This window comes from Melospiza melodia, chromosome 1 (genome assembly GCF_035770615.1).
Source record: "Melospiza melodia melodia isolate bMelMel2 chromosome 1, bMelMel2.pri, whole genome shotgun sequence".
NCBI lineage: Eukaryota > Metazoa > Chordata > Aves > Passeriformes > Passerellidae > Melospiza > Melospiza melodia.
In genome coordinates, this window is record NC_086194.1 from 131,392,596 (window position 1) to 131,878,289 (window position 485,694).

The 485,694-nt window shown below is 40.5% G+C and overlaps 6 protein-coding genes and 5 non-coding genes across 18 annotated transcripts; 5 read left to right on the forward strand and 6 right to left on the reverse strand.

The window, feature by feature from the left end:
• The first annotated feature begins 3,153 nt into the window (after positions 1–3,153).
• On the forward strand, positions 3,154–101,313 carry MAPRE2 (microtubule associated protein RP/EB family member 2). Of its 5 annotated transcripts, XM_063168439.1 has the most exons (9): positions 3,154–3,211; positions 29,624–29,685; positions 63,789–63,916; positions 75,460–75,605; positions 77,534–77,747; positions 88,744–88,883; positions 93,293–93,448; positions 98,141–98,224; positions 98,352–101,313. In XM_063168439.1, the coding sequence occupies exons 3-9, from the start codon at positions 63,796–63,798 to the stop codon at positions 98,421–98,423; spliced, it is 933 nt and encodes a 310-aa protein (XP_063024509.1). In that variant the 5' UTR covers positions 3,154–3,211; positions 29,624–29,685; positions 63,789–63,795; the 3' UTR covers positions 98,424–101,313. The 5 variants fall into 5 exon arrangements, with proteins under 5 accessions (XP_063024509.1, XP_063024493.1, XP_063024483.1 ...); XM_063168413.1 differs by lacking the exons at positions 3,154–3,211; positions 29,624–29,685 and adding an exon at positions 43,907–44,092; XM_063168423.1 differs by lacking the exons at positions 3,154–3,211; positions 98,141–98,224.
• LOC134424585 (ethanolaminephosphotransferase 1-like) lies at positions 100,737–158,515 on the reverse strand. Its single transcript, XM_063168397.1, has 10 exons — positions 158,432–158,515; positions 145,784–145,852; positions 140,964–141,072; positions 138,782–138,856; positions 131,118–131,386; positions 122,458–122,566; positions 111,929–111,977; positions 109,717–109,897; positions 105,958–106,140; positions 100,737–104,845 (listed from the first exon to the last, which is right to left on the reverse strand). The coding sequence occupies exons 1-10, from the start codon at positions 158,486–158,488 to the stop codon at positions 104,780–104,782; spliced, it is 1,167 nt and encodes a 388-aa protein (XP_063024467.1). The 5' UTR covers positions 158,489–158,515; the 3' UTR covers positions 100,737–104,779.
• Positions 158,516–164,767: 6,252 nt separating this feature from the next.
• On the forward strand, positions 164,768–359,194 carry SPIDR (scaffold protein involved in DNA repair). 3 transcript variants are annotated; one of them, XM_063168463.1, is made up of 20 exons: positions 164,768–164,807; positions 171,381–171,536; positions 172,442–172,520; positions 174,027–174,212; positions 176,833–176,990; positions 216,256–216,512; positions 225,624–225,724; positions 238,739–238,958; positions 291,133–291,343; positions 292,644–292,894; positions 331,860–332,018; positions 341,200–341,287; positions 343,640–343,783; positions 343,878–343,937; positions 347,136–347,331; positions 348,345–348,497; positions 353,906–353,999; positions 355,690–355,804; positions 356,287–356,340; positions 358,689–359,194. In XM_063168463.1, exons 1-20 carry the CDS (start codon positions 164,787–164,789, stop codon positions 358,824–358,826), a joined length of 2,841 nt encoding a protein of 946 aa, XP_063024533.1. In that variant the 5' UTR covers positions 164,768–164,786; the 3' UTR covers positions 358,827–359,194. The 3 variants fall into 3 exon arrangements, 2 of the variants coding, with proteins under 2 accessions (XP_063024533.1, XP_063024542.1); XM_063168472.1 differs by having other exon boundaries at positions 174,030–174,212; XR_010029464.1 differs by lacking the exons at positions 355,690–355,804; positions 356,287–356,340; positions 358,689–359,194 and having other exon boundaries at positions 348,349–348,497.
• Positions 359,195–361,066: 1,872 nt separating this feature from the next.
• On the reverse strand, positions 361,067–362,265 carry CEBPD (CCAAT enhancer binding protein delta). Its single transcript, XM_063177823.1, has one exon. The coding sequence runs from the start codon at positions 362,219–362,221 to the stop codon at positions 361,178–361,180; it is 1,044 nt and encodes a 347-aa protein (XP_063033893.1). The 5' UTR covers positions 362,222–362,265; the 3' UTR covers positions 361,067–361,177.
• Positions 362,266–370,675: 8,410 nt separating this feature from the next.
• On the reverse strand, positions 370,676–453,755 carry PRKDC (protein kinase, DNA-activated, catalytic subunit). 2 transcript variants are annotated; one of them, XM_063168500.1, is made up of 86 exons: positions 453,614–453,755; positions 453,084–453,160; positions 452,900–452,992; positions 451,973–452,047; positions 450,671–450,779; positions 449,401–449,513; positions 448,627–448,726; positions 448,038–448,093; positions 447,916–447,946; positions 446,753–446,910; positions 446,364–446,510; positions 444,090–444,254; positions 443,093–443,261; positions 442,034–442,083; positions 440,735–440,872; positions 440,284–440,433; positions 439,716–439,831; positions 438,886–439,045; positions 437,743–437,829; positions 437,225–437,344; positions 436,699–436,858; positions 436,157–436,263; positions 434,176–434,266; positions 432,756–432,919; positions 431,948–432,100; positions 430,641–430,748; positions 429,639–429,865; positions 429,128–429,222; positions 428,062–428,161; positions 426,978–427,111; positions 426,230–426,484; positions 425,018–425,244; positions 424,135–424,343; positions 423,887–424,019; positions 422,679–422,837; positions 422,314–422,517; positions 420,705–420,890; positions 419,651–419,755; positions 418,502–418,669; positions 418,087–418,214; positions 416,906–417,113; positions 415,619–415,797; positions 414,410–414,578; positions 413,837–413,902; positions 413,315–413,387; positions 412,943–413,091; positions 411,609–411,746; positions 411,289–411,408; positions 410,261–410,404; positions 409,883–410,034; positions 409,183–409,314; positions 408,620–408,731; positions 407,132–407,256; positions 406,889–407,038; positions 406,308–406,481; positions 405,385–405,483; positions 404,484–404,694; positions 403,720–403,909; positions 403,144–403,359; positions 401,784–401,896; positions 400,645–400,776; positions 399,269–399,448; positions 395,891–396,099; positions 395,301–395,439; positions 394,685–394,873; positions 393,941–394,165; positions 393,237–393,345; positions 392,418–392,529; positions 390,674–390,863; positions 389,407–389,581; positions 389,130–389,320; positions 386,464–386,644; positions 385,789–385,949; positions 384,211–384,422; positions 383,129–383,216; positions 382,222–382,365; positions 379,276–379,480; positions 378,670–378,737; positions 378,179–378,399; positions 377,775–377,867; positions 375,792–375,881; positions 373,708–373,779; positions 373,388–373,589; positions 372,789–372,977; positions 372,069–372,208; positions 370,676–371,042 (listed from the first exon to the last, which is right to left on the reverse strand). In XM_063168500.1, the coding sequence occupies exons 1-86, from the start codon at positions 453,753–453,755 to the stop codon at positions 370,838–370,840; spliced, it is 12,411 nt and encodes a 4,136-aa protein (XP_063024570.1). In that variant the 3' UTR covers positions 370,676–370,837. The 2 variants fall into 2 exon arrangements, with proteins under 2 accessions (XP_063024570.1, XP_063024560.1); XM_063168490.1 differs by having other exon boundaries at positions 373,388–373,625.
• Positions 453,756–454,812: 1,057 nt separating this feature from the next.
• MCM4 (minichromosome maintenance complex component 4) lies at positions 454,813–465,691 on the forward strand. The gene is made up of 17 exons (XM_063168511.1): positions 454,813–454,877; positions 455,014–455,114; positions 455,255–455,413; positions 456,100–456,263; positions 456,349–456,447; positions 456,588–456,683; positions 456,772–456,867; positions 457,266–457,404; positions 457,801–458,021; positions 458,537–458,657; positions 460,067–460,326; positions 461,274–461,639; positions 461,816–461,943; positions 463,191–463,398; positions 464,277–464,505; positions 464,625–464,758; positions 465,136–465,691. Exons 2-17 carry the CDS (start codon positions 455,045–455,047, stop codon positions 465,226–465,228), a joined length of 2,583 nt encoding a protein of 860 aa, XP_063024581.1. The 5' UTR covers positions 454,813–454,877; positions 455,014–455,044; the 3' UTR covers positions 465,229–465,691.
• A 2,961-nt stretch (positions 465,692–468,652) lies between these two features.
• Positions 468,653–468,725, reverse strand: TRNAA-AGC (transfer RNA alanine (anticodon AGC)). The gene has a single exon. It is a non-coding gene; the product is annotated as a tRNA-Ala (tRNA).
• A 366-nt stretch (positions 468,726–469,091) lies between these two features.
• On the reverse strand, positions 469,092–469,164 carry TRNAA-AGC (transfer RNA alanine (anticodon AGC)). Its single transcript has one exon. It is a non-coding gene; the product is annotated as a tRNA-Ala (tRNA).
• A 2,792-nt stretch (positions 469,165–471,956) lies between these two features.
• TRNAA-AGC (transfer RNA alanine (anticodon AGC)) lies at positions 471,957–472,029 on the forward strand. Its single transcript has one exon. It is a non-coding gene; the product is annotated as a tRNA-Ala (tRNA).
• Positions 472,030–472,710: 681 nt separating this feature from the next.
• On the reverse strand, positions 472,711–472,783 carry TRNAA-AGC (transfer RNA alanine (anticodon AGC)). The gene has a single exon. It is a non-coding gene; the product is annotated as a tRNA-Ala (tRNA).
• Positions 472,784–481,666: 8,883 nt separating this feature from the next.
• Positions 481,667–481,739, forward strand: TRNAA-AGC (transfer RNA alanine (anticodon AGC)). Its single transcript has one exon. It is a non-coding gene; the product is annotated as a tRNA-Ala (tRNA).
• The last annotated feature ends 3,955 nt before the right edge of the window (positions 481,740–485,694 follow it).

Here is a 485,694-nt window from a genome sequence, read left to right on the forward strand (position 1 = left end):
AGCCAACAAACCTCCAGTTTTAGAGATGAGACAAATGTTCATTTTAAAAACTGTTTTGGTAGGTACAGACATTTTGTCAGCCCAGCACCAGCTGCTACTTCCAGCACCATTGGTGGAACATGGCACAAAACCAAACTGGCCACAAACATATTGTTAGCTTGTCCAGGATGCTTGGGAATGTGCATGATCCTGACATCTCTCTGCCAAGGGAAACAAAACTGCCTGCAGAGGGACTACAGCAGCAAGTGACTGTTTTTGCAGCAGTGGTTCTTGTGCTCATGCTGGCGTTGGTATAAAACAGAAACATGGGAAGTGTCTGAGGGAAGGAAACACATGTCAGGATGTCTCACAGACAGCAGCCTCCATGTTGTGGGACTGATAAACCCACTGACCTTACATGGACCTTATAATGAGCCTCTCTACTTTTAAAACTTCTTGTTTCAGGGCTGTTTCAATACCTGAGGGCTGTGAGAGATGACATCCATCAGACCAGGCTGTTTAGGCTTAGAAAATCCCAGGTGTGCAGGGTGAGCCACGCTGCCCACACAGTCCAGTGATGATGGGCATGGAAGCACCTGGCCACAGCTGAGACCAAATACACCCTGTCGCAGACATCTTTTCATTAAAAATCTTTCCTTAAGATTTTTCCTCCTGAGAAGCTGAGAGGCTTCAGAAACAAAATGTAAACAATGGTTATCTGCTGCTATGGAATGCAACAGGTGGATCCATGATTGGTCTCATGTGCTTGTTTGTAATTAATGGCCAATCACAGTCAGCTGGCTCGGAGAGAGAGTCTGAGGCCTTTGTTATCATTTTTTCTTTTCTCTTCTTAGCTTAGCTAGCCTTCTGAGATGAAACCTTTCCTTCTATTCTTTAGTATAGTTTTAATGTAATATATATAACAAAATAATAAATCAAGCATTCTGAAACATAGAGTCAGATCTACATCTCTTCCTTCATCCTCAGACCCCTGTGAACACTGTCACAACACCCCTCAGCTCTGCTCTGGAGCCTCAAGCAGGAGAGAGGGACCAGATAAATCTCCGTGCCACAGGTCCCCTGAGTCAGCAGATCTCCTCGTGGGCATTTAGACTAGATGTGCTCATAGCTGAGGTGGTTTTTAGCTTGGCTCTGTCTCTCAGCTCTGCATTTCCCTTCTGCACAATGAGGATTACAACTCCTGAAATACTGAGGCACATGCTGATTGCAAAATCATCCACCGGGGCCTCAAACATTGCTGTGTGGAGTCCCAGAGAAGACCATACAAAAATAGCATATCTTTTGATCTTCAAACTCAGTTAAATGAAGTCTGCAGATGCACTAAAATCCTCTAATTGTTCTGCAGGCACTGAAAGAGGTTTTTATCACTATGACACAAAGCAACAGGATTAGGACAAAATCCAGGTGGTTTTACATGATACAAAAAAAGGCAGAAAATTCCTTTGGTTTTGAATGGTGGGTTTTTAAGGGGCTAACCACTCTGCACTACCTGAGAACACTTATATTTGGGATTCCCCTCTGCTCCCCAAGGGACATCTATGACCTCCTGAGTGTACTTGGCCTCCAGGCCCAGCTTCATAGTTTTAGCATCATCTCATCAGCAGCATGGCCCTGTTACTGCTCTTCTGCCCTGAAAGATTTAGCTGCCATGAGCCCTGCTCTGCACCCTTCAGAGCACAGGGTCTGAGCCCACTCAGTGGTGCTGAACACATCTGCACCTCAAGTTCAGCCCTAAACCACTCCCAAAGAAGGGGGTGGTCTCTTCTTCCTGCAATGGGAAGGGTTGGAGGCTCCATGGGTATCCCTCATGGCATTTCCAGGCTGCTCTTTCCGTCAGAGCTGCTGTACCAGTTCTGTAAGGGGTCTATGTATCCCTAGGGACGTGGGCTCCTTTAAACTCTGTAGCAGGAGAACTCCCATTGGAGAAGAAGGTGAATCCCAGTCCTGTTCCTTCACCCAGAGCTGTTCAGAAGGGAACGGCACAGTTTCCTCTGACATGGATAATCATAGAACAGCTTGGGTTGGGAGGGACTTTCCCCCTCATTTTAAATTTTGCCTTCATGTAAATGATGTGCCCTGACGTAACTGCTGGGGGAAATACCAGGTGTCACTGCAAGGGCAGGAAGACTCTGCACTATTTCTCTTTTTTTCCAAGCCTTAATTGATAGCTACCCTTATAAAAATAGGAAAAACCATCCTACACAGAGATCACCTCCCCTCAGCATTGATGGCTACACGACACAGAGCTTAACAGCACAAACCACTAGACTCCCTGTGGGCAGGGCATGACTAACAGTCCATCTGCGGAGCAAAGAGCTAAAGATAGGCCTGGCAGCTTCCCTGGCCAGCTCCGTGTCCGAGAGCAGGTGGGACGGGTTTGCCGCAGGCAGTGATTTAGGAGAGCCTGTGGAAATCAGCATCTCCCTCTGCAGAGCAGGCCCTTGTGCCCTGCCCCTCCGGCGGGTCCTGCCGGCCGCAGAGCCGAGCCGAAGGCGTTCAGCCGGCCGGGAGGCGATGCTGGAGCTGCTTCCCAGCACCGGCGCCGTCCGACCGGAGCTCCGGGAGCCGCGGCCGGGGGGAAACCGCGGGGGCTGCGCCGTGCCTGGCTGCGATCCCCGGGAACCGCCAGGGAAGGGAAGGGAAGGCAGGACAAAGGAATAAAGGAATAAAGGAATGGAAAAAGGAGAAAGGAATAAAGGAAAGGAAAAAGGGAAAGAATAAAGGAAAGGAAAAAATGAAAAAGGAAAGGAAAAGGAGAAAGGAGAAAGGAAAGAAAAAAGGAATAAAGGAAAGGAATAAAGGAAAGGAATAAAGGAAAGGAGAAAGGAAAAAGGAAAGGAGAAAGGAAAAAGGAAAGGAGAAAGGAAAAGGAATAAAGGATAAAGGAAAGGAATAAAGGAAAGGAATAAAGGAAAGGGGAAAAGGAAAGGAAAAAGGAAAAAGTTTTAATCTAGAACTATTAAATAAATAAAAGCAGCGACAAAGTAACAGCAATAACAGTAGGCGCATCCAGGCGCGGGGCGGGATGCTGTCGGGGCGCCGCAGGGAAGGGCGCTCAGGGCGCTCCGTGTCCCGGGGCTCCGCTGCCGTGCCCGGAGCGCCTCCCGCGGGGCGGGGCGGAGCGGGGCGGGCGGACAAAGCCGGGCTGTCAGCGGGGCGGGCGGGAGAAAGGAAAAGAGGCGGCGGCTGCTGCCGGCGGGGCGCGGAGCAGGTGAGGCGGGAGCCGGGGCTGTGCCACGCTGGCACCGGGAGCGGCACCGGGCAGGGAACGGGACGGGAGCGATCCCTTCGCCCGCGGGCAGCTCGGGGCGGAGGGCGGTGGTGGCCGGCGCTCTGATTCACCCACTGCCTGTGCGGCCGAAAGTACTTTGGGAAAGCAGAGGAGCGCTTACCCTGCTCTTATAAAAAAAAAGGAAGTGAAATTTCAGCTCTGTGACGGTGCTAAAACAACCTCCTGACTCGAACCGAGTCCGCTGTCCTGTGGCAGTGAAGCCGGAGAAATCCCGGGAGTATTATGCTGGGTTGCATCACTTAGAGACTAATTAGTATTTAGCGGGCTGCAGGAGCGAGGACCGTGTTTGTTTGGTTGCTGTGAATAGCTGGGAAGCAGGAGAGTTGTTGGCTGGCTCCGTGCTGCGCTGCGTTCATGAATTTAAAGTCCTTCGATATAGAAGCAGTTTGCGTGTCCTGCTGAGCTGCAAGCATCCAAAACAGCTTCTGGTGACGGAGCTTTCCTTCAGTGTGCTGCACGGTAGGAAAGCTTTGTTATGGATAAATCCCATTCCAGGGAAAGCACTTAAAAGCCTGATGATTCAGCATGCTGCATCCACTGACCGAGGGTGACAGCTCCTGCGGGGAAGGATGCAGCGCTGTGGGTGGATATAAACATCACCTGAAGCTACAAGCTTCCCGTGCAGCAGTGGCACAAGCGAGTGAGGCTGTGCAAAAAACGACCCTCCCAACCAATTACTACCAGTTTTTCATTTTAAACAGCATTTTCTGATAATTCAAATGAACAACCCTTTGGTGCTTTCTGTGGTTAGTTAGTTATAGTCCTTTCTGTACTTGCTTCCCAAAGGGATAGTTGCTTTCTATCTGTGGCCCCAAAGTGTGTAGCAAATGAATTGAGGCTAATAACTCATAGCTCATAACTTGGTGTAGCAAGAAATCTAAAGCTGTAAAGAAGGTGAAAACTTTTTACAATAAATACTGTGACATTTTCGCTGTGTTTTAAGAGAAGATAAACACTGAGACTGAGATGACATTTGAGAAGTGGAATAGCAGAATAGTAAGTATTTCAAACAAAGCCTTGTGCAGCTCAAAGGTTATTTTGGTAAGTTGAGCTTGCTGTGCAAAAGACAATCTCTTTTAAAAGTCAAATGAACCATGTAAAGACTTCGACAGGAACACTATTGCAGGGTGAATCTAGTCAGGCTTCTGACTGCTTCAGTGAAGAGCTAAGTATTTAGAAGTATCATCTCAAGGGCATGTTGAGGTATTTATTATTCACCAGCTGTATGAGCAGCTGTACACACTGTCATGTCAGGATGCCCAAGCCATGAGCTGAATGCTCTCCAAATCCTCGGTGTACACACACTCACTCTCTCTTTTCTCTGAGGTACAGAGACCCCTGCTTTAATCCTTGTTTATGTCTTTACTCACACAACTGGATGGGCAGGGTGGGGCTTTGCCCAGTGAGTGAGAAAATACAAAGAGCACAAATTGTCTTTGTCTCACATGGGTTTGTCAGCAACCACTGCTGAGATTGAATGGCTTCTTGTTGGTGAAGCCCTTGCACTGAAAACCATCCCCAAAGTCAAGGAGAGGAGGGCTATGACCCCTTAGCTCACCTACTGCCTTATCCTGTGGGTGACGGTTTGAGTTACAGGAAACTCTTCATCTTTCCAAAATCACTCAAGATGTATGGTACTGCTTCAATAGTGACACTTCATACTGTCCCTAGCAGGGAAAGTTGACTGAGATGCTATAAAATCTATTTAGATTCAACCAAGGGCTTCAGAAATTATTAGCAATTGATAAATTTGACTTTTCCTGAAGGTAAGTATGGTTTCTTTCAGTCTGCCTCAAACTTAGCCTGCAAAATCCATGAGGTACCTCAGTTTCCTAAGGAGAAAAGATTAGCTTATTAAGAAAGGAAAAAGTCAGGGACAGCAGCAGGTGGGGCAGTCAATGTCTTGCAGGCTTGGTGTGTATGAGACACCTCTGCCTTTTGGAGATATTGCAGAGACAGGAAAATATGGATATTTTTCCGTGACCTCACTTTGTGAGATGTGCCAGGGGAGGGAGGATGGTGTAACTTGGCCAATTGTCCTGGTGTCAGGCTGTGTCAGAGCACCTGGTGGTCAGATTTGGTCTTTTGGTGGTATTTTCTGCTAATTTAAAAGTTTTGGCATTTGGCCACTTGCCAGGTACCTGTTTGTGTACCTGGAGCTCCTGGAGTTGGTCCAGCAGAGGACTATGAAGATGATTAAGGGTCTGGAGCATCCCTCTGATGAGAAAAGGCTGAGGGAGTTGGGCCTGGTCAGCCTTGAGAAGAGACGACTGAGAGGGGACCTCATCAATGTCTGTAAATATCTGGTGGAAGAGTGCCAAGAGGATGGAGCCAGGCTCCTCTTGGAATGCCAAGCAATAGGACAAGAGGCAGTGGGCACAAAGTGATGCACAGGAAGTTCCACCTGAACACGAGAAAGAACTTCTTTACGTGCAGAGGCTGTGCAGTGGGACAGATTGCCCAGACAGGTTGCGGTGTCTCCCTCACTGGAAGACTGACTCAACAATTGGATGCAATCCTGTGCCATGTGCTTTAGGATGATCCTGCTTGAGCAGGGAGGTTGGACCAGATGGCCCCTGGGGTGGTTTTCCAGCCTTGCCCCTCCTGTAATTTTGTGTTTCTGTGACTCTTGAAGGTTAAGTCCTCCTATAGTATGGTCCTTCCTCTGAGAAGGTAAAGGGTCTCTTGTGTCATCAGTATTGCTTCTCAGGCAGGAGAAGCTTCTGTCCACAGGGGCAGCAGGCATCACTGACTTGGGAGGACATGAAGTCTGCCTAAAGTGCACTGGAAATAACCCATGCATTGATGATGCTGACTGGGAGTCTCAGGCTGGGACAGTTATTTCAGCCTTATGATGTTGTTTGCAGCGGCCTCTTTTAGTTTTACTGATATTCTAAGTGTAAGGCCCCTCTCTGATGATGGAACTCTCAAATCAGATTTCTTTCAGTTCTTATAAGTCCACATATTCTCAACTATTTGTCATCTGGCTATCTGGCATTTTTCTGTATTATTTTTGAACATTCTTCCAAATGCTAGAGAAACATTAGGAGGAGTTAAAAACCAAATTATATCTCCTCCACCACACCACACCCACCCTCCCAAATGGATAACCACAATAATTTATTGTTGTGGTTTAACTCCAGCAGGCAATTAAGTACCATGCAGCAACTCGCTCCCCACCCCCACAGTGGATTGGAAAGAAGCATTAAGCCTTATGGTTAAGAACAATTTAAGCCTTGAAACAGAATATAGCAATAATAACAACACACCACTAATATTAAATATGCTGTCCTTGCTGTGCAGCCTCCTGAACTCTTGTGTGTCTCCTCACTTCCAGAGTAAGAGACATGGAAAAGTCCTTGGCTTAGGGTAAGCACTACTCAGGAATAGCCAACACACCCGAGTGTTATCAACATTATTCTCATACTAAATCCAAGAAACAGAGCACAGTACTAGCTACTAAGAATAAATAGAACTCTGTCCTACTGAAACAGGGATATTTAATAATTTTGGGGGCTTTCAAAATTACTAAAACTTTGAAACATATAGTTTGAATTTGCCTTACAATAGTTGTATCATGATCGTTTTTCCTTTAAGCCTTCCAACATTGAAACATTAATACAGTCAAACTTTTTTTTTTTTTTTTGTAATAGCTTAATTCCAAAAGAGGGAGAAACATTAGACTAATGCAATTAGGTGAGTGGAATGCATTTTTCCCTCGGGCATCTCTGGAGAGTGATACTATATCATGTTCAAAACTGCAAGTGGTTGTGTCAGACCGAGTTGGGCTGGGCAGATGTTGGCATGAAGCATGGGAGGGGGAGCTGCAGCTGATGCAGAGTCCCAGTGGGAGCATGTTGACAGCATTGCTCTGAGTCACTGGGGGCCCAAAAAACAACTCTGTCATGATGGCACACACTGTGCTGATGTTGGGTGAAGTCTAAGTGAGATCCTGAGCCTTTCAGCACCTTTATGTACGTTAGTTATTTTACTGCAGGTACAGGTACATGTGTGGGATATATAAGTCAGTGTTTTGGCTCAGCTCCTCTGAGCAAAGCCACAACAGCTGATGTGAAATCCTTGCAGTTTCAGCGGGGCTTTATTTGTCACTGATGAAAAGGTGAGGGGGTGTGGGCAATTCCCTGTATGGCTTTTGCCATGGGGATGGTGTAGATCCTCTCTGCTGACAGCCTCCCCCACGTGTGTCTCCAGGAGCAGTGAACCTGAAGACTGACCTCTGGCAGAGCAATGGGTGCTCCCAGGGCAGCAGGAGAAACTGGTGGTTAGTCTGCCTGCAGCAAAGGTGGGGAAAGAGCCTCAGGCAAAGTGTTGTTTTCAAGAGTTTGAAAAGACACTCAGGAAGAAGCAGTCACTTGTCTTCTGCCTTTGGGAAAGCCAGATGACAGGAAAGGGTGCTGGCAGCAGGGTTCAGGAGCAGGGAGAGGAGACTGCAAAATCTGAACAGCTGGGAAAGGATCCCAAAACCAAGAATGTTCTAGGAAAGGTGTCAGGGACAGCATTTATCATGCTATTATTTAATTGGATGTCAGAACAGTTTCACGTTGTGTTTGTCCCTGACGAGCTGGAGCGCAACCGCAGCGCGCAGTCGCAGGGCAGAGGGGATTAAGGCACAGACCTGTTCTGGGAGCAGTGCCCAGTGTCAGCAGCAGGGCTGCCCTGTGCTATTTATATTATGGCCACGAACAAAACGTGTTCTAAAAGGACCCAAGAAAAGCAGTCCTGCTAACAGAGCCCCTCTAGCAAGAGAATGGCTTCAGGAGGGGCAAGTATGCTCAAATATGATGAGCAGCTGCTGCCCTGGAGAGGGGACGGTTCTTCACAGTGGTCCAAAAAGATGCCCAATGGTAGTGAAGAGGAGGAGGACGTGTAGGAAAGATGAAAACATGACAAAATTTGGGGGGAGAGCCTCAGTGATCTTGGTTGAATGCCTCAGTCCCAGAAACTCTTCTCTTGAGCTGAAGAGTTTTACAGTCAACCAGCTTCATTCCCCTGAGCCTTTAAAAGCCCCAGATGTCAAATTTGTCCTATTTAAAGTTCAGGAATGGTTCTCTTAGTAGAAGCTTAATCTTTAACCTGGTCTCTTCTGAGAATGGCTCACCGTGTAATTTCCCCCTTCTGGGAAGAAGCCAGTAGCATTTCTTCAGCCCAGCAATTTCAGATATTGAGTGTTGTGGTGTGCTGTAATGTCCCATTTTGGCCTTCCAGGTCATTTCCAGTTTTCCAATAATTGAGTACACCATTTATTCAAGTTTACTCTTTTCCTTAAATGATAAAATTAGAAGGGTCCTAACACTGGATAATCTACCATATACATGAATGCAAAACTTTCAGGTTGGTCTAATCACCAATGCCAAAGCAAATAAATACATCAAGTTGTCAGAAAATACAAATACTGCATAGATTTGACAGGTGAGAAAGATGTAGAAATACAGGTCTATCAGCTATAAGCTTCAGGCACCTAAGTCGTCTTAATCTAGTAAATCTTGATAGAATCATTAAAGTCCACAGGGGAAATGTGTCTCTCATCTCTCTGCATCATTAGTTTGTACAACATGCAATGTGAAATGGCTGAATATCTGCTCCTTTTAGAGGAGGTTTATTAAAATAGGCTTTGATCTGGTAACCATTTTATGCCTCAATTAATCCTGAGTTGAATTCAGAGTGGTAACAATCTCTTCAGAGTTTGAATGACACTGCAATTAAAGTGTGTTATGTTTTATCAAAGGAAAATAATGTGTTTTGTTTGGCATTACTGTATTCAGACTAAGTAGGAACATGCATTCTGGAAGCTTCTTTGCAATATGGCACTTGAAACTGACCTTGGATCTCATGACTTGTTTCTGCTGGGAATGTGGCATCCCTTACAGTTCTGAATCCAAGGCTATTTGCTAGCCAGACACAAAAACACAGACTAGGAAGGAAAATGGAAGCAATAGATGAAGATATCTTTGGATTTCCATCAGAGTCTGGAATTCTTCATCTCTGATAGAAGTTCAGAAGACACTGTCTTGCAGGAGTACCTGCAAATGCAAATATTGTTCAGCAATGTTTAAGCCTTGTGGATTTAATGGGCAGACAAACACATTCCCAAGCACCTGCAAGTACTGTCTGCTGTGCTTTGTAAAGTTGGAAATGGCTCCTTGGCAGATGGCATGAGCACATAGTTAGTATTAATAGACCCACACACAAGGAGAACAGGGGACTTCTGTTTGTAATTAAGCTAATCACAGAGGCAGCAGAGAGCTCCTGCCTTATCACTTATCACTGCTTATATTCCAACTAGCAGACTGCACCAACAGGGCAAAGAGTTTCCTTGGCACTTGATGCTCCCCAGGATTGTGTGCTTTGGGATTTCCCTGGAGTTGTGAGTACTCGGGGTAGGATATCCCACTCATTCAGCTCTGTTCTACTTCAACAGGTCAGTCTGCAGGTCTGCTGTAGAGCTAAAGGATTGCCAAACAATGGGGTATTTAAATCCACCAACACAAATAAAGTGTGCAACATAAACAGACTAACATTTAAAGCTGTTTATTTAGTTCTTTTCTGCACGCTTTTGCATCTTTTTCTTGCAGCTCAAGCTTTCAGACATTATTAATTGCAGTAACTTTTTATAGTCAGTGCTGCTCCTTTCAACCCCATTAACCCTTTAATTCCCTCATGAATTTTGTTGTCAATCATAATAATGGGAAATGTTATCAAAAGAAAGCAGGAAATTTAGAGGTAAAAGGTATTGACAATTGGTTATGAACACCTTTATGTCTCATTATCAACCCCCAGAAATTTTCTAGGAATATACATTTCTGTAGAAGAAGAGGTTTTGAGGTGCAGCTGAAACCAGTCTGGGGAATCTCACAGGAAAACTGCATTTGATGAAGTTTTGAACAGCAGCTCTAGGTAGGCTGTCTCTTGGAAGACCTTTGAAGTGCAGATTAAATAATTCCAGATGATGACAAAAAACTTTGTTAAGAAAACAAAAGATCTGGGCTTCGAGCCACTCCAGGGTAGTTGGGTTTGTGCCTGGAAAGAACCCTGCATCCACGCACTGCTGCTCTCAGGCTGCTCCTGTGGAGTGCCCCTTTCTTTCTCATCTTACAAGATGATCTTATGACATTTTTCACATTCTTTATCTGTGATGTGTCTCTTCCCCTGAGCTGCATCCTGACTTCACCACAAAATTGGCAGTAATTCTATTCTGTCAGTTTGCTTTTTAACTTCCTCTGGCCTTTGCCTGAAAGGATCCCCCATTTTTCATAGTAACATAGAAGAGATCATAGAATGGTTTGGGGTGGAAAGCACCAGTGAAGGTTACCCAGTTCCAAGCCCCCATCCCTGAGTGGTCTTGGACCAACAGCAAACACCTGAACCCCACCTTTTGCCCAGCAGAGCCTTGGTTGCTGTTTGGCAACTCTTGTTTCCCAGCCTGGCCCTGGGTTCGGTAGGAAAGGGGTGCCACAGGTTGGCCTCAGCCCAGCTGTGCAGCAGAGCCAGAAAATGCTGTGCTTGACCAAGGGGAATGAGAAGCAGCCTCTGTATTCAGAGGCTGAGCATGCTGCTTTATTAAACCAAGAGCTTTTGATCCAGGGGGACCATGAAGAGGGAGGGGACTATGAAACAAATCATGACTAAAACTCAGTCATAAGTTTTCCCCTGAATGTGAAATGTCAGCAGACAGATTAATGCTGTACTTTAAAACATTGCTTCCTCTCTAGGTACAGGCAGATTTAGAAGAGGTCTTGTAACTATTCCTGCTCAGGAAAGCAAATGTGTTTTTAAGGCTGGCCTTCGCACGCCTGGAAGCAGTTGACAACAGCAGTGACATTATCAGCACAGGTAGTGCTGAAGTGCCTCCCCAGTAAAGACCAAGCCACCAGCCCCTTGCTTGCAGGTGTGTGCTCATCTCTGCTGCTTTTGGCTGCTAAAATCTGGCCAACCAAGTTTCAGCAGTTTCCTTTGGTTATAAAAAGCGTGATTACGCTTACAGCTGTATAATGCTGTGTTTGCCATCAGGACAGTAATAAAGTTGTTCTGGCAGGCAGTGCAGATGTGCCATCGTCTTTGTAAGGGCTGTTAGTCATACTCAGAAAATAAGACTTTGGACTTTTTTTTTTCCATGCATGGTGATTATTAGGAATGAATCCCAGGCACTGAGTGTTTTATCTATTGATTTTATTTATCTATTTTATTTTGCTAGCTGGTACAGATGAGAATATACTCCATTTCACTATTTGATGTTTCAGTACTGGGATATAGGTATTCACTATTTCATATTTCAGTACTGGGATCTAGGTATTACCAGCAGAAACAGCGAGTCCTTTGGAAATTAAAGCATTATCTCTGGTATCTTCCCAGTGCTGTATTTCTAAACAGAGCATGGTTCCAATGTGGAGTTGCATCTGTACAGTGTGAACAGCACAGAGCATGACATGCTGGTACTTCTATCACATCTCCTGTGATATTCCTCCTTCTTTCACCCACACCTGTGGATTTCCTCATTTTGTCTGGGACCATAATTCAAAAGAAGTGATAACTCAGCCAAGAATGTCAGAACTGACTGTTTAGTCAGTCATTGCTGAAGTGCAAAGAGAGGAAGCTGGCCCGGAGTGAGCACCTCACATGTATGAAGGAAAATGAGCTGGTCTCAATTTCTCACAACTCTGTATTTCAACTGAACTGCTTTCTTTTCTCTTGCATGTTATTTTTAATTTGTGAACTCACTCAAAACTTATCATTCCCTCAGAATCATCAGACTTTCTGTAAGGAGTGAAACTGTTTTATTAGCCTTGGAAAATGCTGCAGAATTATTTATTCTCATATAAGTAGAACATGACATTACAGACTTCCAGCCGCAGCAAGAGACATAGATATCACTGTACCTTAAATATAGATTTTAAAATCAAAGATGCTTTATCCTGCCTGCAGTAGTACAAAAGCACTGAGAAGTGAATGCTGCAGTTTATTATTTTGCAGTTTATTATTATTGCAACATTTCTTTTTGCAATAAAGGTGGCTTTCTTTCTTCATCTGACATCTGGGAGTGTCATATACTGAAGCAAAAGTTCCACATGAATATATGTTTTTTAAAGACCAATTAGTTTTTCAGACAGAAATGGCCTGGCATGAAAAGGGATGAACTTTCTTGTAAGACTCTTTAAAGTAAAGATTTGGCCCAAGTCACTAATTCTCAAGAAAATACCTCTGTTCTTTGTATCAAGATGGAACAATCACTTCAGCTTATACACAGGAAATGTTGGGTATAATAGTCATTACTTGCACAGATCTTGTTAACAAGAACATAATTTCCTAATCGCTCCCTTGAAAGCAAATCCAGATGATAGAAGCATAGTTGAACTCCTGCCAAACACCTCAAGAACTCTAATTTCACACCCTGCCTCCTTCAGGAGTGCCAGGATAACCTCAACAATTCTGTGAAAAATAAACCCCAAATTTAAGCTCTAAAACCCCCTAACTTAGGCCCTATGCTCATAGTTCATCACACCTGTACCCATGAAAACAAAACACTATCAGTTGGAATAGTACAAAAATTTAAGAAACCAGAGTGCAGCCACCTAGATGTGTTTGTATTACACACCGAGGCAATATATAACTCTGCAGGCAACATTGCCTTAGTGGCAACATCCTAATCCATCACCTCATCCTCTTGAATTAGGCCTTGAGAGGAAAGAAAGTTGAGGGAATTTAAAATATAGAATGTCAGGAGGACAAAAGAACAGATTCTAATTTTTATTGGTGGTCCTTCTGCAGTGAAGGCGTGTGAGATTTAATGAGTCATGCAAAAGGCTTTGATGTTGCATCACCTTCACTCTGTAAGTGATGAAAACAAGAGTCTTCACTGGTGGTGGAGGCTTCTCTTGAGGTGATGCAACTGGAGATTGCTGCAAGTTCAGAGATATGCTGCTTTTCAATATAATGCATCTCTAACACCAGTAAACACTCAAAGCTGGTACACTTCCCTCAGGTTGTTACAGTTCTGCTTTTAAAAAGCAAACAACTGAGCAAGCTCACCCACCACATGTTTGTAGACCATGTTGCAGGTTACTGCAAATATGGAAGACAAATCTAATTTTGTCTACAATTTCTCCATAACTTGTGAGGCTGTCAACTAGTTACCCACTTAAGAAAAAAACAACCCCAGAACAGTATATGAGTGGCTGATAAAATTATTATATTGCTTCAGAGAAGTTGTTTCCTTTTTTTTTTTTTTTTTTTGTAGGGTTTCTAAATAGGATGAGAGGTGGAGCTACTCATTTAGCCACGCCCATGGAGAGGTTTATAAAGGGAGGTTATCAAAGGGAAGTTCTCTTCTACCAGTCTATGACAACAGGCAGTTTCATTTAATTGTTTTTTATCTTAAAAAATAATACTAATCCTACCATGTCAAGGCTTCTTAAAAGTTCCTGTACTGGGGATACTCCTCTAAATCAACCTTTGAGACAGCAAGGAAAGGTAAGTCATGGGGTCTTTACTACCTTAATTCCTTTTCTACACCTAATATTTCTCTGTCAGAGAAAGGGGTATTACTGTAATTTCAAAGGTCTGTGTTTTCTCCGCCATTTGTGATTGGAGTTTTGTTCTCTATAGCTTTGTAATCCTCTATATTAAGTCAAATGGAGAAAAAAGCAGCCTTAAAAAAGCATCCCCAAAATGGGAGAGGTTGTTCTTTGTCATAAGGTAGTTATGCTTTCAAGACTGATGACTTTGAGGGCTAATTTGCACCACCTGGCCACAACACTGAGGTTAATGTGGCTGCTGTAATTGTGCTGCTGTTTGTCAGTCATACCAATATTAACTTCTCAAGCAGACAAATAAAAGATATGCTGTGCTTTATTGCACAATTGCTGTGGCTTAGTCATGACTTTTTGATACACCCAAAAATCCTGCTATAATTTTTGGTTTCTATTGTATCACAGTTTCCTTATATGCACACGCACAGGACTGCTTACGAGTTACTCTGTTCAGCACAGGCCTTGTGAGTGACAGTGGATGTCCCTCCATGGGATCAGGTGCTGTAAAAGTTTGTTTGCTCTTGAACACAGGTGTTCACATTGGTACAACAATTCTGAGGACAGGCCTATATCTGTTTACAAGATGTCTGGGTGAAATCTTTCATAGTCTTCTACTGAAGTCAAATGCAGTGTAGTAAAAAGTGATCACAACAATGCAGAGTGTGTAGCATGGATGGGGCAAGGACACTGGTCAGCATAAAAAATATCCCTCTCATTACACTGCTTACCTAACTCTGGACGCATTGCTGCGTGATAATAAAGCAGAACTGTGAGGAGCTATAGAGAGGGGGATGAACCTTAAGGAGCTCCTTTCAGGCTTCTGGGAAACTGGAAGGAAGTGTGAATGGACTTATTGGAAAAGTTAATATGTAACCAGACACAAGTGTCTTAACTTTCTTCTCCAAGTACTTTATCTGTACGTAACTAGATCAGAGAAGAATAGTAAGTTTCCTTTTATAAGCTTTCAATATAGATGGAGTAGAAGTCACTAATATTTTTTGTTACTAATTGTATGCAAAACATAGGAATATTTGAGGGTCACTAGTCTACCAGTGTTCTGAGCATATTCTGGAATAACTAGTACGGGCTACAGAAATAATCAAAGTAATGTTTTCCACAAAACTGGTGCTCTTGATGGGTTCTCCTCTTCAAGGTATAAGCAAAACTGTGAATTAATGTATTGGCAAAAGCTGACTGATGGCCTTTTGGGCAAAATGTCATGGTGCAAGCTGGAGAGACTGTCACAGCATTTGACTTTGTAATTAGTAGACATGAGAAAATAAATGCATCTTACACTTGAATACACACATTTTCTACCTTGATAATGCTGTGGCATTTCTTTGGAGCCAGTGGTAAACTTGTAGGATGCTTAACTTGAGCAGTGTGGTCATTTCTGCTGCCCACCATGTGTTTTCACTGATATGTAGCAAATTGTGGCTGTGCTGGGTTGTGGTGAGAAGAGTCTTGTTTGACAGCATAGCATCTCCTGCAAGGGCAGACCCTTGGCTTTATCCACTGCCACTCTTCCGGAGGCTGACATGCTGCAGCTACGTTGTTGCCAGCTATTTTTGAGTGTGTTGCATTTATTTTAAGTAACCTATGTTGATTAAACTATTAACAAATACTTGTTGTTTAAAAATACTTGCTGATATCTCTTGCAATACTTGGGGAGAAGATTGGGGAGATGAAGAAGGAGGAAAATGGAGAATACTGTCAATACTGTCAGAGTCTTAGGTGTCTCTACTCTTGGATCCTTTTGGATGGGTTTTCTGGATCAGGAAGAAAGTTGAAGCCTTTTCAAATGTGTAATGGAGAGTTTCTTGCTTTTTGACATCATTGCATAGCTTAACATCTTTGTCAATTTGGTCATCCCCCAAGCAGGAATTAAAGCCACTTGGAAAGTAATAATTGTGGAATACTTAGCATAATTCTGATACCTGCTATTCAACACAGATGACTGAAGTGACACTGACTGTCCTGTGGCTGATTACTTATTTCATCTGATAAATTTAGATAAATCTTCAAGTTGGCTTGTAGCCAAACTTCAAGCCTTTGGCTCCCACCTTCCTTTTCTGGTTTGATTTTTGGAGCCATTTATGTTCTAAATGTAGAAAGACTTCTTGGTGGTGAGCTGAGTAATGAAGAGACAGATGACCAGTGTCAATCTCTTGTAACTTCTTTGAGGCAGTGTATGAAGGCTGACACTGACAGTGGCCTTACCTTGACGTGGTATTCCATCAGTCCTTCATCTTTAAAAACTTGTGCTATCAGAAGATTTCAGCAGAAAATTCAGCATATATAGGTGAATATAAAGTCCATTTCACCTCTACTGCTGAGAAGACCCAAGCTGACCCTGCTCAGCTGGATTCCTTACTGCTTTATGAATTCCTCTGTTCAACTGTTATTTATTTAAATTGTGGGATCCCTAAATCAGAATGTTCTACAGATCTTAAAATAACTACAGTTTCTTTAACATTATTTGATGCCCTTAAGTAATGTATTTTTTCTTAGGGCAGTGCTGTCAGAGGACAGAACTGGCTTTTGTTGCCCTAGTCTAGTTTTAGTCAAACCAACTTTCTAAGTTTAAACAGTAAATCTTGTGGACTTGCAATTTTTCACTTTTTGTCCAGGTGACAGTCATGCATATAGGGAACAATTCCCAACACAAGGAAGAAGACTGAAATTCAACTCCTTTGTGTAAGCTGGAAGAGGAGTTGCAAAGGATGTGGTATACAATTAAAACTCTCCTTAGATCACTGAGATCTAAATAATAAACTGAGAAAGAAATATCTGCCAGTCAGATGTCACTTGGCCTGAAACAAAGTTTTTGAGGTGTGTTTGTAAATTGCTTGAAGGCCACACCAGATAAAAGATGTGTTTAGTAAATAAATGTGTTTACTATCCTGTGAATGGCTTTAGGATGATGTATTGTCTTTGTTGCAGCAAAAATCTTTCACTGGGATGCAGGAGCTACAGGCAACATGTGATCATGGGAGAAAACCAGATAGAGAAATCCTATGATGGGCTTGTCAGATGACAGGGAACTTATTCTGTAGCTATTCTGTGGAACAGAGCAACAAGAAACGTTTGTCTGACGGGTGGCAGTGATGTCTCTGGGCTCCTTTTGAAAGGAACCCTGAGCTACTGGTACAGTTCTGTCCATCAAAACAATGTGGCACAGAGAGATTGATGAGGCTTTGTTGCAGCACTCACTGGGTGCTACTGAAAGAAATTTGGAGAGCTGCCTTCTGATCTGTGACGGTGAAGGTCTTATTTCAGGTTTTATTGGTTTCAGTGATACATAATAAATCATAAATAAAATGTGTCTGTTCTGCAGTAGCCTAACTGTACCCATTTAAATCCACAGAATGGTACAGGATATATGGCCTCAGAGTTTCCTGTGTATGTCCTGCTGTACAGTGTGGGGTTTATATGTTTTTTTCTTGATGAAACTGTTTAAAACTGAATTCCAAGTAAAGATTTGTTCAGAATTTTGCCTGAGGTAAAGTGAAAGGCATTTCTGCTTTACTCACAGCCCTGAGCATATGGGCTGGTCCTGGGAGGTGCTGGAGAGCCCACTCAGGAGTAACCAGTGTCAGCCTGTGTGCTTGCAGGGTGCTGCAGCAGGGCCCGAGCTCCATGGGGGAGCCACACACTCTCTCCTATGAGCTTAAGTGAGGTGTTAGGGGCTTCCAGCCCACAGAACTGATTTTATTAGAACATAAAAATAAATGTGAGAAGAAAAAGCACCAACAGGAGAGAAATCTGGTAGTGAGATCAAAGCACCCTAATAATATATGCCTTCCATGCCCTATGTATCCTGTGCAGGAGGGTCATTCCCCCCTATCTTTTCTACCTGTCTAATTTTGGGACTTCTGAAGTTGAAGAAATTTTGTGCTGTCTCCAATTTATTTCCTCTTCTTGTTGAGTTTGTCTTCTGGTTCAAGCCCCTGGCACAAGCCCAGTGCTTTGCTCAGGCATCTGCCATTGTCCACTTGAGCATCACGTCGAACACGAGGGTTTCACTCCCAGCTCACCCCATGGAGTGCACTCGCGGCAGTTAAATAAATAGCTCTGTGTGTGTGTAAACATAAAACCTCTTTGAGTTGGATTCTCTTGCCATGCTGCAGGATGCCTTTCTGTTCGTATCAAGCACAGACAGGGCCATTTCTCTGGGATGGGGACTGGCAAAACAGTGACCTTATTCCAGTTAAAAAAAAAAAAACCAAAAAAAAAAAAACCATAAAAGAAGCAGTAAATTGTGTTCCTGGATTTATTGAGCTCTTAGTGTCAGAGCACTGTTACATTGGCTTGAACATCCTTTTTTCCTGCACAAAATAGTAGGGGAAAGAACGCAGCACTTCAAACAAGAAAGGTCGTAAGCACCTCTGCTGAAAATGGAAAGCAGGAGTGTTCCTGGGATAAAAACACTGAACTTCCCGGGGTAGCATCACGTCACCTGGTTAGAGTTGGGACAAGTTCAGTTGTATTTTTCTTTACATGTCTTGTATGTCAAAATATATTGATAATTTTCATATTGTGGAAATTAAACTTCAGCATCAATTTTCCATCAAACAGGAGTAGGAAAGCTGAACCCTGACATCTTGTCTCGGATTCAGCAGTTTCTCACAACCAACATGTCATGCCGAGGGAAAACAGAGCGATGCTGAAGTAAAACTATGTGCTCGTGCTCTCCACAGGCAAAAGGCATTTAGTTTGATGAGGTGCCAAACAATGTCATCTGAGAGTGTTGTAAAGCGTTCCAGCTGTCCAGCGTATGCTAACTAACTAGCTGGGTGACCTGGAATTTATCCCTGTGAGTATTTCACCAGCAGTGACCTTGCCTGATCCCGTGGCTTCAAGATCAAGTGCAGCTCGTTGCATTCTCCCAGCAGTACTTCTGGCCGTGGCTGCATTGCTCTGAGCATCCTGCCCACTGCTGAAGCATGGACTGTGGTTCCTCAGCCAGGCTCCCCTCTCAGCTCCCTCCCTGCTTGCTGCAGGAGATGCTGCCCTGCTCTGTTGACTCATGTGGAAGGTGTGGCATGTTTCTACCAGGAATGGGAGGGTGTAAGAGAGGAGTTGCAGCAGAGTGCAGCAGACTCTGAGATAGGCCCTGCAGGGAAATCAATCTTATGGGAAAACACAGGTTGAAGCTCACATTTTTGCTATGTGAGTTTATAAGCAATCTGGCTAACAAAAAGGGAGAAAGATTGGACTTGTACCACCAGCCTGCATAAAACTGCTCGCTGTTTTGGAAAAGACAGACCTGCTTTCAGCTGATGCTGGATGCTTCAGCTGCAGACACTATGCAGCTGCTCATTTTTTCCGCAAGTTACTACCTTGATTCACCTTGGACATGTTCAGTTCAGTAACATCTTGTTATGGGAACCTTCAATAGCTGACTAATCCTGATGAAAACAGAAAGGCTTTGTTAAATGAATTCATGACTGGGAAATAAGGACTGTGTTTTCACAAGTTTTATTTAGAGCTCCAAAATGCATGTTTACCTTTTGTACATACATTTTATATCTAGCACTCTTTCCTAAAGCAGTCACGCCTGAAAATATCTGATAGTTGCCATCCCAGGAGCCTTTGATGCAAAGCTGTGAGTTTATGGAAGGCAGGAGGTGTGCCAATTGTTCTTTCAGGCTCAGCTGAAGGACACTCTGGTCATTCCAAAGGAAAACAGCTACTGGGAGGCTGCTGCTCCAGCAAGTGCCACAGTCTGAAGAGAGCTTATCCACAACATTAACACAGGCTGGGCTCTCAAGGGCAGATTGCATGTGCCTCTGAAGAAACAGTAAGGCTTGTTACTCTGCACAGAATCTACTCTACTGATAGGTTTATGAGAGAAGGATACAAACAAAACCAAACCCTTCCAAACTCCAGAACTGCCAGTTTTGCTAATCTAAGCTAAAAGGCTTTTCCTTCTAAATGGGATAAATTGGCTTTTGTATAAATCTATGAGGGAAATAGTGTGCATGTAAATGACAAATCAATGCAAAGTAGCTGATTCTTCATTTAAGTGATGACTTTTCTTGATTGGTTTGGCCAGCAAATGAAAAACAGAAGTGTCTGGGAAAGGCAGTGAGAGAAGTATCTACACTTAAATTGTGTATACTATTTTAATTAGTTTAGAACTCTTCCAAATCAGTGCTTACACACAGTGTGCTGAAGAAAAAGCTTTGCAGAGCAGGATGTTGTGGAAGCATAAATTCAACCTGATACTGTAAAATAACTTGGAAACTTCCTAATTTTTTTTTCTAATGGATAAATAAAGCACATGTTCATGTTTGTGGGCTGATGCACTGTGTTCTGTGGCTCTTGTCTGCAGAACAACGTGAAGAAACAATAATTAATGTGAGCTTTGTACTGCAGCTTCTTGGAGGAAATACTGCAGCTCAATAATGAAGCCAAAAGTTTCTTACATAGTAGAATTCAAATGCAGTCTATCCCTCTCCAGGGGTTGAGGGTTGCAACCCATCTTTTGAACCCCTTCCCATATCACTTTGCCTTATTGTGTCATATCATGAAGTACTTAAATAAGGTAACAAGCTGTCACTCTTATCTCACAGACTGGAATATTTTTTCCTTCAACTTGAAATTCACAAGATGTGATCATGTGGCAATGCCAATGTAACTGAAGGGGTAAAAGGTATTTATACAATATTTATGTACAGTCCTGCCCTGAAGAACCCCTCTGTGGCTTTTTTTGAGTCTCCCTTAATGGGGAAACTTCCAGCTCTACATACACTCTAGATCCCAAAAAAGCTCAGTTGGTTCTGTACTCTCTGTCACATATACAAGTTTCCAGTTTTAGCTGTAATTATTTGTGTGGGGTCATTACCACAGTACAATTGTCCTCAAGCTTCAGTGCATTTTAGCTTTCCCATTTTGCAGGCAGGAGTCCCCCACTTTGTGACAGACCTTTTGCAAGTGCAGGTTTCTGATCCTCACTGAGAATATAGGTAGCTGTAATATTTGTCAGTGAAGTTCTTCTCTTAGTGATAAGAGGTGCTCACCTGAGTAGGGTAAGCAAATCAGTGAACTTTGAAATATGAATAAATACGAAGCTGTATTTCTCTGCCTACTCCCCCAAGAAATCCAATCCTATCAAATCCCCAGATTTTGTTACCTGTGCCAAGCACAATGATCGCCTCCTGCTTTCGGTCAAAATACGTGTGGAAGGGTGTGAAGTGTTGCTGGGCTGTTCCTCCACCTTGCAGATGAGGATGGCTGAAGGATTGACTCAAAACATGAGATACTAAAGGGGATCTGCCCCTTAGCAGGTTGGAGAGGGCATAAAACCTGCTCCTCCAGTGTTTCATGATCACTGGGCTGTGACAATGCCACTGGGACCCCCTGCCCACGTTTCTCCACTGATTAAATTGTGTAAAAGATTAACATGGTCCTTTCAGCAGAGCTGGGAGCATAGGGATGATTGTCACACTGTGGGTCTATGGAAAAGTGACTCCTGCATTCCTCCAAGGAAAACTGGATGGTTGGGATTGATTAGATGAAAAGGAGAGACTTCTTTGGCTTTTGGTTTATGGGAGCATCTCTTATGATCTGTGCAGGACAAATGAGGTGATGCTACACACCCTTCAATGTCCCATCAGCTGTCACATGAGCACCCTATCTAATCAGAGGTTTACATTTCTACAAATTATAGCCTTAAAGCCTTCATAGGTTTGTACATGCATAATTGACTGCAGGTAATCCATTCTGCTCACACAAGGCAGGAGTCCAAGAACTCCTACCTGCTTCACCAGTGTTGTAAAGAGAAAAATATTTGGGTTTAGATTTATATATTAAATATTATTTATTATAAATATATTTCTATAGTAGACATGTATTAATGTATATGTATACTATACATATATTCTATGTAGCATTTGTATATAAATATAAATGTATACTATATTAATATATAGTATACATTATGTATACTATATGTATAAATGTATACTATATTTATATAATATACATTTTCATCTAACAGCTGAAATAAAAATCAAGTTACAAGACTTGAGCTGCTGTAACTATTGCCATTGATACTGGAATTTATCTTTACATCTTTGGAATCTATCTTTACATCTTTGAGTTGGTCCCGTTTTTCTGTTCAGCAGTTTAAGGTAGAGAAAGCTGCCAGAACTGTTAAAATGGCTGAGATGGCAGTTCATACCTTCACTCTTTCCTGGGCTTTCTTTCCTGGTAAGGCAAGCAGGCAACAAGGAGCCTGCAGTGATACTTCTGCATGGAATCACTGGATGGTTCTGGTTGAAAGAGATGATCTTGTCCACTCCTGTTCAAAGCTATCCCAAACAGATCAAGTTGCTCAGGAGCTTGTTGAGTTCTGAATATCTCAAACATTCAGATTTTCCAGCCTCGCTGGACCCAATGTTCAACCACTCTCGTGATGAAAACACTTTTCCTAACGTGTAATCAGGATTTTCCCTGTTGAAACTTGCCTGTTGCCTCTTGCTGTGTCTGTGTGCCTTTGAGAAGATCCTGGCTTCGTCTTCCCTACACCCTCCCCTTTAGTAGCTGAGGGCTGCAGTCATACATCCCCCACACACCTTAAAGCTTCTCATGTTCAGGCTGGACCAACCCAACTCTCTCAGGCTCTCCTGTATCACACACTCCATCTCCTTGACTATCTTGGTATGGTAGGCTGGGCTCCAGAGTGTCTGTCACTGGTTTGTGGCTCCCCAGTACACAGGTACTGCACTTTTGCAACCCCTGAGTACAGCAATTACTGTCCTGCATCTGCAAGCCAGGCTCAGTGTAGAGCTGCCCTCCTTTCTGCAAGGACATTCTGCTGAGCGTTTTTCAATGTGTTGTCAATTTTTCAATTTGACCCCTCGGGTCTTTTTCTTTTTTTTTTTTTTTTTTTCCCCTCTGAAGTTTGTCTCCAGCTGGCTGGGACCCAGCAAGGTCATTCCTTCCCCGGGGCAAGAATTTGCATACTTGATTTCCAGACCTGTTGTCCTCACCTCTTTTCTGGTCTGATTCTTGCACTGCTTTGGAGAACTGTTTTACTTTTTAAAGGAAGTTAGTGAATTCTGTAACTTAGACACCCAGTTGGTAAGTTTAGACAATTTGTAGGCAAAGTGCTCATAGTAAAGCACTAGGTTAAAACAGAGGGTTGGTAGGAGCATTTATCCCCCTCCGTAGCCACCTAAGGGATTTTTGCTGAATGTTCTCTGATGTGCTAAATTTTCTTCACTCACTGTAAAGAGAGATCTGAAAAACTAATCCAATAATAGTGGGGGATTCAGCCCATTTATTCTCAAGCACCTGAACTGATCTACCTGCACTTTTCTCAGCCATAAGTTACTTTTTGAGTTAAAACATCTGTCTTTTAAACTAACTTGGTCTTCTAAATGTTTTCCTGGTGCTGAAGTTGGTACATTTTATATCCTTGAGGCAATTTTGAGTGTCCCCCAGATGCTGCATAACACTCCTATGGAAGTTCTCTTTGGCCACTTCCTACTGTGCTTGTTCAGCAGGCTCATTTTCAAAGATTGTCAGCTTGGATAATTCAGCTTATTATTGTTATGCCATCAGGACTCCTCATGTTAACCTTGGGATTTGCTGTTTTAAAAGAACTTCAGAAAATGGCTCAGGTCAGAACACAAAGACAGGCACTATTTTTGCTTTTTTTAAACGTTTGAGTGTATATTTTAATGCTTTCCCCTTGAACCTTCTTTTTAATTCTAAACTGATGATGAATCTATAAAATCCAGCTACAAAATGAAGCCTAGAATTGAGTACAGGATATGCTAAATCTGGAGGCTGGTGGTGAGTTGACCTGGAGCAGAGCAGCTGCTGCTAGCTGTCTTCCATGTGTCTCTTACCCCCTCCAGGTTGAACAGGAGCAGGCTGATGTGTGTTCTGCCTTAGCTCTGTGTATCCCCCAGTCTTTGGGCCATATCAGAGGAGCCTGTGTCTGCTTTCAAAGCTTGATATTCCCTCCCACTCAGTGGAGTTATTCCCTGTGCCTGTTTCTGGCCAGCAATACCAGCCTGTGAGACAGATCCTGTTGTCTCAAGTGGTGACACCCCAGTGTTGATGGGGCCTTGCTGGGTACTACAAAACCCAGGAACTGTCCCATATTTGCTTTTCTATATCTGAAAAAGAAAAAAAAAGGTGACTTTAAAATTAGATCCCTTTTTGCTTCTGCTTCAGAGTGGATGGGATTCAGAGTTCTAGCAAAACTGCAGGGCAGCCCAGAGACATAAATAAGGAGCAAACAGTTAAGGCTGGAACGCCTTAAGGCAGTATTATTGCCAAATTCTTCATCACGGGAAACCTTAGTCAGTGCTGGCTTTTCTTTCCTCTCTATAAAACATGCATCATCACAGCATGATTTTGTTTATAAGGAAATACTACAAAGAAATTGGTTAAATTATTCTAGTGCATGAAACTAAGCAGAAACCTGATCAACTCTAGTTATTTTTAAACCAAATGCTTTCTGTAAGATGATATATCAGAAAAAAAACCCTAAAACATAATGCATGAGTACATAGAGAAATGCATTAGTAGCAAACTGCAGACGTGCACCAAACAAAATTGGTGGTTGTGTTGGATGTAGAAGTCAAGACACTGCCACTGCCCAGTGGGACAGACTTTTAGTTCTGTGAAAGAAATTGAAATGTATACATCAATGGTCTGAACTAAATTTTAAAGAAAAGGATGCCTCAGCTAATTGAAGGAAGATTGTTTTCTCCAAATGGAGCAAAGGGAATTTTTTTTTTTTTTTTGAGATAAGTGAGATGTGGCTACCTGCTGCTAAGTACAAAGAGTGATAAATACACAGTCTCATCTGGTCATCCTATTAGGTCTGCCACCTACTGCTGGATATACTGGTTTGCTACTGCTTGTCATGCAAAAGAAAAGGTTTGCCAAATCTGTCACACTAGTTAAGTAAAATCACACAAACTGAGCTCTGTTACACCCTTTCCAAGCTGGAAGATAATTACTGTGTCTCAGAGTTACTGGGCAGGAAGGCAGTGAAGGTATTTATTAATAGGAGGAGGACAGGCAGGCTGCTGCAAAAATGTAAGTGTCGCTGCAGTTGGCTGGAGCTTTGAACGCAGCAGTGTCTGCAAGTCACTTGGATCATGGAAATTCCCCTCTACAAGAAGTTGAGGAGGGGCAGGAGAGGACAGCAGAAATGACACAAATTGGTTTACTGCTCTATAGGAAGAAAAATCGAAAGGCTTCCCAAACAGAGTAGAAGTCTTCCTGAGAAAGAATGCATGCTCTTTCCCACAAAGTTGCTAAGTAGGGCAAGCTTGGATTTACTTTATATGTAAATGACCAAAAAAAGTTTGTTTGCTTTGTAAATGAGAGGGAGGAAACAGAGTCTTATAAGAAATCTCTAGGACCTTTTTTGTGCCAGTAGATGACTTGAAATCAGAGCACTGGAGAGAAGCAGAACCACTGGGACAAATCCGTGTTTGGAATGGGAAGAGCAAAAGAGGTGGGAAGCACTTGGTGTCAGCATCTCACATCTTCTGGGACTGCCTTCCTTGTGAAGCACTCTGGGTCAGACTGGGTTTCTTGTAGTTCTGAAGCTGGAGGTAGTGTTAAACTCTGCTCTGTTTCTTGATTTCTTTGCTTTGGGTCCTTGCCTTTGTGCCTTCCCTGTAGTGCACAGAGCCGAGGCCAGAATAGATGCAGAGGAATTACTCAGGAACAGTGAGGCAGCACAGGGCTGGGCTGTTACCAGCAAGTTGAGAAATCTGCCAAGTAGATCTGTGAAGTAGATGGGGGTTTTTGTTTTGGTTTTTGTGATTCATGCACAGCTCATAAAAACAGTCGTTCTTTCCTTTGACACTGGAAGCCATAAAATTAATGTTTCTGTTCATCTTTTCAACAGGAAAGCATATGTAAATAGTGATATACATGGTTTTCTGATTTACACTCTGAGTTTGTCCATTTCTGTAATTTGTCAAGCTATTCTCCACTCAGTAAATGCCTGGATAGCAGCCACATGGGGTTGCTTGAATTCTTTCAGTTGCTAAAAATAAGTTGGTTTTGAAGTTTTTTCTGTAAGTGCTGAGGATATTTGAGGCAATAATCAGTGACTGTCAGCCCATATTACAAATTGTTTCATGCAACATCACATTTCCAGTCTTTGGCAGGGAGAAGAAAATAGATCTGTGCAGTATGGAAGAAAGCATCCAGTACACAGAGACAGTAGCAGCAGACAGGGCTCAGTGCCCACAGGGGAAACACAGTTTCTGGAGACAAAGTTTTGAACTAGAACGCATTTGATTTAAATCACTTTAATTACATTCTGTCCTAATTTTTCCTCCTTGGTCTTCCAAACTAACAACTATGGGTACTACTTTTCATATTACAATTGTAGTATGTGCCTCTGGATGCTGTTCCTTGTTTAGTACAGATTCTCTGATGTACTTTCTTCTTCCATTGAGTTGCTTTGCTTTCTACTTATGCTCTTATATCCCTCTTCCCCAATTCTTGTTTTGTTTGGGGTGCTTGTTTTTTTTTTTTATTTGGAGTTTTTTTGTGTCAATATTCATTCAAATTCTATTCAATGCTTACAGCATTTCAAGTGATATTATTATAGAAGCCCCTTCTGCATCAGTTTGTGTCGGTAGGTTCAGCACTGTTGGTGCAGGAATAGCTAGTGTGCACAGGGAGAAAAAATACACGCTGAGAGCAGGTGAGCCCTGGAGAGCAGCTGAATCCACAGAACACCCCAACATCCCATAAACTGAGCTGTAAAAGTTTGCCAAGCCTGCCCAAGGCCTCCACTAGCACTCAGTATCAAACAGGATAGATAACCCAGCAGCATCTGAAAAAGTGGCAAAGGCAGCTACAGAGCTGCATGCACAGCTGGTGAAGGAGGGGAAGGGACCCCTGAGGAACTCTCTGGAAACCAGTGGCCCACTGGTCCAACCCTCCTCTCCTGGGTTTCACTTCCTGACTGTAGCTGTAGCAGGGTGAAACAAGGGATGGGATGGGGAGAACTGAATGCACAATGTGAACAGCCATTGGTTACTAATAAAAGCTACTCAATTCTATTAATAACAGCTAAACTCAAAAGCATTTTATGATAAACATTGGTCTGTTTCCCCCCAATGTAATTCACTCATCAGGGAAATGGATAGACTAATGTAAGGAACTTGCAGCTATGGGTAACTTTACACATACCTGCAAAAATTTGCATTACAACAACATAGAGCAAATAATAAATTTCTGCCCTAAAAAAAAAACCATAATCATATTGACCTCTTTTACTATATACAAAACTACTCTTTAAAATGCTCTTAATTTTTTTTTCTGTATCCTAAGGTCTTTTCCATTTTCCTGATCCTCTACATCTTCATCCTCCTGCATTTTACCCCTTTTGCCTAAGTTTTCCAAGGTGGAAGAAAGAATTTCTTTAGGTGTATTGATAGATGACTGTTTAGGAGATGGGAACCTACTTTAAAATCAGTTCAGCCTGTGTTTGTTGTGGAGTTTTGAGGAATTGAATTGTGCTTGCTGGCTTTTGTAGAGTGGTGATGTGATGCCAGTGTGTGCAGCTGAGAGCTGTGCATGGCCTGCCATGAAGTAAAAGGATGTGGCATCCTTTTCTCCTTGCCTTCATTGCACATCTTTATCCCTCCACCCTTTCAAAGGAGACTCCAGCTCTCCATCCTTACCTTCTTCACACCCACACTGACTAGGACCTCTACTGCATTCCTTTGTCCACCTCAACTAAATTCCACCCTAATGATCCGGTGTTTCCTACCACTCCCTTGCCTGGTGCTGCTGCGGCCTCTGGAGCCAGCAGGACGGGTTGAGGTGTTGGCATGGCTCACAGAGCAGGTGGAGACCTGGCAGTGCTGCTGCACACAGCAGCAAGTGCCAATTATCTCATGTGGCCACGGCGATTGCACTGCTCCCTGCAGCTCAGGTGAGTGCCTGTTTGCAGGCAGAAAGGCAGGAGCTGTTGCTGAGATGTGCCTCTTTGGCTTACCTGTGCAAGCATCAGCAGAATCAGTTTCCAAGGTTTAGGGACTTGTGCTATGAGGAGTTTTTAATTTGAGACAATATAATGAAGTTCAGCATGGTGATGTTACTCAAATCCCTCTCAAACCGAGGTCTACATTCTGAAGACAATTAAGTAGCTCTGTCTTCAATATGCTGTAAATATCACACTCTTCAGAAAGTATAGCATGGAAAACATTCCATGAATGTATTGAGTGTCATATTTCTAATGGGATCACTATGTCTGGCCACTGCTGCTGCCTGTTAGAAGTTCTGGTCAACACCTCCTGGTGAGAGATGTCTTTTAACCATTATCTCAACTTGTAAGGATGGGACACTCTTGTTGGAGTAGTGCTGTCAGATCCCAGCTTAACTTCAGAGGGGCACTACTTGGCCAAAAGCCAATATACCATCATGGATTTGCTGTTCTTTTGCCAATAGAATGCCTGAGGTTTTTCAGCTGTGCTGGAATAACTTTCCACATTAAACAAATGGAGGAAAAACAGTACATAGAAAAGCAAAGCTTAAGAGGCTTGGAGCGATTCAAAGAAATGAAACAATAACATGTTTAATAGCTAATTCCCGTTCTGGTTTGGCTTTAAGGTAGCTTCAGCTTTCCAGTTTGCTAGCAGCCCTCCTAAATTCTCTGCCAGGATGAGTCACAGCTTATGAAGCTGAGATCCAGTCCTTTAGACAAGCCATCTTTAAAGGTCTGATTACCTTTTCCAGATGATAGTGAAGTATAGTGAGAATTGCTTAATGTTTTCCTCCTCTTAAAACAGGGGTTTTGGGGAATATAAATTCACCTCTGGGAGCTTCTTACATCCCTTGGTCCCTGGTTTAGTCCGAATACCCCTGGGATCCTGTTTGGTGTGGTTTCGTGCTGTTATGCAGAGATAGATGTCTTTGGAATACTCCTCCCTGCTGGGCTGTCTCAACTAGTTGACTAGGAATGCAAAACAAGCAATAACCAGAGCCCTGGTCTGACTGTAAACCATTATTTATCTGCTAGGAGTGATATTTCCTGCTGACTGAGGAGTCGAATTAAGAAACTTAGCCACCACGTAACCACAGTATGTAATTCAGGGCAGCAGCTGAAACCCATACATGGCTGCTCCACCTCATGTTTCTGTAGTCTGCAAGGTACCACTTGAGAGAACAGATGTGAGGACAAATTTAGCATCCATAGGCAATTCCCTCCAGGAACACAGAAGGGAATAGGCCTTAATGTGGCTGCTACAAGGGGGCAGCACCATGATTTCATTGTTAAGTGAGACACTTCAAAGGACTGCCAGCGTTTTTGTGCTGTATTGGCAAAAACACAGGCTTTCCTGGATTACAGTTACTGTGCTTCTCAATGGCAGATTTTTTTTCCTCTGAAAAGCTGTTCAGGCAAGTGCAGCAAGGCTCCAGTTGCATGACACAACAGTCATAACTGATTGCCTGTGCTTGGAAGAAGCCTGGTTGGATGAACAAAGACCAGTGTGCCTGGAAATCATGAACAAACTCTAAATGCAGCACTGCATGAGGGAGCTCATAGACCTGCTACTATATCAGGGGGCATCTGATTGTTGTGCAGATGTGTTGGACACTGAGCCATTGTGAGCACAGCTGAATTAGGGCATTGTAATGAAGGATTTCTACTCATTTCAATTTTCAGCACACAACTATTGCATCACTGCTCAGCCAAGGCAGACAAAGACCATCCAGTGAATCTTTTTCCCCCCCCCCCCCTATTTGGTAGCTGAACTAAAGATTTCATGTTTTCTTTCAGTGCCAAATTGCTGCAAGGAACAATTCAAGCCGGCAACCAGGGAAAGTGTTTGGATGCCCAAAGTAAGTGTGTTTGTGCATTTGTGGGTTTTTTACCTAAGAACTTGTGTTTGATGTCTGTAAGGCAGTAGCTAGATAAGTTTGGTATCAATAACAAGTGATATTGCTTTCCATCCTCTTTGACTATGTAATAGTCATGAAACAAAACTGATGAAAGCTACACAAGAGGCCACAGACCTCTTAATTAATTAATTAATAATTTTATAATACATATAATGAGTAATTTGGGTTTTCTTTACTGGACTAAGAAGGAAATGGTGGCAGAAAGAAATTAAAAATAAAAAAATAGGTGGTCAATGAGTCTGACTTCTCTCTTCTGCTTGAAAGATTTGAGAAATTGTATCCTTCCCTGCTTTCGTTTTGTTAACTGTTGGCTCTTCTGCACTTTATTAGTACTGCCATCATAATGATAAACAGAAAAAGAGCAGATTACTTGAAGCACAAGTACAGAGTTAGCAATTAATGCCACATAGAATTTGTAAGGTGCTGTCCCTTTTTTGATCCCAGCTATGGGAGTTTAATTTCAACCATCCGGCCTTGAGCTTGGCATCTGTGAAATGTGCTCAGGAAGTCACCTGAGGAAAGTGATACCAGACCAGTGATATCAGACAGGAGGCCCACAAGGTGGCAATGTTTAGAAAGCCTTCAGAAGGGATGTGCCCTGAACAGATCCGTGCTTCCTGCCATTGCCATCACTTGCTGTCCTTGTACCATTTCTGCAGCATAGCTACTGTTAAACAGAAAATGCCAGTGTTGCCAAAATGGAGCATAGGATAGCTGGTTCTAAACCTATTGTTTGAACGGGTTCACCATTGGCAGTGCTCACCATGCTCTACTGGATACCATTCCTGTCTTTTCCCTTGGAAGGAATGTGCTGCAGCATTAGTGGTTTGCAATAGCTTGGGGCTTCTTTATGCATAGCTAGTAATAAATATATGCATGGCATTGAAATGATGCTCAGGTTGTGTAATGAAGAACTTCCATTTTCAAAACATACTGCTGCATTTTTGCTAATGCTTGCAAAGCTGTTACAGTGTGTAAATAAATGCTAACTTTGGATGTAGGAGGCAGCTCATTTTGTAGTGATACTTTGTGCTTCACAGCTAGAAGTGAAAAGACTTGCCTTACTGTGAAACTGGGGGGTTGCTACTGGTTATGTAATGCCCTAGGGAAAAAAAAAAAAAAAAAAGGAAAAAAAACTAAATATGTTTGCAGAAAGATTTTTCTAGATACCTGATAGGTGTGAGAAACTATTCAGGAAAAGTTCTGTGGTAAATGCAAGAATTGCCACCAGCAATTGTTCACCAGTGCAGACACAGGTGAGTAGAAGAGGGACAGTTAAATGAGGAGGCACATAGTCCAGACTCATCAGATTGCAAACTGACTTCAACAGCAATTAGCAGACATGTGGAGCTCAAGTGTACTTAGAGATTCTCAGGACAATCAGCCTATAATTTAGTCAAAAGAGGCTCGTATGCCTCAAGGATGAAACAATAAATCTCGACTACAGGAGGCATCTCAGAGCAAGAGCTAGGAAAATGTAATGTTCTCCCCCATGGATGCAGCCCTTCCTGGGCAGGTGTTGCAGATGGAAGGGCAGCAGGACAGTGCCCTGTGCTGAGCCACAGAGGCTTTCATCTGTTGCTGTCTGCTCTGGCACGGAGCAGAGGCTGCTCCCTAAAGTCAGGCTTTGTCACTGCAGTTATGCTGGCATTGTCACAAGCACTTGAAAACAACAGGAAATCTAAGGAAAACTGTGAGCATGGAGATAGTGCACAACCACCAAGTGGACATTTATAAAAGCAGACTGCATCCCACCTGTCTAACAGCAACTTATCTGACGTGTGCAGATTTCCTGCAATGTGTAACCCTTTCTGCAAAGCAACAGACAGCTTTCCAGTGTATTCCCAATGGATTGCTGCTCAGTGTTTAGCCTTTCCTTTTCAAATCCTTTAGTCCTTATGGCCTATTATATATCCAAATGAAGATCTAGTTATCAGCCTTCTAATACCAGAGACTCATTATACTGCTGCAGAATTAGCTGAGCTATTACAATTCCAAATCCCTGTAACATGCTATTATATGCTAGTCTTTGCTCAGGAAACCTTCTGGTCAGGTTTCAGTGGCTTTGAGCCTGACAAATGTGTGTATTTTTTCATGGAGTTAAGTTATATGGACAACAAAATGAGGGATGGATACTGGAATATTCAAGAAATTTTACAGTTCTTGTGTTAGGTGCTCTCATGTGTGACATGCAGATAAGGGCCTTTTGGCAGCAGCAATTCCCTGATTGATGCACTATCACCAAAGCAATTACAACACATCCTAACATTAGAAAGCAAGGCTGGTTTCTACTGGAACATGAGCTCAGGAGTTACTTGTTAGACTTCAGTTACTGTGAGAGAGGGGAAGAGAAAGAAAATACATTGAAAGTGTGTGCATGTGAATATATCTACATGTGTATATAAAGTATGTTTGTATGATGAGCTACTAATTCATTAGGTGTTCAGGGCAGATCTGAACAAAGGCCTGTATGAGCTTTTTTTCTTCCCTGCAGACATAAATATTCCCTGGTTGCTCATGTTAAAGGTACATGTGCTTACCCAAACCAGGCAGACTAAATAATTGCTTCCTCTCGCTCCTTTCTCCTTACCTCCCAGCCCCAGAACTGGTGCAGAATAAACACAGTTTCTAGATGAGGGCACTTTGTTTCCCACTCAGTTCCTTGTTACTTGCTTCCCCCAGCTGGTTTCGAAAATGTCCACTAAAGAAGCTCTAATTTTCCTTCAGTCAAAAGACTGAAGAAGTGTGACATAGGTGAACTTCTGGGCTGAGCAGAGTGCTTTTAAAGCATTTTCACTCTGTGTAAACACCATAAAGTCCCCCAAAATGCAGTGGAGGACATCTGTTGAGGAGTTGGTCCTGCACAGAGCCCAGATGCATTATAGATCCAACATGAGAAAGCCAGAGCTCTAAAGCCTGAACCTGAGGGAGCAAAGTTAACCAAATGGAATGTTTGTTTATGGCTGTGCACTCACCAGCCCAATTCCCTTCTTAACTTAGGAATTGGGTAGCTTGGATAGCCTTTTATGGTGCTGTCTGAAGATATTCTGAACTTTGGGGTGATATTTATTTTTCCAGTACCCGATACCAAAAATTATCCCACAGGAGCTCAGCAAAGAAGCTGATGATTCATCAGGAATGTAACTTTGCTTTTCAAAAAAGATAACGTGTGGTTTTGTTCAGAGTTAATGAGATCCTTTCCAACACAGAAGCTGTCAACAGCACTGACATACATTTACAGTTACAAAAACACATAGCCTTGTGGTTGGGGCTTTTATTAAATAGAAACCTCATTTTCTACTGTAACAAGGAAAAGGCACTGTTTTCTTGCCACTAGTACCTTTTGTACTCGAAGTGTTAGAAGCCTATTATTATTATTATTTTACACATAACATGGCTGTTCAGAGGTTACAAAATGGTGCCACTTAATGCCAGGACTGCTGAAGTGATAAAATAAAGTAATCTATATAAAAGAGATACCCTTGTTTCTAGTCATCTTTCATTGCCTTCTGCATCTTGCCTATCAATGGTGCTTCATTTAGAAGCTGGAGAATGTTCATTAAAGGATGATTCAAGTAATGATTTGAGTTTTGCTCCAGCAGAAAAAGAAACCATAAAATGTTGGACCTTGAAAATATTAATCCTTGTCAGATATATCAAGTATTTATAGTGCCCGTAGATGCTATAAAAATAACTGTGCAATTTTTCAAAGCAGTTTCTAGATTTTATAAATATAATCTTGCATGTGCCCCTGAGCTGTGGTAGGCACTGGGGAGCTTTCCTGGCCTCTCTTCCCATGCTGCTGCTGAAGCCTGCATCTGCACAGCAGGCATTGGGATGCTGAGCTGTGGTGCTCAGGGTCTCCAGCAGCACAGGAAAATCCAGAGGTGGACAGGCTTCAAGTATCAGCATTTTTTAATATTTCTCTGCAATCACTGGAGCTGGAAACTTTGGTTTTCATTAGCTGGCTGCTTGGATTCTTATACACTTCAGTTGCTCCATGATCTACAGCTTGCAGAAAATCACCCTGTGTACTGAGTCAGAGTAAAGTGGGAGTCACTGGCAATGCACAGCACACTAATGAGGTCAGGTGGAAGCAGCACATAAGTTGTTCTTAGAGTAAAATTGTTCCTTATAATAATGGCTTCTTCAACCTTCTTAGACACTTGTTTAGCGCAAGGTCAAGTATGAGAAGGCCACTGTTGTGGAGAGTGCTGTTGTGTTACAGTACAAGGTGGCAAAATTAGAGGTTTTCAGGTCTTGGGACCTAGTAATTTGTTGTACTCAAATCCAAATGTTGTAATCATCTGTAGCATCTTGCATGTCTGCTCCTACCTGAGCCTGGAGCAGGGGCACAGGAACAGGCTTTTGGTGGGAGGTGCAAAGGGGCACAGGGGCAAAGTCAATGGCAGCTGGCATGAGCCTTAAAAGCCTTAGCTGGAGATCTGCCACCAAAGTGTGCACACCATGTTAAAAATCCTCTCTGAGTCAATAGGCAGGCCAGGTACTTGTCCTGGGTACCATTTACTGTGGGCTGAGTACCATTTACTGTGGGAGCACCAGTTTTAAGCCTCCCAGTACCCATTCCTCATAGAAGGAAGCTGGCACTGCCCCTGTCTTCAGGTTTGTAAAGTGGCTTCCATTAGAACTTCATCCTCTTACAGAAGGGATTTGGCACACCACTAATGACCTGAGAGGGATGTGTGGGATAAATGCCTCCTCAACAGCACTGCAGGAAACTACCCTTACATCATGTTGTAGGTTTTTAAACAAATAACTGATTCTTGTCTTGTGTCTGTATAAAAGAACAATATTGACTGTGCTCAAGTATTTTCAGGCTTGATCTGATTTCATAGCTAGGATCGTTTTTGTGTAATGTAAGAGGCTTCACATAATCACTCTTTTAAATCTACAGCTTATGTTTGACAAGTGGGTCATTGGTTAATGGAAGCAAGTAAATCCAGCTGTTTATCTTTTCAGTGCACTTTCTGTATGCTCTTGTCTGCTCACAATGGAGACATGTACATTTTTAATGACCCTCCCTCTATTTCAGAGTAGGGGTGTGAGCTTTATCTTAGATTTCATTTCTTCCCTACATTCAAATAAAATGTAGTCACAGTATTACTTCTGCTGGTATTCCACCTGATCCACAAGTTTGTGGCAGCAGTTGTGGTACTATTAATTTAATTACTATGTGTGATTTTTTAAAAAGTTGTTAATTTGACTTCAAAAAATGAGGAAAATTTATGTTGGACATTGCTTAAAAGTTTTCTTGCTCCTTTATTTCTCCCACCCAAGCCCCCAGTTTTCTGTGTGTTGCTCTCAAGAGATGCACCTTCCACTAAAGCAGACCAGCAGTAGCTTCCTCCCAGATAGCTTTAACTCTTAACATTTTTTTAGGTAACATGAAATTTCAGGGTTTCAGAAATTGCTATGTAAGCCTTCTGTAGGGTCCTAGCATCTAAATAAAGCACTTGCAGCACTAGGTTAATAAAGTGCTCAAAGTATTAATGGAAACTTGATCTAATAGGTCAAGCTGCAAAAGTCCTCTTAGGGAATGTCTGTCAGCAACATAATTTTCGTGACACAGTTTTCACATATTCTAATTTTTTTTCAATTCAGACTACTAATATAAGTGTAACATGATTAAAGCTGTCTATGAAAATTATTTTTCCTCTTCATGTGAAAGCTATTTTATTAATAAAGACTTAGCATAAACACTAAGATGATAATGAGCATTAACTTGCCAGGGGAAAGAGTCTGTTTTCCATCAATAAGTGAGAAAACTAAAACTTTCAGATTAGTTGGGGTATTGTGCTAAGTAGCAATTAAATTATACTCAACACTTTCTTGCTCCCAAATGTTATAGTACTTGCAAATAGAAACTATTACTTTAGAAGTGTGTTACAGGTCTAAATTTTTAACAAGAAGTTTAAAAGCATGCGGGTAAGGAATTCTCAGAAAGTAAAGAGCAGAATTCCTCAGATGCTTGCATTTGGCTGGGAAGGAGCCTGAAATAGCTGAAAGCAACTCTATTTGGCTATGGGAAGACAAACTTCTGTTTAAAAATGTTGTGTGGAATACACGTATTTGCTCTAGCCCAAAGAGCAGGCACTCCCTGATTTCTCGGTGAGCTAGAGATCACAAACAAACCCTTGGCAACCTAGTTTTTCCGAGGCGCCGAGGTGCCTCGGGGATTTCGGCTCTTTGGTGTGTTAATGGCAGCAATGTGTCACACGAGGTGTGTGAATCCCGGCTGTGATGCAGCCTTTAAATACAGGTGTCACTTCTCCGGGTGGCTGCCTGTGAAGGTCCGTGCGGCTCGGCAGGCAGAGCTGCAGCCCATTGCTCTGGGCCGGGATGGAAAGAGGAGTAATTCCCTAATGACAGTGTGCTAGCTGGACAATAAGTGTGCTGGGGACTTGTCCCAGGGAAGGAAACCAATTTGACCCAGGTTCTCTGCAGGTGGCAGAGGAAGGGAAGTGGAAATTGCCCAAGCCTATAAAGGATTACGCCAGACAAAGGAAGAGTGGGAAAGAATGGGAGAAAAAACAATGGCGAAACCTCAGGTGTGGAACAAATCCTGAGATAAAAAGGAGGAGGCACTCGTTTAGCTGTAGCAGTGAAGAAGAAGGATTGGATTTGCTTAGCTGCAGAGCTGGAAGTACTGAAAAGATTAGAAAGCCACCCATGGAAGAAAAGATGCTTGCACAGACTCGTGGTAGTAAGTGTTTTGTGAGAGCTGGTCATAACAGCAGGGCCTGTTTCTATGCTTGTAAAATGAGGAAAGCTGACAGGAATCAGTTTTTGTGAAATGCAATGAATGTCCCAGATAAAAAGCAGCTATCAGGAGAAAGGGGAAGGTTGCACACAAACTGAAAAGCACACCACTTTCTGTGTAACTTCTTGGCATTTGCTAATTTCACGGGCAACGAGACGCCTTGGCTCTGAAAGAAAGTGATTTGTGGTGCACTGTAGGGTCCTGAGGAAACTGTAGAGTATTTTGCAGCAAGGCACTCACTAAGTTTTTGGGCTGGGGCTTGCAATCACAGAAATACTCACACACTCCTGAATGACTTGGCAGTGTGATTTTGATCCTGGTCAGGCATGAATGCGCAATGGATTTTTTTAAACGCTAGCTAGAGCGTGTAATACTGTTTATGTTGGCTTTTTGCTGGGTGTGGGAGGACAGACACTTAATTAACAGTTTCCTGGGACAAAGTAACCCCTTCAAATCCCAGTTTGTAAAGATCCAGTCTTTGTCAGCTGGTGAAACATTCTCGATCCAGTAAAATTTAATAGACCATCTGCTGGAATAATTACTTTCTTGTGCCAACCTTCTCCCTTCCTCTTTAGCAGTGGTGAGAACCTTGGGCAGGTCAGACAGGTCTAAATCAATTGACTGAAATACCTTCAAAGTGTGTCACTAACATTTTCAGTGTAAAGCAGTAAGAAGGTATATCAGAGATGGAGATTGTCCACTCCTACTCGATTTTACCACCTTTTTACTTTTTTCCAGACACCCCTCCTGAACCCCAAAAGAGCTAAAGATTCCTCAACAGCTGAAAATACATAAATAAATGCTAGTCTTAGTCTCTCACATTTCCAAGCCCTTCCAGGCTTTTACCATTAATAACTTGTTTTACTGGTTTTGTTTAAGATACCAATGTCTGAAGCTCTGACTTTTCCCAGCAGTAACAGTCATAAACTGTACTGTGTGGAAACATGAAAATCCCAAATCCTTCTCTTCTAGAACACTAATCTCACTTTCATTTAATTCAAATTTTGTCATCCTCTGAAAAAATGTAGGAATCCACATTACCTGAACATTTTTGATGTTTTTATTTTGGCTTTCCATAGTCTTTACATCTGAATTCTGAGAAAACAAGCCTAGAAAACTAGCTAACACCTTGGTGCTAATGGAAGTGGTAATGGTACATCCAGAACAGCTCCAGCCAAAGAAATGCATGTGAATGAGCCATGAGTCAGTCTCCAGTCTCAATTCCATTCAACGAGTATTAGAGATGCAGGAATCCTTACTCAAAGCATTTATTGATCACAGCATCCATTTCCAGGTTTTTAGATGAGAGCAGCTCCACAAGGTGTGTTTGAAACTGCTTTAGCCCAGTGGATATCACTGAAAACAAAGGTAACTGACACTAAAGATCTCCAAATTTTGGGTTAGTCTGGAGTTAATGGAAGTAAAAATTCCTTCTCTCTGGAACCATTTCTCACTGAAGTATTTCCTGCTCTCACGGGAGTTTTTTGTTATGTAGAAAGTAGAAAAATGTTCCGGCTATTCGGTGTGAACTTCTCATGGTTTAAGTAAGGAATCCTTTGATGTATACTGAAGAATGCTTCTTTCTAAATAGGAATTTGGGGAGTTTACTCTTTAAAGCAGCTGGATTCAGCTGATTTGATTTAATAAATGTCCACTAAACCAATTTATTAATTTTAATCTAAGAATTAATATTACAAGTACACAATTATCTTAAAATATCTTATTCAAGGGTTTTTGAAATCCTGTTCCTCTGAATATAATTCCTTGTTTTGTAGGCAGTTCTTAAATCTTGAATTAATCCTCTGATTTATGTTTGATTTTTACAGTAACTATAAAAGGTAACTTTTATGACTGGTCCTTCTAAAGGAAAATACCCACAGTTTGTGGCTCCACAAGATATTCTCTTTAGCAATCAATTCATGCACTAACGGTCAGATTGGATTTGCAAGTACACTTGCAAATTTCCAAGTACACTTAGCGGACAAAGACTCCAAGATTTATTCTTTCTCACAGGCACAGAACACTTTTTAAAATGTTAAATGTGAGCTCTGAAATATAAATATGTCTGTATATTTAAAAATAGACTTGAATTACCTCATAGGGATGTGGTCCATGCACATTGTGTAATTGGGACAGCCCTCTCTTTTTTTTTCCCTCTTTATCTGTGTCCCTCCAGGGAAGGCAAATAATCAAGACTTTGCTTAAAGTGGCAACACTAGAATCCCCAAGGGTAGGAAGCTCATTCTTTGTCTACAGGATGTCTGGAGTGATAAGTAGCTGTTTTAATACAACTTATGCAGTGTTTCTTTGTCCTGACAAAATTATCATTTGCTGTTTGTCATAGTGAGTTTAAATGCCCAGAAATATAAGGTATAGAATGAGCTGGTGGGATGGTGGTGGGACAATTTATTCAGGGCTGCATAAACAAAGAGAGTCTATAAAGTTACAGCTTTGAAATTTTACCTGAAGTGATTTTATGACATTCTGTTTTCCTTTGGGTTGATCAGTGCTGTTGACAGTATGTCAGGAAAATAGGAAACACCAGTTCTGCCTAACCCAGGTCAGCTTGAAACTTACCATGCACTTCATCACATCTGATATATGTTTGCTGGGTTAGGAACCCTGCTGTTGCTGACCCCTTTACAGATGTCCCTGTGTGATGGGTTATTGTCACAGGTTAGAGCTGTGCTCTAGTTTAGGCTGGCACAAGCCAGTGCTCTCTAATAGACATTCAGCTGCAGACACCTCACTTGTACTTCTCACAGATAACATGCAGATCTGGATCTCCTAAATCTTCTGTTCCTAATCTGCTAAATGCAACTTTAGAAATTAGGCTGATTCTGATGCAGCCTAATTAAGTATGCTCATGGTTATACCCATCTTGCTGACCCTCCTCATGGCTGGGAATAAAGCATGTCACTGTACCTTAATGAATTGGGACTTTCCTGAACAACCAAGGTGTGTCTAAGACTCACAGAGTAATTTCTTTTAGCTCTTTCCAGACTTTCTTCCTGAGCTGATTTATTCACTTATCTTCAAATTTAAACACTGTTGGCCAACTCCTTCAGGAGAAAGAGACTGTTTCTGCATGGATTTCTTATAAACACAGTGCTAGAACTGATTTTAATCTACAGTGTGTAAATCTGTGGCTTTACAGAATTCTGTTAATCTTTGTTGTGATAAAGGAAGACTATGAAGATAGTTAAATTAGAAAAGCAGACTACATTGCTCAGGACTGCTGTTTTCCAAAAGTTATTGCTACCTTCCCGCTGGCTTCTGAAATCTAGTCTCAGGCTTTCTTTCTCCAGTGAAAAAAAATGCACTTGTGACAGGAATGTTCATGAAACTCCTCAGAGAAGTGATGTACAAAATACTTACACTGGCATGATGTTTGCTGCAGTTTGTAGCTGGGCTGTATTCTGAGAAGACTGCAAGCAATATCACACTGACTCCTTTAAGAGCTTGAACATGAACAGAGATGTCAGAGATGAGGGATGCTTGCTGGCCACTCTAGGGTTAAATGTGTTTTTCTTAGTCTCACTCCCTATTCCTCCCACCTCCCCAAAGTTATCCAAGCAGTGGGGAATTTCTGCAATCATTAATTGTATTTATAGTTTGGCTATGTCATGAAATACTCCCTAAACCCGTGTGTGTGGGGATTTTTCATCCCCTCAAAAATGTATCAGCAGAAGTCACTAGCCTGGCCATCACCTCTGCTGTCAGAGGCTGTGCATTGATCGCTTATCAGCATTAAAATAGTTATAATTTATTTCCACATTAGCTGCCTAATATAAAATTCTGGCTCAAGTATGCCTGAGGTCTTTCTAATGCTGCATTTTGGGTTTTTAGAGGATTTTACTTTCAGGCATTATAAATTAGGCTTCATGGCCTTTCTACTGCAGTAAGTGAGGCTTAGAGCAAGTAAAGAGAGAGGAACTGAAAACAAAAGCTCTGAAGAGGAAGGAGGAACCAGATTTTGGAGAATGATGTGTAGGCCTATTCCAGTACTTGGTAGTGTTACTGGATACTCAGTATCCAGTACTTAGCTAGTGTTCTCTCTGCCTGATTCACCACAGCAGATATCAAAGTCCTGGAATGCATGTGATGCAGTAGAGTGGTGCTTTTTGCATCAGCAGTACACCTGGGACTTGCTGCATGGCTAGAATGGCACAGGAGTAGGTGGTCTTGAGAGGACATGACATCTCCATCCTTGGAGATTTTCAAGATTTGGATTGATTATGATCATGTCACCAAATGTGACCTGATCTCGTATTGGTGATGATAATGCTCTGGACTGGATGACCTCCACAGGTCCCTTTCAGCCATTGCCTCTGTGGTCTCAGTGCTGAAGATCTATTACATCAGGTTTTGTAATTCCACCCTTCAGCATTAATTGCTTTCCTGGCTCTTAGCTTTGCTTGGTCAGCATATCACTTGTGAGTACCAGATTTCAGTACTTTCAGCATTCCACAGGTGGGGCTTTTTATTAACACCAAGGCTGACCTTCTACTCTTTGGATCAATTCTCTGTTTTTGTGCCTGGTGCATGTAAAAATCTATAAAGGCAGCACAGATGGTACAGACACATAATAACAGCAACACGTTTCCTCTTTCTTTGAGACCTTTAAGCTTAGAATGATGGAAGTGAGTAAATTATTCTGGTAGCTTCTGGTGGCACATAAAACAGGAGTTGTGCTTGTGGGCCACACAGTGCCCAAAACAGAGATGTAGGTAGAGGGAATGCCGTGCATATTGCACTCATATTCCACCATGCAATCCATATTGCACTCAGAGCCCCCAGGCTGTGCTGGATGGACTGAAGCCCACTGAAACTTGTGCTTTCTGAAAAGCAGTACCAGGCTTCTTTTGCTGGTGCCTGGCTCAGCCTCCATAAAGGTAAGGTACTGTGCTGAGGCAGTGTGTGTTCTTCTGACCTTGGGTCCTAATGCAGAGGCAAGAAGAGGTCTGCAGCAGGGCTGCCATGCTCTCCTCACCTGCACTTCTCTTCTGTAGCTCTGTTGGTACACGTTTGAAACAGCTTTAGGGACTTCAATAAAGAAGCTTGTGTTCTTTGCCACTGGTGAAGAAATAAAAATGTTTTTACAAGTTAGGGTTGCAGAGTGTTTTACTGCTTGCTCCCTAGCAGAGCAGGTAGGGTTATGTCTGGCAGATAAAGACCTGCTGTAGATTATTTTTATATTCTGTCACCACATAGCATTTCTGGCTTGTCCATGTTCTTGAGCGTTACTAAGACACTTATTGGCATTTTTAACAGAATGTTTTTTGTTGCTTGTTTTGAAAAAGACTCAAAAGTAGCTTCTTCCAATTACCAGATGAATGAAGGGTGTTTCAATGAAGTGTGCCAATTGCAAATGTCCATAGATTGGTTACTGAAAGATAAATATGAGTATATTTGAAAAGCTGGCAGAAAGTATAAGAAGATTCCCTGTCTTGATGTGCAGAAGACAGTGGCAAATTGGCAGACTAACTTGAGCCTTGTTAGAGACTGCTCTAAAATGTGTTAATCTATACATCTGATTTAAATCCAGGGAGTTCTCAGCAGTCCAAGTGTTGTGCAGTTGGTGTTATTGATTTTATTCACCTTACAAGCTCTCTGTGAAGGGTCTATATTATGAATATAATCATGTAAACTAAGATTTCAGAATGAAATGATACTACTGAAAGATTAGGTAAAGATAAGTTAAAATTTCATTAAGTCACTTTGTGCAGAAAAAAATCTGAGGCAGAAACCTGATCAAACTCACACTTCATGAGTTAAAATATCAGCATGTGTCTCTGAGAAGATGTTAGAAGTACTCACATGGCTTCTGTTTGACCTACCATCTTACGATTCTTTTAAAAAGAGACTTGCATTTGGGGGCATGTATTTTTTAAGATGTTAATAGATCAGCCCAAATATTTTGCATCTAACAGCCACGAGAGGTCACATAGATCTGTTTAGAGACTGTGCCTATAGCCACCCTTGTTGGTTTCTGCTTAGAGAAAACAATTTGTAAACAGCTGGACAGTATTTTTCTACAGTGGTAGAAGTGTGGGTTTTGATGCACTGTTGGGACATGAGGGTAGGTTTTGACCACAGTGAAGTTCAGGTCTGCTCCTGAGGATGACCAGCACAGATCTGTGCTAATGTCAAACTTTGAACCACGTTGCTATATAGGCAAGGGGCGATATGCAGAAATAATAAAGCATTGCAGAGGAAAATGGGCTGGGGAGGATGCAAAAACTGTTCTAGAAGAAGGGGAGGAAGAGATGAGGGTTTTGTGATTGGTGGTGCTAGCAATGCCAGAAGTTCAGTGCCACTGCCTTGGCAGATCTCTTCTCTTCTTGTTTCTGATCCAAGGAAGATTTTTAAGGATGTGCCATCAAATGTTTTTTTTTTCTGTGTAAGCCTGAGAGCAGGAGAATGCTGGAAATGTGCAATGCAACTTGACAGGTGTTACACTGTGCTCTCCAGTGACGTTGTAAGCAGAGATACAGAGCTTGGTATCCAGAGCTTTGAACATCCTGGTGCTTGGGGTGGAAATGCAGGCGGAGTAGCAGACACAGGAATCGGGAAAAAAAGAGCATAAAATAACTAGGACCTTCGTGTGCTGTCTCATTATTAGGAGTCCGTGATTTTTTACATCTTGTAGCTCATGTCACTTAATATTTATGCCCTTATTTTTAAAAATAAAGCGTTGACCGCGTGAAACACGAATGCCACGCTATGATTCTTGCGAGCAGCAGCCCGTGCGGGCGGGCTTTGTGCGGCGGGGATGGCCATCGCCCCCGGCACACCCGCGCCGAGGGGAGATGATAGAGCTGGGCAGAGTTGGGCGGCGTTCCCTGCTGCGGCTCGCCCTGTGTGACCGAGCAGCCGGGCGTGGGGCTCCTACCACGGCAGCGCGATAGCTCCTTGCTGTGGGCAGGAGGCGGACGATGCTGAGGTACCGGGGCGCGGCGGGTGACGGTGAGGCAGCGGCCGTCGAGGTCTGGGGCGCGCACACGGCTGTCAGGGCGGCGCTGGGCAGGGCACGGCGCGGTCCCCAGGGGCCGGGCGGCGTTTCTGGGCCGCCCACGGCTGCGGGGGGCGGCGGCACCGCCGGGCCGTGCGGGGGTGCCCGGGCGCTTTGTGTGTGCCGGGGCCGCCGAACGGCTCGGGGCGAGCGGCTCTTTGTGTGGGGGCGCGGGGCGGGGCGGGCCCCTCTCCCTGCCTTCCCCCCTTTCCCCGCCGTGCCCGCCCGGCCTGCCCGCTGCCGTCCCCGGGCGCAGCGCGGCGCCGGCCCGTTGCCATGGTGAGGGGCGGTCACGTGTGGCGGCGGCGGCGGGGCTGACGCGCGGCGGGGCGGGGCGGGCGGCGGCGGAGTCGCGGCTGCCGCCACCTTCCGCACACCAGCAGCAGCAGCAGCGGCAGCAGCGCGGGGCTCTGCGGAGCGGCGGGAGCGCCAATGCCCGGACCGACCCAAGCCCTGTCCCCAAATGGCGAGAACAACAACGACATCATCCAGGATAACGGGACCATCATCCCCTTCAGGAAGCACACGGTGCGGGGGGAGCGCTCCTACAGGTACGGCGGGGGGGCTGCGGCGGGCGTTGCATAAGGCGGGCGGGCTGCAGCCCCCTCCTCTCCCCCGGCCCCGCATTGTCCGGCTGCGGAGCGCTCGGCGGAGAGGCGGGATGCGTGCGGGGGGTCGCCGCGCCCGGGCGGAAGAAAGGCGCTTGAAAATGATAATTAGAAAAAAAAAAAAAAAAAAAAAAAAAAGGAGGAAAAAAAAAGAAAGAGGAGGGGGGAAATAAAAGGGAAGGCGAGAACGCCCCCCGCGCAGGCAGCCAGCTCCCCTTGGAAAAGAGCCGCAGCACCTCGCTGCGGATCTCGGAGGGAGGCGGCGCCGCGCGGGAGGCGGCGGCCGCGGATGGCGGGGCGCGGGCAGCCCCTGCCCGCCCGGGAGAGCCGCACCGGGCAGCGGGCAGCGCCCGGCCCCCACGCCGGTGCGGGGGTGACAGCCGCCCCCCGCTGCTCGGGCGGGGGTGACAGCGCTGCCGCTGCCTGCGCGGGGGAGGGCGGCTCCATCCCCGCCCCCCGCTCCCCGCCAGCCCCATTTTGTGTTTATTTATCGTCTCTCGTTTGGGGGGGACACCCGTCTTTTGTCGCAGTTGTAGGCATTTTTGATGAATCGTTTGGCATGCGTTGCTGGCAGCGCTTCTGCATTAACATCTCTGACAATATGTTCCGGCAGATAAGCTCATTAAAATTGTTTGCATTGTTTGATAAGGGTCGCGGCGCAGCCCGGAACGCAACTGGTTTGATGTGCTCCTTGCTGCCGACTCGAAGGGCGATAATACGGCCGGTGGCTCCTTATGTCAATATACAGTTATTTTAAATGCTGCCTGGATGACAGCGAGCAGTGCCTCTGCAGAGAACACGCCCCTTAAAGCTGATTTCCAAGCAGCAGGAAATGATGCTGCTCTCAAATATCTGTCTAAAGTGGCGAGTTGTAAGCTCGAATACATGAAAACAAACGTGGATGACTTGGCTTGTTTGTCTGGAGAAATCGCAGTATTTTTTCTTCTGCTGAGGAATAACGGAGCTGCTACCGGCATTTGGCCATTAATAACCCTAACAGTGAATCTCATTGTTGATCTCTCACTGACGGGCGAGCGTGAAATTCGCTGGAGATCCCAGTGTGTGGTTAGTTTGAAATGCACAAAATTTAGTCTGTGTCTCTCTCTGAAGCTGCTTATACTTTGTGCAGTGGAGCCCCAGTGCACACATGTAGCACAAAGTAGCAAAATTGCTTTTGCAAGGACCTATTTCTGCTTGCAGAATGCCTGGAGCTCTCACTTCCTATATCTGAATTTCAGCTGAGTAGTACAAGATTCTGTTTTAGGGGAAAGCTATGTTTCTATCTTGCAGCTAAACAGAAATATGAAATAGGTTTGAAATATCACATATCCACCTTTAGTTACTGTGACATGCCATATGTACCACCGATTGCTAACTTGTTTCCTTCAGAAGAGTTCTTTGGAAAACCTCTGTTACATGGGGTTCTCCATTCTTTTTCAGGCAGTTAGTGTGTGTTTTTCTGCAGTCATCAACAAGTCAGTTTTCTTGTCCTTCAGCCTGTCAAATCATACACTGAACTATGTCTAGAAAAGACATTTTGTGAGGCTGTGTTCTGCGTGTGATGACAGGAATAACTGTATCACTTGCCCAGTTTTCCAGAAATTGCGAAGATGCTCTGCATCTGAATAGCCTTTCATCCAGAGAAGTACTCCGTAGTCTTTTAGGGATTTGTATCCATTTGTATCCCTCTCTAGAGCAATATAAAGGATTACAGAACTACTGATGCTAGCATGTTATCTTTGGGCGGTAAATAAGCAATCCAGTTAAATATATTTCAGAAATAAACCTTCAATGCATAAATAAAAATTTCCACTGAGGAATTCTATTTAGGTTGGGTTTTTTTCCTTTTGGAAACTTACCATGTTCTGCAGAGTCATAACTCCCATATCTGTTGATTTCTTCCTTTCTCTGGGAGAAAGGGAGAGTGATGCTTGCTTCCATCTGAAGCTAAAGTCCTTTAGGAAATAAATGTCAAGCATAACAGAAGGGAAATGTTAGAGAAAATACATGAAAACTGGTAAAGCTTCTTCTTGATACTGGAAAAAATGTGTTTTAACTTCCATGACAACCTTTAGTAGCTAGGCAAGTTTGGTGCTTGTTCAGTGTAAGTGGCAGCAGGAGACCACTGGGTCCAACAGATGAATTCCATCACTTCAGTGCCTGCTGCCACACTGGACTGTCAGTGCCGTTCCAGAGCAGCTTGTAGGACCTCACCATATGACACATCAAGTTGCTATGCCTCTGATTGCTGGGCTGCTTCTTCCATCTAGGAATATGGAATAAATATGTCATTAAACACACCCTGGAGCTTGATGGCAGATGAGCAGTTGCACAAATTTAAAACACTTCGGCATCCTGCTGCTTTGCTCCTAAGTTAACCTGCATCTACCATGTGTATAGAGGTTCAGTATTTGCCTTTCCATCCTTCTCTCCTGCAGTAACAGAAATGCTTTCTCAATTTACAAGTTTTAACATGTTCTGTTCCTTAGATTTTTTAAAACAGAAGTAGTCTTTACTGATCAGAAAATTTGTGTTCATCAGGTTAGATATTCTCAGACCTAAAAAAAAACCCTTTACTATTCTAATACCAGGTTTTACCAAAGATTTTATATCCAACTCCTGAAGCAGATTTAAAAACAGCTGCAGGTTGCACCATTTTACAGACTAGGAAGCTGACATGGAAGCTATAAGTTATCCATGGAGTTGAGGATGCAGCAGGGAATTGAGCTTATACCACGAGTCCTAGCCATGTGCTCTGTATGCAAAGCCACAAATAGTTTTCCCAAGTCTTCCAAAGGACATATTATATTTTGCAGACTGGGACATACAGGCCCAAGGTGTTAAGTTTCTCATCCAGCTTTACTTAGCTGGTAAATGGAAACCAGGCACTTTGGCATAAAATTTAGACACAGGGTGATGTTACCTTTTGGAGTTAATAACTGTAATCAATCTGTATTGCTTGAGTGAGATGCTGTTTCTTGTGCTTCAGATCAGGAGCCTGTTTAAAATTTGGTACTGAGGTGTCTTTTTGTTGGCCTGAAGTAGACTTGGGGTAATTTCTGAGAACGGCATCACATTTAATGATAGTTTTACTTCTGCATTCAAAGATGGCTGAAAAAATTCACTGAGAAACCAAATCAACAGCTGTGGGGATAATTTTTTTTTTAAATAAGACCTGTTTGCAGTGCTTTTTTTGCCAGACTCCAAGTATCTTGTGTGGTTGATCAGCGCATCATATTTTTAAAAGCTAAAGTATTAAGAGTGAATACTTCTAGGTTCAAATGGCATACCTAGTCTAAATCACCCTGGCCCTAAAGAGACAGAGTGTTGTACCTTCCTTTGCAGGATACTGTGCTTAGCTTCCACTTTGTCTCTGTGTGTTGCTGGAAAAATGGTTTTCTGGTCCTTCATTCCCTGGCTATATTTAGTTTTACACCCAGAACTTGCATGAAGCAGAGGGGAAGGGGCTGACTTCCTGATTGTTTTTCTTCAAGTCACTAGGCTAGAAGGAAAGACTATTTCTGTTTTAGTTTTTATCTACAAGTGTCTACCTTTCTAATGTTATCTGTTTTAAATATTTGTTTCTCCTAAGTGTTGTCTTCATTCTAGAAATCATTGTGTGAGCAGACAAATGATGGTGCTGTGCGTAATAATGAAAGCTAGACAGCAGTGGTGATTTCCTCACCCAGTGCTGCAATTAGTAGTGCGGCCTTACAGAGCATATCTGGCTGGCTTTTACAGCACTATGAGCTGATAACTTCCATGCTGAAAGTCAAGATTTACATCACAGCAAAATCTGTTTTGGTTGTTGCCTTGTGAAGTCGCAGTGAATTGCCGGATGCAGGCTGGCCCTAGGCAGCAGAGAGCATCCTTCCCTCAGCAGGAGCTGCCCCTCGCTCTGGTGACTCTGTGCCTGCCACACGTGTGGCTTTACTCAGGGTTCAAAAGGGGACCTATGACTTTGCCTTACTCTGGGCAGAAGGATTTTCTCACTCTAAAATTAGGCTCCACTGAATGTGGTACACTGAAGTAAAAAAGATCATTTGTGTTGATAAAATTAATATATAAAGGCCCAAGCTTGAGAACTGGAAAGATGATACAGAATAAAAGCAGTGAGTTGTCTTCTCACTTCACAGTACTGATAGATGTGATTCTGAAACTGTAAACACCAGTCAAAACAAATGCTATTAAATATATTAGGACATAAATCTTTATTTTCAGAGGCATTTGCTTTGACCTAACAGTTTTATTGCAGATTATGACAATTTTGCCCTAGATTTTATTGAAAGCAGAAAAAAGTCAATAACAAATGTTAAAAAAAACCCATCAGCAAAATAGCATAAATTACACCCCATAAATTTGGCCTGTGCTTTTCTAAAAGCTGTAGTTGTGATAACCCCCTTATCTACCAAGCATCTGGATTGCAAGGAGGTAGTTACTCTCAGCGAGAAGACCATTCTGGTGACTTAGAGCCAGCAGCTTACCAGCCAGCATTAAAGAGGAACCAAGGCAGAAATCTTTCCTTGGTTCCCATCAGCTTAGGTACCCTCTATCTTCTCTTCTTTCACTTTCATAAAGCTGTCTTCCTGTTGCTGCCACTGCTGTTCTTCTTTAATCTTGTTTTCTGCTTAGGGAGTGCTCTGCCTAGAGAGAGCTGTTTTGGTGAGAATCTTCTGCTGGGCAGATCCAGCTCTCAAAAAGCAGGGTGAAACTGTCTGAGGATAACTGGGAATCACGTGTGAGTGCATGTAAAAGTCTCTGAGGGTGAGGAGGATGACTCTGCTCAATACTGCATCAGTAGCTGGAAACTTAGATTATTGGGATATCTCTGCATTATTGGGATATCTCTGTTGACCTGGATTTAGATCTTCCAGGATAATACCTCCATAGTGCTTTGGGGGCTGGAGGTATTTGTTTAAATCAGGGGCTAAGAGAGAGGGGGCTTTTGGAGGACTGGGAGGAGAGGGGAGAAAACACTCCGCAGACAGCCCAGTTTATGTAAGGACATTGAGGTAATTTTCAGAGAGCACGAAATCCTCAGCTTACACCCTAGTGCTCTCACCATAAAGGTCTGAGAACGCCTAATTTGCACCCAGCCTCCATGGGTTTCAGAAACATCCTGTAGGTGGGAGGCTGCGTTCTGGGTTTTGTTGTGTGATGTGGGGCTTTTTTTAACTACCTTGTTGAGCTGCATAGCAACAGAAATGTTTTATTGGCATATGAACAGAAAAAGGAGCAAGTTTGGGACACGCAAGAACTGAACCTGATGCTGGCACTTTTAGAAACAGACATTTTGGCTTCTGCCTCGTGTCTTCAATCTAGTCTTCCTAGAAAATAGGTACTGAAAAATATGCTGCATTGTGAAAGAAAGGTGATTTGGAGGTGGGGCTGTGGAGCAAGAGACCTTGATTAAAGCTCTTTCTTTGGCATGTTTGAGGGAGATGCAGTTACCCCATCTGGACCACAGGAATGTTCTTCCAGGGGGCATACGTGGACTAACCTTTTGTGATATAATACTTGTTTTGGGAGCCACTAAGAAAAGAAAATGTGTGGTAGGTCTGCATTTCAAGTCTTGGCATTTGAATGTGTGACTCTTTAAAAATATCTTCAGAGGTTTTGGGGTTTAGTGAGGAGGTTAGTTTAATTTGACAGTCTCCTCTCCTTCCTCATGCCCAAAGCTAATTATAGCCAAGGCTTGGTAAGGAAGCAGATCAATAGTGTGCCAGCTTTTCATGCACTTTGGAAGTGCAACTTTCAGCCTTTGTTAGATAATTGAAAACGAGTGGTCTCACCACATCTGTTCTCAATCACGGCAGCCACGGGGTGGGATGGCACCAAGGCCATGGTGGCGCGGTGGCAGCAGCAGCAGCAGCGCTGCTCAGGGACAGCGTTTGGCTGCTCGCATCCTCCTCGCTCCCTGAAGCCTGGCCTCCAGCTAGCAGCGCTGGTTGCTCGCTCCCAGGATCAGTGCTGGGGAATGTAAATGGAAAACATCCGTGTTTCTGCTGCGGATGGTGTGAGCTGCGCTGCGGAGCTGTTTGGATCTTGCTCAGATCTCTGCTGCCTGACTCACCGATAAAGCATCTTCTTCGTATTGTTTCATTACAATTAGGTGGGAGGGGAAAGGGAATATCAGCTGTAAACGTTTACTAAACATGCATTTAACTCTTGGGGTTTAAAAATAGTGTTGTTTTTTCTTTTTTTTTTTTTTTTAAGCACAGTTCTACTGTTTTGTGCTATGAAATATTTAATTCTAGATTAAAATCTTGCCTGTGATATTTTGAGAAAAGTTTGTCTGGTTTTCTAGTGGTATACCAAGTTATCAAATATTTTGTAGAGAAGGGTCTGTATACTGGAAGCATGCCTGTTAAATGTCTCAGTTTAACCGCTCTGAAATAATTTCTCTTTTCCCATAGAGCCCCATGATTAGAGAAGGGTGCCTTTGTGTTAAATCTGTTTTTTTGCTATGCTATCCAAACAGGAAGTGTAAACATTCATTAGTGAACCGAGACTTAAGGATGTAGCTTCCGTAGGAAATCCTACAACTGTGCCAAATCATTCTGCCTGGAGAGAAATACGCCATGCAGGTTGTACTGTTGATCTTCTGGCCTTGTATATGGCCACCTTGCATTGTATTGTCTCAGAGGCTTAATTTTCAATGTTATGTTTCTTGGCAATTTGGAGCCCTCAGTCAGTGGAACCCTTAGCTGAGATCTGTGCGCTTCAGTTTTATCTTTTAGGAGCAACTCAAGTGAGTTTCCCCCACTACAGCAGGGTTCCTTAGTACCAGACAGATTTCCTACCCAAGCAGCTGTAATTATTCAGAGATGCACATGAATGCAAATTCTTTCCTGTCACTCTGGAATGCAGTGTTGATGCTCAGAAGGGCTTGCTGGCAATATGTATTAAACAATTTGGGGGGAGTGAAAATTCATTTTAGGCAAATCTTACACAGTTGTTATGCTTCGCTTCTTAAGGTTAATCTCTGTGGAGCTGGTCCAGTAATATCATGAATAGGAAGCACTGAAATATTTGAAGTAGAATACTCATTTGTTTTACTTACAGATTCAGTGTTACACAAATCATAGCTTGTTAAAATAACTATAGAATCTATGAGTAATTGTTTGTATGGAAGTGGAACACATAGCCCAGTGATATGAAAGTCCCACGGGAGCTTGTGTATACAGAAAGACCATGGTGTGTAGGAGTGCTGAGAACAGGGAAGCAGTGGTAATTGGTTGGATAGAAGGGATACATTTTCCCAAAAGGACAGCATTCAGTTGTAATTAGTCATTCTGTTGGAAACCTTGTTATGCAGAATGGTGTTTGTTATATTTTTTTGAATTGAGTTGTTGGGGGTCCACATCGCTGCTTGCCCATAATAATGTTTCAAAGTTATACATGATGTAGATTCTAAGTCAGGGTCTAAATACATGGTTTTCAGTCAACACATTCATGTTGTGCTAGTTGTCAGATTCAAGGAGACATAAGAAATATTTTCTTTTTATTTTTTTACTTCCCTGAATATATCTGCAATGAAGACAGGCTGAGGCACCTGGGGTTATTCAGCCTGGAGAACAGAAGGCTCCGGGGAGACTTTAGAACAACCTTCCAGTACCTAAAGGGGGCTTGCAAGAGAGCTGGAGAGGCAATTTTTACAAGGGTGTGTAGTCGTGAGACAAGGGGCGATTGCTTCAAACTGGAAGTATGTTTAGGTTCGGTATTAAGAATAAATTCTTTACTGGGGGTGATGAAACACTGAAACATGTTGCTCAGAGAAGTTGTGGATGCCCCGTTTCTGGAAATGTTCGGGACCAGATTGCATGGGGCTTTGAGCAGCCTGGTCTAATAGAAGGTGTTGCTGCCTGTGGCAGAGGGGCTAGAACTGTATGATCATTAAGATCCCTTCCAACCCAAACCATTTTGTTATTCTGCATATTTCTGCCTGCAGAGGTTTGGCTCTCCAGTGCACGTTTTTAATCTGTGGTTCCCAAGTATGAAATGAGTTCCACAGGGGTGCTGTAGAACTGCCTTGTCTCTCAAGCAGCTCTATTTTTAATATGGTGAGGTGGTTTTTTCCACTACCACATTGTGCACACCCCCCAGTTGTTCCTGAAGGGTTGCACACTATGGACCTGGTGGTGCTGGTGAACAAGATGAACATGAGTCAGCAGTGTGCTCTTGCAGGGAAGAAGGCCAAGCCCATGCTGGGCTGCATTGGCAGGCATGTAGCCAGCAGCTCCAGGGAAGTGATTCTTCCCTTCTGGTGCTTCTGAGACCACATCTCACATACCGTGTCTGGATTTGGCCTCTCCACTTGGAGAGAGACAATGACAGGCTGAAGTGAGTGTGGCAGAGGGACACCAGGACCTTGTCACCTGTGTTTGGTCAGTCTGGATAGGAGCTAGCTCAGGAGGGGGGAAGCTCTCACTGCAGTCTTATCTGTCCAGCGGGAAACTGTGTGTAAAGCAGATGGAGCCAGGTTCTTTGAAGAAGGAGAAAGGTTGAGAGGCAATGGCTGTCAGCAGCTGCAGCTGTACAAAGTACTTTGGATATTGGGAGAAATGTTCACACAGCCAGGATGGTCAAACCCCAGAAGTTACCCAAAGGGGCTGTAGAATATCTGTCCTTGGAGAGGTTTGAAACTGAGACAAATGGCAGCCTTCTCTGGCTGTTTCTGCAGTGACTGGGAGGCTGGAGCAGATCCCTCTGGAGTGCCCTGCCTACCCGAGTCAGTTTATGATCCCATTCTGTAGCTCTAATAAACATAAACAGCTCGTGACTTAAAAAACAAAATAACAAAATCACGTGCTTTAAAAATGAAAGCAATATCATCTGGAAGCAACTTTTGTACTTCCAGGAAGGCGAAATCAGCCTTGTCATCAAAGGTTTCAAATGGAAAAGAAAAATGTGTGTGTGCAGCCTCAGTATGACTTCATCAATATCAAACGTTTTCTAGTTTAATTCTTGTGAAAGCAATACTGCTGCTGCAGCACTATATTAATTCATATTCTTATAATTTCATATTGTGCTCTCTGAATCACTGAGAGCAACTCCTGCAGTTTAGTACCCAGTTTGTAGAGACACAGCAGAGCAAAGGCATAGTTTTGCTGTATCATAAAATTAATTGTGTACATTGCAATTGAAGATTATGTCTGGAAGTTAACAGCTGATAAATTGTTCACTCTGCTTTGAAGGGATTGTAGTTTTTTTCACACAGAAAATATTAGCATTATTGATAAGTTTAATCTGCAGAAAATGTTTTAACTGTGAGCACAGTTCTTAAACTGTGTCAGATGTCTGCTTAGTTTGATGTGCTTTTACAGGGAGTGGTGCAGAACTGTCTTATTGCATGGCCTGCAGCAACACTGAGAGGGTTGAAGCAATTAAATACCCACATTGCAACCCAGAGTACCTTCATAGCTGCACTTACATCTAGTTGAGGGCAATTCAAGCAATAAACTTTTTCTTCCTTGTTTATTGTGAGAGTTGAACTTGGTAATGTCACTGTTTGCCAGCTGGAAGCAATACACTTTAGGAATTAACCTCAAGATATTCCATGAAAGGAGGCCAAATCCTATTAAACAGTACATCTATGCTTCTCTTAGCTTAAGGTGCAAGGCTTTACTGGGGCTTGTAGATAAAGAGTGTTGGAAGTAGTTCAGTTTCTACAATTACAGTTACATCAAAGCAGTAAGCACCTTCTAAAGAACATTATTTAGAAAACAAAGCTTGGGGGATTTCCCCCTTTAGATAGGCAGAAGATGTTAAAAGTTAAAATCTGTCCAAAAGTTGCAGTTTCACAGATCTTCAAAGACCAACATGGTTGAAAAAAGAAGTTTTGGCGAAGCTTTACTTGATGCTGGTAGACACCAATTATGTTGGTACTGCAACAATGGTAAAATCAGTCTGTGGTTACTGGCACACAGCAAGAGTAATATGTTACATAAATCACAGATGGCTGAGCTAGAATGTTCCTACAGGGCAATTTACTTCATGAAGGATTAGTGAATTCTAGTTTTAGTTGCTCCAAAATTAATTTAGCAGTTAAGCAATTGCGCTTAGAAGTTCAGCCCTGTTCTAGATAGTACTTGGTAGGATTAATTCTTAAGATATGGCATTTACCAGTAGTATGTTGGACCCCAGAATAATTTAAGAGTGCTTCTTTGTCTGTTATAGTGTTAACTCATGAGAACAAGGGAAGAGGTCAAGTTACTTTGGTATCCAAAACCAAATTTAAGTGTTGTGGCTGGTAGTCTTAACACGTGCAGTCTGTATAATATTAGAAATGTTTGTAGGGAGTAGGGAGCTTGTAATAAGCCAATGACAGGGGTATTTATTTGGGCCTATATCATCAACATTGGAGATGTCAGAACTCCAAGATTTATTATTATCATTATTATTATTTTTAGTCTAGCTTTCATCAGTGGTTGAGGGAGAAGAGGGAGAGAGTTGGCCTCAGAGCCTTGTAAAAAGCTGTGCAGTCAGTTGGTGCAGTGGTCTGCAGAGGCAGTGCTGGCAGGGGACTTTCAGCTGGTTTGTGTCACAGGTGTTGTCTGGAGCTTGGTTCTGTATTCCCAGCAGAAAGCCTGGTGCTTCTCCTTTCCCAAATGGCAGCAGAGCTGTGATAGCAGTGAGAAGTCTGGGCAACCATACTAAAGCTTAATATTTTCATTACAAAAATACTCAGGCATGTTTTAGAGAGTGATGCACCAGTGAAAGCAGCTAGCATGGTTGCCTGTTGCATCATCTGTTGTCACATGCTTGTTTACAGCTTCAGGACTTAAAATAAATGTTGTCTTATACCCCTGATGAGTGTGGTCACCTTCCTGCCAGGATGACTTGCTCAGGGATGGAGTGGAGCTGGCTCACTCCAGGAACCTCAGCAGCTCTGTTGTGCTGTGCTCCAGAACCTTTGCCCACAGGTCCTGGGATGGCTGCACGAGTGGTTGCTGTGCTGTTTCTTGTCCTTTACTTGGTATCACTCCAGGAACTTTCAAAGTGAGCATGGCCTTAGGAGGCCACTTTAAAAGGGCCTTGTTTTCTGCAAGAATAGAGAGTTGGACTCAATGACCCTTGGTGGGCACTTTCCAACTCCTGATATCCTGTGATTCTAACATATATGTTATATATACATATGTATTATTTTAACCCTAAAGTTAGAATAAATGTTGCAATGCATAAATCAGTGCATATCTGCACTGGTTTTTAATGTAGGAGAGAGAAGAGTTGATGCCTGACCAAATCCTTGTGCTCTGTATCATAGTGCATCATTTGTGAGTGGGAAAGCAGTACTGCAGTCCCTCCTTAGCTGGTGCCAGAGGTTTCCCATGGGAGTGCTCTGCTCCTTAGCTTTGCCTGCCTTGGACAGCAGGGTTTTTTAAGTGTACTGCAGTCTCTTGTAAGAAAACAGCAGCTGTGTGTTAGGAGAAAGGCATTGCATTCCCCCTTGTTGAATCCTCCTGTTTTCTCTTTTTCCCAGACTTGTCCTCTTCTGAAAGCCGTGGATGTTCAGTGCCTGTCTCCTGCTGACTCACTGCCTCTCTTGCCTGGCTCTGCAGGCTTGTGAGGCGCTGGAGGCTGCTCAGGCCCCCTGTCAGGAGGGCTGTATAGTATTACAAAATCTCATTTGCCATGAGGTTATGCTTGGAGTAAATCAGCGTGTTACTTTAGCCTTTCACCTCGGAATGTATATGTGCCAGAGAGGAGGAGGGGGGCAGCGAAACCCCGGATAGGTCAAAACTAAATTCATTTGGTGACTTCATCTGTCTCTAGCTGGATCCCATCCCTGCTGAAACTCCCAAGCCTGCCCGCAGCGTTTTCTGGACTTAAAAGGCGGAAATGGCAGGAGCCGGGAGCTGCCAGAGCTGCTGCAGCGTGGCTGCTGTCCTGCTGGGCTCTCCTCTGACACACTGCCCTGCAGCCCCAGTGCCCAGTGCTGCTGCTGCTCCTAATCAGCCTTTCTGCTTGTCCTTAGCCCTTCCCACTCACGGGCAGGTGTTCCTTGGGGGCTGCTGGGGTGGGTGGCTCTGTCTGCCGTGTTTCGCCTGGAAGTTCACAGGCTGCACTCACATGGGCCAGTGGGTTTGGGGACAAGCTCTCCTCCACTGCTGTCTTCATTTCCCCCTAAGTCTGCATTTGCTAAAGAAATCTCCTCTCTGAAAGTGAAACTACTCATCCATCAACTCATGGGAGCAAAATAATAAGTGGTTCCCCTGTTATTTTCACTGCTTAGGCTAGGAACTGAGGTTTGCTTGCATGGGCTGCCTCTCAAGGCATCCTTTCTTCAGTGATCAGCACTGATGTTACCTGGCTTTATGGCACATTTTTGATCTCTTGGAAATCCTTTAGCAATGTCTGCATGTTTGCTTGGTAACCTGTTATTATCCATAAGGGAAAAAAATGAAAAAAAAGGAGAATCGAAATTCCTGCTAGTGTCTGGGTGAATAGAGACTTTTTTAAATAGAAGATTAAAAGCTGGTTTACATAGCAGCTTTCTACAAGTTTTCTAGTTGCAAAATGGTCATAGACATCTTCAGTTTTCTAAAATCTAGGTGTTTCTAATTGACTTGAGTTTATTGTATAAGTCTGAGAATTATTTTCCTTTGAATCAACCTTTTTTATTTTTTTCCCCCTTCACAATCCTCTTGTCTATTGTGAAAGGTAGACTAGTTGCCAGCGTCTATTGTGAAAATTTGACAGGTTGAATATCTTACTTCAGGGCATCAGAGCAGCGATTCAAGCTTAAGATCTTAGAGTTGAAAGCCTTGGCAGGGGGAGGGTAGTGACTGTAAGTAAAGGCAGTGAAGTTTTTTAGCATTGCAGCCCTGCCACGGTTAGGTTCCTCTCATTCAGCCTACCTCAAAGGATTTTTGTTGTTCATCATTAATAAAATGCCTTCTTAATTTGTAGTCACATTCTTTTTGTACTGAAATTTTTGTTCTTACACCATGTTAAATAGTGCCTGTCTGTTCAGCAGAAAGCATTACTGTTGCTTTGTTCAGCTGCTCTAAGGTGTGGTTTGAGAGTGCTGTGCACTGCTGTGGTTCATTTCTAACCAGAGTGAATATACCTGGGTGGAAATGGTGGTGGCTAGAGGCTCTGAATTGCTTCCATTTTGTGTAAAGCTACTGATGCCTGCCTTTTCTTGAACCTCTGTCCTTTGTCAAGAATTCTTTTTTTTTAATTAACATCATAGAAATTGATAAGGAACCTTTCAGAGCATGCAAATACTTTCAGCTGTAACGAAGATATTTTGTGGTTAGGTGTTACTGTTGCATTGTACTTGTGATGGCAAAGGTGAACCCTGAAATAAAAAGGAATTTTGTTACTGTAGAGACATGACATTGCTATTTCATTGCCACAGTTTCAGTGGCAGCAGGAGTGAGAATGTAGATGGAGAAATAAAATCTTATGGCATGGCAATACAACTGGCAGATTCAAGTGAATGCAAACATGACTGGCAGATGTGTCAGTGAATGTGGTTTGTCCTTCTCAGGGGGACCTTTAGGTGCCCTGAAATCTTCAAAGCACTAAATAATTGTCCTGGAATTTGAAACTGTTCTTTTCATTTTTGTGAACTACCCCAGTTTAATAACTGGTTAGTGAATAAATTTCTAACTATTTCTAAATGCTATGCAGTATTCAGTGTAATGCATTGCTAGTTATTAGGCCATATCAGAGGATTTGGCTCTAGTTGTGCATATTATTGGAATACTTCTGCTTGTGTTTTTCACATTTGAGGAAACTGAATATCTGAAGAAGAATCAGTATTTTTCTGCATCACAAATAAGTTTTTTAGGGGGTGGTAAGTTTTCTAAAGCCATATGTAGCACAAACCAGAATTACTAGGAGCCTTTATAAAAGGTACTCAGATTTGGGTCTAAAGCAGTCCTTTAGACCCATCATAAACATTTATATAGGTCAGAACATCCCAGCATTGGCAGGAAGCCTCTAATTAAAAAAAAAAAGCCCTAATCCAATCAGAGTATATCTCTTATTACCCTGATTTCACTTGCATTTAAACAGGGAAGTGCAATGAGAACAATAGAAAATATGCTGTTGTCTGTGTTCAGTGATTATCCAGCAATATTCAAGCCATAAAATGTACATAGATTGCCTCAGTTTCGTCTAGACTTTGTAGAGTACTTCACAAATCATTTTAGGTTAAGTCAGATCCATGTGGTAAATGTAAAATGGCATTCAGAAGTGAGTGAGATATACAGAAAATAAAAATATTTTTAGCATTTCAGGGCTAAGTAACATGGGAACAGTGCAAAAGAGATTTGACATTCAGCATTTAAAAACATGACTTTCTCACAGTATTATAATCACAGGATTATTTTATTCTTTTTTTTTTTTCCCCATGGCAGTACCTCATTGTGATTAGTCTTGTCTCTGATTCAGTTTCTGGCTACATAGAGCCTTTGTGTTGCTTGCTGCAAATATCACTGCAGTTGCAGCTCTCTGATGCCATGGTATTTGCTGCAGAAGTACAGCATAAGTCAAGAGGGGAGAGTAAGAACAGTGTTGTCAGCACTGCACATGAGCTTTTTGTGTTGATTTTCTGTCTGCAGGACTCCTTTCTGTACAGACAACCTCGAGCACAACTGGTCTCTAATGGCTGTGGCTGCAGCTGTGTGCAGGGAGTGTTCAAGAAACAGGCAAGGTCCAGCTGCAAATCAGTTGTCATTTCAGGATGGTATAAAAGGATGAATTTTTCTTGGACAGGGATTTATCCACTAAATCTGGCAGGTTTCTTCCTTCAGGGATTTCTTTGTTTTTATAGTAGCTTTAATCTAGAAAGCCTTTTCACCAGCAGCTGCAGCAGTCTCATTCAGCTTCATCTTTGCCTTTCTGCTGTTATCTCCTGCTTTGGTAATTTTTGGTGTGAGATCTTTTGTTCTATTGGCAGTATCTTATCAGGTGCCAGCTTCCAGAAGGTGCCTCTGTACTGTCACACAGACTTTCCACTGCATTTAAAAACTTAATATCTGTTTGTCTCTTTGCACTACTATTTAATACAAATATGTCTACTTGTACTAAATGAGAGGCAGTGGCAGAAATTGGAACACGTGAGGTTCCACCTGAACACAAGGAAGAAATTCTTTACTATAAGGGTGAGTGAGCACTGAAACAGGTTCCCCAGAGAAGTTGTAGAGTCTCCTCCTCTGGAGATAATCAAAAACCATCTGGACACAATGCTGAGTAATGTGCTCTAGGTGGCCCTGCTTGGGCAGGGAGGTTGGACTGCAGTGGTCCCTTCCAGCCTTTCCTATTCTGCAGAAATGTGAAGGCCTTGCAGGTTCAGAGATGATGGCAAGTGTGGTGAGCTTTTACACTACAAATAGATCCAGTGCTGTAATGCTTCTAGTCTTGTCATTATTACTGGTTTGTTGTGATACAGCTTCTGCTGTCAACAACTGTTAGTTTATCCCTGGAAAAATAAAGTAAATGTACTTCTTGCAAAACTGTCCTTAAGAACAGCTGGATAATACCTTGTAGCAACTGCAGTTATCTGTAGCAAGAGCAGTGGAAAATACCCAATATCTCAATATCCAATGCTGCATAAAATGCCTTAAAAAATTAATAGACTTTTGGGTGTAATGTTTACCATCAGGCATGCCAAGCCAGTATATTTCTAACTGGGGAAACTGCTTAAGCATGTACATGATTTTCAGCACCTGTCTAGTCCTCTGAACTCATGTCTGTGGTGTGTAGTTGTGCATGTGTAAAGTGTTTTTCTGAAATGGCCTAGACTAATATGGGAAGACTCTCTTAGGGTTTGAAGTAAAACAAGGGAGAGTTCTTTGTGCTTAGGCGGCACTGTAACAGCCAGAGGTTTTTGATGTCCCCCTGTCCCTCCTGAAGTGGGAAGTGTGATGTCCTACCTTCAGTCTGCTTTCAGTTGCTATAGAATCACAAGGCACCTCTATGGAATTCTGAAGACACCAGGTAGACACTGGTTTTCAGGCTTGTGTAAGCCTCATTGCAATCTTATGATTCAGAGCCTTCAGTGTAAACAAGTGAAAGCCTAACAAGTTGAAAATGTAAATAATGTTATTGGAAAGAAGAAGTGTATTACAACATAAAATCAAGTTGTTAGCTACTTGGCTGTTCAGAGTATGGGCTGTGTGTCTCCACCTGTCCAGCTGTTCTCTGGCATCAGCTTACACATGTTTATTAATATGTTTTGAAGATGGATCACATTTTTCAGAGTACTTCAGCACTTTAGGAACTCAGTCCTGCAGAAAACCCCAGCCCAGCTGTAGATGTTGAGCACAGAGGTTCTTGACTGTTGCTGAGCATGATGGCTGCACTACCTACATCTGCTTGTTCTTTTTTTTTTCCTTCTTTTTTGTTTTGTTTAAGGTCTCTCCGTGTGGCAAACAGGATATGTGTGTATCTGAGCACCAAATTAGAACATGCTTACTGTAAAGGAAACCTTTCCCAGCTGAGTTTATTTAGAACATAACCAGTAGGAGGGTGGGGAACAAGAGATGCAAAGAGAGGGTGAACTCTTTCAAGAGAAGCAGCTGTGGCATATTCACAGATATGTTAACAAAGCACTTAAGAATGAACGGCAGTGGCATGTTATTGAGTGTTTTAACAAAAATTCTGATTCATTTTGCCTTTGCTTACAACTGTACTCATACACCGTTGTGCATGCTTGTGTACAAATCTGAAGCTCTTGTCTCTAATCGCTTGAACTCGTCTCTAGTAAATAGTCTGAACTTCTGTTTGACCCTTAGACTATAATAATTAATTTACAGAGTGTAGCATAAGTTGTATTACAGGTATCCTTCAGGGTAGCATTGTAAAACTCAAGGTTATTCATTTACTCAGAGTTTCCTGCAGTAGAATTCCCCACCCCGTGCAATGCAGCAGAGGATGTTGTTTGCTCCCCTGTGGGTTGCAGAAGGATGGGTATTTCTCTTTGCAGTTCTCTGTGGAAAAAGGTGATGAAGGAAGTTCTACTTCCTTTCTCTGTGTGTGTGTATTTTCTTGATCTTTTTAACAAAGTGAACTTTCCCTTTTCACTGGTGGTGGATGATGTTTTTTTTGAGCTCTGCATGGCCTCAGAGGCCAATTAAAATGTTCTTGAAGTAGTGGCAATTACAGATCAGAGTAGCTTTATTTCAGATGTTCTCATCTAAATATCTTTAGTTGCTGTAGAATTCAGTGGACTCCTCTGTATTGAAGTGTCAGTTTATTATTAGGCTCACTAATAATTCTAAGTGAATATTAAATTCATTATTAAGCTGTTATTTCAACTGATCTTACATACAATATTTAACATGTTAGTTTAATGGTGGCAGTGGTACTATCTTTTTGTTAGTTTTGTTATCTATATAAAAAGGCTAAAAATAGTAAAATAAAACCCATGTGTTTCAAACTTCAGATGCCATTAGTATCAAAGGGGTTGTTTTCCTGCTCAGTGCCTTCCACCCTGATGTTGAAGCTAAGCTTTTATGGTTAGCCATTATGGTGTAGTTTTAAGAGTAAAAGGGCACTCCCTGTTTCTAAAACTTTGTTCCTAGCACTCGATTCAGTCCAGGCACTTAGTGCATGCCAAGAAAGCGACCTTTGCTGACTCTTCCAGTGAATACAGGGCTGTGTTCACACAGCTGGCTGTGCTGCATGTGAGTCCGCAGGAAGAACGGAGCAGGCTGAGCACGGGCAGATTCCCTCCATGCTCCAGAGCTGCCTGTACACAGAGGATAGGCAGGCAGCCTGGTTCTGAATGAATTTCTGGCAGTGGGTACCTGACTATTGGAGCATGAATTCTTCAACCCTATTTTCTCTCTCCCTCTCTTTTTTCTTTAATTCCTTGTAAAGCAAATTTGAGGACTTTATGCCTCGTGTCTTAATGTCAGTAGAAGGGAACAACTTGAACAACCTTCTGTTTGTGAGATTTGTTTCCTAGAAAAAAAGTGACCTGTATTATAAACTTTGTAATCTTGTATTTAAATTTATTCTCTGTGTTATGTACTAATACACTTACATGTTACCAAGTCAAGTTTTGTGCTGGTAGGTTTTTCCCATTTCACATTTTACCTAGGTTGCCCCACCTAGTTAGCACATATAACTCTGGGTGCAGTTAATTTTCAGGCTTGTCCCTGCAGAGTTGCCTATCAGGTTTCAAAGGGCTACATCACTGCAAATTCTCAATGGAAATAGTCCATGCAGACCTTGGATCCGACAGAAGAGATTCTGCTCTCCTGTTCTCTTGCATTGACTGAGAAAGTTGAGGTCCAAAGCTGGGATGGAAGGACTGGCAACAGAGCTAGACAGATAAGTGTTAGCTGCAGATTGCCATGAGAAACAAAGGTGTGCAGTCCCCAGCAAACCAAGAATAATTGTTCAGCTTTGACTCTTTGGTCATTTCTGAGACACTTCACACCTGGATTGCTTCTGGTGGCCTTTCTGCAGTCCGTTACTCACAGGAAGATTACTTACTCTCTCCATCAACTTGATTCTGCTCTTTGACACTGCTGATGAGATAAACTTGAGTGTGCTCATGTTTTCTCTTTGCAACATCTTGCAACGGAAAGATGTGACTAGGGTAGGATAACAGGGAGCAAAGTTCAGTAGTATGTGTTTCTGGTCTGTGTACCTGGGAAGATGATGAAAGCTACTATGAATTGCCAGCTTCCAGGGATGGACCTTCGCTAACTAGAAGAATCTACGTAAGGGGATGTAGCTGTGAAAACTTCAAGCACCGGGTGCCATTTACCAAGGTCTCAGTGAAATGTTATCTGAACACTGCTTGAAACTGTCTGTTCAAGAAGGACTGCTGACATGACCAGTCAGTGAATGTCTGACTTGATATAAGAGACTCACATTGATTTGTTTAATCTAGACTACCTGGGCTTTGGGACAGACACTGAGTGCTGTCTCTAAAGCATTAGGAAGTCCACTCTGGGGAAGAAAACGCAATTAGGGCTGGAGGATAATGTTGGCAGAAGAACAAATGGGTATAAGCTGAGAGGAAATGTTCCTAATGTTTGAGAAGAATCGGGCTCCACAGCAGCTTTCCAACCACACAGATGAGGGTGCAAATCTCAGTTGCTTTCAGGATAGATGTTGGTGCGCTGATAACAGAGATTATTTGATATTCACTCTGTGACTGTTAGGAACTGAATTAATGATCCAAAAGGGCCCCGTCCCAGTAAGAAATCAGAAATAGTACAGCTACTTCATCATTTAGAAGTTACCTAAAATTGAGTGTTGGTTTAGGAAGCCTGATCATCCTGCAGTGGCAAAAAACTGGCAGATGTTGCATCACTGTATTGATGCAGCACAATGTGACAAAATCTTGGGTCTCTGATCCTGTCTGTGCATCTTTTGGTCTGAGTCTGGGGTTTTTTCTACTGTGTTGGCATGAAGCAAAATACCATAGGTGTGTATGTTCTTTAAGTTCACAGTGACAGCCAGAGAAATACGTTCATAGGTTCTAAGAGGACATTGAGGAGGTTTCTTATCATCAAAGAATAAAAATTACCCAAGCTTTCTCAATAAACAAAGAGAGGGTTTTGAGTTTTCTTTCCCTCTTTTGAACAGGAAGCATATATTCATTGTATTTAGAAAACAATTACCAAAATGTCAAAAATCTTTTTTGTCTCTCTTTTTTTCCTAGTTGGGGAATGGCGGTCAACGTGTACTCTACCTCTATAACCCAGGAGACTATGAGCAGACATGACATCATTGCATGGGTTAATGATATATTAGCTTTAAACTACACAAAAGTTGAACAACTCTGTTCAGGTAAGAAAGAACAGTATGCTCTATAAATGTTTATTTTAAAACCACTTTAAGAGTCTGATTTGTTGAAAATAGATAACTTTTAACTTTGACAGAAACCAGTTACTCTGAAAAAAGAGGCTAATGTATGTGCACAGGAAGCATTTTTACGTTTGTGTTAATCATGGGAAGATAAGGTACCTTGGGAAAGCATAATAAAGGCAGAGGTGAATGGGACAAATGTAGCAGGAGATACATAGAAGTAATAAAAAGGTTGGCCAAGCAAGCAAAGAATACAGTGATAAGTTTTAGTGTTTTTAAGCCACTGGGGTGGTATCTTTTCAAATGGAGAGTGGACATAACTGAGGAAGAGATAAATAGAGAACCAGCACCACCCCAGATGAACAAAATTCTCCAACTCATTTTCCTTCCGGAGGTTTCTCAAATCCCTGCGGATGCTTGCAGGAAAAAAGCACAAGAAAAAGACTGAAGAAAAAACATGGATTTGAGGAAATGAGGCTTTAGTTGCTGTGAGGGCTTTAGAGCTTTCAAAGTCTGCCTCTTTCTCTTTAAATCTGAGTTACTGTTATAAGTATATTTGGTAATGAGCCCTGAAAAAAGGGTGATAGTTTGAATACTTCAGACATTTTGGTTAATCAGAGTTGCAACCAGAAGATGGGTGTTAAACAACAGGGTCTGTAACTAGATGATGGCTAGAAATGACACAGAAAAAGGCTGCTGTTTCACTGTGAATGTACATGCCCCTGGGAAATGATTTCTTTCTGATTTCCAACTGTGATTTTTACATTTGAAGATGCTTGGTGGAGGAGGAGTTTGTTTGTGGTGGAGGAGATCTAACTTAGATTGCTAATTCCAGACAACTAACATGCTGGGAATATCTTATGAAGGTATTATATTATCTTATGAAGACAGTGCTCAAAGCACATGGAAGAGGAACCACATGACCAGACTTCACCTATTTCTTGGTCTAGACAAAAAAAGTAAATGGGGTCTTATATTCATATATTTGATTTTACCTATCATTCTGGGTAAATATTCTGTCTCAGAGATGTTCCCTGAAAGATACAAGTAACCCTTTCAGGCTGATTGTCTCATAGCCTATCCTTCAAAATAAAAAAAAAAAAAAAACCACAATTTTCAGCTGCAGAAGTAGAGTACCATACTTGCAGCCTTGCACAACAACCATAAAAATGAGGTTGAAAAAGTGCAGGATAAAGTCAATGTAAGCAACTGATATAATCTGAACAATTAAAGACCTAGACCATGGGAAATTATTTTTTTAACTGTCATTAAACTTGAAATTGAAGTGTTATCTCTAGCTGTTGTTATATTTACATGCCAGGAAGATAGCCTAAGTATTTTATTTTGGTATATATAAAGACAGAATTCACACAGGGAGTAGCTATAGATAGATTCAGATAGATACATGCATGCACACACTGAAGGAGATAGAAACATAGAAGGAAATGGACGTTTGCATCCTAAAATACCCAAAGTTTGCTATTGTTTGAAACAGGAAGCAAAGTAGACAAGTTATTGACTTGTTCCTATGTAGCTATTTAAATGCTCATAAATTGTTGAAAGGAAGCTTTTGAAGTGAGTTCTCAATCAAGTTAAATGTGTGTGGGCTTACGCAAAAAAACCCACCCAACAAAAAACCAACCAAGACATAGAAAACTTCACCAAAACTGTTTCTGAAAGCAGGGGAGAAATGATTCAAGAAAGTATTGACTAAGCAGAATAAAATGTGTTAAAGTTATATAAGAAGATGAGATAGAGAGAGTTCAGCTGGGTGGGGCAAGAAGGGGAAAAGCATGGGAACCGTTACAAATCCACTGTCCCATTTCATTACACAGCTTCTTATACAACTTTTTCTGTGACCTACAGAGAGGATTTTGGGACACACCTCAAGGGAAGGACTGAAAAAGGGTCAACTCATTGCAGCTCTTAATCCATTCTGTATAAAATTAAATCTTTTCTTCCTTTAGAATTTCCTGGATTGTATTGATTGTTATTGCTACCTGATGCTTCTACATTCTTGTCTTTATGAATGAAAGCTGTTAATGTGAATTTCCCCATTTGGTTTGGTACTCGAACTTGGTGCTTACACATTCCTGTTTTTACATTCACGTGTTTTACAATCCAGAAGGGGCTTTAGTAGCTCTTTATCTAAAGAAGCATTCTAGCACAGTGCTTCCTGTATTCAGGAGGACTTTATTCTCTGAACTGGTAAATCTAAACACTGATAGATTTTTGCAGACACTAGAGCACAGTAATCTTAATAGGCTCTTCCCATTTGAGACTGCATAGTCCATTTCTCATGTGCAGAGCATCCATGTGTAGTGATTGAAGACAGATGGACAAGCAGGTTTGGGAATCTTTCTGCATTTAATATCATTTACTGTGTAAACTCTTAAGAAATTTATTAAATGTACACATATTTTATTTAGCCTATTTCTAGCATAGCTTTTAAGAGAGATACTAAGGGAACAATAGCACAAATGATGAGCCAACGAGCAGGCAGAGCACCAGCAAGCAAGCATGGTATGGACTGCAGTTTGAGAATGGCCAGTCTAACTCATTCATTCTGGCATTCCTTGGCTGATGTCCCTTGAACCATTGGCAGCTTTCATGCAGATTAATGCTTGTTTCCATAAAATATGAGCGTTTCTCCAGGACTTCAAAGGGAAGGAATATGTGGGAAACTCTTTGCAGCTATGAAGCATTTCACAGCATTAACAGGGATCTGCAGAGCTGCCGTTAACTGAATTTTTATAATCTACTGTAAAATTGTATGGACATTTTCTTCTTTTTTAGAAAAAAAGCATTAACATTAGTCATGCTGTTTTATGACTATTCAGTTCTTGCTCATTTTTGTTAATAAGGAGCAATCAAAATGCCAGAAAAAGCTAAATGTGGGGCCAAAAAACGTGGGAGAGGGAAAGCAGGGGGGATGTTATATCTGAATTAAAAGCTCCAAGGAATTACTTGTAGGAGGTAGGAGCAACCTAGATATGGCATATGCTGGTGTTCAGCACCTGGGTGAGAGGCCTCACGAGTGCCCACATTTCACAGCCAACCTAGCAATAATTTTTGACATTCAGAGCTTAAGCAAGAAGGAATAATGTGACATTCTGTTTTTACTAAAGGCTTTATTCAGAACATATCTGAAGCTTAATGTGACAGTAGTTACAATGACAGAAAAAGCAATCCGACCTCCTTTTCCTCATTGCTGTGGAGAAGTAGCTTCAATAATACACATACTGTAGCAATACCAGCCTGTTTCTCAATTTCCACTTAGAGGGACAGAGCTGCTAGGATGTGGAGCAGCAAAGGAAGAGGTTGGCTTAGTCATAAAGTGTTTGTATTCTTTGGGAGTCTTAGATGTGGTTTTTGTCTCTGCTAAGTAGGCCGAGCAAAGTGCAGTGTCCCCTGAGCTCTCTGAATGCCTGCTGTGGTAGTGACGTGCCAAGAAAGCCAGGTTATGGATGGGTGCAGCCCTGGAGAGTCTTGCTTCAGTCTGCAGCTCCTCTGGCAATTTAGTTTTGAGAACTGAACAGGGAAAATCTTCCAAGCATCTCAATACAATTCTTTTTGGTTTAGATGTGTGTCATATTGTCAGTTTTTGGACTCTGGGTTTGATTTCCTGCAAAATTGTTTTACCTGAACATGAAATTTATAAACCGTGGTCTTAATAGAAGGCACAGTGCATTCCCTTTAGATTGGCTTTAGAGAGAGCATTTCATTTGATACATGAATTAAATATTATAGAGAACAATTGAGAGGATGTAATGTCATAGGGGTCCCATGTGCAAAACCCATAGGTTTGGGGAGCAGGAGTTTCATATGAAGTATGACATCAGTTGTTTCTTAAGAGTCATGCTGTTTTTTAAGGAATACACAGTGGTTTCTTAGAAAGAATTCTGACTAAGCAGCTTATAGCTGAATTTTCTTTAGTAAGGCTGTTTTTCATCTCTGAGGAATACCAAGTGTATGTGTTGCAGGGCTTTTCATGACTGTTAGAGTGTTACATGAGAGTATATTCAAAATAAGAGTCAGGCAGGGGATTATAGAAGGCTTGCATATGAATTAAAAAGAAATAACACCATGTCTACAAGCTATATAATGTCGAGGAAATGGTAAATGGATAGGAAGGAAAATGTGGCCTGGAGCAAGGTATAATTTTTGACTTAGCTATACTTCTGTGATTCTATGAGATTAAGGAGATACAGACTCCCCACTTCCTGTATTTGAAAATTCTGAGTAGAATTATAAACTTGCAAATTGTCAGGCCCCCAGTGCATGCAAACCTTCTGTCTTTGAAGACTTGTATGCAAGGATCAAGGATTGAATGTGGGGTTGTTTTTTCCTTGCTTTTAATAAATGGCTGTATTATAAAGAAAGCATGTGGTTTGGCATTTTCAAATTTTATTCTGGGGGTTAGCTGTGTAGGATTTGTGTTTCCATGCCTCAGTTAACCTATAACTTCCTACATGCTTATTGCTAAAATCTGCCTTATAGGGCCTTGTTGGAGCATTTGGTGCCAGCATTCCTCTAGAGCCCAGTGTGCCTGAGAAGCCAAAGCATGTTTCCATGTTGGTGGTTTTGGTTTTTTCCCAGTTGGCAGCCTTGCAGATCTTGGGTCTCTAGCACAACTTGGGAACATGATTAAAACATGGCTTGATCCCATTTGCACTCTGTAACTGAGGCATGTTTCAAGACACTGGCATGTTGTCCTGAGGTCATGCAACACAGAGCATACTCAGTGTCAATGACTCTCTGATGTCTTCCATACGATATTTAGGATTAGAGGGATCCCGTGAATGTTAATGATTGGATTTAAATCATTTCCAAAACTTTCTGAAGAAGCTTGCAAAGCAGTATCATGGGATTCCCAGCCAATAATTTTTTTTTTAAATGTCACTCATTAATAATTCAGGAGGAATAGAACTTGAACAAGGTTTTTGCTTTTTAAAAGTAATTATTTAATTACTCATAGCACTCACTTGCAGTCAGTTGCTTGATTTCCCTCTGGTTTAAAGAGCTTGTTAGATTTTTTGGTACTTTCTTTAGGCATGATGAGTTACACAGCTATTTTAAGTTAAATGGGAACTGTGTTTTCTGAAATTGTTCTGATCTTCCTGTTTAAAAATTAATGATTCCAAAATAAATTATTGCCAAAATTTAAGTATTAAAAACTCTGCTGTGTATAATTTATGAGCAGCCTAACGATTTACATATTTAAGAAAAAGAAAATGCAAGTTAACACAGGGGAAACCTCCCTGCAATATTATTTAAAATGATCAGTGGATATTCTGGATTACATCACACACGTGCTCTACCTGTGTGGAACAGGACTTTTAGAAGCAGATATTATTTGGGTGCACATGATCTCAGGGGCTGTTGGTAAGGCTGGCAGGAGGTGCACAGTTCTTTTAGGCTGTTTCCTGTGGTGACAGCACTGCTTTTGGGAGCTCCCATCTGTGTGCAGGCACTCACCCTGCCCTGTTTGAGGCAGCTGTGCTCATGCAACTGTGAGCAGGAGGGCAGGGCTGCACTCCAATCTGCATCACTTTTAGGGCTTTTTAAGTGCCCTCCCAGGTCTGTTGCTGGGAAAGGTTGAAGCTGGGCCCAGGTGGCTTCACTGATGCACAGCCCCATAAAAGTTTGCTTCTCTACAGCTAAGTAAGTGGTAAATTGATGTGGTTTTGAACATTCACTGGGAAATGGGCTGAAACTTTTAAAATTGTAGTGAAGGCATGGGGGGAGTGGAGGGTGTGTTAACTGGAGAAATAAATTATGTTGACCTACACACTAGGTCATATAGGTGCTGCTGGAAATGCAAAGAGGAATTTGAAGACCGTGGTGTCTCCAGTGAAGCACTCAAGATAAAGCATTCTGTTTTTTAAACACATGGCTGTATGTAACACAACATTATGCTCACAGACAAGGAGTCATAGAATGATTCCTGTTGGAAAAAACTGTAAAGATGATGGAGTCCAACTGCCAAGTCCACCACTAAACCATGTCACTAAGAGCCACATCTATATGACTTTTAAATACCTCCAAGGAATGGTGAGTCCACCACTTCCCTGGGCAGCCTGTTCCAATGTTTGACAATCCTCTCTGGGAAGAAATTTTTTCTAATACCCAATAAACCTCCCCTGCCACAACTTTTCTTTAGTTCTGTTGCTTGGGAGAAGACACTGATCCCCACCTGGCTACAGCCTCCTTTCAGGCAGTTGCAGGCAGTGAGAAAGTTCCCCCACAAGTCTCATTTTCTCCAGGCTAAACAACCCCAGCTCCTTCAGCTGTTCCTCATAAGAGTTGTGCTCCAGACCCTTCACCAGCTTCAATGCCCAGTTTTCAAAACAACCTTTGAATTGCATACCAGAACACCCGTATTTGAAATCCAAATGAAAATGTGTGCTCTGATACTTGAGTTGAAAACCTACTGCTGTGTGCTTACCTAAACATCACTGCTGAGGAAGCAGCTCTAGAAAGCCAAGCTGAAAGACCAGCCCTAAGTATTGCTGTGCTGTAAACAATGATTGCTGGCATTTGTGGGTTTTTCTCTCCCTTTCTTACCAAACTATTAAGTCACACGTGCTCCTTGCAAGTCACTGGTTTTTTTTTTTTTGATTGTTGCTGTTGTCCCAGCAACAGAAATACAGGGTGTGTGCAGCTTTCCATCCGTGCAAGCAACCACTGTGAGCTGAAGCACTGATGACTAATTCATACACAAATCATCCTGTATTTTCCAACTGCATGATCAGGTGGTTGCAGCTTTGGAGAGAATGAATAATTTGAAGGAATTTGTATCTAACACAACTGGATATGTGTTTTTGTATTATCTAAATATTTCATTAAAGCAAGCAAACTAATTTTATTACAGAAAAAGATGCAGTCAGCCTTTTTCCCAAATGGAATTTTTCAAAAGCTGAATGTATGAAAATCAAACTGAGGCCTGGTTAAAATGTTTAAACTTGATTTCTATGCAGTTTTAGAACAAAGCCAATACTAAACATTTATACCAAATTTCTAGTATAGAACATAGCTCTCTTGGCTGTGGTGTGGGTATCAGAATTAAAAGAAATCAGCCCTACCCCTGCCCCAGTAAGGCCCTGTCTTTTCATGTGCCCTTTGTTTTCCGTGTTGGCTGGTGTGATTTTATATCCTTTTCTGGGATTTTGCTCCCACACACTGCAGGGATTCAGGGAGGAGCAGTGAGGGACAGTCTTTTGACATTAGATTTGAAGGATTGACCTAATTTGTGTAGGGCACACACATATTGGCTTATATTTATACCTGCTTATATTCATAGTGTTTCTACTAAATATTTTATTAGTATAATAAGTTCTAACTATAGTATATTAAAAGCAGTCAGTTTGAAAAGAAAGTTTTCCTTTTAATTTATAAATATATAAACATCAATGCTAAAGCATCTAATCTTGGTTTCAGATCTCTAGTCAGAAATCCAGGAAGTTTACTGAGTGGTAAAAACTGGTTGCAAACAGGATTCTCTTGTCTTCATTGTTACCTCCTTTAATTTCCTTTTGATTTAAATAGTGAGGAGCAGAAGTATTTTTGATAATAAAGAAAATACTTCTTTGCATTTGTGGATTCATCAGCCTCCAGATGGTGAAGGAGAGGAGAAAAACTGAAAATCTCTAATGATGCAGAGTGCATATGCTTCAGAGTAAGCTAAGTCAGCATGGACAGTCTGGGGAAAGAAACACAGAAGCAGGGAAGAAGACATACAGGACAAAAGCTGAAATTAGTTCAGCATTGCTTACTGTAAGGGACTAGTGAAATATTGTCTACAACTCTGAAAATGCTGTAAAATACTCAGTTTTCATAAATTTGGTAGTAATTTTGCCACTGCATGTGGCAAAATTCTTGAATTTTAGTAGTTTTAAATAACCACCTTTTCAATTGTGAGTTTGTTCTCTTGTGTCTGAATTCTGCCCTGACATCAATTCCCCTCCTCTGGCAGCTGCTTGCCCAGCCTGGTGGATGCAGTGCCCTCCCTCCACTTGCTGCCTGCTCTGCCCCAAGCCTGGGATGCCCAGGGAACACCTGCAAAGCCCTGATGCTGCTGGGCTCTTTCTGCTCACTAATGGGGCTAAAAATAGCAACTGCTGGGGGTGATTTCAGCACAGCCACGTCTGCAGGCTCATTTCAGAGTCTGGCCCGTGAATATCTTGTGTAACTAATGGCTGCATCAATATTCTAGATCAAAACACAAAAGGATTTTTAGCCAGTGATTCTAAATTGCTTGTTAGCTAATAAAGGATTAGAGGTTTTTAACATTGATCCCTCTTCTGCAGTGCCACCAGCTGTACTTTTCATCTTTCATTTGAGTAGATGTCAAATTATTTCTTTTTGTATGTGCATGTGTATGCATATAGAAGTTTTTCAGTCAGAAGGATAGATTTATTGTGAGAGCTATTCTGGCAGTGTGTTTTCCACTTCCCTGTACACATTTGATAAGATTGGGGGGGGGGGGTTGTTTTTTTTAAGGTATGGGGGGATTGTTGAGGTTTTGTTGGGTTTTTTTGGCTTTTTTTTCCAGCAAACATAGGGACGATTTTTAATACTGAATAAAACACAGTAGCATAAGAATTCTTTTGTTTGTGTAAATTATGCAGGAGGTATGTCACAAGCCATAATGTCATTATCTCTATTGTTGTTTTCTTTGTATTCCATTAAAAAGATTCTTTTCTCTTGCACCTGCATTCAAACATCAGTTGTGTAGTACATTGGAGAGGCCCAAAGAGCTGTCCCATATGCAGAGGAGCACACAGATATGCTGTGGCTGAAAGGTGAAGGCATTGCAGTCTCACATCTCTTCAGTGGGGCTCCCCTTTCTGCTGCCTCCAGGAAATCACAGCCATGGGCAGTGTAGGCAGTAGTGTCCCCATTCTGTTGCACTGGTGTTTCCCATTTAAATGTAATTTGACAGCTACAAGCTTTAGGGGGTAAAATTTAAAATTATAAATAAACATCTATATAATATTAAATACATATATAACCTTGATGTCCAAAATCAGGTAATCCCAGTTGACTGTAATGATATTTTTACTTTCTCCTATTGATGGGGTAGGCAGGTCTCTGGCTTTTTGGAGTCGGGAGGAATTTCCTCTCTTTGTAGCTCAGTGTTTAGTTCACTCCGTGTTTGTTTGTTGCTTCTGTACTTGAGGAAGGAGTATTTTAATGAACTGTATTTGCCAGTGCAATGAAATCCTCCTGCTGGGGAGACAGCCCAGCAGCCACTCCAGTGTTGTGTCAGAGAGCAGCTCCTGCTGCCAGGTGGATGCAGTCCAGTGTTTTCTGCCCTCCAGTGCTGTGCAGACCCGGGACCACCTCCTGGCTGGCAGAGGTACAGAAACAGCTGCCAGCAGAGAAAGCACAAGGAAATACCCTAACTAGAGAGAGACTGTCTAAAGGCATGCAGAAGGAATTTGCATTACCAGCAGAAGGAGAAAAATCTCATGTGAACACTTAGGGTTTCTAGTTTTCTAAAAGGATCTAGATGAAAGGTTGTGCAGTGCATTTTTAGGGTCTCCAGGCAATTACTTAGATATCAGAGTAAAGCTTATAATTGGGGTATGGGGAGAATGAAAGGACAGAGTTAGGAACAAATTCAATTTATAACATTAAATGATTGCATAATAATCCTTTTGCATTAAATTAAACAATAATAAGTGTATTCAAGCTATGTGTTATCTGTATATCTATGCTTTTAACTGTAATGTTTTTTTTCCATTGCCATGTATTTACAAGTTCTCTTGCTAAGGATGAGTTTTGAATAAATAATTGTGTTTATAAAGTTTTCTGTAAGAAGATGCAAATTTGTCATCTGATGCTTGTAACTTGCCAGAAGGCGCCTTTCCCTTTAGGGAATATTTTACTTTGATTGCTAATCATATCAAGACCATTGCAAACAGCTAAGCACAAGGTGTCCTTGGAAAATGAGGTTTTTTAGTAACCATTTTCCCCACAAAGCTAGGCAATATGAACAGATTATTTCTTTAAATGGCAGTGGTTTTCAGCACTAAAGCTGGATCTTGGTAAGCCCCTTAGCAAAATTTGTGTTGGTATTTCAAACAACATTTTTGGACTCTTCTCTTAAGCTCTTCTTCTGTTTGGGAAGTGATGATCTCTGTAACCCTTTGTATGATGGCTGGCTGGATACAGAGAATGAGAACCATCTCATGCATGAAGTTGGTTGTGTCAAAACATGCACATCCCATGGAGAAAAATGACCTTAAGTTCAAGTTATTGTTGACTCTCCTGTAAAACTGGGCAAGCCAGGTGTCTGCTTAGTTACTTTGGTTTCTCTGTGAACATTCAAATATTTGTGATAAAAAATCGTTGTTGATAGTGGGCTGAACTGTAAGGTGAGATGTGGACACTTCTTTGTCAAAACTGAGGTGCGCTAAAAGCACAACAGTCTTTTTTGTGGAAGTGAAATTGAACTTGTCAGGGATAATCAGGCAATCACTTCCATGCCCTGATGCTCGAGCACAGGGGCTGCAACCTCTACACTCCTGTGTGGACATCTGAATCTTTGCCAAGTGTAAAGTATTTTGTAGCAAAATCTTCTGAAGAAGAAAGATAATTGCTTTTCCTCTGATTTACTTAAACATTTTCATCTTCATTTCTAAACACTGGAATGTGTCAGCACTAAAGGTTTTGCAAATGACAGTGCCATGATGCTGTAGGAGGGAGCTCCCTGCATACAAGAAATGCTGTCTCTGTTGGCTATGCTCAGGATGCTGGTTAGAAATTTTCCATATATTTCCTTCTTTGTTCTGGATTTGTTATACACACACACACCCCTACTGTCTGTAAGTTCAGAGAGCTCTCAAAGTTGAACTCAGGAACCTGGCTGAGAGAGAACTAAAGCTGTTAGCCCAGCCTTGAAAGCTATGGGTGGACTATGCTAAAGTCTGCTTACTTAAATGCTTTCCTCAAGAAATGAAAATCAGTAAGGATGTTCATTGCAGAGGGGTGGGACCTGACTAGTGTGTTTTAACAAGCTGGAGCCTTGCAATTAAGTTTTTTAAATCATGGTTTGATATAATCTTAAATAATTGCATTGGACTTGCTTGGCATTTGGGTACAAGGGTACAAGAAGAAAGATGATCCTGGCTTGTTTGAATTCAGGGGACTGTGGGGATTGAGGAAGCTTATTAAGAGATTTTCATTTTCGCTGTTATTTTCTCATTGTATGGACAGCCCTGCTGTGTGTGGGGACAGCAAGAACATCCATTTCACTTTGCATTAGTTGAGGTGATTCCTCGGATGCTCACGGCAGCGCATCGTGGATCCAGACTGAGTGGGAAAGAGCCACTTGAGCGTGTCACTGCTCAATGTACATTAGATAAGCAGGTCTTGGGTGCATAGTGTAAGGCTGAATTACAGCAGGGACTTATTCAGCACTGTTGCTTTCTGCTCATGCTTTCTGCTAATGACATTAAACACCATTTGGTCTTAGCTGGGTGCATCTGGATTAACGTCAGTGCATTCTCTTGTTGTAGGAGCAGCTTACTGCCAGTTCATGGACATGTTGTTCCCAGGGTGCATTAGCTTGAAGAAAGTAAAGTTTCAAGCAAAGCTGGAGCATGAGTACATTCACAACTTCAAACTTCTGCAGGCATCATTTAAAAGAATGAATGTGGATAAGGTAGGAATTCTCTTTATTTTGATCGCTACATGTTTCAAAAGTTACATGAATTGTGTAAATTAATAAATAGGGGAAACGAACTTCAAAATACTTGAAAATGTGCTTTTTCAGCTTTTGGATGGAGAACTAGAATTGCAATAAATGTTTTTGACCTTTCATCATCTGAAAAGGGTATTTGGGCATGAAGGGAGAAGTTTGTCATTTGGCTTCATTTAGGTACAAATTGAAAATTGAGTCCACATGTCTGCTGAGGAGTTGTGCCATCTAACTCATTATATCTTAATACCAGAAACCCTTTGATAAAACTCCATGTGTTGGAAGTTCCTTGTCATCCGTGAATCTTCATTTTTTGATAAGTAAAATTATTGGCGACCTAAATTTCCAACAAAATATATTTGAAAATATGCTGTTCTTATAAGTATTCATTTTTTTTGTCCAAAGCAGGGTTTGAGGAATTTAAATTATTCAAAAGCTTGAATAATTTGCCCAGTGATTGAATAGATGGGTAGCACATGTGATCTTGTAAAGTTAAGAATGGAAGCCTCTGAGAAAATGCTTGTTCAGCCTTAAGGGATTTGGTTTATACTTGAATGTGAGAGTTTGACAGACTCACTAATATAAATTACTGTGTTGATAAAAATGAATAATGGAAGTTATATTATCATGCTTATAGTTTTACACTTATACACTACCTGTTTACCCTTTTAAGGTTCTGCCCTGGCTTTTAGTGTTGCCTTGTTCTGTAATTTAAACAGTCATAACAGAGGGTTCCTTCAGACTTCTGCAAAGAACTGGAAAACACTCATTGTTTCATGAACTGTTATGGATACTTCTATTTACAGTGTGATTTGCTAGTGAAACATTGGGAAGACTAATGTAGTCAATTTTCCTGTAGAGAGCAAATTTATCATGCCTTTTTAATGTAGAGTTGAGGTACAAATGGAACAACCTGAAAAGCCATGAAAAATGCAATGTCAGTTCTTGCAGAAGCATCATAGATTTATAAAATGCTGTACAGTCGGCTTAATCCTGAAGAAAAAAATGAAAACCCTTCTCCAGCTGAAACTTCATAACATTCAAGAGGCATTGAGGTCCACCTAACTTGGCTGTTTTAATCAGCTGCATGAATTAAACAAAGCAGGGCAGCTTTTCTGCAGTTGTAGTCCCTGTCTGCCCACAGTGTCTGGAAGCCTTGAGTACTCTGATATTGGCTGAAGATACCTTTTGGAGGTTTCATGTCTGTGAAAAATTTCTAAGATACTAGAGGATGTGGAGACATCCTCATAGCCTTTCCTTTCTTTTAGTAGAACTTTAAAAGGCATTTAAGTCAACTTCTGCCTGTCCACAAACTGTTCTATGTATAGCTATATGTGGAACAGAAAGAAATTACAAGGTTAAAACCTCAGGCTTGGTTCATATGACGACCATGTGCTACCAAAATGTAGGTTGGTTTGAACTTTAACATGTCTTGGAAAAGCTGCTGGGCTTTGTAGTTCAAACAGTAGGACAGAGAGAAAGAAACATCTGTCTGGAGTTTTTGAAGAATTGTTTGTTTGTAGCACGTCAAACTGTACCATGTCCATTAAAACCAGAAATCTCTAGCTGGCTGAATACAGCGTTACTCCCAGAACAGTGTCATTCATCATGGGATGTACCCATGGGATGTAAGGGGGTACTTCTGTAGAGCCATAGCTATAAAGGCTTACATGCACCCTATGAATTGCTACTTCAAAGGCTGGGTCTCACTGGGTTTTGTTTTCATTTTTAAGAGCACTTGCAAATTGCCTCTTTCTTTTAGGAGCAAAACAATGGCAGAGGTTTATTTGTTGGTGCAGTTAGTAGATTTTTTCCAAATAAATGTGCATATGTAATTTTTATATTTAAAAACAGCAGTGATGTAATACTGGATGTTAATATCTACCTTTTAGGTAATTCCTGTGGAAAAACTGGTCAAAGGGCGCTTCCAAGACAACTTAGATTTCATTCAATGGTTTAAGAAGTTCTTTGATGCTAACTATGATGGGAAGGAGTATGATCCTGTGGAAGCTCGACAAGGCCAAGATGCTCTTCCTCCACCAGATCCTGGTGAACAGATCTTTAACCTGCCCAAAAAGTCTCACCATGCAAACTCTCCAACTGCAGGTATTTTGCCTCTTAAAGAATTCCATTTCTGTCTCTGAAGACAATTATAAACTGTGATCCGCTCTACTTAAATACTAGTTAAAAATTATTTCCTTGGGTGGTTATGCCATTCTTTTTACCTTATCATAGGCTTAGCATCTTGAGAGAGCAGAAAGTTAACATCTTGTGTGCTCTAGTTTGGCCCAGCCCTATTCAGCATAGGGTCTCCTCCACGGAACTTGAACTCCCTCCATGTAAATGACATGGACTCCAGTAATGTCTAGTGGTGGAGATAAAGGCTTTTAACAATCCTGTTTCTGAATGTGGTATGTGCAAGTGTATTCAAGAACATTAAATGGAGTGTATTGCTTTTTCACACCTCCACCTTTATAGGAAAATGCTGATACAGGCTGATTTCTTTTTTAATTTTTATGGTGAGTAAAATGTTTGCAAATCCGAAGGGCTGACCAAAAGAACAAAAATTAAGTTATTTTTTGTTTTATGTGTGCTTATTATGTGGGTATGCTAGTCCTCCTAACTGAAAAACATACAGCTTTTGCTCTTTCACAAGGATACCTCAGTCTTCTAATTTTTTATTTTGTGCGTGTGTTGGGTTTTGCTAGAACAGAGATGACTCTTCAGAGGAGATTGGTGCTAAATTTTGAATTTAAAACCAAAACAGTGTTGATTAGGCATGGATGTTTTAATTATTGCTAATCAGTACTTACACAGAGTCCAAGCTTTGTCACATTGCCTTGCCAACAAGCAGGCTGGGGGTGCCCAAGAAATTTGGAGGGGACACAGCCAGGACAGCTGACCCCAATAGACTGCACAGATAATCCATACCACATGGCATCATGCTTAGCCAGAAAAGCTGGAGGAATAAGGAGAAGGGTGGGGAGGGATGTTGAGAGTTACAGCATTTGTCTTGCCAAATCACCATTATGAGTGATGGTCTGGCTTTCCTGGAGATAGGTTAATTCCTGCCTGCCCCTGGGAAGTGGTGAATGAATTGTTTGCATGGATTTTGTTTTACCTAATAAACTGTCTTTATCTCAACCCATGAATTTTCTCACATTTCCCCTTTTGAGTTTCTCCCCCATCTCACTGCAGGGGACAGTGAGCCATCAGCTGTGGGGGCTCAGCTGCCTGCTGGGTTAAACCACAGCAGTGTTTCTGGAACAGGCCAAAGGAGCAACCCTGATCTTTGGTGTTTATGTAATGTAGCTGTGACTAGTCACTAAGCAGATGCTGGTTTTGTTAACTGAGAATTTAGTGAAGAGGAGAGCAGCTAACATTTAAGAAAAAGAAATAGGCACTAAAAAAGTATTACTGGACATAGGTTTGTGCATATGGAAATACACATGCACACACACCTAATTCCTTTATTGGTTTGTCCTAGGTTTATGCTAACTCATTCCTCAAATAAGGATTAATATTTAGTTGATTTTAAACTTGTGACCTGTCCTCACATGGGCTTGGATATGCAGCAGTACTCACAAAAGCAGGGGCAGGTGTGAAGCATGAAGCACCCTCACTTTTAGGCTGCCTTGTTCTCTGGAATCCTACCCAGATTTCAGTGTTCTGCTCTGATCACTTCTGACGTCAGAGTGGGGCATACTTGGCCAGCTGCCCTCAGCTCATTAGTGCTTCCTGGAAATAGGGCACCTAATATCAGGCAGTGCTACTCTGGGCTTCTAAAGCTTGTTTACATTCTTTATTTTGCACCTTCTTATGCCTGAACTTCTGAATTGCAGGGTCTGGCACGTTCCAATTTCTCATGTCTTGCACTCCCTTTGGAAACAGAAAACCCAGGTGCTAATGTCAAGATGTTGTCCAATTCAGAAATTGGAAAAGACACTTTTATTAAACACAGACTTTACTGTGCTTGTTAATTCTTCTTACAGATGGTCTGTTCTTCCCAAAGTCACAAATATGTCATCCAAATTAAAGCTGTGCAGGTGACAATCCTACAGAAATTGAATAGCTACTGGAGTGGAACCAGCCAGCTGATGTGGAGGATAATGCAGTAACGTCATGTTGTGTTGTTGGTTGTATGAAGAGCAGGTCCTGTGCCTTCCCAGCCTTTGTATGGAATTGTACATCTCAGATAGTGTGATGAGTTTGATAAGATCCTGTGGCTGTGAGAGTTAGCTTTTTCATGGAAAATTTCCTTCATTATTAACTTAAATATTGTCCAGAAGTATGACAGGCAGAACACTAATTTCTAATAATTGAATTTCTAAGCTGAGGATAGTGGGGTGTGGACATTACATGATGCTGGGTGAAATGAGAGTTCCAGCTTTCCTTGCTGCTTACATTTCAGAACAGAACTAATTCAGTTAGGTGCCAGTCATTCCATGAGCTTACTGAATTCTGGAGGAGCACATTTTCGTGGCACTGATGTACAGTGCCTTTGTGCCTTGCCTCACCCCATCACAGAACCTGCATGTAGGAAGGAATGGGAGCCTTTACTGATGCTCTGGGAGGACTTCTGTGTGCATCTGCAAACCTGTGTGTGCCTCATCTCCTGCTGTTTGGGAGTAAATTGGCATGATGCAGGAGCAAGTTCTGGGCAGTTGGGAAATTACCATGAAAGATGTGCTTCTGTACCTCCGTCTTCCACACTTAGCTGGAAGGGAAAGGGTATTCATTACAGCTGCTATAGGAACCATGATATAAACCCCAGGATATTGTTGTCCTTCTGGGCTGCAAGTGTACATTGCTGGCTCATGCTAAGCTTCTCATCAACCAACAGCCCCAAGTTCTTCTCAGGGCTGCTCTCAATCCATTCTCCACCCAGCCTGTATTTGTGCTTGGGATTGCCCTGACCCAGGTGCAGGACTTTGCACTTGGCCATGTTGAACCTCATGAGGTTTGCACAGACCCACCTCTCAGGCCTGTCAAGGTCCCTCTGGATGGCATCCCTTCCCTCCAGCACCACACCCCACAGCTTGGTGCCATTATTAATTTGTGTGATTTGCTCTACCTTAACAATGAAGCTTTGAAGTTTTAGTAGTACTGCTTTGTCAGTTCATTAACAAAACAAAAGGTAGCACTCATGAGAAAAAATAGAAAAAATAAAGAACCCAGAAGATCTTTCAGCATAATCCAAAAGTTTTTAAACAGAGTGCAGTGGACGTACCTGAATGTACACACCTATTGTTTGATGTCAGGAGCAAGCAGATATATGGGTACTCATTCATATTTGGGGGTTTGGCAGGCTTTAAAATATGCCTAGTCTAGATTGATTAGATATATGTATTTCTAAAGGAATAATTTACTTTAGCTACTGGCAGTTTCATATGCATTTCAGGTGATTCCTTTTGCTCTGTGGAGTAACTCTTCCAGTGGCCTTTGACAGTTTTGGGCTTGAGTGATTTAGGAGATGATTGTTGACTATTCATAATGCCTTATAACACTGTTCTAACAATGTGTTTTCAGAAGTAGATTAAGATAGATGTCCTTGAGTTAACAAGTGGTCAGATCCAGAAAGGTACTGGCATGAATTGAAATTATTTTTGATATTTTAATCAGACTCTAAAGCTTGATGGGATGCCTGGTGTCAGGTACCTGCTTCCTGTACCTGTAAATGGATGTTAACCTGTATCTCTATAAATGGAGAGTGTGGTCTTTTTTAATTTGAAAAATAAACACTTTTAGAAGAACCCAAAACTCGAGAAGTGTAAAAATGCACTGGTTTTTGTGTTAATTGGTGGGCAGGCCCACAGCCATAGCCCTTCCCATTGCGAAGATGATCCTACTGGGGAGTCAGCGCAGGTCAAGGATAATGCAGCTTGGAAATGGAAGCATAAATAGGTCCCTACAACTAATCTGCTGTGCCTCCCTCACACTGCCTTGTCCCCTCCTTCAGGGACAGAGCCGATTTGTGGCCGAGCTGGCGGTGGTGCCGTGGGTGGATGGCTTTGGTAACGTGCCACAGGGTGCTTCCAGACACAGCAGGAGCAGCAAGGTTTCACCAGGTGACTGCAGCTCCCAGGTGGGGAAATGAGGGTCTTTTCCTCCTTGAAGGAGCAGCACAGAGCACTGCTGTAGGCTCTTGGCAGCAGCACCACAGCTGCTTTTAGAGCTGATGCCATCTGCCAGCCCTGAGCCGACTTTCGATCTCCTACAGCCTCCGCTCTGCTCTAATGCAGTGGTAAACAGCCTACAGATGTAGAGTCAAAATTGTGGTGCAGGATTAAAATATTAGGGCACTGTTGTTTGTGCCAGTTCTAATGCTCCCTGCGGGAAATAGCGGAAAAGGCTTCATCTGATCAAAATTGGAAATAGTGATCAGGTTGTCAGGATTTTAGCTTAGTGTCTTATGTAAGTATTCATGTATGTCAGAGCAAATCTCCATGGAGCACTCTCTAGTGTATGGGTGGGAGGTGTCAAAAATACACGGGTATAAGACAGCTTAATAAAATTAATTATTTACATGCAAGCTAAAAATGTGAGAGGTTCTTAGATCTGAAGGCTGTTAGATTTTTTTAGTTTGAAATATTCAGTGAGAGCAGGATGACTAAAGCAGAGCTGGAAAATACTGGAGGATCACATGAGGGCTAAAAATAATCACGCTATGACAGGGAAAATAACCAGGGCAGAATGAACTGTTTGTGCATGAATGCATTATATATAATGTGCCATCGAAAAGCCAATTGCACAAGAGGAATACTGATTTTCTGTAGGGAAACAGTATATCCTGCTGTGACAGATGTGCTGTAAATTAATTTTGAGGGATAAAAATACTCAGCAAGTCCGGTCTGGTCTTTATTTTAGCAGCTAGTGATACAATTAGAACTCCTGGGAGGCTGGAGATCTCCTAATGCTTTTTTTTTGCTTTCCACCAAGACTTGCTACCTTTTCCCCCAGTGGCAGGCAGTAGGTGCTGGCAATGGCAATCTCTGTTCCCCGTGGTGCAGTGCTGCAGGACAGCGTGGCAGAGCTAGGGATGGAAAGAGCCGCAGGGTGACAAACTGAGAGTGTTTTCATCCCTGGTTCATACAAGGCCAAGGAATTGTACTGACCGAGGGGAACAGCATGTGCAGTGACAGCGCCGGCCTGGGAGGTAAAGTGGCTCAGCTGTACGCAGACACATCTCCCCTGCCAGCATGAGGAGCATTTAATTTTTAAATCCATTGAGCTCGAGAATTTGGACCAGGAGGCAGCGCGCTTGCAGTGCATGAGCCAGGGCCTTTTTTCAAGAGAGATGATTGTGTTGGGAAAAGCAGTGGTGAAAATGGCTATTTAATTTTCAGTGTATTGTGGGTGTGGTCTGAGTGTCTGTGCTGCACAAATGTTGCACATTCTTTCCTTTTCCAACATGCATTTCTTTGTAGATTTTTTTAGATTTTCCTTTTGAGACTGCTTTCTCCCTAGAGCTAAGCAGACAGTGAGATTTTAGAAAACACAGGTTTTTAAGAGCACTTGAAATTGTAAACTGTGTTCTTCTTTTAAGCCTGTGGAATAGTTGCATCCATTGAAGATAAATGTTTGCATACTAAAGGTATTTCTAGAGCAAATAGAGGTTTCAGTTGAGAAGAAACTGAATTCAGTTGTTGATTATTTTAAATAATAAATAAATATTGGTTATTTTAAATCTAGAGTACAGTCTTCATTTTTGATGAGGGGGGGAAAGGCTTTGGTTAGTTCTCTTCCATCAGATCTTGTATTAAAGACAAACTGAGGCAGTGAGGCCACCAGTAAAACCTTTTCATTTGACAGGTTGGTCTCCATTGGATTTTCTCACTTGGATAGTTCTCTTGAAATTGTGAAAATTTCAAGTACTCACACACACTTCTCTTTGCCAGCTGTGTGGCAGAAAGGATGAATGCAGAGCTCACCAGGCTGTACTGGACCAGGAGCTGTGAAAGTTTGAGGAGCTGAGAGGTCCTGCCAGCCAGGGGAAGGCAGTGCCACAAAATAATTAGGACAGCTGCACTGCAGCATTGGAATTCGGAGTTAAGTCAGATTTTGTCTGAGGTCATTTAATTCCCATTAAGTATCATTTGTCATTGCTTATTTCATTAAGTGTCCCTAAATTGAGCATTTGCTTGTGTCCTGGTGTAGCTACAATAATAAGAGTGTGTGAATATTAATTAATCTGCTGTTCTCACTCTCTTGGTTTAAGCGGGTGGAGAGTTTTTCTTCAGCTTGTGAAGAAATTACTGAGGCCTCTTGTTGGGTTTGGTTTTTCTCCTGTGGTATGAGTCAGGAATATTCATTTTATGAAGTCCTTTAATTTGACTAAAATAGACTGTGAGTGATTCCCAAATTCCACTGAAGCAGTGGTTGTGTGGGCTCAGCCAAGTCTTGTGCTTGCTCAGGGCTTCCATTGCTTTCCACACTCTCCTTATGCACGTCCACACTGCATTCATGCACGTGTTTCCTTGAAATTTTGCATAAATATTTAACAGCATACTAATTACTCATATAGCTTCAAGGAAGATTTCTCTCTAAACGTTAAGTAGGTCTCTTGTTACAAGACTGTGCCTGTGATGTAAAGAGAACTGGAATTTGCAGCACAGCTTTTTTGTACCCAAAGCTGCACGGTGCCAACAGCCACTGTTTTATGTTGCAGAAGTTTGCATCTGTTTGTAGAACTTAGGTATTTAGCAAAAAGAGTAGTGAAGCTGAAACTGCGTGGGATACATTTAATTATGGGGTTTTTGTACAAAAAAATTAGTAATTGTTTCTGGAGTACCACAGATGGAAACCTCGAATGCATTTCAAAGCTGGTTCATCTTAATTCAGTAAAAGAACAGAATAATTTGTCTTTCAATTGTGAATTGACTTTTCTCATCTCTGCTAGTGTTATGTGGGCAGGTACAAAAAGTTATCCAGGTGCTAATTGAAACAGCTGCAATACTGTTTACAAAAATATTCTAATTGGAACCCTGCACTGACCTAAAATCAGAGCATGCTGTCACAGAAGTTCTCACAGAACAGTGGAGGTGGGAGGACACCTCTGAGATCATCCTGTCAAACTGTTCTGCTGAAAGCAGAGTCACCTTGAGCTGGTTGCCCAGGACCATATCCAGTCACATTTTGAGTACCTCTGAAGCTGGAAACTCCTCAACCTCTCTGTACAGTTTGTTCCAGTATTTGATAATCCTCAGAGTGAAGAAGTTTTTTCTTATGTTTGAATGGAATTTGTTTGATTTCATTTTGTGCCCATTGCCTCCCATACTTTGAGGACCACTGAAAGGAGCCTGTTTCCTTCCTTCTTTGCACCTTCCCTTGAGGTGTAGATGAGATCCCCCTGAAGCCTCTCTTCTCCAGGCTGAACAGACAGAGCTTTCTGACCTGGCTTGTGTGTGAGGTGCCCCATCCCTGAGTCTTTGTTGCCCATTGTTGGACCCTCTGCAGTTCATCCATGTCTGTCCCGTCCTGGGGAGCCCTGAACTGAGCTGAGCATTCCTCATGGGCCTCTCCAGTGCTGCCTGGAGGGGGAGCATCCCCTCCCTCAGCCTGCTGATGGTGCTCTCCCAGTGCAGCCCAGCCCTGCCTTCCTTGCTCAAGGGTGCTCTGCTGGCTCATGCTCAGCTCAGTGCCCACCAGGACCCCCAAACCCTTTCCTGCCACAGTGCTTCCCAGTCTTTTGGCTGCCAGCATGTTTTGGGGCATGGGGACGTTCTTTTCCAGGGAAGGGCCCTACATTTCTGTGTGAACATCAACAGTAAGCTTCAAGAGGAATTAATAATGGCAAACGGTTATGTTGCAGATCACAATGCAATTCTCTCACTGATCAGGGAAAAGAGATGATTATTGGATACTTTTTACCTAAAATACCTGTATAAAATTTTGTGCTTTCTCAGAATGTGTAAATGGGTCATATATAAATATTTTCATGGAAGAAATTATGTTGGAAAGAATTTAATAATAATAAACTGCTTGGGTTATGTAGTCCCTCTGAGCAGTACATTAGGAGTTATTCCATTATTGCACTAATTGACTGCAAAACCATTGCTCAACACCAAGTCATTAAGTCTATCAAGATCTTTTGTCTCTCTTTAGATATCTGGCTGTTTCAAGTACTTTGCATTACTCCACCGACCAGCATCCTTTAATTATTTTATGAAATTAGGCTTCTGCTAGAATGGAAACTTACTTCTGGGCTGATTATAAAACTGATGCCTTAGAATAAATGTGCAGTAAAGCTTTTTTTTTTTTGTTCTAGGAAATTTTAGATTAGAAATCCCTGAGCATTCTCTGTTGCAATTAAGCTTTATCCAGCTGTTGCTGATACTTCCTAGTAACTAGTTAACTGGTTTTTATCTGTGTTACTGAAATTGGAATATTGTGGTCATTTAAGAGCTGATCCCAAGCAGTGGAGCAAAAGTTGATTTCTTTTGATTTGTCTGGACTTGATTAAAAAAAAAAAAAAAAAAAGTAAGCTTTATAAAGCTTAGTGGCACTTTGCTGTAGAAATCCAAAGGGCTTTGTTGTTTTCAAAGGAGGGCACAATACAATGCCAATGTCAGTGCTGCAGGCACTGGGGATGAGGCTTGCTCAGCTCTAGGAGAGCACCTCAGCTGCAAATTAGAGAGAATACCTGGGGATCGAATGTTTGTGCCTGCTCTTTCCTTAGCTCTCTCTGTGCCAACTTTAAAGCATTTACTTTTCAGTTGATGCCCTGAACCTGCATCTTGTAGTTGTAGAATACAATAAGAAGTAAATGTTGCTGCTTTGGTCATTAAATAACTTGTGACCCAGCTAGAATGCTAGAGTCAAATGATTTTATTTCATGTGTGTGTTCTTATTGCATATTTTGACACTAGCTTACTTCTGTTCATCTGCTAATCCAAATGAAAATTATTTGAGAATGTTTTAGCAATCCTGCTCTAAACCAGCTGATTTTTACTTAGTTATAATATGGGCTGAACCTTGAAAGCATTGAGGGCAGAATGGTAGAGTTAGGCAATTTCAGAAAGAAAAATAGCAGCAAAAGATCTTGGCATTATTAATGATTTTCAACAAATTATTTATTCTTTGCTGATCTAAGTATGATGTGAAAAAAGTCTCATTTCAGACATATACAAAACACTGAAGTTTCCCAACTTTAGCAAGTATCTGAAATCTGCTAGAGAAGAGTTTGTGTATGCAACAGACATGGAAGATGTTGGAGTCACCAGTTTCTAAAAGAAACAAAACAAAAACAAAAAACACTGAACAAAAGGGAAAAAAACCCACAACCCTACGACGAAAAACCCCTGCCAGTATGCTTTTTCCCCCCCTTATCTGTCTTATATTAAAGAGCATAGAAAAGGAGGATGGCTGCCTTGCACAGAAATGTTTACACATGCTAACTGAATTATCATGTGGTTTGTTTGTGTTCTGTTGGCTTTAGGTGACCCAGTTAATACAGAGTTATCCATAGGGGTGGGAGGAGATTCTTGCTACAGAGGGAGGCCTGTGACTAAATCAGGAAAGCTTAAGCTTGATTAAATAACCCATTGCTGCTCTCCTTGCCCATCACTTGCCAGCTCCTCCAATGAACCACTGTCACAGTTCTAGGTCAGTGACACTCTGTGAGCTCCACAGTCTGGGCACATGCATGGCCCCACAGGCTGTCTCTGCCTCTCCCTGCCTCCTTGCCCTTTCTTCCTAGTAATGGCTTTTTTGAATACATTTGTTTTACAAAGAATTGCTTTATTAAAGCATTGTCTGACACTGGGGATACACTGTGGAAATGACAACTTAGAACAATTTGTGGTGTCCATAAATCAAGTAATCCTATGGGAGGAGCAGCTGGTGAGGTGTGGGGTAGAGGGTGGCTGCTGAGAAAGCATGGGCAAAATCCCTGTGGAAGTGGTGAGCAGCAAGCTCAGAGCCCAGCTGGGAGCTGGGTGCCTGCTGGACCAGGGCTGTCTCCTGTGTGGCTCAGGGTTCAGAACTGACAGCATCTGATGGTGGAGGATGGCATGGAGCCTGTCAGCGCGTTTGGATGGCTGTGTTTTGCTCACTGTAGGAATCAGTGATGAACATGGGTGCTGCTGAGCAGGACCTCTGATTCACATGCCTGCCTGCTTAAAAAATCAGAGGCCAGAGAGAGGCTGAGTTTCTGTTTTGTCTCCTTAACCAAACCAGTATCAGATGTCCCTCCAGTGCATCTCAAGTTTGTTCCTTGTTGGAGGGAACAAAGAAAAGGCTGAGGCAGAGTGCAGTGCTGGGGGAGAGCTGTGAGCCAGGCCCTCGTGTTTGGGCTCAGTGACTGTAAGGAGCACCCAGCATCAAGAGAGGAAAGATGGAGAGGCAGAGCAAGGCGTGAGGAGCTGCCTGGGAGGTTCCCGTGAAGGCACTGCAAACCCTTTCACACAACTGTTGCTCTGCTTGGGCATTTATGTGCCAAGTTATTGTGGAAAAAGAGTCATGCACTCATTACTGAGTGCGCACTCATTACTTGCCATTTTTGCTGGTGAAGATGTTGCTCTATATTCTGGCAGCTTTGCAGCACAAGTAATTAAAAAGAAATAGGAAAACTTAAGGATATCAAAATACATCTTCTGGTCACTGTGGCCAACTGTGAGTTCACCAATGGGTTTAATTCTGCTCTGAGTTTTAATGCTCTTGTCTCGGAGTGGTTTACATTTGAAAATTAAAAAAGCACAGAGGCAGTTTAGCTGGCTTTATTTCAGCTCTGTCTTTCTCCAGGGAAATTGAGGATAGCTGGATATGTTAAGTAATGGGATGGGGGAATGCTCTCTTAACAGCACATTTTTTTGAGCTGAAAGCTGCTCAGGTCTAAGGGAACTTTTTATTCCTGGTGTGATGTTGTTTATTTTGGTTTTAGAGTTGCCTCACTCTCAGTAGCAGACTCAGATTGATAGGAAATGTGGTTTTTCCTTTCCCAAGGCATAACAGCAGTGGAATTTCCTCTACTGTCACCTTGAAGTAAGAGAAAGGATGGATGGCTGTAAAATCAATTCTTGTGTTTCAGTACCAGATTAATAGGAATGCATTTATTACAGAGATCAATCTTGTTTAATGTTTATTTATTTACTGTGTTTTTCAGGTGCTGCTAGATCCAGTCCAGCTTCTAAACCAGGATCAACACCTTCTCGCCCATCTTCAGCAAAAAAAGCTACACCAAGCAGCTCAGCATCCAAATCAGATAAAGATTTGGAAACTCAAGTCATACAGCTCAGTGAACAGGTAAATTTGCTTTAGGCACAAAAGTAGATGCATTCATTGTCACAGGCAGGCATGAAATCTAATATTGTCTTCTGATGAATGATGCTCTTCAGAATTACAAAGGGACAAAAAGTGGAAATAGTTCAGCTGGAAAGAAATAAAAGAAAAAGAAGAGATTTATTGTGAAAAATAATGTCTGGCAGAGATGACTGATTTTTGCCAGTATTTTTAAATTATGATCTTAGGAGTGACGGGTAAGTCTTGCTGAAGCATGGTAATTTTATTAGATGTTGAAATATATCTTTTATTTCACCTGGATAGGAAAAATCCAAATAGTGTCTTTGCTCTTGTGTATTACGAATTTGAAATAAATCATTTAATGTGCCCCTGTGGAGAAAACAAGCCTGTTTGTCATACCAAGGTGTTAAGAGATTTGCAGTTAAAGTGAGACTGGAGCATTGTGCTCTGCTTTCTGTAAGGAAAGTGTTAAAGATGCTAACACACTATTTTCATTTAAAAATGCAATCTACCTTTCTGAGAGTACTTAGTTATATTATAAATAATGTTTTGTGATATAATTGAAAAAATTCAGAAATTCTGTAATGTTAGGAATGTAAGGGCTTCACTTTTGTTTATGCTCTGGAGCTTTATACCATTCTCTCATTTCTGAACTGCAAGAGTGTCTGCACTGGACAAGAATAAATACCTGCATCTGGCTTGAGACTGTGCTGTCAGAATGGTGTGAATGCCGCTACTATATATGAGGCCTGAGCCCTATATTTGTCCTTGGTGAGGGAAAATGGAAAGGAAAAAACTTGTATTTTAGAGCTCCTGGCAGCTGCATTCAGGAAGCAGTCATTATTCTGGATCAAGTATAATTTTCCACAGTTAAAGGCATTTCAGCTTCAGACTTACATTGACCTGAGCAGCAATGATTTCAGTTTGCTGGGGCACTGTTTGCATGTTTTTGATGAGCTGTGCTCTGAAAGGTGGTGGATGGATTGCCACATCCCAGACAGGGTGTTCTGTGGATTCAGGGTATCATTCTGAGCAGCAGAGAGCACAATGGGATCCTCCTGCTTTCCAAATGGGCTCTAGATTGTTGCTGGAACAGAAAAGTTTTTAAATGTTGCACAAGGAATGGATGTATATATTTTTTTATGGAATCCTTTTTTTTTTAATCAGTGTCGAGCAGAGTTCAAATGTCAACTTAATGCAACTTAAACCACAACATTTGTACTGAGAAGTCAGAATGTGTTTGCTTCAGGAGGAAGAGTTGGTTGGCATCTGAGCAACATAGAAACATTTGATCTTTACTGAAACAGACAGTCACTATCACATCCACTGCTAACATATTCCTAGCACGTTCCAAGTGTGAAAACCTTAAGCTTTATATACAAATAACCCTGGAGGAAAACATGACTTCCCCCATCACCGAAGAGAAGAAGAAATTTTGAGGATATGAAAAACTGATTCCTTAATAGCTAGTTTTTAAGAGACATCATCTAGCTAGAATGGTCTGGAAGCCTTTTTTTCTTAATGCTGACAGCATTTGGTATCTCATTTCCCACTAATGGATACTTGTAAACTGTGGCTGTGTTACACGAGCCAAAAAAGCTAGGCTGCAAGCAGCTCTGAGCCAGGTTTTCCTGACCCCCCAGAGTGAGCATGCTGCAAGAGCCAAATTGCCTGGTTTTTACTACTCTGCAGCAGTTGTGGAGATGAGGCAGCAGCCTCCATTAATGTGTTTGTGTTTCTGTGTTGATTATAACTAAGAAGTGCTGAATTGTGTCCTGGATATCTGAGTCCTATGTGGCTCTAATTGTTTTTTCATTCCTTTCATGGACAGCAGTTGAGGGAGATGGAAACACCTGAACTTCCATGCAATTGGTAGCAGAAAAGTTTAATCAGTGGGGATGTCTGTACACTATGTTTTACCATAGTGTAGCTTAATGAGCTATTTGTAATAATTGTAAGCATCCCTAACATTTGCCAGTTAATGGCTCCCTACAATCATAAAGTTTCATTTAAAATCATCTTCAAACTATGCCAGTAAATTAAACTCCAAAATTAAATTCCAAGTAGTGTCACTGTGCACTGGAACTTGATTACCCACAGCATTGAAATTACTCTCTCCCGAAGAGTGTCTGAGTGCAGCTGAGGTGACAACACAAACCAGGGGCTGTTGCATACAGAGAGGGACTTTTACAGGTGTAGAATGGTCCCAGGAACTACTAGCTGTGTGCTGGTATACATGTAGTTTCTGAAAACAGCATCCTTGTGGCTTTTAGCCTACAGTTGGGCCTAATCTGCAGCCTGGCTCTGCAGCCCTGTGAGTATTCATGGTACCAGTGAGTGCCAGCAGAGAAAAGTCCAGTCAGTAGGAACTGCTGCCTTTGCACCCATTACCTGGGCTGCAGAGGGGTGCTTTCAGTCCAGAAATAGAGCATGGGAGCTGACATGATCTGTTCCTCAAGTGTCAGCCTTCTGGCATGCTTATGGAAGGGAAAAGTAGTATGCAGATATGCAAAGTGTCTGAGGAAATATGGATTCACATGGCACACACAGGTAGCTGGAGCTGAAGGGAAGCATATCTAGTTTGGTTATAGCAATGTTTACTATATACACTAGTTAATTAAGTCTGTGCACATGTACATACTTTAATGATTTTATTTCTTTAAACAGCATGAATGTGAGAGAATGAAAACAGGAGAATGTCTTCATAGTAAATAGGTCAGAAGGGGAGATAGTCTCAGCTATTAGCTGCCAGTTTTTCAGCTGAAGTTCATTGTTTTCCCAAGCTCTAGCAAGCACAGGGCAAGAGATCTGGAAGCAGTTACATTCTTATTCTGGCTGGATTCAGGCATTGCTCTCAAGCAATATGCTGTGGCAGTTCCAGAAGGCACATCCTAAGTATGAGGTCTTCATCTGTAGACCAGAATATTGTAAACTCTTGCTTCATTTTGCTATTCCTACTTTTGTAATAAAATAGTTAATTTTAAGGTGACTGGTGATTATATCCATAATGGATTCAAACTGTCAAGAAAGACTTGAGTGTCACACTTAGACAGCTGGTCAGAAATGAATTAGTGCATAAATGAGGTGCCCTGAGAGCCTGCTCTGGTAACAGGTCAGTTCTACTGCTTGATGCCTTTGAGAGTGCAATCAAAGGTCAGAAAAAGGCATCCCTTGCTCAGCAGTCATGGAAAAACAAACTGAAAGGATTTAGTAGGCTATCAAAGCATTGTTTGAACTCTCCTGGTATTTTTACTAGTGAAGAAAATAAATTAACTTGCAGTAGAACTGGCAACACAGAAGTTTCTATTAAATTGTATTAGTTCACTGAATGTAGTCTGATATGATTTAATTTATTTAGCATGTTTTATTTAAAAATCATTTGTATAATTGCAGGATTTAAAATGTGAATGTTTGGTTGTAATTGGATGTGATTGTGGTCAATGTGTTTACTGTAGACAGCTTTATCTGTGATTATTTCTGTTGGTTTTTATGCTGCTGTCCTCTGAATTTCTGAGCCACTTAGATGTTCTCCTGATTGTGTATACCACATTAGACAGAAGTTTATATGTTATGCTCCCACAAAACCTCTCTTTTTAAAATATATAGGTATAAAACTATATTACAGCATCTGTTGTGATTTATCCAAAGCCTAATCATTAACAGCTACATTGCCCATGAATTATTTGCAGCAGTCCTAGTGGTGAAATTGAGGCTGACAGTGTAGCTTGAAGACTCTTGTGAACAAGGTTGCAAGGGAAAAGGTACTTGGCATTTGAGAGAATTTGTTGGTAGAAACAGCACATCAGTCAGAGCAGGTAGCCCGTGGTGCACCCAGCCATGGCAGCAGAGAGCTGAAACACAGGTTTTGAAAATGTGGTAAGTGAGGAGGCAGAACAGTAGAGGTGACAACCAGCACAGCAATAGCACATTTGTAACTTGAGGACCTTTTCATTTCCTAACTAGACTATTTCCCTCCTCTGCTAGTTCAATGTATTTTTAGGCAAGGAGACATTGTAGATTTCCCAACAACTACACATTTGTCCAGGCAAAATAATGCAAGTTCTGAGCTGAAAATTTTAGTAATTACCACTACATGACATTTCTGGCAATCCTGTTAGGAGACATGGCTTTCCTGATTTCCTCACTGCTGCTTTGAGCTTCAGTTTAAAAGAGTGCTGAGAAAATTGAACTTAAGGGATCAAGGTTAGGATGTATCCAGAGGAGTAGTGGGGGAGCCTGATTCTCTGTGGGGTAAAGTTCAATTTAGCACTGCAGAAAGAAAACTGGACTTCATTTCAAGCTATAAAATCAAATATATATTTAAGATTGTTTCACATACAAAATTTTAGACTGTGTTCTTTTGTCTGTAGTGCATCTCAAAACTGATGCATCATGTCTTGGTTTCTATGCAGGTACATTCATTAAAACTTGCACTTGAAGGTGTGGAGAAGGAAAGGGATTTCTACTTTGGCAAATTAAGGGAGATTGAACTTCTCTGCCAAGAACATGGGGGAGAGAATGACCTTGTCAATCGGCTAATGGAAGTCCTTTATGCTTCAGATGAACACGTAAGTTGAAGCTTAATGGGTTTTATCTCAACAAAAAAAGCTTAATTGCATAAAATTTTATTGGTGTAGTATTGGGTCATATCCTGTATTTAGAACTGCAGCTAGAATTCCTGTGACTCCTCCGCAAAAAGGAGGTTTGCATTGAAATTGCAAACAACAGGCTTTTTAGCTTGAGGGGAGGATTCAGGAGGTTTGTTGCTTTTCACTGCTTCAGTGTAGGTTTTGTATTCTGGGTTTGCTGAGCTTTATCTAAAAGGGGAGTATCTCTTTCTCAATTTTAAATTGATTTCATATGTTTCTGAGCCTGTATTGTTTTTTTCATCTTCCCCCTATGTGCATGAAGTCTTTTACTCATGTCCTTTAGTGTGTTGAAAATCACAAACATTCTGGCAGAGATGCTGTTTGCTGTCTACAGCTGTGAACCTTCTCTGGCCCATGTGTTGGAATATGTTTGGTGTAGGTTGCCAAGTACATAATTATATCTACAAGGATAATGCTCTTTAGCATTTTTTATCCTGTTGCTATAGGCAAAATTCTTCCTTGTGCAAACCAAATAATCCTCTATTAGCAAAATTTCAAAAGTGTATTGTCTGCAAGATTAAGCAAGAATCTCATTGCATCGTAGACTTAATGTTGTAGACACTGAACAAAGCAAGAAGCTGCAAAGGGTGCTGGTTAAATTCCTCAGAGACATTCAGGGATAATGATTCAGTGGAGATTTAGCTGAACTACTCCCATTCATGTTAACTGAATCCCTGTATGGATTGTACTGACAATTGACCCTTCAGGCACCAGTGGAGGAAGGCTTTGGCTCCATAGTGTACAAGCACCAACTTAATCCCTTGGCTGCACCGTGGTACCATAGGCTGTTCTTACATCTGCTCTCAGAAAGCTGTTGCAGCAGCAGTCAGCTGACTTAGTTTTATATCAAAACTAGTGCTGGAGGAACTACTAATTCAACATATTTTTTCTAAAAGAGGCCAATGTAGGGCCTAAGTGTTTGAAAATTAGGTGCAAGAGAACCTCAAGTTTGAAGCTAACAGGTGCCACTGCTCAGATGAGAAGTGACAAGGGAAAGAGGATTTGTTCAGCAGTGCAGAGTGAGTGCTAGAGAGTAAAAGGAGGAGGAAACCATTATTTTCATAATAATAAACATTAAGACAAATTTGCCAGGCATGTGATAACAGGGTAAAAGTGTTGCATATATATAGTGGTCAAGGAAAATGTCTTCTGGATTCAAGAGCAGTGATTTATTTATAAAGCAAAGCCAGAAAAATCCCTCTTCTCCCCATACCCCTACCACATCTATCTGTCTCTTGGCTTAAATAGCAGAGTGGTTCCACATCAAGGAATGCATTTGTTGCTTTTCCTTCTACAGTTTTCCTTACTGGCAGAACACATTACAAAATGTTCTGCTTCAGTTCATTTCCCAGTGTTTTATCTGCTGCTTCCCTCCAAGCCTCTCTCTGCTGAAATCATCATCCACGCCTGCATGTGAACTACATACAACTGTGCTTTCATCTAAAACGTGGTTGCTGTTGGAGACTGGGTGTGTCGCTGCAGCAGGAGGGCCCTGCTCCTCCAGAGAGGAATGCAAAATTCCTCACACAATTTTTTTGCTCCTTTTGGTGGGAGACTTGATCTCCTCAGCTTAACAGATGGACTGTGACTTGCTGAGGAAAGACCCAAATGCATTAGCACTAAGCCAAAGACTGTAGCTTAGTGCTGATTCAGATCCTGCCTGCTTTTTGGTTTTGGACTTCACTCTCTTATTGCCCTGCTTTGCCCTTCAGATCAGTTTTTTTTTTCTCTCTGCCTCTGTAATGAATTTGTCCTAAGTTAAATTCTTTATCTTGCAGTATTTTGCAGGTTAATCCCTTGGTAAGAGCAGTTAGGCTTTCTTAGTCAGGCCATGAGGCTGTTAGGTGAATTGTGTGCAGAATGATTCAAAATGCAAGTTCAGTCCCTCAAATAATCATTTCCCAGGTGTTTGATTATTGTGGTATTGCATTGAAGAGATTTTGATCAGGTTCATGTCTTGGGGTGGGAAGTGGGGTAATTATTTTTCTCAGAATTTCAGTTTATAGTGTAGTTTCAGTCATGTCACCTCCTTAGCTTCTGTTTTGCTTAATTCAATAAGAACTAATTTTTTAAGACTACACATTTTCTTTTTCTTTTTTTTTTTTTTTCCTTCATTTTGGTGACTTTGAGCAGTGCAAATATCAATCCAGTTGGTTCCTTCTCTTTAGAGCCTTTCTTCTCTTCTCCCTATTATGGTTCTGCTTAAACCTCATCATTATGTCTCTGCTTAGGCACGAAGGATATCATATCTTCTACATGTCATTTAACATTTGCCTGATCAGTCTGTAGACCTTTGTAATTTTTAATCATGAATTGGTCATCTGTAATCCTACTCCTTCATCAAAAACATCAAAGTTGCCAGAGAACAGTGAGGGGTGGAGAGATGTGGGCCCTACTTTTCAAGCTCTCAGTGTGTAAAGCACTTGGTCACTTAGAAAAGCTTTTGCTTTCCTGCACAGGCTCTTGTGGTTCAGTTCATGTAGAAGTTGGGAGAATTGCTCATGTTGGGTATTTCACTTTCTCTGCTCAGTTTCCAAGAGCAATTGCTCGACATGCAGCTGGTTTGGTGACTTTCTGCTCTAGCAGCTTCTATATCTGCTGCTACTTTTGGAAAAGGCCCCACCTCCCCAACACCAGGTTTTCACAGTCTAACTCTTCAGTCTACAGGCACATCTGAATAGCTTGAGGCAGATAGATCTAAGGGTCAAAAGAGACCATCTCTCAACTAGGGAGACAGAGATGACCATGGTCATGTGGCTCAAGCCAGAAATAAATGCTCTAAATAGATCTTCCACTACTTTCCTTATTAGGGGATGCTGTTCAATGAGATTCCATAGTCCCAATGTAATTGGACTCTTATGGTTCCCATTTCATGTATTTATACAAGCTGTACATACTGAAAAACATGTCCCAGCTCTCAAAACAACTTCTGAGGTAGTTACATTATAAGGTTCACTATTTCCATCAAAGATAAACCTGGCAAAGTAGGAGCCACCACTCCTCTTCAGAGCTATGGAGTAGATTCCACTCCCTGTGCTTAGAGGCTTTTCCCATTGTAAAGATGAGAGGAAAGCACGTACATGACCCATAAAGTCTGCACAAGTGGGCTTTCTGACAGTGCATCTCATCACCCACAACCTGTGGAACATGTGCATTCCAGAGCAGGTCACCTCAGCACAGAAGGAGGGTCAGGACAGATGGGGTTAAGGCAGCATCACTCACTGCAGCTAAAGAAGCCTCAGTTTTCTCACCCCGCAGGGCAGGGTCACGTTCTCCCAGCTGTCAGCTCCTCCCTGTGAACCTCCCGTTCTCTGCACATCCTGCACCCTTGCAGCCCATCACAGGAGCTGCAGTTTTTAGGTACAGCTCACAAAACTGTTGTGACATGATGTACCTACTGTGTGTAATAAGGGCATCATTTCCCCCAAGGGGCCAAAACGTGCTTAACTTCAGCTGTCCTGACTGATGTGTGACTTCTACCTGAAAATGGCACCTGAGTGATAGAAAGCTTGCTTTCCATTGAAATTGGGCTGTTCCAAATGTTAGGAACCTTATTCTGCTTTTGCCCTTAGATAAGTATTTTACTGCCAGAAGGGAATTAGTTTGTTTCATAAGCTGCTCTGACTATTGTGGGGAAACCAAAATGATGGCCTTCTTTTTCTTTTGATTTTGCCTCAAATTTGAAAACTTAGCAGTAGCAATTTGTTAAAGTTTGTTGTTCAAGCCACTTGGTTCTAACAAAAGTTAGGGAGCCAGTCAAGTTCTGCAGAGGTAGCCCACTGGGGATGCTGGATTTTGAATGGCAGCTCAGTGTGCTGGAAAAGTGTTTTCCTTTGGGACTGCCTAGGGCAGAGCAGTACTAATGCAGGGCAGTGCATACACAAGAAGGATCTCTTCAGTGAACCGTGCTGTGGAAAGATGGAAAGCACTTGAGAGGAAAGCTGTAAATGCAGCTGTGCTTAATAGCAGTCCAGAAGGGATGCTCTAAAAGTCAGCCAGACTTTTTGAGCTCAGATAACATTGAGGTCAACTCAGGATACTAGGCCTGCTGCCTGTAATTGAAAAATTGTTCAAAACTGGTGTCACCTGCAGCGAGGATACAGCCTTTCCTTGTGTCAGGGATTCATCTTCCAGTGGGAATGTATATTCAGAGTGACAGCTTTGGATAATACTGAGCATAAAAACAATGGGAAATGATTACTTAGTAATTAGTGCTTTTTACGGTAGCTCTATAAGTCAGTGAATACGGGCTCTTCCCCTCAGGCTTCCCAAGAAAATGTGTTTGCAAGTCTATGGGATTGGCATGGGAAAACTAAAAATTTTGGGAAAGTAATACTCCTGACCTCAAAAAGGAGACTGTGTTGAATTTTTCAAGCAGGTGATAGTGAAAGTGTCTTGTCCATTTAGTGATCTAAACCTTGAGAGAAGGTTGTGTGAAAACTACAGCAGGCAGGTTCAGAAAACCTTGGACAAGCTGAAAATGGGCAGATATAAGGATGCTGTGGTACAGGATCTAAATGTTGGCATATCACTGTCTAACTGTTCAAAGTGTTCGTTCACTCACCAGAACAGATAACAGATAGCAATGTTGAAAGCTGACTTTTCTTCTAGGGAATTACCAGTACTGCATATGCCTCAATTAGAAGTACAGAAAGTACATTTCAATATAATTTTATGAGATGCTGCTTTCCTCAGGTAACAGCTCATTTTGTACTTCCTTGCATGAAAATTAAGTTTTATGCTACAGTGAGCACCACGGGGCAAGATTACATGAGGAATGCTTTCTGCTGAAGAGTGTTTTGGGATCTTTTTCTCCCTACAGGAGAGCCACACAGATGAGCATGAAGGTGAAGAGCAAGTCCATGAACAGCCCCAGCAGCAGGATGAGTACTGACTCACGCAGCATCTCTGACAATTTTCGTTTTGTGTGAGAACTTTCTTCTGGAGAATGGAACATGTGCGGCCTCAAACTTGAAATCAGTTCACTCCCAGTCTGCCATTAACATTTATGTACCATAGTGAGTGCCAGCCAACCACTGCATTCTGTACCAATACTTTGCCAAGATGCATTTGCAGGCGTCTTCTTTCAGTGTATCTTCCCAAGAGGTTGTAGGGCTACATCACCTACTGTACATCACTGCAACGTCACCACTTGGCTGCTTGAGATTTGTTCTGCTCTTTAAAAATATATATATTTATTTTTTTTTTCTTTTTCGTCTTAAGTATGATACACTTGTAACTTGTTCTAACATATTTATATTGGCATTTTGTGTGGCAAGGAGTTCTGTACCACTAGCTGTGTCTCTCACTTTGTGGTGCTTTTGCATTTTCTAGTACATCTGCCTTGGGGCATCGATTTGGCCAAACAGTTGAAATAAAGGGATACAGTGGATGTCATACTCAAGCCATAACAATGAGGTTGTGTTGTGGAGGAAAACGCTTGTGTTGCTCACATTTATTCCTTTCCTGCCTTCACAAATGGAAGGCAGAGCATCTGTTTCACTGGGAGATTTAAACCCCCGTTAGGAATCTTGTTAGAAAGCTGCATGGTGTGTTTTTTGGCTGATTTCTGGAGGAACAGACATCCACCTAAGCTTTTTGAAAACCCTCCCAGTATCCTAACTAGTCAATAGGCATTTCCCAGCTTTTCTTGCTTTCTGAGGAATCCAGTCCCAGCCTCCAGCTGCAGCTCTACCTCCGCAGAGCTCAGTGCTGAGGGAGGAGAGAAATCTCCTTGACACAAGTGTAGCTGCAGGACACAGTCTGTACCATCATCCTTGGCTTCCCACTTCTCAGAAAAGGAGAAAGTAGGCCACACATTTCTTTCCACTTTCCTTTCCCCTTCCACTGCCCCAGCCATACAAGTCTAGAAGACAGAAATTTGGTCACTAGTGCAAAGTATGGGGGGAAGCAGCAACAGCACTGGCCCCGAACCGTACCCCAAACTCCCCTGTCAGTGGATGGTGGACACTTCACAAGTTTAAGGCTGCTTGTAAAGCATGGAGAAGCAGTGAGGAGTCCTCCTGGAGACAGGGCACACATTAGAGGGAGACCATCTGACTGAGGGTACAGAGCTGGTTCTGCTCTTGGCTGGCCTTCCTCCTTTAAGGCCAGTGTGGTGCAGAACCATGTGTGCACTGGAGATTCTGCAGTGGGAGCATTCCCTTCCAGTGTGGTCCCATGGCCCTGTTCTAAATGATGGTATTTTATAAGGAGAGGTATAAAAAGCATTCCTTGTTCTTCTCCTACCACTGCACATTGTAGTCTCTCTGGTTATTTAATGCCTGGTATTCTTGGTCTCTCCCTTCATTTTCTGAGTTCTGGTTTGCTGTGCTGATTTAGCAGGTACGTGGAAGTCCCATGCCAATTGGCATTCACTGAAAAACTCCACAGCCTATTGGACAGCTAAATCATTTTAGGTGTTTGTAGGCTTCTAAAGCATTAGGTCCCCAGCTATACTTCCACAGAAAGGTTTCCAACACATCAGCCCCCAGGCACACACACATGCAAATGCAGTTTTCCATTCCTAATCAATCTTCTGCAGCTAAGTGGCTCTTAGTTAAATGTGAGAACCCTGCTGTTGTGTTGCACCACCAACAATATATAAAATGCTGTTGAGCACCAGAACAGGTATTTCCAGTTCCTTAATCCTCCCCCTGCACAGCAGAAGAGTTTCTGGACCCTGCAGGCTGAAGTTTTCCCAGCCCTGCACCCAGTATTGACCTCACATCCTACCCAGTGATGAAATCAAACTACTGCACTCTGCAGGCCAGCGCTTTCCTCTCCCTTCTCAATTGGTTACAAATAAGTCTGGTTTATAAAATCGTGTTTTTTCCAAAGTAATTATTTCCAAGAATCACCACAAATGGGGGAATTGTCATTTTTGTTGTATTTGTGTTTATTAGAACATATGTACTTATTACAATTGTCATTGTAATAAACAGTAGTTCTTCATAATACTGTTGAAGAGCAGTTACTAATTTTTTTTCCAGACTCCAGAATGTCCTTTAACCGTTATGGGATCTCTGAATGGGGCAAGGAGTTTGGGATCAGGCTATAAACTTAATTTCATCAGCATGTCTCTGTATACTGGAGTTCATCCTTCTGCCAATACTCAAGCAGGTGCATGGAGAGCACTTCAAGGGAAAACAGTTTTCTGAAGGTGCAAATGGTTGGGGTTGCTGAGCTCCCCTGACAGTTCATAGCCAGGCTGTTGTGCCTCTCTTCTTCTCTCTCTTTTGAAGCACATATGAAAAAAAAAAATTTAAAAAAAGCTGAACTTCGTTTCCTGAAAATTCCTTGCATCCTGTTTCTGATCTGAGGACCATAGCCCTGTCACTGCTTGTATCAAGGGGGGAGTGACTGATGTAGGGAGCCTGGGCAGTGAAATTCTTTGGGGGCACCAGAAATGTGGCTGTGCTGAGGGGAGAGCAGTGTTCTGAAAGGGGAAAGAGTTGTCCTTCCCCCCCACCCCCTGTGAGTAACCCATTATTCTGTTATGGTTTTAATATGCATTTGTAATTACCTTTACTAAATAGCACACCATAAAGCTTTGGTTATATATTAAATGTAAACTGAAAGGAATGTAAACATATGTATTGTTAATTATAAATAGATAAGTAATGGCATAATAGATACAAAAAAGTCTTATTCAGATGTATCAGTCATTTTACATTATCCACAAACTGTCGCATGATAGAGTAGATTTTTGTCTGAATATGTGAATAACTTGACTTGCGTTTATCTTTTTACATATTTAATAAAAAAATATATGTTAAAATCTGTCCAGCTCTAGAGACTATTCAGAACATTCTAAAAAAATAATTTTCTGGATTAAGTGCATATTTTTGATTCATCAGGGGCTGCATATGGGAGCAGGAAGAAAAAGGCAGCTGCTTTAAAAACCCAGAAGTCCACTTATGCTGTGTGTGTGGATAGCATCTGTTTCCCCAAGAGCTCAGCAACTGTATTCCCTTTTATAAATCAAACCAGGAAATCCATGTATGCATGTATGTGCATGTAAACAGCACATTTTTCTTTATGGTAATGCATATTCAGATTTTGGAGTGCTAACTCCCTTGGGTATCAGTCTGAAGCAAAACTGGCAGCAGCCAGGAGGCAAAGAGAGCACTACAGAAAGGTACCCAAGCTCCCAGTGGGCTTCCTCGCAGGCCAGGTATTCAGGGATGAGTCTTCAATGCAGTACCTAAAGGCCACCTAGATTTTAGATTAAAGTATGAGGTTTTTTTGGGAGAGAAAGGGGAAAATTCATTGCAGTTCTCACAGCTCTGGTCTTTTGTAGCTGCAGTAGTTGCTGCTCAAGCACAGGAGTTCTGAGCCTTGGATCAGGACCCTTTTCCTCTGTGTTGAAATGACCCTGTTGTGAGCCACCAGCCTGCACCCCATTGCTCCAGGTATCCCTGGGCCTCTGACAAAGGAGGGGAGGACAAAGCAGAGACCAGAGAAGCCATTTCCAACCCAGGTGTTCAAACCTGGGAGAGCAGCTCTTGTTTAGCTGCTTTTCATAAGACCAGGAGGAAGGCATCTCCTGGGGTTAGTGCAACTGCTCCGAAGCATAAAAAAAAAATATATTTTCCAATTCAGGTAGTTGAAAACTTTCTGCCATAATGTGACCCAAAAAACGTATTGTTAGACTGTTAGGTCATCTACATACCTGACTTTGCAAAATAAATCTGTGACCATACAGCCCTATGAGCAAAAGCATTTTTCTTCCTATTCATTGAACCAGTTGTCATCTATGACAGCTAATAATTCAATAGACACACTGTGCAATACATGATCTCTTTTTATACTTGTCTTTATACAGATTGTAGTGATAAATTGCTTTAAAGAGGAAAAAGAAAGTTATTTGCCATGTTTTCATGTAGAAGGTGAAAAAACTGGCCAGAGATTAATGCCCTTTAAAAGTGATACTCAGTTTCTCTTTAGTAAGGTACAAGTGCAGGTTGTGGTAGTTCAAGTTTTATAATTTCATTTAATGAGTATTTCAAATACTCCATTCCAGTGCATCAGATTGCACTGCTTCTGTGACCCTTATTTCTAGCTGTTTCCTAAATAAGTGCAAGACAGATGGAAAAAGGAAGCCTGTCAACAGAGTTTCTCCTTATGACCACATTCAATTTGGAGTTATTTTTGTTTATTGTTTCCCAATTCTTTTCTCACCAGAGTTTTCTCAATGCTTGTGATGGAAAGGTGAAATACAAAGTGCCCTTAAAAAGCAGGTGGGACTTTTGTGGCAGTGTATCAGGTATGGATGTAGTATTTAACTTCATCAAATGTTGAGACTGCTGGGTGTGTGCAGCAACATCAAACTCATCACTCCCCTCCAAATACAATCAGAACTACCTTTTTTGGCAAACCTCATCAAATAAAGAGACTTCAGACTTACTCCAGGGGAGTCCTTGGGCAATTGGGAACACCTCTGTGGACACCCCATGTTCTCTGGTCATCACACAGGGTAAGGGCATGGCTGCCACCCTGGTGGGAGGAAGCCTGGGAGATGCCTCCTGTGCTGGACCACAGCAGTGCCAAAGGCCATCCTCCCTTCCCTGCCTGGCTCTTGGCAAAACCTCTGACTCTGCATGACAGCATGACCTGTCCCCTCTGCCTGACTCACACCTGGAGCTGCTTGAACTGTGACTCACCTGGTGTTTGTTTGGGGGATGGGACTCTCAGTGTGCTTGTTCGGTAGGTGGAACATGGATTCTTTCAAACCTGAAGGGACTTTCCAATATTTCTGCTTTGTGAGCTGGGGAAGCTGATGTGCAGGCTTGTTCCCTGGTGCCTGTGCTAAGGGCTGCCTGGGGAAATCAGCCCTGCTGGTGTTGTCATAGGGCAACAGCTGTAACAGGAGGTACCAGCTTAAGCTGAAGCTGCTCATACAACTTGCCAGTGGCTCAGCTGAAAATATAATAGGAGCTACTGATGTAAGGGTGAGTTAACTGGGGTGCAAAAATAATCAGGCTAGTGATAAACCCACAGAAACAGTCTAAGAACTGAAAAAGATGAAGACTCAGCTGAGCAGCTCAAAACCTGCACTTCCATCTGGCTTCTGGCAAGTGAGATGGTTAAATAGTTAATAAACGTGCCAGGCTGTCAATCACATCCCTCTGTGCTTACCTTGGGGAAGTGGACAGATTGTTTAATTAGTGCTTCAAGGCCACAAAAGCCCTCCGGCTAGGGCAGCTTATGAAAAGACATGAAACTCAAATTCTTACTCCCTCTCCAAGGCACACAGAAAACCCACGTGTATTATAGATGAAGGGAGCAGTTTACATCTGCATGCAAACGTAATGTTTTTTAAAAAAAAAAATCTTGTTTCTTTTTCCTATGGCATTTTCCAAAACCACAAGAATTTGCTTCAAGCATACAGGCAAATAATGACTTGTTTAGCATTTTGCACTGGTAGATGATGTTGGACTGAAACTAGCTTTGAAGAGAAGTATGCAAATCTTTGAAGGTTTGCTGGCCAAATTTATTTTCAGCTGTTTACCTTTGTAGGCTATATTGTTTGTCGCTACTGAAATATAAACAATGTGCTTGTTACTGCCTAGAAAATAAATAGAAGGGCCAGCTGCTGCTGTGTTAAGCCTACATTTCTGACAGGTCAGCTGAGACTCAATGCTGAGAATGGGGAAAAAACTGTACATTTCAAAAACACTTTACTGTACCCATAGCTTTCTGAGCTCATTCTCTTGTCTTCACACATTCAAATGAGGTGAGGAAAAGACTAAATGTGCACAAGCCTTTCAGGAGGTTGTGTGGAAGAAATGAGCTGTGAGAAAATTAAATATGGCAAATGAAGCAGGCACAGATGTGTGAGTGGGAAGGATGCACAGGGAGGGTTTGCATTGCTGGGGTCCCACTGGTGACTAGGCTGTGTAAAACCGGTGCTGGTTATAAACCACCAAGGATCTCGTGTAACCTAGCATGCATTTATCCAGGACTTTGGACACAGTGGTAAGGCAGAGGAAGACAAAAGAGAGGCAAGTAACATGGCTTGGTAAGAAGAATAAATATCAACAGAACAACTTGGTGAAGTTCTCTGCTGGACAGGATCTTCCTCTGAGATGAGGCATCTGGCTGCATAGCTCATTGTTGCAGTGGTTCAGATATCTGTACTATTCTATTCTTTGGTTGTTTTAATCAGATTCATTCCGCCTATTTATCACATCAGAAGAGCTGCAAATCTCCATGTCAAGTGTTCCAGTCTGATCATAGTGCAGGTGTTCAGTCTTGGACGCGTTTCTTCAGGGAGAAGATGTAAATGTTCAAGTGCTCGCTCAGCTGCCTACCCTAAAGAGAAATCACAGAGATTAGCACCCTGTTTTGTATCTGCTTCACAATTCACTGCCTCTCCTCTCCCAGTAAGAGTAGGGGAACCCAACCACAGTCCTCACATACTTGGGGATCCCTGAGTACACGGAGACCTGTAAGTATTCAAACATGACAGCTGTTTTCCTTACATTCCTCTTGCAACACACTGCTGGGAACTTGCATGGCTAAGACTGGATTCACAGGTGACATAAACTGTGATGGACCTGGGTCCCTCTGTCAAATGTGAATTTTGACCCGGTATTTCCATTCTGACCCCCACCAGCAGGCCCATGTTGATGCTTAGGTAGACTCTACTATGCCACCAATGTCTACTGACAAAAGGCTGCTTTCAAAGAAAAATCCTTACATCCCACTGCTGTGGCTTAAATAAAAGAACACTGACCAGCTCCCTCTGAAATGAGACCTTTACCATGCAAGATGTTTTATCTAAAAGCTCAAGCCTTTAAAACACTTGCTAAATGATCATTTCACAATTTAGAAAAGTAGGCCTCAATAAAGTAAAAATTTAAGCAGTAGTTCAGATGACAGTGACAAGACTGAGATGTAGCAGACATGAAAATGTGCTGGTAAGATTGAATGAACTGGAAAACTATTCATGTCACCAGCTTGAGAGATGCTAGCAGAGGGCCAAGAAAAAAATTGGGACAGATATTTTGCCTGCAGATTCAAAGCAAAGTTGACCTTATTTTATTATTTCTATTTATGTCACTTTGCATTTTACCTTCCTATTTTTTCAGTCAAGTGACCTTAGGAAGAAGAAAGGCAAAAAAAGAGAGGTGGATGCATTCATGCCTCATGGGTCGACTGCTACGTAAAACCAGTCTATAAATATTCTAATTCTGATGGGCCTAAAGCTGAAACCAGTTGGCTACATTGGAATAATTCAAGTCACTGAAGTTGCTACCCATGCAAAAAGGCATTGCCTCCTGCAATAAAATGGTTTGGGTTTTTTTAACTTTAAACTAAATAAAACAATACACAGGACTAAAAGAAAAAAAAACCCAAATGTAAACATTCAGATTCCCAGACAATGCCCCAACCAGAAACAGTTTCCAGACCGCTGTGCTCACCACGCAGACGCCGTAGTGCACGTGGGCAGCCGTGACCAGGGCGGTGAACACGGCCAGAGCCGCTTCCTCCATGGGGCCCAGCAGCCCCGAGATGGCCGCGTACACCACCAGCGCCAGCGGGAACAGGAACCAGTGGAACAGCTCCGGCCGCGTGCTGCTCATCTGGCAGATGATCACCTTGCACTGCCGGAGCAAAAGGGGCCGGGTGAGAAGTGCTGGGCCAGCCCCAAGGGTCTAAGGAAAAGTATTTCCATTTTCTCCGCGGGTTGCTTTTGGTGAGAGGGAAACAAGGCTGCAGTTCAACATGGGGCTGGTTTCTGGTGAGAAGGCTGCTTGTAGGCACACACCTTTGTGCCTCACTGGGTCCTAGAGGATATCATTGCAGTTTAAAATACACCTGTGGAAACCCAGAGCACCGGGAATATTTCTGTGTCTGCTCTGAGGTGCCCTGACCCCCAGGGGAGCACTGACTTTGACCCTCATTCATGGAAAAATTTTCCTAGACTTCAAGATAGACTAGAATACACAAAAGTGTGAAATAGATTATAGAGAGTAGTGTAGGTGTATCACTTGGTGAGAAATGTAGATTTTGGGATTTTTAGTATGTTGTGGATGGAAGTAAGATAGAGGGCACAGGGTGTCATCCTGGGTTTCTTCTTCATCATTCTTCTTCCTTCTTCTTCATGGGTTTGGGTGGCATTTTGCAATTGGGCAGAAAATTCTGCATTGCAGGCTCTTTGGGATCAGTTATTGGGTTGAAAGGGAAAATAATCTAGGTGTCAGTTCTTAATTGGATAGTTTAGTCTTAAAAGACCTTGTAACAAGAGGTTGTTGGCCATTTTGTGCCTTCTAATGAAAAACCACCAAAATCACAGTAGTGAGATTGTTTTACTGCTAAGAAATAATAAGCACCTGAGTCCCAACATGAACCACCATCTCGTGCCTTCAATTCAGACCCAGAGAACCCAACAACTGGTACCCCAACATACACCCTTTCCTGGAGACAGTGTTCTGATACACTTGCTAAGTGGAAGCACATCTTCACAAAAGAGGAATTTGTTTGCCAACTTATGCTTTCACAGGGGCTCACAAAGTTATGATCCCAAATCAAATGTGCCACCACACAATTAATACTGTGCTGGAGAGTGTGCTGGTATTTTAATCATGCACCCTGACAGAAATATCTTCTGGTTCATTGTATAGAAGGGAGGGAAGACAATATACGACATTTTCACATCCTCTTTCTCTTTTCTAGCACTCCTTTATGTACTAAAACACCAATTTCTTGGCTCAATCATGGCAGTGGGCTCCCTGGAGATGCAGCTGGGGGCCCAGAGAAAGGGATCCCACTCAGAACGGTGGAAAAAATGAATTTATGGTGCATGGTTTAACTGAAGACAATTAGTTTAATTCTACTGAGTTCTGGAAACATAATGGTACTAATTCACTTGAAATTCAGTATTTTAAAAGCAATTAAGCACACCAAAGTGTTTTGTCTGGCTTAGACTCCTTAAGAAATGTGTCTCATATATATCATGCCCATTACAAAAAAGCAAAGGAATTTAGGCACATCTGAAATGTTTTATTGATTTAAGTTTCACTCAAAATTGAAATGTGGTTAAAAATAGATTTTATGTATCCTGAAAACAGCAGAAGAATGAAAAACTTATTCCCTGTGCAGTGCCTGAAATCTTATGACAGCAGCAGTAGGAGTCTGACCATAGGAAAGAAATACTGGCTTTACTGCCTGTGCTGTGGAAACTGAAAAATGCAAAAGTAAACCATGAAAAAATAATTAACTTTGAATAGTGGAAGAAGCCTTTGTACCTGATGTTAATATTTTCACTTCTATTCTCAGTATTGATTGTGAATTTTTTAATAACACTGGTATTATGAGTCCTTTGGGAATCATTCCAGAGGGTAATAAAAATTGCTAAAGCAATCTATAAGCTGTAATTTTTCTGGCTGCAATACTGAACCTGACCATAGGTTGGATTTCACGTTGTTTTAAACCATTGTTGTACTTACATATTTGGGTGACCAAATACATGGTCAAAGGCATGAGAAGTTCCAGATACTAGAAGTGGGATGGCAGGTAGAGAGCCATGGTCTGCAGTTTGTGGTCTGCAGAACAGGTAATGGAAACCCAATGTGTCAGGCTATCATGGAGAAGAAAAATATTGCCATGACAAGCCTTCCTCTGATGCTGGAGGAAACATGTCTAAGGAACCAGAGAGGTGAAAGGAAATGCTGGCTTGATTTTCAACTCTAGAATGTTACAAATTCCAGCTAACACCCATACATTTTTAATACTTGCTTTTAAAATGTTAAAATGTTCAGCTAACATGCATGCATTTTTAATCCGCACGAGCCTCCAACACTGCAATGTATGCTTTGGGAAAAGAAAAAACAAAGCCTGAAGAATATATATTGCACACCATCACTGATAAACTGCAGCCTGTAAAGAAACCTCTGGTTTGCCTTACTATTTTTCTTCTGCAAGCATCCTGCCGCAATCACTCTTGGTTGGTTAAGATGTATGTGCAGAATATGCCATCTGCCAAACTCTGAAAGCATTTTCCCCGCTGGCATGAAGCAATTGTATTTCTCATTTTGGAATCTCCACTATTCTCTTAAGAAAAAGGGGTAGATTAGGTAATGAATAATGCATACAATAAAATACATCTGAAAATCAACTCATTTTTGTGAGATTAAGTCCTTAAGATGGAACTGTTTGATTTTGTGACCCTCAGAAATGTACATTTTTAGGATACACCTAACAAACATCTCAATTAAAACTTTTTTTTTCCATTCCTGAATTCATATTTCTACAGGGGCCAGTACTTTCTCTTTTAAAACCTCACATTTTTGAAGATGTGTCTCATAGTGTAAGACACTTCTAGCCTTCCACTTTTTAAACTGGATGTAGCATTGCTCAGTGGCAAGATTTTAGATGGAGTTGGAGTCTATTTTCTTAAGATGACACTAGTCACTATCCTCTAGGGTATTCTTGCTTAAATGCAAGAAAACCTTTCTGCTTGGCTGCTCTCCTGGCTTCCCCCAGAGAAGAAAGCCCTGGGTTACCTGCAGGGCTCAGCACCACTGCCTGGCTGCCCCTGCCAGAACTGCACAGAGGTTTGTGCTGTCCCTTGGGAATGAAAAGGGGGAAACTGATCACCATTACGTGGTACAGGAGAAACTACTCTGTGAGCTGAGAGCCATCACAGGCCCCTACAGCTCTTCACATCTTTCCCTAAAACATGCTGTCACTGGTACAGCCTTTTTCTGAATGGTGAAGGGAAAATGTGGGACCAGCTGAACTGCAGGATACAGGAATGCATGGACCACAGCAATGGACACAAGAACAGGGGAAAGCTACAAACCCTCCACTCTGGCTAGCAAATCTGTGCCAGTGCTGACTTTTCTTTTACTTTGACAAATCTCCCATTCTGCCTGTATGCTGGGGAGTATCTGTTATATTTCTGGAAGTAAGGCATCCCTAGGGTTTTCATAAACCCTCAGAAAACAAACCAGAACCCTCACAAAAGTGTTCCACTGTGGCAGAGGAGGTATTTCAGTATTGTAAGTGTCCCCAGTCCAGACACATGTTGTGGGGTATTTTTATGAGACACTGTAACACCGAGGTAGAAGAGCTGTGTGACTCTGCTACTCTTAGCTACATTTTCTGCTCCCTTCTGCTTATTCACAGAAAAATAGAAAGCTATGTCTAAACAATACCACCACCTCAAATATACTTACAATAACATTTGAGAAAGCAACCCCAACCATCCATAAAAACAGTCTGGGTTGCTTTGCTAATATGTTGCTTGGAGATAAAACCACCCAGGCTGTGAGAAGAATGAACAGCAACAGAGGTGACACAAGAGGTAGCAGTCCTTCATACAGAGAATCATTCTTCAGTGTTTTCTTTAAATGTGCTCTGGAAATAAATACAATAATTTTGTAGAGAAAGTAATTTTATCCATTCTATTTCTACACACTAACCTCAAACTCTAGACCAAACTCAGCCCTAGAATTCCTCTTGTAACCAGTGCAAATGTGCTAGATACCAGACATTTTACAAGAAATTGTAGTATATTTATTTCTGGGGTTACAATTTACTGATTTATTCACTTTCCTTGCTCACCATTGTCTGGCAATGGACCAGTAAACTCACACAAAGTGAGCTGCAGTGCTCTCAAGCATGCAGAGATGCTGTGAATTCCAAATCTATCCTTTAGAGGATGAAGCTTCTAACATGAGACATAAACTTGTTTCAGTCAATACACCCCATGTTTCCAGCAGCAGCAGAGTGAAGATCATGCCTGGCTGGTATTGCTCTTGTTCAGGGCTGGAGGTCATGCTGCTTGAGGAACCTGTACATTAGGATTTGGGTATTTACTCCAAATACAGTCTAAAGGGGAGGCCTTTTGGCTAATTAGAACACAGAAAAATTAATGATACATTGTGTTTTCTTGGGTATTTTAAGCTGTTTTTTCAAGGTAGTAAATTATTGCATTTTCTGTCTGCTAGGGAAATGGTAACTCTAAGTTCACTACCACTAAACCATTCCTTCATACAGCTAGTTCAGAAGAGCAATTCTGTGTTTGAAATGTACTGGGAAATGTCCTGTTTAAAATGTTTGAACATATGTATTTATAGAAACAGCTAGACAAAAATCCAAGAAATATTTTTCTCATGCCAAAAAGGAATCACCTACTCCTAAAATAACAACTTTGAACTGGCAGCAGGATGGAGAAAGAGAGGAGATGATTGGAAAACTCAAATCCTTCACCACCAAAGAGCTTTTGCATGCATCATTCAAGCAAACCTGACAGGTAGTTTAAAAATTTCTGTGCTCTTCTCTTCAGAGGAATGACAAGCCCAGCAGAGGGCTTGAGAGGAACCATGTCAAGTGATGACTTGAAAAGGAAAATACTAAACAAAAGTCCTGAGAGGAAAGGAAGGAAACGAAACCCTCAATGTTCATTGGGGTAAAGGCTGCTCCTGCCAGGGGCTGACATGCACAAGGAGCTTCCCTCCTGCTCTCAGTCATTCCCAAACAAGATTTCCTTGCATGGCAGGTTCCCAGCCCCTGCCCCAGAGCCCAGCCTTTCTGCAGGTCCTCAGCCTCTCCTGCCCCCCATCTCCCAACTCTCCACCTTCCTGCCCCAAACCTGGGGCTGTGCACGCCTCTGGAAACTGCACTGAGTGCCAGTGCCACCACACAAAAAGGGCTGTGCAGGAGACATGAGGCATTGTCTTATAGACTCTCTAAAATTCTAATGTTAATAGTAGTTTCCACTAATTCCTGAAGACAGGCAGTGACAGTCCCTCCTCCAGGACACTTAGGACCTGAGAGACCTGAAGTGACAGATGAGTGAAATGAGCTAGCAAATACTAGGGGAAGGCAGGCAGCATTAATAAAAATAGGCCATTGGAATATGAACTAACTGAGTACAAAATTCTTGGGTGCAGCAAGCCAGTTCTTAGATGTAATCACAGCTTGCCACCTGCCTAGCTTACATCTGATAGCAATTATCTGCAGACTGCATGCAGGGGAGAGTTTTACAGAAGGACCAGGAAGACAATTAAATACTTCACAGAGTGCAGGATGGGCAGCTACAGAATTCCACCCAGCACAGGCAGAAGTTGCAAATCACATTTGATTGCAAATAAAATGCAGTGGTTTTTACCACAGAGCCTCTATCAGTTTACTGTGCAGTTCCACTGTGAAACTGCTTGGAGAACAGCAAGTGAAAGGAAAAAGCAAGAGTTGCAAACATGAAAAAGAAACCAGTCAGATTCTGAAAACTCACCAGAAAAACCTTTTCCTACATTATCAGGGCAACATCTGGATGAAAGAAGCTAGTCTACTTTAAGCATTACATTTATTTGTAAATGAGGAAACCATAACATACACAGAATTAAATAAGAGGTGATAGAACTTATTTAATGTTAATTAACTTACCTGTGAATGTTGTAGAGTGTTTGTGGAAATGACAGAAACAAACTGAAGCCTGGAAGAGAAAAACATTAATATGTAATTTGACACTGATGACCTCAGAGTTTTTTCATATGATAACAGACCTTGTGTTCTATTCTAAAAATGATTTGGTATTCCTGTATTCATTACAGGATATGAACTGTTGGGGGCTTTAGGCAATAATAAAACTGTCTTCTTTTTTTCCCAAAGCTAGCTGCTGGAAATAGTTGCTGATACAGAATTTCCTGTGTAATGAGTGACAGGACCAGAATTTTTTTTTAAATTCTGATATAGCTAATAGATAGGATCAATTATTTTTCATCCAGATTTGTCAGCTGAACCCAAAACAGCCCTACTTTTCATGAGCTGCTGTTTATGTAGAAAAACCTGAGTCTAACACCAAAAGCCTTCCAGTGGAATACAGAAAGACAATAAACTTCAAGCTGGGCTGTTCACATTAGTGGAGAAATAAGTTTATAGTTCAAAATATTAAGGGTCAACTAATGATCTGTTTTGATAATACAACAGCTGAAATTAATGAATTTTTATGATATGTCCATCATTTGAACAAGTGAGAGTTTTTTACTTTTTTTTAACACCACAGCTGTGCTGTTTCTGGAGCTCAGCTTTAACCCACAAAGCACAAAGGTTTCACCTTTGCTAACTCTGTTTCTCCCTGCAGTGCTGCTGGCATTATCAACCCAGCTGCCAGCAGCCCCTGAGCTGCCTGAAGACCCAGCTGTAGCCCCCTAACACCCCCTTCCAAAATACACTGCTCCAACCAAGAATCAAAGAAGACTTTCAGCAACAAATGGAAGCTTGAGATTTAAACAAAAAAAGTCACTCTATGAGTCAATCCTAACTAGGTGAAAATATGTATGACTTTTTAAATCAATGTCATTCCCTGTAGAGCTCTTTGGTTTGTACTTTCTCCCCATTTTCTATGCATTGAGGGCTTTTCCCTGGTCAATTTGCTGCTTGGAGATTGCTATGGGTAGCACATTTCTGTATGGCTCTTTTATTGTAGGGCATGAGACTTGGGTGTGGTGCACTAAATTAATACATAATTCCTATTTTATTATGGGCAAGAAAAGCACTCTGATGTGTTAAACCTTCAGGTATAATTATAAATATAAATATAAATATAAATATAAATATAAATATAAATATAAATATAAATATAAATATAAATATACATATACATATACATATACATATACATATACATATACTTATACATATAAATATATAATTTAAGAAGCACTGTGCTGCCTGTACAGAAAAGTAGAAATCTCCTTACTAGCAATATGGAGGGAAAATGATTAGAGGAAAGCTATGATTCCACATGGCTTTGTACTGGGGCTAATGTGACATAGCAGTGTCTTGAGAAATGTCAGTGTTTACCCTTCAGTCCTCATTAAGGACATATCCAAGCGTTTAGCATGCCCTGGCCACGGTGGCAACTCAAGAAAAGGAAAACTAAACATGAAAGAAAAGTGGAGATCAGGATTGCTGGGGAAAAAAGAAGTAAAAAGGGATAGAATAGATAATCTGTCTCTCCAGTTTTTCTGGTTATCTGCTAAAGAGAGGGAAACAAAGAATTGGAAAAAAAAGAAAAGCCAGCCTGTAAATAATTTCAGGTACTGCATTCTTTTTAATGTTTACCTTTTGGGTTTGCTTCTTAAAACAATTAAGAGCTTTGCTCCTTCACCATGGCAGAAACTCCCTATCAAACAGCTGAAGGATGTGCAATTGAAGTAATGTCCCAAGTATTTTGTCAATATATTTGTAGAATTCACAGGCTTAGTGCCTCCAGAGTGATCTGTGTTTAATGTGCACTCCAGTTAGCTGTGTTTTCTATTAGGCAGGGAGCGCTGGTTCAATAAAATCTTGACTTACGTACAGCAGTTCCAACATCTGTATCACATTAGAGCAGACATGAGACAAAACATTGACTCTTGAGGTTAAATCTAAATTTCCTGCTGCAATCCTGAAGTTTGATTTGTTAGGAGAAAAGCAACCGAGAGGAACAGAAATAGAGACTAGACCTAGAAATAGAATTCAAAGAGCAATGGTTGCCAACAATTTGTTATTTTTATGAAGTGCCATTTTAGTTAGAAATAACACACTGACCACAAACAGTCCCCCAGCTAGCAAAAAGCCACTTTCCAAACGGGGCAGTTCCACCAGTTACTCCCCTGTATTTTTACACAGCTTTGCTTTTAGCACAGCGAGAGAGCTGAGGATGCAGCAGGGAAAGCAAAGGGTGTTCCCCGTTTCTTATGGGATTTTCAGAATTCCATCATTTCCTACAACATGTTGCCTTCCCATCTTTTTTTAGCTAAAGAGGCCTGGCTCGGGGGCTGCTTTTGGTACTCATTAAGTCTGCTGTTTAATTGGCATTAAGGGTCCCTTTGTGCCCAGGAGCTAAACTGCTGCATCCGCATTGCTGCCATTCCCTGCTGCTCTGAGGAACAAAAGGTGCAGCCTGGAAAGCAAACCCACTGCTGGCTCTCTGGCGCTCAGCCACCCAGGCACTGCCCAACTGATCATCATGGAGCTTTTTTTTGCTGTTTGTAATGTCCTAAAAGACATATTTTATTTTAAAATAATTTTTAAAATTTAATTTCAGCGCATTCCATGTTTTATCACGTATGGGAAAATAGAACTCCTCAAGTATTCTTAGAGGTAGTATACTGCTCTTCCAGGATTTTTTAGTTTCTTCTTTACTATTTTCCCATTCTTCAGCTGATTTAAAATCTGAGACCCAACTGTAAGAACACAGGCCTATATTAAAGGCAGAAATACCAAAGCACAGATGGGTGGCACAGATACACAGGGAATTCTTGTGTCACGCCAGGCTGAAAATATCAAGCCCAAATCCTCGGATTTAGGTACAATCCTATCTCAGTCCTCTGTGTTGCACAATGTAAACTCCCTTTTCAGAGAAATAAACATTTTTAAAGCTCTTTATTAGGAATTATTTTGTTCATATTAAAAAATGCCAAACATAGGCATAAACAAACAAACAAATCCCAATGCATTCAGAAATTCAGGATTAAAGACGTATCAGAAGTGAAGAAATGAAGGCATTACCCTGTTTTCCAAATATGTATGTGTATAAAAGCAGATACACACAGAGATATGCATATGAATATGTGTGCATATTATATATATTTATATATGTTATATATATATATATATATATATATATATATATATATATATATATATATATATATATATAAGTATATATGTTTATATACATGTGTATAAAAGAAATCAAAAGGCAATTCCCAACAATCTCAAGGACAACTTTAGATTTCATTTAGTACTTCAATTCCAAACCAATTAGGTGTTGTGATATAACTGAATAAATTAATAATAATTTTTAAAAGCTAGCACAGAACGGATACCATGATACTTTGTCACCCATGTTATTTGGAGTGACAGTAATATATTTTAATTATGTGAGGGCATTTTAAATGCTCCTGTAACTAAATTTAACGACTACTGAAGATCTACAGGCAGACAGGTTTTTTCCATGACATGCTGCAGTTACTGTGGCTATTGTACCTGATTTAATTCAGGCATTTCTGCAAAATACAGACTTGGTCATTGTAGAGAAAGAGAGGCTATGGCCAGGAGCAAACTGCTGACCTTACTGTGAGCTCCAGAAAATGCTGTTTCAGTACCAACAGCCCCATGCTGGCACTCAGACAAAGCAAACAGCCTGATGCAGGTAGCCACATTTCTGAAAACACAAGACCTCACAGACTGTAAACACTGCTAAATAAAGAAGTGACTCCAAGACACCTAAACCACTAAACAAGTTATGGTGCTTCAGAGGAAGGACAACCTTTGCTGTTTATCTTCTCCACACATTTGTTATCATAAACCTCCTTTGTACGTAAATTCCTGACAAATGAATCATCCTTAAACTGTCCTAAGAAAAGCACTAAAATTTTATTTGTTAAGAATTGGCTCTCCTGATAGATAAAAATCAAAAATTCAAAAACGAGACGGTGTAATACAGGGATGTAATTAAAGGGATGTAATTTTAGGTGAACACTGCACTGGAAATTATGTGAATTTGTTCAGAAAAGCACCATCCCTGCCATGCTCCCCCCATCCCCCCAAAAAAATACTCCCCAGCGCACTCATCCCATTTGGGAGGCAGGGAAGAAGCCTGTGCAGACCTTCTGATCATATCACTGAAGTTGACCAACTCTCTAACAGTGGGTGGTTATACTTGCATTTCAGCTTACAAATTAAGTACTATCACTCTCCTCATTCTCCAAGTGCCCACACTTCTGTATGGCCTTCTTCAGTACACTGCTTGGCCTTTCCATCTCTAGGTTAATAATCCATCATAATCTATGTTTGCTGGAAAGAAATGGGATGTTATAATTTACCTTTCTTAGCCACCAGACAAGAAAAATTAGATTCAAAATATCCAGCCCTCAATATTAGCTTGGAAAAAAATATTTAAGTACTTTTTCCACGGTATTTTTCTCAAATTCCTTGCACATTTAGAGCAGCTAGACACATGAAAATATCTTAGCACACTGAATATGTAGCACACTGATCAGTGCCTGGAATCAAGCTTCATCAAAATGTGAACATTTTAGAGGCACTTGTTCCTGGAACAGAAGCTTTTTGTGGAACAGTGTGACCTTCTCTGGCATGTCTTGAGCAGACAACTCTTTTAACTGATTGTGCAAACACATAATTGTGTTTTGAGCTGTCCACTAAAAAAGCATTATATTTTATTACTCTGTACAATGGCAAACTTAAAACCACTCAGTAGCTGGGGGGGGGTGCGTGGAAACCTTAGAAAACAAATACATAATTTGCACTACATTAGGGTGAAAAACACACCTAAAATCCAGAGTATGAAATTATTTTACAGGGACTAAGGGAACATAAGGTAAACATAAGCACTGTCTTCATGCACAAAGTTGATGTAGGTTTTGGATGTTTAGCATCTAAGACATTTTTTGAGTACAAAGATTGTATAGGGATGCATTTATCATGCTTGTTGAAAAGAGATGGGTTTATCATGTTTGTTGAAAAGAGATGGGTTTATCATGTTTGTTGATTTTATACCTTATTCTCAATGTCTCAGGGAGTACACATGGCATTTATCTCGAACTGAGCTGTAAGACAACAATTAGCATTCAGAGGAATTTAGCACAAACTAAAGAATTATTTTATTAGTTTATGGATGTAGCTGCTTCTTTGATGCAGCTCTGTTCAAACTGTTTCTGGGCACAGCAAGAATTGAGCACCACGGAAAATGCCAGACTGGCTTCTAGAAGGACTTTCCCAGGCAAGCTCCCTTGTTTGACCTTCTCCTGGGGGTCCCAGAGCCCCTGGAATGACTCCTCACAGCTTAACACCTCCAAACTCATTCCCACCTGTGATCAGCATCCTGTGACACTGCTCTGCCTCTGGCCTTGAGCACTCTGCTCTTCTGGGTTATTGTTCTGACTGGTTCAGATGAGTTACTCTGAACATGAACTCAGTGACTTCTTAAAAATATATCTCAAGTGACAGGTGAGTATTTCACACCCTTTGCTTTAACAGAGCCTTGTACAATCTGTCACAACAATGCCTTGATAAATGTTGAATCGGTGACAGACATGCAGAAGCCAACTCATGTTAAGCACACTTCTCAAACAGGACTGGTCAAAGCCTGTTGGAGCAATAACCTTTTGAAAACATTGCACTTAACATTTAATCATTCAGCAAGTCATCACTAGGGCAGAGCCATCAGCCACTTTGCAATGGGAACTACAGGAAATCACTACAGAATGACATCATTCCACAGGGGGAGAAACAATTCATAATTTGACCATGGCCTCCTAAACAGTTTCTGACACTGAAAAAGGGACGGGCTGCTCTATGAACACCCATGGCAAGGATTGTGTGTCCTCCTTTGATGCACAGAATGTAGCACAGAGTAAGTACAAGGCACTGGTTTAGAGGAGAAACTGTGCTGTGCTTTCCCACTATGATGGAATTCAAATAATTGGCATGTTTTAAGTGTTACAGCTTGGCCTCATTGTTAGTGTTTTGCTGCTATGATCTGTTCATTTATATTTTCACCCCTCATTTTATATACTTAAGTAGCTCAGGGAAGAGTGACCCTCAAGGAAAACACTCTGTACAAGTCAGCATAGAAACCAAACCCACGAACATCATAGCAAAAAATTCTGAATGCTTTGGCCCCATCTCTAAAACAAAGTTCAATTTTCAGATCTCTGATAGATATTAATATTCAATTCACATTTCATGTTCAAACTTGCACTTTGAGAACTTGTTTCACCTTTGCCACAGTTTTCAGTAGCCAGATCTGGGCACAGTTGACCACACATAGTACACTCAAACATGACACCATGTCTGGCTTACAGAATAGTCTGCCCCATGTGCCCCACACTGATGAAGTATAACACATCCACTCCATGCTTAAGTGATCCTTTTCCCATGAAGTCTGTTCTTGTGGTTGCAATTAATACTGAGAAGGACCAGGAAAATCTGTGCATCCAGGCATCATTTTTCCAACTTGCCTTCCTAAGGAAATGAAGCTGATGTGCTAACTCTGCTTGTTTCTGTACATCCCACCACAACTTCCAAGCCCTCAGTCAATTCTGAACAAAAAAATATAGCAAAAGAAATTTCCAGTAAGATGCATGTCTCCATCTTCCTTTCTCTAGGAAAGGATTGTAGCCTGAACTCAAATTTTATTAGACATTATAAAATCTTCATACAGAGCAAGTATGAAGGTCCCAAACATGAGAAATGCTTCATTCAGAGCATGCAGGTCATTTAATAGCAATGTGAGACAGAAACCATCATCAATTAGTAATGCTGCTCTCTGAACTACAGATGCCTACCTGTCAGTGAAAATCTTCTCACAAAGTCCACAGCATCATTTGTGGTACTAGAATTTATGTGCAGAACTGACTGCTTTAAAATGCTTATTGTAAATATTTCATATTGCTCTCAACCTGATAGCACAGTGACAGGGAATGTTGGGCATTTGGGATGCCCTGGAGGGGTGAAAATAAATGATAGCTCTCACCCCAGTGCTGCCCTTTGAAGGGACCCTAGTTAGCCAGATAATGCTGTGGAACAATTGTGCTTAAATCCCAAGAGAGCTCTTGGAGTGTCATCCCCAGGAGCCCTGATGAGTGCACAGTAATTAGTTGCAGATGAGCACACGGGCACATAACTTCACCAGGCTCTGTCTGCTCCCCTGCTGGGAGAGAAAAGGCATTTCTGCCCAGCAGCCAGGTCAGCTGCTCTGCAAACAGGAGAGGGATTGATCCCTTCCTCCTTGATCCAGGGTCCAGCTAGGTGTGTGTTTTGGAGCTGAAGGATGGAATTGCATTCACTGCCAGTGAAAATTACAGGATCATGTCTGCTGGGTAGCTGATAAATTCCCATAAAATGCTATGCTGAAGTTCCTCTGTTTCACAGGGTAGTCCTCTGAGGTCACTGCTCAGCAGCTCAGGACTTGGCTTTCCTACAGGTGTTCACAGTGTGCCAGAGAGTTCCCAAGAACATACATAAAGATCTCTTTCCTAAAACATCTAACCTAAACACCAGTACTGCTGCACTTTTATGTATATCTTTGTGTGTTCTGGCACCTGATAAAAGCTCCATTACTTTCAATAAGTGAGTGTCACCTGGTGATACCACAGCTTCCTCTGAAGAGGTGCTTTTGCAGAGTTCATCCTGAGGTTATACATGGATTTTTTTTTTTCCCAGAAAACTACAGGAAGGACATCTGAAAAACACTCTTGTGCATCTTGTTTGGATTTGTTCCTACTAGAGAAGGTGGGGCTAAAGCCCAGCTGCTCTCAGAGAAGCAACAGGTCAGCAGCTGAACTCCTGTTGTGTACAGAACAGTAAAAGCACCAAAAAAATGCCAAGTATTGATGGAGCAGCTACAGGTCCATTGTTAGAAGGACCACTGGTGACTACTAAATGCCATCAGATGGTTAAGCACAGGCATTTATGGTTTAATGGCTCCTCTCAGGATCCTGGGAAACTAGCTTGTAAAAAGCATCAGAGGCCCACTTTGTTTTTAACTAGCCACAAAGGCATTTAACTGAGCCAGCCAGAGGGGGCTCTCTCATACAAATGGTTCTGGCTGAGCAAGACACACTTGCTGCAGTCCCTCTAAGGGAGAAAATAATTGAATATTCCTGGCTGCTTGGCCCTTGGTGTAGGTTAGACAGGTACTGTTTCTGCAGTCACAGTGGGGTCCTGTAATTTACCACAAGCTTCTAAAAATTTCACATATCCCTGGTCACTGCACACAGGCTACCCAATGACAACCACCTCACTGCTGAGCTCAGATTAAAATATGAAATGGCAGTGCTTTCTGGACCAGCATGTCCATAGTAGAAGGATACTACTTTTTGTCTAAGAGGATACTAAGGATACTACTTTTGTCTTGTCTAAGAGATTCTAAGAGATTTACTAAGAACTATGATGATTCTGTAATATAGAGTCAACCAAGATTATTATTTTGCATTCTTTAAAACCCATATTTAACCTCAAATAAGTTGCAAAAGATGCCATTGTGCATGGTGTGCTAGAGACAAGGTTTTTGGAGAAACCTTTTGGCTCCTTGTTAAGCCTACTCTGCTTGGGACAATGATGGAAGAAATACTATTCTGTGCTCACAAATCCATTCATATCAGCATACCACAGAAGACAGAAGCAGTACTTCTTTGACTTCTATGTCCTGGGCCACTGAAGAGAGTGAGTCAAATTTTGGTCTCAGTTAAGGACACATATAATGGGTTTTGCAATCCACTGCATCAGAGCTAAGATTTGGCTTCCTGAAGAAATTGTATTTTATTACCCATAAGAAGATAGAAGACAGAAACACTACTTCATTCTGGAGTTAATGGAACAGTCCATCAAACCTTGCTGTGCAGCTGGTTCTGGCAGAGTATGAAAAAGGATGCTCACACCTGCAGATCTGATAATGCTGAGATGCTTCCCTTCCACAAACATTCCTACTATGTTGAACAGTTTGAATTAAACCTTCATCCATGGCTTCCCAAGTGCAAGGGAAGCCATCAGAGTAGTCCCTGAATGGGCTGTCATGTGTGTCAGTGACAGGAAGCAAGCACTGGTGTGTGCAGCACAGTGTGTTCAGTGGGCTGGGCTCTGCTGGCCCTAGCGCTGCCCTGACCTGCCCATTCTGGGCGATCCAGCATCCATCTGCCCTGGGCTTGCAGTGCTGCTAAAAGAGCACAAACCACTCCCTGTCTGCAGCTACACCTCTGTCAAAGGTGAATAATTCACTGACTATTGAAAAGGCAACCACTGTCTTTCCCCCCTTCCTTTCTTCCTTTTCCTCAGAGTGCCTAACTCAGGTCTGACTAGAAAAAGACTGTATCATCCTGGTCACACACTGTTGGTTTTTTTGGGTAAAGCACAAAACCACATCCTTGCAGACACTGCTCATTAGAAAGCACAGCCTGAACAGGGTCCTTTCTAACCTAGGGATTCCAGGAAACAGTGCTGGGGCAAGAGGTGGTGCCTGCTGACAACCTTGCTATAAGGAGAGGGTGGTGAGAGCACAGATCAGGGCAAAATGCTCAAATGGCTGACATGGGAGAAGCACCTATAACCAAGTCCTCCATTTGGCCCAAGGGCAGAAGATGTTTCTTGGGATGCAAGCCTAGATTGTTTGTGTCAAACAGTATTGTGGTGCCCTCTTCTCACCACTTGTATGCTCATATAAAAATCTCCAAAATGCATATGCTAATTTCTTCACCTTCCAAGCAACACATCAAAGACATTTTGCATACACAGAGTTTCAGCTAAGACTTCTATATTTCTAACTCATTAAAATGTAACTGCTCTTATTCTCAGTCTTGATAGAGCAGTCAAAAAACATTCAGTGCTCATTTCAAACTACACTGACAGCATCAAATAATGGCTAAATAGGCTATTGCTGTGTATGGAAAATAAATCTCTTCTGTTTTGCAAAAGATTTCTAAAGAAGACCTTAGAAACCACCTGGCTTTTATTCATATTTACAGTTGTGCATCTAAGGTTATTTAAATAATGTCTTCATTCCCCCTGTACATAACATTTTGGAACATAATGTGCTCCAGGCCAAAACACTAAACTTAGAATATACATAAATGTAAGTGACATTTTACCTGAGTGATATGAGGAGTTCCTGAGACTTTGGGAGCCAGAAGCCAGCACACTGCACTGAACTGCACATGCAGATAAGGAGTATTTTCTATATTATTTGTGTGCAGCATACACTAATTCAGCAAGGAACAAATTTTCCAAAATTATCTACTTTTTAAAAGTTTTACAGTATTAACCCTTTTAATTATCTCTATTCATGTATTTTTGGACTAGCCAACACTTACAAAAGTAAAACCAAAAAAAGAAAGAGGGAAGTATAAAAAATATCAAGTCCAAATTATTAAAAAGCAGCACACTTTTGTATAGAACTGGACACTTACCTATGAGCAGGATAACTAATACATCTGTAATATAATAACCAAAGAGCAAAGGCTTCTGCCAGACCTCCACACCAACAGTACCAGTGAGCAGATATGCTGCTATTAACACCTACAGAAAAAAAAGATAACTGATTTTCAATCCTTTACATCTAAAGGCAGAAAATTTCACTTATCATCTAATACAAATGCAAAAGTAAAAAAAATTAAAATCTGCTAGTTACCTCCTGTCCCTATTTTACCTTCTGCTGCCATGGCAAAACAGTAACTTCTAAGCAGTGAAGCAACTTGCAGGGTCACCAAGAGAATTATTTAAAATATATGAAATATGGTAAGCAAGCAACGGCCCTGGTAATGTGTGCATCTTTTTGTATGTGGTAAGTATTACTGACCTACCTTTACAAAATACCTAAATCCACTTTTATTGCCAGGTCTCCCCACTACACATGCACTTTCCTGTTTTTGGGTACAGACTTCAGAATTAGCAATGTGGTTATTTTTGCAGCTCTGCCCCTTGAACTGATCATATCAGAATAACAGAGAAGGGGGCAGAAAAACCCTAAGCCCACCTGAAACAATAATGAAAAATAATAAATGCATTCAATTGAATGTGAAGAAATAAAAAGAATGAGAAGGAGATGAAGTCTTCCCTGATTTTTAATTTGTTCGACAGATACATCCTTACAGGACACAAAAAGAATCACATAGATGTCATTAGGAGTGAAAGGACACATCCACAAGACTCAGGAGCACCCAGCTAGGGGGACTGCTGCCCTTCTCTTCCTCCAGCCTGCTTTATTCTCAGCTGTTTGGATTTGCCACAGGACGCATAAGAGGCTACATGTTTCATGCTAAGCTAGCTATAAATGAAAATAACAATGTTAATTACAATGCCATTTAGAAAACTGCATATTCAACTATTTATTCCCAGGTAACATTCAATAACCTTTATATTTTCCACTCAATGCAGCTTCTTACTCTGGGATGAAAAAATGGTTTCCAGCTTTACTTGTGTTACAGATTTTACTATTTCCTAATTAGGTTTTTTACTACACTTTTTTTTACTATGCTATGTGTTTTCTCCATTTGAACTTCAACAAGCACATTTCTGGTCTTCTATTAAATTTGAACTCAAAGATACATTGAAAATCTCTTTGTTGATTACCAGGCTTTTTAAAATCACAGATTAAGAGCAGAATGCTGATGTTGCTTAAACATTACATGTAGATAATACTACATTTGACTTCACTTACTTCTCTGTATCTGAAACCAAGATTCTTGCCCTGTCAGTGTACAGGTCTCTATGAGGTTTTGCTTGGATTTTGCACTGTGGAACTGGATGTTTGAATTGCCTCTGCAAGAACAAGCAGCACAACAGATCTGCAGCAAGGAGGAGCAGGCACCAGTGAGTGCCATTGTGTCTTGGGCCACTGAAGAGAGTGAGTCAAATTTTGTCTCAGTTAAGGACACATATAATGGGTTTTACAATCCACTGCATCAGAGCTAACATTTGGCTTCCTGAAGAAATTGTATTCCCTTACCCATAAGACATGATGGATGGAATCCTGACCCCATCAAAGTTGATGGCAAAACTCCAACTGGCTTTGATGGAGCCTGAATTTACTCTCACATGCTGAACCCTGAACCGACATTTTTGGCAGGTGATAAAAGAGGAACTTCAGTATTAAGCATTATTACAGTCAGTACTTTTGGCAGGGCAGTCATGAGCATCCCTGTCAGATGTCAGTGCATGTCTAGGAACAGGGGTGTGGATGCAATGAGCTCTCATAGGGAATGCCCTGCCCTGGGATTTGGTGATGCAAGACTCCCAGATTGAGATTGCCTCTTAACAGATGTAGCATATGAAAAAAACCCACTCCTTGGCTTCAGAATTTTGGTATATTGTTTTTTAAGGACTCGTCACTTTGACTACATTGAAGCAGTCTCCAGCTTTAGAAAGCAGATGTCCTTTAGAAAGCCTGAAGGATGAGAAAATGGCCGTGTCCCTTGATCTAAGCTATACTAGCAAAAAATTGAAGATTGTCAAAATTACTAGCAAAGCCTAAGTCTGTTAATCAGCTATATAAACTGCTTTAAAGGCATTGCTGGTGGGAAAAAAAAGTAAAGCAATGTTCCTAAGTTCAACTGAATAATTTTACTTTAGAAAAGATGGTCAAGTTTTTTACTTATCTCTCTGCCATAAACCAGCTTTAGTACTTTTCAGATACAAATGTAGTCTCTAGCAAGTAAAAATAATTGCAGCCTTTTGTAAAATGAGAACTCCAAATTAAATAACTGGATTTGGTTTGTGTGGCCAGTTTTGGTAGCAGAGGGGCTACAAGGGTGGCTTCTGTGAGAAGCTGCCAGAAGCTTTTCTCATGTCCAGCAGAGCCAATGGCAGATGGCTCCAGGATGGACCCACCTCTGGCCAAGGCAGCAGCAACCAGAAATGGTGACAATGCCTCTGGGATAACATATTTTAAAAGGGAAAAAAAACTCCATATTGTGCAGTTGTAATTACTGCCAGAGAAGAAAGGAGTGAGAATATGTGAGAGGAACAGCCCTACACACAAGGTCAGTGGAGAAGAAGGAACAGAAGGTGCTTCAGCCACCAGAGCTGAGATTCCCCTGCAGCCCATGGTGCAGCCCATGGTGAAGCAGCTGTGTCCCTGCAGCCCATGGACATCCAGGGGGTGCACAAATCCACCTGCAGCCCATGGAGGATCCCACACCAGAGCAGGTGGGTGCCTGAGAGGAAGCTGTGAACCTGCAGGAGGCCCTTGCTGGAGCAGGCTCCTGGCAGGCATCTGCAGACCCATGGAGAGAGGAGCCCATGCTGGAGCAGGTTTCCTGGCAGGACTTGTGATCCTGTGGGGGACCCACAGGACTGAAGAAGGTTCTGCCTAAATGACTGCGCCCCATGGAAAGGTACCCATGGTGCAGCAGCTCATGAAGAGCTGTGGCCCATGGGATGGACTGACATCGGAGAAGTTCACAGAGAACTATTCCCCATGGGAGGAACCCTCTCTGGAGCAGGGGGAGGACTCCTCTCCTGGAGGAGCAACTGAAACAACCTGTAATGAACTGACCATAACCCCCACTCCCTGTCTCCCTGTGCCAGTGGGGAGAGGAGATAGAATCCAGGAAGAAGGGAGAGGTAGGGCAAAGGTGTTTTTAAGATTTGTCTTACTTCTCATTATCCTGCTTTGATTTTGATTCATAAGAAATTAAATTAATATCCCTGAGCTGAGTCTGTTTTGCCCATGATAGTAACTTGTGAGTGATCTCTCCCTGTCCTTGTATCAACTCATGAGCCTTTCACTATATTTTCTCTCCCTGTCCAGTTGCAGAGAGGAGTGACAGAGCAGCTTTGGTGGGTGCCTGGCATCCTCCCACCACAATAACACAAGTGAGAACTAAATAGCAAGGTAATGTAGATGGGTGCAATCTTGGATTCCAGCTCTCAGAGCATCTGACCAGGAATATTTTTGGCTTTCCAAGACCTTCTCTATGAGGATGGGGAATACTTATGATGAGAAAGATGTGAAAATACAAGGTGTTAATTTGTAGTTTCTCTGATATAGCTGACAGCAGGACAGCTGGATTCTGACCAGGGCCTCCATATCTTGACACAATTTTGTAAATAACAGCAACACAGCCACATTTGTTCCTGTGTAAAATCAGAATAATCCTTTGATATGACATTGGGAAAATTCTACATAAACATAAGGCAGTATAACCCCTCAAAGTCTTCTACCTTCTAGCCTCTTACTTGTTCTCTAAAATTCTTGATATTTTTAGATCAACATCACTTCCATGTCTTTTCACTATTTCAGGTATAAGTTTTGTGACCACAATATTTTAGATTGTGTTTGTACATCCATTTATTTTCTTACCATTGATTTACCATTTCTGTTTTACACACAGGCACATTTAATATGCTGTGTGATATTCTACGTGATGAAATAAAAAATCAAAGACTTTGTCATCTTCTAAAAAATCATGGATATGCTTTAAATTCTTTATGACTCCACAAAAACCTGACATTAATTTTATTGTAATATTCAATTTCACTAGCATATTGCTATAGTATTAATTGCTCATGTGTTGAAATATTTTCCATTAACACAATGCTCAAAATAAACATCTAGAAAGCAAAGTAATTTAAAATACAAGGCAACTTTATTCTTCTGATAATAAATGTGACACTTGCCTAAAAGACTAAGAATTATTTCCTACAAGCTATTTCAATAGGAGTTAGCTTTAATGTGATGTGCAATTTTTCCACATTATTTTTTTCTCAGTTTTTTTTCTCTCAATAAATAATTGAAGGTTGCAAATCTTAGACTTTGAAAAATTTTACCTAAAAAGATGACTTTGCATTTAGATGTTACAGACAAATAACTAAAGGCACATGGAAGATTAATTAATCAAGAAAGGTTTGTGGGGAACCATAACCAAGTGGTTAAGAATGAAGCAGCCTGCTGCAGAAAAAGCCTGTGCACAGCAGGTTCTTCTGTTCAGATTTCCCATGGATACACCATGGGGCTTGCCTCAGATAACTGAGTATTGAGATCAGTTTCCAGCCCTGTCTGGAGGCAGCTTGAAGCAAACACCATGGTCTGGCCAGCACTGCTTCCTCACTGCTGCCACTTCTCTTAATTCAACAATTCCACTATGCTCCAACTTTGGAATTAAGTAATAATACTTTTTCTTCACAAGAAAGGCTCTGCTTTCCACAGACACAGGGTTTTGTCTTTTCTATTAAAAGGAGGAGGTAGAAATTTTTTCAAGATGTGATGTGCACTTGCATTGTTTGGGATTTCTCTGCCAGACCCTGAAACACTTGCTGCCACAATACATCCCTGGAAAAGGTCACATGGAATATATTTCAGCATGGATTTTGTAAATAAGCTTGTATTTTAAGCTTTTGTAAAAAAGAAAACCTGGTCTATGGCACCCATGAAAGAAACTTTCCCCAGTTTGACTGAAAGGAAGGAGAAAAGGAAGTTCTACAATGTTTCAGTTGCTAGGGGCATTGTGTGCTTCCATTTCTTCAGAGTTCCAAGGCAGGCAGAGGGTTCTCCCAGAGGCTCTCAGTGGTACTGCCCAAAGCCATCAGGCAGAAGCAGCTGGGAAAGCATCTTAGACTGAACCCCTGGGGCTCAAGGACCAAGCACCCATCCCTTCAGGCACAACTCTCTCTATCTGTGGGATTTCTGGTCATTCTCTCCTTGCAGGGCAGGGGCTGGGCCACAGACAGCTGCCTGCTGCCTTTGGGATTTTGCTGCTTGTGCTTCTTCCGAGCCTGCTCCTCTTGGCTGGGGAGAGGGAGAGAAAGGAGAGTGGAATTGTCTGGGTCACTGCAGCTCTCACACAGCTCTTCACTTTAAAAGTCTTAATTAAGAATATAAAGGGTATCAACTGTTACACTTAAGGCAGCACTAATGGAGCAGAGGTATCATTACATCATATTAAGGAAAAATTTGTTCCCCTCCTATGAACTCAACTGCAGTGGCTTATGAAAAGCAACAGCAGGATTAGGCAACTATTTCATTAGGGTAATATTAAATTCTCCAGAAAGAAAACAGATCTTTTTTTAAAACAAAACAAGACGATGTCTGTGAAAATTAACATATGGCAAGAAGCCAGAAATGTTAATTTCTCAGCAAAGCTTTGTCTTTTTTTTTTTGTTTCCTCCAAGAAACTTAACTTGCAGATATTAGCTTTCTTTGGTTTGTTTTGTGACAAAAATAAAAGTCTTCATTTCCACAAGATGTATCTGAGGGAATTTCTCACAGATCATAGCAGAGATTAATTTTTTTGCTTTTTCCTCAGACTTTTGGGGTTTCCAATAGGTGTGCTTACTCAAAAGTGTATAAAAATTGTCTAGATGCTATGATACAGAGGCTGCTCTCCCTGCACCTTTTTCTGCTACTCAGGAATCAGCACAGGATAGATCCTTGCGCAGGAGGCAGGAGAGACAGGAATAGCTTTCCCTGCTGCATTTGCTGCCACCTTGATTCTGGATCCTCAAACATAACGGTCCTCTGACCAAGCATCTCTCAGACACATTATAGCCATTTTTCAAGTTTACAAACCACAGCTTCCTGCAAATGATTGTCTGCTGTAATCAAAGCTAATTGGAGTGCCAATTACAGCCCAGCTAGCTTAATTGGGTTACCAGTTCTGATGAGTCATCAAGTCCCAGGAAAACGTGATGTGCATAATTCCCACAGATTTCCCTGTCTATAAGAAGGTATTTTTCACGAGGAGCAGCAGCTCTTTCTCCAGCACAGCTGAGGCAGAGCCGGGGAGAGGGCTGAGTTTGCGTGCAGCAGAGCTGACTCAGCAGCAGCATCCTGGGAGCCTCATGCCAGATAACAGCTCATTAGGGTCATCAGTCCTGTCTGCATGCTGACAGTAACTACAGTAACTACTGCTTTTCTTGAGTTCCTGGCTGCCAACGAGATTGAAAGCAAAAGCAGGGGACCAGACCACCTGAGTGTCTGACATGCCACTGCAACAGCATTAAGTTGTAGGAGAAATTACTGAAGACAGGACAGAGAGGCACATTCCTGCAGCAATCCAATTCCTGCAGGAATGCCGTGGAGGAAATACTTAGCTAAACATTGTGAATCAGTCTGGAAGCAGCTAGTGAGTGCTTTCACACTCTCTGCTTCTAAATGTGACTGTGGGAATACCTGGCAGAGAAGCAATGGGGGAAAAAACCAGCAAGGGAAACATAACTTTTCTTACTCATCCTCAGCCATTTGCTATTGTCCCCAGTATCCTCTAAGTTACTGGAGATGAAGAGCTATCTTTAATAGAACACATATTATATAAATTTGATGAATGAGTTTACAAAACTAGAACAAATATTTAGGGGAATTAAGATCTTTTAAGAGACTAGTCAGTAGAACTGGGAAAAAAATATTTTGTACTTTCTGGCGTATATGTAGTGTCTTTTGGACTAATGCAAAAATACCACCTAGAGCTACAAAGCTACAAAGCTTGCCTTCTCTTAGTTCATAGGCAATCACAACAGCTATTTTTTTACAGATGAGAAAACTGACATACAGAGATTTCAATAGTACAGTCTTCTACCAGCTGATGACTGAACTAAAGAGCATCAAAAATCCTCACGTTTATAAGCTTATCACTTTGACTGTAACCAAGCCATCACAGAAGGCACTGAAAAGCAAGTGAGCAGGACAGCAGTTCAGCATCAGAGGGGAACAGGAAACAGCACTTGTTAGCACCTTGCATCCCAGTTAATCAAAGCAGTTTACAAACTTTACTGATATTCAGCCTCACCACAAATCTGTCAGGCAGGGAAATATTAAAAACAGGGCCACAGGCACAGGTCACTAACAGAGTTATCAGTACTGCTCGGCTAGTTGATACCCACTCCCAGATTTTACCACTAAAACAGTTTGGATGCTGCAGTGATCCAGCAGAGCTTTCTGAACATTCTCACATACAGTGATCATCTGAGCAACCAGTGAAACAGGCTTGAACACAGCTACTCCTCTCCTGCTGGAAGAACTTCAGGGAGAAGCCTTACAGACATGGCTGAAACTTGCAGACCAGCTGGCTGCCTAATGTCTTAGTCCTGAGCCAACTCCTTCTCCCAAAACCTATTTTCTAGGGGACAACACAGATGTACCACAGCTGGACCACCATCTCTGAGTTGTTCTCAAACCACTGGATTCTGATTATGTTTACAGCATTACATCTGCAGCCATTAATTTGAATACTGTATTTCCATTAAAACACATATTTGAGTATTTGTCAAACTTATTTTCAATTATTTGGCTGTACCTTTCATCTCGTTCCTGTAACAGGAAGCTCAGAAGACTGACTGTGCTCTTCAGGCTGCAAACCTTGGCTATCTGAGACACAGATAAGCCAGCCCACAGGGGTGCTGGGCCTTTGGAAGTGCACTAAGCTTGTTAATACTGCTACTCATCTGTGCACTGAGGACACCATTCACTCTGGTGCCCTGGGCATGATTTCTGAAGACGTTCACCAGGCTGAAAACCAGACAAGAACTCAGCTGATGATAGCTGTGGGCTGATAAGTAATTGACCTTGCTGAATGTCTATGACTTTTTGACATCCATGATGACTGACTTGTTTTTCAAAGGTAGAACTCACTTGGCAACAGTTACTGCTCTCTGCATAGGTACAGTGCTGTTTCCATTACCACATTTGTTATAAAATGCAGTAGAATTGAGAAGGTCTGGTAGTGTATAACTGTGTAATTACTGTTAATAGATACTACTTGGACTAATTCACATCATGGTATTGGGGGGAAAATAGCTTGTGGCTTCAGATAGCATAGTAATATTTGTTACTACCACAAATCAAATGCAGTTAAATGACATTCTCATGGGCACTGTCTGGCTGCTAGGCTTGCTGCAAGCCTTTTTCTCCTGCACAGCAATGAATCACTGATGCTGACAATTTGCTCAAGAGCAGCACTTTATTGCAAATGCAGAAAATATTTCTGAATTACTTCTAGGGTTTTGCAATTTCACATATTTCAATATCTCAGCCAAATATATTCGCCTTGAACTCTATTTTTCTATTGCTTTAATATTATGAAAACAATTACATAGTTAAAAAACCAAAACCAAAACAGGGATGATAAATACTTACCACTTGGCTTATATCATATCCCCAAGGAAGAAAAAGAACTCCTGTGTTATATTTCTCCCAGTGTGAGCACATGAAGTTAAACAGGACAATGCTTAAATATATATACATTGTATATACAGAAACTCCACTCTTCCCATTGTCACGGGAACAGACAGAAAAAAAGGAAAGCACAAAAATGGAGGTAGCCCAGCTATCCAGCCCATGGTCAAATAGCTCTCCCAGGGGAGTACTGGACTGAGTCCTTCGAGCATGTTTCCCATCTATGGAGTCTAGAAGGATTGAGAAAGGAAGAGAAACAAAGAATTAGAGCACAACAAAAGCAGTAGCTTTCTCCAAAACAATTCACCACTGCCATATATAATGTACAGGAAAATTACACTGATGACAGCAAAGTGAAGCACAACAGCCCCCTCAACACCAACAGGTTACAACTGCTCATAAAATAATTGGTCCAGATATCAAGTAATTTTTCTGTCCTTAGCTCTTAAACTAAATGCCACTTCCTTCATGAGTTTTAGAAAGACACTCATAATTAACTGCCCCCAGTGCTCTTGGAACATTTTTACATCAGTTTCAATTAGTTTCAAGTGCTAAAAAGTGTCCATAGAGCTTTTTGCCCATCCATTGATGTTGTGGACCCTCTGAGCCTTCAGACCTCTTGTGGGGTGGATGCCTAAGGCATTTTAAGTTCCTTGATGCTCAATACCTTAATGACTAACAGTTACATGGCAGCTTAAAGGAGCAAATTTCACAAAATTTATTTGTATTTGTGCTTACATATATTTTAAAGTGTTTCTCAGTTTTCATACGAGAGTGTTCAAATGGCCAAAAAGGCCAATGGCATCCTGGCCTCCACCAGAAATAGTGTGGCCAGCAGGACCAGGGCAGTGGTTGTCCCTCTGTACTTGGCACTGGTGGGGTCACACCTTTAGTCCTGTGTTCAGTTCTGGTCCCTTCACTACAAGGAGGACATTGAGGTGCTGGGGTGTGTCCAGAGAATGGCAACAGAGCTGAGGAAGGGTCTGGAGCACAAGTGTGATGAGGAGTGTCTGAGAGAGCTGGGGTGGTTTAGCCTGGAGAAAAGCAGGGTCAGGAGTGACTTTATCACACTCTATAACCACCTGAAAGGAGGTTTTAGTGAGATGGGGGTCAGTCTCTTCTCCCAGGTACAAGACACGGTCCCAGGTCACACCAAGGGAGGTTACATTGGACATTAGGAAAAATTTCTACACAAAGATGGTTATCAGGCATTGGAAGAGGCTGCTCAGGTAAGCTGTGGAGTCATCATCACTGGAGGTATTTAAAAGGTGTGAAAGTGAGGCACCTGAGGACATGGTTTAGTGGTGGACTTGGCATTGGATTAATAGTTGGATTTGATGACCTTAAAGGTCTTTTCCAACATGCATGATTATATGATTCTAAGAATGCATTACAGTTCAGGTGCATTAGGTGTTCATCACTTTTTGTACTTGGGTGCATAGAAAATGATCCAGCACTGTACAGGACCTTACTCTGGGGATGTAGTTGGACAATATGATTTGAGTTGATCTGATAGTTCTCTGCTGTTGAACAGGGTGACCTGCAGCCTGTTCAGCTGGTGGAAAGACAGCAAACATTATGTTTTCTCCTGGGTCACTGAATTGGTACTGTGAATGGTACAAAATGCAAGGGAGATGGCGCAAGGGAGGGATGGTGAACACAAGGAGGAGAAAGGTGGTCTAGCGGCTGTAACATTTCTTATTTGTAATGTCAAACCATATCCTTAGTCTCTTCTCTGAGACTGTGCAGGTGAAAAATAGAACTATTTTCCTCTTGAAGTTACATGTAAACTTGCAGGATGAACCTCTTAGGAAAAAGTACACAGAACAAACCCTACAGATTACTTGATTTTGTCTTGAATCTCAAAATAAAATGGAGATGCTTTTCTATTTGATATTACTTGGAAGGTGCTATAGCTAACAATTATTAGCTATTGATAGCATTAATAACCCAAAACTGATGAGGAGCACATCTCAGCAGAGTGAGACCAAAGACACCACAGCTGCTGTAGATCATACGCTACTTACTTCTCTGGATTATTTGGCAGTACTGTGAGTTTTGTTTAATGTAAATATACTTCAGGGACCTAAACCAGGAAAAGATGGGATTTCATTTTGTACAGATTTTAGACTATATCTCTATTGTAATATCCAAACAGCTGTGATATATCCTCTGCTCAAACACAAATCTCTTGAGACAGTTCTCAGAACTCAAAAACTTAAATATCTCATAGAGGATTTCAAATATAGCTTGCCTCCTAGAGACTCATTCTCTCTCTATTAACATTTCCATTGAATTTTCAGCGTCTTACTGAAATGTGCAGAAAGAAAACTATAAAAGCTTGAGGTTACTTGAAAGGTGTTGCAATAGAATTAGAAATCCTTCCATCCACTGAACAATATCTCTGAAACCTTAGCAGCAAATAAAGATATAAGCAATCCTAAAGAGTTTGTGGTGTTTTATATTCCAAGAACACCTATCCCAAATCAGACAGGATTCAGGTACACAGGTGTTACTTATTTAAAAATAAGAATGTGAGAACATTTGTCTGTTTATAAATTTTACATTGTCACACAAGTATATAGATACTAAAATATGTACCTCACAGTGAAAACTGGTTTTCATTTTGCAAGAACTTGGTTTTTCTAAAAAGAAGCTTATAGTATTGTCCTAAAACACAGTACTTCTAATTATAATGGTCATGGAAAAAAATACAGCAAGTATACGACACATACATCAAACTGGATTTTCCGAAATCCTTAACCACATTTTCCATGTAGTTTCATTAGCTTTTTAAAAGACTGAAAATATTTTCTGGCTTAGGTTTCAGTTTGAAATCATCCATGCCAACAATGGTGTGTGTTCATTGGTTAACATACACTGTCTCACACTTCCATTGCTTTAGAATTCTTATATTATGACTTTGTCTCACAAAGATTCATAAATACTCCATTTTATAAAGTTTATATAACTTTTAAAGAGTGGAAGTCAAAGTACCAGCAAAAAGCACTCCATTTCATGGGAAGGAAATGATCCCAAACCTCCTTAAAAAAGCAGGAGGGACGGAGAGCAGCATGTTAGGGAATTTGGAGAGAGTAACTGTGTCATTAAAATAAGCTGAGAAAGATTACAGTTGCATATTTAGTTAGTTATTATGGTTCTTTGCAGTCTTCCAGAGGGAAAACTTTGGCCATGCAAAATTAAATCTCCAACTAAATATTTCATGAAGTGGCTTGGACAGCAAACATAAAAATCTACATATATATTAGTTCATTATAGCTTTGACTGTCAACATCATATTCCTTGCCGTCCAAGTATTAGGAACTACAAGCTTCACTGGAAAAAATCAACTACATTAAAAATCTCAGAAGCTGAACTTCCCGTGAGCCTTCTGGGGTGCCATACAGTAACAGTTCCAATATGTAATTCCAATTTATGAAGCAATAGTCACTTCATTAAATTCCATACAATGACATAAAAAAAATGGTTTTCACAAAAGAAACCACTGCTTCTGACTACAGAGAGCTGCTAGAGAAATCTGAGTAGTAGTCACCTTCAAGGGATTGTTGTCCCATTGCTTTTTATGGTACAAATACAAAGAAATTCTGGACAAAAAGATTTTGGCACCATGTCGCCAACTGAATAGAAATGCCAAGGTATGTACAATGCAGGGGGAGAGATCTGCTCAAGGGGACACCCCAGGTCAATCAAGATGGCTCTGCATGCATTGGTCTGATTCCAAAAGTGGTCAGCCCCTCTGCACAGCACTGCATGTATAACACACCTGTATATTGCCTGAGCATCCCAAATATGGCACACAAATATATGGCTGCACTGCAATGGCCTTACCAGAAACAGCTCCAAGGAGAGGGGACATTTAGAATCAATTAAGGTTGAAAAGGACCTCCAAGATCATTGAGTTCAATCTCTGACTGAATACTGCCATGTCAACTAAATCATAATGCTAAGTGCCATGTCCAGTAGTTTCTTGAACATTTTCCAGGGATGGCGATTCCACCACCTTCCTGGGCAGCCCATTCCAAGGCTTAACCATCCCTTCAGAGAAAAACTTCTTCCTGATGTCACAGAGGAACCTCCCCTGGCACAGCTTGAGGTTATTTCTTTTGTCCTGTTGATTGTTGTCTGGGAGAAGAGACCAATCCCCACCTCACTACAGCCTCCTTTCAGGTGGTTGCAGAGAGCAATAAGGTCATCCCTGAGCCTCCTTTTCTCCAGACTTAACATCCCCAGTTCCTTCAGCTGCTCCTCCTAAGATTTGTGCTCCAGACTCTTCCCCAGCTCTGTTGCCCTTCTCTGGACACATTCCAGCACCTCAATGTCCTTCTTGTAATGAGGGGCCCAGAATTGAACACAGGATTCGAAGTGAGACCTCACCAATGCTGAGCACAGAGGGATGATCACGGCCCTGATCCTGCTGGCCACATGATTTCTGGTGGAGGCCAGGATGCCATTGGTGTTTTTGGCCCCCTGGGAACACTGGCTCAATGTTAGCCACTGACAACCACCACCCCCAAGTCCTCTTCCACTGAGTCACTTTCCAGCCACTCTTCCCCCAGCCTGTGGCACTGCCTGGGGTTGTTGTGACCCAGGCACAGGACCCAGCACCTGGCCTTGTTGAACCTCACACTCACACCATTGGCCTCAGCCCATTGATCCAGCCTGTCCAGATCCCCACGCAGAGCCTCCCTGCCCTCCAGCAGATCAACACTCCCACCCAACTTGCTGTCATCTGCAAACGCACTGAGGGAGCACTCAATTCCCTCATCCAAATAATTTAAAAAGATATTAAACAGGTTTGATCCCCTGGCTGTCCCGCATGTGCTGCATAAGGACACTAAAGATGATCTGCTCCATAACCTTCCCAGACACTGAGGTCAGGCTGACAGGCCTGTAGTTCCCTAGATCCTCCTTCCAACCCTTCTTGCAGGTGGGCATCACACTGGCCAGTCTCCAGGTCTCTGGTTGACCAGGACTGGTGACAAATGCTGGAGAGCGGTCTGGCTCTTCCACCAGCTCCCTCAGTACCTGGTGTGGATCCCATCTGGCCCCACAGACTGGTGAGTGTCAGCTGGCATAGCAGGGCACTGCTGCTCCCTCCTGGATCACAGCAGGGCTCTGTCTGTCCCTCCTGGATCACAGCAGGGCACTGTCTGTCCCTCCTGGATCACAGCAGGGCTCTGCTGCTCCCTCCTGGATCACAGCAGGGCTCTGCTGCTCCCTGTCCCTCCTGGATCACAGCAGGGCACTGTCTGTCCCTCCTGGATCACAGCACGGCCCTGCTGCTCCCTCCTGGATCACAGCAGGGCTCTGTCTGTCCCTCCTGGATCACAGCAGGGCTCTGTTCTACTCCCTCCTGGATCACAGCAGGGCACTGTCTGTCCCTCCTGGATCCCAGCAGGGCTCTGTCTGTCCCTCCTGGATCACAGCAGGGCTCTGCTGCTCCCTGTCCCTCCTGGATCACAGCAGGGCTGTGTCTGTCCCTCCTGGATCACAGCAGGGCTCTGTCTGTCCCTCCTGGATCACAGCAGGGCTCTGTCTGTCCCTCCTGGATCACAGCAGGGCACTGTTCTGCTCCCTCCTGGATCACAGCAGGGCACTGCTGCTCCCTGTCCCTCCTGGATCACAGCAGGGCACTGTCTGTCCCTCCTGGATCACAGCAGGGCTCTGTCTGTCCCTCCTGGATCACAGCAGGGCTCTGTCTGTCCCTCTTGGATCACAGCAGGGCACTGCTGCTCCCTGTCCCTCCTGGATCACAGCAGGGCTCTGTCTGTCCCTCCTGGATCACAGCAGGGCTCTGTCTGTCCCTCCTGGATCACAGCAGGGCACTGTCTGTCCCTCCTGGATCACAGCAGGGCACTGTTCTGCTCCCTGTCCCTCCTGGATCACAGCAGGGCACTGTTCTGCTCCCTGTCCCTCCCTACCAGCTCAGGCTGCCTGCCTTGAGGGTGTTGGGTCTCTCTGTTGAAGACTGAGGCAAAGAAGGCATTGAGTACCTCAGCCTTTTCCTCATCTTTGGTTACAATGTTCCCCTTTGCACCCAATAAAGGATGGAGATTTTCCTTGGCCCTCTTTTTGTTGTTAATGTATTTATAAAAACACTTTGTATTATCTTTGACAATATTGACAGCATGGAGTTCAAGCTGAGCTTTCACCAATCCAGTTTTCCCTCTACAAGACCTAATGACATCCTTGTACTCTTCTTGAGTTGTCTGCCCCTATTTCCCAAGTTTATAAACTCTTTTTTTTTCTCTCCAAGTCCAGTGAAAACTCCCTGTTCAGCCAGGCCAGTCTTCCCTGATGGCTCATTTTTGGGCACCTAGGGATAGCCTGCTCCTGTGCCTATAAGATTTCCTTCTTATAATGTGTCCAGCCTTCCTGGGCCCTTATTACACAGAACTGCGCAGTCCTTTAAATATACTACCTTTAGTCTCCCCAAAAAATAACTCCATTGCACCATGGTGTGGAAAGTCTAGTTTGGAACAAGACGCCTTTGGAAGAGAAAACAAAAAAGCCACACAAATGTGGATCTCACTTCCAGGTCAGCAAAATTTCAGATCTGTCTTCACACCACTGCACAGCAAGGTGCAGTCTACCTAAAAATACACTCAGGGCACAGAATGAAGTAGTAAAAATAGAATCTGAAACTGAGATGTAGGTGTTATGGGAGAAAAACAGCAAGAGGAAAGAAAAAAATATATACTTATTTCTATAAGAAGCTCAGGCCTGTCATCACCACTTCTCCTGACACACTCCTTAAGCACTGAAGTGCCTAACAATTTCCTTTTTTCTGCTTTGTCCTTTATTTTTCCTATTTCTTTGAAAGCACCCTCTGCTAATTCTGATGTCTGAGCTTCTCAGAATGTCATCATCAAGGGACAAAGATTTTTATGAAACCAAAGAGCTCTCCTATAGAAGAGACCCTCCTGTGAAGAAGGCTGAGAGAGTTGGGGTTGTTCACCCTGGAGAAGAGAAAGCTCCAGGGAGTGCTTCGAGCAGCTTTCCAGTACCTAGAGGGGCTATAGGAGAGCTGGAGAGGGACTTTTGTCAAGGGCATGTAGGGATAGGACAATGAGGAATGGGTTCACTGAAAGAAGGTAGGTTTAAATTTTAGGTACTAGCAAGCAAATCTTTACTGTGAGGAGGGTGAGGCACTGGATTGGGTTGCCTGGAGAAGCTGGGAATGTTCCATCCCAGTGTGTTCAAGGCCAGGTTGGATGGGGCTCTGGGCAACCTGATCTAGTGGAAGGTGTCCCTGCCCTTGGCAGGGGGATTGAAACCAGACTGCTGCTGTATAATGATTTCCATTGTTCCTCTAAAATAATTTGAACATTCAAGAGGGATAAGAGTTACTGTAATAGAGCCTCTAATATATTAGACCTCTTAAGATGCTAGCTTGGGTTTAAGTCTGATAAACATTTTTATTTTGTGTTGTGGTTTGAGGTTTTTTAGTTAGTTTGGTTTTTTTTTTAATCTAAGAGAACTCTTTTGGAAAGAGGTCAGTAATTTATCCACAATGCCTCTTTATCTCAGAATCATCACTAGTGAATTTGAAGACAAAATTACATGAAAATGTCAGACATGCAAATTATTTCACTGTACATTACCTAAAGCATAAGCACAAAAGGTGGTAAAAGCACTGAACAGCCACACCCAGGTGGGAACAAGTCCAGGACTGGTACCTGAAAAAAAATAGGGTAGAGAGTCAGGGTAACAGGGGTTAACATCAAAGAAATCCAGCAAGATATGCACACAGATACAAACTAGCTGCCACTGATTAACACACTGCATCAAACAGATGGAAATATTTGAGTCTGACCTTCAGGCACTGGTGAGCTCTATCAAAGAAGCACTGAGCAGGCTTGAATGTGTTTCCAGCATAAAGGACAAAAGGTAATAGAGAGGTTTTTTGGTACTGAAATGACTCTAGTATTGCACAAAACAATGATAGCAACTAGGCAAAATAGTCCCAGGTCATGGGAAAGCCATCCATTGAAAAATTAATAATGTTCATGTAATATATAGGAAAAAAAGAAGTTTTCAAGCATTATTATCAGTACCAGTATGGGGTTTGTATAGCACTCTTACCACACAGATCTGAACAGGAAGTTTTTGTCCTTAGGCTAGCAGAAATACTAGCACCCCTTTTGTTTTTTCAGTGAGAAAAAGGAAAAGATAGTTGAATTGGACAGAGCCCAGAGTTCTGTTCTTGCTCTGCTGACAGCATTAATCCAAGGTTATCATTGCTCCTTTAAAGAAATCAATCCTTTTTCCAAAGAGACTTCTATTTAACTTAAACATCACCCAATACTACATCAACACTAAACAACTGTAAATGCAAAGTCCTCTCAGGTTCCTGCCATTTGGCACCAAACACAGGGAATTCCTGCATACAGAGGTGTGTCCTTGTCTGAAAGATGCCAGGAGATGCCAGCACCTAAAGCAGTGCCCTGACCACCTTTCTCTCAGTGCCTCATCTTCCCATTCTGAAAGCAAAGATGACAATTCCTGACTCTTAGCTGCAAATCTGCAAACTGTGCCATGAAAACCAACTGTGCAGGAAATTAAATTTTTTATTTCTGATCCTAGGTATAGGATTGATATATTATACTCCAAAGGACCTTTAGGTTGCGTGGAAGTTTTCCGTCAACTGAGAAATGATGGGGACTGTTCCCATGTAGACTCAGGAAGAGCTTGCAAACTACACATACAGGTCTCAACTCTAAGAGACTTAATCACCATTTCAAATGTCTTCAAATTCCATGTATATCTACTGAGAATGTGCCAAGATAACATCATCTCATTAAAGAGATCTGTTCTGGATGTTCTTTTATTACAGGGCTGAGTAAATATCACCTACATTGATAAAAAAGCACCAGGTGCTCAAGAACGAGGTCAGACAACTGTATAACAAGCTGGTCCTGAAAATGCAACTTTTGAACCAAAACTGCTAACAAGTATCTCTGCCTCTAGAATTGCTATGATAAATGTACAACAACTCACACCAAAGTCCACCTCCTGAAGCTAACCACAGGTATAACAAAATAAAGACAGCTAAATGTTTCAGAAAATAAAAGTGCTATCTTCACTGAATTGTCTAGTTTAAAGAAAATCTAACCCTTTTATCTATATCTATTTATCTATATCTATATCTATTTATCTATTTTACATATTAATCACCTAGAAGATTCTTACTACCTTTTGTGGGCTCCAATAGCTGGTCTGAGAAGCCCAAACTAAACATGCCCCACACTCAGGAGCAATTAGATACAAAAAAATTCTGACTTGGTCTTCAATGAGGAGCAAGCATGGACTTGGACTTCAAAAGTCATAATTTGAAGAGACATTTATTTAGAAACTATGTTTTTGTCTAGAAGCAGTCTTGAATAGGGGGTGTGAATAGTGGAGAAATGAAAGGGAAGTTAACTCTTTCAGGTATTAGTTTAGGTATTAGGAAATGTGAAATCAATGAAAATGTTATGAAGAATATTCAAGTGGATTTTGGCTGCATATTGAAACCCTGGAATAAACTTTAAATAAAATGAGATCTTACCAGAGACTTCAAGCAGCATATGCTGACACCCATTTTAGGGATAAAATTAAATTAGATTTTTCAATAAAATGATCTAAATTTATAATGCTATGTGTGAGGTGGATTCTCCTATCTGCACCTATAGAAGCCTTACTAGGGGAATAAGTAGAAGATTTAAGTGTCTGATACCTCCCTGTAACAGTCAGAATTATAAGCAGTTCAATAATTCTGAAAAATTACAACATGAACATATTTACCTGAGGCAGTGTAGTCCCAGTCATAAAAAGATATTAGAAAATAATTAAATAAAATCATGACAAATCCAGAGAATGTTAACAGGTTGGGAGCAATCCACAAAGGCACTATCTGTTAAAAAATAAAAGGAAAAAAATTAGAAAAATTGTATTTCAAATTGTACATCTTATTTTAATAAAATACTTTCTATCAGGAAAGAAGCTTTTATATGACATCAGCAATATTCAGATTTGTGTATATTTCCCCACTTTCAAATCAAAACACAGTTTTAATTTCTGAAATTTATTTTCAAACACAATCCTTTTGCCTGATTGCTGTGACTGCAGTAAGAATGATATTTTCAAAACATTGTACTCCCTTTAAAATTAAGGGAGTTGTACATTATCCTCATTCACCCAGCTCCCAAGGAAAGCCTTCTGTGATCAGCTGCATCAGAACTGAAAGAAGGCTGCAGCACCCCGGTGTGGTAATTCAGCATCCACGTGGCAGGTTTTTTTAAGCATTGTATTCCCACACTATAACAAGTAAAACTCTTCTTCCAAAGTATGTGAATAATTTCTCACTCCAAACATCAACTAGATCAGACCCTGAGTGCATTACACTTTTAGATTCAGCAATCTCCCCATTACAAGCATCTCCCTGCTCTCTAGATAGTAACTTTCTGACAGGGTCTCCCTCTTTATTCATCAATTATCAACACTCCATTAATTCACTTTACTTTGGAGGGTGCTGAAAAGGACTCCCTGCCTTCACCTAGACCTCTTTGTGCCAGTAATCATTCTCAGGCATTCATTCCCTGTGGCTTTAAGGTGCTCCTTACACTGCAAAAGGAATCCCTTTTGAAAATCCTCTTCCCAAGTAACACAGTTTCTCCAGAATATTTTTTTTTAAAATAGCCTACACAGCTTCGACATGATTTTTAGACAGAACATATTTGCAGAAATACTAAGTATCAACCATTACCATCACTCAAACACATTATCAATATATATAAAACACAAAAATACTGGAGGCTTATAATGAAATCATTTGGAGTGTCTAAGGATTCAAAATGTATATAAAGGACTTCAACACTATAAAATAGTATAAGAAAATATTAAAGAAAATCAAATTTAATAATTCCTGATACTAACAGCAATAGTATATTTGAATGTACTATGGTATATTTATACTATAGTATATTGTATACCATAACTATACTAACAATAGTTTTGAAATCAAATGTTTTGTTAATATCTCTGGACTAGCTAGATGAACAGACAGATGAATACATATTAATTTATTCTATCTAACTACTTCATTTACTTAAATTTACTTTTAAAATCTGAATGCTTTGGCTGATTAACTATCCTGACTAGATTATCTTTTTGAACTATAGAGTAATTTGTAATATTCAGGAGAAATTGTGAAAACCAATGTTGTACAGACTAAGTGTACACTTCCAAAAACCAGGTTAGAGTTCCTGAACACTTTTCCATTATGTTTCTTAGATATTTTCTGTAATAACATAGGGAAAACTATTATATCTGATATTTGTTCCCCTATTAGCAGGACTTTATCACTGATTTTTAAAACACTGTATGTCAGCTCTCATGGTATTTAAAATACACCATGGAATGCATACAGCAATGATGTAAAAAGAATGTAACATATCCATCATTCTGAGCGCTCAAAAGGGCAAATCAAAACCTCCAAGAGAAGGGACAGCAAATGTCCCCTGAAATTCCTTTTGTAGAGCATCTAAGGCGGAACTATTCACTACATGGTCTCCCTTTCTTACACTGGCTGCATGCTCAGCAACAGCTGCACATCTCCCAGCTTTGCTGCCTGAGGATGCAGAAGATGCATCTCTTCTGGGATTTATCTGGTACCTCTGACCTTCCATGAAATAAGAAGTACAGACACTGAAAAAAAAATCTAAATTTTTCTCTTTTAATCTAGATCATAGATCAAAAGAGTGCTTTAAGACCCTATGGATGAAATGTTTACATGGATCTACATGCATAAACTGACTGCTTTTTCCTGGATGATTCATAAGGATTGTTGACAATCAAATCAAGTGGGACACCACAAATGTCTGCTTTCCAATTAGGCTCATCATTCCAAATAGTCACAATGTCATGTTTAAGTTATTACAGGAAATAATTCATGCTTCCATGGTGTGAACATGAAGAAGTTATTTTAACCCACTTTCTCGCAAACTGTGTAATTTAAGAAGGAAACTTTCAAAGGTTTTTCAACTTGTTATAGTTGCAATCCCTTTGGCTAACAGACACATCATGAAAAACAGTTGCAGGAGTTGTGTCCTCAGGAAAACAGACTCTCCTGCCGCTAAACCCTTAAACATGTTCTTTTGATCCTTACTGAACCTAATCTGTCTAGGTATTTGGAAAGTATTCCAGTTGCAAAATCCCTTTTGTTATATTTAATGCTCCTTATCTTTTTAGTTGGCATTACACCACCATCACCCTATTTCATAATTAGAAAATCACAGGGTGTTCAAGATTAACTTCTTACACACCTTGGAAAGATAGAGACTGAATTTATTAGTATGCTATAGAAGGATGAGCTGCAATCTTTATTGTCTAATTAACAGCCAGTAGAGGTCTAATACATCAATGTGCTACATGATTAATACAACTGGAGGTGCCATTGGGCAAATCACATCTGCTCTCTGGCAAAACCCTTGCGTGCTTGAACCTTTTAAAAAACTCTTAGTTCCATGAAGTATTAACTGATGTCTGTTTCTCTGGGTCTAGCCATTCATTCTAAAAGCCTTAATACAAACAGCAAATGCTTTAATACAGCAATTATTTGGATAATAAATGGTAAAGTACACATTTATATAATGCTCTGTTCAAACTTCACTAGGTCACTTGAGACCACTAAAATGCTGCTCTTGCCCAATTCTGCTGATAAAATCAAAGTTCGTAAAGGGAACAGAGGGGAGTTTAATTGATTCCAGTGATACTGGCATACACCTGTGTATTCCAGTGGGATTTCCTCCTTTTCCCCTCATTGTCCTGCATCCCCACCAGAGATAAGTGAGCTGGGTTATAACAATATGTTTTCAGCTCACAAATTCACATATTTTTAATGTCAAGTTCTTCTTAATTTCTTATAACACAGGAAGTACATTTTACAATGAATATGATAATGACTTATAACATAGGAAACACATTTTCCAATGAATTCTGGTTGTGGAATACAGAGAAACTTGTGTTGCCATTAGGATTAAACAGGCATATGAAAGACAAGACCAGAATCTCAAGCCATTGTTCTCATGAGTTGGTTTTTCTTTTTACTTGGCTCAGTGAATTTAAGGTTGCCTTTTTTCAAACTCCTCTAGAATCTAGTAAAAATAGTCCACATGGAATTTTTATTGTCACCAGTTTAGAAACTAAAAAAAAATAATTAATTCATATCTGAGAATGGATGTAACAGGATGTCTAAAGTGAGTGAAGGAACTTCTCCCAGTCATCAAGATGCACACTTGTACCGCCCAATTTTGAATGAACATAGAGATATAAAACATTCTTTTAAAATTCTTTGAAAATTTTCCCAATTTCCTTACTGCAATGCATTGTTCAGGAACAAAACCATTATAGCAACTTGCATTCCTACTGATGTTTTACAAACAATTATAGTGTGGCTAGGCTATATGGGAACATTCAATAATGCTGTTCTTCTTCTGGTAAAATGCTGCAACTACTAGGATAAATTATCTGCAAAGGAAGTTTTGCGTTGACAACACTCCCCCTTCAGTCTGACAGCAGATGAATACTCACCCATCTCCTAAACCAAAGGGCAAGTGCACAGTAAAGCCTCTACTCATGTCCCATGCCAGAGTGCTGGAGGGACATTTTGCTTCATTGTTTTCCTCAATATTATGATGGGAATAAAACAAAGCCTATGAATTGAATTACTGAGGTCAGTGTCACATCTTTGAATTTCTTTTTTCTCATCCCATGTTCAAGTAGTATTTTAATTCTTCAGCTGTGTCATATGAACACTTTCCATGAAATTACTTTGAGGCTATGAATTAGGAATTATGATTTTCCTGCCATATCAAGAATAATCAACACCCTGATCATATATATCCTTTTTTTGTTAGTACAAAGGTTAATTTTCAAGTCTGCTCCAATCTAAACATTTCCTGTAATGAGGCAGACGCAGAAGTCAGTGCTCCCTTGGAGATCAATAAAGTTCATATTTATTTGAGATACAGCTCGCTTTTTTTTTTCCTTTTTGCCAACAGCAGCATAACTGGCTGCGAGTGGTTTATTTTTAAAAACTGCAGATTGCAATGCATTCAAGAGATGGCATCTTCCAATCGTTATGGTGATCATGGTAACCACTCTCATTTTCAGCTTCTGCGAGGAATGCCCGGCTGTCTCAAGCAAGTCCCCTCGGGAGAAAATGAGACAGTGCTTGCATAAAATCATATGCACAGCACAGAGAGAGAGCCATGCTGTTGTTAGGCAGCATATGCTGCACAAAAATAATCTGTACTAAGTAAAACCATCCATGTCTGCAAAGCTGTTTAATGAAAGATGTAATAATGAAAGATGCAAAAAAGGAATGGATGCCTTTTCTACAGCAATCAGAAAAAAACAAAACAAGCCCTTTCTTTCTAAAAAAAAGATCTCAAAACAACACACTCACCTTAAACACAGCTAAATATCCTGCAACATTTTTCTTTTATCAGATGTCTTCATTTCAGCTTTATTGATTAATATGTATTTTTAAATGAAAGTACACACTATATTTAAAACAAATTCTTACATTAACATATTGTGTTTTTATTAAGTGAAATTCTTACCTTAATAATTTTATTCCAGATGGGCTGCATAATATACACAGATAAAGGATTTGTATCCACAGCACTGTACTGTGAGGAAGAAGCAAGCATGTTAAACAAAGCACTGAACAATGGCTATTTTTATATGTCCTTCAGCATCTAAGAGCACTCAGTGGGACTGGTGTAAATTTATTTTATTCTGATTTGTACAGGTTTTATTTAATTTAAAAGCACTGGACTGGTTTACAATTACCATGTTAGCAACTATATGTATTAACACAAAGGTTCAGGCTTGTGAAATGGCAAACATCTCTGCAGTGACATTTTACTTTTAAATTCTTATTAATTTTACAACCCTATAAAATTATGCATTTCTACTGTATTTTGGATTTAACACCTTTATTTCCACTACCAGTAATGCACAGTCTGAGCACCAGTTCATTGCTAGTATTTAGGATAGATAGTGAACATGGAATGTGTCTGTAGGTGGAATATTATCTTGCAGAGATACACAGCCTTTGTCATAGTAACACAGTTGCATTTGCACTATGCTAATTCATGTAAGGCAATGTTACTGTAAAAATGAGCTCTAAAATAGCACAGTTCATTACCACAACAACATTTCTCTATTGGACTGACTTGAAAACACATGTGTTTTATAAATTCCAGTAAGTACATATCTATACCTTTTGTAAACAAAATACTTCAGAAATCCAAGGCCACCCTGAATTGCTCTTGTCTCCTTTTTCCTCAGAGGACAGTACCAAGTTTTATCCTGCCTTGAGACTGCAGAACACAGAATAATCTTAGGAAGAACAATCTAACTGATAATACCACTGAAAACCATGTACTTGGAGCTCTGGCAGGTAGACACTGGAAGAAGTTATCCATCATTGGGGTGGTACACGTAATTATTTCAGAAATTCTTGGACTTTTAAAGTGCATACATGGCTTAAAATTGCTAGGATGATGCATAGGACTCACAAAGATTCAGATATTTCTATATATAGCACTGCCCAAATATCGTGTCCAGAAAATGGGAGTAAGATGGGATGTGCTAGACCACAGTTTGACAAAGCTGCTCACTTGCAGAAGAGCTGATGACAAAGAGTCTCCTTTCACGTAACTTCAGCCAACAGTTAATTGTCTCTCCATACATACGGTTAATTTATGGACCTCTGTGAGCCAAGTACTCTTTGGAGGAGACTGCACTCTGGAAGTACCTGTTCCAAGTCATTAATTATCAAGGCAACTTGGGCACTTGTCTTAAACTCAGGTACCTACATATGAAATGCTTAGGAACTCTTCCATACATTTCCTTTTTCTATCTGAATACAAAGCATATGTCTTAATTACCTTCTGGACAAAACAAAGCATTCACATAGTAATTTTGTGTGTTCAAGTTTAAATCACAGATCACAAACCTAGCATCTAATAATATTATTATAACACAGCTATTCCCTGTAAATACACACTGACAAATATCCAAAAAATCACCTAGCAGTAAGTGGTCAGACCAGACTGCCTAAATTTCCAAAGGGAATAAAATTTTCAGTTCAATGAAGTGTACATCACTGATTTTAATTTTTTCTAAAAATGCTCTATGGGCGTTGCTTATGTTTAGGCCAAAATTACCAATAATACCAAGCCATATAATACCTATGCCAACAGACCAGTCAGCTACTACTGAATTCACATGAGAACTACGGAAATCCTCTGAAAATGAAGAAAATTCAAAGTATCCATAAGCACTTTTGAGGTTTCAAGTAATCAGGAGTCTGCTCAAAGTTTCACTGTGGCTACTGCTCATTTCCTTACCCCATCTGGTATTCAAAGACTATGTGAAATATGGGACAATTTGCTGACCAGCAAATTCAATGAATTCAGCCATACCTGGATAAGAATGTGCAAAGGTCAAAATAAGGGAGTTTTACCCTTGCTTCTACTTTGGCATTCTCTTTCTCCCTTCACCCTCAAGTCAAAGTCACACATAAAATCAGAAAATTCTAGTTAAAGAACAACAGTAAAAATGAGGCTTTCTATCCAAAATATTCACTGGCTGTTCAGAAACACTGCTTGCTCTTAGAAGAAAAAAAAAAAAAAAAAAAGGAAAAATCAGTCTCATTTCTTTGAAGTTGTTTTCTTATAGAGAAAATAAGAGAAAAAAAAGAGACTATATAGATATTACATAATTTTGTATTTTCTTTACTGGAAAATGTAAGAGATTAGGTAGCTTTCCAACATATCTCTACATAACAGACACAAACAAAGAGACACAGTCAGCTTTTTGTTTGCCTCAGAGTTTCCAAAATGAAGCACCAAAAATCAAAACAGACCTTATTGGAAAAAGAAAAGAAAAAGGAGAATTACAGCCAGCTTTTGTCACCTAAAGACATTTCAAGACACACCACACTTCTTCCTGTTAATTCCTGTGTCTGTGGCTGAACTGTTGGTCCTCTGGGTGGAGAAGGAATATTCAGCAGATGCACAGAAGAATGGAAATTTGCACTTCCCTCCACAATAATTTGTTTTAGCCAGACCAAAGGAAACACCCATGGAAAAATAGTTTTCAGTCACGGCAAAAAATAAAACTTGACAAATAAAGTCTGCTATACCATTTAATACCCTGCTTTGTTCTGCTCCCAAGAAGCTACTAACCTCAAGGCCATGAAATCCTCAGGAGTTTAATGTTCATGGCTGCTCAGAAAAACAAAGTACAAGTAACATGCTCACATTATGACCAATGAACATGAATGCAAGAGTCCATTGAACCTGGTGGAAAAAAAGCACTGCCATTTGTTATTGTGCAATTCTGTCATTTTCAGGGCACTTATACTAAAAGACAAAAGTGGAGAGGATAAGCCTGCTGGAGGTTTTTAAGTGCAAGGCTTATACAAGTACTAAGCATTTCCCTGCAAACAGTTTCTGCCCTGGAAAGGGGATTGATTGTCCTTATACAAAGAAGAAGGGCTTGGAATAATCAGAAAGCTTCTCTCAATTATTTTTAAAAGAAGTTGTAACAGTTGGGAGAGAACAGCAGTAGTAAGGGAATAGGAAAAATGGCATTGACTTCATCTTACTCCCAAATTTAAAAATGCTTCTTCTGGTTTTATTTAATAGCTGATATCTCCTTGAAGTCATCTGCTTTCTCTCTGAGTGATAATGGCTCCTAGAAGAGCTAGAAATGAGAATACAGACACCAGACACGTGCACACATACATGGTGACTCGGGCAGCACAAATGAAATGTGCTTTTACTTTGTGTGCCTGCATCTTAATTTCCATCCAGGGGATCCAGCACAGCACAAAGTTTCTGCTGGTCACCTGTGTTAAAGGGGAAAGGAAACAAGATTAAGGGGGGTGTGAAGGGATAAACAGTTAAGAAAAGCAACAGGAAAACAGAAGAAAGAAAAATGAGCAAAAGTAAAGGTTTGGCTACACAGTAGAAAGACAACAGTTCTGCAGTGACAGAGCAGAGACAACCCAGAGGGGCAAAAGCACTCACAGTGTTCAAGGTCTGCTCTGCTAAATACAAGACAAACGGTACTTTCTGGCTCACATCCACACAGCTTAGAAATACTTCCCATTATTGCAAACTGGTCACATCAGCACGGCACAGCATCTGCTGGAGGGGTGTTGGGCCTCATCAGCTGGCCCCACACACCCAACACATCATTAGCATTCAATATGTTTAAGTTCAAAGTATCTGAAACAATCTGGAGACTACACTGTAACCCAGCAATATGGCACTTTCAGAGCATGAAAGTGAGCCCTGTCGGCTGTGCATGTTCAAAAACCAAATGTCCATGTTGGAAGAGTGCTGAAGGACGGTAAAACCAAAAAATGATGTGTACTACCTCCAGAACAGACTATTTCCAAACCAAAAGCCTAGCTATTGCCTTGGAGAGACTTTAGAGAAATAAACAAACAAAACCCAAACAGGGAGTGAGCTAACCATTAATGAGAGCAGACACTGGATCTTCACTGGACTCCCCAGGCCTTTCCAGCTTTGCACTGTGGAGGCATCACAAGAATAAAATTTTGGAATGCCTATGATTTAGAGAAAAATATAAAGCATGCCTACATACACTTCAGAGTCAGGAGAGAAAGCAAGCTGCAAGAAATGTAGTTGCATAACTACATTATATTGTTATTTCAACTTCAGCTGCTCTTTATACTAACAGACTATTCCTTTCCTGTACTTAAAACATCTTGTCCCAGCTATTGTGCCACTCAGGCATTTACATTCACAACACCTGTGTTTTCCAAATGACAGACAAAGGGATGGAAGGCATGACAATGGACTCTTTTTTGCACAAGGTAAGGGGTTTTTCTGGTTTTGAAAACTGGAAGATGACCCTCCCAATCCAGGGTATGGACCAGGCAATATTGAAGAGAGCTCAGTGGGAAATCACCCTTCTGTGCAATGTCTTATGCAATATGAACTTGGCTTCTGTGAAACTTTACATTTCAGGAACCACACAAAAATTAAAGAAAATACTGAAATACTGGCACATCTGGTAACAATTTTCCATCAATATTTCTGATTCCTAGAATACGTTAAACATGGAGTTTAATTCTACTTCATATATGTTTTTACAGGTTTGTAGTTATTACGGGACACAGTCTTGGATCTTAACAAAAGCTTCACAAAGGGAAGAAAGAGAAGCATGCTACAAATAACAGAGCTCCACAACACTGTGGATGCCAAATATGCTCAACACTTTAAGTGCTGATGTATTCCAAAACACAGTCCTGTTACTTCTAATAATAGAATGGCTTTACATTATATCATCTGTTCATTAATTATTAATAAAATAATGGCTTGGGTTTTCTATTTCCTATACAATAATTTGGTGTATTCTGCATTTTTCCCTACCCACATATATATATATGAGGGGGTTTTGTTTTGGTGGTTTTGTTTTGTTTTTTTGTTGCTGTTTTTTGATTTATTTTTTTTTTTATTAGATCACCAATACCTAAGTCCAGAAGTTATAAGCCTGTACTAGGGCTGGATGCAGCTGCACTCTGAAGGAAGAGGCTGCCCGAGTTGGGCTCCTGAGCTCCTCTCTCCCCTCTCACTTTGCCCTCTTCATTTCCATTAACCTGTGCACACTACAGCTAGGAAATATAGTTAGATTTCCCTTCCACCTGATATTCTTTCTAGTAAATACTAGAATGTCATGGTTTGTGCAATTCAACAATTCTGATTGGTATTACGAAGTCATCAGGAAGTTGTTATTACTCAAATTGCTGTCCTGAGGATGTTTTGCTGCAAAGGTGTATTTATCATTCACCTCCTCATTTTCAGGAATCCTGGCACACACTGAGTCCTGTGCCACATCCTTTCCCTTAATGAAGTATGTATGGACCCATGTCCATGAGGCTGTGGGCACGTGGAGCTGTGGCTCAGGACAGGCCACTCTTAGGGACTCGTGCCTGCCAGTGGCACATCCCCTTGCTTGCAGAGCAGTGCCATGGCCTCAAGGTCACAGAACCATGGGTTTGGATCACAGGATCATTCAGGTCAGAAGAGACCTCAGCAGATTTCCTCCCTCTCAACATAGGCTCAAAACCAAGTGCTTTATCCAGACCATGGAGAGGTGGACAGTCAGTGGGACTGGAAGTCAGCAACCAGTGTTCAACTAATAGTAGCTATATTAAGAATGCTGCCTAATTTCTCTTAAGGAGAAGGCTTACATGGGACAAGTTCAAGCACTTAACAACAAAGCCAAAATAATTAATGAGAACATAGAAACATGATATTGAGCAAGGGGTAATAGAAGACAGCTGCATATGTGCTGCTGTAAAGGGACAAAGGTAGAGGCTGGGCCAGAATGGTGAAAATATAAATCCTGCTAAAACCAAAACCTGCACACTCTCAAGGAACTGCACAACTGATTCTTAACTTGCTATTCAAGGAGGCTGTAACATAGCAAGAAAGTTGATTTCTATGGGGGTCTTTTTGTGCAGACTGGACTTTCACAGTTGGTAAAAGGAAAAAACAGCAGAATTTTGTGCTACACCTATCTCTGTGCGTGTGCAAACGTGTGTGCCAGCAGCCCTTTAAAGATCTAACAACAGACCAAGTACCCATCCAGCTGAAGCTCTGCCAGAGGGTGTACATAAATACCTGGGGAACCCAAAGTGGGGAAACCACTCCAAGCCCAAAAGGGAAGACAGATTAAAAGCATGCTGTAGTTTCCATAAGAGCTGCTGAACAGTGGTTCTGTAGCACATCCACTGAACCCTTGTGTTATCTAACATCCTGATGCACAAGAGAGGGGTTACTTCACAGAAAGATTCCTACCTCTATAAAACAACCCTTAGAATAAGGGTTCCCTTAGATTTATACAGATATTACACATTCAAATTACAGCTACATCTTTGCAATTAGTCTTCTATTAAAACACAGATGAATAAACAAAAATACATATGTATACATGCATATTCTACACATAAAAATACAAAAAAGCATCTCAGAATGCTAACATCTCTTGATAAAGCAATGAAATTAAACTATGCAGTTGGTATTTGCACTTTTATGAGATTCAACAAGGCATACAACTCTTTATACAGAGCATATTTGTCCCAAAAGTGATCTAATGAACCTTTGTAAATTAATGAGTGTAATATTGCACTCAAACCCATGTACAATTTCCCATCATTGGGAAAAAAGTCCTGCAGCAAGTTATATCAAATGCAGCATCTCTGTGATGTGATTTCATTAAGTTCTTGGTTCATTAGCATGTGTTACGTAGAAGGAAGATAATGATTAGAGAACTCAATAAATGCTGCATTGTCAGCTAAAATCACAACAGGATGAGGAAAAAGAGGCAATGCATGCATGAAGATTGTCTTTCAGAATGACATATTCAGTTGGCCCATGGCTCTTTGACACATGAGACACATGAATGCAGTGACAGATAATGTAAGAGTAATGAGTTATTTGGTTTTTTCCACATACTATTCAACAACATTTAATTACAACTCCAGTTTTCCATCAAAGTAACACGAAGAAGACTGCAAGATTTTATTTGTCAAACAGCGGGCTGTTGAATCATGGCTTTATTGAAGCCAGACAACATTAGTTTTCACTGCCTCAAATATTCAAGGATACAGTTTAATAAACTCTGGTGGTTTGAAAAATCTAACTACAGCAGACACAGCTGATAACTGCATTCAGATAATATTTGGAATTAAATATTAGTGAAAAAAACCTAAAAATACCATGTGGAAAAAAACCCACTATATAATAAACATGTCAAGAAAGTACTCAATATACATAAAATTGTCTATGTGCAATGAGAATTATTGCAATGACCATCATTAACTGTCTTTTAAGTAGTTCCAGGTAAGCAAATGAAAGTCTCTTCGCCTAAATTTTCAAAATCATGTGAACTCCTTGTGTTACCAGAGTAGAAAGCAAGACTATTGTTCAATTAAGGTGAACAGAACCCATGATTTTCCTAATCTTATAGTTACACTTGTAGCCTTGGAAAAGCATAGATTTGACAGAAATCCAGTCTTGTATCTGGGTGAATCCTGAACGTCCAGACAGTAATTCACTAGATTATACTGAACACACTTTGCTCTTCTGGTATAAGTCAGTGTAAAAGAAAGAGTCAGACCTTGAAACGTGATCACCATACATCTGATCTTGTTTCTCTAACCCTCCAAAATGAGGCCTGGGATGTAATTTGAGAGATCTTCTAGTCCAGAGCATTCACCTAATGCAAGATCACGTTCAGTATACATTAAGGATGCAGATCAAGTTTCCATGAGGTAATGGCCCCATTGCTTGCAGAAACAAACATGCCAGCACAGTAAAAGGAAATACATTGCCCAAAACTTTCATCAAAAGGTGTCAGCAACTGTTTGTTCATCAATACTCAACACTGGATTGTTGATCTTGCCTCAGAGAAATCAAGCCATTTCTTAAGACTGATAAAATGATTGCCCAATCCCCTTTAGTACCTGTTCCAGCAGGCCTTATTAACACAAGACTGACATAGCAGATGCCTTAAATTTTGCTTTGTGCAGCCAAAACTCACATCTTGTCTTTCTTCAAAAGGGCACTCTTTACTAGGCTCTTACTCCCACTTTACTCAGACTGTCTCACACAGTTCATCTTTTCTAAGCCTCTTGTTATTCATAATGTCATTCTGAGGACTGCAAACTGTGGCCAAAGCAGGCAGGACACATTATTCCACTTGATACCTGATCAGTACATCAGCTACAGGAGTAAATGTAACCTTTTGACATATTTATGATACTTCCAGCTTAAGATCTTTTTTCCCTTTATTATAACAGCCACAATGCTGTCAACACTCTGATCCCCTGGCGTCTTTCCTGCACTCTGTTGTCTATTATTTTATGTTTTAAATGTTGATTTTCTTTCCCCTAAGCAAAACCTTGTTTACTGAATTTTTTCGTATTGATTTCTGGCTATTATATCTCTTTTCCAAGTATATTTTAAATAATGAACCTATTCTTCAAAATTCTGAAGTACAGTGAAAATTTTACAATACTTAATGAAAGTACTGAACAGCAATGGAGTTCAGACAGAGAGGTAGCTGTGTAGGTAGCTGTGTAGGTTGATAGAACCTCCTACTTTGACAGAAAACTTTAAATGTTTCCATTCTCTTTGAAGAAATATTTTAAACTCTAAAATGTTTCAATTTTACAATGATTTCATCTTAATTACCTCTACCTACTTTACTTGTGAGAACATGGGACAGTAGCAGACCCCTCACTGAAATGATACTCCTTATACCTCATTTACTCTCACCTCTTCACCACACCCTTTATCCACACAGAGCTACCTGCTAAAAAATGATTTAGAAGATAGAAACAGTGTGGACAAAACAAGATGAAAATGTGGAACCTTAGATGTCAATTTTTATTGTTTTGTCCGATCTTTTAATCATCTTTTCCAGGCCTATTTTTTGAGTCAAGCCTCTATAGCTTGTTCTTAGATCTCTTTTATTCTCAAACAGGATAAAGCATCAAAGTTTTCTGGCTTGAAGAACCTCTGTGCCCAGGTACTGTGAAGAAAGGTGATTCAAGGCAAATATGCAAGGGAAATCCTAAGAATGAAGTGATGAGAAGAGACAATGGCAACATGAGCTCACCACTGAGCCTTAAAGCAGAATTTGGTTCTTTATTTACGCATTCTGGTGAGAAGGATAAAAATAAAGAACCAAATTCTGCTTTTATCTGTACTCATCACCCGGTTGTTGCAGAACAGCTTGTTTCCAACAGAAACCCAAGGAGGCAGAAAGAAAAGTTAGCAGTGTAATTCCATGGCTGCTCTTCTAGAACTACAAAATGCTGATAAAACATAAAAGTAAGAACAACATGATCCAAGCCCTACAATTCAGGTTGGTTGTAGCTTTTTGGCTCTGTTGCTCCATGTCCTGGAGAACAGGACACAAACCAAGGATAAGAATCTTCTGTGATACAGTTGCAGCAAATCACCTGAGCATGCAACTGTCCTGAAATCAGCACCTGCCCCAGAGGCAAGAAGGTGGCAGAAATATCACAGCAGTAATACTCAGGGTTGTGTCTGAACTCTCTCATTGTCACATCTCCACCTGTTCTCAGTGTGCTTTTAAGCAGAAAAAGGAAAATTGAATTTCTAAAACTCCATTAACAGGCAGAATGAATGGGAATAGATTAATAAAGTGAAATAGCCAGTCCTGAGGAGCCAGTGCCTGTGCTATAAGGATTTCAGAAGGTATCACATAAACTAGTTCCATTATAATACTAGGGACTGAATGTACTGGGGGTACTTGTGTGTTTGTTGTCTGGTTTGGGTTCATCCTATGGAAATGCATTTTTGTGCTCTGAGGTCACACTATGATGTAAGCCAAAGCTTGGTAATTGGGGAAAACTCGCTTCAAAAGCCTAATATCCATGGACCTAACATGCTAAAGGGTGCTGAAGTCTTTGCATTCATTAGAGGTCTGCCATTCCCTTAGCAAAGAACTGTGCTGGTTTTGTTGCCAAGGCCCTCCTCCAACTGCAAACGGGAGACAGACAGTGCCTGAAACATACAATTGGAGCATTCATGGCAGAGAAATGAATTCAGCTGTGTGAAAATTTTGAAAATTGAACAGCATTTTTTTCAGGCCATATTTACCTTTACAAAAGGAGTTGATTACACAAATTATTTTTTAAGCTGCATTACACTCAGCAGATAAATTGTGCAAAGTGTGGAGTATGTTAAACCACTGAGAGTACCGTGAGTACAATGCTGCAGTGTGATGTACAACAGAGAGATGGATGCCACTAAATCTAAAGTTTTCTATGCACACTTCAAGTCCAGAAGTGTTTTAGCTCAATATTGAACATATCCTTTCAAAGATTACGTAGTTCTTTCACAGAGCAAACACACGTATCCCTCCACACTACCCACACCTGGGTTCACCAGAAAACACAGGGCAGAAACAGCCAGGAGGTTGTAAGAAGAGGTGACCCATGAGTGCTGGGCACAGTGATCAGAGTTTAGCACCTGCTGAACAGGCAGCAAAGGAAGCAGCATTCTCCTCCAAGGGGCTGGGAAGCTGAAGGATGAGGATGCAGTAAGGCCCCAGGCTGAAGGGGAAGAGATGGCAGCCAGAGGGCAACAGGAGGTTGAAGAGCATGTGTCAGGCCTGGGAGGTGGTGAGAACAAAGCTGTTGTTGTGGCAGCCCCAGGTACAGGAGAATGTAGGACAAGAGATTGTGGTAATGATTAGTGTCTCCTTGCTGTACCCCTTTTGTATTTTTGGAGTACTTTAAATACTGTGAGCAGCATTTAGGAATAGGGAGAGCTGCCATCACCTGCCAGGTCCTCCTGCAACCTGGAGCACCAGGAAAATGCTGCAGATACCTGACCAGCTCAGCAGCACTAACCTCATGTAGCTGTACTTCTCTGTGTGAAACACATGCCATTTGGATTTATTTATTTCCAAGATATCCCAGTCCCAAGTCACCTCAGGTAAAAGAAAACCATTTGATTTCATCTTTCTAAGGCCTGCACTTACTAGGGTTTTTTTCAGAACACGGTAGAACAGATACTTCTTAAGTATCTGCGTTGGCTGATTCTTGTACTTAAGAAAATTACCCTACATAGCTTCTTTGCAATGCTCTTGAGAAACCAATATATCCAAATTAAATTATTTGATATGTGATTCTCTCTTTTGGTAATAATTTAAATCATAAGTATGGCACAATGATTACAGGTTTTTTAAAAAAATGTTGTCTTGATTATTCCTCATCTGCACTTGTTTGAAGCTATTTTCATTCAAGTGATAAGAAAGAATGTAATACAAGCAGTCTCATATTTCTACTATGAACTCAAATAATTCAGGGAAGTTACCTAAAAACAACATCCATTTGTCCTAAAAATTGCTTTTTATTTTTCTTGCTCCTGATCCCAGTCAAGACTTCATCATTCAAGCACAGACCTGTGCAACTCACGCCCTGTGGCCAGAAGCAGCTGGCAGAGTGCTTTATCCCGCTCACATCGGAGACGCACAAACAGGTTGGTGCATTTTAATTAGCTTCTGTGCATAACAGGTTCCTAGGAAGCAACCTGGAGAACACTCTCGAAGCCACACTTCCTCCACCTCCATTCCTGCTGAGGCGAACAGGCAGAGCTGCTGGCCCAGGGAATGGAAGGGTTTGATAGGAACCAGGAAAAGCTGAATGCCCTGGCTGGAGCCCAGCCTGGGAGGGCACACAGTAGGAGCAGGAAGGCAAGAATGGGGAGCATGGTGTAGGGGCTGCTTTGGCAAACTGAACATAAAATAAAAGGCTGGGTGTTGTGCCGGTAGAAGCTGGTATGCCCCTCCTGCTTTTCACAGGAGGAAAGAGGTGAGGGTGTGTGAATAGGGTGGCATGGCCCATTTCAGACCTGCACCTCAATTGGCACAAACTTGGATGATTGCCATACTGCATCCCCTGTAACTCCTAAGTCCATGACATAACACTGGTAAATTCAAGTATCTAATGATTCACCCCTTTACTGGCATTCTGCATGCCGGTTATTTGCAAACACGAGGTTTTGGTCAAATTATTTAAAGTAAGTTTTTCTTCCCTCCTCTGCCGGCTTTCTAATTTATTTCTCAATGCCAGAGCATTCCTGCGTCCGAAGGTTTGCAGACTGCCAGACAAGCAGCATCACTGCGTGCTTTCTTACAGAAACACCGGATGCCTCCAAAACCACGCTGCTCTACAACGGGCTCAGCTTTTACAGACGTTGATACTCACTCAAAACCCGGTTCACTCTGCCTCCACCGACACCTGCCGCCCCGCGAACACCCACCTCCCGCCCAGGGCACGCATTGCACCGGAGCCGGGCACAGGTGGGGGTGCGGGACATCCCCCTGCGGGCACAGGCGGGGGTGCGGGACATCCCCTGCGGGCACAGGTGGGGGTGCGGGACATCCCCTGCGGGCACAGGCGGGGGTGCGGAACATCCCCTGCGGGCACAGGCGGAGGGAGCCCTGCGGACCCTCCGGCGGCGGAGGGATGGCCCGGCCGGCCGGGGCCGCATTCACAGCGGGGCTGGGACCCGGCCGCCCGAAGCGGAGCGCTCCGGAGCCGAGATGCCACCCGGGGCTGTCCGTGCGCCGCCCGCCCTCCCTCCCGGTCCAGGGGCTGCCCCGTGCCTGCCCCGTACCTTGTAGTGTCGGAAGCCGTGCAGCTGCCGGCCGCTCACATAGCGCCACCGCCACATCGCCGCCCTGCCCTGCGCCGGCACCGAGGCACGGAGGGACGGCAGCGATGGGAGGACGGATGAGGGAGGCGGCGGGGCCGGGGGCGGGCGGAGGGCGGCTCCCCGGCCGCGCCCCGCGGCTGGACCGGCCCCTGGCTCCGGGATCCGCGCCGGGGCTGCCCGCGGGGCTGGCTCCGGGCTGGCTCCGGGCGGCTCCGGGGCGGCTCCCGTGGGAGCGGGCGGCTCCCCGCGGCCCCAGGACGCTCCGGTGCCCGCCTGCCAACAGGGTGAATCTCACACCCGCAATGACCTCACGGCACGAAGGCACGTCGCGGAATCACCTCCGAACTGTTTTTCTCGCCACGGGTCTGTTAAAGATGCCGTATTTACCGCGTACGGGAGGGAGGACGCGCCCGTGAAGGCGCTATAGAAAACAACGCTGAGTAACAAAAGCAAAACAGGCCAAGTAACACCACACAAACAATGTTAAGTGCTGCCTTTCAAAGACAAGTGACACTGAGGATTAAGGCTTATCTTTGCATTCCAACAATAATCTGAGTCTTGTTTCTTATTATTGCACCTGCACTGGAGCCTGCCACACCACATCAGTCAGCGGCGCACTCTGTGCCTCCTGAGTTCCAGGGAAGTGAGGCACTGGGATAGGCAAAAACCAACCAGCCAAACAAACAAACAAACAAACAGACAGAAAAGACTGGAAAGCATCAGGAGTAATGTTTCAGCTGCAAGCGTATTTCAGCATATGGCGTGACACCTTGTGTTACCTTTGCTGTACGCTGCTGGGAGAGGGAGTTGAAATCATACACGTCAGGGTCTGAGATTTTATGGACCAAATGGAATCTATCCAGAAAGCAAATCAATTAAAATCCATTACTTGCACCCCACGAGGCATCTCATCTATTGTGGGAGTCAGTGTTATTTTACAAACTGGGCAGGTTTGATAGGAATTATGCAGAAGTTATGATCGTTAAGTGCAAACTGTATGCAATGGTTTTTGTTCTGTATTATTAATTACACATTAATCAATTGAGATGTGCTTACACCTGCATTCTGCTTCCAGCAGCAGCAGCTGAACTTCTGCTCTTGAAAACAACCCAGAATTTGAATACTTAGCTTCAGGTTACTGAGTTAAAAGCTTGATACCAGTTAAGGAAGCTAAAGGGTATGAACTTTAGTTCATGAGCCAACTCTAATTTTAATTGGTGTTCACAGCCTGAATTTTGATTTGGGATCCCCTTCATTGTTATTATCCCATTTAAAAATTGTGTTATGCTATTGAATTAATTTACAAGGGTACATAAGAAAAGATTCATGACCTGTACTGTACTCACTGAAGTTTTTTAGTGCAAGCAAATTACTAAAACAGGCCAAAACATTTTTAGAATTATCCCTTTCACTTCTTAACTCTAACATTAGAAGCCTCAAACATGAAAGCAGAAATTTGTCTGAACAAATATTAGGAGTATGATGGACAGTAGTAGAAAAGGTGTTTGCTTTTCTGGAAGGTAGAAGGTGGGCAAAAAAGAAAATTTTTTTCTTTGCAAGCTTCTAGATTTATGTCAAAATATACAGATGCAGAAGATACATAGATATAGCAGAGAGAGAATACAAGTTTTATTCCCTATTCTCTCAAAACTATTTTGGTGATAAGTGAAACACAAAAAACCCCTCAAACCCTCACAAATATTCCACTAAACAGGGAATGTCAAAGACTGCCTACGTGTGAAAATGCAATTGCTCAAACTCGTACTTCTGCATGTTCCGTGTCTGCCAATGAGCATATCAAAGGAGGCAGCTTAAGTTATACTAAAGAGCAGGAAACAGACTGGTGAATAAATATGGAATATCACAGAGCAAGCTGAGACACAAGTAGTGTGGCATTTGAGAATACTGTGGAAATTATACTGATCTGTGTCACTATAGGACATGAAATAACATGATGTGGACACGCAGCTCTCTCAAGGGTAAGAAGAGAATTTTTAATTTCTGACTCCAACATTTATAGATTTCCAAAAGTGACAGTGAATTGGAGGGCGACAGTGTCACCTCTCCAATGACACTGGACAAACCAACAGTCCATCAAATTTCTCCTCCTCCTTAAAAGAATGCAAAACAATGAGTTATTTACATAAAGTGTGTGAGAAAGTTCGTTACAAGAATGCAAACATCAGCAGGCTTAGAAAAATTTAACAACCAGGGCAACAGATCTGCTAGCTGTTGATTTCAGGAATTTCCTTGATTTAGGCATCATGGTTCCTATGAATAGTTGGCCTTTAAGACCACACAGACAGACTAGCCAAGCCCAGGTGCAATCCAGGCTCAAGCCATGTGCTTTACTGCTACACTATCCTGTCTCCATGCATACCAGAATGGTAGGCAAATAGATGAGGGCTCAGGATGGCCCAGAATAAATAATAAATACATTATACACACGTGTGTGCGCACACACACACACACACACACACATATATAAAGTATATAATAAATAAATAACCCAATAAAACCTTGGGTTTCATTATTCTCTCTCTCTAAGCTATAACAATAAATTAATAATGATGGAGCTTCTTGGATAGGGAAGACTGCCTAGTATGGCAGCTTTGATTTTTAATAATTTATTGTGTCTTGTTTATTCCCCACCCTAAAGCTGCGTGCTATGCAATAGCCTTTATCTAGAAGGCATCTAATAGCACATTCCTGCCTACTTCAAGAAGTGAAAAAAAGCAGAAAGGAATCATGTAGAGACCAAACCCAAAATGACCAGCTGCCAAAGCAGTAGAAGAAGGAACTAATGTATTACCCTACCCACTCTTTAACATACTATTTTCCCTTGGGCAAGGCATTTTTCAGGAATAGTGTTTGTAAAATCTTCAATACAAGGGGACACCACAGTCATGATTAGGCCAAAGTAGTATTAATACTAGACCTAAAAGAGGAAATTCAATATCTGGAGTTACTAAAATTTATAAAGTTCAGTGTTATTGGCCCCTCAGTAATTTTAAAATCTTGTTGAATTAAATTAAGAGGAAAAATTTTCATGGCAGTAAACTGGTCTAATGATTGAAGTTTAAAATATGTCAATTTTCTCCAGCTCTGAATATGGGCCTGCATTTTTTTCTCACCAGCTAGAGCCAAAAGAGAGTACTTTTATGACAGATGTACAGTTTCAGATTGGAAAATATTATTTTATTTGCACTAATCCCATTAAACTACAGAGGCGCCTCATAAAAAGTAGGCAAATATGTTTCCCAAATATTACTGTTTGCCAGAAAGTTATGTACTCATACTCCTTTTATAGCACTGACACAGAGAAATAGCAGGAGATGAGAAAAATGTCAGCCACTGCAAGATGCCAGGGGAGCACTTGGAGCTGGGATGAGCTGGCTTAGGCTCAGGGAGCAGCCAGGACACTCCAGGGGCTGGAGCCCCTCACATCTTTCAGACCCAGGGGCAAGGGCTGCTAAAGAGATGCTTCCTGGGTGTGCTGATTCATTTAAAACCTTTTTTTTTTTCTTTTGATTCTTAAATGATCAGCTATTAATTTTTAATTTGTGTGAATGTTAGAAACTGACTCTTTGATCCACTGCAATCTGGCATCCCCTGAGGGGTTTTGTGGGTTTTTTTTTTTCCCCATTTCTTCCACAGTTCACAGCTCGCCTCAGCATAGTGATACACTGTACTGTGAAACAGTACAATTCAATTTAAAGTGGAACTGACATTGTAGCTTGAGGATTAAGAAGATTTAAGTGTTTCATGTTACTTCCTAAAAAAAAAACCCTTAGAAAGCCTGGAATGATCAAACTGCAACACAGTCTGCAGAAGAAAATGTTATTTTGGATCTAGACTGTGATCTGTCTAGCCTAGGCCTTTGGATGACCTCTTGCCTGACAAACTCATAAAACCTATCTGATCCTGACAGACAGACTCTACAATATTTGATGAGTTTTTCCTCACCTACTTCATCTCAATTCGGTGTCTGGGATGCTTGTGACTTTTAAAACTTTCCTGAAGGAATGACTCAAACCAAAAACCTTTTTCTATGTTTGAATTTGACATTGTCTATACCAGACTTTGTACACTGAAAAGCTTTTAAAGCTCTAACTTAATGCTCTGTAAGAGGAAATGAATCCATAAACCCATATTAGAATGAAGGACAGGCACATTCAATCAATATAAACAAGTGTTCCAAACTTCAGTAATTTAAGCTTCCTTACCTTTAACTCATCTGTGTAAAATGCTTTCTGTTTCTTTGAAAGAGTTCTTTCTACATGTTGGATTAAGGAACATTGGTGCAATCAACAGCACCACCACCAAATAAATTTTCTTTTTTTCTGGATTTCACTACAGAAATAAATTTTTATTGCTAACAGAAATTGTACTGTTTTCATAGAATTTTCATGCAACAAAAATACAAAAAGTTCACGATTTCTTAATGTTCCCTGAGCAGCAGTAGATTTGATCTTAAGTGCAAATACAGTCAATCAGTATATCAGATAAAACAATGGACTCAAAACATTATTTAAGCCTGTGAAAACACAGATATGCTTGTAGATGTAGTTGAAAAACCAGTTCTTCAAAAAATAACCAATTGTGTTAATTATTACTTCCAAAATATGATGCACAGAAATTTTTAACAGACCTGCAGTATAGCGTATGGTATTATGAAATTTCAGCTTTTGTCAAAAAGCTTGGCTTTTATTGTTCTTTCTTCACATTATTTCTAATAATGAAATGGAGACATTATTTTTTTTAAAGCTGCAGCTCTGTTTTAGTTCATGTGGTTTTCTCACACACTTCCTCTACTTCCATGTCATTTCAGTACTTGTTTGTGAAGAAGGTGAAAACAAACAAAAGGAATCTATAGATTGGGTGAATTGGAATTCTTGGAAGGAGTTTATGTACAGAGAAAACACACTCACTAAAGTAGGCCAGACTTCTGCTGTCCATTTTCTGTGGTTCAGCTCTAACATAAGATTATTTAGCTAAGCAGTGCAATAACATACTTTTTTAAAAAAACCTACCTTGAGGATATATAATAGCATTAATTTGTCAGTCGGGTAATTTCAGAAGAAATACTGCAAGTTTTTGGAAAGATGAGAACCCCGTGCTTTTAATTCTGTTTTGAATATAAAAATCAAAGGCAGTATGGGGTTTGGATGATGATGTTTCTGGCTCTTCTGTTTGCAAAATCCACTTTAATTAGTGGCAGTTTTATAAAGGGAATGCCAGACAGGTATTTGCCATGGGGTGCTTTGGGAAAAATACAAACTGAATTATAGACGGATATATGTAATCAGGGCTCAACAATAAAAATGCAGTCATGCAGCACTTTCAATCAAAATGTAAGTACTTTATAAATTCTAATCGAGATATGAGATACAGCTACCTTATTTTGCAAAGATTGTTTATTATTGCTTGTGTTTAACAGCAGCACTGACAGCCAAGGTGACCTTGTCAAGAACCTACACTAAGCAATATAAAATAAGCTATCTGTAAAATATAAAATATAACTATCCTTTATAACCAATATAAAAATAACCATCCTTTTATCGTTTTCTGCCGGTGTTTCCACTTGCACCAGTAAAACATTTGCAAAGGTGATCAGCCTTTTTTCCTTCTGTTAGCTGTTCTGTTAACTTATCATTTTATGGAAGAGAACGTCCATGCAAAGCAGTTCCAATTCCAAGTCAACATCTCGGCGCTGACATTACTCTTTTTTTGCCAGTACATTTATCGGCTTTTTGCTCAGGAAGTTTTAAAAAATCTGATTTTAATGGTGTCACAGTAATATTTTGCATCAAGTGCCTTGTGTTTAGACATTACTTGCTTGGGTATCTAGGCAGTGTTTCCATCCCTTTCCATCTTTCTTTCCTTGCGGTGTTAAACACTCATTTGAGATTTACTTCTGAGTGAACGCGGATATCACGAAGGATGCATGAGTGACCTTGGCTATAATGAAGGATGCAGCGGCGAAACCCAGGCGGAAAAACTTCGCAGAGAAGGGCAGAGCTCAGATGTCGCTCTCCACACCATGCCCTCAAAAATCAGCCTCTGCTCTGGGCAGACCCGCTCCCGAGGAGCGCTCCCGCACCGCCCGGGACCGCCGGGACCACCGGCCCGCCCCGCGCCCCGCCTTCCCGGCCACCCCGCCCTGCTGCACGTCACCCCTGCTCTGCCCAATCAGAAGCCGCGGCCCCGGCGGCGCCAAAGCTGCAAAGGGCGGGCGCGGGCCGGGGGTTCCCTCGGCCCCGCCCCCGGTGCTCCCCCGCCACGTGACCGGGGACGCGGCGCCGCGCCGGGGGCGATGCCCGGCGGGAAGGGGAAGGTACCGGCGGCGGGACGGGAGGAGAAGGGGCTCGGCCGGGCCGCTCAATGCTCTCTGGCCGGGCTGGTCAGTGCTCCCGGGCCGCCCCGCAGGGCCGAGCCGTGCCGCTCCCCGCGGCGGCCTTGCCGTGCGCCCCGGCCAGCCGCGCCTCCCGGCCCCGCAGCGAGGGGCGCGGGGTGGCTGGTGGTGGTGGTGTTGGTGGCGGCGGCAGAGGAGCAGCAGCAGCAGCAGCAGCAGCCGCCGCCGCGCTGCGCCCTCGCTGCCCGTTCATATCCGCTCCAAGGCGGTGCTTGTGCCGGGGCCCCGCCACGCTGGAGCGCGGGGCGGCAGCGCGGGCCCTTCCCGCGGCGCTGGTGAGCGCGGTTGCGCAACACCGACAGTGGGATCCACCGCGGCACCCGGGGCAGCGGCGAGCCCGGCCTGCTCGCTTGGCCGGCGGGGAAACGTGCAGGGAGAGTAAAACTTGAGAGGAAAAGAGAATTGTGGGAATTGGCCGGTACTGTTTGGAGCAGCTTCGCTTCCTTGTCTGGGAGCGGAGGGAGAAGCGCCCCGTGCTGCTTTTGTATCCCTTTCCTTTGGTGATCTGCTTGGTGCATTGGATGTTCCCCGCGGAGGGGCCATTGGGATGTGCTGGCTCTGATTAGCCGTGCTTAGATAGTATTGATGCACTGCTGAAAGCGGGACTGCAAGTGTTGTTTGACATATAGGGCTGGCAAATTACAGATCTGGTTCCTAAAGAAGTTTATCTATACTGGTGTGCACATTCAACTGCTTTTTAAGTATAAGCCCATTTAAAAGAAATTTTAATGGAAGAAAATGTCAACAGCTTTAAAAATCCTACAAAAAAAGCTTTAAAATAACCTACTATATTTCACATAAATTAACCTGTAAATTGACACTACACATGTTTTCTTCTGAAAGACTTTTCATTCTTGCCTAGTGAGAAAATGCACACTTAAGTGAAACAGGATTTAAACAACTCTTGTTGCAATGTGGTAACAGCCTGTGATAATAGTAACTCCTTTTGCTGACAAAGATAATGTTCCTTATGAATGAAAACTTATACTGATCAAGGAAAAATAGAGCACTTGCTGGCTATTAATTAAATTTATTAAAAACCCGTGCTAACCTGAGATGTAACAAAAATGCGTGATACTGTTATTGTATCCTAAACATTTTGGATAACTTAATTTTCTGTAAGCATTTCTAAAATACTTCTTTAACTGCCTTCATAGATTGCAGATTTCTCTCTACTTGGCACTAGTTATTAATACAAAGTATACTTCAATAATATCCTTATTCCAGGAGAGTTTGTTTTTTTTCAATGTAAGCATATAGTAATTTATGTTCTTGTTTAAAAAAGAATAGGTTTTAAAATCCTATCATTCAAATGGTAATCTTATATATGTTAGTATAAGTCATTGAGGATAGTATTTTATCTAGTGTAGTAAAAATCATGAGCACCAAGAAAGGTTTTGAAAGAGTGTTTTAAAAATTTTGGTGTCACACATCAATAGCAATGGGAAAATTATTTTAAGATTTTAATTTGGTTTTAGTAGTTCTTTACCATGAGAGTAGGAGGGGGTATGGTATGGCAGGTTATCAGTGCTGTCATTGACTGTGATTGTACAATATACTTTTTTGTTTCATGAAGGATTACAACTTGATGAGGACTTTTCTCGGGACCCCATGTGTTCTTGTGAGTCAGCTTTGGAAAATATGCATACTGATTTTCACAGGAGTGAAAAAATAATCTTCACTGGAAAAAAATACAAACCATGACTTTAAGTCTGTAACCTTTATTTGAATGCTCACTTGAGAGTTTACAATGCAAGGTTGTTTTCATATTAAATTAGAACTTTTCTTTTTATCTTGGCATTAAAAGCAATAGTTACACTTTTAAGAACTCAGTATCATGAATATGGTGCTTTGCTGAAAATGAGGTTTCTGTTGTCAAATTTGGTTTTATACTCTCTTGAAATTGGAGTTTTGAAGGCCAGCACAAGCTGAAGTGTTTTAGTTGGAGTATTTTCGTGTGAAACTGATGAGAACAAAGGTGAAAGATGAGGATGGCTGTTGGTCGGTGTTGGATATTTGCATACTTTTGCGTGATTGCCCCTGTCAGGTTTGGATTTTTTGTTTTTTTTTAGTATGAAAAGTCTCTGGCAAGTAGAGCTGTGATTTTCAGTACTTTTTCATTCTACTCTGTTCAGGAAGACTGTAACAGTTGTATTTAATAATTCTGACTGATGTTTAAGTGACATGACTAATTTTTGGATTTGAAGGCCAGCAGCAGTAGGAGCTTATGTAGTGAAATGTTTTATCACTAGTTTTCTCCTTCAGCTTATGTTGCTTTTTGTATTAGAGAAGGTCAAAGAAATACCACTTGCATATGAGGTAGATAATATATTGGGTCATGTGTTCCTGGGGGCTCTTCCTGTGTTTTTGAAGTAGCCATTACTCCTTTAGTTATTTAGTTATTTCCAGTGAGATAAAGGTAAGGTTGCTTGCCATGCCCTTTATGAGGAGGGCTTGGTCCTAATTCCACTAATGCCAACAGGAGTAACTCATTTTTTTTTTTCACTCATTCAGAAGGAACTGCTCCATTGACAAAATGCAATGCTTTTGGGAGCAGAGGTCAAGGCAATTTCTATATGAGATAGCCATCCTAGCTTCCCCTTTGGAACTCAAAATTTCAGAGTTCATATTTTGGCTTCTGACACCTTACCCAATTTACAAGGTTTTTTGTCTGACTCTGTTTTGTAATAAATCTTGATTTTGTGATGTACATGCAGGTCTACATGCTATATGTAGAGCCTGATTCAGTGATTTTTTTTTTTTAATTCCAATACCTTGTTTCTAGGCACTTCATGCATTCCTTTAATAAATTACACAAGTTTTTTGTGTGCCCAGTTTTTATTTCAGATTAAAAGAAAAGGTTTATTAACCTTGTGACTCAAGATTAAAAGAACTCACAGTTGTTGCTGCATTTCTTTGGGGGCAGCACAGCCTTCAGATTAGCTGAATTATAAATATTTACTCCTGAGAATTAAGTTTCTTAAAATGTTAGTTTTTCTGCTGCTGTGAAGCAGGCTGGAGCAGAAGCAAAGAGCCTTTAAAACTTGCCATTTCTGCATGCCAGGAGATGTATTGCTGTGACAGAAGTCCTTGGACACCACCCCTCTGTGCCAAGGTGGCTTTGCTGGGGAAGGGTGACAGTGCTGTCCCCAACATTGGCACTGTTCCCACCGGGTCTGAAGGCAAAGAGCCAAACTGAGGCCCTGCAGGCTGCTGGTCCTCTCAGTAACTGTGGATTGAAGCTCTAGGTCCAGTTTCTTGAATTCGCATCAATTATTTATATGGAGAGATTTAAATTGACAAGGAGTTTGGGATCTGGTAATTTGGCTCTGGAGGTTTTTTTTTGTGGTGGTGGTGTTGTTTTCTTCCCAGTTTTTAAGATGATTTAGAATGTGGGAAATGGTGGCAAGATATTTGTATTAAAAATACGGAACTCAAAGCCACTGCTGTCAGTATCAGCAATCATAAGTCCTTCTCTTTTGTTTTGTTCCAAGTGGAGTCTGCCAGAATTTGCAGTAGCTGAGGAATATCTCATGTAAAAGGTGTATTTCTTCCTTGGTTTGGGACTCTGGGGACTGTTTTCTCAGTGCTTGTGGTGGTCATAAATTTCTGTGTGGTGGTAGCAGAAACTCTCAGATTTTCTTGAGTCTGGGGAGCAAGATGCATGGTGAAACAAAGAGCTAATTTACCAGAACTGTCCACAGTACTGATGGTTCTTCAGGTTGTAATTAAGCTGCCATGGTGTCAAGCAGCTGCTGGACTGGTTCCACTGATGCTTGTATCCTTTCTTGTGCTGCTGCACCAGTTGTAAATAACAAGTGCTTCTTCCCAAAGAAGTTTTCTGTCAGTTTGGTTCATCATTGCTGTGTCTGCACAAAGTCTGGTGAGTGCAAAGTGCTGGGAAAGGAGGAGGGGAAGAGGAGACTCCAGTTATTTCTGGTTTGTCAAGGAACCACCTGCCCTGAGACAGCTCTGTAGTGCTGCTTGAAAACCTGAGCAGCCCTGGCTTTAGTCGGGGCAAGGAAGTGCAGGGTTAGATAAAACTCTTCTGCTGTTAAGTCATCAATTATGAAAAGTCTCCTTGTCTGTCACAACCATGACTGTCTAGTACACTGAATTTCAGTTGTTTAAAAAAGTCACTTCCAATGCAACTTCAGATTGGACACTAAATAGAAGTGTAACCATAAACCTAGCTATTTGTTCTACTCAGTTTGCTTTTTTAGCCTTGTCACCTGTCAGCACATCCTTTCTATTTGCATCCTAACCCCTCTTAGGGAGAGGGAGTTAACACGTAGCCTTTATCCTGCTTATTTTTATATGGTGTCCCCTTCCCAAATCTTGGCAATTGTGCAACAGTGGCTGTGTATCAGCTGCCAATTTCTGCTGTTCATCCCCTGCCTCTTATGTCACACTCTTTCTTTCCTGTGTTGGTATTGGACAGCACTGAGAAATTGAGGTTTGCTGTCTGTAAGCAAATGTCATGATTTTAAGAATAGCATGAATGAGAAGCTTAACAGGGAGTAACTCCCTAGCTCTATGTTTATTAAGCTTGCTAACAATAGAAGTATATTCCAAAGCCTGTTTCATGCAACTCTTTGTGCATGCAATTATGTGCACTTATTTTCACTTATTTGCAACCATTTCTGCTTTTAACTGACCATCGGAAGTGCTGTCCTGTAAACCTGCTTGCAAGCTGTGGTGCTGCTGTTGGCACAGACGTGTATTCCTCAAAACTGCAGCATCCCATTCAAGAAATGAGCTTTCAATGAACTGTATTTGATACTGTAAGCCTTTGCAAAATATATCTTGCAAAATATTCTAGAAGCTACAAAACACCAGGCATGTAAGCAAGACTCTGACTAAGGTTAAAAGCCACACTGACAAAGGTTAAAAACCTTCAGAAGCACTTGCCAAGAGCCCAATGCAGAGGTTCCTGTCTAAGCACTGTGGAAATTGAGGCTTGGGCCAGCATCTTCCCTGGGAGGGAAGCAGCATTTAAATTCTCTCTGTGTCATAATGTTAACCTTTCTTGTTAAACTGCTGTAGTCTGCTTACCTGACATCGTGTCCTTACCAAAGCACTGTTGATTCCAGATTTAATACCATGTCAGATTCAAGATTGTACCTTTCATATGTCTGTGGGAGTAGTTATGGGGACAGTTTGACTTTGGTGATAATGAGTAGGTGCTTTTAGGTGTAAATAGCCCCAGCAGTTTTAGAAGAGGCTCTGAGCAGGGTTAGTTATCATCAGTGGAAACTGCAAAGTGCATTTGTTTTGCTCTGTCTTCTTACCGTGCACAGCAGGACTGTGTGACTGGAGGGGTGAAGTAAGATGCTGCTCACTGTCTGCTTTTGGGAACTGCTTGTTTCATTCTCAAGAGCACTGAAAAACCCTATGGAAAGCAAATATGCATTTCCATTTGTAAAAAGTGCCAAATGCTTGTGTTCTCAGGCACGTGGTGTGATTCTTGGGTCTGTGCAGGGCCAGGAGTTGGGCTTCTGTGATAGTTGTGGATCCCTTCCAACTCAGAATATTTATTCTGTGATTCCACTTCCTGTTCTTTTGTTGTGCATATGTTTGACATGTATGTCCTGATTGACCAGCCTGGCAGAAAATGTTTGTGCTGATTAACTTAATTTTGGAGTAATAATTATTTATACATAGGAACTGGAGTTGCTTGAGAGAAGGCATATCAGAAGAAGACAGATGTAGTTAGATGATACAGTCAGTGCTTTCTAAGATAAATTTCAGTAACACAGTAGGATAAGATGATTATCGTGCTCAAGTTCAATTTCTATGTGTAAACTGGTATTGAATCTGAGAGACAGCTTTGGATGTGATAACAGGCAATTCTCTCATCTTCAGCTATTTTCAGATGTTACAATCTCTTGCATGAAATTAGCACTGATGCTAATCCTGTTTCGTGACTTATCTAATGCTCCAAATGACTTCTGGCATCCCTTGTAAGGGGAGGGAAACATTTTTGGTGGGGAAATGGTTGTGGAAATAAGTGTAATTCTTACAGCTGAAAGAGCCTGGAGTGGGTTTTTTGGTTGATTAGTTATTTTTAATGGTGAACTGTATAGTGATACCTAGTGTGACCTCCTGCATAAACAAAATTAAAGCACAGTATATATGACTTTGAAGGCATTATTTAATTAAAGTGTATTTTAGTGAGCTGTTCCTGTGTAACATAGTATTTTCAGCTTTGCTGAGCAGCTATCAGGTATTATGGGATGTAACTTAGACCAACAGAAAGTGTATTTATCAAAAACTTAATTTACCCCTGACCTTGGTGATGGTGTTATTATTTAGAGCTGCATAAACGATGCTTGCAAATGTTTGAGTTTTTTGTTTTTCCTGAGCTCATCAAAAATTGGAATTTGTTTGTAAACATTCAGAAAATACTAGCGGCAATCTAGAGTAAGTAAATTTAACTTGAAATTGATTATCTCTACCCCGTGTTTTTAATGGGTTTGTTTTTCCTTTCTCTAGCGGAAGAGACTTTGGAATGCAGAACGCACACCATTCCCAGATGAGACACCCCTAGGTCTGAAAAAATCAAATCTCAGGACATCAGTGTCTGCCTCTTCGATTTCCAATGCGTGGCTTAGGTGTGGGGATGGTTTTGAGAGCACTTCAGTGCTGGAGGTAAAATGCTGCCTTAGTGGTGTAACAAAGAGATGCAAACTGACAGTGAATTTCCATGCTCGAATGGATAATAAGATGTTGCCTTTTCTTTTGGTGTTGTTTCCTAACTAACAGCATGTTGTTGCAACTGTCAAAATAGACAGAAAATGGAAAGCACAGTTACATAAGGACATTGTCTTAACTTGTTAGTGTAACTTGGGGGGCATATGTTCATGTGTTGTGTTCTAGATAGCACTCATCACTTAGAAAAATTCAGTAATATACTGAAGGATGCAAAAGTAATTTTACATTTGGGATGGAGTGCTACATTTCCTAAAAAATATGGAACAAAAATGCCGTAGTTTGCATTTGAAGAGTTTTTGCTAGACCTAAATAGTGTTTGTAATAGTGAATTAAGTGTAGAAAATCCTGCTCGATCAGCCAGATCTGAATGAAAAGTATTTTGTGCTGACCCAAGCTGCTTTTCTGTTTCTTCTTCTGGTACTGAGCAGTCACAGTATTGCATGTCTTATGGGATATAGTAAAATCAGAGACAGGGCAACTAAGAAATTCTTTCTGTAACTTTTCAAGAGGACACATGCTTTATCAAGCATGTTGTTACTGCCCACTTTTGACATTTTAGTGCTGAAAATTCTGGCTCCTGTTCTTCTCAAGGTCACATGTGATTTCTGTCATGGTCATAGAAAGTTTGTATTTTCCAAATCTATGAAAATTCAGATTTTATGTTACTATTCTCATGCTTTAATACTTCATTATATTACAGTCTTGTAAGAGATTTTAAATTTAATTTGAAATTGGTCTGCTAACCTTTGGTAGGTGAGTAACAACACCTTTAAATATATTGATACATGTTAAAATTATTTTTAATGTCCTAGTGATTAAATCTCTGTATCTTTTTAATATAGTCCCAGAGGCCTTCTAATAAGAAATCCAGGATTAAGAAGCGTCTTGGACCGCTGTTAACATCTGCTGAAAGTGCATCTAGTATGTTTGGATTATTTGATATTAACATTGTCAGACTATTGTTACTTTATTTTGTTCTGTATCGGGTAGAAGTTGGCTCAAAGTACTGGTTGCTTTCTTCTCCTCTTACTGTAATTAGAAGCTAATTTTGATAAGACCCACAGTCTCTCACTGTTGTTGTGGGGCTCATCCATTCCCCCATAGTGCCAGAAATTTATTCTGCAAAGCTGCAGGCACTCAGCTATTGCTGTTGGAAAGGTGAAAGAAGCATCACTAAATCTGTATATGGTGTGTATTATTAAAGGGATGGGATATTTAAATGCTCTGCATTTTATTAGGAGGGAATGAAAAGTAGCCCTTAGCTGTATAGATTGAAAGTGAGATTATTCTGTCGTCTTCTAGACAGACAAGCAGGCAGGAGAGCACACATTTTGTAAATATGAGCAATAGATAGAAAAACAGAGTTTTATCAACCTCCTGCTTTTACAATCTCCTGTATGCCCCCAAGTTGCTTAATATTGGCATTAAAGAAAAGAACTCTAGTCAGAATAAAGAGGAGGAGGACTTACTGACTCTTTCTAGTTCTTTCCTTTTTTTTTTTTTTTGAGCTCAGAGGAAAGGAAAGAAAGAGGGGGTGGTATTTTTCAGGTTCTATTTCTGCTTGCTCCAGCAGCTGTGCTGCTTCTGTTGGATGTAAGTAGGTGACCTACTGGGCATTTTTTTTTACCTTTTGGGTTCTAGCTTTTCTGGATTTCTAAGAAGAACCTCTCTGTGTTGCAGGAGATGTGGTGGTATTTTACTCTTCTGGGCCCTTCTGCCTAATTTCAAACCCCCAGTAATTATCTAAATTTCCATTTACTTATAACATTTTAGTAGTGGTAGGAAGTGGAGAATTCTGCCTTCCTAGTTCTGTATGCTCCATGCTAAGCATAAATCCTTTTCTCCTTGATTTTATGATTAAAAATAATGCAGAAAGGTATTTTGAATTAAAATGTCTTACTTCAAAAATGCACCAGCTTCTCTTTGCAACACCTAAGAAGTTTTGGTTTTTTCCTGAAAAAACTGAAAGAGAAAACTGAACAGTGATCTCTACTGATGGAATACTTTTATTCCTTTGTTACTTGTTGGACGAAGTCAGAGAGCTCCCAAACCCAGAATTCTAAGGAAAGTCTTGCTTGAAAGCACTCAGCATTTTACAAGGGTACATGTGGGGGAGTGGAGGAGTGTTAGGACTGTGTGTAGGGGGACTAAATGTCAGACAGTCATGACTTGTCCTCACACTGCTGAAGGACACAGTTGTAGCCTCATTGTATAAAATGAAGTGTTTGTGGAGAACTAAACTGAAAATAATGTATATATGAATAAAAAATACATGTGAGTTAATGCTTCAGTATTAATCTCTGATGCCTAGTAACAGATTTTATAATTTTGCCCTTTAAAAATAGTACAGTTTAATTTTTAATACTTTTAAATTTAACAAAACTGCATTTCTGTAACAGTCTAACATTTTGAAATGCTTTTTCCTAGAAGCTGCTGCTGCTGAAAGTGCTAAGGAAGCTGAGGACATAACATGGACCTCTAGTGGCAGTGATTTTTCAGATGATGGAAATAAAACTTTGATTCCAAGGTTGGACAGCAAAAAATGTGACTCTTCCAAAACAGAGGAATCACCTTGCGGATGTGATTTGTTGTTAGAGGACAGAAGTAGTGAAGGTAAGTTCAAATGCAAGATTTAGCAAGAAACCATCTGTCAATTTCAGGTGCTGTAATGAAAATATTCTTGAGGTCATTCTGACAAAATGACATGATCCATTCCTATTTTGGTTAGATCAGTTGAAGGGGTTTTTGTTTTTTTGGGTTTTTTCATAAATTTCATATGGATATAGAGTAAGCTTTTAGCATAAATTATGTACAAGAACTTTAAACCTTTGAGTAAAGGAACACAGTTTTCTGCATCTACTGACAAGATATGGCAGACTTTGCAGCTGCAGATAGCATCATCTTGGGTGCCATCTATTTTCATTTCAGAACACAGTATTCCTTGCTTCCCCTGTTAGCTGCACTATGTGAACAGCCATGGGTTTATTTCTTAGAACTTCCTTTCAAATTCATGGACCAGGAAATGACAGAGGGGAGAGAAATTGATTAAAAAGTGCAGATGAAGACAGAAAAATTTTATATGCTCTATTGTAGAAGTGTTAACTGGGATAATGTATAAGTTGCATTAGAACTTGTTAGGAAGTCTTTACAATGTAAAATAGGTTAACTTTGTAGTACTTCAGCTAGATCTGAAATATTACAGTTAGACTGGATCCTGGATGTCTGGCAAAGCATTCAAATGTTGCTGTGAGCTGAGCAAATAGATTAACTGATTGATGACTTTTTGTTTCATGTGTGGCACTGGTGAAATGTGCTCCTTAGGTTTAAAACAAAAACGCAAAATCTTCTTCCGTTCATCTATATATGCCAGTCATTGGCATATCTGATGGCTGTCTTTTGTAATTCCTAGTAATTTTCTTCTTTTTGAAAAGGAAAGACTGTTCATTTTCTAAACTGCAATCTGATGCTGAATAGGAATTTTTCTAACCTACCATTAATATAATTTACTTGTCCTCTGCAAGTATATCCTGCAGGCTTTAATCTTCCTTTTTTTTTTTAAGAGACAATACACAGGCATATTTTTATGCTTATAAAATAGCAAAATTTGGTTTCTCTGTGTAATTGAAGAAACCCTGATGTGTTGCATATTTGCTTGAAGGTTACTGAGAAAATCTAATAATTGTCATGTTTTTCTTCTAAACCCAAAAATATCCTGAGAGCAGTGGGCAGTAAAAGAACTGTAATTTTCATGTTTTTTGAAGTAACCATGATATACACTAATTTTAGCATTGTACCCAGGGTGCCTCTATGTGTGTGTGCATATATAGGTACAGTTGTAGGTGTGGGGAAGGGAAAGTAGGGAAAAGTATTTTTTAGAGATGTTCCCTTTCAAGTGAAGTTCACTTTGAGTGGCAGTACTTCAGTGTGACAAGATAAAATGGATTGCCTTGTATTTCATCAAGGAATTTATTCTGTTGTCACACAGCTTCAAATGAAACCTCTTTGCTCTACTTGGTTGCTGATGTCTGTGTTTAAAATTTCTGATGAAGCTTCCCCATAGTCAGAAACAGAAATGCATTTGTGTGTGTAATAGGAGGCAGCACTATAGCTGTGTGTTTGTCTGGGTGCCTTCAGAGTCTGAAAGGTAAGTGTAGGAACTAGTATTTAGATTACAGTAGCATTGCCAAGTACAGAAGGTACTGCCACAGTTCCATGCATATGTACAGATGCCTGGAGCATGGTGCAGGTGCCTTCTTTCTCTGCTGCCTCTCCCCTGTATGTGACTATTCCAGTGTTAGAAATATGGCATTTACAAAAGCAAAAAAAGCAACTCTCCCAAAAAGCTTTCATCCCTTCTTCTTTAAACACGCTAATTTATGCAAAACACATTGACGTTATCTCTCTTAGTACCTTGTGGCATTTGGACCTAAAGGATTGTGAGGGTGTTACTGCAGCTCAGGTCTTCATGCCCTTCAGTAGATCCTTGGAGTTACAAATGGACTTTTGGAGTTGCATTAAATACCACTTGGTCCTGATGGTGGTGGAAAAATGTTCTGCATTTCTGTCTGCATCTCTTTGTTTACTGCCATTGCATTGTGGGTTTGTTTGGGGCTTTTTTTAATTGTTGGCTTTTTACCTCCATCTTTCCTTATTCCTGTTTCTATTAATTTGTCCTCAACAGTTCTCTCTTTGATGTGCTTATAGAGATTTGATTTGTAAACCTGTATATTTAGGCTTGGTGTTCTAGGAGGTGACTATTTCAACTAACTTTTTCATTCCTCTGTGAGGGTTGCCACTAATAGCAGATGTTAGTTAACATTGTTTAAGGCATTTACTTAAAACAGTCAATTCTGAACAAGTACACATGGAAAATCCAATGCAGCTGGGCAAAAAAAATACCCTAACTAAACCATGAAAAAATTAATAACAACTACACTAAAGAGAACACCCTACCTACCTGTGCAGTTCAGTGTACCACCTCTTTGCAGACGGTACTTTGAAATATTTTCTTTGTATGCATGTAATTTTTATCCTTCCTCACATAACACTTTTGACTAGTAGGATTTAGATTTTGCGAGACACAAAATGCTTAAACATAAACATCAGTTGAGCATAGGTAAAAAATAATGTTGCAATTCTTCCCCCAAGTTCAGGATGGCTGTAGTGTTACTCTGACTTTGTGATTATGACAGACAGTGATTAAGAAAATCTTTTTACCTATCTTCTATTTTAGATGAATTGAAGCTTATTGACTGGGAGAAGGATACTGATTCCACTGATCAGTGTGATGGGTCAGAAAAAGAGGACAGCTCAGTAGAGATATCAGACTCAGACTCTTGCACAAATACTAATTCTCTGCCTGTCAAAGAGGAGAACGATGAGCTTTGTAAGGTGAGAAACTGTTCCAAGTTTAAGAAAAAACTTGCTGCTATAATTATGGAATGTATTCATATTTGTTTGCATTTGAATTGGGGTAGTGTGAGGATTTTGCTGACCTTATCTTTTCAGAATGAATTCTGTACACAAGAATTTCAAGGCATTTTCTTTGCCAAACCTCAGAACCAAGCAGTGCCCCTCACACAGAGCTTGGCAGTGTGGTCACTGAATTAGAGGATGGCTGAGGTGGGAAGGCATCTCTGGAGAGTACCTCTGCTCTCATCTGGGCAACTGAAGCTGGCTGTTCAGGGCTGTATCGGGTTTTGTTTTGAGTATTTCCAGGAGCAGAGACTCCACAACTTCTGTGGTCAATGTGTGCCAGTGCTTGGTCCCCCTTGCAGTAAAGCAACTTGTTCTTATATTAAAATTGAATTTCTTGTATGTCAATGTCTGTTCAAAAAGTTATCAGGTGGGTGGGTTTGTCACCAGAGATGATCATCTGGGCGCTATACAGTCCCTGGCTGCTTGTGACAAGTTGGTGCCCAAATTTTCTGTAGTGTGGTGGGTGAGATACCATTTTGTATTTCTCTTTAGTACTTTGAGACTGTGACTATCTGGAATAGTCAGTGTTGGGAATAGAGCATGGTGAGGTAAAGGACTACTTGTTGGATGAAGTCAGAGAGAATATGTGTAGGACTCCTTTTTCAGTGATGAGGATTACAGAGCTCCAGAAAGGGAAAACAGTGAGAATGGAATATTACCAGCTAAGATATGGTGGCTATTATTTTTTTTTTAACTGCAGAAAATGTAAGTTTATTTCTAAAGAAGCATTCTGTGTCAACTGTAGATGTTTATTTAGTATCTTACAGTGAACTGACCTGTGTGAAAAGACTCGAGATGTGATGGTACCCTAGGCTGAAGTAACATTTGAAATGTGCTGCTCAGGGTCACTGTCCCTGGAGGTGTTCAAGCAAAGACTGGATGTGGCACTTAGTGCCGTGGTCTAGTTGACATGGTGATGGTGTTTGTTCAGAGGTTGGGTTCGATGATCTCAGAGTCTTTTCCAACCTAAGTGACGCTGTCACTCTGATTTACCCTCTCTTGGGTGCCGGGGGCTGGTGCTGCGCCAGGGAGCCCCGCGCCGTCAGCGCTCCCCGGAGCGTGGCGGGGAAGGCCCAGGGGGGTGGGCAGAGCGGAGGGGCCGGGCTGTGACCCCCGGAGGGGAAGCCGGGGGAAGGGGAAGGGGCAGCTCTTGCCTGGCAGCCGGGGAACATCGGCCTGAGGAGGTGCGGCTGTGGGAGCGGATCCGCCGGGGGTCGCTGCTGGAGCAGCCCGGCAGAGGGCGCCGCAGGCCCGGGAACCTCGGCCGACCGGGCCAGGGACCGGGCTGTCGGCGGAGCGGATTAAAGCCTTATTGAAACTCTTTTATGTTTCGATTCTGTATTAAAATGCCTGTGAGTGAGTGTGACAGGGAGTCCTGCTCACACAGGAGGGAGAGCAGCCTCCAGTTCGCCAGGAACCAGCCCCATGGCAGAGAGCTGCTGCCTTGCTGGGGCCGCAGCGGGGGACGCTGCTCCTCACCACAAGAAAGACATTGAGGGGCTGGGGCGAGTCCAGGGAAGGGCAGCGGAGCTGGGGAAGGGTCTGGAGCACAGGTGTGATGAGGAGTGGCTGAGAGAGCAGGGGACGTTCAGTGTGGAGAACAGGAAGCTCAATGGAGACCTCATCACTCTCTACAACCCCCTGAAATGAGGCTGTAGCCAGGTGGGGTCGGAGTCTTCTCCCAGGTGACAAGTGAGGGGACCAAAGGAATTAGCCTCAAGCTGTGCCAAGGGAGGTTCAGGTTGGACACCAGGAAGAATTTATGCACAGAAAGAGTGATCAGACATTGGAAGGAGTTGCCCAGGAAGGTGGTGGAGTCACCATCCCCGAAGGTGTTTAAGGAAAAACTGGATGTGGCACTTACTGCCATGGTCTGATTGAACGTGGTGTTTGGTCATAGGTTGGACTCGGTGATCTTGGAGTCCTTTCCAACATAATTGATTCTGTGAAGCAGCAAGTCTGGCTGTGGCAACACGTGTGACCTGGCACTCATCAGGCTCTTGTGGGTGTCAATCCCACTCTAGCATCTGTAGCCCAAGAGTTCAGCAAGGGTTAGTCAAGGGTTTTCAAGTTTTGAAGAACTTATTTTATATAGCCTAAATCCCAGGCTGCAGCATCAGAAGAGGCTGCATGGTCTGCATAAAGCTGTGAAAACAGAATTGAGATTTATGCCAGTGGTAAAAGTTGTCCTGTTTTTATTACACCAGCATGACTTAGCCCAGTGTACATGGAAAGTTGGATAAGCATTATGAGACACGTTCATGTTAACGATGCTCATGAGAGGGTTTTTTGGGATGCAACCATACTGTAATAAAAACTTTTAAAATCTAACCGGAATAGTTATGCTAGTACAAAAGATGTGGGTACATTGGGAAACTGAGATTGTCCCTACAGATTTCCTCTTCCCCCATCCCAGCTGGAGTGGCACACTAGGAATTTTGCTGGGTGGTCACCCTCAGCAGAAAACTTTCTTCTGGGAATTCAGTGTATGCAGGAGGGTAAATCCCCAGTGATTGCTCTGCCTGCTGCAGTCTTTGTTTTGCTTTACTTGGGATATGCTGTTTTCCAAGGAAAAAACTGCTAGGAAAAAACTGCAGGCAAGCGAGAGGTTTCCAAGACAGAATAGAAAAACACTGTTCTCTATAGGAGGTCATTTGCTGTATGAGTATTCTTTAAAAAGGCCTGTTAATTTTGTGGCCTAGTTCATGGTGAGGGAAGGGAAAAAAAAGCCAAATGTTGATATATCATCATTTTTGTGGTATTTACTAAATATCTAGAATCTAATGGAGTGTGTGGATAATCAAAAGACCATGAAATTTCTTTTACGCCACTTCAAAATATGCCAAATACCAAGAGGTTCTGGAGGTTTAGGATTACTGCCAAAATATCTTTATGGTAGTATTTACTCTTGGTAGGAGTGTATTATGTTTCTACTGGGAAATTTCTTCCCCTACTCCTTTATATACTAATATATCTAATTTTGAAATTACTTCTATTCAGTGATATTAACTGCATAGAAAAGCTTCACATATTGTTTTGGTTGGAAGATAAGACTCTTGCTTATCTCTAAGCTGTAAAGCTGCAGTCATGACTCAGTTTATGTTCCAAGTCCCTGTGCTGTGTCTTTCCTATCAACTATCCACTTCTGATGTGTAAAGCTGCTTGACAGAGGATAATGAGGAAGGCAAGTTGAAGCTGGTCATGTGGTAACAGCTAATTTTTGTCTTTAGAATTTTTGAAGGAAGTATGTGCAAGATATGACAAGACCATGCTTTACTTTCCTTTAACTATTTTTAGGGGATGAAGGAATTATTTTATGTTAGCTTTCATTTGACCTGTAAGTGGTTGAATTTTTGCTCAAGATGATGCAGGACAAAGATCTGACAAGATGACCCCAGATGGTTCTATTGTTACAGTTCCTTCAGTTCCAGTTACCAGTGGTGGATAGCTAGGGGAACTTTTTTCTTGGAGAACATGGTAATAAAATGAAGATTAACCATTAATGTTAGTTTTTCAGCATACATGTTTTCCAGAAGAGTGCCATGTAATCACTTCAAAATTTGAAAACTCCCTATTTTTATGCACTGGTAGTGACTACTTTTTGCCCAACTTGTCTAGAGACTTTTTGTCTTGTGAGCTAAGTTCTATATTTTGTAGGAACTGCTTATCTATTAATTATTTTAAACTTATAAATATTTAAATGCTAGGAATTAAATGAAAATGTGTGCTCCTATGGGTAAATTCCTCTCTCCTTCCACACTACGTCTGAACCTGGGAACTTTCTCTGGCTCTCTGCACCGAGTGGCAACCCTTCCTCAAAACACTTAATCCCTTAAAGCAGGCCAGCATTTGTATGGAGCATATAATTTTGGTATCTTACAAGAGTATGGCCTTTTCTTTGTGCCCTCTCTGGTAAATCTACTTTATCAGTTTCTGATGGGTACCCAGATTTGCTTGCTTTACATGGGGAGCAAGTAAGGTTTATCCCAGAATGGTGTGAGGAATTAGTCTTATGTACTTGCTATGTAGCATAAATGAAGCTTACCTGGTGACAGCAGATCCTCTTTATTTGCACAGCACACTAATAAGTGCAGTAGACACTTTTCTGCTGATCTTAATTTCTGGTTTGGGTGAAAATTTATCAAAAAGTGACATGATTAAGAGCTTGTTCCCTTTGTATCTTAGAACCATAGAATGGTTTGGCTTGGAAGGAAAATTAAAGATCATCCAGTTTCAAACCCCTGACATAGCCATCACCTTTCAATAGACCAGGTTGCTCAAAGTTCCATCCAACCTGGCCTTAAACACTTTCAGAGCTGGTACACCCACAACTTCTCTAGGCAACTTTTTCCCGTGTCTCACCACCTTCACAGTAAAGATTTTCTCCCTAATATCTAAATTAAAGGTGCCCTGATTCAATTTAAAGCCATTCCCCCTTGCCCTATTGCTACGAGACCTTGTAAGAACTCCCTCTCCAGCTCTCTCATAAGCACCTGGTAGGGACTGGAATACACAGAGAGTGGTAATATCCCCAAACTATTATGCTGAATGAGAAGAGACAACTGAAAAATATTTGCCATGTGTTATGTGTTTCAAAACTCTTTAATAAATCCCTGCCACATTCTCAGCTCTCTATTGTGCTGCAGTCTGTGTGCCCTGACAGTGGATGAACTGATGTGATGCTGAATAATGTGCGAAAACTATTTTAATGTTGTGCAAAAGGTTTATTTTGAGATTTTCCAGGAGTGAAGAACTCATTATTTTAGAAGTCCTTCCTGCGTGGATATATGCCTGTGTCTCTTACCTGAGACCTTCTGATCTTTCAAATTAAGGTTCATTCAGTTGTTTAGTTTGTGGATTTATTACTGTCTTAACCTGGCTCTTAAAAAAAAAGCCCTCAAAACAAATTCTGTCCTTCTGTAGCATTACATTGCAGAGGATTCAACATACTTAATGAAATTCTGAAGAGGTCACTTAAAAGATGAGCAGGCCAAGGTTTGCTGTTATTTCTGGACTTGCTTTTGTGTCCTGGCTTTCTTGATCCATTATAATGGTAATTATAACTAACATTGGCTTGGTAATTAGAATTGAGTCTAGAACTATGGTTGTGTAACAGAATTTAAAGCAGGTTATCTCAAGGTAGGGAATCATTATTATGGCAAATGGAATTTGTGTCATCCTGTCAGACAGATGACTTAACATGGATAAAGGGTGATGATATGACTGTGTTATTGCAAGCACTTACTTTTGTCAGTTCATTACTGAAAGAAGTATATATACAAAATACCCACAAACTTCCTTTTTTTTTTAAATTTTTCTAAATGTACTTTATGGAATAATTCAGGTTGGAAGCAATTTCCAGATTTGTCCAATTCAATCTTCACAAGACAGTCTCAGGTACAAGGTAGACAAGGGTGCTTAGGGCTTTATCTAGTTGTATCCTGGAAACTTGAGTGATGAACACAGCGTAACCTGTCTGGGCAGCATCCTTCTCCCTTCCCTATGTCTCTCCTCCTCGTCTTTCCAAAAACAGGAACCTTATATTTCTGGGTAGAACTGGGCTCTTCAGCTTGGGTCTTTTAGGCAAGACCTACAGGTCAGCAGATTGCAAGTCAGTAGTAGCACAGAAACAGACACCTTTTGCATTCATCCCTGCAAATTGAAAGGAATTATACTTGACAAAAATGAACCTGTGCACCAGCTTATTTCTGCTGCATCCTAGCTGCAGGGATGTCTCTGCATCTTCTGATACAGGAATCAAGCCTTGAAGCTGTTTTCCTTAGTCACAGACAATATTTCCCCTCTCAACTTTGTTTCCATGATTTGGTCAGATTATCAGAATAGGAAACAGGATGTTTCTGGGAGTGCTATAGCTATTTGTGTTATAACTAGCTTTTTTTTCAGTCTGTAGTTAAACAATGACCCCATTAACTTTAAAACTGGACTGATGACACTAGTTCAGCTAATACCTAAGTGGCTCAGATATTCCTTGCTTTGATGGTTTAAACCATCTTGGGACTATTTTTCTTCATAATTTTGGGACAAAGAGGTTCAAATGTCAGTGTGGCTGAATTGGTTCCTTATCTTCCTCAGTTATATGAGCGTCTTGATACACATTGTGTGGTTGTTTTATGTGGTTTTGGCAGTGTCAAAATGCCTGAAGTCTGTGATGCCCATTTTGAAGGAAGCATCTTTGATCACAGTTTTCATACATACAGGTGCTTTTGTAGGTGATTCCACAGTGTCACTGAGGTAGCTATGCTTCTTTGTGCCTAGTTTGTGAAATTCCTGGATGACTTATTAACTAAGCTTAGCAGCGATTTCTGTGTACCTCATCCATGAATTCATGGATTCATGAAATCTGATGGATCACAACACCTATGACAGTGACATAAACAGACTTTAGACCATGCTGCCTTGAGCTGTCATTCTCAGAGTGTATTTTATGTTGTTTGAAGCACCAGGCTGTTTGTGAATGCTAATCCAACCCCTCTGCTTTGTTTAACTTAAGGCTTCAGTTGAGCCCCGTATTCTTTCTTACACAGCTCTGGACAGCAACAACTTTAAGCACAGCTGACAGCATTGCTGTCTTGGCATCCATGTATTGAATGCCCCTCTCTTTGTGGTCTTCCCACATCCTCCCCAAGTCTGCCTGGTGTTTTAAACAAGATTCAAGAGGCCTGTCCTGCAGCTGCATGTCACACAAGGCATCTGCATTTCCTCAGGTCCATCACCTCTCTGGGGCATGGCTCTTGACAGCACCACAGAGGATCTTTAGGAGTAACAGGGAGAAGCAAAGCAGTATATGCTTGCCCTGTAGGGCCCTGACCTCCATCAAAAGAGCTGAAACAAAGAAAGAGGGTTTTGTCTGTCTCCTGTTGGTAGATTGCCTGGTGCTGCAGCAGAAGAGGCTACAGGGATGAGCAGAGCACGCACTGCTGGGAGTGCCGTGCTCTCCTTTGGAAGGAGAGAGAGGATAAAGCCAGAGGAATTAACAACATTAATAGAAAGTTAAAGGCTTTTGTCTTGCTGGTTTACTCACCTCTGATGAAGCCTTCTGTTGTTTGCTATTATGGAGAATTTGCTAGTAATTTTGTGTTCTGCAAAGGGTCATGAGCACAGTGAGAAAGCAGCTGAGTTTTGATTTGTCTGACTTTGTCTTCCTTGTCTGACTTTAAGTCTTCAGGATAAATTGGAGGGGGAGATTTGAATTTGTTGGAAATTGATTTTGAAGAAATGGTGGACGAGAACTTTAATGGGACAGTCTTAATAATTTGTCTTTCTTATGAATGTGCTTTCTAAATACTGTAGTTGTGGAAGGAGACCTGAACAGAGTAGATTGGCTAATAGCTTGAATTCTCTAAAAGCCTTTCTTTGGTTACGTCTTCCTTGTGGGTTGTCATGGTGCTTTAAATATAATTTTATGGTTTTTAGTGGCTGGTTCTGTCACCCATTTTGTTAGTTCATGGCATCAGGAGAGGGACCTAATTTATTGGGGAAAGTAAAGTTTTCTTTTACTACCAAGGATGTTTGTTGCAACCAGTTGTGGAAAAAAAACATTGCATGTCATTTCAAGGTTCCTAGTGCAGTTGCAGCTTCCATCTTTTCACAAGTGTTTTACTGGTGTTGAGGTTTGTGGCAGCAGTATAAGAAAGGCATGCATATGTCTGTCTCAAAAAAAAATTGCATGTGTAATACTGCTTATAAAATGGCTTTTAAGTGAAAATAAGACACCTAAATGTCCAAGGTCATCCGATTCCTGGTAGAACAAGTAAAGCATGAAGTGTACCAAAATCATCCAACTATCCTTTTATTTAGGCTTTCCCTTCTAATGAGTTTCTTTTCATTTTTCACCAAAACAGAGAAGTTCCTTTTGTAGTAATGGTTAGTGTGTGGCAGCTCTTTGTAGAATCTACTGCATTGTGAAGATCTAGTAGTAAATTTAGAGTATCTTAGAAAACACAGGAAGACCAAAGTTTAGAAAGAATTCTAAACTAACCTCAGGGTTATTAAAAACCCCTGAGGTTTTTCCCAGTGTGTTTCTTTTTAATGGATGATGCCCTGTGTATCTCTCTTTAATGAATGAAGCTCCCTCTATATCTATATATGGAAGAAGACAGTTATGTGGGGTTTTGTTTTGTGGTTGATTTGGGTTTTTTTTTTTAAGTCATGGCAGTGTATCTTTAGCTTGTAAAGAATGCAGTTTGATGGTAGAGTATTGGGAACATGACTTTTGTTCCTGGCTCCCATTGCAGTGTGGAAGTGTGTTGGATAGATAAGAGAGGGGCAGAACAAATGGAATAAAACTGAGACTATGTATAATAGAACTTGAGAGATTTGGAGGTATGAAATGTTGGGCGAGGGCAAGGGGTTGACTTTCTTGGGAACAATAAGAAGGGATGGGAATGGTATGAAAATGTAATGCCTCTGATATCCAGTTTGTCAGGGTCTGTGTCATGTTCTGTGATAAGCAGTTTCTATACAAACGTCTGAATCATCTGTAGATGACAGTTCAGATTTACAGTGCTTTTGTTATCAGGACACTCATGTTCCAGACTAACAACCCTGGTGACTGGTTAACCCCTTCTGTGGAGATGGTCTCTAACTCCATAGCTGTAATATGTTTAAGTATGTTAAAGAGGATTTTGCCTGCTCTGTAGGAATCTGTTAGCACATTCTTGTGTATAGGCCAGCTGCTCCATCCCTTTTTATCCTCCTTAGGATAGCATTATTTGCATTCAGACGAGGGCAACAACCTTGACTACCTGCCGGTTTTATCTTTGTCCTCAATCTCTCTGGAAATAGGCTATGAAATTGTTACTTCATGTGATATCTTCCCCACTACTCACAACTTCAGCCAAGCTTTGTTATTCCAGCTTCCTGGACACATGGAGAAGCTGTTGCACATGGCTGTTGATTCACTGCTCAGTCCCAGCACAGTGGCATTCTTTTTGACTCAGTCCCAGCCATTCCCCTCCCACTCTGTCTCCTCTTCTCAGCACAGTCACTGTTTCATTCTCTTGTCCCCATTCACCTTCACCTGGCCATTGTTTGGTGTCAGTTCCCTGGTTCTGTCTTACCTAATGGAACATTTTAGTCCTGTCCCACCAAATGCTCTCATCTGGTTGCAACTCTTTAGAAACACTGATTGCTGCAAACTTGTTGCTGTTTTGCAGACACCTTGACACCCTCCCTGTGCATGGGAAAGGGAACATTAAAGCTAAGTGAGAAAACCAGACTAGAGCTGTCTGCTTGTCAAGGCAGACACAATGGGCAGAGCAACTTCATCCTGACCTAAATAGTCAGGTATGAGAAGGGTTGAGGTTTGTTCTGGGTTTTAAACCTCTGAAAGGCTTCTAAAAACACCACAACTTTAAGAATCCCTTAAGCTTGCACACAAACTGTACTTGTGGATAGTAGCTTTGGTCTTTCCATTGATAAGAAAAAAGGTGCAGTGGAACTCAAAAAGCTTCAGAGCAAGTTGGTAGGAGCAAAATGTTCTAGAGAATAGAAATCTTCAACCACATAAAGAGATTGTTATGGAGAGGGCATGAAAGAAACCCATGCCTCATAAATAGATAAGAAGTCATTCAGATAACTGAATGACTGGGCACTGTCTCGTGTTAGGACACATCAAGTGAAACTAGCAGGTTGGTTCAGCATTAAAATGGAGTTCATTCACCCAGTTGATAGGAGCTGCCAAACTCCTTGTCACAGAATGACACAGGTGCTGAAAGATTACATGGGTTCAAGACTAACTGGACAAACTCAAGAAAGACTAGACAAATCTGTTAAGAATTAAGTACAAAGATCTTGCCTCTAGTTGTAGCCACAAACTGGAATCGGGAAGACTCTTCTGTAGCAGCCCTGCTGCATGCTTGTCCTGTTTTAAACTCTTCCCTAAACATCTGACATTAATCATAGTTGGAGACAAAAGTAGGGGGATAGAATGGTCCCTGGTAGACTCCCCTACAGCTATTCCCATGTTTGTGTGCTGTGGGCTTTTCAGCATGTATGATTTTTGTCCTTTTTACCATCACCACCCTCGGTGCCTCCTTTTCAGAGCAATTGAGAAGTCACATACCAAAAGACAATGTTGCAAATGAGTCTCCACTTGGTCAGTGCAGTGGATGCCCTTTGTAGCTGTATTCTCTACCACCTGCTGCTCTGTGTGGCTTCTGCAGGGTGTTCTTTCACGTAGCCTAGTTTATGCTTACCTCATGTTTTTAATAAAGCTTTCTGTACAGACATAGGGAAGGAGAGGAGCTTTTGAGACAGCATGGATTTTGTAGAGGGTGATGGCTCTAGCCAGACTTGTCTAGAGAAGAGTGCAGCTTCTCTGGAGTGAGAGTCACAGACTTAAGTTTCTTTGATTTCCTTGATTAGGTGAGGGAGAAGTGCAACGGTAAGTCTGTGCTTTTTTTGTTTATGGCTTGTTTATTTTTTTTTTTTAATTAAAATCTTTAATTTCATGGCTAAATGGAAAAGCACTGTGTTGGGGTTTTTTAAACATAAACATTTGTTGAAGTACATTGAAACATCATGTAAGTAAAAAAAAAAAAGTTGGTCTTGCCAAGTTGGGAATCTGGTATATTCTGGTAATAATGTGATTTGTCTAGGATATGAAACATTTCTACAATGGGAAAACAGTATACCTACTTGTATCAAAAGAATAAATAAATAAATACCCTAGTCTAATAGTGTATTATCTTAAAGGCAGAATGTGAAAAAAGACCTTTTATTTGTGACAGTTGCAGATAAAGCATCACTTACTTTTGACAAGTTCTTTGCAGACTTGTACAGAGAAGAATTCATATTGTGGACAGCAATGCAACAGTTTTACATATGTGTTTGTAAAACCAGATTCTATAGCTGTACACCAGGACACATTACAGTAGCTTTGACTTACTTATTCCTCCTTTATGGAACTCAACAGATGAATCCTTATAATGTGAGATACTTGTGGTGCGTTGGAAGGATATAAGAGTTTTTGTATGGTGTTTGCTTACTGGTTTAAAAAGGAAGGGCCAAAGCATCTCTTTGGACTAAGAAACTGTCATCAGCCTCAGTCTGTAGTAACTGGAGGAGGAGAAGAAGATAAAGAGATTTTCTCCTGAATAGCTTGGGGGTGGAATGGTGGATTAAAAAATATCAGGCTAAGCAGACTTTTTGAAGGGTGCAAATTTAGGATGAGGAAATAAAATAGGACATAATTGCTGTTCTCATGGCTAAAAAGCAATGAGCCAGACAATAGATAAGACTGTCAGTTTAAACATCAACAAAACCAATGTTTTTACATGAAACAAGTCTCAAACAAATGCCAGGAGGGTGATTATTCCCCTCTACTTGGTAGCCTTTATATGCACTTGAGTCTAGTTTTCCTATGCAAACAGTAGAGCTAGGTTTGATCCTTACATTATTTTTGTGGCTTACATTATTTACAATTTCAAGATTCTGTGATGCTTTTCGCACCTGAAAAAACTTTCCATTAACCACAGCAGTTGTGGAGGAAAAAGGTAGTTAAGAAGGCATCAGAATAGGGCAGAGAATTTTTTTTTCTTTTTGTGTGGCTTTACAATTTTAGATAAATTATACCCATACATATTAATGACTTCTCAAATCTAATGAACTCAGAAGAAAATCTGTGGCAAAATCTATGATTTGGTTTCTTCAGTGATAAAAAAAGAAAGAAAACCTGAATGTATCAATCACTCTTGTTGATAATGAAGATGCTGAGTTGATTCATCACTTTAACAACTCTGACTGAAAAATATTTCACATATCTCCTTAGTGGATCATCCTTGTGGATGCTGAGTATAAATTTTTGTTATTATAGTTCATTTTGTTGGGAGGTAAGTAGAAGAAATCGTAATTCAGGAAATAATGGAAATATAATGGAAAGGAAAACTGGAACAAGATTTTATATCTGATTAGAAGGGAACATAGCTTGTATGCCACACTTTTGTGTTACAACTTACCTTTTGAAGGCAAGAATGACAGTTAGATTTGATAGGGAGTAGTTGCACTATGTTATTATAAAGTACCCAGCATAGTTTTTTGTTGTGTGTAAACTTTGCAGCTACTTTGAGCATTTCTGCACTTTTAATGCACAAGTTGCTTGTGACTTCAAAAATTTGGTGAAGAAGCAAAACTTTTTGCATCCTCTGCATGTGAGTTGCAGGGTTTTCAAATACAAGTCAGCTGTTAATTGCCATCAATTAATTTGTAAGGGTTTTGGAAAGTGGTGGTGGAAGTTTGCTCTGTGCCTTGCATGCTGCAGATGCTCTGAACAGTCAGAAATAATAATGTAGACAATAGCCATTTGCCTTTGACACAGTCATGATCCTTGTCGTCATCACAGAGCTGAAAAAGTAAGACTGCTGGTGATATAATGTGTGGTGGTTTATTTTGAGCATTTTGAGCAGGGAGGGATGATTTAAGAGACCACTGAATGCTAATTTCTGTTGCTTTGTTACCATGCATTTTAAGTGGAAGAACAGCAAATGGATTTAATTTTTATAAGACTTGCAGCCAGTAATTGTAAAAAATTCTCCATCTGCTTATTAGCAGCACTAGCTCTGTTTTTGAAAAGAAGAGAGATGCTTGTGTTTTCCAGATCTGGAATGAACTGGAATGAATGAATGAAATGTTCTGAAGGAGATCCCCAAGTGTTCGTAGTATTGTAAGGTTGAACTGCAAGAAAAATATCTTTCAATGTATTTTTTTTGATCACCACTGTGACTCTTTAAAAATGCACTTCATTGCTTAGCCTCATTATCTGCCACAAATTCATTGAACAGAGGTTGCCACTTCTTTTAGTGGCATTTCATTTTAGTACAGTTCTCAGCATAACCATAATAACTCATATCTTTTCTGAGACTTCTTTAGATGTTGTAGCAATAATAAACCACCATGACTTAATCAGAAATCTGTGACTGGTGACCTACATGTGGTCCCTTCCAGTGACTTTCTTTGACACTAAAAACATTAATTAGAATATAAGAAATTCTACAATATTATCAGAATTCTGCAGAGTTTGGTTTAAAAGTGATTGGATTTTTTTTTTTCTGGAGAAAATTCTGATCACCTAGTAATTCAGTTTATGCTCCCTTGGGAAGTTCTAGAGTTGCAGGTCACCTTACTCCTCAGGAGTGTACCAGGGAAGAAGCATTCACTTGCTTTGTGTTTCTTTGCTTTTTGCACCTCACATGGGCCACTGTCCCAGATAGGATGCTGAGTTCAACAAGTCTCTGGCCTGACTTGTTCTTGCTGTTCTCATTTGGTTATTCCTTCATCTCCACAATTTTTTAATTGCTGCTTTATTGTGTGTTTAAGTCCTCAGCTTCCAGAGCCTTGTTAACATGTTATCTTATGTGGCATAATGCCAGTGTTGATGGGATTAAAGCAAAAGGAAGCCCTGGTTTGGTGCTTGCATCTAAAATGAGCAGCAAATCTGATTTGTTGTTTCTGTTTAGTGAAACTGAAGCTTTGTACCTGGTGCCTCAGTCTCTGGCAGGCATTAGTCCCAGGCTCTGCAGTTTCTAGCAAGAACAGTGTTTTAATTTCTGCTACGTGAAACTAGACTAATTGCATGCATAGAAATCTAAACAAACAATGCTGGAAAAAGTTACAAAGGAATTCTTTTGTTTGGTTTTATGAGCTTAACTATGTAGTGTTGGAAAGAGAAGAAACTGTTCTGTGGAAAATCAATACTTGCTAAAACTCTGAAAGACTACACAGAGGACAAACTAAGGCAAACTAGTCCATAATGAAGCAGAACATAAGATTAAGGTGAAGAAGGTGATAATTATGGACATAGAGAATTAGCAGTGCATAAGGATGAAATTAAGACTGAAGACACCAATTTGACATTTTACTTAAGTAAGATGCGAGTACAAATCTGTTTTAACATTGTGAAACTGTAGAATCCAGAAGCCTGATGGGTTGTATCACTTTGTTTCTGTGGTTAAAATGTGGTCACTACTACAGGTGTGTATGTTTGTTTTTAGAAACATACCTCAACCTGCATTAGCTTTTGAAAAAGAAAACACACACATTAACCCTAAGCTGTAATTGGTGAAAATAAAAACAAGCATCTAGGAATATGTTGCCATATGTAGCTGGCAAGGAGCACCACCTTCTTTCCTGCAAACAGTAATAACTTCTATTTAATAAATTGAAAGGTCTTGAGTTTTGTATACATAGTCAGGTGCAATTTGTTTGCCTCAGTCTGTATTTATTGTAACCACAGATGACATAAATCCTGTTGTGTTGCCCTGTAGGTAGCTTGACATTTTTTCCTTTCACTCATTTTCTGTGCATTTCATCTGGTAATAAGTCATTCCCAAACCAAAGTGTTGTGAGGACAGATTGGGTGTCATAAAAAAACAATAGAAATAAAATGCTTCTTTAGTTTAAATGTTGCAGAAGCTGAAATGCAACACCAGACTAATTGTGGCATTGTCCTGGGTTTACTCACCTATGGATTTGATTGCATCTGTCATGTGCTACCACGCTTCCTGCTGCTCTGAAGTAATGTTTTTGTGTTGCTTCTGCACTTAACTCACTCTTGTTATGCATATGTCCTAGATTCTTTTCTCTGACCCTCCAAATGGGTATTTTAACTATGTTTAAAAAGGGGCGAGGAGAAAGTAGGCAAGTGTGTTAGATTGTCGGGTTCTGCAACATTACAGACAGTAAGTGCTCTTCGCTTTATTAGCAAATGACCCAACTGTCAAATTAGTAACTTGGCACACTAACGGAACTACATGATATTTCTGTGCTTTTTCACTGAGTCTTGCTTACACTTGTTTTTAAGGAGGATGACGCATCTGATAGTTGTCACTTCAAAGTGACAGTGTTGTATTTAAGAAAATTAAAGTATCCATCTTGCCTGCATTTTTCTCCTACCTGGTGGGTACGTAACTAGCTGTAGTTGTGTGCTGTTGTGGTTGCTTTCCATATGTACATTGTTGAACATGGTTAGAGATGGCTCAGGATTCAGCTGTGCTCTGAAAATGGGATTTTACCATTAAACTAGATGAGGGGTTTTTTTTCATATGTTAAATAAAAACATAACATGCTTCAGTTGAAAGTTTTAATTCAAGCGGTATATACCAAAGTCAGGGGAAGTGTTACTCTGATTTTGGTCCTGGTGCAGCTCATTGCGTGCAATCACTTGAGATTCCCTAAACTGCACATGGAAATATGACAGAACTTCATGTTCCAGAGAGATGAGGTGGTGTAAGGGAGAGAGAGGGGCAATGGATGGCCTTGCTGTCTTTTGTGGTCAGCTACAAAACATGAGGACTTGTTGCTTTATCTTTTAATTGTTAGAGATCCCAGCTAATTTTATTTTCAGATCCCATTCACAGACTTGAAGGGTGTAAGAACAAACGATTTTAGTGAATACACACTTTAATAATACAATAAAAAATTGAATCTCACCCTTTTTGAGCGAACTGTTCATTTGCTTGGAGGCTATAAACCACACTGGGTGTTAGGAAGACGAGTAGCCTGCATGATTGCGGTAAGTGTGTCATATCCTGCCCTCAACTTTGCCCTCCTTGGAGGCTCTGGCAGTCTCTCTGTGGTTTGCCCACTAGCTAGCTGGGAGTGGCTCGAGAAAACTTCTCTAACCTGTGGATCTGGTTCTCGAGCAAACTTTCAGACTTAACAGTATCTTGATGCTCCTTGCCAAACCCAATTAGGAGAGAGGCGAGGGTACTGGGGCAGGCTTTCAAAGTTTCGCGGAAGACTCATCCGTAATTTTGTGACAAATTTAATTGTGTGTATTCAAAGCATGTAGTATGAGGATTGCTGCAGGGCTTTTTCCTCCTTGACAACCCAGTCAACTCCTTTGTAAACATGAGACTACCAAAGAGCTTCCCTCTTCTGTGACAATCTTCCCCCCCATCTCTGCTCTAGGAGTGTTTGGAGGGGAACGGACAGGCAGCTGCTCTGACATTAGAAATGTACAGTGCCAGCACATCTTTGTTAGATAAATATGAACTTTCCTTCCATGAGGATTCTTAAAGATAACTATCAAGTCAAGGCATATCACTGGAAATGTGTGTGTCGCTTGAATTCCCTGTCCTTTTTGTCATCAGCAATCACAGTATTTCTTACTTGAATGCTGTTTCTTCCTGTAACTTGCCAAACTCTGAATTCACTTTCTCTGCTACTTGTGCCTTTTTGGATCTGGAGTCTGACCATAAAAAGACAACATTAGAAACTGAGTCTGCTCTTTTTTCTTTTGCTCTGTGAAAATCTTCACTTATATGTGGTTATGTCAAAAGATTGTATGTTTTTTTATAGGGAGCTTTTAAGTAACTCATTCTTCTTTCCTTCTCTGCTTTGTCCTGATTAGGATTTGTGGTTTATTCACATGTGAATGTGCTCTTGATATATTTATTCCACAGTAAGGCTAAAGAAAATGCTGTAAGAATTTTTTTAAATCTCTCTAGACTTTTTATTTTAGGATGCAGTTACTCAGAAAATGGCATTTTGAGCATCAGGAAATTATATGCACAAAACATAAACGCTTGAGGTCTTTATGAATTTTTTTTCACCCTTGGGGAGTTAAAGCAGAGTTCTTTTCCCTACAGTTACAGTATTGAAGCTAATGCTGTTTTAATTTGAAAGGCATAAGCAGAGTTCTGGGTGGAAGAGATGGTGTTTTGAAACACTGTTCTGTGATACTGAACAGCGACTCCAGAAAGGACCTAATTGCTTCCAATGCAAGTTTTCCCATCTCTTTGGTTAGCATATGGTTTATTTCTATATTTATAAGTGTTTAATAGTCAAGGTGAAAAATACTCAGTGCAACTTTCACATACAACACAGGCTCAGGGTGTTGGAAGGACTGGCCAGAGATGTAGATTGTCTGCTAGATGCATGTCTTTTTAGAGAATCTGTAACTAGACAGAAATGTTTTCGTCTCTCAGCTGATGGATGAAGGGTTTTGGAACACAGGATAAGATATAAACTGATGCAGCTTTTCAGGTTTGCACTGAAATGGTGGAAGCAGCAGGGGCTGTCCAGGTGGGGAGAAATTTTGTCTTGCGATCTCCTTATACATTCCTCTAATGGTATGGACTGGGTGCTAAGCTGAGGATGTGTGTGCAGAAGGAAATGAGGATGAAACTGGATCCGTGCTCCTGTTGTCATGAGTGATGGCCTGGCTGTAAAGCATTACTGGAGGCTTGTGCCATCAGGATGCTGCTGTGTTTGCTGGTGAAGAGGTGGCTGTGGGAGAGTCTCCTCAGCAGATGTGTGTGAGGTGGTTTTGATCCTGCACCAACAGGCGTCAAATGTCTTGATCAGTCACTGAAGAGGAGACCAGGGCGTCAGTGAGATAAGAGGTGACCAGCAAGAAGAAGGAAAAGAATTTGAGGCCTGGCTTTGGAGAGAAGGAGGGGTAGTCTGGGAGGGAGGAAATGCAGAAAAGGGAAGTAATAACAATATGGTGTGTGGAGGAAGCACATAGAGTTCATGGTTCCTTAAGTTTATTTTGCCTGTCCTCCTTCTACTTGTGTGCTTGTCATCTCGTGACAAGGTGTTAGCACAATCCATTGGTGAGTGGCATAATTGTGTCACCGATCATCCCCTATAGGCTTGGGGTGCCGGCTGTGCTGCCTCTGGTGAGGGCTGGGTGAGAGGGTGAGTCAGGGGCAGCCCTGGCAGCGCAGCCGCTGTCTGCCCTCGCTGCCTGGCTGAGTGCTGCACTGGAATTTTCCAGGTAGGGCACAGATAGAGGTGAGAGGGAGAGCGCGTGGGACGGGATTTGGACAGGGAAGGGCTCGTCCTGGGGAGAACTACCCGCGTGCCGAGCCTCTGGTACAGAAGGGAGCACCAGGAATAAATAAACTAATAAATCATGCAAAATGCAGCAGATACAATTAAAAAGATCGAACGCTGCCTTTGCGTTTTATTACCTTTTCATTACCATTTTCCTTTATTAATTTGAAACATGCACTGACTTTTTTTATTTTTTTTCTCTCTCTCCCTCTCCGGCATGGATTTCAACACATACTTGTGCGGGTGCCAAGAACACTGTGTTCTGTTAAGTCACGGGGTGACGTCGGGCGCTGGCCACCCGCCAACCTGGGTCAAGTTCATTCAAATAAGTTTCAGCGGCAGCCCTTGCTGCGCCAGCCCCGACAGTCCTGCCTTCGCATGGTAGATGGCTCTCTTGCGTTAGTTTTCCAGAGAGCCTGAGATTTCATGGCTTTAAGTTTGACAGGCTTTTGGATTTTCCGTCATGTTTGCAGAAGGATTAACCAAAAAAAAATAAAAAATAGCTTGACCTCGCATGAATCTGTGAGGAGAGAAAAGGAGATGGCCATGGGTTTACTGAGCAGAACAAGGTCTGCAAGCTGGAGCATGTGTTCCTCTGCCCACTGATTTTTGATTTCTTTTCTGTTTTTTTTTTTTACTCTTGTCCTTGGATGGCTTTTAATCATGATGTAAAGACTTTGTGTCTTTAAAGCAGGAGCTACTCCTGAGTTTCCAGTGACAATCCTGTTCATGACAGAAGTAGATGAAATGGTGCAGTGTGTAAAAGCGGCAATGGTTATGCTAGATTAATCACTTCCCTTTCCCACAGGATTTCATATTTTACTCTCAGCTCTGGAACTTTGGACTGCTCTTAAAAATGCATTAAGCAAAGAAATCTCTTGGTCGGGGTGAGCTTCCCATGCACAGGATTATCCCATGTTGTGGTGTTAAAAAATCAGACCAGTTTTCTCAGTCTCTTTATTCCAGCTTCCCTTTCGGGGGACTGTTGTTGCTACTTTGCATAGCAGCATACTTTTCCTTCCTGTAACCCTACCAGAAATCACACTAGATCCCCTCCCCTTCACTTCCAGTAACTGCTCTGTGAGCAATAATTTTGGAACTACTGGCAAAATAAGAGTCTTTGACAAGCTTCTAACATCCTTACAACAGGACAGCATTTGTAACACCAGAGACATCGCTAACTGGTCTCTAAGACAGCTGTTGATATTTTAGTATTTAATGAGAAACCCATTCTTCCTGTTTGCTTGTGGGATATATACTTTTAATTAAGAATGAGGTCTCTGGGAAAACTTGGTTTCCAGAGAGAGCTGATTGGTTTTAAAGAGAATAGAGAAGTGAATTTGCAGGTCATGATTTAGATCTGTTTTCACCATCTCTTGTTTGGACAGATTAGCCATTTTATTTTTATTCTTTTTAGCTGTGCACCAAGTTTCTAGGTCTTGGCTCACTTGATATTTGGCTTTTAAGGGAGAGAAACATAGTAGTGTCAGGTTCCCATGATTCAACACCCACTCCTGAAACACCCACTCCTGAGTTACCTGTTGGTGCTTGCTGGCTTATCTTCTCTGTGTGGGAGAGTGGAGGATGATCAGATTTGTGTTCATCACTAGGTGTCACTCACTTGCAATTACTTAAAGTATGTTTCAGGGCAAAATTAAAAAGAACAAGAAACTCTCTTGCTTCCTACCTCACCCAGTTGGGGGGTGGGGGGGGGTGGAAGAAAATGGTGTGAAATCTGGAAAAGAATATTTTCTCATCCTACTTTCCCATAAAACTGTTGTATGTGGTGTTTTGTAATTTTATTGCTTTAAGTGTGTCTTAGTCTGTTGGCTTTTTTTCTTGTATAGTTCTGTTGATCCAAGATAATGTTTTATTGTATATTTTCAATTGTCTTTTCTGCTCCCTTATCAAGTGTGTAAAAACTTGAAGAATACCAGATAGCATGTAAAAGATACGGAAATCTATCTCAAGGGAGGTGCAGTGATGAAACTACAGGATCATTTGAGACAATGCTTGGAAAAAAATGAGATGACAGGACTCAAAATTGTTCCTGGAACTTGACCGCTGAGCTGTGCTAGGCAAAGGATGCTGATTAAAAACTGTGCACATATAAAGATGATTTATCTTTGTGTTATTTAACAAATTATGTGGAATGTGATGCCTCAGCTGGGTCCTGGTCAGCCTTCTCTTTCATCAAATTATTAGTGTGGGGAATGTATATTCAGTTGTTGAAATACACAATATTTCAAAATTCTAACACCAGTGCTGAATAAATAAAAGTGAGGGAGAGGAGGAAGGTTAAACAGTGAAACTCAATACATTTGTTCAGCGCACACCAAATGCTGTAAGTATTTTAGTGCAGAGGAAGATTTTTCAGAGAATGTTCAAGTGTCCATGTGTATAGCTGGAAACTTTATTGGCAAGAATGACAAATTTGTTTTCCTGTATCTCTCACCCTTGCCCTGTATTTTTCCCTTGAAATGGGACATGTATTTATTTTACAGCCTGGTTCTGTCATTTAATTTGGCGGCTGGGACTTCTGTGGATTAGAATGTTTTGTAGACTGTGCCTTCCCTCCTTTGTGTCCAAGTGAACTAGGTCTGGGTTGTGCTGTCTCCTTGGGAAATTGAATCTCATGGAGGGTCTCAAGGCAGTAGTTGCTGGGCAAGGTTCTCTAAATGGCTTCAGTGGTGTTAAATGTGGACTTGGAGCATCAGTAAAAAAATATGGTGAAAAACCAAAGCTTATCTATTGTGCATTTCTTTTTCATCCTCTCTCCTGTGTAACCAGAAGCGTTCGTTCAAAAGGTATAACTACATACAGAAATCACCTTCCCCCACCCTGTCTTACACTAGAATAGTAGAGGCTGTTTGAGATCACCTAGTTCTCTGAGAAAGGTGACCTAAGCCAAGGGAAGCCCCTTCTATCAAAGGTCATTATTCCTACAAACCTGCAATGATGATTTGCTGAAAGTAACAATAATGGAGCAAATCTGCTGTGTGGATATCCATAGAAGCTAAGTGCTAACTGTACAAACACATAAATCTCTTAAGCTCTGTGTCAGACCCTGTGTTTACAATGTCTTTGCTCATATTTAGGCCCTAAAACCAGCATGAATTTCTTATGACAGCTGAGAAGAAAACACGCAGCCTCCACTGATACTTGCACAGATATGACAGAACTCTTAATCATAAGATTTAGTTTCCCTTTGCGAAGATTATAAGTTGAGATTCATCTCCTTGTTCTATCTTGGATTACTAAGTGTTTGTGGCTGTGTGTCACTGTATTTATCTAGTCCACATGCTGTATTTGAATTTAACTGAGAGTGTGTTTGAATGAATAAAGTAGCATAATTTCCTTCCCTTCCCCTGAAGGAGAGGTGGGTTTCTTTTAAAGTATGGCAGCTATTATGACTAACTATATAATTACACCTTTAATCAGACTAAACTATTTTAGATACACAGTAGCCCCATTTGGCCCCTCAGTGTTGAACTGAAAACCCTCTAAAGATGCATGGTATGGCTCACAGTCATCATCGTCACCTTTAATCACTCAGCATATTAAAGCCACTGTGCAGGAGTGTACATGGCTATGTGATGTACTTTTGGGAGTGGTGGTGAGGACAGGGAAGAGATACATGTTACAGAAAATTCCTTTTTCTCATTCTGAATCTGTGAATTCATGCACTATTGTATGTCTCTTCTTACTGCCTCTGATCATTTTGCCAGCATTCAGTGGATTTCTTCTACTGTTGTATTGTGCTTGGAGGAGAATGTGGCTCTGATGGTGTGGGGAGAAGCTTTTAGTCTCTCTGGGCTCCTGAAGCACTGATGGGTGTGGAAAGCAAGTGGTTCAATGCACAGTTCAGAGGCATGGCTTCCAGAAAGCCTCTCTGTCTGAACAACAAGTGAGGTGTCGTCCTCACAGCTCTTCAAAGATGCAGCAGGGCTGCTGAGTGTTCTACTTTGCGCAAGCTAAGTGTAGGTTTCTAATTTCTGGCATTTTGGAATTCATCCTTTACATAAGAAAATGTACTGCCACCACTAACTGTTTTTTCATTCACACATTCCATCTCTAGTGTTAATTCTGTGACTTTAATAAAGCCCAACAAGTGCTGTTTCTTGCAGACCTTAATTATACTAGCATCCATTTTTAAAAGAAATATTTTGCTCTAGCTGCAATACAGTTGCTTTCAATATTTACTTCAGTTGTGTTTCATGTTTTGCCCAATATGGTTTTGTTTGTTGGGTTTTTTTATGTAAAGGGGAAGAATAGAGGAGAACAGAGAGGGGCAGATGCCACATGATGAAGGGATGCCACCAGAAAGGCAATTCTGTCAAATGCAGACAGATACATGGATTGTAAAAGGTGGTACACATTTTATTTTTGTTGTTATTTCTGAAACTAACATAAACTAGTTTCAGGCTAAAATGTTACATTCTGTTGGAAGAAGGCTTGAAAATTGCTGAGAATGATATTTAAGAATGTTAAAAAGAACTTAGGGTCGTGCTGTGATCTCACATGGAAAGGCCCAGAGTTCAGAAGTGAGCAGACCTGTGGCTCCAAGACACACACATGCACCTGGCAGAGTTCTCAGTCTTAATTGTGCAGGGTCTGTTTTACTTCACCATGAGTGAAAAATTCTGAGCATCATGTTTGCAAAAGGGATCATGACAAGGCTAGAGTTCGTTGCCTCTTACTGCATGTTTTCTCACAGCTCACTGGGTATACATGAATATTGCATTGGGATGTTGGTACAACACTAAGATAAGGGCAACAAATTAAAGTAAACACAAGAAATGGGAGAGCCTTTGTAAAAATGTGCAGACAACTCATTCAGCACAACTGTTGATGGCTTGGCCTTGAGCTCAGTTGGTGGAGCTGCTGCTGCCTGCTGCCAAGATAATGTGTGTGATGTAATTGTGCCAAGCCCATACTATCACAGTATTACAGCAAAACTGTCTGTGAACTGGGCACATTCCCAATTACATTCAGGTACAGTAACAAGGTAAATGGAAAGCTTCTGCCAGTACTGTATATATGTAGAGTTGCAGCCTGAAGTGGGTGTTTTGTGGCAAAAAGAGCAATGTGTCTTTTGCTGAGCAGGTAGAGAACATAGTCTTTGCTCAGTGTGCCAGTGTTATCTCTTTTACTAAATGACTCTACAAGGATGCCCTTCTCCCTAGCTGCATTACAAGCTGCAGAGGAAAGATGTGAGAATGGCTACAAAGGACAGATTAAAAACCCATCCGGCTCACTGCTCTGACTGTGCTTGTGGCCAGCCGCCCACAATGTGGACACTGGGTACAAGCATAGGTCAAGCTGAACAGATTAACTGGCCAAATAAGAATACCAGTTGCTTTGTTGGTGTCTGAATATGAAATAATCCCTGATCTTCAGTGGAAACTAGATAATGCTAGAAAGTTCTGAGTGTTTTTTTGTTCTTTTGGGTTTTTTTTTTTGCTTGGAGACATATTCTTAAGATACTTATATAGTCCTCAACTGAGCTTGTTTATGTGGTTGCATGCAATTTCTTTATGCAACCTTCACAAGCCCTTCCTGCTTTCCGAAGTTTTTGGAACAGTTAGTTAATTCTAGCTCCCCATCTTCCCCTTTGACTGAAATTTGCAATTTCCTTTCGAGAAACAACTTCCTATTGAGTACTAACTTATCTGACCACTTTGATGTATTTGAAGTATTTTTTTGAAGTCCTGAAGGCATTGCAAAATCCAGTGTTGTCTTCACAGCTTTAATTTCTGCACTGTCTGAATTGAGGAAGTAGAGAAGTGGACAGGAGCTCATCTAACTAACAAATGAAAATACAATTAAATTGTGCTTGATCGTGCAGTGTCACTGTAAAATTCCAAACTGTGGTAATTGAAACCTGGTTAGGCAGCTCCAGAGGACTGAATTGTCACGTTTTTGCTGTGATCAGCATTGGCTTTGGGAGATTTGGGAGTTGTATGGATTTCCAAAAAACACTGCAGCATATTTGGAGGCAGATGCAGAAAATGGGCTGATTTCTGTGGTGCAGCCCATCATCATGCCAGAGCTATAGGAATCTTAGTCCTGGCCTGCAAAATAGCCATTAAACTTCAATTTAGATGCCTGTGTTCTATATACAATAAACAGATGAGCTTAAGTGCTAAATACCAGGATTCCCAGCTACTGTCTTTCTGACCAAGGAACACTTAAGCTCCCTGGTGTTCCTGCACTTTATCTAATGCCTGTTTGATGTGGAGCAGGGACTGAAGCTCTTTGAGATCCTTTGACTCTTGTGGGGGTTTTTTTCTGCAGTGACACAGCCTTCAAGGGAGGGGTAAAAATTACCTCCTTGTTGCTCTGTTTGGTGGGTTGAGAATTTTACTGAGAGGAAGGGATTTAAATTCTCTTAATATAGAGATTGTCCTGTGAGAGTTGGGGCTTCTCCATTGCTTAGGCTGAAATGCCTGGAGTGTTATGGAAGAGCTGGAGTGTTTACTCTTGTGGGTGTGCTTTCCAATGCCAGCAATGCATGTACAGCATGCTGTGAGTGGAAATCCCTGCAGAGCATAAACTCACAGCTACTGAATCAAGCCCCTGAACAGGCTTAGGTACAGAAGTACCAGCTTTGTACTCACAGGTTTATATGTGACATAAACCACGAGTCTGCAAAGTTGCAATGCATCTGGTTATGTCCAAAAGGACTGACCTCTTGGACTTAGATGTCTAAATGCCATCAAAACTCCTCTTGGAGCCTGAGTCTGAGCTTTTATAGCTGAAGATAATCTTATGTATTTGCATGCATAGAACATTTTTAATGTTTTCTTTTAATTGTCATCTCCCTGAAGTTATCCAAATGATTACCAGTCTGCTGTTTTGAAGAGGTAACAAGTTAAGGGAGGACTTTCAAAGGTCCTTTAAATTTGAATGTGTGCTTACTGATTTTAAATATAAATGCTTTGCAGTTCTGCTTCCCTCACCCCTAAATGCTAACAGTGCTCAGTGTTTTTACATGGGAGTTGGTGTCTAGCACCTGTGCAAAATATATTTCAGAACAGAGTTACCAGATACAGTTGAGAATCACTTGTGAAAATTTTGTTTAAAGAACATGTCCCCAAACCACAGGAGATGCTAAACTGAGTCTTTAACGTCAGGCTTTCTGACTCAGTCCTGCACTTACACCACACCACTAGATGATGACATTTTATTGTGAAGGTTCACCAGTTCAGGCAGCACTTCATAAACATCATCTGCTTTTTAAAGTAGATCCTTGGCTTTCTATTGCAGCTATTGTTTCCTCTTTGTATCTGAAGCAGGGAATTCCCCAGATTTCTCCCAAGAGCTTTTTTTTTTCTTTTTGTAATTCTGGGCTGTATTCTCTCCCTGGAAATCTTCTGGTATAATTTTATTTCATCAGTCACAAGTGAAGTCTTATGCTGGTGGTTTCCATCTACAGAAAATTATTGAAATTATTTCCTCTGTATTCACCAATGTGGTTTTATGTGTTGTCTGTCAAACTACTTTAGACATCCTCTGTGCTGCTTTGTGCCAGGGGTGTATCCATAGGGAAGCCACATTTGTGCACTTGGTCTTCAGAGTCTTGGCCATGATATGTGGTAGTAGTATAAGAGCTAGAAAACCCATCAGCATAAATCCAGTGGTGTTGCTATCATAGCAAACCTGATTTATATTCATTCTGAATCCCCTCCCTGCACAGTGCTTTTTGAATGGCTGTCAAATGAAATAGAGGAGCTTTTGTCATCTCTGCCTATTTTTCCTGGACCACTATACTTGCTAGGACATGAATAAGGTATTGCTTTAACACTGTCCAAATTCTAGTCTATCAGTATAGTATAACTTGAAAACGCAGAACTAATTATGATACTGACCTTAAGTTTTGAGATTTTGACTGTAAGAAAGCATTGCTGCTTTTGCTCCCTATTTTTGTGCAGTATGTTCCTGTAATCCTTTAGATGTAAAGATACCTGTTATGAAAGTCCTGCAAATATTTTTTTTTATATATTTGGAACCAATTTCTAAAGGATGTATCCATGTGTAGTGGGTTGTGAAGGGATGTGGAGTTCAGTTTTGGGGCAGGGAGAAGTGGGTATGTAGGTGCATGCATCTGCTTTTGATATATTTTCCTTTTCTGTTTAGTAAAATTTATCTTGAATTATTGCAGCCTTACATAGAAGAAGTAAGTGAAGATAACTGAAATTTCTATTCTGCAAAAAGTGGAGTGAATTAAGGAACCTCTTTATAGCCAGACTACTTATTAGGCAGAAGAAGCAAACAAGTTAATATTAGGTACATAGAAGTACACAAAGAAAATCCTAAAACTGGGGACAAAAGTATGTGGCATTTCCTAAATGGAAATTTTCTGAATGGAAAATGTCAGGCTTATTTAAATATAAACAAACAAATGTAATTGCTTGTGTGTAGGATGTAGTGCATATACATTTCTTTATTTCACTGTGGTGTTAGAGAGTGTGGGTGACTTGTTAAATTCAATTTTCAATTTCTTAATAGCTTTCTCCTTAAGAAGTGGTTGTCTTGTTAGGTAGTGTAAATGTAATTGTACAGTTTGGCTATTTTACATAGGGTAAGCTTTCCGTTCCTTCAATAACTGCATTCCAGGAGCAATACTACTTCCACTTGGCTGTAGTGATGCAGTTTTGAAGGACTTCTGTTGATAGTAAAATAAAAAGAAAAAAATGAAATCTCTTATTTGATGCTACTCTTGAAAATTGACACAAATGGTCAATTTTTGGTCTGGAAACTCCATTCTTCCTCCCTTCTAAGTGATTAGTCCATAACGGAATCAGTTGGCTTTTGGCAGTTTGGAGGGAAAATGCATTTAACATGTCTTAGGTTTCCAAGTGTAAATTTGACTGTTAATAAACATGTCAAAAGGATTTTCATCCTGAAGTCTTGATATGTGTTAAAGTTACATTAATGGTCTGAATTGTAGTAGCTGCAGTGTAAAACTGTGAGTCAGTATTTTGAGTATCAAGGGTTTAATTGATGCACTTGTGATTGTATTTTCACATTATTTTGACATGACTGTGAAACTGAGAAGTAATCTTTTCTGCAAGAATATTCAAATGCTTGTCTGAATCCTGAGAATAGATTCTTCTTTATGCCTAGACTAAATGATCTTGCACCATTATATGACACAGCTGTGTTTGTTCTTATTCTGACTTAACTAAATTTTTTGCTTTATTTTAATAACATAATTAGTGTGTGGTTTATTTTTAATGAATTGCTAACTGTAGAACACAATGTGTTACCTACATTTCCTCTAATATCTAAAAACTTATTTTAACTTTGACTCTCCATATTTGAGGAGAGTTATAATACATTGATAGATTTGTGTAGTTACTGTCCTAGCACTGAAAGGAAAATACTGTGTGAGTTAAAGTCTAAATCATTAAAGCATCAGTATAGATAAGCTGATTAGGCTTTTGGCAAGTAGAAAGCAAGATCTTGCTCCACTGCAGTTCTGCTGTATTTTGTACCCTGAAGAATTACCCTAGACACATGTGAAATTTTTGAGATTTTGAAAGATGGATTCTTTTTTTTCATTATTGTTGTCCTTATTATTGTTTTTATTCAAGCCACATCTGCTGCAATGTCTCACCCATTTTTCTGACCAAAATGAAATTACTGTTGTTGTGAGCTGGGTAATGCAGACCGTCCAGGCAGCAATTTAGTTTACTCCATGCAGGAGTATCTCTTTGGTGACTGGGGGTGGGAGATACAAAATGATGCAGTGTTTTAGTTACTGTAGACCCTGATGATCACTTGTTGCTGCTGAAGTAACATGAGAACATGATGTATTGTTCTCTAGATAAGAAAAGAACTTGTGATTAAAATACTTGCCACTAAGACAAGCACAAAATTGATACAGTGGGTGCCAAAATTTGCACTTCTGCATTTAGGCAGTAAAGCTGCCTGTCACACAATTCCTAAAAATGGTGCAGCCAGATGCCCAGAACTGCCTGAGCACTTCTTCAAAGCTGCTGTCACTGTCCCTCTCCTTTCTAAATTTGGGTTTTTTTGCTTCCCCTGTCCCAAATTTTCAGTGCAGAGCACAGCTCCCAGAGCTTGCTGGTGTTTGAGAGTTAACTGCTGTTTAATGAAAAGTGTTCTTCTTATTTTTACTTTTAGTACAAATTTTGGGTTTGGATGTGTGCAATTTTTAGTTGCTTTACTAAACATTGCAAGTTTTGATCAGAATGCTAACAGGTCACTTCCAAGTTCAAGAGAAAAAGATTTGCAAGATTTTTTAAAAATCTTGCTAACTGCAGAGTTTGATCTAAAGGACAAATATCACATAAGCATTTTTACTTTGGGAAGAGGAAAATGAGGAGAATATGTTTCATTTAATAGTATCTTAAAGGACAGGTTTCTAAATGCCTTTCTGAGATGTTGAATTAACCTCTGATTGTCAGCTTTGAGCTTCCCTTATATTATAAAAAAAAAGAGGATATACACTTCCCACACATGAATTTTGCATTTTCTACATGTAAATACACATTGACACATGCTAACAGAATAGAATAGAAAATGACAGTTTTCCATTATTTTTACCCTCCCTTTCTGAAGCACTGCTTTAAGAATGGAAGTGAAATTGAGCCATCATAATCTCTCAATCTGGTTTGAGATAGTGGAGGCATGAATCCAAAAGCTATTGGTGACTGCTGTGGATACCAGTCAAGGATTGCTTTTTCAAAGTATGTTAAAGTGCATGACATGCACTGAGAGTCTTTTTTTCTCTGCCTGTAATTGAGAAGAATTACCTTAATTCTTCTTAATCATACTACTTTATGAAAGCTTTATAGTCCTTATAAGGAAATGCTTAATACAAATTATGGATGTTTGTATTTCAGGGCTCCTTTCTTTACAAGTTCTCATGTCAGCTGCTAGCCCGTTCTTAGAGAATTACAGTCCAGTGAGTTTAGTTGTGCAAGGATTGTATTTGATTACTGGGACATTTCAAGTGTATCTTCCTGATAAGTTTATGTGTGTGCTTATTTTCTACAAAAGTTTTAAATATCTGTGATTGTCTCCGTGGGTCCTACAATGTTGTATTATACCCATATTATGGCAGTCACGTCACTAAATGTAATGTAACACACCTATATTACAGCACACACACTTTTATTCTAATCTAGATCTCAAAGGAGTTTTAAAGTCTGTACTTTGAAATCTTTTTATGTACTGTGAACAATCAGCACAGCTAAATGTGTCAAACTTAAGACAGTATTGTAGCAGTGAGCAATTTTGACTCTCTATAAAGTGTGTATTTGCAGCAACATTACAGTTTTCAATTACAGTGCCTTACTCAATTGATGTTTACTTTATTTTCCTTCTGTTGCCCCAAAGTTTAGGCACGTGAACTGAAAGAAAATGTGTTAACTTCGTGTTGGGCTTAGTTTTCTTTGTTCTTTAACCAAATAGAGCTAATTTTAGCTGAGTATATTTAATGTATTTTTCAAAGCAATTTCATTGTGTGGTGTCCTTTGGCTTACTTGGAAAAGCAGCTAAATGAGTTTTCTATTTCTTTAGCTTGCATATAGGTGCTCTCACCAATGTTAGAAATCAGTTTTGGTGAAGGTGGCGCTTTTGTGTGTGTGCACATGCTGTCATCACTGACACAGTATTTCAGACGTGGTAACACATTTCCTGCCCCACAATGTTTGCTGTTTAAAATAGTTTTAACAGTGCAAAACCACAAAATGATCTAGAAAAAGTTAGGCTGTGTGTGGAAAGACTTCTGGAGAGGAGGGAAAGGGTTGAAAGAAACTGGAAATGAAGAGGAGGGAAAAATGAAGGGACTATTTTAGGCTTTGGGGGCAGTTCCGCAGGAGTTGTGAAGCAATAAATGGGGCAAAGGGAAGCACAGTCAAGTGAGAAGAATGTGGAGTGAGTGGGAGTAGAAGAAAATGAATGTAATGTGCTGCACTGCCTGGCAGCCTAGTGTCTCCTCCAGCTGCCAGTGCTGCAGCCATGAACGCTGGCACTGCTGCAGCTGGAAGTGCAGAATCTCAATTTCAAGGTGTTTCTGTGTGTCCCTGTGGATATTGTCAGCAAAAATTTTTCCACTAAGTGCTAAGCATTATTGCAGAAATTGTGCCTGTATTGCATTTGTGTTATACAACACTGTGCCACTTGTGTTTCCATTCTCTCATTTTCTTTCTTCTTTCCTTTTATGATAAGTGCTTTTCTAAGGGTTTTCACGGGAAACTGCAGATCAACCAAAGAGATCAATCGGTGTGAATAATTTTTGCTTTACTGAATAACTGTGTGCAATCCCTCATTTAGCTGGTTATTCTGGAATTGCTTCCTTTAATCTCAAACATAACGTGCTTGCAGTTATCATCTACTTTTGCAAAGAATCCATAATATGAAAAAATTGAAAGTCTTTGACTGTTCTCTGATCTATCTATATAGTGACATTATGTGAGAAGCATTTGCTGTTTTAGAAACAACCTTTTTAAAATCTTGCAAGGTGGTTATACAGTTCATAACTGTATTGGCTAAAGATAAGAGAGAAGCAATTTTATAAGGAAAGATTTAATTTGCTTAGACCAAATGATCTGTTTGGAGAAAAAAACACCAAACTTTTGAGACCTATAGATGGCCTTAATGCTAAATGCTTGTCTGCTTTCCCAGAGCTATATCTGTTTGTCTAGTAAAAGTTATTACCTCCCATTGCAAGTATTTGTTCTCTCTGAAGGCTTGGGTTAAAACAAAACAGTTGCTTGAAGATGGAAATGTATTTCCTCCTTTAACAGTACCTACTGAATCCTGCAGGTGTTTAGTCTAGGTGCTTTAGGATTTAGTTCATAAATAATAATTTGGCTTTTAATCATGCCTTTCAGTTGAGCCCTCTTGTTACAGCCAAGCTTTAGCCGGGATGATTACCATAACATCACCTAAACCAGAGACAATAAAACTGAGGTTTCATGGCACGGATCCACTAACTTTAATAAATGAAACTGAGTGAATAACTATAAACAAAGAATGTGAAAGTAGGTTATCAAACCATGTGATAACATCTGTTCCTTGGAAACATGAAAGTAACTATTTCTGTGTCAAGAACGAAACCCTGTTTAAGTGGTATTATAAGCTGACTGCAATTTTCCTGTGTGCCCAAACTTCAGTGTATAATGTTGAGGCTTCTGTGCGAAATGATGTAATTATCTGCATGCCCTATCAGAGTCAGGTATTTATATTTGAAAGCCTGTGTCTCTGTCATCTGGAGGATCCTTATCAAGATGAGAGCTCAACTGCGTGGGATAATGTGCAGTTGCATGAGAGGAGACCTGGTTCTGTCCCTGAATAGTTTGCAAGATGCAACACGTGAAGTGGCGTCTCCCCCTTCCCCTCTTTTTTTTGAAGAAGGGAATGGAGAGCAAGGGTTATGGTAATGCACTTGAATGTAACATTGGCTAACAGTGTGCACAAATTGTCCAGACTGTCTCTAACAGCCAGTCATTTTCCTTGAGAGAAAATGAAGATGTCCTTGTATGATGGAAAAAAACATTAGACAAAGCAGGAAAAGCGCTTGTAGATTGTCCATGTTAACATTTTTCAGCGTTATTTGGTCTGTTGGAAGTTGGCTGTTACTCTGATTACAGACTGATGGTGAGATCAGTGGTACTGAGATAATATTAGGAAGTGATAGATTGAATTCTTAATGCTAAAGAAGTCAACTAATCTACTAAAGTGATGCTTTTAAGAGATGCAGTTGCAGTGCAAATGGTACAGATGCTATGATTGCAGCAGGGTCTATATAGAGTACAAGTCAGTGTCCCTTAACTAATGTTAAGTAATCTTGCTTTGTGTTCATTTTGCACTTTAGCAGCTCACTGTCCCCTACTATTCTTTCCTGTCCTTGTGCACAGCAGACAACAGTTTTGTTCAGCCTTACCTTTAGGATCACTATTTAATTTGGGATCATATTTAATTCTACATCTATGCAGCACCCTCAGAAAGAAATAGTGCTTCTTGCTTTCCAGCCCGATTTTGTGTAAAAAGGCACTTGGGCTGAGACGAGAGCCTCACCTGTTTCGGTCGGCTGATCCATGCCTCAGAACAACCTGTTCTGGGAGAGGCAGGCTGGAACAGCTTGTGGATGGATCTCCAGAGGTATAGCCTGCTTAACCTGTTTGCCTTGTGAAAGCTGAGGTTTCTGCTCAGGATTAGAAGTTACGGCTTCGATTTCATCTTTCTTACCACTTGTGCATTCTTTACCTGGCTTAAAAGAAAAAAAAAAGTCAGTAAATACCATCTTTGCATTAGGTCTATAAAAAATCTGGTTTGTTGCAATTTTAATTACTCTTCTCCCAAAGTTCTTCTTTTGAAGATCAGATTTTCATGTTGATTTTTGTGCATCAGTGCAAAATCTAATTTTGATGTTATTTTTTCGGTTCTTGTTTCCTACAGTGATTAGTGCTACATGCAGGATACTGCCTGCCAGTGGTGTGTGTGTACAGGATTGTGAGTGAGAGAGCTCAAACCAAACAAAAACACACACCTCTGCCCTGACAAAAAAGAATGCACAGCCAAACATACTGCATGCAAGCATAATCGTCACCTCATTTTCCACTTCAAGGCAGAATGATCTAAACAAGATATGGGAACTGATAAACGATGATACAAGTTATTTATTTTGTTAATTATTATTTCATGTGTGATATAAACCACCATTTTGTGGGCTTATGTACTGTGCTTCAACTTCCTCACTCTGTGAAGTGGAAGAGGGAGTTTTCCTGTCTCTCTACAACTTTCTTTTTCAAAAATGATGCAGGAAGCTCAGCATCAGATAATTGGCTCTTGGGTCTGACAGCAGCCATACCATTCCATTCATTTCTGCAGAGTTCCATGAAAGCCCTTTCAACTCCTTCCCTGTATGAAAGCATCTCTGAAACTGTCCCATTTGCTTTTCTTTTGATAACAGCTATTGGTATTTTTCCTTTGGATTGAATCCTATTTTTGGGGTTACCTTTTAAGACAGTAACTAATGCAGCTGTATTTTGACAGGGCTTGCAGAATAAATGGTGTCCGACATGGGTAAGACTTCTCCAGGAGCTCTTCAAAGGGAAGCCCAGCAGTGGTGTGTAAGGTTTGGTAGCTGACCTGCTTCCTCCAGAGATAATCATGAATCAATTTCCTTTACGATAGGAAGCTCTGGGCTGCTGGATGCAGTGAATCCTTTTTGATTAGTCATAGAAGAGAAGTCCTAACCACTTGTTTAAAGGTCTCAAAACACCATTAAAGAGGAGATGAGGGTGCAGTCTGTGACCAAATTCTGCTTTGAATAATTACAGTGTTGCTGCCTACACTTCTCCTCCATATTCAAGTAGATACCGCATTCTTCTTTGCCACTTGGCATAAATGATTTTGTGTGCTAATAACTACTGCATTCCAGCCCTGGGGTGGTGGCAGCTGGGAGACAGCAAAAATCATTCCCATGTCTGTGTGAAGGGAGATGTCACTGAGGTTTAGTGGTGGCCAAGCAGGGGGAGAGAAGCTCGGTGGTGCTCGCTCCTGGAGAATCCCAGGGAAGTGCTGGGGGTGGCTGTCCCGGTGCTCGGGGAGCACACGGCTCAGTTTCCTGTAATGGCAGCCACAAAGTGCTGTGTGTGTGGAGCAGGACATGTCATTTCCTAGAGCACTGAACCAACACCACTGATAAATATTTAGGACAGATCAGATGGTCTGAGTGCGTGTGCTGGGGAGGAATGCAGTACTTGGCTAAACAACCAGGCATTATCTGAGATCCATTTTAAATATGTGCTGTCTCTGTAATAACACTGGGTGGTTGTTCCAGATACAAAATTTCAGTTAATCTGCTGTGTCAGTTTGGGCTTGCAAGTCCAAAAATACCTTATTAGTGATTTATGTCTTTCATTGTTCTTTTTTTCATCTCTGCCCACGCTCTGCTACCTAATCTTGTATTTTTGCGTGTTGTTCCTGTGGTTATTCCATGAGAAGAAGGCTTGGTGTCACCCACAGAGTTGCACATGCCTAACTCTGCACTTCAACATAAAGTTTTTGTATGAAGGAATACTTGAATTATATCCCTCTAGAGTGAAAGTAGCTAGTTTACCAAGATTAGTATTCCAAATTATTTCTCAAGCTACTAGGAAAGTATATTTGGCATAGACTTCAGTGCTTCAGTTAAAGCTTCAGAAAACAGAGAACTTTGAAGAGAATTGCAAGCTTTAAATCCTTTGTACCTTTAATTATCTTTATAGAGCTGAATAATATCCTGTACTATCTGTGTGCACAATGCTTGAATTAATTTTGTGTTGATTAATTAAGGGAAAACTACTTTTCTTTTACCTTTACCCTACTCCCCGTAATCCTGCAAGCCAGCTTCTGGTGGAGTTAGCTTCGAGCATTCATTAGCATAGCCTGGGCCTTTGACATACTGCACTGGTGATTTATGCTTGTGAATATTCATTGTGCTAAATCCAGTGGTTTTTCTGCTCGCTCTTGTTTTTTGGAGAGTACCATGCAAGATACAACCCATAGCCAGCTGCCTGGAGTAGAAGTGGGCTGCATTTGAATCTCTTTGCAGGCATGACAGCAAAGTACCTGCAGTGCAAATGCAGGGAAGACTGGATAAAGGAAAAGGCAGTAGGGTAGTCACCAGAGTTCACTGTGTGTTTGTTAACACTGGTCATACTGTTAATGCTGGTCAGCTTCCACCATCCTGAGAGCTGTCATGAGAGGGCAGGTAGGGGAATTGCAGATCAAGTCTGAAAAACAAGAGGGAATCACGAAAGGGAAAAAGCTAGTCCATGAAGGAACAGGTGGGGGCTAAGAGAAAATGCTTCCAGAACCAGAGGCAAAGATGCATGAATGGACAAGCAGGAGGGAGATGCCGCAAGATTAATTTTACTCTGTATGTACTGTGATCAGAGCCTTAAACTCTGAAATACTGTTTATGTTTCTGACATAACTTGGCTCTGTGACCTTGAGAAAGCCTGGTTTCCTAAGGGTGCTCTGAGAAACACTCTTAGTTCTGCTATTTGAGCTAGGCTGTGGTAGGATAATAGGAGGGAAGACTTTTATATTATTTAGGGAAGGAAATGACAGACTAAGTGACCTCTATCTGCAAAAAGTTATATCAATGTCTATATAGAATTTGATATGTGTTTTTTTGTCTGTAAGACACTGCAGCATGCTGAAGTATCTTAGTTTCAGCTGATAAACTTGTTCATAATATCTGTGAACTCTTACTGAGCATCTTATGTGCAAAGTGTCTTCATATCTACTGGGAAATATTTACAATATTAACTGAATGTATGCAACTGAACAAATGGAAGTGTTTAATGGCTACAAAGGTGAGGTGTGGATACTGATGTTTTTCTGCAGAAATCACTGAGTAATGTATCTTGGGAGAAGAGACAAGGGAGATAAGAAACCCACATAACTGCTCATCACCTTGCCTCTGATTAGCAATCACTGTCTGAGAGCCTTTTTAAAAAAATACAGATTTATTATTTATTTTAATAGGGTTGATCTGTTAGCTTTCTCTTTGTACAAAAAGCTTTGTAAAGTTCTGCTTTCTGTGCTAAAGCTGGAAACTTCAAATGGAAATGTAACACTTCTCATGTTAACTTACTGCTATTTTATTGATAAAAAATATCAAGTGCTTATTTAATTCATCAAATACAGATTTTACTTGCTTCCATCACTATTGAAGTGAAAAGGTGATTTTTTCAGGCCTTGTAGAAGCAAACATTGTGCAGATTGCCAAGGTAGTGCCAGAGAACTCACAGTCTGTTCAGCAAGAGGTAGCTGAAGCAAATCTCTTGAGGCTGAGGGAGGAAGTACTTGGTCACAGATGTAACAGCATGGTATCTTCTGTGCTGCATGTGTGCAAAATCTATGTGCTTGTGGAATGCCATCTTCATTCCACTGAAGTCAAGAGTTTTGTGTTTGACCAATTTGGGGTAGGATTTTAGAGTTTCTGTGGTTTGTTTTTTGGTATTTTTTTGTTTTTAGTGAATGCAAATTGATATGGGCAAATATATGTGCTTTAGCAATCTTAGCTGCTTAGTTGGGATTTGCTGTTTCTCATTTTGGTTTCTATTTTTACATGTATACCATCCTCTTTGTTAACTAGTACCTGTGAGTGCTGTCAAAAATATTAATTAAATAATCTTGAGAGCTCTTTCTTTTTTGATGCATTTTGATTTAAAAAATGCTTAACCTTAAAATATTGGGTCCTGGAAGCTCCAATCCAGTACTCAGTGACTTCTTTACTTTCCTGTAGTCAAATCTTAACAGAAAATATGGCAATAGCCTGTGTATTTATACTTGTCATTTCCCTTAAAAGAAAGAGCCATAAAAGGGGAGCATTTGTAGCTTTTCAGATGACACAGTCACAGAGAAAATAGATTTTGATTTTAAAATCAAACAAAATGAACTATGTTTATTGTTTTAGTGATAAAGATTGAGGTCAACCCCTGATTTTTTTTTCTGGATATGGACAAGTGGCTAGCATGATGTAGAAGGGGGTGTTGTGGAAAGGCCGTCATTGGAAATATATCTATATCTTAGTGAACAGTCTACTACAAAGTATTTGGAGGTATTGGGATATATGGGAGACAGTCATGAAAATCCTCTGATCGGGGATTATTACATTGGGATCGGGGGTCAGAGGAAGAAATTAGATGGGGAAACTGAGCCTGTGTGTGGTGGGAAGCATTGTACTCTCAGGCACTGTAACCAAAATTACTATATTTCAAAATAATTAGCCATGTGGGAAACCAGTTTTAATTTGACAATTCTTTGTGCTTAGCAGTGGTGCTCTTCTGAAACTCTAAAAAAGCAGAAGAAAAACATGATATTGCTGGGGATATTATTAAAAAAATCAACAAAATAATAACAAAACTCCTAGAAATTCTTCTTTGTGATGTTTAAGATGTTGATAAAAAATGAAGAATTTCTTCACTATTTATCAAGGATTGTTTTAAAATGAATCAAAGAAATAATTTTTTTTGCCAGCTTTTCCCCACCATATTGTTGGTAGGCTTGCCAGCTTGTTTACTGGATACTTGAAAAATCGTGTTTGATGTGTGTTTTGAAAATATTTTTCTCTTTAGACTAGAATTCTGATTATGGCTACAGTTAAAAAATGTACAGAATTGGAAGGCTAAGTTTTTGTTCTTTGTTTTTCTTCTGCATTTTTAGAGTTTACTCTTTTAAAAAAAATTTCCAACTGACCAATTAAAAAATCATCCACAACAAAAAACACTAACAAGCAAACAAAATAAAAACCCCAAAGTACAGTTTCCTTGGGGAAGTTCAGTCTAAACAAGTATACAGTAATTTTAGCAGAAATTATTTATTAGACAATCTTTAGTTAGGAAAGCTTCTTAACGCTTAAACAGTCAATGGGATTAAAACGTGCTGAATTTAAAGCACTTCCCAAGGGCTTTTCTCATTTGCATTTCACTCACTCAGAGAACTTCAGGTTCACATCCATTTTTTTAGGTGCAGTGGATATCATAGCTATTTGAGAAAAATTAAAGCATTCCTAAAGCAAGTGAGTGCATTGGAATGGTGTTTTAAGAATGAAGTGCTTGCTTACTGCTTTCAGAGTCTTTGAAATCTTTTATTTCTGGCTCATTTCCAATATGGAAGGAGTTTGTTTTCAGAGAAATATTGTTGCCAAGGGACAGATGTTGACTGTGTTGTGTTTAAAGCAGACTGATATTAATTACATTCTTTTAGCTATTCTACTTCTCTGGGTAACTTTAAAAGGTCATTCCAATTTCCAGAGTACTTAGGTAAGCCCTCGGAACATGAACACAGTGTCTCAGCATTTACGTGAAAAACGTATCGGAGAACTGGCAAGAGCTGAACTTATTTTTGTGCACAGTTGAGAAATGCTCTTTTCAGATTTACACTAATTAATAACATGGAACAGCTTTAGCAAATTTAGTGAATGCTGTGATTTCCCTCCCTTTCCTCTTTCGCCTTTCAAGTCTTTATCCGAGCCAGTTGTCGAACAACCTGTGTGGAGCATTACTTACTGCATTTCACCAGAGGAATGGGGTAATTTTTTTCTGTGGTTGAGGCAGCATGGTCTGGAGCAATGTCAGCCTTTGGGGTTTCCCAGTTTCCCACTGATAATGCAAAGTTAATATTTTGTGTTTGAGGTTTTGGTTCTTTCAAGATCAGTCTGAGTAACTTGCTTTGCCTTGTCTACAGTTTTATGCCAGCTTACTTGAGCTGGCCTAGTGCTGATGGTCCCAGTGACAGGACTGTCACAGCTCCACCAGAACCTGCAGACAGTGTTGGTTTGGTTGTTTTGGGTTTTTTTCAACTAGCTCCTGAAGATTAAGCCCAGCTCATGTTTCTTAGTCCTCCGCCTATTTCGGTGGTTTAGATAATTTTGTTCTGTACTTTGTAAAATGTCACTTTCCAAGTATTTTTGCTTAATACTCAGTACTTTAAGCAACACTGGGTCAAGAGAACATAATGCATGTAACAGCTGTGTAGAGCTCACCTTAGGGAGCAAACCCAGTAGCCTTAACCTGCTTCTGCAGGAGCCCTAGAGGGGAGCAAAATGAGCTCAGCCAAAGCAGGTGAATTTCCCCCCAGCCCTCTTCTCAGCCTTCCATGTCTCTACAGAGTTGTTTTTTCTGCCTTCTCATCCCCTCATCGTTCCCTCAGTGGGATGAGTTCAGTGTGTCCTGTGAGTTTCTGGTAGAAGAGTTCCAGTGAGGTTCTGTGGGGCTGAACTCCAGCCCTGCTGGCACCCAGCCCTGACTGCTGAGCAGTGATCCATCTTCCTTGGAGCTACCTGGAGACAGCCCAACAGCTTATGCTCAACTTTTGAAACCTTCCTGGGAAGCTGTAGGCCTGCTGGATATGAAGGCCTGCCTTGGTGTTCAAAATCATGTTTTAACAAAAGGTTACATACTTGACACCTACAAGCTGTCAGTAGAGGCATGTGTTTCTTCCTTCCATTCAGACTATGGAAGCTGACCTTCCTGTTTGCCGGAATCCCAATATAAAAGCTCTTTCTTTCAGCTTCAGTGATGATCTCTATCACTCATTATCCTCTCTCTGCTTCCCTCAAAACTTGCCTTAGATAAAAACATTGGCCTGATTCTCCAGACCTAGTTATTTAAAATCCCTAAATGTTACTCACCTCAGTTATCCCTCAAGAGATGATCCTTATGTTCAGGAGTTGATGTTGACTGACAAAAGATTCATGTGCATTTACAGTGAAGTTGTCCAAGTTATATTAATAAATTGGCATTCCATTTGTGGGTTACTGGGTAACATATTCCTGCCTACATAAATCTATACCCCCTCACTGGCATTCTGCTCAAACAGCTTTTTGTCTTTATTCATTTAGGCAATTTCGACAGAAATATCTGAGTACTCCTCTGATAACGACAGCCTGGGAGGAGGAGAGGCCACCCTGGCCACCACCACTCCAGGATCCAGTAAGGGAATACAGGCAGGGCCAGGAGGGGACATGGGGGATGTCCCAGCCCGACCGGCCAGCGAGTGGCTGAGGTCAGCACAGGCCCTTCTGCGCACCCCGGGGAAGCCGGCGGGAAGGGCCCCCAGAGCCCCCACCGAGTCTGCCAAGAAGAGGAAGCTGCTGAGGTAAATGGACTGTCCACCTCAAGGAATTCTTTATGGCTGTTTATTCTTAAATTATAAGTAAAACAATACCTGCCAAAGTGTTGGAGTGTCTTTCAAGGGTAAACATTTTAGAGATGCAAATATGAAAAACTTAAAGAATGTCATTTATCTGTAAGCAATCAAAAATGGCAAGAAATAATAAATTTAAAATTTCTGGTGAAAGCTCTCAATCTTGAACTCCTGTTAAAATTGATTTTTGCACTTCTGATAATGCTTTACAGATGTGTGAGTGGACATACTTCTATTCTAGCTTCTAATAATTTCATTGCTTTGTGCCTCTCAAGAAATTCTGCAAAAATTCTGCACCTCAGGTTTTAGGATATTTTTTTGGTCCTCTCCAGATTTGTCAGTGCAAAATTATCCAAAATAATGTAGGAAAGGAGTGGATAAGCAGTAGTTCCGATGAGCGTAGGACAGAGCATTATGTAGGTAATGGGAGGATGTATTCCTAAGGTGAAATTTAAGTGTCTGTGACTAAGTTAAATACATTAGAAAAATATGTAACTGCTGAAAGTAGCCTGAGATGGAGCAGTTGAAGCCTGATGTTCTAGCTAATTACAGTGCAGAAATGGCCACTTGTTATATTGAATTAATGAAAGTTGTGTTAAATGGTATATGTGAAGTTATGCCTCAAGCTGTGGAGACCACAATTACAAATGGTGCTGCTCTACATCCCTATTGTTATTTTAACAATGTGCTTCTCTTACAGCTGAATCTATGTACAGTAATCAGTCAATTACTTAAACAGTAAATATTCAGTTAATAGGCATACCTTATTTTTCTCTGAAATATTCTTGGCTATTTCAAAATGCTATCTGAGGAAACAGGTTTGGAAGTCCTAATTACTGAGGATGTCTATACTTAAAAGCACTTTGCTTATGCAATCAAGCTTTATTTCTTGTCACTTTAGAAAACATGCATACTCAGCTGTACTAGGTCAGATCACAGCTGTAACCCCCAAAAACTCCTTATAGTGGCCAAAAGCAAGTATGTGTGAATGTAATAGAAACAGGACAAGTGTACAGTGGTATTTTGCCCAGCTGCTCTTCCAGCTTTGAGCAATTCCTGAGCTGAGGTTTGTTACCATTAGTGGGTTTGTCTTTTTCTAAATTCCAGCTTCATTTGATGACCTTTACTGTCAACAGTCTAAATGCAAAAAAATGTTTTCTGGGAAAGATACTCTGACACAAGTGTATAAGAGAATAGATTGCTTTAAAAACAAACAAAACAATAAAACCAAACCATCCACACTTATATAGAATGTAATCTGTCTGGAGTGGCAGGAGGAACAGAGCTTACAGGGCTTTTTACCTTCCATCCTGTGGTTCCACTTTGGATTCCTTTGGGAACAGGGAAGCAGGCAGGAAATTCCTTAGTTATGAGTGTTGTTTATCTAGTTATTTTGCTCAGCCAGGTAATTGTCATCTTTTCACTCTTCCTGTTCAGGGCATTAATTCCATGTCTCTCCCATCCTCCCTTTTACTGCTGACAGAGAACATTTTCATTGGTGTGATAGCAGTGGATTAAAGTTTGCATCCTCAATAGGAAAGCACGGGTTTTCTGTGCTGTGGATTGAAGGCCATTTTGGGGAAAGGTTTATCAGCTTCTTGATTGATCGAGTGACAATCCCTTCTTTGTGATTTAATAGCTAAAAGATACAAAGCAGTCGTGGCCTTGTCATTTCTCCTTCCTTCCTACCTCTGCTGCAGCTCAACGCCGCAGCAGAAAGAGCATTGAGCAGGGGAATCATCCTGAAGCTGGATCTGGCCCGTGGGCTCCCATGTGGATGGACCTTTGGAACTGCTCAGGAGGTGGAAGAGAGCCACGAGTCTCTGCTCAGCTGGGCTCTCTTTCTCCAGGCCAGTGCCCAGGGAAGCATGGGCTGAGCAGAGATGGTGCAGGTGTTGTAGAGCTGCCATCTTCCTGTGGGAATTCCTGTGCAGGAGCTTCAACTCCAAATCCACAATGTATTCTGTATGCTTTTTTCCTGGAGGAGTCCTTATGTAGGTAGAGTAGGTCTCCTCTCATTTTGTTTCCCCTTTTAAGAAAATAGAAAATATTTATATTTTTATATCTCTCTGCTGTTTGACATGTGTAAATCGATCTTCAAAAGTAGACATGTATTTTCAAGAAATTTTAGCTTATATTTTTTGTAGAAATCTTAGTCATGTTACAATCTGCATTTATGTTTGCACTGCCTGATTGGAGCTATGCCTCTGTGACATCAATGGGGACGTTTTTCTGTGCAACTTAAAAGAAACCCCCCTAAAATATCCCCCCTAAACCCCCAAATCCCAAGCAAAACCAAACCAAATAAAGAAAAGAGCTTTAATAGTGTCTGGAAAAATTCAGATAAATTCCTTTCTACTGTCCTCTCTTCCTGGAAACCTCCTGGTGCTGAAATTGAAATGGGTAGTTGCCTGAATGGGAGGAAAGAGTATTGTTTTTTTTACTCTATTACAGCTGTAGTTGTCATACACTAGAAAAATTGAGATGCAACCAAAGCAACAGAAATCTTCAGATGTAAGCTAATTATGGATGATTAAAATAAATTTTTGTGATCCTAGCATTGGCAATTTGACTGTAAATTCAACACCTTTGAGTGTAAATAAAAGGAGAATCCCATCTATGTCACCAGATCAACATGCACAATATACAGTGCTGCTGCTGCTGAGCCAGATTTGAAGGGGCATGTTGCAATTCTCCTCTGTTAGGGGTTAACTGGGGTTTTGGAAGACAATTGGTGTCTGAAGACAAGAATGATGTGGTGAAAGCAATTTCTCCCCCACCATATCTACTGCCAGATTTTCATGTTTACTTGTATCCCTGTAATGTTAGTTTTTGTTTTCAAAAGTGTCCTAAGTAAAGATTGTGCTTCTTTCTGCCATGGTCCCTAGGGGAGAGCAGGTAGTCTGGGTGGTGGGGTTTGTCCTTCAGGGGTGTTGGTGGCTCTGAAGAGCCGTGCTGTGGGAGATTCCAGTTTGTCACACTGGAAGCAAAGCAGATCATCTCTCACTCACAGCCATCAATGCCACTGCTTGGGACATCCTCCCCTTGCCTTCCTCTGTTTAAACAAGCCTGTTGGTGGATGCAGTGGGAATACATAATTGTCCCAGGTGCACTGCCAGATCCATGGCCTGGGACTGCAGCTGTGAGCTCCTAAGTGAGTTGAGGATTGGGTGCTACTGGTGGTACCTGGTACTGAGATGAACAGCTGTGGTGATCAGGTCCAGAGGGGTTGGGTCTGCATGCTCCTGCCCTTTTTCCATCCCAAAGCTTCACTTTCTCAGCTTGAGTCAGCGCTTCATGGGGAAATTAGGCAAATGATTTGTAAACTTGAGGGGAGGGAGTATATATTGCAAAGAAGAGTTTTCAAGAAACTCTTCTTGTTACATTTGAAATCCATGTTAATGCTATGGGGTGAAATGTCTAAACTGTATTAGTTCCAGTTCTTTCAAAGTTTCTGTGTGAAAGAATGGAGGAATGTAGAGTATTGCAAGTTTTAACATTTATTACATGGATTAAACAAATAACTGGGTCAATTCAGTATTTGTAGAGAAGAAAACTCAAAATGCATGTACTCAGCTTCTCTTGTCTGCAAGTAAACCTTTCTTAAATGTTTTCTGAGTTGTTTACTTTTTCCATTAAGATTTTATTTTCACCAGAAAAAAGTCTGGGGTTATTGTAGGAAATAAATATCTTAAGTTATAAAATGTTAACTCTACATCTAAATCTGTCATGTTGCAAGAGCTTATAGTTCTGAAGAATAAGCTTTAGCTTTTTGTTTGGTTTTTTAAATACTTGAGTGGCTGTTTATAGTTCAAGAGAAACAGGATTTCCCAAGATTTTATTTTAAATCATCTTATATCTGCTTGTATGCAGACCACATACAAATCTGATCAGCTAAAATTAACTTTCGTTATCAAAAGAGGAGAAAATTACAGAATGTCCTGGTACTATGTGTAGTAAATGAAGCCCAGTTGTTGCATGAGGCCAACTGAGGTCCTGAAAATAAAGGAAATTGCCAAGGGAAGAGGGAGTTGGCACAAATGAAGCAGACTTTTACTCTAAAATTTGGACTGTTCCTTCTTTACATGCATCCACAAGTGGCATGTGGGTGTAACAACAACGGACTAGCCCTTTGGATGGTCATATTCTTATGCTAATTTTAACTATTTCTGTAGCTATTTAACTTTTCTTTTCTAGTGAATTTCTTGTTGGATTAGGAAAATATAAATGAAGAATATCATGGCTGCACTACAGATGTACCACTTGTCATCACTGGCAGTGTACACAGTAAAATTATTTTGCCCTTAGAGAAAGTTAAATTGTATTTTCTCTTTTAGAAAGTGTGGATGGTTTCACTGGCCAAATGTTTGGTGCTAATGGGGGAAAAAAGTGCCATGCTTGTCATTGGTCACAGCCAGCACAGCTTCATGAGGGAGAAGTCCTGCTTGTAAACCCTTCTGTGACAGGGTAGCCAATCCAGCTGATCTAGTAAAGCCAATAGATGTGATCTTTTTGGACTTCAAAAGCAAAACTTTTGGTACTGTCTGTCACAGTACCCTCCAGACCAAATGTCCAGCACAGAGCTGGATAGCCATGCTCAGTGATGGGTGAGCTGCTGGCTCACAGGCTGGGGACAAAGGTTACAGTGAATGGGGTGATCAGGCTGGGCTCTGGTCACCGGTGGGGTTTTGCAGGGCTCCATCCTCAGCCCACTTCTCTTCAACATCTTCATTAACCACTGGGATGCAGGATTCAAAGGACTCTAAGTGAGTTTGCCAATGACACTAAATTAGGGAGTGCTGTAAACTCTCTTGAGCACAAAGAGGCCCTGCAGAGGGACCTGGACAAATGAGAGGACTGGGCAATCGCCAACTGCACAAAGTTTAACAAGGGCAAGTGCCGGATTCTGCACCTGGGATGGGGCAATCCTGGTTCTGTGTGCAGACTGGGGAATGACTTGCTGGAAGGCAGGGCTGCAGAAAGGGACCTGGGGGTCCTGGTCACTGGCAATCTGAACATGAGCCAGTGGGGCCTTTTTTATTTCTTCAGCAAGTGCCCCATGGAGTGGAAAGGAGTCTAAAGGGACAGCTGAGTGTCAGTTACTTCACCAGTTAATGTAAAAGTAGGAGAGAAGATTTCCCCTTGCTTTGAAATGAGAGAAGATGGAAATTGCTCAATCTTGAGATGGGGATATATATTTGTTTTTAATTATGTGGAGTCCTGTGTATACTGTGTACAACTCAGTAAAGAGAGTTGACTTCAAATTAAGTCTGTAAAGGAGTAAACTTGGATGAATAGGGGGTTATTTTTGGTAAGTGCCCTGCTGAATGAAAGCCTTAGTAAATGAACACAAGGAGATCTCCAACACTTCAGAAAGATTGAAAATTACTTTTCAAAACACAGCAGGCTCACTAATGCTCTTTTGTTGTTGCTTTCTATTAACCTCATTGGAGTTGGGAGATAGGAACAAGCCTGGAAGTCACAAGTCAGGCTCAGTATTACTTTTTGGTCATAGCTGTCACAAAACTCTTCAGTCTTGCTGTTAAAGTTTGAGGGTAGGGCAACTACCAGAACCTGAGCTGTTGTACAGGATGCTGAGCTTTCTTATGGTCATCAAAGCTGTTTTTCTTGTGGATGTTGTTGGACATAGACAGTAAAGGTGATGTGTTGTTTTAAATACAGTATTTCAACAAGCTCAGATTTAGTATGGAAATAGGACATGAATTGCTGCTTTTAAATCTGTCTGCCTTCAGGGAATTAAAGGAACAAAATAGTTGTGCTGAAAGTTCTGTGATTAAAAATAAAAAGGTTGTGGGCAGTGGAGATTGTATCTGAGCAGCTTGACTTCACCAAACAGCCTTTGCATCAACAATTTGCCAAATGTGTTCAATTTCCTCATATTAAAACTTTTAGGGGGCAAGTTTGAAGTGCTGGTCTGGAAAGTATCCATCCTAAACTAGTTTTTATTATTTCAATAAAATGGTTTGTCAGTTCCCTTGATTACAGAGTTGATATATTAGTTATCATATTTGCCAGTTTTGTACACATACCCTCCAGAAACTGGCTTACCTCTTACTGCCCAGCCAGGAGTGACTCTGACTCTGTATAGTTCACAGTATGACAGTTCATGCACTAGTGTTTTACAGTGTGAGCATCTCTACTCTTTTGGAAGGAATGAGTGGTTTTCAAATGCTGTTGTCAGCAAATCTGTTACCTTGTGTACCAGAAATCACCTTTTCCTTTGTTTTATATGTTTGAGCTAAAAAGGGGGTTGATCCTTATGGGTTGTGGTGGTGTTTAACATCCTTTTGTTTCTACCTTTTTAAAAGAAACAAACCATAAAGTACCAACTGTTGCTCTGGCCATACAAAGTCTTTCTGTGCGTGGAATGTCCTTGAACTGTGTTTTCTAATTTCATGAGCTATGAAACAGTATAAAAACAACATTTCCAATGACCAGCTGAGAACCTCTCATAAATGCATTCTTAGTTATATTTTGTTTTCTGCAACCAAACAGAGGCAAATTGCTTTATGATGTCTTCTGTTTAAACTGTTTTTAACCACATTTGGAATGTGAATGGAAAGATGATGGTTAATAAATATCAGTGCACTTAGCACAAAGGGCTACTAAGGAAAGTTGGTGTTTTACTTTTCATGGACCTTTGTGATAAGTGGTGTCCTAATGCAGTCATGGTGAGCAAATTAGTAATGAAATTGTGAGCATCAGTGGAACCCTCCTGGTAGTCGTATCAGGCCTGAGACAGTAATGCTGTCTTGTTGTTGAGTGCCGTAGCCATGGAATCAGAAACTTGCTTTCTTTCCTTCATGCTACAAGGCATTCCTGCCATAGCTGTAACAGTAGTGAGCTTGAAGAAGAGTAGGAACTGATTGACTGGACACAACAATAGCCCTGCTCAGGAAAAAAGAGGGGAAATTAGGCTGTAAGTCAATAATAGCTGCTCTCTTCTGCAGGTACTTTAAGGCTTTCTTACACTTTGAACAAACAAAATACATTTCTCTGACTGGCATCTGTGGAGGGAATGAAGTAGAACACTCATGTTGAACAGTTTTCTTTCAGCAAAACAAGTGCTTGAGCTACTGACTGTGTAGTATATTGCTACAGTCCAACCACGGAGTGCAGATGCAGACTCATGCATGCAAGACTTTTAAACAAGCAATCTGAAAATGCATTTTACTGCTGCATTTTTAAGCCTAGCTGAGCTGGCATATACCAATTCCAGCGTGGCTCATGTAGGCCTCCCAGCCAAGCTGAGTTACATCTGCATCTGAGAATGGTTCCCTGGTAAGAAGAGAAACTGGGTGGCCAGTTTGTTGGAGTCTGTAGATCTGTTTGCCCATGAGTGTTGTGGTGTGGTAATGCTTCACTGCTCAAGTTTAGGGGGAAATGTGGATGAACACAGTGTTATCAGCAGAGTAGGTTATTCTGTATGAAGTTTTGTACTTGACTGTGCTGCTCTTGGAACCAAAGCTTCTATTGCACTTCTGTATTAGTCGTCAGTCTTAAAGTCCTTGCTGAAACCAGAATTAAACAAGGTTGTTAAGCTTACTTGGAACTTCACTGAGCCTAATATTTTCTAAACATTTTTGTTTGTTTTCCTTCTTAATATAGCACGGTTCATAGCTTGTTAAGTGTGGGTTCATAGCCTATTAATTCTGGGTTCTCTATTTTGAGGCTTTGGGAATTTTCTTTCCTCCCTGCCTGGCACCAGCCATAGAGATGTAGCAATATAAACTGCAAAACTTCTATAGGTCATTTTGACTTAAATAAGCCTCTTGTAGTTCAGAGCCATTGCATCCGAAAATCCTTGTGATGATTATAATTTTGCAAAGGATATAGTTGTTCATTAAAAATTCAGCTGACACTGCTGACTACTTTTTATAAAATGTGTTGACTTGTCCGTAAATTAAATTTTTTAATAACTGGTAACTGAAGAGAGATTTATTTTTTTTTTTTTTTTTACAACTCACCTGAAGTCCTGCTTTGCCTTTTTAGCTCCTTCTCAGTTTCCACAGGTGTGTGTCTTCCCAGTTTCACATTTATTATGTGAGCTTTACCAAGCTATTTGTCTTTTTTCACTAAGCCAAAAAATGTTCATCATGCACACAAACAGTCATAAGGTGGTTGTATGCTATCTCTGTTGATTCCTAAACCAGTTTAACTCAAGGACACATTTCACCTTGGTAGAAATCTTTATTAATATTTTCGGTAGTACTTGTGGAGAAACTTTACACTGCAACAAAAGAATGAAGTAGGTCTTTATGCAAATAACTTCTTTGAAGCCAAAGAAAAATGCTCAAACACTCCCACAGTAGTCCAGAGCTCTTTGTAGTAGCCCAAAGACAGCTTCCAACACATACATCTTCTTGTTCTTAAAAGTGAGAAATTATGTCTTCTGGCTTTGAATCCAAGGGTAGGAATTGCTTTAGTGTTACCTTAAGTGTATTTGTGCTAGATGCCACTCCTCTGCTCCTCACCTTGGGAATGCTAAATTAATTTCGTCTTGGAGAGTGTTCAGACCACTGAAACTGCACACTTGACCCAGCTTGTGAAATGAATCATAGGGTCAAGTATGGGTAAAAGAATATTTTTGTGATCACTCCTTGCCAACAGACAAACAAATCTGTGAGGGAAAAGAAAACCCAACCTGTTATAACTAGTGGTTACACTGGTTTGTTTTGAATTTGCAACTGTCTCTGGTTTCTAATAGGATCTGTTCATAAGTGCAAGGAAAAGTTAGAAACCTTTTTTTACACTCCTTATACTGGAGACATGACTGAGAACATGAAGATTTTGAACACCACATACTGAAAACGTTTTGTTGCATATATTGACCCTAAGTGTATGTTTTGTTGGGAGTAACTCCGTTGGAAAGCTCAAAACTGGGAAAACAAAACATAGTTTTACTGTATGATTCTGTTTCCAAGGGTCAAAGCATACATACATATATATATATATACACATATACATTTGTCCTGTGGCTTTTTATTTGGCAAACCAAATACTGATTCCTGGCAAAACTGAGCATTCCTTTATTCTCTGCAGAGGCGGGCTAGCTGAGAGGTTGTGTCGGCTCCAGAACAGAGAAAGATCTGCCATTAGCTTCTGGAGGCATCAGTGTCTTTCAGATGATAAAATCCCCTCAGGTAAGACATAATACAATGCCACTGTGAAAGTATTATACCTACATGCATGTATCTATGGCCTATGTAGGGGGAAAAGTGAAGTTTATATTATTTGCTGGTCTTTCCTGACTTGGGTTTAATGCTATAGTGATGGTCTTCTGAGCTAATAATTGCATTTCTGGTAATTATGAAGTTTTCTAACAACTCAGTCATCATTTCAATGCATCAGGTAAAGGATATATTTAAAGTAGCCTCCATCTAAGTTTTTCACAGCTCCTTGATTTCCAGCATCACTTGAAAAAATAGTGTTTTGAGCAGATTGTAGGACAATGCAAGTTTTAATTTACGGGTGTTCAGATTTTTTTGGTGGCATTTTTTCTTTCTTTATAATCAACCTTTCCTCTTGTTGTTTTTGCTTTGTGATCACTTCTTGACAACAAACAAACAAACGAGTGGATAAAAATTCATGGGTAAGTGCTAAAATTGTGAGTGGCACTAAGTGTGAACAGATAGTGCACAACTATGAAATGAGTGTGAAACATAACTACATTGTGCACATCAATAGCGGGAGTCATGCAAATTAGTTACTGGTGAATGATAGCACCACTTTCAGTAGTGTTTCTTGAGAGCTAATGGATTCATGGATTTTAAGTATAAAGAAGTAGTTAAGTTTTTTAATCAGCTTCTGTCTGTGTGACTATAGTCTACAAAATGTCATGCATTTATTCTGTATTAAGCCAACTGCTTGTTTTTGAGCATATATTGACTTGCATTTATTTTTCAGAAAGTCCTCTGGTCTTAATTTGAAAACACATGGATAAGTGTATCTAAGTGAATCTATAATTTACTTTGAAAGTTTGTCCCCAGTTCTACTCCCAAATTTTTGAAGGTGATTTTTCTTCCAAATCTGAATTTGTCTGGCTTCAATTCCCCTCTTTTGTTTCTTGTTTCTCCCTTAAATAGCCCTTTAGTATGTGACATTTTCCCTTTCTGGCACTTGCATAGCAAAACCTCTGCTGCCTCACAGTTTTCATAAACTAAACAGACTGAGCTTTTTAAGGGTCTCTAAAGCATTTCTATCAGTGTTCAAGTGACTTTCATGGCTTTTTACTGTACCTCTTGAACTTTTCAGAAGGGTCTTAAGAACAAGGATAGCAATTCTATGTGTTCTTCGTACAGTACATAGCAATTCTATGTGTTTAGTGTCATTAAAATCATTGGCCAGCTCCAGATTCACTTCTCAGCCTCCAGGGTATTCAAGGCCTGTGAGAAGTGTTTGAGTCTGATTTGGCTTGGGTCACAGCATGGTGCTGGGACTTTACCTGGAATTGATTGTCCAGTATGATTTTGGAGCCTCCACAGCTATTTTTTTCTGAGATGCTGTTTCCCACTCTCCAGCTACTCTTTCTGCTTCTTCTGCCTAAATACAGGGAAGTATTTGTGCTGTATCGTGGCTGATTTTACTTAAGTAGTACAGCTAACCATGCAGTTCAGGTCACTGTATAGCCAAAGCCTGTCCTCTTTTAGTCAGAGATTTGCTTGAGTTTGTGGTATTCACACAGTTATGTCACTGATGAAACAATAGCATGAATGTTTACTTGTGAGTCCTGCTGGAACTGCTGTTACTCAGTTGTAATTCTCCACTGCTAAAAAGTCTAACTGTAATTCACAAAGTTAGCTCTCAGGATTTTAATTTTTTTTGCATTCCACTCAAAGGGTGCATTACTCATAGTGAAAATGGTTGATTTTTCATAAGAAGGTTGTATGATTTAGAGTTACACCCAAACTCTTGGCTAAAGCTTGGTCTGAGTTTCTCATTGGAGTTTTAGAGGGCTTACATCCCTTGGCCATTTGCATGCTGTGTGTTCACAATGCCACCCATGCAGAATAGCACGTTGTATTTCTGACCTTAATTCCTTACTTATTTTTCCAGCCACTTTGCCTAGATCTGATGTCAGGCTAATTGGTCCCCAGTTATTGTAAGCCACTTTGTTTACCCTTGCTGAACAGTAGCACAATATCATCATCTTCTGAGTCTTCTGGAATTTCACCAGTATCTGAATACACTCTAGAAAGTGACATCAGGGAAGCAGAGATGTCTTTAGCCAGCTCTTTCTAGAAAAGCTATGCTGAAAATTGTACAGGCATGCTTACTTAAAACCATGAGAGGTTACTTCATCATTCTTATGTGGTGTGAGGACATCCTCTTACTGCTTCTCAAGTATGAAACATAAATAGATATTGAACAGGCTTGCCTTTTTAAATAAAATTAACATTTTTAATGCACTTTGTAGTAACAGACCTCCAACATTGCTAATATTCTTTTTGTCCTAGTTTCACATGTGTCATTACAAAACCTTGTGTTTGGCTGCTCACCATTTTGTTAAACCAACTTCTAGGCTGAAATATTCCATGCTAAACATCTGCCCCTGGCTGAATTCCTTTCTTTGATTCTTCTTTTTTCTTTCAGAAAATGAGTCAGGATTCGTTAGCATTTTATGAGAAAAAAGGCTATGGGAAAATACCTTGCTCTATTCTTAAGTACATTTAAAAAATTCTGATGAGTGTCTTTAAGATGATTTAGTTTTGGCAGAAGATGAACTATTTCTGGGATATGCCTTTTCCATCATAACAAAAAATGTACAAGAAGTCTTTAGGACAAACTGCTGTTTCATTTACCCTGCAAGCATTTGCTACAATTTCTGAAAAATGCTGAACATGCCATAAATTTAGGAATACACTTCAACTCCACAGCTTCAATTTCACTTCCAATTCTCAATCCTTATTCCAAAGTATGATGATTATAAAATAATCATTAAAATAGCTGTGATAATATTTTGCGGATACTTTTTCATCTAGAGCAAAATTTATTTTTGATAGTTGTATTCTTAGAACAGCCATGTTTTGTAACACCAAAATGAAATTGGTGTTTGGTTTGGAGAACATCAGTTGGAATGGTTGAAATTTTAGTAATGTAACTAGATAACCTTCTCTTTGCTTCTAGTCAGGAATGTGAAGTGTCAGCACAGCAAATGCATGCCACTTTCAGCTTTCATCTCTTTAGGTTCAAGTTAAGGCTGTCTCACTAATCTAAGAATCTTCTTGAGTTTTGTTTCCCCTCTGTTTTGCCCAGTAACATTTCTAAGCCACACTGTTTCCAGGACTGTTTCTGACTTCAGCACAGAGTTAGAGTAAAGAACTTTTCAAATAACAAACTCATTTGAGTCACTAAAGAATCCTGAAGATTAATGTGGAGGATTGAAGTAACTTAGTTTGCTGGGAGAGCTGTCACGTCATTTTGGATATCCCATAGACATGCAGACCAGAAGTTCATTGCTAAAGCAGCAGGGAGCAATTTCAAATGAGATTGGTTTAAAGTCCTCCTTACGTATGAGATTTAAGGAAAAATGTTTCCAGAAGCTCCAGCTGTCACTCCTGTTAGACATTTCAAACTGCAGAATTTCATGCCTTTATTTTGCTGTTACTTTTAGGTTGTATCCATGTCCATATTACTGAAACCCCCCTAGTTTTCAGCTTTGTTTTTTTTTTTTTTTTTATCCTGTCTGTTACCTCCCTGACCCCTTTCTGTAAGTAACCATTGTGGTTTGGCTGCCTCTTGGTCACTGGGATGAATCACTGCCCAGAAGAGAGCACCTCCTTTCAGAGAGCACGCACTTTCTGGTGTTTATGCAGCACACAGGGTCTCACTTTGGCTGACTCATTCTGCAGGGTAGAAGAAACCTTTGTGCTTTCTCAGATTTTGACAATTTTGGGCCACAGTCGCATTCTGCAGCTGGTCCCTGTGTTGGGATAGGCACTCACTAAGGACATGGGTTTCTGCAAGGTGAATCCCACTTCTGTAAATCAAGGTAGCCATACCAGGCAGAGTTCTGAAGGGAGGGAAGACCAGAGTTTGCCCATGTTCCACAGCATTGTCTGGATGCTCTCTGTGGTTCAGCTCTAACAGAGGCAAATGTCAGGCTCTGCCACAAATCCAAAATTTTCTGTTCTTCACCAGATGTAAGAGGGGGGCTGAGGTGTAGGCCATGTAACAGCGGGTCTCTGATCATCCAAGCTGATGGTTTGAGGGTCTCTGCAAGGGCTTGTAGACCATTTGCAGGCATTTTTCTGTATGCAGTGCTGCAACTTCCCCATGAAGTTTCCTGTTTGGGCAAAGAGGAGATCTGGACAGCTGAAAGAGAGAGAGAAAAAAAAAACCAAACCCACTACAAAAACCCAAACCTTTTTCCTGTCAACATCTGCTGGAAGAAAAAATAGTGGTTTTCTGAGTTACATTTAGACAACCTTCCTGTCTATAGGAGGGGACACTAATAATATTTAAAGCAAAGTCATGTAGATTCCTACTGTAACTTCTGAAATTCTGCTTTTCTGTACATCCTACCTTCCATTGGTTTTGTTTGTCTTGCAGCTATCATCAAAGCAGTTCTTTACTTTAAATGCAGAAACATTTTATTCTCTGGCATTTGTAATCTGGTGCAATATTTGGTATCTGTTGATCCAAGGTTAAGATTCATGATTGTGTTACAACCAAATTTGAGTATTATCTGACAATAAAACAAAAGCACTGATCTTTCCTTCCAAACTGCTCCTTCCTCACAGGGAAAAGTGACATTCAAAGGGCAGCAAATTTTCAGTTTACTGAGGCAAATGGAATGTATGCATGAGGGGAGGGTGAAGCCCTGGAGATGAGGACAGGGGTTCATGTCACACATTTTCAGGAAGCCTGAAAGGGTTACAGAAGAGAATATAAACAATCTCTCCCTCTCTTCCAGTTTCATTGACTAGTTAAGATGATGGGAAGAAATGTTTTTAGCATCTTGAATGCCAAGAAATTTGTACTTGATGAAGAAAACATGGGTAGCCCTTAACAGGGTTTCCTTTACTATGTAAAATTCTTCTAAAAAGACAGAAATGTGAGATTTGCTAGTTGTCGCTTATTTCTTAGTTCTCGATAGTTTGTTTTATTACTTAAGAGTTAATGCAATAAATTAGAGACATGGCAAGAGGCCATTTTTTTTTCCTAGCCAACTATCTGAACTTGTTACAGCATTGGAAAGGAAAAAATCAAAAGTAAACTTGTCTTCTTCAAGCAAGAGTTCTTTGTATTGTTTTTGTTTTCCTATGAGAAACAATAATGACATGCATAGTCTCTTTAAGCAGCTTACATATGTTCTTATAAAGAATTTGTAGTGTTTAAAGCACAGCCAAATTCAGCAGACCTTTAAAAATTTAGATAAATGTGGCAAGAAGCCATCATGCCTATGAGAGACTTGGTGTGTTTCTGAGAAAAATCTTCTTGAATGGCTTCAGAAATTACCAGCCCAGGAAGAACAACAGCATGTATAGATCAGAACAGCAACCAGATGGTTTTGTACACTTTCTGTAAACCTTGAAACCCAGACCTGGCTTTCAGCATTGACTTTGAATTACAAGAGTCTGCTTGGTATCTACCTGCTTGCTGGCTTTGTTATGCCTGCACCTGCAAGTCATACATGAGGGAGGAGAAAGAGCAATAATGGGATGCCAAGCAAAAGAATGTTTTTGTTTTGATTTGTGCCTGTAATTTGACATTTTATATTTTTATGCTTAAGAATGAAAGTAAAACTTTGTGGCTTGAACCAGAAAGTGGTTGGCTATTCTTCCACTGCAGATAGTATGTGATGTCCCAGGAGAGTGTCTACTAACTGCAGTTTTGGAACCACATTTGACAATTAGAAGTTAAATTGTGTTGGGATGAAATAATGCCTTTGAAAAACAACTGAGTGAGACAAATTTGGAAGAGTCTTGCTAGTTTGTTTTAATAAACAAAGCATGAAGTGGAATTTTCTTTGTTTCCTTTATAATTCCATAATGTGCATTTGACCTATTCATCTGAACCAAAGGCAAAGAGTGACTTTCATTCTTTGTGCAGTGAGTATTATTCCCAGCCTTAATTGCCCACAATTCTTTGTACTTTCAGTGGGAAAGTTTATTTTATAAAAGCTTTTACCTAAGATTAGTAGAAATTTGACTTATGTGTAACACCTGTATTTTGCATGCTGCATATTTCTAAAGAATTTCCCAGTTAAGAGAAAGTATAACTTAACTTCTCAACCATGTGTTTAGAAATGTCAGGTACAGTAAAAAATTGCTTCTAAACTGCAGTTCATGTATACTATTTATTTGATAGTTCTTTGAGCAAAAGTAACAGTAATTTGTTTTTCTTAAAAGAATCTGTCCTTTCCCCATATCATTCAGATATCACTAAGATAAAGAATTATGACTGTTTAGCTGATAAGAACAAGTTGCCTTCACTATTTTTGCACAAAACATGCATTTGTTAGCAGGTTGTAACATACTAATCTGGCTTCAAGCAAGCTCATCTTCCTCCCTTGTGTGTTCTTAGGAGTTTGTAATAGCTTTATTCAGAAAGCTCTACTTGCATAAGGGTAATTTTTTAATTTATTTGAAAGGAAGGTGGTGAAATAGTCTTCCTTTTGCCTCTTGTCATGCTTCCTTGGTCTTTTTTATCCATGTGAGTTGTGGCTGAGGAATTTTATTTTGTCAGTCTTGCTTGTCACGATAGTTTATACTTGTAGGAATGCGTATGGTCCTTATTACTATAGACTTTTTATTATCACCATAGTAATAGTTTCCACTCCATTCTTCTTCATGCTTGGATATAAGTTGGGTTTTTTTCTGTGATGCTCAGTGGAGCAGAGCCATTCACTGCTTGGCATTTTCCTATGCTTCAGTTTTCTTTTGTGTTTCTAAGTGGTCTGTGTTGTAGTTCACTATTCTCTACATTGGTACTGTGGCCTTTATGAACTGATTTCTGCCTTGTGTGATGTGATTGTTACATTCAGTTAGATTCAGATGGGCACATCACATCCTTCAGCCCAGGGGGTGAAATGTGTTCTTACAACATGGCAAGACTTTTAAATTTTCAGGAAGAATGGAAAGTTGAAAAATTCAAGAGTACCTGCTGTCATAGACTAAACTTGGCTTTGTTTTGCTCTTGTTGATGTGATGGTGTTACTGTTGGTTCTGGTGGTCTGATATGCATGGAGGTGCACTGCCTATCCCATCTGACACGTTCAAACCATGCAGAATTCAGTTTACGGTCCTGAAACACTTTGTCTCACTCTGTAGGTCGTGTAGAGATTGCTGTGCTGCTAGAGTTCTACTGGCCAGCTCTAGAGAGAGTTTCTTCCCTTTGAGAACTTTCCATTTAAGGCTACAGGTGCTTTTTTGGAACCCTTGAGCAGTAGCATTTTAGCAAAATTCACTGGAGTGAGGTGAAACTGCGTGCAGTCTTACCGATATTGACATTTGATGCATTTCCATACATCAAGCACCATGGATCCTCTCCTTGCAGTGTGTTCAGCTTCCTGTCGCTGTGTCACTAGAGAAACATAAAATATGTGGCTCCCAAGAGATCATAATTTCTATATTTTCCTCCTCATTTGTCTTCCTTATTGGTAGTTACAGAGTTATTAAAACAAACTTTAGAGTTGTATTTCAGGCACTGAAGCCAGAATGTCTGAACATTTGTTTTTTTTTAATTGTGCTCCTCAAATGTTTTTTTCATTCTCTTGTCTCCAAACTGGTTTTTAGTTGTTGAGAGTCAAAGCAGGCTGGCTTTCTTCTTAGCCTCGCTTCTAGGCTGCCCTTGGCATGGCCAGTGCATCATCTGTGACCATGTACATTCAGTGCTGATGTGGCTTAAATATGTGTCTGCTGTGAAGCCACTGTGTTAGGTCTGAAGATTAGGGGCATTCAGTCTGCCAGACATTGTAGAGTCAGCTGAAGTCTTCAAAGGGCTCAAGACCTCAGGGTCTATGAGCTCCAAAGGAATGGGGAGCTTTCTTTTGCCCTTTCCCCCCAGTCCCCTTTTTTTTCCCCTTCTTTTTGTTTCTTTTTAACCCTTCTGGAATTCAGAGTAAATGCAGAACATCTGCAAAGTAATGCATCAAAATATATTTTGATGTCATGGTGTGTGACGTGGTATGTGGCTGAAGGGCACCATCACCCTGTGTACTAAAGTAATAAACAAAAATGAAAATAAGTACCCAAGGAAACTGATGCATTCAGTGTTGAAATTGGTTTGTTCATCTCCCAGGCACTGGAATTATCTTTGAGCTACTTCATGTCTGGGTTGCAAATTGGAGTGAGAAACCAACATCTCAGAGGACACCTGGAATTAGATAATTAACTGTGTATGTCAGAGCAGATCTCTTAGGTGGTTAAACCAAAGTGCCTCTAGCTTAGGATCCTGTTTCTGCCAGTGACAAGAGCTATCAAAATGCCTAGAAAAAAATTGATAAAATGGCTAACACTTGATAATATTTTCCCAAACTAGTCTCCCAAATACCTCCTACAGATCTCTGACTCAGGGAATTTGTAAACCAGAATTACTGTCTGTGTTCTTAGTAGTTCTAAATAAGTTTTTCTCTGACCAGAAAGTTACTGGTTGTTTTTCTGAACCCATGCATATAACATAGACCTGTTGTGATCACACTATTATGGATCATCAGGCTTTTTTGGAAATTATGCCCAAGATCATTGCCAGGTTTGCTCCATTACTACTTTTGCTGAAAAGACTTTTCCCTGTGATATCAAATGTTCTGCTAATAGTAGCAGTGAGAGGTTGTTTTTCCATTTGCCCAGGTTTGGATCAGGATTTCTTCATCTTTGTCAGAGCTTCTTGTTTCTTGACTGGGGGGTGAGGGAGATTCTTATCAATCACAGCAAGGCTTCACCAAAGATGCTTCCCTGCTTAAATGGTTCATTCCTCCCACCAGTCAGTCTCTCTCATGGATTTCACTCCTTCTGGACCACTTGCAAAGTGTGAAGGAACTTATTTGTTTGCTCATGGTCCATCTAGCAATGGTTTCTGTCGGTTGCTTTTCAGAGGGTGGCATTTATCACAGTGGTGTTCCACAAAAGGTGATGTAACTAATCTAGCTCCTAACTGGTACCTGATTTTTCTTGTACACTGTCCTTTCTGTGACCAATATGTGGATTCAGTAGTAGCCAGCATGTTACTGCATACCTTTGTGAAGATTTCTCTTCTTATGGAAAATTCTGTGAGAAGTGAGGGAGCGTTACAGGCCTTGGTGGCTGATGCCCTCCTTTCAGATGGTGTTCTTTAGAGGGCACATGTTATACACCTCAAATACCTCTGCAAAATTCATACTCAGCTAGATTATCACTGCCTTTCTGGTTTTCTTTGTGGCACCTTAAGCCTTGTGTATCAGTGATTGAATTACACTTCATGCCCCTGGGATGGATAAACTCCCTGTTTCTGCTCATGGGGCCAGATATTTCAAATTATCCTTGTGTCAGTGGATGTTTTCTCTGACTTTCCAGCTGACTCTGTGAGGGCTGTGGAGAGATGCTGGAAGGGGCAGCTGTCCATGTTAGGCTGTGTTCCAGGACCAGTGAGCTGCAGCAGCACTCTGTCACCAGAGCTCAGAGCACCCAGGGCTTGGCTGCGAAATGCACCTGTGTCTCACACTGGGCAGGCTAATCTGGGTTTCCATCTTTGTCTCCCCCAAGCATTCCACTTTGCAGAGGCCTCTGGAATCAGATTGAATATTTGGGGAAGGCCCTTCACTGAAAGTGTGGTCAATCACTAGAACAGGCTCCCCACAGCACCAAGGCTCTCATTTCAAGGAACATTTGTTGTATGATTTAGTGTTAGATCATCCTGTGAGGAGCAGGGAGTTGGACTTGAGGGTCCTTAAGGGTCCCTTTTAACTTGAGGTCATCTGTGATTCTGTAAGAGCTTTGTTAAGCAGTCCTCAAATTGCTGATTGCTGCTTCATGGAAGATTTCTAAATGCATCCCGGCAACTGTATGCTCACTCCCAGCGAGTGTGAGAGTGTATACTTGTCTTTCAGTGGGAGAATAAAGGTTACCTTGAAGTAAGTAAACTGAAGTGGCTTTGCAGTTGGCTGAATTAGCTCATTAATTCTTCTAGAAGCTAACCCTGAAGAAATCCACGAGTATTCTGGGCATCAGAATGGGAAATGAAGAAATGTGTAGGAATGGGCACAATTGCAACACATTATTGACTGCACCTTTTAAAATGCACGCAATTGTAAGGTATTATTCCTTATTTAAGATTACTAGGTATTGCCATGAAACATGCACATGTCTACTTCTGAATTTCTTGAGCTTTAATTCTGCTTTGTGAATGCAAGTAAGTGAAAGATAACTTCAGCAAGCAAGTGGGAATTTATGTAAGTTATCCAAGGGTGAAGGAGAACAATGCAAAACCCAAAAGTGAGCTTTTCACATGGATGAACAAACAAGTAAACTCTGGAAACCGTAGAATTTGCCGTGATCCAGCCTGTCTCCTCACCCACAAATTTGCCCTTCAGTGTGCAGCCACATATGTTTGATTTATTTTTGATTGACATAACAATACAAGAGCCAAATGTATTAAAACCAAAGCTACATTCTGAAATTTGGTGTTTCATCACGTGCCAGCAATCCAAAGTGCTTTTCCATGTTGTTCAAGAGAACACTATCATCAGCAGTAATAATAATTTCAGAGTAATTAAACTAAACTATCTCTGTGCATCTAAATAAACAAATAGATTGTGGTTCTGTAGAATGTGCATGTGTGCCAAGTGTGAGACTTGGCTACTGGTCGAAATTGAGATGCTTTTAGGGCAGAAGCATTCTGCTTCATTTAGAATCAGCTCCCAGTGTTTCCACCAGCTTTAGACTTGCAAGACTCTAGTGTTGTGGTAGGATATTTTTTACTCCAATGTCTTTTAAAACTTTCATACAGATACAGTTCTTGATTTGCCTAGTATTTTTAACTGTTGTACAGTCAGAGGTATTTAAAAGAAAAATATTGTTAGGCTGTCAGTCATTGTCTTCAACCTGCTGTATAAAATGAGTAACATATAAGCTGCTGGCCAGTAAGAATTGTCATAGAATTCTTCACATAAGAAATGCTTGCTTCAGAAGTGATGAGCAGTCTCTCTCACAAGCTGTCTTAATACTTTTTTTTAATAAGCTGTTGGTGCGTTTGAAAATTGAGACTGATTGTTTTTTTTTTTTTTGCGACTTGGTTTTTAAAGTGGATGTAAATGCAAATTGTGCTGTATGTCTAGAGGGAAGAGGTAAATGCTTAGTTACTTAAAAGGATGAGAATTTTTGTGGTTAGCAGAATTTGCTTATGCGTGCCAAATGACTTGGGGTTGACAGAGGACCACAACTGCAGCTAGTCAGGCAAAAGAGAATTCAAGTGTGAATATTCTAAGCCCTTCCCTTCAGGCATAGAAAACTAGTCAGTGCTCACCCTTGTCAGAATTTTCACATAAGCAAACATTATCTCAGTGCAGAGAGTCTCTGCAGTGGCACTGTGGCATTACGGCTTTCTGTGAGGAGCAGCAGCAGGCACAACCATCTCTCTTCATCAGTCAGTTTCACAGGACTTGGCAGAAAGGGTTCATTCTCCTGCTTCTCAGATCTGGGAAAGGGGGTCAAGCTGTAATGGCTTGGGCAGAAGTGGCTTATGTACATTTTGTGTCTGACTGTCTGGTGGAACCCTTGATAGAGCTGGAAAATACCAGTTCAGGGGAAGCAGAATGCTTTGCAGAAGCATGTTGCATGTGATGAAGAATGGGTTCACATGAAAGTGGTTTTGAGAACAATTTAGTTTTAGATTTCCAAATTGCTTTATTTCAGTTTCAGTATGAAATTTAATAAAAACAGGGACAGAATTTTTTTATTTTACTTTTGTATAATTCAACTTTATTGAATAAATTTGAAAGGTTTTAGGGCCCAGTTTCTTTGGTTTGGGTTTCTTGAGGGTTGGGTTAATTTTTTTTGAAGTTTCTCATAAACTCAAACTAAAATATTTTGATTTATTTTCCAGAGGAAAAACATTCACAGTTGTGAAATGAGCCTTAAAATAAACAAACAAATAACTAGTACAGTTCTGCTGTTAAGTTCCAGTATCACATTCACTGTTCCTCCCCTGTTTCTTCTTTGCTGTGGGAAGACAATAATTTATATCAGCTGTTTTTCTTGGGATATTGTGTTTTTCCCAATGCAACTTGTAAATCAAAAAAGGGTAGAACTGGGGCTCTGCAGCCCTTGTCCTCTGGGACCCTTTTCTGCCCCACTAAATGCTTGCAGCATTCGGCAGGGAAACAGCATTTCTCCTCTCAGTGACCAGAGTGCAGATCTGAGTAAGGCTAGGTGAGAATGAGAATAAATCTTGCATTTTCTTACAGCTCAGACCAAGGTCTGTCTGAGTAGCTGGTGCCCTGTGCAGAGTGCAAAGGACCCAGGGGTAATTTCATTTCAGTGCAAAGTTGTTTCTTGTTCAGCAGAGATGCAAGTGCTAAGAATTGATCTGTGTAGATGCTTGTATCTGTTCATGTTGCTTTAAAACAACAGAGCCTTCTGACTACCCTGACTGCCTACTGATAAAATGGATGATCAGTTTTGCAATAATTATTTTTAGGCAGTGCATCTTACTCCTTCTTTCTCCACATTTGTCCCTCAGTGTGAATCATCAGCTTTTAGATGCTTTGTATTCTTCTAATTTGGTTCCTGACAGCTGCTGCTTTGAGAAAGGTCAAGGAGGGCAAATACAACTTCACTTTTAACACAGTGTTTGATTATTCTGTTTTTAAATAAATGCATTTTTTGCAGTATCTAATAAAAAAGACTGAACAAAGTCAATGAGTTGCAAGATTTAAAAGTTGAGGTGTGGTGGGAGAGGGCTTCTTGTAAGGAGTTTCTGAATTCATTGATACTTGGAAGCAGTGCAGGTGGGATTTTTTTCTTTACAATTAATAGTACCTATAGAATAAACAAAAATTACTGCAAAAGCTTAATGTAGGTCTTTTGATAAGGCTGTGTATTCTACTCATACATGGATTTATCATGGTCAGACAGATGTGCAGAGCACAGAGGGATGCACATCTTTAGAGTGCCAGAACTTCTTTCTTTCTCCTCATCCAGACTTTGCATTTTTATTTTTCATTTTCACTTTCTTTTCAGATAAATCTGGTGTTTTAATTGTGAGGATCTTGGAAATATTTGAGGAGTGCACGATACAAGTTGCCATCTGCCAGCAGCTGGAACAGTCTCCTGCTGCGCTTTCGCCCGAGGATGCTGTCGTCAATGCAGAGGAGCCGGTGCTCAAAGTCCTCTTCACAAGGGAGACAGCAGCTCACCTGAAGAGCAGACCACGGGATGTCATCCACATCTATCCCCCATGGTGAGTAAGGAGAAGTGGCCACACTTGCTGTAGCACTGCAGAACAAAGTGGAGTTGTTGGTGTGCTGGCTGCACTGCTGTAGGAAAAACCTTGGGGGGTAACGGGAGAACAGGGCATTCTTGTGGTCATTCTGTCTCTGGCAGCCTGGGAGACTTTGACAGATACCTTCAAGACAGCTCAGATAACAACTAAATGTGTATCATGATGCCTCTAGTGTTGCTCAGGGCTTCAGTTGTGTTTTCGCTTAATATTTTCATGTTTAGAGCACTAGGAAGGCCTGAGCAATGTCTTATCAATGATAAGGCCAATAAAGTGCATACTTTCTGGGAGCAAAGTACTTCAGGAATGCTCATCTGTTGTTGGGAGCATGGGTATAATATTTCAGTGGAAAAGTCTCTATTAACTGTATAGCATTCAGTCTTCAGTTCCCTGAGTTCCTCTTCAGCACAACCCTTTCTGTAATTCTTCAAAATGTTTGATGTATGCTTGTGATTATTTTCTGAGTTGGATTATTTACCTGAATTTTGAGGGTAACAAAAAATGATGAGATTTCTAGTAAGGCAGCTGGTTGGTAGTAGCTGGAGGATGGAAGAACTACCTTTCATAAAAATTTAGGGGAACTTTGAAGTGGGAACATTACTTCTCTCTTCACTGCCCTCCACCCTAAATTATAAAAGAGGAAATACTTTTCTTATGTATTTCAGCATTCATTACCTGAGTTTTAGCCTCCAGCTGCCTCTCGTGTTTGACCATATCCTTTTGCAAAATACTTTTTCCTGTTTTGCAAAGGTCTGTATCTGGTTTTTATCTTCATTGATAGCTGCAAATCTTTTCTGAGTTCCCCAATTTGTAGTCTTTTGCTTCTGAAATGTTTTTAACTCTTTTTGGATGCAATTCAAAAACTAAGGGAAGATATTTTATTTGGCGTTTTTTATGGCTACAGATACAACTAGTGATTGTTTAGATGTAAATAGATCGGTAGCCAAGGGAAAATGAAGTTCAATATTAATTAAGTCCTAGTCTGATATGATTCTGATTCACTGCCCTGTTTTCTTCTCATTTATCTTTTCCTTCAGAAGCTTTTTTTCATGCTTTACATTTGGCTTTGTTTTCCTGTTTTCTTCTTGTTTCTCTCTCCTACAAACTTAGTTCCGTTTTTCTCTTCAGGTTTCCTCTGTCGTTTTTAAACCACGAGGTTTGGCATTTATGCAGCTGTATCCTTCTGTGTAGACCTTAACCTACATGAAGATTTTTGTACCAGAAAAACTGTTTTAAGTAGGGCGTGATTCAACTTTTCTCTTTGTTTCCTTCTTTTCTCTTCTCCTGACCTGTTCCTGTAGAATGCTTAGCTTGTGTAAGTCTCGGACTGCTGCAGCTTGTTTCATGTCTGCTCTGGGAAGATGTAAATCTGCACTGATCTGATCCTTTCCAGACTACAGACATCTGCAACTGTACTGGTCTACTCTTCTCATTTGTTTAAATTTTAAGACATTCTGGACACAAAACTCATTCCTGTATGCATGTAAGCTGAGATTTCTTTAGGAAGCTTCATAGCTCGCTGTCTGTCTTCCTAGAAACTCTGCCTTTTATTTGCTTTTTTTAAAAAAAATATATATATCTTTAGTAGGATGTGCTTTTCATGTAGGGAAAAGGGCATTTCATGAAACCGTAATGTTTGGACAGAGGATACATCTGCTTTCCTTACCTATACGTCTGTCAAGGCACTTCATAAATACATCAGTTAATTGTAGCAAAACTGCATTAAACCTCATCTCTAGTCCTGTTCTCTCTCTTTTTGAAATTATCTTAATGTCAGTTGTCTGTTTACTCAACCAACTTCAAAAAAAGTTGGGCTGGATACTGTTAAAATGCTGGAGGCAGGGAGGGGAGAGAATGAGGGATGTTTTTGTTTTAGATTATAATTTGGCACTTTCAGTTTACATTAATTGAAAATTGGACTTGTATGCTTAGTGGAAGTTTCCTCTATCACAGTTCCAAGCTTCTATTCTCTTAAACTCTTACTTGAGAAGTCTGAATGCTGAAGTCTAGTTCTTGTTACTCTGCATTGAATTTGTACTTCTGTTAAAAACAAATGCTGTTTCTGTTAAAACGCTTGTCTGTCAATTCGAATGTGTGACTAGTGAAAAAACAAATTAACTAAATCTAATCCTGACATGGTGAAATAAGCATATTTATATATCTTATTAACATCTTATGTATCTTATTAAAATCAGTCAGAAGCAAAAGAGACACAAAAAAAAAAGTAGATGCAAGAGGAGGCAATCCTTGAACTACCTATGTTGTTTTGGGATACATAGTACACTGCACATTGTTATCTTGTATTTTGAGACAGTTGTATGGCAGGACAGAGTGGGATGAGATGGGGTGTTTTGTAAGTGGCCTGCTTCTGGTGCTGTTGTGTCCTGAGAGAAAAATTTCCCATTACCTTTAAAATAAAATTCCAGAATTACATTCTGACTTTGCTTTTTGCCCTCTAACCAGGTGACCAAGTAAGTAAGATGTAGACACACAGTCTGCTGGCTCCTAGAGGTGGTTATTCATGTCAAAAATTGAACATTTAATTTTGGAGCCTTTGTAAAATTAGACTTTGCTTTTGTAACTGTACTTGTATGTGAACTCAGTGCATAACCTGGTATGTGAGAAATCTCCAGCAGTAGACTTGCATTAAGTACTTCAGGAAGCAGTGTTTAGAGAAGTGCTGATATGCTTGTTGGTATTTGTTTCCATGCAGAATCCCTTGAAACTCAGCACTACAGTAAAAGCAATTTAATTTCAAAAATAAAATATTGACAGGGAGCTGGTTGTAAAAATCTTACCACCAGACATTGCTCGTGAGAATGGTCCCACTGAATTTCAGAGGAGCTTTGTGTCAGGACAAGAATTACCAGGACTGAACCCAGATTTCTTTGTAACTAGATATTAATTTCTTTGGGTCCAGTGTCTTAAGGTACATATTTACAATCTTGAAAGCAGGGGATTTGATGTGAGAATTGTCACTTGCTATAGGGAAAGCAACCCCCACAAACCAATAAAAGCTTTCAAACCTTGTGTGGTGCAGGACAGAGCTCAGCTGCCTGGCCACTGAGACATCTGACAGGAGCCTGCTCTGATCTTGTGGCTGTGTGGAAGTATTATTGCAGTGTTGTATCTAAATAAGGCCTATTAGCTTGGACACATCACATGAAAATGATTGTGTGTTTTGGGCTGGAGCTGGTTTCTGTCTGGCCAGCCGGGAACAAAACAGGCAAAAGAACTCAGCCCTGCCTGCCCCTGCCTGTGTAGGCTTGCCTTTGGTTTTCTTTGCAGTACCTGAGCAACTTCTTGGATTGAGATTTTAAATGAACACCTCATAATTTTTCACAAACTAAATCTGAATCATTAAGTGTTTTTAACACCTGGAAAAGAAAAAAGTTTATTACTGAGTTTAATTAAATTGATTTCTAAGTCTTTATTCGCTTTGCAGAAATACATAACCAGCAAAAAGTAAAGATTGCCTGCAAAGACACGAGAGAGTGGAAACAAAGGCTTCCACACTGCCGTTGGTGGTGATTTTATGGCTTCAACGTACCTGGCGTTTCTTTCTGTTTGTTTCATTGTAAAAATTATAGAAATAATTTACCATACCTGACAGAAAGTAATGAGAGTTGGTATTTTTAGAGATTCCAGGATTCATTTGACTGCTGATGCTGCAAGCCTTGGGGATGGACTGTTTGCTTTAGATACTCCTGTCTTCTGCTCATAGATATGCCTACTAGTTAATATTCAAGATAAACTGACCTGAAGGAAATGGTGCTGATTAGAATTCTTTCCCTTGCCAGTAAGTTTAACAACTTTGAAATGTTTTTCATGTATTTCTGAAGTAAAACTACTAGAAGTATGTGATATTAATAGAGTTCTTGGCAATAGCAGTATAAACCACAGATCACGTTTGATTTGGACAGGCTCAGAGGTCGATCCATACCTATTTAATCTGAAAGTCTGGCATGAAGCCTCTAGTTCAGGAGGTTCATCTGGTGCTAGTCACTGGGGGCAGGGGCAATATGAAGGGGATAACCACCCTGTTCTGTTCTTACACTGCCTGAAAACTCTGCAGAAAACGAGATCCTTGGCTGGATAGCCGTTATTCCCTATGCAACTTCTCTGAGACAGTTTATTTTAGGAACTTGGTATGGCAAGTACATAAAACACTTAAATCTGTGACATCAACAAGCAACTTCAAAGTTGTTCTTTAGTTTCTCTTAACCTGTGAAACCACGGGGAGTCATAATTACTCAACTTTGAGTGTTCCAGTGCCTGGAGAAAGTGTTTAATGTGGACTTCTCATTTCTGTTTGCATAACGCTAAATTCAGTCTCTCCTCAGTGAAGGAGTTTTAAAAGACTTTGAATTATTTACTACCAAGAAGAACAACTCATACAAAACATTGCTACAGATCAGCTGATGTACAGGGATGAAATCTTGTATCTTAAGTCCTTTAATGTAGGCCAGTGGTGGAAGTTGCTGTAGAAATGTGCAGGCAAGCTCTGAAGAAATTCATGTGCAAGAAGCAATCTGGTTTTGTGGATTCAGGTAGTATTCTACTTTAGAATTATCCTGGGCATGCTGTAGGCTGTGTTGTTGACTCAACAGCAGCATTTATGATAAATGAGTATGTTACTGTGATTTTTGCATTGTCTTACCTAACACTGTCTTATGTCATCTGGGTGAGAAACAACAGGAGCAACACAGGGAGCTCACATGAAATAGGTGTTTTGAGCTAGCATGGCTTGTGTTAAAGAGCATTTGGCTTCCATTTGATGAAGTTTTATTTTTTTTAATCACTCTCATCAAGCAAGGGAAGCATTTAAGAACATTTACAGAGTACCTATCACTAGAAAGGTCATGTGAAAGCAGGATCTAGGCTTCACATGTTAATGAAATGCAGAAATGATCTCCTGCTGCTCTGTAAAGAAAGCATCTCTATCCTTCTAAATTTTCTCAAATTAAGGAAAGACACGTATAGAACATCTTTTACATACATTCAGTTTCTCTGGTTATTCCACAGAGAGGCAGCTTCTCTGAATGCTTGATAGATCAGTTTTGTCCAACTGATCAATGTTCGCCATCTTCCTCTCATGAAACCTGGGCACTTTATATATACACATATAAATACTCAAACGGATGGAAAAGGGGGAGGGGGGGAGATCCCCAGTCAGATCCCCCTCACTGGAAAGATGTTGGCTCTGCCTTAACATCTTCAAAGAAAGAATGTAACAATGGCAGAGTGGGAGAACCTGATAAGAGGGATGAGGCTCACTCAGAAGATAAAATTCTACAAAACTTCAGAGCTGTAAAGCCAGTGTGGGCACTATTTCTAAAGTACATATGGGAATGGCCTTGGAGCCAAAGATCAGATCGTATCATCTGCTTGGAATTGCTTCTCAGAGATCATGCAGTTGTGAAAATTGAAGTTTCTTTCAGAAGCAGCTGAAGCAGCAGCAGGTTTTTTTTGCAAGAATTTACTTTTTGTTTTGCTAAGATATACTTTTCCTAGTGCAATCACTTCAGAAGAGGTGTTTTGTCTTTTGAGAACAAAAATACACTTACTTTCTATGAACTGAAAGTGGTCCCTAGCAAGCTTTTAATATAATTTCTTCTGTGTTTCTTTTGCTTTGTCTTTTCTTGACAGAATAGACCTTAGGATTTTTCTCCTTTTTTCTTTAAAAAAAATTATTTTTCTTTTGTCCATCCTCTCATGGAAAGGGAGAAAATTTTATCTGTATAGCTGCTTAGGTATATGCTATTTGATATCTCTAGTAGTGAAGAGATGAATCAATATTATATGAGTTTGTTTACTTGGCATGTAGAAAATCAAAACAACACAATTTCTTAGTAATCTAATTAGTGAATAGTGGTGTTCCTTCATAGGTGGATGACATAATTGGAAAAATGCAAAATTGCACAGCTTTGATTCCAAGAGGAGAAAAAGTCGTTGATGTCATTTCTGTGATCTGCCACAACCACCTGAAGCAACAGATATCTGGTATTTCGGATGTGGGCTGTGTGTAATAAACACAGTAACACGATCACATTTTTACAGTGAGACAGACATGCTTATTTTTACAAGTGTGGCATGGATAGACACATTATACAAATGCCACATAGAAAATGTGAGCACCCTGAAAAACAAAGATGAAAAACCTGCTCTCTATAAAAGGGGTTTCCATGGAGAAAAGAATGGAAACACAGGAGGACGGGAGCCTCAAGACAGTAGATACAGAGTTGTGTAGAAGATTGAAACTGGATTTTTAAACACGACTGCCTGTCTCTGGATTAATAGCTGATGGTATCTGGCCATGCTGAAAAGGGGAATTTCCACTGCACTGTACCAATGAGGCGCGGGGGTTTGTTGATCCATTTGTTTGCTTTTGGCCAAATCAGAGGGGTCAGAAGCGAGCGGTGTGTTTGCAAAGCAGCAGCTTGGCTTTCAGATCAAGGTTGAAATGCGTTGTTGCTGCCACAGAAGCCTCCATGGGGGTAGAATACCTCTGGCCTCCCTGACCAGATGTGTGTCTGAACTGGGCACATCCAGTCAGGCGTTGTGCTCCCGCCTCACACACCCGAAAGGAGCACTGCTTGTTGTTCTCTGGAGGGAGTCTCCATCACAATGGCTTTTTCCAACATGGGCTTGTAAGAATAAAGGAGTTGTAGAAAAGAGGCAGGGGATGTGAACAGCCTGCTTTATGCGTGGGGTGTGTTTTTCTACATTTTTCCTAAATTATAGATACCGTCCAGCTTAGATCCTACTGGAATAACTGTGGTGTCCAGTTGATGGGAAAAATATGAATCACCTCACTGTGGTGCTTCCATGTTGAGGAATTAGCATACATCTGAGTCCACAGCTTTTAGCAACAGAATAGGAAAATTGTTTTTAAACATCCATTCCTTACAGTCAGTGATGTTGTTTATATCCGAAAAATTACTGGAAAAATATTCAGTGAGAATAAAAATGTTTTCTCCTAATATTCACGAAATAATCTTATCCTGAAAAATCTAATAAAGTTTTGTTTTGTTTTGTTTTTTAATGAAAAGTCTGTACTTGAAACTTTCCAGCTTTTATAAGTGAGGAAATTCCAAGCATTTTGTAGTGACAGATACTGTTAGTGGGTAGTTGTCCACTGACGTCAAAACCAGAGGATGGTGAACAGCTTTGTTCAAGTCAACGAAAAATGTACGGTCTTGGATAAACTCTGTGTTAGCAACGGAGCTATCATTGATATACGAGCAGCTTCACATGAGTTCCCATGTGTATTCAATCCAATGCTAAATTCCAGATCTTGTTTAATGAGCAACTGGTGGAGCCAAGACCTGGCACTGCAGTCTGCTTTATCCAGTCATGAAGGAAAAACAAGCTAAATAAGTTCAGATGAACAAGTTCAGAATTACTGCAGGGTTATTAAAAAGTTGTGATTTGTATTCCTCTGCTAATGTTTATGACTAACAGATTTGGGACGTGTAAAACAATACTTAATTTGTAAAAAGACTATGTGCCAAAATTCCTTCAGTAGTTTAACCACTGAAGAGCAAGTTTTGACTTTGTGAATGGGTTTCTTTGAATATTCAAGATTATCAGTAATTGGGTAATCTTTTCTTTAAAAAATTAACATTTTGAAAATTTATGGTTTCTGCTTGTTGGATTGCTGTTCAGCACCTTCACTTCATAAAATAACATGTATTTCCGTAGCTCACTGTGGAGAGGCAGTTTCCAAGATAAGTGTCATTGTCTTTATTTATCAGGTGTGATTTGCTACTATAATGGTAGATATGTATTTGGAGTATGATTTTTCCATGCAGTTCTGTGTGCAGTTAGGTTGGGGCTTGAATAAGCTGAGTATTTTCTGGATATACGCTGGATTTTCATGCTAAGGATGCTTTTGTCCGTGGGCAAAATGCGTGGGTAAAGAGATGGATAAAGCGTGAGTTTGCCAAATTATGCTGTGTGGTCATTCCCTACAATATCAAGGTATGCTTTGTCAGATTCCTCCTCCTGAATGTCATATTTAAGTGTAGGTAAGCAACAGTTAATTACTGTAGTCCTAGCAGAAATAGTAATTAAAGCCCCAAGTATTTCAAAAGGGGAATGTGGCTTTCAGATATTTGAAAGATTTGGAATGTTGCTACCCAAAATACAGTATTTAAAACATCTCAGCTATCCTGGGGGGCGGGAGCATGGGAGGGCAAGGGGGAGAACAAATTTTACTGTTACTTCTTCCGGGCAGATTACTTCTCTTTCAGTAAAAGCTAGTGGGAAAAATACCTGTAGTTTTATGTATTATTGGCAGAAAACTGTACTTTGGTATATGAAACAGTTCAGCTGTGAAACATCCAGTGTAGCCTTTTGTGTGTTTGATGAAGCTTCTCTTCCTATCAGTCTTCTAAGTCAACATTCACTGTGCAGATTGCAATGTACTACTTCTCCCTGACTGGTAGGCTTCTTTGACAGTGTCCTGATATGTCCTGAAAAATTACTCCTCTAGTTACTGCCCCAGTACAGCCTTCTGGAACACCAAGTTTCTCCAATCAGAAGTTTCAGAACAATATTTAGAGCATTAGAAGTCCTGTACAACCACTGATTTTACCTTTGGGGATTTGTGTGTGGAAAGCCAAATCACTGATGTGGCGCCAAAAAAAAAAAAATCATTACTTGGCAGTATGTGGGAAGGGGGGTGGGGGGGTGGTTGTGTGTATGGGGGTTTTTAGTTTGTTTTGCTGGTTTTTTAGTTTCTTTAACCTCTTTGGACTTCTGAAACATTACCTGTTTTCTCTCTTCTCGGTAAAAGAGTTAAAGAGTTAAAAATAAAGAAGCCTAGTGAACATTTCTGGGGATGTTTTTTGTTTTGATCGTTATCTTCCCTTTTTCTAAGTCTTGTATTTATTTTTCTTTTTTCCTGTAAGCAGCACATGTTTGCTGTTGAGCAGATCACGATAATGCACTTCTGCATGGTCTTCCTGGCAGTCATTGTCCATAGTCAGTCCAAGGTCCTTGGCTGTCATAAAAACCAGGACTGCGTGTCCACCTTGACTCTGCTGTTAGTGCAAACCCAAGTCTGTCAGCATCTCCAGCTAATCCCTTGTAATGTGAACTGAGGCTATGAAGAAATATCCTGAGGTGCTCTGAGGTATTGTTGGGACAGACACTGAGGATCATAACTACTCCCCAAAAAAAAACCTGGCAGAATATTTACAGTGCTGCATGCACACACTGAAAGCACCGAACTTGAGAACACTTAAGAGTCAGTATAAAACCATAAATTATATTGATTTTATTTGTGTTTTCATCTGTCTTCCCAGCATGGCACAGCATGTCTGTCTGTTGTGTTTCCCAAAACCAAGTTTCTCCTCCAAGCTGAGGTTCATTTTTGAGAAACGTGGGCAATGCAACTATGTGAGATTTGTACATGGCACTTGTGCCTTACTGCTTGTCTTCTGGTTCACTGAGCTTGTCATAAATATTAATTTTATAGGGGTGGTAGTTTTTTATGCATTGTACAGATTAAGGAAGAGATAAATTTTATTGATATGGACTGTCACTGGATTTTACAGGGTTTATATGCTTGAAGAAGCTCACATTTACAGTATATATGTATAATAACAATTCTTAAATTATTTTTTAAGACATTTGAATGAAAATACATTTTATACAATATAGGATTGTTCTTTATTTTATTCCCAAATATTTCTTACCTCCCATCTCTCACACAAAACCAAATAAGTTGCCCAGTATTTTCTGTCTTTTTGCAGCCTCCTGTGGTTTACAGCTTGAGAAGTTCTGCATGAGGTGATTGTCTAATTTTGCTGGGAGATATTTGACCCTAGGAGTTTGCTTTTGAATCTTGCTTTATAGCAGAGACCTGTTTTCTTGCTATACTCAAAAGCAAACCCATTCTAAAAACAAATTTCAACATGATCAGCTTCTAGAATAGTCTGCCTAAGTCTTGAGAATTGCCTTTGGTTGTAGGTCAGTGCAGATACAACTGCAATTACTTGATTTTTGAGGACTGATCTTACCTAGGAAGGAATGGAATCCTATTGGGTTTACTGGTTACCCTGAAACTGCCATAAACACAGCTAGAGGAGAAAACAAGGGGGAGAAGTTATTTCCACAACCCAAATATAAATTAAACCTTTTTTGGAGGGGGTAGGGAGCAACTTTTATGTCTATTTATATTTAGATTAGACTGCATATGAAAGTATTATTTTCCTGTGTGTTCCAGTTAATTGGTTGGGATTCTTTACCTTTGATCATGAATCTTGTTCTTTGGCAAAGCCTTACATATTGAAGGCTGCCTTTCTAGAAGAGCTCTGAGATTTGGAAATATGTATAATTTTGTATGGCAAAGCCCTTCTCCTCTTATTAAACTCTGAACACACATTTTCTAAATTAATATAGGTATTGCTTGGGTTGCCATGTTGATTTTTTGGAAGCTTTTCTTGGAAAGTACTTTCTTATCGCACATTAACAGCTCCATTGGTGTATTTTGGCTATGTCTAAGTAAAGCCATTTTCCTTTTAGAATGTGCACTAAATGTATTGGTTAATATATTTGATTTGTTATTGGTTGCGTTTTAACTGCTGTCATAATGCTACTGTTTTATTAACCATATGTGAACTGTGGATGATTTGGAGGAAGATACTTCCTGCAAGCTAGCAAGACAAAATACAGCCTTTTAACATTATAACCTCATCGCATGTTCAAGCTTATATAAAATGCATATATTGACATTATAAGTATGTAGAAGCCAGGGTAGCTGTACATGTGTTTTGTTGCCCCTTTTACTGATACTGTGCAGGACGGCAGTCCAGTGCGTGAGGGCTGGAGTCTGGACTGAGATGCCCTCAGCTCCGGCCATGGAGACAGCGACATTTGCCTCCCTTTAACTTCTGCTTTGACTTTCCCCAGCCCCCTCAGCAGTTTTGGAAGTGACAGGAGCAGTCAGGCTGGCTCTGCATTCATCGGGATGTACCGAACAGATGTGGCGCACAGCGCGTTCCCTCGGTCGCGTTTCCCACCCGTGCGTGCGCTCGGCTGCCCCGCGCCGCTTCTGCGGGCTCCGCACCCGTTCAGTCGCAGGCTTCCAAAATAAACTGTCCTGAGTTACCGGGGTGGCTACAGAGGGCAGCGGTGGGAAAGCGCCTTCCTGAGCAGCATCTCCCCGGCGCTTCCCGGGGCGGTGGGATGCTGCCCGAGCCCCCCGGGCGCAGGTCCGTGCCCTTCCCGGCGGCTGCGGAAGGTGGCAATGTTGTCAGCAGGAGCCCGGGAAAAGCTGATCTCACCGAGACAGCGGCAGCGCGTATTAGTCCGCAGCTTTCTCTGGCGTCAAAGCTCCACATCCGTGACACAGGAGCCAGCAGCAGGGATATTTGCTCGGGTTTGTGCGCCATCGCTTCTGCACAACTTGTAATGACTCGGTGCGCTCTCCGTGCTGGATGTGGGGATGCGCCGGAGGCGGGCACGGCGCTGCTCGCACAGCTCTGCTGCCCGCAAGGCTTCTCCCGCTGGCTGCCTCTGAGCTTGTGCACCGACACCCATCCTCCACCCGGGAGAGCGAAACCGAGCTCTTTCAGTGAAGTTTCATTTCTGCAAAACACTTGTAAATGTTTCTGAAACGCGGTGTCGTTTTCTGCCCACTCCCCCGGGATGTTTACAAACTTTGCTTTGAATTGAGCTTACCAGGGGAGAATCAGAGAACTTCCCTGCAGTCGCAGTCACGCTAAGAGCAAACCTCCGGACTATGACAGGCTTTTAACCTGCTGAAAGCCTAACAGACCTGTTCCAGGCTTTGATGGGATTTCTCTTCTCTCTTCTCTTCTCTTCTCTTCTCTTCTCTTCTCTTCTCTTCTCTTCTCTTCTCTTCTCTTCTCTTCTCTTCTCTTCTCTTCTCTTCTCTTCTCTTCTCTTCTCTTCTCTTCTCTTCTCTTCTCTTCTCTTCTCTTCTCTTCTCTTCTCTTCTCTTCTCTTCTCTTCTCTTCTCTTCTCTTCTCTTCTCTTCTCTTCTCTTCTCTTCCCTTCCCTTCCCTTCCCTTCCCTTCCCTTCCCTTCCCTCTCCCTCTCCCTCTCCCTCTCCCTCTTCCCTTTCCCTTCCCTCTAATGCTGATTCTTGACACTTGAGGGAAAGTACAATAAAGTTCTTGGGTTATCTTATCCCATTCCTTTCCTCTTGACTGTCTTGATACTGCACTGGTAAATAAAGCATTGATTTTAAATTATCATGGAACCTTTCAACATATTTAATTACTGGGTTCACCTCTCATTCTGTGTTCCTCACCTTGCTTTCTGACAAGATGTAATAGATTTAAACCATTTAGGAGGTCAAATGGGGGGAAAAAAATTAAATATCCTTGACGTACTTTATCGTAAGCAGAGAGTACATAGGCTGATATTACCTTGTATTCCCCCACCTTCCTCCTTAACTTTATTTGCGACCCAGATGGCAATTTTTGTTGGACTTAGAGTCTAGTTACTTGTTTTTCATAAGACAGGACAGCAGAGCTGAGGTAACTAACATTGTACAACTTCTGAGACGGTGAAGTTCTGTGTGTGTGTGTGTGCATCTCCTTCCTGACTCATGTGTTGGACTTGCTACTCCCTGCATTAAATAGACACTGAAGGTTTCTAGAATTGCTTTGGTCTCTGCTTAGCAAAGATTGTTTGCTGGGTACCAAAATCTGGTGCTGTATGGATACTTTGCCTACCAGTGCTCCTCATTGTATTCTACAAATGGCCCAGCAGTTGTCCAGGAGAACCATGGGTAATGACTCCTTAGTTGTGAAAAAAAAGTAAAGGAAGACTTTCAGAAACTAGTTGGGATTTTGAGCAGTTAGTCTGGCAGAAACTGCTATATTCTGTCTCTCCAAATCAAAAGACAAGCCAGCAAAAGCTTTTGGTTATGCTGTGCTATGTGGGAGAATTTTCCGTTTCAAAATTGAAACTGGAAAAAATCATCTCCAACTCCAAACAGGACAATTTAAGATGTGGTGGGTTGTTACCGCTGTAATTTTTGTAATTATTTCTTTTTTGTAGTAATAGTCTTATTACTTTAAGAAGAAAGTGAAATATTTCACCTTGAGACTTTCTTTAAACACTGCTGAGTAATGTAGTCTCACACTGTTGCAATAATAATTTGGCTGAGGAAAAGGCTTCGTGATCGTAAAATTTTCATGTTAAAGGAAGTAGATGCTACACACAATGTAAAGCGTGGAAATAAACACATTTAGAATTTTGTTTTCATTTTCAAATCAAAGGAAAAGAAAATACTTCCCTGTGATTTCAGTGTTGTTAACAAGCCCTCATAGCTATTAGGAGCCTAAAATGGTAAACAGCTTAGTAACAAAATTATATTAATAAACCTAACATCAAAATCACTCTACAAAGTTATGTACATATGGTTCCATTTTACACAACAAAAGAAATTTTTTGAAGTCTATTTGTCTAAAACAAAGGTTTTAATGGGACAATGTAGTGATTTGACCTCATCTCTGCTTTTCCTTTTTTGGAATGTAAATATGAATGCCAAGACAATTAACTGGGTAATTTACCCAGGCAGACAGAGCTGAAGTTCTGTAGGTAGGCCCTGCTTTGAGGGCAGGTTGGGTGCTGTCTCCTGCTCAAGTGCATATCGACCTTCAAAGCGTCTCAGCGCTAGGGATAGCTCACCCTCAGGAAGTTTAGTTTAGATAAGCATCTGAATTTTTTGGGGTACTGAAATCTGGAATGCAGCAGCAAAATGTGATGAGCAGGGCTCCCATATCTGAGTCAGCAATGGGGCTGGATCCACTCCTGGTGTTCAGCACTTCCACTGCCAGGCCCAGCCAGAAACAGAAAACAAGAGGTGCGTGAGAGGAAAAAACAGGGAGAAAGCAGGGAGCGCACCTCAAAAAAAGTATAAGCAGGCTTCAAAACAGAGTTTGTGTAGGTTGTGTGTGAAGGTGAGGAGCTGTGAAGAAACTCACAGCTTCTCCCAGTGCGGCCTTCCAAAACCTCAGGGTGAGTTTGGTTTCAGGAGGCTCTTGGCTTAGCCCTCTGTGGGCAGGGCTGTGCATCATTAGCACCTGGAGTCTGGGCTGTTTCACTTGCCAGATGTACAAGTGAACCTGTGAAATTAAGGGTTTTTTTCCCCTGCTTCTGGTGCTTTGCAGTTAGCAGTATTTCAGGTGTCACAGGGCATGCTGATATCAATTGACATTTTAGACCTGGAGAAAAAACTATCACTCAAATGGATAGGTCTTGCTTGTGATCTAAGAAAGATGGAAAAGTAAGCAGAAAAAAAGAGTTGATGTATTTTTCTAAGTGATCTCTGGGTATCGCTCAATTTTCTGATCTTTTTTCCTCTGCACCCATTGTTTTCTAAGCCTTGTTACTGAGGAATTAAACCCTTTCCTGTAACTTAGAGAGTGGCTTCTGTCTCTAGAACTCAAGTGAACTGCTGTGGTTGTGCCACAACAAATACCTGTCACTTTATGTAGGTTTTTTGCTGAAAACAAATGTTTAAAGTATTTGTAGTCTTCTGAGGCTGAATTTCCAATCTAGTGTCCATTTCATCTGCAGAGATCAGAGCACTTGCCAGATTTTGACAGGAGAAAGTTGGCCGTGACTGAATGGCAATGCATGCCCGGAACATGGCTCGTGAATCACAGGTTCCTGAAGCAGCCTCCTGAAAACACACCTAATTCTGTGTACCATGCACAGAAGGAAGTTCTTGCTGTGACTTCATTCATGCTTTTGGCATCCCAATGTTATTTCTGGTGATAAAAGAATAATAGAATGAATAAGCAGCTGAAACAGAAGAGAAGAGAGTGAATTTAATCTTTAGGAAAGGTGAGAACACACCCCAGTTCTCATCACTTCTGTATGCTATGCCTGTTCTAATCTCCATCCAAACTTCAATGCTAGGGATTAAATTGTCAATCATTTTTAAAAGTTCATATTTCAGAAATTCTAAAGTCTGCTTTTCGGAAGTGACCTGGTATTGATTTGCATGTATTTACATTTTGGTAAGATGAAATTTTTTAAAAAATTGGAAGAAAAAGAGGGAAAATTTTAAAATCCCTGATATTTACCTGAAAAACCCTCTGTGTACATCTAGCTTTACATGTAGAAAAAATACAAATAAAATAAAAAATAGAAAATGGATTAAAATGTCAAGCACTATAAAGTGTATAGTATTCTTCACTGGTTACAGGCCACTTTAGCTTGGCCTAATTTCAGAAGGTACTAAGGACATATTTCACTTCCTTTGCCATTAAGCTCAGGAAATTGATCAGTTCTACTAAGCTACTATTTTTTTTAGATAATATAATATTTTTGTTACATTTCTTCTTACTTCTGTTTTTTAGTGATAGAAATATCTTGTACTTTTTTCTCACTTTGTTGTAAAATACAAAAAAAGGGTATTGTTTTTAATAGTCATGTATGCTGATGGCTGGCTGTTGACATCAGTGGATTTCAGTTAAAATTTTTAGGTGTATATATTAAAGTACAGATTAGCTGGTTTATTCAGCTGGCTGATGATTTTTCAGGGATCTATAAAGTTTTATGAAATAAAATTAATGAGTCTTGTTGTCAACTTCCTGAACACTACCAATTTGTTGGTCACTGGAATACTCTTGACCTCTGGAGAAGAGCGCAAAAAAAGGCGGTTTTGGGTTTTCTAGCTGGTCAGATGTGGCCAGCTGGTATAGCAAAGGCAAGAACACTTGGAGGATGTTCTTACCAGGAAAGCAGTGTGTTTACTTGGCCTGTGGTTCTTCAGAGAGCAGGTTTCCCTAAAAAAGTTGTGGGTGGCCTGAGGTTGGTCAGAGGGCACACACTTGTTTGACCTTTTGGTAACAAGTCCTTACACTAGAAGAAAACCCAAACATATTTTTATTTCTTAAATTGCCACAAATGGAGCAAGAAGCTGAGGAACTGGGACTGAGAGATGGCCTGCAAGTTTTGGACTCATCTGGATCTTCATGTGTAGAACTGCAGCTGCACAGACAGTATAACCCTAACAGCTGATTAATTATGATTAATATTGAAAGTAATGCAACTGTTTTGCTTAGTGTTTCCAAATCTTTATTTTTTCGTTGTGGTCAGTCAACATTGAGAAATTTGTATTTAGAATGTAAATATTTGGGGGAAAGTGATATATGTGAACACTTTACTACCACCAGTCATATGCCTTAGCTTTTCAGGATGAGTTTTGGCTTCCTTTATATTCCCTGGAAAATTATAATTAAACTAACATCTACACATTAGGGTTTTGTTGGTTTTGGAGTGGTGAAATGATGTATTTTACACTTCTTGTTAACAATTAAAAATGTTAAACGGAAAGGTGTCTATTGAAGAGCTCTTTCTTTGCATCCTCTAGAAATGAAGGTATTTCCATATGTTTCCCCCCTCACCCTCCATATTTCGTAGCCTACCATCCTGCTCCTTTGGCATACTGGAATTAGGATACTCTCAGTTTTATCATGAATCTGGTAGCAATTACAGGGATTTTTTAACACTCTCTTTGATACAGTGATTGACTAAAACATGCGGAGATTCTTTTCTTCCAGGCAAAAACATTTTATAGAATTTTTAAAATTTATATCCCAGAAATATCAGACTAAGTGGACTAAAAGCTATTGAAAGGAGTAATACTCAACTGAAGGGCTGCAACTCAACCTAGAGTCTCTTTTGTGTAGTTTTAGCTACCAGCTAGTTCAAGAGTAGAATAAAACAATGCCATTTAATAATGTATTCCCATTACTGAGCACATCCAGAGGAGGGCAACGAGGCTGGTGAGGGGCTTGGAACACAAGCCCTGTGAGGACTGTTTGAAGGAACTGAGGCTGTTTTGACTGGAGAAGAGGAGGCTTAGAGGTGACCTTATTGCTCTCTACAACTTGCTGAAGGGAGGCTGTACACAGCCCACAGGGAGGTGGGGGTTGGTCTCTTCCACTGGGCAGCACTGACAGAACCAGTGGACACAGTCTCAAGCTGCTTCAAGGAAGGTGTAGGTTGGATATTAGGAAGAAATTTTTCACCAAAAGAATAATAAAGCACTGGAATGCTCTGCCCGGGGAGGTGGTAGAATCACCATCTCTGGATGTATCTAAAAAAAGACTGGACATGGCACTTGGTGCTATAGTCTGGCTGAGGTGTTCGGGCATATGTTGGACTCGATGATCTTAGAGGTCTCTTCCAACCTCATTATTCTGTGACTCTGTGAACTAAAATTAGAGAGGCAAAGGATTGAAATCCCACTCTTGTGATGTGTTAGAGGCTGGATACTGAATGAAAAAAGAAGGAAACTTAGATGATCCGGGTTGGGCACAGGCTGCCTGCCTTGGTGTCATGTCATGTCTCTCGTGAACGTCTTAGGAGTGAAAAAACAACCCACCCTGCAGCAGCGTGTCCCTGTTTTCCTTGGCACCCTTCTGCCGCCTGCCTTCCAGTGAAGAAATCAGAAGTGAAGGGAAAGAATCGCCAAAGTCAGCGTCTAAGCTGATTTAAGCCTATGGGGGGCCTGAAGTTTATCTGAAGCACAGACTCCTGTTTTAGGGGAAAGGGTGAGGGATACATGGAATGGAGCAGCTCTGGTGCAGCATGAGCCCCATCCAGGCTCATTCTGGCTCAGGTTCTGTGGGGACAGCAGGAAAACCCCGGGAATGGGGCACGGGCTGGCGGAGGGACCAGCCCTGGACTTTCCGGGCCTGGCCACGGCAGGAGGAGAAGGAGGAGGAGGAGGAATGCTGCCGCCCTGACGTCAGGAGCTGCTCCTGGGAATGTTTTGCATTCCTCTTCCTGGCAGTGGTCAGGTGGCTTCCAGCAAGAAGGAAGGAACAGCCGCTTCCAAAAAGAGAGAAAAAAAAGAAAAGGGGGAGGGGGGCATTGAGAGCGTGGAGGAAAAGAACACTTTATAATAAAAGTATTGTGGGGGAGGCACTTTTATTAAAAGCCAGATTGGGAATTGGAACCAGATGTTCTGCATTCGAAAGCTGCACGAATGTTAAACGCGTTTATTAATGACTGTGATGGCTGAGGTATTTGGCTGTCTGCCTCGCTTTAATCTCATTGCTCCGTATTAAAAAACAGTTGAGAAAAACATTTTTTTTTTTGTACCCGACTTTAGGCAGCTTCCTTTATACAAATATTCATTAAAAAAAAAAAGGCAGAATTTTATGGGAGTATAGCAACATATATGAAAGCAAGAAACAAGCAGGGAAATGTCAACATTTGTCTTGTTCTGTTAGTTTTAACGTATATGTTGTGCTGAAAATTATTTTCTTGAAATTTTATTTCCTTCTTGATTTGTGGTTGTTGGATAACATGCATGATGTAAGCTGGAGAGGCCAGAACATGCAATTACTGCTGCTCACAAAGCACTTCCTATTCCCTGAACTCTTCCTCTTTAAAGTCCCTGTCAAAGCCTGTGTTTAAAGCAAAACGAGAGTAGATACTCAGTCAGAGATGAGTAAAGTAGGAATTGCATTCACCACAGTCAGTGCCTGTGAAATAGCGGCTTTATCTCCTTAGATGGGCCCAAGTGTGTGTTATATCTCCATTTCCAGAGCAGTGTCTCCACCTTGGCAGTGCTGCACGCTTGGGAGTAGCGAGCACCAAGAGCTTCCACGGGCACTTCTGGTTTGTGTCTCAGTAGGGCTGAGAACTGACAGCACCACAGCCTCTACAGGCACAGGCAGGTTTGGGGTGTCCCCCAGACAGGCATGGATCCTCCTCCCACCCTTGGGCTCTGTTGTGTGCAGATCATAAGATTTTTTGTGTGAAGTAAGGAGTGTTGGAGGGAGAGACGAAGCTGTGCCGTGTGTGTGGCAATGCCCTGAACCTGTGCCTTCTTTATCCACTGGAAAGGGGAAAGAATCATCTTCTCTGTAAGCACCAGGAGCCCACTCTTTACGTGGTGGGGCATGGCTGTTTTGGATGAATTCAGACTTCCTTGGATAGGGCACAGGTCCCATCCAGGGCTGGTGGAGCTGAGCCACCTCTGGATTCAGGCTGGGGGAGGCCATACCAATAAAATCGCACCAGAGACACACGCTGCCCTTGTCCAACGTGATGGGATTTTGTCCTTAATTAATCCTATATTTTCCTGTTCATTGACACTGCACTGAGTTGTATTTGGGTGGAGTTACCAAGCTCATTCACAGGCAGTGCATTTGGTGGTGTTGCAGGAAGCCGGTGGGATGGGGAACATTTGGTAGTTTTGGGGAAGTTTCCTTGAGCTCAGTGCCCGGGTCAGGTGAGGCCCAGGAGCAGCCATCCATTTCCTGGTACCGACTGAAGTGAGCAGCAGCTTCCTGCTACAGGGTGGATGCTCTGCTGAGGAATTTCCAGAAATGCTGAGAAGTGCTGACTCACAGCTTACGGCCTGTCTGGGCTGAGGGGAGGTTTTCAAATCCTTGGCTGAAGCCAGCAAAAAATGTTGCTGTAATGTACTGTTTTATTTTTAGCAAGGGGGGAGGCTGTGTTGCTTAGGATGAAATGCTTGTGAGTGGTTTCAAAATGACAGACACTTTAAATTTTTTTTTTTCTTTTCTATTTTTAGAACTTGGAAAACAGGTTGTTTTGCTAAAATACAGACTGTTCTCTGTTTCCCTAGTAAATGGGTTGTTGTAAAGGAGCCTTAAGGATTTCATGCAGGAAGACTTTTACCACCACTGCAGTTCAAAATGCCTTTCAGGGTAGGAAATACTGAAGTATTTGAGACTGAAACTCAGTTGGCACTTACTTGCATATATTTTTCACTTCTGCCGAGGTGGGATTGCAGCTCCAATTGTTGGAGCTGAAATGTAGCCAGATATTTGCTGCTATTACAAGATCATTGTAAAAGCTTGGTGCATTGTAAAAGCTTGGTGCTTGTGTTTCAACCTCCCTTGTTTTTAGCAGTCACTTCACAAGTCATGTGCTGTGCCTTTTCTTTCTGTGTTTTTTTCTTTCCGAACAGAAAATGCCCTATAGTGTTTTCTGCTGACTTCTGCCAGGAACAAGGTTGAGGGAGGAGCCCTTTCAGGCTGTACCACCACTCAAAACACAATTATGGTGATTAGATTATAAGGGCAAAATTATTTTCTTTTCCCTCCTCCACTCCCAGCCCCTCCTCCAGCCAGTGCATTTTTTTAAACATATTCTTGGGGGTGTGTATTGTTTTTCTGTTGAACAAGCAGTAGTACTTTGGGATGATCTCCAATGTATGCACTGTCCCAGAGGGTATCATAAATGAAATACAAATTTGTATAAACTCTTTTGCTTTTGCTTCTAATTTCTAAAATTTGCTGTCAGTTCATCTTCATTCACAGCTCTGTACCTCTGTCTATAGAGCTGTTTACAGCTCTTTCTTTTACACCTTGATAGGGAACTGTGATTCTACAAATGATCTGCAGACTGCTTCTAACCACAGTGCTAATAACTTCTGAACCTGTAGCACAAAACAGAACTTTTTGCAAATATGAAGGAAAAAACAACCAAACCCACACCTCTTGCAGCAACCCTGCACTGGCTGGCTTGAGAATCACTGGTGCACAGCTTCACTGAAGTTGTTGGTGAACAGTGTTAACTGCTCCCCTTAGTTTTTGTCCTGGGACGGACTGATATTGCCTGTCCAGCAGGGTCCTCATAACAACAGAAAGGAAAAGGATCATTCTGTGCAGGAAGTACAGGAACATAGGACAAGGCTGTTTCCATGATGTGCTCATTTATTAGCTCATCACTGTGCAAAAGTCCCGGTCTCAGTAATTTTTAAGTAAATACAGTGTGTGCACGTGAGCTGCTGGTGTTTTTTGTGGACAGCAAGAATTGTAGGCTGTACACCTATCACAAAATTTCGCAATCAAATCCACTAACAACTCTAACCTTGCCAGCTACCCACCTCTAAGAGAAAGCTTCTTTTCCTACCCAAATCTGCCAGTTCCTTCCAAGATTTTATAGCAGCTGCATAATCTCTTTTGAGAGAGTTGTGTCCTGGCACCCGCCACTATACTGGGAAAATAATATAGGTCATACATTATTTCTAGCCACCTGTCAGTAACTTCAGGACAAGAGCCATGAACTAGCAGCCTTGCATGTGCCCCTTTTTAGATTGATGTGTCATCCGACCTGGGTGGACATGCCTCAACTGGATTGCCTGACTTCAGATAACCCGTTCTACAATCCTCAGCTGCTTGACCCTCTTCTAGTTTGGAAGAGGCACAGAACGTACCTTTTTGTGAAGATTCTGTCCCCAAACTTATAAAAAAAAATTAATTATGCATGAATGTTGTCCAGCTTTCCAGGGAACATCTTGGTACGACATGTTTCAGTGTAGTGAGAACATCTAATTTTACAGTCAGCTTTTTGAAATTGAATCTGCCCTAGTCCTTTCTAGTAATATTATGCTACACACTCTGGTTCCTGTCTCTAATAGACACGTCCTGCAAAGAGCTTTCTGCTTGTGGCAGTGTAAGCTTGTGCTTTCTCATGTATCTTTGTCTCCTAATGCTCCCTGTTCTTGCATAGCTTTCTGATCTCTTCACTATTTGCTGCTAATTGCACTACAGTCTTGGTAGCTGTGTGAAATCTGAAGAACTCAAGTCTATGTTTCAGTTGCCATACTACTTTTTGTTACTGTACCATTGTCTTTAATAATTTTTACTTTTGATCTTGCAGAATTTCTCTTACACCCTTCTGTTAACTTCACTTAGGATCACCATGACAACATAATTATTTTTCTAGATTATAGTGAGTGCCCAAAAAGAGCAAAAAGGGCAGATTAATGGTAGATCTTGAGCAGTCAGTTGCTTTATCATTATCATCACTTACGTGATTGCATTAGCATTAATTGTCTTTTGCACTGTTTGTCCATTAGTCTCTGTTGGTGTTCAGAACAATTCAGTTCAAGAAATGCACTGTGTAGTACTTTACTGTTTGCTAGGTAGGGTGGGTCAATCATGCATTCAATCAAAAATACATTGATTTCTAAATAAAGATGAGATTCCAGTGGTAAAAAATAAGACTCTCTAAAAATTAGTAGTCAGAATTTGAGTATCCTAAGAAGTGCAGTTAAGTCAATCCACTTGTTTTGGTAAAGGTTAGAGGTACCATTTTTGAGAAATTTTAAAGAATATGCACAGAAGACATGCATGTGTATGTCTGAATATGTGAATGATAAACTTTGAGAATGTAGACTGATACTTATCAGCAGTTTGGTAGAAATAAGTCACATTTTGTTTGAACCTGTAAATAATCCAAGGAGACTGAGGATAGAAAGAAGGAAGAGATGATTAAGGCAAAAATAGCTTACCATTACTTTATGAGGGTCTGCAGGTCTCTCAGCCTCATCTCAACTGCTACTAAGCCTCTTCACTGAACTTTTCCAGTTCTCCTGTCATTACATTTTGAGTTTTAATCTTTTTCCAGTATATACTTTTGATTACCATAATGATTCCATGGTGTAATCTAAATTAGAAGCTCTGTCACAAACTATCAGTTAAAACTTAAACTAAATCAAGGTTTGCGTCCTGCAGAGAAGCAATGATTCAGATTTGGCATCTGCAATATGTGATACATCCCCAGTAATCAATATGTCAAAAAATTAGTGTGTGCAGCTGCCAAGAAGACCTATGACAACACTGCGGGAATTGATTCCTCAGCTTGGGGAATCAAATTTTCAAAACATCGGTGCTGCTGTACAGCTTGGAAAATTTGTCCATCTTTCTGCTGTCATGATGCCTGTCTGAAATGAAACTATCAAATGATGCAGGTAGGATTGTGCATATAGAAGACAAACTTCTCAGGGAACAGGAACATAGTTTTTGACACAGACATGTCTGTGCTAGCAAATTATGTGGTAGGAGCAGCTTTGTGGAGTAGAAGCTGGTGTGGATTTGGTCCTGCTGTAGGCATTGTGGGCCTTTATTCCAGACAGGCTGTCAGCTGGTCACGTGGCCCAAACGCCTTTTAGCAGTTGGAGCACATCCTCAGGTTTAGTTTCATGTGAGAAGAATCCATCGTGTGAGCTCAGAAGGCTGCTCCACAATCCAAACCAAAGCTCAGGGAAGATGGAGAGATTTGCCACAGAAACACAGCACTGATCTGAAGCACAGGACTGGTGTGGACACACCCATGAATGACCAGACATCAGACCAATCCATCTTTCTCAGTTTGGCTTGCTCTGAGAATTCCTATTGTCATACACATTCGCAGATGCACACTTGTAAACAGAAAAGCCCAGACAATAAGCTGCTTTTTAAACACTAAGGAGAAGAAAGAAAAAAAAAAGGTGGATGTTCAGCTTCTAAATACCTGGGTGTTGCTCCGACTGTGTAGCCATTTTTGCATCTGTCAAAGTTCTAGACCTTGTCTAACTGCATCCTTTCTCTTGTAGACTCCTTAAAACTGCAGAAATGCTGACATTGTTCCCTTGTAGCTGGTATGTATTAATTTGAAAAGAGGTATGTTTTCGTTCCCCTGGCTACGCTGGAAAGATTTGACAGCTTTTGCCATACCATATTACCTGATGGTACAGCAAACAGATACTTGGAATGATAAGTAGGAAAACCAGTCTTAAAAACTGTAACTTTATCCAGGGGAACAAGTTCAGAGTTTACCGTGACATGGACACCTAGAAAACACTTGTATGTGTGAGCCATGGAATGTGAGATGGTGGTCCTTTACCCCATTGCCCCAAATCAATAATTCATGGTTCTTTCAGGCTTTATTTTGGTGAAGTGATAGAATTCCCTGGACAGAAGGAAGTGCCCACACCACAGCAATTGCAGACTCTTGATTTCCCAGGATATAGCTCAAGGTTTGTTTCCAGGAGAAATGAGCAGGTTCATGTGGATTTTACCTTGTTCCTTTACATGGCCAGGTGAGAGCCGGGAATACAAAGCAGAGCACAGCAACAGGTCAGTGAGACCCCGTCAGGTGCCTTTGAGCACACTGTTTACAGCTTGCTCTTTTGAATAGAAGCTGCAAATGGCCAACCTTCAAGTAGTAGATTTTTAACAAATATTTATTGTATGCAAGTGAAAAACTGATTAGTCAATACGTATTTTGATATATAATTGCCTGGAAACATGCTTGCAGTAAGATTCAATACTAAAAACTGAGCTGAGAAATCAATTGGTGTAGCATACAGAACAGGAGGTTGCTTTACAAATTTTTCCCTTTCTTGTTTTCCTCCTTCCATAGAGAATATGCATTGCATTGAGGACAGAGAAGCAGAAATTCTTAGCAAATTCTAGTGTGCCAGAGACTTTGTTCTGCTCAGTGAGGAGGGGTGCAGTTCCCAAGAAAGATGTCAAATGCAGATATTAATGTTCTTCCTTCATATGATGGATACCATCTGTATTTAGAAACATCTGAGCTTGTGCTTCAGTAGAAGTCACGTAGCATTTTTACTGGTATAGTGTAGAACTTGAGTGTTTTTATTCATGATACTTGAGGCTTTGCTCCCAGACATAGTTTACAAATGCGTGACATTCCTTCTACGTTTCTAAGTGAAAAGTGAGCCAGGGTGAGCAGGAAGGACATTCTGTAGCTCAGTGAATCTTAGCAGTTTTTCATTGTGTCATATTTGTTTTTATACAAGCAACTTCAAACTAGGGCAATATGAGTAGCAAATGAGTTTTTGCCTCATATAAAAACAAGCATGATCAGAATCATCTTGTCTGTAAGTTATTCATAGAGTCCATTAGTGTCAGGATATACAACTTTCCTCTTTTGACAGCCTTTCCTCAGACTTGTCAAAATATAGTATCTTCAAAACAAACAATGTTTTTAGTTTTTGCTTCCTTCTTTGCTTCCCCTATTTCCCGAACAGTGAAACACCAGTAACCTCAGTTGAAATAATCTGTGTTTGTATCTGTGCCTCTTACGGCTGGGATGTGGCTCCAAGAATTCTGCAATGTAGCAAGTTACTTCCCATCTTTGTCATGTAATATATCTTCTCAGATTATTATTCCCCTTTGTTTCAGAATATAAACATCAGCAAATATTATCTTGATTAATCCTCTCCCTTCCTTCCATCTCCTCTTTCTCTTCTCCCTTACTGTTTTGAGAAACAGCGAGAAAGTGCAAGTTTATTCTTTGCCAGTAGTTTCTAGAGGGAAGAATGTCCCTTTGGTCTTAAATATGATTATTTTGTTTTGTTTTCCAAACTGGTAAGAAAGAGTTAATGGCCTGGAACAAAGATTTTAGGTGATAGCTTCACATTTCTCAACAATATACTGTTGCAAATGGACAATTCCATGTTCTAGCGAATGTTTTGAAGAATTTTTAAGATATCATGAATCTGATTTTGGGGTCAAGAAAGAAGATGCCAGCTAGCCTGGATACTTAACTGTGACAGCATGGAGCCAGAATGTTTCCTTTAGGCAAACCTATATTTATGACAGTACATGAAACCTCAACTCTGCCAGAGCTCTCCTGGTTTCACAGTTTGTCCAGGGACAGAGGAGGATCGTACGCTCTGACCTCATATTCTGCCACTGTGTCATAGTAGTCCTTGTCACAGAGCTGGCTGTATGCCAGTCACGTGGGCAGAATCTCATCCCTTTCCCTTCCAACTCTTGACACATGCTCAGATGTCTTGTAGTACAAGGCAGAATCATAATCAAAGGCTACGAGATGAGGAAAACCAGACTTTGTTTTCAAAATATTCTTTACATTCCTGATTTCATTTGGCTTATGCCACAGGCTTCCCATAAAATCTTCAGCAAGATAGCTGTTTTGAGTCTTGATCTGGCATATAAAAAAATTAGAATAACAATGATTCTCAGTTTTACTGGAATATTAGTAAATAAAATTAATGCTAATTAAACACTGGCCTGGGCTTGAGGGAAGGCCAGAAAAGGGGGTCTGGGGAGAGTCAAAGTTTGCTTTTCTTAAGGCCTTTGAATGAGCTATGTCAGAAGCTGCTGTGGTTCAGAAAGAGCAGCAACACATTGAGGGAGACTTAGAGATGCTTCTGGCTGCTCCTTCTTGAGATCTGAATCTTGTGCTGCTTCTCTCTAGAGGCATGTGCAGTCTTGTCCTAAGGATGTATTTGTTCACATGGAATGTGAGAACTTCGAACACATCTAAATTTATTTTCTGCCAACTAGCCAGAGAAATTTGTTTTGGATTTGAGAGGAAAGAGGAAAACTTCAGATTGTACTGAGTAATTTGTCTGTGTTGTAAGCAGATAAAGAGAGACTAATTAAGGAAAGGGTAGGTGGAACATAAAGAAAATTGGAATTAAGCATGTACAGTCTGTGTCAGTGGGATCCATCTTCAGGCAGAACAAGAACACACTGTGACCTTAGAGACATTTTAGTACATATACTTATGTTTTACTGACTAATGCTATGTTCATTTTCTTCCTTTTATATTTTCTGTGTATGTATTTCTGAGTATGTACATGTAGTCTTCAGCATAAAAAGCGCAGTATTAAAGACCAATAAGCATGACGTGTAATATTCAGAATATTACAGAATTAAATCATCATAACAAACCAAAGCAAATTGCTCTTAAGCAATTTCGGAAGCTTCCCTGACAGGAAAACCTTTCTTGTGGGGGAATATCCAGGCGTGAAAAGTGAATGAGGGGACAGCCCACCCTTGGCTTTGAGTAAGTTTCCTGTTAGAGTGGCGGTGGGAAGCGTTTTCCCCGAGGAGGATGTATGCACTTCTGCTGCGTTTGCCTGAAACTGCTGAATCCAGGCATTGTGCCTGCATTCTGGCTTCTTTCCCGTTGTGAAAGTACAGCGCAGTCTCCTGCCTGCTACTCCCTCTGAGCTCGATATCCTCATTAGAGATCAGGGGAAAAAAAGGGGAAAACCCGAGGAGATCAATGAGTTCATTTGCATACCATGCCAGGGCTGGCACATGGTTCAACACGTGATACAGCAGGGAATTTTTTTTTTTTTTTTTTTTTTGTGAGCTTGCTACAGCCACTGAGAGACATTTCAAACTGCAGAGATAGAAGGCTGCAATTTTGTATTCAGAAGCAAGAGTGAAAGTGCTTTATAACTCAATTGCATAACATAAATAACATGTTTTGCATTTAGTCAAACAGAGAGCTGTGACAGCATTCGATGTTTATTGATGTTCATTGTTTTGTTTCTGTTTCTTGTTATTACTATTAATGCCTGAAGTATTTGATACATGTTATTATTCCTGTCTTAATGGCCTGTGTTCCTGGGAGCCTACAGTCTAGCTGATGGCTTAGTGAGGTGGAAAGGCCAATGGAAGCACCTAAAGTGATCTACATTGATGTTCATCTTAAGCTGTGACATCTGCTTGGACACTTTTTTTTTCCAATTGAAACTGGATTCTTTTATGGTGCTGTTTAGCTCCATTCCTGAGCAAAAGCCCTGGCTGCTGCCTGGAGGGTGGGGTGTGTGTCCTTGCCATTTTGCCTGTCCCATCTCCAGCACACATCACACCCTTTTGGGAGCAGTTTCCGTTCACCAACTCTGCAGTATTAATTCCCTGGGTTAGCAAATTCAACCACAGCTCACAGACAAGCAGGGAGCAGATCTGGGCCCCCCTTCCCCTTTTTAGGGTTAACCAGTACGTATATATATTTAGCTGAATCACACAGACTTCTGATTTTGTCTGAGAAATTTTTTTTGTGGTTGCAGAAAGGGTTTCAAGATAGCATTTGTATCTTGTTTCCTGAATTTACCTGCATCCATTTGACTGAAAATTGCCTGTAACATGTTGCAGCTTAGTGACACACAGGTGGGGTGTTACCCTCTTAACATCAGCCAAGCCAAGAAAGAAGGCCTCCTTGTTATAAAACATGCTTAGCAGCCTAGCAGACTCATGCCTATGAAGACTGTAACTTGTATCACACCCTGACTGAAAATAAGTTGCATACTTACACAGATGTAACTATGTCTGTTCACTGTATAGTGAAATACAGTGTTGGTTACTGAACTGGTAAAGATGAAGTGCAAGTTCATGTGGACAGATAAAATGTTAAAAGGCCTGCTTAGACACAGACTTGCGTACAGATATAATGGCCCTTATTTTAGCACTCCCACTATGGATATATATTATAGCACTCCCTCATTATAGCACTCCCGCTATGGAAGGTCCATAGGGGGTTTGAGGGACTTCTGGAGAAAAAGTTTAGTTTTGTTTGGACTGAGGGAAGATGTAGTTGAGAGGAGAAAATGAGCAGTTTGACACACAATGGGAAGAAGTTCCCATTTACAAGTTTGTTGCAACAAAGTGTGTCTAACTCTTCTGTCCTCACAATATTTTATGTTGCAAGAGTACCTTCATGAGACATACATCTCTAAAATGACTGTTTCTAGGTAAGAAGTCTGCATTCTTTCCCAAACAAAAATTAAATTCCAGGTCTTCTGTGGCTGTACATAACTGTTGTACTGTCTAGTCTACTGTCTTCTCAGGTTGTTTTGTATGTTTTTGGTGATTATTCACACAGTTGATTTTCAGTATTAGCTCTTTTCTAACTTAGAGCATATATGAGAGGGGAAAGAGTGCACAGTAAATTGAGTCTGTTCTCTGTTTTCTAACATCTCTTTTCTCTAACATATCTGTTCTCTAATGTGTTTTTAGTTACTGTGAACACTAATCAATTTTATGTGTGCTTTAAGAAACTGCATCTCCTGAGGCTTTTCAAGGAGCTGTGAGACTTCTCTTTACTTGGACTCAGCTGAAAATACGAGACGTGTTTATTATGATCTCAGTTGTTCCTTAAAGGTCAGAGCACCAGTTTAATTTATGACTCAGCACTCTACTTACTAGAGTCTAGGTAAAGTGGAGACTGTAAATAATTTTCACCACTGTTTCTGAATTTAGAAATGTGTTCTTTTTCCACACAAAAAACCCCCTGCCTTTCTTGTGAAGTGTTACAATCAGTGAAGAAGTTGTACATTTCTCTACTTTGTAACAGCTAAGTAAAGAAGGAAGAACTTCAGTCTCGCTTGGGGTTTCTTTGTGGCTGTATACTTTTAAATAAGTGCTTTAGGAGGTTTTATTACAAAAGACAGATTTTGTTTCTGGTAGTTGGAAAGCTGAAATTTTATCTTGTGTTTGGGAAACTGTATCTGAGTTAAAGTAGAAATAAAAGCACATTGCAAAGCTCAAGATTTAGAGGAAAAGGTTTAATCACAAAACAGTAAAATACAGTTTTAAAACAGAGTCTGCATAGGCTGATCACAGAATCTTGGAATTTTTGCTTGTTTTATGGTTACCATTAAAGCAAAACATCATCACATTTCTGGGAATCTTGCGTGATCAAGGATTATAACGTTGAGACCATGTTTATATTCATTTTCGTGGAAAATTTTAAGGCAAATACTTATCAGTTAGATGATTAAAGTTCCTGTTGCCTGCTACCATCCAGGCACATGCCAGACAATTTTTGCTCTTGCTGGATTTTTCACTGTGAAAGGCACTCCTTCCTGTGTATCTTTGCTTTAAACAAAGAAGTTCAAAGCTGGTGGCTGGATGACAGTGAAATGAAGAAATAGCTTTAAACCATTGTAGTTGACCCAATTCCAAGTAAAGATAAACCTTTCTGATTTACAAGGTGTTGCGTTTTAGCTTGGTCTGCTCTCTCGGGAGTTATGTCTGAGTAAAATAAAATGTGAAGTGTATGCTCAGCTCGGTTTCAAATAGAAAAGCTCAGAAGCGGCACTTGTCAAAACTCATTTTGGCCCAGGCAAATAAGCTTTCTGCTGAAGGAGAAAAGAGGAAACTGAAAGCCTGAGCATCTGTAGCAATCCTAATAGGAGCTAATATGTGCCAACCTCAGCAGTGTCAAGGCTGCTTGCTTAGAAAGAGGTGGGGGTTTGCCCAGTACTGATGCTCCTGGCTGATGGCTTTGGGAAACCAGGCTCTTTGTTTCTCTGACAGAAACCCCTCTTGTGACACAGCACTTTCCTACTCTCCCTTGAAAACTTGAACTCTGTGATAGAGTCCTGTTGTGCTGCTTGTGAGGTTTATAGTGCCATGGTTTGATCCTTTACCTCGAAGGTAACCAGAAAAAAGTGTGTCCTTGTAGATTTTCTCCAAGGCTTAAAGCATCATTTAATTTAGTAAGTCCTTCTGCTAGGAAGCTGATGGAAGGGTTTGTGCAATAAAATGTCAATAGCCCAAACTGAAACATTTGCCATATGAAGCTACTTGAGTGATTAATGATTTCACTATACTTTTTTTTCCTCACACCACTGAGGGAGGAATTTTTTTGGAGTTTTTTCAGCACTTATTGAACACTTGGCTTCAAAGGGACACCAAATGCTACTAGATTAGTAAAAGAAATTCTACTGGTAGCTATAAGCTCTCAGACCTTTAACAAATTTTTAAAATAAGGCAATTTTTTGTCCAAATAATTTGTAGTTGTCTCACTGCCTGATACTGGAGCTTGGAACATTATGTTATTAGGACTTACTGTATTATACCTTTGCATGACAACTTAGAAGGATACCCATTATTTCCCTGTTTCCACTGGAATTGAGTGGAAGGTTTTCTTTTGCCTGCACTTAATCACTGGTTTGAGGAGCAGTCTGAAGCTTCCTTTGTTTTCCTTGCAATTTCTCCCTTGTGCTGCCACATCCCTTTGTGCTTTATTTATTGCCAATTTGTTTGATTAGATTAAGGAAGGATTAAGGAATCCAGAACCCTTGACAAAAGGCAACCCATCATTTATAAATGTGTAAACATAATGTAATTACTTCTTAATTCCTTGTGTTAAAAAAAAAGGGGATTCTCCAGCAGATAAACCCTGAGAGACTTTTTGAAAATCAAATGAAGGCAGTTTGCTGACTCAAAGATGTGTATGCCAGAGATGAGGAGTTATCACGCACAAAGGTCAGGTTTTAGTTGATAGGAAGAGCTTCAGGTACTTTGATCTCCTTGTGTTCCAAACACATCTTGTCAGTCCACACTGATTTCTAACCATTTCTGAATTCCTATAGTGAATGGAGGTTTTTTCTCTGCTTGGGCAGTTTTGGATTTGCCATTAATTTGCAGCTTGGTGCTCTTTAGGTTAGCAGTGGTAAGGGTTATAGTCAGAACAGGATTCATCTTTTATTCAAAAACTTAATGTTGACAGGCCCTAGCACTCATTTTTCTTTTATCTCTACCATTAGCAGAGCTGTACTAGTGGCAATTCTGGGTGAAGAACCCTCATAAAAGCTCATATTAAAAAAGAAAGAAAAGGTAACTCCTGCCTGTAGGCTGAGTTGGCCTCCTTGCATTTGGGTTTTTTGGTTTCCCAAATTAAAAAAATTCTGAAACAAAAGAGTAAATATGATTCAGTTGGACATTGAGAGGACATACTGTGTGCAGTCTGTCCTGTAGGCACTCTTAGAGAGTGTCTCAGTGAAGAGCAGAAGAACCCACTTGTGCAAGTCCTGTCAGTTTCAATTTTACAATCTACTATTTGAAACTTAGCATTCTGATCTCTAGATTTCTTGTAAGATGTTTTTGCTGCCTCTCCTGTGAAAAAGAAGGTGAGAGGCTGTTCCCTGGACAGGACCATCCTCTTACACTTCCCTAAAGCATTTAGCAGTAGAATGTTTCACCCTCTTTATTCTTTCACGTTTTGCCATGTGTTATTTTTCTTCTTTCTTTGGCTTTGTTGCCTATACTGCATGTTATGATCAGGACTGTTTATTTGTATAATACCTCACAGGTCTGTAACTGGATAGTTCTGAGCTGGCTACCTGCAAGAAGCTGTCTGTGCAAACAGCAAACAGCAGGGCTTTGCTAACACGTCTCTGCCAGGCTGGTGTCAAAACACTGCTATCAGAAATGATGACAATTCAGTGACAAAGGTTTCTGTTGGGGTTTTTTGGGTTTTTTTGACCAAAGACCCTGAACCTGGACTGCTAAGAAGTCATTGACCTTTTGCCATGATCACTAATGTTTTTCCCACAGAGTAAATAGCTGCAGCTTCTCTGCTGGCCACAAGACAGTTGAAAGGAGTTGCAGATTCTGCTCACTGCTTTGGGTATAATAATGAGCTTCCTTGTAATGAGCACTACTTTAAAGACCAGAGAGTGTAAATTCTTGCTCTTAAAGACCTGAAATTAACTCTGGATCTAATAGTGAATGACATACGCTGACATGAGATTATGCAGAGCAGTTGGAGGAAAGCATTTGGATTGCAATGTGCTGTCTTACTTTGCCTCTTGCTGGCTTGGGATTGGGACTGTTTCTGCTTCAGTTTTGACAGGAGCTATATTCCATTAGAAAAGCAATGGGAGCAGCTTTTGCATACACAGGCAGTTCCTGGCTGTCTATTGCAACTGCAAATGAACAAGTTGCAATTAGCACAAGCCTTGAGGAGCATGTTTCCTTTGGAACTTGCCTTTTGCATGTGTCTTTTAGTGTAGGGAGTTTTAGGGTATGAGGTAGAGGATGATACATTAGAGGATTTCCCTGGAACCAAGGACTCTGACAGCTCAGGCCAAGATCTGTGATACATCCTTGTCTCAGCTATTCTGGCCTCCTCCAGCTGTTCCACTTGACCCTGTTCCTGCTCCCTGGCACAACTCATTTCAGCCAGCCTGACAGTGACTGGGCTCTGCTGGGACCTGGATCTCACCAAGAGCAGTGCTCCAGCTATAAGCTGGTGGGCTTTTAGGCTTTGTTTTTATTTATTTTTTTTTTTTTGAAGGGACAGGGTTTTGTTTCTGTTTTTCCAAGTTGGATGAGTCCTTGACCTGGTCTGTAGCACAACCCACAGACTTGTCAGCCTAAATAAGGGCTGGGGGCAAACCATGGGTTGAGGGTATTGTGAACCTAGAGGTTCCTTTTCTGTCTTCCTTTAGACAAACTACCATCCTCTTTACCTTCTATTTTCATGCCATTAGGTAAAGGAAAAACCACTTTTATCAAAGCAGGAGTTGAATTGTAAGATGCCTGTTAGTACTGCTGTGTGAACTTTTTAAGTTTTGTGCATTACTCTAAAATCTTCAAGTAATAGGTACTGTTAGAGAACTAGACATTATTTTCAGGCAGCTTACCACCTGCATCTTTAGATGCTGATGCAGTAACAATTTTGATTTTATGAAATGCCTTGTTCAGTAGTGGAGACATCCTGCACTCTTAGACACAGCACTACTTTTGCTGCGTTTCCAGTTGTTGTGCCACTAGCTCCATCTTGTTCTAAAGCTAAGTGTCCTGAAAAAGGTTTAGTTGGGTCAGCAAGTCTATCTGTTTAGCAGAGAGGATCAGAGAATTCACTGATGTTCTCCTTTCTGTTTTGAGCCTGCACTAGGCTTGATTGCCCTCTTAAAATCTGCAGGACTAGCTTAAGCCAATTTCTTATTTCCACATTTTCTGCGGCCTATCAGCAACAGTGAAGCAGTAAGTAACAGGTGAACAAAAAGAAATTGTTTATTAGCTTGACATACAAGTTTTCAGAGTTAAATTAACCATTATGTTTTCAAAATATTGTTGTAAAGTGAATGGTTGCAATACAGGATTATTGCACTTTGGCAATGCAGTTCCAGAGTGGCACTGCAGCATATTTAATTCCAGCGAGTTAAGTGAGAGTGCTGGAACTGCAAAGTGCTCTCAGTACTAAAGGGGAAAGTCTTTCTTTCAGTTTAGCTTTACCTGGATTTCCTTATGCACTTTCTTTGTCTGTTAGAGGCCAATCCACCCACATGTGCCCACAAACATTCAACAAAGCAGTGACCGAAGGCTGGGGAAGGAGGGATTGCTGTCGCCAAGGCATGCTGATACTGACAGGCTCATGGAGCTCTAGAAATCTGTAACTCACAAAATGTGAAGCATTCTGCTGCACACTTGACAGCCAATATCTCTAGTGTGGGTTTCAGTACACTTCTGTTGAAAATAGGCGTTTTAGATTTGTGTGGTTGGTTTCAACAGAGAGAAAAGAGTTGGCAGTGTGTCTGGGCAATTAAGACTCTTGCTGTGTGAATAATACATAGCAGAGGTAATAGTTTGATCAAGGTGGAGTTCAAGATCTCCTTAAGCTGTATACTGGGCTCTTAAATACTGAAATATGGCTTACTTTACACTCATGGTAACTTTCCCTTTGATGTATCTGGCTGAATAATTAGACTTAACCCTGTCTTTCAGACTCTGCCTCCTTGTTATGTTGAGCAGGCTCAAGAGAGAACACTGCCAAGAGCACAGGCAGGCCATGGGAAAAGCACTGTGTTCTGATTTGTGCCTGCAAATCTTTCTCAAGAATTACTGCTGTGAAATCTGCAGTTGCAAAGATTTCTGAACAAATATTGTCGATTGCTTTTCTTCTTTGTTGTGTTGTAATGACATGAGCCTAAATAATTTCCCCTCAGCTCAAGAATCAGCCACCCTTGTGTTGAACAGTCATGGCTAATGTGGAGCCATCCCCTAGGTGAAACAGGCAATTGATATTTTATTCTGAGTTTCAGTCATACAAATATAGTAGGATCAAAAATTTTGAGAAATTGCAGGATCAGTCATAATGCAAATTCTGAACTTCTGATTTTTCTCAGATGAAAATGTAAAGAAACTGTTAGTTCACTGTATTCAATAGCACTCCTGAAAACAGCCAAGGGAAGGCCATGTAGCTAAACAAGGACAAAAATATAATATACCAAGCACTCTTCTATTTGCCATCAGCTGGCACAAGGCTTACCTGTGTTAAAAACTTGAAGTTCTACTTGACTTTGGAGCAGCTGTATTTTGTATAGCTGTACCAATTTCAAAAACACTAAGGAGCGGTGACTCTCAACTTAGATTTTAGTGCATTATATTAATTTTGTTCAGTGAAGTAGTAATTTCATGGCTGATTTACATTTTGTTTAAAAGTAAAAATAAATTATTTTGATTATATTTCTTAGGCACCAAGTAACTCAAACTTAAATCTTGCCAGCATAACTGATTAACCTTGTAATAGCATCTTTGAGATATTAATGTACGCACTACCTTATCTTGTGCTTTATCTGACCTTTATCTGTTGATTTTAATATCCTTTGTGGTTGCTAGTGACGTGTTTTTGTTGTAGACAGGGAGAGATTTTGGCTCCTGTTTATTTCTCTGCTTTATCCTCATTCACTCTGTTCTCTTCTCTCAAAAAAATAACTGCACTAAGCAGAAAAAAAGCAAGATAATAAACTGTAGCCCAGGAGCACAATAGGAGCCATGTCTGCTTGAAGTGTTCAGAGAGCATTCTGCAAGCAGCAAGTTACCAGTTCTAATGTGGATTGACAGTGGAAAGAAGGAATTGATTGTTCTGAACAAATATAGGAGAATTTTTACCCCTTTGCAGCATAATTTACTCATAATTAGCAGCATAATTTATTTCAGTGACTTACATAAAGTGTTTATATAGGGCAAAGTTTGGCCATTCCATGTGCTTGCAGCATTGTGTCATCTTGCAGTGCTTGGGTGCTGGTGATCCATATCACTAAGCCAGTACAGAACTAATCAGAAAATAAATATTTAAAAAGATGGGGAGAGGGGAGGAGTATTTTCACATACAACTGATTGAATTGGTTCAGCGAGATCAAGCATACCCCAGAGCAGCAGAGGGGCAAAGGGGAAGCTGCAGTGGGTCTGTCCAAAATGTGAATTGTGAATTGTCACTGGTGCTGCTGGCTCTGCTGCCTCCTCACTCCTGATGTCTTGCTGGGCACCATTGCCCCATGCCAGCAGAGAGTGGAGATGAATGTGTGAAAGTCCTTCCTGCACATTAGTGTGAAATCTGAGAGCTGAGTGGGAGCTGATGACTGAAGTCAGTTTGTGATAACCTGGCTGCCTTTGCACTGAAGGGATTAGAGCTCTGCCACAGGGATGGTGAGGTGCTGGCATGCTGGTGCTGAGCAGCTGAGAGGGGCAGCCATCCTGCTCAGCCACTGCAGCTGGGCCTGGAGGAGAATGAGCTGCACAGCATGTGCTGCTCCTGGCTGTGTTACACTTGTTGGCTCGGGGGCCATGGCTGTACCCTCGCTGCATCTGCTGTGCTCTTTGATTATTTGCAGTCACTCATGCTTTTTCTGCATGGGGCCGTGCTGGACCCCAGTGTTATTCCCATTTCTACAGCTCTCCGTCTGTTTATCTCCTAGAGTTTGGACACATTTAGGAGAACATGGGGTGCATTTCTTTGGTGCAGTACTCTGCTGGTTTTCAAGTGGGTTTTTTCCTTGATACATGACATCTGATTTGGTGTGACATGGAAGAAACTGTGTGGTTTCTCTGTGAGTGATTTAGTTCAATTTTCATGCAATTCTACAGCAGGGTTTTTATGTTTGAAAAGTGAAAAAACCCCCAGAAATAGGAATGAAGTTTTCTTCCCTTAGCTGTATCTCTCTATCCACAAAAGTAGATGATGAGAAGGCCTCCCTCTTCCTAGTATCAAGAAGGCAGAGATGGGGAAGATCTCCCTCTTGGGCAAGAAGTACATTTAATTACAGGAGGCGGGGAGCAGTTTGTAGTAAGATTTCATTACGATTTTTCATAAGCCAGTGAAGCCTCCCATGATGTGATGATGGAGCTTGCAATGCTGAGAGCAGCTGATGCTGTGAGAACCACAGCAGAGCTCATCTCTCCTGTTTTGACAAGGGGATTGCTGGGTTACAAATTGCTTCTGTGCTGTGCTGGCCCTGCCTGAGCAGCCTGGCAGGCAGCATTCAACTCAAGGCACCTGTGGTACAGCTGTGCAAGTATGGGCCTGCCATCCTTTTGTAGGAATCAAGGAGAAGGAAGTTGGCATTTCTGAAGTGTGTCTCTTAAGGACATCAAATGAACCTCATTCTGAAGTTTGTTTTTGCTAGACTTTGTAAAGAAGTCTGGGGGACCAGTTGATAAAGTTAGCTAGGTAAATCCCAGTCTTGAGAGTCTGATAAGTGTTTAGGCTTTGAACATCTCCAGCTATTTACTGATGTCTTTGTAATACTAAAGTAGTAGATTACATTTCCCTGCAGACTCTACCATGCTACCCATCCACTTGACATAGTATATCTTAAGCATTTACTTTTATGAGTACACTACAGCTGAAATGAGCAGCAGTCTTTCTTAGTCTGTACCTAGTACATGTGCTGTATTTTATTTTAGATACAGAAATAAATTACTATTTTTATAAGCAAACATTTTCTCTGCTGGTGCAAATGATTCAGGTGAGTAAGGTTTCTGAGATTTGGACAACTGCTTTGCTTGTATTACCTCCTTCTGTTTAGAGGTGTGCTCAGTTTTAAGGTATTGTAGTTATAGTGCAAGAAAAGCCTAATTGTAATCCAAAAAACTCAACAGGACAATTGTCATCTTGTCCTGCTGACACGTAGTAGATGTGCTGCAGATCCCTTTATCTTATGAATGTGAGGTTAGCGAATTTTCCTTAGTACCCAGCCTGAAGAGTTGGCAAACTATAGAACAAACTTATTAATGTAAGCACTTTTTGTTTGGATGCAATGATTATAATTTGTTCTCTTGAAGAATCACATTCATGTTGCATCCTGCTCTTAGCAGAGCTCATGGCAGTTGCAATTTGTCAAAATTTGCCTTCTTTATGAACTTTGGTTTTGCTGACAAATTAAATTCTAAATTAAAACAAAGAATTGAGTTTACACTCTTTTGCTGCCAGGATCCTTCCCCAAGGACGGTTAGCCTCAGCATAAAGTCAAGAAAGAATCATATCCTCTTTCTTTCATAAGAGGTGTTTAATGAGCCACCTGAAGGCAAGGAGTAAGCAAAATTACTTCCTTTTTTCCATCAGGATTATCACTTAGGGCAAGTGTTTTCAAACAAACATTAAAAGTCTCCTGCTATATTTACAGTTTGGGAGGAGAGCATTCACAGGTACTGGATTTTCCATGTGTAACTTTTATATCCAGTTTCTGTGAAAAGCGTAGAGATATTTCCATGGCATAAAACAAACACATATGTATATGCCAGTAGATATAATTGCTTTAATCAAATACTGTGTGCCCCATAGCAACATTAATCTGGCAGCGAGGAGCACTGGAAGTAAAGCTAACTGATTTGCTTTTTGAGATAAGTAGATGAAGTTATGGGATATAACTAGGGAATTTATTTTAATTTCATTTGCTTAACTTGTTGTAAGTTATACTCATCTAAGTGGTAAAAATTATTTTGAAAAACTATCTGAAGAATGTGCCAGCCTGTGGAATATTTTCCATACTGAGCATGAGAATACCATGGCTACACATACCTGTGGTCCTTATCCCACTGCCCTTCATCTGACCTGCATTTTCCATATATAGGTTTCCCGTGCATGTATCAGCATAGAACTGAATTATGTTTTTTCACTGGGGACCCAAACAATGCTCATAAGTCTAAGTGTTGAAACTCTTTTTGTCGTACAAGGGTGACTGTTCTTTCTGGAAGTGCCATCCCTTTCCTGGCTCTGAGGGGAAGAGGGTGAAAATTTCAGTGCTCAGGGGCATCTTGAGTGGGGCCATGAGCTCTCAGCCACAGAGTCTGGTTCTGTGGCTGTGTCTCTTCAGCTGGCACTTAATCATAACACTGTTAATCTTAATTCTGCCTTGGAGATCTAGCACCACATGGTGATATTTGGTTGTTGATGGAATACTGAGAGACAGCAAAACAGCTGGCAAGAATATTTCTGGGAAGAAAGAAAAAATAGTGAGAACAAAACAGAAAATGAAAGCAGTATTGAATACTGGGTCTGTGTTTAGATGGATTTTCAATTTTTTTAATCTTCCCACCTGCAGTGTTCTCTGCAAGGCAGAATCTCTTATGGCAGCAAAAAGATATTATTACCCTTTCAGAAAGTGTAGCTTTCTTGATAAAGTCCAGGACTAGGTGCAGTGGAAGCATGGTAGAGGCTCATCCTCTGAGAGGATAATAGAAGAAGTAAGCACAGAGGCAAAGAGCTTAAAATTTTGTCAGCCACTGATTTTGCTGCTTGAATTACTGACTTTCAATATTCTTTTGCTATGTTTTCTGATCTAGCATAGTCCTTTTTCCTGTCCATGCCTACTCAAAGTTATATCAACTAGTGCTTTCCATGTGGACCTTGTTAACATGACAATTTTATTAAAATGCAGCAGCAATTTGTATGCAGCTGTATTATCCAAACAGACATAAGCCAACAAAATCGCATAAGTACATCTTTTGTAATGGATATGTGATTTTACCACATTTTAAAAATTGTTTGGTGGCTGTTAGACAGGATTTTTGGCGATTTAAGAACCTGGAAAAGGTAGTTTGGAAAAACTACAAATGACTGCTAAGCTGCCACAGTTGTGTTTATTGTGTGTCCTTAAGCCAGATACCCTCTGACAGCACAGAAGAGAAACTCCCTGAATGACTTTAAGAGGCTTTTTGATCTTATGTGCTCTCCTGATCAGACACAGCCAGAAATTCTGTGTGCCCTGAAAGGGCTACCTGCCTTCTGAAGTGAGAGGAGGAGCATGTGGGCTGCAGAGTGGATGATATACATTTTGGTGCTCTCTGTTGGGTAACCACTCAGTGGTTAGGGCTTAGTAGGGCCTTGCAGGTCTTCAAAATGTCTTTTTTTTTAACCTTTTAACCAGAGTAGACTTAAATAAAAATGGCAGTTTCAGAAGAAGTTCAGAATAAAAAAGGTGAAATCTGCGTGCTTCTCAAGCTTTTCACGTGTTCTGTGGCAAGCTTATAAAATTAGGGAGTTGTATACTCATACATCAACCTTACGTTCATTACTGTCATTGCACGATCAGTTGTGGTCATGGTCTGTGGCAGCAGGAGGTATTATACAGACCACTGTCATGACAGGATGAGCTTGAGATACAGACAAATGCATATGATGATTTGACAGTCATCTTTACTGTTAGCTGGTGTATAGTGGAGGCAAACAGTGGTGGATGTGATGAGCAGATCAGCCCTATCAGGTGAAATAGTGAAATCTGCTCATCAGGGTACCCCATCTCCAGGAGTGCATATTGGATGGGAGAGCAGAAGAGCTGAGCAAACACAGACTGATTCTACCCTGGATTAATCTGGCAGCCTTCAGTAAACTTTATTTCAAGGACTTCCAAGGGCAGAAGTTACATTTATGCGCTTGGCAACATTTCTTTTAAAACGCACTTAAGCAAGTTTTTATGGGAAAGGCAGTAATTTAGATTCCCTTTAAAATGAGTGCTCCGGTAGTGGAAACAGGATTTGAAGTAAGATTCTGTAATGCTGCTTGGCTCTGCATAGCTTATTGCCTAAACAGTATCTGAATGATGAAGCTGTGTTTAAATAAGATTCTTTAAAGGATTTTCAGCCCACATGGACATGTAACCACAATGTAGAAAACAGATATGAATGTTTTGGTAGATACTGAAAGAGGGTGGTGGTGTAGGAATTTGGAGGTCAACAATGATAAAGAAGACATGGAAAGACAAGTGATCTGAGGATAAGGTTCTCTAAAGAAAAAAAATACTCTTTTCCTGGATTTAGGGCACTGGAGTTTTTGCTCTGTACGTCAATTAGGCAGATGTGGGGCTGTGCAAGCCAAGTCCCCTGTGTGTCCTGTTCACCTCCCCAGTAGTCACCAGAGGGACTGCTGACAGTGTTAGCAGGGGATCTGACCCTCTGCTCTGGGACAGCAGCTCTGTTCTCTGGCAGGCATCCCGGGGTGCTGGAAGGCAACGCGCTCTGCACAATCTCTCTGCCTCCTGACCAGAGACAGTCAGGGTCACAGACGTGAATATTATCTTTGTGACGCTTCAAGCCAGCAAACAGATAATATATTTTTTTAAGAGGAATGTTGCATGCAGCCAGTTGAATGTAAAAATGTCATATCAGATCTCTCAAGGGCTTGTTCCCTTGAGGGGGTGTTGCGCCAGCTCACCCACCCCACCAGCGCAGAGGCAAGGCAGGGAAGGGAGCACACACATGTGCCTGCCCCTCTGTGTGTGTGTGCACACGCATGTGAGAGTCATGAGCTGGCCTCGTTTCCCTGCAGGAGTCCCTGTGTCTTCCTTCTGATGGTAACTGAGCCAGGGAACTCCTCTTTTTTCCTGTACCATAGTCTGGGAATCATGCCCTGGACATTTTTTCAGCTGAGCACATTTACATACAGGAAATCAGCCCAGAGACTCCTCTTTGAACAGTATTTGTACTACACAGTTCTGCAGTGGTTTCAGGTATGCTTTTTTTTTTTAAACAACTGATGGACAGGAGAATAAAGAACACAAGTAACTTTGTTTTAAAAACAGATTTATGAATACATGTCAAAAAACAGCATCCTAAATATATATACTTTAGAACTTGCAGCAAGACTGATCTAGTATCATTGTATTTATAGAATTTTTTCCTGTGTCCTGCTTAGTGATGCAGTTGAGCAAGTTCATTTTTATTTAGGTCCATCTTGAATTGCAGATGAATGAAAGTAAGAAGCAGAGCACCAGCATCAGGAGGAGCAGTGAGGGAAGGGCCTGGCAGGGCAGCTGTGGACCAGGATGCACTCCTTTGAAAAGGAGATGTAAGAGAAGCTGGATGAACAAGAAGAGGACACTCTTTTAAATAAGAAATGAAATAAATGTGAAATAAATGCATAAGCAGTCAGGGAGAGTCATGCCACCACAGTGGGAAAAAATAAAGAATTTCAGCTTATATGTGAGGGTCATTATCTGGCACAAACTTGTTTCTTTCGGAGTGTAGAAGATGGTTTCTTACCACTAGTCCTTCAGCTGTAGTGGGAGAAAAGATGGGTCATTTTGCTGGCACTTGATAATTTTGTCTTTTTTACTTCTCTCCTGGTTTTGCCTGTGATAGCCTATGACTCAGCTCAAAACCAGAGGCCATTCAGATCCTGTGTATGTCATGTAAAGCCTGGGATCTTGTACAGTGATACTGTGTTTGCTGTTATTTTACTGAAGGTACATAGAGAGTGGAAAGTATTGAAAAGAAAAGTGAAATGCATGATGATTCCTTTATAACAAGTCAGTCAGCATTCCTTCTTTAGGTTAATGTTTCTCAGGTTTTCAAATCTGGCTGCAAAGTCCCTGCTTCCAAAACTTGATATGCAGCTTCCAAGCCTGAGAATAGGGAGGCCATCCTTTGTTGAACACCATGGGATATATTTAAGCCCTCAATTAACTCACAGTTGTTTCACCCTTTATTGCATAAACATTTCTCTGGACTGGCAAATTTCACTATTGTTCTTGGAATGTCATTCTCACTTTAAACGTCAGGATTTTTGCCAGGGCCAAGATGTCTGTGATGGCACACCTTCCACCTTATGTCTCTCACACCAGTTTTCTCCAAAATCTGTATGTTTTCACAGGTGTTTTCCCACAACTTCAAAGACTTTGTTTCTGCTTTTTTGGCAGGGGAGGGCGGGGTGCAATAGTGAGAGATACCCGTGCTCCAAAATGCTCCTCTCCTTTGGAAGTGGGTTGCTTCCACATAGAGTTCTAACTGAAGTGGTTTGTCAGAAAACTGTCCCTTGTAAGATAATAAGTCACATTGCTGCAAGGACTCTTGCCAGTTTTCACAGGTTATTGATGGTCCTTTTTTTTTGGCAGGTGTGTTTGTATCAGTATTGTTGACGTTTTATTGTAATAATGCTTCAAGCAATGACATGAGTTGCAATTCTGTTTCTTAGATCCCCTTAAAAATACCGATCTCTTTCTTGTTCTGAAAAAGTTATTCTTAGGTTTTATTTTTGTAATGATACATCTGGTATTTTCCCACTTATTTCAACTTGGCTCATAATTAGTTTTGATTAGGTTTAAGAAGTTGTGTTCATATGACTGTGCAACATACAGAATTGTGATAGGTAAACTTGGCTTATTGAGTTGGTGGATGTTGAAGTATTTTAAATACAATAAATAGAGGCAGAGCTGTGTGGGTTTTGGGTTTTTTTATTTAATAATAAGGGCTTTCATCTTTCCACTATACCTCTAAGTTTTTTCTCTCTGAAGCATAAAAGACTGTTTCTTTCTAAAAATAAATATTCTTTGAAATGGAAAAGTAAACCTAGAACATGCTGGAGCTGTGTAGACTCTGAAGTGTAATGGGATCACAAAAAACCAATCCAGGGGTTCATCCATCTCATTGCATTATTGATTCTGCTCTGCTGAGTCACCAGCCCTCTTACATGAATCTGACAAGGAAATTCAAGCATATAAGAATAGTGTGATGCAGTATGAAAACTCTCCCAAATCTGGTGTGATCTGGTTGCTAAGTATCATTGCAACTATTCAGTGAAATAAAACAAGTCAAGTTATCAGCGATCTGTAGACTATATAAGATTTCAATATTAGAATTAGAATGTTTTGCTTGTTCTGTACAATTATGTCTTTAAAGTAATGCAGGAATCCTAAGATTGCTCTGGATTCAGAAAAGAAAAAAACAACATTAAGGAGAATGTTGAATTTAAATATTATTTCTCAGAATATTTTTTCCTTGCTTTGACTGAGAGAGCTATGCCACCGAATCCACCTATGGTGATTTAATGGAGAAGATACATGGTATTGCATAGAAGCAAAATGAAGCTCTGAAAGTTACTCTTGTGAGTGATAACTTCAAAGTACACACACTGTTGAGGGCTGTTTTCTAACCTAAAAAGAAGGAAGGTATTTTGTTTATCACATACGATCGGTGTTTCTGTGGCAGCCCAAGACGCTGAACTCCTTCCCTTGCACAGGAGGTTTCACTTAGGCGATGTCTACACCAGGATGTTTCAGTAAAGAAGTTTCCACTCTGGTCACTAGCATTGCTGTCTTTTCTCTGATGACTGTTGTGAGTGGATTACTGCAGAAAGGACTTTGCCTAAAAGAGGTTTCTGTGCTACCTGGCTTATCCACAGCCCCTTCACTGTTGTTGCACATTTATCAGTAGTGACAGCAAATATAGTGAAACAAAGGATTTTTCTCAGCTCAGTAAAGCTGAAGTGGATCACAGTGGATGTAAATTTGATCTATAACATGCCTAAAGACCTGTGGAGCTCTGCAAGACAGCTTTCTCTACCAGTGGTTCAGTTATTCCCCTTACCTGGTGCTGTCCACTGAGACCTCCAGGCTGCTTGAAGCAGAGTTTGACCAGCTGAGATGGAGTGCTTTGCTGTTGTGTTCTGTGGCTCACAGCAAGCTCTCACTACCTTTTGTGATTCTCAGTTGTGTTACCAGAGAACCCAAAACTCCTGCTGCTTTCAGCTATCCTTCCTGTGCTGATAGCCCTGGATTTGTCTGTATAAAAAGTGACCTCACCAGAAGAGAGCAGAATTTGGTCTTGCTTCATGACCTGGCAAAGAAACAATAGGAAATGCTCAGAAACTAGTACCAGAACAAGATAGAAGTATAAGAATAAGTTTGATGGAAGATTTTTGGTTGTTTAGTAGCTGTGCTGGCTTTTTTTTTAAGACTAGCTTTGATAATAAAATATTGAAGTAAAGTAAATAATCTGTGGATGTTGATCTTTCTGAAGTTTGCTCAGGGATAGTTATTTGTTCTTGCTACTGTGCGTGCAAGTGAGCATGAACTCAAGGATAGACTTGTAAAGGGTCTTTGCCAATAGCAAAGGCCAAATGTCTATGGAAGAAAAGGATAGTGTTCTTAATCTCTGCAAAACATTGAACAATGCATTTTAAAATGGCATTTGTCTGTTAAAGTTTCTCCAGTAATCCTCCAAAGCTGAACCAGCCAACCAAGGACCCTGACACTCCATACCTTGGCCAGAAATTCTTGAGTTCAGGTTCTTCACGTGGCCCTCAACTGCTTGGGTGGATATTGCAGAGTTCTTCTGGTGTGAGAAGCAGCTTCTTGTGATACCTCAGGAGTGGTGACATTGTGTGTAATGGTGGCAGAGTGGCAACACTCCTCACCTTTCATCCGCTGGCAGAGGAGTTGTTGGTGTAAACTGTTGTCTCAAATCTCCACAATGCCAATGAAGAAAATAGAGAATTGGACACTTGTACAACACTTACAACTGTGCAAGTTTCCTTTCTATTCAATTGTGTGTTGTCATCCTCACAATCCTATGGACAGGGGAATGTCTTCGTACTCTTGGTGCTCTGGAACTAGGGCTGGAGGAGGGACTCGGGCTCTCCTACTAGGAAATTGTAGGTAGATGTGAAGTGCACATATGAAGTGATGAATTCTAGATGGTTGTATCCAGGAAAGTGGTTTTAGTGTTTCAATAGCTTCATTAATATGTCTGCTTAGTCTTCATTTAATTATTAGAAAAATACATGGTAAAGTAAGGCTTGACTAGAAATGGAGTCAAAACCATCTTGATGTCACTGTAGAAATTCGTGGTGCATTTCTACATCAGGATTTCAGTCTTCCAAATCAAAGATATGTAGCAGAAGTGGAAAAATACCAAGAACAACAAGAAGAGATGTATGGAGCAGCTTCCCTGTGAGAAATGACTGGGATGACTGGGTCTCTTCACCTTGAGAAAGCAGTGGCTAGGAGAGGATGTGATAAAGGTCTGTATTAGGAAGTGCCATCAGGAAGGATGATTGTTCACTGCCTCTTAAAAACAAGAAGTGGGGGGCAGCAATGTAACCACTAGGTGACAGATCAAAAAAAAATCAAAGGAAGTGGTTTCTCACATGCATGTAATTAGACTGCAGAGCACGGTGGATGCTGCAGGATGTTATGGATGCCGTCAATGTACAAGTGGTCAAAAACCAGGCACATAAGTTCCTGGAAGAAAGGTCTACTAAAGGCTGTTAGATACAGAGATATTACTTCTGCCTTAGGAAGTCCCTAAGCTGAAATATTTTGGAAGTTATCAGAGTGTGTTCTGGAGAGCTTTCACTAGATGCTTGCTTTTGTTTTCATAGTCTTCAAATATTTGCTGTTTGCCTGCTCTAAGCTAAAGTGCAGGGTAGGTGGGCTTCTGATCTCACACCAGGACAGTCATTTTTGTTCTCTCTAGCACTCACCACAAGTTTTAACATGATGTCATTTTGCAATTTGCTTGCTTCCTTTTTGGTACACCTTTTAGCATCCCTCTGGCATGTCCCTGGACTTTGTGGTGGCTCCCTCAGCCACCTCAAACTCTACGTGCAGTTTAGCACTGGGAACAGAGGAGAGAAGTCATCTGAATAATGAGCTCATGGCTAGTCAGACACAAGTTGATATATGGGGTAAGCGCACAGATTGGAATTCTTTCATAACATCTTGATTATGAAAAGATAACCATGATATTTATATCTCCCCAGTTACTTGTAACACCCTCATACCATGGGGGGAAATCTTTTTGTTCTGTTTTTAAAGCAACATTCCCATTTAATGTTTCATTGTGTGCAGGTTTTTTAATACCAATTGTTTTCTGTCTGACTTAGGTGTTAAAAAAGTCTCAACATCCCAGTTGGAGTAGATTTTTTGTGAATTCTCTCAGGAGTATTACCCCAGTAAGCTCAAGTGATCGTTTCCATGCCAGTTTGTACGTAATCACAGCCTGTGAGTGGAATTTCATGTTTTGGTGGTGCCAAAGGTTAAGCCTTATCATGATGAATTTGGGTCTAGAATGCTAGCAATTTCAGGTGCTTTCTTCATAGCCAAAATAAGTGGCTGGAGAGCTCTGAGAAACTTCCCTGCTTTCCATTCTTGGTAAAGCCTGATATTGCAGTAATTTCCTGGAGGTGGAGAAGATTTGCTTTGATATCCATCTGTGCTTTCCTACTTCAGAAGACCTGTACATCCCCTTCAGTTAGCACACAGTGCAGCTCCCTGCAGAGGTGAGAGCACTGGGTGTGTGGTATAATAGTGCTTAATGTTAACCACAAGCTTTTTATAGCAGAGCTCTTCTTAAATGTGAACATTTCCATACAACTTTTTTTTCATGCTACAGGGTGTCAGATTTCAAAAGGCAGCACTATGGCAAGCCAGTGGTTAGTTTATATGATTGCTCTGAAATTAGTAAAATGATATAGTGATAAAAATGTTGGCTTTGTGCACTGTAATTTCTTCCTGGAGTGATTTCTTACATTTACAAGTAGTTTTGTTGAAAAGTACAATAGTATTTTGCAGAAAGAACTTACACTGCAGCAGAAAATATTTATCTTCATTACTTGTGTTGTTTTACTGATTTTCTTAGTTTCCTTTGTACTTGAGGTTCAGTGACAAATTGTAACATTGGGATATAACAAATTATGTATTTAATAGCTATATGTTCTTTTCTTGGTGTCTTGTATTCATGGAATGAGTCCTCAGACAAAATATTTTTCCAGTAGGAGGACAAAACAAGTATCTAACTATTCTATTCACAAATAAAATGCATATACTTTAAAAGTAGAAATTTTAGCTTTTCATTGTTACATCTTCTGCAGAGCTGCTATTCTGAAATGTCAAAGCCTTTTTTGGAAACCTGATGCAGCTGAGAATTGTATATTTGCCAGATATGACTCTGGACATTGATCTGGATGGTTAGAGCTGCTTTTCCATAGGGAAAAGGGTACAATCAGCCTTGGGAACCTGTACTACAATAATCCATTGCTTTGAATAAGATAATTTCAAAGAAAGAGATACCAGCTGATTTTTGTTTTCTGTCTTTGACGTTGGGGCATGGGAAGAAGTTTTGTACTGTGAAAGTGTGAGCTCAGACTGGCAGTGTCCACGCGGCGTTACAGCGGCAGTAAGTGACGCTGATGGAGGCTCACTCACAAGTGGTGAGATTACTCACTCATGGATGAAAATTCTGTGTTTGGGCAATCTCTAGTCCTGGCAGAAAGCAGGTCTGTCAGAAATGGCTTGTTGATTTGAGATGTATGCTGAGAAGATAGTTACTGTCCTTGGGTGATGGGTGGGCTGAGATTTGTCTGAACTTAAGGGTTTTTTTGGGGTTTTGGGAGGATTTGTTTCTTAATCATTATAATTAGCTCAATGCTCAGGCATTTCTTGGACATTTCATAGAAAAGCATTGCATGTGCCATGCAAACCTAAGCAAGAGGCAGCGTGAGCAACTTCCTCTACGTTGGATGAAACAAGTGATTCCTAGGAAGTCAGGGATGGGCCCTTTCTGTTGTTCCTATGGGGAATGATTCCTCATACTTCTGAGCAACAATGTAAGGCTCTGGCACACTCTTGTTCTACATGTGTTACTGCTGTGCTACTTGATGGAAGTTAAACCTGCTTTATGCAGCAGTCATTGTTCTGAGACTTGAGAATAGCCTGTTTCATAATTACAGTGCAAGTTGTAAGAGTGTTCATTTAATGCAGTCTACTTTTCAAAAAAACCACTCTAGGTGTTATACACTTTGTAAAGGAAAAGGAGAAAAAGCAGCAAAAGACAAAAGCTCTGTAAAATACCCAGGGAGAGTGAACAAAAAAAATATGTTCTCTAGTTTAAAGTGATCTGGAGTCTTCTCGAGTTCATGAACCAGCACCACCGTTTGATGTCAGCAGAACTGAGCGGAAGCGTGTGGTTTGTGAGCGCGCTGCTGCTGTGGAGTCACAACTCCTTGCTGCCTGTGGATGGGCTGTGCAGGGCAGACCACAGTGCAAACCTGCTGATTGTTTGGCCCCAGGACTGAGACCCTGCCTCAAATGGAAGCATCACCTCCTTTACCCAGTGCCGTGCTGTACGTTCTGCTGCCTTCCACGTCAAGGATGGAGACAGACCACGATAAACGTAGAAGTGGGCAAGAATGTCTGCTGCCTACTTGGCCAGATAGCCTCCATCACGGGAGGGAGGAAGAGAAAAAACAAGTTACATTCTTGGACAGAGAAGCAAGCTGCTGCTGGAAAAGAAAAAAAAAAAAAAATTAACAGTATTGCCTCATGTTCCTTTAGCATGTGACCAGTTACGGCAAGTGCTGATTGTCTGCATACCGGGAAAAAAATGCCCCGTAGTATAAAAAGTTCCCAGTCTCTACTTCAGGTCATTACAAAGGTCTAAAGGCAGTTATTAAGGAAGTCAATCCAACTTTTAAATAATCCTTTGCTGAGCAAGAAAAAATCAGAGAGGACAAGAGATTGTTTCAGAGAGGTTTATGATCTGTACTGAGCTTTAATTTTTTTCCATTGTGTTTGGATTAGCTGAATGATATGATGTCTCTCATTCTTTGAAAACTAGCTTTTTAAACTATTATGAAGCAGATAGAAAAGAAGCAATATAAGAGAGGCCACAGAAGACTTGCAATGCCCAAATTAACACTTTATGTGTAAGAGCATGCTGCAGTGTATTCTGTATTTTAGAGTAAGGCTGCTTCTGGGTATAGAGAATCTGGAACGGATATTTAAGGTTGAGGTGATCAATTATGGTGTCTCAGGGACAGGGACACATGCGGGGATTGCTTGGGGAAGTTTGGGGATTTTTCTTTTCTCACGTCTTCCAGCATGATAGGCTTTCTTTGCCCTGGTCTGTACCTTTCAAACTGACAAAAAAGAATTTAAGGTATACATGTGTCTCTAACATGATTGCCTTTGTTGCAAAGAAAATAGTATGAATAATATTCATATCAGCAATGCAGAGATTTCAGTCAAAGTTCCCATTCCACAGAGAGTGCTTTTGCTGAGCACTACTAGAAAGAACTTCTGGGAAAAGAGTTTTCATTCAATTAATTGATACTATTTTAATAAATCTCATATTGAAGAATAAAAATATCTAAAATTTTGTAATAATGTAAATAAACAATACAATTATTCTATATATTGTATGCAAAATATAAATAATTTTATGTTTTCCATATATACACATATGTATAAAATATTTCCATTTAGCCATCTACCTGTACACAAAATAGTGAGCTTATTACAAACTTCTTTCTTATTTCTTTCATTTCCATTGGGATTAATTTCTATTTATTCCTGGTTCTTTTCATTGTGAGGTACCTGTCCATTGAGAAATAGAGAAGATTTAAATAGACGTATGTGAATATTCCTCTGACGTAGGTGAAGAATTACTGCTAAGTCTGTGCACATCTATGCAGGTGTAAAACAAATGATTTCTTCAGGAGAGTGTTTTTAGTGGACAAATTTCATTTAAGAAATGAGAGGCTTCTCCTGAAAGCACATATATATATATATCTCCCCATTTTTGCTTTCTGGAAATACCAAGTAGCCAGTAGTTCATGCATTGCCCATGTAAAGATATGATGAAGTGATGAGTATTTCACCAGGAAAGCTCTTGGAGATTATAAAGGTACTCGAGACATGGAATGCATAAGCCCAGCAAAATCAAGGTACATGTCGTTTTGGGTATCAGTAAAACCTACCTACCTTTAAAAAAAACCAAGAAACCTGATCACATGTCTGCTCAGGAAAATAAAAATAAAACCATAAACCTCAAAGTTTCTGCAAATGATTTGCTGCTAACGTCAGTGGTTTTTTTTAGAGAATGAGATGTTTTAGATCAAGCAAACATTCTTCTGACATTGGTGACGTAATGGTCTCGTGTTCAGAAAGATTTCCTGTTTACTTTGGATCTGAACACAGACATCTCAAGAAAGAAGGTGCTAAAATTTTCATTACACATCTGTCTATAAAGACAGCCCAAACTGTTCTGAGATCTGTAGTAAATTTATATACATTTCTTTCTCTAGAAAAAAGTTGGTAAGTAACAGTTGAAAAATCTGGTAAAATCAGAGAGTCTCAGTTTGCTGACCAAGCTAATTCCTTAGTTTTAATCCTGTAATGCAGAAAATTATCAGACAATGTCAGTTTGGTAGCCTTGTGAACTCTTTTCATGCTCTAAACTGGGAGCTTTGTTAGCAAATGCATCTGAAGTCAAAGGACTAGGTGTCCCTTAGAGATGAACTGCTGCTCCCCTAAATCTGGGGAGCTCACAGATGGCAATAAGGCTTCTTCGTGGTGAAGTTCATGCCTTAGTTTTATGCTGTAACTTTTCATTAATTTTCTGTTTCAAATAATAACTTCTGTGAGTGTTCACAGTAGAAGCAACACATCTTGTTCATAATTTATATTTAAATGTATCCTTTTTTAACAGATCATTTGGCTGTTGTTTTTTTTCCTAATTATAAAATAACAGAGATTATATTTAAAGCTTGCTGTATGTCTTCCTATGCCTTTGAAAATATGAATACATCAATCTCCCTTTAGCTGTCCACTCTCTAAAGAGTGAAGGATTCTGTTGTGAAACAGACCATGGTGAAGATCTTGTATGGACTGAGATCAGAAATAAGTATATTTGAGTGTTTCATTGTTTCATTTTGCTTTTTAACTCTGTATGGTTATATTTTGAGAAACAACGTCACTGATGTGGAAACTTGCTTCATCTCCATAATATAACTGCTGAGCAGTCCAGAGACTGAAGTTGTGAATTCAGGTCAGCAAGGCTTTGCTGCTGAGGCAGGAGGCATTCATTGATGCCTTGGTGATAAAAATCTAATAGAAGAAAAATACAGGCTGTGGTAAAGTCACCAAGTGGATTTTGGTCTGTTTTGATGGTCTGTAGGAAATGAGATTACTGGTTGGTTTTGTTAGCTGACTTCATTAGATGTGTGTCCTGTGAGTATAAAAAGTGTACTTCTAAATGTGTGATTGTGATACCAGCATAAGAAAAACCCAACATCAGCACATGCTTTGGCATGAAATTAGTGTGTGTTCAGAGATTCTGCAAACATTCTCTTAATCTGGTGGGTAAGAAATTGCTGCTTATGGAACTGTCAGGGAGTTACATTGGCACTAGAAGCCAAAACTGGATCTAGGTGGGCACATTTATGACAGTGACAAACACACGTGCAAGGTAATATACAGAGGATTGTAAGAAAAACAAAATTAGAGGAGGAAGGAGCATCTTGCTGCCAGCTGCATGAGAATGGATTTGGGTTGGGAAGCACTCACCAGAGGGGAATGTCCTGCAAGGGCCAGGCTGGGTCCAGTGCATCAGTGGTCTGAATTAACATTGAGCAGGTTTAATAGTCTCATTCATGGCTTTTACCTCACTGACTGTATGCAGAGAGTCCTGGTGCTCTGGGTTCTGTGCTGACAACATGGAGACACCAAGGAGCACTTGTGTGAAGCCAGATGGGGCTCGTGGGGCTTGGCAGCTCAGCTGGCTTCCAGGTGTGACTTGTCCCTGGATGCAGTGGGTCTCCAATTGCCCAGGGCTATGCCTGAGCTGAGACAGCTCCAAGCCAACTCTATCTGTGGGTAATTTGCAAATTGGATAACACACCTCTGCAGTGTTTTAGTGATAACTATGGAAAAAGGGAGAGAGAAATGCAATGCAATACACATTTTAAAACAGTGCTTATCAGTAATTTAACTTGTAATGGATTTGATGCCACTTAAATTGTTTTTTCCCAGGCAAAAACTGCTTCTCCAAAATGCAGATGTTCCTGTTATCATGAACACCTACTTTAGTCAGAAGGTGCTACGCAGTGAACATTCAGAAGCCAGAGAGAAGACATATGGTCTAACAAAGATGCTTATCAGGAAGAATATTATATCTTTGGCACAGACCTTCAGTCTTGATGATGTCAATGATAAGTTACACCAGGAATCTTCAGATAATCAGGTATGGTCCGTTTGGCTCACAATTAAGCACTTGGTAAGAAGTTAGTGAGCAGATGTTTGGAAATCATAAGAAAAACAAAAACTCTAAATTACTGAGCTGTTTGGTTTCCCCTTTCATTTAGTCAAGGCTGAATAATATACAGTGTTTACTTTAATAATATTTTCTTAGTGGAGGCTCTTGGTCCATCCAAATGCTGAACTGCTGTGAGGTTATTTTGCTGAAATCTCACTACTGTGCTAAATAGTAAATATAACTCGGTTTTTCATTGATTTTTCTCTTATTCTTTATAGCTGAATAGTTAAAAATAGCTGTTTTCTTGTAACTCACTCAAGATACTATTTTAAATAAATATTCCTTTTCTCTATTCCTATGCCTTAACTCATTTGCTTATAGATCCTATCCTTTCTTTAAAGCATCAATTGATAGCATCATGCCCCATTCCCACCCCTTCAGTTTGTTTTCCTACTTTGACTTTATTTGTATTAAAATTACTACTGACTCTACATTTCTGTAGCTGTGGTTGTACAAGCCGAGGTATTTTAAGAGATTTGTTTTCTTCACAGTGTGTGCCAGCACTTTCTGAAAGCAAGGCTCTTGTAAAAGCTTTATATTGGCTACCTAAATGATTCTTAATATTTGTCAAGTTTGGCCCTTCAAGTTTGAAGAACCATGAGTGTCAACATTTTGTGTTTGCTTTATATATAATTCCCATTATTGGCCTGGGAATTAAGAAGTTACATAAAACAAATCCTAATTGAATTTCTTGCTTCAACTCTAACTTGTAAAAAGCTTCTACGGTGGTATTTGAAAACCAGAACAATTTACTTGTTCCCCTCATGGCTCCTAACAAACAAACCACTTCATTTAGAACTTGGTAGACAAGTTTTATTGCAACCACTTGGTAGACAAAGAGCAGTGTCGTACCACAATTTTCTTGTAAATACTGCAAATCCTCCTTCTTTATTGGTGTATAATACTTATGGCACAGTAACTCCATTCAAGGGGAAGAATCAATATCAGTTCTGTTATCCTGCTGGTGTCACCTTCATCTCTCAGGGGCTGTGTTAGCCCAGTCCAGAACACCAGTTAAATACAGGAGCACACCTTGTGGGCAACTCTCTTGAGTGTTTGTTGAAAACACACAACAAATAACTAGTCTGCAAGTTATTTTAGGAGCAACAAGTACTTCAAAACTGATTTTGCACTTGCAACTTGATTTTTCATGAGGGCATTTTCCTTTCTAGTTCTACATAATTTCATTTCTCTGGAATGTTTCTCTTAATGGGTTTTCCTTCACCAGGTTCCTTGTGCTCCACAAACCCATAACAACGGTGATTCAAAACGGAATCCCTTAGCACCGAGCGCTGTTAATGATTCTCTGCTTGAAATGGTGGAAAGCCAGGGAGCAGTGGGATGGAGAGAAGTGCAGGTCCAAGTTGTTATCCAAAGGGTGTACTGTTTGCCTGCAAGAGAAGGGTACAGAAGCCACACTCCAGGAAGCAAGCCTCTTTGTGCAGCACCTGTCACAAATTCAGATCCACCAAACGTTAGGTGAGTAGTGGGATGCATGGGAATTTTTTTGTTGAGGCTGTGAAATATGAGAAACCAAAGAGGAGTGAGTTCAGAAATGTCATTCTTGGTTGTCAGCTCATGGGGAATAAGCACACTCAGCAAGGAAGGCATGGGGCTGTTGTTGGGTGTGGTGTGGTTCTTTAATAGGCATAGTGTGACACAGAAGTCCTGCCCAGAGAAGGGAAGGGTCTGTCGATGGTTTATGTCATCCACAGATGACAGGAAGATTGAAAATGAATTAATGAGAAGTTAATTGAGAACATCATATACTGTTCCTTGAGTTTCACAGAATTGTTGTTACATCCCATTTGCCTATTTCAGTCTCTGGTATGCTCTGCTAGTAAGTTATGCTTGTGGTCTTTTGAAACACAAAAAAATACATAGACACAGAAATGAAGGGCTTTTCTATAATAGGATTTTGCACAGATGCTATTAGAGAAACATAGGTGTATACTTCCATTGTGAAGTCACTGGAAAAAGATGCTGTTGACTTCTGGAAATCTGGAGGCCACAGCAGTTAAGATTCTTCTGCAGTAAAAAGTGTTGTGGTGTCAAAACATAACCAGCAGTGCAGAAATGTTACACGCAAACCTCATGGAACACGCAGCTTTCAGCCAGTTGTTTTAGCCTCTTATATTTTAGTCTTTGCATCCTTACACTGTCCTGTTTACAGTGGAGGGAATCAAGAATTGGACCTTGTTTTCTTAAATACCAAAGATATGGCAAACAGTTTTCTTTTCTGACCAATACTGAACTGTTGAATTCTTTCCTTCTTCTTTTGTGATTCTCAAGGTTTGAGACCAAAGACTGATTTCAGTCTTTCTCAGCAACCCTGGGTCTGAGATAGCTGAGTCTGTTATTGCATTTTCCCTTTGATTTTGCACTAACCTTTTATTCATGCTGGTTTAAACTATTGAAAGGTAAGATGTATCAGATTTTTTTTTTCACTCAGGAAGATCATTAAAGTAAGTTATAGTGGAAGAGCTTGTATTGGGGTTCTAAGTTCAGCCTTTCAGGGAATAAGCAAACATTTCTTCCTGTAGAGTTTGAGATTTGAATGGAGATGTGCAATTAGTTTAACAGGTCCTGTTGAGAGCTCTCCAGATGTAATTTGCAATAGGCTTTGAAAGGTTTCTTCAAAGTTTTGAGTAATTTGAATTCCTCTAAGCCACCCTGCAGGTGGATAGTGGTGTCCTCAATGGTCCTTCTTCTTGAGCTTTTGAAATACTAGAATCCTCTCAATTCTTGCTACTTTGTAAGCTTCTGGGTAATTCACAGCACTCATTGATCAATAAAATTCCTCCAGAAGGAATTTAGGAAGATTACTCTTTCCTACCTTGATCATCACTCACAGGAAAGTAATTATCAACAGCTTAGTCCCTGACATTTTTAGGAGCTCTTTTACATATAATAGTTACATTGAACATTATTTTTTAAAAAGTAATTGATACATCTTGTTGTCTGGACTCATTGCTTTGTATTGAATTCATTCTTTATAAAACATATATATTTTTTAAAAAGTAAGAAGAGAAGTACTTTATCAGCCCACATCAATATGTGGCTTTGAGGACAGTACTCCTCAGTGTAGATTTTTTTTCCAGAAGGCTACATTTGATCAAATGTCAGGGCACCTGACAGACTGTTATTCAACCTGATTTTTTCATTTCCAACTCTTAACTAAAAGTACACTCAACTTGCAGTCTCACAGTTTGAGGTAGTTAACCTGCCTGAGCCCACACCCTTCACAGGAATGGGGTGAAAGAAAACAGAAATCTCAGGTTGCACTTCTTATGTCAAACATGAAATAGAAATAAAATAAAAAATGAGAGCTTGTTGCTTCTGCATGCATGCTGTAGCTGGGTATTCTCATGTGCAGTTGTTAAACTGGTCTCTTGAAAGTTCCTCAAATTTCATAGAAGTCTCAGCTCAGAAAACAGCTTGTTTGTTGTTCACAGCCATCAGACTGTGTTTTGGATCCTGAATCAAAAAAACCAACCCACTTTCTCGTTTGCGAAGAGGAGAACGAGCCCTTCTCTTACAGACTGAGGAATGAAAAACACCTCTTGCTGCTTTATCAGCTGCTATCTCCATGGCTGATAAACATCCACATGAGACTTCTCCTCTACCAAAAATGTCTGTCTGTCACCTGATAGTGAGCAAAAGGGTCCAACGCCCTCTGGCAGTCCTTTGAACCAACTGTTGGCTTATTCTTTTGTAACAAAAAAACTTACTTTTTCCATTTTAAATTTCTTTCTGTGAAGTAAAACTGCCAGGAAAACAAGGTTTGTATTTTATGAGGCAAGATGAGTTAGATTACTCGTTGTTTCATAGACAAAAATTTCTAAATAGCTATCAAGATAGGTTAATCCCTAATTGATTCGTATTTTAAACAGGCTGTCCTATTGCATATCTTCTTTTGTAGCACTCCACAATAACTTAGATGCTGCTGTCACAGGGAAGCATGAAAACCACCACAATAAGCTGAAAAGAAGCATGAAATTAAACGTGGAGTAGGGGAAGTGATGCATTTGGTTCAAGGCATCCAGTTTCTAGTAAGAGTATCAAATTGTGGCAGAAATCTCTATTTTGATTGTAAGGAAATTGATTAATTTAATTGATTAAAACTAACGCTTGTGGAACATAGAAACTACAGGGCTGCCTATGTGCATTAGCATTTATTGTTCATAAATACACATGTGGAATATGGCCTTTTACTGATAGACAAAGGGATATGTTTCAAGGGTTGAAGTTGGCTCAGCTGAAGTATTCAAAGCATTTTCCAAAGATGCTGAGAAATCTTTGCAAAGACTGAGGAGTTCTCTGGCTTCTGTTGTGCGTAAATTGGATCCACATTCCCTGTATTATTGTTGAAATATTTGCATTTTCCCCCCCGTAACTAACTGCTCTTGCAAATGGACTTTTCATGCTGAAGGAGTTTCTTGCGGGGAAAAAAAAAACCAGAAGAAAATATGACTCGCTGTGACTGTCTGCCCATTTCCAGCATTCCTGGCATACTTTTTGCTGCCTTTTCCCCTCTGATGGCAGAGAGATACTTTTGTTAATGACACAACAACACATGTTTGTCTAAACCCAATTGTTTTGATTCTTTTCTGAAAATGTCCTGGCTTACAAGTATGAGGATCCCAAAGAGACTTCTGTCAACCTGAGGAGCTCACTGGCTCAGAGGTGTCTGACTCACTGAGCCGGCCTTGTACTTTGTGTTCCTGGGATAAAGCAGTGTATAATTTGGATTTTGCTCCTGCCAGTATCTGTTTGTTTTGAGCAGGCCACGTGAGATTAGTAAAAAATAGAGCTGGTCAGTTTTGTGCCTTAAAGGACAGGGCTGGGTGTGTGGCTGTCAGTGTCACTGAAATAGATGCACTTTTAGGACTATTAGGCAGTTAAACTGGTCAGAGCACTCGGAGGATTTGTGTGAGGAGGCTGGACAGAAAAGGGTGTTGTCATGAAGGAAGAACTAACCACTGCTGGTAGAAAACAATGTTAGCTGTAGCTGTGAATCCACACTTTAAAATCTGTGGGTGACTAGACAAATTTTCCATTCACTTCTCTCGGCAAGTTTTGACCCATTTCCTACCTGAACAAAACCTGCTATAGCTTTCTATTCCAGGAACAAAAGAAAGACCATACATTTACTTTAAAATTTAGTGTGATCTGCATCTCTGCACTACTCATCTGCAGTTCTTTCAGTTTTGCTCTTTATTTTGTTTTCCATTTGCTAGATCACAGAGCAGTGGAAAGGTCTGCCACCATGCAAGCAGGACCCTTGGGGAGCAAAATATTTAGAGATGAGGAAGAGATGAGGATTTGTTTGAGTGGTTGGAAGAAATAGAAGTGAGGAAAATCACATTTCTCTTTCTGAGCAGGCCCAAAGAAACATTATAGTCGGTTGCTGTAATTCATTGTGGTCTAGCAAGTTGTTGCAAGTTTCCAAGTAGCCTGTTCATATGTAATTCTTTGTAAAGCAGTTTTATTGGCAAGTGATAATCCTGTAGAACTAATTAATTTCTTAGTTGGATTTCCTTTCTCCCCCCTCTTTTTCTTCATCCAGTGATCTTTGCTGTTTATCTTAACACAAATCTAGTCAATGGGTTAACCTGCCTGGCAACATGCACGACTAAAATGGAGTGTCAGATGCTGCAACTGGCATTCCAAGGAGATGGATTAATACATTGTAAGGTTGTCCCTCTGGTATGGAAAACATACCTTAAGTTTTATAAAACATAATGAAATTAACAACAGCAACATAAAAATCTCTGGAGGTATTATTTGAAAAGAGCCCAGATTGGAAAGGACTGTCATGAAAGATCCGTGTTCACAGATGCTAACATCTGTCAGAATGTTTTTTGTGGCTGACTTAAATCTGTTTACAGCATTCCATTTGTTTTTTGTGTTTTTTTTTTTTTTTTCAACAAAACATTTTAAATGGAATGGTCATAAATGCAAGTTTTAAAAAATTACATTATGTTTCTGGGATGTGATTTTTCAAGTGGAAAATAAACAGGAAATAAGTAACTGAAATGCAGTAGAAAGTACTCCATAAACTAAAAGGTTTCTCTATTTTTCCCCTTTTCAAATCCTTCTCCGAAGTGAAGATACTGCTCTTAATATTCTTGCAAAGTAGTCTAATTGCTACTTGACAGACTTATAATAGTTCTCCTAATAGCTGTGGTTCCAGCTCTAGTAACTGGTTTCTGCTTTGAAGTCTCTCTCTCTTTTTTATTCACAGTAAAGACTCCCTGACACTTGGATTATTCCCTTTTGCCTCCACCCTGCTCTATTTGTAATTCTCAAACGGGAGCCACCAAAACAGAGAGTAAGGACAAAAGACTGTTGGAAAAACAGCTTTAGTATCACTCTGTCCAACTAATACTTTAAATTGCCTTATGCAGTTAGTAATGCTGTAGATTCCCCAGGCTGTTGTCTGGATAGCCCTGAAAGTCTGTTTTCCCTGCTGATGCTGCAGACAACCAGATGGAACTTGGGCTACTTCCAGTGCCACCGTAGTACAACAATTTGTTAATTTGACATTGCTGTTTATTTTCCAGTGCTAAATATTTACATAACCTTATTCTGTCCAAGGGCAAGGTGAAAGCACTGTTATCTGATATGCTCTGTACAAATGAAAAAAAAGGACCCCTCAATGTACACCAGCGTTTTTCGTCCCCGTGCCGGGAATAGGCAATTAAACAATTTGCTGTTGCTGTAAATTATGTCAGGGCAGTGGTAAAAAGTGCTGGTGCAGAAAAGAGGCTCAAGAAGACGATGGCCAGCACAGACCACAAGTGTGACAGGGATTCAATCTCCCTGGAAAGCAAATGAACAGGAATAGAAACCAACTATTAGATGGCTAAGTATACTGTGTGTGCAGGCTCCTGTATGTATCTAGTAAAAAGGAGACACTGGTTGCTTTATTTCCTCCATACTCAAGTGCTTAGACTGATCAGTAAAGCACCCATCTGCCCACAGAAGGCAGTCAGACACACCCCAAGCCTTTCTTTTTTGGTCAAGAAGGAGGAGTAGCTCTACTAACTGATGTATTCCCCATGATGGACAAATTGCAGGAATACCTGAGTAGCACAGAGACAGGTAAGTGCTATAGAAGCATCATTATGTAGAGCTGTGTGTCCCCACCACTTACCTTGTAACCACACAATTTCACCTCCCACCTCTGATGATCTCATGCAGGGCTTTAGGAAGCTGGGGAAGCTTTACTGCACCTCATTTCCCACTGCTCTTTGTTCATGGCTGTATGCACCCAATTGGTTGTTTTCAGGGACTGTGTAAATGGTGAGAATGGGAAGAGTAATGTGGTCCCTGTACATTATCCTACAGTAGAGACCAGTCTAGGGAGAAAAAAGCAAATAATTTGAAAATGTAATTTGCCAGCCCTAGAGCAGCAATCAAAGTATGTACTGTTGTACATTGGGTGGTTTCAAACAGGAATAGTAATTTTCCAGCACCTGTTATTTGTCAAGACTTATCGTAAGATGGCCTGCATAAAAGGTATGGAATCTTACCCCCAGCTTTGACCTTCCCCCTGAATTTTTGTATGTCTGAAAGTTACGTGGTTGATAGAACTGAGAGCAGAAATCTTCCATGTGTGTTTTGCACCTCTGCATTTCACTGACTATACCACTTCCTGGAGGAAGCGTTAAAGTTGTGCTGAAGCTCTCAGAAACCTTTGTAAAAGTCAGATTATGTCTTTGGAATTTGTTTTTCTTTCTGCCGTCGTACCCAAAGGCAAGAACCTTGAGCAGTGACAAATGTTATAAATGCCTGGGTGGAGGTGAGCTAGCAGCTGGGAGAGAAATTTAACCACCTGAATATTGCACAGAATTTCTTTGCCATTTGGCAAGTAAGCAGTCTTTGTATGCACAGCCTTAAGTATCTGCAGAGGTAGTGCATGTGCAGAAAAACATCAGCACAGATTTTATGTAATAGCAATTTTCCAAAATGGAAGATTCTTAAAAATAATTTTCTATCATCAGCTTTGTAAAAGCTTCTGTTGTATGTAACAGGTCATTACTCCTTGGAGAAGTATTACAAAGATAGACTTTTGGGGAAAAGGAGGTCTTGAGTCTCAAAGAGTCAGGAATACACAGTTTTGTGCAATCAAGGGTATGCTCTATTAATTAAGACAGACTTTGAAAGGGAAAATATTGCTGAAACATAGGCCTGGACATCTATATTTTAAGCTCTTCTACGCTTTCTTTTATACAATGCAAAAGTTGAAGGTACAGCGAACAGTGCAAATAAAACAAAGCTCCTCAGAGAAGACAATTAGTTCTTTCAGTAAGCACTGTGGTTTAAAATTGGTATGTAAGTTAGAAATGTGAGAAGGTTATCTTATGTTCATGTGCCAGTCCTGACTGGTGGCTGCTGGTTTTGTTCCATTTCTCACAGCCAAAGGCAGTCAGCAGCATCACACTGGGTAGGGATCTGCTGGGCTGAAATCCTCAATCTCATTTCAGTTACTGCTTCCACTCCCTCTTTGACTAAAGGGCACTTCACAGGGTTTGGAGAGGAACATGCTCCTCAAATGGGAAAAGTGATGAGCAAGGGCCTGGGATGGCCTTACTGCATATTTCAGTTCACAGGGTAAGGGTTTCAGTGGGTTGGCAGTTAAAACAGATTTTGTTATTTTTTAGTTTTAGTCCTACATTGAGAAAAAAATGGATTATTTAACTGATACATACTGCCTGATATTTGTTCAAATTGGTTTGTAACATGCTGATTTAGCTGCTTGATTGGAGGTATGTGTTTGACTGCAGTGGGGACAGCATGCTTTGCATGTGCCTGAGGCTAGGAGTGGATGCAAAGTGTACTTCAGAGGTGTTTCACATTGACAGGCTGAGAGGGCTGGGGAGCCTGGAGGAGAGAAAGCTCCAGGGAAGAACTTAGAGCAGCCTTCCAGGACATAAAGAGGCCTTGCAGGGAGGCTGCACAGGGACTTCTTACAAGGACATGCAGTGATAGGACAAGGGAGAATGACCTCTAACTGAAGGAGCTTGGGTTTATATTAGATATTAGGAAAAAATTCTTTACTGTGAGGGTGCTGAGACACTGAAACAGGTAGCCCAGAAAGATGATGTGGGTGACTCCTCCCTGGAAGTGTTCAGAAGCAGGTTGGATGGAGCTGTGAGTAACCTGGTCTGCTGGAAGCTCTGGATTTCCTCTCTGAGGCAGCAGCTTTCCCCACTATTGAATTCAAATATAATCTAGTCATGACAACTACAGATGTTCTTGTCTTTGTGCTATAACAATGGGATTATGCATTTTCCACTGCCTCTGAACAAATGCCAAAATTTGTAAATTCTGTTTGACATGAGGAAAAACGTGCAAGGAAATTAATTTGATTGGAACAAGTTATGTCACATCTTCAATATGGAGCTATAAATTAACTGGCTATATTAACATAATGTAAGTGGGAAGTGGAAGACAATGTTAGCAAAGACACTCGGTGTCTAATCTTTCCAAAAGTGTTTTTAATTTCTTTATTTCTATTTAATTTAATGCTAAGTGGATATTTCCTTTCCAAGGGAGCTGAAAACTGCCAAAGCTTTCTTGCTGCAGCTTGGGCTGTTTAGTCATGCTTGAAAATATCTGGGTCAGGAGCTCATCTATACCTTGGTGCTTCTGTGTATCTGAGTCACCTTTTTTATTTGGACTGCCAGGGTTTGTGGGACAATTGTATCAATAACATCCTGAGAAAACAGGTATTTGAAGTGAATGCATGAACAGTTAGGAAAATCAGTGTCTCTCAGGCTGTTTATGTTTCAGCAGTGCAAGTGGGAGGGGGCTCTACTAAGGTTGTGGATTTTTAAGAAATCAGTTGGAAATCAGCAAAAAGAGGTGTCACATCTGGTTTAGAGGTTGCAACTTCAGCAAATCAATGAATTGCAATCAGATAATTTCTTTTTGAATGCTTGCAAGGGTTGCACCTCATAGGATAACCTCTGTGTGCTAGATTTAGGAAACTCCTGCATAGACAAATAGGTTGCATTCTGTGATTTGTTTGATCCCTGCTGAATTTGGGGTCGATCTGCCTGTTTGCAGTTGCTATTTGGATAATGCAAATCAGAAATAATTAAAAAGTCATGCATTGAACAAAACCATGAGAAAGAAGAATCATGATATTTGCAAATAAGATTTTTTTTTTTTTAAGATAAATATACTTTTGGGTATTCCTCAACTTTTTTGATGAAGAACCCCAAATACCCTGTGTATAAAAGGATTTCCATTATAAAAATGACAAGGAAAAATAAAAGCTAGGTATGATTCTTACTTATTGATTCAGGCTTGTGGTTAGCATATTGGATAGCAAGTCAACATGCCTGGCCTCCCTGCAAACACCTGAAGGGTTTGTCTCTGTCTGAGGTCACCTGCTGAAATCCATAGAAGCAGATGGTGGCAAAGTAACTGCTTTCATGATAAAACCCTTTTAACAGAGCAGATAGACAGTCCAATGCTCAAATAATAATGAAGATTTTGTGTGTGCATGGTGTGGACTGATACGGATTGCTGATTGTTGTAGCGCTTCATTATCCTGATGTTTTGATCTCAATTTGCAATCCTTAGTTCAGCAGTCAAATAATAATGAAGAGTTTGTGTATGCACGGCGTGGATTGATAAAAATTGCTGGTTGTTGTAGCACTGATGTTTTGGCTTAATTTGCAATCCATAGTTCCATGGAGGAGAGATACATGCTTTTTTTCCTTTTTCTCTATATGTCCTGGATAAACCTGTCTCTTTCCTTTTTTTCCCCCTGCAATTTAGTTTCAATAAAATAAAAACATAAGCACTGTAGTAAGTTTTTAGAGCACACAGAAGTCCCGGGTGTAAGGCGCTGTTGAATTCCGTGCATGTCGCTGACTGCCTGTGTGGTTTATCGCAGCTGGAGCTGTGGCAGCGCAGCACGGCGATATTTCAGCACAACACAGGGGTAAATGGCAAAGTGGAGCTGCGTTCAGCCCGCGGGTCAGTCCCTGGGTGAGCAGGCATTTCCTGCCTTTATCCCAGCGTTCCCTGGAAGGCCGGGGCTGGGGTTGCGGGAGGGCACACGTGGTGTGTGTGTGTGTCTGTCTGTCTGTCCGTCTGTCCGTCCCCGCGCATCCCTGCACACGCTGTTCAGTAAACAAGCGGGGGAACCGGAGCGGGCTGGTTGGGAGCAGCGCGTTCATTCACACGGAGCGGCTCTTGGAAAGCGCTGCCTTTGCGCAGCCCTGACGTCCGGGCTGAGGGAAGCGGAGAAGGCAGTATTTATGTTTTCATTAATGCTTTTTATAGCTGCGAGCCAGCTGTAGCTAGTTAGCATTAGCCTAGGACATCTATTAGCGTGCAGACCTCTTACGCAGGATAAAGGGCTTCTGATGGAAACAGAGTTGTTACTCATGCTCCTCCCGGCCGCGTGTTTACATGGAGGCTGTTTGTGCTGACATAGGAGATATATATATATATATATATATGTGTGTGTGTGTGTGTATATATGTTAGAACACCTTAGAACAGCATGCACCTTTCTAGCGAGCAAGTTTTCCAGGATTCAAGAGAATTTTGTGTAAGAACTTCTAGTGTAGCAAACGCTGAGATTTGCACCTTTAAATGGTGTATTGCTTGTTTAAGAGCTGTTCTAGTTAAATAGTGCTATGCAGATGCTAAACTTATTTTGTGTTAGCTTTCAGGCTATATCGTGAACAAGCAGCATTCCTGCAAGTCTTGAACGCACCAGTTTGGACTGTCAGAGTTTTTGCTATGAATGATGTAAGTGGCTGGCAGTAGCACAGGGAGAATTGGACCTAAGGGTTTGGTATACAGAAATTGATGGCTCAGCTATCCTTCTATACTGAGGTTTTGTCCCAGTTTTTGCTTTTACTATTTTTTCCCCCTCTTCTTCTGGAAGCCAGTTAGTCAGGAGGGTATTTAAAAATAAATAACAAAAGCGATTGTGAAAAAGAGAATGAGGAAGGCGCGAGTTTTGTTTTTAAAGCTCCAGTAAGACAAGCACCACGGTCTCTGCTATTTGCATCAATAAGACAATTTCCTTTCCTGGTCAGTCAGGGTTTCCCTTACAATTCTGACACCTCCATTCATCCAGACAACCACAGAAATACTTAAAGAAAAGTAGGACATTTTTTCTACACTCTGCTTTGCATTTCTGTAGAAGGTGTGGAATGAACTCAGTGCTTTCTCACAGATAATTTAGTCCTGCTAATAGTTAAAGCTTTGGAGTGGAAAGTTTCAGCACTGACTTCCCGCTCAAGTAGTTTTCTTCTTCTGAAAGTAGATTGTACTGAAGACCATCATCTCTATTCCTCTTCTTCCCGGGTCTTTTGCCGCTACTTGCAGTGTGTTCTACAGAGAGAAAAGATTCCTTCCATGTGTTGTAAAACGACCTGAGCACGAATTTCCACTCCTCTTATCTTTGTCACAGTCCCACCAGTTGTCGGTGATGAACTCTTTTCAGTCAAGGGGAATTCAGAAAGTTTACTGTAGAAAGCTTTGTTTGCCTCTAAGCCTAACCTCATGAAAGTGTTGATTACATCAGCCATCTTCATGTCAGAATTATACCTTTATGGTTCACAAAAAGAAGCTTTATAGTGCTATTCTTTTACATCTGCACGACAGAATCTGTGTGTGAAACTGCTGAGTAGCTCCACATGCCAGTGTAAACTCACATGGTTGAGCTATTGTCTTACCTAGACAAAAAGTCGGGTTATCTCCCAAAATTGAATCACTTCTAATCTTCTGTTCAGATAAATTTCCTCCACCCATCCATTTAGGTACACCACCCTTAATGATCCACTTGAGAAGAATGTGACAGGCCCTTGAAAGCCCTGTGAGGCTGTGGAAGCGTAGCCCATGAATTATGTGTGTTCAGTGCCTACAGCCTTAGCCTCCAAACACAGGTGGGAAAACTTATGTCGGCAATATCTAGACTTCCCTACAGATGGTGTCTGTGATTTGGTTCTCTTTTGCCTTTACAAATGTGGTCAAGGCACAGTCCGTCCTAATTTCAAAGTCAGCTGGTCTTTTGAGGACCAGAAGGATTTTTTCTTACTGGGCAAATTCAAGCTTTGATGTGCTTACATTCCTCCTTGTAATGCAAACCAGCAAAATTGTGTGGAATGTTTTGCACCGTTCCTTAAATCTGCTGGAAACTTGTTCCTTAAATCTGCTGGAAACTTGTTCGGTGTGATCTGATAGAAAACATTTTTGATCATTTTCACTATTCTGCTAAGTGCTTCCTAAGCATTAGGGTTCTTTTTGCAGAAGGAAATGACCTATGTGGTGTCATCACATGCTGGCCCTTGGGCTTGTTTTGGACTTACTGTTCAGCCATTCAGGGTCCTTGTCATTTGTTCCTCATGCTCTTGTGACTGAAACACAAACCTCTGCACAAGAACTTAGTTGGAGGAATGTGGGTCATTGGGAAAAGCAGCTTTATCCAACCAAGTTTTTCCACAAAGATGGCTGGGACACCCAGCACGGTGCTGCTAGCTTTGGGTGTGTGGTCACAGGTCATTGTGCCCGGTACTGTATAGACCCTGTAGCCTAAAAAGCAATGTCTTTGTCCTGTAAATATTTGGCAAAGGTGTTTCTAGTGCTTTCTCAAAGTTCACACTTCTGTGTCATCTGACTAAACACAGCCAAATTTAACATAGCTAGATCTTGACTGCCCAGTCCTTTCCCTGAGTCAGTTTCCAGTTGTCTTTAAGTTTTGGTTTTATTATATGGCTAGTTTTTCCAACAAGCAAGAACATGTGTGAGGGCAAGCAAGGAGGCATTTTTAACCATGGCAAGACACCTGGTTACAGCATGGATTTTCCCATTCTTCAAATACTGTCATAGTCTAGGATAGTACATAATTAGGTCCTGTAACAAAGTGAAATAATTTTTACTAAATCTGGCAGGAGATTTTTCACTTATTTTTTGGATGGATTTTTCTGATTGCTTGAGGATTGTCTTTTTCTTGTGTGTTCTGTCCATAGGATCCTAATGAGGCACATGATATGCGGGAGGCATGGATAAGAGAGAGATAAAGCTGTAATTTCTGTCATCAGGGAGTACTGGGTTGACAACTACTAATTTTATCTAATCTATTCACCATATACCTTACTCCTTATACTGAGTAATTGCCAGAAACTCCCTTCTTTGGCCTCTTTGCAAAACATTTAATGCATATTTTTTCTCTCTGTATGTGTCTGCATTGTGTTAGTGAATTTAATATCTGAGAAACAATTATTTTGTCAGCTTGGAAAAGAAGGAAATTATTGTCTTGGGGTTCAGATGTACAAATGGAATGGATCCTGAAGAAGAGGGAGCTTTAAGGAGGTATTGGAAATTGGAGACCTTGTTGGTATGTTTTGGAAATCCATGTATACATAGTACAAATCACTACAGTAAAGATAAGAACAGAAAAAATTAACAGTGATTTCTATAGATTGTCCATTGTTCTTCACACACACACACACATTTGTTCCATCCATCTGCTGAAATTTGCTAAAAGCATGTGAGCAGATGTGAGCAGTCTAAGCAAACTGCTGTATATCTCATGTGCCCAGTGTGATGGGGCATGAACCTGGTTAAGGTTTCTAGACATTCTGTTGTAGTTGGTACATGTGCCCATGGAAAAAGAAGAGATTATTCATATGGTGCTATTTACCAGTAACAATTTTTCATTTCTGTTTTTATTTGGAAGTGCTGAGTTAAGATTTCAGATTAACTGAATTGATGGTCTCTGCTAAGATTGAAGTTACAGTGTCTATAAACCAATTGTCACTTCATGGTTTAACACGGAAAACTGTCAAATAGAAACATCTTATGTACCAACGACAGACAATATCTGAACTACTCCCTTACTCCCTTTGCCCCCTAGTTATCAGTGACCTCTAACTACCAGTTAAGTCCCATTTTCTCAATCACCCACATTTAAAATCTAAAAACTCAGATGTGTTTTTTTATCAGCAGTACTTCTAGTCTGAGTCTTTTCTTGCAATTAGTCAGGCTCACAGGTTTTCTTCATCCTCTTGTGAAGAAAATGTTGGCTGACCAGTCTTTTCCAAGTGAGGAAGGGGGTGGGAGGCAAGATTGGAGGAGCATTTCCATACTGGGCACTTTAGGTGAAGCATGAATGTACAGAAAGGTGATGAAATCTCGGGAGAAGCTGTAGGCAGTAAGTGAGAGTGATGGTCTTGTTGGGCAGTTTCCCATGGGAGTTGGCAGGATGGTGATTGGTAAAAGATGTGTAGGGTTAATTCTTTTAATGAGCAAGTGCTCAACTACTCTTCCAGTCACTGGCTCTCCTGGCTTGTGTCTGCTAAACTATCCTGTAGGGAAGTGGGAAAATTGAAAAGAAATTCAAAGCAAGCCCTTTTTATTATGGAATTATGACAGTTTTCATTTTCAACATAATTAGTTCTGAAAACTCAGAACCTTCAACCCATGGCTGCCACTCCCCTCCTCCACTGCCCCAGCAATACAGAAAAATGCAGATAATCACAGTTTCCCTCTTTGCTGAGGCTTACCTGTGTGCGGAATTCTGGAGGAGATGAATGCCAAATACGTGGGGTGCACATTTAAACTCTGGTAATTTCCCACAGTAAAACTATTTTGTTATGCTCATCTGAAGGAATTTGAGTTTAGCTAGGGATTAGTAACAGAAGCTTGTTCAGTGATATCTTGTCCAGTATTTTTCCCACTAAATGCATCTTGAATTACCTTTCATTTTCTGCTTCTGGCCTAGGTTCTAAGAGTTCTCTTTTCATCTCCTTAGCAGCAGCACTCAGTGGGTGTCACACACTTCCTGACAAACCCCTCTGCTTCTGAGAGGAGGAGGAGAGGGAAGACCCCCATAGTGTGCTTGTGGAGAGGGCAGGAACGCCAGTGCTGGAGGGGAGCGGAGCAGGGGGGATGTTTGGGTGGGGGCCAGGGTGGCCATGGGGAAATGCGACCCCACGGGAGACTGCTGTGCTGGCAGGGCTGGGCGAGTGTGCAGGCACAGAGCGGGAGCCCAGGAAACATGTGGCTCCTGCTGTTGCTGAACCCCATGCTGCCAAATCTCCACAGAGGCCTCTAGTGTGGGTTCAGAGGCTTCTGGCAGCCGGGGGCTCTCTGCATTGCTCATTTGTCCTTTGGCTAGAGCTTGCAGAGCACAGCTCCATCAACAGCTTATCACATGCTCTGCTCCTCTCCCCGAAGCTCTCCAGTAGCACATGCCCTTTCTCCTTTCCCCTACTTTGTGCACAGCTTAGTGTGTGACCTGCTATTTCAGAGCACCCTCCGGTTTGCTTGGCTTCTGATGGCATGTAAATGCACTCCCTTCCCAAAGAACTGAAAATCTCTTCTTTTTAAGACCTGACAATTAAGGTGATTACAAAATAGCTTGAGGGAGAATTAATTCAAGTTACATCACTGGGACCAGGCAATGTCTCAGCAAAGACTAGTTCAGCTCTCAGCGAAGTGTGTTTGAAAGCATGAGTAATGTTTGTGAGCTGGAAACAGCCCCTGCCTGTAGGTAGCCTGATATTTTTCCACTATGAAAAATTCTTGTGACCTTTTATTTGCAAAGCTGTTTCAACTCCATTGTTTGCTGTGGACGTTTGATGTTCAGAGGGGAATGCCCTCGAGGTGGGAAAATGCCTTGTTTTCTTTGGCAGCGGCTGCAGCTGACTCTACCATGGAAACAGTTGGGGTTGGAAAGGGAGGAGCGGGACACAGATAAAGGATAGGCTTTCCTCCTCCAGCCTGAGAGCTTCATGCCACCCCAAGCAGGAAATATTTCAAGATGCAGAACAGAGAGCTGAAGTAAAGCTGTTCCCAAGCCATCCTCCCAAGCAGGGCATAAACCACACTGTTCCATAAACCACTGTTCCACATGATACTTTCCATATGCATGAAGCAACAGGTGGGTGGCACTTACCTGCAGCCTGACCCGGGGGCTGCCAGAATTCCTCTTTCTTATCCAGCAGTGGGACTCAAATGTGCCCTGATTCAAACAGTACAGGTCTGCTCAAGCTGTGGGCCTGCTAATACAAATAGACATTCTCTAACCATATGTTGAGAGGCACAGGTGCAAAACACTCAAAAGAGATGTAATACCGGATTTCTGCAGAATACATATGTGTACTGAAAACTGAATGTGTCATCTGTTGATTTCAAAGTACTTAACCTTATCACCTTCAGATTCTAAACAGGAAGGTTTGGTAAGTTTTAGCTATATCTGCTTGTGAATTATATAAAAAAAAACAACAATCCGCAAGAACACAACTTAGGATGTGTGTGGGCTTATATATATGTTTATATGAATGAATGTTACATATAAATTCTGTGTTTACTCTTTCTAGGCCCATGTTTTTCTCCCAGAGCAGCACAGCCTGTTGCACTTTTGATTTTTTGGATCAGGCTGTTCTTTCCATTTTCTGCTGTTTTATCAACCATGAATTTCTGTTTTCACAGCACAAACTCAACATCTCTATACTAGTTTGCAGCCAGTATATATTTATTAATGGACTTGAAAGTCTTACCTTTCTCTGTCTCTTTCCCCTGCTTGGTGTTATACAATAGGAAGAGATGAATATTGCTAAATAGTTACTATTTGTTTGCAGAATTGATGTGGCATGTAAAGCAAATAATTACACATCCAAGTAGTACTGGTACTCACAGCTATTTCTCCTGCATACGCACATAAGGGATTTACACACTTGTAAGGTCATACTTTGCTTACATAAATGATCTTATCTTCTTGCACCCTGTGCTGTGTGGCATTCCAAACATTGCAGAGAACACGAAAAATGTCAGTAGTATATACAAATCACTTTGGCATATGGCATACGCTATAGACCAGTTGCAGAGCATGTGGAATACGGCAGTACAGCCATTAGAATTTTATTCAGGAATTTGTATTTTTTTTGATTGTTTCACATTTAAAGTAGTTTGTTCATTCAGTGTGAATAAAAGTTTTCTTCAAACAATTAAAGTGAGTTGGGCTAAGGAGGTGCTTCTCAGAAAGGAGCTGATAAATAAAAAGAACCCCAAAAAGTAGCATTGGAGGAGGGAAGAGAATCAAGGAATGTTGGGCATTGTGGCACCACATTTTAAGGAGTTCTGCTGGAACTGCAACACTGCAGGAGTCACTAACACTCAAGGTGAGACCAGAGGGACCAACATCTCCTGTTCACCCTGTGGGGAAAACGTAGAGTGAACACTCTGATTCTGGGATCTCATACAGGAAAATAAATCCCAGAATGTGTTAATCTGGGGTGGGGGGGGGGGTGGGAAAGGGAGGATAAGAAGGAGATGTGGGAAAAGAAGAGGAGGAGATGAACATTCATCTTAGTTATTGTGGTTATAAAGGTGTGCCTAGGATACGTCGATGAGGATTGGATTAGGTGGTAATTGAGTAACAATTAATTAATCAGATAATCATTAATTCTGACCAGATAATAAGGGAGGGTAGGAGAAACCGTGTGTTTAAACAAAGGTGGTTTTAGTTGGGTGCAACTATCTGTTACTTAAGGGGGATGGAGGGAGGGGGCAACTGGACATTGCCATCTTTGTCAATAAATCCTTCAAACACCAATTTAGCCATTTTTTCACAGTGGATTGATCCAAGATTTGGCCCTGCTTCCTTTTTGCCCCATCATCTCCTCTCTTAGAGGTTGTATGTGCCTTCATTGCTGAGGGTCTGGGGGTTGCTGGGCTTTTCCCACTGTAGAAACACATCTCTCCATGTTACTCTCTTAAGCTGATACAAACCACTGGTGAAGAGTAATTCTTAATAAGTAACTGAATCCTCTCTTGAATAAAAGAACATTTTAAGCTTATCTAGGTGTGTTACAAGTGGAGGGGAGAAGTGAACCCCAAGTGATGATACTTTTCTCTTATTTGAAAGAACAAAACAAGAAACAAACTGTTTAACATGCAGAGGGTTTTAATTCTTGATTGTATTATCACGGTCTTTTTACTTTTTTCATATTTTTGCTTCTTGTAACTCTGCTGAAAAATCTTGCTGTAACTGATAGAATGACAAAATACAAGAATTGAGGTAATTGCATTAAGAGAATACTAAAAAAAATCCTGATAATTCAGTTTCCCCTGCTTTAAAGACTTACAGACAGCTTCTTACTTTAAGTTAGCGTAATATAATGATATTAAGCATGTATGAAAGTATTTAAAACTGTCTGGTGATTGCTTTAAAGAGATTGAGAAAAAATTGCCCATAGCTTATTGGCATAGTCTTAGGTTGCCTTTATAAAAGAGAGGTTAGGTAAGAAACTGAGGGAAGATACTGCCATTTGAATAATTGAAGTAATGATTCATTTAATGCTTTAAACAAATACAGGATTTTTAACTAGCCTATGTTTATTTAGGTCCAGATAATTATTTATGGGTTGCTTGACATTCCAAAAACCAGGGAACAAAAGACTCCTTACACATAATTTTCAAAGGTGTGGCAATCAGGTAGGATTACCTCTTTTACCATGTCATAATATCTTGATTCTTTGTTAGGGCATTTTACCCTTTTATTGTTTCCTATAAGAAATATAGTAAGCTACATACAAATAATATTTCAATTTTTAAAATATTACTTAATTTGACTATATTTTAGATATGTTAGACCGCAGTCAACATAGTCCTGAAATTTTCAATAAAATGAAGTAGAATACAGCATTTTATCCCTCATGAGTAAGAAACTGCAATTACTACACCAACTTTTAAAATAAATATGATTAATATTTGAAGTCGCATGACTAATAACACCAGCTAATAAGTACTCCCAGTTTCTTTGACAGGCAGCAGGTTAACTAGTGAACAGTCAAAATATGCTACAGGAGGTTTTCAAGAAGGATCAGTTATTTAGCATAGCTCAGTTCCCAGGGAAAATAGTTTATTCTCCTCCTGTCAGTCTTGTTTTTTAATAGTTTTGTTCTTGCCTCAAAGGCCAAGCTCTGTGACATCTTTATGCATAACTGTGGTGACACACCGTGCTGTGAAACTAATTCTGCTAAATATCTGTTGCCTGTTCCTTTGGAAGATTAAATCTTTGGTGTATTGTTTCATTGGACATCTGAGAAGCAAAATTTGCTTTATTGTTACTGACTTCTCCTTTTCTGGAGAATGTGTGACACCATTAAGGTGATACCACAAAGAGAACTCTTCTAGATGTTTGCATGACATTTCAGGAAAACATACACTCGAGGTTTTGTTATACTGATGGTGCCCCAGATTATTTTTGAGCTACATTGGGGAGTTTATAGGAAATTGCTTCAAATACTGGAAGTACTAATAAAACCTTGGCCTTACCACAATTGTGATAAAATTTTGAAAATCAACCTCATCTTTGCATGCTGACTGGAAGGAGCTACCAGGTTTGGTAGTTTTTCAAAGATTTGCCCATTTAGTGCAAACTTTTTGGACTTTGGTCTTGACAATTATTGAGGGATCAGGAGAGGAACACTTTTCCTAAGAAGCCAGGAGCTCCATTTTATAGATACAAGGAAGATGAGGCAATCCTCTGTATTTTCAGTAGCTAAGAATCACATAAAGTTTATAGTGCAGCAGTGGTGTGTGTGTCATTGAATTTTCTCTAGAGAAAGTTTGTATCTGATTTGGTCAGAGGAGGAAGAGAGCTTTGATATCCCTGGTCCATGTACAGTCAGGCCAGCATGTTCCTGCTTGTTGAGTTAGGATAAAGTTCAGCTCTCTGTACACACTGATCAAAACACACCTAGGTGTTCCTGTGGATTTCTCAGATAAATGAGTTGTAGTGCTGAGGGCTAAAGCCAGCAGAAATGGCAGTGTCCACTCAAGCCTTAGACCCCTCTACAGGATGTCTTCTTTCACTGGGGTGAATAAACTGTGTTTTATATTTGTTTAAAATTCTGAAATCTTCAGCAAGCAGAACATGTTTCATATTTAGAAAGAAAATATTCAGACATCTTCATCATTCCAAGAGTTCTTTGGAGTAAGAACATTTAAAGTATTGTCTCATAAACGGAATTGCAGCAAACAGTGCTCAAAGGCTACTGGAGTTCAGTGAGAGGTTTGGGAAGTGACCAATAGTTATGTATTACATCAGGTGGTGTAATAAGTACCCTTATCTTGTATTTTCACTTCTTCTGTAATGCTAAATCTAGGTGCAAGTGTATGTAAGTGACTATAACCTGCATATGATGGGCTGGACTATTTGGATATCCATTCCACATATGGATAATACTATTCCAATCTAAAAAGAAATGTAGTAGGAGGTTGTGAATGGTAAATGGCAGAGGGAAGATTGGTAACTCAACAGTAAAAGCCCCAAGTGCCTGTCAGAAATAAGCATAGATACCTCATTTGCTTTGCTGAATTTTGATAGTTAAAGACCACCTTTAGCATTTTGTGCAGGAGTTGTTTTTATTTGTATTTTGCCTGCTACCTTTGTGAAAGGAAATATTTAATAACTTTTTCCCATAAATGTTTACCCGTAGTTCTCCCAAATTAAGAATGTCTCACTCTACAGGAATGTGAACTAAAAACCAAATAAAGCTTGTAGGCTTCGCAACACGGTCAGTCGTGCCAATGCTCTGGCCTGTGCTTAATGATGACCCAGAGTCTGACAGTTTATATCCATTTAGTTCTTTAAAAACAGCAAACATGATTTCTTTCCCCTTTTTCCCCCCTTCCTTTATATCAGCAAGAAAATTTGCTAGGTTTGTCACTATCTCCTTAAATAGGTACCATTTTGGTCATTATAGAGAAAACCAAAATTTTAATTCCTGCAAGTACAAAGTGAAACAATGTTCGTAACAGTCTAATTTACCAGCTGATCTGCCTCAGTCCAAGGAAAGGAAATACTAAAGTGAATATGTTCATTTGAACATAATAATTTCTCACTTCAATGTATTTCAAGAGTTGCAGATGTCACTGAAGAATCTTGAAACAATTCTTTAAATAGAAGTGATTTACAGGTAAAATTGCTACAGTGGACCATTAAATGGCATCAACGTTTGAAGCTTTAGATAAGTTGAATAAATTCAGTAAACTATACAGAAGGTACATGAGAAGCAATATGAGTCAGAAGTGTAGTTGGCAGTTGGACACAGATTGAAATTTGAGTTTGAAAGCCTGAACTTCACTTTTGAAGTCTGTTTTACATATTCGGTGTTAGTGAACTGATTCTGCTGGGGAAATTAGATTGTGTTTGTGTGTTTTTGTAGCATACACTTGTAAATGCACATTGGCAAACTGAAAGGACTAAATGGACTTTAAAATATGCAAAAAAGTAAACTTTTTGTAGGGCTTTAAACATGTTTTCCATTAGACTGCCTTTCAGTGATTTTGAAGTGTTTCTGCTGGTCCTGCTAGGTTAAGCTTACATTTTGAAATTTGCCTGCCTCTTCTGCAGTTATAAAATTAAAATGCAATATTTTTTCTAATGTTACATTGTGTGCTATCATTTGTGTAAATATTTTGTGTAAAAATTATTTTTACAAGTGCTATTCTTGCAAGAATAACAATCCCCCCAATCTGTGGGGATTCAGACCAATATTTCCATCAAAACCAAGCCAAAAGACAAATGCTTCAGGCAGGAGGATTGTGATGGACCTTCAACCAGTGGCAGAAAGCCCATTTGTTTTTATGCTTCATCTTGGGCGTGACAAACTGTGATCTCTCATTGGAAAATCCATGCTAAATTATTGTCTCTCTCTCTAATCTGCTTTGAATTTAATCTGACTCCATGTCTATCTCCCCAGATTTCCTCACCCCAGTGAGCTGTCTTTTTCCACTACATGCCAGGGTGCCCATTCAGATGAGTTGGGACAGCTGTTTGTGATGCTAAGTCAGCAAACTGATGCCAGAAAAACCCAGAATCATAAACAGTTTGGATTGAAGGAACCTTTAAAAAGGTCATCTAGTTCAACCACCCTGCCTTGACCAAGGACATACTCAACTAGATATGGTGTTTCAGAACCCCATCCAACCTGACCTGGAATTTTTCCAGGGATGTAGCATCTACCACTTGTATGGATGACCTGTTGCAGTGTTGCACCACCCTCTTTGTAAAAAAGTTAAAAAATTCTTCCATATATCTGATCTGGAACTACCCTCTTTTAATATAAAACCATTACCACTTTTCCTACCACAACAAAACCAATTGAAAAATTTGTCCCCATCTTTCTTAAAAGCCCCCTTTAAATATTAAAAGGCAATAAGGTCTTGCCAGAGTATTCTCTTCCCCAAAGAGTTGTCCCAGCAGCCTGTGTTCATAGGAGAGGTGCTCCAGCCCTCTGGTCATTCTTGTAGCCCTCCTATGGAGCTGCTCCAGCAGGTCTCATGTCTTTCCTCTGCTGGAAACTCCAGAGCTCAATGTAGTACTGCAGATAAATAACTTTATTTTTGCATCTGAAATTTGTTTGTTAAGGCAAATTAATTCCCTGATCTGATTTATTGTGCTGTCTCAACTTGGTTTTGCCATCACAGTTATGAGGGAGGAGAGGGGACAGCTTAAAACTGCAGAATTGGTGGTGTAGGCCAGAAAAAGGTTCATCTGGTTTCTCTGTTTTTGGAACTTAAACTGGTGTTTAGTTTATGGATGCTAAATCTGTGGAATTTTGAGTTAGTGGATGCTAACCTCATTATTGATACCACCTGGAAAATAGTGATTTCAAGTCTGAAAATTCAGTACGTATGCATTTTTTTCCCTCCATGGATGTGTTATATGCATCTACATTTGCATAAGGAAAAATGTTTAGTTTAAAATTTTGCTGTCCTTGTACATCATGAAAAGCACAGAATTTTATGATTTTACAGAAAAATCCTTCAATGGACATAATTTCAAGTTGCAGAAGACAAAAATGATTTTGAAATCTTCAGAGCACTCAAATGCATGCCATGAGAAGTTGAATATTTTTGTAGTTGAATCTGGTCATTAAAAAGTTTAGTTTGTGGGGAAGTGTAGGTGGAGATGTTAATATTTCTTTCATTACTCAACTAGAAATTTGAAAACAGTGTGAAAAGTTTCCTGTGTCCTGAGATTGCCTATGTTAAATTTCAGCCTTTTAATACAAAAATCTTACACAAAGTAAGTAGAACATGGAAGTTCATTTTGTCTGTTTGTAAGCAGACCAAGTATTCTGACCCTGAGCACTTCAAAGTCTGATTTGTTTTCTTTGAGCAGTTTTACTTAGATTATTACAGCCTTAAGTCATCAGAGATAGTAGATGTTGTTCTTTCTTTTCACATGGCATTCTTCTGTGTCTTACCCGTACTGCAAACTGACCTCATCACAGATCACTGTCATTTGATTGGATTGAACAGAGGTGTTGGGAAGGACTTGGAAAGACAAAGGAATAGCATTCCTTGGCTTCTCCTTTTGTCAGGGTTGTTTTCAGGAAAACTTCTAAGTAAAACCTGTTGTGGTGCAAAGCTTGTGTGAAAGTTTCTTACTGTACATTTAAATGCTGCTGCGGTGTGAAAATTATATTCTTGCTCTCTGGGAGCATCACTTTGTGTGCAGCTATGATAAGATTCCAAGCTATTTTTGTGTGTTGTGTAAATTCCTGGTATTTTATTTCTGCCCAGTCAAGGCTTCAGATAACTTATTTTGAAAATACTGATGATTTAATTGTTTTTCAATTTAATGCTACTCAAATCAACCTGCAGATAGGAAAACTTGGAAGCATTTAATATCCAAAGGATGCAGTGCCTCCTTATTCCATTTCACCCACTGTGTTCTGAAATGGTGCAACCCCTTCTTCAACTGCAAATACCCAGAGTTTGAACCACTTCTTAACTCCTGAGCAGTGGTCACAGTTAGGCAATCTTTTCTGGCAGCTTTAATGAACTGAGTCAGTAGAAGAGGGTCACTGTGGTAATTATCATAATATAGCAGTTCTAATAGCAGTTTCCACTTGTGTGTTTCTAAACCTGAATAAATAACACCTTGCAGGTGCTGTTGAAGTAGACAAATTGTCCCTGTTGTTCTTCAGGCTGGCAAAAATACGGGTGGTGAGGATGATGCTTTTCCCAAGAGTGTGTCCTTCCAGGCCATCACCAGCACCTTCTATCTAGTTGTTGCAGTAGTTGTTTGGAAATGATGAGTTGTTCCTATGACCTCATTTTGGATAATTTCAGTGTTTCCCTCTGGCACCTGGTGGCTGCTTGCTTTCTTACTCAGGTTTGTAAGTGCTGACACTAGAGAAGTTACCCGGAGCTTCCAAGACAAATCTGCATCCATGCCTTGAGATTTCTGTTCCTCTGTTGTTGACTTGTGCGTGTGGAACAGAAAGAACTTCTGTTCACTTTCTTTCCTACCCTGCTCACTGTAATCTTTTGTAAACTGGTCCTTTTTTAGCTAGAAAACAGTATTGCCTACTAAGGAACTGTCACTGACTTGTACAAAACATTCTTGCCACTTCATCAGTTGAATGTTATTCACATAGCTGTATTTACAATGTTGATTGGTCCCAGCTCCTACCACTTAATAGTAACAATTTAATTATAATTCAAAATTACAAAATATACAAAGAATACACTGTTGATGTAAGGGTTTTAATACATTAACACCCCAGCTGTAGGATTAAAGCTAGTGTTCAGTGTGGAGTGAAAAAATGAGGAATACTGGGAATCTTTCACTGATACCTCATATTGAAATTTGGGTTCGGTAGGTATACAAAGGTCAGTATATGCAGCAGTGAAAAGTACATGTAGTATGGTAGATTAGGGAGAAGGGGGAAATTAATGAAGAAAGACAGAGTTATGAATTCAAATTAAACCACTGTAGGATGAAATTGAATGTGCTTTTGGTGTTTCATCCCAAACCAGATGATGCCGCATTTTTTTTGTTCTATGAGAACATAAATTTTTTGTGTGTGCTGTAGATAAATAACTTCTTGGTCAAAAAAGGAATGTTTGTGGTGAATTACACTTCCACACGAATTGAAAACTATTCAAAAGCTAGTTCTGTGTGTGAAACATTTTCTATTTTGTGGGACTGCCATTAAAAGAACCTATTAACCAGCAGAAAAAGACCAGTGAAACATGGTTCATGCCTGTTGCAATTTTAAAATTAAAACTAGTTATAATGATACATCCCAGTTGGGTTAGGTACAGGTTGTAGTTATCTTTCCTCCAAGAAAATTCTCGTGTTTCTTCCCCTTTTCACTGGAAATGCAGGTTAACCACTTTTGGAAACCATAGGTGCAGTTACACTGTAAAATCCAGATCAGATCCTGCAGCTGCTGTTGGGAGTCAGCATTGCCTCAAGCCTAGCAGAATCCAGGTGAGAAAAGGGAATGGAGGAGGTTGGAATAAACCCCTTTTCTTAGTGTGGTTCATGATCCTCACTGGGCTTCTCCACTGACTTCCTTCAAATACCCAGTGGTGTCCAGGCAGGCTGCTGGTCCCATACCCAACCCAGTACCTTTATTTCAGGTGCATATAAAGGCAGAATGCAGTTTTCATGTTACCTTTTTCAGGATCAGGGCCTGAACCCCACCCTGGTAGCCCCCCAGGAGGACAACTAGAGCCATGTTCAAACTCCAGGAATGGCACCAGCAGTTTCAGCCTCTTGGTTTTTCCATAAAGGATACAGGCTTTTTTGGGTTTTCTTTCTAAGGTTAAAGATGACCTTTTTTACCCACTAGCTTTCTACTTTTCCTAACCTATAACAGACTTTTTTTAACAATCAGGAAGAGATATAAACTCAGAAATTTGCTTTTATATTTTGTAAGTTCCAAAATTTAATATTAACATGCAAGAGAGGTTTGCAGCTTTTTTACAGCTTTCCCTAGAGCTTTTCTTCAGCTTAAGAGAAAAGTTACGTGTTGTCAGGGTTTAACCCCAGATGGCAGCTAAGCCCCACACAGCCACACACTCCATCCCTCAACAGTGGGATAGCACAGAGAATCAGAGGAGTAAAAGTGAGAAAACTCATGGTTTGAGATGAAAACACTTGAACAGGTAAAGCAAAAGCTGCTCATGCCAGCGAAGGAAAACTGGGTATACATTCACCCCTTCCCATTGGCAGGCAGGTGTTCAGCCATCACCAGGAAAACTGGGCTTCATGTGGGTGAGGGTGACTTGGGAAGACAAATGCCATCATTATGGGTGTTCTCCCCTCTTTCTCCTTGTTAGCATGATGCCAAATAATATGGGATATTCCTTTGGTCAGTTGGGGTCATCTCTCCCCTCCCAGCTCCTTGCACACCCCCAGCCTCCTCCATGGTGGGCTGGGGTGAGGAGCAGAAAAGGCCTTGACTGTGCAAGCTCTGCTCATCAGTAACTAAAACATCCCCATGTTATCAACACTGTTTCCAGCACAAATCCAAACCACAGACCCATACCAGCTACTCTGAATAAAATTAACTTCAGCCAAGCCAAACCCAGCACATATGCTGAAATGTACTTCTACAGCTCTTGTTAGAGAAGAAGGGGAGATAAATCTTTATGTTGCATTTCTGTCTCTCACTATTCAGCATTGCTTCTACTCACAGGCGTAGTGGATAATTATTCTTTGGTGTGCTGAATAAATACGTTTTGTCAAAACAAAGCCTTGAAAGTTAATGAATAGTTACTGCATTAGAGGTTTGAAAAATATTTCTAGGAAAAATGGTTGGGAATTTTTCAAAGAAATAATTTTCTGTCAGATCAACTTGTAAAATAATGGAAACTTCTTATGAAAAGCTTGTACAAGCAAATGAAAAGTTGTGAAATTGCTGAAATGGTATGTTTTGAAACAATGCCATTTTCCTACTCTGAAACCACTTGTTTAGAAATTCCACTTTGGTTAGTTTTTTTTTTTTAAATTGGTAAAGGAAAATGCTTAAATTGATCCAAGTGGGATTCACTTACGATGTTTTCATTTGCTGTGTTCTTGTCTTGTTGATATTTTCACACTTCTTGCAGCAGTGCAGTTTAGGAAACACGGTTTGAAAGTGCGTGATCAGAAAGATTACATTTTTTTTAAATGTAGGCATTTTTTCTCCTATTTTTGAGAGTATTGCTTGAAGGCTTTGTCAATTTTGCTTTAGCATATTTTGGTATTTAAGTTTAGGGTCTTTTTACGCTTCACCTTAGGAGTCCATGAGTTATGTAGTGCCACAGTGATCCAAACCCACAGGTTTCTCACATTACCTGGCAGTGGAGGGAGAGAACACCACGGACAGCGTGTCCCATGACAACAGGCAATGCATGAAAATACGGCCTATATTTATTTAAATTTTGTCATTTTCATAAGCTGGTGGCTCTCTGCGTCCTATAATCACATGTCCAGTGGGCAGGAAGCCCCTTAAAGCAACCTCCAGATAGTTCCTGAATGCTCTGGGGATGAGGGTGGAGCCAGGCTGGAGGAGCAGCCTGCAGCCTGATTTGATACCCTTCTGCTCAAAGAGATCCTGCTCAAGTGAAGAGCCTGGAAGGGATAAATGCAGCTGCAAAGTTGCTGACAGTACTCAGAAAATACAAATACCAGCCCTTATTGCCTGTGGTTTAGAAGGGTAAGCAGCAGAGCCTGGTGATTAAACTGCGATACTAAAGCTTTGATCTGCTTGTGTGACACTGATGCTCCGGTGAAGATCAGGGCGTGTACCCTGATCTCAGGTGCTCTGCAGGCACAGAGAAGTCCCTCTCCTAATGTCTCCTCCGTGCAGTACCCTGGAGACTTAATTAGAGAAGGAATGTGAGCAGGAAAAAGAGGAGAAGACAGCAAATGTGACAATACAGAACAGTATCAACAGGAAACCGCATGTTTTAAAGACCAAAGTTATCTTGCTATCTTGGCTGTGATGTTGTATCTCCTGCTGGCCTGCGATGGGTGACAGCTCAGGAAAATCCAAGTGTTTAGCAGTGTCTGTCCCTTCGAGTCTGTGCTGAATCACATCAGAGGCTGTAACACCACCAGCATGGTGGTAGGTGAACAATGTGTTATTGTTAATAGTCTTTTGGATAAGACACAAACCCAGAATCTTAACCACAGAATATTAAATCACCTCTTTTGGCATGAATGGATAGGCTTACTAAGGGCCCTAATCCAGTTCTAATTTACGTTATTATCTTCTGTGTCTCTAAACACTTCCTGTAGTTTTGATTAGATTTGGTCCTGATCTCTTCTTTTCCTTGGAATATAAACGATGAGAACAAACTCTGCTGTATTGATATTTGAATGGGTTCTTATTTTCAGGACTGTTTTTTTGCACTGAGAAGTGAAAAAAAGGAATCAAATATACCATGCACGCAGTTTCTCAGTATTTGATCAGGGTTATTATATCAAATCCAGTGTAATTACTGATTATGCCATTACAATTAAATAGTATTCCACATGCAGGAGATATAAAATATAGACTATCATCTGTACACAGTGATTGAGATTAAGATGCTCTGGCAGAGACTTTATTTTAGGATACTTCTCACTAGCCCACATAATATTTGAAATCTTACACATCTGAAGATAACCAAAGTGCTGAAAGAAGTGAGAGGTTCTCTGTGCCTGTTTTAAAATCACCCAATTAAATGCCACCAAAAAACAATCAAACCAACAAACAAAAAAACCCTAACAGACAAAAAAAGTCAGGAATATGGCAAATTTATGATTTTTTAATGTACTGTGTGCTATATTCCAAGTTCTGATCCTGCTAAAAATGATTCCTTGAAATTACAACAAAATTTACGTGTGGTGCTTATAAAATGGCTTCAGTGTTTGATCCTTGACTGGTGTTCAGTTTAGATGGTTTAAAAGAGAAGCATGGAATTTGCATGAATGATTGAATGAAATCAAGATGAAGGAATGGAACTGATGCTGCCCAGATATTTTCTCTGCCCTGCTATTCAGCGTGAAATAAATCTCATTGAAATCAATGAAAACGTATCAATTTGAGTGAGTTTTAGATAATGGCCCAAACTTACTGCTTATGTAAAAGTAATTTATAAAGCTTTGCTTGACCTGTGACTGAAAATGGGATTTTACATTTTGCAAAGTTCAAACAAAAGCTTAAAATGGCAAATAAACTGGGTTTTTTTTCATTTTCAAATTGGAATAACTGCTGCCATCTGCACCTGTCTTTCAGCAGGGCTTGTTGTGTTCATAATTTCTTATGTAAAAAATCCCAGTGTATCTGGGGAACGTGCTCCTTCAGAAATAGTTGTAGGTCATCCATGGGATAATACCAGTGTTACCACAGCACTTACCCCCTGAATCCCTGATTAAAAGAGATATGGGGAACAGCAAGGTGTAAGAAAGAAAGTGGAAAAGAGGTGGTACCAGATAACACTTCCTCCTCATCTTTGTCTCCTTCACCTTCCACATTTTCTTCCTGCTGTTGTGTCACCTCCTGAGGATCTGCAGTTGATTCACCTCTCATCCACATTCCATTCAGATGATCCATTCCCTCCTGAAGGAACGCGTGATGGTGGTCAACCAGCACGGGGTCAGACATGAGGGTCTTTTTGGGCATGGATTACAACTAAATTATTTAGGTTTATTGCTTTCTTCTCCTATGTCCAAGAGTATCCCAAAAAGTAGAGACAGTAGGACTGCCACCTTCTTCTTTGGCTTCCCAAGAGAGAGGTTTTACCAAAGTCTGTTTCCTCTTCCCTGCAGTCCTGCACCAGTACCCGCCCTGCTCAGAGCTGCAGCACCTTGGTGCAAGTTGGATCCTTCACAGACGGGGCTGGGGACTGTCCATCAATTTGGGGACAAATTTGGCAGGCCAAGGCCACGATCATGAGGGGACAGCCATGCTTTCCTTGTGCAGGTGCAGCTCTGGGAGGGTGGGGGTTAATGACAGGGAGCAAGGTGAAGTGGAGCAAGGTGAGGTGGAGCAAGGTGAAGTGTTCTTGTTCTACCAACAAAAAAAAAAACCTACAAAAAAACAAGCAAAAAAATCAAACAGGAAAAATATAAAAATTTTAAAAATTTTACATGTAAAATATTTCTCTTAGGAATCTGAAAATCAGACTTTCACTCACGTGAATTTACATTTTTGCACTTCATGATACCATTTGCACAGAAAACACAGCACCTCAAGAGCTTGCAAAATGAGTAAAAATAAAGCAGAAATATTTTTCTTCTCCTCTTACAGTTTTTCAAATCATGTATTTTTTTTATTATTATAAATAGCTAAATCAACAAACTTTACTGACCAGGGATGTTAAGCGCACTTTCATTGTTGATTTTCAGAACTATTTAAACTCTTGAGTGCTAAAAATTAAAATTCCCTCTGGGAAATCTTGTAGCTTTCAGTGGACTGGGTTGAAGTCCCCAATAAGAAGTAGTTAATAGGTAGACTGTGGTGACTCCAGCAAAACAACATAATCAATTCCAGCTGCTTTTCTGATTAATCACCCTTATTGTTGGAAGTCAGAGACACCATGAATTTGCACAGTAAGCATATCTTTTGAAAAGGAGGATAACAGTTTGTTACCTTAGTTGCAGCCAATTAGTCTGATTCCTCTTTTTTCACCCCTCAGAGAAAACCTGGGACCAGCCACCCCCCTGCTCAGTAGCTGATCTCTGCTCCCCAGGCACCCTGTGCTCCAGCGGCAAGGACAACAAATACCCTGGGTTTTTTTTTGTTTTTTTTTTTTTTTTTTTTTTTGGTGTACCAGTTTTGCTTGTTCTTTTCAGAAATGAAATAGTTAAGAGGGATGAATAGAACATTCTGTTTGGGACTTCAGTTTTCCAAAATAAAATATGTAAGTGAGGGAAAGGTTTCATTCAGTTTTGGCATCGCTTTGTTAAGCCAGTTTAAGCCAAGAAAGATTGTTATTCCACAATGTTTGCTGATAGTAGAAAGTTTACATATCAAACTGCTTTTTTTTTTCTAGGGGAAAGAAAAAATCTGTATGAATTTAAGGGACTGATCTCTTATTTGCTTTGCAGAAGAGATTGTTCTGTTAACAACTCATCAAGAAAGAAAAAAAAAAAGATAAACAGGATTAACTGTTTACTTTAAGTGAGCCGAAGTCGGGTTGTTTTTCCGAAGAAGAACACAATGTACTGTTGTATCTGGTTTCCAGAGTGGTGTTTATCATAATTCCTGCTGCAGTGGTTGGTAGAGTGCTGGGAAGGCTCTCCGCCCACTCGCAGCTCGCTCCCTTCCCTCTGCCATTGAGGCCTCCGGCCAGCCCCGAGATGCACAGGGCTGTCCTGTGTGATTCTTGCTGCCTGACACGAGCTGACATCGACCCAGAATAAAATAACAGGGGCCGTTTCCTAGAACTCTCAGTGGACTGCTGAGAACTGCTACCATAACTCCTGTAAACACACAAACACGCTCCCTCTCCCTCATTTAGAAACACACCTAGGACAGGCAGCCGCTGACAGGGCTAGAGGAAAACAGCAGGAGTGGAAAACACACCCGGCAGGCCCTGCGAGAAGGCAGAAAATTGCCTTTCTCTGCTGGGTAGGGAGCCCTGGCAAGCCTGCACTTCTGCTTTTCTTCTTGGCTCTTTGCTCTGCCCTTGATTTTTGATGAATGTTTTACTTTTCTGCTAGTTCAGTGAGATGATGTGGCACTGACACAGCAGAGTGTCTTATTTAATACAGCCACAGCTGTGTAAGAAATCCTGCGGGGTTGCTAAATTTCATTTACCTTTCACGTGCCATAGGAAATGCACGAGCAGTGCTATACTAACAAGAATGCGATTTAGGATCATCTGTGCCTGCTGAAATGGGCAGGGGTTTCTTAATACTCACTGCATGTTGGTTTTTTGTTTTTAAAATAAAATCTTCCAGGATCCCATTCATGGTACCACTTTTTTATACTTACTCTGCGGTTCGGAAGTAAATCTGGTGAATCCACAAACAACACAGTCTTGACAGATAAGGGACCCCAGCACCACTGCTAGTGTGTTCTTGCTTCATTCCAGATGCTGTGAAGCCCTCACTGTGGGCTCTGCAGGGCAAGCTGAGAGTTCTCTGAGCCTTGTAGTGTGAAAGAAATGAGTTGATACTGCCGGGAAGCCCTTCCTCTCTAGATATACTCATACATATATATAGCCTCCTCCCCTAACTCAAATGGCATCTAACACACATAATAGGCTTTGTGGACCAGCCCTCCCTGATACAATCGTGTTATTCAGCTATTGCTTCCAGATCACTCTTTGAAGACAGGACTTTTATTCTGATTTTTGCGTATAAGGAACTGAGGCGTGGAGGAAACGCAGCGCAGCAAAGATGATGTGAAACGCTGCCAGAACCAGCAACTGAATGCTGATTTTCTTGGAAAGGAGGATGCTGAGCACCTTGCAAGAAAAGATCTTTTTGGCAGCACCCCACCAACTGTTGGAATTCTTGGATGCCAAAACAATAATTACAAAGTCTTGAGATTAAAAAAATAAACAAAGAACCCCTCCTCAGATTCATAGATAAGTACTTGAAATAACTGGGTGGTAATTACTTGTTATATTTGGAACATAATCTTTCTGTTGGACATCATCCATAAGAAAGACTTGCAGTTTTCAACTGAACCTGTGAGTTTCTGAAATATGCATTTTCACTCTTGATTAGTAAATTGTGACATGCAGGAAAATAATATTTGTTCTGAATTGTATACTGAAATAACCAAGGGGTTGTGATGGGATTCCATGCTGAAGTAATGGTACACTGAAGAACCTGAGGAGGGTGTGCATCATTATTTTTCTTACCAACTATAATTAACAGCACAGTGGGTGAAACATGCTGGGGTGATCTGATGTGCTTGCTTTTTTTTTTACCACGCAAAATTGGTTTTCTTTGCATAACAAGCTGTATGGAATGGATCTTAGCAGAAGGACCATAAATTATGTCCCATGGGAGGTTGAGATGCCAGGGGATCTGGAGGGAGGAAGACCTTACTGCTCCATTGTGGCCTAGCCTTTATACAAACTTTTAGGCAATACTTAGGAAGTTATTTTTTCCTAATTCTCTGTGTCTTCCAAACCAGCTATCACTATAAAAAATTATTTACATGGCATCATTACTTTGGATCTAAACTGTGAATGTGGAACAACTTTAGTATTCATTTTTGAATCTGACAAAAGCAGAACTATCCATGATACTGAAAATATTTTTCAAATGCAACTCTGTAACTGTTTGAAATTACAGCTTAGGCTCTATATCATGTTTGAGTGAATGTCAGGAATGTCTTTTTATGGTTTTGAATGTTTTGTTTACTTTTGAGAGAAATTCCATGAACAAATAAAACACACACATCAGCAGTTTCATTCAAAAGTGCACTTAGAGCCAGCGTCAGATGGAGAGTTTAAAAAGTTCATGTGGTGTCCCATGAAAACTTCATATAAGAAATTATTTTTGCAGGAAAAAAATGTCACATGTGAAGCCGTGGTTGTCATGGCAAGCACAAAAAGCTGGATTTCATGCTACACCAATTCCTGACAAGCTGCATGTAGCTCCCAGCAGGCAGGTGGTGTTCCGTGTTTTGAGTGGGAGCATTTGCAGTGCGGTGCAGCCCTGTTCTCCAGCAGCATTGCAAAGGTAGCTCTGCTGACACCCTTGGCTCATGCAGGTCTCTTCCTACGCACTAAAGCTGTTTCCCACAGAAGTGCTGCTTCTTCAGGCCACAGGCAGAAAATAGTAGGTGGAAGGATTAACATGAATGAAGAAATGGAAAAAGCAATCAGCAGGCAGGGGATCAGGAAAGAGCTTGTGGAAGTGGTATTTGATTTTCCAGTTTGTGTCGAGCTATGTGATGAATCAAGGAAGAGAATAAAAATAAGCAACAGTTATCTTATAACTTACACTCTCACTCCATTTTTTAACATCTGTATAAAAATTGTAATGAACAGCAAGGAAAATGGAAAATGGGGGACTTGGTATAGTTACTGTAGTGAGTATGTGCAAGTGTGTTACAGAAATCCTCTGTCTGGAGGTGTCTGCAAAAATAAAAGTTTCCTTTCCTGAGACCGGAGAGGCCTCTGCAACATATTTTCTATTTGAGATGCTGAGATAAGACTAGGTTATTTCCCTGTGATACTCCAATCACATGTGCAGTTTCCGCCAATACTTCTGCCAGGTCCAGCTCTCCAGAACTGCCGTTTTCTTTCTTTCCTTCTGGGCCCTTCCGCAGTTGACAGATAAAAACATACATGATCACAAACTATACTTTTCAGTAGTTTTAAACCTCCAGTTTTCAGAGCAAATTATCACTGTTTTGTTCATGTCAGTGCTTCAAACCAGAGCAATCAGGCTGGGTGCTAAAAATGTCTGTACTTGGACCAGGATTCTTCTTCCAGCTTAATATTCCCCTTATAAACAGGAAACGGTGGTGCTTGTGTTTTCCTCTGTACCTTTGTGCCTCTGCAGCCTAGGCAGAGAAGGAGATAGTTACCATCATCATTAATTTGTATTTGTAGCATTCAGTCCATAGTTGTGTTCTGTAGAGCTTCACTCACTTTTTATTGACAGCAAATGGTATGGATTTTAAGCAGAAAACTCTAAATCTTGTGTCTCCCTTAGGAAAGCTACAGTGGGTACATTCTTTTCAAAAGGGAGCATGAAGGAACTTATTATATGCTTTTAACAGAGAAATACTAGTGTTAGATAGGATTATAGAATACAATATATAAATAATAGTGTTAAATTAAAGTAAGTATAATATAGATATATAATAGTGTTAAATAGAGAAATGTTAGTGCTGAAAGGGGGAAGATGGACAGTTGTCCCTGTGCTCTGAGTTTGATTTTTCGATTACTATATGGGTATGGTGAATGCAAGGAGTTCATAAGGTAGGGATAAATTAAACCCAGCTAGGGTGGTGTCCTGCAGGTTACAATTTGAATCTGAGCCATATTAGCAGGAGTTAATCAGCTCCACCTTGAGACTTGACCAGACAAGTTGCTGGATTGGAGTTGTGTAGGTAGTGTTGTGCCTCTGGTGATGCAGGGAGAGGGGGTTTTGTTTGTGTGTGTTTATGTTCGTGTGCTTTATGCCTCTGCTAGGACCGCACCTCACAGAGATAAGAAGTCCTTCTGACAAACAAAACAGCAGCAGCTGTCTCATGGATGGTGGAGATAAAGAATGAGCAAATATCAGAGCTAATACAAGTCAATTAGTTGTCAGGCATTTTCCCATTCCCCCCTTTCACTCCCAAAGAAAGAGCAACCAAGGAGGTCTGTGCAAAGTGCTGCAAAGGTGGTGGTGTTGCCAGCTTGCCTGGCTGTCCTGCTCCTCGTGCTGTACTGCTCAGCTTAGCTGCCATGGACAAGAGCTGCCCTGGGCCACACACTTGTCCTCCTACCCAAGGCTAAAACAATTACTTGTTGGTTAAGATCTGCTCGTGACAAATTTCTGCTGTTTGTTTTCCCGAGACTCAGTAAAGGCAGTGTCGGTGTAATCAGTCTGCTCTGGCCTCCCTGTGCTCTCATCTCCTCTCCAGGCAGATCTTCCTTGTCTTATTCTTTTCCCCCAACTGCTGAGACCAAAAATGGAGGTTTTCATCGCCCTTACCTCTCCTGAAAGTCAGCTGCTTGATAAAAGGCAGCAGTATGGAGAGAGATGATTTTTCATGCATAAAAACATATTAGTAAAAGAAGGGCTTACCCTTTACCCATGAAGAGTGACTAACTGGGAGAAGGGCATGGCATTAATCCTGTAATCCCCTCCAGATTTCTACTGGGAGACATTTTGTCCTAAAGATCAGCACAGTCATAGAAATAATGCAGAGCAATCAGTCTCATCTTCCTCCAGCCCCCATCCTTGCTTCTGGCTATTAGCAAATTAACAAAATCTTCCCAAGCTTTTGCATGAGACTTACTGTGTCATTACATTAAAAAAAATAAGCTAAACTCTGCCTCACTTCTTATCATTCCCTATCTTCTCCCCCTTTGCTGTTACCAATGTGTCATACTTCACCTTTTCCTTAGTCTATATCTCCTGCATTTGTTCCTCTACTGGCTTTCCTGCTACCCCTCTTCCCAGGAGTGAGTTCTCTGCTATTTTGCATGAGACATTTTAGTTTCCAAACTCATATTTTAAGCTGAGGGTCTTACACAGGATTGCATCCTGTTGTCCCAAAAATAAAGATAGCACTATTTCCTCTCTGCAGAAGCACCACTGATTAAATTGGAGATGTTGCCTGCATTTTTTTTAACATTTTAGTACTATGCATACAAGGTATTGGTAAAGGTATGTTTAACCTTATTAACTGATACAAATCCAAATTTTTTGGAAAAGAGGTATTTCCTATAGATGTGCACAAAACATGAATGCTGAATTCCTGGGGGGCAGATAATCATTTTGGCTTTGCAGCTTGTCTCATAATTTTGATGTTTGGGTTTTCATCATGGTAGAGGTTCAAAGAGGGGGAAAAAGTAATGGGACAAGCTGTTGGTTTTAATCACAGTTAGACTGCCTGCTAAAAATTAATTTGTGAGAACATTTGCTGTAATATGAGAGCAACTCTGCAACATGGCAAAATAATCCAAATGCACTGTTCTTGGAATAAAGTGAAATCAAGGGAGAAAAGAGTACTGTTAAGGAAGTTAAGGTCCTGAATCAAAAGGCTCTGAATGCAGCTGGACTGCTGTCAGTGATGCTGACAGCATGTACAAAATCCATAAGAACAGAACCAGTTCCAGAGAACAGGAGGGTAGTTCTCCAAGTGCATTGCTAAATCTCTTGTGGGATACAGCTGATTTCATGATAGTCATTAAGTGGGAAAATCAGTTGTCCCTCAAACACCTATAGCGTTTCAAGGTTTTGCCATCGTTCATTGATACTGTTTGAAAGGCATGGGGAAGCAGGGAGAATGTGTTTGGGAACTTCTATTCATGGTGTTGATCTGGGATATTTCTCTCTTAGTCTGCAGTTGGGCGTCTGAAGGGTTATTAATGAAATTCTGACTTTAGGTGACGGAATACTCACTTAAGTGAGTGACTTTAAGTGAGTGAATTTCATTTTAAATGCATGTTGCAGAAAAACTGTGACTACCCTCTGGACATTGTTAAAAGCAAGTGTAGTAAATAGAGTGTCTGTGCTTGTGTACGAACCTGGCAGAGCAAAGGCATTGGAATCTGCTGCTCTGTGTTCCTTCACGAAGCCAGTGATGGTGAATGTATTTCCACTGTGAATGGGAACATTTCTGATAGAAGCCTCCATGGCACAGTTCTTCTCTGCATTGAGCATGGCCATAAGATGACCATTCTCCTGTCTTGTGACCTGAGTTTTCTGTATTTGCTGCATACCTTGGACAGCTGGAGTGGGACCTTCAAAGAAAACACATCCTTGCCTAGAAGCAGTACTCCTTGCAAGTAGGAGTTTACTTTAAAAGAGTTGATTTTCAAGAAACTCAGATGATGCTGCTGGTGATGATGATTTGGCTGCAGTATTTTTTGGTCAGATGAGTTTCCTGTCCTAGCCATTTATGTGCCACCACAAAGGAATGGAAATCTGTGGCCAGGGATGCGGGGAGTTGAGATTCCCATGTCTGACAGAAACCATCTCTTTGCTTGACTTAAAAGGACTTGGAAAATGCTCTTTTACTGACTGATGTCTTCAGCACCAACCAAGCTAGTTTTATTTGGGCAATTAACATGTCCCAGAGGACTTAATATGACCCTGGTGCCAGCTAGTCTGAGACTTACTTGTGTTCAGTTATGTCTCACTAAAGATATGAGAAATTCCAGTGATCAGTTAAGAGACTGCTGAACTGATCTGATCTGAGACACTAACTCAGTTGGCCCTTCTTGCTCTGAGATACAGAGACCTAATTTTTCACAATTAACAGTCAACATTTTGTTAACATAGGCAAAACTGTTTGGTTTGTTTTTCCGGTTCCCCTCAATCTGATTTTCAGAAATGTTCAGAGCATATGAACTCTGGTTTTCCAAACATAACAATATCACGGGGAGTTTCAGTCAAATCAGTTAAAACTCAGGGGAGCTCTTAACTGAATTCAAAGTCCTAACATGGAAAGCAGCAGGCAAACATAGTTGTTCTAATTTATTTGGGGTTTTTTTCTGATGATGACTGAGTTTGTATGGGACCTTTGTAGCTGGAGGTATGGGGAAAATACGTGAGTCTTTGTTTTTACCCAGTCCTATCCCTCCCTGCTGCTCACAACCAGCACCAGCATTTGGAAAAATGAGGACTCTTAGTTGGTGCTTGCACAATTGCTGATGTCAGAAGGCCTTTGGGGTTGTATCTTATATCAAATGCAGCCTTCTTGAGGGTCTGAGCCGAAGTTAGGCACTTCATAATGAACAAGGAAATTGTGATTAGGGCTCTTCCATGTGCCTACTTTTCCATGTGAAGAAAATATATGGATTTCTTCAGTGTAGGAGCTCATTTAGCTCATAAATATATTTTATAAAGATATAATGACTGCTGTTGAATGCTTTCAGGGTGCATGTACGTTACAGGATGTGTTCCAAAAGGAGTTGGCTTGCTGGGAACAATGGTGCTGCTCTGGGGAGGGTAGTTTTGGCATGTACTTTTGAAATGAACTGAATTCTGCTGCCTGGTGCACCCCTGAGTTTTATTTGGAAACAAAAATGTGTGTGCTACCCTCGAAGGTAATTTTTGTTTCCCTTTGAAAAGTTTCCATGCTTAACTGTCTCTTTCTGAGGCAATTAAAACCAATCTTGTAGACAGGGGCCTCCTTCCTCCAGCCCTGCATGATTCATGCTATCGTGGCTGCTCATCTCAGGTGCAGAATCTTGTGAAATGTGCTTTTGACTATCTAAATGTATGACATCCACTGATTTTGCCTTATCTGTTATGACAGTACTATCTTCTCAAAATGCCATCAAGTTGGTTAAGCAATACTTCCCAGCCCGACAGCCCCTACTTCCATAGATTTTAATCAAATTGTTTGTTTAGCAGGTTCTTTAATTACCTTCTTAAAATAGTTCCTCTGGGCTTCATACCCAACTCTCAATATACTAATCTCCAGTTTTATGTTGTTTTGTTCTTTAAAGAGAAATTGATGTTTCACTCCTTTTTGCATCCTCAGGACTCTTTTTAAAAAATAGTGTGGGAAAATGTAATGCTTGCTTTTCCAGTCTCAGTGATTATTACTTGTGAAATATGTTGCTTTGCTTACTTCTAAGCAGAATTTTTATATTTAAACACACACATAGTTATGTTTCTGTTGTTGTTCTGTCTTTATTGTAGAATTCACCTCAAGTAAGGCAAAAACTTCACTTTCTTCGTTTTTAAGTGCACAGGCCACATAGTGCATAGCAGTTAATTAACCTAATCCCCAGTGCAAGCCTTGTACTCTTTGTTTCAGTCATGCTTCTCTGCTTCATGGCCCTGTTATGTCCTGAAAATGTGCATGAGAAAACCTTTAAGGATGTTGGGTTTGTCAATTGATACGTTACTTGATAGGAATTCTGCAGATACTGCAGAGGATAACCCCTGTCCTGAAGCTTGTAACATTGTTTTCAGAGCTTTGCTCGCTGGTTTGTTATGAGCAGATGCCGGTGAGTAATGGAGGAATGTTTTGCAGGTTGTGCCTCCTCGTCCAGGATGCCTATGGCATGTTCAGTGAAGTGCAGCTGCAGTCCCTGAGTTCCGCAGATGACGTCGAGCAGTACTGCAGAAGATGGGAGGGAAAATCTTGCTGCTTAGCTGGAATGAAGATTTTGCAGAGAACTACGAGAGGAAGGTGAGAACAATTAATGGAAGAACATGTTGCTTGATGTGGCAGGCAAAGATGATCTGCCTTTTTATTTATTTCTGTGGCCAACATTCTTTGGAACAACTGAACCTGGCTTTGTTCAGTCAAATGTCCTCATTGCCACTTTTGGGGCATCCAGCTGTGCTTGAGCCAACTGTTCTCCAAAATGAGCATAAATAAAATGCACAGTACACACTTAGCAGAGTAAGGAACTTCTGTGTGCAATATTCCATAAAATATGAGTGTTTTCTTCGTCTTCAGTAGATTCAGAGACTTATAAACATTAGTTCATCTCCCTTTCATTGCAGAGCTTTTTACTGCACTGAGTTTTTCTACAGTGCTGCCCAGTATGGCTTGAACTTTCAAGCCCAGACTTTCCTTTAGTATCTTAGAGCTTAATTCTGTTAAATCTGAATGGTTTTAGAACCACAGTTTGTTTCTCAAAGAAAAAAAAATAATCTTGCAAATCTTAAAGCCATTCTTATTTTGGAATAAGAATGTCAATAGCTTTATAGAAAAATTCCCCCAGGTAAGTAACAAATTGGCTTATGGTACGTCTCAGATTTTGCTTATTCTGTGGTTCCTCTTATGTTCTTCAAATAAAATATCTTTAGTCAAGAAAAAAAAATTAAATAGATCGATTATCTTACAGAGTATCTTTCTAAGGAGAGTGATACAATGTTCTCATGGGGACCTATATAAATATAATTAGATTGGTTCAGTTCTCAACATAATTTATTCGTACAAGCATCCGATCTAGATAAGCCTTTGCTGTTAGAATGGCTATGGTATTTCTGCTGACACTTTTTTTCCTGTTGAAAAATGCTGTTTCATCAAAACCAGAATGTTTCATGGAAACATTATCTATTTTGGAGACAGCTTTGTTGGGAAGATTTTTTTCAGGTCCAGAGGGAGTGAATATTCTTTCTCTTATTCTTATTTCATGAAAACTTTGAGAAAGTCTCATTTTTGTTTCATATTGGAACAAAAACAAATTTCAAAGCTTTGAAATGTTTAGCAAAATGGAATTGTTGTTTTCCAGCCAGCCCTATTCAGTGTGCTTTTCTTTTTATGTACTTGCAGTGTTAATTTTCAGAGCCTTTGGATTTCAAGCCTACTTGCATTTTTATGGATCTTTAATAACAAACACGTCTTCTTATTTAATTATTTTGTTGGCTTTTTTTTTCAAGTTACATTTTTTCCAAACAAATTAAATAATGGCTTTGGAATTCTGGATACAAATGAAGTTTTACAACTGGCTGCTGGTGCTTCCAGTACTCTGCCTAACTAATAAGAGACAGACTTTTTCTAATGTAAATTCTGTTTCAAAGCAGCAGTAACTTACTTCTGGCTATTCTGAGGACGTTCAGAAGACACACTGCTGAAAATGCTGGTGGCTCAGCTGGAGCTGTGCTGGTGGTAGCCCTGCTAGGGAACATTAAAAGAAAATGGGTATAGTGTAGCTTCGGGGACAGCGCAGCGGTTAAAACGTGATTTCATTGTACAAGATGGGTGGGTGGGTGGGGGAATTGTTCAGGGATTTGTTTCTTTCTTAATTGTTTAAGCCTAAGTTCTGCTTTGTAACTTTTTATTACTTTTAAGTGCTTGGGACACATTCTAGGTGTGATGGAAACCACAGTAAAGCCATAGCTGAAATGAATACGAGGGCGTTCTTACTCTCAGAGAGCGTAATTAAGCTGTAGAACTCATTGCCACTGGATAAATGGATTTCCAGAGCCACTGGTGTATCCAAGCACATGATGGGTTATGCCTGTGAGTGCCCAACCTTGGCTTGCAGCACATGAGTGAGTAAGAACTATGTGGTCTGCCCTGCAAGAAAGACTGCTGCCTTTTTTTTTTTTTTTTTTTTTTTGAGAACACCAATTACTTTTTGGAACGAGATGGCTTTGAAACTGTTTATTTCCTGGAGTCTGACAGTGGCTTTTAAAGTGGATGAAAGGGAAGAAAATGTAGGAAATACAAGGGAAAAGTAATGACTTTTTTTGTGTGTGCCTTTGAAGCACATGATCTGGGGAAAGCCAGGAATGGCTAATAAGATCCCATATGTTCATGTTGTCCCACAGTCATATGGATTGTAATCAGAGACAGAGTGCTTCCTCAGTCCCTCTGTGAGACAGAGGACATTTGCTAATAGATACAAGAGCTTCTCAAGAGTTTTGCATCAATGGACCACTGTTACTGTTCAAAAAATTTTCCAGGCCATCATCCATCATCAAATATTTAATTGGAAGTACTATTTGACATCATTCCAGTAAATGCAATCTTAAAATCACTGTTGTAAGCTGAAGTTTCATTTCAAGGGCTAAAAACCTATAAGCCTATGATAAAGGGTTTTTACACCCAGGGGAAACCCAGGTAACCACATTACTTTATCTTTGGAATGAGCCTGTACTGTTAAGGAGTGCTAAAGAAACTAAACACATTTCTTCTCTGATAAGAAAACACTTGTGTTCCAAGAGAAGAGTGGGATAAGAACTTACACAACCATGTCCTGTCTTGACAGAGATCAGCTCTGTGAAAAATTGGAATGATGATGTAACCTTACATTTAGAGAAACACTTTTAATGTTGAATATTGGTTTTCAATATGCTTTACTTCTAATGTTGAATATTGGTTTTCAATATGCTTTGATGAGTAGTAGGGTCTTGTCGAGGTCGTTTGGAGGTCTTTTACTGATTTAGGTGCTTTTCAGAGCCAGACCCTTACCCACATAAAGCACACTGCCCTAGACCATCCCTGCAAGAAATCCTTCCCTTTGCAGTGCATAAAGGAAGTGGTGTTTCCCTTTGCAGCCCAGTTTCTGGCAGTGCTGTAGGACAGAGGGACATGGCTGAGTCATGGCAGAGTTGCTTGTTCAGTGCCTGATTTCCAGCAGCTCTTTACTCTGTTTGTGAGGCTGCTGGATAAAGTAGGAAGCAGGAGGGTGGCAACTGCCTGAACCTGTGTGGTATCTGTTTCCTGACAGCTTTTCTCCTCACCCTCTCATCCATACTTGTCACCTAGCCTTTCCTACAACTATTCCTTGGACTGCATGCTCAGAATCAGCAAAAGAAGAAGAAAAACATTACAGTGGTTTAAAGGGAGAAGACTGAAAAATATTCATTGAAAGGCTGCTGGTGATGTTGTTTCCTTAGAGGCTCTTGTTCTCACCCTCACCCTCCCACTGCCTCATGTCAGTCTTAAATTCAGTCCCTTGAGGAAGAGGAAGTGAGATTTTGGGGGCGTGCTGCTAGAGGCAGGAATGCTGGTTGAGAATCCATATGCAGCACATGCAACCCCCCTGGTTTTTAATAGGTCCCAGGCATGTTTCAGGTATGTCAGGAATAACCAGGAACTAAATGAATGCAATTAGATGCAGAGGCTGAGCGCTCACTGAAATGCCTCAGGAGTAAATAACCTATAAATTGTCATAGTTCCTGCTTCCTACTGGAAATTAATTTCAATGATCTGAGATAGTCTTTGGAGTTAGAGACCTGTCTTTACTGACAAGAAAAAACAACTGATTGTTTTTAGTCCTACCTGGAGTTCCACGCAGAATAATAATTTGGATTTTGACAATTTGGGTCTTTTCACCTGATTTTCCTACCATTGAGTTGTTTTACTGCTGAGTATAGCAGATGTACCTGCTTCTTCTGTTTATGTTTTCTTATGTGTTAGAATTATGAAGAGTTTCTCTGCAGCAGAACAGAAAGATAACAGCAATTTAAAAATGTAGGGGGGAGGAAGAACACAGTGTGTCAGTAAAAATTTTGTCCCTAAATTGAACAAATGGTTAATTATCTTCAAAAAAGGAGGCAGCTGCTGCATGTAGAATGCTAAAATCTACACTGGTGTTGGAAAGGCTAAAACATTTTGGAGGATACATCAACTCATAAGCTTTGACTTTTGAGCCAACATTTAATTCATGGCAGGCTGTATTATCTGTTGCATTTTCCTCTGCAGTAAACAGGCTCTGAACATTGAGCTCATCAACCAGTGTTATGTTTTTCTGAGAAATTTCTGCATTTTCAAATAAAGCTGGCTTCTGTTGTTTGTCATTTTGAACTTTCAAATGTTAGGCACTGAAATGTGAAATCTCCCTGTATGTTTGTAGTGGTCACTATTGTGCTTGAGGGTTTTCATTCTTTTCTGTTTTTTTTTTCCTTTTTATTTGAATCACATACTTCGCTGACCTCAATTTCTCTCATTTTTTCCCCTTTACTCTTCACTTTATGCTTTCCCTTCATTTTGTTTTGCCCTCAGAAGAGAGGACCACTGCTAACTGCTGCACAAGTAAGTGTTTCAACTGCTAGCCATTGACAGGAAATGTAATAGTAAGAACCCTCCGCAGAGCAAGGAGGTCAGAACTTCCTTCCTTTGGTTTTCCCTCCTCCAAAAAGACTGCCATCTAAAAGATCCACCCACGCCTCTGGGTTCTGAGGTCCTGAAACATTTCAGTAATTTCTGTGGTTAAAAGTTGAGTTTCATTTAAAGCATCATTTCAGTAATCACATTGAAGTTTTGACTATATGCGTTATTTTTATATTCATTTCTATGGCTGCTTTTGTATCAGAAATGAAGTTTTTTATTTCCTGAATTTTCTGTTCTTTGATAAACATGGACTGCTGCTTGTATCTTAGTGCTTGTGTCATTAATCTATTCAGTAATCAGCATTGGAGAATAATATAGGCATGTCCATATTGAATCAAAAGCACTTTTATGTTATAATTTCAGTGAGTTCATGTAGTATGTGTAATTTCTAATATACTGTAGAAAATTTAATTACTAAAGTATGTAAATCATTCAAGTGTATGATTCCATGTAGCTAAACAAAATCTGGGGGGAGAAAGAGGTCAGCAGCCCTTCCTCCCTGTTCGTACTTTGACAAAGATGCTGGTTTAGTAGGCTCAGGTTTTTACTTTGTGATTTTGTTGCTTTTATTACTCAAGACTAAGAAAATGTGGAGTTGCATAGTTTGTGCACTGCAAGTCTTAGTAGGTCAGTTAAAGGGAGGGAGGGAGGGAGCCTACAGTGTCAGCTTTATATTTGGATTTCTTGTCCCTTGACACTTGAAGTTTATGCAGTCTAGGTGATTATTAAGGAATTTCTTCATTTTGCACAGAGGGCTAGGAGTTGCTTTATTTTTGAATTCTTAATAATTGAGACTGACACTGCCAAAGAAAACTGGTTTGGTTTAGACAAAAAGTTTAAGAAGTAGGAGAGGAGGAAGCAGAGAAGTTCCAAGTCCCGAGTCCTCAGAGCAGAGCTGTGGAAGATGTTGGAAGAGAATCCTAGCATCTTTCTGTTCCTTGCTATAAACCTTACATAGTGCTCCCTTTTTCCCTGTTTATGTGCCTGCTTTTCTCTGATATTGCTGCTATTTTCTCCCTCTAGTATTTTTCCCCTGAGCCTGTTATGATTATTAAAGTTGAAAAATCCCCCAAGCTATAAGCCGTATGTTAAAAGTTGGATCAGGCATGGCAGACGCAAAGTTTTTGGACCAGAACTCTGGCTGAAACTTCATGCTTTTGAGAGAAATAAAGCAAATCTTCCTGTTAGGTTATGAGATAAGTTGTCAGGTCAGAATCAGTGAAATGCAGTTTTGAAAAATCAGAGTGATTTGACTTTTGAAACACAGCTTGTAGTATGAAATAAATGGGATTTCCACAGAATCAGAGATGTTCTGATAGTGTAAATACTGGTGTATCAGTAATGCATTTAGCCTTTTTAACAGTATTATATCTTTAAAATTCTCTGCCTGATGGCTGGGTACACAAGAGGCAGTTTACATTTATGGATACAGAGAAAAGATATACTGAAGTTTAGCAAGGAAAGGTTAAGAGAGATGTCTTTTGAGGACATTGGCTAGTAAAAATAATTAAGGACACAAAACCCCCCAATTTTGTTTATTATATACACACACATGTATAAAACTGTATATACACACATATATAAAATCTGATTTTATATATAAGCAAAGCTTGAAGATGTGGGTTTATAGAAGAGAGGTAAATCTACCTGTCATAAGTCCAAATTTCTGTGGAAATCTTTACTGTAACACTCCACTGGAGTTACTGGTAGTCTTACTGTGTTGGTGTTTGACAGTGGAAATATATATATTTGGGACGGGACAAAATTTGTTTTACCAAGCACAGAGTTGAGCCTGGCCTGGAAAGTAGAGAGTTGAGTCTGTCATTTAGAACCTCATAGATGATTTTGTCCTTTTCCTGCTATAGATTCAAACTTTTTTTTCAAAGTTATAGAGTACTACAATAGAGCCCTAGTCTCTGAAGTAAAAGAAAAAAAAGTTATTCAAAATACTCTACATGTTCATTTTTCTGTTTGATCCTTGAGCCTGTTTCTTTTCACTTCTTACTCAGCTTTTCCTTTCTTAGAAGTCTTTCCTTTTGTGATAATTGTTTTTCCAAAGTAACTAGTAATTACACTCACTGAGCAAAATTTAAACATTTTAATTTTTTCTTGTGTATCCAGAGAGGCTCCATATGCACATGGGAGCTAACCAGGCCCTTTGCTGCAGCACAGAGCCAGCTGTTCATGTCTTGTCCTGACTCTAGAGCTGAAGAAGGCTCCACATATTGAATAAACTGCGCCCATTGTTCAAATCAGATTGAACTGGAGTGTGAGTGTTACTTGGCCAGTGAAGGGAATTAATTTTATTCTTTCTGTGAGGATAATGATCTTCTGCAGAGGAGGACACAATGTCTTTGTCATTTCTCCACTGTGAGTGGTCCCACTTCATTCTCCCTTCTGCTGTGTTGAAGCCCATAAGTGTAAAGAGGAGTTAACTTTGCTGTAGGTGTATAAGTGGGTGGAGCAGCCAGGGAGCTCCCCAACAGGGACAGGGACTGATGGAGTGAGAGTCCCAGGAGAGAACATCCCGGCTCACAGCGAGGATCACAGCAGGATGTCATTTGGAACTTGCTAATCCTTTGGTTTGTCTCTGCCCTTGGCCTGACTGGTGTCAAAGAATGATGGGGCCAAGATGTTCAGGAGTCTTGCTCCACCCAGCACTGATCCTCTGCCTGCTTGCAAACAAATCCTGCCATTTACTATTTATTGAGTGCTCCTGGTTCAAGCAGTAGATGGCCTTCTCCAAAAGGGCACAAAGAATAGAAGGAAAGGTACCACATGTGTTAGATATTCTGGCACAGGATGGCAAGTTAGGAGTGAGCTAAAGATAAAGGACAGCTTCATGTCCTTTGTGAACACTTTCAATGCAAATGAGGGATCTATCTGGGTGGAGATGTGAACATGCAACAAACAACATGGCTTAGTTACTCGATGTTGATGAATGTGCAATCTCTGTGCACAGTCTGTGGTGTGTTCCTATCTGTGCTCTGACCTTGTGCTGTGGATTGTGTGAGGAAGGCCATTTATGGAATTGCCTGAGGTGGACAGGAGGCTCTGCCCTTGTTTTGTAGTTCTCCTTTTCCATCTCCCAGTTAGCAAGACCAGTTGGTTCTTCTGGGCATTGGCCTTCCTTGTGTCAGATATCATTCTGTACAATACAAACCAAAAAATCTTGCCCCAGTCAAGGATTCAAGAAGTGGTCAGTTTGCTGTAAGGTATCTTTAATACCGAGCGAATATTGCTCTGTGTGCTGTAATGACTTCACTGTTAAAAAACAAAACCAAACAAAAACCCCAAACTAAAATTAAAAAACCTCCAAACACCAAAACTCCCCAATCTCTCTCCTTTCACAGACTTGGGGATGATGCTTTGTTAGTCAGGAAGTCCAATTCTGTAAAAAAGCTGCATTTTGTGTCTAGTATTTTCATTCATGTGGAGAACACAACTACAGGTACCAATGTCTTTTCAGTCTGCCAGCTTGTTATCTGAATTGTGAGCCTCAAGTTGTATTCCTAAATATTTCCCCTGACATTTACAGCCATAAAACTTCTTGCAAAGGCATCACTGTTAACAGTGAATCACAGGCAGTGAAAAAAACATGCTGAGAAGCTCACAGTAGACACCCAAAATCTAAGGATCCAGAGAAGGACTAAGGAAATGTAGAAATAAATAAGTTCAAGCAGAAGTGAGCTAAAAGCAGAACTTTAAAAGGAAAGTTTCCATGACCCCTTGAAGAGAAGCAGCATATTGCAACGTGCTTCAGCCCTGTAAACAGGGTATGTGGTTTCCTTCTAAACAGTTGGGTTAGAAGCTAATATTACTTTTAACAAGTTTTGGACTTCATTTTTTAGAGTTGTTTCAGAAATAGTGGTTTTGGTAATTGGAGGAACAGACAACTTGGAGGCAGTGGGGGGTTAAAATCCAGATCTCTGTGCTTCAACTCACAGAACAGAGAACTGGGACAAGATAACTCAGGGCTTTAACTCAGAAATGTATTTCTCTTCAAGTTAGCTATCTGTTGATATTTCCTCTCCCTCAGCTACTCCTGTCTGTCCAGCAAAGATCTTCCATCAACTCACAAGGCAGCCACTGAACTGCTGCAAAGTACAGCTTGGTTTGCCAAAGAGTGGTCAGCATCTTACCTTAATGTGATGGACTGTTAAATTTATGTTTGTTTTTTAAATCAAAAGTGTGAAACTTGCAAAATTTATAAATACAAACCAAAGCTGAGCTGTGTAGGAAGGAGATTGTTCTCTGCACATGGTACTTAACAAAATCTTGCCTGTTGTTTCTCTGTATCTGATAATTGCTGGCTTTCCTGAAAGCAGTTACAATCAGCTGTCAACAACAAAAAACCCAGCAAAAAGCACACACACAGAGCAACCCCCCAAAAACACCCCAGTAGAAATGAAAATGTTAGAGGCAAAACTTCTTAACAGTTAAATAGCTAAAAGCTAATTTTAAAAGAAGTTGTGCTGATACCTGTGTCCTTCCCAAGCTGCCATTTACCCCAGTTCCCCTGAATTCTGTCATTTAGCAAGTTGTTTGTGGCAAAGGATTAAACATGACTTGCTTGTCACTGGATGTGATGCATCCCTTGCTTCCCTCTCCAGCCGGCAGCAGAAGCCATGGAAATGTAACTAGACCAAATCAAAACCAGCTTCCAGAAAACAAATATGATTTTAAATTGTTTTCATAATCATGCAATGGTTTAGATGACATTTCTTAATGAATTTTTTTAATATAATGTGTGGCACTGGCAAGCATTTTAAACCTGATTTTATTGGTCTCTTTGAAGGGCATTAGGACTCTTTAGTCTGATAGACAGTCTGTGGCCTCCAGTAGTGCCTGTGAAAGTTCCTGGACAAAGTCAAGACTCTGAAATGGTAAGTTTTGTTATTATGGATATGAATTTTTTTCACTCACAGCTAGTATTTTTGGTGGTGGTATAATCATGTTTACTTTGGGAATGAAGACTCTCTCCCTCTTTTTACCTACCAAGTTTTGCTTTACTGATTCTGACAACATCCCAGGCTAACCTGAAGCCCTCTGGATTAGCAGCATCTTTCCAAAATGATGCAATTAGCCCCTTATTAATCCTCTAGAGCTAGAATGGTAAGATGTCCAGACAAATTCTTCCTGTCTTCTACTAGCAGGAGTAAAGGGGTACTAGGTGTCATGGAGCCTGCTGAGAAATCTATATACAAGGTTGTTAAAATCATTCTTTAAAAACACTTTTCAGCTTTAGATTTGAAAGCACTTTTCTGAAGATTAACTTCTGTGAAGACAGAGTGACTGCTGGAATCAGGTCTCTTACTAGTTAGGATGTCTCTGACTGATACTTGTTTCATGTGAGGTCAGAAAGATGAACATAAAAGTAATTACTAGAGATAATTGAATGTTCCTGTGATTTTAGGGGGTGGGAGAGTATAGAGATGGATTTAAAGTATGTTATTATATATTTGCAAAGCTGAAATCACATCTGTGATTTTACTTCAATTAGCTTTTGTCTGAGAAAAGGTGTTCTATCACATCAAATGATTTTGGTAATACAAGACCATTTGAGAAGCTTTTGGGTAGCCAAAAGCTTGGGCTTCCTTGATGTTCTTGTATAGGCTGTTCTTTGGGAATAAGTTAGTAGTAGTAAAAATTGGTTTTAGACCAAAGGAGTCAATATGGGAAAAAAAAAAAAAAAAGAAAGAGTTGGAAATAAACAGGTTTCAAAACCAGGGAATATTGAAGATGGATATTACTAGTTATTTCTAAAGTCCAAGAATCTTTCCTCTGCAATGTAGCTTGGTCTTTGCATTGTCCAGGGGTTTATATTGAAGAACAAAAAGATCAGACCTCAGTCAAAAATAATATTGAGACTGAAACTGAGTGAAATAGCTGTGCTCTCTTTGACTGTTTCTTTCATCGAAATATTTTGGAATTCTCAGAGGAATGGATGGGTTTGTGCATTAAAATTATGTAGGCAACAAAAATGGGAATATCTATGCTGAGGCAAAACTCTTAAATGTCATTTAGTGTTGTTATGACTGTTGCTATTTCTTCATTTTTTCTGTTTTATTAGCAATTTTTAAATGGAGGAAACTTGCCATAATCGTGTAATTTACACTTCTGACGTCGGTTTGAAACAGAAATTAATTCCACACAGAACCACAACTTGCATTCTGATGCTCCAGGTTTTTGGCTGGGTGGAGTTCTTTCAGTTGAGATACATTTTTCTTCATACAAACAGTATCAAGAAAGCTGCACAGTTTTGTGAAAGAAGTTTTATACATCGGTACATAAATAATATTGCCAGCATGATAATAATGTTGGGAAGGGACCTGTGAAATGGATTTCTTTTGAGCTGCATGTACATTCAAATACCTTCTTTATTGCTGCCAGAGGCAAACAGATTTTGGGTATCAGCTTCCTTTGCTTTTATTTTTCTTTATGCTGATTCTTTTTAATGGGTGAGCAACTGTCTTTAATATATTCATATTTCTTCTATTAAATTACATGTTTTATTAACAACAAACCTTGCTGAAAGAGTATTTTACCATATTTGCAATAAAAATTATCTTCTAGCATTGTCTTTTCTTTTCTGAGAAGTCTTTCCAGCTTGGGACCTCTCTGAGTGGTGATTGATAAAGTTGTTACGTCATGGTACTTTTTAAGGGGAAAAGAAAAATCTGGCATGGCACAAAGAGAGCAGTTCTTGCAGCTCTTGCATTCCTGTTCTTCATTATCTCCTCCTTGTGCTGTCCTGGATTTAATTTGGCAGCTTTAAAAGTTCGGCAGCTGTTTACTATCACAAAAACCCACCCACATGCAAAAGTCCCCAAATCTCAGAAAAGCTATGGATGTTGAAAAAAAAAAAAAAGAAAAAAAAGAAGTAATTGACGCACTCCTACCACGTAATAAAGATACACAGAACAAGAAAAAGCACCTTGAAATAGTCACAGTGTTTGCCAAGCGGGCCAAGTTATGAGTTGTTTTTGTGATGAGGGTCAATGTTAGATTATGGAAAGAATTATACACACAAGCCGATTTCGCTTATAACTTGTGACTGTTGGTTTATTAACTCATCTTCTACATCAGAGTCCTTGTTATTAACCATATAATTTTGTTTCCCCATCCATCTTAAGATGTAAATTGTTTTGTTCATCTTGCCTATTATTGTAAAACTTGACTGGCTAAATTAAAGTGCCTTTTTTATGGTCACATTTCTTTTTCTTATTTTTTAATAGATGACAACTAATCTTCCTCCTCCCAGCTTCTGTTACATTCTTACTGTTCAGTCTGGTGAAATACATGTGGAAGTGGATGAGGAAGAACAGATTTCTAATTTGTACCAGCCACCAGCTGTTCATGGTCTAAAGGAAATTCTTCGGGTAATCTGCTTTACAAATCAGATAACAAATACTTTTTACCACTGGATTTCTGGTATCACAGTTGTCTCATTCCCTATTTTTGTGCTCTTTTCAGATTGATGGTTGCAATGAGCGGTGTAGCTTCTGGGCCCAAGTGCTGTATCGAAGGCTGCAGGTAATCTTTTTATTTAGCAATGAATTCAACATAAAATCAGCATCATGTGTATGTGAAGAAGATTCATCTTGTGTAGGGGTAACTCCTATGCCAGGATTATCTTCAAGAGCTGTATGGGCAGAATTATGATCGTGTCTAAAATGCTTGTGAAAGGTAAAATGAACTGCCTCACCAGTTTCAATGCCACTCAGTCTAGAAAGTTAATTATTCCTGAATAAATTGCTATCTAACCAGAGGTGATACTGCACTCTGGAGAGAGAGCTCACAGGAAGTTAGCTGAGGCTCAGTTTATGGCTGAATGCTATCCTCAGGAACGTAGCAAGAAGCTCCCAGTCAGTTGGGTGTTGGGGGATAGAGTGGAACAGATGATGGTTATATAAAAATACAGTTTTGCTCTTTTCATGCAAATGTGTGGGTGATTTTCATTGACTTCCATAGAAGCCCCTCAGGCAAATTTGGCTTTTATGGTCCAGTAAGTAGTAAAAGGGAGGAACTCTTAGGTAAATACATCTGCCATCCATACTGTGCCGGAAAGCTTACAATTATGTTTTATTTGTTTCTGAATGATGCTACGATGTTCTTTCAAATTGCTGCTAGCTCCCTTAGTAGTTAAAGGAATTTTTTTGTTGCTGATTTATTTATTTTTTCCTGGCGACTGGATCCTCAGTACAGCCAGCACTGAATTCTAGCAGAGAATAATTTGCAATTGTCCATCAGCTCCACAAGAAACAAAGTGTGAATCAAAGCATATGAACCAAAGACAAAGAAATTCCAAAACGGCCAGCAAAATAGCTGGAGATGCTTCCCACAAGTTTGAGACATAAATTTAATTTAGGTCTTGCCCTTTTGCTTCAAAAGCCAATGAATTATGATTTATTTTTTAGGCAGGGAGTACTTTTAACTACTGAGATGAGGAGTATCTCTTGTGTTTTCTTCGTGCTAATTGAGAATGTGACAGAGCATTTGCAAACATGGAATTAGGGCTAGCTGGATGGGATCTTTAGTGTGCCAGCAGAAAGATGAACACATACGTGCGTAAATTCCTATTTCCAAGAAACCTCTTCTAGTGAAAAATGAACTAAAATTGCAGAGTAGGGGCATCCTAGCCAAACATTTTTGAATTCAGGAATGTCTCCATCTGAAATTCTGATGCGTGTTATCAGTATTCTTATGTAAAAGCACTTTATCACTGAATTAGAGAAAAGACGAAGCATGCAGGAACAGATGTGATTTTGAAGAATGGAATATTGACTAGCAGAAAAAAAGGTCTGTGCTTTTTTTGTCTTGCTCCTAGGATGTTTAATAGTTCTTTTTTTAATGGCTATTCACTTACTGAACTAAATTTTATAAGTACTAAATTTTTATGAGTGAACAACATGAGTGCTCATAATTTTTTTGAAGTAATGATGGAAAAGCAATAGAAGATATTCTCCTTATGTTTAACTGCTCGAGGAATGTAAAGGTATTTACCTGCTGCTAGTGTATCACCTGCCTGGTCCTCCCAGAAGATCAAGAACAGCAGTTTGTTACCTGCAGCTGCCTTTGCCAAGAGGATGTACCCTTCACATGCAAAATCACCAAGTTGTAATAAGTGAGGAAGGGACAATGATTTGGTTTGTTTTGCAGATTTATTATTAAATAATCTCCTATGTGAACTAATTCAGAGGTACCTTAAAAATAGTATTTACGCTCTGTAGCTACAGTATTAAGTGCTTAAATTAATATTACTTAATTTGTGTGAAGGAGGAATGGAAATGTGCTTTTTTTATTAGTTAGAATCCGAACTGTGGTTCAGAAGGAACACGAGGAAATATATTCCATCTGTGGTTAAGGAGCTGTCCTTCCTTGTAACTCAATCCTGCTGCTATTTGTCTGTTGTGTCCTCCTCTCTGTTCAGAACAAATTGTCACACATAGCAAGATGATGATTTTATACTAACTTGTGATTTTTGCTTTTATTATTATTTACTTCTTGGATGATTTTCCTGAAAGAGAGCTTTTAATGTGTTAGTAATTCTCAAGGGACAGATGTAAAAATTCTTTCTCTGAAGCTGTCCTAATGGTATCTATGCAGAAGAGGTGCCCAAATGTATGCAGTTACTAGGCAAAACAACAACATCAGTGCAAGAGGCAGCATATGCTGTATTAAGGCATGACTGAGACATCTGAACTGTGAATGTTTCCAGTCACTATTTACAATTACCTCATTTGCTCTAAGAGTGTGAGCATGGACAGAAAGCCAGGCTCAGTGTGGCTGATGGTTTCAAAGTTATAATTCAACCAAAGACAAAATACTGGGGGTTTTGTTGTGTTACCTTCTGCCACAGACACGCAGCTCTGAGAATAAAATGCTACATGTCTTTCCAGGCATTAGAGTATTTAATTTTCAATTAAATGTTTTAGGCATTAATTTTTGATCAGAGGACTGATTAAGAAGAGGAACAAAAACATTTAAAATTGATTAAGGTATTTAATCTTAGATATTTTAAAATGTTAGAATCCAAAAATTTGCAAGTTCCTTGCACTGATAAATATGAAATATGCTTTGATATGATATTTTTTATACCTGTCTGGGGCAGAAAACTTTCACTGTCATTGCAGATTCATATATGTCTTACAGAGGAGTTATCTGCTTCCTTAACTTTATGTATTTCTTAATATTTAGGGATATTTGTTCAACTGAAAGAAAAACCTCCACTTTGCAGCTTGGTTATGCTTTGGAATCTAATAACAGTACCTAGAAAATGTGCCTACAGAGGAATAATATTAGTAGGAGAAATGTTCTTTCCTCATTGTTTTTAAGACAAAAATTATCTAAGTCTTATTAAAAACCATCAAATTATTTTTTTTATGTATACCATATATATAGCATATTTTTTTAGGAAATATATTTTCAAATCCCATGTACAGTCCAAGAAAATTATCATAAAGCATGAGGGTTGACTGAATTAGAGCAAAGAGTCCAGAGAGTCAACCTCAGAAAGTTAATTTAAGGTAGGGATTTTAAGGTTTGTATCTGAAGTAAGGAATACCAAAAAATTCTAGTAAAGCTTTGACTCATTATCCTGTAATAATTAACCTGTAATAATTTCTGTCAGTTTTATGAGTCATTTTAATATGAAGATGTTTAGTCTTTTCTTCTACTAAAAAAAATTAACAATTGTATTCCAAATTTATGTATTTTTTTTCCTAATCACAGACAAAACACAGTGTTCCCATAGATCAAAGGGAAATGCTGTTGTTTGTGACTGACTCCACACTGCAAAATGTGGCTCATGGAATTCCAAAAGTTGTTGCTGTGTCAGTCACTGCGTCGTGTGTTCTCAGCATGGAAATCATGGAAGCCCTCAGTGCTGGTTCACAACTTTTCTTCAAGGATGCTCTCTGGGGAAATGGTGAGCTTTGCATGTGGTTTGGAAGCAGTTGGGGTCCCACAGAAACAGCACCCTTACCTCTGACACCTCAATATGTGACCTCCAGAGAGGTCATTGTCATTACCAGATGAAGATGAGACTTTGCAAGTTTGGGATGAGAAATTTGAAAAGGGTTGTAATTTAAACTTTTTTGTAAGATTTCTTTTTGTGTATTTTTGGCTTGATTTTGAAAGTGAATGGGAAATTCAGTGATGTTGTTGTATGCCCACCAGTATTGCTGTCAGTCTTCTCTGATGACTGTTGAATCTGGTGACCGGTGAAAATCAAATTTGTGAGCTGACAGAAGGCTCAAATATATTAGGAAATCTGCATGTCCCTAGATAGAGATATTTTACAAGCTCTCCTAAACCATCTTAGCTGTGAGCCTTTGCTCCCATACAGATCATGAAATCGTGGTTGTTCCCTTTACTTTCATTTCTACTCACTCTTTTTTGAGGTTCAAGTTTGGTTCTGTGTGGTGATGGCAGGGCTGGCTCACATCTCACACCTTCAGTCACTTCCAGAGTGTAAGTGAACTGGAAGTACAAAGCTGTGCAAAAGGCTGTGTGTCCTGAAGCAAAAATCTCTGCTCTGGAGAATGAAGCATGGCATGCACCTACTCTGTAATCTCTGAAGCAAAGTAGGACCACCTGAAGGGGTGCCCAAGCTTATTACCAAGGAAAAGCCTGAAACCTGTTTGCCAGGAGTGAGGTGAGATGCAGTCAGGGTGGCATCAGACTCTCTTCTGGCATGTTCAGATGTTTAAATTTCTTCTTCAAATTCAGATTTCTTTTTCTCCCTGGAAGTCGCGAAGTGTCATGAGAGCGCGGTGCGTGTATCGCTGAAAGCAAAATATTTTGTCATTGAGAAAACCTGATGGAGTCTATTCATCTGTTTGGTAGCTGGCAGAGGTTGTTGTCTTTATTGGCCGTGACAATTAACGTGGTCACCTTTTTCCTTGTTACTGTACTGAGCTGAAATGTCTTTTTTGGCAGGTAGGATTATTTGTGTTGAACGTACTGTTCTCCTGTTACAAAAGCCTCTTTTGTGCTCGGCTGCCGGTGCTGACCTCAGTGAGCTGACTGGCCCTGTCAGACTCGATGAGCTGGATTCTACAACCCAGGCCAGCTCCATTTGTGCTCTCAGAGGTTTGTATGGCCTTGCTGAAATGAATGCTGTTAATTATTTGTGCTCACTGTAATCTTTTGTGTCTTTATATTGATTTCTTGCACAAACATCGTGGAGGGATAAAAAAAGCATGGCATTGCTGTGGGTCATTAGAATATTTAAGATTTTATGCTTCATTGTGGGCTCTGTTTGCCTTTTGCTGGCCAAGTTCTGCTCCCACTCACTCATATCCCAGAATAAATGTTTAATGTACAATCTGTTTCATTATATTCCTTCCTTCACTGTCTTCTTTCTGGAGCCTTCTGTTCACACCAGCCTTGTTGATGTTGGCAACAATGAATTATACCAATATTTTTTAGGCAGATGGGTAAGACATGTTACCCAGATCTTGAATGGTAGGGGTTAGTGACTGATTTCCCTGGAGCTTTGCTGCAGTAGGACAATTTATTGTTTTACCATAGTAATTTAGCATAATGTGGCCAGTATTTGCTCACCAGCCACTTTGGATCATAGCTTTGTCTGAGATTTGGTTTGACCATATCTTGGTCTTACCACTAACCATGCAGAAACATATATTACTACAGATTTTCTAGTGTTTCCAAATCATGCAGAAACTTTCTCTACTGTGTATTTTATAAAGCTTTGTCCAGACAGCTTCTTAAACCTCCCAGCTGTGCAGTGCCTATGAGAAAAAGTCCTTAAAAGCCCAACAAGTCTTCAAGGCTATTTCCTTCCTTAATTTAACTTGTATTATTCCAGTAGCCCTTGTAGAAAATACCTTCAAGTATTCACCAGAGCATTTGAAATTAACTTTAAAATTACAACAAATAATGGTTTTCAAATTAATTCTTCAGTTATAGTAAAATAGACTGAGAAGGCAGTTTGGAACCAAGCAAAGCCTTTACTAAACATACCTGCTGCTATGGTAGAGCCACAGCTTAGCAATGCTTCTGTGATTAATTACTGAGCACCTTGTAGTGACAAGTGTTGAACAGTGCATAATGAAAACCAAGCACAACCAGAGGCACTTCACTCAAAGCCATGGTTGTTATGTATATCTTGCATTGATGCAGCTACTTGAAAGATATTTCTGTCTCTGAGTGTGAAATGCTTTTTGCCTTTTTTTCCACCTCTCCAGTAGTTAAGAACTGTCACTTCTCTGCTGTTAATTTTGTGATTATGAGAAGTGCCTGTTTTCCTTTTTCTTGTTGGCAGTGTTCATAGGAGGATAAAGGAAACATCTCTCTGTCCTTTCTTTTACCAGCAGAGCAAAGAAAGAACACCTTTGTGATCTGTTGTGTAAACAAGTGCTTACTTTACACAAATGGAGATGTCATGCTTTGCCTGTCCTGTATTACAGATAGAAGAATGACAAAAGGAGAAATTAATCCTACAACCTTGTCTTGTTTAATCTGGAATTTGTGCAGGATAGCTGTTATCAGTAGGTCCCCACACCTGAATACCAACATAGAATATAAAATATCTTCTTTATACTTATGCTCCAGCAATATATAGATGAAAACTCTCACTTTTGTGTGTACTGAAGTATTTTAATAGCATTCAAGAGATTCAACATTCACTGTTTTGGGTTTCAGTTAGTTAGTCCCTACATCTTTCTGCTGAACTAATGAAACTAATAGCATTGACCCTACTTTGTTGGTGGAGAATATACTTTTGGTGGAACAATGCATGGAGGGAGATGTATCATCTCTAAAATTCAGTCACTGTCTCTTATCTCTTAAGTCAGAGAGTTGTTAGTCTGGCTTTCAATGAGAAACAGTTCTTGTCTCATTCATTCTTTTTCTTTGCTCATCCTCTCATTTCTTTTGGTTACCTATGTGTGCTGCACACTGGCATCCTCCCACCTAGCAAAGAGGCTGAAAAGGCTTTGTCTACCCCTTCCTGAAGGAGTGTGCCTTCCTGCTCCTTTGGAAGGAGCATCTGAAGTTCTGCCAGTCCAACCTCCTGCTTAAAGCTGGGCCCTGACCAACCTGGTACAGCTCTGGACTGGATGTTCGTCAGAGGTTCCTTCCCCATCAAAACAGAAAATGTTCCAGTCCAAGCAGATGCAATGAGTTTGTCAGAAATTCTTGTTTCAGGGAGGTCCAGTCATACCAGCTCTGGGATAATGGACTGTGTTGCTCTTCAACAGATCAGTAAAAATCTGTGGTTGCCTTTCTAATGAAAACTTTATTCTTCATTGCAAGATGAATCTGTGGTTTTCACCTGTGATCTTAGGGTTAATAGTTTATTTCTTATCACTATGCATTACAAGGTAATTTGTAACTTCTTTTTGCTGTATAGTAGCAGTCAGGATGACTTAAATGTTGGCAATTCTTACGGCACAGAACTGTTTTGCCTCTTAATCATGCTTTGAGTAAATTCTACTTAGTCTATACCACATGTGATATGTGGGAATATTATTTGATTAATGCTATTTGCCTAGTATGTGACTCACCAACAGTGATTGAATTTTGACCTTGGATATTTTCATATTTAAGCCCTTACTCAGGTGTGTGGGGTTTTTTCAGTTTTCCGCTTAATAGTGGGACTAAAATGGGGTCAGTCAGTTTACCTATGTTTCCTTTTTTGATTGAATTTTTGCTTTTCCTGTCACTAATCAGGATAACTGATTGGGGGAAGGAAATCAAAAGCAACACCTCCATGTTCTAATTGTTTCAACCAAAGTGTTCCTTTGCATCCCACATGGCAGACCTTTTCCAGACATTGTCCCTTGGACAGTCTCATCCAAGAGATTGACAATGTCACTCTCTTCTTAATGGTGCCAACCACAACCCTTAAAAATAGACTAGAGATAAAAATCGAATTTTGGCCATGTGCATTTTCATTTGAAAGAAGGATCTCGGGAAAATATCCAAAAGGTTTGTGTGTGTCAAGCAAAATCTAGCATCTTGAAAAAGATGTGCAGTAGTTCAGCATCCTAAACTTGAGAAATCGCTTTATAGAGTGCACAAGACTGTCACTAGATTAGTACACCTGTTGCTGCTTTGAGTTGGTCTGACTTCAGTGATGTCTGCTGGTTTTCTCAAGGGAACTCTACATTATCATCAAAATAATCTTCTCCACTAGACATAATCTCATCACTATGATCCTGATTGATTTTCTTCAAATGTACTTGCACTGGCATCTTGCAGTTGGAATATGGCACACAACTGGGAGAAAGTGAAAAGGCTTAGAGAGAAGGGGGATCTGTTTTGGTCTTAAATTTTTTCAATGAAGAAGGAAACATACTCAGCAAGCTAATTGGTAGCTTTTTGGCGAACAAGAATGATAAAATGATAGAATCATTTAGGTTGAAAGGGATCTTTAAGATCATCCAGTCAAACCATTAACCAAAATCAACACCAGCACTGCCAAGTCCATCACTAAACCACGTCCCCAAGTGCGACATCTGCATGTCGTATAAATACCTCCAGGGCTGGGGACTCCACCACTTTTCTGGCAGCTGTTCAAATGCTTGACCACCCTTTCAGTGAAGAAAGTCTTCCTAATATCCAATGTAAACCTCTCTTGGCATAACGTTAGGCCATTTCCTCTCATGCTGTCACTTGTATCCTGAGAGAAGAGGTCAACCCCTGCCTGGTTACAAACTCTTTCCAGGCAGCTGTAGAGAACAAGAAGGTTCCCCCCGAGCCTCCTTTTCTCCAGGCTGAAGAACTCCATCTCCTCCTCCTCTTCAGCTCCACTGCCCTTCTCTGGGCCACTCCAGCACCTCAGTGTCTTTCTTGGAGTGAGGGGCCCAGAACTGGACTTGAGGTGCAGCCTCAGCAGTGCAGCAATGATCCCTTCCTTAGTCCTGTTGGACCACACTATTGCTGATCCAGACCAGGATGCCCCTGGCCTTCCTGGCCACCTGGGCACACACCAGCTCATGTCCAGCTGGCTGTTGACCACCATCCCCAGCTCCTTTTCCTCTGCCACTCTTCCCCCAGCCTGTGGCACTGCCTGGGGTTGTTGTGACCCAGGCACAGGATCTGGCATTTGGCCTTGTGGAACCTCACACCATTGGCCTCAGCCCATTGATCCAGCCTGTCCAGATCCCCACGCAGAGCCTCCCTGCCCTCCAGCAGATCAACACTCCCACCCAACTTGCTGTCATCTGCAAACGCACTCAGGGTAGACTTGATCCAGATTATTGATTAGAATATTAAACAGGACTGGCCCCAGTACTGAGCCTTAGGGAGCACCACTGGTGACCAGCCAGTCAAGTGGATCCAGTCATGTTAAATCCACCAAGTGGCTTTAACTCCATTCAGCATTCACATCATTCAAAGAGAAACATACCCATGGAAACTCCCACTTTATGATGAACACTGGAGAATCAAAATTATTCCTCTAAGAGTCCATGTGGCTAAATAGAATATCTTATTCTGTCAGAGAAATGCCTGATGTTTTGTTGGACACTTAGAAATTGGGTCATAAATGTTGTATTTGGGAAGCAACTTTTCAGATCTTCAGACTCACTGTCCTTTGAATTCCCAAAGAAAATTACAGTTTTGTTGTTTAGGTGTAGCTCCCTCCTTGTCCCAGGAGAACCAGAAAAGCAAGGGATTAACACCCTGTCTTACAGTCCAGACACTGTAAATGCTCCATAGTCTCCAAGGCTTTCTTCTATTGAATGTGGTATAGAACTGTGAGATTGTTGTTCAACAGAGGCTGGATTTTTAAGTCTGTAGTTCTGTTGTACTAGTGAGCTTTTATTTCAGTGCAATTTCATTCTTACAGGTGAATATTTTTCTCTATAAATAATGCTCATAATTTCAGCATATTGTTACCATAAAATATAATACACTCTTTATTGGCTTCTCATAAAATTCTGAATATATTTTTTCTTGCCAAAACTAGCGAGGCCCTTTTTATTAGTCCAAAGTGTCTTTGGCATTCCCTTCTTACGCACACACTTAAGACTGTGAGCCAGATCTAATCTCTGTTAAATCTGTGTAAATGAAGAATAACTCCATTGTTAGTGGAATTTAATCTGCATTGTTGTTTTCAGAAGGGATTGGGGCTTCTTATTGGTTTGTATTTTCTAAATACCAATATCAAGCTATTCGATCTGATTATTTTTGTAGCTGTTTATTGCCAAGAAAACATCAGAGGGCCAGAAAGAAAGCAATCAAGCAAAAGCAAATCAGAAAAGCAGTAAAATCCAAACCAAAAGAACCAAGCCTGTTTGGAGAGTTAATTGTCAATTATCTACTTTCTGATATTTTTAGGACGTAACACTCTGCTGTACTTTCATCCCTTGTTGGAGGGACAAAGGAGAAAGGGAGTGAGACTGTTGCTGATTCTTGCTCTGACAAGTCTGAAGCTGTGGGTCAGAAAGGTTCAAACCTGCTGTGAAGCCAAGAGTGGCTGTGTTTGCTGCCTTAACGTTGGCATTTTGTAAGAATTCCGTGTTCTGCAGGTACCGTTGTTGGAGTTAATGAGAGCACTGCTTTCTCCTGGCCTACATGCAACAGATGTGGCAATGGAAAGTTGGAAGTGTGTCCCCAGGACAGGTGAGAGTCAGCATGCTCCAGAGCACTCCAGGTGTTTTGTAGATGTAGCCATAACAGCAATGGGTGATGCAATGATTCCTGCAGGCACAGGCTGCACTTTGCTCCTTCCTAGAGCTAAGACATAGTATTTTTATTGCTGATGAACTGATAAAACCTGCAAGGTTACATTAATATATGGAGAAAGATACAAGTAGATATGAAATAGTTTGATTTTGCAGTTATTACTTGGTTTTTAAACCAATTTTGCTTATAAAGGTTTCATAGCCCACTGCATTGTAATACTGCTTTTAATAAATATGCCCATAAACCACAGGTCTGATTTTAAGTTCCTTTAGAAGCAGGTACATGTGTTTGTGTGTCTTGCCTTGTTAATCTGTGTATCCTCAATTCACCTCATTTTTATACTGGACTGTGATCTCTGCTACAATTTATCTAAATATTAAAGAGTTGCTTTTCAGACCTATTAAATTAGTCACCTTTCTAAAAAAGATGTTGAATAATTCTGGCAGTATGCTTGTCCTGAATGTGAGGACTGATCCTACAGGACCTGTTGCCACCTGAAATGCTGAACTTGTGTCACACTGACTGACATAATTTTGGAAAGCCTCCCCTGCAGCTGCCTAGCCAGCTTGTGCTTGCAGTGTGTGAGATTCCTGGTGGAATAAAAGCCCAGGGGATAATAACAGACAGAATGTGGAAGGGAGCGATGGAGGGAGAGGAAAGAGAGGAAGGAGAGGAAGGGGAAGGAAGGAAGGAAGGAAGGAAGGAAGGAAGGAAGGAAGGAAGGAAGGAAGGAAGGAAGGAAGGAAGGAAGGAAGGAAGGAAGGAAGGAAGGAAGGAAGGAAGGAAGGAAGGAAGGAAGGAAGGAAGGAAGGAAGGAAGGAAGGAAGGAAGGAAGGAAGGAAGGAAGGAAGGAAGGAAGGAAGGAAGGAAGGAAGGAAGGAAGGAAGGTCTACTGAAAAATCTGAAAAATCTTATAAAAATTGTAAGAAGTTGTGTTGTTCTTATTGAAATAGATATTTTCCTAAATATGAGAAGATTTGCCATTTATGCTTTGTTGTACCAAAAAAGGCTGAAAATCAAAACCAGGTGTCCTCTGTTATACTGTCATGTTAAAAATAAGGATGTGTCTGTGTTCACATGGTAGTGTAGTCTAATTAAAAAAGTATCTCACCTGTGAAGGACACTTTTGCTTCATTTGGAGAACAAATGAAGTATCAATATTTGTTTAAGAAGTGCTTCCAACAAGTGCTTATAGCTGAGCTTAACTCTGTGCATGACTTAAGAGTGCACTGAAAACATTGAACGTTTGCTGAACGAGGGCCTAAGTCAATAATTCACTTCAGCCAAATCTATACTACAGATTTTCTTTTGCCATAACTTTTAGGAGGTTATGAGATTAATATTTGCTTAGGCGGGGTGACTATAAATAGCAACCTCTCTTCATGCTGCCACAAATTATAAAAGGAAGATCCTTTTGCCAGAAGAGTTTAGGTCCTCCAGGAGAGTTACTGCCAACAGAAGAGTTCTATTTTCTATTATCAATTGAATCTCTACCAGGCTTTGCTACTAAAATCTACCAGCAAAGTATTTTAGGGAATACACTAATTAGGGTTCTATTTCTTTTTATTTATGACTGATAGCTTGTTTGTTTCTCTATGTTTTTCCATCATTATTTTGTGTGTTTCAGAGAGTTGCTATATTGCAACCAGTGCTCTGAAGTTGTCACAACACCAGTTCTGAAAATGCAGCTGGAAGTCTTCTTGAGCTGTCCATCCCGATCTCAAAGTACAGTAAAAGTGAAGGTATGGCTTGAAATAAGGGCTGGTGTGTCAGGTGCAGTGCGACCAGATGTGCAGACACATAGGTATCCTAAGCCACACTTCTATGAACAGCTCTGTCAGAAGACAAATTTAAATACGTAAGACTATCCCATAATTTAATCAATACTAAAATTTGTGTTTCATTGGGCAGTTCCCAGGTCTTGCTCAAATACTGCAGTCATTGAGTTCACCCTGAGGTTTGCAAATGGCTCTATGGCCCAGATGAAGGGATTTGTTAGGCTGGGCCTTTGGAAACCTCGGTCTACACAGTCTAAAAGGAATGTGTATTTTAGACTTCCATTCTGAACATCTTTGTGTCACCTCTCCTCTGCTTTCTTGGCCAGAGAAATGAAACTGTTTGATATTAAAATGATAGATCTTTGTTCTATGTGACTGCAAACAGAATGTTTTTGCACACTTAAGATTTTTGCCATGAACAAAACTTGTGAATTTTCTCATTCCAGCTGTTGCAAAAGACAATCTCCTCTCTCCTGATGTCCTCTGCCAGTGAGGATGGGGTAGGTATAATGAATGCTGACCAAAGGAAGTTAAACTACAGAACTTAATGCAAAGGCAGAGTACCAATGTCAGGTATGGCAGGTCAGCCATGACTTGGGGTGGCAGGGTCTTGAAAATCTCCAGTGGTGGAGATTCTGACTTTCCAGGCAGTTCACTCCAGAACTGCACTAGGAGTGGTAGGAGATTTCACTACAAGTGAAATGATTTTTTTCCCCGTGTCCAGGCTGTGACTTGAGTGGGCTGTGCCCACTTTGGCAGTCCCACCTTCCAGCTGCTGATGCCCTGCCGTCTCATCAGACTCACACCCTCCTTTTCAGAAGGGGATGCAGCAGATGGGCTGTGTGGCTTCAGCTCAGCTGTGGATCTGCAGAGCAGCTTGCAAACAGCACTCACAGCTGCCACTGGCAGTGCTGGGCTTGACTCCATTCTCTGGCTGAGGATCCAAAGACAGCAAAGATACCCCCCAAGCATCCCACCTTTTGGGTCTGGTCTTCCAAATCCTGTAAACCACAGCCACTTTGTACCAGCACAACACTGAGAGTACTGGCTGGTGGAAATAGGAGAAGAATTTGCAAAATGCATGCAAGATATTACTTGATAATTGTATGAATGAAGCACACATGAGCCACGGAGATCCATGGGCTAAAGTACAGTTTATGTAATCACCAAGTATTTACTCCTTTAATCTGAGCTATCAGAAGAACCCTGACACTTGGCACAGTGACCCAGATTTACCGTGGGTGAGGGAGGCACCCAGGTAGGTGCCTGGCTGGCATTGGCTGCTGGATGCTCTGCAGCCTTCACAAAGTCATTAAGTCCAATTAGGATTCCAAGATTTTCCCTCTCCCTTGCACGTGAACGGGAGCAAAGGTCGGTTTGTTGTCTTGTTTAATCATCCCAGTTAAATATCTTCAGTTAGGTGATAGGCACTGGGGTCAGTTTGCTTTCCCTGTCTTACAAGTTTTCCAGCATTTTCCTATTACATGCTCCATGCTTTCAGTGGGATTTGTGGGTAATATTTAAAGTGGAAAGTTATTCTGAAATAATAAATTACTTTTCTTATACTGGTGGTGGGTGTATATTTCATTTAAACAAAGAGATACAAGAGATTTCCAAAATGTATTTGCTCCTTTAATAGAGTTAAGTCTTGCTGAGTTTTACAGGATGTGCCTGGTTTGGTTACAGACTGGCAAAACATAGTTCTTTTTTGAGTTATTAGAATTCAAACAACCTCTTTTTCATGTTTAAGTGTACATTCAGCCAGTATTTAAAAGTCTGGCAACTCAGATTTGTTTTCTTCCCCAGCTGAAACACAGGGATAAAGATTAGTCAAAAGAAATACCACTTGAGGTGGCATTTTTTTGCCAGTGCTGCTAAAGTTTCTAAGGGTGCAGCTTTGTAATCAGTTCTTTTGGCAGGGAGGTTGGTTTTAGCTGTCACTGACCCTGGCTACCTGTTCTTCTCCTTGTGGCAGCTCTTGTCCTGCACCAGGAGAGTTGTTTGTGCAGCTGCACTGCAAACTGGACTGCAGAACCGGTCTGGGGGAAAAATAATCCAGGAAAAAAAAATAAAAAAGGATTGTTTATACCTTGAACCAGGCAACACCATGGGTATCACATACCTGTGCAGAAGCACAGTGCAGATAAAGGAGAGGCACAGTTGTTGTAGGCAAGGCATGTTAGGGTCAGAAATGGATGTGAACCTGAGATGATACCCTCTCAAGTGAAATATCAGCTGTGAGTGTTACCAGTTCTTGCGTTAACGTGCTGCTGCTCTTGGTGCAGCCATGCCAGCCTTGCATCCCTCTCCTCCACGCAGGGCACAGCTCCTGGGTGAAATTGGTTGGATCATTAAACACGAGGGACTGTGTTGGTGCTGCTGGTGGTAATGCATGAACAGCAAAAAGTTAAAAGGGGGGAGAGGAAGGAGAGTAAGAAGGGTTCAAAATGTTCTTTTTTTCCTTTAGTGGGTAAGTTAGCTCAGCTAATCAATATATGTAGACATTGCCAGCAGGCATGAAGTCCTGCAGGTCTCAGAAAGGAAGGTTAAGGGAGCATGTGTAGGTTATGCTTAGCAAAACTGAGTTCAAAGTCACAGTAACTTTTTTCTTTTTGAAACAGCTCATTTTTAAAGCCTGGTAGGGCAGCAACTGAGACAGGAGTGTGATCTAATTACTGAAAATCTAATATATTCATTCTTTCCATTAGTTCTAATGCACTTTCCGAGTCCTTTAAAAAAATTGTCTGTTGGAAGAGGATCCTGCATGCTGCATCTTCCCAGCTGAATGCTGCCTAGAACAGAACGTCCAGCACTGTTTGTTTTACTCACCATGCTTTTATTCCTGCAGACTTACGAGGTGCAGAGCGTGCTGGGAAAGGAGGTGGGGTTATTGAGCTGCTACGTCCTCTCCATAACCAGCCACCCCAACTGTGTTGTGCTGGAGGAAATTGTTCTTCTGGAAGCTGCAGCAGCAAGACAGAGTTGAACTCTAGTCAGCTATTATGGTATCTGTGGACTTTGTAATGTGATTATCTGTTAACTAGTGCCACAGATAATGTATAATGCGAGGGTGATAAGCATTAAGGTAGTTTATTAAAACTGTGATTTATAAAGCACATTGTGCTAACACTGGAAAAAAAAACCTATATATCGTTCAACTTTCTGAACTCTTTATTTTCTGATCAGTGCAGAATCTAAGAATACAGTTCTTTGTCGTGTTTGCTGTTATGTGATGTAAAACATCTTTTTCTGTAAGTTTTGAATGGTTGTGGTTTATTTTTAATAATACTGTATTTATTATGTGTCACTGGAAAAAAATTTACTGATATTTTTGAAATAAATACCTTGCTATGGCATTTGGTTTAAGCTGAGTTTTATCAGTGTATCCCAGACCTGCTGCAGAACGCTGCGTGGTTTGTTAATTCTGAGTTAACACTTTGCAATAGTTGTTATAAAGACAGAGATTTGAACACATATGAAGTTAATGTTTTACAACTAATTGGTCTCTCAGCAGAGAAGTTGTGTGTTATCTGTAGCTTCCCACAAAGCAGGTGTTTCACTGCAGCTTCTTTTATGGGCAAGCAGCAAACTGCATTGTAGGCCACACACCCAGGCTGGGGAGGCTACAGATCAGATAAATGCCAGAATCTCCCTCCGTGTGCATTGCAAGAATTAATATAAGAATTAGACACTGTGTGATTTTTTTACTCACTCTTTCACAGTGTTTAAAAGCCCCTTGCAGCTTAGAGGAGGTTTTAGTGCAGGTCTCATGTGTGATTAACCAGCAGAGAAGGAGCAGCAAACTTGCCACACTGGTAATTTCTGCGGCTTAGGCCAATAGTGAAAAGGACGTCACAATTACTAAAGGAATGACCCAGCTTTTGAATTCCCCTTTTTTCACCACCTCCTCCAAGCATTTCAGCCTCTTACCTGCCTCCCTGTAAGGAAAAAGGAGATGGCAGCCCATTCCTGTGTAGAGGTCTGTATGTGAGACTGGGACTGCCCCTTCAAAACCATTTAAGACCTGAATCTGAGAAAACTGGAGGTGCTTGTTGTGCCAGGCCATTTTCCTGCCAGTGCCCCCGAGATGCTATAGATGCTCTAACACTGCACTACTGAAATTCAGACAAGTTGCCCGACCTTCTGTGATCTGTTCACTCTCTCAGTGATGAGCAGCAGCGTTGCCTTGCCGCTCTGTCACTAGCAGGGATCAGGGAAAGTCTTTGTGACCACTGGCTCCGTGATGAGCAGCAGTTGCCCACTCTCACTTTCACTAGCCAGGATCAGTGAAAGTGCCCAGCTCCTGCTGAAGCCTGAGGGTGCACGGACATCTCTGAGACTCACTGCAGAGGTGAGCTCTGGTCCCTGCTATGGAACATGGTAGTGTAGGTGCAACTCTGCATTATCTAGAATGGAAACCCCTCGGAAGTTTTTTTTTAACGGGAATTTTAACTAGTGGTATTCTTTTAATGATGTTCTTCTAGTCCTATGCACTTTTTTTTTTTTTAAGATGTAGAGTACGGTATTTCTGGCAGAGTCCTGCTCACAGAGCAGTCTCCCTTGACGTGCAGCTGCCCGGTGCCCCCAGCGCACGGCAAGCCCTGACTCAGCACTCGGGCTCAGCGATGCGCTCCGGGGGGAGCCGGCCCCGCAGGCACCGCGCCGAGCGAGGAGGGGTCTCACGGCTGTTCCCACCCTTGCATCGCTCTCTGGATGCTTTGGGAAGTAACGCAGCGCCCCTCGCTTGCCCTCAGCTCCCCTCTCGGCCCCTGGGACCCCCTCTCCGTGTTCCCGCCCGCGTTCAGCCCCCTCCCGGCCAGCACAGCTTTCCCCGCCGCCAGCCCCTTGTGTCACGACACAGAGCAAACGAGAGCAGGGTGGATTTAAAATGCTTTTCTTTATTCTTAGAAATGCTGTAAAAATTGATATAAAAGGTTGAGCATGCTCAGTCTTTTTTTTTTTCCATCCTACTGTCTAAAATACATGGGATTTTGAATCACTTTAACAGATGTACCATAGCTGCATCGGTATGAGTAAAATGTAGAAAAGACGAAAACTACCATTACAAAAATAATTTAAGGGGAGAGAAGAAAAAAAATAATATATTTAGCTTTTTTTCCCTTTTTCGCAAGTTTCGTGGTGAAAGACCCAGGCATCGCTCGCTCCACGTCGCTGCCGCATCCCGAGCGCGGCCGCGGGCCGGCAGGTCCCGCCGCGGCTCCGCGCCTCCTGCCGCGCCCGGGCGGCCCGGCACGGCACGGCACGGCCCGGCCCGGCCCTCTGAGGTATTTATCCACCGTCTCCCGGAGTCCGTCTCTCCGTCCCGCTCCCCCCCGGTTACCGGCAGTCGGTGCCCGAGCCGGGCTGCAGGAAAGAAGCGCTGGGCAGCTGCTTGAAGAAGTGCCGGAGGCTGGTCAAGTCCCGGGTGAGCTGCTCGATCTTCTTGTGCAGCTTCTCGTTCTCAGCGGAAAGCTCCAGCAGCTTCTGCTGCATCTCCTGGTTGCGCCGCTTCGCCTTGTCGCGGCTCTTGCGCACGGCGATGTTGTTGCGCTCCCGGCGCTGCCGGTACTCGGGGCTAAACCTGTCCACGCACTTCTTGCCGCCGCGCTCCTTGCCCCCGCCGGCGGCAGCGGCAGCAATGGGCTGCGGGACGCCCTGCGCCGGCCCGGGCACGGCGGCGGCTCCGGGGCCCGGCGAGCGGGTGCTGCAGCTGGACGGGGAGCTGCTGCCCGGCGGCTCGGGGGACGTGGGCGGCGTGGGCTGCCCGCTCAGGTTCATGATGGTCTGCGCGCAGGTGGCGATCTGCGAGGGCAGCAGCGAGGAGGAGAGGTCGCTGTCGCTCCAGTCCGGCTCCTGCTTCAGAGCGCCGCGGGAGGAGAAGGAGGAGGAGGAAGAGGAGGAGGAGGAGGAGGAGGAGGCGGTGCGGGGCTCGGAGCCCAGCAGGGTGGTCATGGCAGGGCCGAGGTCCTTGGCGGGGTCGCGGCCGGCGCCGCCGCCCGGTGGCAAGTACTCGCCGTACTCCCCGCCCCGCTCGGGCTTGTGGTTGCTGTTGAAGAGGTCGGCGAAGAGCTCGTCGTTGCAGAGCTCCAGGTTGGGCACGGCGGACATGGAGTCAATGTAGGAGCTGAAGTCGATGGCGCTCTCGTCCTCGTACATGGCCGGGGCGGCGGCGCTCAGCTCCGCCAGGTTGGTGCCGCTGCCGCCCAGGCCGCCGCCCGCCTCCTCGCCGCTCATCCCGCAGCCGCCGCGGGCGCCCGGCTTGCAGGCGGGACCCGGCCCGCCGCCGCTGCCCACCTTGGCGTCGTAGAAGTTGGCGGGCTCCAGGCACCAGCTCTTATAGCATGCCGGGGAGTCCAGGCTGTAGAGAGCGGCGGCGCTCATGGGCGAGCGGGACGCGGCGCCGCACGGCCGCGGCGCGGGGGCTCCGGGGCGCGGGCACCAAACGCGGCTCCTCCGCCACGGGCGCAGCTCCAGCCTCTGGCACGGGCAGGTGGGAGCGGGGCTGCTCCTGCTGCTGCTGCTGCCGCTGCCGGCTCTGCTCACACCGCTGCCGCTGCTGCTCGGTGGCACCGGCGCTGCCGCTGCTGCCCCGCCGCCGCCTCCCCGAGGGGGCCGATCCGGGCTCGGGTCACGCCGTGAGCGGCGGTAGGAGGCGGGGATGGGACAAGGCGTCTCAGGACCTGGGAGTGAAACGCCCGCTCGGTCCCTTCTTATACGGCGCGGGCCCCGCCTCCTGCCCCAATGACGGGGAGCGATGTTCCCGGCACCCCCGGGGACCCGGGGGCGGGAGCGGGTGGGGTGCGCGGCCGCGGAGGCCGGGCTGCCGCCGCAGCGAGCTGCCACCTCCCGGCCGAGGGTGGCCGCGGTCCGAGCTGCCCCCGCCACGGGCACGGGACGGTGCGGGCGCCTCTCGGGCGCCTGCCGCCCTCCCCGCACCGTCCCGTCCCGTCCGGGGGAGCGCTGCCCCGACGCCGGTGCCGGCACCCCGTTCCCCCGGCTGAGCGTCGGTTTTCCCTTTCCCCGCGGGCCGGCGGAAAAGCTGCCTGAAAAAGCCGATTTTACCGCAGCAGCACCGCGCTGCATCCCCCACGCGCTTCCCGGCGGCACCGGGACGGAGCGATACCGGAGGATGCTGCCGGCCCCACGCGTGTCCGTGCGCATCACCCGAGCGCCCTCCCGAGGCTCAGCTCCCTCCGCTGGAGCGCGGGCAGCTTCCCCCGAGCAGGATGCAAATCCCCGCTCCGGGGAGAGGAGGGACACTCGGGCTTCTTCTGGCGGGACCCTCTGGTGGGACAGGGGTCTCTGAGGCGTCTTTAGCTGCCTCACGCTGTGTGCATGAAGTTATGCCTCTTAAAACCTTACATGAAGTTATTGTGCGTGTTGCTGTCCCCTGCCCCCCCCCTTGCATCCTACAAACTACTACTATTAAATTGGCAAGTACCAGAAAACTGAAAATACTTGCAGCTAAAAGATAAGTTTTCTAGTTACATAATAGTTTCTAAAACCCTGGTTCTACCCCCAGTGCTAATAATAACTGAATTGTTAAAGAAACACGCAACAAAACGCCCTTAAATTTACTTTTTAAAAAAAATTTAAAATTATTATTTATTTATTTAACTTCCAGAAGACCCTTCTATATTTAAGACAGGACTGTCCCAGGCGCCGTGTCCAGCCCAGCGCCCAGCTGACGCTGCTGGCACGGAGCTGTGCCCGGCGGCCGCGGTGCCGCTGGCCCCGAGGTGGCTCGGGGACCGCCCGTGGGGACGCGCCGGTCATGCCGGGCCCGCTGCCCCTCTCCGGGCACGGCTCCATCGCCGCCACCGCAGCTGTTGCAGGACCGCAGCTGTTTATCACAGGGGTGTGTATTTTAGCATAAGTAGCTGGGAACAGGACTGGTACATGCTCTCCCTTTGGATGTAAACTCCACGTGGGAAGGCTTGTGGGATCAGGGTGAGGGTGCAGTGCCTGGCAGGTGGGGTTTTACATCTGGCAGCTAAGGTTTCGCTTGCAGAGGCTTTGCTTTTAACTCTAGTGCTGCCAGATGTATTGTGTTTAAATGAACTTCTTCTCCTTTTTCATCAGAGGTTAGTGATCACACAACCTCCATCTACACCAGCATTAACCACTGAATTTAACAGTGACACAAGAAATGGTTGTTTTTGCTTTTTCCACATTGTCAAAGAAATAATTTTACATATTATTTTACAAACCATTTTACAGGTTATTTTTTGCCTTCTATATACCCCAGACCTTCCCTGGGGTCTGTTCATGATGCACAACTCTGCACCAGCCGTCCCTGGCCTGGCTATCCAGCAGGGAACGTGGTGCTCTGGGACCCTTTTACTCTGTATGAAATGCAGAGGAGTGCATTTGTGAGACATGGGAAGGTAGTTAGAAAGGAGATGCAGTCTGATATCTGCTGTCTCTCCCCTTGCTCTGCTGGAATGGGTGAGATCTCACCCACTGTAGTCATAAAACAATGATTTGTCCTGGAAAGCTCACCTTTAACTGTTTGTATGCAGAGCTTCTCACGCTTCCAGCTCAGCACAGCCCTTACCCCAAAGGTCAGGCAGCGCTGGCATGCCACTGTGCCAGCCTGAACAGGCCTATTTAATGCCCATCATGTGTTCCTCCAAAAAAGACACCGAATTCCCAGCCAGGTCACCCGACCCCCGCTGGGCACCTTGCCTCCTGGCAATGCCATCCTCAAAATCCCTCAACAGGAGGCCCAGAACTGCTGTGTAAACCTCAGTATGAGCCATCTGTGTCACACCTAAGCCCCACCACAGAGGGTGCAGCATTGCCTGCAGGGTCTTCAGGACCTGGAGGTGTGTTCAGAGCCGGTGGTTGGACCTGTCAATGCCTGTCCCACAAAACCAAGCAGCAGCAGGAGCCACCCCCTGGAGGATGAGCTGGTTGTTTGTTGCTGGGCCTGGGATGTGTGATTTCAGGAGGATGTTTGAGGGGGTTCTCCCACTGCCATGCAGGATGTGCCGCAGCACCTGCAGTGGAGCATCCAGGAGCATGTGAGCAAGTGATACCTGGCACTTAGCAAAGCAGAGCACTGGAGGCAGGCATTTGTCTGGCATCTCAGCAGCTGAATCTGTTCCCATCTGCAGATGTAATTTCATGGGCAGAGAAGTACAGACAAGCCCTTGATTTCCCTCATCGGTCCTGCTGAGTGCCTGACCCACCGAGTCACGGCTTGTCTCTGGGATCCAGTCATTTTAAACAGCAGTAAGAAGCAGGTGATCTTCTGAATTTCAGAATAAATTCTTTAAAGCTTGCTTAAGGTTCATGCTCCAAAGCAAGGAAAGTATTTAAACCTGGCAAGAAAGGGCAAGAAACCTTTCTCTAAGAAGGAAAAAAAGGACAAAACTTTAACTTACTCTGGACTGCTGACTGTGAATCTGAGAAACCAGGACCCTGACCCCTTCAGGGCTAGCAGTTAAATCACACTGTTTTCTGACTGGATTTTCCTCATAAATAGATGACAGGACACTCAGGGAAGGTGAGGAAACAGGGTAATGCCTCAGCATGCTCCCCTCCAGCAACCCAGCCAGGCATGCAGGACTTTTTGGGACAGTGGGACTAAGAGCGTGGCAAGGCTGTGCCTGGGAAGCCTAAGCCCCTTTTGAATTTATGGACTTGAGAGAGCGCCTGCAGGACCTCAGGTCCTGGGGGGTTCATGGGTGAAGACCAAGCTGACAAGGGGGAGAAAGATGGAGGACTGGTTTGCTGGGTTTCTGCTCCCTGCAGGCAGCAGCAGGAGTGCATGCATCCTTTCACTCTTCAGCTGGAAGTCAGCAATAGCACATGGGGGCTGACAAGGGAATGGGACACGTTAATGAGGAGGTGCAAGTTGTCTGGGGAGAGTCAAAAACCTGCCTGCACACCCCTAGGGAGGAGCAGTGCCTGCCTGAGGTTGGTGCTGGCTCTTGTCAGCCAGCACGGTGACTGCTGGACAGCCACCTCTGCCAGGGCTCGTGCCTCTGCCTTGTCCTCAAACACTGTCACAGTGCTGTGCTTGTCACTTGTGCTGTACTTGTACATCATTGCACTGATCCTGATCCTGCCTGTGGCCTCCCTGCTCTTAGCAGCTGAAGAACCTGATGGTAACTGAAAGGATTTTTCCTTTTAGCTCCTTTAGTTGAAGCTCCGTGTTTTGTCTCGCTGCAGGCTTTTAAACCCCAGCGGTGTCAGCCCAGACTGGGTTTGTCCAGCTGCACCTGTGGCTGCTGAGCTGCTGAATAAGGTCATCCACATACCCAGGCTCCCAAAAGGCCAAGTGCTACTGCAGTAAGATGCCTCAGAACCTGTGCTCCTTGTTTGCTCACACTCCCTGGTGGATACTCAGAACTTTTTCCTGACACAGGTTTTGCATGGATTTCCATTCACGTGATCAAATTGACAGCTACATCTTCTGTGTAATCAAATGAAATCTTGTGTGCTGTAATTTACTGTGAGTGTAATAATGGACAAGTAGAATCAATGTTGCCCTCTCCTATCCCATCAAAAAGATGAAGAAAAACCCCACTCTGTAAATAATGTGGAAACTGTAACCAAAACTTTCCCAGTCCCTTATGGCCGCTCCTTCATGTTTGCAGAATGGTTGGGGTTGGAAGGGATCGCATAGCTCCAATCCTCCTGCCATGGGCTGGGACAACTTCCACTAGATCAGGTTGCTCAGAGCCCCATCCAACCTGGCCTTGAGCACTTCCAGGGGTGGAACATCCATGCCTTTTCTGTTCCTGTGTCTCATCACTTTCACAGGGAAGAAATTCCTCCCAATATCTAATATAAACCTAACTACTTTCAGTTTAAAACCATTGTTCCTTGCCCTGTTACTACAGACCTTGATAGAAATTCCCTCTCAGTCTTTCCTGCAAGCTCCCTTTAGGCACTGAAAGGCCACAATAGGGTCTCCCCAGAACCTTCTTTTCCCCAGGCTTACAAACCTCTCAGCCTGCCTTCACTGGAGAGGTTCTTCAGCTGCCTAATCATCTCTGTGGCCCAAAAAACTTCCCAACGTTTTTTGCAACAAGAGAATACCCCTCTAAACACCTTATTCTGGACACATCTTCATTTGACAGAAGATGTGGCTCTTTGGTAGTTTTGCTACAAGGCCAGTGACACCACTTGGTGCTGTGGATGTCTGCCAGGGTGTGAGCTCTCTGCCTTGGTGCCATTTCTTACAGGCAGCAGAACTTAGAAATGAAATTTTTAAAGCCCATGTAATTTCCAGATGAGGCACAGTATTAATAAGTGACTCAGCAGACCCTCAGCCTCAGGGGGAAAGATATTTTAAAGCAGAGGTAATAAATCCTTATCCTTGATTTTGAAAAACAAGAGTTTTGGTGAGAAGTGTCTCTGTATATAGATGCTTACTTTTGGAAGCAGATGGCCAAACCCTAAGTGTGAGACCAGAAGAGCTGTAGGAAATTCCTTATTCCATGACTGAATATGAGCCCCATTTATTCTTTTGTGGAAAACTCTTACCCTCCTTCCTGTGCCCAAATGTGTGCTGGTGCTGTATCACCTCTCAGCCACAGAGACCTCAAGATAACATTTAAACTGGGGGGCAGTGGTGGGGTCTAAGGGGGAAAATCCCAGGCACAAGAACAGCATGCAGAAACCTCTCTACCAGCTGGGAAAGGGGACAGTAGGTGACAGTTCCAGAGTTTTCCTCTGGATTCAGCAGTACTGTTATTCTTAGCTAGAGGGAAATTATAAGATTGGCAGGGATGGTAAGGATTAGCTTAAACATGACATCATTCTATACTCTAAGAAAAACCTAGTGAGAATATATGCTAATGTTTTACATAACTTTTTAGATACAACAAATGGGTTTCCAGATATAGTGCCCATCCATCTGGTTATTCAATCTGAGAAGGAAATACTCTGCCGTGCTTGTGAATAGTTCCCAAGTTTTGTTTTGCATCATGAGACCTGATGCACTCTCTAACTCTGATCTTCACATCATCTTAACTCTCTTCTGGGAGCCAAATAAACCTGCCTGTAAAGCACTGAGCCCAGCAATGTGAGGGTTGCATTGTGCACTTTTCTTGCTGCTTCACAGGCTGGCTGCAGCCTTTCCACTTAGCTGCCGCTGCATCTTGCTGAGAGCAGCCAGGCCTGGTGACAGCAGCTGCCATTCACTTGTGTTGGAGGTTATTTCCAGGACCATTCAGCTGCATGGTGAAAGCTCCCTAAAGAAAGTTAGGGAAACTCCACTTGCTGTGCACAGGATGTGTCTCTGTGTTGAAGGCCCAGCAGCCTCGTGCTTTGTGCCTCAGCTGACACATGAGCTTGACAAACACATGACTAATAAGGGCTGACGTGGCTGAGGCTTCCCACTATGGAGCTTATTCTAGGGCCAAAATGGAGCTTTTAACTATTTAAATTGTCATGAGTACGTTCTAAGCCCGTGTCACTTTTGCCTGTCTCAGGTTTTCACCCCCAGCCTGAGGCTGTTTGCCATGGACTCAGGGAGCCCTGGGTGGTGACCCCAGCCCACTCCCCCAGAAGGGCCAGGCTGCACTCGAGCCCCCCTTCCCAAAGGCCAGGGAGGGAGCCTGCTGTGCACAAACATCTGCTGCTGCTGAGGCTATCAGAAGCACTAGGAGAAGAGCCTCGTTAAAGTATAAACCTAGACTTTGTCCTCTGCAGTGCAGGTCAAAGTACTCAGTAACTATCTGAGGTATGTGCCAGAAGTGCCATTAAACACCTCGTACACCCAGCCACTTAATTTCCAAATGTCCCCTGCCTTTTCATGTTGCCTTTTTTATTGTGCTTTAAACTTTCTCATATTTGTAGAGTGACAGCATGAAAGCCAGGGCACCTCACCTGACCAAGTTTTAGTCATGAGATTGCAGTCCTAATTGTTAGCAGAGATCAAAAGAACAAAGCACCATGACATCTTACTGAAGTGTATATAAGAACAGACTGTATCAAAGTCTTTTATAAAGAATAAAACCCCACCTTACTGTCCACTAATTATCATCTCTATAAATGGGTAAATGTGGAAGCTTTTTGTGATTAAGTGCCCTAAATTCACTTTAAATGAGGTATACAGCTGAAAGTTTATTTATATTTTTCAATGTTTCCTATACAAAAATACATCCAAACAATATTTTTTACTAATAAAGGGATAAAAATGTTTTCAATTTCTTGATTTATGATACTATTGACACAAACCATTGAGTATGTGTATTAAGAAGAAAGGTAACAAATAATAATTGTTGCTGGAAAGTCTTTGAAACAGAAAAGCTCCCTCCCCATTCTTTAGGCCTCAGCAATCTTCCTCATTGTGAGTTTTTCATGGAGTTGTATTTAGGAAGCAGATTTCTCTACTTTCCAGCTGACACATTCATTGGAGAGTGGTGCCAGCAGCAGACATGGCCCTCAGTGAGACCAGAACTGCCCCAGTGCCACAGAGGCAGGAGAGAAACCTTGTAGATAGTGAAAGGGCAAAGACTCATTTTTATTACACCCTTTATGATAATTATTAAAAGCCTCAATTAAATCTATATCCTGCAGTAAATCTGGGTAATGAGCAACAGTAGTGCTTGAGAGAGTTCTCTTTCTCCCTCACTGCCTATGCTGCAGCTTTAAGCTCAGCTGGGAGCTAAGCCCCACAGAGCTTCTCCTCAATCCCCACAGAGAGAACTGGAAAGGGAGAAAACTCAGGGGCTGGGATCAAGACAGGGAATAAGCTAAAGCAAAAGCTGTGCACAAAAGCAAAGCAAAACAAGGAATTCATTCACCACTTCCCACAGGCAGGCTGGTGGTCAGCCCTCCCTGGGAAAGCTGGGACGATGGTGACTTGGGAAGACAAACACCATCACTCTGAACATCTCCCCCTCTTTCTCCTTCTTCCCCCAGCTCTGCATGCTGAGCATGACACCCTCTGGTATGTGATAGCCCTTGGGTGAGTTGGAGCCAGCTATCCTGGCTGTGCTCCCCTGGGCTCCTCATGGGGTGAGAGGCAGAAGCAGCCTTGCCTCTGTGCAAGCCCTGCTCAGCAGTAATGAAACATCCCTGTGTTATCCACAGTCTCCAGCACAAATCCAAACCACAGCCCCACTCCAGCTACTCTGCAGAAAATGAGCTCAATCCCACCCAAAGGCAGCACACCTGAGAAGTGGCTGCTGGAGACAGAGAGTCACATCTGGCACAAGCTCCACAGTTTGGCATAAGCAAATTCCAAAGTGCAGCAGACATTGCTGTGCTGTGCTGTGCTGTGCTGTGCTTATGGCAAGCAGCTTACCGTGCTCAGCTCTGTCGGCAGTGACTACTTCTGGCTTGGGCCAAACAATAATTTGGAAATAACACAGTGTGAGCAGTGCAGACTTCCAAAGGACAAAGATAACAGGGTATAACCTCTAATTGCCAAAAACAGTCTCATCATTACTATCTCGTTATCCAGTAATGCAAAAGCTGTTCAGATACTTTAAGTGTTATCTAAAGCTAAGAGCCATTTTCTGTTTAATTTCACCATGTGGCCCGCTGATACTACTGATATGAAAATATTCAAGTTTTAACTACAAATAATATGTGGCTGAGAATGGTTTCAGTTGATTGTCATCAAGGTCTCTGCAAAAGGAAAGCACAGACTCACTACATCACTGCACTGGCGCCCACAAGTTTGCGTGGTATGAATTTGTGCTTTCCGCTGAAGGATCTCAGTTCTTTTCAAATAAATCTTTAAGCTCTATAGCCTCCCCAGTTCTTTCCAGATTGATTTTAATACAAAGACAATAAAGCTGCTTTGTAACGGAACCACACGCAAGAAAAATAATTAAAAAAAAAAAGAAACAAAAATCACTCTTTGAATACAGCTTTAATACAAAAACTTTATTTTCTCTATTAGTCAAGCTAACTGATAATAAAAATAGTTAGGAGCTTTTTCCTTTTTGGCCTTAAAATTCTGATCTGGTTGCAGCTGTGTTTTAGGGTACAAGTCCCTTGGCAGACAGGGTTGTAGATGGCAATTCCTCACATCCAGGGTTCCCATCCTTCCCAGACTCTGCCAAGAATATTGGGGTCTGTTGCTTGATCGATGAGGCATCTCACTTGGGTCTCCTCTGAAAGTCCATCCTCTGGCTCTTTGGCTCTGATATCATGATTAGAGTTACCACGAGCCACAGCTGCAAAATCATTATAAGCAGGCGACCTCTCATGGCCCAGGCGCAGCTCATCGCTGAAATTGAGAACACAAAAATAAGCTCTTACTAAAAGAAACAAGCAAAAAACCTGAGATGGATTTTAAAATACAAAACAGCACTTGAAAAATAAAGCTTGAATTGAGATCAAGATGTGGAGGCTGCTCAAGAGCTGTACAAGGCTTGGCCAGTGAAGACTGGTGGTTTCAGGGGTCCTTTACAAATAGTGGGTATTTACCATAATAGGCCAGTCTTGTCAAGGGTCTCCAGCTGGAAGACAGATGCAGCAGTTCACATCCAAGCTGTTGATCTCTTTACCTGCTCTCCTGATTTGTGCCTGTAACAAGTATTTTGCTGCCTCTTCCAGTTCAGCCTTGACCGCAAAAGGAACTCCTCCCAAGTCCTGCACTTTTCAATATTTGTATGGTTTTAAAACAGGCTGGCTTTCTTTGCTTTTCTGTCTTTCCCCTGATTAATCCAAAATGACTTTTTAAGAGAGGATGGAAGGGATTAATTGTACTTTTAACTGAACTTAAAAGACATTCTGGCTTGAGCCAGACTTGACTAGACTGACATAAATAACCTGAGAATGCCACCAGATTTGAATTTGATGTTTCTGGTAAGCAGCTTTCCTCCATGCCTCCCCTACAGCTGGTACAGGTTCCATTTCAAGCAATCCTCCATCAGAAGTATGTATTAATTTAAATATTATCCCTACCCTGAAAGCAGTGGAGACAAACATAAAGAACAGAGGGACTGAGGAGTATGAGATTAAGCAGTCTGACAGGGAGGGGAGGCATGTGTTGCCAGGAGCAGTAAAACTGCTCAGAAGGCCTGAGCTGGAGCAAGAAAACTTGCAGGGAGATATCTGGTGTTTTGGCTGGCAGGGTGATTCAGTGAGCTTGTATGTGGACCAAAATGATTCTGACAGAAGGTTTGCTGAAATTTTGCCCTGTCTCTTCTTTTTTCCCAGCCCCCCTTCTATCCAAAGGGTGCAAAATCTGACTCAGGAGCCTTCCAAAGCTCTTAGTGAAGCAGTTTAAAGTAAAAGGAGAGCATCTTACCAAGTGATTACTGCTGGATTGGCACCTGTAAGCTTTCTTCTGACATAGTTAACTTTTTGTAAAGGGTACCAGTTTACTTCAGATGTGTTTATTTCCTTAATCCACGTGCCTCCTTCTTTCAGCTGTCTTTGTTCAAAGTTCTAGGGAGAAAATATATTTGTCCTATTTATCATAAATCACACACTTGAAAAATGCTTTTAAGCTGCAGATCATAGCAAGTCAAGCCAGTATCTTAACTGCAGATGCAATGGAGGACAAAGCAGTGAGGTAATATCTAACTTGCCTGTGACTTTTTTACAACTGAAGCTGCTGAAGTGCAACTAGTTGCAGATTTTTTTCTCTGTAACTATTGGTTTGATACATACAGTGCTGTTATGCAAATTTAAGAGGTTGAATGCAGAAAGTTGAAAATATTTATGCTGGTGCCATAAGTGACATAACGTGATCAAGAGTTACCCATGTCTTTAGGATTATCATGAAAGATAAAGAACAGTACACTGATAACACAGACATATGCTACTGTTTTTTGTGCATCTGTACAGAATTCCGTCATTTTGAATACTTTTAAGTTCAGTTTTTCTTAGAACTTAATAAAACAAAGAAAGATAAAAGAAGTAGTGAGAGTGAGCCTCAAGGAATACTTCCTTTTTCATTAGTTTTATTCTTATCACAGCTTAAGAATTTCCCCATGAAGAAAAATGAAAGAGGACAAAACCCCACCTTCCAGTCCAAAGAAGGCTCTTTTACAAACACATCCATGGTGCTGATGAGGAGGTCTGGATCTGAACGGTAAGCCCTCAGGGCATGCACCATCACGCTGTAAATGAGTCCCCACTCTTTCACCGGCATCATCAGATTAACGAACTGGCGCGTCAGGCGAAAGGGCATCAACTCCGGCACACTCAAAAACTGGCCAAGGGGAAGGACAGTCAAAAGAAAACAAGAAGTAAGATGCCTTGGAACTGAAGGATTAGATGGGAATATTTTTTTATTTTTAAGCTTTGAAACCCTTTTTGTCACTTCACTGAAAATAACATGCAAAAGTAAAACTGAACCAAGTTGTGACATCAAAGCTCTAGTCATGAGTATTCAGTGACAGTGGCTGAACCATGTAAAACCCCACCATATTGACTCTGTGGAGTTCTGTAACTCACTGCTTGCCTGAGAATATCTGGACTCAGATATTTTATTAAATTGACTAGAAATTACTTGCAAAGATTATTTTGCACCAGAACAATGGCAACGGAAGAGCATCAAATTTAGTCCTGAGAACACACGTGTAATTGTACATAATAAATGCAAAAGCTGAAAACAAATACCTGTGTGGCTGCACCAAAAGCATATCCAAAGTCTATTCCCACCATGCCTCCTGTCTCCTTGTTAATCATGAAGTTGGACAGATGCCGGTCTCCAATCCCGAGTATCCAGTGGCTGATGCACATCAGTGCGTGCGAGCTGGCAAAGTGGGAGCGCAGGGCCAGGAAGGCCTCGGGAGATGTGCTCATCTTCACAAAGGCTCTCCTTAACAAAACAGAACTCATCTTCACAAAGGCTCTCCTTAACAAAGCAGAACTTGCTCGTTGAATGCAGACAAACACCAACATTCGTTTCACAGTGCCCAGCCACCAGCAGCACTTACCTCAGCAGGTCTTCTGGAACGCTGCTCTCCCTGCTTTTGAAGGAAGTGACTGCTTCTGTACGGCTGGCATTCCTGCAAAGTAGTGGAGAAGTAAAGGTGGCTGCTGAGTAACAGCCCGCTGGATGTTGGAAGTCAAGATGGGCAGAGTCCAACAGCATGAAGTTTAAGAAGTCTAAATGTCGAGTTCTACATTTTGGCCACAAAAATCCCCTACAAGGTTACAAGCTGGGGACAGTGTGGCTGGACAGTGTTCAGGTGGAAAGGGACCTGGAGGTGCTGGTCAACAGCCAGAACATGAGCCAGCAGTGTGCCTTGGTGGCCAAGAAGGCCAAGGGCCTCCTGGCCTGCATCAGGAACAGTGTGGCCAGCAGGAGCAGGGAGGTCATTCTGCCCCTGTACTTGGCACTGGTGAGGCCACACCTTGAGTGCTGTGTCCAATGCTGGGCCCTCAGTTTGGGAAGGACTTTGAGATGCTTGAGCATGTCCAGAGGAGGGCAACGAGGCTGGTGAGGGGCTTGGAACACAAGCCCTGTGAGGACTGTTTGAAGGAACTGGGGCTGTTTTGACTGGAGAAGAGGAGGCTTAGAGGTGTCCTTACTGCCCTCTACAACTTCCTGAAGGGAGGCTGTACACAGGTGGGGGTCAGTCTCTTCCACCAGGTGGCAACTGACAGAACCAGTGGACACAGTCTCAAGCTACATCAGGGAAGGTGTAAGTTGGATATTAGGAAGAAATTTTTCACCAAAAGAATAATAAAGCACTGGAATGCTCTGCCTGGGGAGGTGGTAGAATCACCATCTCTGGGTGTGTTTAAAAAAAGACTGGACATGGCACTTGGTGCTATAGTCTGGCTGAGGTGTTCGGGCATATGTTGGACTCGATGATCTTAGAGGTCTCTTCCAACCTCATTATTCTGTGGTTCTGTGATACGCTCATGACCACAGCAGCATGTGATGCTTACTCCAGTAAAAAGTACAGCAAGCCACAAAGGGCTCATACCCCCAATTTTATCTGATATTACAAGTACCCCATCCTCCCTCTTTCTCCCAGCAGTTTTTTCCAAGACTGATATTTCTAAACACAAAAAGTATGTGGTTTTGTGTATTTTCCTCCAAATTAAGTTTATAGGTTTAAGTTTTAATAAAGAATACAATCATGTTCTTTCTGGCTGGACAGCCTCTTCAAAGCAGAGGAATTAAGGTCCCAGTTACATCTCTCAGCAGCAGGCTGAGGCTGTACTGACACTAGAGAGTAGTGCAGCAGAGGGGAAGCAACAGAACTAAAGAACTGGTGCTGAGGGACCATGTAGATTTGGGGAAGGAGGCTTTGTCCTAGCCCATATCCAGTTCTGAATGCTTGTGAGAGCTGACATGTGCTGGGTGCTTTCCTTCCAGTCTACTTCCTTCTGAAAGGAGCAGAATTGAGAAATAGAGGACAGCCCTTAGGTGCAGCAGACTGGAGATGAGTGGGGGTGATTGGGAATTACTTCAAAAGCACATTCTAGATCTGAATACAAATATTAATTCAGTTAAACAAGTCAAAGTTTTCCTTTAAAAAGCAAGACACTTGGTTAAGCAGGTTATGAACTTATAAGAAATGCTCTGGACACTTCACTTTACCCCCACAGAGCTAGATCTAGGTAGGTGTGGAAATTCCTCTGAGAGGATGCTCAAGTCGGAACCTAAACCACCAAATATTCTTAAATTCTCAGAGAATCATGGTGATTTTCTCTGTCCAACTCCAGCAGATGCTTGGACTCTGAGGCAGCCAACCTAACTGCATAATCAGGAACAAGACGCCTAGAAAATAAAGTTGAAGAGCAGCATCTGCTTCCAGACACTTTCTAAAGGAAGTGAGCAAGCTTCTGGAAGTATTCCTGTACTCTGGTAGGATTTTTGGCAAGAGGAATTTTGCAAAGCATCTCCAGGAAGACAAAGCAGTAAAATGAGCAAAAATCAGCTCTAGCCATCATATCATAATGAAGATCATACTTTTTTTTTTTTTTTTCCTGGAATTTATGCATCTCTGTGTGTGTGCACACTCCAGCTTTTGTATTTCTCATGCAGTTCTCTTTTGAAACCCACCTGTACATGGCATGGTACCGAGAGATGCCCTGTGCCTTCCCACCCATCCTGGACAGCCACTCAGAATAGGTAGCATGAGGTCCTCTTGGGCTAGGGACAAAAAAAAAGGAGAAAAGCACCGATGATTTCCCTGTACCATCTCACCACTCTCTATTTGGTTATCCACAGGCTCTGTGCTGCTCTGACCCATGAGATTTTTATGCAAAAGAAAAGTCAGGAAGCTACAGCCTACATTAATTTTAGCCTTGCTATGAAAATGAAGTTTATGCAGAGTATAGGCTGATCCATTAATATCCTTTGCCCCAGCTTTGAATACACTTCAGTCACATCTAACAGAAGATCAGACATCTCAAAGGTGTTAATTTGTCAAGAGGTACTGTAAGTACCTCCAGAGGAAAGATCCAAAATAATTTCTGCAGGGAGAGAAAGATATTTTTGACAGTCTTGTAGCCTTTGAGAAGCATTATGTAGTCTGCCACAGTACATGCTGCCCTTTGTCCTTCCAAATGGGCAGGGAATGTAGGAAGGCAGTTTGGTATCTCCTCAGAGTGCCCAAGAGAGGAGGAATGGGTGCTTGAACTTGGGGTATTAATCCATAAGAAGCCAATATTCTTCAGTTGCACTGCTTATGAAATAATTTGATATTTTTCTCCCATCTAAACTAAACACATCAAACCTTAAACTTCTATTTCTCAACTTAGCAGAGCAGCCACCTCCTCTCTTCCTTCCAAAGCATGTTTTGAGAAAGAAAATGTCATTTCCATTTAAGAAGCATTTATCAGTTAGAGAGTGTAGCCCATCACTTTGGGATAAAGGATTTCAAAAATTCAGAAAGTTGTTCCCCCTACCCCAATCAAAATTTTCCTTTGTGAGTGCTGTCACTTAACCATAGCTCAATATAAAATGTCTTAATTGCCTTGATTGAATAACATATGGGAAAATATTAAAGTCTATATACACAATAAAGCAAAGGGCTTTTTAAAAATAAATTATGACCTGCTTTTAGAAACACACTGATCTTCTGCACTGAGCATATTATAAATTTCCTCCCCTCACAAGATGGTTCCATGTGAGGCTTCTTTCACTTTCCCACTCAGTGAATTGAGATCATAACATCACTGCTGTTCACAACAGTGAATCAGACAGCAGTAATGCAGGAACTCTAGCAGTTCCTAAACTGCTCACAAATCAAATAACCATAGAAATAAAGACTCTTTGGAGTCCAACCTCCACGCTGGAGGTTCCTCCAACCTGCCCCATAAATGTTAACCAGTAAAAATAAATGGTGACAACACTCAGACAAACCCAAACAGTGATTATGTAACTGAGAACCACATTTGTAAATTAAACCACATTTGTAAATTCCAGGACAGAACTAGGCTGAAATGCCAGAATTAAATCAATTTTACAAATATTCAACCTGCACTTGCAATCACGAGAAAGCAATATAATTTATTCAAACCCAGCATTTGTATCATGTCAGAGAAAGTGCTCTGTTACAGTTGAGTTCTGTGCATGTGCTGCCAAGTTCCACCCCCCATCACTGACTCACTGCTGAACCCAGCTTCTCAACAGCTCTGCCTCTACTCCCTTCCCCTGCCCCTCACTGACCTAAGTCCATTTCCTGCCTGATCAAATCAAGAGATCAAAATCCTCTGCTTGTAAAATCAATCTGCTGATAAGGAAATGGTGATGATAATGACGTCACACATGATTATAGTTATAAGTCTCTTGTTTAAACAAGCTGGGTGGAGAATATTCCAGCTACAATGGCACTCATTAAACAAACAGTTGCCAATTACTAATTTGGGTCAGGAAGTACAAACTGCCTCCTTGCTTATAAATGCTTTTCTTTTATTCTTTAATTTAAAAAAAAAAAAAAAAAAAAAAAGGTAAAAGAAAATCCTGCCACAAGACTGTCAATTATCCAAAAACCCATTAGTAGTGGTTTCTATTACAGCAGACAGCTAAACCAAGCATCACCTGTAATAGCTGATATCTTCCTCTTCAGACATGCTATTTTTAAGGAATTCTTTCAAAGTACAAGTATTTTCCAGCCACTTGATTAGTCCCAGCCTGAAACAAAGTAAGTCAGAGATAACAAGTAACTCAGAGGTGAACTTTAGAGAAACACCACAAATGGGAAGCAATATATTCTATTGCCTGTTAAAAGAAGGTTAAAAGCTACCAATTTAAATATACTCTGAAAAAATAGTTTCCAGACAAAGCAATTTCAATGCTGTTTGAAAGGAAAAGGAAAAAAGAATTAAGCCAAGGCACAAAACACTCTCAATCTGAATCTGGCATGCAAAATTCTCACTTTCCAACATCCCAAAACTAATAGATGTTAACAAAAGGATTTCTGTCCCTTGAAGATAAATGCCTACCTTGTTGTCATGGGGATGACCTGGTAAGTTTTTAACTGCATATTTCTTTGGCTACATGTAGCATCTTGGGAAAGGATAATGTTCATTACATCGAACAGCTGCTCAATGCGTTGGTCTTGTCGCAGGTCTTCGCCACCTTTGACAAGGAAAGGATACTCCCGCTCATCGCTGCCTCGGATCGTTATACGTTTTGGCTTCCTCAAGGATTCCATCACACTTATCTTGGAAAAAGACAGGAAAAAGAAAAATATTTGTGACAGAAAACTCGGTCTTACAGAATCATTGCTGGAATTAAGCATACCTGTCATTCCTAGATGACATAATCAAGTTACTCAATTATAACAGAAAAACAAATGCCCACTTGCAGCCTTTTATTTGTATGCTGCAAGATGTGTAAACAAGCAATGACCCTGCTACTGCCAAATTCTTCAAATGCTACATGGAGACAGATTTATACCACACAGGATTTTGACTCAATCTTAAAAACATACCCGTTCATCAAATCCAGAGATTTTTGCATGGTACTCTGGCAGAGGTTTCCCTTTTCCGTCGTACTGACCTGAAGTGGTAGTGGAAAAAAAATATTAGTACATAGCCTGATGTTATTTTAGAGTGTGTTTAACATCAGAACACACATCCAAATGTTTTGTCAAACTGGTAGAATGACAACTACGAATAAAATATTTTTAAATGAATAAAAAAGATCCAACATACACATAGTATGATTTTATCTGTGAATTACTGATACCCTCTCCTTGTTTAGCTGTTAGAATTGAGCTCTTGCTGGTTTCAGAAGACACAATCTTGTTCAAACTAGATTTAAATATGTATTAGATTTATATATCATATTTCCTGGAGTCAGGCCTTTAGAAAAATACTAAATTCTTAAGTAAGAGATACAAGCTTAGATACAATTTTAAAGATCAGGACTACAGCTTAAGAATGGATTTAAGAGATGAGTGAATAGAATTATTTCAAGTAAGGCCAGATAAAGCTTAAGGCCAGAAAGAAGGGTCACATAGCCAATATAAAAAATAAGCTCAAGAGCAACTTTCTTGTAAGGGGCAATTCACCATTGACACTGAACAGGAACTTACCAGGAACCTCCAGTTCAGTCCTCAAGAACTCAGCTTTGAATTCGCTCATCCATGGTGAACATTCTTTGAGGTTCCCAGGTTCTTTATGGGTTTTGATCATTTTTGAGTGGAGAGAAGTTACAATTACATCGAAGTCACTAGTCCTCATATCCAACAGTTCTGAACCACCTCTGCCAAAATGATGATCCAGGTCCTTCCCAAAAGCCTAACAATAATTTATAGAAAGGAATTCTGTTTACACAGGGCTAAAAACTACCCAAGAGCCTGAAAAGGGCACCTTCCTATCTACATACATGGCTTGTCTTGATATTAGGAAGAAATTCTTAATATAAACCAGAACAGGTTGCCCAGAGAAGTTGTGGATGCCTCATCCCTGGAAATGTTCAAGGCCAGGTTGGAAGGGGCCCTGAGCAACCTGGCCTAGTGGGAAGAGCCCCTGGCCATGGCAGGGGTGCTGGAACCAGATGATCTTTCAGGTCCCTTCCAACCCAAATAATTCTGGGACTCTATGAAATGTTTTACATGTTTTATTTACCATCGGATTTATTATTCGTGGATTTATTACTGCCTAGCAATAATTTTGGACATAGAATGCATAAACTCGTATTTTGAACTATTTTAAATGTCCTGATATAGGAAAAGAGCAAAGTTTTGGACACGGATCCATTTAATGAACAAAGTAAGTATTAGCTACAAATAGTTAACTGAATTGACCTCCTGTATTCATAGTTCAAAGTTCTACAAATACCAAATGTTCCTTCTTGGACTGGGTATTAATGGCTTGGAAAGATGTTTTTTTCACTGCCTGATCATTTTTCCACCAAGCTATGAAGACACAGCTATTTCACTGAAGTAAATGAAAATACAAAAAACATTATCCTTTGGAGGAGACTGCTACAGTCAAAAACATCTTTAAATCTATTTCCAGATTATGAGCCTGAAGTACTCCATGTAGTAGAGCAATTTTATGTGTCAGTCAAGAGAGACAACTTGTATTTTTCCCCAGCAAGGACACTAGAAATGGTACAGTTATTTTCACAGCACACCTTGTTTCTTCATAATAATGCATCATGAAAGCAAAGACTTCATGATGTGAAGCCTGTGCACCATCACCTTGACTCTCTTCTGCAGCTACTCTCTGCTCTCCCTCTTCCCTTTACCACGAACAACCCTGATATCCTTCTCCGGCATGTCCCTTGCTCTTCTTCCCTGTATCCTCTAACACTGCACATTTCAGCGTTTTAAAGAGCCATGGATTTTTAATTTCTTTGGTGTGGGCACACATGTAATCCGAACAGCCTTTGTGCTTGTGCCTGCTATGTCCCTTGCTGTGCATGTACCCTGTACAGCTGCTCCCCTCTCCCTACCCCCACCCCTGCCACCGGCACATCCTGCACATTCTTATCCCCCACTCTTAAGTTTGAAGTCATTATCATCAAAGACCCATCTTATCTCACAGCAACACATTCAGAGGGCTAGTGTGCCCCTAAACTCCCAATTACCCTCTCTGCTTCATTATCACCTCACCTCCTCCGACTCCACCTCACTCTCATCCTCCACCTTTGCCACTCATGGGGAAGGAATCTCCCTGCAGACAGCCAGGTGAGTTTATCTAATGCTAATGTGACACAGGATGGCCACAACGGGAGACAGCTGGATGCACCCCGCCCTGGCCACGGGGCTGTGCACACACAGTACAAGCACACAGTCAGGACCTCCTTCTACACGAGTATCGCCCTCCTGCCCTCAGCAATTTGCAGCTCGGGGATTTCTGTACCGGGAGTGTGCATTCATATGTTAAAGCTCTTAAAGCACTGCCCTCTCTCCCTCCTATTGCCTGCTTGCTATTTGAACCTGTGAAAGCACCTAACACCCGGCAGCAGGAGTTCAGCACCTAAGTGTGCACTGAATGAGGAAACACTTCTCACTGGTCTGAACCTGCCACTTCCATGGAGCATTTACTTCTTGTTCGGTGCTCCTGACAGAATCATACAATTGCTAGGGTTGGAAAAGACCTGTAAGTTCACCAAGTCCAACCATGGGACTGATGTTAAGAGCTTCACTGTATCTGGCACCATTGCATCTTTTCCAGTTGGAGGAATGCTGAAGTTGCTTGTGCAGTGGTTACTCTGCACCTCTGATTATTCTTGCCACTTTGAACCTCATCCAATTTTACTGTATCTGTGCTGAGAATACCACAGACCAGGACTATAATGTTCAAGAAGCCAGAGTGAGAGAAGGCTGCTATGCCAATGTACAAATCCATGTTTAGTTCTCTATTCTTAATAATGATGAACGTTTGCTTTTCTTTCTTGACTACCTTTGAGTTTTCACAGCTGATGTTTTCAAGGAACCATCACAAATCAAGATTTTGTTCTTGAACTGCAATAGTCAGCTAAAATATGCAGAATTTCTATACGATACTAGGATAACTACATTTTCTTGCCACACGTGTCACTTCATTTTCTATGCTGATTTTCACCACCTTGGAATTCAGTCAGTTTTGTAAAGCCTTTTCTTTAGTTCTTCATAGTTGTAACTCTTCTGTATAAGTAACTTCGTATCGGCAGCGAATCTGAGAAGTATAATACAGCAAAACTCCCTAAGGTGCTCATAAATCCTTGGCAGCAGGGAACAAAAAACAAAGCCAGATTCCCACGGATGATTAGAGGCTCAGGTCCTAAGAACCTGGCAACATTCAGGACAGGAGAGGCAGAAGCTGTGTAAGACAGTACATTTATCCCTGCAGGGCAGTTAGAAGTGGAAAGTGAACTACGTTAAGTCCATGGCTTCTAGCAAAGAAATCCCAGTCCTGTACTCCTGACTAGATCAAGTCTCATCAAGTCCTGCAGCACCTGTAAAAGCTGTAATTTGGCTCCCTTTTTTCACTTTATATTGCCTTCTAGAAAAGCCACGATGCCAACGCTACCCAGTAACCACATATACCTGAATAAACCTTTTCCTCATCAATCCAAGGCCAGGACTCTCCAAATTTCCCAGATTCTTGTACATTCCTTCATACATTTCCTTAAGTTTCTTTTTGTTTCTCTGAGGCTTTGACAACTCATTTCTGACATCCTTAGCCCAATCCTGCAAAGAGAAGAAAATAGATGAGTACTAAGAAAAGATTTATTGACCGTTGCTCTTCAGTAGGCCAATCAGATTGCATTGGGATTACTGTATTTACTAACAGTCAACTACTATGCGTCTTTTGACCAAAAGAAAGAGCAACCAAAAGGCTGTGGAAACATTTTCCTTTTGTTCTGTGTCTTGATAAAATGTTTCTACTTTATTATGATAGTTATGTTTACTGTTTATAGTTATGCTTACTGTTTTTAGTTATGTTTAGTTATGATAGTTATGTTTAGTGTTTAGTGCTAAGAAAGCCTCTGTGAGGCCAGGAGTGGCACAAAACACAGGACAAGAATCATTTGGACAAACAAGTCAGAACACAGACAGGGATGCCCAGCAGGGAAAGGACATAAGAAAACAAGCAGTTGAACACAAGTAGTCCAAAATTATAAAGATGGCCACAAATGATAATTCTTTTCAGAATGATTAAGGAAGACTGACCGTGGGGCAGGGCACAGACCCTGAAGGGGAAAGCTGAAAAAGGCTGGAGCAGAACATCCAGCTGGCACAAGGGAGGGAGCCCATCACCAGTGAAAGCTGCTGACAGCACCTCAACATTATCATCATCATCATCATCATCATCATCATCATCAGTTGGTGCTGAGTTGAACCACTTCCTGTGGCTGTGGTGTCAACTGAGCTGTGTCAGGCTCCACCCAGCATTTGCTCTTCTGAACAGAGGGAGAGGAATGAAGGGGAAGTGGGGAAAAATATACTTTACCTTGAAAATCATTACAGGATTAGAGAGCTGCTCCAGGGAGCGAACAAAATCTTGAACTACTCCTCCTCTATCCAACTTACTCTTGATCCTTTAAAAGAAGAGAAAAATGCATCACAATGCAACGGGAAATACCATCACCACCTTGCCTGCAGATGAGCAATGATCTACACTGTCTGCTATATACAAGAATCTTGTAGAACAATTCCTTTGGAATTCCCTCTTGGGCTGCATGACTGTTTATATGTTGACTAAACGTGCCACACAGCTCCCAGGTTTTTAATTATATGTCCTATGAAAATAGGAACTTGGTGGGTGAGTGGAAAGCATGCTTGAAACAGATACAGGCACTGGCCAGACCATGTGCCCTGTCATGACAGTTACTGAAGGGTGATACTGTCTGTGAAACACATGACTTGGTATTTTTATTTGAAGCAAAAATTTATTCAGCAAATGTATAAAATTTGAGAAAAAGGCAAAAAGACAACCAAAATTTTAGGAGTGGCTCTACAGCATTGTGGGATAGAAACTGATTTTTGTCTGGGGATTAACTCAAGTGTTGCTGCATGCCAAAAGGGACAAGGGAAAGCTTGTAAGAGAAGCTGCATGTTGCACACTGAATAAGCAGAGAACACCACAGCCAAGAGCTGTCATTCCCAAGATAACCTGCGTCCATTTCACTGTCCTCTCTGAAGTCTGGTACGAGTGTCTATTCTACTTAAACATAGCTGCTTCCTCTTGGTATTAGAAAGATGATAAATGTTCAATACTACAGAATTACAAAGAAAATGCTGTTGTCTCTCTGTGGTCTTTTTGTTTTATCTTGGGAAAACTTTTAACTTACAACAGCCTAGGGACTACATGTTCCCAACCCTTCATAAGGTTTCATGCCACCAACCTGAGTGTGCCTGACACTGACAGAGCTGATGTGTTGCATTTCTCTGTGCCTTTAAACAAAAACTCAAGACTACCCTCTAATATTTCTCGTGCTCACTAAAGAAAAGGGTTTGTGTAGGAAAAATAAACGAATCTGTCCACTCCTGCAAAAAAAACATACAGAAGAGCTACTCCAATTGCAAATTCACCTTTCCACAAACTCCTTGTTCTTGCAGCCAGATGCAGTATCTTTGAAGCAGTAACTTTCACTGCTGATCATGAAAGGGTAGATGAGTGCCTGGGGGTAGGTATTTGCAATCTCTTCAACAGTGTGTTGTACAGCTACTGCTTCATCCTTGTCAAGTAGTGCCATCATCTGGCTAATCCAACCAATGAACTGCCAGCAGGGAACCGAAGAAAGCTGCAAAAACACAGACACTGCTTTCATCTTTGGTGTTCCTCAAAAACACCAAACACAGCAAGCAAACAAAACTGCTCCGTGGTGCAGCCTGACAGAGAAATGTGAAAAGGAAACAGAGAATGTCCACTAAGTGTGCTAAACATCCCTCAATGAAGCACAGATTTAATTATTAATATCACTACTACTACCACCACTACTGCTGCTTAATAGGTTTTCCATTATAAAGATTTGCAGCCAGTTGATCAATATAAGGCTTTACACTCAAACTTGTGGCTTTTGTCTCTGGATGCAATACAGTAATTTTTGATCATTACATACACACAACTCAAAAATCTTAAGGAATTCAATTCCAACACCATCGGGATTAAAGTCTTGATTTTAGTAAAAAAAATGCCAGGAAGGAGAACACTGAAACTCCTTATTGTTTATATAGTTTTGTCCTTTGTACATCTTTAAGCACTTCTGATAGAATTTAAGATCAGATTGCCAGTATTTATTTCACAGAAAGACAGAGGATAGGATAAATAAATGCCTGGTGAACTCCCTTTCTGATTGAGATTTGTCAGCTTGTGTCAGGTTCTGTTTGAACTACTGGTGTTGCTCCGTGGCCACACCTTGTGCACCTCAGCCATTTCTGCTATTTTCTCAGTTCCCTGGGATAATGAATCCCAGTTTCTGCCTCACTTGAGCTCCTCCTCTCAAAGGGCCTGTTGCTCTGGGAGCAGCAGCACAATGACATGGGCTTGGAAGGACAGGCAGGCCAAGGCAGGAGCAGGCACGAGTCACAGAGGTCTCAGCTTATCTGTCCCACCACAGCAGGGCGGGCTTATGCTATCCTGCCATGGAATGGCAATGGAAAGACAGGTTGTGGAAGGAAGGAAACAAGGAAGGAAGTGGGAAATACAAAGGAAGACAAAGCTGCAGTAATCTCTGATGTGAAGAAGGACAGGGAAAGCTGGATGACATGGAATGAGACTGGAAAAGCTGCTGGCTTCCTGCATACAGGAAACTCAGTCTACAGGAATAAGATACATTCCTCACCCTAATGCTAACCACCTTTGTCAGACCATTTAGATTGTTCTGAAGGAAAAAAAAACAAAGCATACCACAGTTGTTCTCCAGCAACTTTCAAACAAATATTTGGAATGAGAATAATGATAAAAAGCTAAATTTCCAAGAAAAATTTTCTGTCCACATTAATTAGACTCAGTAAGTTACAGAAAAGACAAGGAACAATGATGGCATAAAATTTATCTGATTTCCCTGAAGCAAAACTTACCAGTCTAACCTCTCTATGTATCCCACCCCCACCTTTAAAATTTCATTTACAGCAACATTTGCTGGCAGAAACATTGAAGCAACTAACCTCTCGTGTCACTAGACCCAATGTCTCTGCTGGATATCTTTCAATTATTTGGAGCAGTCTAGGAAATCTCAGCCTGGCTTCTCTGGAATTCAGTTTTAAAGCTTTTATCATTTTCTCCACCACAATAGCTGGGAACTGCTGCAGATCCACAGTGTTAATTTCTGCCAAGAGACATTAAACAAGAATTATCAGAAACACCATCACTTGTTCCACGTCTTTGATCATCTGAAACATTCATCTTTACAATTCTGTATTTTTTTATCAAGTGTATTTTGTATTTTTACTTTGTTCTCCTTCCCATCTGTTCGAACTGCACACATCTGCAACACATGTACTTGGGGACTGTAAGGATTAGCTTTATCAGGAAGCTGCATCACTGCTGGTATCTTGCCTGCTTTAAAGACAAGGCTGCTCTGGTCTGGGAAGGAACAAGGGAAGCAGCTGCTGGATATAATATATTTATCACAAGTAAGAGTGAGACTACAAGTGAGCCACTAGTACCAAAGCTACAGAAACAGTGGAGGTGAAAAAAGGCATACAAATGATGCTCAACTGGAGGTCAAACTGCTCCACTGAAATTCAAGCTGTGCTGCTCACAGAGACCTCCTGGGTACAGGAAAAGCTGATGGACCACTGAATAATACCCCTCACAAGCTTAGAAGGAATCTGACTAACCAAGCAAGCCTTCCTCTTCCCTGCGCAGATACTGGTCACAGAAGCTGATCAAAGTCAGATAAGCATCCACAACTCCCACCATGTCCATGTGGTCCACGGAGGAGGACTGCACCTCCTCTTCAGACCTCCTCACAGCACTGCTGAAGCACTGAAAAGCCTTCTTGTTCAGACCTGCCAGCACCTGAAATCCAACCATAAGAGGAAAAAAACACACATTAGTGCTAAAGTAGCACTGAACGATCCTTTCTGAAACTGGAGCTTTGTTGCAAGTCTTGAGTGGATAAAACTTTAATTGTTTTAAGATGTTCTGAGCAGCTGATATAAAGGAAAAAAATTGGGATGTTATTTCTAGCAGTGATTTCCAGGGCTTTAGTTTCCACAATTTTCAATGGGAATACATAAACTTAGATTAGTCTTTGGATATGTTAAGTGCAATTTTTGTCACTGTAGAAAAGTTAACATTACTGGAACTTTTGGAAATAGTTAACAGAAAATGTAATAAAACTTTCAGGTTTTTTTCCTATTAAGACATATCTACAACATCTGTACTACAGTTACACTTGGAATTTGTGTTAAAAAAGCATACATCAAACTATTTTGAATCTGATGCCTTTTTCTCTACTATAAATACAGTAATACTCACAATATATTTCTAATGCAGCTCATGCAAGGGTGACTTGACAGGAGTCTTTACAGAATCACAGAAGCATGAAAGTCGAAAGAGACCTTCAAGATCATCTGTCCAACTGGGAACTCAGCACCACCACAATTACCCCGACACCATATCTAAAAGTGCCACATCCAGATGCCTCACTTCCAGAGATGGTGACTCCACCACCGACCCGGACAACTTACTCCAATACCTCACCACTTTTTCATTAAAAACTAAAATAAAAAATTCTAATATCCAATCTGAACCTAACTGGCACAACTTAAGGCCATTTTATCTCACCCTCTCACTTGGGACATGGCAGAAGAGACCAACTCTCACCTCACTACAATCTCCTTTCAGGTGGTTGAAGAGAGCAATGAGGTCTTCCCTGAGCCTCCTCCTCTCCAGGCTAAAAAGTCCCAGTTCCCTCAGCTGCTCCTTACAGGACCTGTGCTCCAGGCCCTTCCCCAGCTCTGCTGCCCTTCTCTGGACATGCTCCAGCCCCTCAATGTTTTTCTTGTAGTGAGGGGCCCAGAACTGAACACAAGATTCAAGGTGGAGCCTCACCACTACCAAGCACAGCAGGACAATCCCTTCCCTGGCCCTTCTGGCCACACTAAATGCTGCAACTGAAATTAAAAAGTCGTGGAGGTGGAAGGAGACTACCAGGGTCAGAGTGCTGCTTAAGAGTAAGCTAAAATAAGGCTAAGCTTCTTCATCTTTTAGAAATCCCTGGTATGACAGTCTTACTCATCTGACACAGAAGAACTTTTATCCTCATCCTTTAGATTGCCTAAAGAAGAACGCTCTTAAGAATTAGCTAATAAACAAAATTCAAGCTTTTGCTTGCATTTCTATACACCTGAAAATTTAAAACCTTTTTTTCAGGAATTTCTTCTTGATCTGCTTTACATTTAACAATGATAAAACACAAATAAAAAACATTTTTTTTTTGTTTTACAGTAATATTGTTCCTATTTCCTGAAGTGATCCTGCAAGAAAGAGGGAGAGGGACTTTTTACAAGAGCATGTAGTGACATGTAGAACAAGGAGCAATTGCTTCAAACTGACAGACAGTAGGTTTAGATTGGATATTAGGAGGAAGCTCTTTGCTGTGAGGGTGGTGAGCTGCTGGAACAGGTTGCCCAGAGAAGTTGTGAATACCCCATCTCTGGATGTGTTCAAGGCCGGGCTGGATGGAGCTCTGAGCAACCTGGTCTAGCGAAAGGTGTCCCTGCCAATGGCAAGGGGGTCAGAACTAGATGAAACTAGATGATCTTTAAGGTCCCTTTCAACACAAACCATTCTACGATTCCATATGTAAGTGTCTTCATGGTGGCTTTAGAAATTAGTAGATATAAGCCAGCAGTGGTACTTCAAATTCTTAATCCATTTGACAGACAAGAAGTCAATGCCACAGCATGTGGGGCAACTGACAGCAAATATAATTTTAGTTGCAGCACAGTCTAGGACTTTATTCTTCAAATGCACACCTACCCAATATAGGCAAAGACAACATGCATGTGCTCAGCCTTAAAAAAATTCCACTTTTTTCTTCCATTAAAATTACCTAGATAAAATAAGTGTATCAGTATTATAAACATCTCTTTATCAAAGAGAACAGTGTGGAGGCATGAAGCAGGTCACAAATGTCCAGCTGAAATCAAAGCATTCTTTGAGGATCCCAAGCCTTGTCTCACCACTGTGCAGGCAGATGCTGTGACTGTGTCTTCCTCCTCCATTCAAAATCCAGGCACAGAGAAACACAATAACATTCTCCTATTTAGAAAGGTTAGAGTGATGCCAAACTCCAGGAGAGCAAAACCTGGAAGAAACAGCAATCACAGCCTTGCTTTTTGCTTCCCCCCCCCCCCCCCCCTTTCTCTACCTGGTGTTGCTGGACAAATAACTGCTAATAGCAGACAGGTTTCACATGCTCTGTATCCATACTGAAGTAGTAATGCGTAGTAATAATGACACTGAAATTACTAAAGGATCTTCCCCTCTCATTTACCTTTTTAGGGTTCTCAAGGCTTTCTCCTGATATTAGTGATATCTTCCCAGCCTTCTCTTTCTCAATTTGCTCAAGACACCTTGGATCCTGACTAAGAGCATTGGCCATGATGTGATACGTTGTACCCAGAAGAAGATTCTGGTTTCGGAAGGCTGTTATGTTCTTGCTGAGATAGTCAGATTTGGTATCTTCTGTTGGAATTCAAGAACAAAAGTTGATAACTGGACAACAAAGCAACTTTGTGAAATAAACAAGGTGAAGAAGCAAAGGCTGTTACCAAGCAGGGAGATGGTTTTCAGCACTGAGAGCAGGCGCTCAGGACAGCTCAGGCTGCGGCTGCTGCTGTGAGTGAAGCGGCAATAGGCGAAGTTCCACCTCAGCAGCCACTCCTCCCTCCACCTGGCTTCCTTGCGCAAGTCTTTCAGGAGCTTCTTGGCCACTGCAAAGCTGTTCTGTGGGCACATTAAGAGAATTTTCAGACCATATATCTGAAGAGGCACTAAAACCTGCCCACAACCAAATTAGGGATGAGAAGATTTAAGTAACACAAGTAAAGTTGCAGTAAGGCAGAGATGCTCACTGCTTGCAGGGTCTCATATTCAGAACCACATTTCTGCTAATGGAGAAGTCTGAATAGCAAAAGAGAAGAACAGAAGTTTAAACAACTGAGAAAATCACTCCAGCTGCAAGAAGCATTTAACTGTTCTACAATACAAACACATATGGGAAACACAACTTGATTTAAGATAGCATTAAGAAAATCACTTATGTTTGTGTTTTGATCAGAAGTTTCACGGAAGTAACATAAAAGGAAATTTTATTTTTCACTTACTCCTTCAAGAGTGAATAGTCAACAAACCAATAATGTTATATTTGCTTATCAGATTGCTTAAAACAAACTCTTGTAAATGACTGCAGATTTCTGCAGCATCTCAGAAGATGGGAGACCTTGACTTAATTATTCATCTTGTCTCAAGTTTGAAACACCAAAGGCCCACCATCAAAAACACTGTTTCAGTCATTTCAACAGCCAGATTCAACCAAAAATTTCTAAGTCACTTAACTTTAGTTCCTTAGTTAACTAACATCAGTAATGAAAACAGTGAAAAAGAAGAAATCCAGCATTGCTGATTGAAGCAAATTATACTAATTCAATCAGAATTCGTTTGCTTGTACAGAAGAAATTATTTGTGAATAAGAAGCATAATGCTTGATTGCAAGCATCCCTTCTTTTAAAGACTGAAACATTTCAGATACTTTATCTGCCTTTTAGAGTGTCCAAAATCATCTGTGGATCAAAGGGGACTTCAGGCATATTTCCAGTAATGACAAATTATCATCAACTTTTTAATTAACATTTATCCTTTTGTTTTCTTTCATTGTGCAACTGACTTTCTTGAGCTTTCAAAATGTCCTGGACTGCAGGGTCAAAAAGGGACAAGGTTTGCCCTGGCAAAAGGAAACCAAAGACCACCTAAAAGGCTTTTCCGGCTTTTTCTTTGTATTTTCTCAGCAAATTGGAAGCTATCAGACAGTATATTCACCTGTTTCCTGGCACTTTCTATCATCTTCATTTTCATATTGAATTTGCAGCTTTTAATCATTGAGTGAATGTTTTCACCCTGTTGATCCACTTCCATTTGGTCACCAGCACTGTACTCTCCATCCACCTCCATACTGTCATTGGCCTGATCTGAGGGAAGTTTCTCCTGCAGTTTGTCAAGAAAGAAACACCTGCACAACAACAAAAGGGTTATAGATCACTCTGGTATAAATTCAAGGAAATGTATGTTCCAAAGTGTTGATCTGCCTAACAGCAAACCAAGCTAATAAAAAAAGTCAAACTAAAGCTATCACCTTTAGCAGGGCTAAACACAGGCCTCAGAGACTGGACACTCCCAACAGGGATCAGGTTGACCCTGAGAGCATTCAGGATCTTGTACTGGCAAGATTAGCGTTAGAAAAATGTCCATTACAGGGTGGGAATTTTTTGTTAGTTAGTTCCTTTGTGCAAGCTACAGTCCCTAAGCTCACCAAGCCATAACTTGCATTTCAGCTTCACAGACACGCAAACAAAAAAAGAAGTCTCAATTATTTAGTGTGAGTGCCAGGCTGTATTTTATGTCAACCTGCTATTCAAATGTTTATCACATCAACTCATGCCAGCACTGAAATCTGTGTTGCAGGACAGATCAGCAACAACACTCACCTTTTGAAAAGTAATTGCCATGCTGAATCCTGTTACTCCACAACTAGTCCTATCTAATTCAATAGCACATCTCATTAGTAGACTGTTACTCAAAGCAGAGGACAGCACTACACTCTGAAGTGGCACTTGGCACATCCTTTGTTACTCATTTAAGGTGAGACCAAGGTTTTCAAAAAGCACATAAAGTGTTAAAACCCTGACAACCCTTCAAGTCATAAATGTTTCGAGACTTTTTTCAAAAGTAAGCCATGCCAGGTATTCTGCCTAATACTGAACTCCAATAAACTGTTCTGTAGCCATGCTTTCCTGACACCAAGAGATAACAAAATAAATCACACAGCATAGTATGTATCAGCAGAGCTACTGAAGAAGTTATCACACAGGAAAGAAAGACTAATCTAGACTTTCACTGGAAGAATAAATTGGGACGAAGACAGACGCTATGGCAAGGACAGAAAACTTTCAAATTTCAAAAAGCATTCCAGTTTCTTCAGAGCTAATCCAAAGGAGTCTCCAGAGAGCCTTTGTTCTTTCTAGCAACATCTGCACAACAGAAGTCTCCAATTAAAGCAGTGATCATTAACTTTCCCATAAACAGGTGAGGCACTGAGAGTGACAGGGCTGGGCTTGTTTTGTATGCTCCCTAATTTTGGAACTGCCCAAGTATTTTTATTCATAACTGATTGGCCTTTTGGGTGGTGCTGCATTGAGCTAAATGCAGCTAATCTACTCAATTGTAAAAGTGAATATGTTTAAGGGCTGCTGAAATGGGCCAGCTTACACAGTGTATATAGCCAGTGATGCAAGAAAATGACTAAACTAACATCTATGTTTCCCTATCAAAATAAAATTTATTCCCTGGCCATTGCTCAATCTCCTTTTGCTCCTCTCCACAAGTTAGTCACACAAACTCCCCAGTTATATTGAGAAAACTACTACCACAGTTAAAAAAGAAAGAAAAAAAAAGTAATGCATTGGATCAAACTCCTCCCATAGAAAAACAAGCAGCATTAGAAAAAGCACTTCCTGGAACTAAACAGGCAGACAGAACCTAAGCTAACCCAAGAATGCAATTTTACCGATTTGTAATGATATCATCCCAGATGTTCATAGGATCCATTTTAGCATCTGGATATCTGCTTGTCCAAGTTCTGAGAAGTCTCTTAAGGGAAGCCTCTGAATCTAAGTTACCTAGAAATCAATTGAGAACATTTCAAATGCATCTGAAGCCAAACAGCATGAAAAAGGGCTAAACAAAATATAGTCTAACATTCAAACCAGAAAGCTGCCATTAAGTAACCCACTTGCATTTCTGGGCTTGCACTAAAAATGCTACTTAATGATCATCATATCACTTTTGTTTATTGCTGAAGCACAGGGGTTCTGTAAGGACATCTGTGTCAATTGCCACTGGAGATCACCACCAGGTAGTTTCCTTTCCATATATGAACATGCTGGAACATGATGGAAATGTTAACTAAATTTAATATCTAATTTGGTTTATGCACATAAATGTCTACTTCAGGGCTATGTCAAGAGGTGCAACTTCTATACCACACCCATTTTTTCATCTCTGTTAACTGCTATTTACTACCAAAAGTCACTCCAATAAAAAAGCTTAGCTTAAAACTTTAACTGACACTTTCAAAAGAGATGCTTAACTCTTATCATGAGAGTTATGCTAATTAAACTTTGCAACAGAACACAGTTATGTTCAATCCTATCTTACAAAACTGTAATAGGTCTTACTGTCAAGAAGACAGTAAGAACTAATTCCAGACTTATGCTTCTTCAAACAGCAGTCCAGAAATTCAAAGTTTAGGAAATCACAATTACTGAATACAAAAGGAAAATTGCTTGAGGAAAAAAAAAAAAAAAAAACAAACAAAAAACTTTACTTCTTTTGGTCATAAAATTGATAAAATCCTGTATTTCTGTCAAAGCTTGTACAGACTGCAGTTTGGTCATTCGACTTCGATATAACAAGGAATCAATGCTGGAGTAGCTCTGAAAAGACAGGGAGAGAATGAAAGACAGGATTTAAAGCATGGTTCTTTTCAGTGCCCTACAAATTATTGATCTGATGCTTTTGTATGTTATGCTTTAGAACCCAACCTCTTACAAGTAATTTAATAGCTGATAATCAGAGAGCAACTCTGCTTTGGACAAGAACAGAGGCATATTCTGGCTGCAATTCCTATCCTAGGTTTGAGCAAAGACCTACAGTCTAATCAAAACTCAGTAATGGATAGAATTTGTAACTTCCCAATGCAACACTCTTTGTAAGCTTGTTCTGGGGACAGGAAGCCCCTGAAAAGATGAACAAAATAAAATTTTTATTGTCTGCACAAACAATTACTCTGAAAATGTATAAAAGATAAAAATCAGCAAAACAGAACAAACTAAAACAGAAGAATGCACTCCACTGGCTCGCTCACCTTTTATCATTGTAAGCGTGAATTTAAAAGAAGTTTTGTCACCTGACACAGAAGGCACTGAGTGTTCCTCTTGAGAGCATTATCTAGCAGCAGTAATAGCAACAGCAGTTTCATTGTTCCAGTTTACACAAAAAAGCCATACCAGAGATGGAAGACATTATTACCTGCATGAAGATCTGCATGCCATTGCTAATGTAATATTTGGCTCTGTCAAAATCATCTTGCAGGATGTACAGGAGACTGAGTTCTTGGCTGTAGTGCATTTCTATAATGGCTTTCTTCTGTTCTGTCTTCATTGCCTCATCAATAAAGGTTAGCAAAGTCTGGTCATTCTCTCCACTGAGCAGTAACTTCAACTTACTGCGTATTATATAGGGCAGATATGTCTCCTACAAAGTGAGAACACAGTCTTTATTTCTTGGAATGGAATAACAGATGATTAATTTTTTTTGTTATCAGTGGCAAATCAAATAAATGAAAAAAAATTGAATTTTTTAGAAGATATTTTCGCTTTTGACAAATTCCTATTTGCTAACAAATCAAAGCAGCCTTTTCCTACAGCTCAAGAAGTTGTTAGTAAATTTTACCAGTTTCAAAATCCATGCTTTGGTAACTCTTAAAATAGGAAAAAATATAAGTGAGAAAAGAAACAAAAAAGAGTTGCAAAAGGAAGGAGACAATAAAGCTAGTCCTGTGGGATCTGCCACAGACTTGAGGTAAAAATTAAACATCAAAATGAGCAAGCAGAAGTGATTGTTTCAATTTTTAAAATATATTGTACTCTCCACTATTTTCCATAATAAAGTAACCCAAATAATGTAATTGATTTTCACCCATAATCTCAATATTGTAGGACATCCCTGCAGAGATAAAAATGATGCAGTACCAATGAAATAATTTCTAAAAACCTGAAAAAATGGATCATTCCATGTTTTGCTTAGGTCTGGAGGTTTTCCACTATCAATGTTAACAGTAGCACAATACTCCAGAGACTTCCACATTGTGAGGTGGTCATAGCATTCCAGAGATGCAAGTTCCCAGAAGTCCTTCTCTGCTTCTGTTGGCTCTCCATCTTGCCAGTCTTCTTGGGAGAGTGCCTAGGGAATGAATTTGAAAGAGAATAGTGCCAGATTCCAGCCAAGAACCTGTTTCAATTCTAAGTCATGAGCAACTTAGCTGTCATTAATTCTCAGAAAAATATCTATCCATTTACCAGAGTGTGACAGCAACATTAAATGCAGAAAATTCAAGCTTGGCAGTGTTTAAACATAAATTAATTTCAGGTAGCTATCTTCAGAAAACCTACATTTTTGAAGAGTGAACATTTTAAAAGAAGGTTAGAGATCTGTCTTCATTTTTACCCACTGCAACTCATGCCATGAACACATGCAATTTGCTCTCTCAGGGTTGCAGTGTGCCCATGTGCTTTTATTTGTCTGCCCAGATAATTGCACTTTTTTCTAATTTGATTAGTTTTAAGTCATGAGAGAATTACAAAACAAAAATACTGTGTTGTAATTTTACCTTATCATAATATTGAGCTGCTTCAGCATAATCATTCCTTGCTTCTGCCAACAAAGCTTTCTGTGTAATTTCCTTAGTCCCAATCTTACCACTGAAAATGCCACGGAGGGCATCATAATCCCCAAGGGATCTGTAGAGCCTAGTAAAATTGAAAAGAGAAATCTTTCAAATAGCTCAGCAGATGTATATCAATGCAAGCAGAGGCTATCTAAAAAAAATAATAAATTCAATAAGCAGTAATACTACCAGCTTGAAATAGTAAATTTTTAGTAAGTATTTTCTATGTATGATCAGAAATACATACTTAACTACATAAACTTCATCTTGTAGGGTAATAGCTGAACTATGCAAACTGCTGCAGTTGAAAAGCTGTGAGCAAGATGTTTTTCAGCAGCATCTGACAGCATCAGAAGAGTGCACAGTTTTAAAGTCTAATTGCTCTCACTGACAGTATTAACTGAGAAAAAATTAAAAGCATATCTAGTTCTAAAAGACAGAAAGACTAAAAAAGAAATCCCACAAGCCATAAAAGCAGAGTTCTTCACAGGGCAAACCTAAGTGGGAGTAAACTGTCTCAAACAAGAATTTACTTGGCAAGTTCAATCCATCTGATCACATCTGGGGGCAGCTCTGTCCTGCCACGCATCCTTTTGGACGGGGGCTCCTCTGCAGGGGACAGAGCCATCAGGGCACGCTCCAGGAGAAGGATGCCCATGGGCTGCTGCAAACTTGCAAGGCAGCTCGTGCTCACATTGGCTGAGTCCAGTTCCAGTAGCTCTCTGTGCTGGTAACTCATTTCCTGGAAAACAAAACAACAGGTATGTACTTGGTGTAAAACTATACAGATTTGGTATCCTTTTTCTTATACAGTAAGCTGTAAAATGGAAATAAGCCATTAGGCCTCCAGAAGTTCCCAACCCAGGGAAAATTGGAATCTTTTCCTTCTGTGCTGTTGCTCTTTGGACCGAGAATAGTACAGAGTAACCCCATATACACTGGCTCCAAGACATGGGACAACTCTCTGCACAGAATCACAGGCTGAACTTTTCCTTCTGTCTGTTGGCAGGATATTGCCTGCTACACAGCAGCTGTGCTTCACTTTGCCTGTTCAGTGGTGCATTCCTGCATAAGCCAAAGGCACGATTTACAGATTTACCAGGAAGTCATCTCTGAGCTGGAGGCTTTCTACCCACACACTCAGCCAGTCTGAGCACATCACAGCTTCCTGTTAGACTCCAAGTACTGCACTCATCTACCCCTACCTGATTTAAAGACATGACAATATTTCTCTTTAGCATATTTAACATTAGTCCAACTATGGAATAATCTCTTCTTCAGGGATAAACATTCTTGTCTACTTGAAGCTTTTTTTTTTTTTTTTTTTTTTTTTTTTTTTTTTTTTTTTTAATACTTAAATCACTATTTTAAATACAGGTAAATTAATCAAGAAGAAAAAAATTCACAAAATGGAAGAGGTGCAGTATAGCTTTCATTACAAGAAGCAGCACCACATTTTAGAATAAAAATTAAAATCAGATTCTTGCAACACAGCATGTTCAGGGATACCATATGAAAAGAAACCACTGTTTGGAAATTGCAACAGGAGACTGAGAACAACCAAGTTACACTTCTTTGATAAATGACAACCACTACAAAAATTACAGAAGAGGCATCTGGCATAAGCAAACTCATGACACAACTTGTAGAGTTGGGATTCAAAAAACGCACAGCCTCTTGTAGCTTCCTGAGTTACAGACCAGTCAGATCCCAATGAAGGGTTAGCATATATATTTCAACTACTATTAAGGCAATTTCAATTAGCTGCATACATGCTCCACACACTTTCCTTGACTGCCAGCTTTTAGGGGTTACATCAGGAACACAGTGACGACTGCACAAAAATCTAAAACCTTAAGAACAACTTTGGTAAGGCAAGACCAAAAGCCCTTTCTCATACTACAGGAAAAAGGGTGAGAACTGTGCAAATGTAAGAGTATGTGCCAAGAATGAATATCCTCCCAAACTTACAATTTACAGACATCATCCCACATCAAAGGAGGTATCTTTTTATTTAGTGCATTTTGGTGACTATTTGATCACTTATCTTCTCAAAGCAGAGGAAATGTCCCCTGCTCCATATGCAATGAACACTGTCTATCTGAATTACATGTTCAAAGATTAGGGAGAATGGCATCCAAGCTGGCCTGGCAGCTAAAACATTTCTAAGGCAATTATATTCAGAGGCCAAGCATCTCTTTGGAGGCTATGTAAACTTCTGTCATGTAGTTAACTCTTTTAGTATTTCAGTTGGTCCTTAATCTACCCTAAAGTGAATCCCAGAGCTTCATAATCAATTTTAACTTTATATGTCTAGACAAAACCAGCTCTTTTAACCCACCAAGCTACTCTCCTGATGGGACATGAACCTGTAGAAGATTAATAAGTCAAAAAACTAGAAGGAAACTGTAAAGCAGGAAGCCTTTCTGAAACCAGCCAGTATTTATTATGCCGTTGGTATACAGGAAAGAAAAGCTGTACTTCCAAATGGCCAAGCCACTAGGACCCACATGTGTGAGTCAAAAATGAAAGCCCTGACACTGCTGTGCTCTTGCTCACACTCTCCCAGGCTGCTTTCTTGGTCAATGTGAACTCAGTTCCCTACTGGGAAAAAACTTCCTTTCAGTGCTTGCAGGCTGTTTGGACTTCATGATATTGTACTTTTGTTATTGATGAGGATGGCAAGGAGATGCTCTTATTGCTCTTACAAAGTCTGTATTTTTGATGAAATTGAATTTACCTACTTCTTGAGTCTCCATTTGATGTCTATTCAGAAAAAAAAAGTAGCCTAATTCAACAGTGTTATTAGCAGGGTCTAGACAGCATAATTCAACACAAATAAATATCATCAAGACGGAACCAACAAATGCAATGTCAAGAGGGAATATTAACAGATAGCTATTGTGAGATGCTGGCTCAAAAAATACCAAGCCAGCCCAGAAAAATCCCCATAGTATTTGACCTTTTACGCAGCTGCACAGAAAAAAAGTAAACAAGAAATCACATTTTTTCAGATGTGTAATTACAAGTACTAAGAAGCAAGGTTTCTCTCTGTTTACAAAGCTAGTTCAAACTAGATGGTTCTCTTGTATTTGGAAGGATACCTACTGTCACAAAGTATTTAAATTTCCATAACAAAAAAGAAACCATCAGCTGCCACTGAAAAAGAGATTCCTTTGAGAGCCAGGAATCACAACATCAATACAGTTGATAAGAATCATTAAATACGGTGACAGTGGGTATTTAACAGGTGCTGGGACAAGGTTTTTTTATCTCTCTGAAAACTGGGTTAAAAGACTGGGTTAAAATTCACAATCTATTCCAGGTCAGTATATTCTCATAACAGAAAGGCTCGTGTTTCCTCTCCACTGAAACAACTGTGGTGCACCCACTCATCCTCTGGTGAGCCCTTCCTTCATTACTGAAAATCCCCAGACAACTACTTCAGGGGACTAATTTGAAAAAAATAAACAAGAGAGACTAACAACAAACGGTCTGACAGCTACTGATATCCTCAAGACATCAAAGAATTCCTCAGTAAGCACTTCCCAGAAACAGGAAGATAAGCACAACACCCACAGAACCCTTTCAATTGTTCTCAATTCCCACTTCAATTGAAATAGCTTTCATTTGTAATCAAACCTCTTCTTGTTACTGATGCAATTAGAACATTAAAAGGTGACTCAAACTCTAGAGATCAGAAATGTAGAAACCTTGAAAAATCAGTTCATAGGTATGAGCTACCTCGTTCACCTTAAGTGTCACTTGAAATACCCATTTGGTTAACAATTCTCCTTCCATCTCTGTCGTCTAAACTTCAGTGACAGTATTTGACCTTCACTACCCTGGGTTTATCACACATTCAGAGACATTATATCCAGTTACTTCCATGCCATGTTATCAGGATTTACCTGGATGCACGCAATGAAGGGTGGAAAGTATGACAGGCTCATACTGAGGAAATTATTGAAGTCGTTCAGCAGCTTCTGGACAATGGTGTTTTTCTCAGAAGGGTTTTTAGATTTTTTGACCTCATGAAAAATTCCACTAAACAAACTGCTGAAAAGTTGTTTGGCAAATGTTGGATCTTTCTGTGAATTACAATAAAAACAGTAAGGTCACTGAACTTTGCTGTGACACAACAGACTGTTAAATAAAATTAAAAGACATGACCCACCCTGTACCTAATCCCTAGGCACTCTCTGGGAGTGGACTATTTAGTCTGGCATGCATCTTACCTGTGCTGGGAAGTACTGTACTACCCATTCTAACACTATTTTAATTCTTCTATTTAAAGAAACTCCAAGGCAATGCAGATTTTCACGCCACAGTGTCAGTGGAGAGGATGGAATTTGCAATTTTCACAAACTCACAACTCTCATTACAGGAACCAGATACCCAATATCATGTTAGATATCATATGGATACTACAGTTCATGAAGTGAGTTTTAGGGAAAAAAGAATACATCAATGTGTGAGGAGACCAAGTCCTAAAAATTGAGGCAGTTAACTGAAGGACAGACTGTCTGTATGGACAGAGAGTTTAATCTGAGATTTAAAGGCATTTTTTCAATCCAGAAACACATTTGTGTGTGTAACAATCCTGTGCATCTTGGTCTATCATGGGTCTGGAATTTGGTCTAACTCTTTATCTGACACTCCACTTGTGAGTGTGCTACTTCTGTCCTTTACAGAGAGATAAGGGACTATCAAAAGTAATGAATTACAAATGTAATCAGGAAGACTGTGACTTCCCAAAGGCTGTAAAATGAGATTCAGTCTGCTGCTCAGTTCAGTCTATAGTTTCTACCCCTCTCATGTAAGAAAAGGAATATTAGATCAGCTTTACTGAGGAGTCTGAGTCCAGTCTTAGTCACACTAAGCTCATTTGTGTGTTCATCTGTCATAGACTTTACAAGTCTATGACAGACATATAATAAAAGCGAAATGGCTGTTTTGTTACTAAACAGTGAGAAGTCCTTTGCAATAATGTCTGCAGAGAGCACCATCTGTTTCTCAAGCAGAGGAACCTGCAGGAAATGGACAACAGCTGATCTATCCAGTCCTCAACTGCTCAGGTGAGGCAAGCAACAAAGCCTCTTCTCTGAGCACTGCACCAGCACAGGGGTAGGAGATACACGCCCTCTGAAAACAGAATCTTTAAATTTGTATCACAGTGGTTGACTGCAAAGCTACAAATCAATTTTTGAAGTGGTTACCCAGCTACATGACACTTTCCCTGCAGGACCAGCAAACCCCACAAGCGACCTTGGAAAAGCAGACAGACCTGGGCAAGGCCCTGCAGAGGGGCAACGAGACTGCAGTACTCAATCTGGATGTCAGGAAGGTCTCCCACTCGGTAACTTCTGTACAAAGTAACCTGGGCATCATACTTCATCTTCAGCTCAGATTTTATCTCCTGAAATGCATTAATCATGTAAAAATATGGTTAGGAAATGGCCTCAAGCTGCGCCAGGAGAGGTTTACATTAGATATTATGAAAATTTTTTCACCGAAGAAGCCTCCCACAGAAGTGGAGGAAACACCATCAGTGGAAGTGTTTAAAAGACAGGGGATTTTGTTGGTTGTATTTTGGACTGCCATACAGAACACATTTACAGGTTCTCTCTTGCTGGGTGGGAGGAAATGGTACCTTTAGCCTGCAAGTAAACATGAATGGGCTAAAATAGATGCTTGTGTGGTTCTTCCAGACATAAGTTCTTCTTACACAGTTGTCTGCATCTGCAGAGTATTACAGGAGTGTCTCAAACTGGTAGCTCTCAATCCTGGATTTACCCTCTTGGGACAAAATGCTATCATTTATGATGATAATGCCTGCTATTTTTAGTAACAGGAAAGTCTGAAAAACTGCTGCAGAGCTTAAAACCACTTAGATTTATTGCAGGTACATAACACAACCAGAAAACCCACAAAGTAGTAAGTTTCTGGCCTTGAGAAACACTCAGCAAATGATTATTACTGACATTCCTTCAGGTTATAAGTTCAAACCAGTTCTAGGTAGTCCATCAGCTGTATCACATTTTTGAGTTCACCTTCAGACACTAGATAATGTTCTCATACAATTTCTGCAGTGTATTATAGCACTAATGCTCCTAGTTTCCAGAATGACAACCGTAAAGGATTTCCCAATAACTGCTAGGAACTCCCATCACATAAAATCATTTCATGCATTTTAAGTGGTAGACTGGAAGTGTTATCATCCAGCTCTTTTCTCACCCATGCTAAATAACATCACTTAGCTTTAGGGCCATAAATAGGATTGTTTCCAAATTAAACCTTCTAAAGCTCTTAAAGTAGCGACCAGTACCTTACACCTACCCTTTCTTCACAAAGTTACTACAAGAGATGAAGTACAAGACTGCAAATGCATTGAGACTTGAAGTTTTAAACCTTGGATTGACTAACCTTTTCTCTTTTCTGTTCAGCCAGACTTTTTCTGGCATAAATCAGACTGAGCTTGTCTTGGTCCTTCAAGAAACGTCTCCGCAGTCTTAGAATTTCTGTTCTTTCTTCCATACCTAAGGAACATATGACCATGTCCACAGCTTTTCCTTTCACATTTAAGGCAAAAGCATCGTATAAAAATAAACATCATCTTTGTATTTACCAGCAAGTAAATACAAAGCCTTTCAACAAGCTAGCCAATAACAAAAAATTAAGTTGCTCTTAGGAGATTATAAGCATTTATATAGAGACTTTAGGCGTATGGATGAGGTATAAAGATCAAACTATTGTACAGGGGAAGACCCTAAAAGTCATGAACAAATATGCTCCATTTGCCAGATTTATTTTAAACTCTCAAAGGCACATATGGCATTTGCACTATATTCCAGAAAGTATATAACTCCCTAAATATAGGGGTGCTAAAAGATATTAAAATATTGTTTAGTAAGGATATTGTACTGTATTTCTAAAGTATTACTATAGAACTGCCACTGGATCAACTCCTGCTCAGGACAGTCATGGGGAAAGGCCATTTAACTGACTGTCAGCTCAGTCCACTTCCTAGAAAAGGAGAGTGAGGAAACAAAAATATACCACTGTAACTGGTATTCTCCAGGGTAGAAGACCAGGGACTAACTAGAAGGTAGACTGACCTCTCTATTCTGTAGTTCTGCATGAACTGCAGTCTATTAGTCATAACTGCCCTGAAACACCTCTCAGGTACTGAAAAGGTTCATCTTTATAGCTCTATGCATGAACTTCTAATGTCATCCTCTTGGTCAAAATTTTAATGGCAATGTAGACAAGGGTTAAAGAGGGAGAAGGATCCTAAGTCACTTCAGAGCAGTACTGATATTTTTCACTCATTTACTGAGTGGAAGAAGGAGCATTCTCAGAAAAACAAGGACTTCTCATGACAAATTGTAAAATGTTGGAGATCAGGTCAGCACAGTTGAAATGGTTTAGAAAATACGTTTAAAGACATTTCTTTAAAGAGTTAAATTCAAAACAGAAGGGTCAGAACTGTCTGATATTCATGCTGTGATCCTCTGAGGGAGAGGTAGGAATGCAGAGATCACACTGACTGGTTTCTCATCCAGCCAGTTCTTTCAATGAACAACATATAATTCTACAATTCCTAGCACAGTCGAGCTTTTTGTCACATGTCACGTATCATCACACACTCCTGGAAACAAAATCTCTCAAGGTGAACCTCAATTGGGCTGTCTCAAAGACAATGGACTGCCAGCCAAATAACTGACAAGGATGGTTTATAAAAGCATACTAATTGCATGGAAATTGCACAGTAAGGCTTACAGACCTTTAGTTTTGCTGTCCACTTCATCTCCAGGCAAACCCAACCTTTTCTTCCCAAAATCTGGCCCCACTGGTTTAAAGGTTGCTTGTTTAAGTTTTTCACTCCTTTTGCTAACCAACAGCATGGATGAAGACAAGGATTCAGAGGATGAAGGAACTGCATACTCTGCCAGTGTGTCAATGCTACTTCCAGTTAGCCAATTAAAAGAACTTCTACCACCTGGAACAAGAAATCACCAAAAAGCTCTAACATACTCAGATATAAATAAAGTGAAAACATCTCTGAGGCAGGTATTTTTTCTCTACCAAAAATATAATTTCCTAGTGTTTAAGTGCAGAACAGATTTCAAGCTGCTAGGCAAGACAGTGTTTGTTTTACATTAGGCAGAACATAAAATATGTATGAGAATAATAAAAATGTGATTTTTTTTTTCTCATACCACACAAAAAAAAAGCCCTGGAAAACAAAATACTAAACTAAACATATTTATACTTTTACATTAAGAAGTTATATGCAACAGAAATTACATGATTCCTACAGCAAAAAAGAACATTTCAGAAAACACTGTTCTGGACTTACTGCCATGCTGTGTAGGTGTAAATTCATACTGCCTTTGGGTAGCCCTCACTTGCCCACGGACTGACCCAGAAGGAGAAAGGGATCTTTCCTGTGACAAATTCCTGTGGGTACTTGGAGAAGCCTGAGTCTCCACAAACATGGGTGTGAGCACAGTGCTTCGGTAACGCCAGCTGGAGTCAACTACAAAGTCCTATGAACAAAGAAAGATTTTAAGTAGAACAGTAAAGATGGAGGCTTTCTGCATTTCTTCATTGAGCAGGACGGCAGAAATTACAGTCCAGAAATCAAAACACCCTCCCACGTATAGGGGCAGAATTTGACTATATATAACAGTAACCCCAACAAACCACAAACATGTAGAAGTTCTCCACAGCTCAGCAAAAAAAGCTCATTAACTTGGACTGGTCAGCTGAGGACTGATTTACAGCTCTTGCACCAGTACTCCTGTCTCTTGACAGTATTTCTCCAGTTGATGCTGCTTTTCTCTGCTACCCTCTTTTTTAGCATTTCAGTACTCTACAAATCAGCTATTCCTGGCATATTACTTTAATCGAATATACATTTTTTAAAAGAAAGTACAATTATTGCCCCCAAAAAATCATTAAACTTCTGATACTGTGCACAACTCATAACTGCTGCACCTGTTAACTTTGGAGCACAAAACACTTTGAAAAATCTCCTTCATTATGCCATTCTTCTTTAAGTCATAACTACATTAAAGAATTTGTCACATATTGCGAACAGGACAACACAGTACAATTCACCTGAAATTTGCATTCAGACAGTGGATGCTCAAATATTTTCCTGGAATAATCTGGGCTCTTGCTAGTCATTTCAAGCAGAAAATTTGTGATTAGACTCAAGTAATGTGTTTCAATCTTGGTGGAATAGAAAGAACTTAACAATGACAGCATGCGGTCAAGAGTATTTGTGGGCAGCCTTGTCTCATGACTCCAAAAGTTCCTAACAATTAACCTGTAGAGGTAAAGAATAAAGTTATTATTGGTTATTTTCAAACAGAACCACCTCCCACCACTGACTTCTAAAAAAACAAGTTCAAAAGGGAAAAAACCCCAAACCCACCAGCAAAAAACTCCAAAACAATAAGCTGTTAAGGCCTTAAACCAACACTTTCATGCCATTAATCTTGCATTGAATTACACTGAATTCCTCATTCATTTATCATGTTCTATGCCTTGTATAAAAGGTTAACTCTGAAAAAATTATTTCTGTCAAGTTTTTTCCTTTTGAGAAGTGCTATGGATGGAAAAGCACCAAGATGTCCTCTTTCATCTTTTGCTTCATCAAAAGAATTTTTAAAAATCCAACACTTAATCTACTGTTGTGCCCTCGTGTATAGCAGGGTCCTCCTTGTTCAAAAACTCTAGAACATTAATGCAGAATTAGGTTTAGCATAATGAAACAACCTCACCACAGCTTAAAAATTCATTAAAATGCTTCACTTACACTTGATGTACCACTATGAAACAAAATTTTATAAATTAACTATTGGAAGAAAAATAAATAGTATTATCTCAGTGTTACTCTTTTATATTGAAATACTTACAAAAACCTCTAAGGATCAACTCTCTTGCTATACAAAGTAAGAGAAATTGAGGTATGGTATTTTTATTTCAGACAGTTGTCACAGCACTCTTTACTCACTGCAGTTCAGCATTCTCATCAATCAGGCCTTGAAGCAGTATTTCTTTTGCCACTTTGAGTATCTCCCGAGAATCATCATCTGCTTGACTTTCTGGATCACTGATGGTGGGAGAAAAATATCTCTTAATGAATTCTCTCAAATAATCCATAGCAAAATGAGAGGATGAGGATGGTGGGACAAAAAGGAGGAATATGCCCTCTGATAAAAAACTCAACTTGGCATAACAACACATAACATGAAGTCTTCTTGCCAAAAATGCCTTATATCTCCACTACTAATAAAATAAATTATCTAATAAGCTAATTAATATGCTAGGTATTTATTATGAAGTTTGCAAGGTTGAATCTGAAAAAAACAGGCAGAGAATGCTTTTCACAAGTGATGCTAGAGTAAAGACTGGCTGTATTTTTTCTTTGCAATAAATGTTCATTCAAGAGTTTTCTTGGAAAAACACACATAAACCACAACCAAGTTAGATAATTCAATAGCAACCCACTTGTCAAACTGAGTACACCTGTTCCCTATTTTAAGGGATTAAGCAGAAAGACCATCTTTATACTACCAGATCTAAGTGATCCAGATAACGCTCATGTGCCTTTATATAATTTTCTTTAATGTATAATTTTCACTAGTTACAAATTCCAGCAACAAGAAAAAAAGCTGGAGCATCAAAGTTCAGACCCCTTACGCCATTCTGTTGTGGTGATGTAAAATCCTAGTTCTGGTCCAAGTATTTATCCCTTACTGGAAGTGATGAAATTGTTACTGAAGGCCAGAGCCAGTTAGGCAAATCACAGACTATATTCTTCTGACAACTGGAAAAATCTCTCACCAAGGGACATGAAATTGGAAGACCATTACAAACACTTCCACTCTGCCTGTGACAAACCACTGAAAGACAACATCTGCAATGAACACATACCTGTAATTATCATAAATCCACATCAGGATATCATACATGCGCTGTCGGCATATTACAGAAGGGTGAGAAATGAACCCTGTCACTCCAGGCAGAAGCTCTTTAAGTTCCAGTGGTTTTAATTTAGACAGCATCTTATGCACTATATCCAAACAAACCCTTTGTCTTTCATCATCCCTAGAAGAAGAGAGTTAAAAAAAAAAAGCCCAGTTACATTGCTTTTCTCATCACTGCTACATACAGAACGAGAAGATTGGTTTATGTTTTAACAATATTTAGTGTTTCATAAAGGGTTTTAGGTAAATGCTTTTGCACTCAGTCTAAGAGTAAGAATATAAATAAACTAATACAAACTGCAGAAATTGACATTCCACTGGTGTTTCACCCTAAGACCATTTTAGAGGTGTTTGTTCATTTTTCACAATGAGCTAACCATCTCAACTCCCAGATTACATCAGCTCAAATTTGGGGAACAATGAAGTGAAGGGGAATTATAAATGCTTCTGAATGTAAAAATGTTGTGGGCAGCAAAGAAAATGTTATCAAGAAACTTGAACTACCATCATAATCACATGACTACTTACCTATGATTCATGATCTGGATAAAGTCTTTACTCCTTAACTGCAAGTGGAGATCAGGAATTTCTTCAGCCCGGCACATTATTACTTCCAGACAATAGGTTTTCATCACACCATGAAGTTTAGGTATCAAAAAGAATACTGCATTCATAAACCTTAACATAACCAGAAGCCCACAAAGAAAAGCAAGTTATTCTCTATTATTCCTCTATATTTACAGTCAACATACCACATAAATCATGATGTACCTGTCAGCAAGAGGTGGAAAATGCTTAACAACTTTATTCAAGCATTGAATAAACTTATCATGTTGTGTGTTCTGATGATGCTTCAGTTGTTTTATAACACAATCATAAACTGGATCTTCAAGTACCTGAAAATGAGAAAGACAGTACAACCAGGTTACCCATGAAAATCATAACCACCTTAATGAAACATGGTTTTAGTGCTATACTGTTTGATTCTCGTGCATTTCACTAGGCAAGAGCCAGCCAACTCATCTTAACCTTTATGGTGCTTCATGGGTCCTGTACAGCTCTGCCTGGCTAAAACACATGACTGCTACTTAAAAAATATATCTGTGAGCTTCCTTTCACTGGTTTGGAACACCTTAATTGTGTAGTACAAGTTGCTTAGTGTGCTTATATAATAATAAACAGCTCCTCAGTACAGAAGAATTCCAACTAATGAATGTAAAAAGGTAAAAAACAACCAGCAACCTGTAACGAACATCAAAGGAATAAGCCTTGTTCAGGATAAAACTTACACCATCTTTGCTCATTTATTCAAAACACTGCTTATAATGGAACTTGAAAGACTGACAAAGACTTAACAAAGCTTTATGAAATATGCTCTACACACTGTGAAAGAACAACCAGAATGCCAATAAGTGGGGAAAGAAGCAAGGATAATAAGGAAAGAAGAATAACCTACAAGGTCAGGCTAATACTCCACTTGGCCAACAACTTGGTATTTTTGTCTCCAACCGCAGTTACAGAATTATATTCAGGGGGAACACATGACCATGGCTGCGTTTTGTCCTCTTTCTCTTATACAACCCAACATACATTTGTCATTAGATTTGAGTGGATCTTTGAGTGTACATTGCTGTCTGCTGTATTTAGAACCAGTCCGTGACATTTTTTGTGCATGAATTTACCTAATTTCCCTTTGAACCTGCTGATCTGCTTACCCCCAGCACCTCTTCTGGCAACAAATGCCAGAAGTTCCCAAACTATTGTGTAGAGAATTACTTCTAGCACATGTGTCAAATTGACTTCTGTGATCACCAAGCACAATCTCTCAGTTCTAGCACTGTAGGATTTGGTGAGTAACAGTTTTGCATTCACCTTATCCACTACCTATAAAATAACTGGTCTCAGATACAGTTATTCAAAAGGTAGCTTCAAACCTCCCAACCTGCTTTTCTTTTCCTCTTAAAACCCCCAACTTTAAAACATACTGCACTAGTGTTGCTGGCTGGCAAAAGCTGAACAAAGACTCAAAAAGACATCATTCACTGTCAGCTCTAAAAGAGCAAGGCAAAAACTTTGCACTTAGTCTGCCCTCAAATTCTTTTCCTGTTGAGTCAGTAGTTTGAATTTTTAATTATTCTGTTGGATAAAGGCTGCTGAGGTTTAAACACATTAATTTTTGAATATGAATTGAGTAGTCATATAAAAGATCAACATAAAATTAAGACAGGAAAGGTCAAACACAAAATACAGTTCACTTACATTTTCTCTCTCAGCAATGTATTGAAGAGCAAGTCCCAAAACTTCTGCTGCAGCTGCATAAACTTCTCTATACTTTAGCAAGCCCATGTTGCTGGTCAAAGCTTGAAAATACCTAGCACAAAAGACAGACCTGCTGTAAGCCACTACTCAAGCACAGAAATTTAAACTGAAGCAAAAAATTCATATGAGCTGCCTACAGTCATAGTGACTGCTTTCAGAAGAGCTGAATACAGTACAAATGCATTTTCCACTTGCAGTGTCTCAAATCTCTGCTTTAGCAGTTCCTGACTCTATGAATTTCCACAAAACTGCAACCCTGGCACCCACTGTAAAAAAGTGTACAACCTTCTAGATACTTTCCAAAATAAATGTGGCCTGCAATTTGTAGATAGGAAAGCATTATTTTTTATCTATCTATCTATCTATCTGGGAAATATTATTTGCCAGATAACAGCAAAGGATTCCAAAGAACAAGCTCCTACACCTCCTGTTGATAAATTAAACTTGCTCTCTTTGGTTTAAGATTTTTTTCAAGATCATTCACAAAAAACTGCATTTCTCACCTGGCACGATCTATTTCACACTTTGGGTCAAAGGGTGGCAAATTGTTAGCTAGAACAATTCCCAGCAGCTGAATTCCCACTGAATTATCCTTAGTATCAGGGTCTCCACTAGAAAACTTTTGAAATATTAAACTGTTGGAAAAAAACACAGAAGTAATGATATACATGAAAACCCCAAAATAGAGACGCCTTAAGTCACTCACTATCTTTGTATACAGGGATTCACATGCACACATACAGCCAATCAAAGGGATATTGCCAGAAAGCAGTAGATATTTAGCTTCAATGGACAAGTCTTTGCAAAGAAACCCACACCAAAACAACTGAAAAGAGACTAAGCCCACACAAATGCTTGATATGTTCACAAGCATGGCAGATAGCACAAGTCTTAATAAGACTGCACCAATATTCAGTGATAACATTCAAAACCTCAAATAAAATGTCTTTGCAGAGATTACTCGTGTTTTTGTTGCTGCTACTATAATCCTTTATGTGTTTTTCCATCTCTCTCTCCTGGTTGTTTTTCAAATCAATTTACAATCTTTAGAGTGTTTGGTTCTGAAGTTCTGCTGTTCACTGTAGGGACAAAAAGTTTACTATTGCAGCTGAATTTACCTAATTTACCTTCCCATGCCCTTTGATACCACTGACTTATATTTTTGATATATTGATAAAGGAAAGCAATTGTCCAAGTGTTTACCTGTAAGGTATGGAGAGACAGTTCTTCCAACACTCTATAACTGTCTTTATGATTTCCAGATTGTGCCTGAACACAGCTCTTTTTGGGTGAAATGCATTCTTCATCAAGAATTCAAGCAATCTGTTAGCCAAAATCTCATCCTTAATATTCCCCTACAAAAACCAGGACCAAAAATAAACATAGTGACTCCAAGAAGACACATATTGTTTTATGAAAGCAAGTAAGTAAACAATTCATGTTTGAAGTTAATATGCAAAAGAATTGTAAAATGTAAAAGTGGACTGATGTATAAAATTATTTAAGAGCATAAAAACAAATTCAATCATTCTTTACCAAACAGTCACAATAACAATAAAAATTAATTTCACAGTTCCTTACTTTGGGAGTGGCTACACTTGTCCAGGAAAGGATGGTAGCTACTATTTCCACTACCATGTAATGAATCCCTTCCCCTCCATTATTTCCAGAAACAACAAGCTGCAGCAACGGACCAAGCCAGTGCTTTGCATAAGGCTGGAATACCTGCGGGGAATCAAAGACAAAGTACAAATTACCCAACTATTTAGCAACCTGTTGTTCAATGAACATTAGTGGTAAGACTGCTAAACCAACCTCTTTAGGACTTTGCTCAAACCCTGAGGGAACAACCATAAACATTTTAAAATAAAAAGCATCCATAACTACATTTCTCATTTTTGCTTAGAAACCTTTAGCCACAGAAAGTGAATTATTTCACTAGAGCACAAACAGTATGGCTCTCCCTTAGAATATCTGTCTGTAAAGGATTCGAGAGAGTATGTCATTTTCATCTACCCTCCCATTTCAGACAGCTTTACTAAGAAAGTAGTATTAAACAGATATAGAGGTTATTAAATTAATCCTGAAATTCAGCATTTTTTTTGGATTTGGAATATTCCAGACAAAACCATTATACTTTAAAATCATTGTATGAAGAAGGTTGAGAATGTTTTACCCAAGAATGAGAGTTAGAAAACACTGCTTCTCCAGCAAACACATGTTATGCTATCTTAGTATCTTTCTGCAACAAGAACACCATTTAGCTCAAAGTGTTTCTATAAGACTCATCTCTGCCCACTAATAAAACATTGTATTTCCTTCTGTGAAGATGGAAAGTATAATCAACCCCACCTCTTGCCTATCAATGAATACACTACTTGTGTTTCCAGAAGAGACACACTGTGGACACCCTCCACTTACAGAATATGGGAGAAAAAGTATTAATAATGCATTGAACATACTTGCACTATCTGGAATTTTGGGCCATAAATGCACTCCCTTTTATCACAGCAAACTACTCAATTTGAATGCCCCAAAGGTCTCACTTGATGAAATATTTTACCCTGCAAAGTGTTACACATTTGATATTACGAATAAAAATTACTCACATCCTCAGTATTAACAATAAGTTTTGCTATGAAGAGGCGGATATTTAATGGTACTGATGGGTTTCCCAATTTGCCATGAAGAAATTTCATCCAAAGAGGAAGATCTGCTGGAACTGTCCCCTGAAATTTAGAAGAGATGAGCTAAAATCAAATCACTTCTTGCACCCAACAGGCTTACCAAGTCAAAAAGCCCCAAGCTCAAGCAACACAGGTCTCTCTATAATATAGCCAAGAAAATAAATAAATGGAGGGAATCAATCATGACTCTCTTTTCTTGGTAGCATTAATAGAAAAATGCCAACTTTTTAGTTAATACTGGCCTCCTCCACTTTGGGTGTGATCTGGTTCCTCTCCATATGTTCAATCAGCGAGGTCATAGAAGCCATACATTCATGTTGGTTGAATTCATCCATTTCCAGTTCCATCTCATCATTTAAAACTTTGTATTCTGTGGGCTCCTGGAAAAAAAAAAAAAAAAAAAAAAAAGAAAAAAAGGCATTACTATAGTTAATAACAACACTGTGTTTTCTTTTAAATCCCAATCATGCCATGAGTCATTCTGATCTTATCTGTGCTTAGATCTGACTACACACTCAGTGTGTGCAACTGGGAATACATCAAATGTGTTGTTCAAACAGACACCTCCCAAATGTATGCACCAGATCTGCAAATTCTTTACTTTTTGTGCCAACAGATGCCAAATTTATGTTACTCTGACTTTACTACCTGCCAGGACAGGTGTGGCAAATGCTGAAAGCAAGAGGAGTTAAATTGAACCTCAAAGAAATTATCTCATTTCATAGCTCAAAGAATATATGAACACTTCTATTTTTACGGATGTGTTGTTTCACACTGACCAGCATCTGCAGCAGCTCTCTTTTGCTACACAGAGTAAATCACAAAAGAAAATTGTTTAGGTAGAAATTACAACAAAGTAGAAGTGTACTTCCTATCTTGCTTAACTTCCCTGCAGCTAAAACACCCCCTTGCTTCAAAGCATGGAAACAGTAATCTTCACCAATGTTAACAGTTATTTTGACAGATTGTCTTCAGTGTCTATGATACTTTTACAAACTTTCTATTTCACAGCAAATATCTACTCTATCAGCATTACTGCTGGTGAGACATATTTTGATTGCAGAAGGAACACAACCTCAAGCCTTTGCTGAAAGAACAGCATTTAATATCTCCCAAGAGCAAGAGTTAAATACAAGCTGCCACAACAACAGAAAAAGAAAAATAATTGATTATTTATTCTATCCAATTGATACAGCCAGTTCTGTCACAGACCAATCAAAGAGGGAAATGAGGAAACCAGATGCCTAACAGCAAAACATAACCATCAGAGGATGTGCCTGAGTGCAAAAAAAACCATCTCTTTACAACTCAGGCTGGACTTCACTCACACTCTTTTCAGCTTTAGAAACCCAATAGGACATTATTTTTCTTCAGTTGTAGACAGTGGAGAGGAAAAAAGAAAAGTAACAGAAAACAGCTTAAGTCCCCTCCCTCCTCTTCTGGACGAACCCATTCTCAGTCAGGTAGAACAAATACAGAAGACTAGAAATTTCTCTTTCTCAACCTCAATAAATGTATGCAATTACTCAAAAGCATAAAACTTTTCTTTCTCACAGTACATAAGTCACTAAATTACCTTTCTCCTGAAACGAGTGCTGCTAGCTGTAACATCTTGGGAGCTGTAAGAAAAACCTTGAACTCCAGTAGAAAAATCAAACTGACTCATTTCCTCACTCAAACTGCTATCCATCATGTATGATGAAGAAGCTAAATACTTGGGTTCATCTAGACAAGAAAGAAGAACAGTCCATTAATCAAGGTAATTACAAGAAAAAGCCTTCACTGCCCACTAAAACTTGAGGGTAGGTGGGAATTGACTGTTAGATGAAATACATTGAACATTTTTATTTGTTCCTGCTGCTGTAGAAGCCAGTGAAGAACACATCAAGAAACACTATATGGCAGGTAAGAAAGCATTTTTTTTCATCACCATAAATGACTTTCATACCCTGGCTGCTATTCCCTGAATCCCTGGCCTCCTTCCTAATAGCAATGTATCGCTTCTTCCTTTCCAGAGGCACCTAAACAGCAAGAAATAAAGTTCTAATTACTTAATTAAAAAAAAAGTTAATTAATTAAAAAAAAAACCACCGATTATTTACATTTTTTATTTACAGAGATACAAAAAAAAGTGATTAAAACCATTTGACATGAATGGAAATGTCATGCTGTAAATGATTATTATTAATGCTACAGAGAAACAACTGAATTTTTTTATTCCAACAGCCATTCACTATCAAAGTAAGTGCTCTAAGAAGTATGTTAAAAGTTATGTGCATTACAGGTCTGTTCTACATTTCAGGTCTGGATTTCTCTCAGAAAAACATATTTTAAATAATGAGAGGAGTACTTCATTGTTTTGTATCCTCTTTCTCCATATATGAGAACTGACCTGGTCCTCAGTAACTACACTGTTAAAGTCATCCCCTTTTTTTAGTTAGAAACACTAAAGGCCAGAAATTTCACTCACCTCAATTTCAACAGGAAATGTATACTCACGCTTCAGGTCTATCAAATTTTCAAAAATCAGCAAATTCTGCAAAAAGCATGTTTTGAAATAGCAAAATTATAATGCTGCGAACAATAACAATTGCTTTGAATGTATTTTATTTCTTCTTTAAAAAAATTCAATAGATCATTGTACAGCACAGAGAGTGTAGCATGTTCTCTCTTCTACATCAGTACCCCAAAAAGAATTTTGCTACTTAACTACTCAAGAGTTCACATCACAGAATGTGCTCTGTAAAAAGGTCTCTCTTATTCAAGTATATTCCGAGCACTGGAAAAGTTAAACAATAGGGTTTTTTTCCTCCTATTTTAGAAAATGGATTGGGAGTGGAAGGAAAACAGCATCATACTTCACCCATTCCCAAACAGCTGGTAAAACTTTCATCAGCTACCACTCCTTCTATTGCCTCACTGGGTAGTTTGTTAGTATAATTGCACGTCATTCAGGTTTCATTCTTTGATTTATTGCCATCAGGTAAAATCACTTTGTGTCTCATGCTCTGGAAGCCTTCTAACAGCAACAAAAGCTTCTCACCTTTTCTGATTTTTCTGAAAAAAGAAAGCCTTGATAAAATTTACTTTCAGTGAAGACACAGCTGATGACAGCAATAGCACAGTTATATGCTGCACAGTGATACTGTCTCCTCTTCTCCAGCAGCTGACTCTCTCCTGCCATGTTTTCTGTAAATGCATCATAGCACGACCTTAAACACAAACAGGCAAGAAAACACCATGAGAAGTCTTTCATTAAGCAGTACAAGAAGGGTTCCAATCAGAGATCAACAGAATTTCAAGGAAGCAGTATCCAATTGAACCATCTCAGACTTGTTCAAGTATCCTGCAGGTAAATGGAACCAAAATGGAACCATTCAGCAATGACAAAGAAAACCTCCCCAAGTATTTAGACAGGAGTCCTTAACGTCAGAAATGTGATGACAGGTTGTGGTCAGATAAGATGAGTGTTTATGTGGATGTATAAATTAACTTCTCTCATGGTGCTTGCCAAAAAATTATGAATGGACATGCATGCTAAGGTATTTTATGGATTAGAAGAAAACAGTTTAGATGTGATTTTTAAAGGTCTTTGGCACAAAGCCAGTTATAGATCTGCAAACCATAGCCAAGAAATTCTTTGAAGTCCTCATAGGACATAGTACTGTAAAACAAAAATCAAAACAAAACAAACAGCAATTCACACATCTTATTTTTTTTTCTCTGAATATTAAACAAACTAAACAATACAAATTAACATATATATTCAGTATTTCTCTTTTGTCCCCCTTTGTAATGATGATCAAGCCAATTACTCCTACTGGGTGTGCTGCTCTATTATGAAATGTAAATAAAAATCAATCCCATCTTCTCATCAGTCATATAAATACCAATTTTGCAATACAGAGCCATACTCCACATAGAAGTGCGAGTATACTGAAACTGAAGTTGTGAAAACCCAAATTAAAGGCTAAGAAACATACTGAAAAGTTAAAATGAATGTACAAGCTTAACAAATTTAAAAAAAAAGTACAAAAGCAGGAGGCAAAGGTTATTGTAACACAGGATTTACACTACAGATAATTCTATCAAACTCAAGATTGTGTATTTAATTAAAATCAAAAGCTATGTAAGAGATTATATTTACCCTTGAACAAAACCATCTTTTGCTTCATATGGCCTACTTAAAAAAGCATATTTGGTCAAAACTTCATCAGAAATATCAAGTAAATAAAATAAACTATGGTCTTACTTTATTAGTGTCTTGGTAAGTTCATTCCCTTCTACACTCATGGAGCCACGGTAAGCTTGGTTAATTTTAGAGTCCTTGGAATAAACTTCCTCTCTTGAAAGACGCACATACATCACCTCTAGCAGCTTGTAATACCCCATTTTCTTGGTAATTTGTGTATCAAAAGTATGTTCATGGGACTAGAAACAAAGAAGCAGAATCTCAGAAGGAAATTTCCTGACTCTTGTCCTTTCTAAATAGTTCCACAGTTGCTTTAAATTTCATAGACAGCCTTCAGCTTACTTCTACCTTCTAAAACAGAGAAAAGAGCTGATGATAATAAAAGACTGACAGATTCAGAGTTCCTGTGTAGTGCAGTTACTAAAACTGGTTGACCCATACTTGTCTGGTGAGCTCTCTTTACTACAACTGGCCTAAATTATTATAAGGATACTGGAGGAAAATAAGCAGAGTACCAAGTGACAGCTCAGCCTGATGATGACACATGTAAGCAAAACACACACTGCCATCATCCTTGGTGTTATTCATGAGTTTCTTTATACACCTCATTTTGGTGCCAACATTTACAGCAAAAGGAACATGGTGTGAGTGACTCTACATAGATCTTAGTTTTAGCACTTTGTTTCAACAGCTATACCTAAACTTTGGTGATTTCATCATCTTGTTCATCCTGCTGCCTGTGAACATCTGCACCAGCAAAACCATGGGACTGAAGAACTACAGCAAGAGGAGACACCTTGACTGGCAACAGATCATGCCTGCAATGATCTTTTTTATACTCTTAAATTGGAAAAAAGGCTGTAACTAAAGAAAGGAAGATCTGTGCTCCTAATCCCTTGCTGAAGAACCTTTGCAATGATTACATGTGTATTTCTTTCTCTAGAAGTAATGTACTTAATTTCAGAGCTTCCATTATGGAGGTTGAAAACCTCTCCCACAATGAAGTAACAGGCTACAATTTTACACAGCTTTTATATTTCAATGTTACAATGGACTTTTCCTTTTGACAAACCCCTTCAGATATATACATATAACATTCCAACTTCAATTTTTATCCACAGTAGATATGTAAACAAGCATTAACTCCAAAGGAACAGTGTGTTGGGGAATAAATAAAAGTTTATCAGTAATCAAATTCTATAACTGTTCCAGGATACAGAAAACTAGAAATCAAATAAATTAGTTTTTTATCAGTGCTTCATTCAAAGCTCAGCAAAATACATACCAACATCAACACTTTCTTAGAATTCCCTAACCCTAAATAAAAAAAAATAAAGTAATCCATACCTTTGTAAACCTGGAATTAAGTGTATCCATAGCCTCTACTATAATCTTGCCAAAGAATACTCTCAGTGCATCCAAGCTGCAGTGCCACAGGAGAGTGAGGAGGGAGCGATCCACAAATGCTTGGCGAGCAGCATTTGAAAGGAGTTCCTCGCTTCGGAACATTTTGTGCACAGTGTCCAACAGTAGCACTTGCTTGTCAGTGGGGCTCCTAAACAAGAGGAAATCTCAAGATGGAAACTGCTTTACCAGACTTCACTTATGTCTCACACCCTTAGGACATTTAGATTTTTTAAAGACTGCATTCATGCCCTCTTGGGTTACCCTACATGACATTCAAGATCTTGGCTGAACTATCAAATATTATGCAGCCCTCAAAAAAGCCCACCTCTGCTTCTTATTCTGAAAGAGATGGCAAACTTATTTGTGTATCTTTAATAATTTAATCCTAAAGCAAACACTGACTTTCTCAGTTCCTTTTTACTGAACCTAAAAAAAAATATTATCCTGTATATGTGAGAAACGTAGGAAAACCGATGGAAAAAAAGAACTGTGGCTATCAAGTGTTGCAGTACTAGATGATCTGCTATTCTGAATAATTTTATTAAAGCAAAAATTACAAAAATGGGATATGGTCATAAAATAAATGACTTTGTCCAGGAAATTACATGCTCCACTATAGTCACTACTCAACAGCCCATCAAAAATTGGAATGTTGGTTTTGGAAGAGATACTGAATACCTCTTCTGTGGACAGAGCATGTTTAAGTCTACATTTTACCACCTTGGAATTATTCAATTAAATAAGTGCATTGTTGTATTTTCAAAGAGGTTGAACAAATTAATTTACTATCAACTTAAGTGATCATGTGGTTATAGGGATAGCAAATATACAACAAACAAGTACTATTTTCAACTGGATTATCTCAGGACAAGCTTATTTACAGAAGGCTTTCCAAATTTGCACAAGCACTGGAAGTGTAATCTGGAAACTGATGTTACTTGTTCACACTTTGGAAATACTTTGAAAATGTAAAGACAAAAGCAAAATCTGAATTAAAACTATGACATAAAACTTTATAGTGTAAGTCATTACTATTATAAGGACAATAAAATACAAGAAGCACATTTGCTTCAGCAAAAATTCAATGACAACAAGCACAAAATCCAGTGGACTAAACCCACCTTCTGGAAATTCTTTTGAAGCTGGCTTGAAATAAGTCCTCCATGAAATGCCTTTGGTCCCTACAGAGGATTTCTGTCATCAGTTGCAACAACATTGGACTCTGAGACAATTCTAATGCATCTAAAAACTGAAGAAGCAGCAACATGTCACATGAATAGCCACAGTGGATCAAATAATTCAATCTAATGATGTAATTATTTTTCAATACTGATCAGAAGCAGATGCACAGAAGTATGGGCTTATTTAATGTGCTTCTGTAGATTCAATTTCTGGATAAAAACATAAACCAGAAACACAAAAGCTGATCTCCTCATGCGAACCAAAAATCTCTCTCTTTAATTCCAGATCCTATGAAACAGTTTCCAGACACAGTTAACTTTGGCTTCTAATTATGTACTCACTAAAAATACTGACCTTCTTAGTGCAGTCTACATAGTTATTGTGCTTCAAGGTTCCTTTGGGAAACTCATCAGAGCTCATGGGAAAATTGAAAGCTACAAGTTGATCCAGAGCATTCTTAAGGTCATTAAGCTTTTCTCCTGTCAAATTAGTGAAGAACGGGAGAATTATCACTGCTTGGCCCTGAAGAAAAAAAACAAAAAAGCAAAACATAAAAAAGAGACAGTTTCACACTAAAAATAAGTTATTTTTTAACTATGAAGCCAGCTGATTAGGACCACAAAACAGCAGCGTGGCTGTTCTTATTGATTCAATGGCTCAGTGTACTAATAAAAATAGGTTACGTGGTTGCTTTTCTTTCCAGCTTCCAGAACAGAAAACAGCTTTTAACTCTCATGTCACTGCTGGGTAAGAGTTAAAGCTAATTAACACCTCATGGCTGACATGGCTATGAATAACATCTCATTGTTCTTTTAAGCAAGCATTCATTCTCACACAAGTCATTGATTGCATGCATCACCTTGTAGCTAAAGCAAAATCCCAAACTTTATTTATTTTGAATAGGAAAGTACAAAACTCTGCCTAATTAAAGGCAGGCTGGCTGAGAAGCAACTCCACAGAACTTCCATGAGTACAAAATTTTTTATTACTCTAGTCCAACCAGCATCTTTTATAACTCCCCCTTTCAGTCTGCAGTACTTTATCTCCCTCTCCTGACCAAGCTGCATACAGCAGCTACTCTATTAGTACCAGTACTAAGGGACAGACATGGACATAAAAATAGTGACAAATGTTCATTATTTGACCTGTAGGAAATGCCCACTCCTTGCTAAAAGCCTGTTTAGCTGTCATTTCTCAAATGGACACTTGGGAGTTCAAGATAACTTGCATTGCAACTGATGCTAATTTTTTTCTCCAAAATTTACATTCCTTTCTTCTGAGTAAGGGGAAAAAAAAAAGCACCTTAAACCAAAGCATGGCATCTGTGATAGTGCCTTCTGTCTGAAGAACAAAAAGGATGATTTACAGGTTCCAGGATGTTGAACAGAAGACTAAAAACCCAGAAGTCCATGATAAAAATTAAGCCAAATAACAGAGAATTCCATGAACAACTAACATTGTAATTTGGGGAGGGCAGGGAAGCTGCTGAAGTGAGCTATTTACCTTAAGATTTAAGCCTAAATTCTGATCAGTAAGTAGATTGGTATAGGTATTAAAAACAGCTGTAAATGCTTCATGATTGGTATTGAAAGAAACTGAAGAGTCTATCTGGAAAGACAGAAAAAAAAATTAATTTTTTTTTTTAAGTAGTTAAAGAGATTTGTATTAAAGCATAATAAAAAGCCCTTGAGCTACACAATTATTTATTTCCAAAAATACACTGAATTAACAGCACATACAGAATGATTTTGCTTTTAAAAGAACTATAAAAGCTCCTAACCAGTACAAACAAAATCATGTTGGGTATTTTTCAACTCAAAAAAATATTAATCTCCTTCTGAAAGCCAAATTTCCTACTGGCCATGTCAGTGCCAGCTAATCCAGCAGTAGAGTTCACATTCTGTGTCCTAAAACATCCCTTTACAATAATTCAAGTTTCAAATAAAAAATTATAAAAAATAAAAGTTATGCTCAACAGTTATCTTTGAGTGTATTTGTGTACAACTACTTTTTATAAGTGCCTACAAATCTCAAAAGGACAAGTAGAAAATTATGTTTCCAAAATAGAGGAAAAAAATCCAGACCAAAATCTCAGTGTCACAGAAATTAGGTGTGTAAAGTAAAGATAATTCTGCAGTTTGTTAATATGGGTAGAATTCCTCCACTGTGATTTTCTGGATGCCAACATAACAAAGAATGCTACCAGAGGCTACTCAGAGCTCACTCTCTGTACTTGTCCCCGTTCCCCAAAAGGAAAACAGGCACCTAAAACATGAGAACAATTGAAAAAATAAAAAAGGTGGTAGGGGGAAGAAGAGCAGTATCTAGTAATTTCCACCTGCCCCAAATTTTTTTGTACTTTGCTAATAAAAACATCCAGATTCTAACAATGCCCAACTTCTCCCCTTTTTTCTTTTTTTCCCCCAAACATCAAACATTTGATCTGAACAGCATTTCTTGAAAACACGAAGCAATCCCCACAGAACCAGAAAGGTTACCTGAAGTTCACAATATTCAAACAGTACATGTATGTTCAGTATGTTCAAACAGTGCATACCTGCAGAACCTTTGCCAGCAGGGTCAGGAGTGCCATTTTGCTCTCAGCAGATGAACCTTTGGCCCACCAGCCGTCCAGTTTCTCCCAGTTTCTGAGCACAGCTGTCACCAGTTTTGCTCCCTGCTGCTTGCGCACAGCACGGTCCCTAAAGCTCTGATCTAGCATGCCATTCAAAATGCTCCCCACCTGCGAGGAAGAGCAACAGGGAAGATTCTTGCACCCCAAATTAAAGGATGATAGAATCACATCAGTGGTATGGACACTCATAAAAAAGAAGCATCACAAATCAATGCCAGATCTAAATCTCAAAAGGATGCAGAGGAAAGATCTCTTCAGGAAATTAAAAGCCCACCCTTCTCAAAAAAAAAAAAAAGACATCTCTCCAATTTACTCCTGTGTCAGAGTACAATGCAGCAATTAGTTCCGATGCCTTTTGTGTATATATGGAGAAATAAATTATAATCCAAAATAAAGATCAATACTTGCTAATTTTAGTTAGAGTGAAGTTGAAAAATAGCACACATGCTAACTTATTCACATCCATTTTGAAAAGAAAAATAACCCTTACAAAGCACATGTGAACTAAGTATGTTTGAAATCTCTTTTCTTCGAAAACTAATAGTCACTATCATCTATCAGATGCACTTAAAAAAATTAAAGTATTGCAGTATGCTCATCACAGGATACACTAGATAATCATCACCAGAAACAGCTTATTAAAACATTCACATTCCTCTACAGTCTAACTAAACAATTTTTGGTATCACCAAAAATGATGCTGCAAGTCTTTTAAACTACTACTTGGATGCAGCACGTCCAAGCATAACATTTTGGATTATAAATGAGTTAATTATTTTTAAAGGATGATTCTACTTTGCTGAGCATCTTTTCAATCAAAAAGAAAAACAGACTTTTGATCTTTTTGACCTTTCTGCTTGTCAGAAGCACTGAAGGAAGACTTCTCACTTCTGTTTCCTTCATGGCACTGAGTTCTACAAGTGCAGTAGACAAGCAGGAAGAAGTCTGTTCAGCCAAACAAGCAGTGCTGAGACTGAGAACATGACAAAATATCTCATATTTATTTCAGCTCAGGAAGGTTGTGTGTCTGTATGTCTCTCTTTTTAATACTCTGATCTAGCTCTACCCTAGTACTGTGAACTAAATACCCATAAACAGTTGGAGTTTGTTTTTCAGTTCAGTTTTATCCAAAACAAATCCAAGTCACATGCTCCGGGACCATTCTGCAATGCAAAAAAAAAGCACAGTAGGTGGATCCCTCCTTTGAAAGGACATTTTTGATTTGAAGTACTATGCAAACACATCCTGAAATACATAGATCTCAGGATAGGTAATAGGTAAGCACTTTCCACTCAGTTTGATCTGCGATCATAGAGTAACGTTAGGTTGCCAAAGATCGTGACGGTAGCACCATTAGGTCAAGACAAAAAAAGCCCTGAAACTCAAACAAAAAACATTTAATGCTGTTGAACTTCAATCCAATACACTTTTTCCCCCACTACATACTCCACTTCTAAAGACAATAATAAAATTGTTACTTTTATTGAGTATTCCCTTTTGACTCTGTCCTTTTAAAGAGTAAGCCCAATACCATTTGAGGATTGCTGACAGATGATTTCATAAGACCAACTATGATCATATCCAGGTTTTTCAGTAGATGTTGATTGATGGTTTCTGAGAACAGGCTGTAGAAATACTGTCCATGAGAGAAATTCATCAGTTGGTTCTGTGATGCTCCTGATAGTGGCACAGCTAACACTACTGTGTTCAACAGCAGACTTACTAGTTCCTCACACTGAAAATCAAGATATAGAGACAAGAGTTATTTCAAGGACATCACATTTCACTTTGAAATTTCTTAGAAGAGCACATGATTTTTTTTCCAAGTACCCACCCCAAACTTTTAAATTTTTTTTATTTTATTTTAAGCATTGTAACTGGAGAACCACATCCTACCTGCTCATCAATAGCAAAGGCCAGCTGCAGAAGACTGTCAGCTAATCGCTTCCTGCTGATGTCTAAGCATGGAAGAGAGATCCTTTCACCCCCAGGTGCAATGCCTTTATAAACAACTGAAAGAAGCTTGGAGCCAACTGAGAAATGAGACCCTTCATCCTATGGAAACCAGCAAAGAAGTGACAATCAATAACAGCTGACAAAAGGCTTCCAATCCATCTGTATTGTTAATTAAAACACTTGAATTTCAGATAATTTCCTTATAAAGCAATGCAACTATACAGTGACAAGACACCTTTCTAACTCAGGGATGAGATTTTAAATGAGACAACCCTATTGTGTACAAAGTTCAGAAGAAACTAAAAGTAACTTGACACTGCTCCAAATATTCTGATCCTCCTCCACCTTTTCAGACTTACTTGCCTACAGAAGTAAAACGAATATCTAAGTCAGGATATGGGAGTGACACAAATGGTAAACCATGCAGCTCCTTGATTATCAATATAAGGCAACCACAAGTCTAATTTTGTTGATACAGAGAATGGATAGCACACAGAAATTAAGTATTTTGTTACTTGTTAGCTTTGTTCAGCCCTGTTACAGCCTCATTCACAAATTCTCAGTCTTCGTGGCTTTTGCACAACCCGTTCCTTCAACTGCCCAAAGTAGAGATTTACTACAATCAGAAACTTAGTGGAAGGAATTTGAGTAATACAGTCTACATCCTTACACTTCAGGGGTCTCTATCCTGTTTTCCTGCAACTCAGACCTACTATATTGCTTCTGATCAGTCAGGAAATATTCATTTTCTAATTTCCCTCATCACTTAGAATGGTCTCTGTGTAAAAGTTGTTAAAAAATGCCTCCTTTATAGGATTGTTAATTCTGATTTTTTGAGCTTTCAGTTCTGTGAAGCTCACTTAAAGGAAGTTAGAGAATCTACATTCTGATTTTCAGAGTCTGGAGCCAAACACAGAAAGACTAAAACAATTATAAAGGTTGTTCAAGCTTCAGTATTGTGCTACTCAGATTTGTAGATTAACCATAAAACTTCTTTTATTTTGATCCCATTCAACACTAGCTCTTCACTGTTGATCTCATTTTAAGCAATATCTGATCTGTTCTCTGTTTTTATCCTGGTTTTTTACACAGGAAAAGCTCTTTACAATGTACAAATGTTTACTCTTATCTTCTGTATTAATAATTACCTGACCATGAAGAACAGAATGAAGCAGGCCAGATTTCTGGAGCTGCTTACAGGCAGAAAGGACAGCATCAAACCTAACTTGATCCAAACGTGCCTCTGAATTAAACAGATCAACAGAACAAAGGTCCTCAAGGCTAGAGGGGAAAGAGAAGCAATAATGTTACATCAGTGCACCCATAGACAACATTATTCACTTTCCATGGTGAGGGTTTGTTCTGGACTCATGCTTACCAGAAAGCCCCTACTTACCTCTGTGGTGTGATTCTTTTTTTTAAGCACAATTTCAAAGATTCCTGATAGGGAGATTTAATCAGAGCTTTCATGAGTCTTACTGAGATATCTGGGAGGTTTTTCATGACTTGCACATCAGCTGTGTTAAAGCCTATGTGCGATGGATCACACACTGTCATCACCACAAGCTCTATAAAGCTTGCATTTAGCAGTTCCTTCTCAAGCAGCTAGAAAGAAAAAAAAATAAAGACGTGAAAAAATTATTCAGATTTCTCTACTTAATTCTTAATAATCTACCATTAATCCTATCTCAAATGAAAGCAAACATGAAACAGTCCCTATTCAGGCTGATTTTCTCTATTGAAATGTCAAACTTTCACTTAGGCCAATGCAGAGAAATTAGGTATCTATAAATATAGACACAGGATATTTGCTATCCCACCTATTTATAACTGCAACTTAGATCTTTTAAACCACATAGGCCTGTTTCAGTCTTGACTATATACCTGTAAATTCTGATGTACATCTCTGTACACACTATCAGAGATTTGCTGACGAGACAATCACAGTCTCAGACCTAAACTTGGAGGTGTACATTTCCTAAGAGACTTATAAGTATTATGCTTTACATAGTTAAATATGGCTTATATTGCATCAAATAGACCAATAGAGAGATAAATAGAGAAAGGCAAATAGAGAAACCTGAATATCTTTACTGAATTCAAGAAAGGCAGATTGTGTCAATTCTTTCTGCCTTTTAAGCAGCTACCACCTCCACACATTTAATGCAATCAGGAATCATACAGGAAATATTCACTGCAAGTATTCCATATACAGAACACGTACATGTAACTACATAGAAAATTTGTATCTTTTATCCACTACAGATTTCAGAGCCTACCTTCCAGAAATCCTGCTGGCACATTTCCAGGATGACAGTGACAAACTCCAAGATCCGGACTATAATGGTGCACTTGCTGTAGTTGTACTTGTCCCTCTCCTGAGGACTGAACATGCTGCCTTTGGAACTGCTATCAAAGCACTGCTCTGCTGCATGGATATCATGCAAAGCAATAGTGTCCAGGAAGAACTGCACAGCCTTCAAGAACAAGGAGCTTTCATTTACACCTAGAAAGAATTACACTAAGTTGAAATAATTATTGTTTCATGCTTGGAAGAAAACAGTCAAACTGAGATGACAAACAGAAAGAGGCACATCTCACACCAGTGTTTTCTGAAAGCTCTCTGCTTGTTCTAAACATTAACATGCTGGGCAACAGAATAGCAGGACAGCATTGTACTTAGTGATAACTCCAGAAACTAATCACTAACCACTTATGAACAATGATGATGATTTAGGCTTATGTAATAAAAGAGATAAAAATTTTAAATCCCTAGTTTTGAATGACTTAGCCCTATGCTAGCTGCTTCTGACATATTGTTTTAAATCAAGACAGACCTAACACTGACAGACAGACCACCTGAAACTTGTACAAGACTATGAATCTGTACTATGGCTGAACAAAAGCATTTTGTTTAAGCTTGCAAGAATAATTGAAAGAGAAAGAGACCCAGTGGCTACACAAGGTGTTGTTATTTTACCTGACCAAAATTCAAATGCAGCTTTTAGACCTGATGTAGTTGATGCATCAGGAAATGAAACAAGGTAACATGTATGGGACTTGAAGTGAAAAGGTGCCTTCTTTCATTGTTTTCTGATAGCTTCCTCCAGATATTAATAAACAGTAGGTTAAAAGCTTTAGAAGGATTTCAAGAAAAATATGATAAAAACCTCTTGCTTTTCTGTGCAGTGGGAAATTAGCTGCACAGAATAATTTCTGAAGATGAGATAGAGTAAAAGGAGTTGCTGGTAAGTGGATGACTAAGAAATGCAAAGATATATTTCTAGGGCTAAAAGGAAACATTTTAAGATACATAGTACTTCATAAAAAAACCCCATCCCATTACAACTGTCACTGAAAAACTCTGGGTGAGTTTGCAAAATTGTCTCTCCTACATTTGAGAAAAGAGCTTAAATTCCAAGTTAAGAACTCACCTTAGATGGGCTTTATGTAACACACAAATGAGCCTAATGCAACAGTTAATCACTCACCCAGTACTTCATCAGGTTTTATCATCTGCAGCTCAAAGAATGTATTGTAGCAATCCAGTGCTGCTAAGAACATGTCCATCCACTGCATGACAGCCTGTAAACTGAAGGGTTCCTGCATGCCATGGAGAGTTGGCTGAGAAAGGATCCCAGATGGACTTTTGGCATCAGTGCCACCTCCTTCAAATTTGTTAATGAGGAAAGAAACATCACTGTTTTTCAGAGTATCAGCCAGCCAAGAAGATGGAGACTTGTTTCCTGACAGAAATAGAAAGAGAAATCTAACTTTTCTAGGAAAAACACATTTCAAACTAGCAAGCAGCTAGAGGCAAATGAACTAACAACTTTGTGATTTAAACTGGGTCTTCTAGCAGAGAAGGTATTGATTCTGGTTTAGCCTTGGTCACATTCTTAAAATTCCCACATTTCTCTTCCTTCCATAAGAAGGAGTTCAATTTTTAAGACATTCATAGTTCCCCATCAATAAATTGAGCTTTTATTAGCTGGATACACAACAGCAGCTTTGGGCCTGGAAGTAAGTCTGCACTAAAAGCCTCCTCTGTGCCCAAAAACATCCCGCAGACTCTGAGGTTCCCACAATTTGGGATATAAGCAACAACTGTGTTTCTATTTAACAATGCTGAGTGAACAGATATTTACTTGTAATTACTACCTTGCATAGAAAAGACAGAGGGAGGGCGTGCACAGAGTACAGAAAGCAAAGATAAGAGTGCACTGTGACTTAAAATACCTGGTAACAAAGGAACAAATTCATAGAAGAGCTCCATGGCTTTATGCCGGCAGTCTGTCTGAGGTCGTCCACACTGCACTAAGAGCCACATAACAATGTCCTGAAGACACACAGCCTTAGTAGCTGGGAATCCCCTGCACAAAAATATTAGGGGTTAACAGTTCCTCTTGCCATCTACCAAGAAGCAATAATAGTCTCTCAGTTGAAAACAATCAAAATGTTCCATGAGCATTATGAATCCCTTTTATCTGTTGAACCACCACCAATCTGCACTACCTGGAAGAGCTCTTCCACCATCATGTCTGGCACTGCTTTCTCTTCTCCTCACTCTACTCGGCATAGTCCTTGTGGAAAACAATTTTAAATGTAGAAGCAGGTATCTCCCCTTCTCTTTGTAAACTCACAAAGGAAAAACTGCAAATAAGGTTTAGATATGCCTGAACAGTTTTCTTCCATCCCCATAATCATCACATCTCATAACTTAGCAAATGCCACACCAGTGACCCAAATCTAAACTCCACTTCTCAGTTTCTTTAAGATCACATCATAATTTGGGTAAAAAGGCAACTAAGGAGGTCTCCAGTCCAACCTCCTGATAAATAAGGGTCAGCTAGGTGACTCAGAGCATTATTCATCCTGATACTGAATCAATTTTTGCTTGTTTTACCTTTTTTGCTTCCCTTCTTTAACTGCTGATCACCCTGTTGCAGCTTGTCCTGCTTCTGCTGACATTTCACAACAGTAAGAAAGGCTTTGGAGGAGTTTCCTCCAAGTGCTTTGTAGCATCACTGCTAATGTTATTATATGCACTGCTGTGAGGCAAACATGCACTTCTCTTCTGCCTCTTTTTGCTAAACTAAATCAAGTTCACCACGCTGGAATAAAGAATCATGTTATGATTCTTTATATGCTACTCTCATGTTATGTCCAGTGTTTTCCCACCAATGGTTCAACAGCCAACATCAGGAGGTCTGTATCAGCAGTTGTCATAGGATGCAATTCTCATTCAGAACCCCAAGCATTTAATGGAACTACTGGTCAAGTTTATTAAAATGCAATATGGAAATAAATGCAAATAGCTGACCGTGGTACCCGCCGTTTTCCCTCCTTGTTCAGAGAAGGTGCTTTATGCTTGATTATGCGCTTCAGGTGGTTAATAGCATCACAGCACTGCTGGGCAGTACCTGTTGGAGACAGGGAATTGACATTTCTTAAAAAATTGCCAGTAATTTGATTAAACTAATTGAGATAGCACTGTAGAGATGGTGCAAGAGACTTATACAGATGATAATGTTTGCCAGCTCCACTACTCTGTGCTTCTACAGTGAGTTTTTCAAAGGTGCAGAATGAAATCACAAAACACCAGACAGGCCAACCGGGCCTGAGCCAAGCCTGAGGCCTTTGGTATAAAACTGTGCATTCTACTTTCTGTGATCATGCTTAGAGAAACTGTGAAATTTTCCATGTGAGAAACTCTTCTGGGGACATTCCTACCATGTCCTGAACTCTTCCTCTGAAAGAAATTAAGTTTTGTTAACACCAACTTTTGGCTTTCTGTTCTAATTCCTATTAATTGATGAAAGAGCATGGAAAAAAAGGAGAGAAAAGTAGATTTACTGAAGAGTCATTAGTACTGTGAAAGAGGTCACAGGCTCTTCACACACCTACATACTGTTGTAAAGAATGACAAGACAATGAGGAAAGGGTATCACAAATGAGTGGAAATATTCAATAGAATATATGAAAATTACTATTTTTGGAGCATTTATTTGTTATAGAAGAATAACTGATTCTCACCAAGCGACATTTTTTTTTTACACCATGTAACTGCAAAACTACAACTCAAATCTGAAGCACGACCAGCATTTTTAGTGTTATTACAAAAGTGTAAATCATCATAATTATGAAGAGGTTCCTTCTCCTAGGCTCAAAATACACTTGATTATACATATATACCACCTTTATACACTGCAAGGAATTGATTATAAGAGTTCCTAACTAGACTCTCTACTGATAATGAAAAATAATTATTCCTTTGTTGCAGAAGTAAGCAAATGTAATTTTCTTACAGTTACAATTTTTCTTTGTTAACCCAAGATTCCACAAGGTAACTTTTTTCTTCATTCCACTGTTAATTAACTATAGCTCACCTAATGACTTTTCATCTGTATGGGCTAAAGCCAGGCTTTCCAGAAAAACAACCAGCGCTTCAAATACAAACTGCTCCACCAGAGAATTTTCTTCCCTTTAAAAAACAGGAAAACATTTTATGAGAAATATAAATAGAAGAAGCACTAAATGTAAAATCCTAATTAAAAACCACTGAATTAAATACTGTAGAGACAGACTGCAAAAGATGTTTGCACAAGAGAGTAAATCTAAACCAGTTTAAAAAACAGCAGCAAAATCTGCTGAGCATCCTAAAAAGGCATAAAAAACATCTTATAAACTTGTGGTCAAAATTTATTTTTATACATTTCACACTGACAGAAAGCCCAAACAACAAAATTATTATTAAAATAATCTGAGTAACAGAATGTTCCAGCTACCATATACATTAACAGAATGAGTGTCAGGGGATGACTATTTGAGCTGTAACTCTTTTCATCTCATTGAACCTTTAGGCCAAGTTAGTTACCGTTTCAAGCTCTGCTTGCTCACCTAAATTCTCTGTAGATACTGTTAAAAGCAAGTGCTGCACCCAGCCTCTTGAAAGCACTGGGGTGAAGAGCAAGGCTGTACAACCGTTTAAAAAGAGACTTGGTGTTTGCTGGGCTTTCCTCCTGCTGCCTTGGTGTTGTCTGCTTGATGGACCATTTCAAGAATTCTCGGATGCACTGGCCACAGAAATCCCTCAAAGTGCTGTCAACTGGATCCACTATGCCACTCTGAAATTACACAAGGTTATTTCATCTCAACAATGAGAAAACCCCCTGCCATTGGCTCTGTGCAGTATTATAGCAGCTTATCTACATTGCACTATTTGCAAATTAAAAAACTGTACTCACAGTCTACCAGAAATTAACAAAGTTCAAAATTGCTACTGTCCAAGGGAAGGGCAGAACTTTTAGCCTTCACAGCTAAAATTACAGCTCAAAGATTTGGATTTTCTATTCCTGTCTCAGCCATCAGATTAAGTCACTTCATTTTCTGATGGGTGTGCTTCCTCCACATAAGAAGTGGTGCGACAACACTGACTTTTATTAAAAAAAATACTCCAATCCCCTTGACCTACCTTACCTCCAACCACTTCTGTTCAGTGCAAATGCTAGTCTTAATGCAAAACTTTTGCACCTGGTGAAGGCAAAGACACTTGATAAAAAATTAAGCACACCACAAAGGCATTCAGGGGGATGAATGGTGAACGTGCTTCAGTTGTTCCTAACTCATACTGATGATAAAGAGTGTTTCATTTATCTGAAGATGATATACCTGCATTTTGGGAATGCCAAAGAAAGAGAAATTAATCATACAAATCTCAGTAAAGGAATATTAAATGGTTATTAAAAATAAATAAATAAACCAACCATTTTCTTACTTTCAAATAGTTAAGGGGTCATTCTATCTGTTCATATGTTCCTGGTTGCTTCAGCAGTAAAATGATGCTAGTTAAAAATAAAGTCATATGGCACAGAGAAAAAAGAGGAAAGACTTATCACCTACCAGGATAGCTTCCAGGAATGCCACTGTATCTTGACTCTCGAATTTTTTGTTGTTGGTAAACCAGTGAATGAGTTGCATGACCAAAGGCTCATACAACTGTCTTGCTACCTGAAAACAGCAAACATTAATACTATGTCTATGATACTTCGCTATTATATGCAAGAATAAAAACCAGTACTTTGAAAAAGGGTCTATAAAATGAATAACTAATTTCATATTACATTCCCATATCAAGGATCAAAAAACCCCAGACAATTGAAATGGGTCAGATGTTTTCTATTCAGCCAGTCTCCATGACCTTCAAGCTTACCTTCAGTAATATCCTTTGAGACAAAGAACACTGCATGCAGACTAATGTGCCAATACACAATCAGGGACACAGGGATGTTTGTTTCTTAAATCATATTTAGATCTAAAAATCTACTTTTACCATTAATCTAACTTCCTGAATTTCAACAATTCTACCTGTAAATCAATCTGATTGATTACTGTCATACTATAGTATGAAGGGAAGAAACACTAAACACACTTATTTATGCATATACACATGCTTCAACTGCAGTGCCTGTGGCTTGGACCAATCCAGACATCATTTACCTATGGTTTATGTTCAGCCACACACCAGCAAAAGAGGTATTGGTCACCTGAATTGGTAACACAGCTTCCTTTCTATTTTAACAGAACACAAAATCCATTTGATCTCAAAGCAGATACAGCTGCCAGGGTCCAAGCAGCAGTCTCAAAAGGCACAAAAACCTGTAATTTCTGTGGAGATGAACCTATGTGTCTGTTCTGTTTTGCGCAAAGGAGAAGAAATATCAAGTTCAAATGTTTGAATGAAATATATCATCTGTAAGTATCAAAGAGGCAGCTACAAATTCTCTCCTGAATGCTTTTCTTATGAGTGTAGCTTTGCATACAGTCAACATCAAAACAATCAACTTCACCTCCAATTAACTTCTTACTGAAAGACAACAGAAATTAAATGTGGTGATAAAGACGGTTACTACCACAAACTCCCTGAGTGCACCATGAAACCTGAATATCTCTTGTACATTTCTCTGAGCTACTCTGAACTACACTACATTACAGAAGTATTTAAAACGAGTATTTGAAAAGGTTTCAACCCCACTCCCAAAATCCAGACAATCCATCCCCAAAATAGAATTTCAGCCTACAAAATACTCTTCATTTGGGGAAAAAAAAAAACCCAACATGTTAGGAAACGTCTAAATAAAACTATTAATTAATTCCCACATTCAAAGGTATTTGAACAAACTAAAATTCATATAGATAAATCTGCTTACCTGGTCTATGTCACAAGCAAGACGAAGCAGTACTGGAAATACTCGCTTATGTAAATGGTACATAGGTGGGGGACCCTGACGTCCTTCTGGCATCTGAGAGGCTTTCCCCAACATGTATGTGACTATGCCATGTAGCAGCTCACATGCTGCAACCTGAAATTTAAAAATCCATTTGGTTATGCATCCATTACTTTCACAGAGAAGACAAAATTGTGGGCAGGAGAGAATGAGTCACATGAAAGGGGGTACTTGAGAAATCACACCTATGCTACATCATCATTCCAGGAACAGATCATGACCATGGAAGTAATTTACACACCTGCTAACTGGTGCTTTTCCTAATGTTTTAGTCTCTGTTATGGGCAGTAACATACCAGCTGGAGAGAGTTCATCATCAGAAAAGTCACCCACAGTGCTTTCAAGGAAACTCCCAGTCTGGACTCTTTGGGTATCAACATCCCAATCCAGCACACCATAAAAAAATTTGCTTAAGTGTTCTGCTGGAATGAGCTCACAAGTTCACAGGCTGGGCATGCAAAGGAGGCCAAACAACACTACTTTAAAAAGATCCACTAGTTTAAAATATTCATTTTTATGTTAAATCAAGCATAATGCTGTCTGATAGAGCTTACACAAGTTCTGCTCTTTAGCTTCTGAACACTTAAAATAGTGTAGTCATGAAAGGGCACCAAAGAAGCACACTGCTACCTATTAATAAATTAAAACAGGTCTGTAGTAACAAGGAAGACATTATTTTATGCAATTTTATCAGCTAGCATAAAACAAGATGAAGAAAAAAAACCAATACTTTTGTTTGCCTGTCACTTGCAGAAAGAGCCAGCTCAGTCACATGAGGCAAAAATAAGTCCAAGTAGATGACAGGCTTCATGTCTGCAAATGGTACAGCAAAGCTCAGGCGCCTCTCAGTGTCCCAGGATACACATTTCTTCATCATCTCTTCTGCAGAGGTAGCTGATGCATTTGAAAGATGAAAACAAGCTTAATACAATATACATAAAGCAAGTACTTAGTTCAGTCAAAAAAATCTGTAACCTTCCAACTTCAGTTAGATTGCCATGCAATGTTAATTCTTTATAAACTACTGAAAAAACATTTCTTTCAAGTGAGAGTTACAGCAGTCTGCAGTTTCAATACAGGTTAAATTTGGAGACAAATAAATCCAGAAGACATTGAATCACACTTGATTTAAAATACTTCTGTAAGACATCCAATATATAATGCATTTGTCTTCTAATGTTACAGAAAATTCTTGAAGGTCAATCAGACAAGAAGATCCAATATACTGACTCCTACAATTGCACAGAAAATGGCTACATTCACAGCCATTTATAGCTATCTCCTCCTAGGAAAACTGGCATACTTACTCCCTTCTCTCCCTATATTCCCATATTTTAAAATCTGGTTAACAAAATCTGACCACACTTTGTATTTAATTTCCAGAGAATAAGGCTACTTTCCCCCAGTATTTTTGAGTAAGTAACAGGGAAGTACTTGGCAGAAAGAAAATTGATTGTAAAGACAGAAAAACAAACATAAGCATGCAAAGAAAGGAAAAAAAATGCACAATACTATATTAATTTTTAGATTAACTAAATTTTGTGCAAAATTCATGCAGTGAATCTCATGGTCAGGTACTTACACTATTGTTTTCCGTTTTTATTGGATTGTATCGTATTTAATATTTAAATTATAAAACTTGCTCATGGACTGGACAGAGAAAGGGAGAAAATGTCTTTTTTTTGAGGAGCACCCAAATGGAACTCTAGTACCCACACTTACTTTAAGGCATGATGTACCTTAAACTCACAAATTAAAAAGTAAGCTTGCTGATATTTACACAATTCATGACTGCAGCTCCTAAATACTGAGAACTATAGTAGAGGTAGAAATCAGTACCAAGGAGCTACAAAACGGGGCAAAGTTTTAAAATGGCTTTGCAGCCAGAAGGTGAAGGGTGGAATAAATAAAACCATATACTCAGATGCATAGTTTTTTGCTTTCAACTGTAATTTCCTAAACACTTTGCCTACTCCATATTAAGTTGGTGAATACTTTTGCTCTACTAAACTACAGAACTGGATAAAAGTAATTTTGTTTAGATGAAAGCAACAAAAAACAGGTATATGAGAGTGATGTTGAGGCCTTAATGAAATTTACTTTCAAGAGAGACAGCAGAGGCATATAAATATTTTTGACAGGATACTCACCTGTAATTAAGTTGTGGTTAATCTGCCCTCCCAAAGATCCAAGAAGGCGTGCCACTCTAGTCCTTACTGCTTCCAAGGAGGGACTATTATCCTAAATCATTCAACAGATTAATATTAGTGAAAACACAGTTACTTCTATAGGGAAGTAATTTGGTTTACAGAGTAAATGAAGGTCTTATGGCTCTTATTAAATATAGATGAAGAAGGTAAAATGAAACCACAAGGAGAAAAATTGCATCAAACAAGAGATGAACTTTGGTTTAGCAAACAAAAGAGGGCAAGACTGGAAAGCACTTTCATTCCATTTTGTGAGCTTTCAATTACCATTTCTCAAGTAAAAATTTATTACCACGGATAACACATATCTACAGAATGACATAGCAGTGCAGAAACAAATCTAAAACAACAATTGTTCTTTTCATTTGCTTTAATTCCAGAACTTAAAGTTTAGATCCTGTACCTATATAGAATAACAGCATCATTTAGATTAGAAAAGACCTCTAAAGTCATCAAGTCCAGCCATTAACCCAACACTGCCAAACTCATCACTAAACCATGTCCTCAAGTGCCATGCCCATATGCTTTTGAACACTTCAGGGATGGTGATTCTACCACTTACCTGTGTATCCTGTTCCAATGCTTGACAACCTCTTTTATGAATATATTCTTCCAAATATCCAATCTAAACCTCCTCTGGCACAACCTGAGGCCACTTGCTCTTGTCCTGTCACTTGTTACCTGGGAGACCAACCCCACCTGGCTACACGCTCCTTTCAGACAGTTGTGAAGAACAATGAAGTCTCCCCTGAGCCTCCTCTCTCCAGACTCAACAGTGCCTCTCTCTCAGAAAACTGATTTTCAGAAGCAGCCTGTACAGGATACAAAATTAACTAATTTTGTTTCACAGAATCGCAGAATGACCAAGGTTGGAAGGGGCTGCTGCAGGTCAGCTGGTCTAAACTCCCTTCTCAAGCAGGGTCATCCTAGAGCACAGGCACAGCATTGCATCCAGACAGTTCTGGAATATCTCCAGTGAGAGAGACTCCATAATTTCTCTAAGAAATCTGTCCTAGTGCTTGGTCAGTGCACACTAAAGAAGTTCTTCCTCATATTAGATGGAACCTCCTGAGCATCAGTTTTGGCCCATTGCCTCTTGTCCTACTGCTTGGCATCACTGAGAAGAGCCTGGCTCCATCCTCCTGACACCCTCCCTTCAGATACTGATAGATATTGATGAGGTCTCCTCTCAGTCTTCACTTCACCAGGTTAAACAGGCTGTGATCCCTTGGCCTTTCCTCATAAGAGATGCTTCAGTACTCTAATCACCTTTGTAGCTCTCTACTGGACTCACTCCAGGAGTATCATGTTTAAAGAGAACCAGGTTGGAAAGAGTTCTGTATATAGGAGTAATGTCACATCTAAAAAGAGGTTTATTCCAAGTTAGTTTGTGCAGTGGAATATTAAAATATTCCACTATATTATATTCCACTATATTATATTATATAAAATATTCCACTATAATACACTTACATTTGAGAGGCCACTGGACAAAGTAATACATATGCTGGCTTCTAAAGACTGTAACCCTATCCACAATACATTAAAAATCCTCCAAATGCTTAAACACTTACAAAAGTCTATTGCCTACTGCAAAGCTGCTAAGCTGGGACCTGATTTTGGGTGTTGGGAGTCAAATTTTTGTTGTCATAATGCATCAGTCTACCAGTGATACTGACTTACAGGATTTATACAGTCCCCTTTCCCTGCTTAATTCCCATCCTCACCCTGGAATATGACATCTTTGCAGCTGTGCTGAGGTAACAACAGCTTGTTGAGCCACACTGCAGAATGGAATTCATTAAACTCATCTAAGGTAGAAGTAGCCCTCATTAAAAAAAAAAAAAATGCATGCAAGAAAGGAAAAGAAGCACTGGGAAGAAAGGATTAACACTTAATTCTTAAAAAGAAAGAGGGCTCTTACCACTGACAATGTCTTTGCTTTTCTTATACGCTGTATCACAACTTTATTACGTCCTTTCTGGGCTGCTTGAGAAAGTTTCCTTACTTCCCAGTTATTATGGGATTCAACTGATGAACAAAAAAACAGCATATCAACACCAGTTTATTGTACCACCATCTCATGCACCTACTCATAGTTTCATTAAAAAAAAAAACACTCTTGTTTAGCACATTTTTATTTTTAAAATGTGACAATTATTCTTTCACTTAAAATCTTTATTGAGGAAAATAATAAATAACTTTCTCTTAGTAAAACTAAGCTAATTTAAGCAAAAAAAGGACATATGACACAGAAATAATAAATGGCAACAATTACTGATTGCTCAGTCAAAGCAAGTAAATTCTATTTTAAGAAAAAAGTGCATTTTTTGGTGTAAGGGAAGTTATGTTGTTCCAAACACAGAAAGTGCACAATATAAATAAAAAGTATGGCATGTCCACATCTTTATGAAAAAAAAAAGATTTCCTCTTCTTTAAGACCAGCAATTTTTTGCATGTATGTACCTGTAGATGTAGAGTTTTTCAAATAACCATCAAGAAGAGGCAGGACATCCTTGTAATAGGGCTGCATCATATGTCTGGGGATGTGAGCTGACCAGTCTTCCAAAGCATCCAGGCCCAGATCAGCCATTGGGGTACAGCTAAGGCCCAGCTTAAATGCATTCTAAATGTCAAATACAAAACTATCAGCCTTTCACATATATTCACCTGTGTTACTTAATGGTAAAAGAGACAAATTTAAAAGCATTTAGTGTACATCTCCCTTTGCAGTAACTTTGCTCTGTTTAGCATCTCACTCAAGATCAGCACAGGAGATATTTTTATATTGCAACATGGGCAATAAGAGAGTCTGCTTAGTGCAAAAGCAAATTCCAACAATTTACTTTTTATCCAAAGATTCAAGTAGTTTGCATTCTATCTCACTGAAGACCATAGAGAGCTTAATAGTTACCTTAATACTGACTTTGCTACAGAATGTTTGTATGTATTTTAGGGAAAAAAGTGTTAGCTGTACATCACTTTGACTCACCTGCAGTGCAGGAATATATGCTTTGATATCAAGCATGATGATGTCATGGGGTAAAGACAGCAAAAAAATCAGACAAGATGCCAACAATTCATCTTTATACTGCTTCATTTTTGCTGCAACCTAAAATGGAGATAAACAGATCAAGAACAAACATAAACATTTTGAAATCTTGACTTAATTGTGTAATGTAAAATGATTTATCCATGTCAAATAAACAAATTATTTACCCATGTAAAATAAACAAGGCCAAACCAATATTGGAATCTCATTCACCTGCAGACAGTTACCAGAAGTATTTATACTGTTATTTCTCAATTGTATATGAACTGGTGACCAATACACCTCTTCTGACATTGAAAAAACTGACCAGAAAGGATTTTAAAACCTCATTATCTCACACAGTTCAAAAAGCAAGAATACCTCTACTGTGTATGTAAGATTTCTCAGAAGATAAAATTTTGATTGAATCACATATGTTTTTATTCAGCCTAAGAAAGTTAGGGAGCAACATTCCTTACCTCTTTTCCAAACTTCACAAACAGTGCAAAGCAAGAGGTCTTTTCTGGGTCTTCAGGACACCTTTTGAGGCTCCTGGGGCTGACACCCTACCAAAGAGAAACCACAAGTCAATACTATTAAAAAGTACATAGTACATATATGAACCAGAAGTTCAACTCAGAATACATATATCATACTGTCCAATATAAAACTGGTGTCAGTGAAAACTTGAAATGTATCTCTGATCTTTTAGAGGTTAGAAATTAATACTAATATGGTTCACTGAGGGTCAACTTTTTGGAATATATTAAATATTAAGCAAATAAACAAGAGATGTCTGCAAAGCAGCTTTTCAATGATTTAATTTTCTCTGCTCATGCAACAAATCATAAAAACCCCAACTTCCCTAACAGTGGATGTCCAGGTGGCAAGAATGATGGCGTAAAAAGAAAATAATTTACAACAGTGTCCACAGTACAAGCATCTACACCAATGAGTTTCCAAATGTGCTTCACTTGGTGCCATCAGCAGCAGTGGCAGGGACAGCTCTGGGCTCTGTGTTGGGCTACACACCCACGTGTTTTAGTCCTATAGCTTCCAAACCACAGCTAGTGCATCTACCACTGGGGCAGCATATTCCCTGTGGGAATCAGTGAGCAGAGCAGGAATACACTCCTGAAGTTGAGTCATTAACTGACAGATAACTCTGCTGTTCTGATTAGATTGTTCTATCCAAAATATCTTTTATCCCACCTGCACTGCAAAGGTACCTCCCATCTCTCTGTTCACCCAGCTCTCAGGATTTTGGAAAGAGTGCTGCCCAGGCTGCCCAGGGAGGTCATGGACTCTCCCTCTCTGAAGACATTCCAAAGCTACCCTGATGAGGTCTGTGCCACCTGCTTTAGGAGACACTGCCTTGGCAGAGGGAGTTGGACTGGATGTATTCCAGAGGTCCCTTCCAACCCTAACAATTTGGAGATTCTGTGATGACACATGGATAGTGTCTCTTCAGAAGCTGGGCTTCTAGTCTAAATTTTGACTACTAATGTGCTTCCAATTCTGGAGGCACAGGAAGCTATAAATATTTGAAACAACCCAGTAACAGTTTCAATGAACTATTTTCCATAGGGAATAAAATACCTCCATTGGATAAAAGATCTCACCTCAAAGTATTTTATCCTCTTGGCAATTTTCATTGTAACTGAGAGCAGCTTGTAGAATCCACTAATAAGAGGTAGTCTTGTTGAATGTACAATAAGCTCATAACCAAAGGAATATACCCAAGGGTGAAAGTATTCCACATGTTTCTCTGGCAGTATCTCTCTAAAACAAATTCACAGAAAATAGGGAAGGAAAAAGAAGAAAGAAAGTCATTAAATACGAAGTTTTATTTTTAAAAAGCTTTCATCTTGGTACAAGAAAGAAATATTGCTGTAACAGAGCATCAGACAGACAGAGAATAAATGCATGCTGCATTCTGAGTCAAACAAAAGAAGATTTTAATTTTGTTTTAGAGGGCAAAGCCATTTATTATTTATTATATCTCATTATTGAATTTATACAAACACACATCCTCATATATCACATCCATTACTGGGACATCCACAGGCACCTAATTCTGTACCTTTCACACAATGCCCCTTACTGGTCTATGAAGACTGTATCTCTGGTCTCTGAAGTATTTAGGATACATGGTCAGGATAATACTACAAGTTATAACATATAATGAATGACAACTACACCCAAATAATGAAAGTGAATGCTAATGGATGTCTCTTGTATTCTTTTAAAAAAATTGAGATGATGAGCTTTTATGTGTTTACCTATGGCCCAGGTGTCTGAAAAACCCTTCCTGTCTCCCTCCTAATCATCTTGTGCATTTTGAAATATGATCTATCAAACTAACTCAGAAACAAGCATCTTAAACACATCTCACCTCAAACTTCTTCCAACCACTTTGTTACTTTCAAATTACATAAAAACATATAAATACCTGCAGAATTCCACTAGATTTATAAAGGCAATAAAATCTATTGGCTTCGTTGGCTGAAGGTTTGAAGCAGGGTCAGAAGAAGGCCCAAGCAAAGCACTGTCACCTGCATTTCCATCCTGAAAATAAATGGTGAAGAAAGAACACTGGGTCTGTGACAACACAGAAAGTCTTTACACATTTTTTTTTGCCACATTAACAGTCTGTCTTTTTCTAGCTGTTACTAGGTACTCTGAGAGATGAAGGACTAACAGTTGATACATCAGTCATTGAAAGGAAAAATGAGATGCCTCCTTCTAAGCAGAAAGCCAGTTGCAAAATGAAAAACTGTAGATTCCAGAGTAGAAAGTCTAAAGTAACAGATTCTGTGAACTTCTATTGATTGTGATGTGTCTGGCTCCTAACACTGCAATGCAACATTCAGAGATATTAAGAAAAACATTTTATCTGGCATAACTGTTACTTCAAGACACTAAAGGGTGCTATCTAGGCATAATGAAAACAAAACAAGGGATATGATTTTGGTTCCCCTACAACAGCAGGAGTTAATGGATAGGTCCTCAGGTCTCACCTGTTCACTAATATCCAGTTTCTGAACAGTCAGGTCCAATTTCTCAATGATCTTCAAAACAGATTTTATAAGTTCATCATACAGGACACGACTTAGGGATTGCAGTTGTGCCTTTTCCGTAAGGAAGTCTGCATCTTCAAAAACACTTTCCTTTGCAGGACAAAAATGTTCATATTTCAAAAAACAAATGAAAATTATTTCTTTAATTTACAAACATTTAAATGATCCAGAGAATCCAGTTTTGGATGTTTCTCAGCTATGAAAGCATAAATTAATCCCTGTTTAATTAATTTATCAGCCATAAAATCCAACTAAAACCAGAAAACAACCCTTCTAGAGCATGACATTTGGAAAAAGTCTGAAGTTAGAAAAGCAGCTATAAGACAACAAGACTCAGGATCATGTTTTATTTTCCATTTCATTTTGTATTTCCATGTTAAGTATGCTTTACCTTCATTGTGTCACAGCTCAGTAGACTTCTAAAGAGGTACAGATAGTCCTTATAAGTTGGTACTTTTGATCTTGGTGTCACAACTTCTCCAGCTTCAAAGGCTTCTTCTGTTCCAGAAGTCTCTTTTACAGAAAAATCCTGAAGGGACACAATGTTTGTCAGACACATTGCTCTGGTGGTTTGACCCTGGGTGCATGGCAGATACCCACCAGGGCATTCTACCACTCTCCTCCTCACCAGGATTGGGAAGGAGAAAATAAGAAGGAAAAAACCCATGGGTCAAGATAAAAGCAGTTTAGTAGCAAAGGATGACAAAAGACCTATTCTCTACTTCCCATCAGCAGGCAATGTCCAGCCACTTGGAAGTAGGGTTTTGGTACATGGAAGAAAAACACCCTAACCAGTGCTGCCCACCTCCTCCCTTCTGCCAGCTTCTCTTGCTGACCAGACACCATATGGCATGGAATTTCCCTTTGGTCAGTCTGGGTCAGCTGGCCTGGCTCTGTCCCCTCCCAAGATCTTGTTCCCCCAGTCTTCTGGTGAGGAGAGAATATTGGAGAGCCACCTTGAAGCTGTGTCAGTGCTGCTCAGCAGTAGCCAAAATGCTAGTGTGTTATCAACACATTTCCAGTTACAAATACAAGCACAGCTCCATGAGGGCTGCTATGGGAAAAATTAACTCCATCTCAGTCAAATCCCAATACAACTGCCAATGGAACTACCTGATATATGCAATATACTACCTATATATGCAATATAATGTAACATTGCTGCAGGTAGAAACATGGAATGTTTAGTGTTCTCCATCAATCTGGAAAGAGCACAGAACAACCACCTCAATCCAAAAAAAACCCAAAGAATCTCTAAGGTTGTTCTAGTGCTCAGTTATTTGAGAAATTCTATAGTTATTCTGCTGCACAAGATTAAAAAGCTTTAATATCCTTGCTTAACACAAGTGTTCAGTAATGTTTAAAATTTCCAAAATTTAACTTGGAAGAAAGCTGGATGACTTTAATTACAACCTACTTTATTACAGACAATCTGACCAAACAGAAGACTATTCCCTGTAATTTTCTTTATCCAGCACAAGAGGCACATCTACACTGTGCTGAGCAGAGGTAGGGATGAGAGACTTAAGAACAAATGAGCCAAAAACTAATAATACTAATGGAGTAATGGATAGTACTATTTTTGCTTCCTTGGGCATTCCCTTGTTTACTGGGTTAGGTTGTCAAGAACTGGAATGGAATGTATGCTCTAGGAATCTAAATGAAATAAATGTTTGACCAGTTATTTTACCTTCGAAAATGTGATTGGCTTGGAGAAAATTCTGATTAATCCCTGATGCACTGAAACAAACAAAAACCAAAATTGCCTGAATAGATTTAAAAAGCATGGCATTCATATCACTCATAACATTAACAATGAAACAAATCATTATATTATTATATTTATTATATTATAAATCAAATCTATATTCTGTCATGGTAAGGGAAAAGCAAAAGAACACTGATTTTTTTCCTTTAAGGACAAAATAGCTCAGATCAGAGCCTTGACTCTCAGATGTTCCACAGGCAACCAATCCTGAACCTGCTTCTCACCACTTTTTCTCAATACTAGTATGACTTTTTCCTGATTATGAATGACAACAAGGACATCACTCATTATGCCCTTATTGAAAAGGCAACAGCCCCCATTTATGTTCACAGATTTAATGTCCCAGCAATAGAGAAAAGTCATGATAAATAGCTGAAAGAAATAAAAACTAATTTCTGAAAATCATTGAAAAGAAATGTCAGCTTGAGACTACTAGAATTGTCAGTTACCAATGCTGACACAATCAGTATTACATTCACAGAACTACACCTAACTTCATGTTTGGAATTTTACTATTTAACAGTTCCAGAACATTAAAAAATTGCATTTCTAATAGAGATCACACTCATCCTATTTTCTGGGCTATTTTTAATGGGTAACTGAAAGGACATTGAACAGATTCTTGTACATTTTCCTATGAAATCCCTTTCTTCTCATAATTCTTCAGGGCAGGAATGCAAGTCTTATCACAAACTTGTATTCTCCTGACCTAAATGATACCCACTTTGTTATCCAAAATGATTGTTAAATGCATTCTTGAAGTTATTTAACAGTGGATATTGAAAAATATCACCATGAAAACACTCAACCTCCATTATCAGAGAAGAGGACAAGCTTCATTTTTGATCCTGAATGGCTATTCCACATTTCTCTCCTAGAATCAGTTATGCAATTTATGAGGGAAAAAAAAACTAAAACAACCAAAGGAAAAAAAAACCATGATCCCAAAAAACTCCAATGAAGTTAGTATCACAGACTTACCCACAGTGCTAATAAAGCTCCACAAAACTGGACCTTTTCCTGAGAGAGACAGAAACACTTTTATTATAGATCTGCAACAGACCAGTTGCATTTTCTCAGTGTACTGTGGAAAGCTGTTGATCTGCAGCACAATTAGATGTTCAAGAACTGGGGTGTATACCTCAGGAACCTAAAATGAAGAAAAACAATACATCCATTATGCAAATTATGTGAAGTTATTTCAGCAGGTTACTTTGTTACAAGAGCTTGCATCATGATCTGCTCTGAGAACAAGAAAAGAGTTAGCAAGTGAATTCATCTTAGACATACAAAAACCCCAAACAAAGAAACAAACAAAAACAACAACAAAATCCTGCCCAAATAAAACTAAACAGAGTAAGAAAGCTTCCTGAACCACATTATGGAAAGTAGCTCCTGAAGAGATTAGTGCTTCAGTGCATCTAGTTTTAAGCTTACCAGAAAAGTACCAATTTAATTAAACAACAGTAACAGCATTATATTCTGTTTATCCACAACCACCTGAATACAAAATGTATGCCCTAATCTTACTTCACAGCTCCAGGTAAGACCCAGAAAGCCCTCATTTAAATAGACAGCATAACATCATAGCAGAATCAAAGTACCAGTCTCAGAGAACGTACTAAGTATCACTACCAAAAGGCAAAGCAGCAACAGAATGGTATAAAGACAAAAAGGTTATGGCTATGTCGAAATAAAGAACATTATTTATAAATAAATAAATAAAACATATTCATATTTGCCTATTGTGGTTTTAATTTCAATGCACTGTAGCATTTTATTTAGCATATTCAGTGCATTTTCTTTATTCAAATAAAATCCATTAGAGCATTCTCCTGATATTCTTCCCATCCCCTAGGGGCTAGATGTCACTACATTTCAGTTAAACACCTACCATAGGTAGGTGCACAGCTATTACCTCCTAACACATCTGCAACTGCATAAAAGAACTGGGTGGTACTTTAAATACTCCACTTACTTTATCTATATGGAATATCACACTGGCAATGGACTGGAGGAAACTTGGTAGCTGATACAGATGGTCATCTACTGTTTCTGCTTCTGTGAGGAACATTTGCTTACAGCGCTGAAGGAGCTCCACGTACATGTTGTCCACATCCTCAGGGTGTATAGCTTTACAAGGCTTACAGAGAGAAAATAAAAACCTGGTTTGGCAAGTTTGTTGAGCTGAGCAAATAAATGCATGCTGTAGCACTAAAACCCAGCCACCTCTTCACTGAACCATAACCATAATTTGAAGCTTTTCCAGCAACTCAACATACCTGAAAAAACTAACTTTAGATACTCACTACATGTATGAGAAACCCAGTACCTGACATGGAGTACAATAATAGTTCACTAATGCAGTGTATTTTGCTGTAAAAGTACTTGAATTTTCAGTGACATGAATTCATATTCAGAGTGAAAAACATGGGAGTTTGGCTGTAAATATCTTAAATTCTGCATTATGGATTCTTAGATTAACTTATATTTTTAATTAGCTGCATTAAAATAATAAGTGGCTTACCTTAATGCAGCTTAACTGATTATCACTGATGGGTTACTACTATTAATGACTTAACTGAGCAGTCCCAATTATGAACTTTTACGGTTATATATAGGTCTTGTACAAACAGAACCTATAAAGACTATTCCCAAACTAATGAACAAGTGGAAAGTACCCCAGAGAGTAACAAAGGGTTTGTAGTAAAGCTTACAAATTTCTATAGAATGATTTGTAAATCACAGCATGAACTAGGTCAAAAACAAGTCTTTGTGGACAGGAACCAGGTCAAAGGCAAGAACTGTGGCAGGGAACTGACCATGGCAAAGAATGGACTGATTTACGTAACAGTGAAATATGGCTGTTGGCCTAAAGGCTGAAAGTCTAAAGTCCAAAGACAGCCTAAAGTCTGTCTAAAAACATGCTGACAAAATTAAGACTACCCATTTATCACTTGCAAAACTTCAAGTAATATTTTAAAATTATTTCAGCAATCAAAGAAATATTCTGCCTTGAAACTGAACCAAGCATGAGCACAAGTTCAGTGCTACAGTCACAACTTGCAGCAGCACCAAGACTCTTCTTCCTCCCAGCCCAGTATCTGATGCTTGGCCAAGATTTAACTTAAACACAGTAACAAGTATTAATATATCTTAACATATTAGATATTTACAGGTACTGGAGCATTAAATTTGTTAAATTTTGCAGTATTATCCTAGCTCTATATTTACATTATACAATTTTAAGTTCTTGCATTCCATCCATAATAGATGTTTTTAATAGGGTTCTTTCAATTATCTGAAGTACTTATTTTTTTCTGGAACCAATACCTTGAACTCAATTTCTTTCTACTTCATATCACAGAAGAGGAAGACTAGGGTTTGAACAAAGCACATAGAAAATTCTACAAACAAAGGCACTCTACTCAAAAGGTAGCAAAAAGAGGATTCAGCTAATAACCAGCTATTCTACTGCCATTCCTAAACTTCTCTAAATAATCTTTGAGATCATTTAACCTCATTTTTGCTTTGAGAGACAAAAAAAAGCCAGTCTAAAATTTATTATATAAAAGTTGTGGTACCACCATCAAGGACAGAGGCTGCAAATACATAAATACCACCCTTTCTTTATTGAACTTGATTGTTATATTCCCATCTTAATTGACTGCTGACAGAAACTGTAAGTTGCTCCTAATGCTGCTTCCTGACAAACATACCTGCCATCTACATTGGTATGTAAGCAAGGTTTTGTTTGTTGTTTCTTGTTGTATTTTACTTTGTGGTTGTTCCACAAATCACCTCCTACTGTCCTGCAGTCAGCAGTGCCTTTTAGCTGTTTGAGTGAGGTGTGTAAGAATCTCTGAACTACTTTCAGAGTGAAGCCTGGATTCTACCATTAATGCAGAGAGAGATAACAAGGTATTGCCTGTACCTAAGCAATTAAGCACATCCTGAAGTTTTGTGACAGCTGCATATGAAGCTCCTGTTTTTCCACTTCAGAACTTGTGCACAGGAAATAACTACAACTACAACTCAATGATGCAAGAGCTCTTGCTAGATTCAGTATACATTGGAAAATTTTAATCCAAAAGGTATTTTACAATGCAATTAATTAAGTCCAACACTTAGTGCAGAAACAGGAGCCCTCCCTATTAAAAGAGCTGTGTAAAATTGTAAAATGCATGGTATGAATCCCAGCTTTACATGCTTTCAGTAAGCTCCTTGACCAGAATAACCCCTCTGCACATACTGATGCGAAAAGCCCGTATCCGCGAATGGCGATGGACAGCTCCTTGCTGCTCGAATCCATCCTCCTGATGGTTCCATAGAACTGCTCCATGAAGAACTGCAACTTGCTCTTGTGTAGCTCTGCATCCTTAGCCACCATTAGAGAAATCTGTAAAACAGATGTAAACATTCCAGCATTTCACAAAAAAATGACAGTAAGTCTTAGATGCTTTGTATTACTAAGCATACTAAGACAGTAAGTCTTAGTATGCTTAGTAATACAAACCACTAAATAATAAACTAAATTATTCATTAAATAGATTCATCGAATTTCCAAGCACCAAATATTCCCAGTATTTCAAGAAATTGAATTCTGCTTTAGATTTGGAGATCCCAGTGAAGTTACCACACCTGCTTAAGGAATGAATCCAGTGCAGAATAACTGGCTTTCTTCAGCTCCTGATGCGAGTGGCCACACCATTTGCACAATACTTCATAGAGGGACACATAGTTGTCCAGGAGCAAGGCTCCAAACTGAGCAGAGTGCCAGCTGAACAACTGTAACCCAGCTGCAATTTAAAAACAGTTCTCATTAAAACCAAACTTACATTACATTTTACACAATGTAAAATGTAGCCCGGACTGTGAGAGTCCACATTAGGACATTAGGTAGGCAGACCCACCATGACTGGAGGATATAAAGTGTATTCCTCTAGCCTCTACTGATACTCTACAGTATCAGTACCCAAACATTAAGAACTTAAGCAAAAAACAACCTTCCAAAAGAATCTTTTAAAATGTACACCATTATGGAACATACACCTGTGTTCTGATGTAATTTATATTACTATTGAAAAAGAAAGGGACTTCAATGGTTATAAATAAAAATTGATTGTCCAATTCAGAAGGATCTGGTTTCAGTTGTCAGGACACATGCAAAAGTCCCCTCCTCTGTCAAACTGTGATGCAGACAAATAAAAAATTCAGATTATAGATAATTTCACTATTCCAAATATAAACATAAACGAAATTTCAAAGTTGTCAATGAATTAACTGGGGAGAGGATAGACTACCTTTAAAGAGGGTTTTACCCCTCACAGTTACCATGGGCCTAATACTCATGCATTTCTGCAATTTCTGCATAAGCCACTCACATTTCACAGGCCAATTTCTAATCTTCTGATTCTTCTCCCTGTTCTTTTTCTCCTTCTTCCAGTGAAATTTCTCTTTTTTTTTTTTTTTTTTACTCAATCCACTGTCACACCTCTTTTCTCCTAATTAGCTACACTCCTCTTATTTCTACCATTTCTTTCTCACATCACAGTTTTGTACTACTCCAGAGGAGCAAATGGCATCAAGTATAATGCTACTATTCATAAACTGATTAGACCTTGACTAGTTTAACCAACTAAACGTTAAACTTTATAGTCCAATTTGAAGTACAGCAGCTTTCCCCCTGGCCAGCTTAAAAGTTTGAAGACTAGAGACATCTGGACACATCCAGTAAGGAATAAACAATTCCAGACAAAAGACAGTATCCACCTCAGCATGAATGGAAATAGTTTATATCTTACCTAGAGGTACTGCGTATCGCTTCTGATCAACCTGTAATACCCAGAAAAGATTTGTCACTGTGATTTACTCTTCACCAGGGCTAATCTGTTTATGCAGAACAATTAACACATAGCAGATTTACCTGTGGGTTGATTGCCTTCATTGCAAAATCAAAAATCTCCTTTGCAGTCTGAGGATCTGTGAAACAATCCAATAGTGAGTATTTCATTAGTTACATACAGTAGGCAGAATGAAGACTAATATATTTTTATCAATGCTTGGTATGAAGCAGTAATATTGGAAAGCCTTATATCTCTCATTTTAAGAGACAGAGACTTTTTTTTCCTGAAATACGCTTAAGTTTGAAAAAAAATTGTACATGTGTGTTAGCTGTTTTTTCTGAATATCCGTGTAAGAGAAACACATCTCCATAACAAACTGCATTCCAGCTTCAGTGTGGCTCTCATAGCTGCCCAACATGTGGTCAGAAAATAGCACTTCAAAGATTTATATATAGAAAAATGCTGATGAAGCCACTTCACACAAAGACAGATTACAAGGACTGTGTGAATGTGTATTTTGCATAAACCACCTACTAACAAGGAAATTTTAATTCTGCATGCACACACAGAAATGGTGCTACTTTTTGGCTGTGTAATAATTAAATGTAGAACTGTCTGTAAAACTGCATTAAAAGGTGTCACTGCCTTTCTCACAGAGAAAGAACATACCTTCATCCACAGACTTGGTGAAGTTGTACATGAGTGCAACCAGTCCCCTCAGACATCCTGCTACAAGAGGTAGCTTGGGTCCCCTTGTAGCAGATGTCATCTGAAAAGAATAAAATACTTGCAAGCTAAGATAAATTTACACCAAGGCTTTCCAGCTCCCAGAAGTGTAGGCAAATAGCTTACTTCAACTTAATAGTTATATCAGAACCCAACTCTATGAAACAACTCCACAGAAACATCTTTACTCCTAAGTGTCACATCATTTGGAGGGAAGCAGGACAGATCATTTGAAAAACATGGAAATGTTCCACCAAGACCAAAAATACCAAAATTTAGATAAAATACAGTAATGTTTTGAAAGTACTTAAAAATTCAGAAACATGAAAGTTCAGCAGAAATTTGATGTTCACCTCATGTGCAAGAACACTGCAGCAGTACAGAACAAATCAGAAACTACCAGTGCATGATAAGGTAACACCTCTTAGGGAATGATCATCTTTTCACACAGTGAATTGGCCCATTTGCTGTTACTGATGGCCTTGAATTTTCACTTAGAAAGCTTCTCAGAGCCAGAGAATACAACTTAGACAGTCTGTCAGGAAGAATTTATGATTGTCCAGCTAGATCCTGAGAAACTGTACTAGATACAGTAGTATTCCAACAGCCAGTGCTATTTACTTCAAAGGAAAAAAAAAAAAAAACACTAAAAACAAAGCAATGCAAAAAGAAAACCAAAGCAAAAAACCAAAGAATGAAAAGAAATTCCAATCATACCTGTGTTTTAAGCTCTCTCAAATAAGCTCGGAATAGTTTTTCAGAGTTGTTAATCATGTCACTAGGCTGGACTTCTCCCAAAACTCCCAAAAGCTCATAAATCTTTTCCAATACTAGAAAGTAATTTTTAATATTATTAAGTCTTAATTACTGAAATCATTGCTTTTGGCATTTCCAGTGCAATTCCTAATAACTTGCAACCATGAGAAAATCATCCCTAACAGTATAATTGAAGTGTGGAGCAAACATCTTTTTTTATATATATATATACACATACACACATATATATTTGTAGCCATATCCTACAATGTGAGATGCATCCTCCTCTCACATCAGTAAGTTAAACACATTTAGTATTTTTAAACAGGGCTCAGAAAACTAATTTAAAGGCCACATACACTGAGGAAGCACTTGTTAAGGCCAAAGGCTAGCAGAAGTTTCTAGGCTTGAATTCAGACTGAAGGATTCTATGCAGGCACAAATTTTATGAGACCTGTAAAGCCAAGATTTCAGCAGTATCTAGCCATAATGATCAAACTGCAGCTCATACTAACATGCCATAAATAATACAATCAGGCAAGGGAGAACTGATGAGCTTGTATTGGAGGTGACCAATGCAGAAACTATCACACTAAAACTGCAGCTTTGTGGACAACACTAGCCAGGCTTAGAATAAGATAACAAAGTAACAAAGAGCTTTAGAATCATAGAATTGTTTAGGCTGAACAGACCTTTAAGATCACCAAGTTCAACCATTAACCTAACACTGCCAGGTCTCATCACTTGAACATGTCCCCAGGTGCCACATCTACACGTCTCCTATACATGTTCAGCAATGGTGACTCCACCACTTCCCTGGAAGCCTACCCCAATGGTTGACAGTTCTTTCCATGAAGAAACTGTTCCTAATATCCAATCTAAACCTCCCTTGGTGCAACTTGAAGTAATTTCCTCTTGTCCTGTCACTTGTTACCTGGGAGACCAACTCCCACCTGCCTACAGCCTTCTTTCAGGTGGCTGTCGAGAGCAGTAAGGGCTTCCCCGAGCTTCCTATTCTCCAGGCTAAACATGCCTAGCTCCCTCAGCTGCTCCTCACAGGACTTGTGCTCCAAACCCCTCCCCAGCTCTGTTGCCCTTTTCTGGACTCGCCACAATCCCTCAAAATCCTCCTTGTACTGAGGGGCCCAGAACTGAACACAAGATTCGAGCTGCAGCCTCACTAGTGCTGAGTATAAGTGGGCAATCAGAGAAAAGAAAAACTAAGGCCTACCTGTGTCAGGAATTCTACTTTTTGCAGCAAGCTCCTCATAAAATTTATTAAATATCTCTTTAACTTTCATTTCTTCCATCAGACAGGAACGTTGTAAACTGTGGAGCAACTAAGATGGATTAAAAAGAAAAAGGAAAACATTTAGATCAATACCCCAGTACTACTCAATCTAAATAAAAACACAGTTCATACATGTAAGTTCAGCTTCAAGTAAGCAACTATGCTATTCAATGAAAGAGTTCTAAGGTAATTTGTCCCAAGAAGAGTAATGGCAATCTACTTTAACTAAAAACTACCTTCCTATAGATGCATAAATACAAAATTTACAACTTTTAATTTATAGTATACATATTACATATGTATACATCATGATCTACATGAAACTTATACACAGTATAATTTATACATATGTACATATAAACTCCACTAGAGCACAGGCTGAGCAAGTCTGCAGTAGTTTTGTTTCTAATAAACAAACCTAAGTAGGCACAAAAGCATTTACAAAAGAAGGGTCTAAATGCATTCAAAGGAACTACTGTCTCACATAGCAACTAAATTTCTGGAAAAAAACTCCTGCTCCTCCACACTTTCCAAATACTTTATCTTATACTGCAATAGCATATATAATACATAGTATTTTAAAGCAAGAATGCAATTGAACAGCAAAATTTCTCCTTAAATAACCCTAACAAACTGAGAGATCTACAACTGTCCCCTAAAACAACTGTGTTTTGCTCTAACAAATGAAGGAATGACATGCCCACATCTAAGCAACCTGCTAGAGAATACTGAAGACAATCTCTTGTTAAAACATTTTTTTTTAACATCTAAATACTAGCTATCTCTCTTCTCTTGCTATGTCACACTACAACTTCCTAGCAAAAGGAAGAGGAAGGGCAGACACTGATCTCTTCTCTTTGGTGAGCATGACAGCACCCAAGGGAATGGCCTGAAGCTGTGACAAGGGAAGTTTAAGTTGGATATCAGAAAATAGTTCTCCACCCAAAGGGTTGCTGGGCACTGGAAGAGGCTCCCCAGGGAAGTGGTCACAGCACCACACCTGACAACAGCTCTGGAAATGTTTGGACAATGCTCTCAGGCGCGTGGTGTTACTTTTGGGGATGGTGCCATGCAGTGCAGGACCAGAGTTGGACTCAATGATCCTTGTGGATCCCTTCCAACTCAGCTTAATCTGCAACTCTGTGATACAGATTTTCTGCATGATATAGTGTAACTATAGTAATACAACAGATTCACTACTTCTTTTCTAGAAACAAGAGAGATTTATAAAATGCATTTTACCTTAATCAGAAGTTCCAGTGCTGAGACTTTACATTTTGCCGCTCTCTCTTTGGTATAGACACTAAGACAAGTTTGCTACAAAGAAAATAAGGATAACAATACTTTTAAGTAAAGATGGCAATTCAAAGACATCATATTCTTCTACCTCTTTAAAGTATCTGTTTTTGCAAGCTTCAGTTTTTTAAAAAAGACTAAAATAATACCTAGTCCTGAAAGTGGCTTCACTGACAATACTGCAGCACTGTCTGACATAATAACAAACCCCAACTCAAGCCAAGAAATTGCAGTTTCTGCAGTAAAATTTGCACAGGACAAATTTTCTACCTCAGTACTATCACTCCTTAGAATAAGTAGCTATTAATTTATGACCAGAAATTTCAGTGGTGCAGTCAAGCACTTCTATGCAAAGAAATGTGCATAGAAATGTTATGCAGCACAGATGTTCAGCCACTCATACTCCAGGAACCTCAGGTACTGCAGATACCACAAATTTCTCTATATATTGCAAAAGTAACGATTTCTCACATTAATTTTTTTTAAAAATGGTAATTAAAACTAACCCTAGAGCAACATTTAAAATTTTACACTTAAATGCCAACTTTAGTTTGTATAAATTAGAAGCTACAACTACTATTTTCCAATGAAAATAACTTATTTTCAGAACCAATACCTACTGTGTTCTATAAGGAAAAGTTAATAAAATTAAGTCTACAGCTGGACAAACAATTCCACACTGCTCTGTGGTATGAATTACAGTTTATGTAAAAAAAAAATTTAATTATTTCAGCTCTAACAAGAACACTAGAGTTGGGCAAGGCTGACTGGGAGGGGTGAAGTACAGCTAGGAATGTTATGACATGACAGCCACCAGACTAGTTTAAACTATCCAGCAAAAACACTTCTAGGAAGTAATTTTCATTTACCTACCTTAATATTACAGGCATAAGGATGAATTTTGTCACCAACTTTTTCCATAAAGACACAAAGAAACTTCAACGCTTCTTCCCTGCAATCTCGAAACTGAAAAGTTAAGAAAAATAATTTTTGAAATGTGCCAACATGTTGCTCATATAGCATTACCGAAACACTAATTTAAAGTTTGCCAACTTACCTCCTCCATGCTGAGTGATCTGTGGATAAAGACGAGTAAGCCATGCTCCTGGGAAAACACCAGGGACAGGTGCAGCGCTGCAGGGAGGCACGGAACCATCGGGTGGTTGGCTTCACGCTCACCACCCAGCCCATCCCCCGGTGCAAAACGTGACCTGACACCTTGGGCACGAGTGACGCTTGTCCCCAGAAACACCACAACAAAGTGTGGGTGCAGCTGACCTCCCCCATGGCCTCGGGGCCCGGGCCTGTGTCCTCGCACCGGAGCCTGGCGCTGCTCAGGGCCGAGGGGCAGCTCAGCACAGAGGGGCCCGCACCCAAGCGCTTTTACCCCGGTGAATGGTTATGTGGTTATCTGCGGCAAGAGACCCCCTCCCTCCCTCCCTCCCTCCCTGGGAATGCCCGGTGACAGAGCGGCAGCGCAGCACGGAGGGAGCCGCCGGGCAGAAGCCCCGACCCGGGCCGTGTGTCCCGCCGCCACCGAGCCCTCCCCGGGCCCCGCTCGCTCCCCGCGCCGGGCCCGGCCCGCACCCTGCTCGCCGCTGCCCAGGCTGGCCACGCAGGTCTCGGCCAGGCTGCGGAGCAGGCTGTATCCGTGCAGGGCGCTGCCGCCCGCATCGCCGGGCTGCAGGCAGCGGTGCAGCTGAAGCAGGCACTGCTGCACCCCAGCCATGCCGCCCAGGCCCCGGAGCAAAGCGAGGAAGCGGCGCGAAGGGCCCGCCTCCCGCCGCTCCCAACGCCGGCCGGGGGCGCGGGCTGCGGAGCCAGGGCAGGAGAAGCGCTCCGCCAGGTCATTCCCGGCCGAATAAGGGCTGGCGGCAGGGGAGAGCCTTTCGGGCGCTTTTGTGTCTCTCGTCTCAGGATGGGCTCAGGACACGCACACACAGAATGACAGAGTGGTTTAGGTTGGAAGGGACCACAATGGGCCATCTGCTCCAGCCTCCCTGCTCTAGCGGGCACACGGAACAGGGTTACATCCAGACTGTGCTCCAGTATCTCCAGTAAGAGATTCCACACCCGCTCTGGGCAAACTGTTCCAGTGCTCGGTCACTGCACACTAAAAAGTTGTTCGTCACATGTAGGTGGAACTTCCTGTGCATCAGTTTCTGCCCATTGCCTCTTGTCCTATTGCTTGGGACCCCCGATAAGAGCCTGGCCCCATCCTCTTGGCACCACTGCCATAGATATGATAGACATTGACGAGGTCCCCTCTCAGCCGTCACTTCTCGAGACTGTACAGGCCCGGCTCCCTCAAGCCTTTCCTCATCAGAGAGATGCTCTAGTCCCTTAATCATCTTTATTGCCTTTCGCTGGACCCGCTCCAGGAGCTCCAGGTCTCTGTTGTCTCAAGGAGCCCAGAACGGGACAGTAATGCTGGAAACAGCAGCGTTCCCCCCCTCCTCTGCCAATGGGCTGCTCCAACCTCCCCACGCCCGCCTACAGCCCTGGTTTTGCCGCGAAATTCGGTAAGGTGCGGGCAGCTCCACGCTAGGTTGCGGGGGGGGGGAGGCGATGATCCATTACTGGCGGCAGCCTCTGTCTGTATCACAAGTAGTAACCTGCACTATAATTCTTCCTCTAGTGTAGCAGGTCGAGCGGGGCGCGACCCTCACTTCGGGGATCCAGAGGTTTTATCTCCTTCCTCCTTTCCCTCTCTGTTCCGCATCCCCCCTTTCTGCCTTCGTTGGGCGCTCCCGTTGCGATCGCGCCTCGCCATTGGCCAGAAAGCCCGGGAGAGCGCGCGCGCGCCGCTGGCTTTGGCGCGGAGTGTGGCGGTGTCTGTGGGGCTGTGCAGGTGGGTGGGGGCGGCCGGCGGGGGTCGCGGCTGCCGAGGGCAGCAAGGGGACGGGAACCTGAACCCGCCGGTCGGGGCTGGGCCGGTGGCGCAGCGCCCGCCGCGCTCATTCTTCTCTCCGACCCCCTGCCCCCAGGTAGGACCGCAGCTGGAGCCGCAGCAGCGCCATGTCGTCGCCAGCCTCCACTCCCAGCCGCCGACGGAGCAAGCGCGGCCGGGGCAGCAACCCCCCGACTCGTAAGTGCTGCGTTGGGACGGGGCCGGCGGGGTGGGCTCCCTTTCCCCGGGAGCGCTCTCCCATCCCCCGCCTCGGTCCGCCCGCCGGTCCCCGCGGCGGCCTGGCTGTTGTAACTCCGGGTCCCCCGTGTCTCTTGCAGCACAAGATGCTCGCTCTCCTCCTTCCCAGAAGCGGCGCACAGACGACTCCACCTCCACCGGGGACCTGCAGCCCATGCCCACGTCCCCGCCCGCCGACGCGCAGAGCCCCGGCGCCGCCGACGCGCTGTTCTCCAGCCCGCCGCAGTTCCGGCACTCCGGTACGCGGGGCTGGGCCGGCTCCGTGCCTGTGCGGGGCCCGGGGACCGCCTACACAGCGCTGGGCCAGATCCGGCTGGAAAACACTCGGCGAAAACATGAGCGTTATACTCCTTTGAATTTAGTGTAGTGGACTCTGCAGGAGTGCAGTCAGTGTCTGGGGTGCAGATCTCTATCGTAGCTTCCAGTTAGCATGGAAATACGTATCAGGGAATATACATTAGTTTTGAAATTTTATTTATAGAAAGAATAATAAAACTGCTAGCACAGAAGGAACTAGGTGCTTGCCATAGAAAGCCATTTCTTGCTTTTATATATAGGTTTGTTTTTAATTCCAGTAACTGTTAATTGTGTCACTAGCTCTACCACCCCCAAAATACTAAGGAAAGTGTTTCATCTACGATTCTGTATGTTTTCATGCTTGAATTCCAGGGTAGTTTTAAAATCAGTACTGATGTAAAGTTTTATTTGAACTTGGTATCTTTGAGAAGAGCTGTTAATACAAAGAAAAGTTCTAGAGAGACTGGCAACACCTTTGTTGTGTGTTTTGACAAAACACTGGGCTTGTCTGATGCTACTCATTTTATGACAGAGTTGAACGACCAATGAGACAAATGCAGAGGCTGAATTTTAGTCTGCTCTAGATGTAAAATGTCTCAATAATCATTACAACCCCTTCCTTTTGTAGCCATTCCTCTTGACTTTGACATCAGTTCACCTCTGACGTACGGCACACCCAGCTCCAGGGTGGAGGGTACCCCACGCAGCGGTGCCCGAGGAACTCCAGTCAGGCAGAGGCCGGATCTCGGCTCTGTCCGGAAAGCCAGACAAGTGGATCTACACTCGGATGGGGTAGGTGGATCTCTTACCTCTTGCATCTCACAACTTCTTTTTGAACATATAAATATCTGTATATGCTTAATTTGTTTCCATGCAGCTGGCTGAGGATACGGTAGCAACCGAGCAATCTCTTGGACAAAAGCTTGTTATTTGGGGAACAGATGTTAATGTGGCCTCGTGCAAAGAAAAATTCCAGGTGGGTTTTGTTTCTTCCTCTTTTTTAAATGGAAAGCTAGTTTGATTTAAACAAATATTAGTTGAATCTGGTACAAAGGAGGTGTTTGTACTGCTAAATTCTGCTAATTTTTCCTGTCTTTCTTCTGCCTCTGACATCAGAGATTTCTCCAGCGCTTTATTGATCCACTGGATAAAGAGGATGAAGACATTGGCCTGGATCTTAATGAGCCACGCTATATGCAACGACTTCAAGAGGTACTTATAATGCAGTAATTTGTTATTCAGATTTTCTTTTTTCAGTCTTGCGTGCCATTGAGCTAAAGATTTCCTAACTCCCTTGCAGATTAATGTGGTTGGGGAACCATTCCTGAATGTAAATTGTGACCATCTAAGATCATTTGATGAAAATCTCTACAGGCAACTGATCTGCTATCCTCAGGTGAAATACTGCACTTGTTTTCTGGCTTTCATGTGATTCATTCATATTTCTGGGTTTTAAAATTCTGGTTTAAAAGCAGGGCATACTCTGTGTGTCCGGTACTTTTTTTCATGAATATAAGATATCTTGTTTCATAGCAGATGATCATAGAAACAGTGAGTACCTCATGCATGTAAAGTTAGCTGGTGAACTGCAATGTCCAGAGTTGTGTGCTTCCAACCCTTGCAACACTCAAGTGAATGAATAAATAAATATGATACAAACAGCAGGTTTTGTGTTATGTAGGAAAATGTTTAGCTGCTGTAACTTTTAGTCATTACTGGGTGATCAGCACATAGAATGCTTTATGCATAATTACTTCATTATGTGATTTAACATGTAAGCTCTTTCTAATACAGGAAGTTATCCCAACATTTGACATGGCTGCCAATGAGATCTTTTTTGATCGTTACCCTGATTCAATACTAGAGCATCAAATTCAAGTAAGGCCATATAATGCACTGAAGACCAGGAATATGAGAAATCTAAACCCTGAAGGTAAATTTTTTGCTTACCATGTTAGAAAAGAATCTTAATCTTTCCATAAACTTAGTGAATACTAACATAAGACTATATAAAACTGTACTTGTGGTCCATCCAGACCAGTATCTTCCATTCATGTCTGTTTCAGGAGAACATGCTTTAAAGCCCAAATGAAAAATAATCTTATCCATAAAGGAAATATTCCTATAATCAACTACTTGTGTTCTTAGTTCTGGAAGTGCAAAGGATTCTTTCTTTTGTATTGTGCATTTATGATTCTTTTTGCTTGAACAACATAGTAGTAACCTGTCTGTCTACCTTCTTCCTAAAAACTGTTGTAAGGTGAAATTTTGAAGGTTACTTAAATTTTAAGAGTGTGAGGTCATGACATGAATCCCTGTATTTTTGTAGACATTGATCAACTCATCACCATCAGTGGCATGGTCATCAGAAGCTCCCAGTTAATTCCTGAGATGCAGGAAGCATTCTTTAGGTGCCAGGTTTGCGCTTTCACCACCAGAGTGGAAATTGACCGCGGCAGGATTGCTGAACCATCGGTGTGCAAGAACTGTAACACAACGCACAGCATGGCGCTGATCCACAACAGATCCATGTTCTCTGACAAACAGATGGTGCGTTGGCTTAGGTAGTGGCTAAAATGAAAGAATTGCTAGTTTTTGCTCCCCCACCCTCCTAAAATCATCAACAGCATGAGTTACGTTTGTCGAGATTGAATGCTTTGAAAAGAAAAAGTGTTTTGGAACATGGAAATGGGTGAAACTTAGTGAAACAGTCTACTTTGGAGAAGAAATGTATTAGGAGGATGAAATTAAGGATGTACATCTCTTAATGCTTCTGTATGGCAGCCCTTTTATATACAGTATGTCCCCTTCTGTCTAGACTAGGGGAACCTTGTTTGTAGCAGCATTTTATCCATGGCAGTAGCAATACCAGAATTCTAATTTTCATAATGAGATTTCTTGTAATCAGTAATCAGTTTTGTTGTTTTGGTGGGGATATTTTGTTCTTAAGCAATGTTCCTTATTTTAATTGATGCTAAAGACTGTGTTAATACAAAATCCTGTTGTATGCTCAGTGGAAAAGCTCTGCTTTTTTAAAACTGAAACTTAAATGGTGTTTTTGCTAGATCAAACTGCAGGAGTCTCCTGAAGATATGCCAGCTGGACAGACGCCACATACAGTGGCACTCTTTGCTCACAATGACCTTGTTGATAAAGTTCAGCCAGGTGACAGAGTTAATGTCACAGGTAAAATTTGGTTTTCTATTTTTAAATTTTGTTTTATTATTATATTATTTTTTTATTTTTTCATTCTAGTATTTCTATTTTTCTTTTTCATTGATCTTAACTGGACTCTTCCTTTGTAAAGCCACTTAGTTATCTTTGAAAAGTCACAATGACTGGCTAAATTTCTAGAAAAAAAAGCCAATGGCTCTCCCTACAGTGAGGAGGAGACCTGGGGAACTGCAGACCAGTCAGCTTCATCTTGAGCCCTGGGAAAGGTGATGGAACCAATAATCCTGGGACAGTGTTCTACACCCTCAGCAAACTTGCAGACAAAAACAAAACTGGAAGGAAGCAGTGCTTGATGGACCACGGCTGTGGTGCCAGCACTCTCCTGGGCTGTATTAGGAGTGTTCCCAGCAGGTTGAGGGAGTACTGGGTCCAGTTGTGGGGTCTCACAGGGCGAGGGAAACACGAACATACAGGAGTGAATTCAGCAAAGGGCTATGACGATAACAGAAGCCTTGGTCATGCATGGAAAGGGTGAGAAAGCTGTGACTGCTTAGCCTGGAGAATAGAAGGCTTGGGGGAATCTTAGCAGCATGTTTAGAAACACCTGGTTAGGTGTGGGTGAAGGGGTGGTCGTGTCAAGAAGACAAAGCCAATTTCTTCTTACTGATGCCCAGTGGCACACAGAGGGCACAAGCTGAAATACAGGCAATTCTGGTTAAAAATAAGAACTTTTTTACTGTTTGTGTGGTCGAGCCTCATCACAGGTTGACGGGCAAGGCTGTGTGGAGTCTTTGTCCTTAGAGATACTCAAAACCTGATAGGACACAGCCTTTGGCAAGCAGTGGGCTCCAGCTGACTCCACTTTGACTCCACGATTGGGCTAGACATCCCCAGGCTGTCTGACCTTGATTCCTTTATTCTGAAGCTGTAGCTGAAGAAGAGACTCTTAAATACAGTATCTTAAATAGTGTCTGCAATCAGGAGAGTGATAATGTAGAGTAAGTCTTGTGATACTGCAGCAACATATTATAAACTGCTTAGCTTAAAAACAACTGCTGTAAAAAAAACCCAAGCTGTTTGAAATTCAATAGAAAGCTGTCACTAAACTTGGCACTTAAAAAGAGGCGGAAAGGCTGACTGGAGTGGGAATTTCAAAGGCATCAAACCTTAGTTGTTTTTAAAAAACGCTTTTATTGTTGAGAACACTTTTGGTGCAAATGTAAAACATGTATGTCCATCTGCAAAAATGGGTCTGGGTGACTTAAATATGGCTTCTACATGACTTACAGTGAGAAATTAGGTGACAGAGTACTTAGGCTGTTCAGAAAAGCTTTACTTTTCCTGGGAACTTGTAAAATTTTTAGGGTTTGGAATAAGTGTGTTTCTCCATATCTAATGCTGTGATGGAAATTTGTATTTAGGCATTTACAGGGCAGTCCCCATCCGAGTTAATCCCCGTGTCAGCAGCGTGAAATCCGTGTACAGGACCCACATTGATGTCATACACTACCGTAAGACAGACTCCAAACGCCTGCACGGTGTTGATGAGGAAACTGAGCAAAAGAGGTTTACAGAGGAACGTGTGGAATTGCTCAAAGAGCTTTCTAAAAAAGCAGACATCTATGAGAGGCTTGCTTTAGCTCTGGCTCCAAGTATCTATGAGCATGAAGATATCAAAAAGGTGAAAAGTTCTTTATTTCTCTTGCAAGACGTGTACTTTTATGTGTTTGTATTTGTAGTTACTGTTTTTTGTTAATGTATCTTGAAACTTAAAAATGTAAAAAGCTGTTATCTTCAGCAGTCTTAAAATGTCATGGTCTTGTCAGGGTGGAGTTGGTTGTAAGTGTATCATAATTCTTTTCAAGCTATTAAGGAATGTTAATTACAGGAAGCTAATTGAAAATGTAGGAAGGCAGCAGAACTGGGAAAACTTAATTGCAGGATGTATCTTGGACATTTCTTGGAAATTCAGATTACTGATTATTAAAGGAAAGTAAGTACCTGTAACAGTAACTAACTGTGCTTGCTGAGAAGAGGCATCCACAAGGGAAGAGTGGCTTCAAAATGACATATGGTTGACTCTGAATTATGGAGTATCAAAACATTTACTTGGATGTATCCAAGAAGGGACTGTTCCAATGAAGTGTCAACTGAGGTACTAGAACATTGTGAAAACTGCAATCAGTAGGAGGTCTCAAGTTACTGCTAGACAACAAACACTCCTCTTCCAAGTATATTCCTTGGAGTTTTTTTTAATAGAGTTATACATTATTATTGTTCACAAGTTCCTGAAAGTATAATTCAAAACCATACAATGATTTATTTGTGAAATGGGAACACAGTAATGACAGTTCCTTTTGTTGTTACCTTCTCAACATGCTAATAAAGGCACATCAAGTCTAGGGGGTAGAGTTGAGGAAAACTAAGGACCCTTCATCAAAGGGATTCTTCAGGTTCCAACCAAAATCTGGTTACAGCAACATACAAAATTTCTGTCTTTAACGCTTGGAACCATGCAGATGCATTGAGTTGTGTTAATTTTAGCAGTGTTTGTTTTTTTGTATGTTTCAGCTGAACAGTTGTATTTGCTCTGTTACATCTATACAATTGATAATTTCATTTTTATAGGGTATTCTGCTTCAGCTATTTGGCGGATCAAGAAAGGATTTTACTCACACAGGAAGAGGGAATTTTCGTGCAGAGATCAACATTCTTCTCTGTGGTGATCCTGGTACTAGCAAATCCCAGCTGCTCCAGTATGTGTACAACCTGGTTCCTCGAGGCCAGTATACTTCTGGCAAAGGCTCAAGTGCAGTTGGTCTTACTGCATACGTGATGAAGGATCCAGAAACACGGCAGCTGGTTCTTCAGACAGGAGCTCTAGTACTCAGTGACAATGGCATTTGCTGCATTGATGAGTTTGATAAAATGAATGAAAGCACAAGGTCAGTTCTACATGAAGTAATGGAACAACAGACGCTCTCCATTGCAAAGGTAAATTAAACTGAAGTTATTCCTAGGGGATTTTGCTTTTGCTTTACTCAGAGGCTTTCACAATGCAGTTTTTGACCACAGAATCCACCTAATAACATTGGTGATCTCATGGAATTGGAGGGAGGTTTTGGTGGCACAGCTGCAGCTGGTTTCAGAAATGTTTTTCCTTTTGACAGGCTGGAATTATTTGCCAATTGAATGCTCGTACATCTATCCTAGCAGCAGCTAATCCTATAGAATCACAGTGGAACCCAAAAAAGACGACTATTGAAAACATTCAGCTTCCTCATACGCTGCTGTCAAGGTACTGAACTGCACTGCATGTATAATTTTTAGGGAATGTTACACTTCCTCTTCTGAAAATCATTACATAGAATATAACAGGACTACTGTGCTGTTCACAACCTAATGGAAAACTTTTACAGCACATACTTTATATGCCATCCTTACAATATCTATGTGAGCACAGGAGTGCCTTTTAGTATTTACATGTTGACCTTGAAGAGCAGGTGTGATAAGATCTGTAGGATCTGTTATTTAATTCCATGTTGTTTCATAATCATCTCCTAGAAAAGAACTGCTCTGAAACTTAAGAGTATTGATAACTTTAACAAAAATTCAGGATGCTTTTCTTAGTGCCATAAAGATTTCGAAGTGAAACTCTGATGATCAGGAACTTGGCAGCAGAGGTGGTAGAGTCCTAAGATCTGTGCCTGCTTCTTGCTGTTTTGTAAAATTCATCTGAGGAGGTAGCAGTGCTGGTCAGTCATTTGGGCAATAGTTGTTAGAGCCACATTTAGTGCTTGCTGACAGGAAATTAAACTACATGCTGGAGTTGCATCTTTTTAAGAATTTCCACAGTAACTGGAAATTTGAAGTACACTCATGCTATACTGGATATCCTGAGAACACTTATGGCTTCAATTTCAATTAAGAACTGCTAGGCTTGAGCAGCATCTCAATTCCACAATTTATTGGATTTAACCCTAGAAAAAGAAATTATTGGCTGGCTAAAAATGCATTATCCGTGTCTGCTTATAGTTGAGACTAATTGAATATATTGTTTGTAAAATTATAAACCATTTTATTCAGGATTAAACTGCAAGTGCTTTTTGAATTGTAATTTTATTTAGTTGCATTTTTTTGCAGTTGTATTTTCAGGGCAGTATCTTTAGCAGCAAGTTCCATGCATTTGTGATGTGTGTGGGATTTTTTGTTTGTGGCAGTTGCAACTTTCTTTTTGGGGGGTGTGGGGTGTGGATTTTTTAAGGAAACAAAATATGTCAGCCTTGAACACGGACTCTGAATTTTGCAGAATGTACTCTGCTTTCAAAATTTCAAGTCTATAGGGTGTAAGCAAATTCATTGTGTTGTTCTGTACCGTGAGAATTCTAGAAAAGTTTTTTTTCTGCTGTGAGAAAGCAATTTCTACTGAGAGTAGGAATTAAGTCTGGTAACTCTTACCTGTACTTAGTATGTCAAATCTTTGTAACCCAAGTACTTAAATGACAAGGAAGTATACACACTAATACTGGATGTTATCCCATTCAGATTTGACTTGATCTTTTTGATGTTGGATCCCCGTGATGAAGCTTATGACAGACGCCTTGCTCGCCATTTGGTTTCACTGTACTACCAAACTGAAGAAAAGATGGAGGAGGAATACATGGATATGGCAGTATTGAGGGATTACATTGCATATGCTCGCAGCTATGTAAATCCCAGATTAGGTGAAGAAGCAGGCCAAGCCCTTATTGAGGTAAAGGAATTGCTGCTTAGAATGATCAGAGTGTTTACTGACTTGTCAGAAGTGGTGAGATTCCCTTGTACACACTCTATCTACATAACAACCTTCTGTAAGATCCTTTTAAAAAAAGGTCTTTAATGGAGAGAGGAATCAGATGAGTCATTCTGCATTCTAATGTTTAGCTTTCAGATATGTTGGTTGGGTTCCATCACCTAAAACACATTAAAGTCTACAAAAGCAAAATGTGTCATCACAGACACGAGTACTGCTATATAATGATGTCTCTGTCGAGTCACGACACAAAGCAGAGACCACAAGCAGTCTCAGATGGCAACTCTTTATTATTGAACATGGCTGACCTTTTATACACTTAACAGTTGTTAATGCTTCTTCTACCCTAAGTATTGGCCACAATAAATCAACATAACACTATTGGTGAAAAGTTACAGTGACTTCAACTAACTTTCTAAACATACTTCATCCAGCTGCAAAGTTCTCTTCTTATCTTTCTTCACTTCCTCACTTCTCTTGGTCTCCTTGGTGACAGCCTTGGAGAGAGCTCCTTATCAGCTTCTTCTTGCTTCTCAACTTCTTCTCGCTCCTTTAGCTAACATGCCTCCTGTTAGCCCCTTCCACATAACACTAATCCAGAATTCTAAAGTGATTCAAAACATGATTAATTACCATGGTTTAATTGTTTTATAATGGAAAAGAAATTATTTGATGTGGTTATTCATCACTGCAGATGAACTGTGGAGGTGTGTGAGCAGAAATAGAGTATTTGGAAAGGCTTGCCAGAATTGCTCACATTCTGAAGTAAGAGGTGGGGGATGCAGGGGAGCGAAGAGGAATTAAGAGGCAGTGGACGATGTAACCTGTGTCCCTCGCAGGCGTACGTGGACATGAGGAAGATCGGCAGCGGCAGGGGAATGGTGTCGGCGTACCCGCGGCAGCTGGAGTCCCTGATCCGGCTGGCCGAGGCGCACGCCAAGGTGCGCTTCTCCGACAAGGTGGAGACTGTCGACGTGGAGGAAGCGAAACGCCTCCACCGGGAAGCGCTGAAGCAATCTGCTACGGACCCAAAGACCGGCATTGTGGACATATCCATTCTCACCACAGGTTTGTGCTTCCGTAGCGTTAAAGCAGGGACGCTGTTGGGATTTTTGTGGTTTTTGAAATGTAACTTAACCTCTCCTCCTTAGCTGATTGCTAAAAGGTGTTTTGTTTGCTTTTCCCAGGAATGAGCGCAACAGCTCGTAAGCGGAAAGAGGAATTGGCTCAAGCCTTAAGGAAGCTCATCCAATCCAAGGGTAAAGCACCATCTTTGAAGTACCAGCAGCTTTTGGATGATCTCCGAGCACAGTCTGATATAGTAAGTTTCCTGCTTTGTTTTTACATTTCCATTAATGTTTAAAAGCATTTTTTTCCAAATGAACATTCTCGTTCTCAAATCACATTAGAAATAATATAATTCTCAAATTATGGAAGGAAATGGAAACACAAATTATTTGTTAGTATGACTAAAAAGCCAGTTCATTTGCAGACAAATGAGTTGAATTTGCTGTACCTTAGTTTATTCTGGCTTCTGGAATTAGCAAACTCAGCTTTAGGGTTCCGGGCCAGGCTTCAATTCTCACATAGAATGAAAACTTCAAATAAAAATATTAGCAAGTTTATAGAAAGTATAGCATTTTTACTATGTTTGAAGTATTTTCCCCATCTTAGTTTGATCTGTTCCTTTTCTTTAAGGCTGTCACAAAGGAAATGTTTGAAGAAGCACTTCGTGCCTTGGCTGATGAAGACTTCCTGACTGTGACTGGAAAGACAGTGAGGCTGCTGTGAGTTACCCTGTGCTTGAGAGCCTGCTGTCACGACTTGTACTTCACCTTACTCAAGATAGTGTCAGCCTGCAAGGTCTTTGAGATTTGGGACTATCATAGCCTTTCCCTGCCAGCCAAGTGCCATGGCTCCTCTTTGCCTTACTGTATTGCCACTGCAGGATTTTCACAGCTTGGGCTATCATTTGCTAGGACAAGGGAGGGTAGTCATGATTAAGTGGCATCACTGTCATTATCACTGTCAAGATTTTCTGGAAATTCTCATGTCAACAATACTATTTACATTTTAGCTAAATGTAATCAATAATATGGCAAGGGCTTTGTGTTTTTATGATGTTTTTTAGAGCACAGTAACAATACTGCCTGTATTTCCATTTGAATTGTAAAAACTCAAATGACTTTTTAGTAATTGCAATTTTTACTGTTAGTATTGCAGTAAGCTGAAATAAAATTATTTGACTTAAAAAGGACTCTTGTGTTCATTTCAAGTACAAGTCAGCATATCCTGTGCTGATTTTCCATCTGGAATTCTGCAATTTTTTGGAAGTTCTTTCTGAGAGCATGAAAGGCGCTCTGCTTTTTGGGGATTTTTTTGTTTGAGCTGAGTGTACTGTGGAAGTATCCCCAAGGTAAAAAAGATAGATTCTACTTGAAATGACATTTCTTTACTTCAATTTTAAGTATGAGTGGTTTCTTTACTTCAGTTTTAGATCTGACTAATTAAGACTATCCATCTTTGGTGTAATGACATATAATCAGTCCTGAAAGAAGAAGGTCTTGTAGCTTGTTTACAATAATATTCCCAAGAGCATGGTATGGGTGGTTTTTTAATAGAAAAATATGAGGCTATGTCAACCTTCCTCAGCTGTACAAAGCAGCATGATTGCTTTATGTCTTCTTTTTTATTTAAGTGCAATGAGCAGGTTAGAATCCTTGCATAACTGTTTCAGCCAAACTTGAAGTTGGATGTTGCTGAAAAATATTCCAAACTGTACTCTGCCTTCACTTCATGAAGAGGGAAAAAGAATAATCCATCTGTTTACTTACTTGAAGTGATCTTGGATTATACTGTGTTCATCCCAAAAGAATGATAGGTCTTTCTCCAATCATTAGACATTCCTGAGACAAATGTCTACATTGTCCACACTGCTTACAGTTGATGAAATAAAAAACTACCTATCAAAGATCACCATCAGAAATAGATTTTTATTAAGCGGGTTTACCACAGCATGCTATGGGGAGAAGAACCCAGCGGCAACACATTGTGAACTGAGAAAAACTTCTGAAAATAAGTGCCTACACAGCAGCCATAAGGTTGCCCTAGACTTCTCAGAACAATGGGATTTAGTGTGACCATTCTAGGCATCTTCTATCTACTGATCATACTGAAAGTAGCCACATTTGGGTATGCTATGAATTTTCAGGTAGGCCTCAGCATTTGAAGTTTTTTACTCCAGAGACACACAAAGAAATGTGTAGAAAGCGAAGGGAGACAACCCATCCTTTGATCTGCATCGAACTCCGATTTATTGATCAGGCACTTTTTATAACAGTGTTAATTAAGCTCATACATATTGCAAAACCCAAGCTCATCATAGGCTACAGATAAAACATTGATCCCTCCTTTTGTTTTCAATACCTGTGGTTTGTTATTGAAACCAAGATTTGTGTTCTCACCCTGATATGAATGGTTCTCAAAACCTCCATGTCTGTTCCCAAAACAGCCAAGGACAGGATATTTACTTGTTAGTAAAAAACAACCTGAGAACTTCTGCTGTTTACATAAACGTGCCTGAGAACTTTTGTTGTTTACAGAAACAGGCTTTGAGAATTTGCTCCTCACAGCTGCCTTTTACTTTTCCATCAGCTGTATATGATTATGGCATGTCTGAACAAAACTCTATAAGCCATTTCTGAGCAAAATTCTCCAACAGAAATGGAATAATAAATTTTGCTAATTGCACACACATTTTCTTCTTCATCCATGAACAGACTGAAGATGTGAGGAAATTAGGCCTTTTTGCATGCTGTGAGGTGCTCAGTTAACATTCAAGACAAATGTAGTGTAACTGGTGACTGAGATCTAAAAAGCCGCACTTGCTGTGCAGCTCTTGGAAGGGTCAGGGGAAAGTGCAGCATAGTGAAACACAGAGTGTCTGGAGAAAGACCAGAAGAAATTAATAAGAAGTTGGGGGAAGTCAGTGAATCAGATGGTCAGTGTTATCTCTGAAGCTCTAACACAAGTGTGCTTTCAGGTATGGGAGAGGGATCAGCCTCTTGAAGGCATCTCTGCAAAATGGAGAGAAGTCTGAGAAGCTCAATTACAGCCTCCACACAGGCCATAGCTAAAATGCATGGATGCTGTAGTGTGCTTTCCAGGACACAGACTTGGGAGGAATGCGGTGACACCTTTTAGCTGTAAACTTGACTGATGCAGCTCATACTACAGCTTCATAAAGATCATTCAAGAAAGAAGATCCCACAAATCTGGGGAGGGATCACAACAGACAGCTGGGGAAGAACGAGCATTCCGAAACTATTTCTGCTGTGGGATCAAGATACATTGATTCAGGTCTCTAACCACTGTTCATCCATTGTGGGCTGCTTTTGGGTACTGTACAGTTAATTTTCTTTACAGTGGCTGTTGTGGGGATGTATTTTAAATTTGTGCTGAACACAGCATTGATAATAAAGAGATGCATTTGTTATTGCTGAGCAGGGCTTGTACAGAGCCAAGGCCTTTTCTGCTTCTCATATTTCCATGCTGGCATGGGAGGTAGAGGGGAGACAGCCAGGAGAGGTGACTCCAACTGACCAAAGGCATATTCCAGACCATACAACAACATGCCCAGTATATAACATGGGGGGAAGGAGGAGAAAAGGGGGTGACATTTGAAGCGATATCATTTGCCTTCCCAAGTAACCATTATGTGATGGGGCCCTGCTCTCCTGGGGATAGCTGGACACCTGCCTGCCCATGGGAAGCAGTGAGTTAATTCCTTGTTCTGCTATGTGTGCATGGCTTTTGCCTTCCCTGTTAAACTGCCTTTATTTCAACCACTGAGCTCTCCAGCTTTTGCACTTGTAATTGTCTCCCTGCTGGTGGGGGAGTGAGTGAGCAACTGTGTAGAGCTTGTTGACTGGCTGGGGTTAAACCACGACATGTTGTTTTTCATTTGGCATGGAAAATGTACTGCAGAATCCTCTTCCTGCTTAATTTAACTTACACTGTCCAGGAAGTCAACTGTTACAACAGATGATTGACCTATACAGTTATATAAGCCTGATTTAGGTAGTAAGGACAGAGGAAGAAAAGGAGGAAGGAAAAAAAAGTCAGTTTTACTCCAATGAAAACAAAACGAACATTTTACAGAAATAGTTACAGATTTTGTTTGGTAGTGTGGATGAACTCCTGTCTGGCAAAACACTGGAGAATGCGGGCATCGATCCCGCTACCTCTCGCATGCTAAGCGAGCGCTCTACCATTTGAGCTAATTCCCCCCCTTGAGGCTACTGCTGGGATCACAGAACTCTGATCTGCTACAAGCGGCTAAAACCACAGATCTACACAGAGCATAAGGTTTTCTCTCTTGCTCTGGCCCCTCTGCTCACAAAAAAGAACACGTTCAACTTCCATTCCAAAATCATACATTTGTAGTACTTCATTTAGCATTTCCAAATCAAGCAGCAAGAAATAAGGCAAACTGGAACAGACATGTTTTCCAGCTGTGTGCATGTAATAATAAAAAATATCTCGTTTGTTTCTTCCCGTACACGAAAGAAAGTGCATGGTGGCATTTCGCTTTGTTGTTGTACGCGTCAGGCCTTATTTCAGCAGTGCTCCCACGAGGAGCAAAAAATAAAGAGTGGAGAATGCGGGCATCGATCCCGCTACCTCTCGCATGCTAAGCGAGCGCTCTTCCATTTGAGCTAATTCCCCCCACGGCACGCTTCGACATCCTGTCGCTTTAGACTTCAATAGCTACAAATGCAACCTGCGTTTTCTGCCTTCATTCTGCTTTTTCACCGCGGGGAGTAACCCCAGGGCAACCGTTCTGAACATTTAAATACCGCTCGACCTGCAGCCGCCCCTGATTTTGCCCGAGATGACAAAAATACTGTCGTGGTAAGGCGGAGTAATGTGATAAAGCATTTCACCCTAACGTGCACGACAAACCCTTGCCCTGCAGCCTTTCAGCGCCACCTGCCACACGCTGGATTTGTCCTCCTACACTCACAGAAACCACATCACAGAAAACACAGTGGAGCAGCTGGAGGATAATACAAAACCTGCATTTGCCTTGATTACCCCTCAGGAGACCGTCTAGAAAGCAAAACTCAAGCATGGTTAAGTTCACTTACATCAGTTGCCATTAGTATTGACAAGGAGATGTGTTGAAGCGATCTGTGTTAAATGAAAGTAAGTGGGCACAAAGCCTTCAAAACTGAAACACCCTAATTTTTTTTTTTTAATGGAACCTAAGGAGGTTGGGCTATTTTTCAGACATAGGTGAGGAAGTTCTCCCAACCACGTTAAAAAATTAGGACATTTTACTTGCCATTGTGAAAAATGCATATTTTACGATTGGCTTTTCGCAAATATTAAAATGAATATTATATGGCTTGTGTTAGAAAGTTATGCTGCATTAATTTTATTAAGTAGTGTGTTAAATATAGTTTTATGTTATAAACAAAATGTTAAAATAGAAACTATGCTATGTAGGATAGTTTTTAAAAGAAAAGACTCGCACTGAGATAGCAGTCACAGGACACTTAAATCTTTCAGAGAAAAAGAATTTATTGCTCTCTTATCAGAAGAAATGAACTTCTTCCTGCATCGCTCAGCCATGAAGACGCCGTCAGGATTAAGAGGAAGAAGTTGACGATGACCAGACACAATCCAGTATTTGAATGGAATTTATGCATCGTGTATGAGATGTATGAATATGCAAGAAGCTACTGGGTTTTTTTAAGGATTAATGCTCTGTTAATGTGTGTCCTTTTTCGGGCTTATGTTGCCCAGAAAAAGATACCTGGACGTCCGTAACTCTTTGTTTCTATTGTCTCACATTGTCCTAATCCAAATTGTCCAAATTATTATTACTATAATTATATTAGTATTTTTATAACCGTTTTATTACTAGTAAACTTTTAAAATTCTAAAAATAAGTCATTGACGTTTTTCACACCATCTTACATGAAAACCAGCACTCACAACAAATTCATGATCACAAAACAATGTTGTGAGTTACATAAAATATATGTTTTATTAATTGAAAATAGTGCAGAGATCTTTCCTCACTTGGGCATTAAATGAACTTTTTTTTGTTTCTAAAAAACATTCTAAATCGTTCTGTTACTAAAAATGTTCTAAAACATTTTCTTGTGAGCTGGATGGGTGAAGCTTTAGCCCTTTTCAGTGGCAGCAGTGTGAGACATGGTGATGAAAAACAGGGAGAGGTCATCTGTCTTCTTCATAATGACTCTGCACAGGCTCGATAAAGAAAACTGTTCACAGAGCTGAAACACGATATGGGAGAGATCCTGGCCACAGGCTGCAGGGGGCCATCAGTAAGCCTAAGATATATACCTGTGAGAAGGACTGAAACTGCTTTTGCATATTTGCATATTTCCCCCATTAAGTCTGCTCAAGTGAGGTAGAAAAAATAATCTCCAATACAACGCAAGAAGTGTTAAGGATAAATTTAAAATTTTATTGTGCAGAGACTGAAGTTAAGCAGGAGAATATTTGAATTTTAAGAGAATGTTTATAGCAACACTGTAGTTGTAGTTCCACATCTCAACCTGTAACTGGACTGTAACAGATTTGGAGTACTACCTCACCTAGGACAAGTCATAACTTGCTGATGCACAATTTTGAAATTTATTTTGTTTTGACTGGTTGCTGCCATCCAGTGGATTAAATCCTTCAGAAGAAACCAGCAGTTCATGTATTGTTGAATTACTGCACACACTTTAGTTTACTAGCAGGACTTAGTCCTCTGCATTTAAACAGTGCATACCAGCATATCCACTCTCTCTGTAAACTATATTTTCATTCTTGAAATCCAGAAAGCATTCTTCGATTTAATAGCCTGTGAATAGAGATTTAGCCATGTGCTTCCTACTGCAAAGTCAGTTAGTATGACTACTATGAATTTTAGTATTTAAGAAGTGTGCCTAGTAACCCCATATATTTAAGATGCAATACTATTTGGGCAGGTTTATCAAAGTCTGTAAATAAAGGTGGACATAGAAATAATTTCTAGAACATAACACAAGAATATATGAATGAATTTTTCCTCTCCAAAAACTAAACATGAACTTTTAAACCACTGTAATTATCATTTATGTATGTTTAATGAGAAAACAAAGTCGGAAAAAGAACAAAAGACTTGAAAAAAAGGAGAAGAAAAATCTCACTGCGCTTGAGTGACTTCTAAAATCAATCTTTCTAAATTTACAAGGCTTTTTAGATTCGTAAGAGACTTAAAAACATGAGATCTCTCTCCTCGAATAAACACTAGAGAATGCACTGCTCAGGAAAACGAGTTGTTTCATCCAAGGAACACAGCAGAGAACGTTCCTCACACGCCAAGTTGCAGCCCGGCTTTTCAGCCACGGGGTTTTGCACGTAAATGCAGAGGTGACAGCGCTGCTCGGCAGGGCGGCTCGGCACAGCAGGGCCCGGGGACCGAGCCCGAGTGCCGCCGGTCAGACCCCCCGTGCCAGGGGGAATTAGCTCAAATGGTAGAGCGCTCGCTTAGCATGCGAGAGGTAGCGGGATCGATGCCCGCATTCTCCAGGCTTTTGATGGGCTGCGGCACCACGGTGGGAAAAGATTTTCTTCCATCAACTGTCCCGGGTTTGTGGTAGAAAATCCTCAGCGGGAAATACAGACCACCTCATGCGGCAAATAAAAGGGGAGAAGAAATGGTAATTGTATAGATTGCACCTATGCACTCTCTGAGGGACAATTTCTTCACGAACCCATCTAAACTGACGCTGTTAAGTCTGTGATACAGGAAAAACAAATAGCTGCTTCCGTCCCTTACCACTGCACCGAATGTGAGCATTTATGATTACTTTTTAATGATACGAAAAGTCACTGGAATTGTCTCTGCGAAGATGTAAAATTTTGCAGCTGTCTATATGTGTCTATATATATATCTAAATCATCAGCTCACCACAGAATTAGTGTCTCTCCAGCTACCTTGCACCTGCTGTGGGATGGGCAGGGCACTCTTGTTCCTAACGTGAGTTTCAAGCGATATTCGGTCTCCCACGGTGTCATTTAGTGCCCTTCTCTAGCCGTGAGAAGATAATTTGTACTTAAAAAAAAAAAATAAAGCTCAGCTCAGATCAATGTTAAAAACTTAAATAGTTCATACTATGCAAACGCGTCTCCAAATGGATTAATTTTAATTCTTACGAAACTGCGCCAGGAAAACGCATCTGAATTCAAAGCAGCGGCGCAGCAAAAGCCTGGAGAATGCGGGCATCGATCCCGCTACCTCTCGCATGCTAAGCGAGCGCTCTACCATTTGAGCTAATTCCCCCCACGGGCTCCTTGCCCCCTTTGCCGGCCATTGCTCCCTGCGCTGCGCTCGGTGCCACGGCACACCGCGCTGAACCGCGGCCCGCCGCCTCCAAGGCAAACAGAACTTCCTCCCCCACACCCCGGGAGCGGGGCACTCCGAGCCCTCCTCATTCCCGCTGGAAGTCACGGGCAGGCAGTAACAGCGCTCAGCCCCACAGCGAAACGCAGAAACAATTAGATCTTGCTGCAAGCGCACTGCTTCCGACAGCCGCAGTGGGAATTTTGCCTAATATGATATCTGGACTCCCTGAAGCAACAGCAGGCGCTTTGTTCAGCGGAGCTGCATCTGGAGAACATCCGGGCTTGTGTTTCCAGGCAATTGCAGACTTATGTTCACACCAAACAATTATTACTGCTTAAGAGAAATCTGGATATATTTAAATACTGTATTTTTTCTAAAACAGATTTTTCCTATCTGTAATCCCCAGGTGGAAGACAATCAGCTAAATTACTTTATCCTTCTCTATATTTTACAATATAAAATATATATGACGGAATAGGTAGAGTTCTTCCAGTTCTTTCTCTTGTGGCAATAGAGGCTGGGTTAATGTTATAGAAAGGAGGTAGAAAAAAAAAAGGCACTTATGGAACAACGAAGAAAGCATCAAATGGAACACCAGGAAACAAAGTAGTAGTTCACATTATTTACCTACATCTCTCAGGCATTTTTAAGTTGTGATGCCATCATCAGATAGACAAGCACACTCACACAGATACGTAAAAAAATCAAAAATGCACAACTAAAGTGTTAAAAATTACAATTTTTCACTATAATGAAACAGCAGTGAAAATTCTGTTTAGTGGTTTCACAAACAGCAAGAGAGAGTTGTGAATTTTTATTACACTTCCAATATTAAATAATCTGCTTTTCTGGAAAAAAAGGAGTATCTAAAATGAATTTTATTCAGTAACTACATAAACAGCTCCTGATTTCCCCAGGATGCTTGAAGACACATGAATCACACTGACATATAAAGATCTTTCAAATCTCTCCTTATCAATGACTTAGTGATTTCAGAAAACAAAATAAAAAAAATTTCAATCTTTGGTCTAGCCCTAAAGCTATATACCAGAAGTCCCACAGCCATTCTTCCATTAACAAAATTTCAGTGTCTTGCCACCTCCTCCACTCTAATTGAAACAGCTGGCTTTGCCAAAAAAAAAAAAAAGGTTTTCCCTCTCCTATTTAATCAATGTGGAAAGAAGCATCTGAAATTATTTTGCAGGAAGTCATTAAGTTTTTACTGCTGGAATTACACTGCAGATACCACTGACATTTAAGCAACTGGCTGACTGAAACCCCCACAGATCAGTGTGCCTGGCAAAGTCAGGAAGCTTGCTGCTCCTTCTATTCTGGGATGTTTCACATTTTCCTTAGTATTCCCTCTGAACAAAAACCATTTAAGCCTTAAAATGACCTATGCTATAAAACAAACAAGCCAGCAAACAGAACCTTTCTAGTTGTGTCTGTATCAGGCCCAGGTAAGACCAGGGTTTAATCAAACCAGATTTTGAGAGGTACAGCACATCCACTTGGTTTTATTAAGGGAATCCCCAAGCAGGCTTACAACTGCACACAAAGTGAAACTTACAATTTGTGACTAGGCACTGTGTCTTAAGGCTTTAGCACAGCAGGTAGGGTAAAATTTACCTAAAATCAAGCAAAACTCAGAATGACCTATAAATCAAGCAGTGGCAAAGTGAGTAAGGACAGCTATAGTATATTCAGTTCATTCTGTTAAACAGCCTAAACTTCATGTTGATAGAGATAGCATTAAAATGAAACAAGTATATGTCTCCAGTTCTGTATCCAGTATTTATCCCGTATGTAAAGCATGGGAAGAAAAGCTGTATTTAAAGCATTGAAGGAAACGTGCTTCAGACCTTAGAGATAATTTTACTGAAAAGCAGTATCAAAATACGGAATTGAACAGCAAAATTCACACCATTCTCTGAGGGAAAACACCCATGAACAAAAACCTCAAACTCCAACAGATAGCACCCCACCAAATGCACTGTAAGTCACATAAAAAGCAAAACAGCAGACATGCCATGAGTCAGAAGAAACCTCCCAGAATCCCTACTGCTGTTTTTAATGGCCACAATGAGAATAAAACTTGATTTGCTGATGAAAATGTTATTGCTTGTTCATAAAATTTTGTCTCCATTTTACCATTATTCATTGATTCATACCCAAAGCACAGGACATAAACATGCTAAAGAAATTCCAAAACATAAGAACCAACCAAAAAGAAAAAACAAACAAACAAACTCAAAATATAATAAACACTAGAAAGATTTGCTACTTTTAATAGTATTTCCATGTTTGAGGAAAATCAGTATAGTCCATCTGGGAGGTCAGGCACCAGTACAAAATTCTGTAATATTGGTCAAAGAATCAGCCTAGCCAGGCATCCTAACTACCTTCAGTTACGATTAGCAGCCACAGCAGAAACTTGTGAAAGCCAAAATAATTAATATTCAATATACTGCTTTTGTAAGAAGTATGACACCAAAATGGTTTTTGTATCTATTTATCATATTAGCATTTAGGTTAACACTTGCTCTCTGTGCACTAATAAGAAGATGGTGATCTCAGAGCACAGCTCTGAGCAAGATCATTTTATGCTGCTCACAGTCATCTCCCTGGGGACCAATACAAAAATCACCCTCATTATTTCAACCTGTAAAATCTCTAACTTTATCAGGGACTTGAAATACCAAGAAAACATATAAGTTACCATCCTCTCTCTCTAAAAGGATCTATGGATTTTAGGTTTCCACCAAGGTTATCATATGAAGTCCAGATTAGCAAAGATTTCATTCTATTTCCAGATGGGGAAACAGGAAGTCATACATTAACATGATTATGCATATTTTCCCTAGGAAAATAGCTAGACTCACATTACAACTTACTCCCAATTTTTCTGGAAGACCTTGTATCCCTACTAACCTAATGAGTGTTTAAAAAAATTTCAACATCATGCTACATGTACAATGCCCTCTTAACAGCTAATATCAATAAACAAGGTTATTACAAAAGTAATGAGATTCACTATGCCTGAATCCCACTGGATCTGCAACCTTTGTCTTCTAAATCACCACTGTAAAAATCTAAATTTTCTCTACATTCCCTACAATTCCACGTAGCAGAGAACGTGGGCTAGCTATGCCTAAGCCACCTGGCTAATCGGCTATCACTAAACAGCACATACAAAATTTTCCCCATGTTCATTTAGTATCTCTTCCAAGCCATGGATTTCCACAGAATAGTAAACAATTTATGCTTTCAATTTTTATCCACCTTTCACTTTTTGTGCCAAATTTAACAAGGGTGAGAATGAAGATTTTTCATAGCTTAGAAGACTTAAGAAGATTCAGATCTCTGTATCCTGTGGCTTTTACTAAGGAACAGAACTACATGCTCATTAAATGAGACTTTTTTTTTCCAGAGTAACAGAGTAGTTTTAAGAACAATAACCTCATCCAAATAAATAAATCAATCAACTATTTAAAAAAGCCCCAGGGAACTACAGGTTATAAGGAATGAACTGAAAAGCGTCTTTTGGCTGCAATGATCAGAGACTACAGGGTTAAGATACAGAGAACTCACTGAAGTTCAGCGTGTGTTTAACATCTGATTACTTAGGTCCATATGAAAGCTGACAGCTTTCCTTTCTTAAATTTATACCCCACCATGACATACAATAATTTTAAACTAGAAACGAGAAACCAGACTTATCATTAGAGGAGCTGCATTCACTGATGAAGCTACCTGCTTACAGTGTATTCAAAACACCACAGCCATGCTGATTTAAGACAACAAAAAAGTTTAGGATAGCACCCACTTCAACAAATTCTTCAACCCAAGTTACCCTCTGATTTGAGTCTTCCACTTCTCTCCTGGGCTCAATGTTACAAATTAAGCGAACTCTGGAGGAGCAGTATCAGCAGTAAAGAAAACAACAACTATTAAAATTTACTAATGCTGCGTAGGATTAGGATGGTTGTAGGTGTTGAAAACAATTGAAGGAGAGCTGTGGCCTGAGCCATGGCAGGGCAGCACAGGAGTAGGAACCCCAGGAGAACCCACAAAACCACCGGCTCTGCTGAGGAGCTGCACGGCCCATTGCACCTCCTCCTTCAAACAAGCACCCCCACGACTCCAAAACTAGATTTTGTGAGGTCCCCTAAAACATCCATCACGACCAGAAAGCCCCCGGGTAAAAGGCTGTGCACAAACCTCCTCCACCTGCTTTGTCTTTCGATGGTCTCAGCCCAGACTCGCTCCAGAGGCCAGCAAAGCAGACACAGCTCCCCTGCCCACATGTTCCCACCTTCCCGGCCTCTCAGGGCTCTGCTCCGCCCTTCCCAAGCACTCAGCGTGCCCTGCCCTGTGCTAGAACCTTCCACCCACTCCAATGGCAACTCTCTCCTCCAGGGCAGCTGCTGCCCTGCTTTCATTCCTTTATAGATGGAGCAGTGAGCAGGCGGTGCTGGGAGCTTTGTCATCGTGGGAACAGGGAAATGCCATAGCTATGCCTCCTCCTGATGTGTGAACCAGCTGTGGGATGGCAGGTAAGTGTCCTAAAGAAAAGCCACCAACCTGCCTGTTGGCCAGCGCTTCTGTCCCCCTGAAGCTGCCTTCTGTATCACCAGGGGGGAAAGGTAATGCTGGAAAAAGCAGATTTTTATCCTAGTTTTCCCAATGCAATGACTGTAAGTAGCAGGAATATCAGCTGAGTGTGTATGCCTTTAAATTGACCTATTTTTTTTTTTTTTCATAATGTAAATTCATTACAAGGTTTATGCTCATGCATTTTCCTAGGCATTGCTTTGAGGGTGGAGGTTCAAAAACAATTTAGAAAAATGTACATCAATATGTGTTTAAGGAGGACAGAATTTCCATTTTCCAGCCACATTCCTGATGGTTTCTAACAGCTAAGAATACAACTTCTGAATAATTGGGATACGCAATATATCTTTCTCTGTCACTTTCAGTTTTTTTTTCTTTTAAAGGAGATTATAGAACATAATTGTTATTTGCAACTGTAAAAGCTGTTCCTGTCTTGCAAACAATCTCAGCTTCCGCACCTATGACACCGAACATCAGGTTAACTGTTAGCAAGAAAAGGCAGTTTTAGCAATAAATGGTAAAACCCACCTTTAGTTTACCAGCAGGCTTAGTGAAACTGTGTAGGCTAAGGTGCTCTAGCTCACACACTTCTTCCTCAGTTCCTTGGAGTCTCTGAAGTTTCGGCAATAACGCATCTCCTGTGCATTTATAACCTTGCTATTTTTGTGTATTGCTAGACATTTTTCCTGAAAAAAGTAAAATAAGGAAAAACCAGAAATGCATTGATTTCTTTCAGCAAGGCCTGAGCTATTTTTATGTAGCTCTTAAGCTCTTCTTTAGCTAAATGTTGTAGTAAAATTACAGCTACTTCAACACTTCTCAAATAAATAAAAGGCTGTGAAAAAAAAATGTTAATGGTGTTCAACAACTTGAAACAAGATCAATGCAGAATCTTGAGTTGTTTACCAGCCCTTTAAGATCATAGCAGCATTTGAATTGTTACCAGCCATCTCTAAACAACTTCCTGTGAAGAAAGCTTTGTTTTTTCTGAAGATGAAGACAATAATAAGGTGACTTTTTTTTTTTTAATCCAAAGACTTGACCAGGAAGTTACTCAGGAATGCCTGGTCTAAATATGTTCCTTGTCATCACTGCGAAATAATGGAATAATGAGTGTTGGTTAGCTAACTCACTCTAAATTCCTAGAGATGATCAAATAAGCAGGTGCTTTTAGGCCCAGATGAGTATCCAAGGTGGTTCATGCTTCATAAATAAGATCATGTGAAAAAAACATGGCTTATTTCAGCTGAATTTTGTATCACAGTTTCCCACCTAGTGTTTTCAGTGGAAAACCCACTGAAGAGCCTGTGCATGTTCTAGCAGCTGCCATAGAAAAGTGAATTATTTACATGGCAAAGATCTCTCCTTACTTCACAAATGTTATATCATTTTCACACTGCTTTTAATTTTTTAAACATTCTCCAAATACTGAAAAACTATACACAATCCATTACCCTCTCCTGCCCTTCAAAAATCTTGGGTTTACCTCTGACAGGACTAGCTTTAGTATTTTAAAAAACCAAGCAAAAAAATCAGGTATAGCTTAAACCTACAGCTGGCCATAAATCCAGAGCTACTTTGTACCTGATTATTACTCTCACTTGTACCATTAGTGCTCTTAGACTGACAGCTATATTTTTTCTGAATACATTATTCTTTCTTCCCCTTTCTATTTTCTTGTGGTTGGAACTGTAAAAAAATTGTAGCAAATCAATGCTGGGGCTTGTCAAGCACAGAGTGGATACTGCCACATAAAGACAGTGGCTTAGTTTCAGTTATTCTTTGTCTGTCTTGCCTCCTGCCAAAGAATCCAGCTCCAGGAACAACTGGATGTGCACGTACAGTATCTCCAAGCCATTCATCACATGTCAGGGCTAAAGTACATAAAATGATTCAGCATCACCAGAAGCCAGTAAATGATGTAAAAACAAGCCAGGCTGGTTAGAAACCAGTCAGGTGGTGATCCTACCTCCACTCACGCTCTGATTTAATTTCTTCTTGGCCTGGCTTAAACTTGATGGATGAGTCACTTCTCCCATGTGTGGAGTGAGCAATGCGGCCTGGCTTAGCAAGGAGCCACTGTCTGGTTTAGTGCTGAGAGAGTGCAGGAACTCCTCTGTAAATAAAGATGTTCAAGCAACTGTCAGAAAGTCACTGGATGGCAGATTATGGGCTACATAATATGTCTGTATGTGCAAGAGCAGAGAGAGCTTATGGAGACAGAGCAGAAGTGAACACTGCCATGACAAGTCAGGTGTAGTTTGTAAACTCTTCTCACCCTACAGAGAACCAGAGCCAAACACAGCTCTCTTGCTTGGTATATCGCTTTATGTTTCAGAGACACCTGAGAGACCTCTGCGGTTAAAATAAATAGAGGAAAGATGTAAAGTGGAGCTCAGCCACTTTGGTTTGGTTCAGTTCAAAAAACCTGGGTCGATCAAGTTATGTGTATGTGGAAGTTGTTACAGGTGTGTTCACATTATTTTTGTATCAGAAATAGCGTGGCCAGCAGGACCAGCAGTTGTCACCCTGTACTCAGCACCGGTGAGGCCTCACCTTGAGTGCCATGTTCAGTTCTGGGCCCCCTGCACCAAGAGGGATATTGAGGTGTGTCCAGAGGAACACAATGGAGCTGGTGGAGGGTCTGGAGCGCATGTGCTATTGAGGAGTGGCTGAGGGAGCTGCAGGTGTTTGTCATTATTATTCTTCACAACGACCTGAAAGGAGGCGGTAGCCAGATGAGGGTCAGCCTCTTCTCACATACATCTAGGGAGACGACAAGAGGACGTAGTTGTAAGATATGCCAGGGGAAGTTTAGTTTGGTCATCATAAAGAATTCCTTCACAGAAGGGGTGATTAGACATTGGAATGGGCTGCCCAGGGAGGTGGTGGAGTCACTGTCCCGGGGGATATTTAAGGAAAGACTGGATGTGGCACTTAATGGCACGGTCCGGTTTACATGGTGGTGGTGTTCAGGCAGAAGTTAAACTCGATGATCTCTGAGGTCTTTTCCAACCTAATCGATCCTGTAATTCTGTGAAGCAGAAGCGAGGAGGCTGGGGAAGGAGGGGACGGCAGAGCACGGAGCAGGTGGCAGGGGATTTTGGAACGCCAAGGGAAAGGCTTTGTGGAAGCAGAGAGTGCTGTCCCGAGGAAGCAGCGAAGCAAACGCGAGGAGCCGCGGCCCAGGGGCCGTGAGGGAGCGCAGCCGCAGGGGCCATGACGGCACCTCCGGGGACGGGCGCGGAGCGGGGCCGGGCCCCGGGGGTTTGGGTGCTCTTTGGGGGGAGCTGAGCTCCGGGGGGCTCTGGGTGCAGTTTTGGGGGGGTAAAGGACCAGGGACTGTGGGCACAGTTTTAGGGGGATAAAGGACCAGAGGACCAGGCACCAGGGGCTGTGGGTGCAGTTTGGGGGAGGGGGGGGGGTACACTGCCTACGATACAAGCTTTATACTACGTGTCAAGCCACGTGAGCCCCGGTTCGTTAATTTTTCAAAAAGTCCGTGTTTTAAGGCTGTTAAAAGTAATGTATTAATTATAGGGAAGTGCGTTTGGTGAGGTAATAAATAACAAAAATACGAATCTGCTTTATTTTCACTTGACACTCTCACCTCGGAGAAGCCAGGCACGTGTCAAAAAGATGTATGTGTGCATAAATACATATTTATATGACAGGGTGTGTGTGTGCATATATATGCACACACATATATATATATATATGTGTGCATTCACACACACATGTGTAAGTTTTGACTGTAAAACTCTGTTTCATTCAAGCATATAACATTTTTTCCTTTATTAAACACTTCCTGAATCAGTCTTTACATGTGCGTGCCCTAAAAATTGGAAAGAACATGGGTTTTCCTTGTTGAATTTGGAACAGTTGTTCAATAAAAGTAGGGCCTTTTTTTTTATTTTTCCCTAGAAACACACATTTGGTTTCTTTTAAGTAACTTGATCTTTTGGAGAGCTTTATGTATGAAACTAGCTAAATAACAAAGACTCGTGCTGTAAAAGGATGAATAGGATTATTCTGGTAGTGTGCATGCTGAAAGACATGTCCCATGATCGCAGCTGTGGGCTGCAGTCAGTTGTTGAGGGGAAAGAATGACTCAGGAAGAAACAACGAATTTATAATCAAATGTAGTTGTCTTTTTTGTAAGTTCAAAATGTGTATGTGCTAGTTTCAAAATTTTTTTTTTCAGGTGGGGAATTAGCTCAAATGGTAGAGCGCTCGCTTAGCATGCGAGAGGTAGCGGGATCGATGCCCGCATTCTCCAGTGTTTTCAGTATTTAAGATGTCAAAAACCACACGGCAGGATTCGGAAATATTTTCCTATTTACGCTTAATTTTTCTTGGATAATGGCGTAGATAAACCTGAAAGTACTGTAAATAAATTTAAAAAAAATCTTACTGATTTAAATATTTCATTTTGCATTTCAAAATCAGATGTCTGCTCTTCCGCATAGAGGAAGTAAAAAAAATATAATCTTTGTGTGAAATAATCAAATTTACTGACATCTTAATGCAATAAAAAATGACATGTAAAATTTATTGAGAAAAGGAAATTAGGAATTTTTTGGTTGGTCCCTAAGTATTTTTTAATAATTTCATTCATTAGTTAACTTTACGTTTGATATTGTAGTTTAGTGTGTAGTGAACAAAATTTTGTATTCATGCTTTGAGTAAGACTCAATGTTTCTGCTCTGTTTTGGTTGTACAGGCTGTTTATTAGAAAGAGTGGGCTAGAACATTCTGTAGTTCTTTTGCAGCTACTAGAACTTGTGCCTTTTGCTTGTGAACTTTCACATCTCTGAAGTACGATGGAAATTTTATTTTTTAATCTATGCTTGCACATTTTAAGGCTTCACGAGGTGTTTTTTTTGGTTTTTTTTTTTTTTTTTTTTTTTTTTTTTTTTGTTTTTGTTTTTATTTTTTTAGTGATCAGTTTGTTTTAATTCTGATTTTATTTTCTTAGTGGCTCATTCAGGTGTTTAACTGCTTGTACTTCCAGTTTGAGATACATGAGGAAACAAGCAGAATGTGCTTCTTACACGTACATTGAATTTGTGCAGTTAGAAACTTGAGAGTGCACATATTAAAACAAACAGAAATGGGAAACAAAAGTTTCCCATTATTTTCCATTAATTAGGCTCCATGTCAAGGGAGGAGGAGAAACTCTGCTGTATAGATTTACAATTAGCACCTGTGAAGAAAATAAGGGAGTTTTTCCTGTGACCATGACAAAAAAAGGAATTAACTTCTAGATGGAATGGGACAGAAATTGCATTTGCTTATTTCTCTTGTATTTTCCAAATACTGTAGAGAAAAAAGGAATTGTGACTGTAAGGCTGCTTGATGCCTCTTAAAATGAAGTCTGATGGAGAGAAAAGTATTGTGGTCTTGTCATGAGTCCCTTTTAGATTCAGGTAATAATATAAATGTCTCTTTGTTTGGAATGAGACTCTTCAGTAGGCTTCTCTGTGATTATTATTGTTTCTGTGTTTTCTGTATTTCTCTTACTGCATAATACCTGACACTTTGTGTGCTTTTAAAGGAAATGAGTTATATTGCTCTTCTTGGCTGATCAAATGCAAGTTGTGCACTGATGGAATGAGGGAATTTGGTGTGGCTCTGTTCAGGTGCAGTCTGCAACCACTCACAAAACTGAAAGCTCTCAGGACTAATGACTTTTATTGCATCTGTGCCCAGCTTCCTACATTGGGGCACTTCTGTCTATTAGAGCTTGTAAACACTGGAAAAGCTTACTTCTAATTCTTTTGGTGTAAATATGAATAGAAGTAAAAGGTTTTTGCTCACCCCAGGTGGTGTTTTATGTCCTTATTTTTTAGGTAAACTATACTGTGAAAAATTTACAGGTTTGAGAGACTCAAGGGTCCTGGCTCTCAAAAGCACTACTACTACCTGTGTAAGTATACTACTTGTCAATGGGTAAGTAGTTTCCAGAGCCCCATGTCAAAGGACGGACCACTCTGGGTCTGTCTGTGCTTTCTGTGTCAGAAATTGCATAGAGATATTCTATGTAAAGAACCATGAGGGAATTCAGTTTTATTTGATTTATATTATTTTTATTACTCTTACCACTCACACTTTACACTACAGTCCTCTGTAATGTCATGCTTAAATCAGTTACACAAGGTAGTTATTAATTCTGTAAAATAACTTGTACTAAACTTGCTGGAAGATACTGCTATGTCTTTGTTGTAGTCTGTAAATAGGAAATAATTATTCCATAGTTGTCTTTTATCAATACAGTGTTCCAAATATTACTTAGAAAATCTTTCAGGCTGAGATGGAGCTTGGGGACCATAATATGGCAGCTCTGGAGACAATGTTGTGCAACATGAAGGCCATCTGTAGAATCTGCACTCAAAAATGTCAACTCTGTGAAACTCTTCTTTTAAATAAAATTATTTCACAACATGATTGTAGAACATTTGTTGCTGCTAAATGCAGGCCTTGATGTCTAGTGGATGGGTCTGGACACAGATGGACTGTGGAGTCTGCTGTCTGCTTTCAGAGACTCATGGAATACAGGTGGGCTTTGGTTTGGTGAGCCTGTGGCTCTATTTCTGTCACGTCTCAAGACTTGCACGTGTGCTGTTCATTGTTAGCACAGAATCACCCAAAAAAGAAGGATTCATCTTAAAAAAAAAATAAATGCACAGGCAGTGGGTGGCCATTTTGCTTCTTTCTGACCTTGGAGCTGAGCAGGTTTTATCTTAATGCAGGTAGGAGCACAGACTGGTTACATCATGGATGGACAGCAGTGGACAAGGCTTGTGTAAAGGTCTTTAACAGCCCTCCTACACCTGCTCTTGATTCCAAAAAATAGGAGAAGGACAACTTTTTTTTTTCCTGTTCAAGGCTACAATATCTTCTACAGTGATGTTATAATACGGGAGAACTTTTCAAATTATTCTTTTTTTTTTTTTTCAGTATTGTTACTACTTCTATGAAAATACTGAAATAGGCTACACAAGAGAATCCCTACAACCAGCTTGTTTTTGACAACAGAAAGCTCCACAGATCATTGAAATACAGCTTAAGGAACAGTTTCACTGTACTGGAAAAGCTTACTTCTAATTCTTTTGGTGTAAATATTGAAACTCCTGCTTATTTCTGTTGTTACAAAAATCTGGCCAAAACTAGTAACTTGATAAAAGAAAATAGAAATCAATGGAAGGATTAAAAACTACAGTAGATGTATCATTTTTATGTATGCAGAGAGAGCAAACCCAGTATTGGGCTAAAATGGACAAAGGATAAATGTGGGGAGGCAGAACACTTTATGTGTGAGGGTGGGGATGGTGCTGTGCAGGGCCAGGAGTTGGACTCCGTGGTCCTTGTGGGTGCCTTCCAGCTCAGCATACTCTGTGATTTCAGTCCTCGCTGAGGAAGAAGTCTCAGGTTAGCTGGAAGAAAAACATCTTGCATCATTGCTCTTTCTGATCTCTACAAGAAGTCTGTGAATGTGTTTTACTCTCTCTTTATAAGCTGTAAAGCAAAAAGCTGAGCATTAGTTTTAAAACAGGATGTCAAGGACAGCATGTGGGTGCTGTCACTAGTTAGCGAGGTGTGTGGACAGGCTTTTTTGTTAGAGACTGCTGCTAGCAGCAGCCTTTGCTAGGGCTGCAGGTCCTCCTGGGAATCCCCCACTGCAGTGACCCTGGCACACATGTGTCCCCTTTCACCCTGGATGTGTCTCCTTCCAGATGTGTTCACCTGCAGGTTGCTTTGGCGTGCATTCCCCTCATGCTCACATGAATGCCAGCATGGCCCTATTGGACTGTTCCTGAGCCTGCTGCACTCTGCAAAGGGGAGCTGCCTTCTCCCACCTCCAGTGGGTCCCCGGCACGGTGCAGGTGGCGGTTCCCAGGGAGGATGTGCAAGGTGCTACCGCAGCAGCTGCCTTCAGCTTTGGCTCTTGGGGAAAGGGCCCGGAACCTGAGTTTTGTAACTGATTTCTGCAGGTGAAGAAACATTTGCCATCGTGGCTAGACATTTGTGGGATTAATTTTCCACACTTTTCATGCTACTGAATGTCAAGTATTTCAGCCTTTGAACCTGCCAGATCATTCTGAGAGCTACTTCTAATTAGCACCTCTTTGATATGGTTCTTCTGGCATTTCTGTGGCTTTTAAATTTTTATCTGTATTCTTTCCTTTCTTGCCTTTGGCACTTAAAAAAAAAAAAAAAAATTCCTCCAAAGA

Coding starts and splice junctions, on each gene's coding strand:
- MAPRE2 (XM_063168413.1), top strand. CDS start 43,974: ATGCCCGGACCGACCCAAGCCCTGTCCCCAAATGGCGAGAACAACAAC. Junction 75,606..77,533: donor AAAGAATGAATGTGGATAAG/GTAGGAATTCTC, acceptor TCTACCTTTTAG/GTAATTCCTGTGGAAAAACT. Junction 77,748..88,743: donor TGCAAACTCTCCAACTGCAG/GTATTTTGCCTC, acceptor TGTGTTTTTCAG/GTGCTGCTAGATCCAGTCCA.
- MCM4 (XM_063168511.1), top strand. CDS start 455,045: ATGTCGTCGCCAGCCTCCACTCCCAGCCGCCGACGGAGCAAGCGCGGC. Junction 455,414..456,099: donor GCCGCAGTTCCGGCACTCCG/GTACGCGGGGCT, acceptor TTCCTTTTGTAG/CCATTCCTCTTGACTTTGAC. Junction 456,868..457,265: donor AACTGATCTGCTATCCTCAG/GTGAAATACTGC, acceptor TTTCTAATACAG/GAAGTTATCCCAACATTTGA.
- PRKDC (XM_063168490.1), bottom strand. CDS start 453,755: ATGGCTGGGGTGCAGCAGTGCCTGCTTCAGCTGCACCGCTGCCTGCAG. Junction 392,530..393,236: donor CAATTTTATGACCAAAAGAA/GTAAAGTTTTTT, acceptor ATTGATTTCTAG/GTAACTTAGATTCAGAGGCT. Junction 386,645..389,129: donor GCCTTGAGAACCCTAAAAAG/GTAAATGAGAGG, acceptor GTTGGATTTCAG/GTGCTGGCAGGTCTGAACAA.
- LOC134424585 (XM_063168397.1), bottom strand. CDS start 158,488: ATGTGGCGGTGGCGCTATGTGAGCGGCCGGCAGCTGCACGGCTTCCGA. Junction 131,387..138,781: donor CTTTTGTGCTTATGCTTTAG/GTAATGTACAGT, acceptor CAATCCTTCTAG/ACTCCATAGATGGGAAACAT. Junction 111,978..122,457: donor ATTAGTTATCCTGCTCATAG/GTAAGTGTCCAG, acceptor TTTCTCTTCCAG/GCTTCAGTTTGTTTCTGTCA.
- SPIDR (XM_063168463.1), top strand. CDS start 164,787: ATGCCCGGCGGGAAGGGGAAG. Junction 171,537..172,441: donor AGAGCACTTCAGTGCTGGAG/GTAAAATGCTGC, acceptor TTTTTAATATAG/TCCCAGAGGCCTTCTAATAA. Junction 343,784..343,877: donor GTCTAAAGGAAATTCTTCGG/GTAATCTGCTTT, acceptor TGCTCTTTTCAG/ATTGATGGTTGCAATGAGCG.
- CEBPD (XM_063177823.1), bottom strand. CDS start 362,221: ATGAGCGCCGCCGCTCTCTACAGCCTGGACTCCCCGGCATGCTATAAG.